This window comes from Triturus cristatus, chromosome 1_2 (assembly GCF_964204655.1).
Source record: "Triturus cristatus chromosome 1_2, aTriCri1.1, whole genome shotgun sequence".
Classification (NCBI taxonomy): Eukaryota; Metazoa; Chordata; class Amphibia; order Caudata; family Salamandridae; genus Triturus; species Triturus cristatus.
The window spans coordinates 576,318,669-576,895,384 of record NC_140580.1 but is presented as its reverse complement, the minus strand read 5'-3'; the positions used below and the strand labels follow the sequence as shown (position 1 = coordinate 576,895,384).

The window sequence follows — 576,716 nt, the reverse complement described above, 5'->3', positions numbered from 1 at the left end:
CTGCATTTGAATATTTTCACTGACTGCGTGCCATCTAGATGACAATCTTCAGTCTCTCTCAGTAGTCCAATGGGAGATCTTCGCAAGATCAGATTTCTCAATCAAATATTGCCACCACGAGCTATTCAAGCGGTGGCCTATTTCAGGAAGGTGGATGGTAGGCTTTGCTGTATCAATACAGACAATATAGCTAAGGAACACCCTCCTTCTTACAATCTTTGTCCGAGATAGTACATAGTCTCCAATTTAGAAAAGTACTGATGGCCTTGAATTTGCCAAATTGAAGGGTCAGACAATATTAAGGTAATGGTACTTTCAGCAAAAAGGCTAATAGGCTGATGATAACTGCTGCACTGTAAAAGAAATCAACAATTCTTATTCCTAGACCTTTGTAGCGAATGTGAACACCATTATTCAAGGGTATTCAGTGACCAGAAAGTCATCATTTATTAAGCTACCCTCACTAATTGCACCATAAGCAACTGAATATTTAATACAGATTTGTTCCCTCACCACATCATCGGTGGCTGTCAGTTTCAAGGTATGGTGCTTTGAAGATGGCCTCTCTGCCCTAGTGACTCGTTCCCAGGCTCCTGTTCTTCCTATTTTTCAAAGCAGTTGATGTAACAAATCAAGAAGTAGAGGCTTCTATTACTCAGATAAGGCGCAGGTTGGCTGCTACCTGGAACAGGCTTGGCATGTAGCTCACAGTGAGGGAAATGTCGAAAATTATTAATATCAACAAATATGCTATTGAGCTAGGTGGAAGTGCTGAGGTCGGGAAAGAAGTGGTAGGTGACCACTGTGGGATAATTAGGACAAGGAGGGTTTAGACATGGAGCAACAACTCACATTTTCAAGTGGGGCTGTATTAGTTGTATTAGTTGCTGCCCATGCTCTCATATTGGACTCACATTTGTTATAGAGAGGGGCAATTATCTACCCCTGGAGTAGATAAGATTGGACACCGTAGTGCAGACACATCTAGGTTAAAGGGGTAAAAAAGAAAAAAAAAAGAAACAGGAATACGTTTCTGCAGCATAGGCCAATTCTGGAAATGAGTTAGGGAATTAACAATAAAGTACCAAAACATGAGTAATTTCTTTGATGTAAAAACAAAAATCAGTTGCATGTTTCTTCACAATTTAAACTGCAAAAGTTCAAACAGAAATCTCATACATTTAACCAATGTTTGTGCACAAGAAAAATAAAAAAATCTGGCATTTTCATGTAAATACCTGGAGAAATGAAACCATTCCAAAAGGTGTGCGCACTGGCTGCATTTGAGGATCTTCAGTCAGAAGCATGTGCTGTATTCTGGACTCACTGTTGTCCAATGGGCTGTGCCACGAGACATGGTCGCCACTGCAGAAAGTATTTTCTTAAAAGTGGAAAGAGAAATGGGCAATTACTCTTGAAGCATCAAAGGTAGTTATTCAAATACGGATGCATGCAACATTATTTGCTTTTTAAATTTGAAAGGCATTTCCATGAAGGTAAACATTTCACCAGATGTTCTTCCTAACTAAATCATTTGGCAGTAAAAATGCAATTTTTTGAAAGAACACCAAATCACTCTGTTTCAATGTACATATTTCGAAATTGTTTTCTTAACCTTTAAATATTAGTACGTGGATTTATTTGAATGATGCTATCAAAAGTATCAAAGATCTCCCTCAATGCAGAATTCAAAAACATTAGGTGTATTTATTTAATCTGTCCTAAATACACATTCTTTGGGCACTGGTTCACTCTGCACGCATTGTGAGGCAGAGTGTCCTTATCACAGCACAGAGATCACACACAGGGAGTCTGCCCTGCTGATCTAGCAATCTATTCTTTATTGACTAATCGGTGCCTGCATTTTTCCTCCACGGCCTAAAAGTTATAAAAAGCATGGGAAGATAGCCTTTACTTAGGTTATCTGGGGTAATGGATTTTTGGAGAAAACAGCCCACCATCATGGACCCTACATTTTCACCATTGTTCTATACATTACATAAATACTCCTCTTCCTAAGCTAATAGGCTGTTCTTGTATGAAATTCTGGAAATCTTCTGTTGCGCCAGTACACAGTGCCTGACCAGAAACAGGACAATGGCAGTCACTCATTGTTCATGCCTGTTGAACAATCTTAGGATTCCAGCTTAATCCCTGATGCTCTGATCTGCACAAACAGTGGGTTCTGGGGTTAAAGAAAGCGATCCACCCAGAAGTCACAAGAAGTATTACATATAAAATGTTCTTCTTAGCCCTTACAGTTCCGGAGATATGGTTACGGTTCAACTGAACCTTTAAACCACATAACTGCCCATATGTTGAATGGAACTCATAGATCTAGTGGGTGCCAAGACACCTGATAACTTTATCATGACCAGCTAATCACAAGATACATGCTGTTAACAATTTGGTAACTCAAAGACGTGCGATGGTTGCTTGCATTCATTGCATAAGATGTCTTCCAGTGTGTGACTTCGACATCCTATACTTCCTTCTCCAAGCCCATCCTGGGAGAGTGGCAGACACGCCGCATATGAATTTAGTCCAAAAATCTGCAAGTGCAAGCCTACACAGCAAGAGAAGGTCTCCATTATGATGGGCACACCTTCAACCAATAAGAAGAATGGCATGGTATAATTCTCATGTGTCCACGACTATTCACACTATAGTAAAAATAGGGAGCTGCACAGGGTATGAGAAAAGGGTCTGGGAGTCAGCCAAAGAATCGGATAGTGATACAGTGATGACATCACGTTAACATGACCTAGGTCACGCATGACATGATGAACTAGAGGCTCGGCAAGGGCTCAAAAGGAGATTAAGCAACATGAAATATATTCCTAAACATTCCCTGCAACTGGAGAACACCAATTGTACCATTCTGACAGGCCCAGTCATAGCTCCACTAGAAGAATGGAAATCAAAGTACTGTAGAAAGAGCATACATTGCAGCACTGAGACTCCCGGCAACAGGCAATTATGTTTTTTACTAACCAGCAATAGGTGGTGGAAGAACACCAAGGACCAAAGTTATTACTTCATTTAGATTCTAAGAAGACAAACAGTAAGTCTTTTACAAAAGATCAGTCTCTGAGGGACCAGCAGAAGGAACCCATGGCAGAAGGAACCCATGGCACAAGAAACCCAAAGCTTGTGGCCAAAAATCCTCATGAATCTTTACTTAACAATGACGATCCCTTGAGAATGCCAAGGTGAGTGCATCCTCCACCCAAGAATATAGTATTGAAATATGGTCAAAACAAGAGCACGCTCTCCAACAGCTGCTAAAATTGTGCACAGCCTTTCTGGTGAACTGGGCCGTATGATACTCTATATCACATGTGGGTTAGGCCAGAGAAAGTGCACATCAGGAGAGCACCCATATCGTACCCTCCAGTGGACCCTTTTTAAAGATCCAATGTGGATCCTTGTGCTCATCCACCAGGGACAGCACTTTTTTCAAATATCCAAGAGCAAAGCTAAGTGCTAAAGATGAATTGTGAACAGTGTATGGCCAAGGCATCACAAATGTCGGTGAGAAGATGAAAAGAGAGAGAGATGTTGCAGGGTTCTGTAGGCAACAGGGACAATAAAAAAAAGAGGCCCCTACCCACCGCATACTAGGTTTGCAGGAGTATTGGAAAGGATCTGCATAGGTGGTGTGGAAGATCAAAGGCACCACAGGATCTAAGACCATGAGGATGAAGGTAAAGTTCAGAGCCTGAAAAGATCCAAAGCCACATCAAATCGAGAAACTCAACAAGTTGCCTATTTGGGCACAAAAATATTGGTTCATGCTGCCGAAAAGGGGCTCCTATAGGTATATGAAGATGTATGTATTAAAAACATAAGCATGTCAATGAAGGACTTTGGGACTTCTAAAAGAGCCCGAGCATTGCATTTCAAAAAGGCTATATTGTCCATGATGCAAATGTATCAGCTTGAATTGGGCGCTTGCAGCCAAAAAGAGCATTAGACGTCTCAAATAAGGGTGAGGTGCGCCTCGGGCGAAGCCTGCCTCAAAGGGCCTGCAGGCTTAGTCCCAGAGAATTCCCCAAGACAATGTGATGTCCATAATTGAAACAGAGTAAGGTACGATTGACACGTCAGTTGAAGCCAGGTATTGGGACCATAGGTTAACTTCAGGACCCTAAAGAGGTCCTAACAGATGTAACTGAACCACAAAAGGCACATGGGGTCAAGAGACGTGGTGATACAAAGTACTGAAGTGTGAGAGATGACCAACAAATTAAAAATAAAATACAAACCTCTGTATGTAATCCAACCAAGCCAGGAGATGGAGTGGTGATTTGATAGCTATATTTCGTGGTGAGGGAAAAGTTTGGTTGCACATGTATCCAATCTTTTATTTTTATTTTGTGGTCATCTAGCCTAGAGACAGGGGATCTGGATGTAGCATAACATTATTACAGAATGTGTAATCATGCAAAAGTAACTGCTAGCAGTCTTGCAACTACTGCTGCCAGTTAATCAACTGATGACATCTCAAACAAATGATAACATATTTGGCATATCACGTTCATCACAAAGTAAATCTTTCACAGTCATCCATAAAGCCAGATGCTTTCGCTACATCAACTGAATCGCCCAACAGCTTCTTCTTTGCTACACCCAATGCAAATATAAACACTGCATTTCATGATGCGTTTCAGACCTTCCAATACAGAATTCTTACTCTAAATCAACAAAACCCTAAATGCTCAACTAATCTGGAAGCAGTGCAGCGGGCTAAACACATATGACAAGTGTTCCTGTTACCTGACTGAAAAACATATCTGGCCAGGCCCTGCATTAGTTCTGCCGGCCACGTAGGTGGTGCAGATTCTCCTGCTTCTCTCTTTAGTCGAAATGTCAACTCAAATCCAAAACCGCTGAGCCCCTCTGGTCCAGTAAACCTATAAAAAGAAAGAAAAAGAAACACATTGCACACTTGGACATGAAAAAGATAACGGAAATCAAACTCTCTTTATGTTCAGGAACACAGCAAAAGTACTACCAAAAATCAAGCGAAGGCAAACTATGGTTACTTCGAAGTACAATAAACCTTACTACAAACAAACTTTCATGCAGGGATACACAATAAGGAATATGCTACTTACCAGTATGCATCTGTTCTTGGCATGTAGAGCTGCAGATCTACACACTTTTGCATAGATCGCCATCTGGTGCTGGGCCCGGATGTTTGCACTTTGTTTTTCCTCTTGGAAAGTCTTTGGAAGTCACGAGGTCGGTGACTCCTCCTTTGGATCGTATTGCACATGGGATTCGGCTCCATCCTCAGATTGTTTTTCGCCAGCAGGGAAAGATGGAGCGTAGTAACAACAGTGAAGAAACCCATGTGTGTTGTATCTAAATAAGATAAACTGGAACAGATACAGGTAGCCGGGGAGGCGGGTGGGCGTGTGTAGATCTGCAGCTCTATATGCCAAGAACAGATGCATACTGGTAAGTAGCATATTCCGTTCGAGGCATATGAGCTGCATATTACACACTTTTGCATAGACTATATAGCAGTTCCCAACCTTAGCGGCGACCACTGGTATCTGTTGCAGTGGTTTGAAATAATATTTTTAGTACAGCCTGGCCCACACTAGCTTGTTGCTTGGTTTGCACATCTACACAGTAGTGTTTAGTGAAAGTGTGCGGTGTTGACCATGTAGCTGCTTTGCAGATATCATCTAATGGGATGTTCCCTAGAAAAGCCATGGAAGCCCCTATCTTCCGTGTAGAATGGGCTTTAGGGGGAACGGATAGCGTTCGTTTTGCTTTGTGGTAGCAAATCTGGATGCATTTTACAATCCACCTAGCTATCCCTGATTTTGAGATGGGGTTGCCCTTGTGTGGTGGAGAGAAAGAGACAAACGGTTGTTTGGTTTTTCTGAAAGGTTGTGTTCTTTGGATATAGTAAAGTAAGGCTCGTTTGACATCTAGCGTGTGTAGAGCCCTTTCTGCAACGGTCTGAGGTTGCGAGAAAAATACTGGTAATTCTACAGATTTGTTTAGGTGAAAAGGGGAAATGACTTTTGGTAGGAATTTTGGGTTGGTACGGAGAACAACCTTGTTCTGGTGCATTTGAAGAAAAGGTTCTTGTATGGTAAGTGCTTGTATCTCACTGACCCTTCTAAGGGAAGTGATCGCTACAAGGAAAGCTGTTTTCCATGTGAGAAATTGCAGTTCACATTTATGCCAAGGTTCGAAGGGAGGCCCCATCAGCCTTGTGAGAACGATATTTAAGTTCCACACAGGTGAGGGTGGTACTCTGGGGGGAATTATTCTATTTAGGCCTTCCATGAAGGCTTTAATGGCAGGTACTCTGAAAAGTGATAGGTGCTGCCTGTTTTGTAGGCAAGGGGCAATTGCTGCGAGGTGTAGCCGAATGGAGGTATATGCTAGATTACACCTTTGTAGGTGGAGTAAGTAGCATATGATGTGTTGTATAGACACGTCTAGAGGATTGATTGTGTTGTTATGGCAATAAACAACAAATCTTTTCCACTTGGCAGCGTAGCAGGCTCTAGTGGTAGGGCGTCTAGCTTCTCTGATGACGTTCATACAGTCAGGGGGGGAAGGTATAGGTATCCGAATTCTAGGATTTCAGGAGCCAGATCGCAAGGTTGAGCTGAGCTGGGTCCAGGTGCCTGATCTCTCCATGGTTCTGGGTTAGGAGGCATGGTGAGAGGTGTAGCTTTTGGTGTGGTACTACCGAGAGTTCCAGCAGCGTGGTGTACCACGGTTGTCTGGCCCATGTTGGAGCTACTAGGATCAGTGTGAGGGAATGCTGTTGTAGCTTTCGCACCACTAATGGAATTAGTGGGAGAGGTGGAAAAGCGTACGCAAATTTGCTTGACCAGTTCATCCATATCGCATTTCCTTTGGACAATGGGTGTGGGTATCTGACGGCGAAGCTTGGGCATTTTTTGTTTTCGTGGGTGGCGAATAGGTCTATCTGTGGATGCCCCCACATTTGAAAGAACGGGTGAAGAACCTGCGGGTGAAGTTCCCACTCGTGGATCTGTCGCATCCGTCTGCTGAGCAGATCTGCCATGGTGTTTTGGACTCCTGGGACATGTTGGGCTAGATGAAAGATTTTGTGTGGAATTGCCCATCTCCATATGCTCTGTGCTAATTGAGAGAGCTGTGGAGAGTGTGTGCCGCCTTGTTTTTGAATATGATACATGGCCGTCATGTTGTCTGTGCGAATGAGGACTGCCTTGCCTGAAATCTGTGTCTGAAAAGATTTTAGGGCTAGAAAGATTGCTAGTAACTCCAGATGGTTGTATGGAGTAACTTTTGTTGAGGCGTCCATGTGCCCTGCACTGTGAGGTGTAATAGGTGAGCTCCCCAGCCGGAGAGCGATGAGTCTGTTGTTAGTATTATTTGTGAAACCGGGTCCAGGAACGGTCGAGCTTTGGAAAGCTTTGTGGTGTTCCACCACTGCAGAGAGCGATGGGTATGACCGTCTACCAACACCAGATCTGCCAGTTGCCCCTGGGCCTGGTTTCATTGGCGCGCTAAGAACTCTTGGAGTGGACGCATCTGGAGTCTTGCGTGAGGCACTATGAAAATGCAAGAGGCCATCATCCCTATCAGTTGCATAAACACTCTTGCTGGAAGGGAGTGTTGAAGTACACATTTTTGTCGCAAAGCCTGAATGCTTGCAATCCTGGCCGGATTGGGGTAGGCTATTGCTTTTGAGGTGTCTATGGTGGCACCGTGGTATTGTTTTATGTGGGATGGTGTTAGCTGGGACTTTTGGTGGTTTACCGTGAAGCCTAGTTGGTGAAGTAGTTGGATTGTAGTGGCGGTGTGGTGTACACATTGGTTGTATGAAGTGGCTTTTATCAGCCAGTCGTCCAAGTATGGGAAGACGTGAATGTGCTGTCTTCTGAGGTGTGCCGCCACTACCGCTAGGCACTTGGTGAATACCTGTGATGCTGTTGTGACTCGGAATGGGAGCACCTTGAACTGGTAGTGTTGTCCGACCACTACAAATCTGAGGTACTTTCTGTGAGCATGGTGTACTGGAATGTGGAAGTATGCGTCTTTCAAGTCCAGTGTGGTGAGGAAGTCGTTCTGGGAGAGGAGCGGAGGCACCTGCTGAAGCGTTACCATGTGAAAATGGTCTGAGTGTATGTATGTGTTTAGGGGCCGGAGATCTAGAATAAGTCGTAGAGTCTCGTCCCTTTTTGGTATTAGAAAATATAGGGAGTAGACTCCTAAATTTTGTTGATTGACGGGAACTTGGTATATTGCCTGTTTTTGTAGGAGGGAGATTACCTCCTGCTTTAGTAATGTGGAATGTTCTTGTGACATTGAGCGTTGCCTGGGTGGAATGTTTGGGGGGATAGATGTTAATTCCAGGCAGGGTCGGAGAGCGATGAGGTGGGGGTGGAGAAGGCAGAGGGGGTGGAGGTGGAGAGGGTGGAGGAGGTGGGGAAGGTATTCTGAAAGGAGAGGTAGCAGAGTCCTTCCTCTTTGGAGGCGGAGGCGGAGCCGGTTTGTCCAAATGTCTTTTTGTTACCGCCGAAATACATCATGTTTGGTATGACATGAATCTTGTGACGTAGCTTGCACCCAGGTGGTGACCTTCGAGCTTGCCCATCTGGTTGTCCCAGCTTCTTTGTGCTCTGGCTGACCAGCCGGCACTTTCTCGCACCTGCTGCAGCCAAGACAGGATTTGGACCTCCTGTCAGGCAGTGTGATCACCCCCAGGAGTCATGAACAAACACTCGGGCAGGAAAGAGCTTCCACCTCCCTCCTCCCAAGCAGGCTACTGAAGTGACGCATCAAGGTGGTGAGGTTCAAAGGCTACATCGCCTCTGATATGCATCAGAGCTGACTCCCAGAGGAGGAAAACAGCCCTCACCCTGCCTGAGGCGTATATACACCAGGGCAGGCGGGAAATCAGCTTTGCAGGGAGGTGTACACCCCCAGAAGGCTAGCCACATCTCCAGGATGAGCAGCCCCATCTGTACACCACAATTTGATTTCTACCATTTTTAGGAATTGCAGAATAGAGGGTTCTAGGCTGAAAAGGTGACCTAAAACTCCAGATGTAGTCACCTATGGGGCAGACTAGCTGCCCATTAGTTACTAGCTCCCACACCTCTAACGCCTCTAAATCTGGGATTCAAGGGAATGCCCTAACACCAGAACATCAGATATGAACAACTTGCATCAAGGAAGGGCCAAGAGGAGATCTGTGTCGCAGACAACAAGACTTTGCCCACAGCACCAAAGTAAAAGAGGGATAATTTGTCCCTGTGGCAACAGACTTAGAACTGAGTGAACAACCCACATCCTTGGCTACAATTCCGCACTACCGGAGAGACGGACCCCTGTGAAAACAAGCAGCACCTTCAGACTCCCCTGGATTAGTGGCACTAGTCCCCTGCAAACTGAAGCTAAAAACACTCACCAGATCCGAAGAATCGCTGGCCATCGGACCCTCCGTGGGATCGTCCAAATCCAGGTGGTCCAGTGCATTGTGGGAGTTGCAGTCTTGCATGCCACGAAGTTTCAGGCCGCTACACCACTCCACAGGACCCAGTGAAGCTCCAGTACCTTTCCACTGTGCTTACAGCTGCCAATCCGGCAACTAACCCCCACACTTGATGCTGCATCTAGAGGGAACACCGGGCAACCTTCATCCCAGGTCAGCAGCTGTCTAAGCAGTAAAACCAGCATCCCCGTGGCTCTCGTTCAAAACCAAGGACAGTCAGGGCAACTCTGCACCCGGACTCCACAAGCTAGGTAAAATTGATTTGACTGTCATGGCCTGGTTCAGGTGCCCGCATAACCGTAACCCGGTAGATGTTCCACGTAACTCGACCTACAAGTGACCAATAGTCACTTGTATGTTTTCCCCATTGACGGCAATGTTATATTTTCCATTGATTTAATACTGCTTCAAAAATCTATAACTCCAGCTATATGTATGCTATTCCGTCCGTTTCAGTGTCTTCTGATAGTTTTACATGGGGAGGTCTAACCCCCACATCACATAATACCCCACTTTCATACAACTTGTATGAGAAAATTCTGCCATTACGCCACTGCGCGTAGTTATGCGCCTTTCATTGTAAACGTTTATTGATAACGCATCATTTGCAGTAAAATATTTATCTCAAACACACAAGAACAACAAAACGAGAGCAGCTGTTCGCTGTGCTTTTTGCAATTTTTATTAGCTCAAAATGCAGTCATGTGAAGACTTGGTGCGAGGACACATTTCATGCTAAAGTGTAGCACTAAATGATGGAGTTGCATTTTGCATAACTACATAGAATTGTGCCAAAATTGTGAGTAATAAGGCCAAAGAGCAAATTTGGCACGCTAGTAAATCTGGTCCTGTGAGAAGCCTTGTGACTGTCACACTTTCACAGGGACTCTGTGGCTCCTCTTACTCTAGTCTAGGAGCATAGTGACTACAGGAGAGGGCATGGGGAAGAGATCTTAACTTTAGAAAGCGTAACAAGGGCGCCCGTCCATAGGGGCAGGTCCGGTCGGCTGGAAGGCTCCTAGAGCCGGTCGGACCCACGTCGGAATGACCAGCCGGTTTACACTACAACCGCCGACTTAGTCATTCGGCGGTCGGACCACAAACAGACCCTGTCTGTCGCAAAGCCTCCAACTGCGGTCAGAAAGCTTCCGACTAGCGGTCGGAGGCTTTGCAACCAACATTCTTATCGGGCCCTAAATCTAGTATGGACAGAATGCGCACTCACATTTCCACATTTCATCTTTCCAATCAAATGTTTACAAATAAGGTATTCAAGGTTAGTACATTTCCATGGGTAACTCTGGTTAGGAGCTGACTGGATTCAATCACTTCTTCATTCACATTCCTCATAACAAAACAGAGTCAATGTATCTCATACCTCTTACAGTAACTTTTCAGGGTAAAAAATTGCAATAAGGATGCCCACATTATACGCTTTCAACAAGGTCCATATTATGCAAGCTGGCCATAAACACTGTTCCTAGTGCATCTCAGGATGAACGAAGGTAACTTCAGTCACAGGTGTATTCCTACATTTGTAATAGTTTCCAGGCCATTCACCTCACTGACACCTTAGTGGCCTGGCTGCCTCACACACAATAATCACCCTAAAATCCACGCTTAGCGCCAGTAGCACCCACCTCCTCCCTACAGAGAATCCAAACAGTACTTGCCCTGGTCATTCTTGGACTTGTACCAATCTGGAACAGGTTTTTTTAAGACCATTTGTATTAAAATGTGAAACTTGGACATTGATTAATTCCTATCCTCACAAGAAATATCTGTAATCTTGAACAGGCGGGAGAACGAGGAAATAGTTTTATTTTAGGAAGAATCTGACTGATGTACCATGACACAAACAGCATTCAAAATTACTTGATGTCTGGAAGGATGCATGAGCAAGCTAAGCTGAATCGATTTCACCATACAATTTCTACAGGATGTCGGGTATTGTTGACATTTGTCACCGTAACTTTCTGAACTATTGCAACTAACAAGGTGCAACTGTCTTTTTTCCAACAGGTGGCTATTAGAGTTCTAGCTGCTCTCAGTAAATGTAATAGCAGAGTTATGTCACTATATATACACTGAGATCAAAATGTTTCTTCTGGAGCCCAAGCACCACCACCTAGCGACCAGCAGGAAGATCTCTCTCCATGACTGCCTTAATATGGTTCAGAATTTCTAGGAAGATCTCTCTCCATGACTGCCTTAATATGGTTCAGAATTTCTAACCAGGAGGGTGCTATGCTCAGACAATCCCACCAGATATGCATCAAAGTCCCTTTTTAGGAGGAGGACAACGAAGCTGTCTGTTTTACTAAAGACATCTTAGGAACATTCGGAACGTTTCCCTGGGAATGCATCTGCCTGTTGCTTACAAACTGTCTTTCTGGTTTGTAACTCACATTTTCTGGCTTTCTATTTGTTGACTTTATTTGTTTTAGTCTGTCCAAGTTCAGTTCATCCCTCCCCAAGGAGGGATGAACTGAAAGGAGCAAAACCTTTTTACACACCTCTCCTTGTATACTTCCACAAGTGCTCCTTTCATAAAACAGGCTGTAAATCTTGTTCTTATCTTGTAACATTTGCTGTGCACTCAAAGACAGAGGGGAAATGTCAGGCTCCGTCTTCCAAGGGAGCTTAGTGTCTACTTTTCTTAATTTATGTGACAATCGTGCTGGATATTGGGGCTAGAGAAGAGGGTTTTTTTTCTAGCACACAACAACATTTAAATGATCTGAGAAAGTATTCCAGAATAGATAAGAATTAGCAATGCACAAATGAAGCACATCAATTGTTAATTCTGAAGTGTTTGGGAAGTGTTTGGGAAACGAATACTTTAATATGATCAAAACAATCAATACACTAGGTGATGCTATTCCCAGCCATTGTAGTTTGTGTGCTGTATCGGTTTTTTAGTAAAATTGTATGTCTGTGCAAATGTAATGGTCATTTCAATTGAAAATGTGTTTTCTGTAATGGCACTGTGCTACCACACCATGAATATCGCACTCTACGCCACTCCACATTGCGCCAATCCACTTTACACTACACCACTGCACTCTACTCCACTCCACCATTCCACCCCACTCTCCTCTATGCCAATGCACTCTACGGCAATCTACATAATTGCACTCTAAACCACTCCAGTCTAGGATAGGCTAACCAAACTTCACTGTATGCCACTCCACTTTGCAAACCTGCACTCTATGCCAAAGCACTCTACTCTGTACTACTCCACTCTATGCCATTGCATTCTATGCCAATGCATTCTACAACACTTTACGCCGTTACTCTACACCACTGCACTCTACCTTGCACAACTGCACTCTAAGTCAGCTTGCACCATTACACTCTGCGTCACTTCATTCTACTCTGAAGAATCTACTCTACACTACTGCGTTCTTCTCCACTCTGTGCCACTGCACTCCACGTCACTATCTAAGCCACTGCACTCTACACCAATACACTTTACTTACGTCACTGCACTCCAAATCACTCTACACCACTCCACTCTGCACTCCTTCAGTCTACACGACACTGCATTCTATGTCACTGTACTCTGCAAACCTTTACACTAATGCACTCTACACCAGTCCACTCGGCCCCACTGCACTCTACTCTGCGCCACTGCACTCTAAGGGATCACAGAAATTTACAGCTGACTTTGGCCCTCTTACCTGCTCATATGAAACTAGTTAAGTCCTGCTAAAGGGATTTCAGCTCTCTCAGGGATAGAAACCGGTAGGGACTGGAATAGAGAACATTAATTTTGAGCACTTGAATTCTACCTTTCCAGGGTAATACAGGGAGTGCCATCTAGACTTAATCTGATCTTTCATGTTATGCCAATTAGCCCCATACCAAGACTCCACCATCTTAGTGATGGTTTTTATACCTAGTTATCGGGGTGAGATGGAGGTCCATCTAAAAGGACACATTGCCATTACCTGGACCTGGTGCCCCCTGCAAGGTCAAGTTGAAGATTTTGGACTTTCTCCGATTAACCATACCTTAATGCCAGAGACAGATATCTTTAAAAGTCAGTCACGGTCAACAACACAGGTGGAAGGGGAAACTGCAAGTGTCAACAGGACATTGTCTGCAAATATTTAAATCTGCTATTGCTGACCCCCAAATGTAATCCATCCGATTCGCTCATCTTCTCCCAGACTGCTTTCCAAGTGCTGGACTGCTTAATCAAATAGGCGAGGGACAGCCCGGTCTCATGACCTGCTCATTTGTACAAGGTTGTGAGGGGATGCTATTAAATCCGATCCTTGCTTGGAAAGGTTTATAATTAGCTAAGATCCAACCTCTTATTTTAAGGCAAAAAATTAAACTGCATCAGCAGAGCTTCTAGATATTGCCAGCTAACCAGATCAAATGCCTTTTCGGTAATAAGGCTGAGAAGGATCGCCAACATTTTCTTGTGCTCGACCTTCTCTACTGGGCAAGCAAGTCTTCTAACATTGTTACGGCCCAGTAACCTTCACAAATCCTACTTGATCTGCATAAATAAGGCCTGGTGGCAGTCTATTTGCCATGACCTTAGTGAAAATCTTTAGGTCTACATTAAGTAATGCACTTGGCCTGTAGGCAGCTCACGTTTCTTGGTCCTTACTTATTTTGTGAAACAGGGAAATTTCAGCGCACTCCATAGATGGGTTAACTCAAGAATGTCCACCAAAGGACATGTAAAGACTGGTTAAGGATTCTGCCGAATAAGAGACCGGTTTTGTAAAACGGAACTGTGAAGCCATCTGGTATGGGTGATTAGGTAGGACACTTTCCTCCCAAAGCATTCTTCACTTCTAAAACATCAATAGGCTGCTCTAATTTATCCCTCTAATGGGCAACCAGAGATAGCATGTTGGAAGTTGTATGTAATCTTTAATCTTAGCAGTATCCTACAAGTCTTGGGAGTATTGCCTGAAAGAACCATCTAAACTCTTCCTTTTTATCTGGCTCCATGGTCGCAATGGTTCCTACTTTATCTTTCTTGAGTTTTTCCCAGCTGTATGGGCAATGAGTTAAGTCTGGGACCAAAGTATTTTCCACCAGTTGGGCTTCCCTTTATTTAGTAAAACATTGTGGTAGTTGTCTCCCCTCTCGCTGTTGCATTGAAGGTGTCCCATTTAGTTGTTAATGAGGCATCCCCCTCTTTGTTTATTAAAATTAATTCTCTGATCAACTTGGCCAGTTTATGCTTCAGTACCCGGTCCCTGAATATGTCCTTGGAGACTCATAAGTGGGTTCTAGGAGGTGAATAAGCTGCATCTCCCCAGGTAAGTTCAACATGGGCATGATCTGATTTTGAATTATCCGAAATAGCTGTACCTAGTACTCCTCACATGGAGGATGAGACATAAGGACATAACCCTCAAATAGGACCTATGCACATGGGAAAAAGAAAACTCCAAGTCATCTGGGTGAGAGAACACCAGATATTCGAGTCCCCACTATGTCAGGAGACGTCACAAATTCTTGGAGAAGGTCCCACCCATCCAGAATAACCTCTATCTAGGCCAGGATGAGGAAAAGGTTATATAATATGAACACGAGTGCAGAATTTTTTTTTAAATCCACCTGACTTTGTACAACGTTGTCCGAGGAATTTTCCCCATGTACGTGCTGACATTGTGCGTGCTTTTCTTCTCCATGCCCTTGGAAAAGTACTGAAAGGTTGCTAGAATAATCACACTTTGTTAATCATTTGTGCTTCTCAAAGATGGAAAGCCACACTGTTTTTTCCCATTCAATTTGCAATTAGTGATGGTCTGTGATTACTTACCTTAAAAATGTGGTGTGGTTAGCTATTCTTTCGTATGTATAACTGGAATGAAATTTGCAATGGATTAGGGGAGTGGAGTCTGTACGCAGACTTGTTTGAAGTATAGCATAAATATGAAAGGAGAATTCTTTCAGTTGTTTATTACATTCATGGGCCAGGGTTTTTCCTGGTTGGTTTTGCACCCACTTAAGCCTAAATAAACGCTCTGTTTTACCTCCGACTACCTATACTCCTTTGAATTTAAGTGGACAAGAGTGGAATTGTCCAGAGCGCAAAGGTGCATTCTCCACAAATGGCGCCCGAACTTTGGGCCTCTACGTGGGAAATCCAACAGCATTTGTGTCTGTGGCTGAGGTGACACGACCCAAGGCTAACTGATGGCTGGGGCCCCTGCTAATGAGACTTGTTTTTCGCAGCTGCCATCTGAAGTCCCGAACTGCTGTCCCTTGGCTACAAGATCCCCCTGGCAGAGGTTCTAAACTTGTCAAGCGAAAAGTGCCTGAATTACAGAATACAGAGAGTCGGACGTCTTCAGCAAATACCTGGTGAGATTGTTCTGAGTTATTTCTTAACAGGCGTTTTGAATTATCGAATATATTTGGTATTGAGATTTTTATTGCATTATATTGGTTGGATTTCAGGTTGGATCTGATAAATAGACCTGTATTGATTGTATTGGTAAGTTATCTCACTTAGATGGTCTTTGACTTTAAGGCACAATGAGTAGACTAATGAAATATATTTCACTGTGTCGTTGTTGCTGTTTCATGAGTCCACGCCTGGATGAGTCCCATCCAGTCCCAGCCGAGGGTAGTCCTGCATGGACGATGATGACAAAATATGGGACAGGTGTGAACTTGTGGAACAGACTGTGGCATCAATATACTAAGGGAAATTAGAATTTGAGGTGGCCGCTGGACAATTCATTTAATCTAGATAAAATTCAATATTTGCAGCAATGTTTGTTTGAGAAAAAGGTCAGACAAGCGATATGTGAGTTTTAATAAATGGGAAAACATGCTACAAGTTAGTAATTAAAGAACAAAAAGAGAAGGACTGAGAACAGAAAAAGGGAGTGTTGCAGAGAGTCAAAGCATATGATCAATTAAAACAAAGTGAAATTATTGGATGTATGGACAGAGTTTAGAATGACCACTAACAAGACATTATCTGACACAAGAGAAAGAACATGTGGACACGGATGAAGTCGAATATGCTACTTATCAGTATGCATCTGTTCTTGGCATGTAGGGCTGCTGACATTCATATCTGTGCATAGATCGCCGCCTAGTGTTGGGTCCGGATGATTGCACATTGTTGTCCTGGAAGAGTCTTCGAAGTATCACGAGATAGGTGGCTCCTCCCCTGGACTACAGTGCGCATGGGCATCCCCTCCATCCTTAGATTGTTTTTTCCGCCATTGGGTTCGGATGTCCTAATCTTAGCTCTTAGAGTATTTAGGCCTATTACTCGTCGGTATCGTTTTCGTTCGGCGCCAAGTATCTTCATCGAAGTTAGCCATTTGCCCTTCGACGTCAGAGCCGATCAAGATCGACGATGGAACCAAAGACATCGAATAGCCCTTTCAAGCGTTGCCCTCTTTGCAACACTAAATATGCTCGCTTCGACGTGCACCCGGTGTGCAACAAGTGCCTCTCTCCAAACCACGACGAAGCCACCTGTATGGCGTGCTCCAGGTTTCGATCGAAGAAAACACTTCGCATTCGTCGAGTAGCTCGGCTCGAGGCGCAGAAAGCGGCGCCAAACCCGGACAACATCTTCGGGACCGAAGATGAGGAGGTCGTGGACCTAGAAGTTCAAGGAGAGATATCGGATCCGGCGTCGGAGCGTGAATCAGACTATGATGCCGAGGACTAACATATTCTAGATGACGAGGAAGATGCAGTCGTCGAACAGGTAGGAGACGACGGAGAGGCCCTTGGGGCCGAGGAGGATAGCTCGGAAGAGGAGCTACGCCCACAGGTCCACTCAGGACCCAAAGAGACACTCGATAAGGCTCAGGTCGCGGGATCGCTACAAGGCCTTACCCAAGATCATTCCTCTCGTTCTTCTGCCCCGCATAAATGCCCGGCGTCGAACTATCCTAAAGAGCCGTCGGTATCGAAAGCGCCATCACTCGATCAACGTGAATCGAAACTGAAGGCAACGGCACCGAGATCGAAACCGAAAGTGAAAGAGTCTCTACACGGCAACAAGGCCTCGAAGCCCTCAGAGCCGAAAACACAAAAGAAGGCTGTCGACGCCGAAAGGAGTCTTACAAACGTCGAGCCGAAGGCGGCAACTACAATCAAGGTCAAGGTTGCCGACCCGAAAATATCGACGCCAAGGAGCGTCGACACACATATGGAGAGCGGCCCTCGAGAGCCACCCCATTCCAGTCTTCGTGTCCACAAAACGACATCTGGTACAGGGCTTGATGCCACAACTAAACAGGCGTCGAAGGACCGTGTCCAATCCGCGGCACCGTCTCCCTTTGTAAAGCAGAAGGTGTTGGAGTCGTTATTACGCATTCAAACCAAGGCTTCCATGATTGGCGCAAAAACGGCCCCACAGCCAAAAGCGGTCAGCGCGGTTCACATCGCGTCGACGCACATCAAGTTCGGGCTCCCACCAGCGGTGCGACCAAAAATGTTCGACGCCAAGAAGGGTCTCGACCCACAAGAACCTATCGACCCAAAGAAAAATGTCGAGGCACCGACAGGAAAACAGAGCTGTTGCAATACCTCACGATGATGAGGATCCCAGGCAATTTATCAACGCCAATACTGGTAGACTTTCCATTTACAAACGGGAAATAGTAACAGAGACACCAATAGAGCCCTACAAAATTCCATTAAAGAAAAAAAGAACCACATCACCAGTTCTAGTGGAACAACTTCAATATTGTGCCACAGAACCTCAGTCATTCTCACCCACACACTCTAATGTGGATGCTGGAGATGCTGATGATATAGAGGACACTTATCCTATGGACACTGACCCTGAAGACCAAAACCAACCTTCAGTGGACAATACTGATGCAGGGGACCCACATGCTGCTCCAGACACACAGGCATATGTGGTGAAAACGTCTCCTACAGAGGATACGGCTGCCTTCAATGCCTTAATTGAAAGAGCCGCCAACAATCATGACGTACAGCTCCGCACTGATCGTATTGAGGACGACTTTCTAATGGATACCTTCTCTACCTCAGAAAGATCTGTAAAAACTCTGCCCATGCTGAAGGGGGTCCTCAAACAAGCTACTGACATTTTTAAGGAAACCACAAGGGCGAGAGTCCTTAACCCTAGAATTGAAAAAAAATATAGGTCAGCTCCTGTGGACCCTGCCTACATAAAAGGACAGTTGCCTTTAGACTCATTGGTGGTTTCCAATGCTCGGAAGAGAGCCAACTCACAGGCAACGGGTGATGCTCCTCCCCCAGACAAGGAGTCTAAAGTCTTGGAAACATCAGGAAAGAGGGTTGCTGCACAGGCAGCTAACATCTGGAGAATTACCAACACTCAGGCACTTCTGGCTAGATACGACAGGGCACATTATGACACCCTAGAGACACTGCTACAGCACCTCCCAGATCAGTATAAAGAAGGAGCAGAGTCACTAATTACAGAAGGGAAGGTTATAAGCAACTCTTCCATTAAGTGCGCTCGTGACGCAGCTGACACTGCAGCTAGGGCTATTAACACCAGCGTCATGTTAAGACGGCATGCTTGGTTAAGAATCTCTGGATTCAAACCAGAAATACAAACAACTATACTTAATCAACCTGTCAACCCTAACTCCCTCTTTGGCCCCAAGTTGACACCACCCTAGAAAAACTCAAAAAGGATACGGAGACTGCAAAGTCTATGGGGGCTCTGCAATCGCAGCAGTTTCGGAGTGGGTCCTTTCGTCGCTCCAGCAACAGAGGACCATCAAAAAGCCAAAACTCCCAACAGTCGCAGTACACTAAAGGAGGTACACAGACCACCTATAATAAAAATAATAGAGGTGGATACCGTGGAAACAACGTCAAAGGCAGAGGCCGTGGAAACAACAGCTCCAGGTCCTCCGCCACCAACAAACTGACGCCTTGTCACTGCCCCCCGACCACTTAACACCTGTCGGGGGGAGACTCCAACAGTTCCTGCCAGTCTGGGAATCCATTACTACAGACAGGTGGGTGAGAGAAATTATCCAGTACGGTTATTGTCTAGAGTTCACTTCCACTCCACCCAACATACCACCAAGACACCATCATATGTCCGCAGAGCACTTGCACTTATTCCAACAGGAAGTTCTCAGTATGCTCCAAAAATGAGCCATAGAACTCGTGCCTGCAAAGGAACGAGGATCAGGGGTGTACTCACTGTATTTTCTGATCCCCAAAAAGGATGGATCTCTCAGACCCATACTAGATCTCAGACCTCTAAACCGTTACATTCTGTCAGAGCATTTTCACATGCTCACTCTGCAACAAGTCCTACCGTTGCTCAGTCAGGGAGACTTTCGCGCAACATTAGACCTCAAGGATGCGTATTTCCATATACCCATACACCCCTCACACAGAAAGTATCTCAGGTTCACTGTTCTCAAGCAGCATTACCAGTTCAAAGTCCTCCCTTTCGGGATAACTACGGCACCCAGAGTTTTCACCAAGTGCCTGGCTACAGTGGCGGCACACTTAAGGAGACAACACATACATGTCTATCCTTATCTGGACGACTGGCTTGTCCAGGGAAAGTCGGCCCAGCACTGTGCCAGCCACATGTCCCACACCATTCACCTTCTTCACAGCCTGGGCTTCTCACTGAATTATCCAAAGTCCCACCTTCAACCCAACCACGTACAGCAGTACCTAGGCGCAACCATAGACACTCTGGCAGCCACGGCACAACCAAATTCAGTCAGGATCAACAGCATTCAGTTGCTCATAAAGAAATTCAGACATCAACACTCACTCCCAGCAAGAGTGCTTATGCAGTTAATAGGCATGATGGCCTCCTGCATCTTCATAGTCCCGCATGCAAGATTACATATGCGCCCACTTCAGGAGTGCTTGGCACGTCAGTGAAATCAGGCCCACGGACAATTAAAAGACCTAGTGTTGGTGAGCGGTCGGGCCTACAACTCTCTGCATTGGTGGAATCCACAAAACCTTTGCAAGGGTCGACTGTTCTGGGAGCCTGTTCCACAAATCATACTGACGGCGGACGCGTCTCTCCACGGATGGGGAGCTCATGTACTCAATCACACAGTGCAGGAACTATGGACGACACAGCAAAAGAAGATGCACATCAAACTTCTGGAACTGATGGCAATCTTCCTAGCCATGAAAGCATTCAAAATGCACCTGTGCAACAAAGTCGTGTTGATCCGAACGGACAACATGACTGCCATGTACTACATACAAAAGCAGGGAGGAACACACTCGCCACAGTTGTCTCATCTGGCTCAGAGCATGTGGAAGTGGGCCATTCAAAGGAACATCTTCCTCATGGCGGAACACCTCCCGGGCAAATCCCCCACCATATGTCCCACAGGTTCCCATACCTGATGCACAGGCACAAAATGTACCACTACAGATGGGTCAGCAGGGAAATACACCTCTAGTACCCATTCCAAATGTACCAATCCTTCCTGCCCCATTACCAGGTCAGCAATTGCCTGTCGCACCCAGACCAATACTTAATCCGTCTACTGTTCAACAGCAGTCACAAGCAGGACAAGCAATACCTGCACCAAATGCATTGACTACCCATCAGGTACATTTTTTTTACCAAGGCTAGTGACAGAACAAACAACATCTGCATCCCAATCTGCTGCAAACACGCCTGCAGGTACCCCACCTTTGATTCACAAGCATAGTGGTAATTTGAGAGATAGGCGTGGGAATCAGAGGGACAGACCTAATATTAGATATGGATCACAGAGAGCTGATCCAGAAGAGTTAAAACAGATAGCCCATAGATGGATGTATGACATAAATAATGCCACCATAAATATTGTTATGCCAACTGTAAATAGGGGTTTGATGTTTTTCAGCAAAACTTACTCATTTAATATATGACTGAAAGGATAGAGGACTGGTGGACAAGGTGTAATAAAAATACCCCACAAGAGGTGTTACAACTGTCGCATGATGCGCAAGGTCACATGATCCCTTTCCCGAAAGTCCCACGGGCTGTTGAAAATTGTTTGCATTGGGGTGTTAAGCTTAGAAGAACATATCAAAAAATGAATGGGGAATATTCCATGAGGGAAATACACCCCCTTCCTGCACCCCCTGCTGCTGCTGGTCTTCCTGTTCACAACCCCAGCCCCAAATGTGTATATACTCCGTGGAGAAGGTATGAATTAATGGCAATAAAGAAAAATTTGCCATGCTTTAGGGAAAACCCAAAGGGGTTTTATGAAGCCCCAGAGTGAGCCACTAAATTATGTGTAATGACATTCAAGGACTTGGATCTTTTTTTGATGCCTTACTCCCCAGAGAAATATTGAATGGAATTCGAAGACATGATGATGTAGCGCACTTTGGGCATGCGTGGGTACATTTTGAAAATCTTGACACACAGAGAAGACCAGGAAACAGACCAGATCAACTTATACTTGATTTACCTGATCTTATTATTGCTAAATTGCTTCGAATAATACCAAGGGAAGATGTATATTGGGATAAAATAACAGCTTGTAAACAAAAACCTACAGAACAAGTCTCAGACTATTTCACTAGGATGGAGGAAATATTCAGGGCTCATAGTGGTCCGGATTTGGCAACGGTCACAGGAAAAAGAATGTTAGCTGACAAATTTGATGAAAGAATTAGGAGAGTTGATTAAAGTATCAGAGAGCACCTGGCCAACTAAAGAACCTGCAGATCTCTTGGTAATGGCTTCATATTATGAGAATTACCAGAAAATAAATCAAGAAAAGAATGATAAGAAAAGGAAAGAATTAAAAACAAAGGTTTTGCTAAAGCAAGCATTCCCAGACAGGGCAAGACAAAGGGGTATGCGAAATGTGATGGGAGGAGGACGTGGAAGAAGGGCTGGCAGAGCTTCATGAGCTCCTGTGCAGCAACAAAGAGCAGGATTAGGCCACAATCAGTGTGCCTATTGCTTTCTGGAGGGTCATTGGAAGGATGAATGCCCTAGCCTACAGGGCCAAGCAACTGTGGCAAGAGAAAGAGGTAGTTCAGTGCCAAGGGGTACAGAAAGAGGTGGCTCAAATAGGCAAGATTTCACCCAGCGCCAGAATGACAATAGACGTCAGAATTATTTTGATGGCCAACAAGTTGACAGAAGTTTTTATACTGAAGATTTTACTGACATAGATCACAATACCTTTGAGTATTCACAATAGGACAGCAATGGAAAGGGTGGAAATAGGGTCATGATTCCTGTTAATCAAGCAGGTCCATATGCCACCATGGATATAGAATGGGGAAGTTTGCGGCTTCCTTGTTGATACAGGCGCCACTCGCAGCTCTGTGGCTCATGACCAATTTCCAGAGGCTTCCCTCTCTGGCAGAAGGAATAAATCAGTGGGATTCTCAGGTATCCCCATCCAGAGCCCCATCTCCCAACCCCTAGATGTTACTATAGGTCCCTTCACCACCTCTGCCCCATTTGTGCTCACTAAAAAATGTGCTGAGAACTTATTAGGTCTGGACCTATTGAAAAAACTCAATGCTTACATTTACTGTTCTACTGATGGTGTCTTCATCTCAATAGCTTCTGATAATTTTTGGCAAATGTTTTACTATAACAGATGTTACTCAGCTACCACCTGAATTACAGGCAATTGATAAAACGGAATGGGCATCAAGAGATAATGATGTTGGTAAAATGGACATAGGTCCCATAGTAATCCCTGTTAAACAAGGTGTTCCCTTACCCTGCATTCCTCAATCCAAAATATCCTGGGAGGGAGAGGAAGGTCTCAAAGAGGTTAGCTCTGATTTAAAAATAAGGGGATAAAAAAAAGAAACAGAAGGCAGCCCATGTAAAAGTCCTATACTTCCTGTAAAAAAAAAATAAAAAAAAAAAAAAAACACTTATCAATAAAATTGTAGTACCCCAATATCCTGTTCCTGACATGAATTCTATTTTTACCATGATTCCGTCTTCAGCCAAATATTTTACTGTGCTCGATTTAAAAAATGCATTTTTAGTGTGCCATTGCTAAAGGAAGTCAATACCTTTAAGAAAAGTTATTCCAAGGGCGTTCCCTTCAATTTACCCGAGCTCCTCAGAAAGGTATACAGAATGCACTAGTATATATAGTCAAGCGTTGAAGAAACCCCCTCAAAAGGCTCTGTATTAATCCAATACATTGATGATCTATTGATTGCCTCAGACACAGAGGAAGGTTGTAAGGAGCCTACAGTTAATTTGTTATATTATTTAGCACTCCTAGGACAAAGTGCTCATATCTAAATTGCAATATTGTCAACAGGAGGTTGACCATTTAGGTCACCTCCTGTCAAATGGGGGGTAGAAGACTGCACCCACAAAGAATTGATTTGGTACAGAAAATGAAACGCCCCCTGACCCACTCTGATGTTCGTGCCTTTATAGGTATGACTTCCTTTTGCAGGCAGTGGATACCTAATTTCTCTTTAATTGCAAAAACTTTGCTTGCTCTAACATCTAAGAATATTAGTAACCCACTGGACCCCTTGGACAGATGAGTGTGAGCATGCTTTTCAACAACTAAAGAATGTTTTATGCAATACACCTGCTTTTGGCTCTATTCAATGCGATATTGCAGGGGTTACCATTGCCTAGTACTTGGGGCGGAGATTATCCCAATATATAAAAAGGGCTCTCCGCTCCAACCCTCTAATTACAGGCCAATTAGCCTTATAGATGTTACACAGAAAATTTATGCCAGGGTATTGCTGCAACGTTTGGAGGTCTGGTCTAGTGATAACAACATTTTAACGCCGCTACAGGCGGGATTCAGGGCGAAAACATCAACAATCGACCAATTATTCCGGTTACAAGTACTGTACTGGAAGCACGTGTTCCTGGAAGGGGGTAGTCTCTATCTCACTTTCGTTGATTTAAAATCTGCTTTCGACATGGTGGACAGGAAACAACTATGGTCCATTCTACTAACAATGGGGGTTCCATCGTATTTATGCCAGCAGCTCATAATCCTTCACGAAGGCACTTTTGCAAGAGTACGTTTTGGCAAACTAGGCCAGTTAACTGGGGCCTTCCCGATTGAGAAAGGTGTTAGGCAGGGTTGTGTCCTTGCCCCGACTTTATTTTCTCTCTTTCTCAACGGGTTGATTGAAGATCTTCTAGCCAAAAATGATATAGACTCCCCCAAATTGGGTGCCCGAAGATTTCCCACCCTAATGTTTGCAGATGACACGCTTCTGCTTTCAAAATCCCCAATGGGGATGCAGCGCGTGTTAGACCAGTTCTCCAGATTTTGCACCAAAAGGAACCTGGTAGTTAACATTAATAAGACTAAGTATATGGTTTTTAACGCAAATACTGTTAACTGCCCCCACCCAATGATGGATGGCAGACCCCTCGAAAGGGTCCCAACTTTCGAATATCTGGGTCTGACTCTGAATGACAAAATGGGCTGGGGTCCGCAAGTCGATAAGGCTAACCTAAGACTAACCCAAGCGGTAGGGGGAATCCTTAAGGTTCAGAAGAGCTGCACTCTCAACAATTAGTGCTCCTCTCGAAATTTTTAAAGTGCAAGCTAGGGCTTCTTCCCTGTATGGGGCAGAACTCTGGGGTCACACACCAGCAAGCAAACTATCAATAACTGAAAACAATTTTTTAAGACAACTTTTGAACTTGCCAAAAAGCACCCCTCTAGTCCCGCTAAGACTCGACTTAAATCTATGCCCAATTGCAGACGCTATTTCTGTTCGACCACTATTATTTTGGAAGCGTCTCTGGAGCACTCCCGAGCTGGCGTCCTATAAGGAGGAGCTTAAAGTTGTCATGGCTTCAACTGGTTTTGGTAGGATCCCTTGGCTAGCATTCATCAAACAGTCACTTGTGCTGACTGGCTTCGAGGAACTCTGGTTAAATCCCGAAGTTTCCTGCCCAGTTATTTCTAAGAAAACTATGACGAATGCTGTAAAGGAAACTAACCTAAGGAATCTTTTTCGCTCAGTAAAAATCTCAAGCTTAACTGATATTTTCTTGGATGTTACGTCCATATATAGCTTTGAGTCTGCGATTGATTTAATCCAACCAACACTAGCAAAGAAGCTTTACCTGCAATTCAGATATGGCACTCTGCCTTTTTTTCACAATATTGGTAGGTGGAAAGGTGGAACAGCACGCCCCTGCCCAGGCTGCCGTTTAGAGGATGAGACCCCTATCCATGTTATCCTATTTTGTCCTGCTTACGCCTCTATTAGGAAGAAATGGATTATTCAGTTGTGTAAGAATATGGGCATAAAACAATATTTGTTTTTTTTTTAGAATACTAAAAACAGATACTGATCCAGTGATTGTCTTTGCAGTGACTAAATACTTACATTCAATGTGGTTTTTACGAAGGAACTTGATTAACAATGATGTTTTTATTCATGATCAAGCATAATGAACTCCGAGAGAATAGCTATATTTTAACTTTTTAAGAATAACTTTGATATATCAATTTTAGAATTCTGAAATTATTTATAAATTTTAAAGTAACAATTGTCTAACAACCATGAAATAATCGGTGATTACAGGTATGAAATGGATTGCTTGATTTGTTGTCTTCTGTACTTTCATGTGCTTTTATGGTTAATCCAACCGCAATAAAGCTTCAAACTGAACTGCAATGCACCTGCTTTGGGTAACCCGGATTATTCTAAGGAATTTCGTTTGTTGGTCCATGAGAAAAATGGTCGTGGTCTATCTGTTTTAACACAATCCCACTGGGGGAGGAATAAACTGTGTTCTTATTTTTCCTCTGCATTGGTCCAGTAGCTAAGTCTTTGCCAAATTGTTTGCGCTCAGTAGATGCTGCTGCAGTCAGACAATCTGAAATATACGTTCTAGGTCAAAATTTGACAGTTATGGTACTGCACGCTGTGGATATGCTACTTAACAAAACTCAGACCTAGCACCTGACCAGTGCACGCTTAACAGGGTACGAGTTAACACATTTTGCTTCAAATATCATTCGGAAACGTTGCAATGTTTTGAACCCAACCACAGTGCTACTCCTCCGCGGTGAGTCAGGGAAAGAACACCATGAGTGTTCACCACTGAAGAAGAGACCAAGGGACGGGTAGACCTAACAGATACTCTCCTATCTGACCAACAGGGAGATTTGTTTGTAGACGGTTCATGTTTCAAATTACCGGATGGTACAAACAGTGCTGCATATGCCATCACCACTTTGAAAACAGATGTAGAGTCATGTAAAATACCGCAAATATCAGCACAAGCAGAAGTAGTAAATGCCCTTACACAGGCATGTGACTCGAGTAAAGATCTGATAGTAAATATTTATACTGACGCCTGTACGCCTTTGGTGTTGCCCCCTCATTTGGGCGATTATGGAAAGAAAAGAGGCTTTTTGACCACACATGGTACTAAAATACAGTATGGGGGAATGAATAGTAAAGTTATTGGATGCTCTGATGTTACAAAAAAAAGTTGCCATTGTTTTTTTTGGGGAATAATTAACAAGATTTTATTTCATGAATTTGTTACCCATTTCTTTTTATTTTATATTATTTTGTTGACATTTGTTGCAAAAAAACAAACCTAAGCAAAAGACAACAACATCTACAGTGTACAGTATTGGTGATCCAGCCATGTTACATAAAATGAGCATTACAATCTTCCAGAAAGCTCAGACTGCCAAGTAACACATTATTCTTCCTGTACCATGCATACTCGGACCCAGGCCTCTATAAATCTCTCAACCATATTAGGAAAGACCGGACTTTCGTGTAGTGGTGGCACACATTACAGGTAAACCTCGGACTCTTCCAAGGAAGGACAAAACAATGCGCCCATGACTTAATCTGGGGCATGCGCCCAATTCCCTTCACATCAATATATTCAACACACTACCAGCTAAATAGCTCTGATATAGACTCCAGAAACATTTGGGGCGGTTCCGAGTGGAAAGCAGATCGCCATATAGTGCATGTTGCAATAGACCATCGCACTGCTATTCTGCGCTTTGCTATCAGGAAGCCATGTCCACTAGACGGCTCGCATCTTTCCGTAATCGTCTAGAATATCCTAGAAGGGCCAGCAACGGGTCTAGGGATAGAGACAGCCCTTAACTTTCGGAATATTAATCCCCAAAAGTTAGTTATATCTGGGCAGGACCAGGCGAGATGCAAAAACCCAGCTGGACTGGCACCACATCTCTCACATTCTGCAGAATCTCAAAGACCATATCTATGCAGTAGAGTTGGAGTATAATAGATTCTGTTTAGAAATTTAAACTGTAGGAGTCAGTGTCTACCATTGAGGGAGATACGCTGTGTAGATTCACAACAATAACGCCAGGTGGCATCATTTAGTACTGTGTCGAGGTCGTTCTGCCACTCTAGCCTAGCCTTAATGTAAACGCCTTCGTCCAGCACTAAGCTGTAAATGGAGGAGACTAACTTGTAAAGAGAATATGCACGTAGTAGAAAAGGAGGGGCAAACTCAGGCGGCTCCATCAAGTCTGTGCCCAGCAGTCAGCGGAGGGCATGTGTAACCCTGAAGAAGTGAAAACGTGCCAAAGTCGTAGTTTTACGACCCTCAGCTTCGATGTCAACCCAATTACGGGCTGCGCCTTCCAAAAACAGGACCCCAACTTTGGTGATATTAAGTGCCCCCAGTTCTCCAACGACCTCCCTTTCACTGCAAGTAGGTACCCATTGGCACCACTCCAGCGGAGTCAGTGGGGAGTACCAGATGGAGTCCGCCTGTCTCTTCAGTAGGTTGTGCCAAGTGTGTGTTGTAGCATTAATGGAGTCCAATATACTGGCACGCCTAGATGGGACAAGTTGCCATTGTTAAATGCAGTGCCCATAAAAAGGTTATTGATGAGATAGGTCAGGGAAATGATTTTGCAGATGAAACAGCCAGATCTGAATATAGTTTAATGTATGTTACAGGACCAGCTAGATGGGTACCTGAAGTACCAATGTTTAATAATACCTTACAATGTGTTAAGAGAGATACAACAGGAAGCTACCATAGAAGAGAAAGAAGCATGGCATATGTATAGTAGATTAGATGATGTTGGATAGATCTGTCAGAGAACCAAAGATGGATACTTCCTAATTGTTGTGTTAATGCTATTGTTACTATGGCACATAGCCTGGCTCACATTAGTGCCAAAGGAATAGTGAGAACATTAAACCATGTATGGGTCAACAAATGGATTCCCAGGGTGGCAGAGTCCCATGTCTAAAGATGAATGATATGCACTACTCATAATCCAGGAAAAAGTACCCCAGTCCCGACGGGCCATTTTGCATCACCAGATTTGCCCTTTGAAGTCCTGCAAATGAATTTCATAGAAATGGAACGAGTGGGCAAGCTGAAGTATGTCTTAGCGGTAGTTTGTACCTTTAGTAGGTGTGTGGAGGCTTACCCTCTACGATATTAACACAGCCCCAAGTACTGAAAAGGTACTCCTGAAGGAGTACTTCCAGAGATTTGGCTTGTCCAGAGTTCTTTGGAGCGACAATGGGCCACACTTCATTAGCCAACGATTGGACCTGGTCTGCAAATGCTTGCAGATAAGGAAAAGGTTTCATGCTGCCCACCATCCACAGGCTGCAGGCCTAGTGGAAAGATACAATGGCATCTTGAAAGGAAAACTGGGAAAGATATGTGCTGAAACATTAAAATGGCCGGATGCTTTGCTTTCAATGCGCAATATAAAACCCTCGAAAATGGGTTTCTCTCTATTTCAGGTAGTCTTGGGGAGGCCTGCAAATGTATGGGGTGTACTATTAAAAAACGTTTTTTGCAAAATTGAATATCCTCTGCTTGTGGATTATTGTGACTAATTGACTAAAGAATTGTGTTTGATTCATTCACAGGTGAAGGCCAGGTCTCCCTCCTTGTCTTGAAGGTTCAGGTCATAATCTGAAGCCTGGAGACAAGGTCTTCACCCGTCACTTTCATAGGAAATCCCGTCTTGAGTCACGCTGGAAAGGACTGGTGCAAGTGCTACTCGCCACTCAGACTGCTGTAAAGTGCATGGGACACAAACACTGGCTGCATGCCAACCAGGTTAAGAAATCTCCAATGCCTTTGTTCTATGATCAATGTGTGAAGCAAGGAATTCCTGATTTGGAAAGTGAACACATTCCACCGCAAGTATATTTTAATGATGGTGAGCTGGTTGAAGAAGAAGTAGTGCATCCACTGATCAACTTCACTCCTGTTAAGCCCAAATGGATACCAGTACCTCTATTTGAGCATTCGGATTGTGATTCGCCTAGGTAGAATTTGAGACCTAGGACTGTCAAAAACTATAGACTTTGAATGAAAAAACGATCTCTGGAGAGATAGCAACCCATGCCGGTGGTCAAGACCACCAACGTTTGGACCTGTACATAAGCTTGCCAATGAGGCTTTGAAGTAAAGGACACTGGGAACTCTTGATGTTCTTCGGTAGAATAGATAGGGATTTTTAGGAGGTCTTAGCCACGTTACTTTGCTTTTGGCTGTTAGGTGTTTTTGATTTGTTTCTCTTTTTGAAAAGAAAAAAAGAAGTGGCCTGCAGAAACAAGGTTATCTATCCAAGGAAGGGAAGGGTAGAAAAAGAAAGAAAAAGAATGGTCTGAGCATAAAGAAAAATATTAGGAGAAGCATCACTCACCAAGAACAGGTATTTGTACATCACACACAAATAATACAATATGGGTAAGACTAGAAGTATTGAACTGAGACCATCTGGGAAATCTCCCTCTGATCTATGGCAGGAGGGGGAAGACTCCAGTGTCTGGTATACAACAATTTTGGACCAAGTAAGTGAAAATTCTTGTGCTTCTGTGTCTTCTGAAAATATTAGGAAGGCTAGGGTTGTTATGGTGGTTAGAAGAAAACCACCCAGTTTCTAAATCAGTGACAGCAATCACCACACCAATACCAGAGCAGCAGTGCATAGCCCTTGCCCCTCATATGCAAGCACACCGTTTGCAATATATGAATACATTAATTGATGCAGGTTTTACATAATGCCCATCTTGGATATAATGCTAGAGATTGTTGGATATGTGGCTTCATGCCATCTCCAGTCAAAAAGAAGGCACCTCTTATTCCTCTACCTTTATCCTACAACGGGTCTTGTAGTACCTGGTGGGAATAGAATTGTGCTTCTTATATCAAAGTTACTAATAAAACAGTACAGAACCAGCTTAGGGATCACCTTTATTTTAAATCTATGCTGGCCAGATGCTGTTAGAATCTATGGCACCATGGAGGGGAAAGAGGAATTTACAGGCTATGATAACTCGTCTAGGTTATTATCCTTTAATGAGAGAAAACTGTCCAAGGTGGATATGATACCCATACCTGTGCATGCCCAGAACGCCTCCTTTTGTGTTCAAGGTGAAGGGCCCCTTGCTGTTGGGAATAGTATTTGCTCCTTTTCAGTGATATCAAATTGCACTAGTTCTCCATCATTTGTGGCCTTGCAAAACAACTATTTTGTTTGTGGTAATTAGGCTTATGTTTGCCTCCCTAAAGGATGGTCAGGGAGATGCTATATTGCATTTATTCTTCCACCCACTTACCTTGCCCCGTCTGATTAAAACAGGACACATCGACTTAATAAACGGGAAGTACAGGTTGACCAGACAGATACCACGCTGCAGCAATTTATTGATGCAATGAAGGGTGTAGTGCCTTTCTGGGGTCCTATGGCCAACAGTGTACAGGTGCGCCGACTGATCAGAGTATTGGAAACTGTTATTAATGAAAATGCTGGTGCACTCAGTAACATTACTGTAGAAATGCAAGCCATCCGGCTTGTTTCCCTTCAAAATCGTATTGTTTTAGACTTTCTTTTAGCAGAGAAGGGGGGTATGCGACTTAATTGGTAGTTCCTGCTGTGTGTATATATATATATATATATCCCAGATAACGCTCCTAATGTGAATTTGGCCATTCACAAACTTCACAAAATTGCTGCTAAAATACATCAGGGTACTGGAGACTGGACTTGGTCATGTTGGTTTAGAGAAGTACTGCTTAGATGGGGTTGGAAACTATTAGTGATAGCCTTGGTTATAGCAGTGATTCTTTTAGGGTGCTGTCTATGTGCGAATTGTCTTCCCATGTGTTGCAGCATGCTCCTTTCAGCCTGCAAGCCCCCTCTAGTTTCTGTTCCACAACAGAATATGCTTATGATGCAGAAAGAAGAAATATGGGATTTAATGAACATTAGTGAACGTGCCCTCGCAGATTAGCCTTCTTACAAATACCCATTTGTTACTTATTTTCTCTATTAACAACCCTATAATGGAGAATATCTTAAAGTGAAGTACTGTCATAATATGAGGGGCCAATCCAAATGATCTATTACGGATTCTATAGGTTAGTGATAGCAGGTAATTGGTAAATGTTGAACTCATGTTCTCGGACCATTTGAGGAAAAGGTTATCTAATATGAACATGAGTGCAGAATTTTTTTTAAATCCACCTGACTTTGTACAACATTGTCTGAGGAATCTTTCCATGTACGTGCTGACCTTGTGCATTCTTTTCTTCTCCATGTCCCTGGAAAAGTACTAAAAGGTTGCTAGAAAAATTACACTTTGTTAATCATTTGTGCTTCTGAGATGAAAAGCCACACTGATTTTTTCCATTCAATTTTGCAATTACTGATGGTCTGTGATTACTTACCTTGAAAATGTAATGTAGTTGGCTATTCATTTTGTATGTATAACTGGAAGGAAATTTCCAATGTATTAGGGGAGGGGAGTGGAGTCTGTACGCAGACTTGTTTGAAGTATAGTATAAATATGAAAGGAGAATTCTTTCAGTTGTTCATTACCCTCATGGAACAGGGTTTTTCCTTGTTGGTTTTGCACCCGCTTACGCGTAAATAAACTGCTCTGTTTTACCTCCGACTATCTGTACTCCTTTGGATTTAAGTGGACAAGAGGGGAATTTTCCAGAGCGCATAGGTGGGTTCCCCACAAGACTCCCATGGTAGGCTAAAACGCGCCACCTGTCTCCCATTATTGCCTTCCAACCATGTGTTTTCTGATAATGGCCTATCCAGCATTTGAGATGATAAATAGATAGGAAAGGTATTTATACAGTACTAAAGCAGTGATAAAGTTGAAATGCAAAACAATAATCCCAAAATGAATTAGAAAATTGAGAGCACAATTTAGGGGACCCGCAGATAAGAATTGTTTTAAGTTTAAAGTGAAAATAGAGCCAAGAAGCACACTGTGCCAATGACAGCTAAGGGTTGAAGTAGGTCGATACTTGGACTCAATTTGACACGGACCGCAACAGAGTGGTGTCGTATACATCAGTCCAGTTCATCCTGGTCAAAGATTTGACCTTTCGACTTAGTTCTTGAAGTCCCAGTCCACCACAGAAGTATACTTCTAAAACCCACCAGGACCTCAGGGGAGAGGCATAGGCCCACAGTGATTAGAGTCTGTGTGGCTAGAGGCACAAAGGAAGGGCCTTGACCAGGTATCAGCTAACATTTGTCTGTGACAGGGGAGAACTCTTTGAAGTGCACCCCAAGTGTTATATGAAATCTCTTGATGACCCGTCAAGCAAGATTGAAATGTAAGTAGAATTTGACACTTTAATGTCAAAAATGGATGCCCACAGCACCTCCATACATATTCCGTCAGGTTCTAGGCAGAGCTCGAAAAATCCCCTCGCTCGCATTTGCGAGCCAGATTTAATTAGGACTAGCTATTTTTAGGTCCTGGCTAGTAGGAAGACCAACTGACTTTTGACCTCTGCCTGTGAAAGCAGAGCAAATGTGACAAGATAGCAAGATTTAAAGGCATCATTATTGCTCACAAAGGGAATAAGCAATAAAATATGCCTTTGAATCCTGTTAACTTGTCACATTTGCTTGGCTTTCTGAAACAAAGGTCAAGTGCATTACAGTTAGGTTGAGTAGATGTTTGAAGTTACTAGACCTGCAGGTCGAGTGCAATTTTTATGATTTTGAGAGCCCTGCGAGGGGCATCTCTACCCATTCAGGTCAGCCTATTATTTACTTCTGGGGGGGGGGGGGGGGGGCAGGTGCTAATTACAAGCTGGCAGAACTAGGGTAGCACAACGCAGATTAGTCTCCAGGAACGTCAGGCAGGAAAAAGCTACCTTTCTTAAAGTTACTTTGTGTCAATATTTAGTAAAAATTCAACCTTGCCAGTGAATTGGATTTTTAATAACTATTAAAAACATGTTTAACTATTATTCTAGCTAGTCCCATTCCTGAGATATAGACAGCCTTGCCCTAGGGGAAATAGCTTTTGTGGTCTTTTCACTGTACGGACATATGTAACATTAAACTTTTATATGTCCTACCTTTAAATACTATGCACCCTGACTTATGGGCAATAAGGCATACTTATGAGTGATTTATAAATACTGAAAATGAAGGTTTTGACCAGTCAAAAGGTGTTATTTGGTGAGGCCAGATTTGAAGTTTAAAACTACAACAGCTAGGCCACAAAAGGTAGGCCTGTAGACTAGTTTTCACTGTCACTGTAGTGGATGGATCAATGGGTGCTGCAGTACCCTTCTGACATTTAACTTTCAGGTCACGGGTAAACTTTATACCATATACAAGGGAATTATAGGTAAGTTACATATGCCAATTAGGAGTACCCCAACTTTACCATTGCACCACTTTGTTAAAACGGAAAATGGTTCACTACCCAACTTGGAGATTTATTTTGAAAGTCAAATCTAACGTGGTTAGTAGTCCACATTAAAGGGTTGGGTAGTGGGAAACATTACAGAGCAGGACCAACACAGAGTGACATGTATACTAAAAAATACTGCAATAATTCCTTTGACTATGTAGTACACAGCTCTGCACATCATACTCATATACTTAAAAAATATTAAAGGAGCATGATATAGTGGTATGCACAAAGTACTGCCACATGTTTTCAGATCACTACTGTAGCTAAATACTAATAACATGACCAACAGCCCAGACATGAAAAAGCATCTGGCCGTGAACTGGGTTTCTACGGTCAGCAATGACTGTTTAGAATGAGGAATTTTTAAAGTCTCCTCATCCGCCTCTCACAGCTGGTATGGCGCCTTAGTTTATCGTCCCCCAGGTCCCAGAGCCAAATTTACATCTCATCTGGTGGAACATCTTGCTTTAAATGTACTCGCCGCAAATAAATTTCTCCTGCGTGGAGATTTTAACTTCCAATGGAGAGAATTCGACTGATTCCGAGGTCAAACTTCTTGCCTCCCTTGAATTAATGGGACTTACCCAAAGGGTTGAAGGCGCCACTCATAGAGCAGGTCATCTATTAGATCTGGTCTTCTCTAACACAGACCAGTTGAGATGTGACCCTCCAGACCCCCTTTCTTGGACAGATCACTCTATGATCTCGATCTATACCAAGCAGTCGTGTCAGAAGAGCTCTAAATGCCCTATTAGCCAAAATCCTGTACAGAACAGGCCTTGGCGCAATCTCTTTAGAGGCATTTAACGAGGTTTTTTTCCCCAGTTTTGGTAACTTACTCTATGGAAGTATCCAAAAAACTGGAGGCTTTTAATACTGCCTTAGAAGCCGCCCTAGATGCTGCTATCCCAAAAAAGAAACAGAGTCCTATTCAACGGCGGCCTTCCACCCAGTGGTATACGGCGGAACTTAAAGTGGAAAAAGCCAGCCGCAGGCGTCTGGAAAGAACATGGCGCTCTAGCAAGTCTCTTCAAAACAGACTTTTTTTATAGACCGGCTCTATCCAAATACCATCTTAACTTAAAAGAGACTAGACGCCGGTTTATTATTAACCATATTGAAAATGCTAGTAACTCTTCAAAAACTTTGTTTGGTATAGTACGGGATTTTGTATCTCCGAAAGTTTGCAGTCAGGCGCCTATTGATTCTCAGGTCTTGTGTAATTTTATGGCACGACACGGAGGCCATATTATGCAAATCTCCTTTATTGCCACAGCTCAGCAGCAACAATTGAAGAATACAGAACTTCAATGAACATTCTAAACAAGTATAAAGTCCCTTCGTGACCAGCCATCTTCCTTCTTTGTTGCTGCTGCTCAGAAAGATAAGTACTCCTCAACTCGTCCTTTATAATTTATCTTCATTTATCTTATGTTGACTTTAATTATTAACTAATTTACTACAGCTTACTATCCTTGAGCTACTATTACTCTTATAACTTCTTTGTTATTAACAAACAACAGATAAGGCTTTATCAGTGCCCTTCTCTTCCCTTTCTTGGACACTTTTTTCTCAAAACCTCTTTTCCCTTCCTCCGATCCCACTATGGATCGGATTCACTCGTTTTTTCTACATAATTGAACTAATCCCCCTTTCTGATCGCCTAACGCTCATTGTTTACTTTCAAATGTTTGAGCTCGCGCCCATAACGCTTATCACCGCGCTAACCGCGCAAAAATACCCTCCTTTTCTCTTATATTCCTCTCGACTTAAATAATCTCACCGTCTTCAGGTACCTTTCACCAATGCCTCCCTTGCCACCGCAAACGCGAACTTTTCGGACTCGGCTGCCTTGAGACACCTCTCTCGCGCCTGAAGCACGCCGAGGCTAAAGGAAAGTACATTAGCAGGCAGCCACGCTCGCGTCTGCGTGCGTGGCGGCCATTTTAACACATTGGGATCCATCTGACCCTTTCTATTACTCATCCATTTTGACGCATTGGAAAGATTCCGGTTTTAAACAAACAACCAACTGCCCTCTTAGTCATTCAATCGCCAGAGCTTCCGAACCTCGAGATTTAGCGTTCAGCTGTTTTTTCTCTCACATCCTCGGTAGGATTTAAAATAATTTAAAATAATTAAAAAAAAAAGAAGATGAATCCTTTCAGAGCCAATATATTTACTACATAATCATAATGTCAACCCCCCAATCATCTATTGACGATAGATTGGAAGACCTTATCAATAAAGCGGTGGAGAAAGTAATTGGCTCTATCGATGAGAAAATTAATGAGAAACTTGAGTCCTTCTCAATCATTAACCCCCGCCCTTCCACTAGTACACATAAAGAAGGAGCAAATAAGGCGAATCCCAGGTCTTTCGTCAAATGCTTTCACACTCATTTCTGAATCATGGGCACCCGGTACAAGAAAAGCTTATCGATTGGCATGGAACAAATGGGTTCGCTGGTGCCTTCAACGACGTTATGATCCCGTTTCAACTGATCTAGTTCATGCTGTGAATTACCTTTCTGATCTATTTACGTCTGGTCTCTCTTATAGAACCGTTAATGTCTATAGATCTGCTATTTCTACTGGCCACTCTTTAATTAACGGAATCTCCGTTGGACAAAGTTTATTAACTAAAAAAATAATGAGAAGTATGAGAATTCTCAACCCTCCTTCCGCTAAATACACCGCCATGTGGGATGTCACTCTTATTCTTAGAACTCTATCCTCTTGGGGAGATAATTCTTCTCTTTCTCTTAAACACATTTCTTACAAACTTACCGTTTTACTTTGTCTAGTATCTTTTAGAAGAAGGTCAGACGTTAAAGCTTTAGATATTTCTAACAGGGCATTTCAACCTGAAGGAGCTTGTTTCTTCCTCAAGAAGAGAACCAAGACTATGTCTTCCTCCATCTTTTATCCCTTTTTTCCTCATAATGAAAGACTGTGTTGTTAAGTGTCTGAAAGAATATGAAAAAAGAATTGAATATCTGAGAATGAATGAACAACAACACCTCATTTCTTATAGATCCCCTCATAAAGCTGTTTCCTCTCCAACCCTGGCAAGATGGGTGAAAGATGTCATGCATGAAAGCGGAGTGGATGGATCTATTTTTGGAGCACATTCCCTTAGAGGTGCTTCGGCTTCCAAGGCCTTTTATCTGGGAGGTGGTCTTTAAGATATCCTTAGGGCAGCAGACTGGTCAAATGATACAATGTTTAAGGCTTGCTACTTTAGACCAATCCCTAATGTGATTGATAATGTTCTTAATTCACTTTAAACTTTCATAATATGGCCTCCGTGTCGTGCCATAAAATTTAGATTTTTCACAGCCTGCTGGGCAGAAAATCTGGATTTTATTAAGGACACGGAGGCTAATATTATCCCACCACTAGTGCTGTATTCCCTCCCTATGTGGATACAAATTATTACGTGGTATTATTCTTTTTTCTTTCAGAATGAAAAAATTGCTTCCTTCGGACCACGCCTTGCAATCTTTCTTCAATCATTTTTCCTGTTTCTTCACGTTGATTGATCTTTCATCGCAACTTTAACAAAGAAGGAAGATGGCTGGTCACGAAGGGACTTTATACTTGTTTAGAATGTTCACTGAAGTTCTGTATTCTTCAATTGTTGCTGCTCAGGAGACCTAGTGGAACATAAATGGGGCCCAAGCCGTAACAGAGATATGCTGATGTGTGAGGAAGAATACATGGAAAACACCATGTTTTGGGAAATAACAGTGCTAGAAATCTGGCTAACATCATGATCAAGACTGTTCAACTGGACAGCCAGTCGCGGCTAATGAGGTCTGGCCTGCACCAATAGATTTCTGAATTTATACAGAATTAGAAAATATACAGTTTTCATACAGTCATCAAATGAACAGTGAACCATGAACACCGCTACTGCCACAATTTTGTGATGGGCGCTTAGATTACATAATTGATTGCTCAGCACACATTTTACGTTCTGCTGGATCCCAGGTATTCTGGGAAACATTTCCTTGGTTAGCGTTCCAGAAGTTAGGTTTGTCCATTTAAGAAATTCAACAAAATGTTGAGCAAATTCTTTAATTTCTTTTTTTTTTTTTAAATATTACCACTTTTCCTGATCGATCTTCAGGCTGCAATGAGATACTGAGCTGGGTTTGCACCAATGTATATTCCTAAATATGTCAAATACAAACATGCTTTGTATTGGCACACAGAGACCAAAGGCGGCACACATCCCTGAACTACCTAATGAGGATAAAAAAAAAAAAAAAATCCAGCATAGAGGTACATAAATACACTGAAAGGGTATTTTTTATTTTTTTATTACAAAAGGTCTCACAACAATTAAAGAGATCTTCAGCCAGACCCAAACAATGGTTTACAAGTGTAAGGGAATGTTAATGTTTCAAATATTAATTTTAGAATTCACATTTCATACCATCAACTAAATTTGAATTTAAAATCTGCATATGCATGTATGAACTAAGGAACAGATGTACAGAATGATATTTAAAATGGGTTTCGAGAACGACCTGATGCAAAATGTAAACTGCAACAAAAAATACTGTGTTGAAGTGAGACGCAACCAAACTTCAGATTTGTCTTAAACAAAATATACAAGTCGAGGGAGGGACATGCAGATTTTTGGCATGTTTGTCTACTGAATTAATATATCGTTTTATTGGAAAAAAACAACAATAAATTGTGCTATAAAAAGTCTTAAACAAAAGAACCGATATTGTAAGGAATCAAAAAATACGCAATTAACCCCTTAGTGCACACGGACTAGAATTTGACAGTGTGTTTGTAACAATGTTTCTCAAAATGGGGCACAATTAAGAGTCATACAACTTTTCGAGAACATGAAAAACTGCAATTTTTTTATTTTTTTTTACATCGTCCAACAAAAACATATTTCATGCAATGCAGGTAACAAAAACATATTTCATGCAATGCAGGTATTAGGCTTCATTTTTCTTTGGTAAAAGGCAAGCAAAAGTGACACGTTTGCATTGTGAACAACTTTCTAGCTATAAACACAGCATTCTCATTCTGCTTTAACGGGCTGGAACTGAAAGTACTGTTTGGTTTTAACATATTAGTTGTGTTTCTTTAAGGGATAGGGTGCCTCCTTCGGTTACATATTCACTGCACAGATGAATACATTACAGCACAAAACGGGACTCAGTAGGTGGCCCAGGCCTTTTTCTACATTATGAATGGTGTTAACGACCTCCAACAAATGGGATTTTGAAACTGAATACTATCTTGGAAAAGCTTTCCTCATGGCGAGACTTTCTTCGAGGGTGGTCTGCCTCCAAACCAATTCTGCTCAGTTTTTAAAGAATTCCAGACCACGTTTGCAGGATTTATAACCAGACTCCTCGTCTGCTAGGCTGACAACTCGGGTTGCTGCAAACAGGAATAAAGGAACAACGCTAATATCCCTTTAAATAAGGTACAGAATATGAAAATTAGCAGCGGTTTAACCACATGACCATCACTATCCGTTGAAATCTTAGTAAGTTAATATCCGATGTTAAAAAGCAAAAAGGTAGTTAATGTTGAAACTAGAAGTCAACAATATCTTATCTAGGTTTTCCGGTTATGCACTACTGCCTCATTAATAAGCCGAACAGTAAAGCCAACTGAGAAGAAAATGAAGTGAGTGCATGGCAACAACATTCTTTGCACTTCAAGCAGACAAACTCGCAGAGTGCTTCTACGGTGGGCGATACTGAATGTTAAACGCAACGGCAGCTCAATGGGGCAGCCTTAAATGGAGGGACACACGCATGTGTTCTCTCGTTCAAACCAGCACCTCACAGAAGTAGCAGCTATCTCAAACCGTGTAGGCTTCTGTGGAACGTGCTCATCGAAGAATTATCACTAGCTGTGCTCTTCAATGCACCCTGAACAACGGAGAGGGATGTGTGTAACGGGAAGCTAAACCTCTTAAGAGATGCTGTGCAAAAGGAGAGCAGAGCCACCAAAGGAATAGAATTAGAAATATAAAGCTCATCGCACACCCATAACAGGAAAAACGCACTCATCACAAAGTCAGGCGAGGCCTCTACAGCACAAGTCATCAAGAATAGGAAGTCACAGGATGGGAAAGAGTGCATGAAAAAAATGCTTAAAAAAAAAGTACGAGTCATTTTAAGCATTTTTCTTTTGCGGTCATTGTTGCCTGGTGTTAATGGATATTTTGATGTAAATGCAGATAAACATGCACAAATGCATGGAAAAGCACAAGTTATTTTTAAAATGCAAACTTGTCAACGTGCCCACATTTCTAGCCCTCACCTTGTAACCTTGGTCATGTGAAGCTAATCTATTTTTAGGATCTTATTTTTTCTCCATTATCAACATCTTTGCAGAAGTGGGGATTAGATAGACGTGTGATGGGCAGAGGCGGATAGGGGTTCTTGGAAGACAAATAGGAGTCTCTTTCACCAGGTGTACAAGTGACACAAGTAATCTAGGTCAGTACTTTTTTCCAATAGGTTTTCAAAACATTTTGGCAGACTGAGAAAGGACACAAAAACGACATTTCGATAGTTGTTGAAGTGGCCAGGTGGGTCCAATCTCAAATCCACAAACACAAACTCGCTTTAAAAGTAAATAGTGAAGGGTCAGTGCACTAGAGGGTCAAACACTTGTTTCTTTTAAACTGTGCCCGACGCAGTAAACGCAGATTTCTATTTAGTTAGTACACACATGGTGCTCTAGCCAATCCCTTTCAATCCAGAATACAATGCACCAGTTATAATTAGGTGAGCAAACTTCCCTCACACCAAACATATAAATAGGTGGAAAACAATCCATTCCAGAATTATGGGCCGCTTCATGCTAAACTGATTACTCAGACAAGGCATGACTGATTAGGACAAATTTGATGACTTCAGTCAGTCCATTGTAAATTGCTTTTCATTAACCCCTTCGATGCTCATGACGGAACGGTTCCGTCATGAGCATCGGTTGGCCTGTGCTCATGACGGAACGGTTCCGTCATGAGGACAGCCCCTGGGGGAAGCGCTGGCGCTCCCCCCCTTGTGCCTCGATCTTGCCCCCCTTTACGGGGGTGGCAGCGGAAGAGCTTCCGCTGCCACCCCCGAGCCCCCCCGAGCCCCCCCACGCTTTCTGATGACGTCAGCGCGCACAGCGCGCGCCGGCGTCATCAGGAAGCGTTGGACGCGCTGGAATCCATTTCTTCCAGCGCGTCCAAGGCAGCATGAGGTAGGTTCCCTTGTCCGGTGGGGGCCGCGGGGGTGATTTCTTTTGTATTGAGGCATCGGGGGAGAGGAAAGAGTATTTCCTCTCCCCCGATGTCTCAATACTGGGCATTCCTGCTCCACGATCGCGCACAGCGTCGCGATCGTGGAGTAGGGATGCCCCACTAGACACCAGGGATTTGTTTATGTTGAGTTTGGGAAGCGACCCCTTAGGCAAGGGTCGCTTCCTGGGGGGCAAAATGTTTGGAAGTCTTTTCTGCCCCCCCTGGGGGCAGATCGGTTCGCTTTCTGCGCGTTTCTGCCCCCAGGGGGGGCAGAAAAGCCCACTAGACACCAGGGATTTGTTTATTTGAATTTGGGAAGCGACCCCTTAGGCAAGGGTCGCTTCCTGGGGGGGGCAAAATTTTTCGAAGTCTTTTCTGCCCCCCCTGGGGGCAGATCGGTCCGCTTTCTGCGCGTTTCTGCCCCCAGGGGGGGAAGAAAAGCCCACTAGACACCAGGGATGTCGTTTATGCTATGTAGGAAGCGACCCCTTAGGCAAGGGTCGCTTCCTTGGGGGGCCCAATAATTTCAAAGACTTTTCTGCCCCCCCTGGGGGCAGATCGGTCTTCTTTCTGCCCGTTTCTGCCCCCAGGGGAGGCAGAAAGGCCCACTAGACACCAGGGATGTCTATTTCGTTATGTAGGAAGCGACCCCTTGGGCAAGGGTCGCTTCCTTGGGGGGCAAAATAATTCAAAGACTTTTCTGCCCCCCCTGGGGGCATATCGGTCTTCTTTCTGCCCGTTTATGCCCCCAGGGGGGGCAGAAAAGCCCACTAGACACCAGGGATGTCTTTTATGTTATGTAGGAAGTGACCCCTTGGGCAAGGGTCACTTCCTAGGGTGGCAAAATAATTAGAAGACTTTTCTGCCCCCCCTGGGGGCAGATCGGTCGTCTTTCTGCCCGTTTCTGCCCCCAGGGGGGGGCAGAAAAGCCCACTAGACACCAGGGATATAAATATTATTGTAGGAAGCGACCCCTTGGGCAAGGGTCGCTTCCTTGGGCCCCTAAATTTTTTGAAGACTTTTCTGCCCCCTCTGGGGGCAGATCGGTTTTATTTTTTTGCCGTTTCTGCTCCCATTGGGGGCAGAAAAGCCCACTAGACACCAGGGAATTAGTTCAATTAGAAATAGAAGTGACCCCTCGCTTCCAGGGTGCAATTTGTTATATGTATTTGGCTCACCCGCCCCGGGACTGAGTAGCCTTTTTTTTCCTGCTGTTTTCTGCCCCACCTGGCACACAACCCGATTGACCATTTGGGTAGTGACATGGCATGTTATAATGTTTATTGTTATATTTTTTGTGATTTCCAATTGTAATGTTTTTTTTTTGTTTACTTTTTTGTTCTAGGTGAAGGCTTTTCTTCTTTTCACGTTGACGTTTTGGTACCGGTGGTTCTGCTGTTTGTGTAGTTTGGTAAGAGACTGTTTTTTTGTACAATGCAAATGTGTTTGATTTCTCTGCCTGTTTTTTTTTTTGCAAATGGTGTAATAATAGCAGTATGTTTGGTTTTTGAGTGTCAAAAACTTTTTGCATTGGTGCTCAATGTGTATTTTGTTGTCTTGTAAGTAATTTGTTTTTTTTTCTTCTTTCTAGTTTGATATCGTTGGTCTTTGCTGTGTCACTGCAGAGTTTGTTTCTGGTGAGTGCAGCTGTCTCTTGTAATTGGATTGTATAGTTTTTGAGTACATTGATCTTTGTGATAAAAGGTACACATTTCTTTACTTACTTGGTTTGCACATTGTTGGTTGTTGTTGACTTGTTTGTGCAGTCTTCTATCTTAGTAAGAATAATGGCTAGCCGCAGGATGACTGCTCAGCAGGTTGTTGGTTTGCTGTTTGAGTCTTCCTCTGATATTGGTTCAGAGACTGACTCTGCATCTGAGGGAGAGGAGGGAGGGGACGATTCTGGCAGTGAGTTGTCTCTCCGTATGGAGTCATCGGATGATGAAGATACTCTTAGTGCGGATGAAGTGCCTGTGTTAGAGGAGGAGACTGATGTGCCGATAGTGCGGCAAGAGGCATCTGGGCTGCAGCCTGCAGCTGCAAGGCTTCCCGTTGGTGTAGTGCGGCAAGAGACATCTGGGCTGCAGGCTGGGGCTGCAAGGCTTCCCGTTGGTGTAGTGCGGCAAGAGGCATCTGGGCTGCAGGCTGGGGCTGCAAGCCTTCCCGTTGGTGTAGTGCGTCAAGAGGCATCTGGGCTGCAGGCTGGGGCTGCAAGTCTTCCCGTTGAAAGTGATGACCTCTGGGTTGCCCCTGGCATGGTGCAGCCGGAATTTCCAGAGTTTACTGGTGTTCCAGGGTCTAGAGTGAATACTGAGAACTTTTTGCCTGTAAATTTTTTTCAGTTGTTTATGGACGATGTGTTTTTGGCAGAGATTGTTGAGCAGACTAATTTGTATGCCGAACAGTTTTTGAGGGACAACAGTGCCAGTCTTAAGCCACACTCTAGAGCTACCCGGTGGACTCCCACAAATGTTGAAGAGATGAAGAAGTTCTTGGGTTTAACTTTTTTGATGGGCTTGCTAAGGAAGCCATCATTGGGTTCATATTGGTCTAGCAGTCCCTTGATGGCAACGTCTATTTTTCCAGCAGTCATGACTCGTGACAGGTATTTGCTTCTGCTTCGGATGATGCACTTTGTTGATAATGGTTTAGCGTTGCCACGAGATCACCCTGATTGTGACCGTCTTTTTAAGATTAGGCCTGTCCTTGATCACTTTGTTGATCGATTTTCTGAGATTTATGCCCCTGGTAGAGAAATTGCAGTGGATGAGTCTTTGGTGTTGTTCAAGGGCCGCTTGGTTTTTAGGCAATACATTCCTAGTAAGAGGGCACGCTATGGAATAAAGCTGCATATGCTGTGTGACAGTAGGACTGGATATGTCTCTAATTTCAGGGTGTACACCGGTAAGGAATCTAGGTTTAACCTCCCTGGTTGTCCGTCCACTTTTGGAGTGACTGAGAAAATTGTTTGGGAACTTGGTAGAGGATTTTTTAACAAAGGCCACCATTTATATGTAGATAACTTCTACACTGGTGTGCGGTTGTTCAGGGAATTGGCCAAAGTGGACACTTTTGCTTGTGGCACAATCCGCTGTAACCGTAAAGGTTTTCCGAAAGAACTTGTTTGTCAAAAGCTTGTGCGGGGACAGTGCAGTGCGTTGCGTTGCCAGGAGCTTCTTGCTGTGAAGTTTACAGACAGGAGAGATGTCTACATGCTGACTTCGATCCATGATGAAAGCACTGCACCTGTGACTGTTTGGGGTCAGGTCGCTGAAGCGCGCAAACCTGTGTGCATTTTAGACTATAATAGGCACATGGGTGGTGTTGACAGAGTAGATCAGAGGTTGGAACCTTACACTGCTCTTCGTAAGGCTTACATTTGGTACAAGAAGTTGGCTATCCATCTTTTCCACATGGCAATGTTTAATGCCTTTGTTGTGTTCCAGGATTCTTGCCCTGAGTCAAAGATGACTTTTGCTAAGTTTCAGGAGTCTGTAATAGGCAGCCTTGTTGTAGTGGAACAGGCAAGTGTTCCTAGAGTTGGACTGGTGGAGGATGTTGCTAGATTGAAAGAACGCCACTTTCCAGATCACATTCCTCCCACACCCGCAAAAGATTTTCCCAGTAGGAGATGTAGAGTCTGTTGGCGAAGAGGTTTGCGGAAGGAGAGTCGTATGTACTGCCCCGATTGTCCCTCTCATCCTGCACTGTGTCTCTCTGCTTGTTTCAGAGCGTACCACACGCGTAAAAATTTCTGGGAACATTCATGAGTGGTAAAGTGAACTGCCTGGTCTGTATTCTTTGGAAAATATGATTCTGTTTCAAGGTTGGTGTTAGTGCAATGTATTTAGTTGCTGATTTTCTGTTAGAAGATTTGTATCTATTTGCAATTTGTTTGTGTTTTTATTTTTTTCTAAAAAAATCCAAAATGTGATGGTGGTGTGTGTAGGCTTGCGCTTGGCTGTTGGTCTGTGTGGACTGGCACTTGGTTGGTGGTGTGCGTGGAATGGTGCTTGGCTGACGGTGTGCGTGGACTGGCGGTGTGCGTGGACTGGTGCGTGGCTGGTGGTGTGCGTGGAATGGTGCTTGGCTGGCGGTGTGCGTGGAATGGTGCTTGGCTGGCGGTGTGCGTGGAATGGTGCTTGGCTGGCGGCGTGCGTGGAATGGTGCTTGGCTGGCGGTGTGCGTGGACTGGTACTTGGCTGGCGGTGTGTGTGGACTGGTGGTGTGTGCGGACTGGTGTTTGGCTGGTGGTGTCCGTGGACTGGAGCTTGGCTGGTGGTGTCCGTGGACTGGAGCTTTTCTGGTGGTGTGCGTGGACTGGAGCTTGGCTGGCAGTGTGCGTGGAATGGTGCTTGGCTGGCGGTGTGCGTGGACTGGTACTTGGCTGGCGGTGTGCGTGGACTGGTGGTGTGTGCGGGCTGGTGCTTGGCTGGTGGTGTCCGTGGACTGGAGCTTGGCTGGCGGTGTAGGTGGATTGGCGATTGGCTGCCGGTGTGCCTGGACTGGCGATTGGATGGCGGTGTGCCTGGACTGGCGATTGGCTAGCGGTGTGCATGGACTGGCGCTTGGCTAGCGGTGTGTGTCGACTGGTGCTTGGCTGGCTGTGTGTGAGTAGTGACTTTCTGCTGGTCACTACACACACTGCTAGCTGAGTGCCACTCCACGCAATCCTTCAGCCTGTGTAGTTGCTGTGTCTGGATTGTGGGCGTGTGAAAGTGATGGGCCCTTGAATGGCGCTGTGTGCTGGTGTGAGTTTTGTTATGTGTTGGGCCCGCGGCTGGCGGTGTGAATGGTTTTGTATGTCTCACACGTATGAAAGGTGTATGAATGGCCTGTAAAGAGGTTGGTGCCTTGTCGTGGCTTTACAGCTCACGAGCTGTGAGTCAATGGTTCAGTTTCTCGCCCTTTCAATTATTACCAGTGCATTTCATGTTTTGTGAAATCACTTGCTAATACAATTTTATCTACTGAACCATCACGCACCCTCGTGCCAAATCCAACCAGTATGTGTGTGTGCTTGCGGGTTAGATGGCTGTGCAGTAATATTTGTCTTTCTGAAGCAGGGTGTACCTTGTCCCTTTTTGGTGATTTTTGTACTGTGTTGCTTTTGTACCTGGTGGTGCGAATGGTCTTGTTTGTATCGCGTATGAAAGGTGTGTGAATGGCCTGTAAAGTGGTTGGTGCCTTGACGTGGCTTTACAGCTCACGAGCTGCGAGTCATTGGTTTGGTTTTTTGTGAATTTAATTATTGACAGTGCATTTCATTTTTGTGAAATCTCTTGTTAATAAAATTTAATACACTGAACCATGACTCGCCCTCGTGCCAAATCCAACCAGTATGTGTGTGTGTTTGAGGAATAGATGGTTGTGCAGGAATCTTTATCTTTAGTTTCTCTGCCAAGGAACACTTTCCATGTAAGAATAACCCACCAACTGTAGATATTGTCGAAAACCCTTGGGAGTTCATGGTGATGTCTCTCTAGTGAATTGAAAAATATTTTTTATCCCCATTGTCCTGTAAACCTCAAACTGTCTGCCACATTTTCTTTGCAGTATTATTCCTAAATTCTCACGCTGTAGTAACAATAGTTAATTTGGTTTTGCAAGGGGGGTTACTTTGGTTTTTTGCCCAGGGCTCGGCGGCCATCTAGGGAAACCTACCAAACCCACGCATTTCTGAAAACTAGACACCCTGCGGCTTCCAGGGAGGTACGGCTTGCGTGGATCCCCCAACGTTTCCTTACCCAGAATCCCCTGCAAATCTTAATTTTTGCTCAAAAAATCACTTTTTTCACACATTTTGGGGTGGGAAAGTAGTGGCATCACCGGGCTCACACAAATTTACCACCACCCAGCGTTCCCCCAGGTCTCCCGGTAAAAATGGTGCCTCACTTGTGTGGGAGGCCCAAGTACCCGCGGCAGGCAAGGCCAACAAACGTAGTGAGGCGACATGAAAATGGCCTATAGCCAAACCACCTGGTTTTGCAAGGGGGGTCACTTTGGTTTTTGGCCCGGTGCGCGGCGGCCATCTAGGGAAACCTACCAAACCCACGCATTTCTGAAAACTAGACACCCGGCGGCTTCCAGGGAGGTATGGCTTGCGTGCATCCCCCAACGTTTCCTTACCCAGAATCCCCTGCAAACCTCAATTTTTGCTCAAAAAATCACTTTTTTCACACATTTTGGGGTGGGAAAGTAGTGGCATCACCGGGCTCACACAAATTTACCACCACCCAGCGTTCCCCCAGGTCTCCCGGTAAAAATGGTGCCTCACTTGTGTGGGAGGCCCAAGTACCCGCGGCAGGCAAGGGCCCAAAACGTAGTGAGGCGACATCAAAATGGCCTATCGCCAAACCACCTGGTTTTGCAAGGGGGGTCACTTTGGTTTTTGGCCCGGTGCGCGGCGGCCATCTAGGGAAACCTACCAAACCCACGCATTTCTGAAAACTAGACACCCGGCGGCTTCCAGGGAGGTATGGCTTGCGTGGATCCCCCAACGTTTCCTTACCCAGAATCCCCTGCAAACCTCAATTTTTGCTCAAAAAATCACTTTTTTCACACATTTTGGGGTGGGAAAGTAGTGGCATCACCGGGCTCACACAAATTTACCACCACCCAGCGTTCCCCCAGGTCTCCCGGTAAAAATGGTGCCTCACTTGTGTGGGAGGCCCAAGTACCCGCGGCAGGCAAGGGCCCAAAACGTAGTGAGGCGACATCAAAATGGCCTATCGCCAAACCACCTGGTTTTGCAAGGGGGGTCACTTTGGTTTTTGGCCCGGTGCGCGGCGGCCATCTAGGGAAACCTACCAAACCCACGCATTTCTGAAAACTAGACACCCGGTGGCTTCCAGGGAGGTATGGCTTGCGTGGATCCCCCGTTTCCTTACCCAGAATCCCCTGCAAACCTCAATTTTTGCTCAAAAAATCACTTTTTTCACACATTTTGGGGTGGGAAAGTAGTGGCATCACCGGGCTCACACAAATTTACCACCACCCAGCGTTCCCCCAGGTCTCCCGGTAAAAATGGTGCCTCACTTGTGTGGGAGGCCCAAGTACCCGCGGCAGGCAAGGACAACAAACGTAGTGAGGCGACATTTGGGATAGGCAATGTTGATGTCGCCTCACTACGTTTGTTGGCCTTGCCTGCCGCGGGTACTTGGGCCTCCCACACAAGTGAGGCACCATTTTTACCGGGAGACCTGGGGGAACGCTGGGTGGTGGTAAATTTGTGTGAGCCCGGTGATGCCACTACTTTCCCACCCCAAAATGTGTGAAAAAAGTGATTTTTTGAGCAAAAATTGAGGTTTGCAGGGGATTCTGGGTAAGGAAACGTTGGGGGATCCACGCAAGCCATACCTCCCTGGAAGCCGCCGGGTGTCTAGTTTTCAGAAATGCGTGGGTTTGCTAGGTTTCCCTAGGTGCCGGCAGGGCTAGGGTTCAAAATCTACAGCTAGTCAATTTGCCTAAAAAAGGGTCATTTTTCACTGCAAAAACACGTTGCGTTTTGCGCCGTTTCCTGTCGCGGGCACTATGCCGACCCGCACAAGTGAGGTACCATTTTTCTCGTAGGACTTTGGGGAAGGCGGGGTGGGTGGAAATTTGTGGATCCACGCAGATTCCAGAACTTTCCATCACAGAAATGTGGGGAAAATGTGGTTTTTTGTCAATTTTTTAGGTTTGCAAGCGATTCTGGGTAACAGACCATGGTGGGAGGCAGTCAAGTCACCCCATCCTGGATTCCCCTGGGTGTCTAGTTTTCAAAAATGTATAGGTTTGCTAGGTTTCCCTAGGTGCCGGCAGGGCTAGGGTTCAAAATCTACAGCTAGTCACTTTGCCAAAAAAAGGGTCATTTTTCACTGCAAAACCACGTTGCGTTTTGCGCCGTTTCCTGTCGCGGGCACTAGGCCGACCCGCACAAGTGAGGTACCATTTTTCTCGTAGGACTTTGGGGAAGGCGGGGTGGGTGGAAATTTGTGGATCCACGCAGATTCCAGAACTTTCCATCACAGAAATGTGGGGAAAATGTGTTTTTTTTGTCAATTTTTTAGGTTTGCAAGGGATTCTGGGTAACAGACCATAGTGGGAGGCAGTCAAGTCACCCCATCCTGGATTCCCCTGGGTGTCTAGTTTTCAAAAATGTATAGGTTTGCTAGGTTTCCCTAGGTGCCGGTAGGGCTAGGGTTCAAAATCTACAGCTAGTCACTTTGCCAAAAAAAGGGTCATTTTTCACTGCAAAACCACGTTGCGTTTTGCGCCGTTTCCTGTCGCGGGCACTAGGCCGACCCGCACAAGTGAGGTACCATTTTTCTCGTAGGACTTTGGGGAACGCGGGGTGGGTGGAAAATTGTGGATCCACGCAGATTCCAGAACTTTCCATCACAGAAATGTGGGGAAAATGTGTTTTTTTTGTCAATTTTTTAGGTTTGCAAAGGATTCTGGGTAACAGACCATGGTGGGAGGCAGTCAAGTCACCCCATCCTAGATTTCCTTGGGTGTCTAGTTTTCAAAAATGTATAGGTTTGCTAGGTTTCCCTAGGTGCCGGCAGGGCTAGGGTTCAAAATCTACAGCTAGTCACTTTGCCAAAAAAAGGGTCATTTTTCACTGCAAAACCACGTTGCGTTTTGCGCCGTTTCCTGTCGCGGGCACTATGCCGACCCGCACAAGTGAGGTACCATTTTTCTCGTAGGACTTTGGGGAACGCGGGGTGGGTGGAAATTTGTGGATCCACGCAGATTCCAGAACTTTCCATCACAGAAATGTGGGGAAAATGTGTTTTTTTTGTCAATTTTTTAGGTTTGCAAGGGATTCTGGGTAACATACCATGGTGGGAGGCAGTCAAGTCACCCCATCCTGGATTCCCCTGGGTGTCTAGTTTTCAAAAATGTATAGGTTTGCTAGGTTTCCCTAGGTGCCGGCAGGGCTAGGGTTCAAAATCTACAGCTAGTCACTTTGCCAAAAAAAGGGTCATTTTTCACTGCAAAACCACGTTGCGTTTTGCGCCGTTTCCTGTCGCGGGCACTATGCCGACCCGCACAAGTGAGGTACCATTTTTCTCGTAGGACTTTGGGGAAGGCGGGGTGGGTGTAAATTTGTGGATCCACGCAGATTCCAGAACTTTCCATCACAGAAATGTGGGGAGAATGTGTTTTTTTTGTCAATTTTTTAGGTTTGCAAGGGATTCTGGGTAACAGACCATGGTGGGAGGCAGTCAAGTCACCCCATCCTGGATTCCCCTGGGTGTCTAGTTTTCAAAAATGTATAGGTTTGCTAGGTTTCCCTAGGTGCCGGCAGGGCTAGGGTTCAAAAACTACAGCTAGACTCTTCGCAAATAAAGTGTAAATTTTCAGTGTGAAAATGTGGTGCGTTCACCTTAGGTTTTGAGCCACTTCCTGTCGTGGGCACTATGCCTACCCACACAAGTGAGGTACCATTTTTATCGGGAGACTTAGGGTAGTTCAAATTTGTAAAGCAACTGTTATTACCTATTGATTTTTGATGCAATTCTCCCTTCCAAATGAAAGACATTGTGTAAAAAAAAAGTCATTTTGAAAAATGACCAATAATTGTCATGCAAATATGAGTATTCCCAATTTCGAAAATGTGCAAATATGCACTGTTTCTAAACTCTGTAATTTGTTCCCATTTCAGAAATACATAGGTGACTTTCATACCGATTTTTCCATGTATACATTTTCCCACAATAATTGCTATATACCCGGACCAAAAAAAAAAAACATTACAAAATGCTGCTCAGTTTTCTACTCTGGGTTCGTTGGGCTCTTGGTGAACCTACAAGTCCTATATGTCCCCACAACCAGGAAGGTCTACCGGATGTAACGGTACATTGCTTTCAAAGAGATGTCATAATTCGAAGAAGTTACAGGTGAAAACGTTGACTCAAAAGGCTGCTTTTTTCAACAAATTTTTAATTTTTCCTACATTTACCTGTAAATTTCTATAAAGAAACCTTGATGGATCTACACAAATGACCCCTTGCTGAATTCAGAATTTTGTCTACTTTTCAAAAATGTATAGCTTTCCAGGATCCATTATTGTTTTTGTACCCATTTCTACCGTTAACTGGAAGGAGGTTGAAAGCACAAAAAATAGCAAAAATAGGGTATGTCCCAGAAAAATGCCAAAACTGTGTAAAAAATGTTGGTTTTCTAACAAAATTCTGTCATTCCCTAAAAGCTGGAGAAATGGTGATTTCAGCCCCACAAACCCTTTTTTGATACCATTTGCAGAGAAAAACCCAGAAGCTTTCATTTGCAGCTCGTTTTCCCATTTTTCACAAAAAAAAAAAAAAATTGCTGTATTTTGACTAATTTCTGGGAACCCTCTAGGAGAATCCTCAAACCCTGGGTACCTTTAGAATCCCCAAGATGTTGGAAGAAAAGGACGCAAATTTGGCGTGGATACCTAATGTGGTCAAAAAGTTAGAGGCCTAAGCGCGCACTACCCCAAATAGCCCAAAAAAGGCTTAGCACAGGAGGGGAAAAGGCCTAGCAGCGAAGGGGTTAAGGTATAAAAGACCGGGGGCACCTGCCTTTCTGCTGAATGGCCTGATCTGCAGGGTCTACGGACTAAATTAATATCCGGGACCCAGGAATGTGCACACGCATTAGTACACACCTATTGCTGCGGCTGCTTTGCCCCCACAGCACACAGAATTACTATGCCACTTCACCACTGCAGCAGCCTAAATCCATTCTGATGTAATCAAAAAGACATGGGGAAGAGATGGCAAGCAGGTTCAACGAGACTACAAAGAGTCAGGAGACCCAGAGGTCTTCTCTGGAGGAAGAGCGAAATTGCCCCCTTGACTGCTCTGAGGTTTGCTCAGAAGCCCCTTGCTGGTCACTATCTCAACAAGTCGCAGCATTAGTCGTTGCCTCTACGATAGAGGGAGGTTCTCCACAGCAGCCATCTTAAAGCAATTCAAATAACCACTCTCTCGTGCAAGTTTCATTTAAACAAAGCTCGCTGGGCCGTATTTTTCTGAAGACCAGTTTTATCTTCATATGATCAGTTATGCACTGGAAGCCTGTTCTGCTTTTGTGTGCAGTGGATACTTTAAAAAGCAGTGAACACTGAACAAAGGGGTAGGGTCCTACTATAAATGTTTTGATTCTATGAAAATGTCTTCAAACCATCGTGGTGTGGTGTGTTTTAAATTAATCTCCATGGTTAGCAATTCTACTAGGCTTTAAAAAAGACTTCCAATTTATAACTACGCAAGAGGGTCAACACCACAAATGTACAAACAGAGAACAATGGGATCCATTACTTTTAAGCAACTCATGTCTGAAACCCAGCCCCCAACATGCTGATTCAAAGCACATGTACGACCTGCCCACCAGTTTGCCTAATAAACCCACCAGTACCTACTAACACTCCACTCACCAGGCACTTACAATACGCACCACTCTTCCTGCACATTAGTCACCATCCACTCAGACCTAACACAGGATTGAAAGCAATGTCAAACTTTTCTGCAACACTTTGAGAAGGTAAGCATAAAAACAACTAGCAGCAGTGAAGGGAACACCTACACTATTTAAAAGAATATTTCAATAGTAATGAGTCCTTTATAAAAGTCAATCATAGTTCATTACACAGTTAATTTGCTACATTGTTTTCTTTAATGGTATTCCAGTCAGAAACCCTAACATGACAGGGCAATCTGTGTATGTGTTCACCAGTCACTATCTTATAAGGACCATTAGGAAACCACCTTTACAAAAAAGTAACATACGTGTAACAATTGTCAATGTAGCTTCTAAAACAGAGTTCTCAGAAGGAATGGAAAGAGGTGGAGGGGGGAGAAAAAAATACTTTTGGGGAAATCAAATAAGGGGGGATGGTTTTGCAAGGTAGTAGTGTGTAAATTTCTATGCTTTGTTTGTCTAAGGATTTGCAAATTCAATCAGTTCAGCAGCACACCTCCAAGTTGCATTGCCCATGTGGCATTTATATGAAGTAACAGTTACAGAATCTAGAACAATACCTGGGGTATAACTATATACCTTTTACCCCAAGCCCCAAGAGAACAGACATTATTTAACATTCACATATGGAGGGCAGAGAATGACTAGAAATACTCACTCATGTACTCTGTTGTCTCCGTACAGGTCACTCAGCCCAAAGCTCACATAATGCCAGTGCTCAGGAACACTAATGGTTGGACTTCCAAGGCTCCTATACATGCTGACATAGTCCAGAGGATCAGGGCCACCCAACCTGAAAAACAGACAACTACATTCAGATACTGCATGTGGGTGATAGGAATGTCTTGAACTAGCCCACTGACTGCACTAATATAGCCTTCGTGCCCGACGTAGCAGCATCTACCGGCCATTAAAGGCCCGCTCCAGCGTTTAAGGCGAGGGCCTTTAGTGGCCAGTAGAGCATGCTACAGAGGGCTCTAAGGCTATTAGAACAATCCGTCCCTAGAGGGCAGAACGTTCTAAATTGTAAAAAAATATATTTTTAATTTAAAAAGCCATCTCGGAGCCTAAAGGGGTAGAAATCCCCTCGGGCTCCGTGAGGCCTTTGTTCACAGCAACAGCTTTGAACGAACGCTAGAATGTTGATGCTCCGAGCTTCTACCAGCCATTAGAAGCCCGGAGCACTCCATGGTCTTCAATGTAGTGCTCAACATTCCAATGTTCTAATGGACAATATTCAACCATCAATAAATCAAGCACATTATTGAGATAGTTTCTAAAATACTGAAAGGTGATATGGGCAATAGACCATAAGACAAAGGCATTATGAAGGAATGAATACACTGTGGGGCAAGGGGACAGTCAACCAAACTGATATATGTGGCAGAAGAATAACAAACTCCCAAACATTTAGAACGCGTCAACGGTCCCGCATTTAACAAGTATGCACTAAATCAGACCATACTCCCTTCACATACACACAGGGGTTTGTTAGAAAGGGGTGTAAATATGAATAAAAGACCGTCCTGCTCCCCTCTCCAAGGAAGCTCCTCGATCAGCCAACGCATAGAAGGCGGAAGAGACACTGAGAGAAAATCAGAAATATGCAACTAAGAAACTAATGTTAACCGATGCTGTACTTTATAAAAAAAGCCACGCACTATAACAAGGTGAGGAACATGGGAAGTTTGGGCCACCAAAAGAAAACGATGTTAGTTTGTAGTACTAGTGCAAAGTACTTCACAAAAGCAAAATTATCATTTGAAAATAAGTGCCATTTGTTATTCTTCTAATAAATGGGGTCAGAAAATATCAACTCTACAGACTGCGGCTGTATTCCCATCAGAAAATGTTCAAGCAAAGCAGGCGAGATTTCTAAGTCACAGCAGGAGTGTGAGCAGGACCTGAATCTAACAAGTCAGAAGCATTTTACGGAAGCTATCCCATCCTCCACGTCCAGAGCCGGGCTATTCAATACAAACAGCAGCCTTTTTCAAAGCTATGCCGAGTAGGGAGGGGCCTTTACTGACAAAAGCTTGTCTTTAGGAGTTACTCTGTGCAAGGTTAGCAAATAAGTGTACTATGCATGAAACTTACATTCTGGAACTTTCAACACATTATTTATGTATATGACAAGGCAACATTTAGATAAAATAATTCTCCTCTTGGTGCTACAAGAAAAATTCTCTCCATCCTGTCTCACAAGTACGGGATACTCGGATTATTATCCACTAGAATACACATCCTGCTTTCACCCTCATCTAGTGCCCAACAACATCGGGCATTTAGCTAGAAACTACGGAGCTATGACATGCCCTTAGAGATCAAAAGATATTTAAAATCGGAGGGGCCTGAATTTGAAAACATGAGGCTGGCACTACCACTATCTTGGAAGTGCGGTGACAGACAGTTAAAAAAAAAATAAAGTTGGCTGTGGTCATCACGGTTTGAAAAAAGTAATAAAAATGTATTGAAACCTAAAAAACAGATAATTGAGAAACCATTCCAGTTTTAAAGCCAAAAATCCAACAGATATAAACTGCTCTTTAGCTTTCTGCGATATATTTATCCCTGCCCACATTCAAGATCCCACACTGAACAGAGGATCGATGACTAACTCGCATGGATGTTTCTATTCATTTTGACGTTTCCACCATTATCACATCCTTTTTATTCCCACAACCTAAGAATAACTACCAAACCCGCCTCAAGAACAGCACTGCAAAATATGTTGCAAAAAACATTTATTTAATGTCAGGTTGGTACTTACAGGAGGACGTTCACTTCAGCACAGTAAAAGTGCTGAGAAGAAAGTTCTCTGCCACATACAAAAAAGAATGCAAAATTGTGCACACTGTTATTTCAAGGTTTTGTATTGCACTTATGCATACCTTACATGTAATTGATTTCAGAGGCTAGCACTAGAATGTTTAAAAAAAAATAAAAAAATAAAATACACCCAGAATTACAGTATCGGGGGCTGTTAGAAAATCAAGAAGAATTAAGCTAAATTACTTTGTGGAAAAGAAATATGGGGGCCATGTGCATAGAATTTAAAGTCACCTTAATGTAAACACAAAGTACGGAGGAAGGACAAACCTAAGGAAAAAGAGAAACCAGGAGAGAACAAGACACGGAATGAATAGGCAGCCTTCTGAATGTAGCTGTTCACCTCAAAATCCTCCACACACACGAACCTCAGCGCTTGCCAAGGGTGGGAACTAGAGGCATGGGGCAAGTCAGCCTCCACTCTACTATGAATACACAAAAATGGGCATCCTGTCTCCAGGTGTATGTCCGCCCTCTATCAAACCAAGTTTTTAGAGGGCGAAGACAGCCGATGATGAAGCATGACACCAGGCGGTGTGTGAGGCCAGTCCGTAACTTTTTATGAGATGCCCCCATTGGCACCGTAACTCTGTAGGTAACTGTAGGAACGCACTCTAGGGGCAGCCCATTTTTGTGTATTCACCTCAAAATCCTAGCATCTCATGGAACAGAGAAATGGCTCTCTTGAATGCTGTCTCAGGGATGAGAGACAGGTACGAGCAAAAGGTAGATGAGGAAACAAGGCAACAAAGATAATATTCACAGTAGACATTTCAAGAGACCACACGGTTAGAAAAAAAATATCCTTGAAGACTGCAGTCGGGTCTCATACATTCGCAGTGAATTGTGGTGAAGAGATTCTAACCCATCTTATGGTGGCCTCAGAGAGCAGTTCGGTATTGTTAAACTTCGGGGTGACAGGAAGATAGTGATGGGAGACTCAGACAATCAAATCCACAGGGAAGGAGAGTATTGGAACACACTCAATTATGACCTGAAAAGGATGGCGCAGCCTTAAGGATGGAGGTCTCTGGATGAAGTCAGTGAGGCTGGACATATTCATCTGACTGTACAAGGCTAGAGATCAAGCTGGAGACAGAATAATAACTGCTTAAACAGGGAAAAAAAACACTTGGAGGAAACTGAATAGCGAGAACGTGCAGAGACCCTAAAGACAAAGCCAATGGAGTTGCCAAACCGCTAACAACTGTTGAGCAATGGCCGCAGCTCAGTGAACAGAAAATTAATTTAAAGGTTCTTACCATACAAAAAGAAAAAGTAAGATGAAAAGGAGGTGTTTTTGGTGCTAGTAATGTTCAGAATTGCCCAGAGTGTCCTCCATCTAATAATCTCGAAGCAGGTGAATCTCACCCACAAAAGTGTCCTGTATTTCTGTGGCAAAGCTACGCAGTGTGCAGTCATCAGTATATACCACTAGGCAGTAGTAACCAAAAATCATAACTATTTTTCAGGTGGTACTTAGCTGTACATTAAGATATGCAATTAACTAAACTGTGGGTGGCACATATTTGAAAACGACATGTGCGGCTGCTGCTATCCATGCTTTCTTAACAGAGTTCGAAGAACAAGAAAATGCTATTTCCAGGGAGATGCTGGAATTCAGCTTACGTTGTATTTGAAGGAAATGTTATTTAATACATGTGAAAACAGATATACGAGTAGAAGATAAGAGGACAATGGAAACAGTGCAAAAAAGAAAAACCAAGTGAACTACCAAAAAAAGAACAAGAAAAAAAAAAAACATTCAGTGAATAAGCAAAGGGCACTCAAAAAAAGAGCACCAATGGAATTTATTAATTGCATTATGTGGCTTAAATTGCTGGTACTAAGCTAAACAGACAGTACCTTTTGGCTGTGTGGGTGGGTGTGGCTGCCCCCAATTCAACATTATACAATTTTTGAATTAATCTTCTCCTTGCCAAGAACACCGCGGTTGACTGCAAGTATGGGCAGTGTTACCAGAAAGCTCCTAAACATAGATGCCCATTTGCAAACACATTCTTACAATCTGCATGCCTGAAACCTGAGCTGTGGTGGCACTATACAAATGCTAGGGTGAGGCAGATAGAAATGGAAGTCACCATAACCTAGAAATTAAAGGCAGAGTCTGGAGTTGTCCTAGTACAAAACTGCATCCTCCACCTCATGTTGCCACCCTTAAAGCTCAACATCTATACATAGATACATATATAGATGCACCATTTTAGTCAATGACGAATTAGTAACAGCACCTGGGGTGGAATAGCTAAGGCTGTCATTTATTGAAGCTTGGTGTCATAAAACTAGGGAGAATGTACATGAGGAGCTTAAGAAAACCACATACGTTAGAAGGCACTGTATGCTAATGTCCACTCACAGAATGATGAGAGAGGACATCGAACATGATATTTGCAGGCGGGGGTGATGGGGAACTCCCACGCCGTCTCCTCTCCCTCACCTAAAGTGTCTGGAGACACTGCCTGGACCAGAATTATTAAGAGTTCTTTGACATCCAAACTGTGTTTTTATTACTTAAAATAGTATGCTTCATGTGCCTACTAATGCTGGTTTTCTGATGTTTAATGGGAAGGTTTTCTCAAGTAATAGTGTTATAATGGTGTTCTTGAATTAATAAGCTATTTTTGAAAAATTAATAGCACCTGTCTGCAGCGTTGAGTGATGAGATGGTTTGGTGAAATAAGTATAAAGAGAGAACCAAGTGGTGAATTAAATCCAGCTTATATTATTATTTCAGAGGCTCCCATTATGACATCAATCTGCAAGTTAGGGTGGCTGCTATGGCTGTACCTAAACGTATGTGTAAAATATGAGTTAGGCTGCATAATATAACTATAAATGTCTTTACTGGTATAGAACTCAGATCAACTTAACAAAGCATAGCAGATAAATAAGATCTAAGCCATCCGCATGCATCAAAATAAAGTTGATATAAATTTGAAAAACTAAAAAAGAAAAAAAATAGCTTGTTTGGAGAAAACAACAAAGTTGATGATCCCAGCCACAGATTTAATATTATATTTAAAAAAAAGACTTTACACCAATATCCATCTGTGAAGCAATATAGCTGAATGCGATCATTGATAAGGAGGTAGGTGACTCAATTACTTTTTGGCTGGTATCAGCATCTCCTCCAACTGTAAACAGTTTACCAAACCTTCAGTTGCCTTTAAAATCTTAAAAGCAAAGCACGTTTTGAGTGATTATTTGTTTGCTTACATTATCTCTTAGCATAAGCCAGGTATTTCATATGTGGGGGTCAATTTTCCTTGTGCTGTTGAAAGTGCTGTCTCATCTAAGGGACAACAAATAATTAATGGGCCAGTGGCTCATTTCTATCTTGTTCGTATTCGCTTTAGACTGCATCGCTCGCTGACTTTATATAGAAAATAAAATCCACACTCATGCTTTGTTCTCAGGGCAAGGATGTACAATTAGTTGGTTTTGCATGATGAGGACTCTAATTAATGTTTCACTTGTCACGAGGACTAAAGCTCTTTTGGAACAGAACTGCTCTCAGTCAAGCTACCAGATGAGCCTCTCTCTTCTTCATCCAAAATGTGGCCCCTGTTGTTACACTGCCTATTATATTTTTACCTCCCTTTCAAACAGTACATTTCCCACTTCCCTTTTTTGGACTGAGCAGATCTTTAAAAAATAAAAACAGGAAAGGCACATAGCATGTGCCCACCTCTCCCACAAACTACTGCAGAAGTCTTCTAGACAGAGAGAGACACTACCCTGGTCCTTCTTAGCTTGCAAAAGACATATTGTGAGCTTACCAACAACATAGGAAGTGCTTCCAGTCGCCTGTTGTTACCATTGGTTGGCTTTACTCTCACTCTCATTTCCCTGTTCCATATTCGATGGCTTGGCTTGTCCCATCTTGCATCTGTCCCTTCCCTGGAGCATACCCACTTTACTTTTGTCCTTCCACTTCTCTGGAACTACTTTTTTATGTCTCGGCTGGCGTTGGAGCGCGCATGCGCTCCTCGCCTCCGAGACTTATAGTGAACAAGTCAGTTTCAAGAAGGGGACTCGAAGCCCCGCCCCTCATTTTCATTGGGTAGCGTCAGCATTTATGTTAAACCCTGGCTTCCCATTTAAAAGGAGGGTTTTAGGTTGCCTCCCTTTGGCTTTTTGTTCCGGTCCACTCGGACTGGCTCGCCTGCATTACGGCTGTGGTGACGAAGTTTCTGATCAGAAGCTTCGTAACGCTGCCTTGCACGCGCCAGTCCGGCTCTCTGAATGGGCCAGACAAAAAAGGAGACATGGCGCCGCGTGTTTATTTTTGGATCTCGCCTTCACTTTAAACTGAAAGCACGATGCAAAAATAAAAAGCGGATGCCTGGAGAGCGCTTGTTAAACAAAAGTGACTGCTCGCGTCATAGCGGGAGTGGCACGGGCGCACTTCGAGACTGCATTTAACGTGCTGTCACGAAATCAGCTCGCACACAACCGCTGTCCTCGGGTGTCCCTAGGCACGTGCGTTTAATACAACAACAGTTTGCGTTGCAACAGACGTATTATCGGTCCTCTGGTTATGCATTGGATGATAAACACATGCTGAAAAAATGTTTTGTGTTCTTTTGTTTAGGCCCAAAACATTTGTTCTTTGAAGTTCTTGTTGAGAGCTGCAGATACGTATCCGCAGAGGTGAAAGGGGATTCCGGAGTGAATGTCTTCGATAGCTTTATTTGGGTTGCTCCCTGTGGTTGCAGGGCGGGCAGGCACAGCCCCAGGGTGATCGAAGACTGCGGGGGTAGCGGTAGCCCCCTGCCTTGCGGCGCTCCATGTGGATGTAGAATTGGCTATTGTGCCACGATATCTCCCAGGTTTGGACTTGGACAGGCTTGAAAAGGGAGGGGGAGGGGGGGGGGGGGGAGGTTTCTGTCCTGTGTGCTCGTGAAGTGTACATGTGTGCCCAGGTGTGGACGTATCATGTGCACAAAGCACGAGCGGGCATGGTGGGCTCAGTTATAACGGATTGTGTGCACGGACAGAGTTTGCTGTTGGTGCACAGGAGGTCTGTTTGTACCACTGGGGTAATGTGCTTGGGGGTCCTTCGTACAGGCGGAGGTGGGGTAGGAGCTATAGAGGGGCAGAGAATAGTTCATGTACAGACAGACTGGCAGCGAGAGGGGGCAGTATCCTGCCCCGGTCATTGAATGAACAGGGAGCTCTGAGGCGTGCGGTAACGCGAGTTGAGGCGCTTCTTGCTACCTCGCCTGTGCCCCTCGGTTACAGATTTTCACTTACAGCAGCCGCCAGAGCAGCAGAGTGTAGTCTGAGCACGACATCTGTTCTAACTGGGCATTGTGCTGCCACTGGGGTACCTGTGCATCCCACTCCCTGGGGACACAGGGGGAGGGGGGGGGGAAAGAGGAGGGCGGGGTGCACAAGGCCCCTCTGTACGCTGAAGTGACTGGGCTGGCAGCACTGGGGCCGCTGATAGATTTTTTCTTGGGGGTGGGGGGGGTAAAATCTCAGAGCTAAGTGTCACATCTGTGTCCGCAGTGTGCACCCTCAGCGTGTGCTGAGTTTGTAGTAACTGAATGCGTACCTTGCATATGGACAGGGCGCCATCAAGTAACAGATTGTGCCGAGAGTTGTCCTCCCGAGAGTGCCTGATCAGATGCCCTTAGCTGTCGATACAGCTCTGCTCCTCATTGATCCAACTCTAGGCACGTATGTGTTTTACTATATATATTACATATGTAGCCTTTCTGTGTCAAAGAGAAAAAGGCTCAGTTTAAGAAGAACCACCCCTCTTATTGAGGGCTACTAATTTGGAGAGGATGAGGAAAGGTAGACATTAATACTCCAGCTTCAGTGAGCAAAAGCAATTTTGGAAGGAACTGGAAAGGTCCATATAGGACTTTATAAACCTCAAGAGAAATACAAAGAGAGACAGCACAAAGCATTCTAGGTCAGGACTGGAGGCGAGGATTATGCCTTCTTTCTACGCTTTAATCAACATAGCAGCGAAACAGATAACAGAAGACTACATTTCCCATGAACCACAGGGAAAGAGTAGTCAGAAAACAAATACATGGTAACAGCCAATGCACATTCGGGAAGCCACTGTCCAATCAGGAGCAATCCAGCCCAACATAGTCCATCAACAGTGTCCTCTCTTCCTTCGCTGCTACGCAGCAAGATAAGTACTCTTCAGTTTCTCTTAACCAATTTTGTACTTTGTGATGTTTATTCTGGTGCATTTCACTCAGTATATGCTATTGCTCTGGTTGTAGCTTTTGCGCAGTTGTGCTGTGGTGTTTTCCCAATGTGATTGAGACGCTTCAAGCTGTTTACTGTTTATTTCGGTTCCGGGCGTGCTAGCGGCGCGTTTGTTTAATTCTTTCTCCGGTAGCGTGTGGGCCGCACTGTGGGGAGAGAGCTGCGAGGACGGTTCTTCCGTCCTTAGGGGACTCCTGCTGGTGCCGCTCCTTGGACCTCCCGCCGCCAGAGGGCACGGGAGGCTGTGTGACCGTGCCGTGCTGTTTGATCTCTCTTCAGAGAGTTTCAAACATCGCACGCATGTTGCAACAGAGCTCCTGATCTGCGGTGAACGCCAGTTACGGTGTAGAGCAGTGGTGACTGGCTTTGCGTCGCACTGCTCCATTATCGCCTCACGCTCTGTGCCCAGGCCCAGTAGTACAAGGGCAGAGCCTGTATTCCAGTTCTCTAGTGAACGCCTAGCTGAGGTCAAGTATTGCTGTTAAAAAAGGCACCTTTGTCAAGGGACTGTTCCCAGATCAGTTGACCCTGCTACAAGAGGGTATTTCTTATTTGTTCCATACCAGCATTCAGTCCCTCGGGCTAGAACCCGGTTAATTGCGGTTCATTCCGCACAAAAACTACAGGCTGTCACCCAGCCCTCATTAAGGCCTTCCTGGCTGGCTCAGTGGTTAAACACTGTTATATCTTGCCACATACTCCCTGTATTACTCCTCATGGAATACTATGACGATTATCAAGAGGAGGAAGACCCCCTCCCACCGAGACGCCCTGGGGGGGGGGGGGGAACGCCTTTTATGAGGCGATGGATACCTCCATCTACCGGGCAGTGGATCAAGCCATATCTCAGTTAGAGGATAGGCTTTTCCATCAGATCCAGCAGGCTTTTGCCCAACTCCCCCAACAACTTGCGCCTCCCCCCCACCCCCCCAGCACCAAATGCTTCTCTTTCTGTTCCCCTTGGCACTCCTCCACCTAAGCCCGCCCGCGAGGCGGGTGTGGATGCCTTTGATCGCCTTAGACAGACATTCCTCGATAGTCACCCTGCAGCCCCTGTTGGGGTCCCTCCCCTCTCCCCCCTGGGCCCGTGCAACCTCCTACTCCTTCGGACCCGGGACTTCCTCCTACTGACCCTCTCTCCCAGTCTCTGCCTAGCACCTCCCAAAACCCCCCAAACACCTCAGAAATGCTGGACCCCAACGATATTATCAACCCGCGGTCCTCGGAGTGGACACCAGCGGATAAAGTGTCGGCATACGTAGCCGCACATATCCGGCACCCTCTTGAAAAAGAGGCTCGCAACTGCCTTCGGGCGGAGTGTCCCAGCCCCACCCTTGAGGGTAAGGTATCCCTTACGCCTGAAATTGATCCCCGAATGGGTACCTTTCTCCAAAAGTTTATCAGAGATCCCAAGAAGGGGATAGATCATTCACGGAGGGCTTGCCAGGATAAGCTCCTGGACGCCCATGGCCCTATTACAAAAATATTAGATATGGCAGAGGAGGCGAAGGAATCCGGTTCCATTATTTCACCTGAGTCCCTTTCAGAATGGGCACTATGTGTGGTGATTTTCCTGGGCAACGCTAACTGTGCCCTTTCCACCGAGTGCCGCCGGTCCCTCCTTATTAAAATTGATCCAAAGCTAGGGGACCTGGCGGACTCGGAGGCAGGCGCTATTGCCCAAGGTGGTCTGTTTGGCGAGCCCTTCGTTAAGGAGCTCGGCAAGTTTGTCAATACCTTCACGTCACCGGATCGTGCCCAGTCTACAATCAAGAAGGTGTTGTCCCGTGTTTTTCTCGGGGCCGCTCGGCAGCAACGCCAGACCAACCAGAGAGGCTCCGGACAGTACCAGGACCAGACCCGGTTCGGAAACTTCAACCCCACCCATGGACAGCGGGGGAAGGGGGAAGGATTTCGGGGAGGAGCTGCTGCCTCTAGCCCAGGTGAGACTTCTCCCTACTTCCCCACAAAACATAGGGGGGGGCGGTTAGCGGGGTGCTTCCAAGTTTGGCTGACAATAACACACGATGCCGGGGTGCTGCAAACCGTGAGGGGTTTCACGGGAGTCAAGTGCAAAGATCCCCACACCATTCTATTCAGTTCTATGCTCAGGACGCTCTTCTGGTGGACAAGAAGTGGCTTCTCTCATCAGGAAATGCGCTATCACCCTTACTTCCCCTCACCCCGGGGTTTTTTTGAGCAACATTTTTCTGCTCGACAAAACCGATGGCGGCAAGAGGCCCATCATAAATTTGAGCGAGTTCAACGAATGGCTGGTTTACCACCATTTCAAGATGGAGGGTATCCACCTCCTTCGGGACGTTTTACGACCCCTCGATTGGATGGTCCGTTTGGACCTCAAGGACGCCTATCTGGTGGTCCCGATTTTCCCGCCTCATCGTCGGTTTCTCCAATTCGTCTGGGGTCACCGCATGTACGAATTCACGACTCTCCCTTTCGGCCTCTCGTCGGCCCCCTGGTGTTTCACCAAGGTGCTCAGACCAGTGGTGGAATACCTGCGGTCCAGGGGAGTCAGAATCATCGTTTACCTAGACGATCTGCTCTTGATGGCGGAGTGTCCCAATCGCCTGACACAACACCTTCAGATGGCGGTGTCTCTACTTCAGGATCTCGGGTTTGTCAAACAAGACAAAAATCATTGTTGCAGCCTACGCAGATCATTACATTCTTGGGTTTCGTCATAGACTCCACTTTATCCACTCCCAGTCTTCCGGCCAGAAAGGTTTCCAAGATCCGTCACGAGTTGTGTCGCGTTCGTGCCAGGCAACAGATTCCACTCCATCAGTTGGCACAGGTTGTGGGGCTCTTGTCAGCCTCAATCCAAGCTATTTTCCCAGGTCCCCTCCATTACAGAGCTCTGCAGCGCCTCAAAGGCTTCTTTCTGCGAAAGGGGTATCCGTATTCTCACATGGCAGTGTTGTCCATCGAGGCAAGATCCGAAATTCAATGGTGGTTGGACCACATGGAGGCATGGAACGGGAGAGCAATCTTCGGTTCCACCCCGGACATGGTGATAGAATCGGATGCCAGCAGGCGCGATTGGGGTGCCAGGTGCGGGGACCTCTCTACAGGAGGGTTGTGGTCACCTGAAGAACAAAAGTTAGACATCAATTGCTTGGAACTTCTGGCAGGGTCCTTCGCAGTACGCTGTTGGACGAGGGATTTAGTGCAATCTTGTGTGCTCCTGAAAATGGACAACGTTTCGGCGGTCCGTTATATAAATCATCTGGGCGGTACCAGATCAAAGGCTCTCTCGGATCTGGCGGCAAGCTTTCGGCAGTACTGCCTGGACAGCCAAGTCTCAGTCACAGCGAAGTATCTCCCGGGCCGAGACAATGTGGAAGCGGACTTCCAGTTCCATCACTTCCGGGATTCCAGCCTTTGGCGCTTGGACCAGTCAGTTTTTGCACAGCTGAACGGCCTTTGGGCCCTTTCTCTGTGGACCTCTTTGCGTCCAGACTGGACCATCAGATTCTGCGGTTCTTCAGCTGGCGGCCAGATCCTCTAGCAGCCGCCACGGATGCACTCCTCCAAGATTGGAGCGGGGAGTTGGGCTATGCGATCCCTCCTTTTGCGATGATCACGAGGGCAACGGCGCAAGTTCGCAGGCAAACGGCAGATCTGGTCATGATCACCCCTCTGTGGAAGTCTCAAGTGTGGTTTCCGATTCTTCTGGAACTTTCTTGGGATTTTCCAATCCTTCTCTCCCAGTTTCCGACCCTCCTCATGAGTCCGGACGGGACTCCACATCCTCTAGTGTCCACGAACTCTTTGTGGCTCATGGCATGGCGGATTTCATGGGTAGATAGGAAGCCCGGGCCTTTCGCGAGAGGCTGAGAACCTTATCTCTAAAGCGTGGCCGGACAGTACGGTCAAAAGATACTAGTCTGCGTGGGGCAGATGGACCCCCGTTGGTGTCTGCGACGGGGTTTTGATCCCTTGGTCGCCGATTTGGTTCAGGTCGGGAATTATTTGGCTCAGCTGGCCTCTGAGGGTTTGGCTTATAGGTAAATTAAGACATTCAGATCGGCTGCAACTTCTGGCCACGTCCCGGTGGACGGAGCACCTGTGGGGGAGCACCCCTTGGTTTGTCGATTGTTTAGAGGCATACGTCTTTCCTTGCCTCCGGAGCCTCGCTACTCCGAGCTCTGGGATGTCAATCAGGTTCTTAACCTCTTTTTATTGTGGCAACCGAATAGGTTCCTCTCCAGGTAGGAGCTTTCTGCTAAATTGGCCATGCTCCTGTGCCGGATATCTTGCAGACATGTGTCAGACGTGCGTGCTTTAGACATTTCTAGCAGGGTCTTTACCCCTGATGGTGTGACTTTCATGTTACTGAGGCTCACAAAGTGCCATTCCAGGTTTATCTCCTACCCGCAGTTTCCCCGAAACTCTGTGTGGTTTGTTGCCTCAAAGCATATGAGGAAATGACAGAAGAATTTCGCCCTCCAGGAGAGAGGCAACTCCTCATTTCGCTTCGGAAACCTTTCAAAGCAGTTTTCTCACCCACTATTGCCAGATGGGTTCGCTGGGTGATGCAGGAAGCAGGCATCAGACTTAGCAGATTTGGGGCGCATTCCGCAAGGGGTGCAATGGCTTCGAAGGCCTTCAGTTTAGAGGATATCCTCAACGCAGCGGATTGGTCATCTGACTCCACGTTCAAGCGGTTTTATTAATATTTCAAACAGATTCTGAATATGGCGCATTTGGTTGTGGGCAAGTTTGAACAAGCATAATACTCGCCTCCAGTTCTGACATAGAATTAAAAATTTCCTAGCTATCGTAACGGAAAGTTTCAATTCTATTAAGGACTCGGAGGCGAGGATTATCCTGCCCTCGACTCCTGGAGGAGATCCCTCCCCGTACTACCGTAAGTAATTGCTTTGAACATCACTTGTTGGGATCAGTAATGTGCATTATGAATCCAGTTATACTGCATTGTATATGTATTCTTCCTTGTAAACTTTAGAACAGTGGTTCCTCTGGTAATGTATTCCTCTTGTCCTCAGGCTCGGATACACACAAAGAAGATTCCTGAAGGGACGATGGGTGCTGCTACGCGCTCTGAAAGAGGAAGAGAGGACACTGTTGATGGACTATGTTGTGTTGGATTGCCCCTGATTGGACAGTGGCTTCCCGAATGTGGATAGGCTGTTACCATGTATTTGTTTTCGGACTATTCTTTCCCTGTGGTTCATGGGAAATGTAGTCTTCTGTTATGTTTCGCTGCTATGTTGATTAAAGCGAATAAAGAAGGCATAATCCTCGCCTCCAAGTCCTTAATAGAATTGAAACTTTCCGTTACGATAGCTAGGACATTTTTCATTCTCCATGCAGAACTCGGTTCAAACCCTTTATAATTAAGGCTTCTTGCAATATTTTCTTAACATTTCAGATTTATCAATACTTGTTTTGCCCATTTTATTTGAACTGCGCTATATTTTGTGTGTGTTCTGTGATAAAGTTGTTTTCAAACGTGTCTTTCCTGTAAATTCCCACTCGCATTTGGCGGCCTGTAGGGAGTGTGGGCAGAGAGCAGTCACTGGAGCTCAGACGACATGACATCTTACTTATACTTATGGCTGTACATGTACTATCTCCCAGTCGAATTGCCCAGTTGGAACTAAGCTGTGCCTGGTGACATATCAAAAATATTAAAATGTGAAAGCAAACTCACGTTTTAAATCCACGTAAATAATTCATCGAGTTGGGCTGAGAGCCCAAGTCGGTTTTACATTTGATTGATTAATGTTGTGCCACTGCAACAAAATAAAAGGAAAAGAGCACGTGCTGCGAGCAGAGTTAGCAGCCTGATGAGATTAACCACACCACCAAGCAGGCACAGATTTGTTTCTCCATTTCATCCTTTCTATCACGTATCAGGAGAGAGGATGTAGCCGTACGGCTATAGCGGGTGACCTCGAAGCTGGGGAACCAGGTTCGAGTCTCGCCCATGTCGCTCAACATTCTGGGATTCTTGGCAAGTCATTTAATCTCCCCGTGCCTAACAAAACAAGCATTGAAAATGCAATAGGTCTCACCTTCGATTAAGTTAATGCCATTTGCTTTGCTAATGGTATCGTATAGCAAAGCAAATGGCTTTAACTTAATGAAAGCCGAGACCTATTGCATTTTCTCCCTACTGTACTTTTCTTTCCACCACTACATTCCGTCTTGCTCTTTTTCACCCCTAGGACTGTCCCCACTTCTGATGTGCTTGCCCTTAGGAATTTAACATCCACTTTAGTTTCTCACCCGTGTTCTTCTCCCTACCACCTCCACTTGACCTCTCACCTATTTGATTTTCTCTGCTCCCCCCCCCCCCCCCAACTATGCCCCTGTTTTGCCTGCCCCATCTAAGCACCCAGGGTTGCTTCTACCCCTTCGCTTTAAAAAAAAAATAAAAATTACAAACTTTTCCCCTTTTTCTTTTCAGATCAAACTCATATTTGTAAATAAAAAGAAAAAATGGCCATCATTGTGTACACGTCCGCATACAAAATGACGCGGGCAGCTGCATTATAGTCTTTTTTTTAAAAAATCTTCTTTAGTCATAATGCACAGAATCGGGGACGCTGGACAGCTTCTCTAAAAATCATTGGCAAAGCCAATATGTGCCAAGGCAGGACCATTTGGCTTTGCCAATGCTGGTTCTAATTGAAATGGGCACTTTAAATTCACAGAAGTGTCAATTACCACTTTGCTGTCAAATCTATAAATAAAACTCTTCAGAATGAGAACGACTGGAGATTAATGTCTTCTTGTTAAATTATACTTACCTATTAACTTTTACTGCACCAGCGTAGTGGCAAATCACAATGTTCATGTTCTGATCCATCCCTAAATGCTCACTATGTATACATTTTATAATACTTGGTCCAAGTTATAAACTTGCACTACACTGACAATAACCAATAACTTAAACCCTTACTTATAGCAATGCAACTTCAAGTCACATCCTTAGTATTACTTTGAGGAGCACACCACGCCTCAATGAAACTAATCAAACTGGAACAGCCACCCCTTATTTTAATCAACAAAATGACCACCTTGTCAATCCCCCAAAACATTCGGTCTACTGCAGGTCACTGGCAAGTTCACATACAACCATAAGTGAAAATCAAATGTTACACTGTTACTTTCAAAGACTTACTTTCAAAGACTGAGCTTTGTGATTTTGAAATCTATTACGCTACAAAGAATGAATTCACAGTTTTGAAGCCACAATAAGTCTCTTTGGATTAACATATTATAATGCATTGTATGGGTAAATGGGAATATAACAAAAAACGATGGTACTAATGCGAATTAGAACACCTAGTTTGTTTGTAAGTTTAGAAACACGCAACGTACTGCCATCAAAAATATAAAAGTTGGAAGAGCTCCAATCAAAACAATCAGATTGCTCAACAAATCTAGGACTTGTCCGTTCACGTAGTTTAGTTTTTCACAACACTGCCATCTTTCAGGGATTTTGTATCTGCTCGCGTGCTCTTCCGGAGCATCTCTCATCATAAACACTGCAACCAATATTTCAGCAGCCTCACGACTGGAATCTCTTCTCCATAAATTCACAAATCTCAATCTTCTGTAAGACTTAAAAAACCATACAGCAGCCAGTAATTTCTATCGGCAACACCAAACAACCCAAACCAATTCAAACGTCTTTATTGGCAGCAACACCACCACCTGAGGCATCCACTCCATAACATCGCCCTTATTTCTTCACAGCTGGCTCCTTTTCATGTAATCTTAATTTTCCTCCTAGACTAAAATGCAATAACCAAAGCTTCAACAACTGCCATATTGAAAATAACTTCTCACGGCTCATCTCTTCCACATGTATGTAGCCTCCATAACCCTCTACACAATCCATTCTCACAATTTTTACTGTAAAATATGAACCCCGCGCCACTCACTCCCCGTTGCTCAAAGGCCAAATATCAAAATCTTCCAAAGAGCCAACTGAATGCAATCTAACAGGCCTACATGACAAAACAGCCAGAAGAGCAGAAGAGATAATCGTAGACAGGAGACTGCTTAAAGACTTCCAAAAAAGTATTTTAAAAAAGTACTACAATGGGCAGATTTGAGATAAACCTAGAGCAACACAAGCTAAAAAATGTTCATTACACAGACAAAACTTTCACGGTGCAGAATACCCCTTCTGGTCAGAACCCCACAGTGCAGATAATCGCTAAATAAAGAATGAGAATATACATTCTGGGTTTAGAGAGCAGTGAACACACATCAAACTTTAACGATCAAATCTGGCAACAGCATACCTTAGAAGATGGACTCATTTAAGCTCGCCTTCACCAGTGCAAAGTTTTTCTATGCACTGCCAGATAATATTAAGCACTTGTGCAATCATGTTCACTCAAATTATACACAGTAAAGACAGGCAATGTATGCAGACAATCTCTCTATAAACTTACTTTTACATACTTTACAGGTGCAGGAAAATACCCAACACCCAAAGCCAAGGACATGGCGTTTTGTGTCAAGGACAACAAATCTTTTTGATCCTCATTATTTTGACCACTGGACACGTATACCCAACCCTCTACAGAACAAACCCATTGGCTCCCAATTTGTAGTGCAACAGTATGGTGTGGGAAAGGGGATAGGTTTTCGGCTTCTAAGGCAAGATGTGTCTCAATTTGCAAGATGTTCATACGTGTATAAATGATTGAATAAACACAAACCTTATATTGCTAGGCTACGCATTCATAGGAAATAAAGTGAACTGAATGATCAACTAGCTTTCCTGAAAGTGGTTATAATGTAAAAACGCTTAAACATGTTTGAAAAATATAGCTATTTGTGGCTGTTCATAATACTCGGAGAATGCTCATTGATAACAGAGACTTGTTGTTTGTATTCAATCACAATATACCCAAAAATATTCCCGACTTGGAGAGAAAAAAAAAAATGGATCATGGGTGCAGATACCTGTGCTAAACCGTTATGCAATTTGTTCACTTGTGAAATGAAATCTTCCCAAAAAGTATTTACAACTTGAAAAAGGGGGACAGTTTTACTAAACTATAGTGCAATATTATTTGCGGTATCTCTAAAGCATCATTTTAATAAAACATGTTTGATTCATGATCCCTGCCAATATTTAAAAAAATAAAATAAATCAACAAGCCATTTATAGGCAACATATAAACATATGAAAATTAATAAGTTAGGAACCATATTCATAAACAAAATCACAAAAGGGCACCTGCAAGTCTAGGACCTCCTAATGTTGCAGGAATTACAACTGACTCAAATTCACAGGGTGCAGATTCACAACTGTCAAGAATTCAACAGTGTATACACAGTAGGTCTGAAAACATGCAGCAGACTTATTTTTCCAGGCAAATTCCAAGCAATCATTTCTGAATTCCATTTTTGCATGAGCAAATATACAAACCTATGTTTACTCATGCGAAAATATGCATACTAAGAGCAAATTGACCCTGAAGAAAAATCTTTTAGTAAGTAAAATATTTTCTCCGATGGGGAAACACTTCTCTACACCGACCCAGGAAAACGTTTTACTACTACCATTATCAGCAGTCAATTAATGACAATGTCCAAGGCAGGTCTGAGAGGAACTGGTGAATATCCATCCTCGAGTATGCAAGTCTGTCATTAAGCACAAACTTTCAGGGCATTCTAGCCATGAACTACCAACTCCAACCTTCTTATAGTCTATGTGAGTAGTCTTGTCATACAAAAAAGCCTTCATCCTTTGTAAATCCTTTGAGCACAAAACCAACATTTGAACATGTGCAAACACCTAAATAGCCTTGAGAATCGGACCCATAACATTTTGACACTGACTGTCCAAAGGTCATCTAATTGTAAAGTGTAAATGCCTACTCACTTATGTAGTGCCAAGTATATGCTCACAATTATGGCAACCAGGGAGGCAGAGTAAGACAAAGTGTTTGCCCAAGAATTACACAACGGGATCAAGTGAAGACAGTTAGACTGTGAGAGGTGTCGTTGATGCACAGTAAACAACCTAGGCTATGGGCGGCAACAAAAATCTTTGTTTATTTACAGTAACACTTGTGAAGTCAAAGGAATGCCTAAAAGTAAAACTTCTAAAATAAAAAGTGCATTTCCAAGTGCAATTCACAAGTCACTTTCTAAGAAACTAAATATGTTCTGAGCTCTGCTATAAAAAGATTCTTGCATAAAGAAAGTACTGCCATATTTCGTGTCCCAACATGATCAGAAAGCTGGCCTAAACAGATCTCATTTATTAACAGAGCCTCTACATATGCACAGCCTTTGCGTATTCAAAGATGTGACACAGATAGAGTGCTGGTAAGTTCATAGTCTGGTATAATCAGAAAGGTAGCCTAATCAGAGAAGTTATCACAGGCGGGTCTGCTTTAAAGAGAACACTGCCATAACTTGTCACTCCACTGGCACTAAATGGGAAAAGGGGATTTTTTTCTTTAAACCAGAGAAGTGGAATGCTAAACCAGCCTGTCCCTATGATGAGTATATTATAAAATCCCATCAAATGTCAATTGATAGAATCTGGTTGTGCCAGCTTTTTGATCATGTTGGGGCAGCAAATATTTCTCCAAATCGAGGGGTCACTGTTCCTGAAGGAAAAGGAGGGGGATGATCTAGGATATAGATAGGAGAGTCAGCAACTCTTGCTTGCTGCCCTCACATATCTCAAGAGATGTCATGCTCCATCATAGGGTAGTTGCTCCTCATCAGGCCGGAGCTGCAATGTCCTACGCATCCCCCAAAGGGTTACTTTAGCGGAGATCTTTTTTATATTCTCGCCGAATGATGCATGTGAGGGAGTGTTCATGGGGAAGTGAGTAAATCTAAAATTGACTAGATGGTATCAATGCTAGATCACTTTAACGGGTGGATTGCTCTATCAAAATTAAAAACCAGGTGGTTGGTGCTACTAGTGGGTGATAATGATCCTAGGTACTCAAATGTGGATATGAGTGGAAAATGTTTTGTAGATATTGGGTCAACACGTTTTGCGCCCTTATTTGTCTCAGACAGAGATCCCTGGTGTTTCTTCAGGACCAGAAAAAGAGTTGTATGTGAGTGGAGGTGTGAGTATACCCTATAGTAGGGTCATAGGACCGGTTTTGGGGTAACACCCCTTATCAGCCAAGCTAACTTGAATCCAGAGGCAAAGGGGGAATGGTGGCTTGTTTCCGGTCAGGGAAGACCTGTCTTGGCAGTTCGGACTGGACTGTTACCATGAGGAATAGGGTAAAGACTGATTTGCATATGGCTGGATCTGAACTGGGGTGGCAAAGTGAGCTTAAGCACAATGATGGATTCAACCCAGATCTGTGACTGGGGGTGAGTGTCTGAAAAGTTTCTGCGCTCCGTCCATCATCTCCTTATGTTTGCTAAGTTCAGATTAGTATCCATGGAAAGCACTTGCAGCCTCTGGTCTGATTATGTGATGAACGTGGAGCATGGACAGTAGTTTAATGCCAATCACAAAGGCATGCTTTGTTCACCCCCTCCAGGTCATGGAGCAGTTTCTTACATTGCCATGGATAGGCAAGGGTCTCCGCTGTCCTCCGACTCCAACAAACTCAAAACTTGCAGCCCCATTTCTCTGCTCCCTTTCCCTAACAAAGTCCTCGAGAAGGCCATCAACCACCAAATCACAGAACACCTGGAAAACAACAACCTTCTGGACACCTTCTAATCCAGATTCCACACCAACCACAGCCTTGAATCCACTCCGACTGCAGCCACAGACAACATCGGATCCCTCCTCGAGCAAGGAAGAACGGTGCCCTGATCCTTATTAACCTCTCAGCAGCATTCAACAGTTTCATACCATACCTTCATCAAAAGGCTTTACCACATCAGAATCCAAAGAGATGCTCTTGGATAGCCTCTTTTCTCACTGGTAGAACTCAGATAATACATCTCCCACCCTTCACCTCAGAACCCAAGAACAACATCTGCAGCATTCCTCAAGGTTCGTCCTTCAGTCCTACCCCGTTCAACACCTACATGACTCACTCAGCCAAAGTCGTAAAATTGCACGTACTGAACATCATATCCAATGCCGACAATACCCAACTCATCCTCTCATGTTCAGGAGACCCCTCCGACACTCAAGACTAACTTCCACAGGTGCATGATAGACATCGCCAACTGGATGAGAAATAACTGCCCATAACTCCACACAGACAAGACGGAGGTGCTTATCTTCGGAAAAACCTCCCCATGGACCGACCCCTGGCGCACTCCCTGAACTAGGACCATCACCCACTCCGACCGACTATGCCCGCAACCGTGGCATCATACTGAGCAGCAAGGTCACCATGAAAAAAAAAAAGATCAATGCAGTCAGTCTCTTACGCTTGCTTCCTCGCCCTCTGCAAGATCTTTAAGTGAATCCCCATCTAAACCAGACGTACCATCATTCAAGCCCTAGTCACCAGGAGGCTGGACTACAGCAACGCACTCTATGATGGAATCACCTCACACTTCCTGAAGAGCCTTTAGATCATGCAGAATTCAGCAGCTAGACTCATCCCTGACCTTTCTAAATAGACCCACATCACCCCGCCTCAAGATGCTCCACTGGCCCCCCCCATTCATTAGAGATGCCAGTTCAAGATGCTGATCCACACCTTCAAAGCCCTCAACAACCAGGGACCAGCGTAAATCAACCATCGACTGACCTTCCATCTTCCCTCCAGACACCTGCGCTTCACCTCCCTCTGCCTTGCCCACACCTCTTACATTAACAGTGGAGGACGCTCCTTCTCCTACCATGCATTAAAGTCCTGAAACAACATCCCTCTTCACCTATGGACCACCCACACCCTCTCTGCTGGAATTCAGAAAAGCACTCAAGACCAGGATGTTCGACTGAGCCCCCCTGCAGCATCACTCCCAGCACCCAGATACCCTCTCAGGTGATTAGCCACATCATACAAATCCTGATTGAGCACTCTTCGCACATGCTAGGGTAAACGTAGTCAGGATACTGGTTTCACATTCAGTCATGCGTGCAGGAGTACACTCCCATTTACCCTGCAGGGGGACATTCCTGTCCCAAAATGCATGCATCTTTAAGAGCAGATTATTAAAGATCAACGTTCATTCTCATTTTTTTTGGGTTATGCTTACTAAGCAGTCGTTATGACAGATTGTGATTTGACTTTAGAATATTTCCATGAGGTTTTTGCTTATTCTTTGGAGGCAAACATTTATGTCAGACCTCTTGCTAATACTATCGACATGTGATATACATTGGTGATAATTTAAACTGACTAACTAGTTGCCTTTCCATTTTCTGTACTTATTTTAAAAACTGAAGTAAACCTTCATGGATTGGACGTAAAATCTTGTCTTGTGCAGGTTTCCTTTATAGCCTAGTGCCCTTTTACTTAGGGACTCACATAGGCACAATCCGTTTAATCGGCCATTTGGATAGAAAGCTCCATTACATCCAACAGAAGTACTCTAGCAAAACTGTAAAGAAAGAATAACAAAGAAAAAGAAAGAAAGGAGAAAAGGGGATTCCTAAAGCAAAAGGGGTGGGTCTGACTGTGACAATCATCCCCCTTGTGCCAAAAGCAACATTACTTCTCGTTACAACATACTAACCCCACCCCATGTATTAAATGTAGCAAATTTTGCCCTCTAAACAAAACTGCTGTGAAGTAATCACATGTTGGAAGCTGTGGTCTTGCATCAAATCAATTGAACCTACTGGACAAACACAACCGACGACAAGAATTTGTAAAAGGAAAAACTCCGGTCTGAAAATATTAGTTATCTGATAATTTCACCCGACACCTCTCTCAGGGAAGAAGGAGCCCTCAGACACATCGCTCTATATGTAACACAGGATGCTAGCACGAAATAAATTAAGGATTATGACACAAAGGTGCATATATTCATCATTTAAACCAACATATCAGTGAACAACTAATTACGACATACATTAAATTTTATAACATACACACATTTGCCATTTTAAAGCAACAGGTCAGCCTTAGTCACAATGCTTAAAAAACTCAATGAGCTGTTTAATGGGTTACGGGCATACCCATCCAAAAGTATATATCATCTCCTTATACTTAAATATACCTATATGGGTAACAGTGCGGAAGGCTTCATACACTCGAGATCTTCATTTTTACACTGCTCATCACTCACAATGTGTACGTCCTGAGCACTGTTACATGTACTTTCAGTGCACTTACACTCACCCTCCCAGCACACTGTGCCCCCTCCCACCCGGGCATATACCCCTCAATAAGACTTGATCTGTGGGTAGTGCAGCCCGCTTTCTCTCTCCTCACCAGTACTTGACGATGGCGGTGACCTGGAGCGGGTTGGGCTGCTCAGGGTACAGGCGGCGGCACTCCCCGTAGATGGCCTGGAGGCCGGGGGGTACCAGCGGGTTGAAGGGTAACGAAGGGGTCCCAGCAGCGGGAGTGGGCCGCAACTCAGCCATGCCTACGCCCTGGTCCTTGTCTATTCTGCGTTACAACTACGTCGCCGCTTATGAACTTCCAGGCGCCTCCTGAGAACTTCACTCGCTTCCCAGCCGGGCTGGGAGATCACTGTAGCCGCTTGTTGCTCCTGTGCAGGGCGACCAGTTCTAGCTCTCCGATTGGCTAAGAAGTTGCCAATCAAAGGCGTCGTTAGGCGGAGCTTCACCACGGCTTCCCAAATCCGTGCCCGGAGGCAGGACAGACGTACTTTGCATCTTACTGTGCGACACCGACGTTTAACTGCGTCATAGAAATAAAAACAGGACATGAGTAAACACAAAAAAGGGACCTGACATAAACTACTAAAATCATCCGCAAGCGTTAATTGACAATCTTTTAACTAAATGCGTGATTTTTAGCAGTCAACTTCCATGATATTAAAACGTGAATATGAATTTCGCTTTCTAGCTATTATTGTTCTAATGCGTATTTATTTATTTATGCATTTTTATAAAGCGCGGACTTTACCCGAAGGTGTCAGAGCGCTGTACAATAGAAGCAGTTACGTTACATGAGAGAAATGTTACAAAATAGAACGTACAAAAATAGCAGGACACAGAATCAAACACTGCAGGCAAGAGGAACACAATATCAAACACAGCAAGCAAGGAATGTACAAAAAATAATTAAATATAACAAATTTACAATGACTAACGAACTTCCTGGCGGGGTCTGAGAATGAAGGAATTAGTTCTGAAAGTGTCTTTGGAATATAAGAGATTTGAGGTCCACTTTGAAGATCCAGATGGAGGTGGTGGCACGGAGCAAAGGAGGAAGCGAGTTCCAGATTCTCACCGCATTACCTGAGAACGATTGAGCCATCAATTTTTCCCTTTTGAAGGAGGGGGGCTCAAGCAGGAACTTTTCCGCATTCCGAGAAGGTCTCAGGCCTCCGGACAATTTCAGTTTATTCGCCAGATAGCGAGGGGAGGAAGAGTGCAAGGCTTTGTGGGTGATGCAAGCCGTTTTGTAAATAGCTTTAGCCTCGATGGGAAGCCATCGGAGAGAGGACAGGATAGGAGTGATGTGGTCACTTCGTTTAGACCCTGAAATGAAGCGAGCTGCTGAATGGAGGACGGATTTAAGGGGGGAGAGGTGAGATTTGGGAAGGTCAGTCAGAAGAGAATTACAATAATCCAGTCTAGAGAGAACTAGCGATTGGACCAAGGTTTTTAGGTCTTTCTCCGGGAAGAACTGACGAATCCCCCACAGAAGGCGCAGCTGATAACGTGCGTTCTTGGCAATGGAATTGATGTGTGAGATTAGGTTGAGTCTTTTGTCAAGTATGACACCTAGGGATTTAGCGCAGTCGACAATGATGGGTTTACTGTTGAGTAAATTCAGCTGATCCATCCAGGATTGAACAGGAGGCGGGGAGAGAGAGGTAGAAAGGAGGAGGAATTCAGTTTTGGAGGGATTGAGAATGAGTTGGTGAACTAACATCCAGTTGTGAATAGAGTTGAGAGTAGAGTTGAGTAGTGAGAGATCTTGAGAGAAAGACACCTTGAGGTAGATTTGGGTGTCATCTGCATAGAGATGGTAGAGGATTCCAGATTTGCATAGGAGGTTCCCTAATGGTTCCAGATAGAGATTAAACAGAGTGGGTGCAAGGATGGAACCTTGAGGGACGCCTTGACCAATCACCAGTGGAGACGAGAGACTGTTAGCAATCTTGATCATTTGGGATCTGTCCGAGAGGAATGATGCAAACCATTCAAGCACTGTGCCTTCCACACCCATTCTCTGTTGAAGAGTGTTAAGGAGGGTGTTGTGATTAATAGTGATTAATAGTGTCAAAGGCTGCAGATAGGTCAAGAAGAATCAGAAGGCACGATTCCCCCGAATCGAGTATATGCAGCGCATCATCGATCACTCGCAGCAGGGATGTTTCAGTGCTGCAATTTTGAATAAAGCCAGACTGGAACACGTCAAGGAGATTATTGTCCATAATGTGTTGGGAAAGTTGTTTTGCAACACATTTTTCTGTGATCTTTGAAAGAAAAGGGAGATTGGTGATGGGGCGGAAGTTATTGAGGTTGTTTGCATCTGCGGAGGTTTGTTTTAGAAGGGGGGTAACCTGTCCTATTTTGAGGACAGCTGGGAGGGATCCTTGACTGAGGAAGAGATTAACTAGCCTGGTCCAATAAGAGAGAGTATTGGTATAGAAATCAATGACGATGACACTAGGTATGGGGTCAGAAGAATGGTTGGAGGGTATGGTTTCGAGAATGCATTTGAGGAGGTCATCTTCCGAGATGGCGGCAAAGTTCTGCCAAGGATTTTTGCTCCTCAATGGGGGTAGGGTGGGTGACCTGATCCACCAGTGATTTGACCTTTTCATCAAAGAATATAGCGAATTCAGTTGCTTTCTTCGAAGCATCCTCAGGTTTGATGGTTTGGGGAGAACAGTTTGGGTTTTTGATGAGGTCGAAAAGTTTTTTGGGTCTGTTTTTAGCTGATTCGAGGAGGGATCTGAAATGTGATGCTTTTTCATGGAAGATGTGCTTGTGGTATTTGGATCTTGCTGATCGTAAAAGAGAGAGATTGGAGGTGGAAAGAGATTGTCTCCAATGTTTCTCCAAGATTCTAAGGTTTTTCCTTTCATCATAGAGAGCTTTATTGAACCAAGGTGCTGAGGGGGTGGGTCTTTTCCTTTTGCTTTGGAATGGAGCGACATTGTCGATTTCGACTGCAAGGATTGAGAGGCAATGGGGAGTGAGATTGTTGACATCCGCGTTAGGGTCTAGAGTAGGAAGTGAACGCATAGCAGAAGCACACAGAGTCTCAAGATCAATGTTTTTAGTGTTGCGGAACCAGGTAGAAGCCCTTTTAGGTTGGCCGAGAGTTATAATGTGGGAGAGGTGAAAACGGAAGGGAATGAGGAAATGGTCTGACCAGTCTACATGGATAGGGGGAGCAATGGTAAGCTGGTCTGGTTTAGAAATAACAAGGTCCAGAATTGAGCCCTTGGCGTGTGTAATTTCCGAGCAGTGTTGGACAAGATCGTTAGCTGAGAGAAAGGTTGCAAGCTTGTTGGCAGCCGAGTCTTCCACAGAGCCTCAGTGGAGATTGAAGTCACCTAGGAAGATCTGCCTGTCGCTTTGTGAATATTGGTCACTAATGAAGTCGGTGAGTTCCTCCATGAAGGAAGAGCAGTTACCAGGCGGGTGGTAGATGGCATGGAACCTGAAGGGTGAGCTGTGATGAACTTGAAGTTCTAGGGATAGGCATTCGAATGTGCGGAAGAAGATGGTGGGAAAGGCTTTAATTTGAAGGGAGTTTCTGAAGATAATCGCAACACCTCCCCAGATCTTGTCTGTTCTGTCGTTTCTGAGGATAGAGTAGCCGGTAGATATCAGAAGATCAAACAAAGTGTGAGAGGAGTCATTAAACCAGGTCTCAGTGAGAAAGAGTATGTCGAGATTGTGGTGGGTGATAGTGTCAGAGATTTCCAGTTTGTGTTTGGTTGCAGATCTGCAGTTGTGGAGCATACAATGTAGCTCTGACGCAACTGTTTTGGTGGTGGGAGTGTTTGGGCTGATAAGGGGGATAGGGATTAGATTCTTGAACGAGGGTGCCCCTTGAGAGGGAGGCTGGTAAGTTCTGACGGAAGAGATGGTCTGAATGGTGAATTGAGTAGAATTGTTAGGAGAGGAGAGTGGAGGGGGATTGACGTTGGTAGTCTTGTAGTTAGCCAGTAAGTTTTTTTTTTAAATTCTTTATTTGTAGTTTTAACATAAAGCACAACAATGTATACCAATGCAATGTACAGTGAATCACAATAGTACCACAATAATCTCTTCAGCCAGGTGCCATAAATACAACATAGGCGATGAACAATCTTTCTAGTTTCACAGTACTGCCAGGGGGATATACTGGACACAGTGGAATACATCATTATACAAGGATCAAGAAGATTTGGCCAGTTGTGAAAACCCAAGGACAGATAGATATATCTTCCGTTGACAACCCAAGGTACATAGGAGGCTACCAGATCGGGCTATCGCGATAAACCGACAACCTGGACGACTCAAATGCTTCCAAAGCACATCCGCTGTAACTCAAGGAACTGCGATTGGAGTAGGATGCGCATCTGCAGAAGGTTGTGATAGTAGATACCCCTGAAGAGGCCTCCATATATCTCTAGGTCTGGAGGTATGCGGTACTGTCTCAGCATAGATGGTAGTCTGTTCAGCTAGCCAGTAAGTTGGTGATGTCTGTGGAGGACAGACTGTGGTTGGCTTTATTGGGGCACAGGAGCAGGGAACTCCTCGGGAGGTTATTAGGGGAGGGGGATATCTTAGCACTTAAGAGTGAAATGGACGCTTCAAGCTGGGAAATGGAAGAGATGAGAGAATCAAGTTTAGTTTCCAGGGATAGGTGGGCTGAGCATGGAGTGTTGGGTGGTTCAATGGTTAAGGGAGGGAGTGGAGTAGGCGAAGGAGGACAGGGGGATATGGGGGACCGGGGAGAGTGTTGGGGTGTGAGGGTCAAAGGTGGGGGAGGGAGTGAAATAGGCGAAGGAGGATAGAGGGATGATGGGGACTGGGGAGAGTGTTGGGGTGTAAGGGTCGAAGGTGGGGAAAGATGGTGGTAGAAAGGAGTGGATAGAGTTACAGTGATATTTTTACTGGTGTTGAGCAGAGGTGAAGAATAGAGATCATAAGTAGGAGGAGAAAATTGAGAAGTAGAAAGGGAGGGCGAGAGGTGGAGGGGGAGAAGAGGGGGGTTAAGGGAAGGCCAGGGATACGGTAAGATGAGAGGAGAAGGGGCTGTACAGGGAGGGGAGGGAGGGAGGTCAATGGAGGGCCAGAGGAATGGGGAGAGGAGAGAGGGTGCAGGCCAGGTACCATGGGCTATGAAAGGTGAATGTAGGGGGACAGGCACCAGGCAGAGTGAGGGGGGGGGTTGGGCTAAATGGTAGTTGTGGGAGGAGTGAGGGACTGTGAGGTCAAATGGAGGGAAGAGGGCGGAATTACCAAGAGGGGAAACAGGGTTGTGAAGCATAGGAGGAGAAAGGACTGTAAGGTCAGAGGGAGGGAATTGGATGGAATTACTAAGAGGGGAGGCAGGGATGTGAAGCATAGGAGGAGAAAGGACTGTAGGGTCAGAGGGAGGGAAGAGGGTGGAATTACAAAGAGGGGAGGCAGGGATGTGAGGCATAGGAGGGGGGAGTGTAGGTTGTAGAGCGATGGGAGGTGTAAGAACAGAATTGAAGGTACGAGGGAAGGGGAAGGGCGGAAAGGGATGAGGAGAAAGGGGGAGGAAAGGGGAAGGGTAAGGCGAGTTGATCGGTAGTTCAGGTTGTAAGAAAGGTGGATTAAGTAGGGGGAAATGGGTAGGAATAGGGGGGTTAGGGGGCGGGAGATGGGATTGGAGTATTGGAGAACTGCAGGATGGGGAGGGGAAGCGGGAGGTAAAGCAGACGAGGTAAGGGGGGATCAAGTTGGGAAGGGGGCAGAATGGGAGGGGAGGGCACAAGAAAAGGGGGTGATAAAGGGTAGACCTGTGACTCCCGGGAGAGCGGTCTTAAGGAATGTACGGGGTCATGGGCGGTAAAAGGGAGAAAGAAGACAAGCTAGAAGAAGAAGAAGAAGAAGAAGAAGAATCGAGAGCGATCGTAGTCGCAGGGGTGGGACGAAGGGAGTGGAAGAGGTGGTCAAAGAGAGAGAGACAGGAGTATGTAGCTTAAAAAACGCAGCATAGTACACTGTTCATCTGAAAAACACGTTAGTTTGACATCTGACTACAGACTAACTCGTGGTGATGGTTTTAAGCAGAATAACTACCGTTCCGGGGTGGCCTCTGTGTTTTACGGACCAGCGAGCAGTGACGGACTTGATCAGATAAAGGGTAAATACTAAAGTTCTGCAGATGGCAACGTGAGTCACCGCTTAGGTTTCACGGCATGCTCTAGACTTGGGTGCGGATATCACCTAATTTTTTAAGCAATTTTAGCTCTCCCAATTTAAAGCACCCTCGGGCTGGTGGGAAGGGAGTTCCAGGTTTTTAGGGCATTCACTGTCAATGCCTCTTTTACTGTGGAGGAATGATGATTTCTTGAACTTTGGTAGATTAAGGATCAGAGAGGCCTTACTTACCTCTTAAATCCAAGTAATGTTGTGCTGCAAGCAACATTGAATGTGTTCTAGCCTCCAGATGGAGCCAATCTATAGAGGAGAGAATAAAAGTGACTTAGTCAATTTATTTTCTTGCCAGCAAGGTGTCAGTATAGCTTTCAGGCATGTAAGTCAAGATTTAGGTAGAGACCAGTGAACAGCGAGTTACTAAATTAGATTATGGAGATGACCAGAGCTTGCACTTTTAGGGTTGATTTTGGGATAAATGGCCTGGTGTTTCTTAAACACTGGGATGAACAGCAATTCCTGAAAAATGAGGCCCCCGTGACACCCACAGTCTACTGGTTTCCCAAAATACACAAAAATCCAACAGATCCACCAGGGCATCCGAATGTATCATCGAAAAACAGTCTGTTCGAGAACACTTCCATCTTTCTTGATTATTTTCTACTTCCCTATGTGCAAACTCTTTATTCATACATTAGGGATACTAAATATATATTTTTTTAAATTGAAATTCTGTACTGAGGATGTGATTCTTGGATGGTCTCCTTAGATGTAGAGAGTTTGTATACATGTATTAGACTGAATAACAGTCTCATGGCATGAAAACACTTTCTGAAAGCCAGGAATATACACAAGCTGGAAAACACCCTTATGCGTCTCAAAATGATTGAAATATGTCTTACTGAAATTGTTTTTCTGTTTGACAACCAGTATTATACACAAATTAAAGAGACAGCCATGGGTACCTGCTTTGCACCTGGGTATGCCAATCTTGTGGTGGGCTGGTGGGAAAAACAGGTACTCAGGAATGGTGAGATGGAACAATGGACTAATAAAGTGAACTTGTGGTTGAGATATATTGATGATATTTTCTTTGTGTGGGAAAAAAGTGAACGAGAATTGATTTAATTGTTTTCAGAAATGAAAAAAAATAATCTAAATCTCAAATTTACCATGCAACAAAGTAAAAAAAATATAGAATTTCTAGATTTTAAACTGACAGTAAAGAACAGAACTCTCACCTCAGAACTACATAGAAAAAGCACTGCAGGGAATACATGCCGCAAGCTGCCACCCCCAAATTTTGAATGGAGTATTCCATTCAGCAAATTCCTCAGGGCAAAAAGAAATTGCAGTCTTGAGGAATCTTACCTTAAGATCAAAGAGGCAATGATTCAGAGACTGAAGGGAAGAAACTACAGACTAAAAGCATTACAGCAAGCTGAAGACAGGGCTGGTAACATCAATAGGGTAGAGGCCCTTTTCCAATCACCACACCATAAAGAAAAAAAGAAAATAGAGGGAGACAACAGTCCCATCAGATTAATTACCAAATTTAACAGTCAGGCTAATGACTTGAGCTGAATTTTGAAACAAAGGTGGGACATCATAAAACAAGACCCCATCTTAAAAGATAAGGTAGGACAGACACCTTCCATCACATACCAAAAGAATTTGATGCTAAAAGACATGTTGTTACACAGGCATTCGGAATCTGAGAAAGCCAATTAGCTGAAACCAAGTATGGGCTTTCATAAATGCGGATGCTGCTAAGCCTGTAAACATAGTGAGAATATTCAGGAGGTCCCTTTGGAACGCACTAACAAAAAATGGCAGATTCCTAAACCAATAAATTGCAGCACAGAATTTGTGGTATACGCCATTTCATGCCCATGTGGAAAGTGGTACATTGGTTAAACCACTTTTCCGGTAAAAAAAGCATTCTAAAACACTGGAGGGCCATAACAAACAATGGCCGTAATTACAGCAACGCAAAACACTTCCAGGAAGCACACCAGGGGGATTGGACCGTTTGGTACAAAAGCTTCCAAAAAGCAGTGACTGCCTCTCCACCCAGCGCATACTAGATTCTTGATTTATCTCAGGACCGGCTCTACGGCGGTGCAACTGGTGCCATTGCACCGGGTGCTGACATCTGGGGGCGCATGTTTACAATTATGTTATACTTTTAAAAGCACCTGCTGCCACATTCCGTGCGTCCAGCAGTTTTCATACAATAAAAATATCTACATAACTCCGGTGATTAACGTTCTTCCTGGAGTGAGATCCGAGTTTTGTTTAGTGGAAGTTGTGACTCAACCAAAAGTAGCCCAGTGAGTTAATATGCATATGTGTACCGTGCAGATCACAAAGTGCATATAATCTAAAGAGGCCAGTGCTTTTGTTAGGGCGATCCTTTGGTCCTTGCAGTGTATCAGTTAAAATCCTAATATAGAACAGTGAGCTAATGACTGACATCAAAAAGCTGCATGCAAGGTATATTATTATTATAGCGTTATGCTTTTCCCCCAGCCTTTACATTATTCTAACCTTGAAAAATAGACTCATTCCTGTAAAAAAGAAAAAAAAATCAATTCTTATTCTTAAATGTAACCCCTAACTATGGTGTTATGTTTTAAATTCTGAGTTTGTGCTTCTCCACACCAAGCACTCTTAAACTATACTGTCTACCAGTATGAATGACATGTGACTCCTACACTTGTATTCCTCTGTGTTATGTAACATTCCTATACACTGATTTACACCTGTGTGATTGATTATCTCTGTGTAATGTGTGTGTGATTTAAAGTGCTCTGACACCCTTCACTGGTATGAGCGGCGCTATAAACCTAAATAAATGCATTTCAGTGAGTGAGTGGTTATAGAGACATGAGGGGCACTGTTAAAGGGTGGTAGTGAAGGAATCCATAGCAAAGATGGTCGTTGGGGAGGCACCAACAAACATTGTTGCACAGGGTGCCACCAGCGCTAAAGCCGGCCCTGATTTATCTTACAAGCAGTCTCCACCTTCCCGGGGGGGATGAACAATGACGAGGAACTACATTCACATCTACAGAAATTATAAGCTTCCCTATCCTTTATTTCATGAGTCTTTTAATCAATTCTTTCATAATTTCTGTAAAACTTTGTTGTTGACCGATGAAACATGGCAATGTTAATGAAAAGACCCCATCTATCAATTCATGAAACTAAGACTGTGCGAAACTATGTATTAATCCATCTATATTTTCCAACTGCAGGTACCTGTTGACAACAAAGAATGTTGAAGTTTCCTGATTTAGCCACTTGTTACAATTCAGAGCACTGGAGCACGAGGAAGTTCTGCGCAGCGATCACCTCTCCTTTCAAAATAATCAATTGTTGTAAGACATAACTAGGGCTCCCCGTTTTATGGTATTTATTTTTTGGCCATTTTCGTCTGTATTTATCCATATTTATTTTTTGGCTATTTGTTCTATATTTATCCATATTGATTTTGTGTTTTGCGTATTAAATTAAGTTGTAAAACTGTACATTTCCATAGCTATTTAACTGATAGACTTACACCTCTTACTTTGATGTCTGTCGTGTTTTAGCTATTTAAGCTGCCAAATATTACATAACAATACATCCATTGGTAAATACTAGCATTATATCATAAATGTCTTATTTAAAGAAATGTCATCCTGTGTTTTTAATTAACCATGCTGTTCATCTGCTCAGCTGCTGGCCTATAACTCATGACAGACAGCACGTAGAGTCACTTAAAAGAAGCAACATTTTTTGTATTTCTCCACTTTTAAAAATAAATACAGACAGAAAACACATTGTTTTCTGTCTGTATTTATCTGTAAAACTCCATAAAAACGGAAAAGAGGGAGCCTTAGACATAACATATAACTATGATGATTGTATAAATGCTATAGTAGAATACGAAAATGAGGAGATGTAGCTACTAAAGCATGATCACTTATTCCTATGGATCAACCATTAACAAGTTAGAAGATCCATACATTTGAAGAATAGAAATCTGAGTTGTTATGTAGTAGGCGAATGAAAGCCTCTCTGAGGGTACCATACCTTTATTTGTGTGTGTGTGATTAATGCGATCACTTACCTGCAACATATTGGCATGAGTCAATATTTTGAATGAAATACATTCAAAGTATTCATGCCTTAATGACATTGAATGAATGAGATTTTACAGTGAAATGGTGTCTTTAAACTTAAAACAATAAATACAAAAATTGAAAACAAAATTCAATGAAAGGAAATATAGCAATGTGTAGAAAAAGTCAACAACACTAAAATGATTAATATTAATTTTGCCAAGATAGTGCACAGTAATTTGTCTGTGATTAATTAAAACAGAATAGAATTGTTTAAAGTTTTTAAATTTTGAATGTGTTGATAACATTAACTTCTAAATGCACTTTTTTCTATGTTTCTTCACTGTCGCGTTATGTGTGACGTGCTTAAAGACTCCTGTAGGAAGGTGGATATCTGACTATGGTTACCCCCAAATTTTTGCCTAGTGTCTAGCTGGTTTTTCGACTTAGTTGGCCTGAGATCCTGCTATTCAGGATCTCAGCCTGGCTGTTCTCTCTTTAAAATGGACTCCATGTACCCTAGGTACATACCCAATTGGTTGGATCACCCTGTCAGCCCCTGTACCAGTGTACACTAGGTACCCAGGGCATTGGTGTACCCAAGGCCTGCCAGGGGCTGAAGCATGTATTATGCCACCCCAGGCTTGGCCTAACAATTTGACACAACTGGCTGATCACTCAGCTGGGGTAAGTTGGTGTAATCACCTCTTACTTAGGTGTAGTATACCTATACCTAACCTTAAATGGGACACCTGGTAACCTATAAGTCACTCCTATGGCAGGCCTTAACAATCCTGAAGGCAGAGTGCTTGGTTCCATGTGAGATGGTGCTCTGGCATGAGCTGAGCCTGTCTGCAGTGGTCGGAACAACTTCCTTCTACTGTTTCCAGATATCGTCATACCATATACTCTTAAGTGCATTATGAACCTCGCGGTTAAATGCTATCTTTGGTTTGGCTTTATCAAAACATGTCGAGTAAGGTGTCATACGAATTGGAATACTAACCCCTCGCCAATTCTGGCGACAGGGTTAGCATTCCACCCTTCTAGAGGGACACGACATGTACAGTACCTGAAACCCGGGTAAAATCAGACATAGCCTCAGCTCCACAAAATGGATGCTGCCACCACAGACACAAGTCTGCCCTCCTGCTGCTGGGAGTCCTTCCAGCTTGGGAGGTGTGGACAAAGGGTTTCCTGCCAGGGGAGGTGCGTGCACCACCCCAGACAGGATTTTGTGTATTGGTCAGGTAGGGCTTGAAAGAAACCAGACATGCCTGTGGCTCACAAGGAGCCTCGGTGCATATGCCAGTTCAAACCGGTCCTGGGGCACACCAGTCCCGGGCCTGGGGCGAGCTGGACAAAGGATTGGGGGTGTAACCACCCCCCTTCCTGGTCCCACCCTTAGGGAGGGACCTAGCAGGTAGTCCGGCCCCTAGAATCCGCTTAAAGGTAGGAGCTGTGTCCTAAGACTTCAGACATCCTGGAATCAACTTGAAACTAAGAAGAAGACGGGAACTTCGACATTCTGCTGCACAGAAGACTGAAGGAAATCTCCCCTGTGGTCAGGGAGTGACCACCTTGCTAACTCAAGCACCATCCAGCGAATCAACGTCTGCTTTGCCGCCGCCTCCCGCCGGAGCCCGAGCCCAGAGACTGACAAAACCTGGACCTCCAGACCTCTCACCGCCCGATCCACAGTCCCTGAAAAGAAGAGACCCGTGGAGGCACCGAGACACGTGGAGCCAGCCATCTTGAAACGACCATGACAAGCTGACAAGTGCAACAACCGAGGCTCCCTCCAAGTTGTGCTTTGGGATCTGAGAAGCCCAACCCTCGAGCAGCATCTGCACCAAAGGTGAGCCCTCCAGCATCTCCACGATCTGCGTGGGGCCCTTCTGCATTTTGCCACTCGACGCGCCTAACCGGTTGCTGGCCCGCTGGCTAGTAGCCATCTTGGCAACGAACTTTACAAAATACACCACTGGTCTGGTTGCTCCAGACTGGCCCTTGCTCCCCTCCAAAGGAGCAGTCCTTCTGACCTTGCTGGTCAGAACCATGAGCTTATTTCATCTCCTACAACAATTGCTTTTGCCAAGGCTTGTTTGCCTCGATCAAGTCGCCGACACCGCCGTCAGCGAGAGCCTGTGTGGGACAGCTCGTGAACCGACTCCTGGACATCGTCGACCTCCAGGGACCACGTGGCTGCAGAGACAAGCTACACCTTTCTTCCTGTTTGCACCCGACATTGCCTGGTACCCACCTGGTGCCACGCTGGTCACGGGCTAGTGACTGTGAACACTGTCCCCTCTGCTTACAGGTCTTCAACATCTCCGATCCACTCTTGGATCCACTGCATCTCTCCCGGACCGACCGCCTGCAGCATCTTTGTCTTCAAGCTCCACGGAACAGATAGAAGAAACCCGACGCACTTCGAGGCCTATGCACCCGCTTCCTGTGGGTGAGGTAAAGCTGGCACACCTGTGCCCAAGTGTAGTATTACATCTCTAGTGCCTGTGTTCCAAATCTTGAGTTCCTAGTCCATCCGGAAGATCCTCTTTGCAGTAACTTTGTACTTTTTACGCACCCATTGAAACCTATGGGAGCACGCGTGTGACTATTTGCTCTGCACACGCCACCCGTGGACCTCCTGGTCACTAACTGAAGTTAGCTCCTTGTAGGCCCAGCGATTCTAGAGGCCCTAGGCCTTTTCCCTTTTCTGTTCGTGGTACTTATACCACTATTTTAGTATATGGTTCGAGCGGCCACCAGGGCCTATCCATATAAAGTGCAACTTCTGTGTATTCTACTGTAATCTTGTTTGACGATTTGTGCTCCTGTGCTCATAAAGAGACTAGGGGTTACTTTGAGAAATAAATACATATATATTTTGAATATATATCTGTGTGGTGTCCTTTCATTGGTATAAAAGGGGGTTGCATTTGGTAAAACAGCTGGCTTAACACGCTTCACGAGTTTAGCCTCAAAGACTGCTTAGCCTACGCTACCACTAGGGCAGCTAGTCCGAAAAGGTTGACTTACAACCACACCATAAGGGTTGCTTGGCATGGTACAAGGTGATCACTTTAACTAGTGAGCATCATATACCAGGCCAACTTCTCACATTGGTGGCAGCTGTGGGATTTGAGCTTGCTGTGTTTTACCATTGTAATCTCTTGGTTACCAAAAGAAAGATACCACCAAACCTCAAGAGAAGGGTGGGGATAAAGCAAAAGAGAAATCTTCCTCAGGGCCCCAAAACTCCACACAGGGTGGTGGGTCCCAAGCTCCCTCCTCTACCACAGTTAAAAAGCCTTACTGCCATGAGTGTAAAACTCCTGGGCATTGGAAAACTGACAGCAGTTGCCCAAAGGCTATAAACAAAACTGTTCCTCCAATTACTCCTGTCACACCACCTATTACTGTCAGCAGTAATCCCCCAGGTGGTGGGAGTGCCCCCAAAAATTTGGGTGGGTTTACTTGGGGAACACAGGGGGACCCTTGCTTAGCCAATTCCCCTACAGCAACTACTCTTGTCTGTGATGGTGGCATGGGGTTTGCCACCTTCACTGCCTGTCCCAACACTTTGGGTAGGTACAGACAGGAGCCCTACATCAATGGTACAAAAGCTGAGGCCTACAGAGACACTGGAGCTAGCATCACAATGGTGGCCCATTGGCTAGTTCCCTCTGAGCAGCTTTTGCCTGGTTTCTTCTACCAGGTGACTAACATTGATGGCAAACAGAATAGTCATCCCATGGCAGAGGTATGTCTCAGCTGGGGAGGTGTCACTGGCCCTAAAAGGGTGGCAGTGTCCCCAACCTTGCCTGTGGACTGCTTACTAGGGAATGACTTAGAACTCTCAGCCTGGGCTGGAGTTGAACAAGACACCCATTCTAAAATGGTAGGCCTTTCACAAAAGGGTAGTGGGGTTGTGCCATTCACAACCCTTGTCCAAATAGATTTCCTCCCTGGAAAGGTTGGAAGGGCAGTGGTAGCCACAGCCCAGGCACAGACAGACTTCCCTGTAGAGACTGGCAGAGCTGTGACAGTCACAGCTCAAACACAAACTGAGTGCCCCCCTGAAAAGGTTGGCAAGGCTGTAATGGTCTCAGCCTATACTCAGACTGACATAGGTGTAGTGAAGCCTGAAACTATGGATCACTCCACACAAACAGAGAGTAGTGGGGAGGAAGAAAAGTCTCCCTCTCCCCAGACACTAGGAAAAAGTCAGCCTCCTCAGGGAGCTGACCTCACCCCTTGTGAAGGAACTGCCCCAGAGGTAGCCAGGCCTGGCCTGGCAGAGCCTCTGATGTCAGTGGCCCCTTCCAAGGTGGGACCCAGTCTGGTGCAGGTAGCCTGCCTCTCTCTACCCTGCCTCAGTCAGCCCAGGGCTGCAGAGGTCAGGGAGGCCAGTGGACCCCCAGAGGGCCCCTGTGCACAAGAACCCCCCCATCAAAAGAATGAGGATTGCCTGGCTAGTAGCCCTAGTCAGGTGAGGGGTAAAAACATTCCTGAGGGATCTCCTTTACAGGTAGTTAGGGACCTCCCCCAGAGGGATTCTGTTGGGCACAGGCAAACATGGGACCTTAGGGCCCCAAACCTGACCTGTCCCTCCAGTAAGCCCACAAGAGGGACCCAGCCTCCAGCTTTAGGTAGCCAGAGGCTGACCCTGAGAGCACAGTGCAACTCAGTTAAGGAAAGAAAGGCATCCATGGTGGAGGAGGATTGGAGGAAGCTGAGGCCTCACTTTGAGGACACTAACTTCAGTACTCCATCTCAACACCAGCCTTTTACTTTGCCAAGACACACCAAAGGTAGAGATTCCCTATGGTGGAGACCCTCTGATACCCTTAGGGTGAGGGATTGCTTAGTGGACCATGAGACAGGGGGTAACCATGCCAGTGCTGGTTCCTCCTTATATGGCCACTTGGGCAATATAGGCTTACCTGGTCGAGGTCAGCCTTATCTCCCTTCGTTTGGGGGGGGGTTGTGTAGGAAGGTGGATATCTGACTATGGTTACCCCCAAATTTTTGCCTAGTGTCTAGCTGGTTTTTCGACTTAGTTGGCCTGAGATCCTGCTATTCAGGATCTCAGCCTGGCTGTTCTCTCTTTAAAATGGACTCCATGTACCCTAGGTACATACCCAATTGGTTGGATCACCCTGTCAGCCCCTGTACCAGTGTACACTAGGTACCCAGGGCATTGGTGTACCCAAGGCCTGCCAGGGGCTGAAGCATGTATTATGCCACCCCAGGCTTGGCCTAACAATTTGACACAACTGGCTGATCACTCAGCTGGGGTAAGTTGGTGTAATCACCTCTTACTTAGGTGTAGTATACCTATACCTAACCTTAAATGGGACACCTGGTAACCTATAAGTCACTCCTATGGCAGGCCTTAACAATCCTGAAGGCAGAGTGCTTGGTTCCATGTGAGATGGTGCTCTGGCATGAGCTGAGCCTGTCTGCAGTGGTCGGAACAACTTCCTTCTACTGTTTCCAGATATCGTCATACCATATACTCTTAAGTGCATTATGAACCTCGCGGTTAAATGCTATCTTTGGTTTGGCTTTATCAAAACATGTCGAGTAAGGTGTCATACGAATTGGAATACTAACCCCTTGCCAATTCTGGCGACGGGGTTAGCATTCCACCCTTCTAGAGGGACACGACATGTACAGTACCTGAAACCCGGGTAAAATCAGACATAGCCTCAGCTCCACAAAATGGATGCTGCCACCACAGACACAAGTCTGCCCTCCTGCTGCTGGGAGTCCTTCCAGCTTGGGAGGTGTGGACAAAGGGTTTCCTGCCAGGGGAGGTGCGTGCACCACCCCAGACAGGATTTTGTGTATTGGTCAGGTAGGGCTTGAAAGAAACCAGACATGCCTGTGGCTCACAAGGAGCCTCGGTGCATATGCCAGTTCAAACCGGTCCTGGGGCACACCAGTCCCGGGCCTGGGGCGAGCTGGACAAAGGATTGGGGGTGTAACCACCCCCCTTCCTGGTCCCACCCTTAGGGAGGGACCTAGCAGGTAGTCCGGCCCCTAGAATCCGCTTAAAGGTAGGAGCTGTGTCCTAAGACTTCAGACATCCTGGAATCAACTTGAAACTAAGAAGAAGACGGGAACTTCGACATTCTGCTGCACAGAAGACTGAAGGAAATCTCCCCTGTGGTCAGGGAGTGACCACCTTGCTAACGCAAGCACCATCCAGCGAATCAACGTCTGCTTTGCCGCCGCCTCCCGCCGGAGCCCGAGCCCAGAGACTGACAAGACCTGGACCTCCAGACCTCTCACCGCCCGATCCACAGTCCCTGAAAAGAGGAGACCAGTGGAGGCACCGAGACACGTGGAGCCAGCCATCTTGAAACGACCACGACAAGCTGACAAGTGCAACAACCGAGGCTCCCTCCAAGTTGTGCTGTGGGATCTGAGAAGCCCAACCCTCGAGCAGCATCTGCACCAAAGGTGAGCCCTCCAGCATCTCCACGATCTGCGTGGGGCCCTTCTGCATTTTGCCACTCGACGCGCCTAACCGGTTGCTGGCCCGCTGGCTAGTAGCCATCTTGGCGACGAACTTTACAAAATACACCGCTGGTCTGGTTGCTCCAGACTGGCCCTTGCTCCCCTCCAAAGGAGCAGTCCTTCTGACCTTGCTGGTCAGAACCATCAGCTTATTTCATCTCCTACAACAATTGCTTTTGCCAAGGCTTGTTTGCCTCGATCAAGTCGCCGACAGCGAGAGCCTGCGTGGGACAGCTCGTGAACCGACTCCTGGACGTCGTCGACCTCCAGGGACCACGTGGCTGCAGAGACAAGCTACACCTTTCTTCCTGTTTGCACCCGACATTGCCTGGTACCCACCTGGTGCCCGCTGGTCACGGGCTAGTGACTGTGAACACTGTCCCCTCTGCTTACAGGTCTTCAACATCTCCGATCCACTCTTGGATCCACTGCATCTCTCCCGGACCGACCGCCTGCAGCATCTTTGTCTTCAAGCTCCACGGAACAGATAGAAGAAACCCGACGCACTTCGAGGCCTATGCACCCGCTTCCTGTGGGTGAGGTAAAGCTGGCACACCTGTGCCCAAGTGTAGTATTACATCTCTAGTGCCTGTGTTCCAAATCTTGAGTTCCTAGTCCATCCGGAAGATCCTCTTTGCAGTAACTTTGTACTTTTTACGCACCCATTGAAACCTATGGGAGCACGCGTGTGACTATTTGCTCTGCACGCGTGTGACTATTTGCTCTGCACACGCCACCCGTGGACCTCCTGGTCACTAACTGAAGTTAGCTCCTTGTAGGCCCAGCGATTCTAGAGGCCCTAGGCCTTTTCCCTTTTCTGTTCGTGGTACTTATACCACTATTTTAGTATATGGTTCGAGCGGCCACCAGGGCCTATCCATATAAAGTGCAACTTCTGTGTATTCTACTGTAATCTTGTTTGACGATTTGTGCTCCTGTGCTCATAAAGAGACTAGGGGTTACTTTGAGAAATAAATACATATATATTTTGAATATATATCTGTGTGGTGTCCTTTCATTGGTATAAAAGGGGGTTGCATTTGGTAAAACAGCTGGCTTAACACGCTTCACGAGTTTAGCCTCAAAGACTGCTTAGCCTACGCTACCACTAGGGCAGCTAGTCCGAAAAGGTTGACTTACAACCACACCATAAGGGTTGCTTGGCATGGTACAAGGTAATCACTTTAACTAGTGAGCATCATATACCAGGCCAACTTCTCACAACTCCAGTAACAAACTATGGTCATGTGACCAAGACCCCGCATGAGGTCGAAACACGTATTTTTTTTTTCTTCTGCCAGAATAAACTTCAGTAAAAAACCCAACTGGCGTGGCTCTTATTTTACCACAAGTGGTACGAGTACCGTTGATATACATATATTGAATCAGTAATAGCAAATTCACCTCGATAACAGGGCAGCATAAGAGAAACTCATGTCTTACGAAGGCAACCCCGCTCTGGGTGTCAGAGAGGCTTGGGTCTTTGGGACGCACTAAGGGATTCCACAAGTGGGATCTGATCGGTATCTCCCGTATTGGAGACCTCTGGGGGGCGGAGGGAATGGTGCCTTTCGCCTCCCTCCAGAAGTCACATGAACTGGCGCACACGGAATTCTTCCGCTACATGCAGGTCCGGCATTCTCTTCAATCTAACATCCCACCAGGGACGACGCTCCCGGAATCCTCCCCCCTTGAGGATAGACTGCTTGATGGGCACTTACCAGAAAGGGCAATATCCCTCACGTATAAGAAGCTCATACACCACTCCCCAGATCCACTGAGCTCACTCAAAGGGAGGTGGGAGCGGACGGCCTGGAAATCGATGAGGAAGAGTGGAGAGAGGCGCTCTCGTCTCCCAAAGAAGTGGCGATATCGGCAAGGTTACGGCTGATACAACTCAAAATACTACAGCGGGTGTACGTATCGGTCACCAGGCTAACGTTGATGGGGAGGAGTGCGGACGGGCTTTGTCGAAGGCGTTGTGGGGAGAGGGGGACGTTTCTTCATATAGTATGGGAATGCCCACAAGTCTGCACATACTGGGCAAAGGTACATGACTGTATGAGCACGGTGTGGGGAGTGAAGTTGCAGCCTGAAGCCAAAAGATGCCTCCTAAACATTTGGGAGCCCACGGACCTACCGGTAAAGGGCAGAATATGGGTAACACTGGGGCTCGTGATTGCAAAGCGTAACATAGCACGTTTGTGGGGGGCAGATGCGCCCCCACTGCTTGGTGCATGGAAGAAAGACATGGACTGGTGTATGCTGCAGGAGAAGACAGTGTATGTTTCAAGGGGGTGCCCCGGGAAGTGGGCGGCGGTCTGGTCTCCCTGGAATGCTTACCGTGGTAACATCTGTGAGCCATCATACAAAAAATACTGTGGGTCTAGAGTTCTGTGTAACAAAAACTGATATATTGGATAAAGTAAAGCAGAAAACCATCTGGGGCTTACCCAAAAAGTTAAGTTCCCATCACCCACCGGAGGTGGCTTATCATCATCTGGGAACTGTGGACTTAACCATAGAAACCAACCACATAGGTGATTGTGGTGGTTGTGTGGTAGTCCCAGTCGTGGGTGCCTAAGATGGGGTGATGGTTTGCAGTGCAAAAAGTGTGAAAGGCAAAAAGTGCTATTAAAAATGGCTATCAAGACACAATCAATTTTATTCTGGTGCTGTCTTGGTGCCACTTTAAAAACAGTGCGTAGACAGCTTAACAAATAACTGTCAGGGTGTCGGTCTACATGTTTCGGCTACTGGACTTGGGAGTCCAAGCTCTCATCAGGACCATAATGACGCTACTGCAAAAACGTGTGAAAAGGAAACTTATAAACACAAAAAAAGGTTTTGGGTTGATACCCAATACAACCTGATTGTTCAAGTACGTTCCCGTTGGGTTTTTACAGGGAAAGAGACCTAGTAACAATGAAAAGAAGGAAATCAACTCATTTGTATAAAATATCAGTGTTAGTCACAGAACAGAGCTAGATATAATGTGCTAGCAACATTAAAACAATACTACACGATGTATTGTTTTACAGAGTGATATTCATATCAACATTCAACTGGTGCACTTACCCGAAAATTTTAGGGTACGCACCTCGCCTCGCCTGGCATCCGCTCAGGACTTGAGGCACCGCTCTACAAAAAATGAGAATGTCAAACAACAGGATTACCCCAAGGCGATTAAACCTGTATAGTTCAGGGAGGGGGGAGGAAGAAACTTCCAAACAGTGTCGTTTGATTAAGCAGTTATGGGAACATGGCAGGATCAAACAGTCTTTAAAAATTCTCTTAAAAACCACGATGTTCAGATGTAAATACACTAGTATGGTCAGAAATTGCTGAACCGCTAGTAGTGGATCTAGAGTTAGTGTACCATTCAAGAGCATCAAGAAGCCAGATAGCACAACTTTGCGTTCAAGCCTGGACGAAAACGTATAGAGTGCTCACTGACTCGGGAAACCCATGGTGGAAGGGGCTCAGGCTTAGCGCTGTGTTAGGACAGTGCTTGTCATTAGGTTTAAAGAATGTCTCGTAGATTTGGACAAAGTGAAAGTCACAATACGTGCAGCGCGGCGTCTAGGGGAAGCGCCTTTACAGAAACCCATAAAGACAACGGAGGAACAAAATACGAAATACGATACGAGACTCACCTCTCCATCGGTACCCCGCTCTGGCAACTGAGCTGGAAGGGGAGGTAGCGAACCGACAGGAAGAGTCTCCCTATAAGCCCCAATGAGCGTCCTTCCGTGCTGTTTGCTACGGGGCGCTCGAAGGTACAAGATACCTTCTGTGATGTCACGTAGTAAGGAAAACTGGGAAATGTAGTATACGGTGTGGTTTCCTCCTATAGTGAACGGAGACTGAAAAGAACTTGGGCGACATATTGAAGTGTCTCCTAACAAGGTCCGATCGTTAAGAAAGTTCATAATGTACTTGTACTAAAATGAGCAGGGTTAGAGTTAATGGCAGATTGATATATCGGTACTAGCTCTAAAAAGCGTATCATCGTGTTATAACCATAGTGGCGCTAAACGGTACAGAATATCACGTGTGATGTCACGTGTATCTCGATAGTTGGGAAATGTAGTGCCGTGTTTGGTTCTCCGTTAGTGTTGATAGATTAATGGAAAAAACGGGAAGAGGACACCACTTTCTAAGATATTACTGACATAGTGGGATCTGTATGGTAATGCAAGACTCGTGGACACTAAAGTGCGCTCTAGTTTGAATAAAGAGTGTACCTCGAGGTGTGAGAGCCAAAAAAGGGGGGGCTCTATGGACTGAAATGCTAGTCTTATTAGACAAGTGAATGTAACTTTATTAAGTACACAAAGCGTGGGTACCTCAAGAATTAAAGGGATGACCATGGAATATCATCGTTTAGACCAAGTTGATCACTCTTAAGTTTAAACACCCATTTCTGTTCTTTGATGAACAGAAATTTGCTAATGTCTGTCACATGTATAGGGATGAAAGGCTGTTCTAAAATCACCCATCTCAAATCTTCTGGTTTGTGTCTTAGCGACAAAAAGTGATTGGTAAGTTTGGTTGCTTGTTTGTTCCGTCTAATAGTGCTCTTATGTTCATTGATGCGTATCTTGATCTTTCATGTGGTCATACCCACATATCGCAATGAACATGGGCAGGTTATGAGGTAGATAACTCTTTCTGTGTTGCAGTTGGTATGTTTTTTTAAAATCCATGGTGTATCAGTGCCTATGTCAATGGTTTTGGTTGGCTGGGTCTGTGGACATGCAGAACACTGGCCACATGGGAAATGCCCCTGTACTGGTGGTAAACTCCACAGGGTGTTAGTGATGGTGGGAGATTTGGCCCGTGGTCTTGTATGCACTAGACTATCTCTGAGGTTAGTGCCTCTTTTGAAAGAAAAAAGAGGAGGTGGTAAGACCTCATTCCCTACATTCAGTATCCGCCAATGTTTCCGGACCGTTTTTTGTACCTGGTTTGACCACGTACTGAATGTATTAACAAAGGTCATTCTAGACAGGGGAGGCTTCGGCACTGGAGGTTCTAAAAGGGCTCCCCGATGATTGTTGGAGGCTCTTTTCCAAGCGCGTCTGACCAGACGTTTTGGGTATTGTCTGTCTTGTAATTGGTTAGATAGATCTTCTGCATGTTGATTGAAAGTAGTTAAGTCAGAACAGTTTCTGCGGATGCGCAGGAACTGTCCAATGGGTAGATTCTCCCGAAGAGATCTCGGATGATGGCTATGAAAGCTCAGAAGGGAGTTTTTTTATAAGGGTTTCCTGTATAGCCACTACCCAGTCTGCCGTGATCAGGACATACTCTAAATGGATTGGACTGTGTAAGTACATTGTTCTGTTCAAAGAGATGGACATACAGGTTGGCCAGGCTCGGCGCGAAAATGCTGCCCATAGATGTACCCGAGACTTGTAGGAAAATCGTCTCCTCGAACTTGAAAAAGTTTTCCATCATGGCCAGCCTGGCACATTCCATTATGAAATGGACCGGTGTTATGGTGTCTAGATTTCTCATCTCTAGAAGACTCTCAATGGCTTCTAAGGTTTCCATTTGTGGAATAGAGGTGTACAAAGATTCCACATCGAAGCTAACCAGCAGGTCTGTTTCCGTTTCAAAGCTGATGTCTGGAAGCAAACGGAGGACATCCTTGGTATCTTGCAGGTAACTAGGCATTTCCTTGACGAGAGGACTAAGGAAAAAGTCAACAAAGGTGGAGAGAGGTTCTAATAAGGAACCTATACCTGATATGATGGGTCGCCCTGGAGGTGGCCTTTGGTTTTTATGTATTTTTGGTAAAACATAAAAGTATGGCATAACCGGATGTTTGGTAATTAAGAAGTGTGATTCTTGCTCTGTGATCCAACCTGCAGCTTTCGCATCGTCTACGAGGGTTTGTATCTCTCTCGTGAGTCTGGGAGTTGGATCTTCAGTGAGTGGTTTGTATGCTGTAAGATCGTTGAGTTGTCTTAGACATTCAGTGCGATATGCCTCTGTGTCCAAGATAACGATCGCTCCGCCTTTGGCGGCCGGTTTTATCGTAATGGTTTCGTCTTTCGCTAGAGCCATAAGGCATGTTTGTCATTTTTAGAAAGATTGTGATAAACTTTGTCTTTTCTAGTGTTGCAAGAGGTGATGTCTTGAATCACCGCTTGTTCAAACACTTTGACTCGATCTGGAATAAGATGGACTGGAGGGTTGAAAGTGGAAGGTATTTTCAGGCCTGTGTTCTTATCAGAAGAGTCATCTAGAGAGTTTGTAAGTTCTTTATCCTTAAAGAAGAAATGTAGACGTATTTTTCTGAAAAATTTGGCCATTTCACAACGTAGTTGGAATAGATCACCTTCGTTGGTTGGAACATACCCCAAACCTTTATTGAGGACCAGTTGTTCATTGGGTGTCAAAACCCTGGTGCTTAAATTCACAACTAGCTCGTTGTGTTCGTGCTTGTCCCTGGTTGTGGTTGTCCTTTTTTGCTGCGGGTATTGGGTGGTTGTTGTTCCATCTGCCAATGTACCTGTGGCTGCCCTCTTCTTCTGCCCCTGTTTCGTCCACGGCCTGATCCTAAAAAAGGCGGTTGACCAAAAAATGGAGGCTGGGCTGTAAATGGAGGCAATGGCTGAGTGAAAGGCGGTTGATAACCCCATGGTGCAGGAGGCCACCAAGATGTTCCTTGTTGATAAGGGTTTGGCATACCTTGTCTAAAGTTAGGTCGAGATTGTCCTCTACCCCTCCTAGATGGTTGTGCATTATTCTGGGAATCTGAGTCATTAGAATAGGTGTCTGACCCAGATGAGGAATAGTTGGAACCGTACCTCTTGCCTTTTCTATTGTACTCAGGTGGAACATACTGCTCACTAGTGTAGGGATAAACCTTTTCTAATGAGAGGCGCGCTAGATCTTTTTTGAACTTCTCTATTTTTGTCAGTAGGATTGTGTCTTTATGTTCTTTATTGGTTTTATTTGTCTCATCCATATTCCTTTTGAAAATGGCGCTAGATATGGTGGTCTTAATCTGCCCTTCCAAAGTTTGAATCTCAATGAGTATGGCATCAGCTACCCTTTTGGCCGTGTTGATAATTAGGATTAACCAATCGCGTGTGCAACGCCACGCGATTAGTGACCAGTCTTTGAGGAATGCTTTGTCTGATAGAAAGAGTCTGGGAGCATTTGTCACTATTAGGCCCATAGGGGCACTATTGCTTCTCAAATATTCGGTCATTATCGCACCATGAATGAAGGTGCGAGAATGAGAGTTCTTCAGGCTAAGTAAAGATTGCCAGTCATCCTGTGTGTTATTTGTGACTGAGGGTAAAGAGTCTAGAATACTTGGATTGGTGCTCAGTATAGATTGGAGCACATCTTCATTAAAAGCTAGACCTGTAAGTTCTGCCATGTTCTTAGACTGCCAAACGTGGTAAAAAGGGCGGTGAATATTCCCAAATATGAAGGACCCGCAGCCGTAGCTGCTCTAAGACTCAATACAAAAGGACCCTACACATGAAGGGAGAGTGTGGGAGGGGGGTCCGAGGGATAAGTTTAAAGACCAGCTACAGTATAAATCCCCATTCAACAGACATCATACAAAAAATACTGTGGGTCTAGAGTTCTGTGTAACAAAAACTGATATATTGGATAAAGTAAAGCAGAAAACCATCTGGGGCTTACCCAAAAAGTTAAGTTCCCATCACCCACCGGAGGTGGCTTATCATCATCTGGGAACTGTGGACTTAACCATAGAAACCAACCACATAGGTGATTGTGGTGGTTGTGTGGTAGTCCCAGTCGTGGGTGCCAAAGATGGGGTGATGGTTTGCAGTGCAAAAAGTGTGAAAGGCAAAAAGTGCTATTAAAAATGGCTATCAAGACACAATCATTTCATTTCAGAAATCTTTATTTCGATCACAGATCATAAAAGATGCATAACATTAGTACAAAAACTTTTAAAAACGAATTAAACAACAGTGTGATCCAGTAGTTAAAACAGTGTTAAAAGAGGGTGCATGAAATTCAGTCTGTAGCTATCAAGGAGTCTTTTATACGAGTCTTTTTACCCATCGGCTTCGGGTGTACCACATGGAAGTTAAAAATTTCGAGAGGGCAAAGACTACAGTGGGGGAGAGGTCTGTCTTTAAAACTCTATAAGCAGGTTGAAAGGATCTAAAACCCAAGTTCTTAAGTAGGGGGACTAACCAATATTTCCTGCTCCTCTCATAGCCCTTGCAGAAGAAAACAACGTGAACGTCATTCTCCTTTGGATGTGCGCACACTGGGCATGTTTCTATGGAGGAGCGGCATGTCCAGGACGCTGTGAACGATGCTAAGGGAAGTGTTCCGTATCTCCATTGTAAGAATAATTTCCTCGTTAGTACAGGAGACATGGCATCTAGAGTACTTTCAAGATGGTAAGAATCTTTTACTTTTAGGAACAAATGGGTCAAAGATCCTTCTCGTGTGGCATCAATAGCTCTGGTGAGCATTAGTTCTTGGTATGCTCTCACAAGAACCTTTTTTGGAGTCTTTAGACAGGCGTTTGTAGGATCCGTCCATAGTTCCGGATAACCAATCTCCTCTAGCATTCCCTTAACATAAATCATCCATGGAATTTGCTTGGCGTTCCGTAGGTGCAGGAATTCCTGTAACTCCTCTCTGTAGTTTGTGAGATCTGGGCTGCACCACAAGCGTCTCCAAAATGTCAAGGGTTTAAGACCTAGCTCCTCAGTTATCGATCGAATTCCCATGTCCAATCTTAGGGGCAGTAGTGGAGTGCTCTGCGGTAGGGCAACGATCTGTCTCAGAAATTTATTTTCCGTTGACTGTAGTTTAGACAGATTAGTGTGTCCCCACAGCTCACCCCCGTATGTGACACCCGCGCGGGCTTGAGTTTTGTAAATATGAATGATTGGGGTTAGTGGGCGATAGGAAGATTTGTTCGCCAGACGCATAGTGCCACCCGCCAACTGAGCCAGTTTGATAGTCACTTTAGTCTGGTGTGACGTCCACATTAGATGTTCGTTTATAGTAATCCCCAAGTATTCGATGTTATGCACACGTTCTAATTGGACTGTGCCTAACCTAGGTGGAGCTCGGTTATGGGTATTAGGATTCAAAATCATAAATTTAGTTTTTGAGGATTAATTTCCAATCCACGCTCAGAGCAGAACTCTAAAAAACCATCTAAGATGCGTTGGATCCCCATAGGGGATTTAGACAACAGCAGGGTGTCATCTGCAAACATGATTGCAGGCACCCTGCTGCCTGTCAACTTGGGGGCATCGGTGTTGGCAATCCTGTTCAGGTGGGCAACTACCCCGTTCACAAAGAGGCAAAACAGGGTCGGTGCAAGGACACAACCCTGTCTAACCCCTCTGCGAACGGGGAAACTATTGGTTAACTTGCCATCTTTGCCGCACCTTACGCGGGCGTAGTTGTTATAATGAAGTCTCATCAGGATTGCCAGAATATCACCAGGGACATGATGTATTGTTTTACAGAGTGATATTCATATCAACATTCAACTGGTGCACTTACCCGAAAATTTTAGGGTACGCACCTCGCCTCGCCTGGCATCCGCTCAGGACTTGAGGCACCGCTCTGCAAAAAATGAGAATGTCAAACAACAAGATTACCCCAAGGCGATTAAACCTGTATAGTTCAGGGAGGGGGGAGGAAGAAACTTCCAAACAGTGTCGTTTGATTAAGCAGTTATGGGAACATGGCAGGATCAAACAGTCTTTAAAAATTCTCTTAAAAACCACGATGTTCAGATATTTACATCTGAACATCGTGGTTTTTAAGAGAACCTGAGCGGATGCCAGGCGAGGCGAGGTGCGTACCCTAAAATTTTCGGGTAAGTGCACCAGTTGAATGTTGATATGAATATCACTCTGTAAAACAATACATCGTGTAGTATTGTTTTAATGTTGCTAGCACATTATATCTAGCTCTGTTCTGTGACTAACACTGATATTTTATACAAATGAGTTGATTTCCTTCTTTTCATTGTTACTAGGTCTCTTTCCCTGTAAAAACCCAACGGGAACGTACTTGAACAATCAGGTTGTATTGGGTATCAACCCAAAACCTTTTTTTGTGTTTATAAGTTTCCTTTTCACACGTTTTTGCAGTAGCGTCATTATGGTCCTGATGAGAGCTTGGACTCCCAAGTCCAGTAGCCGAAACATGTAGACCGACACCCTGACAGTTATTTGTTAAGCTGTCTACGCACTGTTTTTAAAGTGGCACCAAGACAGCACCAGAATAAAATTGATTGTGTCTTGATAGCCATTTTTAATAGCACTTTTTGCCTTTCACACTTTTTGCACTGCAAACCATCACCCCATCTTTGGCACCCACGACTGGGACTACCACACAACCACCACAATCACCTATGTGGTTGGTTTCTATGGTTAAGTCCACAGTTCCCAGATGATGATAAGCCACCTCCGGTGGGTGATGGGAACTTAACTTTTTGGGTAAGCCCCAGATGGTTTTCTGCTTTACTTTATCCAATATATCAGTTTTTGTTACACAGAACTCTAGACCCACAGTATTTTTTGTATGATGTCTGTTGAATGGGGATTTATACTGTAGCTGGTCTTTAAACTTATCCCTCGGACCCCCCTCCCACACTCTCCCTTCATGTGTAGGGTCCTTTTGTATTGAGTGAACATCTGTGAGCCCCCAGCTCTTCCCCTCCTCGAGGACAGGTCAACCCAATAGCACGATGAGAATGTATGCTCCCGCTCTACTGTGCCATGTTAAGTGGTAAGAATGCATAAGAGTCCAAGGCTGAACCACTGTAACTCCAAAGAACTAAAATCTGTGAAGTGACCAACATGTTTATGTCTGTTAATAAAAAGAATTAAAAAAAAAAAAAAAGACAAACTCATGTGAAGAATTGTAAAACAAATTGAAAAATAAATGTGCAAAACCCATTTTTTTCACTTTTCACTTTGACTTATACATTTAATGCAGCAAACACATCACAAAACCACATCAAAGGTATTTGAGCTAGACGTGCTACTGCTACATGATTATTAAAGTAAACGAAGGCAGAATCAGCATGTTAAAAAAGAATAGAGAATTTTACCAAATTCTGATTAGAGCTCTCATGTTTCCTGGTTTCATAGGCGAGTAGCTCATCCAGGTCAGATTTTATCGTGGCATCCTGGAACTATTACTGCTATTTATCACATTGCTAAATTAGGACTGCAAGTCCCATAAAGCATACCTAAAAATATGGACTGGATGAAGTGCTCAAGCATGGACCTCAAAAACTTGAAAGCTCAGTCTTATTCAAGTGCCAGATTATGGCACCTCTGGACACAGAAAACAGTTACAAACGGCTGGAATTTTCCTATAAGGGTGTGACATTCGTATCTGTAAGGAATTTTAGCATTGTGCAGTGCCCATAAATAGTATTTTCATTTTTAAACGGAGTTCCAGTGAATCATTTTTGATTGACTTACACTTGGCTAATTATAGCCAGTATTCAACAAGGTGCCCTCCCACACATAAATAGTTAGCATTAATAGTGCTAGCTTCTTGTAAAATATTGTTAATTAATATACTAGGATAACATGAAGGCAAATAAAATAAACCTATGACGTGCCCATATGATTGGTGCTAGCTTAGTCACTTTCATGTTCTTTTGTTGCACATCCCTTTACATGAACACCAGTTACATTACACAAGGACATATTCAATTGTTTTTTGTCACATGTTCAAGAAATTCAGAACATTTTAAAACTTCCCCAACATGAAAAAGAACCTAGCAGAAAAATAAACCAATTTCAAACTCTGAATAAAAAGATGAAATGCTACTTTCTAATTCTGAATAACAAATAAAACACCTTCAGAATTTGAAACCCACTTCCGACAGTGCTGTCTTGCTACATAAAGTACTGCACCGAAGCGGCAAGCAATATTTTGCCTTATGAAGAAAAGGAGAAAGAAAGTGAAACCGTATAAGGCGCAGACATTTCATTTTCAGCTGCAGGACAAGCTCATGAAATGTAAAAGGGGAGTTACATACATTTTTTCCTGCAGAACAGTAAAGCTTTCTCCTCTCACTCACAATAAGCTGTTGTCTCCAAAAAGAAATGCGAATGTCAGACGGCAAGTTCCCAACATATATTCGGCAGTCCTTGTTCCCAGCAGGGCTGTAGCTAACGCCTCCTGCCACGTCGGCCAAGGTGGAGGCTGGATGGAGGCGTAAGCTGCAGGCAAGGCAGAAGTATAAAACAAGAAACACAACACTTCACGAAAACAACAGACAAAAATGCCGTAGAACACATCACGCACAACCTTCACAAAATCAACGGTTAAAAACAAGAAACAAGATAAGCACATATGTTACAAGCATCGGCTGAGTGCATTTTGTTTGCAAAGCCTAACAAGCCGCGGAAAATGAGAGAAAAAAATTAGTGCACCAAAAGTAACATACACAGCCAGAAGTGAAAGCCCACAAGTAATAGGGCCAGTAGCCATAGGCAGGAGCAACACCCCAAGAGGAGGGGAAAATATATACAATTGACCACAGAAAAGCAAGTATTTTCTAAGGACACACAAATGGAAAGCGATGGGCGGGTCTAAGCCCACAAAGTAGATACAGCATGTCGAGAGACAGCGCATGCGTGCTGCCTGGGCTCGACCTAAAAAGAAGTCCATTTATTGCTCTGAAACATTTTGTCCTCCAAGAGTCAGCCCCTACCTTTTTAAGTCTCGCCTACGCAGCGCGCATGCGCTGCTTAGGAGGAGACCTTTAGTAATCGATTCAGTTTGTGTCCCAAACACGTGCATGCATTGCATTGCTTTCAATGGCAATGCGTGCACGTTTGGCAATTCCCTTGTGGGAGCGAGCTTTAAAACCATCTGTTTGTAATGAACAGATGGTTCCTGCTCGCTCCTGCAAGGGAAGCAGGCGCAGGCCCCCTCCTTTCTCCCCTCCCCCTGCTGCTTTTTACTTTCAGCGCAAGGTGCGCGCTGATGTTTGAAATGCATTTGCAATGCTGCAGCAGCAACACATTAACAAACTTTAGAGTGGCACTGTGTGCTGATCATGCAATTTGTAAAATGTTCTAGTACCCCCGAGTACAGGAAACAACCAAATGTCACCAGGATCATCCAGCACATAAATCACTGGATAAAAGAAAGCATGGCGTACTCTTTCCAGCCTTGCTGGGGTTGTCTTTCATAATGATATAATCCTCCGAGCTCAGAAGGGGACCAGCTTTAATAATATGTCCCACCCACTGCGCTCCTTAATGATGTAGGTAACATTTCCTGATCAATCTGGTCACCCATGAAACATGCGTGGAAACTTCACGCATGGCCATAGAGGTCGCTCTCACTGGCACTGAGGATGGCAGGATGTTTTGGAAATCCCTGCAGCGCCCGCCTCAGCAGCCCTTCCATCCCAGGCGGATTGCCTTCGCCCGGGCACCCTGGGCAGATAGATTGAAAATATTCACCTGCTCATCAAGTGGGGGCAGAGGGAACACTTACTTGCACCGAGGCACAGGGTGTTTTAGAAGCGCCTGGAGCACTGCCTGATGTTTCAAATGCATTTGCAATGCTGCAGCAGCAACACACTTTAGAGTGGCACTGTGTGCTGATCATGCAATTTGTAAAATGTTCTAGTACCCCCGAGTACAGGAAACAACCAAATGTCACCAGAATCATCCAGCACATAAATCAGTGGATAAAAGAAAGCATGCAATTACACACTTTTTTTCACATTACTCCTACATTTGTCAAATACACTCAACATAACACCACTCCAAACCACATAATTACATCACATAATTACACATTGCTATATGCAACGTACACTCCACATAATACCACTCACTGCCACATAGTTACATACCACATACATTCACTATACTCAATGCAACAATGCACTTCATTCACGGAACTGGTCCATCCTACCTGAGCCAAAGACTCAAACTATCGAAGTCTGATAGAAACCTAAGGTCCAATAATCTACGTCTACTGGTTGTTCCCAGATTCAGGCTAGCCCGGAGCGGTGGCAGAACGTTCGGTGTGACGGCGGCTAAATTCTGGAACGACCTCCCTCTGGACCTTAGGTTTATCGAGTCTGAGCAGATCTTCAGACGCAAATTAAAAACTTGGCTGTTTACCCAACCTTGAGTAGGAGGGCTTCTGCTACACTGGGCTGGAGGGCAGGACCCGGGATGCCTCCTCTGGTGATATTCTTGCTCTCTCAGCGCCGGGACACCCCCGTCGGGGGTAGCTGCGCGCTTTATAAGCTTCTTAAATAAATAATAATAACAAAAAACACTCCATATAACACCACTCAGTAACACATCATTACACTGCACATAATTACACTGTACTCAATGCAACACAAAATGCCATACCCATATAATTACATAACACGTAATAACAGTATACTAAATGCAACATACATCGCACATAATACCACTCACTGCCACATAATACATAATTACATAACACATAATTACACTCCAATAAATGCAACATAAATGCACTCCATATTATACCACGCAATGCCACATAATTACATAACACATAATTATATTATACTAAATACAACACACACCACAAATAATACCACTCAGTGCCACTTAATTACAGATCACATAATTACACTGCACTCAATGCAACACAAAATAACACTCCCATATAATTACATAACACATAATAACACTATACTAAATGCAACATACATCCCACATAATACCAATCACTGCCACATATTCACAAAACACATAATTACACTCCAATAAATGCTACATAAATGCACTCCACATTATAACACTCAATGCCACATAATTACATAACACATAAATACACTCTACTCAATACAGCATTAATACAATCAACATAATATCACTCAGTGCCACGTATTAACACGCCACAGAATTATACTCTACTCAATACAATATAAATACACTCCACGCAACAACACTCACAAACACATAATTACACAACATAGTTAAACTCTACTAAATGCAACATACAACCCATAAATTACCACTCAATGCCACATAATTACACTATACTCAATAAAACATAAATACAAACCACATACTAACACTCACAATCACATAATAACACACCACATAATTACTCTTTACTCAATACAATATAAATACACTCCACATTACAACACTCACAACCACATAATTACACCACTTAATTACACTCTACTAAATACAGCATACACTCCACATAATACCACATACTAACACATAATTACATGCAACATAATTACACTCGGCTCAAAGCAACATAAATACACTACACATAAAAAAAATCAGTGCCACATAATTACACTACACATAACTACACTCTCCTCAATACAACACAAAACCACAGCACAAAATACAACTCAGTGCCACATAATTATGCTACTTAATTAAACTGCAAAATACACTCCAAATAATACCACTCACTGCCACATAATTACAAACCACATAATTGCACTCTACTAAATTCAAAATACACCCCACATAATACCACTCAATGACACATAATTACATACCACGTAATAACACTCAAGTCAATACAAAAATAATACAATACACATAATATCACTCAGTACCACGTAACAACACACCACATATTTATAACTACACTCAATTCAATATAAATACACTACACATAACAACACTCAGGACCACATAATTACACACCACATAATTACACTATACTCAATGCAACATCAATACACTCCGCATAATACCACTAAGTACCACATATAACACTTTTATTTACAACTTTTCAACATAAAACACATCAGCCACAATACTCTACAACATAGCAAAAACTTAAAAATAAACACTTAAGGTCCCAAAAGCGAGACCTATTGGCCATGCCAATGCTTGTTTTGCTTCCTAATGAAAGTCAAGATCAGCGCAGCTGGGTCCCCATGCATCCTGTCTCACTGCCTTTGAGTTAGGTTCTCCTTGTCATGCAGCAGCAGAGGGGAATATACATGCCAACGTTTTTGAAAATGAAAGTGGGAGATGTAAAAACAAGCATTTGCAATGCAATACGACTCCCATTTAAGCGAGACTTAGTGCATTGCAAACTGTAGTGCGGTCGGGCGGGGGCCATGGGGGCGACATAGCTGCCACGGTTTCAGATTGCTATGTGTGACATTTTCATAATTTCAGTGCAATTATGAGTGGAATTTCAACGACTATGAGTGACACTTTCTCGCGATCAAAATCAAGCAACAGAGACGAGGAAACATATAAATATCAGAAATTACACCTATTGGAGTAACAAGAAAGTCCAAGAAGATTTTAAAAGTGCTGCAAAGCACCAGAAATGGAAGGGCACTTCTATGCACCTCATGCCACTGACTCCCAGCACCTCCAGCCCTCCCTGAGTTCTGGGGCGCTCCGTCCGCCCTATCATTCCTCTCACACCCCTAAGGGGACACCCAGGCTGCAGGCACAGAGAGCAGGTGCAGCTTGTGCTATTGGTGTAAATGTGCCTGGCATCTCCAGCCCTTCCTGAGTTCTGAGGCGCTCCCTCTGCCCTAATATGCCTCTTACACTCCTAAGGGGACACCGAGGCTGCAGACACACACATAGAACTCATGTAGGGTCATGCTACATGTGTGATTGTGTGTGCCGCTCTGCCTCATTAACATACCACTGCCAACCAGGAGCCCTAGCCCTCCTTGGGTTCTGAGGCGCTCTCTCTGCCTTACTGTGCCTCTCGCACTCCTAAGGGGACACCCAGGCTGCAGGCACAGAGAGCACGAGACAGATGAGCTGCCTACATTTAAAATTAAGAGTCAGTGAACACAGCTGACTCGTGGACTCCGCCACACACAGGCACGGGCATTGATTTGGCAAGAAGTAGCACTATGCAACTGAGGCACACAGGTCACTGACAGCCGGCAGCATTATTTCAACAAGCATTTACAATGCAATGGTCTCGGCATTGGTAAAGTTAGAGCTATTGGCATTGCTCATGACATTATTTTTGTTTATGTTTTTGTTTTTAAAACATTTAAAGAAACGGCATTGTCATGAGCAATGCCAATAGCTCTAACTTTAACAATGCCGAGACCGTTACATTGTAAATGCTTGTTGTGCCTTGTTATCGCGGACCTCTGACACACATACGGATCTGGCATCCCGCGCATTTTGTAATTATTCAGTAACATACCATCACCAATCGCATAAGACGCTAGGTAAAAAAAAAGCAACGTAAACACACTCAAGAATACATACACAAAGGGCCGGGATCGAACCCTTACGCTCTGGTATGCAATTGTAAAGTTAATATTTAGTAATATAAACACTCTGACCCCCCATAAGGAGCTAGAATAAAATACACGTTTTGGGGTTCCTGTAAACCCCAGGGATAGACATGAGCACAGGGCCGAACGCACTGGTCCGGTTATGAAATGACACTGTAAATATGCAATAATTAAAGCCCACCACTCTCCGTCAGGTTCTATTAAAAACGTGTTTTAGACTCCTTTAAAAGTCTCAAACATAGAGCAACCGTTTTTTTCTATTTCAATATGTTGAAAAGTTTGTTTTTTTAGATAATGTTTTGCATGATTTGGATGAGAAATGTTTGTACAGATCTGGTCGCGATTTCGCCCAACTGAATGTATTTAAATGTACAGAAAAATGTTTCGAAGTTGAGAAAGGGTCTGAAGGGGCGCACAGGGGTCCTGCACGCGGAGACCACCGCCAAGACTTCGCTGAAAGGGAACACACATGTTTTATTTAATAAAATGTAGATTTGGCCCCTGAACGAAGCGCATTGAAGCGTCTGCGTGTCGTTCCCACAGCGCTAGCTTCCTTCATGGCGCACAGAAGATGCACACGCCCCCACACCACCTTCCTACACCCATACCTACGCCATACGAGGGAATACTATTTTAAAACTAAAACTCAATATTGGGACTAATTTGCAGTTCTCTAAGCGCGAGCTCTACCCCAAGGCACTGGAGCGCGTCACGATAAATATCATCTCCAGCCACAGCCAGTATCCGGGCTTTAAGCCAACATTATGAATTGACGTCTGCTAACATTTACCTGTGGCTGTCCTGGACCTCAAAAGGCTCTATGCTCGTCAGAATCACCAGTGCCCTCGTGTCTGCTCTGCAGCCGTGATCTCATAGCATGCTAAAAGTACCTCTCTATTTCACCACTATACTTTTGAAGTTCCGTGTATTTTCTTTTCTCTGCAGAATGATGCTGTTTCCAATTAAAGGTGTAATTCCGTCCACTGACGGATGGGCGCCATTTTGCCTCCAGCCAAGATTTAGCTGCTAACCGAAACAAGCAGGTTAAAAGTGTGTGTAGCACAGCATATGATTAGACGCGAGGTTGTGAAGCAAACTCCCTCTGACTCTAATCTCAAAAAATGTTGACTCCTTCTGAGGTCCGTAATTGGGTATTTTGGAATTCTTCGCTGCAGCAGGCCTAAGCCTGTCTCTAGACTGTCTTTGAAATGCAGACCCCCGAGGTCAGGTGAAGTAATTGGTTAATTTGGCCGGCAAAGCGAAAATTCAAAGCAGGAAGCTTACTATTGTCTCGAAAGAAACGGGCATGGGGCTTGAATAAATCAAGCATCCTCAAGTGATAGAACGTAAACACAGAAAAATACGCGAATCCACCGTAAACAAAAGTGCGTGACACACCCAAAGAGCTGCACACTCGGCTTCCGATCCAGAATCTCCGTGAGTTATGCATGTGCCATATGTTGACGCGATACATACGTCGGATAGTTAAAAACAGTTCCCACACATGTGCTGACATTAGGCTCCATGGTGTTCATCCGGGCAGATCTCACAACAAGCACACCACTGCCTTTCTCCGAGGCGAAGCAGAAATGCCTCGGAGAAACGCAGTGGCGTTTTCGGATTCGGGGGCGTGTTTTGCTGTTATCTCCTCTTGCCATTGGCTGGAGGAGATAATTAGACTTTCTAAAAAAACACGCCCCCCGATCCGAAAAGGACGGGGCCTGATCGGAGTGACGGGACCTCTTCTCCAATGGCTGGCCAGCATTCAAGAGGCCAGCCAAAGGAGAACAGGGGAGAAGAGGGGCGGGTTCAAGCCCCTCTTCTCCAAGTCATTAAATCTCGGATCGAGACTGCGCAAGCGCAGCCTTCGAGCCGAGACCTAAAAATTACCTCTCAGCTCACTGACACCAAAAATAACAAGCATTTACAATGCAATGGTCTCGGCATTGTTAAAGTTAGAGCTACACCACTCCAGTCTAGGCCACTCCCCTCTACTCTGCACCACTCTATCCCATCCTAATCTGCACCACTGCAGTCTAAGTATGCCACTACTCTATTCCACTGCACTCTACCGCGCACCACCCCACTCTGAAACAATCTGCTCCATGCCACTGCACTCTACGCTACTTTATACCACTCTGTCACTCAACCTTTTGCTACTGCACTCCGAGCCAATTCACTCAACACCACTTTACTCAAAACCAGTGCACTCTACGCCAACTACTCTGTACCACTGCACTCTATGCCACTACACTCTGGATTACTCCATGCCACTGTAATATATCTGCACTGCTGCACTCTACTCTCACTCTACACCTCTGCACTCTACCCACCAGCACTCCATTCTACCCTGAATCATTTCACTCTACACCACTTCACTGTACTCTGAAAGAATCCACTCTGCACCACTGCACTCCACGCTGCTGCAATCTACTCTGCAGAATAATCACAGGAGTTATACCCATAGACCCAACTGAGATTGGGTAAATACTTGTAAATGCAACAATATCTCAGCAGGATATACTGAAATTATTTAAGAGGTATGTACAAGACATTACAAGGAAAAAAGAGAGGAAACTCAAAGTTATTTTTTCAGAAGCGCCAATTGGCGTCATATATTATAAATAGATCAGCAGAGCACAACAAGGTATAAAATACTCTGGCAACCCTCGTGAAAAAAGTGTACAAAGTGCTCGTGTAAGTGAAATAACGGCGCTAGTGACAACGTGGAAAAAACATCAACAGCCGGCGCAGGGAGGCAATTTGTGCAATACAAGGTTCAATTAACAATTTTCTGAATAGTGAGATTGGTAATTTCTCTTTTTCAAATGAACCAAGTTCGTGTGCGCCAAGAGTGTTTAGGCTGATGGGTAATGGTCAACGGCGTTTCGATCCTGCCAATTTGAGGATCATCATCAGGACCTGGGTTGCTTACTTTGGGAGTGCTCTGAAAAGGAAGAATTAACGAATCAGAGCGGTGGTCACGAGATGTAAAAGGTGGGAGGGGAAAAGGGGAAGAGGGGAGGTGGGGGTAATTTGGGGAAAAGAGCGTGGGTAAATAATGCCAGGAGAGATGAGGCGAGTGAGGAAAGGAGGGCGGGGGTATTAGAGGGAACGAGCGTCGGCAAAAAATGCCAGGAGGGATAAGGCGAGTGAGGAAAGCGGGGGTGGAAAAAGAAAAAGAAAAAGAAAAAGGGGAAGGGGGGTGGGGTAGAAGGGAGAACAGGGGAAGAGGAAGGAAACAAGGCAGAAAAAGGAAAAAGATGCAAGGAAAAATGAACGGGTAGGGGCTGGGAGCCTACCTTGTGCCAGGGGAGAGGGCTAGTTGTACCTCAACCAGTGAATGGTGGGGTACAGAGTGCGGGGAGGAAAAATTCCTCGTGAAGCTGTGAAGATAGAAAAGTGCGAGAGATTAGGGAGAGAACGTGCCATTATTGAGGGAATGCCGGCGGCACTGAACGGTAGACTCACCGAGGTAATTAGAACTTCGCAGGAAAAAGCAACCGATGTGGGGCGAAGATCAGGCGGCGGCCTAAGAGAGGGACATAACGTTACCGGCTGTATAGAGGGGATAGGACTGGGAATGGTAAATTAACTATTAGAAGCATACCTGAGGCTGAGTGGAACAGCAGTCGAGGTTCTGGTCGCGTGTGCGAGTCAGCGATCCCAAGTCAGACCGGAGTGAATCCAGCGCGGGAGTAAGGATTAGAGGAGCCAATAACATGTGCACCATCTAGGTCGATTAGTGACAATGAGACGAGCAACGGAGCTGCCTAAATGAAGACAGACTGGGCGTAACGCGGAGCCGTCGTTAATTGGCCAGCGCTGCCGGAGGGCGGGGAATGAGTCAGCGTTCAGGTAACTAATGGGATAAGGAAGCAGTCCGGTTGCTATGGACGCTAGGGGGACGGGAAAGGGAAAGAAAGGGAAGAGTTGGTGAGAGGAAGCTGGAGAGTGAGCCAGCAAGAAGAAGGGAAAGGGACAGGGGGTAAAATAGACCAATCAACCGCCACAGTAATGCAAACAAGAATGCAAAAATATTGGAGAGAAAACAGCAAGATAAAAATATTATTATGCAATACCAATCAGAGTCAGAAGGCAAGAGATAACAAGGGGTCAGTGGGGCATCGAACCCTAGATCAAGGAGGGGTGAGAGGTAGTAATTCAGGTAGTGTAATGAATGGTGCCATTCCACTCATCAATGGTGTTCAAGCCATGGTGTACAGAGTTACAAAGAGTTATCCATTTGCATTCACTTTTGTCAAGGAGAGCTTGGAGGTTGCCACCTCTGGGTGGGAGGCGGGGCTGTTCAATAACTTGCCATTTCATGTCCAGTGCATCATGATTTTGTTCCAGGTAGTGTGAGACCAACGGTGCTGTAATGATTTTACAGTTGATTCTGCTCTTGTGTTGGATGATCCTTTTCTTAATCATCTGAGTTGTTTGTCCAATATAGACTAGATGACAAGGGCATTCGATGGCATAGATCACATTTTGTGAGCGGCAGTTGGTGAAAGTGTTCAGGGTATGTGATTGGTTGTTGAATTTAAACTCTTTGGTGTTGGTTGTTAAATCACAGACACTGCAAGATTGACATTTGTAGTGGCCGAGTATGGGTGGTAGACCCCAGCTCGAGGTAATGGTATTGGTTGTGGTCGATTTATTTGGCCAGGTGATGGCATGGACAAGATGGTTCGATAAATTATTACCGCGTTTATATGAGAAAAGAGGCGGTTCTTGGAAAGATTTGTTAGTCCGTAGCAATGTCCAATTGCGAGTAATAATCTTCTTAACCTGATTACTACTTGGGCTGAACTGAGAGACAAAAGGAATCCTGGAATTGGTTTTCTTAGATTGAGGTGTAAGTAGAAGGTCGCGGTGGCAGTACCATGCCCTCTTGCGTGCCCGTGAGACCAATTTACGTGGGTAGCCCCTGTTAGTCAGTTTATTGCATAAGACCTCCGATTCCCTGAAGTAGTCTCTACGCCACTTACAATTCCTTCGAATCCGAAGGAATTGTCCGTAGGGTAGCCCATCTTTGAGCCCACGTGGATGGTAGCTCGAGTAATGGAGCAGTGTGTTTCTTTCGGTGGGCTTTCGGTATAGTGATGTTCCAATCTGGCCGTCCTCTGCGTGTATGGTTAGATCTAGAAAAGGTAAATCATTGGTGGTTTGTTCACATGTGAATTTAAGGTGGGTTTGTGAATTATTCAACCAATCGACAAAGGAGGATAAGGTAGCGGCACATCCTTTCCAGAGTAGCAAGACGTCGTCGATGTATCTGCGCCATAAGGTAATTTGATGTCTAAAAGGGTTGATGGGCGAGAGTATCAGTGAAGTTTCAAGTCTGTGCACAAAGAGAATGGCAAAATTCGGGGCAAAACATGCTCCCATCGAAACACCTTTGATCTGTAGATAGAAGTCGTCTTTGTACAAGAAATAATTATTTTCTAGGGCAATGTGTAGTAAGTCCATCACAAAATCCGTGGGAATGCGGTTGGGTTTGGGTCTGGTTTCTAGCAGTTCAAAGATGGCTGAAAGTCCTTCTTCGTGTGGAATGTTAGTATATAGCGACTCTATATCAAGACCAGCCATCAATTCTGTCTCTATATCAAAAGGCCTGTCTTCTATGGTCTTGATTAGATCCATGCTGTCTCGTATAAAGGTGTCGGTGAATGGAACAAAGTCTTTGATGACAGAGTCTATGTATTTGCCCAAAGGTTCAAGGGCGGAGCCACAGCCAGAGACGATTGGTCTTCCTGGAGGATTTTGAAGGTCCTTGTGGATCTTAGGCAAGACGTAGATCACTGGTGTACGAGGATGGGCATTGTTTAGGAAAGAAAATTCTTTGGAGGAGATAATATTGTTGGTTTGAGCTTGTTTCGTAAGGTGATAAATCTTTTTCTTTAAGTCAGGTAGAGGATCACCAGGAAGCTTCCGATAATGGGCCACATTGGAGAGTTGTCTCATGATTTCCAAGTCGTATTTCTCATTGTCCATGATGACAATTCCGCCTCCCTTGTCGGCCGGTTTGATGGTGAGTTCAGATCTATTTTTCAGGGTAAGTAAAGCCTGTTTCTCAACCAGCGGGAGATTGTAAGGAACATATTCAAACTTTTTTTGTACATCTGCGATCTCATGGAGAACCAATCGTTCAAAGGACAGTATTTCTGGAGGCATGGTGTGTGAGGGAGGATGGAACGTAGAGGGAGGATGAAAGCGTGGGGCATCAATGTAGCCAGGATTCGGTCTGTCTGCAAAAAAATGTCGTAGTCTGATTCGTCTGAAGAATTGTAGTAAGTGTGCATGTAGATCAATAAAGTTACTACGTTCTGTAGGTACAAAGCTCAAGCCTCTACTGAGCAAATTGGTTTCTTCCTCCGATAAGATGTGTTTCGAAAGATTGAATATTGGGATCACCTCGTGGTTGGTGTTGGAAAGGTGATCAATGGGTTCCGCGGCGTCTTCAGGTACGTGCATGGTGTCGTTTTGGGTGGTTATTGTTGAGGACCCCAGCGGTAAAACTTGTTTCTTGTTTGCCTTTCGCCGGAGTATTGGTTTTGGTAGTTGTTCCGTGCCCGTCGACGGTTCTGGCCGCGTCCGCGGCCTTGTTCTAAAAAACCGGGTTGCAACAGGGATGGAAGTATGTGTTGGTTCCTCGAGGTGCTAGGCTCTTCGTTATGTTCCGAATCCTCTATTGAAGTGTTGGAAGAGTCTGAGAAGGTAATGCGCTGGTTGTTTCTGAATCTCCCCCAATTACGTGTTCTTGGCGGGTTGTAGGGGGTATTGTAGAATTCGTCTTTCAGGTATGGATAGGTTTTGTCTATACTGTAGAATTTTATGTCCTTTTGTATTTTAGTAACTTTTTTGTTAAGTTCAAAGGTATTGAAGGTGGTGATCGTAGAGTTGATTTTCTCCAAGAGATTTTTCGCTTCAGTTATGGAATTGTCTTCCAGAATAAGTTTTTCGATTTCAGCAATTTCTTCTAGTTCTTTTTGGCTGTGTTCTATAGCTGTATCTATACCTAGAACCATCCAATGCCGAGAACACGTAGTGGCCAAATGACTGAAACCAGTGCGAAATTTTGGGTCCTGGGTGAAAATAGCTGGGACGTTACGTATTTGAAGACCCAGTGGAATAATCCCTGCCTTGAGGTACTCTGTGAGCATCCGGGCATGAAGGGTAGTGCGAATCTGTTTCTTCTTGAGTTTTTCAAGTCTGTCTAGCAAAATCTTGGAGGAATTGGGTGTGGGGGTGGTCGTAGAGGTGGAGGGACCAGAATTAGAGAGGAGAGAAGGACCGCTCAAGATACGTTGAATGTAATCCTCAGTGTAATTCGGGGCCTCTCTAGACATATTCAATCAGGAAAGAAATACTGAAAGAATCAACTAGAACTAGTTGGAGATGAGGGTCAAGGGACCTACTCTCGCAGCTGTGCAGCTGCTCACAATGTAGAATAATCACAGGAGTTATACCCATAGACCCAACTGAGATTGGGTAAATACTTGTAAATGCAACAATATCTCAGCAGGATATACTGAAATTATTTAAGAGGTATGTACAAGACATTACAAGGAAAAAAGAGAGGAAACTCAAAGTTATTTTTTCAGAAGCGCCAATTGGCGTCATATATTATAAATAGATCAGCAGAGCACAACAAGGTATAAAATACTCTGGCAACCCTCGTGAAAAAAGTGTACAAAGTGCTCGTGTAAGTGAAATAACGGCGCTAGTGACAACGTGGAAAAAACATCAACAGCCGGCGCAGGGAGGCAATTTGTGCAATACAAGGTTCAATTAACAATTTTCTGAATAGTGAGATTGGTAATTTCTCTTTTTCAAATGAACCAAGTTCGTGTGCGCCAAGAGTGTTTAGGCTGATGGGTAATGGTCAACGGCGTTTCGATCCTGCCAATTTGAGGATCATCATCAGGACCTGGGTTGCTTACTTTGGGAGTGCTCTGAAAAGGAAGAATTAACGAATCAGAGCGGTGGTCACGAGATGTAAAAGGTGGGAGGGGAAAAGGGGAAGAGGGGAGGTGGGGGTAATTTGGGGAAAAGAGCGTGGGTAAATAATGCCAGGAGAGATGAGGCGAGTGAGGAAAGGAGGGCGGGGGTATTAGAGGGAACGAGCGTCGGCAAAAAATGCCAGGAGGGATAAGGCGAGTGAGGAAAGCGGGGGTGGAAAAAGAAAAAGAAAAAGAAAAAGGGGAAGGGGGGTGGGGTAGAAGGGAGAACAGGGGAAGAGGAAGGAAACAAGGCAGAAAAAGGAAAAAGATGCAAGGAAAAATGAACGGGTAGGGGCTGGGAGCCTACCTTGTGCCAGGGGAGAGGGCTAGTTGTACCTCAACCAGTGAATGGTGGGGTACAGAGTGCGGGGAGGAAAAATTCCTCGTGAAGCTGTGAAGATAGAAAAGTGCGAGAGATTAGGGAGAGAACGTGCCATTATTGAGGGAATGCCGGCGGCACTGAACGGTAGACTCACCGAGGTAATTAGAACTTCGCAGGAAAAAGCAACCGATGTGGGGCGAAGATCAGGCGGCGGCCTAAGAGAGGGACATAACGTTACCGGCTGTATAGAGGGGATAGGACTGGGAATGGTAAATTAACTATTAGAAGCATACCTGAGGCTGAGTGGAACAGCAGTCGAGGTTCTGGTCGCGTGTGCGAGTCAGCGATCCCAAGTCAGACCGGAGTGAATCCAGCGCGGGAGTAAGGATTAGAGGAGCCAATAACATGTGCACCATCTAGGTCGATTAGTGACAATGAGACGAGCAACGGAGCTGCCTAAATGAAGACAGACTGGGCGTAACGCGGAGCCGTCGTTAATTGGCCAGCGCTGCCGGAGGGCGGGGAATGAGTCAGCGTTCAGGTAACTAATGGGATAAGGAAGCAGTCCGGTTGCTATGGACGCTAGGGGGACGGGAAAGGGAAAGAAAGGGAAGAGTTGGTGAGAGGAAGCTGGAGAGTGAGCCAGCAAGAAGAAGGGAAAGGGACAGGGGGTAAAATAGACCAATCAACCGCCACAGTAATGCAAACAAGAATGCAAAAATATTGGAGAGAAAACAGCAAGATAAAAATATTATTATGCAATACCAATCAGAGTCAGAAGGCAAGAGATAACAAGGGGTCAGTGGGGCATCGAACCCTAGATCAAGGAGGGGTGAGAGGTAGTAATTCAGGTAGTGTAATGAATGGTGCCATTCCACTCATCAATGGTGTTCAAGCCATGGTGTACAGAGTTACAAAGAGTTATCCATTTGCATTCACTTTTGTCAAGGAGAGCTTGGAGGTTGCCACCTCTGGGTGGGAGGCGGGGCTGTTCAATAACTTGCCATTTCATGTCCAGTGCATCATGATTTTGTTCCAGGTAGTGTGAGACCAACGGTGCTGTAATGATTTTACAGTTGATTCTGCTCTTGTGTTGGATGATCCTTTTCTTAATCATCTGAGTTGTTTGTCCAATATAGACTAGATGACAAGGGCATTCGATGGCATAGATCACATTTTGTGAGCGGCAGTTGGTGAAAGTGTTCAGGGTATGTGATTGGTTGTTGAATTTAAACTCTTTGGTGTTGGTTGTTAAATCACAGACACTGCAAGATTGACATTTGTAGTGGCCGAGTATGGGTGGTAGACCCCAGCTCGAGGTAATGGTATTGGTTGTGGTCGATTTATTTGGCCAGGTGATGGCATGGACAAGATGGTTCGATAAATTATTACCGCGTTTATATGAGAAAAGAGGCGGTTCTTGGAAAGATTTGTTAGTCCGTAGCAATGTCCAATTGCGAGTAATAATCTTCTTAACCTGATTACTACTTGGGCTGAACTGAGAGACAAAAGGAATCCTGGAATTGGTTTTCTTAGATTGAGGTGTAAGTAGAAGGTCGCGGTGGCAGTACCATGCCCTCTTGCGTGCCCGTGAGACCAATTTACGTGGGTAGCCCCTGTTAGTCAGTTTATTGCATAAGACCTCCGATTCCCTGAAGTAGTCTCTACGCCACTTACAATTCCTTCGAATCCGAAGGAATTGTCCGTAGGGTAGCCCATCTTTGAGCCCACGTGGATGGTAGCTCGAGTAATGGAGCAGTGTGTTTCTTTCGGTGGGCTTTCGGTATAGTGATGTTCCAATCTGGCCGTCCTCTGCGTGTATGGTTAGATCTAGAAAAGGTAAATCATTGGTGGTTTGTTCACATGTGAATTTAAGGTGGGTTTGTGAATTATTCAACCAATCGACAAAGGAGGATAAGGTAGCGGCACATCCTTTCCAGAGTAGCAAGACGTCGTCGATGTATCTGCGCCATAAGGTAATTTGATGTCTAAAAGGGTTGATGGGCGAGAGTATCAGTGAAGTTTCAAGTCTGTGCACAAAGAGAATGGCAAAATTCGGGGCAAAACATGCTCCCATCGAAACACCTTTGATCTGTAGATAGAAGTCGTCTTTGTACAAGAAATAATTATTTTCTAGGGCAATGTGTAGTAAGTCCATCACAAAATCCGTGGGAATGCGGTTGGGTTTGGGTCTGGTTTCTAGCAGTTCAAAGATGGCTGAAAGTCCTTCTTCGTGTGGAATGTTAGTATATAGCGACTCTATATCAAGACCAGCCATCAATTCTGTCTCTATATCAAAAGGCCTGTCTTCTATGGTCTTGATTAGATCCATGCTGTCTCGTATAAAGGTGTCGGTGAATGGAACAAAGTCTTTGATGACAGAGTCTATGTATTTGCCCAAAGGTTCAAGGGCGGAGCCACAGCCAGAGACGATTGGTCTTCCTGGAGGATTTTGAAGGTCCTTGTGGATCTTAGGCAAGACGTAGATCACTGGTGTACGAGGATGGGCATTGTTTAGGAAAGAAAATTCTTTGGAGGAGATAATATTGTTGGTTTGAGCTTGTTTCGTAAGGTGATAAATCTTTTTCTTTAAGTCAGGTAGAGGATCACCAGGAAGCTTCCGATAATGGGCCACATTGGAGAGTTGTCTCATGATTTCCAAGTCGTATTTCTCATTGTCCATGATGACAATTCCGCCTCCCTTGTCGGCCGGTTTGATGGTGAGTTCAGATCTATTTTTCAGGGTAAGTAAAGCCTGTTTCTCAACCAGCGGGAGATTGTAAGGAACATATTCAAACTTTTTTTGTACATCTGCGATCTCATGGAGAACCAATCGTTCAAAGGACAGTATTTCTGGAGGCATGGTGTGTGAGGGAGGATGGAACGTAGAGGGAGGATGAAAGCGTGGGGCATCAATGTAGCCAGGATTCGGTCTGTCTGCAAAAAAATGTCGTAGTCTGATTCGTCTGAAGAATTGTAGTAAGTGTGCATGTAGATCAATAAAGTTACTACGTTCTGTAGGTACAAAGCTCAAGCCTCTACTGAGCAAATTGGTTTCTTCCTCCGATAAGATGTGTTTCGAAAGATTGAATATTGGGATCACCTCGTGGTTGGTGTTGGAAAGGTGATCAATGGGTTCCGCGGCGTCTTCAGGTACGTGCATGGTGTCGTTTTGGGTGGTTATTGTTGAGGACCCCAGCGGTAAAACTTGTTTCTTGTTTGCCTTTCGCCGGAGTATTGGTTTTGGTAGTTGTTCCGTGCCCGTCGACGGTTCTGGCCGCGTCCGCGGCCTTGTTCTAAAAAACCGGGTTGCAACAGGGATGGAAGTATGTGTTGGTTCCTCGAGGTGCTAGGCTCTTCGTTATGTTCCGAATCCTCTATTGAAGTGTTGGAAGAGTCTGAGAAGGTAATGCGCTGGTTGTTTCTGAATCTCCCCCAATTACGTGTTCTTGGCGGGTTGTAGGGGGTATTGTAGAATTCGTCTTTCAGGTATGGATAGGTTTTGTCTATACTGTAGAATTTTATGTCCTTTTGTATTTTAGTAACTTTTTTGTTAAGTTCAAAGGTATTGAAGGTGGTGATCGTAGAGTTGATTTTCTCCAAGAGATTTTTCGCTTCAGTTATGGAATTGTCTTCCAGAATAAGTTTTTCGATTTCAGCAATTTCTTCTAGTTCTTTTTGGCTGTGTTCTATAGCTGTATCTATACCTAGAACCATCCAATGCCGAGAACACGTAGTGGCCAAATGACTGAAACCAGTGCGAAATTTTGGGTCCTGGGTGAAAATAGCTGGGACGTTACGTATTTGAAGACCCAGTGGAATAATCCCTGCCTTGAGGTACTCTGTGAGCATCCGGGCATGAAGGGTAGTGCGAATCTGTTTCTTCTTGAGTTTTTCAAGTCTGTCTAGCAAAATCTTGGAGGAATTGGGTGTGGGGGTGGTCGTAGAGGTGGAGGGACCAGAATTAGAGAGGAGAGAAGGACCGCTCAAGATACGTTGAATGTAATCCTCAGTGTAATTCGGGGCCTCTCTAGACATATTCAATCAGGAAAGAAATACTGAAAGAATCAACTAGAACTAGTTGGAGATGAGGGTCAAGGGACCTACTCTCGCAGCTGTGCAGCTGCTCACAATGTAGAATAATCACAGGAGTTATACCCATAGACCCAACTGAGATTGGGTAAATACTTGTAAATGCAACAATATCTCAGCAGGATATACTGAAATTATTTAAGAGGTATGTACAAGACATTACAAGGAAAAAAGAGAGGAAACTCAAAGTTATTTTTTCAGAAGCGCCAATTGGCGTCATATATTATAAATAGATCAGCAGAGCACAACAAGGTATAAAATACTCTGGCAACCCTCGTGAAAAAAGTGTACAAAGTGCTCGTGTAAGTGAAATAACGGCGCTAGTGACAACGTGGAAAAAACATCAACAGCCGGCGCAGGGAGGCAATTTGTGCAATACAAGGTTCAATTAACAATTTTCTGAATAGTGAGATTGGTAATTTCTCTTTTTCAAATGAACCAAGTTCGTGTGCGCCAAGAGTGTTTAGGCTGATGGGTAATGGTCAACGGCGTTTCGATCCTGCCAATTTGAGGATCATCATCAGGACCTGGGTTGCTTACTTTGGGAGTGCTCTGAAAAGGAAGAATTAACGAATCAGAGCGGTGGTCACGAGATGTAAAAGGTGGGAGGGGAAAAGGGGAAGAGGGGAGGTGGGGGTAATTTGGGGAAAAGAGCGTGGGTAAATAATGCCAGGAGAGATGAGGCGAGTGAGGAAAGGAGGGCGGGGGTATTAGAGGGAACGAGCGTCGGCAAAAAATGCCAGGAGGGATAAGGCGAGTGAGGAAAGCGGGGGTGGAAAAAGAAAAAGAAAAAGAAAAAGGGGAAGGGGGGTGGGGTAGAAGGGAGAACAGGGGAAGAGGAAGGAAACAAGGCAGAAAAAGGAAAAAGATGCAAGGAAAAATGAACGGGTAGGGGCTGGGAGCCTACCTTGTGCCAGGGGAGAGGGCTAGTTGTACCTCAACCAGTGAATGGTGGGGTACAGAGTGCGGGGAGGAAAAATTCCTCGTGAAGCTGTGAAGATAGAAAAGTGCGAGAGATTAGGGAGAGAACGTGCCATTATTGAGGGAATGCCGGCGGCACTGAACGGTAGACTCACCGAGGTAATTAGAACTTCGCAGGAAAAAGCAACCGATGTGGGGCGAAGATCAGGCGGCGGCCTAAGAGAGGGACATAACGTTACCGGCTGTATAGAGGGGATAGGACTGGGAATGGTAAATTAACTATTAGAAGCATACCTGAGGCTGAGTGGAACAGCAGTCGAGGTTCTGGTCGCGTGTGCGAGTCAGCGATCCCAAGTCAGACCGGAGTGAATCCAGCGCGGGAGTAAGGATTAGAGGAGCCAATAACATGTGCACCATCTAGGTCGATTAGTGACAATGAGACGAGCAACGGAGCTGCCTAAATGAAGACAGACTGGGCGTAACGCGGAGCCGTCGTTAATTGGCCAGCGCTGCCGGAGGGCGGGGAATGAGTCAGCGTTCAGGTAACTAATGGGATAAGGAAGCAGTCCGGTTGCTATGGACGCTAGGGGGACGGGAAAGGGAAAGAAAGGGAAGAGTTGGTGAGAGGAAGCTGGAGAGTGAGCCAGCAAGAAGAAGGGAAAGGGACAGGGGGTAAAATAGACCAATCAACCGCCACAGTAATGCAAACAAGAATGCAAAAATATTGGAGAGAAAACAGCAAGATAAAAATATTATTATGCAATACCAATCAGAGTCAGAAGGCAAGAGATAACAAGGGGTCAGTGGGGCATCGAACCCTAGATCAAGGAGGGGTGAGAGGTAGTAATTCAGGTAGTGTAATGAATGGTGCCATTCCACTCATCAATGGTGTTCAAGCCATGGTGTACAGAGTTACAAAGAGTTATCCATTTGCATTCACTTTTGTCAAGGAGAGCTTGGAGGTTGCCACCTCTGGGTGGGAGGCGGGGCTGTTCAATAACTTGCCATTTCATGTCCAGTGCATCATGATTTTGTTCCAGGTAGTGTGAGACCAACGGTGCTGTAATGATTTTACAGTTGATTCTGCTCTTGTGTTGGATGATCCTTTTCTTAATCATCTGAGTTGTTTGTCCAATATAGACTAGATGACAAGGGCATTCGATGGCATAGATCACATTTTGTGAGCGGCAGTTGGTGAAAGTGTTCAGGGTATGTGATTGGTTGTTGAATTTAAACTCTTTGGTGTTGGTTGTTAAATCACAGACACTGCAAGATTGACATTTGTAGTGGCCGAGTATGGGTGGTAGACCCCAGCTCGAGGTAATGGTATTGGTTGTGGTCGATTTATTTGGCCAGGTGATGGCATGGACAAGATGGTTCGATAAATTATTACCGCGTTTATATGAGAAAAGAGGCGGTTCTTGGAAAGATTTGTTAGTCCGTAGCAATGTCCAATTGCGAGTAATAATCTTCTTAACCTGATTACTACTTGGGCTGAACTGAGAGACAAAAGGAATCCTGGAATTGGTTTTCTTAGATTGAGGTGTAAGTAGAAGGTCGCGGTGGCAGTACCATGCCCTCTTGCGTGCCCGTGAGACCAATTTACGTGGGTAGCCCCTGTTAGTCAGTTTATTGCATAAGACCTCCGATTCCCTGAAGTAGTCTCTACGCCACTTACAATTCCTTCGAATCCGAAGGAATTGTCCGTAGGGTAGCCCATCTTTGAGCCCACGTGGATGGTAGCTCGAGTAATGGAGCAGTGTGTTTCTTTCGGTGGGCTTTCGGTATAGTGATGTTCCAATCTGGCCGTCCTCTGCGTGTATGGTTAGATCTAGAAAAGGTAAATCATTGGTGGTTTGTTCACATGTGAATTTAAGGTGGGTTTGTGAATTATTCAACCAATCGACAAAGGAGGATAAGGTAGCGGCACATCCTTTCCAGAGTAGCAAGACGTCGTCGATGTATCTGCGCCATAAGGTAATTTGATGTCTAAAAGGGTTGATGGGCGAGAGTATCAGTGAAGTTTCAAGTCTGTGCACAAAGAGAATGGCAAAATTCGGGGCAAAACATGCTCCCATCGAAACACCTTTGATCTGTAGATAGAAGTCGTCTTTGTACAAGAAATAATTATTTTCTAGGGCAATGTGTAGTAAGTCCATCACAAAATCCGTGGGAATGCGGTTGGGTTTGGGTCTGGTTTCTAGCAGTTCAAAGATGGCTGAAAGTCCTTCTTCGTGTGGAATGTTAGTATATAGCGACTCTATATCAAGACCAGCCATCAATTCTGTCTCTATATCAAAAGGCCTGTCTTCTATGGTCTTGATTAGATCCATGCTGTCTCGTATAAAGGTGTCGGTGAATGGAACAAAGTCTTTGATGACAGAGTCTATGTATTTGCCCAAAGGTTCAAGGGCGGAGCCACAGCCAGAGACGATTGGTCTTCCTGGAGGATTTTGAAGGTCCTTGTGGATCTTAGGCAAGACGTAGATCACTGGTGTACGAGGATGGGCATTGTTTAGGAAAGAAAATTCTTTGGAGGAGATAATATTGTTGGTTTGAGCTTGTTTCGTAAGGTGATAAATCTTTTTCTTTAAGTCAGGTAGAGGATCACCAGGAAGCTTCCGATAATGGGCCACATTGGAGAGTTGTCTCATGATTTCCAAGTCGTATTTCTCATTGTCCATGAACAGCCCCGCCTCCCACCCAGAGGTGGCAACCTCCAAGCTCTCCTTGACAAAAGTGAATGCAAATGGATAACTCTTTGTAACTCTGTACACCATGGCTTGAACACCATTGATGAGTGGAATGGCACCATTCATTACACTACCTGAATTACTACCTCTCACCCCTCCTTGATCTAGGGTTCGATGCCCCACTGACCCCTTGTTATCTCTTGCCTTCTGACTCTGATTGGTATTGCATAATAATATTTTTATCTTGCTGTTTTCTCTCCAATATTTTTGCATTCTTGTTTGCATTACTGTGGCGGTTGATTGGTCTATTTTACCCCCTGTCCCTTTCCCTTCTTCTTGCTGGCTCACTCTCCAGCTTCCTCTCACCAACTCTTCCCTTTCTTTCCCTTTCCCGTCCCCCTAGCGTCCATAGCAACCGGACTGCTTCCTTATCCCATTAGTTACCTGAACGCTGACTCATTCCCCGCCCTCCGGCAGCGCTGGCCAATTAACGACGGCTCCGCGTTACGCCCAGTCTGTCTTCATTTAGGCAGCTCCGTTGCTCGTCTCATTGTCACTAATCGACCTAGATGGTGCACATGTTATTGGCTCCTCTAATCCTTACTCCCGCGCTGGATTCACTCCGGTCTGACTTGGGATCGCTGACTCGCACACGCGACCAGAACCTCGACTGCTGTTCCACTCAGCCTCAGGTATGCTTCTAATAGTTAATTTACCATTCCCAGTCCTATCCCCTCTATACAGCCGGTAACGTTATGTCCCTCTCTTAGGCCGCCGCCTGATCTTCGCCCCACATCGGTTGCTTTTTCCTGCGAAGTTCTAATTACCTCGGTGAGTCTACCGTTCAGTGCCGCCGGCATTCCCTCAATAATGGCACGTTCTCTCCCTAATCTCTCGCACTTTTCTATCTTCACAGCTTCACGAGGAATTTTTCCTCCCCGCACTCTGTACCCCACCATTCACTGGTTGAGGTACAACTAGCCCTCTCCCCTGGCACAAGGTAGGCTCCCAGCCCCTACCCGTTCATTTTTCCTTGCATCTTTTTCCTTTTTCTGCCTTGTTTCCTTCCTCTTCCCCTGTTCTCCCTTCTACCCCACCCCCCTTCCCCTTTTTCTTTTTCTTTTTCTTTTTCCACCCCCGCTTTCCTCACTCGCCTTATCCCTCCTGGCATTTTTTGCCGACGCTCGTTCCCTCTAATACCCCCGCCCTCCTTTCCTCACTCGCCTCATCTCTCCTGGCATTATTTACCCACGCTCTTTTCCCCAAATTACCCCCACCTCCCCTCTTCCCCTTTTCCCCTCCCACCTTTTACATCTCGTGACCACCGCTCTGATTCGTTAATTCTTCCTTTTCAGAGCACTCCCAAAGTAAGCAACCCAGGTCCTGATGATGATCCTCAAATTGGCAGGATCGAAACGCCGTTGACCATTACCCATCAGCCTAAACACTCTTGGCGCACACGAACTTGGTTCATTTGAAAAAGAGAAATTACCAATCTCACTATTCAGAAAATTGTTAATTGAACCTTGTATTGCACAAATTGCCTCCCTGCGCCGGCTGTTGATGTTTTTTCCACGTTGTCACTAGCGCCGTTATTTCACTTACACGAGCACTTTGTACACTTTTTTCACGAGGGTTGCCAGAGTATTTTATACCTTGTTGTGCTCTGCTGATCTATTTATAATATATGACGCCAATTGGCGCTTCTGAAAAAATAACTTTGAGTTTCCTCTCTTTTTTCCTTGTAATGTCTTGTACATACCTCTTAAATAATTTCAGTATATCCTGCTGAGATATTGTTGCAATCTACTCTGCACCACCCTAACCTACGCTATTGCACTCTTCCCCACTGAACCCTATGCTACTGCCTCAGAACCAAAGCACTCGATGCCAATCTAGTCTCCACCACTGTACTTTACGCCACTTAACTCTACGCCACTCTACGCCACTCTACGATAGTCTGACGTTCTACTTCATGAAACACTACTCCACACTGCAACGTTCAATGCAACCCACGCTATGCCACTCTACTCCATACTACTCCACGACACTGTGCCGCTCTGCTCCACTCTGACCCTACGCCCTTCCATTCTACGACTCTGTACTCCCTCCTTTTCACTTTACTCCACCGCACTCACATATACTCTTCACCACACTACTCATTACACTCCACCCCACGCCACTCACGTTTAACCTCGCTGAACAGCAGCCACGCAGGAGTGCCGCATGGCTGGAAGATATTGACAGCGCTAATAACTCTTCCATAGGCGAGACCTGTTGGGTTTGCCAGTGCTTGTTCCTTTTCATGGTGGTAAGGTCAGCACTGTACAGTTTTTTGACTTCCTGGGTTAGAAATACCTCTTGGAGTCAGGAGCCCTGCGACTCTTTTAGTGCCAGCATCAGTCACGGTGTCCCTGCTGCCGCGCCGTGTGATCGCCGCCCGAGCCTGGGTTTCTGATTCAGTGACTTGAATTTTCTGTCATACAATACATATTAAGTACCCCTCTGTTTGGGGCTGGTGTGCAGTTCGATTGATTTGTGTTTTCTTGTTTATAAGGATTTGAAGGGTCTTCTTTAGAGTGGGTGGGTGAGCCCCCCCCCCCCCCGCAGCGGAGAGAGGTTCTTATGATAAATGAGCCCCTGGGCTGTGATATTCACCTGGCCCTGGGTGCCCAGCTGTGCTCACCCTCGTCTTCTGGACGCCCTGGGCATGGAGGCCTTGGCACAAAGCTCTGCCAGGTGTTGGACGCCATCCCCTGGGTTGTGAGCCCAGGGTAGGAAGGTAGGTTTGGGAGCTGGGGTGGGTGGGGGGAGGGGACAGTGGCTTGTTGTGCCAGCTGTTGAAGGCATCACAGGTGCGAGGCGATCAGGTAGAACCCCTGGCGTGCCCTCTCACAGGCCACTGGGATACCAGCCTCTGACCCAGCACTACCGTTCTTTCAAAGGCACGGCTGCAACACGAGGGTCAGAAGCCAGGGTTGCATTCTCGAACATGGATGAAGGGTTGAATACTCACCCCAGAATGAATGACCGAGTGCTCGTCCATGAATGAAGGGCTGAATGAATACTCACCTCAGAAGGAATGAGTGCTCGTCCATGGATGAAGGACTGAATGAATACTTACCCGAGAAGGAATGAATGAGTGCTCGTCCATGGAAGAAGGGTTGAATTCTCACCCCAGAAGGAATGACCGAGTGCTCGTCCATGCCCCTCCGTCGTGTGTGGCAGCCCGGGATGAGACATCTTCCCGGGCACAAACACAGCCGCGCCCGAGCACTTCACAGGTCTTTAAAAAGACCATTTGCATGTTAATGAGGCCTTGCTGTTGTTTCACCCCTTCTAAGAGCCCCTGCAGCTCCACTCTGCCTAGATTCAGCCCCCCCACCCCCGAAATCAGCGCCACTCTGCCTACTGTTTAAAGATTCAGCCCCCCCCCCCCCGAAATTTTTGCTTAGCCCCCCCAAAATTTGGATCTAGTTGCGCCTCTGGCTGGTAGCATCAGTATGCAGCGCCAGGCCTGTATGGTGAGCACCAGACTGCAATGGCAAAGCATGCCAATGTGCTGCTGCTTTTAATAGCGCTTTATACCCCTGGCAAGGCAGCGAGGCACGTTAGCGAACTGCGCTGTGTGCGCCAGACCTGTATTGATTGCAACAATATACATACATGGCAAAGCGCTGCATTCTAGCCGAATCTATATAGCGCTTCATATCACTGTTTGATAGCCTAGGAGCTAGTCTAGAACGCTGTCTTCTGTTCGGTGGGTGTCTGTGCCATTTCACTTTCATGAAACATTTGCCACTGCCAGGAATAGCCCTGTGTGAAATGCAGAGTGCCTTGAAGTCGCAGCACCTGGTTATAGTGTGCAGTGGAGCGCTTCAGGCGCTGGAGTTTGTACAGGGGCGAGGTGTTTATATGGGCACTGTGTCTAAGATCATTTGCCCTTTTCGAGGTAGGGAGAGCACCTCTGACAGCCGTTTTAAGAGACGAGTCTTTCGGAGAGCTGGGAAAGCCGGTAGCCGCTAAGGCTTAAACTCCCGTGGCTCGGAGGAGTGAAAAGGGGTTGCGTGTTCTTTCATCCTGCCCGTGACGCGACCTGTGTTCGCAGCTCTCCGGCGAACCACTCATAAAACAGCCTTTCATCCAAACATTTTTATGTGCAAAAACTTTGGCGACACAGCGAACTGGCAGCTGGGATAGAACTTTGCCGCCTGAGATGCGTAGCTGTAATCAACGGGGAGCCTCAAACAGCGGGAAGTCAAAGGGAACGGGGGTGTCAAATCATGGCAAAGCGCTGCATTCTAGCCGAATCTATATAGCGCTTCATATCACTGTTTGATAGCCTAGGCGCTAGTCTAGAACAGTGTCTTCTGTTCGGTGGGTGTCCGTGCCATTTCACTTTCATGAAACATTTGCCTCTGCCAGGAATAGCCCTGTGTGAAATGCAGAGTGCCTTGAAGTCGCAGCGCCTGGTTATAGTGTGCAGTGGAGCGCTTCAGGCGCTGGAGTTTGTACAGGGGCGAGGTGTTTATATGGGCACTGTGTCTAAGATCATTTGCCCTTTTCGGGGTAGGGAGAGCACCTCTGAGGAGCACGGGCAAAGGGTTACTTATATATTTCCGTGATTTTTTGTAGCGCAAACATGTCCCCGAGGCATCGGGGCGCTTTACAATAAAGCCAGAACACACCAATCACAAATACACAATATGGTGTGTAAAGCATCTTTCTAGACCGCCCCAGCCCAATCCCTGACCCCATCCTTTACAGTCTGTACCTCTGACGCTCCACCCCTAAAGGTGGTGCGCCCTCACTCTGTGCTTTAGATACTGAAGTCTGGACTGAGGCCCCAGCCTGGGGAGTCTCGTTTTCAAGAAAGCAGAAGGACAGCCGTTTTCAGAGACGAGTCTTTCGGAGAGCTGGGACAGCCGGTAGCCGCTAAGGCTTAAACTCCCGTGGCTCGGAGGAGTGAAAAGGGGTTGCGTGTTCTTTCATCCTGCCCGTGACGCGACCTGTGTTCGCAGCTCTCCGGCGAACCACTCATAAAACAGCCTTTCATCCAAACATTTTTATGTGCAAAAACTTTGGCGACACAGCGAACTGGCAGCTGGGATAGAACTTTGCCGCCTGAGATGCGTAGCTGTAATCAACGGGGAGCCTCAAACAGCGGGAAGTCCAAGGGAACGGGGGTGTCAAAGCAACAACAATTGTCATTGTGAGCAGAGCCGCAGCAAAGTAGCCCTGAACACCACTGCCTTTCTCCGAGGTCAGCCAGAAATGCCTCGGAGAAAGGCAGCGGTGTTTTCGGATTCGGGGGCGTGTTTTTCTTTTCTCTCCTCTTGCCATTGGCTGGAGGAGATAATTAGAAAAGTAGCAAAAAACACGCCCCCGAATCCGAAAAGGACGGGGCCTGTTCGGAGAGACAATCCTCTTCTCCAATGGCTGGCCAGCATTCAAGAGGCCAGCCAATGGAGAAGAGGAGAGAAGAGGGGCGGGTTCAAGCCCCTCTTCAACAAAACATTAAATCTCCGGACTCCCGGTTCTGCCTTCGGCAGACCGGATGGTCCCGAGACCTAATTATATCACTGGCGTGGACCAATTAAAGCGAGTTAGTAAATGCTGTGCGACTTAACTTATGTCACAAGGATGCGGCCTCTCTCCACTCCGGCACTCCTGAAAAGTACTGTATAAGAAACATGGCATCCAGACAGATTACTATAGGAATATAGAAAGTGAGGGGTACCGGTTGAGACTGGTGTAAATGCGGAGCTGAATTAAGCTCATTTCTGTCCTCCTGAGTGATGGCTTGAGGCTGAGCATGGGGTCACGTGAGGACGGCGCAGTGCTAAGAAGTTACCAAGAAGAGATCTCTGAAGATCCCCAGGCGTGGCAGGAGTAGAACCTGAGTGGGGGCATTACGTGTCGCCTGAGGGAGCAGAACATTCTGTGTACACCATGAACCATGGCTGCTGGTGTTCACAGGGCGGGCCGGAGAAGAGTGAGCCCTCGGACTCTGAGGCCCTGTGTCTTATCAAGGCAAGAGTTGCGATGGGCAAGCAGTGAGTACGTGAGACAGATATGTATGGGCAGGGAGGCAGCGAGACTGCCGTCGGGGACTTTATGCAGCAGGGTGCCTGGCAGGCTCTGCCCGCAGCCCCTCCCCCTCCCCCCCTGCAATCACCACACAGATTTTGCCGATTTATTTTGCTCGAGATTTTTTTAATGTGTGTAAACCACCTGCGCATTTTCTATTTCGGCCTACATTTCCAGACACAAACAAGATGAGCAGAAAAAACAGACAAGCATTGGCATAGCCAATAGGTCTCGCCTTTGAAACCTTATAAGTGTTTAGCCATGCAACAGTTGCATAACTAAATACTTATAAGGTCCCAAAAGCGAGACCTATTGGCTATGCCAAGCGGCCGTGCGGCCACGAAAGTGATCGCGAATGCGATCAAACATCAAAGCGGCCATGCGGCCGTGAATGTGAAAGTAAAGCGCGGCGCGCGCGCGCGCGCACATGCACTGTAGCTCTAGGCTGGCCTGGTAGCACTTTTTGGAGCCCTCTCAATAAGTCTCCCAGACCAGCGCATGCGCTGGGTCAGGCGAGACCTAAAAAGGATCGGTTCATTAGGTCTCGCCTGACCCAGCGCATGCGCTGGTCTGGCAAGACATTTTGTTAGGGCTCCAAAAAGTGCTACCAGGCCAGCCTAGACCTACAGTGCATGTGCGCGCTTTACCGCAATTACTTTCACTTTCGCGGCCGCACGGCCGCTTTGATGTTTGATCGCGATCACTTTCGCGGCCGCAAGGCCGCTTTGATGTTCTCCGTGAGGCTTCAATAGATTGCAGCAGTTAAAACAAGCATTGGCATAGCCAATAGTTCTCGCTTTTGGGACCTTATAAGTGTTTAGTTATGCAACTGTTACATGGGTAAACACTTATAAGGTCCCAAAGGCGAGACCTATTGGCTATGCCAATGCTTGTTTTTTAGGTCTCGCCTGACCCAGCGCAAGCGCTGGTCTGGCGAGACTTATTGAGAGGGCTCCAAAAAGTGCTACCAGGCCAGCCTAGAGCTACAGTGCGCTTTACCGCAATTACTTTCACTTTCGCGGCCACACGGCCGCTTTGATGTTTGATCGTGATCCCGATCGCGATCACTTTAACTTTTGCAGCCGCACGGCCGCTTTGCATAGCCAATAGGTCTCGCTTTTGGGACCTTATAAGTATTTAGTTATGCAACTGTTGCATGGCTAAACACTTATAAGGTCCCAAAGGCGAGACCTATTGGCTATGCCAATGCTTGTTTAGAATGCCGCCTGCCTTAGCCCAAGTAGCTGACTGTCCCTGCTCTGAGTTCTGCCTGTCCTGGCGGCCGCTAAATAAACCTTACCGTTCAGTGAGTGTGACAGATGACTCCCACGACGTCCACTGCACTCTCCCTCAACCGGGCTCAGCAATATTAAATTCACAGCGAGCGGCAGCCATCATAAGCCACACAGCGCGGGCGGCCAGGCCCTATAAGCACTCCGCAACAGACAGCAGAGCTGTGACAGACCAGCGCCACTGCAAACCAGTGAGGCACCACGGCGCCGACCTTCCTCTCAAGCTTCCTGCGGCGCTCTAGTAGAACATGACGTCCCCTGTGGCGCCACCTGCCAATTGTATCAAACAAATCTGACTGGGCCCCGCCCGTATGTCAGGTTGTCTGAATCACAGCCACGCGGTGCCGCAGAATCATCACATTAAGATACATTGTGAGGCTGCCAGGGGGCTTTAGCTCCGCTGGGAGTCCCCAAGCATGCGGGAGAAACGCTCACACGGCACAGGCAGGGCGCTGTCACCTAACACACACAGTGCCTTCCACAGCGCTTCAGAGTGTCAGCTGATATATCTGCAGATATGCGTGACAATGCATTTCAGTGCGGTGATTCGGAGCACCACACTGAAATGCGTTAGTCTAACACCTGATCCGTGATACTTGGCAGGACTGGGGCGAGAAGGCCTTAATAAAGAAAATAGTGCTCACAATCGAAATAACACATACAGAGCAATACTCTAAGTAAAGGTATCCATGGAAGGATACAAATAACGACATGGCCGTCATAAGGAGGGACTAACAAGCCAATAAACCAATCGGAAGGCAGCATTTAGAAAGGACAAAGACACAAGCCAATGAAAAAGATGGGCGGGGAGTGGGCATGGTTTCTCTCCCATACTCTACTACCCCAGATCAACCCCAGAGCAGCGCTTGCGTGCTGGCTCAGGGCTCGACCTAAAAAAGTCTAGGTCAGCTGCAACCCTTGAACTAGCATAAGCAGGAGCTAACCCCAATTCATTCTTCTTCCACCACCATTTTATCCGCACAAACTTTTTAAAGTACCAAGGTTGATGCAATCTGATTTTGGTGAGGTTACCTGCCGGGAGTTAAGCCCAGCGTTTCAGAAACTCCTGCTGGGTTCCGCAAGGCTACAGGGTTATATACTTGTTGTCTGCCTTCCTTCAGATTTGTAAAACTGCTAAGTTTTTAGTAAACATATGTCGCTCCTAGTTTGCAAACTTTCATTTCTGTTTTGTTTTTAGTAAGCACGTGTGTCGTTCTAATTTATTGTGTGTGTATATTTGACTTTTTCGTGAAAGTTGCGGGACATTTCATGGCCAGCAGGTCAATAAGAGTTCACAAATAAAGTTGAAATCTCATCATCTCATAAATAAAAATGCCTCTCTTCTAACCGTATTGCCCAGTGCCACAATCTCCCCATTCTTTAATTCCTAGAACAGTTCCTCATTTCTATATTTACCTTTCTCATAGCCGTATTGATTTATTGATGCAGGTTTAAAAGTCCCACGCCGAATCCACCTCATAATCAGCTGTGTCTACAACAGCATTGTCTTGACCCTCTGCCTCTTAATCTCCCCCTTATCTCTCTTCAGGATTTTCAATAGGGTCAAGCTTTCAATTTTCACGAAATCCTTTTCCTCTAAATGAATACCTAAAGTAGCAGGTCAGCTGCAACCCTTAAACTAGCATAAGTAGGAGCTAACCCCAATGCATTCTTCCTTAGCCACCCTTTGATCCGCACTATGCTGTTATGGAAGCCAAGCTGCTGCTTTCCACATGACCGCATCTTCGCTTGTCTGGGTGCCCTATTTATGATCGAATGTCCACACATCCGAATCCTGATCACTCCACTCCATTCGCCAATTAAGAAAACCTGGAACAACAGCAACATAACATGAATAAAGATCCTTACAATGATACAGTCCATTCCGGTCTTATCCATCTCTTAGAACAATCGGAGCTGCATCTGTCGGACTCTCTAATCTGCTTCAGGTACTATCTTCTAATCTCCGCCTCTGTAGCAGCACAAAAACGAAAACAGCGAGTTTCAAACTCTCCTACTGGTAAACACAGTCTATACAAACCTACGCCTCACCGTCAGTAAATTAAAACTCAGGAATAGTATACCATCAGCATGTCAAAGAGCAACGACCCAACTCCCAACACTATAAAACTGTTCCAAAAAGTCACAGCACAAATCTGCTCCCTAAGATATTACTTCAAACACACAAACCTACCTCTGATCCGTTTTTGTAACCAAGACACGCTCTCTATATCTTCTCAGCTACCAGGACAGCGCGCTTAAATGCTCTCCCTGCCCCTTTAAACAATTCAGATTACTGTAAATGCCCAGAAAAATAATCTCAATATAATTACTGCAAGTACCTCTTCTTCTTCATCTTCAAAGTATACGCCACCTAAGGCTGGCGGCATCTCCTGGAACAACCCTGCCCCAATGGGCCTGGTTAGTTTCATTGGAGTTGAAACAATCTCTCACCCACCCTTCTGGTATACTCTTACCCATCTCATTTAGCGAGGGTTCACAACCCCAGAATAACTTCTCTTAAAAGGCTACACTCACCAGCTCAACTGCACTCATTACTAGTAACAAAGCTTTTTCCATTAAAGCCATTATAACAACCATTGACACAGCCAATAGGTCGCGCCTATGTGAGACCTACTGGCTTTGCTAATGTCTTTTAGCCATATTGTAAAGCAGCGGGGCTGGTGAGCAGCATGGCTAAAAGTGATTTTAAAAAGCGCTATGATGTGGACAGCACTGGTTGCATCATAGCCTGGGCAGTGCATGCGCTGCTCTGCGAGTCATGCTGTATTCGAATATGGGCTTAAAGCCCCGCCCACTCACCGCTTGTATTTGTTATTGGCTTGTGTCATTGTCCTTCGTAAATGCTGGCTTCTGATTCATTAAAAAGCATGTTAGTCCCTCCTTAGTACCGCCTTGTCTTTATTTGCAACCTCCCATGAAGACTGGCCCTTTTACTTCAGTTCTTACAATGTACATCTTATTTAGTCTGTAAGGACTATTTTCTTTAATGACTTTTTTTCTACAGCAGGCACAACGTGCTTTCCTGCAGCATTCAGAGTGCCATGCACGCTTTCACTTTCCGAACATCCTTGGACAATGGTGGCTGCTTCTTTGAAATGCAATAGGTCTCGCATTTACAAGAGTTTGCGCTATTGGCAAATGACAATGCCTTCTATTTATGTGTTAAGTATCAAAACAGATAAATAAAAAGCGTTGTAATTTACAATGCCAGTAGCGTAAACTTATTGCTTTGCAAATGCTTGTTTAGAAGGGGTCACAGATGTCCAATTTTAATAAATTCTGGAACAGGGCCATCTTGGAAAGAAGCATTTGTACTGATTTATTTACCATTAGAGTAGGGATGGACTGGTGTCAGAGATGATGGTTTCAAAATGTTATAGAGAGATTGGGTTAAATGTGATCCAAAAGGGTTCACATTTTCTCCCAGTGAATCTTTGCATCAGTTGTGGTAGCGAGAGTCAATTTCCTTCCTGAGATTGTTGATCTTAGTTAGGAAGAAATTAGCCAAATAGTCACATTTGGACTCATCTGGTTGGTGGATGGTAGTAGAAGGCTGTTTCAGTATGATACATTTTTGTTTATGTCTGTTCTGGGCAATGTTGAGTTTGTTTGTGAGGTGGGTGCATATGGGTCTGTATAGCACCCCTTTTTATCTGATTTTGGCCTATTTGGAGATGAAAGATCGGATTTGCTTGGGTATTTTATCCCAGTCTGCTAAATTTTTCCTACATCTAATCGTTGGGAGTTTGTTTATAGTACCATAGAGATTACTTTTTTAGAAGCAAGACAATCAAGGGTGCCCAGAGTTTCTTGGTATAGTTCTGTATTAGGAGTGAAAAGTCATTCTGTTTTGATTCTAGGGCATTTAGTGAGATTTGAGATCCTCCAAGAGTTGTTGACTTAATATTGCTTAGATCTCTTCAGAGTTTATCGGATCAGGTGTTCCCAAATGGTGGAATGTATGCAGTAGGTATACCTGCCAACTCACCCTCATTTAACGGGTCACCCTCTTTTAAATAAAATACACCCTCTTTAAAAAGCAACATGTTTCCATAGACCTCCATTAAACCACCTTGCACAAGGCAGCATGAGACAGAACTGGGTAAGGTTTACAGATGACCTTAGGGGGTCTTTGGGGAACTCTCCTAAAGGAATTTTGGGGAAGCATTGATGTAATGTGTGCCGTTTAAACTGCAAGTGGAGTAGCATTGGTCATATGACTATTAATGCCTCTTTACATGTATCTCCTTGAAGGAATTTGTAAAAACTATTCTATTAAATGGAGCATTTTTAGAACCCTAGGCAAGAAATATATACTGTATAGTTAAATTTGTAGGAAAAGAGTGACTTGATGAGTTCTGTAATGGCCTGCAGAGCAAAGGGGGCCTGTGCTGATCACAACATCATCACACAGGTGCGTGCCAGTTCAGAGTGTGCAGCCTGGAGGGATGTGGCCAGGATGGCAGTCTCTCAAGGGAAGCGTGGCTGGAACATTACTGCGCTACTGCTGCAGTTTAAAAATGGAGCCAGAAGGAGTGGTAAAGGCCAGCTCGAGGACCTGAGGGAAACTAGGGACTACATATGGGAATGGTTCTGGGTCAACAGCACTTGGACAAGTGAAGGCCTGAGACAGGAAGCTCTAATATAGGGAGGCAATCCATCCCAACAGAATTGGAGAGAATATATTCTATCAACTCTAAAAGTTACAGCAACAGATATTTGAGCAAACATTTTGGATGTACAGGTAGAAGAGTAAGGCATCTTCCACTCAACCACCCCCAAAATAAATAAATATATATATATTTGCAATGGGCATAGATCTCAATCAGAGGCATACTAACCTATGAAATATAACATAAACATTTGTTTCACAACTGGTACGTAACCTCTACCGGAATTAATATAAGCCCATATGAAAGAACGCAGAGGGGTGATCACACAGACACAATACAAACATGCAGTGTAAAAGAGCAGGCACTTGTTGAATGCATTTAAATAAAAATGCAGCGAGGATAAATTGTGGTATATGATGGTATTCCCTGCGAAAATAGAAAAAATACTCAACAAAGGCATATGGTACTTCTTTGTCAAACCAGGGTAAGGTTGGAATTGGATTGGGAAGCATGAATGAACAGGCAGGATAGGGAATCCGGACAGCGAGAAAAAACACACAGTGGCACAACGACAGACAACAGAGACAAGTACAAAATTCAGAATAGGACCCACTCATAGGCCACAATGGCCAAGACATAGAACATGGTAGAAGAGATAAAACTCTGGAATTACTCCTCAGATACATGGTGTATGATGCCAATGAGCTCCTGGTAACAGAAAATCGCTGCTAAAGGAACACAGACGAAGGGACAGCACAACGCTCAGTTAGAAGGAATCACAGGGAACTAAAAGTGTTCAAAACTGCCCCCCTAATGGTCACATAGTACCATAGAGATTACATTTTTAGAAGCAAGACAATCAAGGGTGCCCAGAGTTTCTTGGTATAGTTCTGTATTAGGAGTGAAAAGTCATTCTGTTTTGATTCTAGGGCATTTAGTGAGATTTGAGATCCTCCAAGAGTTGTTGACTTAATATTGCTTAGATCTCTTCAGAGTATATCGGATCAGGTGTTCCCAAATGGTGGAATGTATGCAGTAGGTATACCTGCCAACTCACCCTCATTTAACGGGTCACCCTCTTTTAAATAAAATACACCCTCTTAAAAAGCAACATGTTTCCATAGACCTCCATTAAACCACCTTGCACACGGCAGCATGAGACAGAACTGGGTAAGGTTTACAGATGACCTTAGGGGGTCTTTGGGGAACTCTCCTAAAGGAATTTTGGGGAAGCATTGATGTAATGTGTGCCGTTTAAACTGCAAGTGGAGTAGCATTGGTCATATGACTATTAATGCCTCTTTACATGTATCTCCTTGAAGGAATTTGTAAAAACTATTCAATTAAATGGAGCATTTTTAGAACCCTAGGCAAGAAATATATACTGTATAGTAAATTTGTAGGAAAGAGTGACTTGATGAGTTCTGTAATGGCCTGCAAAGCAAAGGGGGCCTGTGCTGATCACAACATCATCACACAGGTGCGTGCCAGTTCAGAGTGTGCAGCCTGGAGGGATGTGGCCAGGATGGCAGTCTCTCAAGGGAAGCGTGGCTGGAACATTACTGCGCTACTGCTGCAGTTTAAAAATGGAGCCAGAAGGAGTGGTAAAGGCCAGCTCGAGGACCTGAGGGAAACTAGGGACTACATATGGGAATGGTTCTGGGTCAACAGCACTTGGACAAGTGAAGGCCTGAGACAGGAAGCTCTAATATAGGGAGGCAATCCATCCCAACAGAATTGGAGAGAATATATTCTATCAACTCTAAAAGTTACAGCAACAGATATTTGAGCAAACATTTTGGATGTACAGGTAGAAGAGTAAGGCATCTTCCACTCATCCACCCCCAAAATAAATAAATATATATATATATTTGCAATGGGCATAGATCTCAATCAGAGGCATACTAACCTATGAAATATAACATAAACATTTGTTTCACAACTGGTACGTAACCTCTACCGGAATTAATATAAGCCCATATGAAAGAACGCAGAGGGGTGATCACACAGACACAATACAAACATGCAGTGTAAAAGAGCAGGCACGTGTTGAATGCATTTAAATAAAAATGCAGCGAGGATAAATTGTGGTATATGATGGTATTCCCTGTGAAAATAGAAAAAATACTCAACAAAGGCATATGGTACTTCTTTGTCAAACCAGGGTAAGGTTGGAATTGGATTGGGAAGCATGAATGAACAGGCAGGATAGGGAATCCGGACAGCGAGAAAAAACACACAGTGGCACAACGACAGACAACAGAGACAAGTACAACATTCAGAATAGGACCCACTCATAGGCCACAATGGCCAAGACATAGAACATGGTAGAAGAGATAAAACACTGGAATTACTCCTCAGATACATGGTGTATGATGCCAATGAGCTCCTGGTAACAGAAAATCGCTGCTAAAGGAACACAGACGAAGGGACAGCACAACGCTCAGTTAGAAGGAATCACAGGGAACTAAAAGTGTTCAAAACTGCCCCCCTAATGGTCACACCTTGGACCCTCTCGACTGTAGGGGCAAGATAGATAGGGTGAAGCCTACAGGACGATGTGGGGTCAGCGCTTGTATGTTATATTTTACAGTTAGTACTTTTTCAATTATATTTTGTATGGTTTTAACTTATTAAAACATATATGCTCTGTAATGCGAGACATCGGTGTGTTCTGCTAAGGTACTATATGTGATATCGCAAACGTAATTATCCTTTTACATTTAACCTATTGCACATGTAAGCTGGCACCTGGAAGACGTGATATCAGCTATATATATATTGTTTACAGTGGCAACAAGGGTGTAGGCGAGGTTAAAAATTGAGTATGAACAGTTATGGAACTTCCGGAAAAAGAGGAATGGAAATTTATTGAATATATGGCCAACAAATTATGTCATGGAATGTCAGAAAGGTGGAACCCTATTACACAGAGTTCTGATAACTTGTGTACACGAGACGCATTCCAGATGCAGAAAAATAGTAAAAAGATGGAGGGAATGCTTTTACCAAGCAGGTCACAGCTCATAGCCAAGAAGAATGTCCCTTTATGGTACAAAAGAAAAGTACCTATGTGGAGGGTAGATTTCTTATAATAGGTCTCTTAAAGAGAAGATATGGGTGCATAATGACTGTTTACCAAATCTAATAATATACATATATATATTTTTTTACCGTAAATAGGCAGACAACACTGCAGTTTCTGGGGACTAGTGTAGTGAGGACATGGGATTAACTGCGGACATTGCTAAAGTTAGCATAAGTTAGTATCGGCTTGGCCGCCATTTGCCGCTTTTTGCACGCGTTCTTACATGGCTCTATTCTCGTAAACATGCTGCTTGCGCTTTTTCACATGAGAACTGTCTCTCTTTCACACATCTAGCTGTACACTGTGCTCCTCGTCTGCACAGCGTATTCAAGGTCGAAAAACAATGTATACTGTTGATTCACTTTGGTCAGTCCCACGCCCATAGACATAATATGGAACACAGCTGCACTACTGAAAGTCGGGTGCTTTTAATATGGCATTACATGCATGAAGAAGCACTTGAAGAAAATCATTCCAATGAAGAAGAGCTGTCTCTGTCCGGGGATGTAAATCCTTGCATCTAAACTTGTAGGTATGGGGTCCCCCTGACACAGCCTGGAGGTCTTCTATAATTATAATAAACTATCTCTTAGCACGGGGAGGGCGGTAAGGCATTGTAGTCCTGTTTCCACTGTCATTATAATATGCTTTCCCCTTTTGTGCTATATGGAATTGTAACAATGCTGATCATATTGTTCTTATGCATTTTGCTGCTAGTATTGGCTCGTGTACTGCATTATAGAGCACGTTAGTTAAAATAAACATCTTAAACTATACAGTGTCTCTGTTTACTCACATTGTGGACAAGTATGAGTGTTTGAACGAAAGAGTGTACTTCTTCACACAATTCCTGAGAGGGTCAGAGTGACATGTTCTAGGATGTCTAATCATTGGTAGCTTTGCTGTAGTACGGAGAACAGATGCGACACTATAGCTAGTCGGATTGGGGTTCTGGGCACCGAGGTGGGTTTTTTGGTACACCACTACACACCGAGGTCCTGGTTTCCTGCGCATAGTTCTGTGTATGTGCAGAATCCCTGCAGCACTAGTATGTTGTGGTTTGAGGATGTTAATTGTGTATTGGAGGGAGAGATAGACAGGAATTTAAGAAATGAGTGATCAAAGTCCTTAGTGACAGGATGGGAGACTAAGATTTGGAAGGCATAGAGGGAGCGTAATCCATATTGGAAGGTATTCTCTTGTTACTCACAGGACTTATTCTAGTTGTACTTCGCATTGGTGTCAGGGATGCAACAGGCATACAATAACCTTGCAGAACATTATCAGATCAATTCCACTATTATTAAATTATGAGTGTGTCAAGTTCTGACTATGTTTGCCTAACTGGAGATTACTTCCTAATGTGCTACAATATCCACAAATTAGGACAGGACTGAGGTCAGATATCAAGCAGTATTATGTACAACACAATTGTACAGTCAAAAGGTGCATTGAATGGGACACAGTGAAGGTGGTCATAATACAACAGCCAATGAGAAGAGAAATCTCCATCCATAAGAATATGGAAAGGCTGACCAAATTAGAAAGAGGTCACAACACAGGTGCACCCAGACAAGGCAAATGCTGGAGGTTAAAAATCAACAATTGAGAAAGATTCAAGTGCTGGAGATATTTAACCCTAAGGACCTTAGGCAAAGATTACATAGTGAGAGATACAGGAGTGGTAACCTACAGGTATGGCTTTTGAAAATAGATTCTCCCCACACAAATATGTTGGTATGTTACCATTACAAAACATCCATTACTACGAAATACTCTGGCAACTATTTTTTTACAAAGCATGTTTGTTTTCAATGCATGCATTTACAACGATTTAGGTAATGGATGCTTTGTAATGGTGAAATACCAATTATTTTATTCATTTATTTAAAAGATTTATAAAGTGCGCAGCTACCCAACAGGGTTTCCGGGCGCTGAAAACAGGATAAGCAAGGTTAAAGGTAAGTTAGAATTGATGGAAAGGAGGCAGCCACAGCTCACTCTCATAGTTTGAGATGAAGAAATAGTAAAAGTATTGTTTACATAGGAAATAAACAGCTGGAACTGGGGGTGCAGGAGATGCAAGCAGCACCCCAGATACCTTTGACGGAATTCACTTTGAAAATGAAAAATAAAGAGAAGAATTAGGCCTGACTAAAAAGAAAGGTCTTCAGCTTATTTCGGAAGGCAAGGAGAGATTGACAGGTTCTGAGTTCCAATGGATGGGAATTCCACAATTTAGGTCCCAGGAAGGAGAACGAGCGGCCACCCATACGGGTCTGCTGCACTCTGGGAACAGAGAAGAGAGAAATCTGGCCGATCTCAGTTTGCGAGAGGGTTGATAAAACTTGACAAGGTCTTGTATGTACAAGGGGGCCAAGCCATGCTGAACTCGAAACATGTAGCAAAGGGCCTTGAACTCGATGCGCTTGCTAACCATGAGCCAGTGGAGTTGATGAAGCAGAGGAGAAACAGAAGCATGCCGAGGCAACCGAAAAAGCAAGCGGGCTGCCGCATTTTGAATGAGCTGGAGACTGCGGACGGAGGCCTTGTCCGCACCCAAATAAAGTAGATTACCATAATCAAGTCTGGAGATCACCAAGGCCTGCAAAACAGTTCTCTGGGCAGCTGGTGGAATTAGCCAAAGGATTTTCTTTATCCACTTGAGGACCGCAAAGCAAGCAGAGGTGACTCCGACACTTGGGCTACGAGAGAAAGCTTACAGTTGATGGTAAATCCAAGTTCTTAACCTTAGGGACCGGAGCCGGTAAAGGTCCTAAAGATGCTGGCCAATGGCTGGCTCCCCAGAGCTTGGGATTGTTCCCCAGTATGAGGACCTCAGTCTTGGAGCCGGTCAGCCTTAAAGCATTTCTGGACATCCACAAGGATATGTTCTGCAGACCAAGCTTAAGTAATGAAGGGTCCTGATGTTGAGCAGGTGACCGAGAAAAAATAATCTGTGTATCATCTGCGTACGAAAAGATGGTCAACCCAGATTTTTCTGCAATGTCCGCCAAGGGGCGTACATAAAGATTAAAAAGCAGAGCACTCAGAATCGAGCCCTGCGGTACTCCAGATGTTAAGGCAACAGAGTTTGATTTAACGTTGTGAGAGAAAACTTGAAAAGAGCGATGCTTTAGAAAAGAGATCAGCCACTGCAAGGCCACACCTACAATTGCTGAGATTTCCAAGCGATCCACCAGAATGGAATGAGAGACCGTGTCGAAGGCAGCGCTCAAGTCCAATAAGATGAGCGCTGCCATACCACCACAGTCGAGCTGCTGCCTAAGGTCCCGTGACCCCAAACAGAGTCGATTCAGTACTATGACCAGGACGAAAGCCAGACTGTGATGAATAAATTCGCTTAAGCCCTGTCACATGTGCAAAGAGTTGAGAATGTATGTGTTTTTCCAATATTTTGGAAAAGATAGAAAGAAGAGATATGGGCCTGTAATTTGACCAACAGAGGGGATCCAAACCGGTCTTTTTGAGCAAAGTGAGCACAAGAGCGTGCTTCCAATGACGGGGCAACTGCCTCAGATTTAAAGAGGAGTTAAGGAGCTTAAGAATCACCCCAAGGGCAGACTCATCCAAATATCTGGGCTTAGATGGAGGGAGAGGATTGAGTGCGGAGCCAGACTTGATGTTTTCCAGAAGGTTTTTCAGAGAGATCAAATCAAGTGGAAGCCAGGCCTTAACTTGACAGGATTCGACAGATGAGAGGTCAGAGGGAGCAATATTGGCCTGTTCAGAGAGTTGAGTGATAGGAAAGATGAAGTTGTCTTGAGGGGAGGAGTTCAACTCAAGCTTGCTGTGGATAGACACAACGTTATTGTGGAGAAACACAGTGCAGTGCAGTGATGTAGTGAAAGGGAAGGGGACAGCAGGAACGTGCTTGGTGCAGAGTTCTGTCACAACTTTAAATAGGTAAGTATATTTGTTTGAATGTTTATATGAATACCATACATACAATTATGTAGCACACATGTTATGTCCTGTCTGAATATGTATAATTCCCATGTTTGGCTAGTAAAGTGCATATGCATGCAATATTGAGGTCCATTCACAAAGACAGTAGTAAATCTACACTCAGATTTACATCTACATCCAAGCGTAGATATACTACTTTCTATAATTCACAAAATTCAGCAGAATCCACATGGAAAGGTGCACCTGGAGCGGGTTTCCGTATGGAGTCCTTGATGCAAATGTACATTTTATTTTCTCCGCAGACAATATATTTTCTCTGTGGTAAAACCCCTGGAACAGGATATACATCAGCCTTTGGCTGGAGCAAAATTATGACCCTTTCCTGACTGCTAAGGGAAATATAAGAAGTTTGTGAATGCTCACAAACAAGGCAAACCATTCCTTGAAATTCCCAAGAAATGTCTAAATCTCACACCATGAGTGTGATTTAAGGGTGCGGAGCGCTCCACACTTGTGGCGGAGATCTCAGCACCCATAAAAAGACTTAAGGCTGCTAAGAATCTTTTTGTGAAATCCTGGCATGTATAAATAAAGTACATTTGGCTGTAAACGTACATTTACAACCACATTAATCTTGATTGATAACCTTCATTGTGTTTTTCTAAATGAGTATGCCTCTTTGGTGGGCCGTTTGCTACCTAAATGTTTGATTGCCTTGTTCAAATGTGATGATGGTAGCTACTGCATGAACGGACAATTCTTTCACCTCACTTGGAGGACTTGCAGTGGTAATAGCTTTCTGTAGCACTGCATGATTCATGTTTCTTGTATAATAACCGAACAAGAGTTTCTTCTTTCGACACACATCCACAGTATGGATAAAGTCCTGATTACATGTAACATATTTTCTGAAATAGATGTAGAAATGTTACCATTACATTTGGGATATCTAGACTATGCAGAGGGGTTTCCTGGCTGCCTTAGCACTGCAGGATGAACTGCTCATAGCAGTGATTGCCCTTGTTGCTACTCAGTCCTTTTTAACCTGCAGAGTTCCAGTGTAGTTTTAACGATTTCTTCTCTTCAGGCACACAATGAAAGGGTAGACTTAGTTTTTGCTACCTCTAACCTGGTGTCTCCAGCAGGTACAATCGTGGATTACTAGTAGCTAACAGGCTGCCTTGGAGTAGTTTGCCTGTCAGTGGAGTTCAGTAATATGTGGCTTAACCATTTCTGATGATGAACCTTAAAACACTGCGACCAGTTATGTGAGGTCTCCAAAAGGAATAGTGCAGGAGCAGCATGCAGTGGAGCCTATCCTCTTTTTTTTTTTAAATAAACAATGTGGAGCTGCTGTTTGGTAAGAAGCCTGACAACAAATAAATGACTCAGAGCACACTCTTTTATCTGATTTTCTCTACTTTATTTCTTTGCCTTACATTTTGGGTGACAAATTATTTTTGAATATTAATGATTTTTTATAATGAATATAGCTGTGAACAATGTATTAATGATGCATGTGAAACAATTTTATTTTGAGATTTACAAGTGTGTTTATTAACGTACTTTAGTGATGCACATTTTTGCAGAGACACAATTTTATTAACATAGATGCTGCTTTTGGTGTTTTGTTAATCTTGCTCCTTTTCATTAACTATCCCAATCAATGTCCTCCTGCGTGTCCTCTACCCTCACAGGTTTTGTAGAGCACAAGACCATGTGACACAACTGGTTATTTAGAGAGCATGTATTGTGAAGTAAACTTTTCTTCTTGTTCCCAATGTAACGTTCTGAGGGACACTTCTACTGGAAATTCAAATGCAGGTTAGGTAGTACACTAGGGTGTGAGTCTTTGTTTCTTATTGTGTTGTTCATCTCCTGATTGCACTATTTTGTGGAAGCTAATGCAAGATTTGCTCTACCTTAAAAATGGATTAGTATTATAATTATATGTGTGATGATCATCAGTATGATTTGCCCAATATGTTTTATCGCTAGTAATGCTGAATTTGCATTATTTGCTTATTGCCATTCATAAAATGTGTATAAAATACATTGGTTTTGGGGGTTAGCGGGAGCCTTTCCTTTTCCTCTAGGGATGTTGTACGTTCTATGTATTATTTTTGCTGCGTAATGGGACTTAGATTTAATTCTGACATTTGACTATGTACTCAGTATCCGAGCCTTCATGGCACATATTTAGCATTTATCTGTAAAGCCTAACTTGAGATTGTTATAATAAAACCCTTTAACTTTTCGTCATTCTAGAACTCAGTTATTGAGTGGTTCCTGTCACTGTTTTATTACACAGCTAAATTGATTGGTAGGCCTGATGTTGAGGAGGGTGGTGACTCTTATCACAAGATCAAGAGTGTCGGAGCCGAGCCACTGAAGGTAAAGTTTTGGGGTGATCAAAATATCGGGGTACAACAAAATATTGGAGTGCAGCTCCTACATTCCTTTGCCTCACACAAGAACTCTACTACCTATATAAAAATTCCACAGTCTTTAAGTTGTACCAGTTAATCTTCATGCACAGTTTTAGAGCATGGCACAAATTTGGGTATCAGTCTGTGCTGTACTTTGGAAAAATGCCAACAGGAGCAGAAGTGACATTAAAACAATATGACAAGATGTGACATCACACACTATTTGACTACTAGTTTCATCATACTATTGACTCCTTGATCCACCCGTAACCAAGAACCTCCTATTTCCTGCCTAAAGGCTAACTGGAGGCAACAAAGTGTAAGTAAAGGAAGACAACTGGACTTTTAGAGCTGTGTTTACTTGCCTAATCAACCAATGCCTTTTGGAACCCTGACACTAGAGATAGCAATGGAGGTGCCAGGGGTATCAAATGGCAAGCCACCTCAAGCAGCTTCTACTACTGGTTAGTTCTCCTCGAGGTCAGTGTGTACTGTGAGGGGACCATGGTTATTCACATTTAGCCAGATTATGTGATGGCCTGATTACTTACTGGTAATCTCCATTACTCTTTGTCCTACTCATCCTCGTCCCAGTCATAACTATTGAGGTTTGATCCTACCTCAGGACAAGAAACAAAAACAGGAAATATTATGGCTATCCCCACCCACCGTCAGCTGGAAGCTATAAAAAGCTGTTATTCCCTCATAACTTCCTGTAATACCAAGTCACGTCAAAGGCCCGACTGCATGGAAGGGTGAGTGGATATGTGATGACTGGGACAAGGATGAGTAGACTAAGAGTTATGAAGATTACTGGTAAGTATTCAGGCCATTACCTTTAGGTCCCTCATCCTCGTCCCAGTCATAAGAATTAAGGCATACCCAAGCATACAAGGCCTTTGAGTTTTAATCCACCCATTTAAAAAACACATATAACCATACATTTATACAGACAATACAGATGGCTCTGAGGGCTCTATCCACTCACATCTGGATAAAGTATTGGCAGCTATAGCTGACAGCAAAACAACACTACAGCAAGACATAGGAGCAGTGTCAGTGGGTCTAGGACACATCCAGACAGAACACCGTAAACTAGTGGACAGAGTTAAAGAAGTGGAACAGTCAATGAACATAGTAGTACCGGCACAACAAGAGATGACCTGCAAAGTAGAGGACCTTAACAATAGGGTTAGCATCCTAGAACGTCATGTAGAGGACACGGAAGAACGTAACCATCTCAATAATATCAGGGTGGTAAGCCTGTCTGAGGGAGTGGAAGGAGTGGACATGGTGTTTTTCTTGGAGAGATGGCTGCATACTGAGGTGGCACCTGAGGGTCTTACTCAATTTTATGCCCTGGAGAACTGGGTTCCGGCACGTCCGCTGCTATTCCCTGATTTTACAGCTAAAGTACAAGCGTCCTTTGTGAGGCTAAGAAAGCCCTCTAAGACGAGGGATTGCAATATTCATTGATGTTTCCAAGAAAACTACAGATTATACTGCATGGCAGCACCCATTTCTGTGACACGTCAGAAGCGGTGTGGACTTGGCTGGAGGCCTACAGAGGGGGAGGTGCCCCATCCAAAATCTAATACCCGGCCTAACACGGACAGACCAAAACCTAGAAAGCGAACCGGGCGACAGACCCAAAAGAACTCCCTGGGGAGGCCTACTCCTTTCCAGTCAGAACGAGAACATGCTGCGGCACTGCTGGCAGTAGCGGACATAGCAGAGAAAGCAAGTTCTCCCCTTGGTGATGTGGTAAAGTATCACATTACAACACTATCAAATGTCATTCACTCAGGTTATATAATACACTAACCAATCCCACTACTTAATGGGATGTAGCACTCAAAGGTTGTTTATTTTGCTGCATGAAAAGGCCTAATTTTCACAAAAAGGGTCTAACCTCTCATTTTTAGAAAATAAAACAAAACAATTCTATGCACATGGGTAGAGTAAAAAGCATTATTTTTATGTACAGCATACAAAATGTAATCAAAGCAAGAATATAATCACATTACAGTTCAATGAGAATTTATTACAGTCGTGTTAAAATCCGGCGAGAAACAATCACAATTATAGACATCACACAATAGTAAAAAATATAAAATACAGGTGACCCTATCTACACAGTTGCAAAAGATTGCCTGTTGTATCTCTTGATCCAACACTAAACATCAAGTTCTAATTCAGGTAAGTGTTGTAACCATTGCATTCCCTGAATTCTTGTGGTTGGATTAAAAATTCAAATTCTCGTCAACGCGTTTCGGTGGTACATTAATTGTATTTAAAACCACCTTCTTCAGGACTCAATATAAGGGGAACTGTAGCTCCTTCAACCATAAAAACATTGATCACTTTTGGTGTAGTGTAGTTTTTAAAACAAACAGTGGACAAGCTGTAGTCTCTTCGGTACTCCCAGCTTTCACTTGTTGTCTACTTCTGGACCATTGTTGTATGATTGCATCATATAAGAATATTGTGTCAGGGCTCATGGGAGGAGGTCTCATGGAACACTGACGACCCGCGCGCGAGCACAAACGAGTAGACAGACTACAATCCCCAGGAACCTCCGCGGGCGGCTGACGGCCGTGACGTCATGACGTCATGACGTCAAGACGCGGAAGCAGACATAGAGCTTCCGGGACCCCTGCACGGTGCCGATTACTCCATGCCGAGAGCTGCGCCGAGATCGACCAGGAGGCTGGTAAGGGTGCTGTAAGCACCGCGCTTCCTATTCCTTGGACCTCTGCTCAGCCCAGGTATTGTGGCCATTCCCTCGTTGTTATCCCGTTGCTTCGTTGGCGGATTCCCTCTGTGGGTTCCATGCGAAGCGACTATCAGTCCTCTCAGTGTGGCAAACGTAATCCCAAACCCACGAGTATGCTCCCCATTCATTGTGGGGGAATCCCAAAAGGTTCCGGTTCTTCCGACTCCCCTTGGAGCCGTGCACCTTAGGCGCCTTTCTCCCGCGTTGGCGAACCGGCAATTCCCAGGTTCATGCGGGGAGAAAAAGGGCGCGATGTGAGTGGTGAGAAACGCTCCATTTTCACGAGCTGCTACTCTGTACTTTATTCACACCGACTGTTGATTCTCTAAGCAGTCGGGAACTTTGGCTATTGTGCTTTTGTACTATTTGAGCCCATTACGTAATGGGCGTGTTCCAGTTGCCTGCAGCCAGGGATGTTATCAGTTCTGGCAAGGAATACCTCTGTTGAGTAGGAAATGTCCTGTTCTCTGAACACTGGTTGTTTCTAGACATTTTTCCCATGATGCAATGCTGACGTGTGCTCCTATGATTGGTGTGTGATACTTACGATTGGGGGTATTCTGCAGGCACAGAAGTTTACTGTTTTCTTTTGTATCATTCGCAGCAGGGGTTTTGTGAGTGAGCTGGAGGACCGCTCTTCCGCTCCCCTGTATTACTGTGAGACACTGAGTATATGGTATGTTCTTATCCCAACCCCGATAGCGGGGGGTGCGCATTGAGGCTCTAGTGTGGTGGAACGCTTATATAACGCTTCATATCTTTGCTCTAGATCTCAGGAAGTGCTTCCCTACGTCTTGTAGGTTCCAGCCAGAGCAGCGCGTTATTTTCCTTTACAGGTAGGGCTCGGGCACTAGGATTGGTAAGTGGTAGGGATAGAGCAGCACGACAGCGAGGGTAGGGGTGTACTGATCTCATTCTTTCTTTCTCGTTACAGGTCTCCCTCCCTGCTGTCCCCATCCTTTCCTTCCCCCACTGGACCACCTCATCGAGTCTGTGAATATTGTTTCAGACCTTGAGGGTGTCGAGAGGTGGACCCCATAGAGCAACGCACGATCCTGAGGAGTCCAGGCCGCGACATATTGTTCCTTCGCAGATTCCTCATCGATCTTTAAAATGTTTTAAAACCTTCCAGGGAAACTAGTTCTCTTTGTTTTCCTGCCACCAAGGGACTGTCAGGCACATGCATCAAGGTAATATTTTGCAAGTCCTTAATTGCGATTATTAAGGAATCGCAATTAAGGACTCGCAAAAGCCTATGCATGTAGGAATCGCTATAAAAAATAGCGATTCCTACACATTCCTTATTTGCGAGTCGCAAATTAAGATTCGCAAATAAGGAATGGCTTCCCATTCATTCATATGGGCCTACAGGCCCATAGGAATGAATGGGAAATTGCATGCGCAATTTGCGAGTGCCAAGTGGTATTTGCAAATTGCTCATGCAATTTCAAGGGTGCAAGGGTGTCAAAAGGACACCCTGTTGCACCCCTGAAATTGATCTGTGCACAAATGTTGCACACACATGTCCCAAAGACATGTGTGTGTGTAACCTACAACTTTGAAAAATGCACTTTAGTGCATTTTTCAAAGTTTTTGCAAATTACCATGAAGTTCAACTTCATAGTAATTTGCGCACCCTAGTAGCGAAATCGCTACCTCAAAGTGGCTCTTGCATTGCATTTAAGGAATCGCAAAATACGATTCCTTAAATGCAATTGCAATTTGAGAACTTGCAATTAATTGCGAATTCTCAAATTGCGAGGGCCTTGACCCTTGATGCATCGCAAAAGCTAATTTTGCGATCGCAAATGGCCGATTTTTGCGAATCGCACCGTTTGCGATCGCAAAAGGCTTTGATGCATGTGCCAGTGTATTCATTTATTTTAGTTCCGTAAAGTGTAATATGTGAATAGCATTCGAGCCAACTTTTACATCTTCTACCGGCGCGTTCGCATCCAGGTATCAGTAGACGGACATAGCATCAACACAGAAAACGGAGGTGGACACTGAGTCTTTTTCCAATGACAAGTCATTGATCTCAGACTTTGGAGTATCCACCGCAAGTAAGATGGACAAACCTGTGGTAAATCCACAGTCAGTTGATGATCTGATCTGATATACCACTGTGGCACTTAGCAAAAGCCTGGATCCTTCAGCTGTGGTTGTGGGGCTCCACAGCTTTACCCCGAGGATATGGATGGGACTTTGACACTGGTGATGCTGACTGGATCATGATATCGAGTAATGACCAGCGTCAGGTCCCTAACTGAGGGGTGAGTGGATGGCCCATAGCCAGGAATGAGTAATGACTAGCAAACATGGAAATATATGGGCTGGTACCACACCAGTGAAGTCTCTCTTTGTTGCCCGCCTCCATGTTAGATTCGGTCCCTCGGTCTAGGTCCACTCTCTCTCCGCAGCTCTGCTGTGCCGTCTCTTGCCTCCAGACCCGACCTCCTCCTTGGGAGGTTCGAGGCTGCTGTCCGCTCCTGCGCCTGCTGCCCGCTCTAACTGGGACCAGACTGCCTGCAACCACCGTAACCTTTCTCAGACGTTTTTTTTCTGAATTTTTCCCTGTTGTGCCTCTGTTATTGTGCCCATCTGTGTCTTGCTCTAATTCCACCACTGTTTTTATTTTCGCGTGCCTGCCTGTTCCATTCACCTTTCGCCGCTGCTGCCCCTGCGGCCCCTCCCCCCCGGAATTACCCCCAGGAATACCCCCCCGGAATTACCCCGATCCCAGCCTCTCCACCCTCCCACCTCCCCTACTTAATGTCGGCCACTATGCGGTCGCACAGCGGACACACGCAGTGGGCGCACTGCCGGTGCACCAAAGTCTCACCAAAGGCAAGTCCGTCTGCGTCTGTCCGTGACCCGACCGCGGCCAGGAACCCTGGACCTCTCACTACCCATCACTACGACACCAGCACCCTCCTCGCACTCAACCCTGGAAGACTTAGAGAGTGCCAACAGGCTTCCCGAACACAACCCACGGCCAGTTCTCCTGCCTCCACTGCTGCCAGACCCTCACCGCCACCCCGGCCTCCAACACTGCCGACGCCAGCATCGGCGACACCCTAAAATGCATCCTCCTCAACATACGCTCCGTACACAAACACGCCATGGAAATCTGGACCTACTCGACTCTCTCTCACCCGACATCGCCTTCTTCACAGAGAACTGGACCAACGCATCCTCCGCCCCGACATCAGCACCACCATCCCAGACGGATACAAGATCCAGAGGAAAGACTGCCACAACTACCCAGGAGGGGGCCTCGCCATCGCCCACAAGAGCTCCCTCTGCCTTACCACCTCCAGCGAAACCTTACCCTCCGCCGAACACCTGCACTTCCAGATCCAGACCACCCCCAAAGTCACATTCCGAGGAACCCTCGTCTACAGATCCCCCGGCCCCTGAACAACCTTTGCTACCACCATCACCAACTTCATCGCACCCCACACCATCGCCTCAACAAACTACATACTCATTGGAGACCTGAACTTCCACCTCAACAACCCCCTCAACAACCCCAGCGACCCCACCTCCACTATCCTTTGTGGCAACCTCGCCAGCATCGGACTTAAACAACTCATCAACACACCGACCCACAGAGCAGGACACACCCTCGACCCCATCTTCACAGCAGGAAACAGCGTTCAATTCAGCCACACAACGCAGCCGCCATGGACAGACCACCACTGTGTACACTTCGCCATCAACAAACCCAAGGCACCCAAACCAGCCCCACGCCCACCATGAAGGAACTGGAGCAAGGTTACCCACGAGCAACATAACTCCACCCTCACCCGAGACAACCACACCTGGGCACCCGACGCAAACGACGCAGCCAGAGAACTCCACACCTGGATCTCCGACTGCGCAGACTAGCTCGCCCCGCTACGCAACCCCGACATACAACGCCCCAGGAAAGCCGCCTGGTTCACCACCGCTCTCCAAGAAGCCAGACGCACCTGCAGACGCCTGGAGAAGAACTGGAGAAACACCAAGACAACCGAAAACCACACCACCTACAAGGACACCATTACGTACTACCATAACCAGATCAGAGCCACCGAGAGGAACTTCATCCACAACAAAATCCTGGCCAACTCTAAGGAACTTTTCAGTGTCATTAAAAAATTCACCAACCCACACAGCGAAGCCACAGACATCACCCTATCCCAAGACCTCTGCAACAAGCTTGGAACCTATTTCCACCTCAAGATCAAAAACCTCTACGACAACTTCATCGACCATCCACCAGGTGCCACAAACGACCCCCCACCCCCCAGAAACACCAGCCAGCCCACCATCTCCAATTGGACACCGATCACAGCTGAAGACACCGCCTCGACTATGAAAAGCATCCTCCTCGGGGGCCCCCACCGACCCCTGCCCCCCTCACATCTACCACAGAGCCACGGCTGCCATCGCACCCAAACTACAACGCACCATCAACACCACCTTCAAAACAGGAGCCTTCCCAGATGAATGGAAGAGCGCAGAAGTCAGACCTCTGCTCAAGAAGCCCACAGCTGACCCCACCGACCTCAAGAACTATCGGCCTATCTCGCTCCTCCCCTTTGCAGCCAAAGTTGCAGAGAAAACAGTCAACAGGAAACTGACATGATTCATTGAAGAGAACGTCGCCCTCGACCCGTCCCAATCCAGATTCCAAAGCAACCACAGCACAGAGACTGCCCTAATTGTCGCCACAGATGACATCCGCAACCTCCTGGACCAAGGCCACTCCGCAGCCCTCATCCTACTTGACCTAAAAGCGGCTTTTGACACAGTCTCCCACCGCACACTAGTCGCCAGACTACACGACGCAGGTATACAAGGTACAGCTCTGGACTGGATCTGATCATTCCTCACCGGAAGAAGCCAAAGGATCAGACTCCCACCCTTCCTCTCCGACCCCACGAAAATCGCCTGCGGAGTCCCACAGGGTTCATCCCTGAGCCCCACCCTCTTCAACATCTACATGGCCCCCCTCACAGCCATCGTCCGACAACACGGCCTCAACATCGTATCCTACGCCGACGACACCAAGCACTTCCTCTCCCTCACCAAAGACCCTGTCACTGCCAAATTCAACTTCCAGAAAGGAATGCAAGACGTCGCAGTCTGGATGACCAACAGCTGCCTGAAGCTCAACGCCGAGAAGACAGAAGTCCTCGTCCTGTGTACCACCCCTTCTGCATGGGACAGCACCTGGTGACCGACTGCCCTCGGAAGCCCACCTACTCCCTCAGACCATGCCAAGAACCTCGGCATCGTACTCAACTCATCACTAACCATGAACCGACAGGTCAACGCCGTCACCTCCAGCTGCTTCAACACCCTCCGCATCCTCCGCAAGACCTTCAAGTTGATCCCCCCTGAGTCAAGGAAGACAGTCACCCACACACTCATCACCAGCAGACTGGACTATGGAAACGCACTCTATGCCGGCATCAACAAGTCCCTACTCCGCAAACTCAAGACAATACAGAACACCGCTGCCAGATTCGTCCTCGGCATCCCCCGACACAAACACATCAGTCAACACCTACGAAGTCTCCACTGGCTCCCCGTGGAGAAAAGAGTCACTTTCAAAATCCTCACTCACATCTACAAATGCCTACACAACAACAGACCCAAATACCTCAACGACAGAATCAACTTCCACGTACCCAAAAAAAACCTCCGATCTCCCAACCTCGCACTGGCCGAAACCCCGTGCATCCACAGAGCCAGAAGCCAGAGCAGGCGGAAGATCCTTCTCTCACACTGCAGCCAAGAACGAGCTACCGGCAGACATCAGATGCGCTCCTTCCCTGAACACCTTCAGGAAGACCCTCAACAGATCTAAGGACCCCCCGCTCAGCGCCTTGAGACCCTCACGGGTGAGTAGCGTGCTTACAATTCCCTGATTGATTGATTGATTGATTGTGCCTTCTAGGCGATTGGAGGTGTTTGTCCCATAATGATAAAATTTTTTTACAACTTTGGATGGTCAGCCATTGCTGAACTGTCCTTGGGTGAAGGAGTTTATAGTTGGTAGTTTAACTGCACATCCTGGGAGTTACACATGAGACTGATGGGTAGAGAGGTAACGCTGAGAAGTATATATGTCCCACACATTGACCAAGTGCAATTCCTTAGAACTCTCACTATCCCTATGTCCATTGCAATGACTGACGATCTTATCACGGGGCAGACTTCAACTGTGTGGCCTATGTTACCATCAATAGGTCACCCCACCCCTGCTGGGAACGTCAGCATATAAAGCTTCAGAGAGCTTTCGCACCTGGCTTGGTCACTGGGATATGAAGGAGCTTTGAAGAGTACACCATGGGTTAGAACACGACTACTCTTATTATTCCCATCTCTACAAATTACAGACAAGACTTGACATGTTTGTTTGCTCGTCTTTCCTTTGCTCCTCCATGATACACACTGAATATTTAGGGCACCCATTTTCGGACCATAACCCTATACTATTGACCTACTGACCCGTGGTGGAACGCAGTGTGACGCCTACCTGGCGCCTCAGTCCTCTGCTATTAGATGACATTTGTTTAGGGAAACCTTGCGGATGGTGATCTCAGAGTATTTTGAGTTTATAAAGGATCTGCCGCCAACGCACTAGTTGAATGGGAGGCACTAAAGGTAGTATTGGGGGGACACTGTATAGGACAATCTATAGGGGCAATAAAGGATATAAACTCAGAATTTATCTCACTTACTTCAGCTGGGTAGATGACTGGGCACAGATGACAAGATACCAGAACACATCACGAAGTCAGACACCAATATAACACTACGCTGGACCATCTCCGATGCTATGACTATAAAAACTACCTTACTAGAACACATGAGGAGAGGGGGAGATCAGGTAGGCTCCTGGCATGGTTGGTTTGACCGGAGACGAGGGAAACCCCCACTACGCAGCATTTATCATCTGAAGGTACACCACTCTATTCCCCGGGAACCATTAACGCAATCTTCCGAGATTACTATGAAATGCTCTACCCGACCTGCAGGTACTACAACCAGAGGCCATAGCTGAGTTTTTGGCACCTCTATCCTTGTCCACGCTTGACCCTACCATACACACAAAGAGGACTTGGGAGTACCTGTGACAGTACAGGAGATCAAAGCAGCGATCAAAGGCATGGCTAATAGGAAAACCTCAGGCCCAGATGGGCTGCCCACCTAATTTTGTGGTGCTTTTGCATTTGACCTGGCTCCCAGACTGGAGGCTTTATATGCTGAGTCCCTGCGATTGGGCACATTATCGGCATCCACCAGAGATGCTCTGTTGATACAGCTACTGAAAACAAACAGAAAGGTGCACACACATCTGATTTCTGCCTCCTGTCTATGTTGAATATGGACTTTAAATTCAGTAAGGTGTTGGCTTCAAGGTTACTACCTCACTTGTTGACTCCTATCCACAAGGACCAGAATGCCTTCATTCTAGATAGGTCCACATCATTAAAAGTTTTTGATTCAGTGAGATGGGACATCCTACAGGCAGTTATGCTAAAGATGGGGCTGGGTGAGAGATGGTCCAGATGGATCCAGTTACTATACACCAACCCACTGCTGGGGTTAGAACTGGTGGCATTGTCTCCGCCAAATATGTGATTTCTCAAGGGACTAGGCAGGGGTGTCCTCTTTCTCCCCTCCTATTTGCCCAGGCCATGGGGTGGTAGTGAATGGACAGGAGAACATTTTCTCCTTATAGGCCGATGACCTGTTGCTGTACTTACGAGATAACCAGCAGGGAGTTGAGAATGTAAAGAACCTACTGGAATAATTTGTAGTCCTTGCTGGACTCAGGGCTAAGAAGAGCAAAACATATTTGTTCCCTATGATATCGGGAACGTCGCAACCGATGAGTATACCCCAGGGGTTGAAATGGGCTCCTCTTACCTTCAAATATTTGGGGATTCAGGTATTTCACACTTTATCAGATCTCAGAGAAGGCAATCTGGGACCAGCACTTCGCTCACTTAGATCAAGCATACAGTTCTGGCGATCCCTGAAATGATCCATAATGGCAAGAATTTCTTTGTGCAAAATGATAATGCGGTACAAAAGGGGGTGGTGATGGACGGAGCATCAGAACCAATCAAACACTCACACCCAGTCAACAGATCTGGGTTTGATCCATCACCGTTCTTTAGCCCACTCTGCCACCCCAGTTCAGACATGGCCATATGCAAATCAGTCTGACCCTGTGCCTCATGGGAACAGTCCAGCCCGAACTGCCAAGCCATGCCTTCTCTGGATTGGAAACAAGCTTCCTAGGACCGGTTTCTGGCATTTCAGCCGTCTTCAGCCAGGCTTGCTTGAATCCAGTGGCAAAGTGAGCAAGGGACTCACGTCTGAGCATACCCTGCCAACTTATGGCGAACTAAGCGGTACAAAAGGGGGTGGTGATGGACGGAGCATCAGAACCAATCAAACACTCACACCCAGTCAACAGATCTGGGTTTGATCCATCACCGTTCTTTAGCCCACTCTGCCACCCCAGTTCAGACATGGCCATATGCAAATCAGTCTGACCCTGTGCCTCATGGGAACAGTCCAGCCCGAACTGCCAAGCCATGCCTTCTCTGGATTGGAAACAAGCTTCCTAGGACCGGTTTCTGGCATTTCAGCCGTCTTCAGCCAGGCTTGCTTGAATCCAGTGGCAAAGTGAGCAAGGGACTCACGTCTGAGCATACCCTGCCAACTTACGGCGAACAAATCGGTACCAAAGGGGATTGTGATGGACAGAGCATCAGAACCAATCAAACACTCACACCCGGTCAACAGATCTGGGTTTGATCCATCACCGTTCTTTAGCCCACTCTGCCACCCCAGTTCAGACATGGCCATATGCAAATCAGTCTGACCCTGTGCCTTATGGGAACAGTCCAGCCCGAACTGCCAAGCCATGCCTTCTCTGGATTGGAAACAAGCTTCTTAGGACCGGTTTCTGGCATTTCAGCCGTCTTCAGCCAGGCTTGCTTGAATCCAGTGGCAAAGTGAGCAAGGGACTCACGTCTGAGCATACCCTGCCAACTTATGGCAAACAAAGCGGTACAAAAGGGGGTGGAGATGAACGGAGCATCAGAACCAATCAAACACTCACACCCAGTCAACAGATCTGGGTTTGATCCATCACCGTTCTTTAGCCCACTCTGCCACCCCAGTTCAGACATGGCCATATGCAAATCAGTCTGACCCTGTGCCTCATGGGAACAGTCCAGTGCCACTGGATTCAAGCAAGCCTGGCTGAAGACGGCTGAAATGCCAGAAACTGGTCCTAGGAAGCTTGTTTCCGGCCCAGGGAAGGCATGGCTTGGCAGTTCGGGCTGGACTGTTCCCATGAGTCACAGGGTCAGACTGATTTGCATATGGCCATGTCTGAACTTGGGTGGCAGAGTGGTCTAAAGAACGGTGATGGATTACACCCAGATCTGTCGACTGGGTGTGAGTGTTTGATTGGTTCTGATGCTCCGTCCATCACCACCCCCTTTTGTACCGCTTTGTTCGCCATAAGTTGGCAGTTTATGCTCAGACGTGAGTCCCTTGCTCACTTTGCCACTGGATTCAAGCAAGCCTGGCTGAAGACGGCTGAAATGCCAGAAATCGGTCCTAGGAAGCTTGTTTCTGGCCCAGGGAAGGCATGGCTTGGCAGTTCGGGCTGGACTGTTCCCATGAGGCACAGGGTCAGACTGATTTGCATATGGCCATGTCTGAACTGGGGTGGCAGAGTGGGCTAAAGAACGGTGATGGATTAAACCCAGATCTGTTGACTGGGTGTGTTTGATTGGTTCTGATGCTCCGTCCATCACCACCCCCTTTTGTACCAAAATGATAATGCAGCCCAGGCTGTTATATTTTTTCGTCAAACTCCCGGTCAAGATAACACGCTCCTTGTTCCATCAATTGGATTCTTTGCTTTGAGACATGATATGCTGGAGAGGGTAATACAAAATTTTGTATACCCCCCCATTCTGCATGTTTATATTAATCCAAATAATCAATTAATTGTAATATTATTAATCCGTTTGTAGTGATAACCCACCAATTATATTAACAAAAGAACTACACGTGGTGATTGCACTTTGCATGGCTATATTAATTGTAAACTAACTTGAGTACGCATATTAATAGTAGGAAACTAGAATATTGCATGTTATATGTCGATTTGGTGATGTATTTGTGATTTGTGCTTTATTCAGTGAGTATAAACCGCTCTGAGTGTTGCTTCTGCTAGATAAATACACACACATATGGGTATTAGCAAGGGGATAACATTTTATTAGCCATTTCTATGTTTTAATTCCGTTTTTGTGTTTCTTTTGCATAAGTTGACCATTTCGGCCTAAACAAGATGGCTGAACGAGACGTTAAACGTGACTGCCCTGACAACACGAGGTTCTGGGTGAAGTGCGCAGGCGTCACCGCCAGCAGCAGTGGCCTGGACCTGACCCCGGGAGAACATGTACCCTTCAAGGACGCTCCGGGAACCTATCCAAGACCACAGACAAAGCTCAATTTAAAAGCCGGAACAAGCAAGTTTGATGACTTCATCGTTTAACACCCTGAGAACTGTACCCCTCGACCCCAAGTGGACCAATCGGGACTTTCTAAACCCCGATCTTGATACTTTTTGACATTATTTTCATTATAAAAGTAGGTAGGGAATTGAGCTTAAAAACGCTATCGCATCGCTTGCTCTTCTTTGACGAACTCAATTTCCTGACGTTATGCTGACGGAGAGGACGGTGACACTGCTGGACAGCTGTTATCCTGAATCTTTGAGAGACTGAATTGCGGCCTAACTTTGCTGAATAAAATTCTCCTTGACTGACTGACTTAGAGGACGACTTTAGCCAGAATAGGTAACTATGATGCTCTGAAATGCTGATGATGATTCCTAATGTTTCTTGCAATATTTCTTAGATAAAGAATATTTGATTAATTGACAAATGTGCTGTGTCGATTATTTTAAGAAGAGAATTTAATGGGATTTGAAGACTGATAAATGACTGTGAAACTAAACCTGTAAACAACTAAATGATCCATCTCCTTATGAGAGGGTGTTCTGCTTGGGTTTTCGGATCAGATAGAACCCGCTCAACAGAGCCTCTCTAACCCAAACCAGAACGTTACCCCCTCCCTAGGGCCTATTTACACCTAAATAACCACATATATGTACCACCTAAGGACAGGGAATTCCTACTATATATACCAAGACCTACAAGTCACAGCCTCGCGGTCCCAAATGGACCCAGGACTTCCTGCCCAGACGGCAGCCACAGACTTCCTGCCCAGACGGCAGTCACAGCCTCGCGGTCCCAAATGGACCCAGGACTTCCTGCCCAGACGGCAGCCACAGCCTCGCGGTCCCAAATGGACCCAGGACTTCCTGCCCAGACGACAGCCACAGCCTCGCGGTCCCAAACGGACCCAGGACTTCCTGCCCAGACGGCAGCCACAGCCTCGCGGTCCCAAACGGACCCAGGACTTCCAGCCCAGACGGCAGCCACAGCCTCGCGGTCCCAAACGGACCCAGGACTTCCTGCCCAGACGGCAGCCTTAGACAAGTCACAGCCTCGCGGTCCCAAACGGACCCAGGACTTCCTGCCCAGACGGCAGCCACAGACTTCCTGCCCAGACGGCAGTCACAGCCTCGCGGTCCCAAATGGACCCAGGACTTCCTGCCCAGACGGCAGCCTTAGCACGAGTTCATCCTATAATTACCACGACATCAGTGTTACTATATATCAGATCACACAAAGACAGCTAGTTGAGCACAACTTGTTCCCCAGTTCGAAGGGCTCCTTTCTCCCTTATTCAGTTACCACCTACCTGATCAGGATTAACATCTGTTCATGTTAAGTCACAGCTGACTAGAAGAATAGGTTACCCTCTTACACAAGAACACGTAGCACATATTGCTTTACTACAAACTGAATACTTTATTTAGTTATTACATGCACACTCACGGAACATAATACATAACCGGCAAAGAAAAGTGAAAGATTAAGTTGTACACTCTAATAGTAAGGGGTTGACATCACCTTGGTCGTATGTAGCCTGCACTCAATGGTCATCTAGGTTCCCTTCTCATCTGCGCCTCGGCTTCGCCTGGAAGTCACACCTCCGCAATCACGGGTTTACTCCCGTCTCCCTCTCCGAGTCACTGGGACCTCTTCCTCATCGGCTACTCTCTTCTCTTTGGAATATCTATCTCTCGGTTTTTCTCCACCTCCAAGTTTGTCATCTGTCTTCCCTGGAATAAGTAGCAGCTTTACTACTAACGGCCAGGTGCCGCCCATGGACAAGAAGCAAGTGCCAGTATCTGCCTCAAACTTTTACTAATATAGACGTGCATTTCCTCATGGAAAATTCCAGCCCGTAACCTGCCGCCCACCAAATTCTTGTACCTCCCCGTGCCAAGGACACGTTCCCAGCCGGCCGGCCTGATGTAGTGTCTTCGGCATGAAGAAAAATACAATCCTTCGATAAGGGCCGGCCTGAACCGGTTCTCTCCAAGCGAATAACACCTCCTAACTAAAACACTGCCTATGACCTAGAAACATCCCGAGCTGCCAGAGCAGGAGGAAAGATGGAGTCTCTCCCGTTTAAGGCCTACCAGGCCTGAATTCAGCACGGCTCCATGAAATACCCTCACTACAGAACAGATTACCCCTAATGCTAACGAATCTATCCCCTAGGATATATATATGCAAACCCTGATCTATGGGGAAGAACACAGGATCATGTCGAAGTGCCTAATAAATAGGCTCTATACACTACTCTAACCCTTAGACTTGAATGGGAAGAGACTGAAGTCACCTAAATCACCCTTCAACACAATAAGACCGGAAAAATCGAGCAGTACATTTCACCCTTGACTTCAGTCTATTATACATTCATTAAATGGAGCTAACATCTGTGGAAGAATAATATGAAACAAAGCTAACTGATCTATGTCTAGTACCAAGTGTGCAGAATTGAAATAATGAAGGAATACACTGAATAAAGCAACAGATAGAAATCAAAACAGCAACAGCAATAAAAAAAACACCTAATATTTGGCGTAGCGCGTGTATATCAGGTAACCAATTAAAGAGCCAGTCAAACCAGCCCTGGTCAATGTGTTTTCTAACTTCTTCTGTTAAGTCACGCAACTTGTCGATGTGAGCACGAATGGATTGTGTATGGTCAGACAAGTTAAAACAACAGAGACCTTCGAAGTCCGAGCAATCATGCCCATGTTTAAGCAAAAGATAATCAATGGCTGCTCTATTTTGCAAAATGGCCCTACGTTCACCCTGGGCGTCTAATAGCATGTCAGACAAAATTGTAGAAGTATGATTAATAGATTTCACCATCCAGCAGGCCATTTTCCCAATAGATTTGGCATTATAAACCGCCAAAGCAGGAACACCAATAATTGAAACAGCTAAGCTAAGGTATTCAGACTTGGAATATAAATGCAAAGATGGGTCACAATCCTCCTGTAACATTACAGTATCTCGAAGCACACGAGAGTTGGCATTCGGGTGCGATGCAAACATCAACAAACTGAGTCTCGTAATGGCACAAGGGCCTCCGGAAATGTTTGCAGGGACAAATGGCCAGGAAGTATTACCACATGAGAAAAGCCATCCGGCAGGTAGTAACATCGTGCGATAGTGACTGGGGGTAACTACCAAACTATTACAAGTCATATTGTTCTGAACTGAAACACATGTGGTCGGTGTCCTTTGAAAGCACAAAGTCCGTTCGTGAGCGGTAAATGAAGTGGTGCCTTTTAATTTGAGGCGTAGACATTCAGAGATCGCACTAGGATTACACGTAAGAAAGAAGCACAAATCACCTTGTGTGATATTATAAGTAAGTATTTGGGACTGGATGGGGGTTTGCTCGTTCGGCAATTCAATACATAGGGGGCAATATACATGGGTAGCAAAATCACCCAGGAGAATATTGGGACGGGCCTTCGAGACATTAAAAATATGAGTTAAAGTTTCTAATGAGGCGGGGACAGCAACCAGGCAGGTCGCCAGAATGTCATGGACAGATCTCATCGGTGTCAAACAGAAGTGAGGGGCGTCAGTCACCCTTTTGGCAAGTGCGGTCCAAAAGTTCGATGATGAATCCCATGCAGCGAAGGAACGCAACACTCGGGTTCCCAGTTCATCCCGGGTTGATAGGATCCCTCCTTTCTCGTCGTACCAGTCCGAAAACAGTCCGGCTCCGACACATCCTGCAGCAACAATCCAAAGAATGATCTGAAAGAGAACCAAATGCAGGCATTAATCATTCTCGTAAATAACATTTATCAGCCGGGACCGCTTCCCAGCTATCTTTCCCTGGTCTCATAACCAAAATGGTATTATCCTGACCGGTGGCAATGACCTCTGCTTGTTCAGGGGGATTCTTAGGCGACTGCACCCAAACTCTGGCCCCAGGATTATCCGTGGAGCCAAAACCTTTCTGGCCACGTACAGTTAGCAACGTTGGAGCAGTGCCTTTCATTAATACACCACTGAAAACAGGCATTATGAGTAATTGAGCCACTCGGTCAGTGCGATGTATCAGTAAGTCAATCTCACTGCTATTCAGCAGGAGCACCTTAATCTCTCCCTGATAATCACTGTCGATAATTCCTCCAAGCACCTGAATGCCTTTTACAGCCAGCCCCGATCTAGGGGCGATCAATCCGAAATTTCCAGGTGGTATCTGAACACCAACACCTGTCTCTATGATGACTCGATCTCTACTTTTTATAACAATGTCATCCATAGCATGCAAGTCTAAACCTGCCGACCCTGGGGTCGCTCTACATGGAGCCAAAGCTCCGGGAGTAATTTCCCAATACATCACGGTTTCTCTGATTTCATTAGGCATAGCCTCAGCATTCGGGGGAAACAAACGCATGAGTGGAGATTCAGCATTTAAAAAAGGACGATTGTTCAAAATCAATAGTGCTTGGGGCAAAAAGTCTCGCCAATTTTTATACTTGTCATCCGTTAACTTACGCAGCTGGTCCTTTAGCAGGCCATTCAATCTCTCCACCAGGCCCGAGGCCTGTGGGTAGTAGGGGATATGGAATATCCATTCAATATTGTTTTCCGCACAGAACTCCTGTACCAATCTTCCACGAAAATGGGATGCATTATCAGATTGAATTTGGAATGGCACACCATAGTACATCATAATTAATTCTAATGTTTTAATGGTATTCAATTGGGTAGCTTGCTTACAGGGAAGGGCTACCAGCAGGCCACTGTATGTATCAACAATAGTGCAAACATATTGACAATTCCTACTCATGGGAAGTGGACCAATGTAATCGATCTGCCAAATTTGAGCGGGCAATTTGCCGCGATGTAAATGACCTTTAACAATTTGGGGCACCTTACGCCGTCTGATATGCTGACAAACGGGGCAGTGTAAAATAACATTTTTGATTAAATCTAAGGGAATATAAATTCCTCGATCAGCAGCCCACCTGCTAGTGGCCTTCTCTCCAAAATGTCCTGCCTTCTGGTGTGCCCGCAATATCAGAATCTTGCCTGTCCACCACTGCCTCAGCAATTTTAGACTTCTCATCTGCAATGTTATGAAAAAATTTGTCAAGAGAATCTATCGGGGTGTGAGCGTCCACATGGAAGATTGTAACAGTACTCTGTGGGAGCATCTCCCAAATTTCTTGCCATAACTCTTTTCCCCATAATTCTTTGGAATGTAACTTCCAATTATGGGAATGCCAAGTTGGCAACCAAACAGCCAGTCCATTGGCAGTAGACCAAGAATCAGTGAAAATATGACATGTACCAGGTAACTCTTGTTTCAAAACTTGGTAAACAGCGTAAAGCTCGGCAAATTGGCTGCTTTTACCTTCACCAGTTGTGCTCAACAATTTCTGTGTGATCGGATTATAGGACACCGCCTTCCAGTGCCGTGTCATCCCTATAAACCTCGCTGAACCATCAGTGAACCAAACATGGTTTCTTTCCGCTGCGGACAAATCATCAAAAGGCTTACCCCACTTGACAGGAGACTCCTGTGCTAAAGGTACGGAACATTCACTCTCAGTCTCAGTCGATGGCGCTCGCGCCACCTGCTCATGTAAAGAAGCAATTCCTTTCGGGCCCACACGTGCCCTGTCTTGTATGTACCATTTCCATTTAATCACACTCGCCTCTTGAGCGTGTCCAATTCGGTGAGTTTTCGGCGAACTCAGGACCCACTGCATGATAGGAATTTCCGGACGCAGAACTATATCATGTTCCAAAGTCAATTGCTCGGTATCCACCAGAGCCCAATAACAAGCAAGTAACTGTTTCTCAAAGGGTGTGTAACGCTCACCAGCATCAGGTAACTTTTTGGTCCAAAAACCTAACGGTACTTTACTCCTGCCTTGTTTCTGCCACAAACTCCAATTTGCATAAAGGCCCTGTACAGACACATTCAAATCCACGTCACCATCACGTACAGGCCATAAATCCAGAGCATGTTGAATTGCCTCTTTTGCCAGACTAAACGCATCTTGCTGTGGTTTATCCCATTCAAATGCATTCTTTTTACGCGTGACCCGGTACAAGGGGGCCAATATTTGACTCAAATGAGGAATATGCTGGCGCCAAAAGCCAAACAGACCAATGAAGCTCTGGGCTTCTTTCCTATTTCTAGGAACTGCAAAATCAAGAATCTTCTGTTTAACCTGAGGGATCACTTCACGGTGCCCTTCATGCCAATTAATACCCAAATATTTTACAGCCTGGGACGGACCTTGCAATTTATCTGGGTTGATTTCCCAACCTTTCTCACGCAGGCACTCAATGACTCTGTCTAATTGGGTCTGAACTTCCTCTTGTGTTTCGCCTTGGATCAAAACATCATCAATATAATGACATATCTGAATTTGGGGATGAACCGGTACCTCAGCCAAATGCTCTGCCACCAGCCGGTGACATATCGTAGGACTATGCACATAGCCCTGGGGAAGACTTCTAAACGTCATCTGACGCCCGTTCCACGTAAAACTGAATTGTTCCTGACACTCTGGGGCAATCGGGATTGAAAAGAAAGCATTAGCAATATCAATGGACGCGTACCATGTACCTGGATGCTTTTGGATTCTCTCAATAAGTGTAATAACATCCGGTACTGCAACAGTCAAAGAGGGTGTGTGCTTGTTCAATTCTCGATAATCAACGGTCATGCGCCAAGAGTTATCACTCTTACGCACCGGCCAAACAGGATTATTCCAAGCAGAAGTAACTGGGGTTATGACTCCTGCATCCACTAACTCCTGAATAGTGGTACTAATCTCTTCATGACCACCTGGAATACGATACTGCTTCTGACAAACCACTTTTGTCGCATGGGGAACTTGTATGGGGGGCATTCTTAAACGACCAACCCGTATAGGTCTGGACGATATATAATGCGTTGTTCCAAATTGGTAACATCCGTCATCTAGATGCAAAGTCATTCCTCTCAAAATATCAATCCCAATTATGAATTCTAGAAGTGGCACTACTAGTACAGAATACTCTTTTCTAGGAATTCTACCTATTCTCATTTCAAGCAAAGTTTGAACTGCAGGGGTTTCTTTTCCACCTAATCCGGTAATAGTAAAAGGCTGACCTGTAAACTTCTTTGATTTTCCATGAATAAGAGTGGCCTCCGCTCCTGTATCTACCAATGCTCGGGCCCTTTGGATATTACGATGTCTCCAATAAATATCAATATCTACATAGGGTCTATTATCTCTGTGAGCCCATCTGTGTACCGGAGCTTGACCTATTTCCTAGTCATTCTTACTGCATTCTGTGTACCAGGATAGATCAGGATAAAGACTCTCACGTTTCTTAGGTATCGGTACCTCCTGTTCATATCCATTCCCAGTACGGAACGGATTCGTATCTTCTGCATTGTACTGCGGGTTACGATCGACCAAACTGTGATGATCCTCTCTCCTCCTCAACTCAGGGGATTGATCCCTATCATCTCTACGTCTGCTGTAAACATAGTCAGTTCTCCCCCTTTCTCTTTCCCCCTCTCTCTCCCTGTCTCTCTCTCGACGGGGGGACACATCACGTGCAGAACGTCGATCATCACGACGAACAGAGCGCCCACGGCGGTCGTCATCACCGCTACCGTCAGAACCACCACGATCACACTCAGTGGTCCGAACACGCCGGGCACCCTCCTTTCGATCCAAGCCACGTTTGCGAAACAACTCCCACAAACGAGCGGTAGTCTCACCATCAATATCCTCCCTCCGCACACCATCAGCCAGAAGACCAGAAAAAATATCACGTCTAGTAAGTTTATTTTCACCAGGAGTACGAGTGTCAGGCCGGGACTGCCGTTCAGGTTTAAACCACTCACCCAACTCACCGAGTTGGCGCACCGATTCCAAAACCGTAGATAATACGTTACCAGTCTGATTAATCAATAAAGTCATCATGACCTGCTTATAGGCAACAGGGGAAGATCGAATGATACGGTTCCGCACAGAAGATGTCAATGAACCATCAAGCAACCTGTCAGCAGTACCCAGAAAAATTGCCGTTTTCATCACCTCCTCTTTGAGACGTTGAGCAGCATCACGCAAAGTGTACCACGGCTTGTCATTCACAGGCCAGTCAGATTCAGTAGGATATTTTAGATTACAACCCTCAGTCGCCAATTGGAGTAAAGAAATCTGACCAACACCATTATAGTTACGAAAATGATCCTGCACAGTAGAATCCAAACTCAAGGAACAGAACTTTAAACAATCGCCAGTATCCAACATAATACCAGCAGCGCCCAGTTCATAAAGGCGCACCATCCATGCGAGCAAGGACTCACCAGCTCGCTGCCGAAATCGCTGCAAAATATCACTAATTTCCTGCTGAGTAAAGTCTTCTAAACAGTCCAAAAAAATACCCTGCGGAGCATTGGGAGACTGCTGCAACTTCCGACGGAAAACTGGATGCGCAGAAACCGCGGGACGAGCATCACAAGGAGCCCGATCAGTACTCGTAGAGGGACAATCAGTGTAAGAAGCATTGATCCCACTCGAAGAACGAGCGTAATCACGGGGTGCACCATCAAAGGTGCGAGAAGCAGACTTACAATCATGGCGGGAGCGAGAAGACTCGCGCTTGGCAGACTCCTCACCCGAGGAACAAGAATCAGTCGAGTTCCAGATATTACCATCCCATTCATCAGGATTCCAATCCAGCCCGGCTGTCGCCACGACCAGACGCACCTTTCGCATCGAAACCCGACCGCGCCTGTTCTTGTATTTATAACGAGCAATTCGCACAGCCGCCCGTTCGGCAATAGTTTGGTAAGTCTCAAGTTTATCAGCAAGCAACTTATTTTGACACCGCAACAAAGTATGAGAATTCTGAATCTCAACAAAGTGCGCTTCCACATCTTTAAGAGATATCTGTAACTTCAACAATCTCTCATGCAGAATCCTGTACGCAGACAAAAGAATCCAACCTCTGCGCCCCAAAATGGGAATCTCCTCACCCTTCGATACGGGTGCCTTCTGCAAACAAGCAATCACATCAGCCGGCTCTGCCAGCTCCAAAGAAGAATTCCAATTCTCACTTAAACCAGTGGAATCAGCCCACTCACGGGCCAAGGCTTCATAAGGCGTTGAATCCCATCCGGGAATATCAACGGGCAACTTAAAAGTAGATTTAGACCTTCTAGAAAACATCGTGAAAAAGGAAAAAGAAGAAAAGAAGAGAAAGAAAAGAAGGAAGAAAAATAAAAACTATACACACAAATATACAAAAATAAAATGCAAACAAAACCACGCACGCGCCAAAAGCAAACACAAGACAACCACAACGCACACAGGTTTCGTAAACGGTTCGTGACGCCAAATGTTCTGCTTGGGTTTTCGGATCAGATAGAACCCGCTCAACAGAGCCTCTCTAACCCAAACCAGAACGTTACCCCTTCCCTAGGGCCTATTTACACCTAAATAACCACATATATGTACCACCTAAGGACAGGGAATTCCTACTATATATACCAAGACCTACAAGTCACAGCCTCGCGGTCCCAAATGGACCCAGGACTTCCTGCCCAGACGGCAGCCACAGACTTCCTGCCCAGACGGCAGTCACAGCCTCGCGGTCCCAAATGGACCCAGGACTTCCTGCCCAGACGACAGCCACAGCCTCGCGGTCCCAAACGGACCCAGGACTTCCTGCCCAGACGGCAGCCACAGCCTCGCGGTCCCAAATGGACCCAGGACTTCCTGCCCAGACGACAGCCACAGCCTCGCGGTCCCAAACGGACCCAGGACTTCCTGCCCAGACGGCAGCCACAGCCTCGCGGTCCCAAACGGACCCAGGACTTCCTGCCCAGACGGCAGCCACAGCCTCGCGGTCCGAAACGGACCCAGGACTTCCTGCCCAGACGGCAGCCTTAGACAAGTCACAGCCTCGCGGTCCCAAACGGACCCAGGACTTCCTGCCCAGACGGCAGCCACAGACTTCCTGCCCAGACGGCAGTCACAGCCTCGCGGTCCCAAATGGACCCAGGACTTCCTGCCCAGACGGCAGCCTTAGCACGAGTTCATCCTATAATTACCACGACATCAGTGTTACTATATATCAGATCACACAAAGACAGCTAGTTGAGCACAACTTGTTCCCCAGTTCGAAGGGCTCCTTTCTCCCTTATTCAGTTACCACCTACCTGATCAGGATTAACATCTGTTCATGTTAAGTCACAGCTGACTAGAAGAATAGGTTACCCTCTTACACAAGAACACGTAGCACATATTGCTTTACTACAAACTGAATACTTTATTTAGTTATTACATGCACACTCACGGAACATAATACATAACCTGCAAAGAAAAGTGAAAGATTAAGTTGTACACTCTAATAGTAAGGGGTTGACATCACCTTGGTCGTATGTAGCCTGCACTCAATGGTCATCTAGGTTCCCTTCTCGTCTGCGCCTCGGCTTCGCCTGGAAGTCACACCTCCGCAATCACGGGTTTACTCCCGTCTCCCTCTCCGAGTCACTGGGACCTCTTCCTCATCGGCTACTCTCTTCTCTTTGGAATATCTATCTCTCGGTTTTTCTCCACCTCCAAGTTTGTCATCTGTCTTCCCTGGAATAAGTAGCAGCTTTACTACTAACGGCCAGGTGCCGCCCATGGACAAGAAGCAAGTGCCAGTATCTGCCTCAAACTTTTACTAATATAGACGTGCATTTCCTCATGGAAAATTCCAGCCCGTAACCTGCCGCCCACCAAATTCTTGTACCTCCCCGTGCCAAGGACACGTTCCCAGCCGGCCGGCCTGATGTAGTGTCTTCGGCATGAAGAAAAATACAATCCTTCGATAAGGGCCGGCCTGAACCGGTTCTCTCCAAGCGAATAACACCTCCTAACTAAAACACTGCCTATGACCTAGAAACATCCCGAGCTGCCAGAGCAGGAGGAAAGATGGAGTCTCTCCCGTTTAAGGCCTACCAGGCCTGAATTCAGCACGGCTCCATGAAATACCCTCACTACAGAACAGATTACCCCTAATGCTAACGAATCTATCCCCTAGGATATATATATGCAAACCCTGATCTATGGGGAAGAACACAGGATCATGTCGAAGTGCCTAATAAATAGGCTCTATACACTACTCTAACCCTTAGACTTGAATGGGAAGAGACTGAAGTCACCTAAATCACCCTTCAACACAATAAGACCGGAAAAATCGAGCAGTACAGAGGGATATCTTAGGTCTGAGGTCAATGTGTTTAGAGTAAGGTAAAGGCATTCCTCTCATGTCAGCGTTTGGAAGCGTATTTCCCTCAGAAAACAGATCAACGGAGTGTAAGTATATTGGTGTTATGGGCCCCACCAATGAATGTATTTGAGTGAATTTGATGCTGAGGTAGTTGGTCTGTGCCGAAAGGGGAATTTGACGTTCCGCACTGCAACAATATGCGATGGAGGCCAGAATAGGGTTTCCTTGGCAATATTATGGACACCCCCAAGCTACGGGGGACTAGGAGCCCTCGACTTTGAATTATATTATTTAGCTGCCCAACTTCAGTGGATATCTCAGTGGCTAGACGGTGAACATGCTGAGGAACTGGGGTCTATTGGACTGGCGAGCCAACAGTAGATTCTGTTGGCACGGCTCCTTGACCTGAGGGTGACGATACCTGGATCAGGAATATTGTTGGAGGTAGCATTGCAATGTTGGCAGAGATGCCAGAAGAGAACAGTTGGGCCATTTTATATGTCCCAGACTTGTCACTGGTGGGGCTGCCATATGGTATCCCCCCTCCCCATTTACAGGACAACAGCTGACTGACTGGACTAGGGTAGGACTAACCATGGTTGGGGATTTCTACCAACTGGGGTCGTTCTCCCCACTAGACCAATTGATAGAACAGAGTGACTTACCAAAGGACAGTTTTTAACATACCATGCATTGGTGCGAGCCTTTGGCATCCTGTGGCATGATAGTCGACAGGAGCCTATAACGCATGAGGTCCTTCAGGTGCTGGTGACCTTGGGCTCTGCGAAACACCTGGTTAAATGGCTCTATTGAGCACAATTTGTAATGGTCATGGAACCCCTAACATGACTGAGAGAATGGTGGGAGGCTTTACTGGGTAGGGCTTTACAGGACCCCGAATGGGGAAAGATCATTGCAAGCTCCAAACGCATCTCCAGAAACACAAGATTCAAATATACCCAATGTATTTACGTCCATATGACATACTTAACCCCAAACAGATTGCACATAATATACGGGGAGAGCCGAGCGCATGCGCAAGATGGGAACTGATGGGGGCTGACTTTGAACACATGATGTGGAGCTGTCCTGGGTTGCGGGCGTTCTGGAATGCAGTGGTCAACACTAATAATGGTGTACTGACCCTTTCGCTCCCTTGTACAGTAGAAGTGTGCCTTGTAGGTTTGTTCCCCAGACCGAAGATAAGTAAGGCTGGTTCCAGGTTTTCACACCAGGCTTTGGGATTAGCCCGAAGACAGATAGTGCTAAGATGGACTGTTAGGGTAGGTCCAACGGTCACACTATGGGCAAAAGAGGTGGACAAATAGGCAAGAGCAGAGGAACGGGCACTGCTGAGGGAACACGTATGAGGGATACAGAGGTGCCCACTGGCAGGCCTCTGGATGGTGGTACTTGAGGCATGGACCACAAGCAAGATGTCGAGGGGTGGGGGATAGAGGTGACCCCATGATGCCCATAAGTAGCAAGGAATCCCCCCACGGTAGCACAAGAGACCAATAGCCAAGATCCCCTGGGAAGAATTATAGCTGAGATCTGAGGAGTTGTACACTTCCCCCCCCCCCCCCTCTCCAGAAGAGATGAATAAAAACCCAGCTTAGACGGAGGCACGGATCTCCCCCAGCCCCCTCATAGACACAAATGTATCCCATAGGTCTCCCTACACAGGGACTAGATAGCCCTGGGAGCTGGACAATAGCATGGAACTACTCTTCCCTCACTGACACGCTTGTATACAAATTTGATGACCCGCTGTGTTGCACTAAACACGGCGAGCCCTGACATATTCACTGGATATCAAGACCCTTAGGACGATTTTCAGAGTTACTGTTTGGTTATTTGTTCTTCCTTGTTTTTTCCTTTCTCACCATCTCACTTGAGGTGTGTAACTTACAGATTTGCAAAAATCGGTGGTGGCTAGAAGTACCCTACACCTCCCGGTGTACAACACACACCAGTACAGTTCCTTGTGCCAGTTAGGTAAATATCTAAGAGACAGAAAAGGGTGTCATTATCCGTTCATTTTTCTACTTTAATGTTATGGGAAGGATAAGGCTCTTGCGCACCGAGGGGTTATAATGTCATGGGAACTTCATTGATGCTTCCATTAAGTTGGATATATGACATCTCCTATTTATTAGGATGTTTTCTTACACTATGTATATTCTAAATTGAAATATCAAGCCTATTGAATGTAAGCTTAATCTGCATTTACACTTTATTGTGTATAATGTACTGCTCATGCTTGCATTAATAGGACAAGAATATATAAAACCAATAAAAATATATTTAAACACAATACATTTATCCAGTTTCATGAACAAATTCATGCATTAACACAATATAATGCTACACCACATGGTTTAATGGAACAATTCAGTAAGAACAAAAGGTGCATCATAATATTTCTCTTTTGCTGACTGCAAAACTCTGACACCAAACCTCTTTCCTTGATGGAGAATGTTTTGCAGTCTACAGTGCTTTACAAATGTGTGATCACATTCCCATGTCCGGCTCTACAAACCTTTTCAAGTAGCACACCTTGGAATTCTGCCCATGACACTGCTATTCCCCTGGTAGAGTGTTCCTGAATGTCACTTGGACATTGCAAATTTTGACTTGTGTAAGCAGAACAAATTGTCTTTTTTATCCAGAAACTCAAAGTCATTTTTTGAAGCTTTATAACCTTCAGTGGGTAAATGAAAAGTGATAGCCAGACTGTCGGACCTTCTGTACTTATTGGATCTGTCAATGTAAACAGAAAAAGCATGTTTAACATTCAGTAACTGTAACAATATCTCATCATTAGAAGAGGACCAAAGGAAGCAAGAGTGAAGAACTATTTCTTCAGAAGAGTGAAACATCAAATTGACCTAAGGTAGAAAAGAAGGATCTGGTTTTAGGAAAACTTTGCCATCCAAGAATCTCAAAAGAGGGGGACGGCACAGAAGAGCCAAAAGTTTACCTAATCGTTGAGCAGAAGTTATAGTTACAAGAAAATATATTTTTAGAGAAAGAAACTTTGAATCCACTGTAAAAAGCGGTTCAAAAGAATGCGATAGCAAGCATTTTAAAACCAAAGGAACATCCCAAGGAGGAAACATGTTATGAGATATAGGTCTAGAAATGGAAAACCTCTTGAAAAGTCTTGAGACAAGAGATTCCAATCCCTCTAAATAGAGACCATCTCTGTGGAAAGCATTAATCGAAAAACATTGTAACTTAAGTGTTGAAAAAGAGATGTTTATGGGAAAACCTTCTAGCAAAAATTCAAGGATAAATTAAATTTAACAAGAAGTGCCAGAGACCCCGTGATATAGACACCGTGAATTGAAAATCGACCAGTGTCTGGAGTGCGATTTTAGAATTGAAGGTCTCCTTGAACCTTGAACAGCCATAACAACCTTCAATGAAAGGTCTTTCTGTAAAAAGATTCAGCCTTTCAACATTCACATTTCTTTCAGTAAATCTTTATTCATCTCTTTTTTCTTAAAATCACATCAATCGAGCAGTAGCCAACGCATTTTGTCCACCAAGGACTTCTTCAGGGCTCAGTACATATGGCGTCCGGTTCATGTAAAGGTCCTTTACATGAACCGGACGCCATACTGGTATACTGCAGGAGCAATTGCACTCTAAACTTTTATATACAACAACCAACTATAATATTCATCGAATTAAGAAGTAGAAATGTTGACAACATATGTACTGAGCCCTGAAGAAGTCCTTGGCGGACGAAACGTGTTGGCTACTGCTCAATTGATGTGATTTTAAGAAAAAAGAGATGAATAAAGATCTACTGAAATAAGAAATTATCTTCACATCTGTTTATTGAGACTAAATGATGACATTGTTTGAAGTTGCAAATTGTGTACAATAGACACTATGTACATCTAACAAATTTTAAAATTGAGTGCTGAACCAGTACCATAGGAAATTGTGGTTTACTTTGTTGAACGCAGCAGATTAATCTATCAAGCAGATGTGTAATGATCTTCTTTGATGTAACGCCTTGCCTATTAGGAGAGTCCGTGCCATTATGTTGTTGATCTATTATCAATGGGGAATGGATCACTTGTACCTGTGTAACCAAGGAAAGGTATTCCTGCCGTCTTAAAGACCCTCATTCACGTACATAGGCCGTCGGGCGATATATCTTGATTCTTCCCCTAGTTAAAAACGTGACAGCATCATCATTGGGTTTCTTTTGTTATGCTATCCTCCACCTGGAGGAAGACCCACTGGTTATAGCAGTAGTGATCAGTGATAAGAAAGGTGCTCTAGTGAGGTGAGTTAAAAGTACCTGCATTGCCTGAACTGCAACTTTATTCAGTTCGGAATGGAGGAAAGTAAAAACAGTGGTGCGTGAGAAGACAAGTTACTAATCTAACGCACTCATTCGTCCACGTGAGTGGTCGACATGTTTCAGCCCCATTCAAATGCCCTGGCGGGTCGGGGGGCCTTCTTCAGGACCTAAGGTTGTGAAGGATCTGTAGAGTTACAGCCTACGTTAGTATGTCATCGGCTCACCAAACTTTTATAAGTCATCAGTCAGTTAGTACCTATAACTGATCAAAAGAAACAGAGAGAGAAAAGTTTGTGGTAATAGTACCATTGAACAATGTGTAATGCGATATTAAAGACCGGGTGACTCTCATAGTGATGTATGCCATCTCACTCCTATTGTGTTGTAACATAAAGATAAATACAAACAATTAAAAGGTTACTGAATACTCAGTGCACATAATTTCTAAATAATCAATGCAATTCTTTGTAGTATGTTGATACCCTGAACAATAAGCAATTTAAGAAAATGGCAAGTCTCTACCCCCTTTAATACTTGTATGTTGCATGGGGTGCTACGGAGTTAACAACCATGCATAATTAGAAGTCAGAAAATCTGATTGCCAAACCTGGTAAGCATGGAGTATGGCGGGTGAATTATCCCTGCATTGTTGTGAACTAGATGTAATCAGAGCGCAGCAAGCCTAGTTGCCAAGACCTGGTAGGTATGAGGTGGTATTTAATGCCATAGCGCATATATTCTCAAATGGGACCGCACGGAATATTAAGCACGCTTTCTCCGGTTCTCGCCATGTCGTACTAGGACATGGAGCAAGATGTGTATTGTGCCTTTAGAAATCGGAGCAGAAAAATGGCGCATGCCAAGACCTGGTGAGTATAAGGTGGTGCACAATGCCAGAGCACGTATGCTTTCAAACAGACCCCTAAAGGGTCTGAAGCAAACCTGCTCCGGTGTGCGCCACGTCATTACGGACATGAAGAGAGATGTCTATCTAGCCCTTTGAAATCTGTAGCAGAAAATTAGTGAGCGCGCGGTGATTCCAGTCCGTTTTTAGCAAAATGTGATCGCTCTGCGTGCGTTTATCATACCTTTCAATCCCTAAATGCGGGCTTCCTCGGGGTGTCAGTGGGCATATTAACCTGCTAAAACACAATATACATCACTATGAGAGTCACCCTGTCTTTAATGTCACATTACACATTGTTCAATGGTACTATTACCAAAACTTTGTCTCTGGTGCTTTTGATCAGTTATAGGTACTAACTGACCGATGACTTATACAAGTTTGGTGATCCAATGACATACTCACCTAGGCTGTGACACACTACTTAGCCTTCACAACCTTAGGCCCTGAAGAAGGCCCCCGACCCGCCAGGGCATTTGAATGGGGCTGTAACATTTCAACCACTCACATAGACAAATGAGTGTGTTAGATTAGTAACTTGTCTTCTCACGCACCACACTGTTTTTACTTTCCTCCATTCCAAACTGAATAAAGTTGCTGTTCAGGCAATGCAGGTATTTCTAACTCACCTCACTTCAGAACCTTTTTTATCACTGATCACTACTGCTATAACCAGTGGGTCTTCCTCCAGGTGGAAGATAGCATATCAAAAGAAACCCAATCATGATGCTGTCACGTTTTTAAATAGGCTGAGAATCAAGATATACTGCCCGACAGTCTATGTACGTGAATGAGGGTTTTTAAGACGGCAGGAATACCTGACCCTGGTTACACAGGTGCAAGTGATCCATTCCCCATTGATAATAGATTACTGTAAGGAAGCCGAATGAATCGCAGCTTCTTCTTCCTCCCCTCCTTCTTTGATCTGATATACCATTATGTTGTTGCACATCCCGGTCTGAAGCCTGTTTGAAATACTGGCAAGAGGTTATTGGTTGTTGTCCAATCCGTTAGAAGTGACAGTAAATATTTTGCAAATAATTTCCCTTCCGCATCTAGATGGGCTATAAGGCGGAAATTGGCTGTGTTACTTCTGTGGCTTTTTATTGTTGACAAGGTGAATTATGGACCTTTGCCAAGAAGCTGGACCTGTCCAGAGGACAAAATATGGTTGAAATCGGGCTTCAGTTTCTGGCCCCACAGTAATGGATCATGCCTTTTTATAGCTATTGGGATCCTGTTAGGACCAGGGAGTTATTAATGATGCTATTGCCTTCTCTGAAATTTCCATGCAGTCATGAGCCTATGAAGTAAAGTTACACAATGGAAGGGTTCAGCTTGAGCCTACTCTGAAATTTCCATGCCGTTATGAGCATATGAAACAAAGGAAGATGATGGAAGGATTCAGCTGGAGAAATGTCTTTAGGTAATTTTCCACGTACCTTAGGGGATATGATAATAGATTGCAGGTCTGTAGGGAGCAGTTCCAGTCCCAATTAAACATCAACATTTTTTTATTTTCTTTGTTACAATTGCCTTATGAAGCCAAGCCTATTTTATTTTGTCAAGTTCATTAATTTTGATGCTCTTTATGGAGCTTCTGTATGTGGATTTAAGACGCTTGATAGAATTTGTGAGCTCTGAGCATCACAAGGAAATAAGTAGATATCCCATGGACCTCATATAGCGCTTCTTCTAAGTAAAAATTTCCCAGATGGAACGATGGGGTCCTGAGTTCCTGGGGAGAGTGGTTCTTGCTCTGCAGTTTGAAATCGACTAATGATCAGAGATTGTTTTTACTACTTTTTCTCATGTCTAGGGCCAAGTTTGGGCATCAGAGTTCGTTTTTTTAGGTCACCTAGCTCTTTGATAAGCCTCGAATTCTTGCTCAATGATACTAGTTTCTCTGTTAGTTTGCAGTTCCATACTATTTTTTTATTGTTCACAGCCGTTGACTCATTTACCAAGGATGAAAATACCTTGAAACAAGAATAAAAATATTTTAAAGTGATCACATGGGCATTGTGATAACTTTCCCTTGCTGCAACGTTATAGTTTTCCCAGATACCAAATAAAAACCTGAATGTAGGAATCTGGCTCTTTATATGATATGTCAAAATCAGATATATTGTGCAAAGAATCCAGGGGTTCCCTAATGAGTGGACAAGGGCTTGCTCTAGCAATCCCATAGTGCTCTTTTAGGGGGTAGTGTGGTTGAGCAGACTTACCAGAGAGGAGTGTAAGACATCTGCAAATACACACAATAGTCAATAAATTATGCACACCACTCAATAAGGAGACCCACACCAATTTATAAAAATAACACATATCTTCATATTTATTTAGGCACCTGAACTCGATCAGGTAAGTATGTTTTTCAATATAAATACTTTTGCACTTAAAAAGTCAATACTTGGTGCACTTTTCAGAAGCTGCAATGTTTACCTATGGGAGGAAGAACAAGTACGGCATTTAGGTACAGTACAGTGACTTACAGGACCAATCTCCAGGAATAAGGGTGAGTCATGGGCAAGGTCCAAGGCAACACAAGCAAAACACCATTAGAAGCACGAGGACAGCCATGTGCAGGGGTCAAAACAGCATTGGGTGCCAATGTTAGTCTATGGGGATAGGTCTTCGCGTAAAGAGGCGCAGGCTTTGACTGGGGGGCCAGTCAGGCTGAACCAATAAGGGGGCTCAGGCATCACGATGCTCGGGACACCTTTGGTCCTCTTCTCCACGGCCCAGGAGGTGCGTCTGGTTGTCCTTACCGGGAGCAGTCATGGTTATGGGGGCCTGCGTGCAGAGGCTGCAGGTGACAGCAGACTCTGCAGACTCTGCACGCAGCCTGCAATGGCAGTCTTGCATGTGTTTGGTGAGGGTTCTCTTAGTGTGGTACAATTCATGCTGCAGTCCTTAAAGACCCTTCTTTTTGCAAAAACATTTTTATTGCATATTTCCAATTACAAACACCGTGCAGTAATTACCCTCGTGCTGATGAACATATCAGATTGCCAGAAATCAATGCGGTATACAATCCTATTCTCTGTCATCCAGAGAATCTGTACCCATCAGCGCTCTTATATGCATAAACGCCCTCCCCCCCCCATGTCAGTGTGCCATAATACAAGGTATAAGGATGATTCTCTCTTTTAAACTGCCGTGTCATTGGTTGCGGGCTACTCCCCCCTACAAAAGCCAGGCTCAGTTCCGTAATTAAATGTAGTGTATTCCCTCCATCGCTGGTGTTCTACCCGGTATATCTCTATTACTGCATTTCCACTGGCTGCCCCGTTATAGCATCGTCCTCCACTTCTTCCGGTACCCACCCTTGGAGCTCAACCACCAGTGCCTCCAATGCATGTGCCATGTCCAGCGCCTTTTCATTATTCCCCCGCAGCGCTAACTGTAGCCTGAACGTGCCCTCACTACCTGCCCATTTGGTGAAAGTCGCTCTCCATCTCGCAAAGCTGGGACCGACTCCCGATTTTCAGTGCAGGGTGATTTCTCTTTTGGCCAAAACTAGCCCCAAATCGCAAAACTTGCTCGTAATTTTTGTGCGCGGGGTGTGGGGAAACCACAATAGCAAACAAACTCCCATTTCCACCTCCAGGTCCCGCCCTGTCACCTGGTTTAAGCAAGCAATAACCTCGTCCCATTAGCAACTTAGTGACCCACAGGACCAGAACATGTGTTTGAAGTCTGCCCCTTCCTTCCCGCACCGAGGGCATCGTGGTGTAGGGCCCCCGAAGTATTGAAATAATTTAGCTGGCGTCAAATATGCCCTATGCAAAGTGAAGTACTGCACTAATTGAAACCGGGCATTACGCGTGCTCTTCCAGGCCCGTCTCTGTAGCGTGGGCCACGTCAGTGTAGGAATAGGTTTCCCAATGTCTATTTCCCATTTGTCCTGTAGGGCGTTCAAAGGGGCTAGGTGTTCTGTCGTCAGTCTCCGGTAAAGGCACGTAATGGCCTGAATTGTGCCCGCTGCCATAACCACATATTGACACCCTGCGGCCGTCTGGGGTTCCGCTAGTCCCGCGTTCCAGTGCCTCTGGAGACCTGCCACCAGGGCTGCATGGAGTAAATAGTCTCCCCTCGGGATCCCAAAGGAGTCCCGCAGCTCCTGGAAGGGCTGAAGCACGCCATTGAGGTATAGGTCCCCCACCATCTGTACCCCGAGGTCTTCCCAATTAGCCAATCCCGACCAATCCCCTCACTGCGGGAGGGCCGTGCACATGCCTAATGGGATCTCTGGGGCATAAGGGTGAACAATGCCGGCCTTCCATAGGCTTCGATTCCAGCACATCCGGAGCGTGCGCTCCTCCAGTGTTAACTGTGACAGATCGAGTCGTTGTTGTAAGACAATAAAGGAAAGCACATGGCGCGGGATTAGTCTGCCCTGTGGGCCTTCAGGGCCTCTAAACTCCAGAGCCACCGCCAGCGTGAGCCACTGTAACTGGGCAGCCAGATAGTACCACTCAAAGTCGGGTACCGCCAGCCCACCCTCAGCTCTGGGTCGTCGTAGAGTGGCCAGCGCCACCCGCCTCCTGCCAGTTCCCCAGATAAAGCCCGTAGCCATGGCCGTGAGCCTGCGGAATAGCGACGCCGGTACCCAAATAGGGAGCGTACGGAAAAAATATAAGAGGCGTGGGAGCGCCACCATCTTCAGTAAGGCCATCCTCCCCGCCACCGAGAGCGGAAGGGTGCTCCAGAATCCAATACTGCCAACCAGGCCCCTGATTGCCCTACCCACGTTCCCTTCCAACAGGCCTTGCTGGGTGTGGTAAATATGTACTCCCAGATATGGCAGACAACTGTCCCCGTAGCGTAGTGTTCCCAGGGAGGGGGGAGTCGGCCCATGCTGTGTTATGGGGAATACACAAGTCTTGCCCCAGTTAACTTTTAGTCCTGACACTTGACCAAAGTCCTTCAGGAGAGCTTTGGCGCCCGAAGGGCCCCATCCGCTTCGGCCAGGAATAGCAATAAATCATCCGCATAAAGGGAGATGTAATGAATTTCCCCTCTAAGTATTAGTCCGGCATAGGCGCGTCCCATTCTTGCATGAGACGCCAGGGGCTCGACAGCCAAGGCAAATAGCAAGGGGGATAACGAGCAGCCCTGTCTTGTTCCCCGTCGCACTGGATAGGGAGCTGATATTGTGGTCCCCGTCCGCACCCTAGCCACGGAGTTGGTGTAGAGCAATCTTGTCCAGCGCACAAACCCATCCCCCAGGCCGAACTCCTGCAGGACCCTAAACAAATAAGGCCACTCCACGCTATCGAAGGCTTTTTCCATATCCACAGACAGTGTCAAGGCAGCAGGGTATTCAGTGCAGTCCCCCTCCATAACCCGCAGCAGGTGCCGGATACACGTCGACGTGTTACGTCGAGGGATGAATCCAGCCTGGTCGGGGTGTATCAGAGTGGTCATATGATCCAGCAGCCGCGTGGCTAAAATCTTGCTCAAGATCTTATAGTCCACTGGGAGCATGGAGAGTGGGCGGTAGGCCGTCTTGGCACCCGGATCCCCCCCTTTTTTCAGGAGAGGTATTACCAGTGCCTCGCGTGTGGAAGTGGGTAGTTGTCCTTCCTCCCAGGCCGCCCTGTAGACGGATTGTAAATGCGGGGCAAGTAATTCCACATAGGCCGCGTAGAATTCCACAGGAAGCCCGTCCGTCCCCGGGGTTTTCCCACGAGCCATATGTTTGATTGCCGTTCTGATCTCACCTAGCGATATGTCGCCTCCCAGGTCCTCCTCGTGGGTCGGATCCAGTCTCGGTAGGCGGGCCGTTGCCAGGAACTCCTCCAATTCCCCAGGAGCGTCCCGCATGGTGTTAGTGTACAGGGCGGTATAATACATCAGGAACTGGTCATTGATCTCCTTCTGGGAGCACACCACTGTTCCCTCTCCGGTGGTCAGAGAGAGTATGGGGGAGCCGCGCGCTGTGGGGTTCGCCAGCCAAGCCAGGAGCGATCCCACCTTATCCCTTTCCGCGTGTGCTCTGGTGAGGTACGCCTTGCAGTCAAAACAGCGAAGCCATTCCACCTGCACTGCCATGCGCTTGCGCGCCGCTATCACCTCATCGTGGGATTCCTCCCTCGCGTGATGGGCCCTTTCCGTTGTGCGCAGCGCACTGTCCGCCTTTTCTATGTCTCCCAATATTGTTTTCCGGACCCCGGATGTAGAGGAAATACATATCCCTCTGATGACTGCCTTGAACGAGTCCCATTCCCACGCCCTCTGCGACGCTGTCCCCGTGTTCTCTGCAAAGTAATTCGTTATGCCGTCACGAACCTCGGCTTGGAAGACAGGGTCCTCCAGCATCCGCGGGTTTAAGCGCCAGGTGGGTATCGCTTGACGCTGCCGACTCCATTGTGCTATGACCAAACAGGGGTTGTGGTCCGATATGGTTTTCGCCAGATATTCACTATGGCGAATCAGAGCCTGTACGTCGGGAGAGCACAATATGCTATCCAGGCGTACATGCAGCTCGTGCGGGGTGGAATAAAAGGAGTAGCCCCTATCCATCGGGTGATGCTCCCGCCATGTGTCAACCAGCCCCACGTAGCCTGCCAGTCCCGTCTGCTTTTAGCCGCCCGATGTATTACCGACTGGGCAAGGGGCAGGTGAGATCTGTCCAGGTGGACATCAGTAATTGAATTGAAGTCACCCCCCATGATGGTCGGTCCCGCTAGATACTCCGCTAAGGCCCCAGAGATGCGCCTGAAGAAGTCCGCTTGCTCTACATTTGGGGCGTAAAGGCTACATAATGTTACCTCCCTCCCGTCCAGCCGGCCCGAACTGCCACAAACCTCCCCTCCGGATCCACCTGCGTAGTGAGGGGCTGAAAGGGAAGACCCGCTCGAACCCAGATGAGAGTACCCCTTGCGAATTTGGAATAGGTGGTGTAAAACAATTGACCCCGCCAGCGCCTATGTAGGGCCTGCCCTTCTGTCCGATCTAAATGAGTCTCTTGTAGAAATGCCACCTGCACTCCTCTACGCACCAGGTAGGCGTGAACTTTGCAACGTTTCGCCATGGAGGTGAGCCCCCTCACATTCCAGGTGATGTATTTCAACTCAGGAGGGGATGCCATCACACCGTTTAACACATACTATCCAACCGTGTGTAGTCACAGGCACACTGACAGTGCTCCAACGCCCTTTAACTCCCAAACAACCCCCAATCCCGCCCGCCCCCAGCACAGGTGCCCAACCGTAGTTACCCATCCAAATACAATACAATTAGCTAACTTCTCTGGTAGCCACCAGAGTCTCACAGCTAGTGTGAGTAGGAGGAGGTGGGCCGGGGCCGAACGGGTACGGTAAGAGTTCTGAATGGCCATCCTTGCCCAGTCTCTACAGTAGCTCCCCGGACACTCCTTGCCCCCAGTGCGCCCGACCCAGCCCCACCCCCGCATTCGTGGAAAGCCGGGCAAGCCCTCATCAACCCGCCACATCCCCGTCCCCAGAGCAGAGTCAACAGTTCAGGACGGAGCCCCTCCAGCCCCCGTCTACCCTCCTTACTGTCACTGGCAAGCCAGGAATAGCTCAGGAGTCCATTATGCCGTCCGCCGTCCTCGGCGTGACGTGAGGCAGCACCGCAGCGTCTTCCTCCGCTTCATCACTTTGCAGAGTGTCAGACCCCTTTAGGGAGCCCGAGTCCTCGGCAGGGACGGATGCAGTGGCCCCTGAGATGATTGAGACCGCCTGCAATGCCGCTCTCCGCTCCAGCTCCGTCTGTGATGCCAGGGGGGACCGCATTCCAGCCGTCCGATTCTTGTGACGCCGGCTGCGACGGGGCCTCGGCGAGGACATCTGCGATTCCCCCCTGGCCGCGCGGGCCTGCGCTCCTGATTTGTACGTTTCCAGCGAACCCCACGCAGCCTCGGGGTCGTTAAAGAAGAATGTTTTGCCGCTCAGCATGATCCGCAGACGAGCAGGGAACAACAATGAATATTGGATGCCTTCCGCAGACGAGCAGGGAACAACAACGAATATTGGATGCCTTCTTCCCTGAGAGCCTTTTTTATTGCCAGGAACGAGGACCTGTGTCGTTGGACTTCAAAGGAATAATCGGGGTAGATGGAAACCGACACATTTTCCACTCGGTAGGGGCCTTGTGTTCTGGCTTTCTGGAGAATGAAGTCCCGATCCTTAAAGTGCAGAAGGCGTGCAACCACTGGGCGGGGGGGTCTGCCAGGATCCGGAGGACGAGTCGGAACTCTATGCGCTCGTTCCAGTGTGTAGAACTGCGTTAGTCCCTCAGGTGCGACCACGTCTCGTAGCCAAGTCTCCATGTAAGCAAGCATGTCGCTCCCCTCAATTTTCTCGGGCAGCCCTACCACGCGTATGTTTTTGCGGCGGTTGTGTCCCTCCGCGTCCTCAGCTCTCTTCTCCAGTGTTTGCACCCTCCGTGTCAGATCCGCTATAGTGGCATCAGATAGTTTCTGAGCTGGTGTCAGCTGTTCAAGCGTGGCCTCCGTCTGCTTTACTCGGTCAGCCAGCTTCCGGTGGTCCCCCCAAAGCAACCCCAAGTCCGTGGAGACTTGCGCAATATCTTGCTGCAGTGCAATTCTTGTGTCCGATATGGCCTTCAGGATCTGGTCCAACTGCTTTTGTTGGAGGCCCACCGACAGTTCCCCAGTTCCATCTCCGTCCTTGTCACTGGGTGCATCCCCCGCCGTGTCAACGGTATTGGCGCCCTGCTTCAGGCGTGGCTTTCCCATCCTTCCACCGTCGGTCGAAGAAGGCTCGTCGTGAGCCCCGCCGCCCACGCAATGACAGATGAGGCCTCAGCCCGTCACACACCACGATGGCCAACGGGGGGACAACAGGGCGATCCCACTCAGCGCCCTCTAAATGTGTTCTGCCGCCAAGAAGGGCCCACGCAGCCACCAGCGTGTTCCAGCAGCCGTGGGACGCAGAAGCGGGGGGGAAAGCGGCACTCCGTGTCCCACGCAGGATAGCAGGAGGGTCTACCCCGTCCCCAGACCCAGAGCGCTCCAGGGGAACTCCACAGTCGTCCTCGCCGCCACCCGAGCCCCACTCAGGGCAGGCAACCAAGCCAGGCGTTCAGTCTTAGTGTAAGGCGCAGTCCCTTGGGTGGTGCCTCACAGCGCCAGACATGCCCTCTGCAGTGACCCCAGGGTCGAGCGTCTCGTAGGAGGGGCGACCCCCTCTCCCGCTCTCAAGTGTTCCGCCGCCGCCGTATGGTCCGCTGCGCGGTAGCGGGGGCGTCGCACCGTCCCTCAGTCCCGCGGTGCAAGTGCCCCTGGTTCGCCCTCTCACCAATGGTTTCACCGCTCCGTCGCAGCAATCGGCACTCTAGCGCTGATCTCCAGCTTCCGGTCGGCTTCCCAGTCACGCCACGCCGGGGACTTCCCTCTTGGGATGGGCCGCACAAGATGGCCGGCGGCAGTCCGAAGGTCCGTCGCGTCCCGGAATCGAACACAGCTGTAGCGGCACCCGGCTGATCGTTCTCCAGTGGCAGGAGTCTGGGGCAGCCAGGTCCGGCCCCCGAGGGACTCACGGCAGCTCCGGGGTTTCAAGATGCAGGATAATTGCCGGGCTGGATGCGGAGCTCGTAGCTCACGCGTCCATTCCCATCGGCCTCCAAGCCACGCCCCCCCTTAAAGACCCTTCTTTAGTGCCTCATGCCTAAGGTACCAGGATAATATTTACTTGGGACTTACAAAGAGCACTAAAGGTATTGCCAATTGGGGGAAACAATTGTACAGTTTTGGGAAAGAACACTGGTACTGGGGACCTGGTTAGCAGGAACCCACTGCCCTTGCAGTTGAAATCAATCACCAGGCAATAAGTGGGGGCGACCATGTCAAAAAGGGGCACTTTCCTATACTGAAGTAGAGTAAAATCAATGGTGGAGGCCTTTTCACCGGTTGATCATTTGGAAAATGGCTGTTAACACAGCAAAAGCCACATTCCATTAGGAGGTTTTTCAGGTGTCTAGATTTATGTGTTCGCCTCTCATCACTTGTCTAAAAGACAGATGGCGGAATATTCAGGGCTCCATTGTGCCACTCCTTTCAAGCGGGGAAAAGCTTAAGCAGATCCTCATCGGTCAGTTATGACACAGGGAAAACTGTTGTATTGTTCAATGAAGAGGTCAAGTACATCCAACATTGAAACAAGATTTGGGGAATCTGTCAATGATGGTGGTAAACATCTCTAGAAGCAATACTCAATATTATTGCTGGAACATGGTTGGAGGTTGTTTGAACTTCATTGCAGATATATATTTGAAGTTATTATTTAGTAAAGTAATTAAGTCACCAGCTATTTAGTCAAGGCTAGCTTGTGTCTTTTTCAGAAAATATTGTAAAGTTTGGAATATTGAAGCTTTCACTTTTGCAGAATTTCTGCAGACATTCCTGAGAATTTAAAAGGGAGATCAAATCATCATATGAGTTTTTAAGTTGACGGTAAATACCTGTAATGTTTCATGGAGGACTCTGATTCCTATGGAGAATGGATCAACCAGTAACCTAAGTATGGGTAAACTGGGATACCCTTCCTAGATGTGAAGAACTACCAATGTCACCACCACTTTGGTAAACACTCTTGGGCATGACCGAAGACCAAACGTTAGTACTCTGAATTGCCAGTGGTTCTTGTAGATGCAGAATCCCAAATATATCTGATGGGTTTCTGCCATTTGCACATGCAGGTATGCACCCATCAAGTCTATTGGTACTATATAATGATCTTTCTGAACTAGCGGGATTATTCTTTGCAGTGTTTCCATTTTAAATGGAATCTTCTTGATCAATCTGTCCAGGATTTTAAAGCGATGATAATCCTGAATCCTCCCATCACTTTAGGAACAAGGAAGACTATTGAGTAAACCCCTTTCCCTCTCTGAGATGAAGGAACTGGCACAATTTCTTTCTTCTGTAGGAGTGATTGCACTCCTGCCTTCAGTGCCAATTTCTTCTCTGGGGGGAGGATTAGGAGTTGGCATTGTTTCTGGCTCCTCTGAATTGGAAATAAATTCTATCTGGTAGCCTTGACTAACAGTGTTTAAAATGCTGCCATCTATTGTGGCCTTTTTCCAAGCTTCCAGAAAATGGTGGATCATCCCTACCACCTGCACATCTTGACCAACCATGTCCTGGAACTCAGCATAGTTAGGAATTCTTATCCTTGTTGTCCCCATTCTGTCTCAGATTCTTAACACACTTTTGAAAAGAAGCTTTGGACTGTTTCTTCTCAAAGTTCTGTCTTCTTGATGTTTGTCAAAAAGATTCCTTATTTTTATAAGATAAAGAGAAACTAAGAGCTTTTGACTGATATTTTCAGAAAGAAAAAAAATGTTTTTCTCTCTTCATGCATCTTATGCAATTTTTTATCGAGACTCGAACCACAGAGCCTTTTCCCTTCAAAGGGTATCTTTAATGCTGTCGCTCTTTGCGCTGCATCAGTTTTCCAATCTTTTAGGAACAGATTACAAAGTGCTGCAACAGAAGCTCCATAAACTAAGGCTGAAGCTCTTAAGAGTGTCAACGGAAATGTCCGACAAGAACTTTACTTGACGTTCTATCTCTTCAAGCAAATCTGTGCGGTCATGCCATAGTTCTTTGTAATGCTCCTGGAAGGTTGTAAAAAGATTCTAATAATCAGCTAAAAAAGACTGAGAGGTATAGGCACTATATATCCTAGCCCTTAAAGCTAAATACGTCCCAGAGTAAACCTTTTTTAGAGCTCTATCAATTTTATTTTTACTCTGGGTCTTTCAGGATATTTTCTTTTGCCATGGAAGACCTGCCAACCAAACTTGCCACACTGAGTACACATATCAGTTTCAATATGAATTGGAAACCCCAGACTGGGTCCTTATCAATTGAGTGAAGGGTGAAGCTGAGTGACCACAAGTCATGTATAAACCGCTCAGGGGATCTCAGGTACCCACTAACCCACTCTTGATGAACTCAGTAAAGGTATGGAAGGTACAACATAAACAGTTAAAGCAAGATGAGTTCTTACATCTCAAAGCTCCTCTTTGGTGCAATGCTGAGATAACGATTGATGGTTCTCCAATGTACTGGGATGTCTGGGCTTCAAGGAACATCATCGCGAACCAACACTTGTTTGGAACAGTGGGGATGAAAAGATACCACAATCTCCAAATAGAATACAGCCTCGCTGACAACCAATACTGGAAATATGTACAGTTAAAAAGCTGTGTATCCACGAGGCTAGGGAAAAGAGTGGCAACACCTGCACCATCTGCAAGCCATGATTATCTAACTTAGTGGGGCACATATAGAACACTGATGACCGGGCTCTACACCACAATCATTGATGAGCTAGATTCCAAACCAAACGGGACATACCTAAAGAGTTTATGGTCCAGAAAATATAAAAAAGAATTAGAGAAGGAAGTATGGATGGAGATTCCATCCACCTACATGAAGGCGCTTCAGATGAGCCCTTCTTAAATGTCATTATTTTAAGATACTTTATGACTGGCATTGGTCTCCTTCTGCGCTTCACCAGGCGAAAATTCCTCCCACATCCAGGTGCTGGCACTGTTACCAACCAAATGGAGATATGATCCATGTCCTTTGGTCCTGCTCCATCCAACATGCATACTGAACGAGGACATGAAGTACTGTGTGGCAGGTCCAAGTAATGTGACTCCAGCGAATTTGGATCTGGTGATGTTACATAATTTCAAGAAGGTGGTTTACTTGAATTCTCAGGGCAGGAGATGGTTGGCTTTCTCTCTGTAGTCAGTTAAGATTGGCATTCTGAGAAAATTGAAAAACGCTGTACCACCATCGATTTCTGAGTGGTCTGAGGCCATGCTGAATGGAAACCTTTAAGAGATCGATTGCTAAACTAAATGACCAACTTCCAGAATTTAAAGCAGTATGGAATCCTTTCCATAACCATATATCCTGAATACTAATAAATTGATGCAGCAAGCTTGTTAGCTGAACCCTTTTAGGTAGTGTGAGAAGGTACAGGTCTCGAGTATTACAGTCCATTTCTTCCTTCTCAGGAATTGTTCCATTTTATCATGAAAAGATATACTCTTTGTTTGGATTTATCTTTTGTTCTTATATATTTTTTTGCATTAATTTTACTATGCTACTTTCTGTTACTGTTATTAACTGTATTTGTACACTTTGGATTCGAATGCTGATAACATGAAACTAATAAAAATATTCAAACACATCAATAGTCAGGAAGAGGGTTCTCCATTTTAGCTAAAGGATACAATTTCATCATTTATATTGGGAGATTAATTTTGTTAGGATCTTTCCACTCATTTAGTATTATGTCTATCACATAGTCAGGAATTGCCATTCCTGCACATGGTGTTTTCTTAAATTGCCTTAAAACAGTACCCTAAGGAGTACCAGGAATCTCATCCACGGGAAATCCCATATTCTTGTTCACTTATTCAAAATCTCTTTTGAATCAGGTACCAAGATGGGCGAATCCTCAGAGTCCCCTGAAGGCACACATCTAAATATATGTTGGTTTCCAAGGCATCTTTTCCCTCTGACTTCTTTCCCGTTAAAGAGGCTACGGTTTCCAAAATAATCAATTTTATATTTTTTTAATCTATAGACTCACTTTTAGATCTCTTGAAAATGGGGGAAGAAGATGTAGACCCCTCTGAGACGATGAGGTGGATGTTGAGACATGCCTCTTGTCAGAAGAATATTTCCCCATGTTGCAGGAAGAAAGATAGAACATTCTCTTACAAATATCAGCATGTTTCAAATGAACAATTCTTATAAATTAGGAGCTAGGATGTATAGCCACCCTGTACCTGAAACACTAAGGGCCTCATTACGATGTCGGGTGGACAACCGCCCGCCCTTCATCCAGGTCATAAGCCTGACCACCCGAGCACAGAGGTCAGGGGGAGAGACCAGCACCTCCAATAGAATCCAAGATCCCGTCAGGGTGGTGGTCCGAATCCTATCCCTACAATAGAGGCGGTGCCTGCACTGGCACCACCGTAGGGATTAGGATGTGCCCCCCACACATCCATGCACTGTGTGCCAGCACCACATGGTGCTTGGCTCACGGTGCATGGATGTGCACAAAGTGCTTTTTAGGTCTCGCTGGCGTTGCAGCGCGAAGCGCTGCCGCCAACGAGAACTATTGTTACCGTGATGCCTCTCAAGGGAGACAGACCGGGGCACGCGCAGCGATCGGGGTCTGTGGACACGCTTCTGAGAAGCGCTTGCGCAGACGCACACGCCCCCAAGCGCGCCACGCTCCGCCGACCGCCGGGCTTGTTCATTCTATTTCTCCAGCTCATGGCGGCCAACAGAGACACGGAGGATAGATAGGGCGAGTTTTACAGCTGTCATCTAAATATTAAATGTTCTGCGGTAACCGATCACTTATCGAGTCCCAGAATCTGTCTGCTCTCCTTTCTCCGCGTTTTAAATCTGTTTACTTTCCGCAACTGAAAAATTATCAGAAAATGTTTTCATTCGGCTGGAGGTTATCTTTCAAGGCTGGACGGCCGAGGCTGAAGGTTCCGCAATATAAAGCGCGTGCGGAATAATTTCCTGGACGGGGATAAGAATCAGTGATGAATGCCACATCGAAGAGCAGGCCGTCTTCATAGCAAGTGTGGTTAATTACCTCGGGAAAATGTGACACTGGAAGTAACACCGAAATGAAACACAGGGAATTCATTTAATTACAAAGCTGAAACGGAGAGCGGGATCAATCGGAGGCTCAAACTACTAATTGATATCAGGCTCGAAACAACATGTGGCGACCCAGAATATGAAAATAGACGGTAAACAATGTTATGAACGAACCTGCAAAGGCCGCTCAAATCCGATTCTTGTTTAGCTATTTGTTGTTATTGTTGAAATACTGAGGCTAGCTGAAATGCTTGATTTGTGGCGAGGACATAAATCTAAGCAAGTTGAACTCATTTAGATCTTTAGTCGTCCCAGTCAGGGGACTTGTAATGCTTAGGGACTGCGGACATATAAGGCCAGTGCTGTCAACGTCCTCAAATCCCTGCAGGTCAAAAACTGTAAATGAGATCACAAGAGGTATGTTAAGAGCTGGGAGCTCTGTGAGGGGGTGAGAAATTGAGTCCTGCAGTGCATAGGTTGCCAGAGCCTCATAAATAGAAAGATGCACCACAGAAGACATGGGCAACTGGGCAATTCACCAGTGGCTCAAATACTAGAAACTGTGAGCGGGTTCCTCATCCCTGAGACAACAGTATGCTTAATTGAACTTCAGAGAGGGAGAGAAAAGAGGAGCCTTGAGGGAGTTTAGCTTGAAGAAGTGTGGGAATGGGAAATGGTACAAATTAGCAGCAGAGACGTGGTTGACAGATAAGCAAGATACCCAATGTCACATCATAGGAGGCAGAATAGACGCAGAATCCAAACTGATTGGCTTGTGTCATTGTCCACTATAAACTGTGGCTGTTCATTGGTCAAAAGGCTTAGTAGTCCCTCCTTAGTACCGCCTTGTCTCATTTTGCAACAACCCATGGCGACACCCCTTGCTATGTGTGTTGTCACTCGGTAGGCTTTAATTACAGCCTCCGAGCAGTATTTTCTCAAATAGCTTTGGACACACTCTCTTCTAACGCTTAAAAAAAAATTATATAGCACAGGCGCCGAATCCTTTGCAATGCAATAGGTCTCGCAAATGCGAGAGTTTAAGCTATCAGCATTGTAAATGACAATGCCTTTTATTTATCTGTTTGAAAATCAACAAATAAATAAAAGGCATTGTCATTTACAATGCCGATAGCTCAAACTCTTGTGAATGCGAGACCTATTGCATTGCAAATGCTTGTTACAACTGCAGCCCTTTTCCGGGCCGCCGCACATGCCAGTTGTAAAATGTATTTTCCAATCGCTGTGCTGGTGGTCTCATCCAAATAGGGCGACACCGCCTACTCATTGTCGAAAGGTCTCCTGCCCGAAACGATGGTGGTCGGCAGTTTGGCCGACCATCATCGTAATAAGGCCCTACGTTTTCAAATACTGTGATGCCGAAACGAAACTTTGTGCAGTTTCTGTTCAAGCACTAAGAGTCCTAAAAAACAAAAACGATCCTTGCTTGAGGGCATAACTGTAATGCACATGTGCGCCAAGCACACAACCCGTCTGAAAGGCACCAAAACAGTGATGTATGTATCTGTGTATCAAACAGGAGTGCCCATATACCATTTGCCACATTATTGAGAGTATTAACCAGATATCGAGAAATCCAGTAAGTATTAATCTCCCAATAAAATACTCTGCATTTCTGTTTGAGCTGGGAATAAGTTCCTGCCTCTTCCCCTGCTCACCTAGAAGAAAGCAAGCCCTGCAGGGGGAAATCCTTGCTGCACATTGGAAGCGCCTGCCCAGCTACCACCTCAGCAATCCCTTGCCCATATCCTGGACAGGAAAAAAAAACAGGAAGTGTTGAGGGAATGCTAATCTTTTATAGCACCCATCTAAGGGAGTGTGTGATTAGCCATAGCATTTCCTGATTTTGTTTCCTCTCCTGAGGTGGGATCACAACTCAAAAGTGATGATCGGGGCGAGGATAAAGGATATAGAGGTAATTTTTGTTTTTAATCAGGGGCACTGGAATTATCCAATTGTGTGGGCGCAGCATTTTTCACATAACTAAGCATCTGCCGCATTTACCACATAATCCACCATCTGTTGCGTAATCTGCCGATTTTAACACAAAAAAATGTGCAAATTGGTGAATCCTCCTGAGTATGAGAATGTATGAAGCAATCCAAAAGCGCTGTCCTCACGGTGTGAGGGGCGTCTCCAACTTGCACTCGGAAGGAATGAGTACTTAAATTAATCACTTCTTTTGTATTATATTCTATGAACTTTATTGAGATCTTTGATTGGTCATTGATAATTACATTCATTATTAACTCCTAAAGATATTTTCCTTTTTGAAACATAGTTAAATTTCACATATGCCCATAACGATATTTTCCTTTTTGAAACATAGTTAAATTTCACATATGCCCAATGCATTTCGGGCGGTTGCCCTTCATCAGGGGATAAATTTCGATACCACGTAAATCAGCTGTTCGGTGATGTGTCAAAAGCTGTGAGGATCACCGTTTAGAAGATGAGCGTGGCGTGTTTCACAACCGTGTAAGGGGATTGGCCGTCTACGCCACGCTCATCACCATGTGCATGAATTTTAGAATGAATAGGGCCTTCAAGAGTGGATGCAGAAAAGCAGCCTTAGTAGCAAGAAGGGAGCAAGTGATCGGAGATTTAAAAAAAGAAAGCAGGAGGGGCTGAGGATGAGTGGAAGGAGGTGGGGGGGAGTTAGGAAAGCAGGGGAGTGCATGGTGGATGATGGGAACAATAGGGAGGAACGATGGAGCTAAGGCAAGGAAGAAAAAAATGGCATTTGACCGGAGTTGTAGAGGTGTGAATTGGGCTGTGGGACAGGGAGATCAGTGCATTGGTGGGGGGCAGGAAGACAACTTCAGAGGGTGTAAGGATAATGTGAGTAAGAGGAGGAACAAGAAATACAAGAAAGGAGGGTACAGGAGAATGGAGAAAGACCAGAAGAATAGAAGAAACAGGAGAGGTAAGGCAGGAAGAGGTGAATGGGCATTGGAGTGGAGTTATAGAGCATTATGTTTAGGAGCAGAAACACTCTTATTAATATACAAACTGGTTGTCAGTCATAGTAAACCCATGCGCCTCGACCATGCAATAAAGCTGAGGCGATCGTCTGTGAAGCACCAGAAAGCAACCAGCTCTGTACCATGGTTTCGCTCTCCACTTTCTCGCAGCAGGGAGGAGTTGAGGGCTGGGGCAAGGGGACGGGGAAATAATGTACGATAGTCTGAGTCAGCTGAGAAAGGCCCTTCCTGTGAAGCAGGTTTAAATGAGCACTCTGCACTCAGCTTGGATTAGTGACACATTAACAATAGGGCCCTATATATCCTGTTTTATTTATGACTACGGCGGCATCCTTTGCTGGAGAGGAGCATGGGCACTGTTATTGGCATCACTCTGGGCTAATGGTATACCCAGTTTAAAAGGCACTTGCCAGAATGGAACAGACACCAATGACTCGCATGCATTGAAGACTCGGCGCACTTCTTGCTCTTAGGGGTTGTAGTCCACAGGACAATTCCTCTTACTGGCAATATACCTCATTAGGACTACAATCCCCAGAGGGGCTTCTAAAGCTACTTTTACAGATGGGACTCACTGGACGCAGTGAAGCATAGTGGTGTTAAAACTAACAAGTGGTGGTTATGCTGCTAGCAAACTGCAATAATGGCTGCCCAAATAGTAGCCATCTCAGAGATATCCACTTCTTGCAAAGCTGCTTCAACACTGTCAGAAAATGAATGGTCAGTTTACACTTCCTATTGTTGACACTCCCTTTGACATTACATCTTATGCAAATTAGAGGGGCCTCGCATGTTCCTATCCTGCCCAGGGCCCCACAAATCCTAGGACCGGCCCTGAACACAAGAACCTAAAATTTCAAAACCTGATCGGTCTGTGGGCCTAATGTGTATAAAATGCAGCTGATGGAGAGGGGATTCGCAAAAAGAAACATGCTCGAATCAAGTACCCCTGTAATACGTACTAATTTTAAGTAGTAAGTAGTCTGAATATGCAGCTACACACCACACATGGGGAATTTGCTTTGTAAATGCTTAGAATTAATCCTAACAATACGTAAATAACCAAGCCTGTAATAATATTGTGTGTAGAACATGTTATGAATGTATTGCATGGCATATTGCGAGTATATGTAGTAAAAGGGCATGATGTGTGTTGCTTTGTTATAATTATTAATGCTGCTTCCTACTTATGCTATGCTAGGATAACTGTTAACATGGACTAGAGTTAAGGTGGGTGGTTAACAGTGAAGATTCCATTATCACATTATTAATAAATGTCTGCTTTCCGTTCTTTTAGTAAATTAATGGGTCTCCATTTTGAGTTAAGTTAGCCGAACTGTGATGAGTAATTCTTGCAACGCGCACAAACCACGTGATGGAGTGGCCAAAGATGCTGAACAAGCTGAAAGAGCATGGCACGGTGAAGGACATGATGTTTGAAGTGCAGCCAACTCCAGAGTCTCTGTGTGAAAACCCCCAAAATGTTAACTGTAATAAAAATGTTCTTGACTCGATACATTCACCTCATGAGAGAATAGGGATGTATACTGAATATGTGAGAACTAAAAGTTCGACAATAGGGTAGTTAAGGAAAGCATGACTTAATGGTAGGATGATCATCCGCCCCACGTTTTGACCAATCATCTAGCTAGACGGGGTATTTTAGCAACTTTAGTGGAATGGAAGCTGCATTGGTAAGGGTATAAAGAATAGGTGATTTAGGGGTGGGGTTGTAAGCGAGGGCGGCAGACACGGCTGCTGCATTAGGCGTGAGGAGAGAAGGGTGCGTTGCTGATTGTCGGGTTGCAGAGAGGCCTAGCTGTTCCTGTCCTATCTTTATCCTGATCTTAGAGTCTTTGATTCCCGGACTCTTTATCTGGGGATACCCCCGCCGCTACCTAGGCCTGGGTGGTGGTTTTCTTCATTCTTATTCTTTGGGTTGGTATGTTTGATATTTGATCCATGTTCTTTTGTCTCTTCATCTATCTTTCTCATATCGAGAATTGATTTATGCACATGTTTGATGTCTCTTCATCTATCCCCTCATGCAAATAATTATATTTTTTAAGATTGATTATTAGTTTACGACTCTCGAGTGTATTTTCTCTCATGAGGTAAAATTTAATGACTAATGCATTTGAGTTAGATAAATTTAACAAATTGCAATTAATGAGTCTGTGATTACTTTAGTCTGATTATTGATTGAGTAACTATTACATTTTTCAACTAATTGGTCCATCGACCAAGAAGATGAAAATTTGAACGAGAAGGTTTATTGTGTAGAATATAAATTGCCAAAGTTTTCAATTATTGAATATGAAGTGGTAAGAAAGTCATAAACTTGACACTGGCGCCACAGGGACTTGGGTGTATGTGTATGGGCCAAAGTGAATGAAATAATTGAATGTTCGTCCCTTTCCAAATTACTGGGTCTGCGCTGGATCAGTTTCTTGGTAGCAGAGATATGGTTTAATTATTGATTAATTAGGTAATGGTTATTGAATATTCACTATATATGTATATTAACAAAAATAATTAGTGTTTTCGTTTATATGTTGTCCAGAAGTAGAGGTACAATAGGTGCCTGAGGAATCCCGGGAAGGAATTGGAAAAGTGTGGTAAAAGAAATCACACTGCAGAAGTACTTTGTCTGTTTTGATAATACTGAAAAGCTAGGTAGGGCTGTCGGTATTATGTTTAGGGAAATTTCTGTGTGAGAGAAGAAAGATTGTAATAGTGAAGGGTTATTGTTTTTGAAACTCTGGTAAGGGAAGCCGAGAACAGTAACAGGACAACCCTCTTTGTACATCAAGAGACCCTCTTGTGATACCTCGGTGCGATCTTGAGAGGAGTAGATAGGTTATTCTGGAGCTTGACAGAGAAGTAAGATAATGCCGGTTGTTATTATTGCTTACAATGTAAGGAACTCTCTTTGAAAAAAGTGAAGACTATCTCTTTATTTAGTGGAACAGACGAAGTAGTACTGTCATTTTATGTTGTTACTAACACAATTTAGATTAAGAAAAATTCAGAAAAATATTGCCGCGGACCTTTGTAAAGGGAGGGTCAGTAGTAAGAGTGATACTGACATCACGAGGTGCCGCGCTGGTATTGGAGAATACAGCGGTGTTTTTTGAAGAGCAGATTGTAAAGGGAGGGTCAGTAGCAGGAATAATACTGACGTCACAAGCGCCGCGCTGGCATTGGTCAGATAGCAGGGGTGAGTGGAGTATTGATTGGGTGACTAGTGCGAGATGCGCTGACATTGGATTAGACTGAAAATACGTAGTGTTATGAGATTGGTTAGTTGGTGTGAGATGCGCTGGGATATGATAAAAGTTGATGACTGGGAAAAGGAAAATACGGATAGGGTTTTGTATTTTGATTGAGTCGTAATTTACTGATTGAATAGTATAAAGATGGGTTTGTGGAAGAAACTAAAGAATCACTTTAATAAAGACAAGCCGATTGTGACAAGGGAGGGAATTCCTATTCCACCCCCGAAAAAGCCCGCATCTTATATGATGATGGAGCGTGGATATCACACGTGTGTATGGTTAGAAAATTGGATGAAATATACAAAAGATGATGGAGCGTTAGCTTTTCCTGAGTTTGGTACGTGTAACGTAAGGACCTTACAAAATTTGAGAGACAAAATGAATTCCTTGGAGCCAAATCCTAGACTCACACAGTAAAAAGCATTGGAACAGTGGGAAGCAGAGGCATTTGAGGGAGAGAAGGATAGAGGAGATAGGAGGAGTAGACGATTTTTTACAGGTTATCCATTTGAGAGGCGAGAGGATCAAATGAAAAGATGGAGAAAAGCTGTAGTTACTGCAGGTTTATACCCAGTCCTGACAGTAGAGAGTCAAACAGGAGCTAAATGAAAGGAAAAATTTAAAAATCTAGCGGTGTCTAGAGAAGGTCTGGAAGAAAGCGATGATGAGCTATTAGAAGAAATGATGATAAAAAGACCTCCGCCTTACGTAGAAAGATCAGAAGGGTTGACTCCAACTGCTCCACAAACAGTAAACGTAACCCCATTAATTCCACAAGTTACTGATTTAGCTAAACAAATTAGAGAGAATGAAGTTAGTCTGTTCAATAAGGCTAGAATGGAACAAATACAGAAATTAAATCAATTATTTTGAGTGCAGAAGCCCTGACAGTACCCGTGACCATTGGGCCTGTGATCCCACTAATTGGGGAGAACCTAAACTTACAGAAAATACCTACCTTAGCAGTTCCAAGATGTAGTGTTAGAAATAACATAGAGCATAACGAGAGCCAAAGTGGACAAAATAACACCTTGTTGGATCTACCGGTCGGTGACCTAATGACTGAAACCCCAAGGAGAAATACTCAGTTAGAACCAAGGAAATTGGGACAAACAATAACTCCAATAGCTGGGAGTTCAACGGGTTCCTCCCCAGAAGAGCTCAGTAATTGGGTAAAAGAGTTAACTAAAGCTGATGTCCAGCCTAAAAGTGTAAATGTGAGTCAATTAAAAGTAGATTTCGAAGAAATGATTATTGGAACAATAAGTCCAGATAGGATGGGAACTTGTAATGATGAAGTGTAGTTGTTTTTGTGTAAAAGTATTGCTTGGAGATCAAAGAACTTCAATGAAAAATTGTCAGAAGTGGCGAGTGAATTTGGAATCGATATTGAAAAATCAAAGGTGTTACAGAAAATATATTGTATGGCTTTTACTGATAAATATTTAGAGAGTTTGAATATGTCAGAAAAAAGATTGCAGATAAAAGAATTGATGAATATCTTGAAGAGATGGGGAACGATAGAAAAAGTAAATGGGTGAAAAAAGAAGGAAGAAGCCAGTGGAAAGGGAACGTCCATGTTTTCACTAAAAGAAACTGAACAGGCAGAAAGAGTTTGTCCTATGAGAGAAGTTCCAGGTGGAGGGCACGTCCATGTACCTTGGACTAGACAAGATATATTGTCATTTACAAATGATTTTCCTAGGTTACGAGAGAAACCGGTTGAGTGGTATAAACAAGTGGATCGATTTGTGAAGGTTTCTAAAGTAATACTGAAAGATTTAGATGGCTTATTTGAAATAGTAGTTCCTGCTGATTTGTGGACAGAGTGTAAGATTACTGTTGATTGGCCAAAAGATGAATATCCGAGAGATGCAAAAACAGGTGCCCCACCTGAGGAGGTGATAAAAAAGTATAATCAAGTCATTACCTTTTTAAAGGGAAAGATCAGTCCAAAGGAAACAGATTGGGTCAAAATTGATAGAACAACCCAAGAGCCTAAAGAGTCAGTTCATGCCTATTATGAGAGGCTGTTACAGGTGTTTGAACAGTATAGTGGGTTTGAGAATATTGGCGATAAGGATATGGGACATTTCGTCATTCGATTTGTATATGGATTGAAACCCGAGATCAGTGATATGATGCAACAGCATATGCTATGTTGGCAAAGCAAATCGATCAACGAGATTCTAAGATATGCTAAATATTGCAGCCACGACATTGACTCTCCTCTTAAAAAGTTAAAGGAGAAGATGATGTGGGCACAAGTGAAATTGGCAGAACAACAAGAAACTAATAATGTTACACAAAAACAGAGTCAGGATGGACAGGCAAACAATGACATTCGTAGAAAGTTTAAAATGAGTAAGGAAGAGGCTAAAAAGAAATATCCTTGTCATGCTTGTGGAAAGTTGGGACACTGGAAGAACAAGTGTAGATCTGTACAAAGGGGTAATGGAGTAAATAAAAAATGTGAATCCACAGGTGCAGAGTGATGTGACTAGGCAGCAGCAACAAGTAGTTACGTCCAAGTTACAGGTGCCACAACCGCCTATACCTCCCAACGTGAATACTCACATACAGATGTACTGTGCAAGTTCGGGATTTCAAGGAGAAGAGCAGTTTGGTAAGAATCCATTAGTTACGCAGTATTTGGTGCGTGGCAGTGAGTGTGAGTTGGATATGTCACAGTGACGGTGCCTGAGGGGGGAGGAAGAATGTGTACTTGGCGCATCTTTAGGGGTAGATCAGTCAGGTCCATTTATTGATGGAAAGGTATAAGGAAAAGATATCACCTTCTTACTAGACACTGGTGCTACCCATTCCACTGTAAGAGCAGCGGAAATCCAAAACCAACCCCTCTCGGGAGAAACTATCCAAGTGTAGGCGTTGCAAACAAACAATTTAGAACTCCTGTCACAGCCGATAGAAGTTCACATTGGAAATTTTAAAGACATGCATCGGTTTGTGGTGTGTGATACCAGTCCGGTGAATCTCTTGGGCAGAGATTTGTTATGCAAGATGAATTGCACTATTTATTGTACACCGGATGGTGTTGCAATAATGACACTGGATGAGGATGTTAAATACAAAATAATGATGGCCCAACGAGAGTCAGAAGTAAGTGAATTATATTCCCTACTGACAGAGGAAGATTTGCCAGAAGAGTTAAAAGGCACAGTGAAATCATTTGAATAGGATTTCTCCAGAAGGGAGATTGGATTAATGAGAAATGTGGACCCCATTCAGGTGATAGTGAAGGATGGAGCAGTGTACTCCAATACCCCTCAGAACAAAATGAGTCAAGAAGTAATTGCTGGAGTCATGCCTGTGATTGATCAGATGATTGAACAAGGAATTTTGAAAGAAATATTGAGTAGTCCTTGTAATTCGCCCATTATTGGTATCAAAAAGCCTAACGAAAAGTATAGAATAGAACAGGATTTGAAAAAGGTGAATAAAATTGCTGTGCCATGTTGCCCAGTGGTACTGAACCCTGCTGTAATTTTATACCAGATTCCATGTGATGCTGAATGGTATACAGTCATTGACTTATGTCAGGCATTCTTTTTTATTCCTTTGCATCCGGATAGCCAATATTTATTTGCTTTCCGGTTCGGCAATCGTGTTTTGGCATGGTGCTGAGTTCCTCAAGGGTATACTGAAAGTCCCTCAATCTTTAATCAGATCTTAAAAAAATGTTTGGACACTCTAAAACTGCCCGGAAATTCTGTCTTGGGCCAATACATTGATAACCTATTGCTGGCATCTAAAACACGAGAAGCATGTGTAACTGATTCCATTGCTTTTCTAAACCATTTAGCTGAAGGCGGACACAAGGTTTCACCATCAAAGTTACAGTACTGTAGACAGGAAGTTCAGTACTTAGGTCAAAAGATTGAAAAGGGACTAAGGAAAGTGACCCCAGAAAGAATCAGTATAATCAAGAAAATGTATCCACCCCGAAATCAGAAAGAAGTGAGGATGTTTTGGATATTGCAGACAGTGGATATGTGGCTTCTCGTTGATTGCAAAACCTCTGCAAAGGTTGACTCGAAAGGATGTGAAAGACCCGATTGTATTGGATTAAGAGAGTATGGAGTCTTTCAGTCGAATGCAAAACAGTCTTTGTCAAGCAAGAATTCGGGTTTTTGGAGTGGCGCACTACCAATGTATACACAAAGTTGTTATTCACAATGAGTCGCAAAGTCTTTATAGTTAGTAAACCAATAATGTCTTTTATTGGAAAATGTTTGTCATTTTTAAGACGATTGTCAGCCAACGCGTTTCGTTCAGAGATGAACTTCTTCAGGGCTGAAAATTACAATATAAGGTACATAAATATATATACGACAACAAAAACATACATGTACAAATTACAAAAATTCTGGTGACATAGAGGTGAGTATGTAGGCAGGAATAGTGAAGGAAGAGGCAAGGGGATCAGTGTTTTTAGGTCGGGAACAAGCGTCAGGTAGACAGTGCGGGAAAAAGGTCAGAGCAAGTAGCAGAAGTATAGAAGGAAATGTGCATCTGGAAAATAAATGAGAAAGGGGAATGTGGTGGAGACAGGCAAAGACAGACTGTGATCAAAAAGCGTTCTCCCTTTGTTGTTTGTCCTTTCATCTGTGTGATATGTCCTAAAAAAATTATGTATCACAGCTAGTTAGATCTATGCATTGTGTATATGTAGTGTGTGAATGCGCGTGGGGACCATTTCAAGCCAGATAAATCTAAGTGGTGGTACGTGGTATAATGCGAAAAAGTACAGGCATGTCCCTAGTTGTGTGTGCACAAGGTCTAATAGTTAAAGGTTGCATGTCCCCTGTTCTAGAATTGAGTACAATGGGGAAAAAGTACAGGCATGTCCCCAGTTGTGTATGCACAGGGTCTAATAGTTAATGGTTGCATGTCCCCTGTTCTAGAATTGAGTACAATGGGGAGAGTTACATACCATGTGCGAGTGTTATCTTGTGTGCACTGTAGCGTGTTGCTTGCCAGTCCGGGCCTCCTTGATAAGGGCTCGTAGTCTGATGGAAGAAAAGCAATAAAATGAGAGTGACCCCAAATAGGACGTTATATTCAACAGTAATGGAAAAAGAAAGGGGCTGCCCAAAATGAATGGTGAAATAAGTGAGTCATATGTAATCCCGAGAATAATGGGATGGGGGCTATGTGAAGAAAAAGGGCCCGGAGTGAAGCGGGCGTAAAAAAGTGGTTGGGTGAATATACCGCAGAGCTCGAAGGGGCAAGAAAGGGCGCCCCGGGGTTGTGTGATACATAGTTTCGAATATGCCATGTTAAGTAACAAGGCGGGAGCAGGCGCAAAGACATTCACGACCGAAAAATGGAGCGATCGGTGAGTATGGTAGCAAAGGGAGACTAGTAATCCATTAGAGGTGGTAGGACGCGTGCTCAAAAAAGCGGGAGTAGGCGCAAAGATATTCACGACCGAAAAATGGAGTGATCAGTGAGTCGGGTAGCAGAGGGAGAGTAGTTAATAAGATAAAAGTGGTTGGAGGCGCGCTCGAAAGGTGACGGAAAAGGAAGAAAAAAAAAAAAAAAAAAGTAATAACATATGTTGCTATGGTAGTGCAAGGCAGGCTCGGGCTGAAATACTAATGGACGTAGACAAAAAAGTAAAAGTTAGAAAAACTAGTTGCGTATGCTTGAACAAAGTGTCTATGAAATCCGTTCGGGTTAGAGACTAGAGAATAACTAATTTACGGGACATATATCGGAAACCGAGCCCATGAGGGAACGTACCTGGTAGATCAAAGAAAAGGCTGCTTGCTGCTCCGTCTAGTCGAGTCAAGTGAATGGGGGCAGAGGAGCCGATTATATACTGAAAAGCGCGGGGAAGAAGATAGCAGGAGACGTGCGAACAAGCACGTAGTCCGTAAGGGAAAATGACGTGTCACATGATGGCTGGAAGACTCATGGATGTATCTATGTTGTCCGAGCGGTGGGAGGGCTGTAATGGTGGCAGTGTCAGAACAAGCGCGTCTCTTGGAGGCTGGAGGATGCATGGTTGCATCCATGATATCCGAGTGGTGAGGAAGTGGCAGAGTCAGAACAGGCGTTTGGGAGAATCCATGTCCTGTGTAAAAGGGGCGTGTATGACGTAGGTGGTGAAAGCCTGTCTCCTAAGAAGACAGAGAGAAGGGCAGGGTCAGAACAAACGTGGTGGAAAAATGAATCGAGGGGGGCGTCAAATGAGAAAACGAAGTATCCAAATAAGCAGAGATATAAAGTTGGTAAAGTAGGAAGTAAAAAAAGTCATTAAACTTCGGACAGTTAATGGTGTCAAGTGGATACGAATATATATATAATAAGAAATATAAATATGTAAAAAGAGGCAATGGATATACGGAAAATACTGTGGGTCTAGGAATGTTTGTTGAAAAACCTAGTTGGATGTCAAGGCCGATCAAGAGGCATAAATTGCCCTGCGTAAATAAGGGGAGGCAAAAAATGATGTCATGTAAGAGCTGCTCAGACAATGTAAATGGGCCTGTGCCGTGTTGGTAGCCACTGTGTATAAGTATCTATCTAAGGAAGTAGTGAAATTCATGGTCAGTATTATGTCCCCGTTTGACCGCATCCAGTCTGCATATCCATTTTGCCTCTGTTTGTCTTAGTGTCAGTTCTCTATTGCCACCCCGGTTGTTGAGTGGGATGTGGTCAATTCCCAGAAAGCTGAATTTAATCGGCCCCGTGTGTGTGGAGCGATAGTGTTCGGTCATTGGGTATCTGCTGTCATTGTTAATGAGTGCCCTGCGGTGTTCCTGGATTCTGGTCTTAAGGTTGCGAGCTGTGCTGCCTACGTAAATGATTCCGCAAGGACATTCCAAGATGTAAATGACAAACTGTGTGTTGCATGTTATGTGGTGTTTGATTTTGTGTGTTTGTTTAGAGTTGTAACTCCACTCTGTGCGTTTGTTCTGGCCTAGGCAACAGACATTGCAGTTGGTGCAGGTGTAAAAGCCATTAGGTGCTGGTGGTAGCCATGTACGTGTGTTGGTCTTGCTGGTGGTGACATAGCTGGGACATAGGGAGCTTCTCAGGGTGCGCCCTCTTCTAAATACAACTGATGGGTGGTCAGTGATAAGAGGACGCAGTGACGGTATTTCGGTCAGTAGGTGCCAATGTTTCCTAAAGGTCTTAAAAATGTGGCTGCTGTGTGCTGTGTAATCCGTGAAAAAAGCTATTCTGTCCTTCTGTTCTTTTCGTGGATTGCTGGTCTCTTCTGCGTTAGTGTTGGTAAGGGTATCCGCTCTGGGTAGTGTGAGTGCCCTCTTTTCAGCTTTCTCTATTGTTTTGTGGTTGTAGCCCCTGGCTTTGAAGCGTTCTTTGATGTCCTTGATGTTCCTACTGAAGTCCGTGTCCTCGCTGCATGTGCGTCTTGCCCGTACCATTTCTCCATAAGGGATATTGGAGATAACTGATTTAGCGTGGGCACTCGTGGCGTGTAATATACTGTTGCAAGAGGTGGGTTTGCGATATAATGAGCTGTGAATTGTCCCATCTTTTACATAAAAATAAATGTCCAAAAATTCAATGTGGTTCTGGTGGTGTTGCATGGTGAGTTGGACATTGAAAGGGTTGTTGTTGAGATGATTCAAGTATTCGTGTAGGGATAGTTCTGTGCCTGACCATAGACAAATAATATCATCTATGTATCTCCCCCAGTACACAATGTTTTCGGTCCAGGGGGCAGCTTGTCTGGCCCATGCGTGCTCCTTCTCGTACCAGCCCATAAAGAGCCCAGCATACGAAGGAGCAAATTTTGAACCCATTTTGAACCCATGGCGGTACCTTGGAGTTGGTGAAACCATTTGTCATTGTGCTTGAAAAAATTGTTGGTGAGAATGAGGTCTATCATGTCCATGATCATATTGTTGTATGCATAGTGGTCTGCTCCCTCAGTGTCCAGGTAGTGGCGAGTGGCCAACATCCGTGAATGTCTTTGCGCCTGCTCCCGCCTTGTTACTTAACATGGCATATTCGAAACTATGTATCACACAACCCCGGGGCGCCCTTTCTTGCCCCTTCGAGCTCTGCGGTATATTCACCCAACCACTTTTTTACGCCCGCTTCACTCCGGGCCCTTTTTCTTCACATAGCCCCCATCCCATTATTCTCGGGATTACATATGACTCACTTATTTCACCATTCATTTTGGGCAGCCCCTTTCTTTTTCCATTACTGTTGAATATAACGTCCTATTTGGGGTCACTCTCATTTTATTGCTTTTCTTCCATCAGACTACGAGCCCTTATCAAGGAGGCCCGGACTGGCAAGCAACACGCTACAGTGCACACAAGATAACACTCGCACATGGTATGTAACTCTCCCCATTGTACTCAATTCTAGAACAGGGGACATGCAACCATTAACTATTAGACCCTGTGCATACACAACTGGGGACATGCCTGTACTTTTTCCCCATTGTACTCAATTCTAGAACAGGGGACATGCAACCTTTAACTATTAGACCTTGTGCACACACAACTAGGGACATGCCTGTACTTTTTCGCATTATACCACGTACCACCACTTAGATTTATCTGGCTTGAAATGGTCCCCACGCGCATTCACACACTACATATACACAATGCATAGATCTAACTATCTGTGATACATAATTTTTTTAGGACATATCACACAGATGAAAGGACAAACAACAAAGGGAGAACGCTTTTTGATCACAGTCTGTCTTTGCCTGTCTCCACCACATTCCCCTTTCTCATTTCTTTTCCAGATGCACATTTCCTTCTATACTTCTGCTACTTGCTCTGACCTTTTTCCCGCACTGTCTACCTGACGCTTGTTCCCGACCTAAAAACACTGATCCCCTTGCCTCTTCCTTCACTATTCCTGCCTACATACTCACCTCTATGTCACCAGAATTTTTGTAATTTGTACATGTATGTTTTTGTTGTCGTATATATTTTTATGTACCTTATATTGTAATTTTCAGCCCCGAAGAAGTTCATCTCTGAACGAAACGCGTTGGCTGACAATCGTCTTAAAAATGACAAACATTTTCCAATAAAAGACATTATTGGTTTACTAACTATAAAGACTTTGCGACTCATTGTGAATAACAACTTTGTGTATACATTGGTAGTGAGCCACTCCAAAAACCCGAATTCAGTATTTCTCTGCTCTGCAGCTAGCACCCAACAACGGCAGGTGCTGGAAGTGGCTAACGCACACCTTCCCCATAGATATTACGGACGTTAATACTAAGGGTACACTTTGGGATAGTGCGGTCATTGTGTCCGCCGTTGCCTGCGACCATACACTCAGTCTTTGTCAAGCGCCTGCTTTGGGAATGCCAGATTATTCTAAAGAGTTTGCATTGTACTGTTGTGAAAGGGATGGATGTGCGCTTGCGGTTCTAGCTCAGAAACATGGAATGGCAAGACGTTCAGTAGCTTATTTTTCCGCTACTCTGGACTCTGTGGCCGCCGTATTATCTGGTTGTTTAAAAGCGGTAGCAGCCACTTGTGTGAGCTTGGAGCAGATGAATCAATTGTGATGGGTTACCCAGTGAAGGTCTATGTGCCTCAGTCTCTTGAAATACTTCTAACTCGTACTCAACATATGACAAATAGTCGGCTGACTAAATATGAGAGAGTGTTCCTAAGTGCTGAAAATGTGACAGTGACAAGATGCACTACTGTGAGCCCTGCCACATTATTACCAAATTCAAGATGTGAAGAGGTGAGAAAAGAAGCAGAACATGATTGTTTGGAAGTGACGGAGCTTTGCACTAAGCCCTGCCCAGACATTTCAGATGAACCGTTAGAAGAATCTGATTGTGAATTGTTTGTGAACGGATCATGTATGAGGAATGCTAAGGGTGAATTGCGTGCTGGTTATGCTGACTGTACCTTGACTAGAGCCCTGGAAGCCTTGTGTCTAAAAGGCATAAATTCTGCCCAAGTTGGTCGTTCTCACCAGAGCTTGTAAATTGGCAAAAGATCTAAAAGTAACAATTTTCACCGACAGTCAGAACGGCTTTGGAGTAGAACATGACTTTGGACAATTATGGATACAAAAAGGATTTATGACCTCCTCTGGTTCACCAATTTAAAATGGGAAAACTGTAAAGGAATTATTGGAAGCTTTGCAGTTACCAAAAAGAGGTGCATTTGTAAAATGTGCTGCACATCAATCCGGAGACGATAGTGATACCAGGGCTAACAGATAAACACATCAATTGGCGCGTTACTGTACTCAAAATACCCTGGCCAGAAATAGATCGATAGAAAGAGGAAATACCGAATGCCACCACCACATTTGAAACTTGGGACGAGGTGAAACAAATGCAGGAAGAAGTTAGTGACAAAGAGAAGGAAGAATGGAAGAGAGCAGGTTGTAGGAAAAACAATGAAGAGATCTGGGTATACTATGATGGAAGACCAGTATTGCCAGATTCATTGCTCTCTCAAATGGGCATGATGTACCATGGGCATGTGCACAATGAGCGAGATGCCATGGTAAGAATGTTCAAGCAATTCTGGTATAATCCCAAATTTAGGTTGATCGCTGAAAGCCTGTGCCAAAGGTGGGTTATCTGTCAAAAACAAAATCCAGGAAGGAAGACAGTAGTAAGTTGGGGTGTAATTGGTAGAGCAGGGGGGGCTTTCACCCAACTACAACTAGATTTTATTGAATTGCCACCATGTAACGGACTGAAATATGTCTTGGTCACTGTTTGTTTGTTTTCTAGCTAGGTGGAAGCCTGCCCAACGAGAAGGAATGACAGCCTTACAGTAGCAAAATTGTTACGGAGAGAATTAATCCCGAGATTTTGTTTTCCAGTTACTTTGGAATCAGATAGAGGATTACATTTTAATAATGAAAAAATTCGAATGATATGTGCTGCTTTACAAATTGAATCTGATATAGTGGAACAAATTAATGGCGCGACAAAGTCAAGATTAGGTAAGGTGTGTGCATCCACAACACTAAAATGGCCTGATGCTTAGCCCTTGGTATTAATGAGTCTCAGAAGTGTACCCGACAAAAAGACTGGATTTAGTCCCCACGAGGTGCTGATGGGAAGAGCAATGAGACAAGCATACATACCTGCAAATAAATTGAGGAACCTATCTGATGATCGTGTACTGGACTATTGTAGAGGAATGGCTGACCTGGTGCGTTCTGTGTCTCGACAGGTTGGAGGAGATGCCACACTGACTCTGCGGGATCAAGCACATGACCTGAATCCTGGAGAGTGGGTCCTAGTGAAGAAGCACGTGAGGAAGACGTGTCTAGAACCCCGTTGGAGCGGCCCTTACCAGATCATATTGGTAACGACCACAGCAGTGAAGTGTTTTGGTTTGCCAAATTGGATTCATCCAAGCCATACCTGTTTAGTCCCAAGTCCAATTGAAAGACCTGAAGAGCAGCAAATGAGAAACAGAAACCTACAGCCAGTAGCTGAAGTGTGTGAAGCTGAAGAGCCTGGAGTGACAGATTCCGATGAAAATTTTGACAATGAACAGCCAAGCACAAGTCGAGTTGAATAGGCATCAGATACTGGGACAGAAGAGACTGCTGTTGAGTCAGAAGAAGGTGAGGCTGCTATTGAACCAGGATAAGGTGAAATAGCTGTTGAAACAGAAGAAGAAACAGCTGAGATTCCAAAGACCATTTCAGAAGAAAATAGGCTCTCAAAAGAATTAGAAGGAGAAATGACTAGACAGAATCAAGCACTGAACCTACAGAGACTGAAAACCAAGAAAGCCAAGAAAAACAGATGGAAATAAGACAGAATAAGAGAAATGGTGAACAGAACACAGAAGACTATAAGACAGTGCAGGCAAAGAAACCTAGAAAGGGAGATTGTTGCCCAAGTGGGGCAAGAAGATTAAAATACAGAATATTAAGAAGAAGACCAGAACAAAGTAACAAGATTTACCTAGAATAGAGTCTGAAAAGATTCAACCTAGAATAGAGTCTGAAAAGATTAGAGCCCCTCAACATAATAGGGAATTTGATAATCTCAGTTCGCAATCCAGCAAGACTTACAAAGCCATGCAATTCGTTATTAGAGATATGAAGAACCTTCTGTGCTTATCAGAAAAATGGCTTTCAAAAATTGAGGTTCTACAGAAATCCTTTCACGAAACACAATTTAAACTTCGATCTACCCCAATGGTTGCGTCAAACAGAATATTCCGCCCCCGTAAGCAACTCAGTTATCTGACAGACAATGAGATTCAAACCCTTCTGTCATCATATGAACCAACCCCCACTACTCCCACTAAGATAGGTGAAAACAATATTCAAACAGTCCCAACGAATGCTTGCAGAACTGCTAAGCCTAACAATAGAAGGCTAAATTTTAGCAACCTAAAAAATGTATTATTAATTCCCGACAAGCTTTTCCCGTCAACAATCAAACCACAGAAACACATTCGTTGCATACTACTCAACTGTCGGTCAGCAAAAAAACATTCTGCTGACATAGCCGACCTTATACTAAGCCAAGAAATCGATGTAACTATATTAACAGAAACATGGCAATCTGACTCTTCTTCCCCATGCCTAGATCTATTAGTCCCCCCGAACTACTGTATTATGAGACAGGACAGACGAGACAAAACGGGAGGAGGCATTGCCTGTATACATAGATCAGACATTACCATAACAAAAATACAATCTGACCCATTAGTCATGTGAATATCTGGGCATGTCCTTAAGATGGTCTGATAACCAAAACTGTAAACTACACGCACTGTACCACCCCCCGGGCAAAAAGACCAGGTTCATAGACCAGATGATACAAATCATCACTGCAAACTCTAATCTGCAGTCCAATGATATTTTCTTAGGAGATTTCAATCTTCATTGGGAGGATCATACTGACAATCCGATCACTCTTCTCAAAGCCTTCCTTGAAGATCATTCGCTGGTCCAAGAATGTCATCTACCTACCCACTCCAAAGGCTCTACCTTAGATTGGATCATAGCTAAAGAAAAAGTTATCGATAAAATTGTAATCACCCCTTGCAATTGGTCTGATCATCACATCATTACCTTCGAAATACCCTTCATAAAAACCAAAATGTCCTCACAACCAATTAATCCCAGAAAATGGACTTGTGACACTAGAGGAATCAATATGGATAACGTCGCAGCTCGCTGTGAAAAAGAATTGCAACCACCTAAGAACATGGTTGACGTCAGTGACCTCACGAAGTACTATAACAAGACAATGTCGAGCATTATTGAGGACATAGCCCCTTGAAAATTCAAAAGGATCACTGACAAAGTCAAAAAACCCTGGTTTAACAGTGCCCTAAATAAAGAAAGACGCTCACTGAGACTTACAGAGCGAAAATGGCGTCAACACCCTTCATCGCTCCACTTAACCCAACTGAGACAGTCCAGGAAAGCCTACAATAAAAGCATTCTAAAGTCTAAAAAAGACTTCTTCAGGACAGAACTGAATAACGCAATAAACAGACTGAGGAAACTATTCGATTTACTAAAAGATCAATCCAAAAAATCTGCCAAATCGACACCAACCACTATAAAAACGATCTTAAACAGTGAAGATTTCGCCTGCTTCTTTACAGTCAAAGCAAATTCATTGGAGGTGGCGCTCAAAAAAGCAGCTGAAGACCCTGAAAGTGTTACGAGCACTTTAGATGATCATCAGTATCAACTAGATTTGGAAAAGCCAAAAAACAATGCTCGTTGGTCAGTATTCAAGCCTGTCAGTGAACTAGACATTGCAAAGATAATTTCGACCATTAAACCTAACCATCATTATAACGATCCTTTACCTGCAAAGTGTTGGTCTTCAATGAACCATCTGCTCATCCCGTCATGGACAAAGGTCATCAATGCTTCGTTGACACAAGGCGAAATACCGGACTCCCTAAAAACTGGGCAAGTCACTCCAATTTAAAAAAAAAACAGAGAACCCCTCTGATCCCAACAATTTCAGGCCAGTAACAAACATTCCCATGCTAGCCAAAGTCCTGGAAAAATGTGTGCAACAACAATTGAGCCATCATATTTCGGAATTCAATCTGTTAAATGACTTCCAATCAGGATGCTGACCAAACCATAGCACGGAAACAGCAATTCTGCACATCGTGGATGAGCTTTACTTGCCCTTGACATTAATGAAACATGTCTCCTAATCCTGCTGGACCTTTCGTCGGCTTGCGACACAGTAAACCATGCCAAAATACTGGATCGCATGAAAAATAGAAAGAGACTAGAGGGAACAGTCCTCAAATGGTTTAGTTCCTTTCTTGAGAACAGATCACAAAAATTCATAGTTAACCAAACATTGTCAGGTTCAACCAGAAATACAATCGGAGTTCCGCAAGGGTCAACACTATCCCCGGCGTTATTTAATCTGTACGTAGAGCCACTCACGGAAACATTACATAGAGCAAACATTTCTTTCCACATGTACGCAGACGACACTCAGCTGTACATCAAAGTCACATCGACAGAAGAGATCATGAACCAGGCACTAATGAGAACCACCTGAAGCTTAACCCACAAAAAACGAATTCCTGCTGACCACGCCCCAGAAAAGCACAACGAGTATATTAGAATGGACCAACCTAATCACGGCTTTAAAGGGTACTCCGAAGATTGTTGACTCCACTAAATCCTTGGGAATTATACTGGACAAAAATTTGAACATGTTAGCACATATTAACACAATGGCAAAAAATGCCCGGTTCCATTTAAGCTACCTCAGAAAACTAAAACCGTTCTTAAATAAGTCAGTTCTCAAAACAGCAGTTCAGGCACTGGTCATATCAAGGATAGAGTATGGATGCACAACTCTGGCCGGGCTCCCCAAGATCTCAACAGCCCCACGGAAAGCTTGTCTTAATGCGGCCGCAAGACTTATATCTGGATACCAAAAATTCGACCATATCTGCCCTCATTTGAAAGCACTCAACTGGTTGCCCTATGAAGCAAGAGTTCAATTCAAGTTGGCATGTATCACTCACAAAGCGATACATTACAAAACACCAGGGTACCTAGCCCAGAAACTCACTCTATCAGGAGGTTGCCGGGCCTCCAGGAGCCACGCAGATCTATTACTGAAACTGGCACGTTTTCGTAAGAAAAGAACTTATGCAACTCCTAGAATCTGGAACGCTCTCCCTCCTGACATTAGAAGAATCCCATCCATCGCTGCATCCTAAGAGGAAGCAAAATCGTTCTATATGAGTAAGTATCTCCCATAATTTCAACAGACTCGCTATCGTCTACGGTCCTGTCATGATCATATTCTTGCTAACTCTCATCGAACATTAACCTTTTGTGGGCTTGTATATATGTATATTAAGCTTAATGTTTAGTTCTAATCATTGTACAATAACTGATGACTTGGTAATATATAAATGGTTTTGGTTTTGGAAATGCAAATGTAAAGCGCTCTGATACCCTATGCAGGGTCATGTTCGCGCTATAGAAAAACACCAAATAAATAAATAAAAATAAATAAATAAGATTTCAAGTCAGACAGAACAGGCAGATATAGTTGAAAACAAAAGAAGACGATCAAAAAGAACAAGGGTTTCCTGCAGAAAACACAAAGCCCCTGAATGGACCTACGTAATCCTCGAGGACTTTGAAAGTCTGGGCCTAAGTGAAGAACACGGGAGCAGCGATACTGAAAAAGAAGATGAGAACAAATTAAGACCACCTTAACAAGAACAGTTACAATTTAAGGTGAAGGAAATGTATTTTGCCAGATCAAGAAATCTATGGACTAAGAAATAGCCCTTTGGCATTATTTTAGCAAATGAGGGTGGAGTCTGTGAAACGTTAAAAATTCAACACTGTTGTACCTATATCCCTGATAAAAGTAAAGGGATAGAACGATATATTAGGAACATTACTAAGTTGCATAACGATTTAACCCAACTGGAGGTTGACGGTGTTTGGGAGAAAGTTAGTAAAAGTATTATAGCAGTGAGAAATTGGTTTTCAATATTTTGGAAAAGTCTTTTGGGAAAGATAATAATGGCAGTGCTTTCCATAGCAATAATAATCTTATTAATAGTAATAGCGTATAAATGTTGTAAATACATGAGAAGAAGAAAAATTCTACTGGATAAAAAGAAGAAAAAGAGAGGAATAAAGAGAAAAAGATGAAATAGAGTTAGAAGAGATAAATGAAAAATATTATGATATAATGAAAAAAAAATGTGAGTGCCATGAAAGAAGAGAAAGATACTAAACTCTAGATAAATTGAAAGGTGGCACTCAGCATGGGGAGTATTTATGATGGCTTCAAAACCCATCAGAGGGGGGGAATTGATGGAGCGGGGATTGGCAAAAAGAAACCCGCTTGAATAAAGTACCCCTGTAATACGTACTAATTTTAAGTAGTATTAATATGCAGCTACACACCACACATGGGGAATTTGCTTCGTAAAATGCATAGAATTAATCCTAACAATACAAGTTCAAGTCAAACTTTATTGCGGTTAGATTTACCATAAAAGAACATACAGAGAAAAAAAAGAAAAACAACACGACAAAACGACAAATCAAGCAATCCATTTCAGTGCACTAATCTCAGGTTTTTAGTTGATTGTTAGACATTGTTTTTTTGTTTTTGCTTTTTTTTAAAAAATTTAAATAGTTCTTAAAAATTCTAAAATTAATAAAAAGCAGATCATTCAAAAAAGGTAAAATATATCTGGTCACTTGGTAGTCATAAACTTAATACTAGAGTACTACAGCATTATTTATCAAATGCCTTCGGATTATCCACATAGAATATAAATATTTGGCCACTGCAGAAACAATCACTGCGTCTGTATCTGTTTTCAGTATCCTAAAGAAAACCAAGTATTGCCTTATACCCAAGTTTTTACATAGCTGGATTATCCATTTCTTCCTAATATAGGAATAAGCTGGACAAAAGAGGATGACGTGTACAGGAGTTTCATCCTCTTGGAAACAACCTGGGCAGAGACGTACAAAACCCCCTTTCCACCTATCAATCTTTTGGAAAAGGGGCAAAGTACCGTATCTAAATTGTAAGTACAGTTTCTTTGCTAATGTAGGTTGGATTATATCAATCGTAGGCTCAAAGCTGTAAAAGGGCTTGGTATCCAAGAAAATGTCGGTCAAGCTTGAACTTTTTGTAGAACTATAAAGGTTCATTAGGTTAATTTCTTTAACAGTACTTATCATAGTTTGTTTGGAAATGGCTGGGCAGGAAGCCTCGGGATTAAACCAGAGATCCTCAAATCCAGTCGATATGAGTGACTGTTTTACGGAAGCCAACCACGGAATCTTACCAGAGCCTAATAAAGCCATCACGACTTTAAGCTCCTCCTTATAGTGGGCCAACTCAGGAGTGCTCCACAGGCTCTTCCAATACAGTAAGGGCCGGAGAGCAATAACTTCTGCAATTGGGCAGATGTTTAGGTCTAATCTTAACGGGACCAAAGGAGTGCTTTTTGGCAAATCCAATAATTGTCTTATAAAATTGTTTTCAGTTAGTGATAGGTTACTAACTGATATGTGTCCTCAAAGTTCTGCCCCATACAGGGAAGATGCCCTAGCTTGGACTTTAAAAATTTCGAGGGGGGCACTTATTATTTTGTGAGTGCAATTCTTCTGTACTTTCAAAATTCCACCAGCTGCTTGGGTTAACCTTAGATTTGCTTTAGCCACTTGTGGACCCCATCCCATTTTATCGTTCAGAGTCAGACCCAGATATTCGAAAGTCGGGACCCTTTCGAGGGGTCTGGCATCCATTGTTGGATGGGGACAATTGACAGTGTTGGCGTTGAAGACCATATACTTAGTCTTATTTACGTTAACCACCAGATTTCTCTTGGTGCAAAATTTAGAGAATTGATTTAACACGCGCTGCATCCCCATCGGGGATTTTGAAAGCAGGAGCGGGTCGTCCGCAAACATTAGGGCGGGAAATCTCCTGGCACCCAATTTGGGGGAGTCGATGTCGTTTGTAGCTAGAAGATCTTCGATAAGCCCGTTGAGAAAAAGAGAAAATAGAGTCGGGGCAAGGACGCAGCCCTGTCTGACGCCTTTCTCAATCGGGATAGGACCAGTTAGCTGTCCTTGTTTACCGAAGCATACTCTCGCATAAGTGCCTTCATGTAAGTTCTTAAACTGTTGGCATAGATATGGTGGGGCCCCCATTGATAGTAAAATGGACCATAGCTGGTTCCGATCCACCATATCAAATGCTGACTTTAAGTCGACAAATGTGAGATAGAGACTACCCCCTTCCAAGGTCACATGCTTCCAATGGAGTACTTGCAACCGGAATAGTTGGTCAATTGTTGATATTTTTGCCCTGAACCCCGCCTGTAGCGGCGTCAATATATCATTGTCACTGATCCAAGTCTCTAAACGTTGTAGCAATAGCCTGGCGTACATTTTTTGTGTGACGTCAATAAGGCTAATCGGCCTATAGTTTGAAGGTTGGAGGGGAGAACCCTTCTTGTGTATTGGAATAATCTCCGCCCCCAACCAAGTACTTGGCAGTGGTAGGCCCTGCAAAATCGCATTGAATATGTCAAGAATTCCTGTCATGCGAGGGGAGGAAAACGGTAACCAGCGAAAACGGACTACATCTCCCAGGATGCTTAGCGGTTGAGAGGTTATGTAAACAGGAGAGCTGTTACATAACTCAAGGAAAACACGCCCTTATGTAAAACAGGAGAGCTGTTACATAACTCAAGGAAAACACGCCCTTATGTAAACAGGAGAGCTGTTACATAACTCAAGGAAAACACGCCCTTATGTAAACAGGAGAGCTGTTACATAACTCAAGGAAAACAACGCCCTATAAAGGGAGGAACCGGGAGGTACAACGCTGTCGGATATTGTGTTTACAACCGACGTACCTGCTTAGTGAAGAGCAGTGTTCCGGAGTGGTGCTCCAGTAAGGCAAGAACGGAGGTAGGTCGAGTCGTTACTCCCTGGGCCGTGTCTTGCCCCATCGTCACCTGTGAAGGACCCGGAAGCTCTACCGGATAACCATTGAGCTTCGCTTTTTGACTCGGCTGAGTCAAAGCGCAGTGGCGCTTTTGCTGGTTGGAGTCGTAACTCCCAGCCCGACCAGAGATACAGGGACTGCCAGCTGTAACGCACACCAGGAGGTGTTTGCCGCGTTACAGACTCGGAAGTCCACAGGATCGATCGAGCGGCTGCTCTCGGTTCAGTCTTCTTTGCTTGTGATTGGGGTATCGGTGACGCATCACCAGGAGGTGACTCCGCGTCCCGGTGCAGTCTGAGGAAGAGGTTGAGCGGCTGCTCCCTTCAGGTAGAGACCCCGGCTGGGTGTTTCCCTGACTCCTCGATTCTCCCCAACACTCTTCGTGCCCCTCACAGCCTACCGATTGGCATTGTCGGCCATTTCATTTCTGCCCTCTGTTGGCATACGCCGGGATCGGCGTATATGCAGAGGACGGTTAGGACCATCCGTGCTGTGGGCTGGTAACGTACTTAGCCTGGAGGATTCCAGTGACTATAACCTTTGTTTATTCCTTGTATTATTTTTGCCTTCATTAAAATAACTAAACCTTCACAAGTGGTTGCGTTCTCATTATCGTGTCTGTTAAACGATCCTGAGACGTTCAGGGCGTTACAGAATAATACCAGAAGGTATGGGCCCCAAACTGCTGGTTCTTCTCTAAATAGATCACCAGGAATCTTATCGAGTCCTGGCGCTTTATTAGACTGAATGCTTGAAATGGTCAGCTTTACTTCCTCCAATGAAAAAGATAGCGCTGGCCATGTGTAGTTCAGGGCCGGAAGACTAAGGGAAAGTCGATTTGTACATAGAGAGGAAAGTGAGTAAAGATCTTTAAAATAAGTAGACCAGGCTTCTTCGGAGATGTTGGGGGGGATCGTGGTCCTACCTTCTGGATTCCCTGTATGAACAAGGTTCCAGAAGGTCCTTGAATCCTTTGCTGCAAGTGCAGATGTAATGGCTGCCCAACGGTCTGCCTCCCATTCTGATTTGGCATTTTTTAACAATTTTTTGTTTTCTTTTCTGGCTACGATGGCATTAGGCCAATTGCCTAGCCTTAAGGCCAGCAATAGCGCTTTTTTTGCGTCCCTACAGGATTTGTTAAACCATAAATTATTATCGTTTCGTTGTTTAGGTTTGGCAATGCCTTCCTTATAAAAGGTATCCTTTAATATAACAACCATTCCACTATGAATATCGGCCATTGACTCGACATCCATATTCAAAGGATTGATAAGGGTGGAATATGCCCTTTCGAGCAGGGGGATAGCATCATGATATAGTTTTGCCATAGTTTCAATGGATGAATGGGCGACCGCCCATCGAATTCTTCTCCCACCTTGTACTATTCTTAAATTATTACTTGGGGAGCTAACTAGGGTGCTATCCCCACTGATTAATTGATAATCCATCTCGATTATCAGGGGATTATGGTCACTTTCTATGCGGGGCGCTACGCTAAAATCTAGGATTTTCTGGCCAAAATGCCAAGCTCACCAAAAAGTAATCTATAATAGATGTGTGCCCCAAGGCATTATAAGTATGCTGGGCTGGGGTATCGCTCTTGAAGCGTTCGTTGCAGGCTCTGACGGAAAACGTGTAGGTAAGAGAGGTCAGCTGGAGGGCTAGGGCAGACCAGTTTTTCACAGGATAAGCATTAGATGGCGGGACTAACCAAGTTTCGTCCTCAGCCAATGTGATTGGAGGGACCCCTTGCAGAGGTTCAAAATGGCAATTGAAGTCCCCACCAATCAGCAAAACTACATCGCCCCCAAGCGTATGTAGCAGCGCAATTAGGTTATCTAAGGTTGTAGAGCTTCTGCCAGATTGTACTGACCGAGAATAGATGTTAATCAAGGCCATTTTTGGTGTTTTGTTATGGGTCATCAGGATGCATAAGATGTCAGGGCTATTTGTCTCTAACTTTTTCAGCGTAAAACCTAAATGAATGCCCACCCAGATACACAACCCCCCAGATGGTCTTCCTCTAGTACCTTTTAATGCAGGTTCCGTAAAGGTAACAAACCCCAGCCTGTGGGTTGGACCTACCGCCCACGTTTCCTGGAATAAACAAATCCCATGAGAGTCCACGAAGGTACACCAATCCGGGATGTCTAGGTTAGATGTAAGTCCCGCTATGTTCCATGATAGGATTTTAAAGGACCCGGTTGGCAGTGCCTGCTTTTGCCTCAGGCATACATTGTTGGTTAACTCATCATGGTCAAGTGTCCCAGGGCCAGCTAGGAGAGGAGCTGGGTGCACAGTGGCAGTCTGGAGTTGTGTGTCCAGGGTGCGATTGTTAATCATGGGGAGAGGTGAGTCAACCCTAGACTCCCCTATACTTGCATAAAGCTTTTCATTATACATCATTCTGCCTACTATATGGGGCGAAGGTTTATTTACAATTTTAACTACCTCCATGTGCTCCCTCCTAGTGGGCTTAGAAGCACCTTTCATGTTAATAGAATCTAGATGATAGATCAAGGTGGAACTGGGGGGCACGAAAAGTCAATCCACCTGATCAAGCAAACTATATCTGTTACTCAAGGGAATTCCCATTGCTTCTCCCCTAGGTTGGCCACCCCTACTTCTATGTACATAGTGCCATATGTCCTCCTGCTGTGACCTCGCAAAGTTCCTTCCATAATCAGACAAAGGATAAACATGATCTGTTGGATAAAAATAGTCTAACCTCAGAGATTTAATCATTGTATTGAAACCTATCTGTTGCCAACTACAAATATAATCAACAGCCCTATAATCCTCAAAGTTAATTATTATGCAGTCCCCATCCACATTTTTTGGTTTATGTCCCACCCACCCCACCCTTCTAACAAACAAAATCTTGCTTTGAATTGATCTAGGCAAGGGTCTATGGGTGTTCAACCAGTTGATTGTCTTGTTTTTGAGTTCCTCATAAGATTCCTGTTTGGAACTCATTAACTCAGGGACCTCCGTAAGAATCACTACAAATGGGGCACAGTCCGGGGGTAAATTAATACAAGGTGAGTCTCGGTGGGTAGGCTTTCCTCCATGGGGGTTTGAAGACTCCTTCCCTGAAGTAGCGGTATTTGATAAATTTGGCAATCGTGAAGGATATGCTTTTTCCACAATTGAGAGGTTATTTTTTGAGCCGTTTGAATTAGAGGCCAAAGTCGGTCCCAGCGTAGTAGGCAAAATAGGTTGGTCATTTACAATGGTATGCATTGACTTAAGTTGTGGCTGTGGGGCATTGACTGTTATTGCTAAGGCTTCAACTTGGGTTTGAATGGTAAGAAGGTCCGTTTTAAGGCCCATATTTCCCCCAAGCAAAGCCTCCATTTTTCCCAGTCTTTCATCTAAACAGTTCAATTTATGCACCACAGGCTGAATAAAAGAGGATAAAACCAAACTCAGTTTCCCCACCAAAGAATCTAAGTAAGGGGGATATGTAGTTTCAGGGTCACCGCCGGCCTTAACAGGGATATCTATTAAGAGCTCAGAGGGGCATGGCTCTATGGGCTGGGATGCCAGAGTTCTATTAGATTTAGGCTGTTTGGGTTTTCTGGCCCGAGGTGCAGTGCCAGCCTTCTTCTTTTTGGGAATTGCACCTTCCTTAGATCGTGGATTCTTCTGTTTGTTTGGACTCACTTCCGTTAAAACTGGAGATATGTTTGTAGGCTGGCCAAGTAATGATTGGTTTGATCGGTTTGGGCCATCGGCCTGGGCACCTAAATTGGCCTCAATTTCATCTGCAGGAGGGACCAAAATAGCTCTGTTTGGCTGGATTGAGACTGGTGAACATACATGTGCAACAGGGCCCAGAGAGGATCTCCTCTGAAAGATAGGGTCTTGGGACAAACGGCGTTGCGTCAATTCAATTTCTCGTTCTAGGACCGATGATGCTCTCGTTATGAATTGATCGAGAGTCCCTGCGACCATTCCTATAGGTGTCGTTTTAGCGCCCCTTCTAGCGGCCATGGTACACGGATAATAAGGTGGGGAATTAGTATTATCGATACTCACGGTTTGAGCGGACAGTTAGAGGGCTGTCCCAGCCCGGCCTCCGTCGGCTCCGGACGGCCACAGACGGTCCCGCCCTTGTCCCGGGCTTCTCCCGGCGCCGCCCGCGCGCGTCCCGCGACGCGGAGGGAGCCTCTCGTTTTTAAGCGCCTCCGGGCGCAAAGGCGTCCGGAAGTGTCCCAGTGCCGCTTTGCAGGCTGGGGATTGTAGTCTCTGGGCCGTGGGTGTTGGGACGGCGGCAGGGAGACAACGGCGTAGGTGGTCCGGATGCTGCTGGTGGAAGCCCCAGGTATGTGCTCTCTGGCTGGCTCTGGAGATGCGTGTGCAAAATTCCAAAGCTCCCCGAGGGAGCCTCTCGTTTTTAAGCGCCTCTGGGCGCAACGGCGTCCGGAAGTGTCCCAGTGCCGCTTTGCAGGCTGGGGATTGTAGTCTCTGGGCCGTGGGTGTTGGGACGGCGGCAGGGAGACAACGGCGTAGGTGGTCTGGATGCTGCTGGTGGAAGCCCCAGGTATGTGCTCTCTGGCTGGCTCTGGAGATGCGTGTGCAAAATTCCCCCCCCTAACAATACATAAATAACCAAGTTTGTAATAATATTGTGTGTAGAACGTGTTATGAATGTATTGCATGGCATACTGCGAGTATATGTAGTAAAAGGGCATGATGTGTGTTGCTTTGTTATAATTATTAATGCTGCTTCCTACTTATGCTATGCTAGGATAACTGTTAACATGGACTAGAGTTAAGGTGGGTGGTTAACAGTGAAGATTCCATTATCACATTATTAATAAATGTCTGCTTTCCGTTCTTTTAGTAAATGGATGGGTCTCCATTTTGAGTTAAGTTAGCTGAACTGTGATGAGTGAAACTTGCAGCACGCACAAACCTCGTGATGGAGTGGCCAAAGATGCTGAACATGCTGAAAGAGCATGGCACGGTGAATGACATGATGTTTGACGTGCAGCCAACTCTAGAGTCTCCGTGTGAAAACCCACAAAATGTTAACTGTAATAAAAATTTTCTTGACTCGATACATTCACCTCATGAGAGAATAGGGATGCATACTGAATATGTGGGAACTAAAAGTTTGACAATGGGATAGTCAAGAAAAGCATGACTTAATGGTAGGATGATCATCCGCACCACGTTTTGACCAATCATCTAGCTAGACGGGGTGTTTTAGCAACTTTAGTGGGATGGAAGCTACATTGGTAAGGGAATAAAGAATAGGTGATTTAGGGGCGGGGTTGTAAGCGAGGGCGACAGACACAGCTACTGCATTAGGCGTGAGGAGAGACAGGTGCATTGCTGATTGTCGGGTTGCAGAGATGCCTAGCTGTTCCGGTCCTATCTTTATCCTGATCTTAGAGTCTTTGATTCCCTGACTCTTTGTCTGGGGGTCCCCCCGCCGCTACCTAGCCCTGGGTGGGGGTTTTCTTTATTCTTATTCTTTGGGTTGGTATATTTGATATTTAATCCATGTTCTTTTGTCTCTTCATCTATCTTTCTCATATCAAGAATTGATTTATGCAAGTCTGATGTCTCTTCATTTATCCTCTCATGCAAATAATGATATTTTGAGATTATTTGTTGACGACTTTAGAGTGTATTTTCTCTCATGAGGTAAAATTTAATGATTAATGCATTTGAGTTAGATAAATTTAACAAATTGCAATTAATGAGTCTGTGATTATTTTCGTCTGATTATTGATTGAGTAACTATTGCCTTCAGTTTTTCAACTAATTGGTCCATCGACCAAGAAGATGAACATTTTAACAACAAGGTTTATTGTGTAGACATAAATTTCCGAAATTTTCATTATTGAATATGAAGGGGTAAGATAGTCGTAAACTTGACACTGGCCACAGGGACTTGGGTGTATGTGTATGGGCCAAATTGAATTAAATATTTGTGTGTTCGTCCCTGTCCAAATTACTGGGTCTGCGCTGGATCACAGCATATTCGTCCATTCTTTTACAACCCCTTCAGGTGAACCCTTAACTTATGTTAAAAAAAAAAGTATAGCTCACATGGATGTTTGTGGCTCGTGGTGCTTTCAAATTAATCATTGAACGAATATTGGCCAGAAAAAAAATCCTCCGTTATGATTCAACATACCACAACAGTCAAATTAGCTGTCTTACGTAATTTTCACTCTTGCTCTGAAGATGGCTTCTCCCATACAGTTCAAGGTGCTAGCCCCCATGACCCGGAAAGTGTGTCTTGTTGCGCCCCTGACTAACCCTAAGGGTCCCCGCCGCTCAATAGTAGATAGACACAGTGTACACTCGAACCAGCAGGATAGATGCGACGTCACTGCGCTTACATGTTGAACTCTCCCGCTGTCAGACCGTGAAGCTCCAGTTGAAGCAGTTTCTCTGAACATGCGCAGATCGTCGCAATCCACGCTTCCTGGACAAGGTGCGCATGTGCGGCTGCGCCCAGCCAGCTCCTACTGCCTGAGAAAGCACCATGGAGTCTTATGATGTGATCGCCAACCAGCCCGTTGTAATTGATAACGTGAGTGCAAGGTGGAGGGTGGGTGGGATAGTTCATACCCTGCTGAGGTCTGCTGTCCAGTGTCACTGGTTTATTCGTTACGCTCATGGCACCGGCCCTTCATCTAGCTGAGACCGTACCTAGTACCGTCCCTAACCCCAGCTGCCACTTAACGAACTAGCCCTTAACCGACCTGTCAACCGTTATAAATCCATTGCCTCGACTGCTAGCACCAACTGTAACCTTTAAAGTGTAAAGGGAGGCCGACCTGAGGTCCATCAGGTTAGGCTGGATGGCATTTAAGGCTCTCCTGGTCTCCTTGGTTGAGAGCATCATCAGTAGTGGCATTGTGGGCGGGATTTAAACATTTTAGTCATTGTGTTTATTCCTACCACTTTTCCTCGAGCTAAAGCCGTGTTCTAACCACAAGGCAGCAAAAAGTCCTAAGACTCCATGTAGGATAGACAATTGACCGTGCCAAAATCGCAGTATTGATTTTATAAGTGCCACATTATATCTGTCTTGCAGTTGCCTGGTTTTGCCAAACCTCAAGCTAAGACTGTGAATTAACGTTGTATGCTATGAGAGAGGTTTGTTTGTCTCGCTATCAGCACGAGGTCATTACTTAATAGTGAACTGCCTAGGCTGGAGACTTGCACAGCAACTCCCACACTGAGCAGATACATTGATGCTTTAAGTGAGGCAAGTTTCTCATAGTGCCTATCAGTGGGTCATAAAGTTGTGAAGTCCACATTCACATATAGTCCTTGACCTCTCTGCAGAGCAAGCACAGAGCAATAGTTTCATATGTCAGTTGTAATTGTTGGTAAGCGTGCCAGTGAGTTCCACAGCTGTTAAAATATAGACAGTGCCAAAAAAATGTAAGTGCAATGCTTGTAGATGGGTGGGTGAGTTTTATACGTGTGGGAATGGATGGGAGTGGTGATAAAAGGAAGTACGTGCAAAATGAGAAAATGAGGATCGTGCTTTATGACCTGAGATTTGCAGATGGAGGAATTCAGAAATGTGTGGGGAGAAAAAGGTGTCTAACAGTGAGATATTTCTGAGGAGAATGGTGGGAAGTGAGAATGAGAGTGTCTGAGACACTCCAGATGTGACTTCTCCTTCCACAGACCATAATAATGTTTAATTCACTGTTTACTGTTTTCAGATTGAAACATTTTCATTGATAATTATTCACAACAAAGGTGTTTTTCATTTACCTGATACAGCTATCAAACCTTGGCAAAGCCAATAGGTCTGGCTTCTATTAGGTATATGTTGGTTGTTGTGTGATATATTTGGAAGAAAACTTGGAGAGGAACCCAAGGACAGCTCCGGTGACATGCTGTGAGAAGTACAGGATTTGATACAGTCTTAATTCCAATGGCCACGCCTCTAAGAACAGATTCCTATTTAGGCATATTTGACCACAGCTTTTTTAGACACTGTAGGAAAGGAAAGTGAGTTAACATGCAGTGGGGTTGGTTATGCTTCGCTATGTAATAATCGCACATTACCCCAAATAGGTTCTTTTGGATTCACACTAGTAAATCCGTAGCTCAGTCCTGGTTGTGTGGCACCGAGCAGCCAAGCTTTACTAGAGGAATATGTGTTAAACATTTCAGAGTACCAACATAGACGATTAAGTAATTGTCACGCGTCCAATGAAATCCGACACCAATTTTAAAAAATAAAGCATATTGTTTTATAAATTTAGACACCAAAACAAATCCTATCGGATTAATATAACCAGGGTCATGGATTTTTAAAGGAGAAAAAAATCAGTGCATTTTACTCCAGCAAAACTTTAATGTTGTGGTCAATGGTGAAATGGACTAGTTCTAATCAGTCACTTTCAGGTCGAATACAGTGGAATCAACTGAGAGTGAAGGTGAGGTGGGCCCCAGAACCAGGCTTGGACAGTCAGTTGATTTTTAACTGGATCGTAGGGGCTGGGTGCCGAGTTGTCCTGGCTGTCCCTGGTGCTGAAGTGGAAGCTGCAGGTGCTGGTTTTACTGCTTCGACGGTGCTGATGAGGAAGGGGGTGCAAAATCTTGACAATGAAACCACAGAGGCATTTGGTTGAAGATGCTACAGGGTTCCCACGAGGCACCGCGCGTAATAAAGGCAGTTGCAGCCTGACTGGCCATCAATAATGCTTGGCAGCGGCAAGCTCACACTTTGTCACTTTGACCACCTGGAGTCTGAGGGGAAACGGTAGCCACCTGAAGCTTGCTGGAGGTCAGAACTATGTTTTCCACAATGCACTAGACCGTTTACTTTTGGGTGATTCCCTCGACGAGTTCGATGGCCAGTGATTCTGTTGATCCGGCTGCAGGGGACTAGTACCTCTAGTCCAAGGGAGTTCTGGAGTTGCCATTGGCTTGGAAAGGGGTTCCTCTTTAATTTGGAACTATTCTCTGGTACAGGACGATTTGCAGTCGTGCAGTTGCAGGGTGGTTTCCACAGGTGCAGTCCTTTTATTTGTGCAGGCCCTGAAGTCGCAGACCCAGGTCTCTTCTTTGTCTTTTGGTTACCAGTCGATCAGATCTGAAGTTCTGGTGCCAGGGGAGCCTCTTAAATCCTAGATTATGGGGTGTTAGGGGTGTGGGATCTAGTAGCCAATGGGCTACTAGCCCCAGCAGCTGCGTGGGGAGTGTAGCACCTTTTCTACCCAGAAGCTTCTATTCTACCACTTTTAAAAATGTCAGAACCCTTCTTTGGCTGTACAGATCAGGAAGCCCACCATAGGGGTGTGGCTAGCCTTCTGGGCATGTATGCTTCATGACTGTCTAATTTTCCTGCCTGTCCAGGTTGCAAATGTGCTTGGGGCAGGGGGTTGGCTTTATCCTGTCACTGCAGGAGAAGACGGGTTGCATATCAGAGGAGGTGGGAGCTTTGAAGCTTATCACCTTGATGTCCCTCTTCACTAGCCATACTGTCAAGGCGGGAGGTGACACCTCCCATCCAGGCTAGCCTTTGTTTCAGATTCCTGGTGGTATTCACACCTCCTGGCAGGGATCAGATTCTAGTTTCGGAGGCAGCAACTGTAGGCTGTAAGCCAGGGTACAGGAAATCCTGGGGCAGCCAGGTGGGCAGTGGCAACCACCAAGGCAGCCACCTGGGTGCATGCCACATTAAATTCGGGGTTTCATGAGACAATTTGTTTGATAGCAAACATGACACTTTCCAGTAGGATGATAATGGAACTGGCAACCTGAGAATGCCCATGTATCCGCCCATGTTATCCTTTTCCCCCGAACACCTCTAATAGAAGAAGGCTACTATAAGGGCCTATGATCTTTACTGGAGTTTTTCTTGAAGATGGGGAGCTGTGGTCAATCTAAATTTGGTAGACACTAGTTTGCACCTTCTCTTGTTTAAGTTGAGTATTTTGTTCCAGGCCTCCTACTTCACCGTCTCCTCCTTCATTTTTTTTTTTAAAGTTTTTTTTTTTTTAAATACCAAAACATTTTATTGGTTTTAGAACATGCACAACAAATTACATATGCACAGAGCCATACAGTATGAGAAAATGGAGCTATAACAACACATCCCATTGGATACAAACCACTTAGAGTTCCAGATCGCCCGACCCTTTCATCCCAATTCATAGCTCCTTCTCTGCATTAAGCAATGGGATGACAGAAAGATCACTTAGAAATTGGCTTTTTTGTTAATCTCGCTTGCTTCATATTTGGTGGCTTTCCTTCCTCTTCTTGTGTTTGTCTCTTCCCTCGAGCATAGCTAAACCTCTTGGAGGTGTTAAGTTGCTTTAAAGCCCCGCCCCCTGCTCTGGCCTTACTACCCCTGCTCTGGCCTTACTACCCTTGCTCTGGCCTTAATCCTCCGCTTCTTCCTACCCCTTATTTACATCAAGATATTTTACTTTTTGGGTAGTCCCAGCATCTGCAATTTGCTACCGAGCCAAAATGGCTGGCCCTTACGCAACAGTCATTCGTTATTTATTATATTTATGCATTTATTTGTTTTACCAGTGCTGTTCAGCATCAGCAACGAGATTTTTTTCTTTTTGCCGATGATTTTCAGCATCACCAGCTAGTACTGGCAGAGCGAAAAGATCAGCTAATGCCTTTTAAAGGTGTGGCCTATTGGCATTGCAATGCTTGTTTGGGCTTCTTTGGCAATATTCACATGAAGAACATGTAGTTAAACCCTTAACTGCTGCCCCCCCCTTACCCCAAGGAAGAGCCCTTTTTTGGCTATTTGAGGTAGTTCACACTTGGGGCTCTACAACTTCTTTTCCACATAAGGTATTCATGCCAAATTTGTGTCCTTTTTTCCAACATCATGCGGATTCTAAAGGTACCCGAGTTTTTTTTATATTATCCTTGAGGGCACTGAGAAAATAGGCAAAATATAGCAACATTTTTGCGAAAAATAGAACAAAGTGCTCATTTAAAAATGGCATCAACGAATGGTTGGCTGTGCTTGAACCTCCATCTTCCCAACTTTCAGGAACACGCAGAGCTGAACAAAAAAAACATTTTTTTTACCATAGTTTTGCCATTTTTCAAAAAGGTAGCCCATTTTCTTATTTTTTGTGCATTTAACCTACTTTCCTTTTGTGGTGGAAACTAGTGTGAAACCAATGGGTGTTCCAGGAAAGCTATAGATCTTTGAAAAGTTGACAAAATTCCTAAATCAGCAAGCGGTCATATGTGTGGATTCCACAAGGTTTTCCCAAAGAAACTTATGAAATGTTGAGAATGAGTAGGAAAAAAAAGCCCATTTATGACACAGTTTTTATGTGTAACTTTTTGTCGCAATGGCCGATTTACAAAAGCAGTATACCATTGCGCCCGCTAGACCCTACTAGTTGCAGGGATATATAGGGTTTGTAGGTTCTCCAAAAACCCAAGGCACCCAGAACCAACCCCTGAATTCCACCTTACAATGTTTTTTCATCGTGTACCGAGTATAGAAAAATTTATTTGGTGAAATATGTAGAGCGAAAAATTGTTATTTAGGAAACATATGTAATTCGGAAATGGGCATACGATGGGAGTTTAGGAGCAGAAGTGACTTGTACAGCTCTGAATTTGATGGTACATGTACTTATGTAAGATTTAGAGGGTATTTTTTAAAATGTCTTATTTCCTTCACACTGCCTTATATTTGAAAGGGCCACTATTCTATGCTCTGACATGTCGTCTGATAAAAATGGTACCTCATTTGTGTAGGTAGGCATAGTGCCCCAAGACAGGAAATGGGCCAAAACACAACCTAGATTCATCAAATTTTTCCACTCAAAACTGACCTTTTTTTTCCAATGTGGATAGCTGTGGATTTTGGACCCTAGCTCAGCCGGCACCTAGGAAAACCTTGCAAACCTGTATATTTGTGAAAACTGGACCCCTCCGGGTAATCTAGGGTGGAGGTGACTTGCGTGGCTCTCACCAGAATTCCTTACAAACCTCAAGCTTTGACTGTAAAAACATATTTTCCTCACTTTTCTGTGATGGAAAGTTTTGTAATCTGTGAGGAACTACAGATTTCTTTCTACTGTGCATTCCTTCAAGTCTCACTTGCGTGAGTAGGCCTAGTACATGCGACGGGAAACTTCCCAAAATGCAACATGAATACATCACATTTTTGCACTCAAAACTGACCCTTTTTTTGCAAGATGGGTAGCTGTGGATATTGGGCCCTAGCTCTGCCGGCATGTAGGGAAGCCTAGCTTGCAAACCTGTACATCTCCTGGATCCCACAACGTTTTTCTTAACCACAATGCCTTGCAAACCTCAAACTTTGACTGAAATCATGCATTTTCCTTACATTTCTGTAATGAAAACTTCTGGAGGCTGCAGGAATCCACGAAATTCCTACCACACAGCGTTACTCCAGTTGTGCCAATAAAAATGCTGCTCCACTTTTGTGACTGGGCCTAGTGCCTGCAACAGGAACGAATCAAGCCAAGGTCAATGAGAGCCCTTGTGAGGAGGGCAGAAAGACTGTTGCCCCATTTACTTGGGGCAGGGGCATGGCCATGCACATGCTGGGCAGCACCCACACCTGCATGTTTACAAAAATCAAAAAGATCCTTGGTGTCTGGTGGTTTTCTGTCTCCTGGGGTAGTAGATTGGGGGTAATTAGCCCGGTCTGCCCCCACAGGGAATTCGAAAGACTGTTAACATATACTTTTGGAATGGGGGCATGGCCATACCCTGGTGGGCAGCGCCCACCTCAATATTTTTATAAAAATGAAAAGTCTCTGTTGTCTAGTGGGCTTTCTTCCCCCCAGGGGCGCACATTGGGGGTAATAACTCCAATCTGCACCCCTGAGGGGGGCAGAAAGACTGTTACCATATGTCCTCCATACACATGCATGCACGGTGCGGGCGGGAATGAGGCGTCTCCTCGACACGGGCTCCTGCGTCCGAGACGTGCATTTATTGTCTTTGGGAACCTATGTGCACCAGGCTCCCATAGACTTCAATGGGGCTCCGAGCGACTCGAGTCCGTCAGCGCTGCAGCGCATCGTACTCTGTCGCTCGGAACCCAGGAGCCCGAGTTGCTCAGAAAGCTCTACGAGCGTGAGTCGGCCGTAGGGCTTTCCGAGCGAGATCGGAATCGGGCCCTAAGTCTGCAATAACTGTAATCGCAAATAATCTGCTGTTAATAAAAAAAAAAATCCAGTTATGTTCATATTTTTTAATTTCTTATTTTTGGTCTTTCAATAGAAAATATTTGCAGAAAATGATATCAAATGTGAAACACCACTGATAAGGCATCTAAGAAAGGCTTCACATGCTGTGTGAAATCCTGTTTGCTCCTTGTTAGAATGCCCCTATGCAATGATATTTTTAAAGAAATGAACTTTGAAATATTCTTATCTCTGGAATTTATAATATGTGATTGGGGGTAGCTTTGTTGTGCTATGCGCCTGCCACCAGCAATGTTGTTATTATGGTGTATGAAATTGCAAATGAGCATATATGAATAAGTTACTCACCTTCTGTAACACTTTTTCTGATGGACACAGTATCTGCCTGTGGGTTCCTCACCTTTTAAATTACCCCTTGCGCAGCATTCCACAGACACCTTTCTCCATAGCTCTCCCAAGTCGACAAGGACGTCACAATGGGACGGCTCCGCTTGCAACCCCACGCAACACTATCAGAGCCATAAGAAGACCTTGTTGGCGTGCTGACGTCAGTTCCGCTCATTTTTTCCATGCTTTCAAGGTGAACTGGTGAACCAACAACATTTCCACAACTCTACACAGAAACCAAGAAAGAAACTGGAAATTCAAAAACATAGACATTTCCTAGTGACAAATACTATATCATTTCAAGTATTTCATAACAGAGTGCATGAATCATATGACCATTGTTTTTCAGTATAAACAGGCAAGCAACAGGGAGGTGGGTGGGTCAGTGAGGAATCCACAGGCAGTTACTGTATCCACATAAAAAGCATTACCGAAGGTAAGTAACTTGCTCTTCTGATGGATATATCTGCCTATGGATTTCTCAACTTTTGAATTGAATCCCCAAGCAGCCCCGCTCTCAGAGGAGGGTGCCCACCTATGTTATACCAAAAAGTCTTGCAGCTCAGAACGTACAAAGGATCAATTGATCTCTCTCCACACCCTTTTACAAACCTGGCCCACCTACCAGAGTAGACAGAGTTAGTGGAGTGTATTCTGGCTGATAAAATAACATCCACCAGGCATGAAGGTGCAGGCTCTGGAGGTGGGAATGTAGAATCTGCCCGTGCAAGAGGAAATCTGCCCTGAGAGTGAGATAGAGCAGAGGGTGCGATGAGAGCTAAAGGAGGTCTGTGTACCATATCCTTATTAGCCAGTCTGGAGCGATCAATATGACATGGGCCCAGTCTTGACGAATCTTCCAAAGGGGTCGAGGAATCAAGGGTATGGGAGAAAACGCGTAAAGAATCTGTGAGCCCCAGTCTAGCTAAAACACGTCCCCTAACGCTCATTGCATCAGATACTGTTGTCTCCAGTATCTACATCAGATACTGGAGACTGCAGAACGATGGACAGTGCACGTTCTTGTGAGTGACAAAAAGGTCCAACTGAGGAAACCCCCACACATGTGATGGACCACCTCCGGATTGAGACGCCACTCGTGATCGGCTGAGTACTGCAGACTTAGACTGTCCGCACGCACATTCAGCTCTCCGGCCAGATGATTACCATGATTTCCTATCACACAAATCTGATGGCCCTGAGCCCAGGACCAGAGTCACAGAGCCTCTCTGCAGAGACGATACGACCCCACTCCTCCCTCTTTGTTTATGTACCACATCACGGTAGTGTTGTCCGTCAAGACCTGAAGTGACCGACCGCGAAGGGAGGGAAGAAAGGCCTTGAAAGCCAAACGTATCGCCGGCCGTTCTAGAAGATTGATGTGAAGCAATCTTTTCTTTGAAGACCAAAGGCCCTTGACCTCCAGATCCCCCAAATGAGCCCCCACCCTAGAGTGGAGGCATCCGATATCACTGTGGCCATCGGAGAAGGAGGTTGAAACAGCTTCCCTTGAGACAGGTTGTCCGAAACACTTCACCATAACCGCATTCCTGCAGTGTCTCTGGAGATTCTGACCACCTCCCTGAGATCCTCGTTGTGTTGAAACCACCGCCTGAAGAGGCACCACTGGAGTGCCCTCATGTGCCAGCGTGCATGGTTGACCAACAGTATGCAGGAAGTGAACAGACCGAGCAGGCGTTAGACCTTCAAGACTGGAACAGCCGCTCCATCTTGAAAAATTGGAATCAAAGCATTGATGTCTAGAATCCTCTGAGGAGGCGGCAAAGCACAACTCACAGTAGTGTCCAGTACTACCCCTATGAACAGGTTGCGCTGAGAGGGCACAGGTGAGATTTGGGTACATTTATCAAAAACCCCAAGTCGTACAACAGCCGTGTTACCTGCGGGTGATGCAACTCCATCTCCGGCGACTTTGCTTTGAGCCAGTCGTCCGGATTGGGGAGAAACAGGAATCCCCGATCTTCTGAGATGCGCTGCTACAACTGCCATCACCTTCGTGAAGACCCGTGGAGCGGATGTAAGACCGAACAGAAGGACTGCTAACTGGTAGTGTTCAGATCCCACCGTAAAACGGAGATACTTCTGGTGCGACCCCAGGATGGAAATGTGAAAATACACATCCTGCAAACTGATCGACATCATCCAGTCTTCCTGCTGCAGCGTCAGAAGAACCTGAGCTAGGGTCAACATCTCGAATTTCTCCTGCTTGAGGTGAAAATTCAAGATCCCGAGGTCTAGGTTCAATCTCAAATGCCCGTCTTTTTTGGGGATCAAGACATACTGGGAGTAGCATCCTTGACCCCTTTCATGCTCCAGAGCAACCTCTATCGCACCTTTCTGTAGCAAAGACAGAACCTCTTGTTACAGGAGCAACAGATGGTCATCTGAGCACCAGCCCTGGTGAGGGGAAAAAGGAGGGGGAAACTCCCGGAAAGAAGGGGCGTATCCATTTTCGATGAGATCAAAAACCCAGAGATCTGATGTAACTGATCTCCATTTTTGTAGAAAATGGGACACCCCACCTCCCATGGGACCAACATGCTCTAAGATAGGCGACCTAGAGCTGCTTCCCTGCGGTACCAGTAAGGTGAACCGGAAAGGAAGAGATTTGTTGCCGAGCTGAGCCTCGCAGACTACCTCTACCTTTTCCTCTGTACGATCTATACAGAGAATTCTGCTTCTGCTGCTGTTGCCGGGCCCGAAAGGAAGGAGTCTTGCCAAACCCACGAAACCTGTGGTAACCAAAGCCTTTGGGCTGGGACTGCTGACCCAACGATCTAGCTGTGGCCCTACTATCCTTAAAGCGTTGTAGTGCCAAGTCTGCCTTAGTCCCAAAGAGGCGAGAGCCATCAAAAGGCAAGTCCAAAAGGGTGGAGAAAAACCAGACCCCCTTAGCCAGTCGTGTCTCCTGGTTGCCACTGAGGAACCCATAACCCTAGCAACAGAGTCCGCTGTATCAAGCCCTGACTGTATGACTTGACCGGCCACAACTTGTGTGTCCGATAAAACCTCCGCAAAATGGCCCTGAACGTACTCTGGAAGCTTGGGGATCACTTCCTTTGCAGAATCCATCAGAGCGTGAACGTAGCGACCCAGCCCATCAGACACGTCGCATTTGTGGATTTCAAGGCCACACTGGCTGAAGAAAAGACCTTTTTATCTGATTGCTCCATCCTCTTAGCTTCCCTCTCTGCAGGCGTGGAGGGGAAAGAGCCTGTAGACTGCTTAGTAGAGCATGATGCCAGGACTACTAAGCTCTCAGAGGATGGTTGTGCGGAAAGGAAAGCTGAATTCCCAGGCGCTACCTTATATCTTTTTGCAACTGATCGGTACACAGCAGGAGCAGTCATTTACTTCTGCCATACCACTAAATGGGCTCAGTAAAAGCCTCATTAAAGTAAAGCAGAGGTTCTGTTACAGAAGGAGAATGAAGATCTTCTATCAGGATATTAGTGTTAAGCTCCACAGCAGGCAAAGGCTGCAGAAATTCCCTGGAACTACAAGAAAGCAATATTCTCCTATGAGAGAATGATAGAAGAAAACCACTGGAACAAAGCACATGAAATAATGTAGTCACGAGATTAGAAGTGATTATGGAAGTGGATGAATAATTGCTTTAATTCAAATCAGCAACCCACAAACATCTCGCCTTCGGCATGGGAAACTCGCATAGAAGCCCTCTGTGGAGTCGCCTAGTGAGATTTGCAGATACCCTAAAACGAGGGCAATCAACAATGAACTATGGTGCATGGACACACCAAACTGACCCCATGACCAAAAAGAAATAACACCCAAAATGGGAATACCCTTCATCAACAAAATGCGACCCGGTGGGGCACCTGGCCCAAATGGCATTCTGCCTGTGGTGTATAAAGGGACGGCTGGGAAATGGGCAACAATCAAGGCGCTGTTATTTGGAGAGTACAGGTAGGGAAGAGTCATGGTTGGGCTCCCTATTAGTGCCAATATATATATTTAAAAAAAGGCTTGCGATCCAACCCTGAAAACTACCAAATGATCGCACTCAGACGTAGATAGGTAGTGCTAAGCTAGCACATTACTACAAGAACTGACGACTTCGGCCGAACCGCATAACCTGATCTCGTACACACAAACGGATGCATGTCCCATCTGGTGGAAGCAATGCTTGCAAGTAATGGGAGAGCTCTGTGCCTAGCATATATCGACTTCCAAACAGCCTTTGATAACATGGCCCATTCAAGATTGTGGATGAAATTAAAAAACTGGGGCATCAACAACACCCTATTAAATGATCTAGTGGCACTGTACTCGGAAACATGGGTTAAGATCAGAGTGTCTACTGACTGGTCCACGACCAAAAAACATAAACACCAACAAAGGATTAACCCCTTCGCTGCTGCGGACATTCCGCTGCAGCGCTGGGGGGGCAGGGGGGCAGCGCGGTGGGCCTGTGCTCATGACGGAGCCGCTCCGTCATGAGCCACAGTTGAGCTGTGCTCATGACGGAACGGTTCCGTCATGACTCCGCCCATTTGCGTTGTCGCCCCGCACAGGCGGGGAAACAGCGCCGCGCAGGCGGAGCGGCCGCCAACAGGATTGTCATGACGGAACCGTTCCGTCATGAGCACACGGCAACCGTGGCTCATGACGGAACGGTTCCGTCATGAGCGGGGAAGGGGTTAAAGCAAGGATGCATACTGGCCCCAATGCTTTTTAACCTGTACATGGCGGATTAACCTGAGTATCTGGCTGACGCCTGCTCCTTTATCCCCCCCAAACTCGCCGGAACCAAAATTAAAACGCTGCAATACGCAGATGACACCATATTGCTCGACCAAATTCTGATCGGGCTGCAGCGTCTCCTAACTGCATTGTCATCATATTGTAAAACAAACAACTTGAAAATAAACTCTGCAAAAACAAAAGCGATGATAATTTCTTGAAAAATCTAAAGGAGTTTCTCATGGTATGTTGACGGCAAACCCATTGAGATAGTAACAGCATACAAATACTTGGGAGTTTGGATCAACCATAAAGGAGGGCAGTCCACTCGTGTTTCTGCAATGCATGATTTGGCACATTCGCTGGAGGGGGATTTTTGCGGAGCAAAGAAGGCCATGAGCTCACCTGATTTTACCCCTTTAATCCAATCAATGAGGACAAACTTTTTACCAACCGTGGCCCATGGCGCAATAGCCTTTAAGGACAAAATGTCACTGTGGCTGGATTGAGCTCAGTCAGCCTGCTTTCGTAAAGTATTCTTCTTACCTACATGTACCTCCCATGCGCAAATTTGCATGGAATTTAATCTGACATCCCAAAAGTGGTTACTAAAAGCCAGGTTTATAGCATACTGCCTAAAAGCCAAACAAGCATGGGACGATTCTCTAAAGAAGCACATCTGGCTAATGATAAATGACCATAGGCCAACCTGGCATGACTTTCTAACACACTCCGTTGAAACATTGGAAGCTCGTGAAATATGGTCTGCCCCTATACCCATACCGGCAGCAGCAAAAGTTTTAACAAAACAAGCAAAAATAATGTAGGCGGAAAGTGATGCTACAACCTTGAAAAGCTAAAGCATGGATGCTGGGCATTCGAATTATACAACAGCGGGGGCCTGCCACAATACCTGTCCTCTCCCTCTCTTATGACGACACGCAAATCCTCGTCTCTCTTCCCCATTCTGATGATCTAATCGCCTCCAGGTTTAGATCTTGTATGGAGGCGGTTGGTCATTGGATGATTCAGAACTCTCTAAAACTGAATGGGGAGAAGACTGAGGTGATGGTGTTCGGGGGGAAAGAAAACATCTGGTCAGCCAATTGGTGGCCTGACTCACTAGGGACATGCCCTTCCCCTACAACATCTGCCAAGAACCTCGGGGTGCTAATAGATCCGGCTCTCGACTTAGGCAGCCAGGTGAGCAGAACTGTTTCCACCTGCTGGGGTCTGATTCATACCTTACGAAGGATCAGGAATTATCTCTCCCTGCAGGCAAGAAAAGAAATAGCTGTTGCGCTCATTGGATCGCGTTTGGACTACTGTAATGCACTGTATGCTGGGCTTAACAAAGGCCAGCTGCATCGCTTACAGGTAGTCCAAAACGCCATAGCCAGATTTGTTTTGGACACCCCCAGACGCTCTTCGGCCTCTGCAGCCAGGAAAACACTGCATTGGCTGCCGGTAGAACAACGAATCCGATTCAAAGTTCTATGCATGACCTACAGAGCCATTGCTAAAAATAGCGATACAGGAATTGGGTCCATCATTTCCCACTATATCCCCGCAAGGAACTTGCGCTCCTCTGGGAAACTGCGTCTGACTACCCCCCCGTGTGCGAAAAACCAAGTGGGGAGGTAGAGCTTTCTCCACTCTTGCTCCTAAGTGGTGGAACGACCTCCCCCTGGACCTGAGATCTCTCCCGTCCTTGCAGGACTTTCGTTCTGCTTTAAAAACTCTTCTCTTTCGGCAAGCCTACATGTAAGGTTTCCTGTCTCCTCTTTCTGATCATTTTCTGGTTTTTGTTAGGCGCCTTGATACCTGAGGGTTATTGTCCTGCGCATTATAAATTTCACTTCATTCATTCAACCCAGTAATGAAGCGTTAATTAATGAGACTTCTGTTTGGCCTGATTGCACTAAGGGCATACGAGTATGGCCAACGGTACAAAGAAATGGCAGTCACACAGTGCCGAGTGTGCAGGGGAGGAGAGGAATCCTTAATCCACATATTGTGTATCTGCAAGAAACTACACCCTTTGAGAATTTATTGGCTTCGTTTGATTTGGCGTATTTTAAAAATACGGACATGCCAGGCAGCTCTTGTAGAGTACATGAAAGGTGACTCGGCAAGGTTGGCGTCACATTTCATGAAATGTTTGACGGCTGTAAAATCGATGCTGGATTTTGACAATCCTATAGAACTATAACGCTCAATGCTGTGCTAATTGTTTGAACCTTCATGTTCCTACAGCCGATATCGTGCTGCTTACATTTTTGAAGAAAAAATCAAATTTTAGATCAATAGGATGTCATACTGTCACATTCCATTTTTTTTTTTAAAACAATTTTTATTATTTTCTTTCAACACAGTACAATACAGCAATTGTCGATCATTTAGTCGTTTTCCAGCATATAACAAAATCTGAAGCGGCTCAGCCCCCCACCACGCCCAGCAATCCCCCCATACATGCACCCATCCCCTGCAGTCACACCCCCAATGAGCGCCATAGAGGTCTGCACCTCAGTCCGCATCACATTCCATTTTTAATATTGGAAACTATGCACTTTATATTGATTTTAATTCAGTTTTGATTGCAATGATTTAAATTAATTGTGCAATAAAAAGTATCTACCTATCCACAGTAGGCAACTACAAGTCCAGTAAATCGGCTGCCTTCCTTATTACAGAGTGGTAAGAAGAGACTTCCTGTTATGGCAGGCCTTTCGGAGAAGAGAGCTCCCACTCCGGAGATGTTTCCAAACCACTAGCCTCCTGCAGTCTGTCAAATTAATGCATAGGGTCAATAATCTCCCCTTCTTCAGCCTCTTCTGCTGTTCCTGATATTCTTCTTCCTCCAGCAACCTCTTCGCCTCCCTTCTGGATCTCATCCTGGGTATCGGCGTTGGCGGCACCAGGGACTTCGGGACCGGCGTCGATGGAGGCTCCACCGGATTAGCTGAAGGTGCTGGGCGAGGCTGCGCCGGAGAAATCTCCAATTTTCCTCTCCCCTCCAGGGATTGCACCGGCGTCGAGAACCTCGGCTTCGGGAGAAGTCAACTTTCCGGGGTCATAGGCATACATGGCATGAATGGCGCTTATGCGAAATGAGGTGGCAAACCTCCAAGGTTGTATGTCAGCGGTCCCATGGGGCCAACTGGCGAACCAGCTGGGTTAGCGCCCTGGCAAACATGCTGAACATTGCATTCAATGAATCCGAAGGATCTGTACCTGGAGCTGGAAAAAGTGGGGGTGGAGCTGGTACCACCGGTTCAGAGACAGCTCGAGGAGCCTATAAGACTGGCTCCGGTTGCGGCGCCGGAGACACTGGAGCTGGGGGTGGAGTGCACGGAGGCACAGGCGTTGCTTCCCTGGGTGCCGGAGATCCCCTTGAACCTGGAGAGTGTGCCGGAGTCACCAGAGGCGAAAGGGAAGGTGAGACTTCATTTTTTCTGTGACGCTGGAGTACCGGGGACCCTGACTTCAGTGACTTCTCCTTAGACGAGCGTCATCTGGAACCATGACATCGCTTCTTCTTGTGTTTCCTCGACGACTTTAGAGGTATGCCGAGTCGGTGACTTGGACTTAGATCTTGTCCTTTTCGCGCGCCCACGGTGGAAAAACCATTAAAAAAAATAATAAATTTAATACGTAGTTTTAACCATAGGTTTCACACACGTTATAGTTAGGAATTAGCATTTAAAAAACCTTGCAAATTCACTTAAAAAACCATAGGTTTCACACATGTTATAGTTAGGTGGACATTTCACTCGTAAAAAACCAATGAAATTCCCCCGTTATAGTTAGTTCAGATAACTATAACTCGCGCGACCACCACTCTATCAAAAGGATGATGTCATCAGTGATGTCATGAGTGATGCCACTGACCATGTCATGAGTGATGTAATATGTGACGTCATGAGCAGTGGATTGCAGGCGCGCGAGTTATAGTTATCTGAACTAACTATAACAGGGGAATTTCATTGTTTTTTTACGAGTGAAATGTCCACCTAACTATAACATGTGTGAAACCTATGGATTTTTAAGTGAATTTGCAAGGTTTTTTAAATGCTAATTCCTAACTATAACGTGTGTGAAACCTATGGGTTTTTCAGTGAATATATATATATATATATATATATATATCTATCTATATCCAAAGGAAACCACTCCAAGTAAGGAAAGGTAGGAGGCCTCTTCGGGGAAACCATAGAAGACTTTATTTAAATACAGCATGGGCATAATGCATTTCGGCACTGTTAGCCTTCTTCAGATGCAGCTGTTGGTACGGAGAAGGTCCCGCCCCTGCCTTTAAATGTCCTGCAAAGCCCCCATTGGAGGGTAACGTCCAGCCCCAGATCACGTGTTGCACTGCAATACACAACAAACTCCAATTCCCAGAATGCAGTGTTTCTGGCTGTGGGTTCCGTGGGGAAAATGACAGGGAGAAAAAGGCGCAAAGTGAGGTGATGACCAGTCCAGATAAAATAGATGACATCAAGCCTTCTTGGGTCCCTTTGATGCTCCAAACCCCCACACAGAGATTTGCCGGGGTGTGAGTCGTAATGAAAGTTCAAACGACTCGCCGTGTAGTCACGACCTTCACCTGGCAGCATCCCTGGCGTTGCCTGTGACGGAGGTGAGCAGGAGTTATTCCAATCACTTGGAGAACAACATGAGCTGAAACAGCAGATGCCAGCATTACTCCCACCGCTTGAAGGAACGGAGCCTCGTTCACGCCACTGGCCGGCGCGTAAATATCCAAAGGAAACCACTCCAAGTAAGGAAAGGTAGGAGGCCTCTTCGGGGAAACCATAGAAGACTTTATTTAAATACAGCATGGGCATAATGCATTTCGGCACTGTTAGCCTTCTTCAGATGCCGCTGTTGGTTCGGAAAAGGTCCCGCCCCTGCCTATATTCACTTATTTAAAAAAAAAAAAAAAAAAAAATTTTTTTAATACGTAGTTTATTGTAAGATGAATATATAAAAAAAAAAAATACATACATAACTTAGCATTTAAAAAAAACGTACAAATTCACTGAAAAAACCATAGGTTTCACACACGTTATAGTTAGGAATTAGCATTTAAAAAACCTTGCAAATTCACTTAAAAAACCATAGGTTTCACACATGTTATAGTTAGGTGGATATTTCACTCGTAAAAAACCAATGAAATTCCCCCGTTATAGTTAGTTCAGATAACTATAACTCGCGCGGCCGCCACTCTATCACAAGGATGATGTCATCAGTGATGTCATGAGTGATGCCACTGACCATGTCATGAGTGATGTAATATGTGACGTCATCAGCAGTGGATTGCGGTCGCGCGAGTTATAGTTATCTGAACTAACTATAACGGGGGAATTTCATTGGTTTTTTACGAGTGAAATATCCACATAACTATAACATGTGTGAAACCTATGTTTTTTTAAGTTATATATATATATATATATATATATATATATATATATATATATATATATATATATATTATTACATTTCTTGTATTAGGTTTTAACTTTGCACCTTGTATCTTCTTTTTCAATGGTTTTTATTGTCTTGCAAATGTCTTTTTTGGGGGGGGGGTAATGCTGGAAACAAATAAACATTTAACTTGACGTAATTGAAGAGGGCCCGAGGTGAGCGTTAATTACTTAGCCTTGAAATAGAGGACACCTACCACTCTGTGAAACATGTGTTGACAGTTTTTTAAAAAGTTTATCAAGATAGTCACGGCCACTGGAATTGTGGCAGAGTTAGACCAAATCATGCTGCAGGGATGACTAAAGTATGCGGCAAGAAAAGCTAAATTATGTGGCGTGCTGCGACACATTCTGCGATAGTATTGCTTTACTATTTTTTCATGTTGATTTGTGCTATCACTGTCACCACACAGGCTTTGTTCATTAGTACTAGTTCAGCACCCAAATGTAGCAATTGGCAATTAAGGAGTGACTTGTCAACCTTTGGAGAGGGCCTTCCATTGTATGGAAACATGTGTTGCCATGTTTTACCAACTTTTGATCCGTTTGAGCAAAAGCAAATTTAGTTTTGGTTAAAACCTGCAGTTTATGCAGTAGAAGATGGATTAAGAGACAAATGCAGCAAAGTTCTACTTCTGTGGAAATGCAGTTGCCACTTGAATTACACATTTCCAGTTGCCCTGAACATAGTTTATCAATGTAGTTTAACTGAAGACTTTACATTTGTTTTTTTATTTATAATAAAAATGACAGTAAAATCAAACCATGTTGGCGCAACACTGGAGTTAAATTTTTTAGATGTATTGCACAGTTATTGTGCCACTGTTCTTTCCTCCTGTTTTTGATACAGATATTTATTAACAGCACAATAGCACATCGTTCATAATTTTTACATGGTTCACTAGTAAACAAAAATACAGCAGGATATTAAATAACATGTATTTTTTGTTATTTCAAACTATTCCTTCATAGGCAATGTCTTATAGCCTTCCATCCTACCTATCCTGTTTCTTTAAAAAAGGAAGAAAATCCTTTGTACTACCAGGGAAGTGATCTTTTTAGCACACAGTGCAGGCATGTCAGGATGGAGCCTGTTTGGTTTCTCAGGCATGTTGTGGTTCCTTGGTAAGATGAAGCCATAGACTGCTGTACATCAAGCAGCCACACATCCCTTTCTTTTAGTGCATCCCTGAAGCTTCTTAATTCTGCATGGACTACATGTGTCCCAGTCTGCGCTGCTACCCAGAGAAGGTAACCAGGGCAGTACCTTAGCAAAATAAAACATTTACAGGAATTATATTATTTGTTCAGGTCTTTAGGGATCCCACCCTCGAATTTCCTCCCCTCTCCCTTTTTCTTCATATTGACCCAATAGCAAACAGTGGTGGGCACAGTTATCGGAATTCAAGTTAAGTAGCTGGATGTCAGCATTGTTAAAAATAATTCCCAACCCCCATCAGTTATTGAGTTTCTTGCATTATCCATCAGTCCTGTGTCATGCTGGGTTTATGTTGTATGAGTGTCTACCCCTTTGGACATCCCCCTACTTCTTGACCAGCTGCCATGATCTGTTCTGAATTACAGTTCACCATGCCGGTGGAATGCAGAGTTGCACCCCTGAGTCAAATCCCAGACAACTGCAGGTTAAATGAAGAACTAGGATTTAGTATTCTCCACAACTCACACCTATGCTGGAAAAAGTCAATGTATGTAACCCCAGTTCTCTCGCTCTTCATTTCACTTTATCGGAGGTCCTCTTTGCTTGCTGAAACACCATTGTATTGTCAGGGAAGACACACTTTCGAACTTTCATGTGTAATGTTTCCCAACAGTCTACTCTAGGCGCTTGCAATATTACATCACTGTCTCTATGAATGAACAAGTGAGTTATTTCACTTCTCATTGTGGGCCATAGCCGAACTCTTGAGACTGGGACCGTGTGAGCTCCCTTGATGTCTCCAGAACCTATAGGTTATGCTCTAGGTCGTGCATGCAAGTCTCCATTACTGTGACGTTTTCCTAGGTTCTTAGGGCCTTATACTACCTTAAGGAGGCCTGGCATATGTGTGATCGGTGAGAGACCAGTTCCAGTTGGACTTGGTAGGTGGACGATAAGGGTAGGTGCAAGACAGGTTCCACCACCTTCCTTGCAGAACTATTTATGGTGCTAGGACTGTGCCTAATGTGTCCTTTTGCTGCTCACCATGAAAATTGTTTAAATAGTACCAGTACCCAAGAGAGCTTGTGATGAGCATAACAACTTCTGTTACAAACCCTTTTCAAATGGTTTTCAGCCGTCATAAAGACTGCATGGCAGTACCAGCTGCCTGGAGAACAAACCCTTTGTAACTTTGGACATCTGAAGGGCATACGTTCAATTTTGATGACTGTTCTGTACTTGTGGATCCAAATAATCGAATATGTGCAGTGTTTTGAGGGTACAACAACCGAAAAGTAGATAGTTGCAAGTCGGTAGCAACAGGCACAATCGGCTGGGTCCAGTCCACTTGCAAGCTGGTTGCAAGTGTACCCGGTGCTCAGATGGCAGCGGGGACAAGTAAACATAAAGAAATAATAAAAAATCAGATTATTGTCGAACTAACAAAAGTTTTTAGTGGAGCTTGTAGAAGTGTTACACTTCTGCCAGATATCAGACCACACACCTTAACCTCCACACTGATGGTGTGGCCCATGCACTTTGAATTGCTTTCTTCCCCTGTTGGAGTTTTTAGATAATTTTCATTTTGTGTGTCCTGTAACCTTTTTGTATGTTGGTGCTTCTAGTATCACACTGATGAAAGTAAATGTTGCTGTGTGGGAGAGATGTCTCCTCTTCATTTGGATACTAGGGTGAGATCAGTATCAATATTATGGCTTCACCAGCCTTGAGGAAGAAGTTGTACCTGTCAATTTTGTTTGGACCATTTCAATTGGCAAGAATGATTAGAGATACCTGTCTGCTTCTCTGTTTTACAAATCACAAATGCCAACAGTTTACTGCTGCTCAGTATGTGTAGCTTCAGGGCCAATGAGAAAAAAGCATATTCATTTGAACCCTTCTCTAATTTGTGCAATGGGTATTAAATCAGAAACCATTTTTTGAACCTGCAGTATTATTTAGCTTTGTCCTTCATTTTTAGGTCTTGCCTAGCAACGCAGTGCATGCCCTGCTCGCTCATGGCGAGATCTATTGTCGTCACTTTTCTTGCTAAGCGAGGGTGGAAGCTCCACCCACACTTCTTACTGGCGCGCCCGCCAAATCCGTGGTTTCTATTGGGAGGGAAGCATGTTTGGTTCCCTCCCTGTTTTCCTTCGGCGTGCTTGCTCGGACACAGCATGTGCACGCGCCTGGACATGATTTATGCACGCGCTGCTTTGCTTTCCCCGGGCGCTTCCTGTAATAGCAGCGCGTGCCTTCAGTTTCTTTACTCTTCGCGAACCCACAGTTTCCCATCTCTGCACGCGCTCTGTTTATTTTTTTATTACTTCGGAGCGCGGCGCCCGCTTAAGGGACACCGCGTTCTGTTTGTTTTAAATCTGTGATTTGTAGATGAAAGGTGCAGTACTGGAAAAAATGCCCGTAATGACGTGAGTGCTTACTAGAGCTGGGCGCGGTTCTGTATTATTTACTTTGAGCGGGGGCGCTAGGCTATGCTCTTCATCAGGGTTCTGCAGTGCCGGTAGAAGCACTCAAGGGGTTGCACCGGTAGGATTTTGCGACTGTTCTACCTCGTTAGGGTCTTGGAGTTCCGTGCTGATTCATTCTCTACCGTTTCGCTCTGGCTTTTATTCTGGTGGGTGGCGTCTCCTGTTTGGAATAAAGGATCCCAAGAATGTGATTTATTTTTTTTGGGGTGTCAAACGGAGGTGATGTAAGTGGGATGGACCTGGTCATGGGTCGAATATAGGCTTGTTTTTTTTTTTTTGCTAGAGAAGAGCGCTTTCCACCGCTATGTCACTGTTCTAAAATGCGAATCCAGACTTGGAAGCTCATATAAATCCCAATCTAGAATTACATAATTGTTCCAATTTTTCAAAAGAAATTGTGAAGGGAGGTCGTTGTTACGCACTCTCCGTGTAGATCTGAAGTGATACAAAGCCACGCTTTTTACAATTATTTAGATGTATGCCATAACTACCGAACATATACACAGATCTTTGATCTGATTACTAAACATTTAAATCTGGCTAGTTCAGCTGGGTGCTAGAGCTCCTAAATATTTGAGACCCAGCCGCCCGTGGTGATTTAATGTTGCAAAGAGAGCCATACTTGAGTGACCGTTGCAGCAGCAGTGACAGGGCTGTCACTGGACCCTACAGGCCTGGCTCGGAGGACTGAGTAGGCAAGCGGCAAACGGTAATTGCATGGTGGCTCGAGCCCTGCCGCCTGAGCCTACCGCGCAGAGCAGAGTCGCCGCAAGAATTACTGGCAGAGAAGTAAGTGAGAAAGTGGTGAAATGCAGCCAAAACACTGTGTGTGCGATTGAACAATTCCTTCAGGCAGCGCGCGATCGGCAGCTGCCTGCAGTCAGTGGATGCCAATCATGTACAGAATTTACTGAAGCTCAGGAGTTGTGTAGTGTCCTAGCGCGGCTGCATGATCTAATGTCGATCGACACCCTTTATTATATAAATAATCTAATTTTACTCTGCTCCACGGCTGAAAATGTGATGTAACACGTGCATTCATTCATACCGGCCCTTTCCCTTATAACTAAAACTGCCATGCCCACGGGGAGGCTCAGTGAGCTGACCTGTACATGCTCGCTGACTGCCTCCTTGAAGACGTTCCCTAAGTACTAACCTTCATTCCCATGCCTCAGTGAGCAGACCTGTACCTACTGACCCATCTCCGAGCACCCCGGGCCTCCCGTGATCCCCTCCAGTTTTGCTCCACAGGCACAGAGCCGATCAGGCTGCACTCTGGTCTGCCTCTCACAGGCCTAGAACTGCCAGAAGCTCTCCGCCCGGAACCTCCCGACCCCTCCGCCTCACGCTCAAAAATATAATAATCGGAGAAACTCGGGGTGCAGTCTGAGGGTGAGTGTCTGCCAAAGGGTGGCGTGCCCATTGGTGCCTGCACATCGCTCACCTGTCACCCTGCTACTACCGCGTCCCCCCCACAGTGCTGCGAAATAATTTTTTTAATGCATGCAGCCTGCTTTCCGAAAGAATCTACATTCTGTGGTCTGGTAATCCTGGATCTTTCTGTCAGAAGCTGGGAATTAGCTCAGTGCAAGAGCACTTTCCTCCGGCTCGGAGGAGAGGTGTCTGAAACTCATTGCCAACTGTCTCTTTAAATGTATAGCACAAAGCAAACACATAAAGGATTAGTCCCATTATGGCACCAGGCCCCACCCTTACCACAACAGAGTATGCATGCATAAATAAATACACAACACAACTTTTGTTTGGGAAAAATATTGCTGTAGGTTTATTCCATACAAAAGTATGCAATATGGTGGGTTATCTTACGGGCGATCCAAGGGCAGGCAGCTGTATAAACCTATGCTGCCCTTCCCGCCTGATGAGCCACGCACTGTGGAGAAACCAATCAGCGCTACCCTTATGGGGGGTGATCCCCTTACTGGATCATGGGTGATCCCCTTACTGGATCATGTGACACATTGGTCCCTTATTACTCACGCCCTTTTCAGGGCGGAGCGTAGCAAGGCAAACCCCCGGTTGTTCAGGCCCACAACCGCCCGAAGGACTAACGGGGCACCGACGTAGTTGTTCCAGGACCCTCCACACGAGGTTCCTGTGATTTGGCTCTGGCACCCCTATTGTGCTCTTGCAGAGGTAAACTTTCTGTACCCATATGCTTCCAGATCGCCCTGTAACTCCGCCTGCAACGACAAAGAAAAACATTACAACATCCTATGTAATTCTCCTGCCAACCCCACGCCGGGTAAGCGGTAGGGTGGGAGACGGCGTGTCCGGCGCAAAGAGGACGCCAAGATGGCCGGGGGAGGCATAAATACCTCCCCCTCCTCTTTGTGCCGGAAGTGACGTATCTGGCCAGGGGACTCCTCCTATAGTCCCCCGTATTAGTGGGGGTGGGGGAGTGCCAAATGCGACTAAGGGTGGCCACCCGCTTAGGGTGGCCCCCTGCGGGGGCCGCAGGCAGCCGCATAGTCCCATTATGGCACCAGGCCCCACCCTTACCACAACAGAGTATGCATGCATAAATAAATACACAACACAACTTTTGTTTGGGAAAAATATTGCTGCAGGTTTATTCCATACAAAAGTATGCAATATGGTGGGTTATCTTACGGGCGATCCAAGGGCAGGCAGCTGTATAAACCTATACTGCCCTGCCCGCCTGATGAGCCACGCACTGTGGAGAAACCAATCAGCGCTACCCTTATGGGGGGTGATCCCCTTACTGGATCATGGGTGATCCCCTTACTGGATCATGTGAGACATTGGTCCCTTATTACTCACGCCCTTTTCAGGGCGGAGCGTAGCAAGGCAAACCCCCCGGTTGTTCAGGCCCACAACCGCCCGAAGGACTAACGGGGCACCGACGTAGTTGTTCCAGGACCCTCCACACGAGGTTCCTGTGATTTGGCTCTGGCACCCCTATTGTGCTCTTGCAGAGGTAAACTTTCTGTACCCATATGCTTCCAGATCGCCCTGTAACTCCGCCACAGCTCTGGAGGCGGCTACCGTCGTCTAAAGAGCCCCCCCACCAAAACAGTTCCTTTCTCACTGCCACCTGCAACTTCCCGGGCCATATTCATGTCCTGTAAGAACAGATCCAAGCCCACCTGTGCCATGTGCACCCCAACTTTGTCACAATAAGCTTTGGGGTTCGCCCGGCATGGCTCATGCCCGATGAAGCCAAAGCCCCTTGCCCTGCGAATTTGCGCATGGAGCAGTGCATGCTTCTCTTGGAATGACCAGTGCCTCGCATGCCCTGCAAGGATGTGATGGCCTCACAGGAAGCACATAAGAACATACCTTTGGCCATAAGTAACTTGAATAATGTCGGGAGCCATTCCAATAGCTCTAACTTTAACAATGCCAAGACCATTGCATTATAAAGCCTGTTTTTGTTAGGCGCGTGGAGATTAATTGATTTGCCCCGAATGACAGGATGTTCAGCGTCATTGCCGAGACTCGAACCAAGTTCCCCAGATTCGAGGCCGACGGCCCTAGCCGTTAGGCCAGCTGCTCTCCGTTTGCTTTGGCAGGGAGCAAATCGTTGAATCTGACATTCTACCCTAAAGGGTGGAACTACATAACCCACGGGACCACGGACTCGTGTGTATATTACCAGTGATACTCTTAGAAATTAAGGTTCCCAGTGTCAAATGAGGGCTGTCCCGCCATGGACTGAGACATGCTCACTGGGTTTCCCACTTGACCCCTACAGGGTGGTGATACTAACCTCCCCAGCAAAAGCTGAAAGTCTTTGGTTGCTATCATACCACCTGTGTCCTTTGAATCACCCCCATTTCCTCCCTGCAGTAGTTATACTGGTAAGTGGGCAATCAATTCACCATCCCTCCTTTCCTGTCAGACTGGTGCCTGTTCGGTTTTATCTGTGGTGGCTGTCCACAGACTTCCTAAGCAGCCGTACTGCTAAAATTGTGAGCAGTTGCTAACATTGATGGGAACTCACGCTTGCAACTACAGTGAGTATTTAAATTATTATGATCCGAGTGTCCGGTCGAACTATGCACAGGTAATTGACACTCTCCCACGTGTAGTCACTGTGAAACGTTTGAAATAGTCCATCAAATTCAGCCAGTCACCCTCCCAGGTGGAAACTTGCCCTCCCAACTACTGCTAGTCTAACCCCCGGTCATACCTCCTGCTCAGTTGAATTTAGAAATTTACGACACTGCCAACCCCAGGGACCTATTACTGGGCTGTGTATATGCGGCCCCAGATGACCTTAAACAATTTGCTTTGATTGGATGGGTGTTACCATGGACTGGCTGCCAACCCGCCTGCCGCCCCGGCTAAGTGCGGGTGAATATGTCTAACACGGGCTACCTGTACCCTGCCCTTGCATGCAGAGGGCACCTATAGCTGCATCTACCATACCTAGCAAGACACGACAAGATAGCGAGCCCTATTCACACACAACCAATATTAAAACATGGTTCCTCAGGGGCCGAAGCCTTGACTTTGCCCTCAGTTGTGTGACCTGGATTGCTCAGACCGGGTGACATGAGGGCACAAAATCTTGTGTACCCGTTCTTGTGCCACACTTGCAGGAGGATTAGTATGCTCCTTGCCTGTTTGCTTGGAATTAGTGATGGTCCCTCGCGGGGTGAAAGCTCAGGGCCTTATCCCTGAAGCTTGTCCATCTATACTTCCCCAGGAAATCTATCTAATCGTACGCCTGCCTAATACCCAGGGCTACTAGTAACAAGATTGGGGAGTGTAGAGGGATGGCCCTTCATGGGCTTCAGAGATGGATGCGTCCTCCACTTCAAATTATTTACTTAACAAAAAGATCCATCTCTTGAGGGGAGAAAAGAAGGAAATTCAAAACCTGGGTTATATGGGTGTAAATGTCCCACAATGGTTGGACATACACAAAGGTGTTTAAATACCCCTCACACACCAAGAATGACCAGTGGTGTCATGCTTCATCATAGGGGTCTTCCCGCCCCGCTGCGGGACGGGGCGTGCTACGACCTACGAATACGTGGGAGCACTGATAATAAAGTGCTATGTGTAGTGCAGTGGGAGGGTCTGGGATAGGTGTGAATGTGAGTTAAAAAGGACCTGGCCCCTAGGACAAAAGAACTTTAATAAGTCGGAGGGGGCTGGTACTAGTAAAAGGGTGGTGCGGAGACTTCCTACTCAATGTGTGGTGTTCTCCTAGTATGTTGTCGACATGTTTCGATGCTAGGCATCTTCTTCAGGACAGGGTTAAGATCCCTCCTATGTGCGCATATTGGTACTCATGATAAGTTTATCAATATAAGAGAAAACATGCGTGAGTATACAGTACCTAATGGTATTCGTATTTAATTTTAAGTGTATGTGAGGTATTGCCTCATGGACCTTAGGGTTGATGGAAAAAACAATAAGGAGCCTCAATGGTATCCTTTAGCAGCCAATCGCTACATGTGGGATGTAGCGATTGGCTGCTAAAGGATACCATTGAGGCTCCTTATTGTTTTTTCCATCAACCCTAAGGTCCATGAGGCAATACCTCACATACACTTAAAATTAAATACGAATACCATTAGGTACTGTATACTCACGCATGTTTTCTCTTATATTGATAAACTTATCATGAGTACCAATATGCGCACATAGGAGGGATCTTAACCCTGTCCTGAAGAAGATGCCTAGCATCGAAACATGTCGACAACATACTAGGAGAACACCACACATTGAGTAGGAAGTCTCCGCACCACCCTTTTACTAGTACCAGCCCCCTCCGACTTATTAAAGTTCTTTTGTCCTAGGGGCCAGGTCCTTTTTAACTCACATTCACACCTATCCCAGACCCTCCCACTGCACTACACATAGCACTTTATTATCAGTGCTCCCACGTATTCGTAGGTCGTAGCACGCCCCGTCCCGCAGCGGGGCGGGAAGACCCCTATGATGAAGCATGACACCACTGGTCATTCTTGGTGTGTGAGGGGTATTTAAACACCTTTGTGTATGTCCAACCATTGTGGGACATTTACACCCATATAACCCAGGTTTTTAATACCCAGGGCTGGCTGGTTTAATGCTTTCCAAATTAAACTGTCCAATCAAATGAGGCCATGTACTAAACCTTTACTGGGTTGTCTCAGGTTTCTTTTAGCGCTAGAAACGCCCCCAAGTGTACATGATACCTGTTTCTATATGGTGCCAGCAGATGTTCCTAAAGGCCCTTGTAGCCCATTGCCCTATGCAGTCTCAAAACATTTCGCGGCACCTCTTATGCGTTGTAATTGCCCAGAGTAAGTGTAAAATTATACTTTCCCACCAATGGGCTGGTAACCGGTGGCTAAGAAAGACAGAAACCGGGCATAACCTCCTCGTTTCCTACAGTAATGCAATGATTCTCTTGCACCAGTATGAACTGTGCCACATGCATCCATGCCCTATCATCAGTTGCTATGCAGATGGCAATCCAATTCAATGACTTGTATGTTTGTGGGCAACCAATTCCATATGCCGCGATTTCACCACTACTATCTATGATGCTGAACCTGGACTTGCAAGGCAAACCTGAATAGACGATCGTCCCATGCTAATCGCCATATTTCCAACCCCTCAATATCGTCTGACTTACTGAGGGCACGACGAGGACTCGTGGGACGGAATAACGGTCTGAAGCATTAGCGCCAATTAAGAAACCGCCAGGAAACATCGACATCATGACAAAGGGGGGGCCCTTCCCTGAAGAACGGCCCCCTATCCAGTACACCCCCATAATACTGCAACCCCGACGTACACCCGGGGAGCCAACATGCGACTTTGGTAAAGGTGAAAGAACGTGCAGCTTACATCCCTGCAACCCAGGCATAATACTAAGTTATTCCCACAGATCAATATAGGCGACCAAAAGGACCGCCGAGCCCAGCTGTGCCACATCCAAGAAGAACCATCTACAGTTTGAAGACCACTGAGGGGAGAAGTACAGTTCCCGCGTGCTTCGCAAACCATAACACTAACGAGTAAGTAGACGTCTCTGGCGTGACCACTTTGGCCTCCAGACATGCACGAGCGCTAGGGGGAGGTGAGGGCAGAAAACAAAGACCAACTGATGCCCCGGGTGGGCTTGCATCCCTAGTCTTGGTGGGAGCACACACCGCGTCCGTGGGAAAAGCTGGCTCTGCATACCCATAGCAAACCGTGCCCATCGCGCCTTGCTGCTGCGCGCACGCCACTTGCTCCGCACAGCCCCCAGAGCTGAGGAGTAAGCATACTCCGCGCTCCTGTAGGGGCAATCGGCAGCTGAACTAGCTGTTGCTGTGTTAAAGTATTGAAAGCCCGACCCCGTCCGCGCCTATTGGATGGAATCCTTCGGAATTTGGACGAGTGTGTCTATGCAATGTCAGTAACCTTCCTCAAGGTGGGCATGAAAGAACGGGCAGCGTGACCGGCGCAAAGAGGACGCCAAGATGGCCGGGGGAGGCATAAATACCTCCCCCTCCTCTTTGTGCCGGAAGTGACGTATCTGGCCAGGGGACTCCTCATACAGTCCCCCGTATTAGTGGGGGTGGGGGAGTGCCAAATGCGACTAAGGGTGGCCGCCCGCTTAGGGTGGCCCCCTGCGGGGGCTTTTGCTGGAAGTGACGTATCTGGCCAGGGGACTCCTCCTATAGTCCCCCGTATTAGTGGGGGTGGGGGAGTGCCAAATGTGACTAAGGGTGGCCGCCCGCTTAGGGTGGCCCCCTGCGGGGGCCGCGGGCAGCCGCATACTTGTTGCACCTGAACCATTCCCTGTAAACCTCAATGCTCAGAACCATTTAGTTTAGGATGCACAGCGGAACCTGTGGGGCCCATAAAGACAGGGTCCCTTCAGCAAAAATGGAACACTTATTGCATGACCCACATTTGGGGGTCCACAGATACTACTTATCGGAAGGTGCAGGGTGCTCGCCCAGCTTCCAGGCAACAGTACAGTTATTCACAGCACAGCACATTAGTTTTCCACTCCATAACCGAGATCTTATCTGTAAATCAACCAAGCTGGCCAGCGCACCTCTGGCTATATTTACTTTCTGCAATAGCTATGTCTAGTGCCTCACATTTGCTTTTCCACTTCCATTTCAGCTTTTTGCCCATCTCTCTCTCTCTCCTCCAATCTCACCTATACCCTTTCTTTTTCTATCTCTTTCCCTCTCTCAACTCTCTCCTCCTTTTGTCTACCTCCTCCCTTCTCACCCCCTCTCCCTACCTCCATTGTCTCCCTCCTTCCCTCTCTCACTTATCCTGCCTCCTGTTTCTCCTCTTCCTTCTCATCCCTCTCCCTCCACCTTTTACATTTGCAATGCAATATGTCTCCCATTTGCGAGAGTTTGAGCTATTGGCATTGTAAATGACAATGGCTTTTATTTATGTGTTTTGAAAACCTGTAATGTGGTGCGTAAACACAAATTCTTTACGAGAAGTAAGGCTGGCAGTAACTGCTTCTCTTTTACCGCCAGCCTTGCTTTCTGGTAAGCATGGACTACAAGTACAAAGAGGCACAGTTACTGCCAGCCTTGTTTGTTGTAAGAAATGCCTATAAGTACAAAGTGCGTGTTTACACAATACTTGCAGGTTTTCAAAACACATAAATAAAAGGCATTGTCATTTACAATGCCAAAAGCTCAAACTCTCGTAAATGCGAGACCTATTGCATTGCAAATGCTTGTTCATTTTATGGATTGCCTTTTGTGAAATATTTATATGTATATAGGTGTTTCCCACAATAATGTTGAACCTAAAAGCAGACATACATTGCTCCCAGTTCCCCGTGTACCATGTAATCTATGATGCAATAAGAAATGAAGACCTGTTTAGGCGTAAGTAAGGGGAAAAGACTGAGGAGAGAGTGGATGAAGTGAACTAGAGAAAATCAGATTGATAAACATGAACTAGCAAAGACCAATGTTGGAGTCTGCCAATCTTGTACATTTATTTTCTTTAGTTCCAAAATGGCCAGCACGTTTTGTCTAGATGCATGTAACCGCCATCTTGGAAGCATAGAAAATAACACTGCATGATGGGCATCACTGTGCTCCTAGATTCAACATAACTGCCATCTTAGACATGTATTAGGGTTTCAAATCCTTGCAATGAGGGCAGAGTGGATGCCAAGATAGAGCAGATGGGGTTGAGGATAACATGGGCAATTCTCTACAGGGCCTGCAAAGTTCCCAGAAAGAAAAGAAGATGAGGACAACATTTTCTATGTAGCCTTTCAATAAATGCCATGGGTTTTAAGGACAGCCCACCCCTGTAATGTCATAATTACATAGCAGCCGTGCTGGTCACTTCATTCTGTAGGCATGCGTATGTGTCACCACATGTGCATGCCTATGGAATGACTCCGGCGCCGTTATCCTTTTTCTATTAACTAATCTAAGACGGTGGATGCCTTTTAGATCAGTAAATTGAAAAGAAAAGTGTGTAAAAGCACTTTTTTGAGAAGAGTGCCCAGCAGCAAATGACACCTGCCTGGCCCTTAAAAAAAAGTGAATCCAAAATAATTGAAATGCCTGCGAGGGCGGTGGAGCAATGGAGGAGCACATGGGGAAAGAAATGCGTGAAGAAAAGATAAAAGCTGGGTGGGGGAGGAGCAAGGGAGCAACATCGTGTGGGGAGGAAGGGAATAACAAGGAGCCTGCATGGGACAGTGGATGTTTAGGGAATTAAATAGCATATGAAGGAAGGAGCTAGAAAACAAATACTCTCTTATTGAGTGCTGAAAGCAAACAAAAAAAGTAGTTACCTAAATGTGAGCAGGAAAAGGATACAATCCATCCAATCAAAAGGATGGTACAGAGGTTATGCACCATGGGGAGGGGCAGAGCAGAAGGGGCATTCATGGCATCGAAAGAGAAACAAGTGAATGAGAGTGACAAAAACACCAGCCAATGGTAAGCAATGGGTGGGATCTAAGCTCACTGGAAGTTTTTGGTAAGCTTACAATATGTCTTTTGCAATCGGACAGCTTGTGCTGTCTGGTTAGCGAGACGTAAAAAGACCAAATTGCCTACCAATCATGAGCAATTTTCTGACCGAAAACTTATTCGAAGAATTTTTATTGAACCCTATCGGTCTTTCAACAACAGACAGGTAAAAAACTGCCTGTAGTTGAAACATAAAAATGGGAAAAAATGGGAAAAACCTTTCAAAGAAACTCTGTACCTCGAGATCAGAAAACGAGTACTGCTTGCCCAAGTCCTATGTGCAGAGCAGCACTAGGGAGAATCCAAGCTGCTTAATGTTCAGAAGTGCAGTTGCATCCTGGTGTCAGATCAGTGAAAGAGGCACCTTTGACCACAAGGTACTGCAAGACCAAATAGCCTAGTCCTCAAAATAATCACTAAAATGGTGTGTCACGGCCGTAAAACTGAAATCCATAAGCAGGCCAAAGATTCCTTGCGTGCAAAAAAACCAGATGGTGAAAAATGTCCCCATGGTACAGAAAATGCTGCGAAGAAACACTGTATAATAGACTAAACAACACACCCCCTGCAACATAATACAATAGAAAATAAATCACTTGGATGCACCTTTGCATGGGCTTTGAGTTATTAACCACAGTGATGCATTCTGCAAGTTAAACTACTAACCCGTTATACTGGCTGGTGGAAACCGGCTACAAATAGATGCTAGCTGAAACAGATTGAACTACAGACCTAGAGAAAGAAGATCTGCTATAGTGAGTCCAGCGAAAGGCAGAAATCGAGAGAGAAACTGCTAAACAAAGCATATACATCTATTCACCAACATTGTACTAAATGCAGTGCCGCCACTAAAAACCAGCAATATGGCTCAGCAAGTGACGCACCCAATTCTGACATCTGGTGTATTCTGTAAATCACAAATTAGAATTCTGACCCTGCAAACTCTGCCAGTCATCCTTCCGGAGATGATACAGTGAGAGTAATTGAACTCTGTAACACCATTTATTCACTGTACTTAGAAATGATGTCAAAAACATTAATTAACGAGTATTAATTTCAAGTGTCACTCTCTATTCCTTATGATATCTTCACTGTTTTCATGTTCATTATTTGCAAAGGGAGTCATAAAACATTTCATTTCACCCCTTCTCATACTGTTCACAAAAGCACTCTTCCCCATGGCACATCACACATCATTCTGCAAAAGCACACATTGAGAACCCACTGCCCCCAATCGCCTTATCCGCATATATGCGCCTGCATATACATCTGACCTTCAGTGAGTATGCCTAGTAACTTAAAAGATATGTGGACAGTTTGATACAACCCCCGCTTCCTGCCCACGTTTCACCTACTAACTCACCAAAAACATTTATCCACAATCTAGTGAAGTTGACACTATCACCTAACAGAGAATTATACCCGTGCACAAGGTGAATCCGAGTCCAAATTACGATGGAAACTTGGCAACTGTACCACAATCACTTGGATGCCTTACCAATCGCAGATTGTGCCCTACTCAGATTCCAGCATCATAACTAGGCTGTCCTGTTTTAGTTTTAAACCTATAATAACTGGTAAAAACCCACCAAAAAGGAAGCAGTCCTCCTAATCAGTGGAAACATATAAACACTGTTCAACACTTGCTCAACAACAAACTAAAATGCCATTCAAAGACAGGAACGTGAGAGTGTGCAATTTGTATTTCTGAAGAGGCCAACTCAATGTAACTTTGTTATGCAAGGTAGGAGCAAGAAAGTCTGATCTAAGATTATTCTGCTTGAGTATTTTTTTGTTTAGCCGTGTACTTAAAATATTGTTTCTTCTTCCTTTTGTTTCCTCTGGTTTTGTGTGGTTTGATTAATGGTGCAGGGTTTAAAAGCGTGTTTGAGGTCTGAAATAATTATTGTATGCACTGCAGACAATCTGGGACTATTAAATTAATATTTGATCTTTTGGAAGTGTTACATTTTTTCACTGATTAGTAAAATGACTGGCTGATAAAAATCTTGGCCATTGGGTACCATCGCATTTACCCACAGACACAAAACGGGTAAAACTCTTTAATCCGCCCCCTTTTCAGACAAGTCCGTATTGATAGTAGGTGACCTGCCAAACACCCCAGGCTTCAAACATTCAGTGCAAGGCATAGTGACAGGTACCTGGGAAAAGAGTGCTGTCGGCACACCCGTGGTGTTGTGCTGAAAAAAATGACACAAGCCTTTCCACATACCAACAAAAGTCATAGCTGCAGAGTGTCCCCAATTGTTATGCGTGATACCTTGATCTAATTCTGATTTTTACCCAACTGTATTTCTCTGGTGGGGTTTTTGAGCTGATAGTTACAATGATAACAGCAAAAGTTCAAGTTACAGAACACAATCTGATGTTTGTTAAAAGGTCACAACTGACTTAAAGTGAGGCATTTGCCATGGGGATACTTGGCAGTTATAAATGTCCACACAACAGCAGCAACACCTTAATTTAGTCAAGCACGGATTGCAGAAAAGCAATGGTGAATATGCTTAGAGCATGAGGTTTTAGGTGCCTTAAAGTGCAGGGTCGCAAATTAGTCTGTTGTAATTCAAAATGTTAAAGATTTCACAAGGTACTATGCTGTTGGCAGAGTTGACCACCCCTACAATGTCATAATATTGAGTTAGGAGTAGGTGAATGACCCCCAAGTGTGTCCAGGAATTTGTTTATTAAAACATTTATAGCGCTCAACTTTTTAAATCCATTGATAGGCCAGTAACCCAGAAAAAGACCTGACAGAGTGAGTGTGAAGTGTGAGATATAATGAGATGTGGCAATGATACATGAGGGAGAGTGCAATACACATTCTTTCTAAACAATCTAACATAAGTCCATTGGATACATTGCCAATAAGCAGACACTAAATACACTACTTCATAGGTTTTATCTATTTTGGGGGTTAGGCAGCTGAATGAACACTGATCTGCACTGATTTCAGAAGGTTTGGGAAGCGCTGAGAAAACACCACTGAAATCCACACAAAAAATAAACGCTGAAAACAGGATCGCCTAAGCATAACCTAACTGCTTAAGCTGCATAGCCCAAAAAGGAAACTTCCATCTTAGCACTTTAATGGCAGTGAGATCCTAGGAAACAAAAATATTCAGTGTGATGGCAGAAGAGGCATTGCACACTGCCGAGGCTGCTGCAGACATGCCTACTTGTGGCATAGTTCTTTCTAGGTGCCCAGCTTCACCCATGCTACTTCAGTACTTATGTTCCATTTGTTCACTTCTGAGGGGTTGGAGATATGGAGGCATGTATACGGTGTGCACTTATGAAGTTATGTGGTGTGCCAGGTTTTGAACTGTGTAATGTTTTAATTTGAGGGGAGGGTTGAGTTCAGTCAATAAAATGGATGTTTTGCCTTCTGAGTACATAAATCATATCCTAGAAATTAACACATGGTGAAAATCACATATTTGTGAGCCGAGCACCCACCGAGATGCCTCAAGACCTCAGGCTTGAATAATAATAGCTAACTCATGATTTCATTGTTCAGTTGTTGAAAGACACAAACAGCCGTTGAGCTAGATAAAAATAACAGTGATAACTATTAGTTGGCACCTTGAAAGCACATTAATTTATAGCATGCGCTATGTAAAGAGCATTCTTTTTAGGTCTCGCCTGACCCAGCGCATGCGCTGATCTGGCGAGACTTATTGAGAGGGCTCCAAAAAGTGCTACCAGGCCAGCCTAGAGCTACAGTGCATGCGTACGGGCGCGCGCGCCTCTTTTACCGCTATTACATTCACTTTCGCGGCCGCACGGCCGCTTTGATGTTTGATCGCGATCACTTTCACTTTTGCGGCCGCACGGCCGCTTGGCATAGCCAATAGGTCTCGCTTTTGGGACCTTATAAGTGTTTAGTTATGCAACTGTTGCATGGCTAAACACTTATAAGGTCCCAAAGGCGAGACCTATTGGCTATGCCAATGCTTGTTTATGTTTGTACGTGGTTCATAAAAACAATAAAATGCATTAAAAAAGTGGACTTTAAGCTTACTTATTAAGATGCTTAATGTGTGTGAAATGGTGCTAAAGCACTTGTCCTCAGTTTTCCAGACAATTTACTGAAGAATTTCTCTTCTAAAGGACGTGTGTCGAGAAATCATTATGTTGGTTTATTTTAACTGCTGCAATCTATTGAATTTAGCTTTATCCCAGATCAGTGCTGCTTCCTCTTGTGCATGATTCACAGTAACATTGCTCAAAAACTAATCACAAAGTGATTTTTAATGCACCGGCGGAACCAGACGAAGGAGAAAGCAACGTAAAGCATTTTGTTGGGTTGGGGCTGGGGGTGGGTGATTGAGGGGTGGAAAGCTCACGGAGCACAGGATACCCAAGGCATTTTGTTTGGGTAGAATCACATGAATGAGAAAGCAGGAGGGAGCACACAGGAGAGGAGAGTTTCAGCTAGGGAAACCGCAGGAGGGAGAGAGAAACATGGAAGAGGGGAGAGAAACACAGAAGGTAGAGAGCAATATGGAGCTCAGAAGCGAAGGGGCTTTTTGCAGGACCATAAAGCCACATCCGGGAGAGATCTGTGGGGTGTTTTGTGGGGATGAGGGGAGAAAAGCTCACGAGGAAGAGAGGTGAAAAATACATGCACTCTCATGGATTGCTCAATTTAAAAGAAAAAAGTAGCTCTCTAATAGTGAGTGGTGTAAAGACACGAGCAAGGAGGTTATGCTCCAGGGGAGTGACAAACACAAGGTGGACCAGGCAAGCCATTTAATAAAAACCAAGCAAGTGAGTGACAATAAAGCTAACCAGTGGTAGGCGGTGGTCATGCAGTAAGCTCACTGTAAGTTCTCAATGGAATTTTCACACCCAGAAAGCTTGTATTGTCTGGTAGGCTCGACCGTAAAAGAGGAGGCTAACAATAGAAAAGTATGGTTTGCAAAAAGAAAAAAAGTGCTCAGACAAATGAAAGATAGTAAAGTGAAAAAAAAGTAAGGTGAGGAGGGATGGAGATTAAGAGGCAAGGACAACCTGGACAAGGAGGATGAGGGAGAGAAAGACTTAAGACTAGGTAAAGTCATAAGACTGGGAATCAAAGGGAGTAACCAAGCAGACCTTAGAAGAAAGTTACAGAACGAAAGGTCATACAGCATGTTTTCTTCTTAACTAATCCACTTTCTAGTCCCTTGTATCTCCTCACCAACTTGCTCTTGAAAAATATTTAGATAGGAGGAGCCATATCTGCATAGTATGTTCTTTAGATGCTTAAGGTGATCTGAACCTGAGAAGAAGTGTTGTGACATTGAATAGCTTTTATTGTTTAAGAAAGCCAGTTGCCCCTTGGGGTCATGCAGTTCATGTCCATTTAAAGGCTAAGGTCTGTTTCCATAGCGCATGATCTGACTTCCCTAGACTGGCATATGTTTGTTCTGTTTGATGAAAAAATGTGTGTCTATATACTGGCCCTCCTGATCTGTTGGTGTGTGTTTTTGAATGGCCCGGATGTGGATTCTCCGGTTAGTCAGGGCTGGAACTGGGATGAGGACGTGATGATTGCTTACTTGTAATCTCATTTGTCCGAATACATATTCCTTGTTCCAGTCCAGTCCTTGTTTAGACTTGGCCTTATGGTTTCTTTAGTTGAACTAGGAGGCTCCTAAGGGCGTGTGGTCGATAGATCTGTGGTACCACCAAAAAGGGGGGGGGAGGGTAGAGCCTCCCTCCGTGAGAATCCAGGACATTTGTTATGTGAGTTAGGCAGCTGGGTGCCTAACTAACCTCACGTGCGCACACCACACATTAGTTACGAACTGGGACGAGAAAGATGGAATTGGAATAAAGAGGTTACCAGTAAGTAATCAACATGTTATGCAGCAGTTCTAACAACTGTTCCATCTATTTTTCAACAGGGTTCTGGTGTAATTAAAGCTGGTTTTGCTGGAGATCAGATACCCAAGTATTGCTTTCCAAATTAGTAAGTATATGTCTCTTTTTTGTATTCATGTATCATATTATGTGTAATGAACTAATTGCCCAGGAGGCAGCTTCAGAGCATTTACACAACACACATTTCTGATATTACTCTTAGGCTGAAGCTTTGTATGGAAAGTAAAAATGCCACATGTGTCCATGAAATAAACGTGGTCATTAAATTCTCAGGAAACTGAAAGTAAAGCGGAGATAAGGAAGGACGCAAATCACGTGGAGCCTAGTTTGTCAGTGTTGCGATGTTGATATGCCATCTATAAAGCGCAAACATTTGCCTTATTAGGGCGCCCTGGCACTGAGTAGTTCCAGGCCCAGAGATCAACAAAAGAGCCATTTCCTCAGCCTCGTCCAAAATTTCAAGATGTTCTACTCCGCTTGTAGTGTGAATGGCAAAGAATTCCAATACTTTGAGGCGAAATATGAAAAAGTTGTCTTACCCAGCCAGAAGTTCCCTCCCTATGTGTGTAACCAATAACGTCAGACCTGAAGAATGTAAAAGCTGCCTCTGGACAGCACGAGCTGGAATGGGGTTTTGTAGGCAACAAATTGCGTTAGCCACCATTCTCGCTGACATAGTGGAAGCTGAAAATGTCAGCCCCTGAATGTGCAGCATGATGGGCACATTCACAAACTCAGTTGAACAGGTACAGAGGAAGGAGGGGAGATCATTGAAGAAACCAAATCAGGCAGATCAAGATCCTCACGTTCCTATTTATTGTATTTATGCAATTAATTCTGAAGCAGAGACCTCGCCATCAAGTAGTGGGTCGCTGTACAGAGAACCCAAAAATAAAACGAAAACAATATACTTGTTATTGCATTTTTACAGCGCTTCAGACCCCTGACGAGCTGACAGATCACATAATTAGACTGGTAGCATGCTACACGATGGGGGAGTACATAGTTGAAAGAATGTTGTATTTGCAATGAGGTCTAGGAGGGAAGCGTTTGAAGTCGTGCATGAGTGACCAGAGTGAGCTCCTTTTCAGGACGCACATTTCACATAATTCAGTTGGAGTGAGGTACACTGCTGTCCCTTACACAATTTTTAGGTGACTGCAGAACCATCAATCCACAGCGTACACTGGATTCAGAAGTCAAGACGAATGCTCTGCATAATCTTGGAGGGACAGGACTGTTGAGGGAGAGGAGAGAAGGAAAGAGAGAGAGCACCAGGAATAGTCTTTATATAGTGATGCATTTTGTAAGTTTTTGTAATGAGAGTTTAATGCTTTAAAGTGCCCATTCAGAAGGCTGGTGAGGGACAAAAGTAGGACCTGCGGGGATGGACCTCATTAAAGTAATCCAAGATACAAATAGCTTTTGTACAGCAGGAGTGTATTAATGTTTTAGAGTATCCAGTCTTAGTGAAGGGTCACTGTTCATTGGTTGCATGACCCTTTTGGTTCTTGCTTGACATAACAGTTTCTGCTAAACCGTATGTGATGAACAGAAAAAGAGCTTCAGAAGGACCAATTAAAGAGGGGCTATGGCTCAGCTGTCATTTTGATACCCTTTAGTACAGCGTTTGATTGGGCAGATGTGTGCTTCCACTAAAAAAGAGTGCTGTTTTTGTCTTTTTGAAAGCTGAATTCCGGTATGCAGGATCGAGTTTATTCTGACGGCAAATCAGTAGTCTGGGCTAGAGGCCTGATCTTTTTAATATTTAAACGTTTGACAAAACCAGTGGGCATGACTTATTTATTGTGTAAAGAATTTGTTAAATTATCAACAAATAGAGTAATATAGGTCCAGCATACACACTCCCTAGTACTATCAGAAAGATACAGAATATGCAGTTCCTGTTTACAGTCCAGTTAAACATCATTATTGTACCCAAGTGAAGCAAAGGTCGGTGGAAATGTTTACATTTTGGAGCAAGAGCCCTCACCCTCCAAACAAGGTAGCAGCTTCATCATCGGGCAGCTCCTTGTTGGGTCGGCGCTGCAATGCCCTAGGGGGCTCTTTGCTGGATTTTTTTTTTTTACCAGTTTGCAGTTAATAATGATATATGAAGGTGAAAGTTTTTTTTTCATGAATGTGTAGATTGGTGAGGAAAGTGAACTTAAAATTAACTAACGACCACCCCACACTTATTTATTTTTGTGGTGGTCCTTCTTAATGACCAAAAACAGAGTGGAATATAAAGGAAAATGATGTTCCCTCTTATTCTCCTTTAATGGTCAACATGTTTCTTGCTCTTTATTTAGTCAAAGATCTATGGCAATTCGTCAGGATTATTATCTACCAAAAGAATTTAACTATGATTCAATAATAGAAGTGTGTCCATATTTAGCAACCACCAGATTTGTGTAGAGATAGAAGTACCTCTTGTGAGTTGCGGAGATACTCTGTAGCTAAAACAACGACCTAATCCCTATTAGGATCTGTCCCCTTAGGATTTGCGGGATCTTTTAAAACCACTCATTCATCGATTTGAACACTCCCGTGGACTCTGATAGGAACCTGCGCGTCTCCATGATCCTAGAGATGATTACCGAGAATACTAAGGTGCCTGATCCTAATAGGGATTAGGGCGGATGTTTTAGCTACAGAGTATCTCTGCAACTCACAAGAGGTACTCCTATCTCTACACAAATGTGGTGGTTGCTAAATATGGGCAAACTTCTATAATTGAATCATAGTCCCATTTTTGGTAGATTAGGGTTTTACGGTCCTGACAAATTACCATGAATCTTTGACTAAATACAGGGCAAAAAACATGTTGACCGTTTGTAGAGAATAAGAGGGAACATTATTTTCCTTAATATTTTACTCATTGACAAGGACCGCCACAATAATAAATAAGTGTGGAGGGGAATCTTAGTTAATTTTAAGTTCACTTTCCTCACTGTTCTACACATTCAGAAAAAACATTTTCACCTTCATGAAACAAACTTCATTAACGGCAAACATGGTTAAAAGAACTCCGGCAAAAAGCCCTCTTGAGGGATCTGTTGGGCATTGCAGCACCGCCCCAATGACGAGCTGCCCCATGATGAAGCATGCCACCTAGTTTGGTGGGTGAGGGCTCTTGCTCCAAAATGTAAATATTTCCACCAACCTTTACTTCTCCTGGGTACACTAGTGGTGTTTACCTGAAGTGTTAACAGGAACATCATATTCTGTATCTTTTTCAAAGCATTTGTTAAAGCCAGCCTGCAATATAAGGTGGATTGTTATTGCACCATGTTAAATGTTGCAGGCCGTTATTTTGTTACATGGATTCTCACAGGTTACCATGATAGACAAAGGTTTTGGTGTCGGTTACTCACTTTGACTAACCTTGTGGTAAGATTTTACGTATGACAATGCTTACTAATCTCTCTAAGGAGTTGCATTTTGTTTCCCAACCTTAATTTTGTACACATTTATAATTGACCCTTTTTGGAGGCCATTAGCTCTAATAGCCTGTGTGTTACTGTCTTTTTACTGATCACTCAAAATGAGGGAGCTTCAGTGCCACAGGCTTTGGGCTAGTCCATTTAGTTTTTCTTTTTCTCCTTTTCTATGTCCCTTTCTTTCCTTCTTTTGTTTTGTTTTGAGCATACTGCAGCTCCCCAGACAGTGTTACCAGGCTGTCAGCTTTACAGTTATTTCATCAGTGGTGCGTGTCAGTCCATGTGGTCACTGCATCTAAACTGGGCAGCCCTATTAGAATTGTATTGGCCATAATGTAAAAATGTTTACCTTTCCAAAATGGCCAACGTGTTGCCTCTCAACATGGCAGCCATGTCGGAACTGAGAAAACAAAGATAGAATAAGTACAATCCCATACCAAAATAACCATCGTCTGCTAAGTTGAATTTTATTCTTGTTGCAAGCACAAACCTAGGAAGTTGCATGTTTCCCTTTTCTACTTTAATTTTTTTTACTTTTTCTTACATCTGCTTGTTGAGTCTCTGTGTTTATATATCACTGGATGGTTAAGTGGGTGAATGAAAAATGTCTCAGTGGGTGGATGAACACGTTTACAAATAACGGAGTGCTTGTATGATGACTTGGTGAGTGCCTACATATACCAGTAACAGAAAAGTTATTTTCACTTACAAGCCAGACCTATTGGCATCGCCAATTCTTGTTGTATTGAGTGTATCATTGGTCTGTCAGTAATTTAGCCATTCTTGTTGTATTGAGTGTATCATTGGTCTGTCAGTAATTTAGCCATTCTTGTTGTATTGAGTGTATCATTGGTCGGTCAGTAATTTAGCCAGCTGAAGTTGACATTGTAACAGATTTCCTGAACAGAATGGCAGTAAGTCACAAATGAAAGTGAGAGGGAGTTATTGCTTCCCATATTCAGACCTGGAGAATGCTAGTAATAAACCTATCTGCAACCTCTTCCAACAAGAGATTTCTACTGTATTGCTATTTTTTTTAATTAGTATTTTAATTGAGACACAGTTAACACAACATCAGAGAAAAAGAAAAAATTGCCAAGCCCCCGTTTCCATAAATGCATTTATTACTTATTTTGACCAGAGAAAAAACACTTCTCCCACGACATATATAGGTGCTTGTCATGTGCTATGAACGCCGATGTCCGGAAGCAGTTGACTGCAATAGTAGCAACCTTTCAGTTCGCAGGTGTATGCCGTGTTAACAAATAGTGCTTAACGGGCCCCATTTGATATTAGGTGTGGGGGGACGGTGGTGTAATACAGTTGTTCATTACAAAAGCCTAAGGCCTCCAACCACATTTTCACTCTTGGAGCACGCTCCATCCCAATAGCACAATCCACCCACCTTTTGTCAGCAATAGGGCAACTTAAACAAAGTTCCACGCAGTCCCCGGTACATCTACAGTTTACCCCAAGAAAACCATTTGCGGATACGGAGCCAGCTTCTCCCCTGCCATATAGGAAAGTGTATTATATACTTTAATCCAGTACCTGCTAGTAGACACATCCAACCCAGATGGGTAAAATTGACCTCTGGTGTGATACATCTTGTTCACTTCAAGTCTTCTTGCAGTTCTGCTTTTTATACAATGTAAGTGGAGTGTAATAGGTCTGATGTAGAAATTTAAATTGTATCAATCGCAGCCAACCATTCGGTGGGAAGATGGCCTATCTGGTTGCAGCGATAGCCCCAGTCCTTCATGGTGATCTCACTCTCCAATTACTCCTTCCATCTCGCCTTGGCATCCTGCTCCACCCCAGGGCACTCGGTTTGCAACTAAGATACAATTTAGTGACATAATGTTTATTAGAGCAAGGGTTGCAAGTTTTAAGGAGCAATGTTAGTGTTTTACAGGTGGTTAGTTCCTGAAGAAATCAGTCTCATGCACTGCTTCAGGCAGATTCAACTCCCGGCGATGCTTTAGTAATACACTGGCACTTTCCACTGCACTATACGTTACTTCCTCTTCCCTTTCTGCTGAGGTTCATTTAGAACATTTGGTTCCATCAGGTTTGCGTAATTCGAAGAGACCCTAGTACTTAGTCATGCTTCTGTACATAATTTGCTGTCCTTTTTGGGAGTACCTTATGTTTCAGAAGGGAGAGAGATTCTGCACCCCACTTATAGGGAATTTGAACCTTTATGGCTGAGACTTGAGGGGTCAAGCTGAATTCTTATTTCCTTCCAGAAATTTGGGAAGTCATTGGTTTCACCAGGCGTTACTTGACTAGGTGATTGATCTTCAGTATCTTGGTATCCTAAGCATTGATTGGAACCTGTCACATGGGAATCAGGACTCAACATGCAAGCTAGACCTAATGGTTTTGCCAATGCTTATTCACATAAGCTGGCTACAGAGTTCCATGTCCCTCAAGTAATTTCTGTGCCTTTGTCCCCATTTCACTCCTCACAAGGATTGCATAGACTGAACCTAAAAGGGGCTCTGCGTCATTACATTCATAGTATATTGTCTTTTGGAAAGGATGATGAGGTTAATTGGTTTTAAAGCTCTTCAGCCTCATAAAGCTGTTACAAATCTGATAGTCTCTAGGTGGCTGTCTTTGACTATTCACTTTTGTTATGCACTAGCTGAGAAGCAGGATCCGTAGTGTTTGGTAGTCACCCTGCCAAGGGCATAGTGGTAACATTAGCCCTTTTAAGCGGGTCCCTGTTCAGACTATTTCTAGATTGAATCTAAGATGTATTCGTTTAGTAATCACTATTGCCTTCTTTATGGGAGAGCTAGTGTTTCAGTTCTTCCATTTTTACTCAGGTTCTGGTTTGTGGTCACTTCCCTTGTTGTTGCTGCGAAATTGTATCGCAAGCAGTTGGAATGAGTATCCATCATAAGAAGAAGTTGCAGGGAGCGTGGCTTCGCGGGCCGACATTGCGGACGCGTGATCGTCCGCTCCGTCCAGCCCATCACTTATCCGCCATCTATCCTTGCTCCCTCTGACCCGTGATCAGTCCTGGAGGGAGCGCTACGGCACCTGATACCGGAGGGGGCTGCTCGATGAGCGGCGGCGGTGATCGGGGCAGCGGAGCGCGGATGCAGACGCGCTCGCGAGGTGTGGCCCAGTATTCGAAGGTGGAGCCGGGGAGTCCATTCCGGCGTGCCCGAGGGCCGACGCGAGCCAGCCCCAGTGAGCCTGCGGTGGCGGCCTTTGGCTTAGTTTTCGCAGGGCAGATCGGCCCCGGGAGCCTGCACTGCGGACACCGGTGAGGAGCTAGGGGGATGCTGGGTGCCCCGGCCAGCAGAGAGACTCGATTGGGCCTGCCCACCGCGCCCAGGAGTGAGGCCGGTGCCTGAGGCCTCGGGAGCCGGGGGCCCTCCTCCCGGGCATTTTGCAGTGGTGATGAGGCGGTAGCAGCAGGGCGAGCGGGGGGCCCTCCACTCCCCCCCCCTCTCCCCCCCCCCCCCCCCTCCCTGATTCCCTTGCGGACTGGTGACTGCCCTGGGGGATCGGCGGTGGCATCGGCCCGTGGTGGTGAGCCTGGGGGGGCCCCACGGGAGCTGCCTGGTTGTCCCCCGGAGTGGGGATCCTATGCTCTTCTTGTCTTGGCGGAGTCCGGGTCTGACGAGGAGAGTCGCCGGGTCGGGAGTGTGCTCCAGCGGGGGTGCCCCGTGACAGGCCAGTGGCCGGAGCAAGACCAGGAGGGACAGTGCGGCCGCAGGGTGAGGACGGTGGATCTTGCTGGACCATCGCAGTCCTATGGGCCTTGGGCGTGCATGCAGGTTGGTGGGCCAGCTTTGGTGAAGGCATCTCGGCCTTGGCTGTGGTGGCGGGGCCCGTGATCGGCGGCTGCGTCGGGTCGCGCCCCTTGGGACGGCGGGAGAGCTGTCTGGGATCCTGAGGACTGCATCCCTAGTGAGGCCACGTGGCCTTGGTGCCCGGCGACTTCGGGCGGATTAGTGCAGGGTCTGTTCACGGACTGAGGCTCACGTCGGTGGATTGCGGGAAGCGGGTCGGGGGTGCTTTCCCGCTTCTCTTCCTTCCCTTCTTCCGTCCCGCGGGCCGGGCGACTGATTCATCTGTGGTGTGCCTGCGCGGGGGAGGCCCTGGTGTCGGCGTCCTGTCCATCGTGGCCTGAAGGTGCGAAGAGTCCGTCGAAAGCCGCCATGACGAGGGACAAGGGTGGTGGTGGCTCCACGAAGCATGGGCCTATCAACAAGTTCACGGGCCCGGGAGCGACGGGTGGAGCCGCCGGGGCGTCTCAGGATGCCATACCAGACAATGCGGCCCTGATGGCAGCAATCACCCAATCCCAGGATATGCTGGACGCAAAAATTGGCGCAGTGGGAGCGGACGTTATGTTACTGCGCCAAGATCTTCAGAACGGACAGTAGGAGGAGGAGCCTAGCGCGCAACCAAGATGGCCGCGTAGGTGCGAAGCTCCCGAGGACCTCCGCGACCTCCTGAATTAATCCTGATTATATCCTGTCTTTGACGAGGGGACTGTGTCTGTGTACCCGAGCTGAGGCGGCACCCGTTTTCCGTTTTCGAATCGGACCCCGGACACTGGTGGGAGCACCGATCGAAGATTGCGGCCCTCTCCGCGCCGGCCCCCCGGATTGGAGTTGTGGAGCGATCCGGGGACAAAGCGAACAACAGCGGCGGGCAGGGCTGGGCGACTCGCGTACCCCGCGCTTTCACTTTCGCTTTTGCGCCCTCCTTGCCCTCAAGCGAGGTAGGGTTGCGGAGCGGGGTGCGGTGGTGTGGCCTTGCCCCTGTGCCCGGCCGACCCGCCGGCTGTGAGTTGTCCTGCGGTGCAGTGGTCAACCCCCCCCCGGAACCCGTGAACTGGTTTATCGGCCCTTTCGAGGAGATTGGCACGACTTTGGGAGTGCGACATGTCCACAAAGCAAGATGGCGACCGGGCCAAGGTGAAATCGACCCGCCGCGGCCCGGCACATCAGTCAAACAGTATGGACCGCTACACCCTCCAGAAGGGATCCCCGGAGGCACAGCGTACATCCCCCGCGGGCCCGGCTGAGGCGTCTGCTCAGCCCGCGGATCTGACCCTCCGGGACGTCATGGGCGCCATTGCCGAAATGAAGGCCTCGGTGGACCAGCGCTTTGATACTCTGGCGCAGAAGATAGACTCGGCTCTGGTGGAGGTGGGCCTAGTGAGAGCCGACTTGTCTAAAACAAATGACCGGGTCGATTCCCTGGCCCACACCACCTTAAGTCTCACTACAGACGTGGCGGCCCTTCAAAAGGAGGTGCACCGGCTTGGCCAGACGAGCGCCATGATGGACCGTCGATTGGAGGACGCCGAGGGTCGGGCCCGGAGGAACAACGTTCGTATTGTCGGGGTGCCGGAGGGACGGGAGGAGGAGGCGGCAGATTTGTTTGTGGAAGACCTGATCCTCACCCATCTCCAGCCCCGGGGGCTGAGTAAACTTTTTGCGGTGGAACGTGCTCACAGGGTCCCCGGAGGAAGACCTAAGGTCGGAGCTCCGCCGCGGCCTCTCATCGCCCGGATTTTTAACTTTCGGGACAGAGACGCTATCTTGCAGACTTCCAGGCTACAGGGACTGGTCAAGCTTGATAATATGGACGTGAATTTCTACCCTGACTTTACTCCGACGGTCCAAAAGCAGAGACTGAGTTTTCTCGGAGTTAAACGTCGCCTACGGGACATGAACCTTAAGTACTCAATGCTTTTTCCAGCTAAGCTGAGGGTGGAGGTGGATGGTCGCACGCATTTTTTTGACCGTCCCGAGGCGGCTGGGGCTGGTTGGATACTCTGCCTGGGGATCGGGGCCGGGGGGGTGGGGGGGGTGCGGTTGGCGGGGAGGGCGCACCGGATCAGAACTGAGGGGTGAATAGTAGGCCTTGCTCTGGACAACATTTTGGTTACCATTCACTGATCGTGTATGCTCCCCTCCTATGGAGGTCGTACGGGGTCCGTTGGGGGCTTTCCCTCCTCCTCTGGGGGACTAGTTAGTTTTTCATCTATGGGGCGACAGGCACACTGCACTTTGGGGGGGCTGTCTGGGCTCATGCAGGGGTGCAGGGAGGGGGGAGTTCTGTTGGGATGGGTGGGAGGGGGTGGAGTGTTGTTTGTTTGCACCGCAAGGCGAACCCTTTACTGTATTGTTGTTTTTGAGATGCTCTTTGGGGGACGATTGATGGCTTTCATGTATGATGGGGGGTAGGGACCTGACTGTGTTATCATGGAACGTTAATGGACTGGGGGATAGGATTAAGCGTGGTGTGGTCCTGCAGTATCTGAAACGAATTTCACCAGATGTGATCTTCCTGCAGGAGACACACCTTATAGGTAATTCCTTTCATGCCATGAATCGGAGAGGCTATCGCTTGGTGGCCCATTCGGGCTTCACCTCGGGCTCGCGGGGGGTGGGCATCATGATTAAGAACTCGCTCCCATTGGAGATTGATGAGGTGCGCCATGATGAGAGGGGACGTTGCACTGGCTTGGTGGGTAGAATGGAGGGCAGAGTGGTCGTTTTTGTATCAGTGTACGTTCCGCCGGGGTTGCAATCTACCACGTTTGCGGACCTGGGGCGCCTCCTCCTTGACCTCCCGGATGGGCTTCTGGTAGTTGGGGGGGAGTTTAATGCGGTGACTTCAGGGTCTATGGATCGTCATCCCCCCAGGGACCTCCCCCGGGCACAGGCGTGGCTGTCCGGCCTCTTAGATACACTAGGATTGGTAGATTGCTGGCGACTAAAGCATCCCGCTCAGCTGCAATACACCTTCCACTCGGGTGCCCATGGTAGCCTCTCGCGGCTTGATTATATCCTTGTTCCTGCGGCCTATGCTGGGAGGGTGGGAGAGGTGCGCCATTTGGCGCGGGGTATTTCAGATCACTCCCCACTACTGCTGCATCTGGATGTCTTCCCGAGGGGGGAGGGCAGGGTGGCCCCAATTAATGCCTGGTACCTGCGCGACCCCACTATTCGAGCCGAATTGATCAAATCCTTGCAGCGATACTTTGAGGAGAATGTGGGGTCTGTCCCTTCTGCCATCTCCCTTTGGGAGGCTTTTAAGGTAGTCCTTAGGGGGGAGGCCCTCTCCTTTATCTCCCATGCCCGGAGGCGCGAGCGGGAGGAGGTAACCCGGGTGGAGGCCGAAATTACTGAACTAGAGGGTGCCCTGGGGAGCGGGGTGACGGATGCCACATTGCATGTTTTACACCTCAAGCAGGCGGCCTATAGGGCCCTCGTCACGGAGGCGGCCAGGGGCCTCAGTAGAGAGCAACAGGGGCGACTGTATGATGTGGGTGATAAGGCTGGTAAATTGATAGCGTGGTTGGATAAAAAGGAGAGAGCGAGTCGTGTGGTTCCGTTGATCGAGAGGATGGATGGTGTATGTGTCACCGAGCCGGACGCCATTGTCTCCTGCTTCGCGGATTATTTCCGCGAGGTATATTCCCCGGTTTCTCCCTGCTCGGAGGAGGATTCCCATGCCCTGCTTCGGGACATCGCGCTGCCCTCCCTTTCGGTGGAGGACAGGGATTCGCTGGACGCTCCTCCCACCTCGGACGAAATTGCCCTTGCTATCCGCTCGGTCGCATCTGGCAAGGCCATGGGCCCCAACGGTATTCCTATCGAGCTGTACAAGCTGCGACCGGATGTGCTGGCGCCCCACCTGCGCGCGATGTTCCTGGCGGCCTGCTCGCGGGGTTCCCTTCCGCCGGACCAGCGTCTGGCCACGATCGTGGTGATCCACAAGGAGGGGAGACCCCGTGAGCGGGTCACATCCTATAGGCCTATCTCGCTCTTGAATGCGGAGCCCAAAATCCTCGCCAAGGTGCTGGCCAACCGGCTGGTCGGCGTGGTGGGCGACTTGGTCCACCAAGACCAGTCCGGCTTCATACCCCATCGTAACACGGCCCTTAATCTGCGATGCTTGCACGGGGTGCTCGCGCGTGTCCCGTTCGTGCGGGAACCGGCCATCTTGGCGTCCTTGGATGCCACCATGGCGTTTGATACGCTTGAGTGGCCATACATCTGGGCGATGCTGGCAAAGTTTGGCTTCGGACCGGGCTTCATCAGCTGGGTCAAATTGGTGTATTCTGGCCCATTGGCGCAGGTGGTGGTGAATGGACGAGTTTCGGCCCCATTCGCACTGGGACGGGGTACGCGACAGGGCTGTCCCCTGTCGCCTCTCCTGTTTGCACTGGCCCTGGAGCCCCTGGCGGAGTGGCTGCGGTGGCACCCTTCCATCCGTGGTCTCCGTTGGACCCCCGAGCATGAGGACCGTGTGTCCCTCTACGCTGATGATATCCTTCTATATCTCGCCTCCCCGCGTAAATCACTGATTGTCCTAGCTGATGTTTTGCGCTCATTCGGTCGCAACTCAGGCCTCGTCATCAACTGGGCGAAATCCTGTGTATATGTGCTTGCCGGGGAGGCTCCGGTCCTACCACGGGACTGTCCGATCCAGATCGCCTCCCAGGGGTTTCGGTACCTGGGTATATATATTACTCTGGACCCGGAGGCCCGCTACGAGCGGAATTTGCTGCCCCCCCTCCAGCGCTTGAAAGAGGACGTGGTGCGTTGGCGGCGTCTGCCGCTTTCGCCGCTTGGCCGAGCGGCCTTGTTTAAAATGATGTCGTTGCCGCGCTTTCTGTACGCTCTCCAGAACACTATGGATTTGGTTCCGGCGCGCTACTTCCGAGAGGTGGAGAGTTTGCAGCGTCGCCTGTTCTGGGACGGGAGGCCACGTATCGCCTTGGCTAAATTGACGCTCCCGTGGTACGATGGGGGGGTTGCCTTCCCGGATATTAAACGGTATTACTGGGCCTCCCAGCTAGCTGCGATTAATCATGGCCTTTACGGGCCCGCCCTGAACCCGGCATTTGAAATGGACAAGATGCTCCTGTCCGGTGGCGACTACAATAGGGTGCTTTACTCTGGCGCGCCGGACCCTCGCCTGACGGGACCGACGCATGTCATGGTGCGTGTATGGCACGCGGCTAGCGCAGCTATGGGGTGGAAGGACCGTTTGACCCGGGCGTCACCGCTATATGCATCGGCGAGGTTGGGCTCCTTGTGGACCTCGAAGGGCTTCGAGAAATTGGACACGATCGGCATCAGCACAGTGGGAGATCTCTGGACGAGGGGGGGATTCAAAACTTTCGAGATGCTGCAGACGGAGTTTCAGTTGCAAGGCAGTGAGTACTTCCGGTACTTACAAGTCCGCCACGCGCTGGGCTCCGTCTTCCCGGATGTCGCGTCCATTCCGGAGTCTTCCCCCCTGGAGGACAGAGTGCTGGATGGCCATGTCCCAGACAGCACGATCTCCCTTATATACAAAAAACTGATTAACGACCGATCGGGCCTGCTGACTGGCCTCCGAGAGGCCTGGGTTGCCGATGGGCTGGAGTTGGACGACGAGGACTGGATGTCTGCGGTGGCTTCTCCGAAGGAGGTGGCCATCCCGGCTCGCCTTCGCTTCGTCCAGCTTAAGATCCTCCACCGGGTCTATGTGACGGGGCCAAGGCTTCTACGTATGGGCCTAGCTGAGGATGGACTGTGTAGGCGTGGCTGTGGTGCTTTGGCGGCTTTCTTGCATGTTCTGTGGGGGTGCCCAGGGGTGGAGCGATTCTGGCGTGGTGTGCATGAGGTCCTGCGAGTGGTTGCGCGTGTCGTGCTGTTGCCTGAAGCGAGGAGATGCTTGCTGAATGTGTGGGGGCCAACTGACTACTCGGTTCCGCAGACGCGGTGGGTGACTCTGGGATACATGATCGCTAAGCGTGACATTGCTCAATTGTGGGGATCCCAGAGGCCTCCGGCGGTGTCGGCCTGGAAAGAACACATGGATTGGTGTATGTTTCGTGAAAAGGTGGTGTATGTTGCGAGGGGTAAGCCTGGGGCGTGGGTGAAAATCTGGGGCCCCTGGAACGCCTATCGCGGGGGTATTTGCGAGCCGCCGCTGCTGCCGGCTGCTTCACCAGCTCCGTCCCCCTAGCCGACCCCCTCCCCCAGCCATGGGCACGTGGTTCCCCAGTCCCTGATCTGTTCTCATTCCCCTCTTCAGAGTTTGGCGATTGGTTGGGGTTCCCCACTTAAGGAGCGCGTGCTGTCACTTGGGATTGCGGGTTGCCTTGCGGGTGTGGTTGTTTTTGTGTTGTTGTGTTTTGACAAAAGGAAACCGTATTGTTGGTCTGGAGTTATGTGGCCTGCACTACTGATATCTCCTGATTTACCTTTTTTGCGCCGCCAAGAGATTTTTTTGTATGTATGTCATATGCTACTGCTACTCTAGCGGCCGGCCAGACGGTTGTAGGCCCATACTTGTAACTATTTGAGATTGTAATAAACGGTTTAAAAAAAAAAAAAAAAAAAAAAAAAAAAGATCTTCAGAACGCGGTGTCCCGCATCACGGAGGCAGAGACCCGCATTTCTGGGGTGGAAGATGACGTCTGCGTTCTCAAGCAGTAGGTGGCGGGTCTGGAGAGCATCCAGAGGGGCTTGGCGCTTCGAGTCGAGGATGCTGAAGGGCGGGCCCGGAGGAACAACCTGCGCTTTGTTGGCTTCCCGGAGGGGTGTGAGAATGGCAATATGGAGCGCTTTCTTACGCAGTGGTTGGAGAGTTGGCTCCTGCCGGATGCGCTATCCAGGTGCTTCGTTGTGGAGAGGGCCCACAGAACGCTTTTACAGAAGCCCCCGGAGAGGGCTCGCCCAAGACCGGTGATTGCGAGACTGCTAAATTACCTTGACCGAGACACTGTGCTTAAGCAGGCCCGCGCCAAAGATCATTTGCTCTATAACAACCAACGTATCCTGGTGTTCCCGGATTATACCCGACTCGTGCAGCAGCAACGCCAATCGTTCATGGCGGCAAAGGCCAGACTGAGAGACCTTAATCTTCCGTATGCTTTACTATTCCCTGCCCGCTTGCGAGTGGTCTTTCAATCCCGCACCCACTTCTTTGACTTTCCGGAAGACGTCTTTAAGTGGACTGACGAAACCGTACGGGTGCGGGTGAATACGCCGCCTGGTCTGCAGTCAGACTCCTCATTGAGCGAGGGGCCGTCAACGAATCCTCGTGGACAGCGCCGGAAGGGGCATAGGAGATCGCAATCCCGGAGGCGCTCTGTTTCCCGTGGAGCCCCGTCCCGGGAGGACCCTGCCTCCCAACTCCGGACATTAGATCCTTGATACTTGTGAATTGGGTGGTGCCGAGGTGCTTCCTTCATTGGACTGTGTGACTGTTTGCTTTCAGGGTCTAGAGGGAGCCCTTAGGAGGGCTGAATCCCCACCAACTCAAGGTTTGTGGGGGATGGGCCTGGGTGACATGGGTTGCAAGTTGGGGATCCATTGGCGGGCGCAGCCTGTGCCCCCCGGTTGGGGGCATGGAGCCGACCCCGCCGCGACAGGTACTTCAGTGTTTTTGAGGTATGGGGAGGGGGGTTTGTTACGGGGAAGGGGTTTGGTTGGGGATACGAGTTGTGATTTCACATTGTGCACTTCTGTCATACACACCCGTGGCTGGGACCTTATATCCGCGCTACATCAAGGCTTGTTGCCAAATGGCTAGTGGGATGGTAGAGACTGGGGCGTCCCCGGGCACCCTTCGTATTGTTAGTTGGAATGTGCGAGGGGTCCTGGATAAAATTAAGCGAGGGGCGGTCCTGCATCAGGCAAAAAGGGTCGGAGCTGATATCCTCCTTTTGCAGGAAACTCATCTGATGGGCTCCAAGGCCCTGTGCCTGCAGCGATATGGTTTCCAGCAGGTCTTTCATGCTGCGTTCATGCAGGGCTCTAGGGGAGTAGCGGTCTTGATACATCGCAGGGTCCCATACGTACATGCGCAACAGTGGCTGGACCCGCAGGGGCGGTACCTGTTTCTTCGGGGCAAGATTGGGGAGGACTCTATTGTGCTAGGCTGTGTATACGCCCCCCCCTCCACTACAGTGGTCCTTGGTGGAGCGGTTGCTGTCCCTGTGGGCGGATATGCCGGATGTGGCCGCGGTGGTGGGTGGCCATTGGAATGATGTAATGGATTTGGGGAGTGACAGGAGCAGGGCGGGAGTGGGCCTGGGTGTCACCCAGCACACGAAATTGCACTTCCTGGTTAGGAGCCTCGATTGGGTGGATACCTGGCGGCACGTACATGGTGATAGGAGGGAATTTACGTACCTCTCGGCGGTCCATAAGTCTCTCTCTCGGCTAGACTATGTTTTCATCCCTCGAGCGATTGCAACGCGGGTACTTTCCGCTGGGATCCTTCCTAGGGGGCTGTCGGACCACTTGCCGGTATTCGTGGTGCTGCGGTTAGGTAGGGGGCGGCAACCATTTCGTTGGCGACTAGCAATGTGGAATTTGAAGAATGCTGAGTACGAGAAGCTTATGAGGGGGGCGATTGCGGACTACTTTGTCGCCAATGCGGGGTCGGTCCCCAGTGCCGTAACACTTTGGGATGCACTGAAGCCTACTCTACGAGGGATGAACATTGCATGGTGCGTGGCGGCCCGTAGGAAGCGTCAAGACGGGTTGGGTAGGGCCGAGACGGAGATTGAAGGGCTTGAGTGTCAATGCCAGGAGGAGGGCGGCGGACCGGGGGTGCAACAGCTACTGTTGGCGAGGCAGTCCTACGCCTCACTCCTGATGGATGAGGCTCGCCAAGCATGGCTTGCTACACGTAGCAGAATCTACCAGTGGGGCGACAAGTAGAGCAAGATGCTACATCGGCTCTGCCAGGGTGTTTTTCATCCCCAGGTCACCCCGGGGGTGCTGGGTGAGAGAGGGGTGCTGATAATTGACCCTATGACCATAGCGGAGAGCTTCGCCACTTATTATGCGGACCTATACGCCTCTAGGGAGTGTTTGCCAGAGGCTACGGTGGACAAGTTCATTGAGGATCTCCCGACCATAGCAGTGTCTGACGAGACGCGCCGGCAGTTGGAGCTCCCCCTCTCGGAAGAGGAACTGGGTAAGGCCCTGGGTGAGCTCCATTCTGGGAAGGCACCGGGACCCAATGGGTTCCCCAGTGAGTTCCATCGTCGATATAATCTACAACTAGTATCTTATTATCAGGCGGCGGTGGAAGAGGCCAGTGAGGCCGGTCGGCTCCCACCGGACTGGCGGCACGCAGAAGTGGTGGTGTTCCATAAGCCTGGTCGGCCCCCGGAACAGCATGCTTCATACCGCCATATCTCCCTCCTCAACGTTGAGGCCAAGGTTCTGGCCAAGGCCCTGGCCAATCACCTCCTGCCTCACATTTCGGCATTGGTTCACCCGGACCAGGCCGGGTTCATGCCTCAGAGGGCGACGCGGCACAACATACGGCGGGCACACGTGTCTCTGGCGGCGGTCCGGCAGACGGGGGAGCCGGCTGCGCTCCTACTGGCAGACATGGACAGGGCATTTGATTCCCTGAGCTGGGTTTATCTGTTCGCCCTCCTTCGTCGGCTTAACCTCGGTCCTCGATTCCTGTTGTATGTGATGCTCTTGTATACCGACAGCTTCGGTCCGCGTGGCGGGAGCGGTCTCGTCCAGCTTTCCTATTCGACGTGGTACCAGACAGGGTTGCCCTCTGTCGCCCTATCTTTTCGCCCTCGCCATGGAGCCGTTGGCGGCCTGGGTGTGTATGGATGCACAGCTGAAGGGATTTGAGTGGGTCCGGGCCTTTCGGACAGGATCGCATTATATGCGGATGATGTCCTATTCTTCTTAACGGCATTGGACAGGTCGGGCCGCGCATACTGGAGATAATGCAGATTTTTGGGGAAATGTCCGGGCTGTATATGTGGGTCTTGGGTCCTCGGGTGAGAGTGGGTACATGGGCGTTGACGCTACAGGTGGCGGAGGGAGGACTTAAGTATCTCGGAGTCTTCCTGTCAGAGGTACCGACGCTATCCTGGGAGCGGTGCTTGGCACCGGTGTGGGAGCGCGTACGTGCAGATCTTACGACGTGGTCCCGTATGCTGCTGACTATCTACGGTAGATCAGCGATCTTTAAGATGGTTGCGCTCCCCCGCTTGCTCTATCAATTACAGAATTACCTGTACCCGATCGCGCCTCGCTGGTTTCGACTGGTGAATTCGGCGCTGAGCCGGTTCCTGTGGGGGCAGGGGGCGGTGCGTGTGGCGTTGCGCACATGCTTTCTCTCCACTTATTGTGGAGGCCTGGCGACCTCCGATATCCTTTTATACTACCAGGCCTCACATCTGTTAGTACTCAATGAGTGGTGGTATGGGGACGGGGGGACCCGGCATATGCGTTGGAGCGGCACCTCATGGGGCGGTACACTCTACACACAATCCTCTATTCGGTGAAATTGCGGGGTGCGCTGCTGCCGGTGACGGGGGTAGTCTTCCAGGTCTGGCGGCAATCTCTAAGACGAATGGGGTGGTGGAATACACTAACCGGGGAAACTCCTCTGTGGCACAACGGACGCCTGCCCGACCTGGCGGCCCTGCAAGGTTTTAGCGGATGGGATGCTATCGGCATCTCCACCCTGGGCGATGTGGTGCGGAATGGGTCCGTTAAATCGTTCCGGGATCTGCAGGAAGAATTTTGTATGCCTCGGACACAGTTTTACCGGTACCTCCAGCTCCATTCCCGAGTTTTTCCCGTTGGAGGCGAAGGTTTTCATGGGTGACCTTGCAACCAAAAAAATGTCGCGGATATACCAGTTTCTTTCCTTTTTGGTCCTCGGTTATTGGCGGTTGGGCAGTCTTCAGTGGGAATTGAGCAACTCTGGGGCGGGGGGGAGTTGGGGTGTTTGAAGTGGGAATCCGGAATGGCATTTTACGTCCAAGATTGTGTCAGTTTTTTCTTCTATCTAAAAAAACAAAAACAAAACGGTCATTTGCGGTCATGCCACTGTATAACTTGATGTTGCAGCGGTCTCTGGAGTGCAGAGCCATGTGTCTATTGTGCAACTGACAATAAAATTTGTTTAAAAAAAAAAAAAGAAGTTGCATACCATTGTTAATGTTTTTTTAAAATCATAATAGAAGCTGCTAAAGATTCCGTTTGACCCAGCTGTCTCGGGAATTTGTTTTCTTTGTTAATTTTTTTTTGTTTATCTAGCCTCTGTGCCTCTTGCCTCGATGATGGTCTGGAAAAAAACACTTGGACGAAAGAGGCGTCATTGACGTGTGGAAGCCCCTTTTATTGCTTGTGCTTCAAGACAAAAATCAAGAAGTACACGCGGGTGGACTGTGTCCACCCACTATTTTCACAGGGTGGACGCCGTCCGCCCTGCCTAGAAGTTGGACCACAGTGAATTGTGTTGAATTTGTCCTGGTGCAACTTGCCGACACCAGGACCTATTCAGCAGCACCTGCACATTGACTGCTTTCCGTTCAAAGCTGCAACGATGAGGCTGTGAGGGGCCTTTTTTATTTGAGATTCCAGCTGGGCCCAAAACAAAGGCCGAATTTAAGAGGCATTATCCCTCTTTGTGTTCCAGTATGATCCTGCCTGCTAGAGCCCAACACATAGAGGCCAATGCAATGGAAGGAAACCAAGGAAAACAGCTTGTTATTATTTTACAAGTACTTAAGAGAAACAACGATTTGGAGGCAAGCTTTTGACTTTGTTCAATCCCTGTGTGTGAGATTTGAATACACTGTAAGAATATAAGATGTATTGCTCTACACGATTATTTACATGAATAATTTAAATACCACACATTTTTGTAAATGTAATTCTTTTATAGCGCTATGCGTCCCATTTTCGGGTGTCTGAGCTGTTTACATCATACGTGCACTTTGACAATAAATCGTACAAGTGTGTCAATCAATGTACAGAAAGTGCTACATAAGACAATAAGGGTTACAAAGTGTAGGAGCCACATATCTTCCTTATCATTAGGCATTATATGTTAAGAGTGAATTGCATTCAGTGCTTGGAGTTGTCCGTACTAATAAGACATTATTATTACCCAAAGAAATCTTTTTTATCAGCCTTATAATGACTACAGATTGGGGACAAAAATAATGTACAAACCAGGGCCACAGTATTTGAGGCAGGGGAGAAATCAAATTGTGTTGCAGGGTTTACAAAATTATGTGGCAAGAAAATGCAACACATTTTGTGATCTTTGTTAAAATCTACAGATGGATTATGTGACAAGTTCGGCAAATCAATAATTATGCAGAAAACACACTAGAATTGCATAGATGCAGTAGCTCTGGTCTGAACCCATGCCTTGCAGTTTTCATGCAGATCCTTTATGCTGGTTCATACATCACTGTGGTATAGTAGAAGGATTTCAGTTTATGAACTGCAAGTAAACAAAGAATATCAGTGTTAAAAACACTTATCCATCTACATAAAATAAAAATGTGTCATCTGCATGTTACGCAATGTGCTTTGCAGCAGACACATTAACTCTCTATGCTACTATGAGTCAAAACTGTGACTAGACAAAATACAGATCTCTCTAGCAAGTGCATTAGCCACCAGAGTTATCTTAATACTAATTGAAAAGATGAGTAGCCAGAATGTTGGTCTTTTTTTCCTGAGCCCTTACACCTGGGTTAGCCCTCCTGCGCCTTGCCTTCTATTGGGGCAGCAGCACACACTGCACACTGACAGAAAGAGATAGAAAGAAGCCCGATGGAGATTACTGGCGGAAAGACATCTGCTGTATCTAGGTTTCTGATGGATACTTCTGCCTGTGGATTCCTCACCTTATGAATACCCCCTGCGCCATCATTCCACGGGAAATTCTTTCCTAGCTCTACCACGTCGACGAGGACATCACAATAGCACGGCTCCGCTTGCGACACCGTATGACGTCATCGGAGCCATAAGAGGACCTCGTCGGTGTGCTGACGTCAGTTCCCCTTTTTCCGCGCCGTCGACGTTTTTCTTAGGGCTCTCCGTTTTCTTCGAGGAAAACTTTGTATCTCTTGTTTGTTCCTGTTGGCTACTTCCAGGAAGACCAGGTTTAAACCCTGCAGAGAGTGTGGCGGGCATATGTCAAGTCATGGACCCGCATGAAGATTGCCTCTGGTGTTTATCCTCGGATCATGACGTCGAGGAGTGTCGAAGCTGCAGGAAGATTATTCCGAAGGCCATTAAGGAGCGAGAAGCTAAGTTGTTTATGGCCAAAGCCAAAAAGGAGAAGAGAGGTCATAAGAGGGCGAAGTCTTCGTCATCCCATACATCGAAGTCGAAGAAACATAAGAAGTCCAAGGGGAGGCATGGCTCTCGACAAGGTTCTTCGAAGACCAGGGCCTCGAGGTCGAGGTCGCCAACTCTGGCTGAACGGCCTCGAAGAAAGGACTTAGTTTCTCCATCTCCTTCTCCTCAGGTGACGCCGGTTCCATCCCCGGATTCGGTATCGCCGGCTTCGAAAGGCTCTTCGCAGCATGTAGACTCACCGACTCCAGCGATGTCTCCGGCCCTAGGGAGTCGACTCCAGACCGGGTGACTTCTCCTGTGCGGGCACCGTCCCCGGCTCCGCAGCCTCCAGCTTGACCTCAGGAAGGTACGGATCCTGCTTTTCCTGCTCCTGGGTCAGACTCTTCGCATTTTCTTAATGCGCTGTTTGGCATGTTTGCCAGAGCCTCTGCTCCATCCGGTGCGCCTTCAGGCCCCGTGGGTCCTTTGGCCTTTAACTTGGGTGTTCCTCAGTTTTATCCTCAGGCACCCTTTATGCCTTTCTTGCTGTCGACTCCGGCTTGGCATTTCCCGGCGCAGAGGTCCTCCACTCCGGCTCCACGGACTCCTTCAGCTGTTGACTCGCCCCGCCTCGAATTCGATCGGCGTCGAGGTTCGAAGTCGATGCTCCTTTGTCGACGTTGTTGATGGCTTCACCGACGTCGCATGTGGCGTCGCCGACGTCGATTCCTAAACAACGCTCTAGGAGAGAGGCGCAGAGGATCCTTGAAGAGGAGCAATATGCACAGAATCAGGAGGAAGGGGAGATCATTGATTCTATGGATGAGTTTGAGGGCCTCCGCAAGGCTAGTGGCTTGGATACTTCTCCTGAGTATAATCTCCCATATGCGAATGCTGGTGTTGTGCAAGACATTGCTCCTTATCATGTGGTCATAAGGAAGGCGGCTGATTTGCTTGGTTTACAGCTTCCCTCGGCTGAGGTGAAGTCTAATATGTTTTTTCAATATCAACGAAAAGCTCATTCCAACCTAGGCACCCCCAGGCTTTTGTTACTGCATTGGCTTTAGTCCAGACCAGGCCAGCTTCTTAATACGAGGCTTGGTGTAATCATTTGACCCAAAGAAAAAACTTTAAACCAGCCTCATTTTAATGCCCCAAGATAAAAGTGATGACCAAATATTTTTATTGTTATCGTTCAAGTGTCTCTGGCCTAAACGAGCCATGCCAAATGCAGCAACCAACCAGTTCTCATACAACGGGGGCATGGGATCTTTCCAGAGTTTACAGATCTCCCTCCGAGCAATTATAATCGGGCAAAAAAGTAGGGCCTTTTGTAGACTAGAGAGTGAACTTGTTAATTCATTGTCTGTCCCAAAAAAAACTAATGCGAAGTTCAATTTAAGCTTACATCTGAAGATAGCCTCGAGCGTTCTCAACATTATTCCAAAATCCTCTTAAAGAGGCACATTCGAAAAATATATGTACATCATCCGCTTCCCACACTCGCATCTTGGACACTTCGCAGAGGAGCAAGGGGCAAATCTTGCTATTTTCATAGGGGTATAATACAGTCTATTAATGACGAAAAAATGTTTTTTTTTTGAGAGGCTGGCCTGACGTGCCTATACAGCATTTGGAGAGATGGAGTGTACAGGTTAATAGCTATTTCGCTCAATACAGATGAATTCCAGATGGAATAAGATGGAGGGATGACATCATCGGCATAGAGTAGACTCCTATACCAAAGTCCAATCTCTTTTTACGGAAGTTCTTAATACTTCTTCTTCCACTACTGAACCGTTGCTTCCCTTTACGGATGCTTTGACGGAACCAATAATGGAGGTGTGGCAGAAGCCTTTGTCTGCTCCTGCGGTTTCTCGCTCCATCGCTAGAAGGTACAGGCCTGCTCCTGGTGATCCTGCTTTTTTATCCTCTCATCCTACGCCTGAAAGTCTAGTTGTCCAGGCTTCTTGTTCGAAGTAATCTTCTGGTTCTTTCCCTACCATTCTCAGTGATAGGGATTCTAAAAAGATGGAGCAGGCGGCAAAGAAGGTGTTCTGTTCTTCAAGTATGGCTCTTAAATCCACTAATGCTACCTTTCTTCTTGGAAGGTATATCCATGCTTTAATTAACTCAGTCATGCAGCTAGCTCCTAAGTTGCCTGAGGAGGATCGAGCTAATTTTATGGAAGTCCTTTCTGATTCGCAGGCTGCGGCACGTCAGGTGATTCTGGTTATGTTGGGAAGATGAAAGGCAAGGCTGTGCACAAGAGGACTCTCTCCAGGTGGATTATCTTGTGCATCAGGATTTGCTACGCCTTGGCCAAGAAGGACCCTCCTGAAGGTATCAGAGCTCATTCCACCAGAGCTAAGTCTACTACTTCTGCTTTGGCTAGAGGTGTTCCCGTTGATGACGTTTGTAAGGCAGCAACTTGTGCCTCCCTCCACACCTTTGAGAAGTATTACTGCTTGGACTCTGAGGTTAGGAGGGATGGCCATTTTGCTCGTTCTGTTTTACAAGATTTTTTGGTCTAGTCAGGTGGACACACTCCTCCAGGAGAGGTACGGCTTTGGGAATCTATTCATAAGGTGAGGAATCCACAGGCAGAGGTATCCATCAGAAGAACAAGTTACTTACCTTCGATAACACTTTTTCTGGTGGATACAGTATCTGCCTGTGGATTCCTCACTGTCCCGCCCGCCTCCCCGTTGTCCACCTGTTTCTACCAAAAAAATGTTTTGTTTTAATATGTCTTAATCAGGTTGATATTTTAATAATGAGAAATGTGCATTCAGTTGCTGTTTCTCTATGTCTTTATTGATTATGCATTTGTGATTTTATATATGTGTATATATTTGGTATGCTATGTTTTCATTTGAAAATGTGTCGGTCCGTCCGTTTGCCTCGGTGGCATGGAAAAAATGGGTGGAACTGACGTGCGCACGCTGACGATGTCCTCTTATGACTCCGACGTCATACGGTGTCGCGAGCGGAGCCGTGCTATTGTGACATCCTCGTCGACGTGGGAGAGCTAGGAGAGAATTTCCTGCGGAATGCTGGCGCAGGGGGTATTCATAAGGTGAGAAATCCACAGGCAGATACTGTATCCACCAGAAAAACCGTTACTGAAGGTAAGTAAATTGTTCTTTTGTTCCAGCTCTTGGTGAATGCTACTAACCTAGCCTGACTTCAACCCATCCTACTGCAAAATAAATACTCCATCGTATCTTTGGACAATAGGGTGCTCCTGTGATGTTGCACTGTTTGGCATGTGGACTGATTCCAAGGAAACGTTTCCCACTCCAAAGGTTACCACTAGAGTTACCCAGACCCCAGCCTTGCTTTCAGACTCTAGCCTCTTTAAAAGTAGGTGAGTGAACAAATTAACACGGAGAGCCAGTGGACCATCTGAGCCATGAAACTGACAAGTAATTCCTGCAACAAAATATTCAAAGTAATTTCACAATTCAGAAAAGTGTATTTCTGCATTGACAAGCATTTACTTAAAGTAATAGCTTTAGAACATCCATACCCCCTGCCCTGTCAACAATGTTCTTAATGAACTAAGAGGCAAGTCAATTGTCATTACCAACCTGTATGTGACCTTGATTATTATTATACCTGGAAAATCATTACAGGCTATTAAATCAAACACAGGAGCTAGATTTGCCTAGGATCACACAATTTGGTCAAGCAGCGAAGCCAGGATTGATCCTAGGTTTTCTGCTTTCACGTTGCATAATTCTGCCACTAGATGGGCATCTCTTTAATTCTCCTGTTTTACATCACAGGTTCATGCTTTGTCTTTAATTCTTGACGCATGCAGTTGGAGCATATGTTGCAGCAGAAGGCACATGCAAGTCAATTATCATGTGCACCCATCATATGACCTAGATTCTTATTACACATGGAACAACATTATAGTTGATTAAATCACTCATAGCTTAGTCCCAGTTAGGCTCCCATGTATTGCTGTATGTTTGTGAAAATGCATAGACCATTGTATGTATGTTACACTTGTCAACTTGAACTGATCCTTTCACGTTTGGGCAGTCCTACAGATTGATGCACACGTGTTTGCCACACGTAGAAATCATGTGCTCATTTCTTCTCTCATCCATGCTGCAACTGTACATTTTCCCCTTCAATTAAGGCCTGTCTCCTTTAATCCCCCATGCTCCTCCAATTAAAAAAAAAAGTGAACTCCCCATATTTTTTTTCTTTTTGCTCTGCACAGTGAAACATCTTTTACTGAGCTTACATCGCTTCCTATAAACCTGCAGAAAATTGGGGATCGAGGTTACTTCGTTCTAAATGCAAAATAATGCTAACCTAGTTTTGAGCGAAAATGATGTATAACTGCGTAAGGGGTTATGTAATTTGCATTTACGGACGTGTGCAAACACTATTTGATTTGATTTATTGTTAACCGTTCGATTATTTAAAATCATTACAGTAAAAAAGCTAAAATTGATACCCATCCACCCATGCCCACCAGCCCATGCCGCCCCACTCCCCAGCCATCCATTCAGCTTAAAAACCCAGTTTCCGATGGTTAGTCTTGTATTGCAAAGTACCTTTTGCCATTGATCCGGGGTATTTAATTTGTGTTACGCCAATGTGCCAGTCAAAACTCGTGGAGTGGCGGGCTAACTTTTCTTTACCCATGGATGTTATCCCAGCACCTTATTGGCTCATTAAGCAGTCTCTTTATACACTTGCGTCTAAGGCCTGTCTGATCTGATGAATAAATGTTGCTGCTCTTGCGAGGTAGTGGGTTATTGTTTTTGAAAGGCACCAATCTGAGGCCTCCTTGCACGTTCTGATGCCAAGGTCTCTTAGAATGGGGCAGAGCAGCCTTGGTCATTCACTGGTCAATTTGGGGCAGCAACATAATAGGTGGAGCCAGGATTCCCTTTGGTAGTTGCATAGACGACAAGAGACGGCTCCGTCTGCTCGCGCCCATGCTGGATTAAAGTCCGCAGTTCTAAGGGCAGTTGGCCTCATAAAAAGAATTTTCCTGCGAGCCTGTGCCCCTAGTGCTTCCCGTAGGTATAGTTGAGCTTTCCCCATGGTGTAATATCCGTCCAATGCCATTGTGAGGGTGTTATGGCGCAGTGCGGTTACATCCTTTTCATGCGAAATTGTGTGGACTTGCAGTTTGATGATATTTGACCAGGCCTTATGCGGGATGTCTGGTAGAGACAGACTATTGGATTCGATGTTTAGGGTCCCTATTGCTTTGCCCAGCTTGATGTGCCAGGGGGATTCCTCTTTTCTGAATATTGTTACTAAATGATGTTTGAGAGAGTTATACATGGCTTTAAGGACTCTAATATAATACTTAATTAGGTCACCCTGGAGGGCCAGTTCAGGTCTGCAGAGCCCTAGTTCCAAACGTAACCTGGTGTTCCTTGCGTGCCTGGGTACTTGCAGCACATGCTTGTGGGCTTTGACCTGAGCTGCTGCTATAAGTTTGTCTAAGGCTCCCGGAAATGCCAAATGGCCGTAGTTAATAGCCGGGATTAACTTTGCCTTAAGGACCCTCAACATGGGGTCTGCTATTGGGCTGGATAAGCATTGGCTTAAGCGTCTCATTTTTAGAATTACACTGTTGGTTTTGGCAATTAAGTGTTTTATATGAGTTGCTGGTGTTGCCCTCACATGTGGCCAAACCCCAAGATAATTATAGACTGTGGTGGTCCCTATTTGGTGATCTCCCAAATTCCAGACTGCTTGTTTATTGTTGGGATATCTGCCGAATATCATTATCTTTGTTTTACTCTGGTTGACTGTCAAGTCATTTTCCTTATTATACTTCCCCAGCTCTTGTAATGCTCTTTGGAGGCCCACTCTTTTTTTTTTTTTTTTTTTAACAAACAAGATCTTTATTGGTATCATCAGTCGTACTTTGGAGGCCCACTCTTATGTGATCCATCACTACAGTATCGTCTGCGTACTGAAGAATTGCCAATCTCACCGTGCCCAGTCTCGGTGGAACTAGACTTGCCTCTTTCAGAGCTCCCCCCAAGTCTGCTGTATAGAGGTTCAATAATAGGGGGGCCAAGACACAGCCCTGCTTCAGTCCGTTGTTAGTTTTGACTCTTGCTGATAGCGCTGTAGGGCTTATCTTGACTTGTACCCAGGTCCCCTCATGAAGGGATTTGATGGCTTTCAGGAGCTTTGATGGAATCCTCCAGGCTGACAGTTTCCCCCAGAGTTTACCCCTATCAACTCTATCAAAAGCTGTGCTGTAATCTATAAAACAGCAAAACATGGGCAGGTACCTGTCTTTCACAGCTCGTTTTGAGAGGTAGGCCTGGGGCATGATGTTATGCGTTGTTGAGCTATTTGCCCTGAAGCCGGTCTGGTAGAATGGTAGTATTTCGTCGTTGTTAGCCCAAACCTCTAGTTCTCTCAATAATAGTTTAGCCTAGGCTTTGGCTTCTACATCGAGCAGGGCCACAAACCTATAGTTGGCGGGGTTGGATTGGTTGCCTTTCTTATGAATGGGAAAAAGGACTGATCCTTTCCATGACTGCGGTATTATTGCCGTTGAGTAAGCACAATTGTATAAAGGGGTTGAGGCAAAGAAGGATTGGACTGACTTAAATGCCAGGGCTGGAATGCCATTAGGGCCTGGCGCCCCATCGTTTCTCATTTTCCTGTTCTCCCTTGTTATTTCTGCTTCTATGAAGCCTATTGCCCTTGATCGTCGTTGATCCTGCTTCATATATATGCTTTGGGAGAGTGTCTGTATGAGTGCACATTTCCAAGGTGTTCTTAGGAAGGGCATACTTGGCAGCTGGTATGTATTCCTCTGGTATATAATCCCCTTACGTATGCTTCCCACTCATTGCTTGTGATGTTATTCTCCTTACTCCTAGACTGGGAGCTCAGGCGGTTGATATATCTCCATAATATGGTGTTGTTCTTTTCCTTTAACAGGGCAAATACTGTGAGCCATTTTTGTTCCATTTCTTTCCTCTTGTGCTCGCTTACTCTCCTCCTGTAGGCAGATCGCAACTCCGCTATGGAGGCCACCTCTACCGATATTCCTCTTTTCTTCCTTCCTCTGAGTGCCTTCATAAGAGCACCTTTACATTAACTCAGGCTCTTCGGTATCTTTAACTTCTTTGAGGAGGGGACCTTGTGGGAAAGTATTTTTTTACAGTGATTTTTGCCCAGCTTCCGCCAAAGGTCATCTGTCAGAGCTTCCCAGAGACCTATCTTCTCTGAATGGATCTCCCGCAGTCCACGAGCTTGCCACATTAGTGCCCACACCTGGATTTTTCCTTCGAATTTGGTTGTCCATTTTATTCTTTTAAGGGCTCTGAAGCGTTCATCCCCTGTGGATTCTCCCATCACTTTCTGGAGGTCTGCTGATTCCATTCCTAGGTTAAATGTTGCACATAGAGGCCTATGATTGCTTTCCCCTCTATCATCGACCGTAAAGTGTTTCAGCTTATCGGCTGATTTCTCGTTGATTAAAATATAGTCATAAGTAGATACATTTCTAAATGATGGTTTGGGGCACCACAAGGGGGATCGTAGTTTCTTCATGAAGTGAGTTGAGCACAGTTTAACATTTTTAAAAAGAGTGAGCAGTGGGCCCACCTTGTGCCCTTTGTTTTGCTTGCCAGGGGCCCTTTCCAAACCTCTCAAATTAAAATCACCTGTAATGATTACATTATAATGTTTGTATTTAATTAATATTTCTTCCAGCGTGGTGGTGAATAATTCCATGCTGGCTGCAGTCAGTGCCGGATTGATGTAGCAATTTATGAGCAGCAAATTAAACGGCTGGCGGCCCTCCCTTAACCCCGCAATTATCATTACTTGCAGGTCTGGAGAGTTTACTCTTATTTATGTAGATTTAAGTTTACACACAGGGCGTCCAAAGATGTTTTTTTTGTTGCATTTATCCGACGTTCATAGAAGCCTGCTATGGATGTTGATGTCATTGACCAGGTTTCTTGGCAGCATATGATATCCCCTTTTGCGTGGTATTCCTGTACTTTCTTGTTCCCTGCTTTTTTATTTAACCCTGCGATGTTCCATGATATGAGAGTTAATTCTTGGTGGAGGTCGGAGTTGTGACCTTGGTGTTGACCTTCCCGCACCGACATTTCCCTTCCTGCACCGACATTTCCCTTCCTGCTCTGATTGAAGATTGACTTTGGCTAGGGGTGCTGTTGCAGATTCTCACCTCTTGTAGCCTGCTTAGTTTGCCTCATTAGCACTCTACGCAGATGATCTCTTTGAAAGATAGATATTTATTGGTGTACTAGGGCGTTCATTGATATTTTCCCCTCGTTTTCTGTTGTGATTAGTGCCTTTCAAGATTGATGCGGCCCCCGGCCCCTCTTTTTGAGGTATGAGGACGGAGGGATATTTAGGTGAGTGAGTTCTGTTACTTCTATGCCCCAGCTTGCTAGTTGTTGGACTTCTTCAAGAACTGCCCGTTGAAGAGAATGTTCGCTAACGCCCAGGAGGGTTGAATCACCATGGCTGTCTCCTTGTGACCTTTTGAACTTTACCCACTCAATGTTTTCCGAAGTGATCTGAGACAGGGACGTGACATGGCCAAAAAGTCGGAGGATATTAGTTCTGTTTAGGATGTCATGGGGCCTTCCATGTGGTACCTAGGGATGAGCACCACCTCGTATATTGTGGGTGTTTCCTCAAGGTTTTTTGTTTGCGTGCCCCCCCCCCCCCCCCCCCCCCGTGCTCTGGCTGCATGATCTCAGACACTTTGGGTTCGTTGTTGGAGGTTCGCCAGTGTAGTTCACCCTCAGCCCTATTGTTGTTTCCCATCCAGCTTTCTTACTGCTTCTGCTCCATCAGGGGAGATGTAGTGTGCTCCTTTGGGCCTTTATGACCCTCCAGTTCCGGTAGGTCATAGGGCCTTATTTGTGAGGAGGCGTCCTCTTTACCCGAGCTGACCGTTTGTTGTTGCCTGGGCTGCCATTGATGTTGACCCTGCAGGTTGTTGTAGGTCCACCTGGTCCGCCTGGACCACTCGGTCCCTGCCATGTTGCGTCAGACCATCTCTTGGTCTTTTTTCAGCCTTTTCTTTGTCTGCCGGTATACCCTGCCTCTTAATCTTCTGTTTGAAGTTAAAAATCGGGTAAAGTGGCAGTGAGTTGCTTTTCTTCCCTGGTCTGTGACTGTTCAGCATTGCCGGCAGGATTGATCTTCTTTTCATTTTTGATCTCTTCAGCCTTTTCTTTGCCCTACTTGTTAGGGGGGCTTTTGAGCTGACTCTTACTCCCTCCCCCCCCCCCCCCTCCCCCTCCCTCCACGGTCACTTTCTGCTCTTCGGCTTCCTTTGTGTCTGGGCTTTCCGGAGTTTCCTTGGTGTCACTCTTTGTTGGGGGTGCCGAGGTCTCTATGCTATTGCGCTCATTTTCTCTGGCTTTCGATTCCGTGTTCCTTGCTCTGCTCTGTTCTCCATTGGTCACCACTGTGTGATTTCTTTTGCCAGCGATTCAATGGTTTCAGATGTCTTTGATGAGTCGCCTCTGTTCTTGGTTAGTGCTACTATGTCCCCCAGTATTTTCGGCATCTCAGCCCACTTTTCTATTATATCGGCACATGAGCTTGTACGAGCTATCATTGCTTGATTGTAGTTGATTGTTGCCTCCAATTCTTCCAGCTTGCGACCCTGGTTCACTAGGCATTGAGCTATTGATTGAAGAAGGTCAACTTGGACCTCCATGTTAGTTGATTGCCATATCAGAGCCTTCTGGCCTGTTGATGGTGACAACCCTGCTCGATCTTTTGCCTGGTTTTTTACCACGTCCCCTCTCCCAATGAGGTTGGGATTGAGGTCCAAAGTCCTTTCTATTGTTTACTCTAGTTTTTGTAGAAAGGAATTGGTGAGTTCTCCTGTCTCTGGCGAATCGTTGTCGGCGTCAAATTGATGAGGCGTATGTAGTTGATCGCGAGATAGCTCGCGGGCTGGTGTGCGCCAGATCTTTGCCCTCAATAACCTCTGGCACGTCTTCCTCCTGATGCCAATGAATCAAGGCTTTGATCGGTAAGAGACTGTCTGTCGTGTTGGTGGGGTTCCTAACGGTACCTACGACTGCTATGTACCTCCCAAGGTCAGTATCACCGGTCCTGTCATTATGTAGTTTACTGTTCTCCCCTACGTCCCCCACTTTACACCCGCTGGAAAGGGGCAGATTTGGTCCTTCCTGTACCCATGCTTCCTGCGCCCAGTCCTGGCCCCCTTCGTCGGACAGCTGGCGGCTCCCTTCCCCAAGAGGGGAATTTTTGCTGTGGGGTAGCTCGATGTGTGCCTGGCCAGGCCCCCTTGTTTGGGGGTTGCTCGCTGTGGTCTCATCGGCCCTTCCGGGGGTGGCGGGCTGCCCGGTGATGAGTGATGATCCCATGTTGGGGGGGCTGTAGAGGTGGGCTCGCTGGGTTCGACTCCTGTCTTAAGTTCTGAGCCAGACTTCCTGTGACCCTTGTTGTATGATATTTGTGGACATTTTCGTCAGGATCCATCCTCTTTAGATTGGTCGGGTTTCCCTTGAGCATTTTCCTTCCACGCCAAGAAGAGGGTGTTTGGGAATTAACGAATTGGGGAATTGACTCCCTTCGCTTTTTAGTCTGTCCCTGTGCGCTCTCTTCTATGTGTGCTGCTTGAGCCGTGCTCCTCGCCCCACAGTGCTGTGCCCAATAGTGATGCGCCTTAAATCTCCCCCCCCTGCTGCCGCCCTCCATTGTCTCACTGCATTTGCGCTGAACTCACCCCGAGAAGCCAGATGTCCTATAGCAGGCATCCCCAGCTGAACTCTGCCTTATTGTAGGGCGGTGTTCGGTTTCTCACTCCTCACGTCTCCCTTGTCTCGACTCTCACCAGAGAGTCACGTGGTCTCAGTTGTGCCCTTGCCGGGGCCGCTTGCTTTGAACGTCTTTAAAAGTCCGGGGGGCACATTAGGGGGAGATGATGAGAAAGTAAATGGCAACCTGCAGGCTGCAGGCAGGTGCCAGCCGGGAGGCACTTTTCTTCTTTTGGGGGGTTGTGAAGTGTGCTGAACTGAAGAGCTAGAAGATGTTTGGCAGCCTCTAGTCCATCAAGCGCTCCTTATGTACGTCCGTGATCCCCAAAACCGGAGACCAAAATCAGCACCAGAGTTTCGGTGGCCGAAATGCCTTAGGACTTGAGCCCGACCTAGTCCAGTCAGGCCGCCTCCGCGTTTTTCTCCCAGGCTCGCACTTCGCGACCGCTCCTGACGTCGGCCGCGCCCGCGCCCGCTCTCTGCTCACGGGATCACCGGGGGATCCCCACCTGGCTCGGTGCACTTGGTAGGGGGTTATCTCCTGGTAGGAGATTCACGGCTCCACAACCCGCACTCCGCACACTGCTCCGCTGCTCGGGCTGCTGGCTCCCGCCTGACTTCCGCCGGAACTCCAACAAGCTCACTAAACGTCCCCTTTATTAGGTCTCGCCTAGCGACGTAGCGCATGCGCTGCTCGCCTTGGCGAGATCTATTGTTGTCGGTTTCTTGGCCGAAGGGGGACAGGACATGTGCACGTGTGCGGAGGACAGGAGTTGTGCACGTGTACGGCGGCATTAACACAACTTGGAGGACAGGAGATGTGCACACGTATGCACGCGTACGGCGGCATTAGCTCGCGGCGCTTGAGCAGGACGTGCGCATGGCACGCTTTCACTTTCCTAGTTTCAGTTTCCTGTAGCAGCAACGAGAAAAGGCAGAAATTCTGCGAATTTTCTCCCGGCCTGCGTGCACCCCAATTTTGTCATGCTAGGATGTTTTCAGCTCAGTCACGTCAAATCCTTTCATAGCGCCACAAGGCTGGGATCAGAAAGTGCTCGCTGCAGCTCCCCAGAAACATTAGTGTTTAAGCATTTCCTGCTGAAGGGTCGACAGAAAGGTACAGTGCTACCAATGAGACATGATCACACTCAAATAAATACAGACGGTAAAACAGACTCCACAGATCACTACAGCGCAGCGCCCAGGCGCGCCAAGGCCTACAGAAAGCACCTACCCGGCGCAGGAAGGCATGGTTCCCCACCTGCTTGCTGCATGAAGTGAAATGGTGCCAACCGGTGTGGGCTGCCTGCCGCCTTGTCGCTGTTAGGTGAATCACTCACCGTCAGTTCATTCATTCAGTTTCTAAAGAGCTGTACCTCAGTCTGCGTCACCGAGGAGACACAGGCTGTTTGTTGTCCCCATTTGCGGAGTTTGGCCACTGGGCTCTGACATGCAGCACAGGCAGCCGTGCCAGCTCCCCTGCTCATGCTAAGCTGGCTCTGAGGGCGTGGTCGTACCAATTGCATCTCTGCTTACAATGACATCATCACTTCCTTTCCACTGTCCTTCAGGGAAGGCCTCCAGAAAACTCCTGTCCTAACAGCTTGGCTACACTCAGGGGTGACGAGCAGCGCTTTAGAATTGATTGATTGATTGACTGACAGCAAAAGACAGCTGGAAGCAGAACATGTCTAATTGTTGGGAGCTCTTTAGAGTGTGATTGCGGAAGCAAGGCACATGGCTCAGCCTGAACCGCGTGAACGTATCTGGACTCTGTAACATTTTGAGGCTCATTTGTCAAAGCAGACATTAGAGCAATTTCCAGGTCCCATGCAAAAAAAGACGGGGTATCTCACCGTGAGGGAGGCAAGCACATGAATGTTGTTTTTGGGCGCACAGCACATTTCTGCGGAACATAATTTCTTAACTGGGTCGATTTGGATGTCTGTCATAATTAAGACAAAACAACCTACAAGTTAGGCGAGCAAGGCACTTTCCAGCTTTTACTTTTTTGCAGGTTGCATCTGTGCTGCTTTTTAAAAGGAATCAACCATTGACCACTGTATGTAAAGGGTTAATGTGAAAAGGATTTTGTTTAGTGCGGCATTTGACAACGAAATGGCCTTTTGGTGCTAAAGAAGAAATGTATGTTGCTATCAGTGCTGGTGATGGTATTCCAGCCTTACTGAATGGGCAAAATGTAAGCCTGTGGCAGTGCCCAGAGGGGCCCTGTTCGAGGGAAAGCTCATGAAATCTGTAAAACGCTAGCCTGAGTGAAATTTTAGGGGGTCCCTCATCAAATATTTCAGGATAAGCCGCCGATTAGGTTGTTTAATTTTAGGAGACATCTGAGTTTTTATTGCACACCTAAACGAAAGACGAGCAGTCATTTATAAGTCCAGTGGAAGCTCTTTCCACAATCGGGGGTGTCTGTGTGTACATAGCCTAATCAAAAGCCAGACACTCTTAAATGTCTTAATTTATCCTAGGTAATTTTATTCACAATGTTATGCCTACCTGCTTCCAGCGATTGCAGCTTGGCCTAATGCATAGGCTATAATTGTATGGAAACCATTTGGATACATACTGTAACTGCACCAAATCATAATACTATTCCATGTCTGGGACTCAATGCCCATCTTCTCCCAGACATAACTGCATTCTGCTCAAGCCCACTCTCTTCCTTTTATACCTCATTATGAGTCTACCTACCCAAGAATGTAGACTACTAAAAAGCACTTGGCGCAGGATCAAAGAAAATTAGCAAAATAATATATGGGATAACATAATTTCTGCTATACGTTATGAGGATATTGCAAGTCACTGAGACTTCTGTGATCATATAGTGAAAAGAGGCCAAAGGCCGAGTTCATTTATAAGATCATGGAACTCCGAGGTGGCTTGCAATATCCTTTCAAGGTATGGTAGTGAGTATTTTATTCCTTTATAATACATTATCACACCATTACTCTTCCCATACACTATCACTCTTCACACACGCCTTTAAAACCTTGGGGTGTGGCTCCTTCATATGACAGTGATACTGTGTCTGCGAACGTGAAGAGAAAACCAAAAATACACCAGAGACAGTTAATAATTTGTTGCAAAAACCTTTAAGAATCAGTTTAATGTGATCAGATTGACAAAAAAAGGCTATAGGTCAAAATGAGTAGTAACAGGCAGAGATTTTCTTTCTTCTAATAAACTGTATGCAAAAATATAAACAGGTTGCCATAAATCTCTCCTTTCTGCCGATAATCGATCGTTTTAAGAAAAATAAATTGCAAGAATAGAAGCTTTTATTGTTTAAACTGCAGCTGCAAAAATGCTCCATAACCTGCCCATTATCTTGGCTTCTGGTTTTGGTAGCAGGCATTATAACAACACAATTAACTGTAATGAAGCATTACAGTTGAACAGCTAGTAATTATCTTACTACAGGTGACTAATTAAATCAGAACTCGACTATAACAAGCATTAGCTATGCAATAGGTCTCGCATTCATGCGAGTTTGAGCTATTAGTATTATAATTGACAATGCCTTTTGTTTATGTTTTAAAACCCAAAACCTAAATAAACTTATTGTCCTTTACAATGCTAATATCGTAAACTTGCGTGAATGCGAGACCTATTGCATTGCAAATGCTTGTTCCCATTTGCCACAGTCGTACGAGTTCTGGCCTCCCTAGCTAGATGAAATAACGCCAGTGTTCAAACCCTGGGTTCTCTTGTTAAAGTTGCCTCCTAATGACCGTATTTTCGTTGAAGGAGCAACTCTTGAAGTTTTTGTTACAATGAGGCATTTTTTCAGTTAATCATTCGTCGAATCTTTGTTGCTTTCAAGGCGCCTCTTGAGTGTAAAAGCTTCTGTGCTGTTGATGTGTCATTTGAAGTTTATTTAGTGAAGTGGATGCGGGTCACTATAGCTTGTCTCTCAGTAAACTATGTATAAGTGGAACAACCCTGCATTATTTCTAGCAGCATTAGTTCGGTGTGTTTTGTGACCCCGTGAGTCTCAACAGTGTTTGAATGCTGCGAAGTGGCTGGCAAGAATGTGCCTATCTGTAAGTCTCTTAGCCAAAGTGTTTAGCACGTGAGGTGCACCTCTTAATGTAACCGTGTGTTGAAAACGTTCTATTTCTAAGTGACGCTAAATAAACTCACTGTGACGCAAATTGAAATATGAGACTTCCAGTGCTCAGGAATTAAGTTGTGTTAGTAGGAATAATGACTGTAATCTGAAATTACTTGCAGTGTTGGAAGGCCAAAGCACATTCGAGTGATGGCTGGGGCCCTGGAAGGGGATCTCTTCATTGGACCAAAGGCAGAGGTAATGTTGTTGCCTTCCATATATAACAATAAATTAGCTCAAAAAGCTTTGACACAATATTTGTGGTAACCAGTCTGCAAGAAATGATTCCAATTCTCTACCCTGTACACCTCTTGTTTTGCATTCTTATTCTTACCTCCACATTAGTTTGTATAACGTAGTTGTTGAACATTGCTAATGGACAATGGTTAAGTTAGTTGTGCCTTCATTTATTTTGATTTGACTCTCTCTTGTTTTTTCTTTTGATTTGTTTTCCTTCTGTGAAGCACGAGGTTCGGAATCTCTAGTTCCCATTTCCCTCTTCTATGTTTAATATTGGGTTGGATGTTTGAGAGCTCAACATTACATATATTAATCAGCACATAATAGGAACTAAGAGAAGTTTGATTTCAAGGACTAAAGCTTTATTCACAGCTGAATGCGTTTTCATGATGTATGTTGATTTTGGCCTGCTTGTAGTGCTGAGGACTAGTGGGGCTTTTGACCGTTGCAGTTCCAGAACAACAATAAAGACTTCAAATGTAGGATAAACCGATATGTCTGTTAGAAGCGCTGAAGCTTATTTGACTGAGAAATATTTTTCACAATTGTGTATGTTTTGTTACAAATGTAATTGCTCTCTGCATTTTGACCTCCATCTGGTTGGTAATTTCATATAATCACAGGCAGAAATTCAAAACATCTTTTCAAAGAGGAATGCTGTTAGTTTAACACATTTTGGAGTCCTCCGTGTGCAGTTTGTCAGCATCACACCTTACACTTGGGTCACCAGCAGTCACAATTCTTTGCTGTTGTGGCTGCCTGTCGGACAGGATGAAGAGACTATCTGTGGTGTTTCCCTCTTTATGGTTGAAAGATTTTAATTTCTGTCTGTGCCTGCTTTCTGGAATGATCTTACAGTTTCAATGTTGATTGATCTTCAAAGAACTTGACACCCTTTTCCATGCAAGCAGTTTATAACAGGCGTCAGTCAGTACATCTTGGCAAAGCATCATGCAACAAAGTTCTCAGTGGCTGACCCACACAAAGCCTGTGTTTCATGACTGAGGATCTAGTGTCTTGGGAGCTCTTGTGTCTTCTGCGCTGAAATTCTTCTGTAGTCGCAAATCTTTTGTGGAATCCCAAGAAGGAACTGGGTTTACCTTTCATCAGGACAGAAGCTGGCTCATCTGCATAAGATGCATGCTGAACTGGCCATGGTAACCAACTTAGCGTTGCCTGTGGTAAGAGATGTTCCTCTGTCCATTTGAGAAGGAAAGGGACCCTTGGAGTGCAGTCACTTGTGAGTACTTTTTGGGAGTCTAACTTAACACTTGAGGTCCTGTGGCACATGACGTATGTTTCACTTCTGATCTGTTTTGAAGGATACCACAGAGGGGTGCTTTTGCATTGGCACTTAGCACTTGGTTCTCTACAGAAAACGAGTTACCTGGGGGGTTGATCACACTACCAGAGCTAAATCTGCCAAATAGTTTGATTGGGCTGTGCCAAAGCCCTCACACCGGTGGTTGAAATGAACTCTGTTCAAAATCTCAATGCCTTACATTTGTGCCTGGATGTGTATTTCAAAGCACTAGAGAGCTTGATTTGTCAGCTAAATTGACACCACCTTTTCTACCCATAGCTAGGTGTAATACGTAGAATGCTAAGCAGAACAAGCTGAGGAAAGAATGGAAGGGAACATTGAATAGTCACCTGTTGTAATTGTTCAGCATTGTTTCCTACCATTAAACCTTAGGAGTAAATGCCTGACATTGTTTATAACTTCTGGTACAGTCCATTTCCAAGCAGGTCATGTTTCCCCTTAAGGTGAGTTTTCTGGAACATGCCATTCTTCAATACCTTAGAGCAGTTGTTTAGGATAACAATGGGACAAGTTTGTACTTCAGTTCTCGCCTTATGTTTTTAATTTTCCTGATAATGTTTTTAATAGAATTGTCATCCTCCTCCCTTTTAGTTTTCGTCAGGTTTACCTTTTATGTAATATACAGGGACTTAGACATGGCATTTAATATTTAATATTTATTATAATATTATAAATTCTTCTCGCTTATTACCACCTCAAAGTGCTTGTTTCTCTCTTTTACAGTTGGACAGTGCAGACATGTCGATTGTATCAGTGATACAGTCATGCAGTTAATGCTTTCAAACTACCTTCCTGATGATCTGGCTTCTTGCCTAGATGAAATAATTCTGATGCTAGTATCAGACACCTCTGCTGTTCCTGCTCCTTCTGGGGAACATTCGTTGCCAGATCCTAAACCAATTTCTCCAAAGTGGAGCCTGCTTGTCAGTCTTCATCAGAATGTTGTCACAGGCACTGTTGTCTGATTTGTGTGCCGATTAGAATCTATTGCATCCTATGCAGCACTGTTAAAGTCCTACACCCAAACCTATGGTTTCTTAGTCAAGACTTATAGAGGTTTATTAAGGTTTCCTTTTATGTAGCCCTTACTTGCCATCAGACTTCGACTACATTCAGAGCCATCTTGATCAGTTTCCGTAGATGATGAATTCAAATGACAAAATGCACATTATCAAGCTTCTATGCTTACCTGCTCATTCGGATATAGGGACTTTGACCATATGAAAATGAAAGGGTCATGCTTCATCAACATTGCTTTTGGACAAAGAATGAAACCTTGGGTAATTCAGTGTCAAGATTTAGCATTGCTGCAGTGATAAATAAAGTAAATTTCAGTTATGAGTGTATTTAACATACAGAAGTGGTAAGATCGATGCAGATGTTAACCCGCTGATACTGCAAATTAATTTCTATTTTGGCTGTCGGGATGATAAGAGGGACTATTGCAGTAGTTTCAGTTTAAAAGAGCCCTAGTAAACACTACTTTTAGACCAAAGAATAAATCTATTTTTCTGCAAAATTTCACACCCTAGCCACACTCTAGTATTCAGAAATATGTCCATAGACCTGCCCTATAATGGAAAAAACATTTTTTTCCCTGTTGAGTTGTTAGAGAAGTAGTACATAGGTGTTGTCAGTGCAAGATCTCTTGGCACCATAACAACTACACTATGGAGACAAGGCTCTTACTACACTTCACAGGCTTTTAAGATGACATGCCAACCTAATGTGAAATAATAGTCTTCAAGCAAGTGGTGTAGAGCTTGATATAAAACCACAAACCCTTCTTCAGTTGCACTATATCATTGTTTAATTAGGAAATCAGGTTTATTTTTGATTGGGGAACCAGGTGCTTTATTAGCGATCTTGGAACATGCATGACCTTTTGGTAGAAGATGACATCTTTTTGTAGTCAGTCAGTGCCCAGTGTCATCAAAGAATGAAATGATTTGAGCCTTCCTTAAATCCTGACTTTGTCATTCAATATTTCACCGATAGTCTCCAGAGCTTGTCAGAGGTTAATAAACAACATCTTATAGAGGAAACAAAGCTATTTCCAGGGGATCAGGTGGGCAAGTGATTTTCCTGGACGTACTAAATCATTCCCAAAAAGACCAGGTATTGGGCGTGACAGACAAAGCAAGGGGACACCGGTTGGTAGTAGCTAATTTTTGTACTTTGTTTCTTGAATCAGTAACTTCTTGTGGAATATTTTCACACAATAACTTTAGTTCATAATGTGAGGGCCACACGACTGGATGTGCACTTCTATATTGCAGTCAAGATCGAGAGATCAATCATTCTCTGTGAGCACTGTTCGTCTTTGCCAGAGATACAATTGATCCCTTATTTGGACAATTCGCTAACCAAGGTACAATCATCAGCGGCTTGTCTGGAGCACTTTTGTTTGTTTTGCAATAGTCTTTTAAATGTAAAAGTAGTCCCATTTGATGTCATCCTAAAGACTTCAACATTCATTGGTAGTGATATACTTTCTCTCTTGTCCAACTTCAGGGAGGATTATTTCCCTAAGTCAGGCAGTGAGACATTTTTCCAATCATGCTGCAAGTTGGTGTGGTGATTCCACAGACCTTGCACGATGATTTGAAGCAATGGACCTCTGGGGCCCATTGCTTCTTAAATATGTGTTATATCTTAATCTTGACTAGAGAAAAAGGTTTCAAGAACAATCTCCCTCAGAAGTTCATTCATTCTTTAGTGCTTCAGTTAAAAAAGATCACAATTCCAGGCCAAGTGAAGCAGTCTCTGAGCTGGAGATTATTATTCCAATTTAATGAAGGCAGGGGTCTCATGTCAGGCTTTGGCATTACCATGAATTCAGGTTATTTGCAGTGTGGCTCTAACTTGAAAGATATCAAACTCATGGTATTGGAATTCTCCACAGAAAAGTTCGCCATATTAACCACTGATAGTTCAATGCATTCTTTTTTTATATATCCCTCCTCTGCGGGAAAGTTGTTCAAGATATGGAACTGGTTCATCAACTAAGTTCTTCCAGTATTGTTCCCTCTTCGTGGTAAAACAGATGTTACAGTTGTTTTTTTTTTTGTCCAGAAGACTTGTTAATGCTTAACATCAGTGTAAGTTCCGTCAAGGCCTGGTGCTATTGTGATTGGACATTTTTGCCACAAAAAACAACACCCAGTTGCTGTAATGTGCATCTTTTTTTTCTTTCTTTTTTCTTAGTCCTCATTCACCATCTGCAAGCAAAATTTACATTCAAGCCCCAATTCGACCTAGGCTCCCTGGGCTAATGTTTTTGCCTATGCATTAGACCAACCAGGCCAGCTTCTTTCGTACGAGGCTCGGTGTAATCATTGGACCAATGAGATCTTAAACCAACCTCAGTTCCTTGCCCCAAAGGATCAATGGTGACCAAATGTTATTGTCCTGATTGTCCAGCATACCCTGATCGAGTCTTGCTATACCCAATGCTGCGCCCAACCAACTCTCATAGGACGGTGGTCTAGGATCCTTCCATAGTTTACAGATCTCTCTACGGGCAATCAGTATCAAACTAAAAAATAATCCCACTTGCTTCGTAGAGAGCTGCCTCATAAGATCGTTGTCCAGCCCAAAGATTACTCGAGCTAAATTGATATGCAGTTTAGTTTTAATAACAACTTCCATGGAACTTTCCAAATTATGCCAAAAATCCCTCACCCGTGTACAATCATAGAAGATATGCACATCATCGGCCTCAGCCAAGTCACATCTAGGACACCTAGGAGGAGGGGAAGAAACACATTTTGCTATCTTCTTGGGCGTGTAATACAGCCTATTGATCACATAAAAATGTTTTTTTTTAGAGATGCTGGCTTAACAAACTTATATAGAATTCGGAGAGAAAGAGGATATAAATTGGCTGATAGATTTCCCAGTAACGTAGAGCTCCATACCGAATGAAGGGGAAGAAGCTCTATCTCCTCAGCGTCTAATAAGCTCCTATACCACAGCCCAACCTCCTTTCTTCTTGGGTTTACGTTCTGAAGTATAGTCTCGATCTCCCAATTTCCTCCAGTAAGCTCCTTCTCCGATGAAAACCAAGAACATAATTGCAAATATTTGAATCTCGACAAAGAATCCCCTATTTTTGATCTAAGAACCTCCCAAGGAAGGACTCCATCGGGCGAGATGAGATCAGACCAAATCATTATTCCAGCATTTCTAATTGGGGACGCCAAACTATCTTTCAAACATACTGGCAATCCCGGAGAGTCCCAAATTGGGGCAAAATCAGAATAATGTTTTATCCCCCATTTCTCCTTAACTTTAAGCCACACTTTGAGTGCAGATTTTAAAACCTTTAGACGGACTTTCTTAAAGAACCTGGGCGCCCGAACTTGTATAAAAAGCCAAGGCCCCCACCCTCCAAGCCAGCCATCACACTCAGGATCTTTCCTCAATTGGTACCAACAGGACTAGAAAGCAAGGAACGTATATTTTTAAACTGAAAGGCCAAGGAGTAAAAAAACACATCTGGAAGAGCTAAACCACCCTTTAACAATCTTCGTTTTAGCTTCTTCCAGGATAGTCTAGAATTTTTATTAGACCATATAAAACTGCTGATTTTACTTTGGATTTTTCCCAACAGTTTATCTGGGAACTCAAGAGGGATTTTTTTATTTTTTTTAATAAGTAAGTTAATTTAGGCAGTATTACCATCTTAACCAGATTTACACGTCCATATATAGTGAGAGGTAAGTTCTGCCATCTGGAAAAAAGATGATCAATTTCCCTGGCCACTCTCCTCAAGTTTATCGTTGGAACACTACCTAAATCCTGCACTCTAGTTATCCCCAGGTATCTAAACTCCTTACTACTCTTTTCAAGCCAATTCTCAACGCCCCAACACATTACCTCAGTCTTGGATGAGTTGACCAGATACCCAGAGTACTGACCAAATTCCTTCAAAATAGCTTCTACCTTGGGAAGCACCTCCATTGGATTGTTGGTATAGACCATCAAATCATCCGCATAAAGAGCTAGTTTACATTTATAGTCTAAGGCTTGAAAGGGGGTGATTTGTGTATCTCGTCGCAATGTTTGTGCAAGAGGCTCGATATAGATATCGAACAATAGAGGAGAAATGGGACACCCCTGTCGAGTCCCTTTTTTTATACTAAAACTCGATGTCAACAAACCATTTAAAAAAATAACTGCAGAGGCTCCCTCATAGCACTTAATAAGGGTTTGTATGAATATAACACCATAACCCATCATTTTTAAGGTTTCCCATAGATAGGCCCAATTAACGCGGTCGAACGCCTTTGCTGCGTCGTAAGCCGCCACAGCCAAGGGCTCTGACATTGCCAATGCCAAATCTATACTTCCAATCAACTGTAAGGTTTGCTCTTGGATAAACCTACCTGGGATGAACCCCTTTTGGTCGACATTAATCAATCGGGGAACTATCCTGACCAATCCCCCCCGCCAAGATGTTGTTAAAGATCTTATAGTCCGCATTAAGCTGGGAGATTGGCCTATAGGAATCTGCCTTAAGAGGATCCTTTCCTGGCTTCATTACAAGTACTAATGTAGCCTCTTTCCATGAGGAAGGGACCCTACCTTCAAACTTATAGATCTTGTTAAAAAGTTCTAGTAGCCTAGGAGCTAGCTCCTCCTGAAGTACCTTATAAATTTCCCCAGGTAGAGCATCCGTCCCAGCAGCCTTATTAATCTTGATTTTCTTAATATAAAGATTAATTTCCTCTACTGTAATGGGATCATCTAACATGTTGCGCTCCTCTACTGTCAATGTTGGCATGGCCTTAGTTTTTAACCACTCTCGAATACTGCTAGGACTAGAAGATGTTTCCTCTCTATAAAGATTAGAAAACACAGAGAGGAGACACCTTTGCATATCTTCTTGTCTACAAGATGTTTCCCCTGTCTCATTTAATATCAATTTATTAATATTATTTTTTACACTGTCTGCCTTTACCTTCCATGTCAGAATAGCACCAGCCTTTTCTCCATATTCATAATTGTCCATATTGTGGACCAGCCATTGGTCTTTTATCTTTTGATCTAACTTGCCTCTATATTGTGATCGGAGAAGCTCCAGATCGCTAAGGGTTTGTGCCAAGTTGTCAGCTTGACAACTCAACCTTATTCTTTCCAAATTAGATATTTATTTTTCCCTATTTTTGAAAACTAGCGCCTCTTCTTTATTCTTAGCACAGATCAAACTGTGTAACATACCTCGGATATGGGCCTTAAACGCGTCCCATACATAGTCCTAATGACGTCGAGCCCATATTATCCGAAAAAAAGTTAGTAGTAGATGTTTTGATGGCAGAGATTACTTCCTGGTTAGATGGGATTGCCCTTTTTAAGGTCCACCTAGGCGTGGAGATGATCTTAGACTTATTTCCTAGGTATGAGAATGCTGTAGGGGCATGGTCAGATAAAATACATGGAAGGATTACAATGTCCTCTAAATTTTCCAGCCCCAATCTATCCATAAGGATATAGTCAATCCTAGAGGAGTGATTATGTTTTTTGCTGAAAAAGGTAAAACCTGGTTCTCCCTCCTTTTTTGCCTTCCAAACAGCTATCAATCCCAGCTCATGCATCATATTAGTCATTGCCCTGCGCATAAGCGGGGCAGCCACATAGTGACTACAATTCGATCTATCCTGTACGGGATTGAGAAGAACATTAAAATCTCCTCCGATTACGACTGGAATAGAAACAGCTACCAATTTGGACTGTACTTTGAGCAGACAGGCCGGGTCATCAACGTTGGGGCCATAATAACATGTTATAACAATTTCAGTGCCCCTAATATCCGCTGATACCAAGATCCATCTACCAGATTCATACTCTAAATAGGACAGCTACTCCTTTATTTTGTACTGTCTGCTCAGAGCAACACAAAGAATCAACCCATCTATATTTTCCAAAAACAACCTTGCACTCAAGTTTACTCAGGTGAGTCTCTTGTAAGAGACACACTTGGGCTGAAGATTGCTCTAGGAAAGACATTATCAGCCTTTGTCTACGTGGGCACCGTAGCCCATTGCCATTCCACGAGATAAACCTTATCTTAGCGGTCAGCATATCCGTCTTTCATCACCCCCTCCTTGACTTGCCATCCCCAGGAGCCCTCGTTCTTTAAAAGATAAGAAAAGATGAAAAGAGGACTTATTTTTAATTTTTTTCCCACTGCTAAGCCACCCGTGCATTCCTTCTCCCCCCCCACCCATCCGTGAAACCCTCTCACCCACTACTCCCTGGGGAACCCTCCCTATTCCTCTGGGTTTAAGCCCTTTGCGGGGTCACCTGGTGTGTGGCTTAACCAATTATAGATTAATCAGAAAGAACAGCAAAAAAATACTCATAAACTATAATTTCAGCTTTATATTATACATATATCAATCCCTCTTCTTCTTTTTTTAAATTTTTTTTTTTATTATTAATCCGAGTTTGCCCTCTCCCCTCCGCTCCTTCTACACCCTATCCATTCAAAAATGTAATCAATAATTAGAATAAATTTCCAAATCTTTATTTCTCACTCTCGTTGCTATTCCCACCTCCTTTACCGATCTTATCTATTAGGGTATCAACTTCCTCTATTTGATTTAAATTATACATGCGGTTATTCCACATGATTCGTAAAGAAGCAGGAAATTTCAGCTGTGTCTTGGCTCCCAAGGAATTCAAGGTGATCATCCTCTTACCCAATTCCCACTGCCTGTGGGCGGTGATATGAGAAACATTGGAGCGAATAAGAAATGAGAATGAGCTGGATGAAGAAGCATACTTCACATGGCCGATTTTTAGGGCCAAAGACAATATTTTCTCCTTAATGGCAAACGTGAGAAAGTTTACCAAGATCTTCCTTGGACGCTCTTTTCCAGGTTTCCGCCTGAATGGATCACGATGGACGCTTTGGATATCGGCCATCAAATCCAAATTTTCTCCTGGCAGATCTTTTAAGATTGTAGTTTTTAAAAGAGAAACTACAAAGGTCTTAATATCGCTTCCTTCCATATCCTCAGGGACATTCAGAATTTTCAAATTCTTTTTCCTAGAGTGATTTTCAAGGCGCTCAATATCAACCTTCAACTCTCTATTTTGTTGGACCAACTTATCCAGCACTACAGAGGAGGAGCACAAAGCCTCCTTGATCTTAGGTATTTCTGCCTCAAGAGCGTCCGTCCTAAGTGTAACTTCCTCCACTTTCTGAGCAAGTAATTCACACGAGGCCTGAATAGCTACCTGGTTGGTCTCAGAGATTGTAAATCTCCTACCTATATCTTCTTTAAGACCTAACAGGATTTCAGCTAATGACCCAGGTGGCAATGTTAGTGGAGCAGGGGAACTAGTCGATTGGGGGACCGATATGCTAGATTTTGAAGCCCTTTCTCTGCCCACTAAAGGGGCTCCATCGTCTTCTCCTCGAACATCTTCCTGAACATCCGCCAGGTCTTCTAACGCCGAGAAACTGTTTATTAACTCCACTGAAGAGTGTACTATTAGCTGCTGATCTTGAGGTACGGACTCCACCCCTTCTATGACTACGGGGGAGCTCAGGGAGGGTTGTTCAACAATGCTAGGAAGGGCAGTTATCGGAACAATAGGAACAGCCATATCAATATTCATATTGTTATTTTTATTTAGCCCCTGATCCAATACGGTAGTAGAAAGGACCTTATAGTAAGATTTCAATGAGGGCGTTATCTTCACTCCGGCGCCTCCTCGAGCCCTTTTCCTACCTCTTCCTTTTCCCGGAGGCGTAGCAGCCATGGTCTGACTTTCCTTCCTGGAAATTGCCTTAATTTTTGTTATGGGAGGAGAGATTATAGGGGACTTAGTTGTAACAGAGACAGTACTCAAATCCTTATTGCGCAGAGTATACCTGCTGACCGCCAGCTCCGAAGTAAGTATCCCACCACTGCTACCGCCTCTGCCGCTGCCTCTGCTGCTTCTGGCACTGCTCAGACCTCCACTGGCTTGCTTCTCCATGCAGCTCACCTGATTCTGACAGCGATGATTAGTTCCAGTACCGGCTACAAAACATGCCCCTAATTCACCAAAGGAAAGTTGGGGTCCAACATCCGCACTCCACTCCCAGTCCTGGGCCAGTACCGCCTCACTGTAATGTGCATCCTGATGTGAAATGGATAGAAACATCTTTGCAAGATGTTATTTTATAGGATTGGTTTGAGAGATTTCTTTGCAAGTATGCATGGTTAATCAATTTAATCAAACTGAAAATTCCTCACCTTTAGTGGTGTAGTCCGTTTCACCTGGTGAGAGATGGAGGTACTATATCTACCACATTTTTGCAGTAATCCAGAACCAGGTTATCAGAATCAGGAATGAACACAAGTGCAGCAGAATGAAAACCAGGAACTCTCATTACTCTTCTCATAATTATTTTATGCAGACAGAGACCTGTTATCTTATTAGGGGTGCATCGCATATTCACCAGGTTCGAAGGGTAAGGCATCGAACCACTTCAGTGATGTTTAATTACATCTTGAAAAACATGACTTGAGGGTACCATTGACTCTCAAGAATTCCGGATGTTTCTGGTCAATAGCTACAATGAAATCTTTGTTACAACTTCAGTGCCATACACAACACTTTCATGAACTCACTCTTAAAGTGAGTTAGCCTTTCCGTTTCTAAAGACGGTGGCAAATCGAATCTAGGAATCAATTCTCTCAATAAGAGCTTGGCTACAGTGAGATTGTTTCAACTCCTAGTCTGAGAGTCATTCATCCACCTAGAAAAGATGTAGACAATGAAAAAATGTAACACAGTCCTTTGCACCTAGCATTTCCACAGAGTCAATCTGAAATCTAGTTAATGAACCCTCAGACTGTCCAATGTGACTTAAAGTCGCTGCAGCATTTTTGCCAATGTTCAAGTTGACAAGTAACACAGTGCTGACAAAAACCTTCAGCTGCAGTTCTGAAATGAGGGTTAAAGCAACATTTCCTGAAAACTTGTATCATACCAATCACGTCCAATAGGAGTAGGACCATGCATATCCCTAGTCATCTGGTTCAAAATACAATTTGGTGATAGAAAATATAGCATCAGGTGACCTCCAAATGCCATTCTCATCAGTGGCACAACTGCTGTAACCTACTTTTTTCCTTGGGAACAATATTTTGCAGAGTTTCAACCGCTCTAATGTTTGTACTGTTGTAGATAAGAAAACAATTACATTATCTTTTTCAAAATTACATTCTTAATTTCGTTCCCATGTACTGGACATAAGAGCACAGTATTGTTCAACTCCTGCAGCATGTTGATTGCAAGGTGTAATTATGTAATCTCCATTCTTATGTGCTTCACATTTCCAAACCGCAACATACCGAGGTAACTGTACTGCAGAATGCATGGCCCATTTCTATTTTGGGTGACTCCTTGTTATAGGGCCTCCAAAAGTTCAGTCCATTCTATCTCATCATATTCCGCCTGTAGGCAAGCCTACCAAGTTGTTGCTTCAACAATATATCCTATGCTTAAAATTCCTTTATGATGTCTCAGACAAGAACCATCTGCAAATAAAATAAAATCAACCAATTTGAGTGGTACATCCTGAGTATCTAGTCTTGGTTTGGCACAATTCTGTCACATTCATTGCCTTGGTCACATTCATGGTCTCCATCATCGGAATCTTCCCCATCAGGCGTTGGCAGAAGTGTGGTGGGAAATTGTTATTGCAACGTCTATTTGAAATATTTCCAGCAATAGAAATGATTTGCTCATACCTTGTCAGATGCTGAGTTTGTGTATGAGTCAACAAAACTCAGTTGAATGACACCAACACAATAAGTGTATAACCCATGACAATCTCTTCACTCTCCTTAATGGCAAGAAAGGCAGCAGTGATGCTTTTCAAGCAGCCCAGAAGTGTAGTGGGCACAGGGAGTAACATAGCTGAAAAGTAAGCCAGTGGCTGTTTGGCTCCTCAGAGTTGCCGAGTGAACACTGAAAGTGAGCACCCTTCTCTCTCTTGGCAGAATAAATAAAAATCTTTTTTACAAGTGTGTATTCCAAGAGCTGATGCAGTTAAGAGACTGAGGCATTTATACATTCATTGTCCAAGGGCACCGGATCACTCACATCACTGTGAATAAGCCCCTGTAAATAAAAGCTTTACAATTATGGAAAAGTTTGCGATCCACTGATGACTATAGCTTACCATTCCCAAAAACAACATCACTTCTTACTGGGTCGTTAGTAGGTTCATTTTTAGAATCTCAGAGATGCGTTTGATAGACACCTTCCTCCTTTTTTCAATTTTGTGTCTCAAACAAACAGCTTCTTTTTGACAATATTGCAGTTTTGTCTGGGGTCTCTTTATGATACTTTTTTGCAAGATGGTTCAACATTGCTATCATGTCAAGTTTACAAGCTTCTTTTGTTTTGCCTGTGATTGTCGAGTCATCAGTATATTTCACGAGCACTTAGCCACATTAACTGGGCTTGTGCCCCAAATTATAAATTAGCCGTCATTCTCATTTGATCTTATTTTTAGAGGGACATTTGTTGACAGCTTTGTAGTAATTCGCTTATTACGAATGCCTACAATTTGAACCTCTTTTCTAGGAGGCGTAGGTTAGGAACCTCAATTGGTCTCACTGTGGAGCAGGTAGCAACTTTGATTAGAAATGATACTGGGCGGCCTTCGTCTCATCATCTACATATGGGGGGGCACTTTCGTCTAGCTCCAGGACTGCACCAAGCATACAATTCTCAACAACCCCCCTGCCGCCCGGCACTATCATTGTGCTTGCATCTGACTTGGTACTCGGAGTACCGATGCAATTTGAGGAAAATTATTACTTATTACTGATGGATTTTGTTGAAAAATCTGCTTTTTGTTCTGCATATTCTAGTTCATCATTGGGGCAGAAGGCAAGTTTACATTCAACTGCCTTTTGGTTATGCATGTTCTTCACAGAGTTCAGTTGGGCTATGGTTGCTGACTTTGCTAATCCGTTCTTTGCCATCTAATTCACATTCTGCAACATTTGTGGAACCATTTGCTACTCACTTTGCACTCTTTCTGGATTAAATCTACACTCTTGTTTCCAGTGTCCAAGCTTCCAGCAAAACTGACAAGGCATAGTCTTCTTCAGCATGTTACTGTTATATTGGCCACATTTGAATGACTGACACAACCTCTACCTTTGCCCTGAGAAACAACCTGTTTAAATGTTATTTAATTTTGTGTAAATTGAAAATAATCATTCCGCACACCCACTTCCTGCATACCTGAATTTGCACCTGCAACAGAAACAAAATAAAAAACAGCCTCTGACATCTGGTCACTTTTCCTGCCACCTTTCTGAAAGTTCTTTGTCTGTGCCTCAATAAGCTTTTCTTTATCTTCCTTCTTCTTCACAAACTCAAAACAAAAGTGGACATTAATTTGCTAATGCCTTCCTTTGTGAGATCATTTCCTGCACGGTACTGCATGTAAATCTGTATAAATCTCACAGTATTCGTGCACGGGCTTAGACTCCTGTGCTGCTCTCTTAATTTTCGACCAATTTATTTCTTTTTGCAGCATTTTTTCTCTGTATCCTTTTAAGTTCTTCCAATTGTTCAGAAGTCTTATAAATTCACCCACATTTGTCCTCAAGCTGACACATTACATTTCTTTTATTTCAGTATCACACGTGCATTCTTTTCAATTTCTACATAATGTATTTTTACACAGATCCAAATCAAGTTCATCCGCTAATTCTTCAACCTTATCATATGCATCACACGTAAGTTTTGCTGCTTCTTTACTCAATATCTAAATTTTTCTTAATTATTGGACAGTATTCTTTCTTCATTAATAGTACTATTAACAATTTCTCCCAATTCGATTTTAAGTCAACAGCATCAATTTCTTAAGGCTCTCTCAGGTACCACTAATTCACTACTACTAGGACAGATCTCGGCTCTCCAGCTCCCCTCTTTTGTGCTTGTGGACTTTGATTATCATTATACGAAGTTAGTTTCAAATTCAACAAATCATTTGAAAATCTGTTCTCTTCATCTAAATCACTAAGGAGCGATACGTTCTCTTTCTCATTTTTTATTTTATTTTTTCCAACAGTTATTTTCCTTTTGTTTGATCCTTAAACAGTCGCAGAAAACGCTCTCACTCCCTGTCATGTTCACTCTCTATGCTGTCTTTTGTATCTATCGAATAACTTCCTGGTTTTCTAAACTGACCTCCTAGTGTTTGGAACAGTAATCTTCTGCCATTCACTGAGCCATAGACCAAAATTTTCAACATTTTGTGGGCAGATGGAGCCTTCTCGCTCTCATACGCTGGAGCTTCAGACTTTTTCAAAGTGGAACCCATTTTAATACATGTTGGGTTGAGTAACACAAGCAACAAACCAATGATAATACAATTTAAAAATTCGACTTTCAACGCAGACCTTCAATTCATTTAAAAAATAAAGAAATCTTGTCTGCCTACCGGAATATGGGAAGGAAATCAAACTAGTCACAAAACGAGGAAACATTAAATGTTTAAATCACACTAAGATAAGTCTCCAACTGGTGCCAATCTACCTTAGAATCAATTTGTCCTTTTTGCTTGTATAATAAAGTGAACAATACAAACAATTTAATCAATTCATGCAAAACATGCAATGCAAATGTCAACTTCAGCCAGGTGCGCAATACAAAACCAAAAACAACAATTGAACTTAACGCCGCAATTCACACATCTGTCTCACACTGAAATCACCTGCCATAAGACAACCCATTAAACCACACACTGAAGAACAGAACAAGCATTAGTTACTCTCACATGATTCTTTGACCAGATTATCAATGCCAGGAATTTGGGCTAGGGAGTGTTTGGTTTCCCTATCTCTTACAATTCTTTGGGAATGCAAATTTTCCAATTAGGATTTGCACTATAACTTGCACCAATTTTTCCCCAGTCTGTCATAACCATCCGATTTGCTAAATCATCTAGTTTGCTGAAACCATTCTCTGTTTCCAAAAACTGTCAGCGCCTCTCAGAATTAATAGGGCAGATTGTTAGATCGTGGCTGTGTGCTAGTCTTCAAAGATTAAAGCCCTAAACATTAATTAATGTGAACCTAGAGAATTTGCATAAGAAAATCCACAATGGAAAATCCACAAGACAAGGTGCAAAGTACAAACCATGAAGGTTTATTAAAATTGAAAAAATCACTACAGATGGCAAAAAACAATGGTTAGTCGGTCAATTCAAAATGTAAAATCTGAATTTTCTGTGAAAACTGAGCCTTAAATTAGTCAATAGCTGGAGTCAAATATGGTCTAGCGCAAAACAAATAATGAGTTAAAGATAATTTTGTCATAGGGGCCACTCAGTTTAGTAGGAGAATAGAAATATGAAAAATATTCTAAGTACAGATCAGTAAACAGACTACCTGGTCTCGGCTCTCTAAGGTGACCACGAAAGAGCTTGATTCGCCTCCCACATGGAGAGTTTATATATTTTTAGACCAAGAAATCGTACTGTCAGTGTAGAGTGATGTAGAAATTACATTGGGCTGTCTAATATTAAAGTACAAAGCACATCACATGGTATGGCTTTTACTCTACATCTTTTGAATAATCATGTATTTTGCCCTACAAACAAAAACATATTCAAGATATCAACAACACCTCTATTCAGCCCAAAAAAATGGACTTCAATTGAGTATAGTTGTGCTTTTCTTCCTTAAGGAACATTATGCACACACATGAGAAACATTTAGTTGAGACAGTGAAAGCAAGGCTGTAAAGCCAACTGAATTTCATACAATTCGTGAAATACTGAAGGTCACATTTGGGGCTTTTTGGTGCAGAGAAAGAGAAAACACGATAGCATTTGACTCAGCACATCATATTGTTTTGAAAGTGCAATTGGAGCTCGACTAGGCAAACTCATGTCAACTTTACAAATGTTATATTAAACATGGTACAAGCATTACATTTACATCCCTTACATAATAATTAGGGTACAGAAGTATTAGACCTTAATGGTATTCTAAAATCCCTTCTCTTCAGAATATTTGTAGGGCAGAAACCTTGACCACTCCACATGCATCACTCTATGGATGCATCTTTCACTAACTTTACTACATTTTGCCTGAAAGTTCTGTGCAGTACCATTGCTTAAAGGCTCAACTGAGCTTATACTTTATAGCCTACTCCTAGTATTAAGATCTCTTAAAGCAGGTTCACATATAGTTAGGCAGGAGGGTGCCCAAGATGAGAGTGTAAGGGAAAAATAACCTTCTTGGTGATTCTGCTACTATAAGTCACTGCTCCTCCTGTTACTTAGCATCTGCTTAGCCATCTATTATTGTAGTGTATGTGGTGCTACAATCTTGCATATTGGGGAAACTTATAGCGACTGGGTTTAATAGTTGGTGAAGCGCACACAATGGGGAACCATTGTTCCGGGGTGTCCTTTCACGGAGTGCTCCAAAATTCAAGTGCCAGTCTTTTGTTTAAGACATTTTCAGCTCTTACCAATAGTGCAGGCAATTACCAGGCTTTGAAGAAGAAAGAAGGACAAGAAGTACAGAAATCACAAGGAATTCACTTCTTTGTTTTTTCCTACATCTAGGAGCATAGAGGTCTGTTGTCTATCCGATACCCGATGGAACATGGGATAGTGAAGGACTGGAACGATATGGAACGGATATGGCAATATGTGTATTCCAAGGACCAACTTCAAACCTTTTCAGAGGAGGTGAATGTTTTTTAATTAACCAGGTTTGAGTGTGGATAGTTCATTAATTAATAATGAATGGTGGTACATTCAGTAACTTTCATTTTAGGTTAGCTTGTGCAATAAAACCATCATCTTTCTTGAGTCACATTGTGCTTGTTTTTGTTGTGCTTCTCCATCTCATACTGTCGTACACTATTGTTTCAGTGTGTTTTTCTCATTTGAGTGACATTAGTTTCACAAAGGATGATTTGCTCTCTCCTACAGGCTACACTAAAGCATAATTTCAACTGGTCATGATTGTGAACTTTGGATGGGGGTTATGTTTAATGTACATTACAACACAAAAAACTATATACAGTTAGATTATCCTTTTGAACAGTCAACATTTACCACAGATCATGGCATTTCGGAAACCACCCCCACATAGTTCTTTAGATCTTAGGCAGCGGGTGGTGGGCCCAACGCACAGGGGAGGACATACTTTGGATGGGATTTTTTCCAACCAATGCAATTTACATTTTAAGAGCCTTCTTCCCCTAGCATGGTCGGATCATTCCGCTGTCCAATTTGAAATCTTACTAACTGATCCTGGCAAGAAAACCACAGGGTACAAAGACAGGATAAAAACAAGAGCATGGAACAATGTGGAGGGAGACTCTTTGATCAAACTGTTGTCCTCCTCTGCCGCTAAAATGTCTGGAGATGTGGATATAGCATGTTATAATTATACAGGCTGGCTTCAGCAAGCTTGTGATTCCGTAGCCCCTACAAAAATGTTGCGGCCTAAGAGAGCACATCCTTCTGCTCCCTGGTATTCTCAGGAGATTAGATCCCAAAAGCTTATTTGCAAGCAACAAGAACGGAGATGGAGAATTAATTATAATGAATCCGACAGAAAAGCCTACAAAATTAGCCTCCAGACATACAAACAAGTTATTGCTGCGGCCAAACAAACATACTTTGCCTCTCAGATTTTGGACTCCAGTAACTCAGCCAAGGAGCTATTTAAGACAGTGGCCAAGTTGGCAGCACCAAAGCCATGTCCAGTTCGACCCAGCCAACAGCTGTGCGATGACTTGGCCGAATTCTTCTTATCTAAGGTGGAGACTATTTTTGCAGCCTTTAACATGAGGGGCATCAATAGCCCAGAGACCAGCTGGGAGGGCTCGAGGTTAGATCGTGCCTCCTTCCCGACCCTTGTCAAATTCTGGCCAGTGTCCTCCTTGGACACACAAAGATCCTGATGGAAACTAACTCTGGATCACCTTTTGACCCTTGCCCCATCAAGGTGGCTAAACTTGCCGCTGGACCAATTGCTGACCAGCTTTCCAGTTTATTTAACCTGATGTATGAAACAGGGTCTTTTCCCAGTCACTAGAAATTGGCATCTGTTCTACCACTACTAAAAAAACCTCATCTCCCGACTAATGACCCCACCAGTTTTCGCCCTATAGCAAGACTTCCGCTCCCAGCTAAACTTGTTCAAAAGATCATGAACAGACAACTCAGTCTCTTCCTGGAGGATTCCCAGGTACTCGATCCCTCTCAATATGGCTTTAGGTCAGGTCATAGCACAGAATCCGCCCTAATTAAAGCTACAGAAGAGATTAGAGAGGCAGTGGATCAGGGTGGCAAGGCAGCTCTGATTTTGCTTGATTTGTCTGCGGCCTTTGATACGGTCCACCATTCAATACTCCTGAATCGTTTAAAAATGTGTGGGATTGATGGTAAAGCAGGGGACCTTATCAACTCTTTTTTAGCTGATAGGAAACAAGTGGTGTCCCTGGGGGAGTTCCAGTCGAAACCTTTTTCAACTCCCTGTGGGGTCCCTCAGGCGTCCTCACTCAGCCCCACCCTTTTTAAGGTTTACGTTAGTACACTGGCACCCGTCATAGGGTCCTACGGGTTTGGCATCCCCTCCTACGCAGATGATACGCAAATTGTTGTCTCACTGACACCTGGGGGGGGAGGGGGATGTGGAATTGCGTCTATGGGAGTGTATGGTGGCCGTGAGCAGCTGGATGTCCGAAAATTGCCTGAAATTAAATTCGGACAAAACGGAGGTCATACTGTTTGGTAACACCTGCAATTTTTGGACCCCAGCCTGCTGGCCCAACTCCATGGGCACCCTCCCAATTCCAGCCAGAAAGGTGAAAAACCTCAGCATGATACTGGATGAGAAACTCACCATGGAGCACCAAATAAAAGTACTAACATCCAAAACTAGATACACCATCAGAATGATGAGAAAAGTGCTACCCTTGCTCCCTCGAGACAGTAGACATACGGTGGTAAGGGCCCTGGTAACTTCGAGACTTGATTATTGTAACGGGCTGTATTTGAACGCGCAGCTAAGCATACTGAACAGATTACAGATTTTGCAGAATGCGGCAGTCCGTCTACTTACAGGTTCTTACAGATTCGCTTCAGTTTCTTTGGAAAGAAGAACACTACATTGGCTCCCCATAAAAAGCCGTATACGTTTTAAGGCGCTGTCAATGGCATTTAGAGCCTTACACGGACTTGGCCCAGATTTTTTAAAGCAGCGTATGCAATGGTATGTTCCGGGAAGAAGCCTGCGATCAAAAGGAACAAAACCGGCTCAAGTCCCACGTATCAGTAAGGCCCGATGGGGAGGTAGAAGTTTTGTTTACGGGGCCGTTAAGGCTTGGAATGACCTTCCACTCTATCTTAGAACCATGCCTGATTTGATGTCCTTCAGAAAAGAACTGAAGACCTGGCTTTTCCGGTATGATTGACCTCCCCTCACCTGCCGCTCGTAACTCTCTGGCTTGACCTATAGGGATTTCTAGACAGCGCCAGGACACCTCCGGGTATTTGTTGCGCTTTAAAAGTGTCATTAACATAACATAACATAACATAGTTAATGACGCGTACACACCCGTCATTGCTAAGCAGTCTCAAATGCTCAGGTCCTTTGTAAAAACGTTATGCTGAAGGTTATAAACCTATCTGATTAAATTAACAGCTTATTTGATCTCAGGAGGGGTGGCTCCACCCAAAGGCTGCAAAGAGCCAGAGAGACGGGCAGAATGAGGTTAATTGAAATGGAGGAATAGGGAATGAGTGAGGAGCTGATGAGCTAGTAAGGAATTGGAAGAATACAGGGCAAGTGAAAGATTTACAGTGAAAACATTAGCTCAGTGGTAGACAGGCACCAGAGCGAGAACATAGAAAGTGAGAGAGACACCAAAAAATAGAGGTGTGAGACAGAAAGAGCAGTGGGTGCCAAGGTACAGAGGTGGGACTTTAAGAGGAAGGCACAGACATGAGAGAGAAAGGACAGTGCAGGTGAATCGGTGGACAAAGATTCCTCAGGGGTCAGGGAGAGGCAAACATTTGAGAATACTACATACATCTGAAGCACAGGGTGTAGGGAGAGACAACATATGCTACTCACGCAGATACCATTTCTGCTGCATTTTCTGTACGATCAATTGAAATAGTCATAGGTTTTATATGACCCTCTGTCCAAACAGGTTCTGAATCGAGGGACCAGGTCAAAACAAATGGATGTAGATGTTCTAGTTTGGGTTTCTTTTTCTTTAGTGGCTGATAGCAATCCCTCAACCGTATAGAAACCCATGATACACACTTCACATCTTTTGACTCCTTTGAGGATTTCCAGTCAGCTGACCAGGAATAATTCAAAACGGCTGAATTCACAAAAGACACCCACACTGGGAAATTGTAGCTGCAGCTGATTTGCCTTTTTTTCAGCATTTTAAAGTGTATTTCTGTCGATAAAAGAGCCTGTATTATTCTTGTTAAGGAAGCCTGAGTTCATTAATATTCCTTGTCATTTTCTCTTAGCATCCAGTGTTGCTCACAGAGGCTCCATTGAATCCCAGGAAAAATCGAGAACGAGCTGCTGAAGTTTTCTTTGAAACCTTCAATGTTCCAGCCCTCTTCATCTCAATGCAAGCTGTATTAAGTCTGTTAGTATTTCATTCTGTTTTTTTCATAGCCTATCTAACTTTTATTCTTCTAATTTGGTCAAATACGTCTTTAAATGTATTATTACTCTTTCACTTATTCTAAAGCAGAAATATATAATGTAATTTTAAGATACAGCATTCCAAATAGTTGGTGATATAGCTCGGTTTGTTAAGGCATCAACTGTAGAAGTCTGCAAGTAGCCTTGATTGGCTCAACTTTGTAACCTCCTAATGTCAATCAAGTAAGTAGCATTGATTTTGAAGATATAAAAAAGCAGGGTACTGTAATTACTAAAAACAGAAAAATGTATAAACAAAAAAACTTTTAAAGTGAAAGCTCAGTTCTTCTGCACAGGTTAATTTCAGAATTATCTTTAAGTAAAATATGTACATTTTGGAGTTCAAAAACATTTTCTAACTCTGTGAGGTTTGCTTTGTAAATGATTTGCACATTGGGTAATCGTATTGAAGACATAGTTATCACAGACTTTTATGGCAAGGTAATTACAGTGTTTTTTTGTTTGTACGCATGCCCTAAATGCCTGTAATGTTTCGCTCGTCTCCTTCAGTGTTGCACAATGAGTTACGAGGTGTCAGCAGTGCCTGAGACAAATGTGTTGAGGAGCATATGCTTAAGAAGCAGGTGCATAAAAAGGAGCACATTCATCGTTACTTCAGTAACGTGCAACTTTGGCCATGCTCCTAATAAGCTAAGGAGGTAGATGGCAAAGGCATGGAAGACGTTATATGGAGTAGCAGTAGATGGGCATCCAGAAGTACAGAGATAGTATGAGTTGAATATGTATAAAGTGAGACTTAAAGTAAAGACACACTGCGCAAGATGGATCTTTAATACATACAGAAAGAAGAATGGTCTGTAACATATAAAGGGCTGGAAGCTGATGGAGAGCAGAGTAATTTGATGTGTGTTTGTGATGGTTAATGTATATATTAGTATTGAGATACATTGTTGAACTACTGAATAGTTATGTGGAGTCTGACATATCTGTCAAACATGTCAATGTGTGTGTCTGCTTTTTTAGGGCAAATACTTGATATTCTGTGTAGGCGTTTTCATTGCATTCTATCCTGTTCAGGAGTACAGTTGAATCTTACTGCTTTGAATGCTTTTACATCAACCTACCATTACATTATAATGACTATTTTATTATTATTTCTTTTTATTTATTTTATTTATGTACTGAGAACTCACAGTGATGTACATAGCTTCACGCCTACAACCCGGAGGCCGGCTAACAACACGTCATGAAGTTTATTGCAGCACCACTCATCCCACATCCCGACGACCTGACAGTACAGTAGTCAAATATGCAATATGTCATGTACAGCCGCTAGTTCAGCACAGTGCATCATTTCTGTATAGTATTCTCTACCATAGATCACAGTTTTCTCAGTTAACATAACTACCAAAAACACCCAACTCCCTCCCCTCCCACACCCGAGCCTGTAGTAGCATCTAGTCCGCAACCCACCCGTGATTCCACTCCTATACAACATCCAGCATTGTGGTCCCTTAGCAGATGCCTCCTCCCTACTACCGTACCCATTACACTCAGCAGTGTGTCAGCAATTACCGTAGTAATAACCCCCAGTCTTTACGCCCCGTCTGCGCAGAAAGTATATCCACTCCTCAGTAACAATGCTACCCCACATTTATGACAATTAGCGTATTAACTCCCTAAACAACAGCTCCCCCAACATCCACCTCGTTTTCCGCCCCCCGCTCAGTGTCCGCTGCCGTACGATCCCTCTTAAGGTTGTCCGCATATAGGCCCCAGAAATACTTTGGTCTGCTACGTGGCGAGAGTAGTTCACTGAAAGTATCTGACTGCGTGCAGCAGTAAAGCACATCTCACGCCCACTGCGCCATTGTCGGGAGGGGTGCCCGCATCCAACACATCGCAACCCTGCGATTTGCCACCAGAAGTCCCCTGTCCACAAGTCTCCGCGCCGCTTTGGGTAGTTCCCTAGAATAGCCCAGCAGTGCAACTGCAGGGTCAGGGGGTAGCTCCAGTGCAGCTGTTCTGCCTATCTCCTGAAAAATAGCTGCCCAGAATTTGAGGATGCCCTGGCAATCCCACGCTAAATGATAGAAATCTGCTACTGAGTGGCCACACCTATCGCATGACGCCTCCTCTCTTAGGCCGTACCTATGCAGCCGTTCCGGCGTGTAATAGATTCTATTTATATATTTGAAGTGGATTAACCTATGTTTGCCGTGAAGTGAGATCCCACGGGTGCCGACACAGCAGTACGACCACATGGCATCATCTATGACAATGTCCAGGTCTCTTTGCCACGCCAATCTAGCCGTGGTGTATAGCTGGGATCGCTGCGACATCGCAATGTTGTATAGTTGAGAAATCAAGTTGCGAGGGCTTTTGTGTTTAATAAGGTAAGTCAGTTCCAGGACCTCAGGGGGCTCAGCCATGTCGTCCCCCAATTTCTGTCTCAACGCCCCCCTCACCCTATGGAACTGGAAGCGTTGCAATTGAGTAGGGGCCTCAGCCGTCGCTGCCACCTCGTCCCAAGTCTTAGCCGTGCCATCTACGAATAGCTCCCCCACAGTATGGACTCCAAGCTCTCGAAGGGCTCGCATCACTCCCGTATCCCTGCAAGGAGACAGCCACATCGCCCAGTCCAAGGGCATCAAAGGTGAATATAGTAATGCCCCGGCAGTTTGCTGTAATATACAATGCCAAGCATGCCTAGTGGAGTTGAGCGAGTCCAGAAAACCCACCCTGCGGTCAACGGCTCACATGTTATCGCCGGGAGGGGCAGCGGGTCAGCGAACAATCTCTCCAGCTTTAGGTACGGGATCGATTCCTCACAGTGTATCCAGCTATGTGCCTGGGCACCCTGCGCCACTCTGTAGTACAGCTCCAGGTCTGGCGCCCCCAGACCGCCCATACAACAAGGCAATGTCAGCACGCGCCAACTGACCCGTGCCTGTCTACCTGCCCATGCCAAGCGCAACAAGGACTTATTAAGCCTAGCGAAAAAGGAGCGCGGCAGCACAATAGGGATGTTTGGAAACAAAAATAGGAATCGGGGCAGTATCACCATCTTCATGATTGATATTCTACCTACCAAAGACAGAGGCAGCCCGATCCAATGCTCCACGTCATCTTCCAGCTTATCGATGGCCCTACCGTAATTTTCGCGCAGAACTATTTCAGAGTCTACATGCAACTGTATTCCAAGGTACCTGACTGGGTCGTCAGACCACTGGAGCGGATAATCCATTTCAAAGATCGTGGTAGACGGAGTCAATGGGAAAGCAATGGACTTGGACCAGTTAACTCGTAGGCCAGACAGCGCTCCATAGTGCACAACCTCACGCAGGACCGATGACAGATTGTGCTCTGGGTCCCGGACATATAGCAGGGTGTCGTCCGCATACGTCGAGACCACAATCTTGTAGGAAGGGAAACTCACTCCCCTCAGGGCGTGATACTCCCGTAGTGCGCACGCCAGAGGCTCCGCAACAATGGCATATAGGATGGGCGACAGGGGGCACCCCTGTCATGTCTCTCTGGTAATCGGAATCGCATCAGAGACCCGATCGCCAAGTCGTATTCTCGCAGTACGACTCCTGTAGAGCGCCCCAATCATCTGTAAGAAGACCGGTCCCAACCCCATTTAGTCAAAACCTGGCTCATAAAGGCCCACTCCACAGAATCAAACGCCTTCTCCATATCCAGGAAGACCGCGAGCGCCTTAGAGTCCGGTCAAACATGTTGGTTAGTGCCAAACACGGTGCGCAAATTATAAGTAAGGTTCCTGCTCGGTACAAACCCCGCCTGCTCCGGGACGACCAGCTCCGGAGTGAGCAGCGCCAAACGTGTGGCCAGGACCTTTGCGAACAGCTTGGCATCCACATTAAGCAGGGAGAGCGGCCTGTATGAGCTGCACTCCTCCGGGGGCTTCCCCGGTTTGGGGATAGCCACAAGAATAGCCTCGCACATAAAGCGCGGCATCTGGCCCTTAACGCATATATCATCGAACAGTGTCGAAATATGCGGGAGCAGCAGGTCTATAAATGTTTTGTAGAACGTGACCGTGAGGCCATCCACTCTCGTTGCGCTATTCGCCCTCATGCTCGCTAGAGCTTCTAGTATTTCATCTTTCTCTATGGGGAGGGCCAGGAATTCCCTATGCGAGTTGGTTAGGAAGGGCAGTTTTATATAATCTAAGTAGTCTCGTTTGTCATCATCCATGCCAGTCTGTCTTGAGGCATATAGCGCTGTGTAGTAGGACTTGAAGCGCTCTACTAGATCTATTTCGTCAGTTAGCATTTCCCCTCCTTCCGCCCTGATCTTAGTAATGTTGGCCTTACCTCTCCGGACCCTCAACATGTTTGCAAGAACGGAGCCGGGTCTCTCCCCCTCCCCATATACCCTAGCAGTAGCATACTTCCCCAAATGTTGCACCTCCGCGTCCGCCGCCTCATGATAATCTGCCAGCTCTTTCTTCAACTCCTCTGCTGTATCACCCCCGGCCTCCCTCTGCTGCCGCAACTCCAATTCTCCCAGTCTACTCTCTAGGGCCGCTAACCGTCGCCGGATGTCACGAAGCACCCCGGAATGTTTCGCCATAGCTACCCCTCTAATGCAAACCTTAAAGGCTTCCCAAACCGTTTGGAAACTATCCACTGTGCCAACATTATTTTCAAAATATCCTGTGATCGCTTCCACAATTTCCTCCCTAAAGAGGGGGTCCAGCAGCGAGTACGGGGGAAACCACCACGTAAAGGGCGGAATAGTCTTTTTCGGCAGGGAGAGGGTCAGCAGTACAGGGGAGTGATCCGACAGTGTACGCGACAAAACCTGGCAAGCGCGTATCTATGGGAGAAGTGACACTGACACCAGCCAGTAGTCTATCCGCGTGTGCAGGTCATGATATGCCGAGTTATGTGTAAAACCCCCTTCCATCGGGTTAAACGTTCTCCAAACATCAGCTAATGCCATACTCGTCAGTGCTCTATCAACCACTTTAACAGCAGCAGCCGGCCCCCTGCCCCGACCCCCCCTGATCTGTCTAGTCCCGGATGTCCGACCATGTTAAAGTCTCCGCCCCACAATACATGAGGTACATCACAGCCCCTCATTACGTTGATTAAGGATGCATAAAATTCCGGCCAGTCATAGTTTGGTCCATAAACATTAACTAACAGTAAATCGAGGCCTCCGCCCTGACAGCGCGCTATCACAAACCTGCCTCCACTATCCGCCGCCATCAACTGTAGCTTATATGTCGATTTAGGGTTTGTCCAAGTCATGACGCCTCTAGCATGCATTGTGAAGCCAGCCGCCAGCGCATTCCCCAGCACCCCCTTCGCGCGCAGCATGGGACTTTGGTTAGGGAGATGCGTCTCCTGTAGGAAGGCCACATCAATATTATGTCTATTAAGGTAGTGCAGCACCTTACGCAGTTTCCGATGATCGTTAAGGCCCCTGACGTTCCAAGTCACAACTCTAAAGGAACCCAACGGACCCCCACGCGTGACATCACTCGACATTACTCTCCTGTGTGTGCATCGTTACTTCACACAAATAGTGTTTTACACAGTGTCGAGAGTGGGCAAGGGACAGAAACGGACCCTGCATGACTACATTCGACTCAAAAACAAAACAAACATCCTCCCAAACGCCCCACCCACAGCAGACCTCCCCCAACTCGGCCATGCCGCTCCCTATCTAGGGACTGCCCGCACCTCCCCCTACCCTCCCCAAACCAAATAACTCCCGATTACTGTGGTTCACACTCGCGGGCGGAGGTCGCTCAGTGCGGAGTCTGTTAAGGGAATACACCCTGCACCTCATAAGAGCCTCTGAGTGCCTGTATCTAGCCCCCACTACTGCGCCGGGACATAAATTAACGCCACATCCAGCAATGCCGGGCCCAAGCTCCGCCGCCCGGCACAACTCTAATACACTAGCCAAGCTCCAAGTACCGCGGACATCCAAACAAGGTTTCGCAAAGCCAGCACGCTCGGCCATCTCGGGCCCCCGCATCCCCAGCAGTCCATCGGCCACTGCCCTTACCTCAGGACTTCTTGATAATGTACACCCCACAGAGCGCTACCAAAGTCACATAAACCACCACTGTCTTCACCCCGTCTCTGGATCCCAGCCACCCAAGGGCGCAACCACATATATCGCTCATATACAAACATTAGTCCTGGTGATCCAGCGAGCTCTCTGCCTCGTCTCCCTGCGGCAGCTTCTCTGGACTCCGCCGCCTCTCCTTGCTCCAGTCATTTAGCGCCTTTTGCAGGGACTTGGGATCGAGAAAAATATGAGTTTTCCCCTGCCGATTAACTCTCAGCTTGGCAGGGTAAAGCATCGCATAGTCCAGTCCCATATCCCGCATTTGCTTTTTGGCCGGGATGAACTGCCGCCTAGCCTCTTGGACACGGGCCGTAAAATCCGGATATAGTGCGATGGTCGACCCCTCGTAGGACAGTGTCTTTTTTTCCCTAGCCGCGCTCCGGGCCGCGTCTCTGTCATGGTAGTTCAATAATTTCGCTAAAATTGGTCGCGGTGGCACACCCGGAAGGGGCCTGGGCCCCAGAGACCTGTGTGCTCGTTCCACCACAAACATGTAAGAGAATATTCCCTGACCAAGCAGCTCAACTAGCAACTTCTCCACGTATCGCTGTATCAGTCCCATGGGCGTCGTCTCCGGCAGGCCTGTGATGCGCAGGTTGCAGCGTCGCGAGCGGGCCTCAACATCCTCCATTTTGTCCTGCAGTACCTGCATGAGTCGCCCCATCTTCACACGGTCAGCCTCCGATGCAGTCTGCACTTCCTCCACCTCCACCAACCGCTGCTCCGTTTGGTCCAATCACTCCGCGTGCTTGTCCAAACGCTCCGCCATACGGTCCATTTGATACGAAAGGGCGTCAATCTTGGCCCCTAGGGAGGCTATGCCAGTCTGCAACCCCTTGTCCATCGTGAGCAACAAGCTCCGGATATCCTGTTCTTCCCCCGGCGCATCGCCACTCGCCCCCTCGGTATTAGCCGGGGTCTTGGGGCGCTTCTGCTCAAAGGTTAGTTTCGGCTGCGACTTGTCGGTTTTGCCCATCGTGCGCTTCACCGCGACACTGCACCTCCAACCGCAGCCAACAAGTTATCACCAGGGGATTCTGCGTAGCCACAGACTGGTATCTGCCAAAAGATCGCCACCACTTAATGGCCAGGTCCTCTCATCCACGACCCAGCCCAACACCAATGGCAGTCCGTGGGGCGGATCCGCACGCACTCCTGCAGGGTGACAGTGACCTTCACACTGGTGTGAGCTGGAATAGCTCCCACGAAGCCACCACCTCCAAGTACTGTATTTGCGCCAACCCTGGTATGCTCCGTGCCGGCCCCAGGGCGCCCCGGCAGTGCTGTTGATGCCGCCACCCGGGCGCGCCACGTGTGCGCTCTTGTCTGCACCGGGGGGGGGGGGCCTCCACCACCCAGCCAGCCTGCGCCTCGACGAGGTCACCTCTCCACCAGGACAGCGATCACAGCCACCTAGCTGGGCAGTACAGCGTGGCCCTCGGCACCCCTCCTTAGTTGTAGAGTAATGGCGGGACTATACTCAGGCCGGCAGCTGCCCTAGACACCGCTCCAGCACTCCGCCTGCACGACTTACAGTGACGTCGCAGTAGCCCCCGCAGTGTCTCCGCTGCTGCACAGCTGGCAGGCCACCCTCTGCGAGGCAATTACAGCAATGGCGATGCGAGGGGCCGGCACCCCGCACGCAGTTCAGCCGCACGCACGGCTACGTCGCCCGGCAGCCTCCGTCACCAGAGCAAGGGGATCAGCGGCCCTCCTCCGCACTCCGCTCTGATAGTCGTCAACCAGCAGCACAGCGTCCCTCTGAGCTCCGCTTTTCAGCCTCCTGGCGCGCACTGGCATCCGACCTCAGGCCACAACATTTAAATCGGAATCCCGGCGGTAGTGGGGCAGGATAATCAACGGATAGTAGCACTGCGCATCGGAGCTCAAGACTCAGGAAGCCATTCGTGTGCGAGCCAAGCTCCGCCCCCCACATTATAATGACTATTCTGACCTATAGCTATACAGACTGATTTGCATATGTCCATGTCTGAACTGGGGTGGCGTGGTGAGCAAAATAACGATGGATTAAACCCAGATCTGTGACTGGGGGTGAATGTTTTGCCAATGTGCAACATTCCGTCCATCATCTTGTGTGTTTTGCTATAGCTATACAGACCAGGTATGAAACTAATTAATTAAACTGCTAGTGACTACAAGAGTAAAACTTTATTATAGGTCTACATTGATAGTAACGCTATTTCTCAACCATGATAATGTTAAAATTCATAAACGCTGTATAATATCTCCTTTGTACCCTCATTTAACTTCCACCAGTCCCTACGTCGGATCTAAAAACACTGTTAAAACAAGAGTATAAAATCTTCATGTAAAGCAAAAAAATTCTTTTATAGACTCTCCATTACATTTGCTTTTCACTTTTTATCTTTAAACACAGTTGTGTAAGATACACATAAAAAATCATTTAGACATTTAAAAAAGTACTTAAGGAGAGACTTAGCAATCTTGCTACCCAAACTACTTTTTCATTTTCCGTACCTAAAGATTTAAAAAGTAAATAAAGGAAATTATTTACTTAGATATGCAATCTGATGCAGTTGAAACCATGCTGCTGTCAAGATCAGGCTGATGAAGAACCTTCACAGTTCCAGCATGTATCATACTGACAATTATTCCTCTGGTTTTTCCTTTCTGTTAGTAGGTTTGTGAGCATACAGCTCTGTTTTTTTCATCTTTTCTCCCAGATATATTTTCGTAGGTCAGAGTTGTTATGCTTATCTTGACATTTACCTTACAGTTTATTCAGACCTAAGACAAAGTGATCTATAGTCAAAACTCTTTTTTTAAACTTTTTGTTTTAACAGATCACTGTAGGAAACTTGGTTTGGTGAGGACCAAATCATAGTGCGCCCTCCTATTTTTAAACATTTTTCATCATTGTAGGTGTAGAAAATTAACTGTTTCTGCTTAAGATTGCTGCCTGTAATGGAAAGAATGCATAACACTATGCTGGGCTGAAGGTTTGTGGTTCAGGATAGCAAAAGGGGCTCTTCTCTCACCCTTCTTGTCACCCCACCCCCCGTGAACCTGCAAAGAAGATTCCTCCAAAGATAATGTCCGTTTCTTTGTTCCGCAATACAAAGAGAGAGAGCCCTTGATGTTTAGAGAAGTTTCTCCCATGGTTATAGTGCCATTGACATGAAAGGATGTGCTCAACCACAGAAGAGGTTAATGAAATCCAAACCACATGGCTTTTTTTAAGGCCAACTGATGGCCAAGTGTTTTTTGGTGGACCTTGATGGAGAAACAAAATCCTTCTTTCCTTCCATGACAGTCGGGTGATCTTCAATACTCTCACTCATTTGATGAAGCATCAAAGACCAATGGGCACCACAAGTGTGCATAACCATCTGGATTGCCCCTCCACCAGAATATGCCATATTCTTAGTCTTTGACTACACCCTTGAGAGTCATTCTGCAAAACCAGTCCATAAAAGGGTCATGCCAGCTGAGGCCAGGCAGCCCGTAACATTTTATTAGAAGCTATTTTCTTTGTCTGTTTTATGGGTTTGAAGATCCTGCACATGGGCAGTATTTTGAATTAAGAAAAATGCCCATGATCAAGAAGTGGTGTTAATCACATTTTATTATTTTATCTAATGATAAAGAAGCAGCATGTTGTATGGCATATATCTGAGACTGTAATTAAAGTAACTTCTACATTTTAGTATAATGAGTCTTAATGTACTTTCTCAACTGTTTCTTGGGCATTTTCCATTCTTACTGCTGCAGGAGCTTTAGAATAAGAACATACATTCAACTGTGATACATTAGTGATCCTCCTTCTTTGTAGCAATAGCCTGTATGGTGATAGTGTGGCACAGCTTATACTCTCCATTCCTCTTTCTCATCTGTGTCAAGACGTGTTCGGTGTCTGTGATTTGGATTGCTGCTTTTTAATTTTAGGCCTATTGTCGTTGTAGGGTCAGGTGAGGTCTCTTATCTAAAACTTCCACTATAGGTTGTTCTGTGCACAAACTAAGTCTGGTATTCACGTTCATCTATTAGTTTCCATATGGAGCTGGGTGTTTTTGCATTCATCTTACTTTTAATAACTCTGATTTCTGTTAATTTTGTTTAGGCCCCTTTATCGCTTTGTAGCTCATTGTGATCTGACATTTTGCCAGCATTAGGTCTAGATCTTTGAGTTTACTGGTGGCTTTTTTTTATTTGGGAAGCGGATATTGGTCCAGTAGGCAGTCCTCTGGTGTCCTACCCACCCACCCATCTGTTAGTGGTGCTCTAGTCCGATTTACTAACTTTGACAAGTATTGGGCTCGTCAAGTACAGTTCCATACCATGTTTGAATTGTCCTCCAGGCATCTAGGGTATTTTGCACTGGTACCTCTGTATTTCTGAATTATTTTTCAGGGGTAAAGTAAGCCCTGAGTGGGAGTTAAACTGCATAAGTTTAGACCTTGCATTTCTAAAGACCAGCTGAGCGGTACTCAGCATCCTCAATTATGGCTTTATTTAATTCTGGCCATATAGATTGTCCAAGGAGTGCTTGGTATAGTAATTACACTGCTCTCTTTCTGACCAGTGCTGCTGCAACAAATGATGGACAGAATGCTGAATAAATCAAACATTCAAGATGTCTGGGTTAAAGCCATCATTCTTGTGCTCACTATGCCACCCCAGTTTGGACCCAGCCATATGCAAATCAGTCTTGACCCTGCTCCTCATGGGAACAGTCCTTCCCGAAAACCCAAGCCGTGTCCTCCCTGGACTGGAAACAAGCATCCTGGGACCGGATTCGGGGTATCACGCCATATCAGCCAGGCTAGCTTGAATCCAGTTCTCGTGTTATTGATGGTTTTTCTGGTTCAATTTCCGTAGATTGGTATCTCTGACTCAGAGTTTGTTTCACCTTCTCCAGTGTTTATAAAGGCTTCCATTGTGCCATTATCTCATTGGCCTTTTGCCACCCCCTACACTCTCTTGTAACATTTCTTGGCATTTAGGCCTTCTAGGGCATACACTTCTATTTTTGGGTCTCCACTGTCGATGTTCTCTCTCATGTCGGGCTTGGGTAGATCAACTATCTCCTCCTATCGTGTGAGTTTCTACCTAATGGCAAACTTCCTGCAGGTCATGAAAAAGCAGGTTTTATTAGCAACTGTGTTCTTTGGCTTGGCAGGAATCAGGAGTGCAAACTTTATTTCCATCTCCCTGAGCCCTCTGTTTACCTCCCGAAGAAAGACCTATGTTACTGCAGTTTGGGGGAGGGGGGGCAGGGGGGGGGGGGGGTAGGGTTGCTTCCTGTTATACAGTTTGGCTTGGGTGGTGTGTTTGTGTAGAATGTAGACAGTCCCTGGGTTGCCACTGTCTGGGCTATCCATTACTCAAGGAGTTTCTCTGTGCTGTTTTCCTCGAATCTCTCAGGCAACCCTCCCACCAGGATGATATTCCTCTTAAACTGCCATTCTGTGTCTTCAGTCCCTGTTTTCCAGGTACCTTACCCTTTCAGTGAGGTTCTCTAACTGTTTTCATAATGCTACTGTAGTTAGCAGTTGCTCTGCCAGTGCAGTCTCCACCCTTCCGACTTAAGACATCTACATGGTTTTTATGTTTGTGCAGTTCAGAAAGGTGTGTAGCTGCCCCCTCACCAAGACAGGCTTGTCTGTTTGCACACTAATTGGTTGTGGCTTCGTGAGGAGATACTGGGTTGTACAATGTAAGGTCTTCATTTATAGTTAAATTCCAATCACTGCTCACTGAACTGTATGAAGTGAGTGCAGGCAGCTTTGTTTGAGGGTTTCTTCCCCTATTAATGCATCCTCTCTATTGCTCAGTCTCAGCCATGCCATTCTGGCTGCTGTGTCAGGTCTCTTTCTTCAGTGTATTCTCTACTCTGCTGGTCTACTTCTCATTGAGGAGATTTGGTGGTGGCTGCCGCATTTCAACCAGGGGGCTATGATGGAGCAGCAATTCTGGGCTTCTCCTGCTCCCATTTGGATCTGCACTGCTGTGGGTCCCAAAACCGCCAAGCAGGAACGGCGTTCCGTTAGGGGTACGAGCTATTTTTACATTGGTCCTCGCAAGGGTTCTGGCTTGGTAACTCTCCAATTGCTTCACTTGACTTTCACATCTGGCTAGTCGATTGGTAACGCCTGACGTCTTTGTTGGTATGAGTCACCATTGTTGGGTGCTCTGTTGTATCTTTTGGGTCTGGTTTTGCATGGATTTAATGATGTCTATATGAAGGCTATTCTGCATTGGGGTCTGGCCATACCATACAGCTGGGCTCTCACATGATCCCCAGATGGCTGTAGCTGGTGCAGGATTATTGTAAATGTGTCTGGTAAGCTGGGAGCAAATGGTATCACTTAATCAGCTTTAAGCTCTGCCACTAAGGGAAATGGTGTTTCAGGATACTTTTCCTTCTTACTGGAACCCTAACCCATACCCTACCCACAACACCCATAACACTTCCTCTTCCTCTAATCGTACCACTTAACCTAACTTTAAGCCTAAACCCTAACCTAACACTAACGTGACCCGTAGCCTATTCTGAACCCTATTCCCACACCTAAGCCTACTTCTTACTCTAACCCTAAACTGTGCTTTAAGGCCCAAGTACCTGTCTCAATCGAGAGTTTTAAATTGACACACTTGGCACTATATGTAATGTATTGTGTTTGTAGTAGTTGTGATTTACTGGAAAGCTTGTTGGGTCCTCAGTGGCATCTCAAAATAGGCTTGTGAGGCTCTTCACCAAGGAGTGACTTATTAATAATCCACTCCTTGGTGGTTTTAATCCATTGATAATTAGGTACTCAACACTCTCTACTTTCAATGGACAGTTGGGCACAATAAAATTAACTTCCTGATTTAAAATGTTTATTGGCGAGCATTATACCGGTATAACGAGGGAGCTTTTCTTTTACCTATTAAGTAAGGCTTTCAGTACAACTTGAGAAAAACTGATTAATAAAAACCTTTGCAATCAGCTACATAGTAAAACACCTATACTAAAAACATAAAACAACCCATTTTGTAATGATAGAGTTGATTAAAACTCATTTAAGAATTACGATGTTTCCATAATACTGTAAAAAGAAATGTAAAATCTGGCGTACAGTATGAACGGTAAGGTGCAATAGGAGCCATGAAGAAGTGCAAGATATCGATTATAAAATCCATTCTCCTAAAAGTTGCTAGACTGGTACGAGTTCCAATAAAATTAGCTTTAAGGGCAATGACCGAACTAGAATTCTGAAATGGTCATCTAAGAAGTGCATATTTGCCCAGTTGCAATCAATAACACAGTGTCGACGTTTAACTTGTGCGTCCGGTTCCTTGCAACCCTTGCTGTATACCTGCCGTGCTGGTAAGTCCGCAGATTCCTATGTCCACATTATTGAGTCTAGGATAACTCAATTATTTGGTTTTTTATGCCGCAATTACTGACCCACAAGCCTAAAAAGACTGTTTAAAATCACAAGGGAACAGTAGTTGTAAACAATAAATACCACAAAAGGTCTCTTTTAATAAAGGATTCCAATGATTAACGTAAAAGTTGGTGGGCCTAGGTTGATGACCAGTTTTTCAGTTTACTGCCAGAGTTAGCTTTGTTTTTACTGCGCTCATAAAATGGACGAAACTGCAGGCTAACCTGCCTGCCTGCATGTTCTAATCTGTCTCTCAATCAGGCGCAGTTTTAATAGTTGTCTTCGTTCTTCGTCTAAACCCTTGCAAATGCATAGTAAATGTTGAACATCCTCTTTGGTGTCGCCACATAGTCTGCACTGATTTGTTGTGTCCGTGCGTATTCATGGTGGAAGGTGCCACTTTACGGGTAAGATTCCCAATCTCAGAAGCAGAAAACTTTCCTTCACAATTCTCGAGAAGCCTATTCCTAAGTATGTTTGTGGCATGCACCTCGAATAACTCTGAATTACAAACCATCCACGAGTAAAACTGCAGTATTTATGGAAAGTTGGAAATTGTTGATCACATATTTGGGAGTTAGACCTTGAAATTGTTGCTGTTCTTCATTGTATTACCATAAATGAGAAGAACTTTATTTTGCCTGCTTTTCTTTTCAGTTATGCAACTGGACGAACCACTGGGGTTGTTCTGGATTCAGGAGATGGTGTTACGCATGCAGTTCCTATTTATGAAGGCTTTGCCATGCCTCACTCGATCATGAGGATTGATATTGCTGGACGTGACGTCTCCCGCTTCCTGCGCCTTTATCTCCGGAAAGAAGGCTATGATTTCCACACAACTTCAGAGTTTGAAATTGTCAAAATGATTAAAGAGGTATAATATTTTTATACTCCTAAAACAGTTTAATATATTTTTTGTCATGGGTGACGTGTGTTCTGGTTTACAAACAAGCCTGATCTTGGGATTATGTTTGTTGTCACATGCTACTGATTCTTGAGCACTGAATACACATGGTCATTCGCAGTACCTAGGAGCACTATTCCAAAAGGCAATCGGGCTTCAAACTCCTGTTTTTTAATGACCAATCCAAAGTCTTAGGAATGTAGAACACAAAATGGTTACTTCATTGTTGGATTTTCATTGATTGTAATGTATGCTGAGTGGTCTTACCCATGTTTGGGCACCAGAGCACTTTTTTTTTTTTTAACAGATTTGGCTAATCGCAAACAATGTTTGAAAATACATGTCCAGTACAAGGTTCAGAAACAAGATATATACATGCACACAATTTTAGTAATGTGCTTATATGTGACTAGGAAGCTGAAATGTCTGTTTTCCTCACCTTTTAGAGAAAGGGAAAGTAGTCAAGAAAATAGAGCTAAATAGGCAATATATTCATGAGCTGAAAATATTGCACTGTCAAAGTCTGGACATTGTGAAGTGCTCTAAAGTTCCTTTCTAATTGCCTGAGAAAGAGGCAACTACGCCCACTAAGACTTAGTGCCATCCTGTACTTATTATACATATGGATGGTATTACATGTCTCTTTAATAGGGTTCCAGTTAGAAAGAAAAAGCCGCAAAGTGTAGGAAAAAAACTCCTTGACCATCTGAATACTTCTCAATTTAGGTTAGTGATTATTACAGAGCATAATAAGGAGCCAAGCCTTCATTCCGAACTAAAATTTAAAACAGAAATCCCACTGAAGAGTAGAGGACAAAATCAGGAACAAAAAGAGAAATAAGTAAGTGAGGAATGGGACTAAAAACAAGGGAACAAATGTGTTATGAAGCATCCATCTCAGGAGGAAGACTCCTTCTATATAGCCAAGCATTCATTCCGAACTAGAATTTCAAACAGAAATCCACTGAAGAGTAGAGGACAAAATCGGGAACAAAAAGAGAAATAAGTAGGTGAGGAATGGGACTAAAAACAAGGGAACAAATGTGTTATGAAGCATCAATCTCAGGGCGAAGACTTCTATATAGTCAAAACAGGAAATGGCATCGCAGTAAATAGGTTAGAACCATCGTGGCTTGTGAACTTCAGACAAGAAACATTAGGAAGGCGCACATCGTAGATGCAGTAAACGTAAGGCTAACCAAGTCCTCTTCACCACAGGTATGGCGTCTCGAGCTCCTTGTTTGACATCCTTCTGTTTCATGCTTTCATGCCCTGCTTAACGCCCTCTTGAGCCGACTCTTTGCACAAGCTGTTGATTATCTCTGTGCTTAAATGCAACGCTTAAAGAAAGCCATCGAGTAATATGTCTCAATAAGCACGAAATCCAGAGATGTGTTGCCTTTTGTGCCATGAACGTCTTGCTGAAACGGTTCTGCTTCCAGCAGTTAAGTCTGCTGTCAGTATGTAACAAGCACACTACACATTTAAGGTAGCCAGTTCTGGCAGTACCTTCAGTTTTTGAAACAGTTGCATTTGTTTCTCTCAAGATGGGACAGGAGCTGGATTGTACCTGTTGGAGCAGGCTCGAGCCAGGTGTGCATATGACTGGTCTCTGTTTGGAGTGGCAAGTGATTATAAAAGGTGGCCGAGATTAATTCAAGCCCACTACTCCAATCATGTGTTCTTGGATGCTGGCCCTTCCTTTTTGATTTTTCTGACAAACCGTTTCCAACCAGATTATCTTTTTTGCTTTCACCCTATGACTTTGTAGGAATAGAGACGTTGTCCAGTTTTGTAAAATCTTAATTTTTTCCGTTAATTGTGCCTGCCCTTCAAGTAAACAGTGCCTTCACTGTTCATGAAGTGCCCTTTCTTTAGAAGAAAAAAGGCATGAAAGGATATTGTACTTTACTTGTCAAGTGTTTGCTGGAGTAAATACACTGGAGAATTGGTCATATTAACTTTCAGCAGCTGTGATGGGGTCATGCTGCATGGAAGCATAAGCTGAGGCAAATGATGAAAATGGAGTTTTAAGTGCTCTGGGATGCCGACTGAAAGTAAGTTTTCATTAAAGCACTAAATACCTTACCTCAGAATCTCTAGCGAGGAAAGCCTGCAAAGAGGGGCATAACAGTTGCTGTGGAAGATGAAAGGCCTCAAGAAAAGGAGTGTTGGCAACTTCCTCACTGTCAAGGCACTCATCATTGAAAACTGACATGGACAAAGAGTACTTCTCCATAAAGATATACTACACTGAAGAAACTATCAGCGTTGCCAGCCTTCTCATCATGTATGCCTTATACATTATCCCCTGCTCATACCCCTAAATCTACTATGAAAACAAAAGCTGTTCTCCTTTGGACTCCATATTGCCAACCTTTTCACCGGCCTACTTTCTGACATCTTCCATTGTTACATTTTAAAACTATAATGTTTTACTTTCGGACCATTCAAATCTCAATATAATAGCCACCAATTGACACACAAAGTTTTCTTGACGCAACAAACTATACCTCAGAGACTTCGGTTAGGTCCTCTTAGCATGCAGCTCTGTATTCTAGATTTGCATTGAGGGATAAAATGCGTGTGCGCTGCTCCAGTGTACTAAACAGTTGGAATTTTACAAATTATAAAAAGTTATTATAATAGGAGTGGCACTGTCATACAAAAAGAACAGTTTGATCCAATCCAAATTTCTTTTAGAATTTAAATCACACTTGGTAATGGTCTTCAATTGATACTTGTTGAGGAAGCATGGATTTCTTTAAAATGATTGTTTATTTCATTATTTAAAAAGCCTTCCAGCATGGGGATGAGTGTCTGTCAGGGTGTAATGAGAGGAAATTAGGCATTTGCCTTATTGGCCTGCTGACTCCAGTAGGGAATAAGAAGTCTCCACTTCTTCACTGGAGCAGGTCCCCGTCAGTCAGGTGCACCTGACCTTTACTCGTGTCTCTGACGATTCTGGATGACTTTGGGCATTCAACATTGAGGATTTCTAATGCTTCCCAAATATACCTAGGTACCCTTTGCCATGGGTCCTTTTTTAGTATGAAGACTTTTGGCATCCCACGGGGATTCACCTTCAATACCCACGTGTTGAATGTCCATACCCCAAAGTCAAATGACTGTGACATGTTTGAAGGGTGAAATCCATCCACTAAGCTCACAATGCTTTTATTTGAAGCGATTTATATGTTGGACTAAAGGTCTTAAGAAATATGTTTACTTAAGTTATTAGGTGGGTTGCTGATGCTGCCCTTTTCTTCTCCCTTTTATTTCTTTTTCTTCCTCTTTTATTTGCGGTGTTGAGTCTGCCCAGGGTTCTGGAAGAGGCGAGAATTAGGATATAAGAGTAAGATTAAGTTGCATTTAGGGTGACTTTGATACCTCAACTCCATAGCTCTATACTGTCCTTAACACCCTCCTGTTTACTCATGGGCAGAATCTTTACACTGTTGGGTTCGTTGTTAATCAGGGACTTGCCAGTGGTCAGAAAGCAAGTGGTGCATGGGGCCATGACCATATTTTACATAAGTGTAGTACCTGCCTCAAGGGAATTATTAAAATATATCTTATGTTTTTTAACAACTTTGTTTTGTTTTGTTTTTTAAAGGCACCAATATTGGCAGCTACATGCATATTATCTCTATTAAGAACAGTACAGTGGACAATTAGCATGATACATGATGTTAGGTCATCGCAAGTGGCGAAGAGCCACATTCAGTTTTGAGCCCCAAAACGTTGCCATTAATCTTATGGCGGAAAGGTACCCCCTAGTCATAAATATATAGGCATTTTCTCTATGCTGTATGCTTATAGAAGACTTGGCGGCTCTTTTCCAAGTTTTGTCGTGAATCTCCATCTCTAGGCCCCTTTCCCAGTTCAATACATATTTGAGTTTTCGTAGCAGTCTAAGTTCTTGGCCATATCAGTATAGCCTTGAGGTGTCTTTCGCCTTAAATATTTTGCAAACAGGGACTCCAGGTGCATGGTTTTTCTGCTTACAGACTCTTTAACTTCCTGGCTGCTTACCCATTGTAATACTTGAAATGAATGATATTAGTATTCTCGAGTCAAACCCAGCTTATCTTTCATTGCCTGCATATTTAAGAGGTCTCTGTTTCAAAGAGGCCACTCAGCAACGGCCTACAAGCTTGGTTCAAGCTATGGAAACCCAAATCTGTCAAGCCCGGTAGAACATCAAAGTTATGTGTTATTGGCGTCATTGGCAAAGGGTAAGAAGTGGAGTCCTTAGCCTCGTTATTTGCTGCCAGTAATCTAAACTGTTTAATGTTGCTTGAGGCAATGTGTGAGTTTTGGGCAAACATATTATGTGGTGTAGTGGAACTTTAGAAAACATTTGCTTTTTCTCTGGATTGTAATTCCAATCCAACAGTGGTTGAATTTGGGCCTCTTGGATATATGCTCCTTCGTCTAAGAATGCCAATCTCACTCAGATTTGTTTTTTTCAACTGTTTGTCTTTAGTTTTGTCAAGAAAACATAAGGCCTCATTATTACAGTTTTCATCGTAGTGAGGTTGACGACAGTGTTCAGAGACAACAGTAAGTACATTTTTATACAATCACCTCCAGACATCGGGTTGATGGTGACCCCAGAAGGTGTGCCTACACATTCTAGAGGGTAATAGTGCATCAGTTGCTTACGCAGCTCGTGTGTGTAAGGCTGATGACATATCCAGAACCAGTGCCTCAGAAAGCTAACAATGAACTGGGGAGAGGTATGCAGGGGTGGGTGAAGAAGCGGATCAGGGACTAAGGGATGTCAGTAGCTGGGCCTAGTATGAGATGTTACTTTGGTCCTTGCTGCGGAGTCAGGGGCATAGTGGGACGTAACCCACCAAGGCATGCCAGCTAGGTATTGCTCGCAGATACCGGTTATGGTCAGGGGGCCTGGCGGGGGGAGTCTCACGGGGGGTCACAAGCAAAGTCGGGGTGACTATTGCTGGCGTAGAGTAAAATGCAGCAAAGAACGTGTGTGTTCCTGGAGGTGGAATGGGAGAGGAGCCTATGTGTGGAATGAGCTAGTGAAATTGGTCAAGTGGTGTGTCCCAGGCATCCGAGATGGGAATTTTGCTTAGTCTATAAGTCTCCTTATAGTGCAGGGTCTCTTCCTACGCCTTTCCCCTTTTGCAGACCGCCTCGTGCCATGCCGCCATAGGCACTGCTGATGTCACCGTCCAGCTTATAGTCCAGGCTCTCTTCGCCAACAGGAGAGCCATGTTAGAGAAATGGGTGCGCTCCCTATGGTGCTTCCGGCGCTTGAAAATACCCAGGGCACAGGCCTCCCATGAGTATATATAAGAAATCTACATAACATCGCATAGAATGGCATGTATAAAAAGCCAGTATGAGGCGAGGGAGGGACATGACCTGAGCATATGACACATAGGCTGCTGCCAATTGGCACCAGGGGCAGCGCATATGTGCATGAGGGAAATAGCAATTAAGTTGGTCGGGAGTGAGGTAGACATGGTGGAGGATGGAAAATTTAATGTTTTTAAACTGAACATTCCAGGGGAATTTGTGAACTTCCAGGGCCTGCTCCCACTCTCCGTCATGCAAAACCCTCCCTTTATCTTCCTACTTGGTGCATAGCTCCTGATCACTTTGTATAGCCAGGTGATGAGTTTCTGTTTGGCTCCCATTTGGAGCAATGTCTGTAGAAATGCGCGGGTTGGGGGTTAATTGTCCACTGTGGATCAAAAAGCTCGGCAAGTGTTGCGGAGTTGTCCATATGTTAGGAATTGGCCTGGGGGTACACTGTATTCTGTTACGAGTTGCTCAAAGGTGAGCAATCTCCCTTCCACAAAGAGATCACCTATCATGTCTAAGGAGGGGTGATGCCAATGTCATAGATCAAACACAGTGTATATCCCTGAGGGGCACGGGAGGCACTTCAGTGGGTGTGATGGAGCATATGGCGTGACATGTTGTGTGAGAAAATGTATTATATGCATAAGGTGCTCCCAATTGGGCAGGGTATTTCTAGTATGAGGCTAGGGTGGGTGTCGCAGCGTATTAACCAGGTAGCCCGACTTATCCACCTTGCGGTGTATCTTGGCAGCATAAACACTGAAGTTGAAGCATCTTTGGGGAGAGGAGTTGGCCTAACGGCAAGGGCGGTAGACCTCGAATCTGGGGAACTTGGTTCGAGTCTCGGCAACGACGCTGAACATCCTGTGATTCTGGGCATATGACTTAATCTCCCGTGCCTAACAAAAAAAAAAAATTATGCAATTGGTGCTATGTAAAGCGCTCTGATACCCGATTCGGGTCAAGTTCTCACTTTATAAAACTCTGTAAAATGTAAAATGTAAAATAATAAAAAATCTTAGGCGCTTCAAGAGGGCAGAGTGTTGTTTCTTGGCCTTAGCCAGCTCAGGTCCCCCTGTGTCACCCCTATCTGCCTCTCTTTCCAGGGTCAGCAACTTGTACTCCATGGCCTCGATCTCTCTATCTTGGATCCTATGCACTCCTCTCACCTTTTGCAGACATAGCCCCCTCGTTACCACTTCAGTGCATCCCAATCCACTGCCCTGGTAGATGTGTGGTTTTCCCCAAAGTATTGGCGGATATGGGATTCTTGGGAGTCACAAAAGGTTGGGTCTTCCAGACAATCTCTGGGGAGATGCCACATGGGAGTCTGGGGAGGATGGACATTCCACTGCATATCGACCACAAGGGCATCATGATCAGGGATCACCCGCCCTAGGTAGTCTGCATGGTGTACTAAGCCCAGTACGGCGTTGGAGCAGCGATTGCAGTTGAGGTGCACGTACAGAGTATGAGAGACAGATTAAAACTAATAGACCCAGGTGTTGGGGTGTCTAGCCCTCCAGGAATCCACAAGCACCCAATGTCGAACCCACCCCAATGTCGAACCCACCCCGTGAAGCGCTCCTTTTGATGATTTAATTGAATTTTACAGAGTTTTATATAGCGCAAACTTGACCCGAATCAGGTATCAGAGTGCTTTACATAGCACCAATTGCATTACATTTTTTTTTTATGTGGGAGGCAGGGAAGTGGTTTGTGGGAGCGATCCAGATGAAGGTTGAGTGCATAATTATAAACTCCTCCCAGGATCCATGGATCATGTGTTTTTTGCGCGTGGATCCCAGAGAGCATGTTCCAGATTAGCCACATAAACACATTTGAAGCATATATACTCCCAGTAGGACACAGGAGCCTTCCAATCGTCCCTCCATCGGTATGAAACTGCCTTCTCTGTCTATGATCATATCAAGGACCTTGAAGGGTACCCTTAGATGAACCCAGATTATCGCTCCTCAAGCATAAGCCAAGTAAATGGTGGTGTAGCTCATCTCTCTCCAGTGCTTGCACAGCCGTTGCAGTTCTGTAATCTGGAAAAAACATAGTCTTGTCCTCAATTTTCAACACACTTTCACCCTAGCTGCTTTCAGAAAAGCGTACCAGTCTCTAAAATGGAGAAGTTTCGCTATTATTGGGCACGATGGGGACTCGGGTAGGGCCCGCCAGTTGGGAACCCTGATAGGCTCTCTCCAAGTAGTAGAATTTAGTACGGTCAGTGAAATCAACAACGTTTTGGAACCAGTCCTCTAGAGAGGACAATGGGTCTCGCCCCTTGATACCATCAGGCAGCCCCAGGATACAGACACTGTCCCTCTAGGAGCAGCCCTCCTCGTCGTCTGCCCACTCCTTGAGAACCTGGACCTGCAGATTCTGAATGCAGTGTTGATGTTTGGCTGTCTGAGGTTACAGTGAGGTCAGTGTCTTTTCTCCATCTGCCACTCTGTCCGTCAACTTGCGATAGTTGTCACGAAGAAACCCTATTTCAGTCATGAGGGAGCCCAGTTTAGACTCCATTGAGGTTCAGGAGCTTTTGATGGCCGCTAGAACTGCGTCCGACTTGTGCGCCGTGGGGTAAGGAGGGTGTTGAGGGGTTTCCAAGGCCCAGGTGTCCGGCTGCCACAGAGAGTGGGTGGGGTAGAGGCCGCTGTTGTGTATTATTTTGTTCATGGCTGTCTTGCAGAATGGGCCAAGGCTGTACATACCTCATTTTGTGAATCTGGATGATTAGTATGTGGTCTGGTGTCTGGTAAGGCGGTGTTATGAATGATGGTGGCTGCAGCTGGCAGGACTTCCATCCTCTGTGTCCGCCGCTGGGCAGGGCACTCTCGCCTTGTGTCTGTGATGTCCCTATGAGGCGGTGCCAGCTGTAGGGGCCTCCACTGCAGGGCTCAGCCATTTCACAGTCCAGCATAGACGATGCAGGGGACTCTCTCCTGCCCCCAACCCCGAAGTTCTACAATTAGTAACGGGTCGTCGCCCCCAGGTGGGTTGGCACTATGCAGGAAGGCAGGTGTAAAATAAAACCCTTCTTCAATTTTGAGATATGAAGGTTTATTATCGAAACACCATAGCAGAAAGGGACAACTTGTCTGGATCCTCACCAGGCAACAACTGCCTACCAAAAGCTCCAGCAAAGAACCTAGAACTTTACGGTACAAAGCTTGTGGGGGAAAGAAGGTTAAGTGTAAACAATATAATAGGAACACATGTGAACGTGACAGCAGGGAGGAGGAGGCAGAAAAGAGGAACATCGTCTGGCCCCATCTGGCGGCAGGAATTTGCTCACTGGATGTGGTGATCTAGTCCGGTGTTTTTCTCGCTTCCTCCCGGGCTGGGCGGGCCATGTCCTTGCTGATGGTGTATCCGCTGATCTACTGAGGGAGCCGGTAGGCTTAGCACCTGACATCACAGCGCCCGAGTCCTGAAGTTGCACTCATGGTGGCCCCGCTGAGCCCTGCATGTCAGGTAGGATATTGTTGGAGCAGGAGAGCCCTGTGCGGGCTTCTGCTGCTGTGTTCTCTGGTAATGCGCCTGAACTTCGGGGCCAGCGGACAGCAGCCTGCCAAGCCAACCGGGTATTTGGGTTCACCATTAACCTCGTAAATCTCCTGGGGATGCAGGTTTGGTCTAAAAATGGTTTTAGATGTAGATACCGGCAGGTGCAGTAATTCCCTTGCCTCCTGCTCCTATCTTACTGGTTTGCATTTTCCATTGATGGCAAAGTGCAGCTGGAACGGATGGAAGGAATTTTCTTTTTTGCTATTGTAGGGTAATTTCCTTAAAGTCTTTGTGTTTGGCCAGCGTATTGTACAAGAGATCTTGTAAAAATGTGATTGTGTTGCCCCTGAAAAGCAGCGGTTCCTGTTTGTGGGCATCGAAGAGCCTTCTCTTTCTCTTGAAAGTAGTCAACACATGGGAATACATCTGGTGTTAAATTCATCTTTTGTTAGAACGTTGAGTACACCCGATGTGTGCAGTCCAACTGGATAACTTTATCTTCCTTTAGTTTAAGTAGCTGGGAGTAGAGAGCGTGTAATTAAGCTTCTGGGTCATTATTGGCCACAGAGGCATTTATTACTTTACTTCAAACTATTTTTGATATCGTCAAGTTTGTCCAGCATTGTTTGGTGGTGTTATTCCAGGGGTTTTATTCTAAGGACTTGCTTGCCCCTTTCATGTAATTGTTCTGTCCGATTATTCTATATCTGGTCCAGTCTCCTTTCCATTTTCTAAACTGAATGATCCAGTTCTGAGAGCGAAATATTTAAGGCCTGATGTAGTAAACTAATGTCTTTCCTGAATTCTGTCGAGTACTTGTATATCTTCTATCTGATAGAGACTTCTAGCTGCAGATTCCTTACCTTTGAATTTCCCAGGCATCAGCTGGATCCAGTGCGCCGTTGGGTGGCTCCATTCAGCTCCGCGTGACGTTTGTAGCGTCAATTATGACATTCCGGCACCTATATAGGCACCACCCAGGCACGCAGACGTCAGTACTTTTTGCACGTGCAAGGAGTATTGCTCAGCAAAGGTTTCTGGATCCAGCCTGACGCCTGGGAAATTCAAAGGTAAGTAATCTGCAGCTAGATAGTCTCTACCAGATAATGCGTTACCGAAGGTAAGAAACTTGTTCTTCGTGGCCGGAGTCTGGAGGTCAACATTTTCATATAGATTTTGGCAAGTGTGTCTGAGGGTTCCACACAACCGTGTGTCTGTGTGTGATCAATGTACTGGGTGTGGAGCATGTCCTTAATAGGCATCGATTTAGGTGCTTTCCCCCTGCTAGTAGCCTTGGTTGGTGGGTTTGTCTCAATAGAGAAAACTGCATCCTGCTTTGATTTAGAGCAACTTTGCAACCCCAAAAGGTGTATGTTCTTAACACGGCGCAGTCCAGTATTTGATGTAATTGACTTTGGCCTCTATGTTGCTATTTGTAGGTTAAATCAGGAATGAACTATACTCTGTGTCCTTGCATTTGTGGTCCAAAAGCAGTGTTCTAGGTTAAGTATGTGAAGTAGTCAGAGGCTCAAACATAGAGCAGTGCATCTATGTATTGGGGCAGTCCATTGAACAACCTCTATTCTTGGACACCCCCAACCCCCCGTTCCAAATATTTTCGGAAGAGCAGGTTCTCTCAATGCCATCAATCGAGTGTTAGTCGCTGTTTGGGGGTAGCCTCAGCTTATATACAAGGGAAGGCTAAACAGAAATATCACTATTTGTCACCTATGGCACCCGCCAACTGATCAGCTTAGCAGCCTTCCAATCAACAGTGCTGACCCTCTCCCACGGATATCATAGTGTGTTGGGGCTGTGAATCCACCTGTCTCCTACCACCTGTTTATTGCGTTGACCATTTCAGTTGATTTCTTGTCTTGTCTGTTCCTGTGCCTCCATCCGCTCTGGTCTTCTCACCTAAAGCCCCAACTCACATGGCGGCCATCTTGATAGCGGCCACAATTCTCCCTGAACTCCCATCCAAAATCAGTGCTGGTTAAGGCCTAATTCTGCTTGTCAACCCTTGCTGCTGTCTACCCTGCTCATGGAACTCTTCTGCTTTCATAATTTCTTATGTCAGTCCACTTCTAGCGGCATCATGGGTCTCAGCGAGATCCCAACTGGCGGAGCTCAGTCAGGGTGCTTCTTCCTGTGTCCATGCGTTGGCCACACCTATTAAAAAGTATTTTTGAGAAACCGTGTCTGTTCAATCCACAAGACATCAGGGTACATACAAATGAGTGTGCAGATTATGATCACCATTATAAAGGTATATTTATCCATTTGGGTATCACGTTTAGTAGTTGACATGCTTTTAATAGACGATTTATGCAATGTTTGAAAGTTCCACCTTGCACTCGTCTTTAATTTCTGTCTTGGATAGCTTTGCTTGTTTGTCATGTAACAATGTACTTGTTTGTCCTCATTCACCTTTTACTTTTCTGGTAGAATAATAATAATTCCTTGATCCTGGGGATTTCAAAGATTATTTTCATTATTAACACTTAAAGCTAGGATAACAGACCCTCAAATCTATTGTCTATCTGATGCCAAATGTTGTCATATTGATTGTAGTCCATTAGTGATTGGCTGTCTAAAATATTTTTAAAAAACAGATAATGTACTGCTCTGTGTAGATTTTCCTGCTTACTGGACAAAGCTATTTTTATTTTTTAGCGTGCCTGTTACTTGTCAATAAACCCACAAAAAGATGAGACATTAGAGACTGAGAAGGCGCAATACTACTTACCAGATGGAAGTACCATTGAGGTTTGTAAAGCTAATTGTACTTTTTATATCAATAGGTAGAGGTTTACTAATTGATTTATATATGAACGCTGTTTTGCATTTTGTGGGAATCACAACTCATATTCACAAAGCCTGCTATAATATTGCCTTTAATTGTGTACAATTTTGATATTGCCACCAATTACTGCTGGTGATGTATTGCCTTATTTTGATACGTTTTTTAGAGATGCTCCTTTCTATGGAACTGCTGCCACAGTATTGAGAAAAATACAAAGTTGACTGAAAGCTCTTAACCCCTTCTGTGCCACGCCCTTTCCCCCTCCTGTGCCGGGCGTTGTATTAGTGGGTGGGGTTCATGACGAGATAGTCTCGTCATGGGCACAGCGCGACCGTGCTCCATGACGAGACTATCTCGTCATGGGCACTGAAGAGGTTAATATGGTAGAAGGGCCGGGGTCACTACTAGGCATCAAATTGTGTACCAGAATATTTACGCGAACGTATTCCTAGTTTGCATTATCATATGTTGTTTATTCTTACAGGCACACTGTAAACCAAGTGAAACACTGGTAGGCACTCCTTCTGCTTCAGTTCCTATCACAGGCAGGTCTTCGAGAGACCAACTTTTAGGCCATTGCCTAGTGCTTAGGAAAGTCTGTAGCAATTAGGCAGGTCTTGTAACAGGTAATGCCCATTTTCCACTGGAACCTCGAGATCCAGATACTTCTGCAAGCTCACTAAATGCCAAAAACCTCCTCTTCAAGCTTTGACCGTCTAGTAGGGATGACCAGTCAAGACTAACTCCTGGTAAGACTTGAATGACACAGAAATGGAATTCCCATGCAGTGTTATAAAAGTATAAGTCTTTAATTCACAACAAAAGTTTCAATGTATAATACATAATATACCTTTGCAGTAATTCCTAATTACCCATTCAGTAAGGTGCATTTCCATACATGAAATATGATGGGCTTACTGGTTCTTCAAAGTATGCAAGGGATAGTATTTGCAATAGCAGCATCTGTGTGGAGTAAGTAATGGGCATTCTAGGAGCGTCACCCGGTACAGTGTCTCCTCTGAAGGAGGGCATCAGGGTTCTGTTTTTCATTGGGTACTAGACATAAGGCTAAATGTACCACATTTCTGATGCGACCATAAACGTTTTGGGGAAATTATCCTAGGTATAAATAGATCCTTTCACAAAACAAGGTATCTGAACGTGTCACTGTCCAACCTGCTTAATTAATATTCATTTGGTAGGTTTTAATTTGTAACTGATTCTGGTAAAATCACAGGGAATGGGGCCTGAAAGGGCCAGTAGACCACCATGTGATTGATTTCATATGAAGTATTTTTTTTTAAGACTTTGACTGTAATCCCAGTCACAAACCACTGGTAACATGGTATAGATTCACAGTTTGGAAGGGATGTCCACAAAACAGCCCTTCTAAATTGTGAAAGAGTATCCATTCAGAAACCCATTTTACGACCCGGTACATTTTTACAGACTCTTAAAATGAGTTTCCTACATTAGAAATACCTATTTTGCAGTCGAAAACATAGAGTTTATGAATAACCGTGTTTGGTACTTGAAAATAGGCTAGTTCATCTGGCCCTTTGTGTGTTGCGCTATGTAATGTCCACTCAGCTGCTGGACTCGGGCAGTTGAGTTAGGGGACTTTTCAAGAGCAATTAATAAAGAGTGATATCTGATTGTGGTAGGCAGGGTGGTCTTGCTCACTGGGAACATGTTACCGAATGTTTGGATATAAAGGTCCCCTGCATAATGTTGCGGGTGTGCACTCATGCCCTAATTTACCCAAATTGCACCTCTGATGTGTTTTTTTTTATGATTCTTATTATTTTTTAACCTTTTTTGTGCTTTTATGTGCACTAACCATCTTGCAGGTACCCTGGCAACTACTTTAGTTATTGATTCATAACTATACAGTTTTTAGGTCTCGCCTAGCTATTGCAGTTTACGCAATCGCTATGCGAGACTCTAGTAAGAGGGGCATTTCAAAGTGCTCCCAAAAGTGGATTGCATAGCGAGCACGCGCACAATCACGTGCATCGTGCCGCCATGCAATCCGTTTGGGGAAGCGCTTCAGCCCACTGGCGCGTGCACGTGTAGCCACAGCCTCGGCATCATACTTCAAAGGGTCCGCTCCCCCGCCTGGAATGCGCTTCACCGCCACAGCATGCCGAGAGATTGTGAAAGCTTTCATTACATTGCAAACAGGAAGAAAAGAAAAAAAAACAAGGCTGGAAGACGCCTTGGCCTCATCTAGCTGTTACTTCCTGTTTTTTTTGCATTCGCTGTTTGTTATACGTCTGCTTCCATCTGCAGTACACTTTAACTTTAGTTTAACGAGATATTCTTATGCTTACCATATTTACAGGCTAAAAAATAAACTCGTGGGAAGGATACCGCCACGTGCAACTCGTGGCACTTAATTATGTAGTGTATACCTTTTTACAACTTTGCGCACGCTTTCATTAATACATTTACAAACTTGTTTTCGTACATACCTCTTACAACTGCTTAGCACATACAGTTACTAGCACGCAACGCTTTATTTGGGGTGTATACTTTTTATATTGTTATAGTGCTTTTACTTTACTAGGTTACATGTGCCTTTCTGTTCTTAGTTGGTGTCTATTAGGAAAACAAGCATTTGCAATGCAATAGGTCTCGCATTTGGAGCACTTTGAGCTCTTGGCATTGTAAATGACAATGCCTTTTTTTATGTGTTGGTTTTTAAAACATAAATAAAAGGCCTTATCATTTACAATGCCGATAGCTTAAACTCTCGCAAATGCGAGACCTATCGCATTGAAAATGCTTGCTTTAAATGGCGCAGTATGTGTGCCCTCCCTAGTGAATGTGACTACTATCAACTTGACAGAGCAATAATGGTGGCAGTGTTAATTGATAAGGGCAGGCATTTTTTAACTGCTGCCCGGGGGAACTGTGAAAGGGCACACGGACTACTGGTCTTGCCGGTACAAACGTTCTACCTATTTTTAGGTGATCGGATCCTTCACTAGATTCTGTGTGTATGGATACACATGTGGCAGAGCTGCCTCGATCCAAGCCCAGACATAAACCCTTGGATTAAAAAAACTCTATCTGCAAGACTGGTATAAGAGAAGAACTAACACTAAAGATCAGTATTCCAGGACTTCTCACTCTTAGCAAGCATGGCTGATCTTTGATAGCTTCAAAATAGAAATGTAGCTTTGAAATTATTTCTATTGTGTTTTCTCTAGCAGTTATTGAAGGAGAAAGTCCAACATAGTGCTTGAAGACATTTAGAATCAGAAGTGAAAGAGGTTACATTTTGGAGATTCTCTTAATCGGCATTCAACCCTAGCCTGTTCGATATCTTTGTTCAGCCATTATCCAAACGTATGCAGTTTTATTGACATGCTCATTTGCATGCTTTCTAATGGAACCTGCATCATTCTCAGCCTGGATGACCTTTGGGTGCTTGCTGGAGGTTCCACAACAGCTAGGCAAATGTTTCCTAAATGGATGAATGATAACTTTCTGAGTCTTAAATCCAGAAACAAACAAATAATGCTGGTGAACGGTTAAAAGGTGAAGGGTCTCAAGATTTGGACCCACTGAGCTGGAAGTCTGCACTTTTGACAGTTATTACTGTGCAGAACCTGTGGTCATATCTGAGAATCCGTTATCTCTGACTCCTTAGATCTCTGCTTTGTCTACCAATGTCTCCCAGTTGAAAGTAATGAGGAAAATCCTTCCTGGTGTAGCTATTCAAGTTCATCAGACTACCATCATATCGTTAATAAGCACTACTTGGGTAATGCGCTTTAATTAAGTCTTTCCCAGTGTACTTTTTTCTGTTTTCACTGTAGCCAGAATGCTGCACCAATGCTGCTGACAGGTACTTCAGAATTTTCATCTGCTTCTCCCCTTCTGAATAAGCTTAGGTGTGCGCACCAGTCTGTACCTGATACATTTCTGCATTTCACTGTCAACCCGAGAAGACTACACTCAGAAAACAGGTGTTCCTGATTGCTAAATTAAATAGGGACAGAATGGTGCCTGTCCTTTCTTCGTTCTTAACAAGTGATCAGTCCAACTACCGATGTTCTAGTGTTTAGAATAAAACTGAAGTTTCTCTTTAATAAATATTTGTAACCTTTCATTTCTTGTCCCCCTAACTCAGCCTCTTATAGGTTAGTGCCAAGAACTAATTGATGTGTACATGCGCTATACAAGTAAAAAACATCTAAATCAAATTTAAATAATGAATAAATGTCCCAACAACAGAACAAAAATAACATAGTATCTACATTGCGCGGACTCACAATAAATCAGAATAAATATCAACTGATTCAGAACCATGATAAGATTTTTCTGGGTATAGTCTTAAACATGCAGCATGCAGTTGCATGTCCCACCAAGGAGAACGACTAAAGAAAATGTCCAGATCAATGAAGGAGGTGCTGTTTTTGGGAATTACATCATGCGTAATAGGCAGTGGAAACACAGTCTTTGTGGGATCCTAGCAATGGTGGTGTTGACAGCAAAGTTTGTTTAATAGAATATGTACACCATGTTAAAAAGATGAAAATCACCAACCTTAGAACCCCAACTGGCTATGTACGCATACGCTTCTGTAGTGCACATACAAAAAGTGATGGATAGAATGCTTGAATTAATCTCAGTCTCTAGTAATTACTTGGGCCGCATCCCAGTCCTTCCTGGACTGGAACACAAGCAATCCAGGACCAGATTTGCACTTGGTATGGGCTCATCAGCCAGATATAGCTTGGTTCCAGTGACACAGTGACCATAGGACCCACGTCTGGGCATACCCGTCCCACTTAGGGTGACATATGAAAGTAAACAAAAGGTCCTGGATGGGATGCTTGAATGAATATCAGTCACTGGTAATTACTCAGGACCACATCCCAGTCCATGGTTGTTTTGCACACTATGCCACCTCAGTTTTGAGCTAGCTATATGCAGATCAGTCTTGACCCTGCTCCAGTGGGTATAGTCCAGTCCGAACTGCCAGGCCCTCCCTGAACCAGAACACAAGCAATCCAGGACGGGTTTCGACCTTGTTATGGACTCATCAGCCAGATATAGCTTGGTTCCAGTGACAGTGTGCACGGGACCGACGTCTATGCATACCATCCCACTTAGGGCAACATATGAAAGTATACAAAAGGTAATGTATGGAGTGCTTGAATTAATCTCAGCCACTGGTAATTATTCTGGCCGCATCCTAGGCCATTGTTATTTTGCACACCATGCCACCTCAGTTCTGGGAGATCTCTGTACTGGGGGTGAGTGTTTTCTCATTGTTCAGCATTCCGTCCATCAATTGTTCTTTTGCAGAGCACACAAATATGCTGAAGTCAAAGGCTGTATGATTCTCTTCCAGGGGATACTCATCAATAGTCATAAGCACTGAATATTCCCGCCCATGTGCGGGGACCCCGGAAATAATAAAATTATATATGTAAAAACCATACATATATACAGCTCTGTATATGTATAAACATATATCATTTTTTCCAAGCAAATGCAGCCCCCATAAAAGGCTAGACAATGTATATATAAACATCCAATAAAACATATAGGTATAATAATGCACCTAAATCTCTTTTTAAAAAAAAAAAAAAATTTATGAGGTAAAAACACTCATGAGAAAGAAAAGAGAACACTGTGAGAAACACAGATCACTAAACATTGTTAGCCTGCAGGCTGCATTGCAATACAATACCATAGAGACTGAAAAGCCTGTACAGGTAAAAACTGGCACCGTGCCTTTAAGGCAGCCCTGACTGTAGCATCCCATCATGCCTCAGGGGTGACAGTTGGGTCAGTTGTTCTTTCCGGCTCCTTCAGTCACGACCCTGGAATTCAGCTCTCTCCTTTTTTGACTTTTCAGTCAAGAATTATTGCTTTTCTAGTAATTTTTTTTAAAGCTTCCTCTTATTAATGTCTGTGAGGAAGTTTGTATCCTGTGTTTTTCTGACTATTTTCATCAGAAAAATGCCTTCTTTATTTATGCCTTGCCCTTCCTGTGGCAAAAAGAAGGCTTCTTCAGACACACACATGCTGTGTGTATCGTCTGTTTGCCAGAATCTCACTCTCCAGCTACATGTCATCATTGTAAAGACCTCTCCAAGAGAACTTTGAAGGAGAGAGAGACGATTAGGCTCTATGGATTATCAGTGGAGCAGTCGACGTCGAAGCAGCTGGTCCCGGTTTGCTCTCCTTCGGCGTCGAAGACTCCATCGGCGGGATCGTCGCTGAGAGGTGAGGAGTCCAGGGGGAGTCATGCTTCGAAAAGGAAATCGTCGTCTACTCTAGACACAGCGGCGAAGCGGATGCGTTCATCGTCGGCGACTTCGACGTCTAAGAAATCATCGGCGTCGAGGGAACGTCGTCATAGTTCGCCGTCAAGGCATCGCTCGACGTCAAGACAAAGGCATCGTTCGACGTTGAGAGAGAGACTTCGTTCGACGTCAAAAGCGGCAAGAGGAAAGTCGACGTCGACAGAAGTTCGTAGGCGTTCGACTTCAAAGTCTGCTACGACGTCGAGACCTAGATCGTCGTCGAGACCAGGTTCGCCGTCGAGACAAGACCGACCGTCGGCGAAGACACTTACGACGTCGAGACCTTCATCGTCGGAACATTCGACGTCGAGGCAGGCGCTTCCGTCTAGACCGGCGTCGAGGCAGGGGCCTCCGTCGGGGTCGACGTCGAGGCAGGCGCCTCCGTCGGGATCGACGTCGAGGCAGGTGCCTCCGTCCTCACAAGTCTCCAAGGCTTTGGAGAAAACTGTGACGTTGGGGCGAGATTCCCCGTCGGGGTCTAGGCCTCCGTTCAGACGAAGTCCTCCGTCGACGACAAGGCTCTCGACGTCGAGGCAGGAAGACTCACCAATTATCCACCCGGAGTCAAGGCCCAGGTCTCCGGTGATAGGCTCATCACCGTTGAGACGACCCTCTCCAGTGGGTTATCAAGAGCTGTCGCACGTTCGTCTGACTATCAAACCAAAATCCAGGCGCAAATCTCCTCATAGACTAGTGTATACTACATCTGAGCATGATTCACCGCACCCTATCTCGCCTTCATTATCAGATGGTTCGAGATCAAGATCTGGATCACCGGAGGTTTTGAATCCATCTCCAGTGCCTGCAATGGAGAACAGTTCCCAGGAAGAGGACAATGCTGTGCCTCAAAGTCCTCCGAGAGAGATACCTCAGGACTCTGCTATGTCTCTCGCAGTTAAGGCCTCCCTAGAAAGGTTGAAAAACACAAACCTCCCTTTGGGAACAGGAAGATCACGTTCTCGAGAAAGAGATTTTCAACGTAGTTCTCGAACACCAAGGAGACGATCCAGGTCCTCCTCTCACAGAAGGGAGTCAACCAGATCGGGGAGAAGGCGGCGTAGGACTCCCTCATCCTCTCCGTCAAGTCATTCTTCAAGAAGGGATTATTCACCTACACTCTCGGATACACCACCTTCTAGAGTATCGCCGGTGGATGATATCTCTACGTTCCAAGAAGTGTTGTGCAGAGGGGCTACGAAATTGAACATCCCAATGGCAGTTCAAGAGACCACCTCTTCTATAATTTTTGAAACCCTTCATGAGCGAGCAGTATCGCGCCCACTGTTGCCGTTAGTCCCTGGTTTGTTACAACCAGTAATGGATATTTTCCTCACGCCAGCGACTATTAAATCTGCGCCGGCGCGGATTCTTAAGAAGTATCGTCCGGCTCCCGAGGATCCGCTATTTCTAAAATCAGATCCACCACCGGATTCTGTTATCACCGCTGCTGCCAGAAAAACTCATGCAGTGGCTGGGTCTTCCACAGTGCCTCCAGATAAGGACAGCAAATCACAAGACTCGTGGGGGAGAAGAGTTTGTGGCTCGGCATCTTTAAGTCTTAAAGTGGCCAGTGCCTCAGCGCTTCTGGGGCGCTACGATAGATCACTGTGGGACTCTCTCCAGAGGTTTATAGATAACGTTCCATCAGAAGATAGACGGGACTTTGAAGAGATTTTACAAGAGGGCAGTCTGGTCTCCAACCAAGTGATAAGCGCAGCAGTGGATGGAGCAACCTTAGCTGCACACTCGTATGCACATGGGATTACGGCCAGAAGATCTTCATGGCTGAGACTGACTGCTCTGAAGCCTGAAGCTCAGGCGAGAATACTGAACCTGCCTTTTTCGGGTAGTTCGCTTTTTGGGTCTCATGCGGATGATGAAATGGCTCGCATGAAGGCAGAGCTTGACACCATGAAAGCCGTGGGGCTTGAAAAGAGTTTCGTCGCCGCAGGATGAACGATAGGCGTAACTACCAGCAGAGGGTTCAAACCCCTCACTGGCAGAAAAATCAGGACCAGCAAGGCGAAAAGAAACAGCAATACCAGTCCCGCAGACCATCCAGGGGACGTGGTAACAACCGACAATCTAACGCTGGAAATAAGGCTCCAGGGAAACAATGAGGGACCGCTTCCTCCAACGCTGTCCACCCCTCCGGTGGGAGGAAGTATTGCATATCATCTTCCAGAGTGGCAATCCATCACGAAGGACCAGTGGGTTCTAAAGATACTGCGTCATGGATACTCGCTTCGTTTCCGGAGTCACCCTCCCTCGATTCATCCCGTGCATTCCTCTCAGCATCTCAAGAGGCTAAGAGAAGAGGTGGCAACTCTTCTACTCAAGTCCGCAATAGAAAGAGTGCCCAGAATGCAAAGAGGGAAAGGAGTTTACTCCAGTTATTTTCTGATTCAAAAAAGGAGCGCAAAGGAAGAGTTCAGACCCATCCTGGACTTGCGAATCCTGAACAAGCACATCAAAAGAGAAAAATTTCGTATGCTGGCGCTCCACCAAATATATCCTCTCCTCCGGATAGGCTATTGGATGTGTTCGCTGGACCTTCAGGACGCATATTTTCATATTCCCATCCTACAAAGTCATCGAAAGTTTCTCAGGTTTGTGGTGGGAACCTCTCACTATCAGTTCAAGGTTCTACCATTTGGCCTGAAGTCAGCTCCTCGAGTGTTTACAAAATGCATGGCAGTAGTAGCGGCGGCACTGAGGCGCGCAGGAGTCTTCGTCTATCCCTATCTAGACGACTGGCTGATAAAGGGTCCATCGCCTCAAAGTGTTAAATCACAGCTGACGCTTTGCTTGCAATTATGTCGCAGACTGGGGCTCAGGGTGAATGTGGAGAGGTGTGGCTCACTGGTTAGAGGTGGCAGACCCGTAAGCAGAGGACGGCCTGGGACCAGGGTTCAATTCCCGATGCGGCAGGGTCTTGGACCAGGGTCAGCGGACTCGATAATTCTCGCCTCTGTGCCTACTCCAGTCAGGGACCACACTCTGCAACTCTGGGCATTAGCTTGCCTCATCTTCACAACGGCCCCCCCAGACTGCCGGGGATGCTTGGTCGCACCTTAGAGATACCCATTAGGGACCATCTCTCAGGGTGAGCCAGGACGGGTTCCCCAGCGGTCGAATCGCGGAGATACTCCTCCGGGAGTCGATTCTAGCGCTATATAAACCCACAATTAAATTAAATTAAATGTCAAGAAGTCCAACTTCTCACCAACACAACGAATTCACTATCTGGGTGCAACCATAGACTCCGCAGTAGGAAAAATGTTTCCTTCGGAGGAGAGACAGTCATCCATTATCCTCAAGGGCAAGCAGATCATATCCAGCAATCTGTCTACGGCAAGACAAATCTCATCTCTGCTAGGGGCCATGGCATCCTGCATTTTCCTAGTGCCCAATGCCAGATTAAGGATGTGTCCTCTCCAGCAAGATCTCGAGGACAAATGGGACCAAAGGAATTCCCTGTGGGAAGAAAAAGTTTGCCTTTCCTCAGCTGCCAAACAGTCAATCAAGTGGTGGTTGAAACCATCCAATCTACAGGTGGGAATTCTCTTCCACCAGGAACCACCAACTCAGACCTTAATCACCGACGCATCCCTTCAAGGCTGGGGTGCGCATCTCGGATCTCTGCAAACCCAGGGGCGGTGGTCCAGCAGCGAGCAGTTGTACCACATCAACATGCTGGAGCTCAGGGCAGTTCACCCAGTCCCTGTGGCACTGGATCCTAGCACGGAACATCTCGTTGAAAGCGGTGCACCTGCCAGGAGAACTCAATGTGCAAGCGGACTTACTCAGTCGTCATTTTCAAGAACCAGAGGACTGGGTACTAAACGACGAGGTGTTAGAAGACATCTTTGGGGAATAGGGGCGTCCGCAAGTGGACCTCTTCGCGGACGAGCACAACACAAAATGCCGAGGCTTCGCCTCAAGATACCATCGGCCAGGATCCATAGGGAATGCCCTTTTGATCAATTGGTCAATGACATTTGTGTACGCTTTTCCGCCTCTCCCACTAATCTCCAAGGTAGTGAACAAGCTGCAGAATTCATCTACCAAGATGATCCTCATAGCACCGGACTGGCCGAGGCAGTGGCGGTACACGGATCTCCTACACATGTCGATCCGACCTCACAAACGGCTGCCGTGCAGGCCGGACTTGTTATCCAAGATGCAGGGGAAGATTTACCATCCCAGCCTTCCCTCGCTGAGCTTAACTGCATGGCTCCTGAAGTCCTCCAGTATGGCCATCTGAACCTTCCCCAGGAGTGTATGTCCATACTGAAGGAAGCCAGGAGGCCTTCGACTAGACACTCTTACCTCTGTAAGTGGAAAAGATTTTACATACGGTGTTGTCAACATCACTATGATCCTACAAAATGTCAGGAGGATGTAATTCTGCCCTATCCTCTACACTTAGCGAGGGCGGGGTTGAAATTTTCATCCATCAAAGTTCACCTAGCAGCCATTACAGCATATAGGCGCTCTCCAACGCAGCAGTCATTCTTTAAGCTGCAGGTGGTGAAGGATTTCTTGCAGGGTCTCAAAGTGTATCCCCCTGTTAGGCCTCCCTCACCTTCTTGGGAGCTAAACTTGGTTCTGTCAAGGCTCATGAGTTCGCCTTTTGAGCCTATACATAAGGCTACCTTACAGCACCTTACATGGAAAACAGCCTTTTTAATAGCCATCACTTCAGCACGGAGGGTCAGTGAGATACAGGCCCTTTGTTCTAAAGAACCCTACACTATGTTTCATCTTAATAGGGTAGTGATAAGGACTCATCCATCTTTCTTGCCAAAGGTGGTGTCGGACTTTCATGTCAATCAGACCATCTCCTTGCCTACCTTTTTTCCCAACCCCTCCTCGCCTGCGGAGAGGGCGTTGCATTCTTTAGATGTCAAAAGGGTCCTAAAATTCTACCTAGATAGGACTAAGGCTGTTAGGAAATCTGATCAATTGTTTGTGAACTATGGTGTTGTCCGCATGGGTTTTGCTGCATCCAAACGTTCCATTGCTAGGTGGATTGTTTCATGTATTAAATTGGCCTACCAACTGGCCCAGAAGCCGTTGATGGCGCGCCCTAAGGCGCCTTCTACAAGGGGAAAGGCGGCTACCGCTGCTTTTCTCAATCATGTCCCACTCTCTGAGATCTGCAAAGCAGCTACTTGGAGATCTGTCCATACCTTTACCAGACACTATTGTCTGGATTCGGACACCAGAGCAGACACTCAAGTAGGACAAGCCTCCTTGAGGACTCTGTTCAATAATTAAACAGTTTTCATGTTTTTTCTTACTCCATGTATAGTACAATTTTTGCATTTGCCTGCAGGTGGAAGGTGGGCTTGCTATTCTATTCAGTGCTTATGACTATTGATGAGGATCCCCTGGAAGAGAAGGATAAGTTACTTACCTGTAATCCTAGTTCTATTCCAGGGGTATCCTCATCAAAGTCATAAGCAACCCACCCGCCTCCCCAGGCAAATGAGAGGAGTGTATTATTTACCATGGAAAAGATATATCTTTGTGTTTAGGGCTACGGTCCCGCAAAGAACAACTGACCCAACTGTCACCCCTGAGGCATGATGGGATGCTACAGTCAGGGCTGCCTTAAAGGCACTGTGCCAGTTTTTACCTGTACAGGCTTTTCAGTCTCTATGGTATTGTATTGCAATGCAGCCTGCAGGCTAACAATGTTTTGTGATCTGTGTTTCTCACAGTGTTCTCTTTTCTTTCTCATGAGTGTTTTTACCTCATTAAAAAAAAAAAAGAGATTTAGGTGTATTATTATACCTATATGTTTTATTGTATGTTTATATATACATTGTCTAGCCTTTTATGGGGGCTGCATTTGTTTGGAAAAAATGATATATGTTTATACATATACAGAGCTGTATATATGTATGGTTTTTACATATATAATTTTATTATTTCCGGGGTCCCCGCACATGGGCGGGAATATTCAGTGCTTATGACTTTGATGAGGATACCCCTGGAAGAGAACTAGGATTACAGGTAAGTAACTTATTCTTAGCGCACCAGTCTTTCTGACAGACACTTCTACCTGCGGCCTCTTTGCCATTCGAATATCCCAAGGACCGGTCTGGCTCCAATAGCCCTTCCATGCCAGTCGGGCATTGACTGTACCTCGGTGTAACCATAATGTCAGCGTGTTCACGCCAGTTACCTTTTTTCAGTGCCATCAACGCGATCCAGCGCTTTTCAACTCTCCTCAGGAGAAATTAGTTATTCAATGCTTTGTCAGTTTATTTATTTGATTAAGTGCAGTTACGATCCAGATTCAAGCCATGTTGAGATTGCAATGGACAGTTATCCATAACGGACCCTCATATGGTGTCTTCAAGCCAACCATGACATTGTCGCTTGTGACTCCTGTCAGAAAATGCATCCTAAGGCAGTGGAAGAGCATAAGGCCAAGATGTTTATGGCTAGAGCAAGGTATGAAGTACATGGATGCCAAAAATCTCGTCCAAGGATCATATCTGCATAACCTCATTCTAAATCATCGAAGAGAAGGCATGAGAAAAGATATCATAAATCACATTGTTTGTCTTCCAGAAGCAAGTCTCCGAGGACTTTGACTTCACCCTTTCTGATTTTGGACCAAGAGCAGACAGAAGAAGTGGAAAATCCTGCACCTGGCTCCCCATTGACACCTTGAAGGTTAAGTTGACCCAGTGGCTCCATCTAACCCGTAGCCAGCCCCAGCTGTTTTTCCACCTGTGTCTCTGAATCCAACACCCCAGTTTGGACACTTGTAACCAGAGTTTCGAACACGAGGAATGGATCCATCTCTTTTCTTGAATGTCATATTCAATATTTTTTTACAGAGCCATTGTTTTCTCTCGTTCACCCCATGGACAGTTGGCATATTCTTTTGGAGGCTTTCCATCACCTTACTACCAGGCATCATTTGCGTTCTTCCATCCATTGCCCCAGTCACTTGGGCGTCTACAAACTCTGGGCCATTGGCAACCACACCGATGCCCAATTCGGCTCCGTCTCCGTTGTATGTTCCGACTTAATCACCTTCGTATCACAACAAATCACTGGTGCCAGGGGCAGCGTCCCCAGTGCTGCAAACTAAGCCACTCATCAGTGTCATTGCCTCTTATGACTCAGTACTCCAGAAGAGAAGCACAGAGGCTGGTTGAGGAAGAGAGGTTCTTCCTTGGAGAAATCGAACCCCAAGACAATAATCCCTTTGTAGGAGGCGCAGAACAACTTTTAATGGACCCGAATTTTGAAGGTCTAAGGAATGCAAGTGGTCTGGATACTTTCCTGTTTTGCAAACTTCTTTCTACAACTCGTTGTCCACCATCTTAAGTACCCGCTTATAATCCTGTGGTGAAAAAAAGAAAACACAAGGAGATGATGGATGGAGCGCTGAAAGTTTTCAGACACTCACCCCCAGTCACAGATCTGTGTTGAATCCATCATCGTTCTTTAGCTCACTTCGCCACCCCAGTTCAGACACAGCTATATGCAGATCAGTCTTGACCCTGTGCCTCATGGGAACAGTCCAGCCTGAACTGCCAAGCCATGTCTTCCCTGGACCGGAAACAAGCATCCTGGGACCGGTTTCAGGCTAACAGCCCTCATCAGCCAGGCTAGCTTGAATCCAGTGGCAAAGTGAGCAAGGGACCCACATCTGGGCATACCCTGCCAACTTAGGGAGAACAAAGCAAACACAAGGAGATGATGGACGAAGCACTGAAACATTTCAGATACTCACCCCCAGTCACAGATCTGGGTTGAATCCATCATTGTTCCTTAGCTCACTTCGCCACACCAGTTCAGACACAGTGTCGGGAGGGCCCCGGGATCCGAGATTCTGGGACTCTCGCTGACGTCCTGCTAATACAGGTCCGCTACGAGGACGGTCCCTTTCATTTCCCCTGGAGCCGGCGAGAGGAGGTGCCCAAGGGGGTGATGTCGATCCCAGGAGACCTATCAGGAGACGACTGCCAGGAGAAAAGGGAAGTGATCGGTAGTACTGGCACGCATGCTGAGATGCCAACGAAAGAAAACGAAGAGAAAACGATGCTGAAGGAACCCCCTGAAGATGACCCGGCAGCCGGTGTTCCCGACGTCCCTGACCATGGAGATCAGCCCGGAGGACTACAACACCACGCTACGCCCCGCCACGCTCCAGGAGGAAGGTGGCTGGAGCAGGTACGATATCGCATACGAGGGTTCACGAAGTCACGGGGAAGGAACGGGTAGTTTAGTGGGTGGTCACCGCACTACATTTTCTTTTCTGGTTTCCACGCTTCAGCTACACTCGGTGATCCCTCACGTTTCCCTCCCTCCATTCTAAGCATTGGATATTGTCCACTGACCTGTGGTTTGTTTGTTTCCATTTTATTTCCCCATGCTACTTCCTGGACATCTCCGGACTACCACTGGGAAGCCCCGCCCCTCCCGACCTTCCTAGAACCGGTGAAGAAGAGGAGCTGCTCCTGCGAACCGGACCCTTTTTCTTTATGTTGTTCTACAAAATAAAAGAGCTCACCCATACCTGAAGAGTGTCAGAGCATACTTTGGGGAAACCGGATTCCCCCCCCCTTGAGATACGACACACAGCTATATGCAAATCAGACTTGACCCTGTGCCTCATGGGTACAGTCCAGCCAGAACTGGCAAGCCATGTCTTCCCTGGACCGGAAACAAGCATCCTAGGACCGGTTTTGGGCTAACAGCCCTCATCAGCAAGGCTAGCCTGAATCCAGTGGCAAAGTAAGCAAGGGACCCACGTCTGGGCATGCCCTGCCAACTTAGGGCGAACAAAGCAAACACAAGGAGATGATGGACGGAGCGCTGAAACTTTTCAGACACTCGCCCCCAGTCACAGATCTGGGTTGAATCCATCATCGTTCTTTAGCTTACTTCGCCACCTCAGTTCAGACACAGCTATATGCAAATGCATAGGGTCAAGACTGATTTGGATATGGCTGGGTCCAAACTGGAATGGCATGGTGAGCAAAAAAACGATGGATTTAGGCCCAGATCACTGTACTGGGGTGAATGTATGACATTGATCTGCATTCTGTCCATCAATTGTTCTTTTTGCATTTGTCACCCCTAGTGGGATGGGTATGCCCAGACGTGGGTCCCGTGCTCTCCATGCCACTGGAGTCCAGCTATCCTGGCTGATGAGGGCTGAAAGCCCGAAGCCGGTCCTAGGATGCTTGTTTCCAGTTCAGGGAGGACCCGGCCTGGCAGTTCGGGCTCGACTGTTCCCATTGGGCACAGGGTCAAGACTGATTTGCATATGACTGGGTCCAAACTGGAATGGCATGGTGAGCAAAAAAACTATGGATTTAGGCCCAGATCACTGTACTGGGGTGAATGTATGACAATGTTCTGCATTCTGTCCATCAATTGTTCTTTTTGCATTTGTCACCCCGAGTTGGATAGGTATGCCCAGACGTGTGGGTCCCCTGCTCTCCATGCCACTGGCTGATGAGGGCTGAAAGCCCGAAACCATCTGTTCATCAATTGTTCTTTTTGCAGTGGTGAGAGAAGCAGCAGAGATGCATAACCTTCAACTTAAATATATCAAATATACTTTTTTTTAAAAAAGGGGGCTGCATTCCAGCTCTCACTCTGCAGAGCCACTTCCTTTTAATGAGGCCTTCACTGAGCGTATATTAGCTATTTGGGAAAAACTTACAACATTGATGGCTGTATTTAGACAGACTGCTCGCCGTTATAAGCCTGCACCTGGTGATCCAGATTTCTTGTTGACACATCCTTCATCATAAAGCCTGGTTGTGCAAGCTTTTTGCTCCAGCAAAATGACTCCCGACTTTTTTTGCTTGACACTATATGACTGAGAATCTAAAAAGTTAAAGCAATATTCCAAAAGCTCGCTGAAGGCTCTAAAATCTATTAACTTGCTTTATGGGGCTATATGCACATGCCTTATTAGACTCTGCTTTAGCTGTCATTCCAAATCTGTCTAACAAGCTTCAGAACCACTTCAAGGAGCTCATACATGATGGCCAGGCAGCTGCAATGCAGATCATGCAATCTGGTCTTGACACAGTGGATTCAGTGTCTAGAGCTATGTTGACTTCAGTCTCCCTGGTTGCAGAATTCAGGCTATTCTCAAGACATCCAGATAACACTCATGGACTTGACATTTGATGACTCTCGTCTCTTTGGGGCTAAGAGACTCCGCACTATGGAGATTAAAGGACAGCAAGGCCACGGCTTAGTTCCTTGGTTTACAAACTCAAATCAGGGATTACTGTCAATTTAAGAGGTTTTGATGATTCAGTAGAGGCTTCTCCTTTTGAGTGTCAACAATACTGTTCTAGGCTACAGCAAACGAGCCATCTCTACAGGCAATACTGAGGATGCGGCAGAGGAAAGCAACATGCCTTATCCATCCCTCTTCTTCCTACTCCTCCAGCCACAGCAGGGAAGTGGCCCTAATTCCACCTTGTTGGGTCACATGCTACCAGTTGGAGGACAGGTGTACCTTTTCCACAAATATCAAAACCATCAGACCTTTGGGTTTTACAAATTGTGGAAATGGAGAATGTCCTACCCTTCCACCAATCTCCACTTTCCATATCTCCCAAACCAGTGATACTTACTTCAACAGGATGTTCAATTCTTGCTTCAAAAAGTCACAGTGGAGATGGTAGGAGTGCAGGTACGTGGTCAAGGATGTTAATCTCTTTACTTCTTGATCCCCAAAACCAATGGCTGTCCCTGGCTGATTCTAGACCTCAGGATTTTAACCTGCTTTTTCAAAAAGGAAAAGTTAAAAATGCTGTCACTAGCGCAGTTTCTGCTTGCTCTGGAAGCAAAGGACTTCATCCATCGATCTGCAGATTGCCTATTTTGACATGCCTATCCTTCAGTCTAACAGGAAGTTCTTCTGTTTTGCCCCACTTTCACACCTTGAGCCTTCTCGAAGGTAGTGGCAATGGTTGCAGCTCATCTCAGACAGTCAGGAATTTCAGTAATCCCTACCCTCAGTGACCTGGCTCATCAAGACCAGTTTGCCGGAAATGATGCATTGCCTATGGCAGGCAACAACCCAGTTGTTGTTTGAACTTGACTTTTCGATCAACAAGCGCAAATCTCACCTGGTGCCCTCGCAGCGCATCCTGTTCATAGGGGCAGTTTTGAACACCACATCGAGCCAAGCCTATCTTGGTCCTTAGAGAATTCAAGACATTCAGGCTATGACTCTGCTTTTTCAGGATAAAGTGGTCATCCTAGTCCCGACGGTGTTACACCTGCTTGGTCTGATAGCCTCCTGCATTGTGTTGGTCACTAACGCATGCTGGTGCATGAGGGCACTCCAGTGGTACCTCCGCAGGCAGTCATTGCAACACAATAGAGATCTACAAGCGTGCATCTAGATTTCTAGAGACACTGCAGTGAATCTGCAATAGTGGTGTGTGAACATCAAATCCATACAACAAAATTAATATAACCATCTTCCCTACTCAGTGACAACTGTGATTACAGATGCCTCCACTCTAGCTGGTGTTAGTCGCTCTTCTGGAGGAGCTGGATTTAGAGGACTTTGTTTCCAGAAGAACAGATGATGCACATCAATCTGTTGGAATTGTGGGCGATACATCTGGCTTGGAAGGACTTTCTCCCTTCCTTTTGTAGTCAGTCAGTCCAGAATTTGACAGATCACATGACCTGGATATGGTACATCATCAATCTGGGAGTAGTGGTGTTGTCTCTTCTCTGCAGAGACGCTCTAAAACTCTGGTTCTGGGATCAGGATCATTGGGTTTGTGCTGTAGCAAGTCACTTGGCCAGGATGCTCAGCATACGAGCAGACAGTCTCAGTAGGTGTCATTTTGCTGACAATGAGTGGTGTCTCCACCCGCAAGAAGTTCAGGACATCTTCCAGTTGTGGGGGACTGCTCGGATAGACTTCTTTGCCATTCTTTGGAACACTCGCTCCACAAAATTCTATGCTCTCCAGTATCCGATGCAGGGAGCATTGAGGGACATTCACTTGAAATTAAACATGCTGCTTGACTACATGCTTCCTTCTGGCAGATGATCCCTATCTCTTAAATGCTATGCAGACAACTCTGTAGATCCTCTTTAGGCTCACTTATCAGACATCCTCCATTTTTCCCTTTCACTAGGCCAGCAGAGCTGCCTGGTTGTTACTATTAAAGATTATTTGTCAGCTGTATCAGCTTTTTAATTCTTACCTGATTAGCCATCACTCTCTAAATCTCCCATTGTTCTAAGATTCCTCAAAGGTCTCACAAACAAATACCCTCTTATTCCATGTATTATGCCGCATTGGGATATCAGTTTGGTTCTTACCAACCTAATGTGTTTACACAGTTGTCCTTTACGATTATTCATATGTAAGATAATTTTTTTATTTGCTATCACTTGGCCTAGACATGTAAACACACATCAGACATTGAGTGTGAGACTTCTCTTCTCCTGTTTTTTCCTGACAGGTTGGTGTTGAGGACCAGGGCTGCCTAAAGTGGCTACCCCCTTCCACTTATCCCAATTTATCACTCTCTCGCTTTTCTATCCTCCTCGACATCCAACTAAAAAGGAGGCAAGACTTCATTGCCTTGATGCAAAACGAGCTATCCGCTTCTACTTGGACAGAAGATGTGAATTTAGACTGGGTGATCAGCTTTTTGTAGGGTACAATGGAAAAATAAAAGGCAGCACAGTACACAAACAGACACTCTCAAACTGGAGTATCAAGATCTTTGATGCCATTGCACAAAAGGAACCCCCATAAGGTATTTGTGCTCCTACTACTAAAGCCAAGTCATGTACCTCAGCATTGACTAGAGGATTACCGAGTAGCATGTCATACAAATTGGCAGCTTGGTCATCCTTTCACACTTTTGCAAAACACTTTTGTTTAAATTCCGAAGTGAGGAGTATTGGTTCTGTAGGTTTTGTTGGTGTAACCAGTCACGCATCCATTCCCGGGTGTGTGGCTGCCTGGGGAATCTATTCAAAAGGTGAGGAATGTGCAGGCAGAAGTATCCCATCAGATGAGCAAGTTACCTTGGATAACGCTTTTTCTGGTGGATATTGTAATACCCGCTGATTCCTTATCGACCCTCCTACCTCCCTGTTGCTTTACTGCATATAGCAATAGTCCTATTATAAGATACTCTAAATATTACTGAAAACTGCATCTTTCAGTGTAAAATGTTGGTTTCATCTGTTCGCCTCGAAGGCTTGCTAAAACACTGATGGAAATTGACGCAAGTATGCTGACAGGCAATTTATCTCCCCAGTGACGTCACAAGGGTCTGTTGAGGTACAGCCAATGCCTCCTGCGTGTGGGAGAGCTATTGAAATGATACTTTTGTCAAAATTCTTTTTATTCAGCATCAAAAGCAGATACAACCACATGAATGCAGTAGGATGCACAGGACCCAGGGCAAAACATTCAGCCAATTATGGTCCAGGCTCAAATGTCTCTTGAGTCCTCAACATCCGCCTTGCAACCAAACAAGAAGATGTCTTTTGAAACATATAACCCTAAAATAACCCCTGAAACAGGAGAAAAGAAACAAAAAAGAAAATAACTACAGAAGAAGAACCATCTCCCCCATCCCTCCTTCCTCCCCATCTCTGGTGGTGGTGGAGCTATACAAAAGCATAGCGAGAATCATGAGTGTAGTGAAAAAGTGAGATTGCATAGACAGGGCAACCGCTTCTAGGAAGCGGAAGAGTACATCATCAAACCTTCGGTGAGTTGATTAGAATTGAAACAGATGCATAGCCCGGAAAGAGGGAGGACATACCGCCGAGGGTAACCCCCGGGACAAGTAGGTAACCAGGGGGCCCCATTTATATTCAAAATTCTTGTATTCGTCCCGGAATATATCTGCGAGGCGTTCCATAGAGAGGATTCTCCACAAGTGGGCATGCCATATGGATATCGCTGGCGCACTCGTCTTTTTCCAGGCCGCTGCAATCGCAAGCTTTGCTGCCCCCAGATATAATGGCCTTGTCAGCTTTCGTTTGTTGCTCCAGAGCAGGGTCCTTAAGGCCTAGAAGTGCCCCCTCCAAGGTTGTCGGAACGGTATACCCCAACAGGTCTTTGATATACGAAAGGATTTCTTCCCAAAATGGATGAATCTCAGGGCAGTCCCACCAGCTATGACAAAAACCCCCCTGTAACCCACACCCCTGCCAGCAGAGATATGAGGTATAGGGGAAGATCCGTTTGAGTTTAGTGGGGTAAAGGTACCAGTCCAGGAGGGTCTTGCAGTGTGCTTCCCTCAAGGTGATGTGTGGTTGTGCTTAGGGATGTCTCTCCAGATGTGTTTCCATTCCCAGCACTTGTTCCCAGAAGGACATGTAGTGTGCCCGGGTGGCGTGTAATGTGTCTAATAGCATAGCCTAGAGCGAGGAGATTACCCCCTTCATGGATTCCGCTTTGAGTACTAGTTTCTCCATAGCTGTGAGTTCCCTGTTAGCGACCTCGCTCATGTGTGGGAGATTGATCCAGTGTTGAAGCTGGAAGTAGTGGTAGTGCTCACTGTGGGCAATCTGGAATTCTCTTTTGCAACTCAAACATAAAAATGCTAAAGTTATGGAACAAGTACGCTATTTTTAAGCAATCCCCCTCCCTCCAACAGTCAAAGGGCCCCTCGCTCATCCCCAGTGGGAAGTTTGGGTTGAAGTGGATTGGAGTGTACGGGGAAGGAAAAGAGGTCCACCCTTCCTCTTCGTAATTTGGTCCCAAATGCTAAGTGTGGTACGTATGGATGTGCTTAGGTATGCGTTCGCTGTACTGGCTGACTTAGGCTTCCACAGGACATCCCAAATTGTGCGCCCCACAATTGCCCTGTCCATATGGATCCAAATCTTGTCGGACTCGCTGACGGACCATTCCATCACTACCCTCAGTTGTGCCGCCTGATAGTATAGGTGGAAATCCGGAAGGGCCACCCCCCCCCATCTTTCTTTGGGCACCACAGGACATGGAAGGGTAGACGCGCCCTCCCGCCCTGCCAAATGAATTTGATGACAGACGAGCGTAGGCGAGGTAGAAGGTCTCGGTCGAGTGTAATCGGGAGTACCTGGATTAAATACAAGAGTTTTGGCAGGACCCTCATTTTGACTGCATTAATCCGTCCCAACCAAGAGATATAGAGGGGCTTCCATCGCTTAAAATCTTGCTTAAGCTGTGCTTCCAGAGGAGGGTAATTTGCCTTGTAAAGATCCTCAATTTTGGGTGTGAGTTGAATGCCCAAGTATAGAAGGGAGTGTTTGGACCAGTGGAAAGACGTTTAACTCCGCAGTCTTGTTGCTTCCGCATCAGAGAGGGTAAGATTTAGTATGGAGGATTTAGATCAATTAACTTTGAAGCCGGATTCCATCTCAAAATTCCGCAAGTCCTCCTGCACCGCTCGAAGTGTAGTGACCGGCTCCAAGAGAGTGAGCAGGATATCATCCGCAAAGAGGGATTCTTTGTGGTCCATGCCTCCAAAGCGTATACCCTTGATTCCCTCGTTGGCTCGGAATCGTGCAGCTAGGGGTTCGATACTGAGCGCAAATAAAAGGGGTGAAAGAGGGTAATCCTGACGCGTACCCCTGCTGAAGGGAAAGGGGAGGGATTTGTAACAGTTGACCAATACCCGTGACTGTGTAGAATGGTAGTTGGCCCTGACCAGGTCTATAAACTGCTCCCCAAAGCCAAACTTCCGTATAGTTAAAAAAAAGAAATTACCTATCCACCCTGTCAAAGGCTTTTTCTGCATCAAAGCCCACTAAGATTGCGGGGTATATAAATGTAGTCACTTTCTCAATGAGCTGTACAGTGCGCCGGATGTTATCGTGGGTTCGCCTGCCTTTTATAAAACCTGATTGATCAAAGTGGATTAGCGTGGACATTACGTCTTCGAGCCTACCGGCTAGAATCGCAGAGTAAAGATTCACATCAAGATTAAGAAGGGCTGAACAGAAGCAGATGGAGATCCCCGCCTCTCCTTAGTCAGGTGTGTGACTCCGCCCCTCGTGGGAGAAACCGAGGAGAAGGAATGGCGATGAGCCTGGTGAATAACGCTACACTGCCGAGGTGATCTATGCTTGCTGAAAAATTCTGGGAGCTGAGCGCGAAAGGGAATGTCTGGCTGCCGAGGTCTCGGTGATTAGTGTTCAGCTGCTGAAGTTTTTTTTTGGAATACCAAGGCTTTCCAGCACGAGTTTACATCGCTTGCAGCTTTCAAGACCAAGTGGCTGTTACTAAATTCTTATTGTGGTCGGAAAAGGGAAAGAAGTTTCTCGGCTATGTGAGAGCAACTGGAAGCATTCTGGCGGCAAGGTTGGTGATTTATGGCCCATTTAAAAAATAACAGTCGGCTGCATGCGAGATGAAACAAGACTGAAGATCGAACTGATAAGGGAGAGAAGGGAGAAGAAGGGAAAGAAAGGGGCAGCTTGGATAATTTCGGAATAAAAATTGTCATGGAAACAAATATTCAAATATGCATTGAGGGATATGCCTAGTGTCATATTGGGGGTCCTACGTTTTTCTTTTTCATCAGCTCCAGCAAATTTAGTCTGGGGGCAACGTTACAAGTGACTGTGAGCCAGCTGAAAATATCAGAATGGGTGTGTTTCCCCTTTCCCTTCTATCATTTGGAGGCGGTTTGGTGCTCCGGTCTTAGATTTCTATTGTTTGTGGCGTTATGCTGGATTCGAGAAATCTGGAGGCTTTCTGATCAGGCTAGTGGACTTACTGGAGGAGGCACGTAAAAAGTTGGATATACATTTATTTACGAGACTTGGCAACATTACTAACATTACTAAGGTTCCTAGTTTTATACCGGGCCAAAATTGAAGAAAATTAAACCAGAGGCATCTTTTTTTTTTTTTTTTAGAAAAACTTTAACTGTATAGGGTGTTCAGACGCAGGCTTGTGTTCCCTCAGTTTTTTTTTTTCCTCTGGGAGTTTAAAATGGCAACTGCAGCTGCTAAAGCAGAGGCTATTTTGACGGCTAAAATTAAGACACGTTCGTTGAAAGTCAAATCAACTAATTTTAAGGGGAGCAATAAACATCAACAACCTGAGTCCTCTTTTAGCTCACAAAGCTCGGGGCTAGAGGACTCTCCTCTGAATCTTATTAGAATGCCGATGGCCTCGGAAAAAGATGGTAAAGCTCCTCCAGGAATTGTTGAGATGCAGCCCAAAAGGCTAGTGAAAAATACCAAAGAATTTCCTCTTTTTTCGAAAAAAACAGTTTCTCTGAGTATTTCAAAAAGCTCGCTAGACATTGGGCAAGAGCTGGTACCGGCTACACGGGCATCAACGAGTGAGCCTTCTGGGGATACGATTATCTCAGCCCAAGAAATTTTTCCTCCATCAAGGAATCAGCTAAAAGCTTCATTGGCGAAGGATGGGAGTATACCTCATAATTCTGAGACTATGATGGCAGTGTCCGCCGCGAGTCTACTCCCGGTGCCCCCCTCTTCCCCTTATTCTGGAATCATGAAAACTATACAATCTCCTTCGAATCCCTCAATACTGCCACAAGATCTTGATCAGAATCCGTATCTGTCCGATGAGATAGACATGATAAATGGGCCAGCCAGGTTAGATCTGCCTCAGGGGCCCGCCAATAGGCAACCCTCTTCTTTGATACTGGGCTCAGATTTAGCTGCTTCTACATCCAATCTGCAAGAAAATAATCTACAGGCAGAGTATCAAAAATCTTTGTTGGTAATTCAGGAAGAAAAGGAATTTGCATGTCAGATGGATATTAAAACTATGCTGAATCTGATTTTGGAGGAAATTCGGGGTATGAAGTAAATCCATCTTGTCGAAACTCAGGCTATTCATCGGTGTCTGGAAAAAATTGAAGAAGCGGTATCGAGTCTCCCGGCTAGATTCCTTGAAGCTGAATCAAGGAATTCTACTTTGGAAGATCAAATGGTGGGTGTCCTCCAGCAAGTTGAAGTAACGCTACAGAAAAAATCTATTTTGGAGGACAAAATTGAGGAATTGGAGAATTTTTCTCGGCGTAACAATCTACGGATAGTTGGTGTTCCTAAACGGCTTGAAGGGACCAATACTATCCAATGGGTAGAGATGTTTATTAAAAAAACTGTGCTTCCAAATTTTGCTGGCGACTTAACTTTGACCAGGGCTCATCGAGTTCCTGCTTATCTCCCTACCAACGCAAAATTTCCTCGTACTATTCTTGTGAATTTTGCCGATTTTCGAAAAAAGGAAAAAATCCTTTCGGCAGCAATTCAGGCTCATCAATTCGAAACGGAAAATGGAGGAAGATGTAGAATCTTTTCAGACATGTCTGTAACGGCGGCAAAAAGACGAAAGGAGTTTGTCAAGCTTTTATTTTTGTTCAAGGCTAAAGGGGCTCAAGCCTCGATTGCTCAACAATCAAAGCTCAAAGTCCTCGTTCATGGCAAATTCCATCTGTTCACTCGCCTAGATGAAGCTCAGGAACTGCTTAAAACAATAACCGTGTAGAATCATTATATTTGTCATATAGCTTGGCTGCTGCTAAGTTATATTGACTGTATAGATAGTTGGTTTGCTTGTTCCTTCTGGTTTTTGGTCTCTGGGGCCTGATTTTTTTTCTTTCTTTTTTTTCTTTCTTTTTTCTCTCGCGGGGGGTGGTGAGTCCACTGGGTGGTGCAATATCAGGGCACCAATATATGTTCAGGAGGAGGGAGTTATGGACAGCGGGTAATTCCATAATTCCTGGTGGGTTTAGGGAGGTTCTGTTTTGGGTGGGGAGAGTTAGTGGGGGGAAGGGTTCTAAAAGAAATTTGAGCAGGTGCTGTTGGGATACCATGTTAGAGACTACACTGGTAATTTATGGTAGATTAGAATGTTCTCCGATTTATTTATTTTCTACAAATAACAAAAATGATTCCAGCTAGCAATTGTCGAGTTGTGTCAATTAACGTTAATGGCATTCTGAATAAACGTAAATATGGAGGTTTGAGATTAGATGGCTAGTTACTTTAAAACCCCAAATTCTTTATCTACAGGAAACTCATTTAAAAACTAATATTCCTAATTTTTTTATTCCAGGAATATTTTCGAGAGCCTTTTTTGCTTCTGCTGGAGTGGCTATGCGTGGGGTAGCGATCTATTTTTCTCGCGATTTTGATTGGGTTTTTCTTCATGAACAAAGAGATCCCTTTGGGAGATGGCTCTGGGTGCAAGTTTCACTTAATAATCAGATTCTAAATTTTGTAAACTATTATGGGTCAATTTTTGATGACGACACTGCATTATCCACACTTTATAAATTATTGATGGGGGCTCCGGTTCGATTAGTTCTAGGCGGGGACTTTAACTATATTCAGAATTTAAAGCTCGATACCTCTAATAGAGGGAAAAAACAATTCAAACCCAAAACAAAGAAGCTTTTGGACGCTCTGATTCAAGATCTTTATTTAATCGATCCCTGGCGGGTTTTAAATCCTGCCACTCGGGAGTATACTTGTTTCTCTCGTAGGTATAAAACCGCATCACGTATAGACTTCTTATTAATGTCTCCCTCCTTTAATTTCAAAGATGCAAGTATAGGCCCCAATGCATTCTCCGATCATTCTTATGTTTTAGTAGATGTCGAACTGGATCTGGCTGGGAGAGGCAGGTCCAAGTGGCAGCTGGACCGGCTTCTGCTACAGGACCCAGTCTGGATTAGTAAATTTTGAGTTTGGATAAATGAATATTTTTTAATAAATGAAGGAATAGCTGACATTTTTTCTGTTTGGGGGGGGTTCAAAGCTTCAGCACGAGGAGAGATGATCGCTTTTATGGCTCATAAATCTAAGGAACGTCGAGTTAAGATAGCACAACTTCAACAGTCAGTAATTGATGCTGCTAATGTAGGCGGCACTTTAAATTATTTTAGGTTGGATCAAGCAAGGAAGGAGTTAAGGGATTTCTTTGTTTTAGAGGAAATTAACTGCTCTCAGACTTACCAGCAGAAAGTATATGAGGGAAGTCAAATGGTGGGGAAGATGCTTGCCTGTTCTACAAGAGCTTGTAAAGAATCTGCATGCCTAAGCGAAATATTAGATTACCAAACACACTTATGAACCACTGATAGAGGGGAGATTGCTCGTATATTTGTTGATCGTTATCAACAAATTTATACCATTAATAATCCAATAAATAAACAGCTGATTGAGAGCTATTTTGATTCTCTTCTTGTTCCCAAATTATCCGATAGCTTGGTGTCAACACTTCAAATTCAAATAACTGCAGCTGAGATTGAGAAAGTCATAAAATCTTCGGCGTCAGCTAAAGCATGTGGTGAGGATGGACTCACCAATGAATTTTTAAAAACTTTTTGGAAAGAGTTAACTTTTTTCCTGGTTAAGTTGTTTGATTATATAAAAATGGGGGGCGTAATTCCTTCAGAATTTAAAAAAGCTATAGTCGTAAGTTTCGTAAAAAAGGGTAAACCATCTAATAATGTTAACTCTTATCGTCCAATTAGTTTACTGAATGCAGATTAGAAATTTTTTATGAAGATTGCGTTCCTGCGTTTGACCCCGGCAGCCAAGGAAGTGATTCATGGCGATCAAACAGGGTTCATTGCGGGAAGAATGATGTCAACTAATACCCGATTTTTGATTCAAGTTCTCGATTATTTTAATAGCAATAAGACGTCTGCTTGCATAGCGATGGTGGATGCTGAAAAGGCCTTCGATTTGGTTAATTGGGACTCTTTATTTTTTGCACTTTTAAGGTATGGCTTTCCATCATCTATAATAACGATGATTAAAAATATTTATTCGGAAGCTCAGGCACTGATTATAATCAATAGGGGTGAAGCAGGCACGGTTAAAATTAATCGTGGAACTAGGCAGAGATGTCCCTTGTCACCTCTTTTGTTTACTTTTTTTATAGAACCTTTAGCAATTAGTTTACGTTCAAATAGGAATATTAGAGCCCCTACTGCAGGGATGATTAAATAAAACTTTTCGCAGACAACGCTATTCTTTATTTAGATCCGGAAAAATTAAATATTCAATCTACTCTCGCAGAATTTCAAAAGTTCGAACAAATCGGAAGGTATAAAATAAATACCACGAAAACTGAGATTTTGATGTTAAATACGGGGGTGGATTGTCTACCGGAGGAATTAAAATCCCAGGCGTTGAAAATCGACCCAGTTAGATATTTAGGGATTTTCGTTACAACACACTACAGAGATTTATTAAAAAATAACCTGCGATAAGATCGCTAATCTTTTGGCTAAATGGTCCGATCTTCCTCTTACTTTGGTGGGTCGAATAGCTTTAATTAAAATGTCTATTCTACCTCTCTTGTTTTTTTAAATTATTAATGTCCCAATTAAACTTAACGTTAGTTTCTTTAAACAAATTGATACTATGATTAGAAGTTTTATATGGAACAAAAAGAATCCTAGAGTTCAGCTTCCAATTTTACAACTTGATATTAATATGGGAGGACTTTCTTTACCGAATATTCGTTTATATTACGAAGCGGCACTATGTGACTACATGACATGTATTCTATCTAAACCCTATTCGCTAGACAACTTTTTTTTTAGTTTAATGACTCAAGAAGCTGGTATGCAACTTCCGACCTTTTTGAAAACTTCAAAATTGCCCAAAAAAACCCGTTATAAGACTCTAATTGATTTTCTAATCGTTTGTCTGTTTTATAAACAAAGATGTTTTTCTGGTTATTTTTCACTTACATTGATTGAATGCAGCGAGTTAGGATTATATATGCATTCGACACAAATGAGAAAATGGAATGAATCCGGATTGGGGATTCTGAGTAAATTAGGCATTCAAGGGAGGGCAATTACTTGGGAGGAAGCCTAGGCGAGATCCTCTGGCTCGAATAGACTTTCTTTTTTTGAATATATTCAAATAATTAACTATTCGAAAAAATATAATATAGTCCTTGGTACTCCTCCCAGTAATATTGCTTCGGCACTTTGTCGCAAGACTAACCGGCGTAGGTAATTGGTACCGTATATTGAATCATCAGGATGAATCCCCTCTGGTATTTAAGATTTTGGAAAAAATTAAAATCAATACAAAATGTGTTTTCTTCCTTCCAAGATTGGCAAAGAATTTCAATTTTTGGTAATAAGGCCTTGCGTGCTGCCAATTATAAAAGAATGGCATTCTTGGCAAATTGGATGCTGAAGCCTTAAACAAAATCTATCCAGAGGTATCAAATAAATGTTTTCGTTGTGATTCCTCACTAGGTGGCGGATGGTATCATATTTTTTACACTTGTCCAAAGTTATGTGTTTTCTGGGAGCAAATATTTTCTTATTTTAGTGAAGCGACATGACAATTGTGTAAACCTTCTCCAGAAATCGTTATGTTCGGCATAAGTACTAAGGATATTTTTTTTCAGATTCTCATGCTCATTTCCTTGTAATTATGATGTTAGTCGCTCGTTCATTGATTTTACAAAATTGGAAATCCGAGACCATACCACTATTTGAGAAATGGATGTGTAAAATGAATCGAACAAAATGCTTCGAGGAAGCTTATGCTAAACGGGTGGGGGCAACAAAGAAGTTCTTAAAGGTCTGGGATGTTTTTTGTTGGGGTGAGCTCGGATGCATAGCATTTATAAAACTGAGCCATCAGGCCGTCCGGTCCTGGGGCTTTATGTAATTTAAGCTTAGCAATGGCCCGCCCAACCTCCTCTGATGTAATGGAAGCCTCCAACGATTCCCGGCAGTCACCTGGGAGAGGGGAGTAAGGTCCACTGAGTCGAGGTATTGCTGCTGAAGAGTGGTATCGTGGGGTGTACCCCGGTAAAGTTCGCCTATGGAATGCGACAAAAATATTTGCTTTAATGTCGTCTGCATGTGTAAGGAGACCCGCCGCATCCTTGATACCCCCAATAAACTTGTGCTCCCTCTTCTCCCTTAACTGACGCACTAAATGGGATCCCACTTTGTCATCCTGGGAATATGCTGTCTGACGTAATTAAAGCAGTGTGTATTCGGCTCTGTTGTTGTAGATGACCCGCAATTTACCCCTTAATGCGGTGAGTTGTCGCTGTAACATCTTGGTAGGTGTTGCCTTGTGTGATTTTTTTTCCACAGCCTCTGATTCTTCTTCTAAATCCAGGCGCTCCTTCGCCTGTTGTTTATTCAGGACTGCATTAAGCTGAATGCATTCACCCCTTAAGACCGCTTTGAACGCGTCCCAGTTATTTTGTGGAGTAGTGGCCTCTGGAGTATTGAGCGGAAAGAACTCGGTGATCGCAGATCTCAATTCGTCTCGAAGGAGTTTATCACGGGGGTCGGGAAGTACCACCTAGATGTGCCTGGCTTATTCCTCCCCAAGCTAGGCTGATAGACACAAGGCTATGATCTGATATTGATATTGAAATCAGCAGGATCTGAGCAGCTTGAAGGGACCATATTAGTGTCTGGCTAAGGAAAATATAGTCGGTCCTAGAGTAGGATTGGTGGACATGGGCAAAATACGTATAATCTTTGGTGGTAGGATGTAATGTCCGCCAAGCATCGCATAAGCCCAATGTGAGCAATTTCTGTTTAACTCCTTTGGGGAAGCAAGTAAGGGATGCCCTGTGGGAGCGTGAACTATCTAAGGTGTCCTGCCATGTTAGATTAAAGTCCCCTAAAAGAATCACGGGGCCCTCCGCAAAGCTGCCTATTAAGTCAATGGTATTCGAGAAGAACGTCGTCTGCCCAGAATTTGGTGCATAAAGGGAGCTAAAAGTGCGAAGAGTCCCCCTTAGCCTCCCCTTCACCATTATGATTCTCCCCTTCCGGTCATTCCTAACAGCTTCAGGCTGAAATTGAGCAGACGCCCGAAAGAGCAGTGCCACGCCCTTGTGTTTAGAGTTGGCTGAGGACTTGTATATTAAAGGGTAGGCTTTGTGGCGAAGCCGCATGTCTTGGGACTTTTTCAGATGTGTCTCTTGTAATGCCACAATCTCGATCTGACGGTCTTTGAGGTATTTCCAGATCTTTTGGCGGTTTTGGGGCGAGTTCAGACCCTTAACGTTCCAGGACGCTATGGAGACCATTGGATAGAATCCTCACTCCTCCCCTGTCCCTTGACCCCCCCCCCCCCCACCACCCCAGGGTAGTACTCCTCAAGTCGCTTGCTGCATAAGGCAGCAAAATCTGCAACCACGCGATGCCCATTACCATGAAAACTAAAAGGTAATGCTCTCCTACCACCACCATCAGGATCCCTCGCCCTCCCTAACCCAAGCCCCCAACATCCCCAAGAAAAGTGTGCTGAGTCGCCCGCAGGTTCTCGGTTCGTTACTTTGGTAAGAGAGGTAACAAAATTCTGGGCAGTACGGACAAGGCCTGCACCCCCTAGCTGCCTTGCGGCAGGAACATAACGAGCAGTAACAAAGATCGGTGATATCATTAGCACCTGTGCACTCAGGTCTGACATCAAGAGTGTGTAGCCTGAATCGCTCTGATTCGCCGGCAGTGCGGCTGCCCTTAACCTCACATCTGAGCTACAAGGATGAGATCCTGTTGAACAGAGCGACTAATACCATCCCCTCGCAAAAGAGAGAAAAAACATAGGAGATTTGTCGCTTAGGGAGTGGCTTGTTCTTCGTAACCATTTGTCAGGAGCGAGTCTCTCTGCGGGACTGCCCCGAGCCATGTGAGGGGCCTGCAGCTCTGTCGTCTTCCGTTAGTGGTAGGCCAAAGATACGCAGTCCCTCGCTCAGTTCGGTGACATGGTGAGCCTTATTTTTGTATATGGAGGAAAGACCAAAAGGATAAGTCCAGCAATAGCGAGTATCCTCCTCCCAGGGTCGTGCCAGTTGCTAGCAGTTATAGACTTGTAGCCATCTCAGGGTCAGGCAGCAAGCCAGTAGGAGAGGCCCAAAATCATCATCAGCAGCAAGGTGCCTGCCAAATCTCAGGTGGGGCACTAAAGGGGAGAGGGTGTCCAGCCTACCTCAACCCCCTTGTCGTCGCTGCCATGTCTGCAGGGCTAAATCAGGAGGCGAGTCAGCTTGCGGTCGCCATTTTGACTTCAGGCAGGCCTCTGTTTCAAGCCCTCCTTCAGGGAAAAGTCTTTGTTGCAGGCAGAAAGCGCAGGTAGAGCCAGCCCAGCAGGCAAGCCCTCACTTCAATGCCTACCCACCCCCGCCGTCTCACTCCTGATGCTCCCCACGCTCACACCTCCTGTCTCTAGCGTTCAAGGGTGCAGGCCTCACCTCCACCTGGCGCGCAGCGTCCCTCCAGGCAACGTGGCCGCACAGCGGGGGCATTGCCGTGCGTCAATAATAGTGGCTTTAGACTCGCCGCGGCAAATACCGCTTGCCTCCGATGAAGATGCGAGAGGGGCGGGCGTTCAAATCGCGGCGCCGACCTGGTCCGGCGCTGGTCCCCGCACCATCTTGTGAGCCGGCTCGGTCCCGCACCTCATCGCCCTTCAGGACCACCGGCAGGATAAATGTCTGTGATCGGGACCCACTGATGCCCTCACGGACTGCGCGAACTCGAAGCAGGTGGGCGCACTCGTTTTACTGCTCGTTTTATATTTTTATTTTTATAAATCTTTTTTATTAAAGAGACAAAAAACAAGAATACCATAAGGACATCAACACAAAGAGGAAGAGCAGTCATCAAAATAAACAGATCACAAAAGCGAAGTATCTCATACATACAACCAATAAACGCAAAGAACAAAACGATACACATAATGATAGTGACCCACAGGGAGAATAAGCCATTATAGTGTTTCTTTATCAACTCTAAATGGGGAGTCATCTTCAAAGTTGGCACACAAAAACCCTCTGCTTTAGTTGCAAGGACCCCATATTCGGTCCATTTGCCTGGGCATCCTCTGCTCTCATATATCACCCTTTCAGCCTGCATGCACCAGTTCATGTCTTCGGGCGAGTCCTTGTTACAGGGCATGACTCCACCCCCCCCACCCCCCCCTCCCCACTTCCATGTCCTGGCTATATTAAGTTTTGCTACAATACAACCTAGAGAGACCGATAGTTGTTCGGTGCGATTGAGATCGGTGGCGTCCCAAATGTTTAAAATACAAAAGGCGAATGGCCTCTTACACACTAACCAGTCAGGCTTTCGTGCTCACCACTCCACGGAGTCAGCCCTACTTTTTTCTACAGAGGCGCTGAGGAAACATGTGGATGAAGGGCAAGCAGCAACACTGATACTTCTCGATCTCAGTGCCGCCTTCGACACTGTGGCACACCACACCTTGCTACAGTGTCTGAAGAGAGGGGGAGTGACGGGAAAAGCGTGGTTATGGCTAGAATCATTCCTGACTGACCGCAGCTTTTACGTGGAGCAAGGGGGCAACAGATCAGATGTCTTTGATCTCAGGCAGGGAGTCCCTCAAGGTTCTAGCCTCAGCCCCACCCTGTTCAACTTATATGTTACACCTGTGGCGCTCATTGCTGAACAGTATGGGGTTGAGGTAGTAACATATGCCGATGATACTCAGTTGGTTGTTGCTCTGACCCAGCCAGCTGAGCAGGCTGCTAGAAAGTTTACATCCTGTCTTCAAGACCTTTCAACATGGATGGCCAGCAATTGCCTCCGCCTAAATGGTGACAAGACAGAGGTACTTATCGTCGGCAGATCTCCCTCAGTTTGGACCTCGGCCTGGTGGCCGCAGGCCTTGGGACCTCTGCCGATCCCAAGGGATCAGGTGAAGAATTTAGGCTTTTGGATTGATTCAAACCTGACTTTTGACTACCACTCCCGGTGTGTCTCTGGCACCTGCTTTGCTATCCTTCGTAAGTTGAGAAAGACGCTCGATTTGCTCCCGGAATCCGCTAGGAAAACTTTGGTACATGCCCTAGTCACCTCCAGGTTGGACTATGGGAACGTCCTCTATCTGGGAGCAAATGCAAGCTGCCATCGTAGACTCCAGACTATCCAAAATGCCGCCGCTCGCTTGGTACTTCGGCTACCAAGAAGAGCTCCTTCGAAAAAAGCCTTGGAGAAATTACACTAGCTTCCTATTAAGGAACGTGTTAATTTCAAGGCCCTATGCATTGCCCACAAGATACTTCAGGGGAAATGCCCGGGCTTCTTGCGCAACCTGCTCCTTCCTTATATTCCTGCTCGACAGTTGCGCTCCCTTGATGATGGACTCCTCTCGATTCCCAGAATAAAGAAGGCTAAGATGGGAGGGAGATCGTTCCGCTCCTTAACTGCCCGTAGATGGAACACCCTCGACTAAGGGCAGAATCATCAGAACTGACTTTTCGGAAGGAGTTGAAGACGTTTCTCTTCCCCAAGGGCTAACCATCTGCTTTCTTGGTTTTGCTGAGTAGGCGCTGCTGCAATCTTTGATAGAGCGGGGACACACTGATAAGTGTAACCAGGCGCTCTATAAACTCAGAAATAAATAAAAATACAGAGTCGAGGGGAGAGTGTAATTGATTACTGACATATTCGGGACATGGTAGATACAACTGCACTCCAATACTGTTGAAGAAAAGGACAGTCCCACCACTGGTGTAGGAAACTACCTAAGGAGCCACAGCTTCGCGGACAGAGTGGGGAGATCGTCAGACCCATTTTAACCAGTGCTGTGTTGGTGTTGTTTCAATTTAAAGCGGGACCGGATTGCCATCTACCTGGGAGATGCCAGGGCATCCCTCCAATCTTCGTCAGGCTTTTCCCCCACGTCATCTGACCATTTTGCTCGGAGTTTATCGAGAGGTTCCGGTAAGTTATTGAGTAGTTTGCGGTAGGTGAGAGAGATGGCCTTATCTGGAAGATAGTCGTCAAGGAGTCTGTCCTCGACAGGTGAAGAGGCGGGCAATTCGGAACCCTTATGGATAGCTTTATTTAATGCACTGCGCGCCTGAAGATACCGAAATGTTTCCCCCTCATGTAACTGATATTGTGCTTGCAATTCACTGAAAGGAACCACCGAACCCTTTGTCCACAAGTCCCCCACCGTGGAAAGACCGATCAGGTCCCATTTGTCAACCCCGACAGCATACCCAAGAGGCAGGAATCCAGCAGTGGAGTAGCCCGCATAATTTTACCCTTCCAGCCCAACGCGGAAGTCGCTGTATGCCAGATCGAGACCGTGGTGGATGTAGGGGTGAAAACGGGTATCTGCTTGGGCCCTCCATATATAATGCCCTCATGTAATTGCCTGCTGTCATATTATATCTATCCATTCTGTACGCGGGGTCTGTGATGGGCCGGTGAGCCCAGTGGTTGAGGACCACCAGCTGGGAGGCCCATTAATATAGTTTGATTGCAGGGAGAGCAACACCTCCATCGTACCAGCTACGTGTGAGTTTGGTCAGGGCAATTCGAGCCGAGCCTCCGTTCCATAATAATGAACGGACCTCTGAATCAATAGTTTGAAAATATTGGACAGGAACAAGATAGGGCGCACACCGGTTTCTGGCATTTGTACCGCTTTGTTCGCCATAAGTTGGCAGGGTATGCTCAGACGTGAGTCCCTTGCTCACTTTGCCACTGGATTCAAGCAAGCCTGGCTGAAGACGGCTGAAATGCCAGAAACCGGTCCTAGGAAGCTTGTTTCGGGTCCAGGGAAGGCATGGCTTGGCAGTTCGGGCTGGACTGTTCCCATGAGGCACAGGGTCAGACTGATTTTCATATGGCCATGTCTGAACTGGGGTGGCAGAGTGGGCTAAAGAACGGTGATGGATCAAACCTAGATCTGTTGACTGGGTGTGAGTGTTTGATTGGTTCTGATGCTCCGTCCATCACCACCCCCTTTTGTACCGCATCATTTTAAAAAGGGCAGCTCTACCCAATAGAGTGAGGGGTAGTGTCTTCCTTGCGTCACTTCCGAGCCGATGTGCAGCATTGGGAGGGCTAAGGTTCTTCTGGTGGAAGACGGCTGCGTGTCTCGTGACATAGATGCCCCGATAGCGAAAGCCATCCGTGACTATGCCAGCAGTGCAGTCTGGTGGGAGCCGTGGGGGCTCCCCACTGAGGACAAAGATCAATGACTTGTCCCAGTTGATGGTATAGCCCGAGTATTTCCGAAAAAGAGTAAGGATGTGCTGCACCGCGTGGAGGGAAGCCCGGGGTTTGGCCAAATATAAAAGAATATCGTCTGCGTAAAGGGAGATCCTGTCTGACCAATCCGGGGCCCAATTCAGTCCATGGATAGAGGGTCACCCCTGATCCATAAGGCCAAGGGTTCCAGCGCAAGGGCGAACGGCGACGGGGGGGCAGCCCTGTCTTGTGCCCTTTCCCAACTCAAAAATTACCGATCTGCTGCCATTCACCGAGACGCGAGCCAGGGGTTTTGTATATAATAAATGCACCCAGGACATAAAACGCGGGCCGAAGCCGTACCTTTCCAGGGCAGCGAACAAAAAAGGCCACTCCATCATGTAAAACGACATTTTGGCGTCCAGGGACACAATTACCGTTTCTTCTTGTATGGTGGAGGCTCTTCCCAGCACTCCGAAGAGGCGACGGAGATTAAGCGCCGTATTTCTGGCAGGCATGAAACCGGATTGAGCCGGATGTATTAATGTATGGAGATGGGGTGCGAGGCGAAGGGCCAGAAGTTTGGCTAGGATTTTGATCTCTGGGTCAAGAAGGGAAATTGGTCATTACGAACTATAATGTTCCGGAGGCTTCCCGTTTTTATGTATGACCGCAATATGAGCCAATCGTTATGTTTCGGGCAAGATCCCACGCTCCACATTCTCATCGTACATTCGTACTAGAAACTGAGCCAGTACCGAAGAGACTGCCTTATAGAGCTCGACTGGTAGGCCACTAGGACCCATGGCCTTCCCTGAACGCAACGCACCAATCGCCTTAGACACCTCCTCTGGAGTCAAGGCAGTGTCGAGATCCGCAACATCCTTAGGGTCTAATCTCTGCAGGGGGAGAGTGGAAAGCAGGTCAGCTGCCTCCTCTTGGTTGGAGGTGGATGTGGGGACATAGAGTTGCTTAAAGTGGCTAGCGAAACTCTCCGCAATCCCATCTTCGTCGCATCGTAGCACTCCCTCTGGAGTAATAATTTCAGCCACCCACCTATTGGCTAAATCACGCTTATCTAACCATGCCAACAATTTACTTGCCTTGTCTCCGATTTCATATATCTGATATTGAGTGGATCGGTAGTGCGCTTGGGCTGCCTCTCTGGCTATATCATAATATTCTTTTTGTTTCACTGCAAGTCTGTGGGAAGTGTCAGGGGAGGCGGACGCGATGAGCGTTCGAGGTTGGTCACCTCTAGTTCTATACCCGCTTGTTGCTTGCGTTTCTCCTTCTGGTGACTACTGCTCGTTTTGAGCTTAAAGAAGCACTCGGGGCAGCCTCGGGGTCCAGAGCTGAAGCGGCTCACGTCCGCTCAGCAATCTTGCTTGGCCACGCCCCCTTGAAATGTTTCTTGACCCAGACAGACACTTGGGACACTTAATAGGTGAGGAATCAGTTAGGTACTGTATCCCCCAGAAAAAGTATTACCGAAGGTTAGTAATTTGTGTTTTTAGGTGAGACAAGACAGCACTATTGAACAAATCTGGACATAAACTACAGAGGTAGGGTGTATGCAAAGGAAGTGTTTTCCTTTTTGCAGATAGACTAAAGACATCTGACACACTGAATACCATGTACCAAAAAACGATAAAAAGTTGGCATTCTACTTGAGTTCCTTAATAGGAAACTGACCTGGATGGATATAGGAGCAATACTGAACGGAGAAAGGAGTTAGAGGGGACTGACTAGTAGGGTTCAGCCAACTACCATCCTATTCTACATAGATTCAAAATTGAAAGATTGTGAAACCGGAAAGGTGTGTTTTATGGTGAAGGTTCACTGATACCTAAAGGATATCTCTGTTGCAGTGGTCATGCCCAATTACTCAATTAATACTTTTAGTTAAAAGGGTGCAGCTTCCTCAGGATTGGTGGTGTGCTTTATCAGAGGACATGCTACTCAACCTAAGCAAAGCCAATTGCTAGTGGTGGGCTCTATTGATATAAACAGAACTCTTAAGTGGTGTCACTCATTGTAGGAGTTCTTACATAATCCAAAAATATGATGAGTGGCGGATTATGTTGTTTTTTATGAGCTTCATCCAAAGCATCTACTGCTTTTTCTGTTGTCACATTCATCTTTCAAGACTGCAACGAGAAATTAAAAGGAGCAATGTCTACAGTAACGGGCTGTTAATACTGTGGAAGCAACACCAGACAGGTTGCAAGCTGGGGAGATCCAGTACTCTGCTGCTTAATCTGCTGTGGCTGCTCTGAAAGCAGATATGGACAAGGACCTTTAAGAAAAATCCTGAGACAGTACAACTCCCTAAGCCTGGATTTAGGTCTGTAGAAGAAAATAAAAAATACTTCAAAACAGGAGCCATCCGGTAAAAGATTAATCAAATCCCTGCTGAGACTGTGACCATGGCTTGTGTAACATACTGTTTAACTGGATTCAAGTAAATTCTGGTGAAAGAACTATTCTTTCTAAACAGATATTGTATGTGAAAAGGAAATAAAATGAAAGAATAGGAAAAGCTATCCAAAGTTAAGCTTTTAAAAGTCACCTCCTAGGTCATGGGGCAGTGATTTTGAAAAGTGAGGTGCATCTGTTGCCCTTTATATGCGTCTAATGGTCTGGAGAAAACCAAATGCAAGGAGCGCAACTTGTCCAATAGCTCTCCTTTTTCTACACTTCTGGTTATTGGCCTACCTGACCTGGCATCCTTCTTTTTACAACAAAAGTTCTGCCCTTTGGCTTGGAACAGTACCTCTTATTTTCCATAAAGTCGTATTTTCCCAATGTGACTCACCCCAGTGGCAGTTTACGGATTGCAGGAAGATCATCAGGTCTTCCCATACGTATTGGCTGATAAAGGCTTCTTCCTGTTGGGCAGCCAAGAGATCAATCAAAGCTTGTCTACAATCCCTCAACCATTTAGGAAATACCCTGAAAGAGCACAAATTTTCCTTCCAACCATCCAAGAGGATAACGTTTCTAGGTCCTATTTTGTAAACCATAGAGAACAAAGCTTATCCAACACGGTAAAGGCACTTCAAACTGTTTCTAGCAAACAGGTTACTGAAAAGTCAGTCCGCTTGAGTACGCCTCTTCAAATCACTGTTGAGTATGATGTCGTAATGCATTCCTGTTTGTCTACAAATGAGGCACCTTTAGGAAGAACTACAAACAATGGATACAAACCGAAGACTTGTTCGACAATATAATTAATATCAGTCCAGGAGTTAAAACTGTTCTTCCATGGTGGGTTCAGAAATCAAATCTTTCATCAGGTCTAACATTCCTACCCCAGATACAGCAGTTCTTATTAACAGATGCTTCCCTGGAAGTTTGTGGCGCTCATTTGCAGGACCTGGAGATCAGTAAAAAATAGGCTACCCAAAAATTGAGTCGCCATATAAATCTCCCAGGATTATAGAATTAAACGTTTTAGCACTGAGTCTCCACGCTTTTCTTCTACAGATAGCCGGTTCTTCAGCCCTACAATGCATGACTAATACTACAATTCATTATTTAAATGAGTTGTGAAGCACAATATTTCAACAATTGTCACTGAAAGCTCAAAGAATTGGGGAATGACTGGCAAAACATCATATTGACCTAACAGCAGAACATGTCCCTGGCTCACACAATCATTGGGAGGGCACTTTGAGCAGAATGACAAAGAACTGGCAGGAATGGGAGTAGAACCGCAAAGTCCTCAACCCGAACCTTGCTCTGGTAAGTCTAAGCTCAATCTGTTTGCAACAGAGTATCGGAAATTTAAATTTTGCTCACGTTTCCATCAACTACCAAGGTCATGGGAAAATGTTTTTTCGATAACATGGTCAGGGATTTTTGCTTACCCTGTTCCCTTATACCCATGGCCCAATGGGTCTAAACAAAATGCCCAGAAAAGGCTCAGAAAGCGAAGCTAAGAGCTTTAACCTTGTGATTAGCAATTGGTAGCAAATGCAGTGTTCCAAATGAGGCGTGGTTGATTGACAACAAGAAATTCTCATCATCAGTCTTGCAGCAGCCTTCTATACCAACTGAAGTCTATGGGATAGGGAAGCAGAAAGGCCCAAATAGAGACTATTCACATAGTTCAATATAGATGTTACCATCCTATGTACCGTTGTTTACGCATATTCTCCAGAACCAAATGTAGCATTTTCTTCAGCGATTTAAGCTGTGCAAAACAAACAGCAGACACCCGTTGGAATTGCAATGAGAGTTGAAAATTATTGCTAAGCTACTGGCAGTAGTGGAGGGGCAGGAAGGAGGATTAAGTTCCTCTGACCACCCCCTACAAGGATCAGGCGGGTACTTTCATAACATTTTCTTTAATTTGTTTCTGAATTTAATGTGGGAAAGTGCTCCTGAAAAGACAATAGGAGCTGAGTGTTGTCAACAAACAACACTACCTTTACATTCTAGAATCAGTGTAGCCAAGAGAACTAGATATATATTGAGAAGGGTGGGGGCTCAAAGCAGAGTCCTGTGGGACAACATACTTGCGTGGTTTCGGGTAACTGTAAATGGGGTAAGGTGAACAGACTGTGATCTGCCCTCGAGAAAAGATTTTAACCATTCAAATGCATGGTCCTGAATGCCTGTCAATCTAATTCTATCCAAAAGGGGAGAGTGCAAGACTGTATCGAAGGCGGCGGCATATAGGTCAAGCTGGACTACCATGGTAGACCGCTCCAAGTCTAAATTTTCTTTGATAAATGCTGACTTCCAGCAGAGCGGATTCAGTACCGAGCTCCGAGCAGAAGCCGGACTGGGACTCGTGTAGCATGTTTCTGGATTCCAGAAAAAAGGTTAGCTGCCTGTTGACCAATTTCTCTAGAATTTTTGCTGCAGCTGGTAGAAGAACGATTGGTCTAGAATTGTTTAGTATTGCATAGTCTGCTTTAGGTTTCTCTAGTAGGCGAAGGAAAAAAGCCTGTTTCCAGCAGATGGGAACAACCCTGAATCAAGCAAGTTATTCAAGATTTTATTTAAAACAGGACTGATGGTAGAGGAAGCCATCTTTAGAAATTGGGGAGGGCATGGATCCCCAGGTGAGCCAGATTGGCATTTCACTAGCTCTTTAAGAGACTCATCCTCTGAGATTGAATCGAATTTTAGTAATTGAGGACCCTGATTTGGCTCTAACTCTACCTGAACATGAGAAAGGCATGCTGCAAAGAATTTCATGTAAATATTCAGAGTTTTCCCATGGGAAAATCAAGATAGGTTGTTACAAAAATTCTAAAGAAGGAGTAAGTTGTAAAATTCACGTGGAAATTAGAGAGACCATGGAAATTAGGGAAGACAAATATTCTTTCTGGTACTTTGGAATCGATTTGCTAAATGTTTTAATTGTAAATTTATATTTAGCTTTTGCCTCAGGATTATTAGATGCATGCTGTCTCCTTTCAAACCCATTCACATATTGCAAGTGAAGTTTCTTTCATGAAAAACTGCACTTTTACTCGCTTTACTTTCAGCTAGGAGAGTCAAACCGACAGGTGTTCACCAGAAGGGAACCATAATGTCGGGCCTTCAGTTGTTCCTTCTGAGGTGACCAAAACAAACTGTGATCAGAACCGACAATGCAACCTCTGTGTTTTACCTCACAAAGCAAGGAGGAACAATGTTCCTTTCACTCAGAAGTCTCATCACAGTGGAACATCTTCTAGGATGCCAAAACGACCAGGCAGATACTTTTAGCCGCACCCTCTCCAATTGACATGAGTAGAAAGTCCATGAAGACCAAGTAGAATATGTTTCAAATAGTAGGGCCCACCAGCAATAGACCTATTTGCCACCTTGACGAACAAGGAATGTGTCTATTACGCCAGCAGGTTCAGTCATCCCTGATCCGGGGGCAATGTCTTTTTGATGACCTGGTTAAATATCTTCGCGTATGCCTTTCCACCATTTCCCCCTCATTCCGTAGATGTCTATGCAGGTGAAAGCAGATCACCGTTTGTGATCCTGATTGCCCCAGCAAGGGTGCTCAAGTTTTGGTGCAGCTATCAGGCCTCGTAAAATCTACTCTCCCACTCGCAATGGTGAGTCAGATTTTATAAGGTTGAGCTATTTTTAGCACCTTCTAGTCTGGTGAGTAAACGGAATCTGGAAAGGAACAGGTGTTATGTTCATTCAGAAAGTAAATGAGCAATAAAAATGCCTTTAAATCTCGTTTTTATCTAAACATATTTGCTGTCTTTTAAGGAAAGAGGTCAAATGTCACTGTCTTTTAATAATTTCTGCTTGGAAAATTGAGTTTATTTTTCTTTCTCTTACTACAGTTAGAGGTGTTTGTCAAGTGAGCTTTCTTAGAATCACATAACATTTAAATAGCTTGTAAAGGAATAGTACAAATATTTCAAAATATATCAGAGTTTTCGAAAGCAAATGTTTTTGTAATTGAGACGTGTGATGCAAAAAAGATTTAAATAGGAGCACAACAAATCCGAACACTTTACTTCATGATGTCTAAATGACAAATATTTACAGAAACTTGATTTACAAACATGAGCAAAACCGCATGTCAGTGGGAAGTTTTGTAGCCATTTCAATGTAAAATCTGCTGATTGCAAATGACAGTGTGCTACCACTTCATGCTTCAGTTATGTATTTATTGAAAGTTTAAACGTGAGGTCATGTGTATCCTATATGTGGCTAGATTTGTTTTAAATATGGAGCAAATGTTTAGTTGATTAAATCAAGCAAAATAGTTTGTTCTACCGCAGATATGCTGAACTCACATATTTGAAGGTGCTCTCACATGTTAATGAAGAAAATGGCAACTAAGTGAATTAAAATATTTGCCCAGGATCCCATAATTTTAAACCAGTTTATGGGTCAAGAGCATTTCAATTAGGTCAAGTAGATTATTTAAGTTACTAGACCTAGGGGCCTAGTAACATTTTTATGATTTTACCAGGCCTGGCCTTTTAAATTATGCTGTCAGTGTACCCACAAGTCAGCTTGAAGAACCATTCTAGGCTCCACCCCAAACGCAAAGGAGAGATCCTCCATCACATTCTCTAGTCGCTGAGCCTGACCGCATGGTTCCCAACAGTTATCTGGATATACCTCCAGACTGCAGAAACATCTTAGCTAGGGAAACCTGCTGTCCGTTACCATGACTGCCAATCCTAAGTGGAAGAGATGCTGCATGTGGTGCAAAAAAGGCCATAACCTAATCTCCATAAATCCCATCAAGTATTCGCTTAATCTAGCCAGGAGTGGTCTCAATTACGCTTAGGTCGGGTGCACTTGACAACAATTTCTAAGTTCTGGTGGATGGAAGACTCTTTCTCATATTTATAGTCATAGAGGATTTTAAAGCAGCTCATGAAAGGGCCTTTTAGGTGATGCGTCCTCCTGTTCCATGGGAATAGAATACTGTTGAGCCAATTCATGCTGCCTCCTTTCAGACACGTTAACAGATTGCAACAAAAGTTATCCAGTATTGGGGTATCTTTCATAGATTCACATGCCTGAATCATTCCCCGTCGTCGTGGTGGGAGTCCCACGGTACATAAATAACAAAGTAGTAAATAGTATATCTCCGGAGGCTATTATGGTAGCAACCATATACTCTATAGCCATATTAGTCTCCTTTTACAAAAAGGACCAAACTGAAAACCTAACCAATCAGCAGTCAGCACCCTCTAGAACTTTCCCAAGAGAGGCTGAGTCCCTCAGATTTTCACCGCACTTCGTTGTGTATGGGAGAGCTCTGCTCAGTTTCTTCAGTTTTCTCAGATAAGTCTAATTTGGATTTCTTTTAGAAGAATGTCTGATAAGAAGGGATTATTTAGAGCTTGTAAATCCTGTGGGAAGAAGAGTGCATGTAGACGATGCACACAAGGATTGTATTTATTGTCTCTATCCCAGCTATGAGACAAAACAATGTAAGATTTGCCGCACCTTCTCAACCAAAACCCTGAGGGATAGAGAAGGAAGACTTTTAATATGGCTAAAAAAGAAGCAGTCTGCTTCCTCTGATGTGGATAGCGACACGTCCTCTATGTCACACAAGAGGCCCAGGTCTCCTGAGGGTCAACCTGAAGAGAGAAAGAAACGTTCTAAAGTCTCTCACTTGACCAAGGAATCTCTTAAACAGGAGAAAAAGCCCAAAGTCTCCTCTGAGATTGGATCTCGTCAGTCTTCAGGAGCGTCAAAGAGAAAATTAGTGCTCTAGCCATTCCAAAGGTAAAACTATCCACAAATCTTCTTTGGCGTCAAGTTTACCATGAACGCCGGTGTCTACTTCAACGACTGTGACTCTCTCGTCGTCGAGATAGTCGACGGCGTTAACTACATCAACAGCAAGGATAAAAAGGATCCATACCGTTGACGTTGCTATTATCGTCGACGACTACACCATCGCCGAGAGTAAAGACCTCATCGACGATCCTGTCGACGAAGCCATCGTCGACGAAGACATAGACGTTGACACCACTGTTGACGACGAGACAACCGACGACGACACCATCGTCGACGACGACACCATCGATGACGGAAACTGTCCCATTGATGGCGATCCCACCGGCTGTGGCAATACTGTCGACGATGACAATTTCTCCCTTGACGACGGCTCCAACATCAAAAAATCCAGTTTTATATGCAGGTCCGTCAACCCTGTTCCAACAATTTACACAAAGCCAATTCAGGACACCAAAGATTTCTCTGCTACCTCCCAGCCATCTTTTGGATGTAGAAGATACAGATGAGGATGAAGGGCCGTTTCGGGCGGCACGTAGTCCTTATGAACTTAAAGTTAAGTACCAGGAGGATGTTGACTATGATGATGAAGAGCAGTATTACCAGCGTTATCCAGCCCCTCATGCTCAGAATCAGCAATATAAGTATTTTGAGCAGCCTAGACAACAACCTGCACAATTAACTCCAGCATTAATACTAGATCTTCAGAATATGTTGGCGGATTATAAAAGAAGGTTTCCTCCTCAAGAGGATAATGTCGTAATTCCTCCACCTCTACAGGTAGCTCCTCAAGCACCGCTACCTCCACCTCCTGCCACTCCTGGGTTGGCACCATGCCCCATGACGCCTCTTCCTCCCAGAGAAGACCCTACTACATCTGAAGATGAGCAGGAAGAAGTAGAGATACCACACCCTCCTCCACTCGCTGATGAGTGGGATGACTACATAGCACAAGGGACAGGCAGTATTAAGCAACCTATTTTGTTAAGGTCAGCCTCTTTCAAGAGAGGTTTTATTAGCTGATGTTTTTGATGCAGTATATGTTTCTTAAATATATCCATGCGTAATTGTTTTCTCCTTTGCTTGTTAATACCGCAAATATTCTAAACACTGTGTCATGTTCAAACCATTGATCTATAGATTAATGTTGCATTTTGGATTATTTTAACACTACCCACTGTCCACAAAGGTGCTTTTCTGACGAACAGAGACAGAGACCGAGAGAAAACGAACACACACACACACACACACACACACACACACACACACACACACACACACACACACACGTACACAGATAAGGAACTGCTTACTATTCTGAATCAGGCATGTGAATCTATGAAAGATACCCCAATACTGGATAAGAATAAAGTTACTTGCCTGCAACTACAGTTATCCAGTATTGGTATCTTTCATAGATTCATATGCAACCCACCCTCCACCCCGGAGAGGCGCCTCTAGGATACAGTACTGACTACACTTGTGCTGGAACATCTGAGGGACTCAGCCTCTCTTTGGAAGGTTCTAGAGGGTGCTGGCTGCTGATTGGTTAGGTTTTCAGTTTGGTCGCTTTTGTAAAAGGAGACTAATAGGCTATAGAGCATATGGTTGCTACCATAATAGCCTATGGAGATATACTATTTACTACTTTGTTATTTATGTACCGTGGGACTCCCAACACGACAAGGGGGAATGATTCAGGCATGTGAATCTATGAGAGATACCAATACTGGATAACTGTAGTTACAGATAAGTAACTTTTTTCTTTCTTTTGATGGAAAACATTCGTTTTACTCGAGTTCAGTTCAGCTAAGATAGTCGGTGTGTTAACACGTGTTCACAATAATGGAATGGCCATATGCTTCACCACAGACAAGATGATTCTGCAGACCAAGCCTTAGGCCAAAAGTCCCTACATTCTTTCACTGGAATGAACATATTATCCTGCGGTCTTTCTTCTCTAATTTATCTTCTCCTGTGTAGATTTCCTTACACTCACTGGATGTTCACAGATGCATCAGTTTTTATCTGGACAAAACTAAGCATTTGTGTTTTGGTCAATTATTTATCTCACTCAGCTGTCCAGGAAGAGACCTAATGCTATCCTATCAAGGCCTCACATGTTGGCTGTCTACCTATCTCACTTTGTGACACAGTAAAGCTAAGTCTCCAATCCAGAGCGATTAAGCATTCCAACAGAAGCATGCCCACGAAAGCGGCACTCTGTGCTGGAGTGTTTTTGCAGGACGCTTGTGTGTAGCCACATGGAAAATCGGGCATACCTTCACCAAGCATTACTGCCTGTATGTGAATGCTTCAGCCTACTCTGCAGCGGGATAAGACGTTCTACACAACCTGTTTCTGTAAGATAAGCCTGCTTCCATCGTAATTCAAATGTTCAGTATCACTTGGTATACTGATTAAATCATGTAAATGTGTGAAAGATTAAATGCTGGAGAATAATTTAGTTACCTGTAATTTAAATTCTCTAGATTTTATATCTTTAATATTTTCGCATACAACCCTCCATCCTCCCCAGTTAAACGTTCACTTGTATACTAATTTCTCTTCACGTTTGTGCTATTAAACTTGAGCTATGGTGGCCTCTAGGAGAACTCAGGACTTCCACTTCATGTGCTGAAGTTTGAGTTACTTCAAATGAGATGGATGTGCAAACACTGGTGTTAAGGCTTATGGCCATTTCAACACAGTTTACTGCTATTCAAAGTGATCAGGGATGCCCAGCCTGAGCACGGAGAATCATCCAAGCATGTGAATATATCACGGATATCAACGCTGTTTAACTGGAGTTACAGGCGGGTAATTAATTTTTTCCTCAAGTAAAGTCCATGTTATTTCTCTTTTTAAGTATATTAATTTATACTTTAAATTGTCTTTAATACTTTTTTCTCAGTTTAAAAAGATTTATTAATAATGTTATAATGCAAACAACTTCACATCAATAATATCTCATTCACAAAGGAAAAGATTGCATTAAATAATTAACATCATCTTGTTTTAAGAAGGACTGTGAAACCATTAAATATAAAGTGGCTATTTTAATTTAGGCAGTAACTAATAAATGGTTTTTACAAAACATTACCATTTAAAAAAAAAAATGTATCTAGTAAAACAGGAAGGAAAGAGAAAACAGGGGAAATATGTTGTTCATTATGCGAAATGTTATAATTTAGAATAAGTTAGGAAAATAATATTAGTGTAATCTCCTTTAAGTAAAATATTAAAACATAATAGTGTATGATCACTGAAATATAGATACAATGTTAAATTCAGTGAGGGTGTAAGAATCTCATTATTTGATTACTAATTTTTAAATACCTATTTTGCATCATAAATTTATACAAGAAGAATGTCAAGAGGGAACACCGGAAATCCAAAGGATGAAACAGTTACTCTATCTAAGCTATAACTATAGCAAATACTATTCTAAACTCATTTTCTCTGCGTGAAATATGTTTCATGTATATATAGGTGTTTCTACTCCTCTGCAAACACTTCTAATATAAAATAAACCAATTTTTCATGTGTTCTAACTACCTTTCAGCTGGCTACCTAAAGTCAGCAAAAAGATTAAAAGCATTTCTCATTGTCCTGCCTAGAGCTAGTGCTTTGGCTTTGGGTATCGTTACTATTTTCCTGTATTGCCTACTCTCGTTTGGAACTGGTATGGCAGTCTAGGCTTCTTTGTTTGTGAGTGTGTTTTACATAAATTTTAGTTAAGCATTTACCGTTTTGCTGTTACTGACAGATCATTTGTGGTTTAGTTTAATGGTTTATGCATTTCATTGAAAAAAGTCCTGTTTTGTCTCTTTGGTCCCTGCCTACATGTGTTAAACATATTCTATTATAAACTGTATTTAAAATGTTGTTGGTCATTTAACACCTTTTTAATTTAAGTATGTATTCCTCAGTTGTAAAGATCTGCTGATTTAGTTGTGCTCAAGCTTGTTAAGTATCTGTAGACCTAGCACAAAAGAATAAAGCAGATTAAAACGAAGTGTGATGCATATATCTAATCGACCCTTTCACTCTGCAGATCGGCCCAGCACGCTTCAGAGCACCGGAGTTGCTTTTCAAACCTGACATGATTGGAGAGGAGTGTGAGGGAATTCATGAAGTGCTGGTATTCGCAATTCAAAAATCGGACATGGATCTCAGGCGAACATTGTTCTCGAACATTGTTCTATCAGGAGGCTCAACTCTTTTTAAAGGTTTTGTTTCCATCAGAACTGAACATTGATGTAGATGCACGGAATCGATATATACTAAAGTATACAAAAAAGTGATGGATGAAATGCTTGAATAAATCTCAACCACTGATAATTACTTGGGCCGCATCCCAGTCCATCCTTATTTTGCACACCTTGCCACCTCATCTTGGAGCCAAAGATTGACCCTGCTCCAGTGTGAGAAGTCCAGGCTCAACTTCCAGGCCAGGTCCTCCCTGAACCAGAACACAAGCAACCCAGTGCACACTGTGTCATTGGAACCAAGCTGTACCCGGTTGATGAGCCCTAACTAGGGTATAACCGGTCCTGAGTTTAATGTGTTCTGGTTCAGGGAGGACCTGGATTGGTAGTTCAGGCAAGACTGTTCTCATTGGAGCAGGGTCAAGACTGATTTGCACATGGATGGGTCGATACAGAGGTGGCATTGTCGGCAAAGTAATTATGGACTGGGATGCGTCCTGAGTAATTACAAGTGGCTGACATTAATTCAAGCATTCCACTCATCACTTTTTTGTGTACTTTATTGAGAAGATGTATGGCAGTATTGTCTCATATTGTTTCTGTTTCACTGGGTATTTCATCCAGTTTGCGAATATAATATCTTTTAAAATATTTAAATGTTGAATTCTGGCTCTTTCCAATTAATCACAGAACTCTCACCTCAAAAGTAATTGTCTGGTCATTGTAATGCAAGTTTTGTTTACATTTTCTGTACTTTAATTATAGGTTTTGGCGATCGACTTTTGAGTGAAGTGAAGAAGCTAGCACCGAAAGATGTTAAAATTAGGGTATGTACCTGACTAAAAAGTTTTTATATATTTTCATTTCAAGAATATTTTCATTTGGAGAATGTTAAGATTCAGAGCAAGACATTGTTTTGACATTGTACATGCCATTTGCAGCATAATATGCTGTTCTGAAAAGGGCAGGTAACTGGCTATTACTGGTAGATCGTTATGAGATACACTTGCTCGTACCATCAGACCTTTCTTAGAATAATATATAGTGAAGGAGCAATCAATGTTTAATGATCGAAGTCACAATCACTTATTTCTATATTGCTTTGGTGAATATGGGGAGGGGCTTTACATCTAGAGAAATCCAATAAAAAAGATTAATGTTCCTGTTATTTCTGCCTAGACTCTGAAATAAAAGTAATCAGAGTATAGTTGACCTACCATTTAAAGAAACTACTGTTTTGATACCCCCATAAGGCTGAAGATGCAGCATGACATTGGTAATGGCTAAGGCAAATGGAATTCTTTATGCAGTGTGTTTAAGCCATTTACTGACAGGAACACCTTAAAAGCATGCAACAACAAGCAAGATACAGATGGAAAGACTGCCTTAAGATGTTTGTCTCTAACAGGGTATTCTGGATAATCCCTCCACTGGATGGATGAGTGGTTATTACAGTTCCCTATCCCATGGAAGACTATAATTTAAGGAGGTTTTGTGAATTACAAACACTTTCTCAAAATGCTAAGTTGTCCTAATCACGTAGTTTGAAGATTCTCCAGCATTGGATCCTCACTCATTGTCACAACACCAAATAGCTGTGCTATTGTTTCTTTTAAAATACATACACATCTAAAGAGAGGGCTTCTTTTTATATAAAAAATATAGCCACTGAAACTATTGAACTGACCTTGTAGATTCAGGAGACTTCAAATTTCACAACGCATTTTTTCTTAAAATGATAAATTAAAGAAAGTGAACAGGTGATTAGCCTATGATTACAAAGATACAAACCTAATTGTCTGCCCTCCCTGTTTCAGAGGGCACAGTTCAGGCAGATGAAAGGCAGTAGTATTTTGTCTTTACCCTGTGCAGTTTGGATGCTGAACGATTCTTCTAGCTCCATTTTTTCTTAAGTTTGGATGACCTTAGTTGGATTCAGGCAAATTCATTGTAATTCACTGTTTCTTCTTCAGTCATTTTTTGTGGGATTCTTTGTTTTTTGGCACTTAGGCTCCACAAACAATATCATTCCTTAACTGTTTGTGAAGTGGCTATCATGTGGCAAAACATCAGAAGAGAAAACACATGCATTGTGTTTTCTATTACTTCAAGACATTCAAACTGTACTGGGATTCCCAAAATACTACAACAAATTGTCTAAGAGGATATTGAAAGATTGGGAAGGTATTAAACACAGAGGTGAGGAACCTTCAGGAACCTCTTTAGAGTCTGCTGCAGCTACTTCTCAACTAAGGTTGAAACCTAGGTCAGCTGCTGCCTCCTCTTTAGCACTTTTACAGATCATTATAAACCTATATATACTATTCCTAAGTCCAGTGCGCCCCCTGCAGCAAGTCGTAGAAATGACTTGCGATATAATGGTATGCGTTGTAATAACGTGGTTATTGTAACAACCGCGTTGTAATCGCATGCGTTGTACCGCATGCGATGTAACATCGCATATTCCAATATACCACATATATTTTCCACCTCTACTCATCCTAAGGTTTCTGTTATTGGACACAAGAACTCCCTCACCCTGATTGATGTGCTGAACATGATTGTATCAGATTTTTTACATTTTTTCCCAAACCATGATAGTTTTCCTTTGTTATACCTTACCATGAACAGATACACAAGTCTGTGAGCGTTTATGGGATAGGATATGGAGAATAGCCCCCAGATCAATATCAGGTATGCAACCTCTGCTTACAGAGAAAATACAAGACGACTGCCTGCTCAACATGTACTGCTTTATGATCAAAGAAAACTGTCCAGCACCAGGGGACAAGAGGTGGGCACACTATACAGAAACTGAGTGCTATGACTCCACTGGGTTCCCATATGACCCAGTATGTGGGGATCTTTGAGTCGGACAGTGAGAGGGGAGGATATTCCAGTACACCAGAGGAACAAAAGGAGCAGAGTCCTAATTCTCTTTGTCACTAAGACTTCAAATCCAGACAAACTGAATTTAGAGGTCCCCCATTGTAACTCAAACCCAGGTTAGACCACACCTTGTGTCTTGGGAGTTGACATCGAGGACTGGATGCAACAGCCCCAGCCTCAAAGAGATACAATACCTCACTCCAAGTAACCTCCTGAGAGGATCTACCTCGAACACCTTGGAAGGGAATGACCCCGAGAGCGCCACGCCTTCTCCAAAGAACCACCACCGAAAAAGACTTGACAGTTTGCCACCATCCACTGCACTAGATACCGATTTTCGCTGAAGGCACACTTAACACTTGAAGAAGGTGATGGTGGAGGAAAGGAATATCAAAACCAAAAAGAATCTCTTGGACACCAAAATCTGCATCAAACCAAATCTCTCAGCAGAAATAGCAGATGAGGTATAGGAACAAATTTGCTGATCCTGACACAGGACATATTGTTGCACGACCACTGCAGTACACGGGCACCCTAAAAAAACGCAAGTTCACATTTGAAGAGGCAATTTTCAGAAGATTTCATTTATTTTCCTATTCACAAGAAAAGCAGACACTGCATTCAACTCACAACTACCAATATTACCATGCTCTGTGCATTTAGGATATGATGAAGAGCCTCCCAATCAGCCATCATACCAGTACCAAGATAGAGGACCAATTGATCTGCAAAAAGGTGCAAAAAAACAAAAGAATTTTACATTTGTAATGTACCAGCAAGCCAATCATGGCAAGAGCGGCCAGGCCCCAAGTGGTAGAAACCTTAGGATGTGTAGATTTGGAGAGTATATGGTTGTGATATTGTAATTGTATTTATGTAGCGCCTACGACCCCTGGCTAGGCGTTGAAGTGCTTTTCGGTGAGTAGAACGCTACTGCAGAACCCAAAGTGGATTAGTGATGGATCAGTATAGGGAAATCTAAGTTGCTAATTCGAGTGGTGGACTTGTGAGTCTGTTATTTGGAATGTGGAATGACTAGGATAAAGGAGGGATAGAGGAAGGAAGAGTCTATAAAGTGTTATTTGGGGATCATAGTAGTAAAAAGAGGTTTAGGATGAGTCAAAGGAGGGGTAGAGGAGGGAAGGATTTACAAAGGAATTATTAGCGAGATTATCGTAGTAAAATGAGGTTGGAATAAGTCAAAGTAAGGATAGAGGCGGTAAGAGCCTAGAAAGTGTTATTTTGGAGATCATAGTATTAAAATGAGGTTTGGGATGAGTCAAAGGAGGGATAGAAGAGGGAAGGGTCTAGAGAAGCTTATAGGTAGATCAAAGTGGTATAATGAGGTTTTGAGTGAGTCAAAGGAGGAATAGAAGAGGGAAGAGTCTAGAGAAGGTTATTAGGTAGATCAAAGTGGTATAATGAGGTTTTGAGTGAATCAAAGGAGGGATAGAGAAGGGAAGAGCCTAGAAGGGTTATTAGGGAGTTCATAGTGGTACAGTGAGGTTTAGGATAAGTCAGATTGGAGGTAGAGGATTTACTGAAAGAGGTATTCAATGAGACAGAGTAGCGCATTGGAGAGAGGTATAAAATTATATGGAAAATAAAAAAGAGATATAAAGTTCTATTGTATAAAGTCTCATGCACATAAATAGAAACTCTGACTTTCAAGTGTTGCTGTACATAAAGCTAATTTCTTATGTATCATTTTTATTTTTTATAATTTGTTTATTTTAATTTGATATTTTCCCTGTATTTCAATATTGAAGTACTTATAGATGCAATTGTTATGATCATATTTGCACATTGTGATAAATTAAACAAGAGACCCATAAGCATATAATCAAATAGCTTGTATGTTTTATATATATATATATATTATCTACTGGCGGTCGCCAGTAGATAGTTATAGTTAGGATCGTGTTTCCATAGGAAATCTGAAAATTCTATTTTGAATAACTTTTGCGTAGGTTGACGAATCCTCGCGAATTTTTCAAAACTAATGGGGCGCTTCGTTCAGCTCCTACCCTGAAAGTCTCGGGGTGATTCGTCAAGTAGGGGCCGAGAAAAAAGGGGGGTCCCAAAACGCGTTTTCCCCATGCATTTTCCCATAGGACCTTTAGACAGAGCTACAGCCCGAACGGCTGAACAGAATTACTTGAAATTTGGCAGAGAGGTAGCCATAAGGTCAAGGAAGTGCCTTTTGCAGGTCTGGTGTAAATCTGTTCAGTATTTCCTGAGAAAATAGCATTTAAAAGCATATCAATATCTATACGCGCGCAGGGTGCGCGCACCGTGCGAGCACCATAACGTGCGCGAGCGTAATTCTGATTGGTGGTTACATGTTAGTCAACGTTCGAATCGGTCGAAATCAGGAAGTGTCGGCCGCCATTTTGTTTGTTTTCAGTGCGAGAGTGAAAAAGGAAGGTGGCAAACGTGAAAAGGGGGCAGGGTAGAGAGTTCCTGACCCCCTAGCCTTTGTCAGGGGGTCCCTGAAGGACCCCGTAGGCAGAAATTATTATTTTTTTTTAAATCGCGTGGCTGCGCGCACTGTGCGCGCACGGTGAAAACCAAAAAAAAACAAAACAATTTTTAATACGTAGTTTATTGTAAAATAAATATATAAAAAAAATAATAATACATAAATAAATTAGCATTTAAAAAACCGTACAAATTCACTGGAAAAAACCATAGGTTTCACACACGTTATAGTTAGGAATTAGCATTTAAAAAACCTTGCAAATTCACTTAAAAAACCATAGGTTTCACACATGTTATAGTTAGGTGGATATTTCACTCGTAAAAAACCAATGAAATTCCCCCGTTATAGTTAGTTCAGATAACTATAACTCGCGCGACCGCCACTCTATCACAAGGATGATGTCATCAGTGATGTCATGAGTGATGCCACTGACCATGTCATGAGTGATGTAATATGTGACGTCATGATCAGTGGATTGCGGGCGCGCGAGTTATAGTTATCTGAACTAACTATAACGGGGGAATTTCATTGGTTTTTTACGAGTGAAATATCCACCTAACTACAACATGTGTGAAACCTATGGTTTTTTAAGTGAATATATATATATATATATATATATACAGACCTATAAGAATAGCTATATATTTTTAAACCATAAGTAGTATATATATATATATTTGTACAAATAAATGCACATATCTAACTGCATACTTATAATAACATTATACATGTTTACATACACAGACACATGCAGTACATTTGTGTTTTGAGTATGGTGATCATGTAGGAAAGGGCCAACTTTTGAATAGTCTTCTGAAGATAAGATAGTTTAGTCTTCTGAAGATAAGATAGTTTTCTCTGGAACTTATGTTTGGGGTTTTGAGGTGAGGTGCCAATCTGGAGCGGAGGTTTCTTTGTTGTGAGCATTTGGTGATTTTATTCATGATGAAAAGTAGTCCTGTTCATGTATTGTTTTGTGGGTGATACAAAGCAGCTTGAAGGTGGATCTTCTTGAAACCTGTAGCCAATGTAGGGCCCTCAAGGCAGGGAAGATGTAGGCTTGTGGCTTTACATGTAGGAGTAGTCTGGCAGCAAAGTTCTGAATCCATTGCAGTCTTTTTATAGTTGATCAGGAGGATTTTTGGTAGATGCTATTGGAGTTATCAAGTTAAGCCAGTACAAGAGAGATGAGCTTGGACCTTCTGTGTAAATTCAAGGTGGGGGAAGATGCGTTGCTGAGTTTTCATAGCAATGAAGCTTGATCTTCCTAACTTATCCTCTTTGGCATTCATCAGTAGCTTGGAGTCCATGCTAATTCCAAGGTTTCTTACTTCCAAGGATAGTTCAAGAGGTGGTCCCAGATCATCAGACCAGATGCAGAGTGGGTCATAATTTTTCCAGTTGCTACATGTGAGTATTTCAGTTTTAATCTCGTTCAATTTGAGATGGCTCAATGTCATCCTCTGATAAATAGCTCTGAGGCAACTGAAGATTTTTTAGATTCCACTGTCTTTGACGCTTTCCAGTTTAAGAAGTTTTAGTGTGTTATCTGCGTAGTTATAGCATGTGAGCTGAAATTCAATGATCATTCCTGGTAATGACTTCATGTAGATGTGGAAAAGCATGGCTGATGTGATAGAGCCTTGAGGGACTCCTGCTTTATTGAATTACGGTTTGAATGAGAAAGGGTGAGTATGGATGACATTTGTCCTGTTTTGAAGGTAGGATGTGATCCACTCGAGAGCAGTCCCTTCTATACTGGCTTGGTACAGTCTTTGGATTAGCATGTTATGCACATCTGTGTCGAAGGCAGCTCAAAGGTCCAAGAGGAGGGCTGCAGTGACCCCATTCCGGTCTACTGTGTTTTTAAGGTAATTCCAGATGGCGAAGAGGGCAGAATCTGTGCCTCTGCCTGGACGAAATCCTATTTGAAAGTCGGAAAGTATGGAGTTGTCTTCAATGAATTGTGACATTTGAGTGAATGCTGCTCTTTCTATCAGTTTGCCCAGGAAAGGGGTCATTTCTAATCTGTCTGCAGTTGTTGGGTTCTTGGGGGTCAGGTTTGTTTTCTTTAATATTGGCTGAATGCGTGCCCCTTTTTTTTTTTTTTTTTTTTGTCGTCTGGAAAGACTCCTGTAGGTAAATAATTATTAATGAATGTTCTGACTGGTGTGGCAGCAGAGGTGGTTAAAATAATGGTCTTGAAGATTTGTGGTGGACCAGAGTCAGAAGGCCAGCCGGCTGGCCTACTTGCTTTGACAGGATCCATGAATTCAGTTTCTGATAGTTGTTTGAAGCTGGGTTAGCCTACTCTTGGAGAGGGGTGTTGGAAATGGGTTGGTGCCTGTGGCTTTTCTTTGTTTTAAATAGGAGTCCAACATGTCTGCTTTGGTTGTGTAATGATTCATCAGTAAATTCTTGATAAACGGAATGAGTTACTGTGCACTTAGGATTCGGAATTCAGTGAGAATTTTATAAAATTCTTTATTTGCATATGTAGCATTTTGAATTCAGTTTGAATAGTACCTTTTTTTTATCTTTGCATTGTGGACTTGTATATTTTGTTAAGTTTTGTATAGTTCAAGTTTGTCTTGAAAGTTATTTGTTTTGAGCGAGGTGCGTTTCAACTTAGCCATTTGTTAGTTTCTCTTTTTTAGTTCTGCCTTCATCCAAGGTGCTTGTTTTCTTTTGTAATGTTTTGTTGTTTTTAGTGGTATTAGGATATCAAAAGCTTCTTTGAGCCACTGTCAGTTTTTTAACATAATTTATTGTGTCTAGATCTGTGTTGAATGTTAGTTGTGTTTCTCAGTATTCAAAATTGAGTTTGTTCCACGTCATAATGTGGTTGCATGTATGGTGGCCTTAGGTATGTTGATTTGTGGTGTTTGTGTTGGAAAGCTACCAGATGGTGGTCCAACCATGTGACTTGAGTAATCCTTTGACAGGTAACTAATTCTTAATTTGCACAAATAACATCTAGGAGGTGTTCAGCGATGTGTGTGGGTTTGTGGATGATCTAATGTAGGTTCAGTGTGTCTAGGCCAGTGATGAAAGTTCTTGAATGGGGCATATTGGGTTTTTCAAAACAAATGTTTAGGCCATCAAGGATGCATAGGTTGGAGTGTAGAACCGTGCCTGGGAATGCTGAATTGCTAGATGGTGGTCTGTAAAGGAGGACATTACAGGAGGAAGTTGTTGTAGGGTTGCATCTTGTGATGAGGGCCTCACAGCATTGTATGGAGAAGTCAACAGCTGTGGTGAGGTTTATTGTTTCTTTGAAAATAACAGCTAGTATGCAAATTTGTGTGATAGTTTGATAGCCTGGATGGACAGCTTCATCAATACTGGAGCCATGTCATCTCCCAACCATGATTCAGTTGTGAAGAGTAAGTCAGATTGTGTGTCAGTTACTAGGTCGTATATGTGCTGCCTATTTTTATAAAGTTGGCAAACATTTATCAGTAGGCAGTCTCGAGATTGTGTTTTGGTGGTGGTGTGACTTTGTTTTCTAGAAGACTGTAGTTTTCTTTGAACTTGTCGCAGGTGTATTTTTAGTGTTGGTATTAACTGTATTGGGATAACAATAGTGTTGTTTGTCTATATTGTGGTCCTCTTCCAGCAGGCTTAGAAGGAATTTTGTTGGGTTTTTGTGTTCAGGTGGTGGAGATGGTGGTTGAGAGTGAGTTGGTGGGCTGTGTTGCTTTTGTAGAGTAGCCTTGGTGACAGGGAGATTTGAAATTCTTAAGAGTGTCATGTTGTTTATTTCTTTGCGTCTGTTTATGGTGGAAGGGTAGTAGTGGAGCTTGTGAGTCAAGTTTTAAAGCTCTGATTTGTGCAATGGATGAGAGGCGAGTGAGTTAATGTTGATTTGTTGGGATGTTTGTGGTAGATGTTGGTGAAGATAGAAAATGTAGGAATAACGTTGGTTTAACTTGTGTATTTGTGTAATCATGATGGTGGGAGTGGGTGTTTATATTTTGTGATGGAATTTAGTATGAATTAAATTGTGTTGTATTTTAATGTGCTGGTGTGAGTTATTTTTTGTTTTTGTGGAGTAGTGAGAAGAGATGAGATATTGATGTAGTGAATTTCTGTAGTGAAATTTGGTGACCTGCGTTGGAGGAGAGTGTGTGGTGTGTGAGAGGAAATGAATGGGTTATGAGTGTTTGCATTAGATTTGGTAGCAGGAAAAGGTAATATGTGTGATGGAGTGTAAGGATTATTTGGTTGCGTGTTTTGGGTAAAAAAGAGAAGGAAGATGATATAAGAGAGGGTTGAGTAGAGGGTTGGGGGTGATGGAAAGGGGTCTGTTAGGAATAAGTAGAGCTGGTGTTTTGGATGAACAGAGAGTGTCTATTTGAAGGGATTACAGTTCTGTATAATATGGGTTTGTGTTGTGTTGGTGATGTGTGGGTTTGATAGTAGTATAGGACAGAGTGGTGGTTTGTGTGAGCGTGAAGGTGACGTTGTGTGGCGGTAGGAGTAGAGGGGTGTATGGATGTTGTGTGTGGGATTTTGTAGTGGTTGATGTAAATGACCAGTGTGTGTTTGCAGTGATTATTTGTAGTTTGAGGATGTGGATGGCTTAAGGTAGTTGCCGGTAGATGGAAAAAAGGGCTGACTTTCTGGCCCACAACGGCCGTTGTCCCCCCCCCCCCCCCTCCCCTACCCCCCCCCCTTAGCGTTGATGCCCGTACTGAGATGTATTAAGGTTAAATAACCCTACCTTGCTCTAGTGGGATCCCTAGCTCTAATCCTAACCAATCACTACCCTAAATCTAAACCCAGGAGCCAATGGGAGTACTAACCTTATTTACCAATCGCAGCCCTAGCAACCAATCAAAACCAAAACCTTAAGCCCTAAGACCAATGAAAACCATAGCCCTAGGACCCAACCAGAACCCTAGCCCTATCAACAAATCCTAACTCAATCTCTAAGCCCTAACTATAAACGAAACACTAGCCTTAGGAACCAATCAGAGCCCTAGCCCTATCAACCAATCTGAACTCAAACCCTAAGCCCCAACTCCAATAGAAACTCTAGACCTAGGAACCTGTCAGAGCTCAGATGCAACAACTAGTAGGAAACCTATTTAAAGAACATGTGACATTAAGCACAGACTGGTATGCAGGGGGCCAGGACATGCTCCTGATGTTAATTCCCGAAGATACAGACAGGCTCAATACACACTTTGTATTAACTGTTTAACTGTTCGGGTAAGGCCCAAAATACTGCTTTTCGTGCACTTAAAAAATCCCTTTTTCTAGCCAAAAATAATTGCTAAATACACTTTACAAACACAGTTCAAACCACAAAACAGATGAAGCAGTCTCTTAAATGGACTCTGGTTAGGTTTAGTGGTGTATTTAGCCTTTTCAGCTTGTTAAAAAGGGGGTGGAGTTTCCTTCTAGTGACCTTAGCACTGCTTAGGGGGAAAGCATGAGAGAAATATAAACAGCACAGGTAGAAAAAACAGCAGTTTTTAGGTGAAAGTCAGGGGTAGAGAAAAGAGCAGTTCCTCTGTCCTTGCTCACTGGGCTGTTTTAGGGCTCAGATAATCTGGGTTTTCAAAATTGAGGTGTCTGTCTTGTGGGTTCCTCCACAAATTTATGAGCCCGTGTAGGTGTGAGGGGAGGCGCCAGATCTGATCACATGCTGCCTGCGGGCCACAAACTGGTGTGCAGAGGGCAAGTAGGCGATTTCATACGTTCTTTAAAAACCTTAATTGCGCTGAAAATGAACTGTTTGGTTTAGATTGACAGTATGCAATAGGTGTGCCTAGTGGCTTTAAGACAAATCCACCATTGTTTTGGTATCATTAACTTTCCTCAGTAGATACTAAGGGCCTGATTTAGATCTTGGCAGATGAGTTACTTAATCACAACAGTGACGGATATCCTGTCCACCAAAATATATATCCCATAGGATACAGTGGGATTTATATTTTGGCAGACGCGATATCTATAGTCATTGTAATGTGATATTTGTCATTATGCAAAAAAGATCAGTTTGTAAATTGCCCTCTGAATCACAAGATCATGGGGTTAATCCCAAAATCAGATGCCCAAATGCCCACTGTTCCTAATATAAGTAATTTATGCCCATTTAAAAAATACATGGGTTTCCTTCATATCAATTTTTCATTCAATATAATGTAACAAGCTGCAGCTCAGTTGTTGGCTTTGGGTATTGCATGTTTTTGGACAATAAGCTAACACTTACACTACCCTGCAACCAGAAGGGTCTGACAGACAGAACTGTAAATTTTTGTAAATCGGCCATTGGGACATGAAATTACAGATTAAAATGTTGTCACCAATTGATATTTTTCTCTTACGTGTGTTTTCATTTTTTATTTCAATGGTTAGTTTCTTTTGGAAAACCATCAACAATCTACACAAACAACCCTTGACTGAATTCAGAATTATGTCTAGTTTTCGGACATGTATAGGTTTCTAATTTCACCCATGGTTTTCATACCTGTTTCCACCCCCAACTGCAAATAGGTCAAAAGTACATAATATAGAAAACGTGGCCTACCAGTTAGAAAACTCAAAACAGAGGTTACACATTTTTTTAAGTAGTTCTGGTTTAGAATTTTACATGTTCCTGAAAGCTGGAAAGATGGTGGTCTTAGCACAAACATTTTGTTGATCCCATTTTTAAAAGAAACACAACATGCTTTCTTAACAGCAGGTAAAGCAGGTATACAGACACCTCTAAAAAGGGCAAGAAACTGTGTAAGATTTTAGAAAGATGGAGGAGGAATGTATATGAACCCCAATGGTAAAGCTAGGTATAAGGATGCTTTAAAGAAACATTACAGGAGGGTTAAAATAGCATAATAAAAGCCTTCTTGGAAGGTAGAATTGAAAGGGCTGGTAAAAAAAATCCAGAGATTTTTTTTTTAATTCTTCAAAACCTCACGTCCCCTGAGACCTTCTCTAGGCGTCGGGAATCCTCAGCTGAATGGTGTGAACAGCTGGCACACTATTGCCAGAATAAGGTCATGACTATTCAGGCCAGACTTTCCCTCAGTATACAGCCGGAGGAGACTGCGTTGGAAAAAATGCACTCTGGCTTAACGCATAATTCCACAGTGACTATTTCCAGGTTCGAACCCATTTTCCTTGAAGGATTATTTATAGCTATATGCAGCATTAGGTCCGGCTGTCTGGTGAACCCCTGCACTCGTAGCATCTGGCGCTAGGCCAACAACCCCTTAGCAAGCAAACACCTGAATGAATCTTTATCATCAGCAATAGTTCCTCGCGCCTGGAAGCAGGCCAATCTTTTGCCCTTTTTGAAGAAACTCCAGTAAGCATCAGGTGAGCAATCCAACTACAGACCTATATCTTCGCTACAAGCTTTATCTAAAGTACTGGTGAATCATGTGAACCATCAGCTCTCCCAGTACCTGGAAAGCAATCCTTTATTTCACTTGAGTCAGTCTGGCTTTCGTCCCAGTTTCAGCACTGAGATGGTATTAGAGGTGGCCAAATACATCAGGAGCACGTTAGATGGTGTGAGGAAGGCAATACTTATTATGCTAGATCTTTTAGCGGCCTTTGATATGGTACCACGCACCAGTTTTTTTTTCCAGGAATTATCAATCAATCAATCAGGGAATTGTAAGCGCGATACTCAAGCGTGATCGCTGAGGGGGGAGGGAGGCGCAGATCTGTTTAGTCGAAGAGCCAGGTCTTGAGGGTCTTCCTGAAGGTGTTCAGGGAGGGGCCGTGTCTGATGTCTGCTGGTAGCTCGTTCCAGGTCTTGGCTGCAATGTGAGAGAAGGATCTTCTGCCTGCTCTGGCGATGCGCTGGGTTTCGGCCAGTGCGAGGTTGGAAGATCGGAGGTTTCTTTTGGGTACGTGGAAGTTGATTCTGTTGTTGAGGTATTTGGGTCCGTTGTGTAGGCATTTGTCGACGTGAGTGAGGATTTTGAAAGTAACACTTTTCTCCACGGGAGCCAGTGGCGACTTCGTGGGTGTTGACTGATGTGTTTGTGTCGGGGGATGCCGAGGACGAGTCTGGCGGCGGTGTTCTATATTGTCAGGAGTTTGCGGAGTAGGGACTTTGTTGATTTTGGCGTAGAGTGTGTTTCCATAGTCCAGTCTGTTGGTGATGAGTGTGTGGGTGACTGGTTTCCTTGACTCAGGGGGGATCCACTTGAAGGTCTTGCGGAGGGTGTTGAAGCAGCTGGAGGTGACTGGGTTGACCTGTCGGTTCATGGTAAGTGATGAGTCGAGTACGATGCCGAGGTTCTTGGCGTGGTCTGAGGGGGTAGGTGTGTTTCCGAGGGCGGTCGGCCACCAGGTGCTGTCCCATGCAGAAGAGGTGGTACCGAGGACGAGGACTTCTGTCTTCTTGGCGTTGAGCTTCAGGCAGCTGTTGGTCTTCCAGACTGCGACGTCTTGCATTCCTTTCTGGAAGTTGAGTTTGGCAGTGGTGGGGTCTTTGGTGAGGGAGAGAATGAGCTGGTTGTCGTCTGCGTAGGATACGATGTTGAGGCCGTGTTGTTGGACGATGGCTGCGAGGGGGGCCATGTAGATGTTGAAGAGGGTGGGGCTCAGGGATGAACCCTGTGGGACTCCGCAGGTGATTTTCGTGGGGTCGCAGAGGAAATGTGAGAGTATGATCCTTTGGCTTCTTCTGGTGAGGAATGATCGGATCCAGTCCAGGGCTGTTCCTTTTATGCCTGCGTCGTGTAGTCTAGCGCCTAGTGTGCGGATGGAGACGGTGTCGAAGGCCGCTGATAAGTCGAGTAGGATGAGGGCTGCAGTCCAGGAGGGTGCGGCTTCATCTGTGGCGGTGAGTAGGGCGGTCTCTGTGCTGTGATTGCTTCGGAATCCAGATTGGGACGTGTTGAGGACTGCGTTCTCTTCAATGAATCGTGTCAGTTTCCTGTTAACTGTTTTCTTTGCAACTTTGGCTGCAAAGGGGAGGAGCGAGATGGGCCAATAGTTCTTGAGGTCAGTGGGGTCAGCTGTGGGCTTCTTGAGCAGAGGTCTGACTTCTGCGCGCTTCCAGTTGTCTGGGAAGGTGCCTGTTTTGAAGGTGGTGTTGATGGTGCGTTGTAGTTCGGGTGCGATGGCAGCCGCGGCTCTGTGGTAGATGTGAGGGGGGCAGGGGTCAGTGGGGGCCCCCGAGTGGATGCTTTTCATGGTCGAGGCGGTGTCTTCGGCCGTGATTGGTGTCCAGTTGGAGATGGTGGGCTGGCTGGTGTTTCTGGGGGGCCGTCTGTGGCGCCTGGTGGATGTTCAATGAAGTTACCTTAGAGGTTTTTGATCTTGAGGTGGAAATAGGTTCCAAGCTTGTCGCAGAGGTCTTGGGATGGGGTGATGTCTGTGGCTTCGGTCTATTGGTTGGTGAATTCTTGAATGACACTGGAAAGTTCCTTTGAGTTGGTGGAGTTGGCCAGGATTTTGTTGTGGATGAAGTTCCTCTTGGTGGCTCTGATCTGGTTGTGGTAGTCCGTCATGGCGTCCTTGTAGGTGGTGTGGTTTTCGGTTGTCTTGGTGTTTCTCAAGTTCTTTGTATGGGGCCCGCTCTGGGTTGGCTAGCTTCACTCCTTGAGGGGTGAGGTCAAGAACTCTGGACTATGCCTTTTTTTGTCTGGTTGTCGTGAATTGCGAGTGAGAGTGACACAGGGTTCTGCTTTAAGTCCTAATTTATATAATATCTATCTTACACCACTTGCCATACTTGTAGAGGCCTTGGGAACAAAAATAATTTCTTATGCTGATGGCACCCAGTTACTGTTTTCCTAGGGTAGGGATGCCGGGTTCTCCTGGCGGAAAGATCAGAACCTTCCTGACAGTTGTCTTCCAGTAGCTAACACACCATCAGCTCAAATGCAACTCAGAAAAGACTACGCTGCTTTTTTTTTACGTGAAGACCCCTGAGACTTGGCAGTCTTTTTGGCCTGTGGTACCCCCCTCCTCCAAGGCGTCAGGCTAATTCAATAAAGAATTTAGGCATCAAATTTGACGACTCTCTCTTTTTTTCACCTCAGATTAATATGGTGGTGGGGACTTGGTTTGGACTATTGCGTGTTTTAAAAAAGTTCTTACACTTTCTCTTTTCGCGGCCAGGATATAGGTCATACATACTTTAATAATATCAAGGAAATGCCTTGTATTTGGGTCTCTCACGTTATCTTACTAATAAACTGCAGGTGGCCCAAAACGCAGCAACTCTCACCCTTTTGGGCTTGCCTCTAAGAGCACGTGTCCACTCATGTGCAGGCTCTGCACTGGCTCCCTATAAAGTAGAAACATTTTTTTAAGACCCTTATCCTGGTGCATAGGGCCCTTCATCAGACGTGCGCAGGGTACCTCAGGGCAAGGATTAGTTTCTATGCTACCTCGAGGTGCCTTCGTTCAGTGATTGCTTTCTTGGCCAAAACTCCTAGGATTCAGCGTTCCAGGGCAGTAGGCAGGTCCTTCTTCTTTTTAGGGCGATCAACATGGAACAAACTGCCTCTTGAGTTATGGGCCATTACAACTACCTTTCAGTTTAGAAAGAAACTGAAAACGTGGATCTTTAATCAGGATTAACTGTTTTGGCCATATTGGAGTGTGACAGTAGAGGTGCGGAGCGCCAGGACACTCCTTGGAGTAACAGTACGCTATACAAGTGCCCTTTAATTCATTCATTCATTCACAGCCCTTTTGTCCCATTTTTACAATAGAAAACCAAAATGTTGCTACATTTTAGCTATTTTCTCGGTTTCCTCCAGGGAAATCTACAAAACCTGGGTACTTTTAGAATCCTCATGATTTAGAGGACAACAGGATGCAGATTTGTCCTGGATACGTTGTGTGTGTGGGTTGGGAAGGGGAGATATAAAAGGCCAAAGCTCAACATGCCAGAAACCTCAAACAAATGGCTCAGCACAAGGAGAGGAACACCCTCAGCAGCTGTTCTGGATTGTCGTGGTACCATAACCTATACAGAGAACTCCATTACCTGCCCAGGAGAGTGCTGTACGTCCGCACACCACATGAAATCTTTGGGATACTAATTATTTATTCGAGCCCCTTGGAAAGGCAGAGTCTAAGAGTCAGGCTTCTGACTTAGTCTCATGTATTCATCGGTTATCGAATATGCACAAAGTGAGAGAAAAACTTGAAAATAAGAATCTGTCTGAATTGGTCATTGAAGGGAAAGCTGCTGTTGATGGGGCAGCTCACAAAAGTGCAAACACTAGTGCAAGAACTGATTCATGATAAAAAAAACAGTCCTGTACTTTTTATTCGGGTAGAAGGCACTCTCATCATAACACTGACAAGAAGGCGTTGACTGATCACATTAAAAAAATTGTGGCCGATTCTGTTAAGCAGTCCACCACCTATGCCAGAGTCCCTCCAGGTTAGAAAATCATATCCTCTGCCTATTCTAGAGTTATCCTCAGAAGAGGTCAGCCAAGCTGAAATCATTGGTTCCATCCATTGAATCTTTGAGTCTGCTCACTCACCAGCTTTGCAAATAACGTCACGTGCTGATGACAATGTGGTTCAAGCAACATCCTTCTACTGAACCTGATGCTCCATATAATAAGAGTGCTGCAACTACACCAGCAGCACTGCCGCTGAATGAAACTACATAAAGAAAGTTGGTGTCCATGCAAGAAATTGTATTGGGAGATGATACGCCAAATGCTTAGGAAATGAGAGTGGTCTTCCCTCCATCTCTAGCTGAAATGCTAATGTCCAAAATTATTCAGCACTAAAGATGGATCCTTAAATGTTGCTGGGGCTATGACAGGTATATTAGCTAACCATGGTCATATATTTGGGTCATTGCTGCAATTTCTTATATTTGTGGCTTACAATGTTGATTATTTGTCGTCTGAATGGCAGCATAGCGCCAGGATACCCCTTCCAATGTAATAACCCACACTTTATGAAATAAATTATCTTTCTGAATGTTACACACCATGTCCAGTGATGCAAAAGGTGATGGGAAGAACACAAGCAACAAGCCCAACTACTGGCAACCTCTAACGCAGCACTCCAGCCCTTTTTTTGTGTGATGGATTGCTACTCCGAGCGACCGCCAGTGGCTAGACAAATCCCAAGCACTCTTCCCCACCCCTCCCGCGTGTACAAGAGGTGCAACCATATTTTCTCCAAAAAGATATAAAGGGATAACTGTGGTTAACATTACTGAGTTCTTTGGAAAAGAGTAACGTCAAATTTGGGGCCATATGAAGTAATTGGCACACCATATATTCCTTGTATTTCTTTGGAGGACTTTGTTACCCCAGGCCCTCTTGAAAGTTCATGGGACATCAACACAGTTGAGCAACATATGGATGAGCTCAATTGAAATGCTTAAATGGACAATGAAAATCCCTATCTGGATGCAGACAGGAATATCACTGTGATTAGCACTACGTTTATCGAGCTAGTTCTGGTCCTGATCAAATACATAATTTTAAATAGTGTGAACATTGTCAGATGCCATCAATTGACAGTTCTAAGGCATCTCATTATTGTTTAACGTATTTTTATCATGACTGATGTGATCAATCTGTGTATTATCTACAGGAGCCTGAAAATGTGAAGGTTTTAATCAAACAACATAAGACATCTACAGTCCAGAGTTGCTTGGATCACTTCTGGAACTGGAATCGTTTTCATGCAGTCCAGGGGGGGTCACACCAGCAACCTAAAGACCTATGCATAACTGACATTTCATTTTTGTTTGCTTTTCAAAATGCACTTCATCCAGTTTATCAAATGTGGGTACCCTGAAACCATGCAAAACCCATACATGTTAAGGCGACCTAGAGGAAGAAAAACATTACTTACTTTAACACTTGGTTTGCAACTTGTAGTGCACATTCTAGACTTTGGTGAATACAAATTACTCTTCTTTAGAGGAGGAGTTTTGATTCTGAGATGACTTGTGGTACCTCCCCTGAAACCCACAATGCACCACATATGGTGCGCCATTCCCACCAAGGATAAATATGCTAGTGTGTGTTATGTAGCAAAGTGAAAATCTGCGTGTTGAAAAGAGAGTTCCAATATACTCACATTTGGGGACTTGGACAAAGTGTATGTGAATCAACAGCACTACAAGCTGCAAGCCAAGTGTTAGAAGTAAAGTACCATTATCCTGGTGCAGCGTGTGTTGCTGTACATAACATGTTTGCTGTGCATAATCAAGGTGCTAGCTCAGGGACAGGGCATCTGAATAATGGCCCCTATGTTTACGTCTTTAAGAACACTGTAAGCAACACTTTTTTATGATGTAAATACATGGCACTAGTGCAGCGAAAGGGTTAAAGTGGAAAAGGAAACCTTCAGTGCAGTTGGGTTTGAGAATTGGAATAAATATCCTTGATACAGTTAAACACCTTTTGAATGGCACTGTCCTCGCTAATGTGTTCCACTCTGCTAGCAGCACACATCTCAACACAGACAACATCAGAAGCTTTAGTTCCAACACAGACCTTTAAGCAGTAGAAGAGGCCAGCCATTGTGGTCTCAGAAGGATAATCCAAGGTAACATAGCATTAATAACTCCTCCACTTCATCTGCTTACCATGGGGTAGCATTGACAGTTATCTGAAGGAGAGGTAAAAACCAACAAAATATAAAAAGAGTATTTTCCACTGTAAGGAGCAACTATGCTCTGCAGTTCAAAACATCATTTCTAAACATATCACCTTTCGGATACAGTCATTTCAGTTTTTTCTACCTTCCTTAGGAATTTTACGTGCGATGCTGACTAAAAGTGATTAAGCAAAGAGCAAGGCTACACACAAAGCAAAGTTTTATTTTTAGAAACCTCTTTTTAGAAATTTGAGGTTCACAGAATGAATTCAGGGCAGTCGTTAACTCGAGAACAATAACAAATTAGGGGGGGGCGAAAGTAAAGATAAAGGTGTGGCCTCCTAATCCAGTCATTTCCACAGGCTGAATGTATGCCAAAGGCCTGCAGGATGTGTATAATAGTGGTAATAATATTTATTTTTTTAATCTTATTTAATATCATTCTAATGCCATTTATTAGGCTGTTCATTACAGGATGCACCATTATTTATTTAAATAGTGCTCAGTTCTGATCAGGGTGTGCCGTGGAGGTATCCGGCACATCTTGAACCTGGATTAGTGTGACCAAGCATAGGCTTAGGAGGGTGAACGGTGTGGGTTGCAACGGACATCCCCTTCCACCATCACCTCTTCCAGTTCCCCACAACCTCTCTAGTTCTCGTATTCCATTATTCCCTGCCTAAATCTGACCACTGAATTGTCTTAGTGTCTCCCCTAAGGAGGAGGAGGAACACATTGTAGAGGAGAGGCAAGAGGATGAACGGAAAGAGGAAGAGCAAGCGTCTGAGTGTTGTTGGGCTATAGAGTCGGGGCAAGCAATCTGGGAGGCCCAAAGAATCTCGTAAGATATATTCCCGAGACGCATAGACTCGACTGTGGTGCTTAGCCAGAGGTTAATTTGCTGCTTGTCCGTATGTGGCAGAGACTGGGACAAAGGGAACAGAAATGCACCGTTTTGAGGGTATATATGAGCATTGGTGATGTTGGATTGTCCTCAGTCATGGGCAACTGCTCATGTTAACTGAATCTGTTCAATGTCCCTACAGTCTCTCCAACAGCATCATATTTAACTTGTTCTTCTTCCCTCATATTCTGCTTAACCTCTCTTGCCAGCGCATCCAGCTAAAGGAAGGAAAGGTTAAGGCCATAATTTTGTTGTAATTCCTCTGTTTGGCCTATTTAGTATCTGGAAAGGCTGTAGCGCCAAAAACATTCTCTCCACCACCAGCACTACTTTTGGGAGTCAGGAATTCTCTACCCTTCCAACCCCATTCTGCCCAGGACAAGAGTCACTCAACCCTCGGTTCTTACATAGACCCCAATGTCCCATGATAGCCATGCTCTAAGGTTCTCACAGGCCAACGTAACGTGTGTGTCCTTGTACCTCTATGGGTAGAGCGAACTCTCCTCCTAGGTTCACTCCAGTGCCAAGTATCAATACGTCTGTAGGTACCTGGCTGCCTGTAACCAGAACAAACATGAGCCTGCTTCTTTAATTTAGGTTGGACTTGTAGCTCTATTACACAAAGATAAACTGCAATCTAGTTATGAATCCACGGGGCAAACCCATACTTTCAGGCAGCCACCTAAACCAAGCCACTCTTTTGATAATGAGGATGTGCATCCAGTGCACAAAGACAGCTGCCAAATAATGGCAGACACGTTGGTTGACTTTCAAGTACTCCATACCTGCAGGTCTTACTTGGGTCTGACACAGTCTTCAGTATTGGACACTCTAAAACCATTATAGATTCTTTTGGAACTACAATTTGCATAATGGGTGGCTGTAATGCAGGCTATCCAGGCAGGTACCCTCTCTTATCTTCAATCCCTAAAATATTTACCTAGCAGATGCCTTTATTGCTGTATCTAGTACAGGATGTGGGTTGAAAGATCAATAGAGTCTAAAAAAACGTGATGTGCGACCTGCAGAGTTACTCACAACAGCCAACCAGTATAGGCGACACATTGTTTAGCTGGCAATTGTCCTTTCTATATTACATTGTTTTGACGCTATTACCCAAGACAAGATAAGAGGTGCACCCTCCGGGCTGCTCACACAAGACACTAAAACACTTCTACCCAAAAACCTAATTGCAAGCACAACAAACTTCCACCCAAGCAATATCCCATAATGAAGCTTGCTACCCATGTGATAATGTGCATTTGTGATGTGGGGTATGAAGTACTATACTATTACAATTGACGCAGTGGATAGAAAGCAGCTGACAAATTAACCTGCACCTTATGGCGAACTTTCAAAAACAACACACATTATTCTAGATTTTCTACATTGTTAACTGTGGTTACTAATTGGTATATGTATCCTTAATATGAGGTTCAAAGATGTAAGGCATAGGGAGTACAAAGGTGCTTGAATCCCCAGACAACATAGCAGATGACAATTACTGAGATACTCACCAAGCAGCAAGAATGCAGGTAGATAAAATAAATCAAGGAGTTCCTGAAAGTAAATTATTGGGAAGTTGTAGAACGTCTGTCTCTTCCAGTCCCCCCAGAGCCACTGTGACCAACGTAACTACTATATAGGAAGAGTACAATAAAAATGAGGTTCTAGCCCCTGTTATGGGGAACTGAGCGAGGAAGGAGGATAAAGAGGGAGAGAAGAGTGATAATGGGAGAGATAACTTATAAGCAGACATTTCAAAGTACTTGACAGATGTTCAGGAAAAAAATGAACAGAATCTTTTTTTGCAACGATGGGAGAGTGTAAGGCTTTGTGTTCCCACAGACCCCTGTCAAGCTGACACACTCTCTGAGTGTACATCATGAAATCACCTCCCCGAGGTATCCTGATGTTCCAGACTGGTATTGGCAGTGCTAACCCACTAGAAAATGCTCTTTAAACCTGTAGACCTGAAATGCAGAAAAATCTCTGTAGAAACACACAACCCACTCAGTCTGATATATTGGCATAATTTAATGAGCATGACAAAGTCCTAATTGAAGTCTGGGAAAAGGAAATTAAGAGCTTATTATGATGGCAAATAAAGAAGATAACAGAAGTTGAGCTTCAAAGGCAAGTGTGAACCAATCATCCCAAAACATTTTGTACCTAGTGGCTTGCAATGGGAACAAATTCTGATGAAAAACAATTTTGGCACTCTATATAGATTCTTTTGTTAAGCTCCTAAGCAAAGACACCTACTACACAAACCTCTAGAACTAAAATTGAAAATGGCAATCTTGCAATTGATCCCTTAATGTTTCAGCACTTATTTTCCATTCCAGTGTTAACTTGAATGCTAGCTTGAGTCGAAAAAGACTCATTTTCAATGTTCAAGAGATTGGACCAGACATACTTCAATTAAGTGACCTGAAGAGAGCCCACATCTATCAGTGGGAACCCACAAGGACTCTGTCCTTGTAGGATGTGCCAGGAGAAAGCTCACAGAGACCCTATGGGAAAAGGCAGAACTCAGGCAGTAGAACGCAAGGTGAACGTTTGTTCTTGATGCCTTTGGTGTGAAAACCACAACTTTGGCTCATTTCTGTGGAAGAGGAGAGGCCAGGTGGCCTTTCTAGAATTAGTTAATGTGACCTGCATATCACTAAATGTCAGAAGTGAGTGCTTAACTTATTGAGCCATTAACTCATCTCAATCATGCAAGGGCACAAGAAATTCTAATATTCAGGCAACATCAATGGCACATTTTGGTCATAGAGCGATCTTGATCTACCCTTATTTGGACAACGGGCTTCTGAAGGCAAACTCAAAGCAGAAGGTCCCTAAAACCTTCTAGACAGCAGTAACAGTTGTACAAAGTCTGGGTCTAGGCGGAGTCTTAAAGCATCTGAATCACCAGTGAAGACATTTCATATTTGTGAGCATTGATAAAGAAAGCTGTGTTAAAGTACAGAGAAACAGAATTCTATCCATAGGAAATGTCCTTCTGTGTACATCTAGTGGCTTGATACAAATCTGGTCTACTCAAATAACTGCCCACCTGTATTTTCGTAGCACCTAGCACAAAGCTGCAAGCGTGCAAAAAGAATGAGTCGGTGCTCAAGCAGTTGGAAAGACAAAGTGTCACTGTTGGCTGCACCTTTGCAATTATACCGGACATGCATAAAGGAAAACATGATAAGAGTAGTTCCATTTCATCTTCCGCCTCCATCGTAGACAATACTGATGGATGCCTCTCTAGTAGGTTGATGAGACAACCTTGGTGAAACTCATATTTATTTTGCATGGTCCCAAAAACAATTATTATATAAAAGAAATATACTGGAATTGAGAGCAGTTCTTAAAAACTTGTGTTTTAAAATCCTTCTGACCGTCACTGAAGAATAATAGAGTTGAGCTTTGCAAATTACTTGATGACGAAGTGCTACCTGAACAAACAGTAATGACCAAGTTGGAGGTCCCCACTGAAGAAAGAGCAGTCACTTGCTTGTTAAAAAAGAATGTATCCGTCATAACTCCAGGAAATGAAAAAGTAGATGCTCTCATTATAATTATCAGGAGTGATTGTGATGATAATTGTTTTCTACCAGTTTTCTTCTCTGAATACCCCTTGGCATTGGCAAAAAGAAAAAGCATCAAGACTTTACATCTGAGTAACATGAGCCAGGATCTAAGCAAAACACACTTTTGATGTTTAGTCAGTCATTTCTATATGCTTTTCCACAAATTAATGTGGACCAGAAGATGTTCCTCAAACTTGAGGCGCCAGCACAAAAATGATCCTGACTGGACTTGATAGTCATGGTTTACAATTTTCTTCCCCTATCAGAGCAACTAAACTGGAGATTGTGTAAAGTGGACCTGCGTTCCAAAGAATAGGATAGGATACTGCACCAGAGCCTGAAGTCATTGAACATGGCGGCTTTGCTGATGAATTCTTACAATTCACCCATTTTAAGTATTCCACAAGACTGCATGAACATGCTGTAAGAAGACAAGGTCTTCCATGCAAAAGATTCTTCGGCTTCTGCTCATTAAAGAGATGTATTGGATGACCTTATGAAGTCTAGTTTACAATTTTCTTCAATAATATTTGGCAGTAATACAGTGGTGAAAAAAATACCTTAGTTGGTGCTGACCTTTACACTGTTAAATTCATTAGAAAAGGCGGTCTGTAGACACTAATAAATGAGGGAAAAGGACTTGCATTATTTCCTTCCAAATCAAAAAACAGTCTGAGAAGAAATCGAAGATACATTTTGGCCAGTGAAGCAAAATAGTGCTTTGGGAATTACATGTTTGTAGCATGTGTTGCTGTAGATACACATCCCCTGCATACTCTTGCAATCTAGTGTTTGGCTTTGACATTTGCAAGTTATTTTTCTTCAAAGAAAGTCTCTCAAGTCATGGGGTGCACTATGACTCCACCCTTAGTTGGCAGTGTACCTGAGCCCAAACACTATGCTCAATTGTTTTTTTACTGCTATAGGGTTCAGAAGTGTCCCAGCAGGGCTCTGAGACTCGATGACTTCATCCCGTTCTTTCAGGTTCACACAGTGAAATTCAATACAGATATTTGGAAGAGCTTTCTTTATTTGTGCTCTATCTGGAGACCTCTTTGGAGACCCACCTTAGTCCAATAACTCCCACTGTGCCTCTCGTTTTTGCCACTCCTTTGTTGAGAATGCACACAGATTGAAGCAATCTGTGCCTTTCCAGAACTGTCCCCAATGCCACGCAAAGTACCTGTGGTCTGAATGACACGATGTTAGTAACCTCAGCCTCTCTACCCACCCTTTCCCCAACCATGATGACCCTGCATGCAAGGCCTGCCTCACCTTCTGTTTGAAAAAGATCCTCTGATACCAGAGAGAGAGGCGTTGGGCACATTAAAAAATGCAGCAGAAAACCTTCAAATAGAGTCGCCAACCTCTTTGGAGTACAAGCCCCGCTCAACATCGAGGAGGTTGGAGATGCCGGCCCTTTGGGCATTCCACCTCACCAACCGTCCAGAGGCAGTTTTCTATTTCAAGTCTGACCAGGTGGAAGGAGAGGAGGTTCCTTTGTCCTCTATGCCCACCGTTCCGCAAGCTATGACCTGCACCAGGACCATGAGTATGGTCCACACCAAGACTCACACTAAGCCTTTAAATAGGCCTGACGCAGCAGCATAGCACCACTCATGTGGGTGTTGGGCATCGAGCCCTGTATCCAAACTTTCACAGCCTTTAATGCCTCTGCTGCATATGGGCTCTGGTTGCTACTGACCAAAGACCTAAGAGCTCTTGCTCACTTTGAGGCAGAAGGTCCTTTCGATGCTTAGGCTATTGTCAAGTTCAAAGCCACCGTCGACTCCAACGCTGCAATCGGTGCTGAAGACTTCCAACTCCAACAACTCGAAGCAACCTATCCTACAAAGGCTCCAAAAGGAGCTGAAAGCAAGGCAGAAAAGACTACTCGTCCATCCCCAGATGCGGAAGAATTTGGAAAAACTACCTGCACCAAAGCCCTTAGCTATGCTGCCTTGGAAGAGAAGCTAACATTTGAGGAGGAGCGAGCTCCAGAACTAAAAAAAAAAACATAGGGACAGGTGGGCCCACCCTCTCTCCTACACTCCACCTCTTCCTTCACCACCGCCTCCTCCATCAACATCATCACCTTCTCGCTCACTACGCTACTGCTTCCACACTCATCAGAGGGATCCCAACATTCCTCTTACTGGCCTGCACTACCTTCTTCACTACCAACCTTATGAGGCACCATTTGACCTAGGACCTAGGACCCATAGACAGTATCCCTCGTGTTTAGGGAGCCAATACCAGCATCCTTATTAGATGCCACGCCTTGATCCGTATTTCTGGGTTCAGACTGGAGGTCCAGAAGGACACCGACGTTGCCAAATGTATCTGTGCCCTTCGACTCCTTCCAACAAGGGCCTCCTTTCGGAGACCACAGGCTAAAGCAGGCTCCAAGACCGCTTCACCCAATTTCAGCATCTTCATACCAGAGGCATCAGCACTCTTTCCATCAGCAGGTTGCTAGAGGGTGCACCAGGGTTACCTACAGGGGCAACAAAAATAGGAGTAGGGGTAGAGGTGGCGCCAGTAAAGAGGCCACCAGCTCCAAGCACTGACTCATCTTGCCTCCCCTTGAGCACACAACACCTGTTGAGGGGAGACTGCAGCATTTCCTTCACATCAGATCAGAGGGTGTTAGCAGTGGTTTGCTGTGGCTATTGCATAGAACTTCTCACACCCCCTTTCAACATCCCATCCCGCACCCACACCCTGAGAAGGGAACATTTCCTCCTCCTGCAAGAAGAGGTACAAGTGCTCCTTCAAATAGGTGCCAAAGAAACAGTGCCCCTTCACCATCTGGGCAAAGGAGCTTACTCTATTTCCTCATCCCCAAGAAGGATGACTCCCTCAGGCAGATCATGGACCTTAGGCCTCTCAATCGATGCATCCTTTCCAAACATTTCAACAAGGTAACCCTCCTAAAGGTCATACCTCTGCTGCAGCAAGATGACTACATGGCAGGGTTAGACCTCAAGGGCCCCTAAATTCATATTCCCATTCACCCCACCCACTGGCACAACCTTCATTTCGATTGCCAGCATTATTAATTCAAAGTATTTCCCTTCGGGTCCACCACACAGCTCCAGGGGTCTTTACAAAGTGCATAGGAGCTTTCCCTTCCTTGAAAATAGGCTTATCAGGATTAAAAGCAAGCATCCATGCCTAGCCCACACCCAAGCCACCATCTCCCTTCTCCACAGCCAGATCCAACTGGTACTGAACGTGGTCACAGGCAAATCCTTTTCCAATCCACTGAGTGTGTTGGCATTCCTACAGCTCTGACGTCTTTTCATTCCACTCATTAACTCAATCAAAACTTGTATGCTCTTCTTAGGCATGATGGCATCTTGTAGTGCCATAGAACCACATGGACCTGTCTATGTGAGTTGACTACAGGAATGTCTTTCAGCTCAAAGGTCACAAGATTAGGGTCACTGGGAAGATTGTGTTGGTGAATGCCAGCACCCATCGCTCTCTGCAGTAGTGGAACAGAAACAATCTGTTGCAGGGCAGGCCCTTCTTAGATCTGAATCTGCAAGTCGCCATCAAAACAGACTCCTCTCTGGACGGCGTGGGAGGCTCATTGACCATACAGGGAATGTGGGACCCTCAATAACAGATGCACCATATAAACAGCCTTGAGCTCTTTGCTATACAACTAGCTTTCAAATCCTTTGTTCTACTCATAAAGTCCAAAGTAGTTGTGATCAAAACAGAAAATATGACTACGATGTATTATCTCCAAAAATAGAGAGGTACTTCTTCTCTCCTCCTGTAGCGACTAATGCAGCAAACCTGACTTTGGGAACTCCGTCACCTCATACACCCCCTGGCGGAGTATCTTACAGGGGTGGACAGCTACTTGACCAACGTACTTTGCAAGATGCATCAACAAATCCACAAGTGGCACTCCATCCCCAAGTCCTTCTCCACCACTTCCAACATCAGGACACTCCACAAATAGACCTGTTTGTCACTCCCAGAAATGCAAAATGGCCAAACTTCGCCTTCAGATACCCACACCCACTGTGCATGGGCAATATACTATGGATGCATTGGTCAGGGATCTTTACTTACTCTGTTCTGCTTTTCCCACTCCTTCCACTTGTGCAGAAGATGAGGCAAACATCTCAAACCCTAATCGTCGTAGCCTCCATGTGGCCAGAAAACCCTGGTACTCCACACTCCTCAAGAGATCATTCTGCTCCACGAGAAGTTTCCCAACAAGGCCAGACCTTCTCACCTGAAACCAAGGGCAGATCAGACACCCAGCCTAGCTAATCAGTCTAGCGAACTGGCACCTATGGCCCTTGAATTCGGCTTCCTGCATCTTCCACAGGAGTGCATTGACCTATTACGTGAGTCCCACAGGCCTTCTACACAAGCTTGCAGGTACACAGGGACAGGGTTGTGCTCTCAAACGGCCCAAAGTTCCTCCCTAAAGTGGTTTCTCTCTTTCATCTCAACCAAACCATTGAGCGCCTAGTCTTCTTCCCTCAGATTCAGTAACAGAGAGAAAGCCCCCTCCACACCTTAGATGCCAAATGGGCTCTCATGTATAGCATTGACAGGATCAAGTCCTTTTGCCAACCAGCTCTTTGTTGCCTTTGCTAAACCTATAAGGGTCAACTTATTTGTAAGGCTGGTATCGCAATATAGTCAGATGCATCCACTTTTGCTATCACAAAGTCAAAAGAGCACTCTCTTTTTATCCCCTGGGAACACACTACACGCAAAAAAAGCAGCAATCCTAGCCTTTCTTGGCAATATCCCGGAACCTCCTATACGTAAAGCAGCTACTTGGTCAACTCCATGCACTTGTATTAGGAACTATTGTGTGTTTATCTAAGCCAAGCAGGAGTTGCCCAGGCAGTCTTAAAGACCTTATTTCAGATATCTACATCATCCACATGCTCGTCACTTCTTTTTTGGGGAAGGGTGGGGCTGCTTTACTGTCCATGCAGAGCATGTGCATTTACAGCAACACGTGATGTGAACGGAAAATTGCTTATCCTGTAAGCCTCTGTTTGTGGCATATTGTGCTGTATATTTTCATGCACCCACCCTCCTACCCAGAACCTGGAGTTGGTATCTACAGGAAATAAATAGTCTTACTATTTTAGGACCAATAGCCCAGGTGTTCTGAAAGGGGAATTGATTTTGATCCAATCCCATACTGTGTGCAATATGTCAAACCGTTACTCTCCTTGTTGATCTTCAAGGATTGTCCAAAATATCCAGCTCTTTTCTGTGGCTGTTCAGGACACTTACTTATTTGTGTTCACCCTGCAGAAACACTGTGCATGCCTCTGAGGAAATCCAGCACTATCTGTATAAAATGCTGCCATTCATTCTGAATGCTGCGTTTGTGTTCCATTCCCTTGAGTTGAGGCAGTCTCACTCGTCTCATCAGTTTGATGTGGGATGCTCACTGTATGTTTTTTTTAATAAGTTGATCAATTTCTTGTGGGACATACTAGATTTATCATTTCACTTAAACATATTTAGGATGGTGGGAGTTTTCCTTGGCCCTAAAACCTACTGGTTCTATCCAGGGGGTCATGTTTAACATGGGCAGCACCACAGCCCTCTTATATAGCAAGGAGACACACTCTCTTCCACAGCGCTGCGTGCTGAAACTTTGTGGCTACAACATCATACTTTGTATATACCAGCTGTCCAACCACACAATAGGAGTTAGCAATCCGAAGATGCACTGCTGTAGATGGAATCTACAATGAGTTGAAAGTCCTCACCTCCACCTACGTGGCCTTGGGTTCCCAACCATCTTCACCAAAATTGAGGTGTGAGCAGTTTGCCTCTTCGAGGGGCCGGGGCACCCGAATCCCTGGGGGTAGGTGTGATAAATTAAAGAGGGATGTTCATGTATGACTTGCTGCCTACGGATTATCATGCACTATTCTGTCATTCTAGTGGATCCAGCCTTTTCCCTCTTCATGTGCTGTTCTCAGGCAACAAATATCTACTGTCGAGGGAATAGATTTGCCTCCCCCAGACGTAGCCACTTGTGCCTAAAAAGCGAGATTCCTGCATTCTTCCTTATCATTTCTCACCTTCAGCTGCTTTTGCCCACTTGGACATACTGGTAGCTAAAAGGAAGTCCTCCCCCAGAGCACTTTACAGGAGCAAATGGCTAAGGTTATGTATTTGGGTCAAACCAATTGAACATCTGGCTATCAGACCTTATGCGGTCATCTGCAACCTCTTCTTAGCAGCTACTGATTATACATGTGACAGGTCTAATGCAGTTGGTTCCTCTTGTCCGTATCTGTACTTTAAATGTGAACGTGGTCCTCTTAAGATTAATATTAAAACATTTTCAACCCATTTCCTCTTGTTAGATAAAGCTCCTCTGCTTTCTAGTCACTATTATTCCTTTTCAACACATTCGCAAGCTTCAGGTTCTTGAGTCTTGGACTGTTATACAGTGTTCCATCGAGGAAAGGTGGTACTGTCTTATAACTGTCTTTTTACCAAATAGTTAAACAAATTCCAGTTGCATTACAGGCTCACTTTTTAACCTGTACAAGAGCTATGCATTTTACAGTTACATACCAGCTGTCAATTTTGGAGGGAACAGTGCTGGCTAAACTAGAAAAACAGCAACAGCGGACCTCCAGTGCCGCACCTCGTGCCAGTTCCTATATATGGAGATGCTGTGCAACAAACCCCTATGCCAGCTGTTGAGTGGCGCTACTGTGCTCCAGATCAAAAGACAATTTTAACAAGTGGGGGTGCGCAGCTTAAAAAGTCCAACAGGCCAAAGTAGATAGAAAAGTCACTTCTTTATTTGAAAATATTTCTTTTATAGCAAACATTCATATTAAATCATCCAGTGCTGGCTAACCTGTATATAATCACCATTGCTAAATGGATTGTATCCTGTATCTACTAGTAGTATATTCGACACAGGCTAGGTACTATGTCCAGAGTTCCAAGCCAACTCAACAGAACAAAGAAAGCTTTAGTGGGTCTGTAAAAGCATGTGTTGATGCCATATGTAGGTATCGCACTGTTAAGGCTTCCTCATGAAACAATGTAATATTTGATCAGGAGGTTGAGGAAGCTATGGCCAGAGGGACGAAAACATTTAGATGTCGCAAACCCTGCAATTCACTAAATCACAGGCTTTGCACCCGCTGAATGACGTAATGACCTGTTCTAAACCCATATAGCAAATGGGTAATAGATTACTTAATCGCTAATTTAGTTTAGAAATGCATTACGAATTGCTGTTTGGTAGGGGAATGTTTAGTGCATTTCTTCCAAATATAGATTCATTTGTAATGCAGTGTATCAGTATTTTTCAAACGAAATCGAGTCTCAAAACCTTGAAAAGCTAATGACTCATGAGTTGGAGTGGTAACCAATTTTTAAACGGGAAAGGGTCTCATTAGGATCCCTTCTCCTTTGGGAATGTAACAAAAAAAAAAGAAAAATCTGTTTGGGGGTGGGCTGTGGTTCAGGGACCCACTGTCCACCCTTATTCAAACATTTATTTTTATTTTGAAAGGTTTTTTTTTCCAGTTTCCATTAAGGAAAACGGCCTGCATTTAAACAATTAACAATTATGCACTTTATTGAAAATCGATCACAGGCATGGTGGTCTGCTAACCCTAGCAAACCATCTCTCTGACGGCATTCAATTGCAGGGGGGGGTCTCAATTTGTGACCTACCACATGCATATTGATGAGGCAGGTGAGATGGCGCCCCACTATCATTGGAAATTTTCTGAACTGACCTATTAGTACGTAGGTGGGTTTGCAAAATTCCACAATGGCCCAATTTGCGACCAGTGGTTAGTACCTCTGGCCCCTATTTCCTTGAACCTAAAGTGACTGATACAGTCTTGATAAATTTACCTCTCTAGGGACTCTGTTACTCCTAGTCTGTTGTCCCTCCCATTAATATTCTTCCACCAACTCCGTAGCCATTGAATGGAAACAGAATCTAAATTGGCTCCTTTTTCTAAAACGGGAACTTGGAAGTGAGCGTGCTCCCATCAGAAAAAGGTGTGTCAGAGTACAGTGACCAGCAGCATGTGTGGCACAGATTGCACAAAAATCAATTAAACTACTATAGATGAAGGCAGTGGTGCTGCAACTAGGTAGCTACAGGTGGTAATAGGAGGGAGGCTACGTAAGGGGAAAAATCAAGTCACAAAGAATGTCATTTTATCCTTTTCATAATTTATGCAACTCATGAAAAATGTGATTGAAAGTTTCTGAATTTTGTTAAGCACTAATCGTTATAAGAATTAAGTTGAAATGTGTGCTAGCTGTAGAAGGTACAAATGTATTTATAGAAATAATACCCAGGTTGAGGTTTATGGAAATTAAAAGTTACTTTCAATTATTTAATATATGTATTACAATTTATTTCAGATATCTGCTCCTCAAGAGAGATTATATTCGACATGGATTGGGTAAATATTGAGTAGTATCTTGAATCATTGGTATTGTAATAATAATGTTATAGCTGTTAGAATATTTATGCAAAGTTTTATTGTTTGTTTGAAGTTACAGAATACCTTACTATAATGGCATATATAGTAAGAATCTGTTGAGATATATTCCATATCATAGTAACTCAAACATTCTGCAGATGTTCCTTAATGGTTTAATATGTTGTAATTTCTCAAGGCCTGCAAGATCTTTTTTTCTCCTTCTGTACCATAAATGCCTTTCAAGGGCTGTACTTGTAATGGTGACCGAATGGTCATTATTGACTTTTTGCATCATTTCTGCCTGGTATCTGTGAGCGACCGAAGAGCATGTGTGGCGATGGCCACCTCTACCCTGAAGGGTAGGTTTGTAATGGGTGAAATATGTCAGGAGTGGAGGAGAGAGGAAAGCGCAGGGAAGCAGTACCTACTCCAGGTACATCTTCCATATTCTAGGTAAATGTGTACCTTCTGAGTAACCCATTCTTGTTGTTTAGATATGACTTAAAATTTGACCAAGGCTTGCAGCATACTATACAAAGTAGAAATACCTGCATTGGCCTAGATAGTCTCTAAGGATACATGTGGATTCAGCAATTATTATTACAGTGAGGCATAGCTCATGGATTTAGCAAGTATTATTACAGTGAGACATAGCTCATTGGATTCAGCAATTATTATTACAGTGAGGTATAGCTTACCCTTCCTATTCGGTAATTCCTTAAGGCATCTGAATATAGTGAATAAGAGAATGGACCAAATGTGAAAAGATGTATGTGCCAGCAGTGTCCTGGGGTTCAGGGCTCTAAAATGCACAGTGATTACCATCAGATATGAGAACATCTGATAGGAAAGGTATGTAGCATTTGGGTCTTGCCTGCATACTGCTTAGAATGAGCTTTGGGTCAGCCCATTGCTTATCATTGGTCAGATTTGTTGTCGGTGACATTCGCTTGCTTCATATTTAATAGCTTTCCTTTCTCTGTATTTGTTCCATGTCTGGGGCTTAGCTTCTTTACCATGTTTTTAAGTACGTGACTTGCATCTTTCCACCGTTAAGATTTAGGTAGACACTTTTTAATTTCCTTTCAGGTCTCCATAGGAGGAGGGCTTGTGTTTTTGTCCATTCTGCACTTTGTGCTGCTTCCCCTGTCCCTATGGTTTCCATGGTGCACTCCCACTCCTAGATTGTCTGTTGCTTCTTTTTTCTCCTCCTCCACCCCTCCCTCTGCTGGACAGCTTTTAAAAAAAATTTGTTATTAACCACCGTAGCATGGGTTCCTCCAATAGTCTATTATTTTCTCCCATTTTCTAACGTAAAAATGAAATTAAAATGATAGCAACACATTAAATACCACTAGAGATAAATAATCAACCCCTGAGGCCAATCAGGAGCTGAAGACCCTGCTGCGCTGAAGAATCAGTTGAACAGCCATTTCTCTGGTCCTTTCCTGAATTCAAGTAGCAAGGATGCTGTCCAAAGGTGACTGGGGGAGTTTGTTCCAGGATTTCACGGCGAGGTAGGAGATAAAACATCTTCCACAGTTGTTACGCCAGATACGGGGGTGTGAGCGAGGTAGAGTGAGGCGGAGCGTAGGTGTCTGGAGGGTTGGTGGAAGCCCAGGCGGTGGTTGATGCAAGCTGATCCCTGGTTGTGAAGGGCCTAGTAGGCGTGGGTCAACATCTTGAATTGATATCTCTTCTGGATGGGGAGCCTGTGGAGCTTACACAGATGACACTCAGCTCATCCTCTCTCTAAGAAAACCTGTCCACCACAATGACCAATTTCCACAGGTGCATGACAAGCATCAACGACTGGATGAGAGACAACTGCCTGAAACTTAACACAGACCCACGCCGACATCTGTGTAGGCTATGATGTTTAGTCCGTCGTTTCTAACAATGCAGACCAGAGGGGGTCATTTAGGTGTTGAACAGAGTAGGACTGAGGGACGAGCCTGGAGGGATGCCACAGATGATGTTCTTAGGTTCCGAGGTGAAAGGAGGTAGGTGAATTCTCTGGGTTCTGCCGGTAAGGAAAGAAGCGATCCATTTGAGGGCGTTTCCTTGGATTCTGATATGGTGAAGTGGGTGTTGGGATACAGTGTTCAAAGCTTCTGATAGGTCGAGGAGGATCAGGGCCACTGTGTCTCCACGGTCAAGAAGGGTTCTGATGTCCTCAGTTACTGCAAAAAAAGCTGCACTTTGCCTGTAAGGAACAACACTGCTCCCAGCATGTATCACAGTGATATTTGTATTCTAGTTCATAATTCTGGTCTCTAAGAAAGATTCTGAGCACACAGTCCCACCTTTCATCTGCTTTCTAACATAAACTTGTATTAAAAAAGTGAATGTTTCACATAAAGAGTTTTCTACATTTTTTTCCTTTCTTCGTAGATTTTACAGTTATAAACTCAAAAAGGGTTTTTTTGCCACAGATTTTGTTGGCCTGGGGTTTACTTTCTTTCCTAGAGATTTCTATGTGGGTCTAAGTGGATTGGCGTTTCTGTTTCGTAAAGATTGTCTAGTCATTTCTGGGTTTGGCATATAACAGCTCCTCCAAGTATGTTTGTAGACTTAAGATAGGCATTGAGACCAGGAAGCAAAAAGACTGTTTATTGGCCTCCTCACCTACCTACCTCCTTCTGACATACTCATTTCAATCTTGGCTATGTGCCGCGTGGGTACTTAAAGGGCCTGGCCTTTGACTAGACCCTATGCCCAACCTACAGTGCACTCCACGCTGGCTGTGCACAGCCTTCTGCCATACCCAGGGCACTATTTAAAACCCCACTCTTTTCAGTTTGTATATTTTTATGTTGGCAAAGCTGATACAGTTTTGAGCTGTTCCTGATGTCTTACGCAGAAGATAGAATCGTAGTGTCAGTGGAAGATTAAGTCGAAGCGGCAAAAAATGTGCTTGCTCATTTGCAGGCAGTAAAACAGATGTTGTGCATTAATGTGCTAAAATTGAACGGGGACAAAATGGAACTCTTATGTTTTAGGTACCCATCGATTGCACGCACTCCTAGTTAGTCGCCATAGGCTTTAGGAGACCACCAGCCCGGTACCATCCATAAAAGACATTAGGTTTCACGATCGATATTGAGCTGAGTATAAACAAACAAGTGAATTTGGTCCTAGCTTCCTGTTTTCTGCACCTGAGACTACTGCACATGCTTCCTAAACTGGCAAATACAGCTATAGTTCAGGCTCTGATTTTCTTGCAATGCTTTGCACCTAGGTCTTCTGGGTAAAACCATTCAATGAGTGAAAACCTTAGCAGCTAAATTAACAGGCTAGAAGAAATTTTATTCCATAGCTGCAACATTAAAGTAATTACATTGATTCCACAAAATTGAGTGGCTTAATAACATTAAGAAATGGCTATGTCATTTGGGGATTTCTGATCTGTGGGGTTTTTCCTCTAGCCTCCCACCTCCCCTCTAAGGAGAAGTCAAAGAGATCTACCGGTGTTGAGTTGGCCGTAGCACCGCTAATAATATAGCTGGGGGTTTGCTGACCCTAAAATGTATACCTGTAGTAAGCTTAAATGCGATCTTGAATTTATCACTGATCCCATTGATAGGAAGCTGTATATTCAGTTTAGGTCTGGAACCCTGCCCATGAGCACATTTACAGCTGAATGGATGTCCTCTATTGCACCATCCCCGACCTGCCCTGCCTACAACATCTCCAGGGAATCCATCACGCATGTCTTGTTCACCTACCATGTGTATGCACATGTTCGAGGCATATGAGCTGCAGATCGTACACTGTGCATAGATCGCCATCTGGTGTTGGGCTCGGATGCTTGCACCTTGTTGTCTTGGAAGAAGTCTTTTTGTAGTCACGAGATAGGTGACTCCTCCCTTGGGCATCAACTCCATCCTCAGATTGTTTTTTTCCGCCATTGGGTTCGGATGTAAATTTTGCGCTCCGGTTCGACAACTTATTTCCCAAACCATTTCGACACGCACACAATCTACGGTATTGTCTTAGATCGCGTGATCTTCGACGCGCATCTCAACTACTCGATTCTGGTCGTCGACACGGGCCGCTGGGCCTATCGATGCCATTCGGGCCTACAGCTCACGGAAAGGACTCCATTCAAAAAAATGCCCCCCGTGTGGAGCGAAATTCGCATACAGTGACCATCACAAGGTCTGTAACCTGTATCTCTCGCCTGAGCACGACGAGAACAATTGCCAGGCCTGCGCCTCCTTTCGATCCAAGAAAGCCTTCCGTGATAGCTGGGCCCGACGACCCATCATGACGCAGAGAGCAGCTCCGGTACTAGCGGACATCTTTGACGAAGGCCCCGATGTCCTAGAGGAAGATTCCGAGGATTTGGAAATCGTGTCCGAAGCAGACGACTCAGACGACCACATCACTCCTGGTCAACGAGTGACTACAACTGCCCCTACCCCAACCCGACCCGAAAAAAAGAAGGCCCTGGTCAAGACTTCGCCTGCTGGCCTCAGTCGCGACCGAAAACAAGCTTCAGAAGCCCCGCCCCCTGTCCGGGCTCCGAAGATAAAGGACAAGCCTTCCGGCAGCTCGGGACCGAGCAGACCGCATATCAGTGTCCCGCAGGCGCCTTCGGCAGTGAAGACGGGAGAACAAACTCCCAAAAAGAAGTCGGCACCGACCACCTCGATGCCGGAAGACAAACCACCGGATCCAAAGCCAAAGCCCTCGGAACCGAAAAAGATTTCCATCTCCATAGCCAAGCCAAAGGACTCCAAAGGGGAAGTAACAAGGGCGAACAACGCGATTTTTAACTTTGCCACGAAGATGGGTAAGCGCCCAATAGCGGCAATGATGAAAATATATCAGGCTAAAAAGTGTTGCCATTGCTAGCTATGGGAGTGAAATCTGGGGCTATGTATCAACTGAAGCTTTACAGGTGGCTGAGAATGTTTTTTTAAAACGTCTTTTAGGAGTGCCTAGTGGGACATCAAATCTGGTGGTACACGAAGAATTGGGGTTGCCATTTATAGGGGATACCTTGGCCATGCGTCAAATGTTGTTTTGGCTCAACTGTTGGCTAAACAAAGATCTAGCTCTCAATCACCAGATATTAAGAGAAATTTTGAGCCTCGACCATATGACACGCATGCCATGGTTAAAATACATTAAGGATTGCTTTGAAGAGCTGGGACGGCCAGACCTTTTTACAAATCCTGATTTTATTACATTGAAGGAAGTGGAATTTATAAAGTATACCTTCACTACCTTAAAAAGATTTGGCAGAAATGCCACAGAAATTGGAAAATCAAGTATCCGCAAACATATGGTGCTCAAAACATCCCCATCTATTGAGCCCTATCTTTTGTGGTCACTGTCATCTCATGTACGGTTTTTATTGGTCGGGTTTCGTTTAGATTATTTTCATTTGTTGCTTGCTTACCCAAAAGGGAGCTCTAGAGGTCAGGTGTTAGCATCCTGTGGCTGCGACGGAGTGTCTCCTCAGGATTTGCTACACTTTGTTTTTTTGTAAACTTTATGAAGTACCTCGGAGATATTTTTTAAGACCTCTTTTAAAAAAGTTGAATTTTGTCCAGGTCCGCCCAGCTCTTTTTTATTTTCATTTGTTGAAACCAGAATGTGTATCTTTTATAGTAGGCTTTCTGAGATCTTGATTGAGATCTAGGATCTGTATGGAGAGCTAGTAAATCTTTAATGTTGGGAAGCTCCCTTCCTTGTGTATATTTTCCGTGTGATTAATTTTTTGCACAAAATTTACATACTGCTGTTTTTTCTATAGGTTTAATTCCCCCTGTTTTTATTGTCATCTATTGTACTGTATGGAATTGTGTAACTTTTATGGTTTTAATTTTAAAGCCGAAGAAAGTATATTTTGATTTGATTTGACTCCAAACCACCTCCTAAGGCCTCGGAGCAGAAATCCAAACCCCGCTCGGACCCGAAGAAGTCGGCGCCGAAAGCGGTTACCGAAGAGGAGGAACTTTTTCGACCGGATCCTGTCGATCCCAAGCAGAAAAAACTCCATATGGACCCCAAAATAGGACATGTGGCTGCTGTTCCACTCAAGAAGAGGAAGCTGGACACACCAGACACTCCTGCAGTGCCTGTAAAGAAAAAAGACTGTGCCACTTCACCTATAAGACCCTCTTCTCCTGTTCTTCCTCCTGAGCCTGTTCTTCCTCCTAAACCTGTCTCTCCTCCACAACTTCCACCACAATCACCACTACAGGATGATGATAATGATGATTTAGGGGGTGGGGGACGCAACAATGACCCTTTCATTGACCCTGATGACGACACGGACACACCACAGGACGATTGGGACGATTACGATGACCTAATAGCTCCCCCAGACCTCCCTGAACCCAGCCATATCCAACAAAACCAGCCCCCCCAGATGATAATATTGGCTTTGGTCAGCTTGTTAATAGAGCTGCTGTCTACCATGGTTTCCACATGCATTCAGACCCTGCAGATGAGGATTTCCTTCTAGACACCTTTGAACAGTCACAGAAGACTGTCCAAATACCACCAATGCTAAAAGGGGTCATCAAACATGCCCCTGACATATTCAAAGACCCAGTGAGAGCTAGAATTCTCAATCCCAGGATTGACCAGAAATATAAACCTGCCCCGATGATTCCATCTATATCAATAGGCAGCTACCCTTGGACTCACTAGTGGTAACTAACGCTAGGAAACGTGCCAACTCTCAAACCTCCGGTGACGCACGACCTCCGGATAAAAAATCAAAGTTATTAGATGCCTTTGGCAAGAGAGTTGCTGCCCAAGCAGCCAATCACTGGTGCATAGCCAACACCCAAGCATTACTGGCTAGGTATGATAGGACTCACTATGCCCGGCTAGAAACCCTATTACAACATTTTCCTGATCAGTACAAAACTCAGGCAAATGACTTACTTCAAGAGGGCAAATTAATAACCAACGCCTCAATCAAGTGTGCCCTTGATGCAGCTGACACAGCCTCTAGGTCAATTAACACTAGTGTGCTACTCAGACGACATGCCTGGATACGCATTTCAGTCTTTAAACAGGAGGTACAGTCAACTATCCTCAACCAGCCGTTCAATTGGGAACAACTTTTTGGACCGGCTGTAGACACCACTCTAGAAAAGATGAAAAAGGACACGGTGACTGCCAAATCCATGGGAGCCTTACAGTCTCCATCCACACGTGGTACCTTTCGTCGCTCCTTTTATAGAGGAGCATCCAAAAACATTGGAACAGAGACCGCCTCCTCTTCTTAAAAAATCACCACGCAAACACCCCCCCCAACAGAGGATATTTTAGAGGCAGATACAGAGGAAATAACAACAAAGGGAAAGGCCGAGGTAACAACACCACCCGCCCTCCCCCACTAATAAACCGTGACTTCCCTCCACTCCCTCCAGACCATTCCACCCCAGTCGGGGGAAGACTTTCACAGTTCCTACCTGTCTGGGACTCCCATCACAACAGACAAGTGGGTAAGACAAATTATCCAGTATGGTTACTGCCTGGAACTTACAGCAACCCCACCCACCATACCACCCAAACAGCGCCCAATGTCCACAGAACACCTTACACTCTTAAAACAAGAGGTTCTCTCACTGCTTCAAAAACACGCAATAGAACCAGTTCCCTTACAGCATCAAGGAACAGAGGTTTACTCACTATATGTCCTAATCCCCAAGAAGGACGGGACTCTAAGACCAATACTCGACCCAGACCCCTCAATCTCTATATACAGTCAGATCATTTTCATATGATCACTCTCCAACAGGTCCTCCCACTGCTGCAACAAGGCGACTTCCTTGCCACATTAGATCTCAAGGACGCCTACTTCCACATTTCCATACATCCTGCTCACAGGAAGTATCTAAGGTTCATAGTGGACGGGCAACACTATCAGTTCAAAGTCCTTCCATTCGGGGTGACCACCGCACCCAGAGTGTTCACAAAATGCCTTGCGGTGGTAACAACACACTTAAGAAGACAACAAATCCATGTCTTTCCATATCTCGACGACTGGCTAATAAAGGCCAAGTCATTCAACCAGTGTGTTCATCACACTCATCAAACCATCCAACTGCTACACGACTTGGGATTCACAGTAAACTACACTAAGTCACATCTTCATCCCTCTCATATACATCAGTATCTGGGGCCACACTAGACACCTCCAGAGCTCTGGCATATCCCATTCCAGCCAGTATACAAGCCCTAATCACCAAATTTCAACCACAGCACTCCCTTCCAGCAAGGGTATTCATGCAACTCATAGGAATGATGGCCTCTTGTATCTTTATCGCACATCATGCAAGACTTCAGATGCGCCCCTTACAGGAATGCCTAGCACGTCAGTGGAACCAGGCTCAGGGACAACTTACAGATCTGGTGTTGGTGGACAGCCACACACATCGCTCTCTGCAGTGGTGGAACGCACTAAACCTGTCCAAAGGGCGGCCTTTCCTCAAACCGGTTCCACAGATAGTGCTAACAGCAGACGCATCACTCAACGGTTGGGGAGCCCATTTCCTAAAACATACAATTCAAGGCAAATGGACCACTCGACAGAAAGTGCTCCATATCAATCACCTGGAATTACTAGCAGTATTTCTAGCATTAAAATCATTCCAAGTACATCTACAGAACAAGACTGTCCTAGTCTGGACGGACAACATGACAGCCATGTATTACATATAGAAACAAGGAGCCACACATTCTTTGCAGCTGTCCCAGCTCGCACAAAACATTTGGAGATGGGCCATTCCACAAAACATATACCTGCTTGCAGAACATCTTCCAGGAGTTCAGAATCAGATTGCGGATCTGCTAAGTCGGCAGACACAGCAGATACACGAATGGGAGCTTCATCCCCAAGTTCTTCAACTATGTTTCCAACTGTGTGGTCAACCAGACATAGATCTGTTCGCCACACACGCAAATGCAAAATGCCCAACCTTCGCTGCCAGGTTTCCAAACCCGTTGTCCAAAGGCAATGCGATATGGATGAACTGGTCAGGCAGATTTGAGTATGTTTTTCCGCCACTCCCACTGATTCCCCTAGCAGTGCGTAAGTTCAGACGGCAGTCTCTCAAGATGATCCTAGTGGCTCCCAAATGGGCACGCCAACCGTGGTTCACAACACTGCTGGAACTATCAGTAGTTCCACACCAAAAACTACGCCTCTCCCCAACATTGCTAACGCAGAACCATGGAGAGATAAGGCACCTCGATCCAGGTCAACTGAATCTAGCAATCTGGCTCCTGAAGTCCTAGAGTTCGGTTATCTTAACCTTCCGCCGGACTGTATGAACATCATTAAAGAAGCCAGACGCCCTACTACTAGAGCTTGCTATGCTGCAAAATGGAAAAGATTTGTCATCTACTGCACTAACAATCATATTGATCCGCTGGATGCTTCCATCCAGGATATCATTTGCTACCTGCTACACTTGCAAATATGTGATTTAGCATATTCATCCATACGATTACATCTAGCAGCACTTGCTGCTTATTTACAAAATAGACAACACTTGTCACTATTTAGAGTACCTGCAATTAAGGCCTTTATGGAGGGCCTTGAAAGAATAATTCCTTCCAGATTGCCACCCTCTCTGGTGTGGAATTTAAATATTGTTGTTACCAGGCTCATGGGTCCCCGATTTGAACCTCCACAACAATGTGAACTTCAATTCCTCACATGGAAAGTAGCTTTCCTTGTCGCAATTACCTCTCTCAGAAACGTAAGTGAGATCCAGGCTTTAACCATACAAGAACCATTCTTACAAATACATTGTAACAAGGTGGTTCTCAGAACAAATCCAAAATCCTTGCCAAAGTCATCTCTGCTTTTCATCTTAACCAATCAGTTGAGTTACCGGTGTTTTTCAAAACCCAGACTCCGTAGCAGAGAGAGCTCTTCACACACTAGACGTCAAAAGAGCACTACTTTATTACATTGACAGGACTAAACCCTTTCGAAAAACAAAACAACTGTTTGTAGCCTTCTCCCCACCTCATAAAGGTAACCCCATCTCCAAGCTGGGATTGCGAGGTGGATAGTAAAATGCATTCAAGTATGCTATCAAAAGGCTAAACGCACATTAACAATTCCCCCTAGAGCGCATTCAACACGCAAACTAGGGGCTTCCATGGCATTCTTAGAGAACATCCCCTTAGAGGACATATGTAAAGCAGCAACATGGTCTACACCACACACCTTCACCAAACACTATTGTGTTGACGTGCAGGCTAAGCTACAGGCTTCTGTAGGCCAAGCTGTTCTTAAAACACTTTCAAACTACTGCAACCGATACAGGTGACCACCACTAGGGGAGACACTGCTGTACAGTCTATGCACAGTGTACGATCTGCAGCTCTTATGCCTCGAACGGAAAATGGTACTTACCAGTATGTATCTGTTCTTGGCATGTAGAGCTGCAGATCCGTACACACCCACCCACCTCCCCGGAACCTGTATCTGTTCCAGTATTATCTTAATTAGATACACTCACATGGACATCTCTTCTATTTCTTACTGACTCCATCATTTCCCATCATGGCGAAAAACAATCTGAGGATGGAGTCGATGTCCATGCGCACTATCGCCCAAGGGAGGAGTCCCCTATCTCGTGACTACAAAAAGACTTCTTCCAAGACAACAACAAGGTGCAAGCATCCGAGCCCAACACCAGATGGCGATCTATGCACAGTGTACGGATCTGCAGCTCTACATGCCAATAACAGATGCATACTGGTAAGTAGCATTTTCCTTACAGCGGGTCTGGCTTAGATCAGTCTGCCTTCGGATGGACACCACAAGATATGCTGAAGCCCTTAGGATCTTAAGGTCAGACCCTGACCAGTTCTTTGCCAGTGCAGTAGCTAAATGTTTGGGAAAGGCATGGTAACTGAGATACAAAGCTATAGCTTTACTTCTCAAAATTTCTAGTGCACAAAGAAGGGAGGGATCGTGCCATTGGCCTACTTAAACTGACCAAACCATGACATTGGACATTCCCACTGTACATAGCGGCCCCATTAGAGGTTTTTGTAGGTAGGGAATGGGTTAGCCGTGCTTTCTGGCCTTTGATTAGTCTGAAAGGTGGGTAGGCTGGTAGCTGTCTCTTTCTCCTGCCTGACTCTCTGTTTAATCATAAAAGCAGGTACCTTATAATATTTTATTTTTATATACCTTTTCTTTGGATTGCAATAATGCTCTTCTGTTGTTTATTCAAAATATTAGATTAGATTTATAGTTGCCAGTGGTAGCAGAACCTTTTTATTCATGCAGTTAAATAATCATTCTGAGCCTGAATTTACTATTTGCACTATTTTGTACATTTTATATTTTAACCATTGTATTTTAAATGTTTTTATCTCTTTGCGTTTGTGCAACTTTTATGGCTTAATTGGCAAGATAAAGTTCTTTGATTATATAATTACATTGGCTATCCATAAGGCAGAGACTATTTTTTTAAACTGTGTGTCTGGCCCCTCCAGGCATCCTACAAATGCAGACAAACTATTCTTTTAGAGAAACGGAGTCCATCATTTAGGTTGATATTTATGGTCTAGTGAAGCACTACTTCTCAGAACTCATCTAAATGACTTTGAGCAGAAATGCAGAAGATCTTTCTCACTTCTATCCTCAAGGCAATGGAACAATCTCCGTTGGTTGCTCGAAGCCGAAACCAATCACTGATGGTTAGCAAGAATTTGAAGACCTCGCTGTTTCAATAAGCAAAAATCGTGTCCAGTCATTCGTGCCAGAACACACCTTATGGGATAACGGCAATGCTTTTCAGAATAATCCTCATCCACCATCATTGTCCATTATCATCCCTGTGCACCCACCTCCAGCTACGCTTGGCCTCAGCTAAACGCAGCAGGAGTTGGCCGCAGTCAGCATGCCATACCTCCCACACACCCAACTCTACTACTCTGTGTAACTTATATGGGCATACCCTTCTCCAGCCCTTACGTCACAGCTCAAGTGGTATTTGACAGTCCACAGCACACTGTAAGTGCAGGGTCCTGAACTATGGCCAGCCCTTGTAGCAGCGTTTCTGCCATGGATCCAGCTGTGTATCACTGTGAATCTGTACACAGGGTATGTGTGATCAGGCTGTGAGCCAGCACTGATTCAATTTCGGACAGTTCACCGCTGGACACTTCCCGTCATTCTTACTGTGCTGTTGTTTGCCCCATGGTGATATGTCCATCTGGCCCTTTTTGCCTGCCGCTAATCCAAGCTTCTGTAGTAGGGGATCTCTGTGTATAGTCATAATCATGTGAATAGTACTGCCCATGTGCGTGGACCCCGGAGCACTTCAATAGATATAGTCTCTTAGGCTGTCTTCTTCTGCAGTCCTGCATAGACACTTAAGAAATAATAAAAGACAATAATGCAGCCTGAAAACACTAGGCTACTCTGGCCATAACTTCATCCTGAAATGAAAAGGATAGCCAGGTAACAGTTAAATGTAACTTTTCACTAAGTTTCACACATATAGAAACTTTCCTTCACAAAAATCCCTCTTTCATGATAGAGATGAAGGCTTGGACAGACAAGCCTCATAGGCTGCCATTATATATCTGTAAATGGGTACCGTGCCTTCAAGAATCCTTCCAGAGACCCTCGGTATCCCATGATGCACAGCCAAAGGCCAGTTACTTTCAGTTCTTTTTTCTGGCTCCTGCTAGCAGGACCCTGGAGCATTGAGCTCTACCTTTATGGTATATCTTTCAATTGTTGAGCTTTAAAAAGTTAGTTTGAATGCTTTACTCATTGTCTTTGGCCTTTCCCTTCCTTTTGCTGTCTTTTTTGGGCAGTTAGCCCACTTTTTTCTTGTCTAAATGCCATCTTTATTTGACAAGTGCCCTGAGTGTGGCAGGAAGAAGGCCAAGTTGGACTCCCACAGAGTTTGTATTCTCTGTTTTCCATCATCACATGTTCCTGAATCCTGCGCCATCTGCAAATCCTTCTCCAGGAGGACGCTGCGTGACAGGGAGAAGATTCATCTTAAAGGCCTGGAGCAGAGAAGACAACAGGCTGCAGTTGGGAAATCTGGGCAAGGAGAGAGCTTTTCCTCCTCCACAACCCGTGCATCGGCCTCTGGGGGGGCTCCCCAGTCGAAAAAAGGCTAAATAACGACACCGGTCCCGGTCGAAGGCAACATCGACGTCGAGACCAGGTATGACGACGATATGCTCCCCGTCGACTCAGGGCTCTGAGTCTAAGCGACATCGACGTCGAGGGGCAGGACGTCGAGTCCTCGGCCGAGGACATCCCAGTCAACGTCGACACATCATCGACGTCGATCTGGGTCTCGAAGACATTGGCGCTCGCCGTCGAGGCAACACCGCTGCTCACCGTCGACGCGAAGGTCGGCGTCGAAGAGACGAAGATCGACGTTGAAAAGAAGCTCAACGTCAAGAAGAGGTTTGAGGTGGACGGTCGACGTCGAGGAGGTTTCATCGTAGCTCGACGTCGAGAAACAAGTCTTCCTCTGTGATCAGCATCTCAAAGTCGGCGAGTTCTAGATCACGTCGACGCCGGCGCTCGCCGCCAAGGGTCACATCCAGGGCTCCCTCTTCAAGGCCAGCACGCAAACGGAGGAGAGAAGTAGCCATCTCAGACTCTGAGTATTCCAGGACCTATTCTCCTACAAGGACACTGGAACCTGCTCAGCTGGTGTCTCCACGTTAGTCGCCTCAGCAACCCAGGACTCCTACTCCACCGCCTCCACCAAAAACGCCTATGCTGCCTCCACCTAAAACGCCTCCTCCTCCGCCTCTTCCTCCTCAACCTCCTCCCCCTCCGCCTACTCCTCCACCTCCTGCATCTCCACCTGTGCCTGTGATCCCTGCAGAACCGAGAAGGCCAAGATCACGGTCCGGTCAAGACATCGCCCTCGCAGCAGGCACCATTCCTCCACGAGGTCTCGCCGGTGCCATCGCCACGAGAGATCACGGTTTAGATATACAAGGGACACACCGTCCTCTAGTGGAGGGAGATACTCGCCCACGTTGTCGCACTCTCCACCTCCGAGAGTTTCACCGGTCGATGACATTACAATGTTTCAGGAGGTTCTGGTGAGGGGAGCGACGAAACTGGCCATTGCGCTGTCTGTGCCCATGTCGACTACATCGGTGATCTTTGAAACACTGCAACAGAAGCAAATCTCACGTCCTCTGCTTCCTTTGGTGCCCCGGTTGGAGGAACCGGCGATGGAACTGTTCCTTACGCCTGTCTCGGTAAAATCGGCTCCTTCGAGGCTCCAAAAGAAATACCGTCCCCCGGACTCTGACCCTGCATTCCTTCGGGCGGACCCCGTCCCGGATTCAGTCATTGTGGTGGCGGCCACGTTTCAGGAGGCACAACGACATTTCAACACGACGTCCGCTCCGCTGACTCGCTTGGGTCTACACATCAATCTGGCGAAATCGGTCCAGATTCCGGTACAGTGTCTGCAGTATCTGGGAGCCTCCATCGATACACGCAAGGCAAGCGTGTGTCCTTCGGAGGAGAGACGCTTATCAATCCTTCGGAAGGCTCAGGCTCTCGTGACACTTACCTCGCCGACGGTGAGGACGGTATCCTCTCTCCTGGGTTCCATGGCGTCTTGCATCTTCCTCACTCCACATGCACCCTCTAGAGGAATGTCTGGAGGATCAGTGGGACCAGAGACGAGGGAACTGGGAGGACAGGATTCAGCTGTTGCAGCATGCCCTCTAGTCCATCAAGTGGTGTTCGCCTCACAATCTTCTCCGAGGGGTTCCGTTCCACAAGGAGATACCGTCTCGGACCATTGTGACAGATGCATCTCTCCATGGCTGGGGAGCGCATTCGGACCAGCTTCAGATACAGGGAACGTGGTCCCAGAAGGAGGCCACGTATCACATCAACTTCCTGGAACTCCGAGCGGTTCACCTGGCGCTAAAAGCCTTCCAGCCGTCCTTTCGCACCAGTTCCCTGCTTGTCCAGACGGACAACACAACAATGATGTACTATCCCAACAAGCAGGGGGGATGGAAATCGCGCACATTGTTTTGGGAAGCGTAGTCGATCTGGAACTGGCTGCTGGCCAGGGATCTGACCATAACGGCGACCCATCTGCCAGGTGTGCAGAATGCGCATGCGGATGCTCTAAGCAGACTCGTTCAGGAAAATCACGAATGGGTCTTAAACAACGAAGTAGTAAGAGAAATCTTCGGAAGATGGGGCACTCCAGACATAGATCTGTTTGCCACCACAGAAAACAGCAAATGCAGAGACTTCGCCTCCAGGTTCTACCAACCAGGGACGCTGGGGAATGCACTGTGGATCAACTGGTCGAGCAGCTTTCTCTACGCTTTTCCACCCATTCCCCTGATCCCGGCAGTGCTGATCAAGCTTTCCCACTCCCGGGCCAAGATGATCCTCATTTATCCGGAGTGGCCTCGTCAGTGGTGGTTCACCGACCTATTACACCGGTCTCGCCTGCCGCACCTTTGACTTCCGTGTCGGCCGGACCTTCTCACGAAGTTCGGAGGGCAGATAGTGCATCCCAACCTCTCGTCGTTGAATTTGGCAGCATGGCTCCTGAGGTAGTGCAGTATGGACATTTAAATCTCCCTCAGAACTGCATGGAGATATTAAAAGAAGCGAAAAGACAATCTACACTGACTTCCTATGCATATAAATGGAAGAGATTTTGCATCTGGTGTGCCTCTAAGGATGCAGATCCTACCTCCTGCAAAGAGGATGTCATTCTCCCTTACTTGCTGCATTTAGCGCAATCTGGCCTTAATTTTCATTCCATTAAGGTTCACCTAGCAGCATTAACTGCGTGTAGAAAATGTCCTTCACAAACTTCCTTTTTTCAAAATCCCTGTCATCAAAGATTTTCTGGAAGGTTTGAAGAAGGTGTTTCCTCTCATTAGGCGTCCTTCACCCCCTTGGGAGCTTAATGTGGTGCTGTCTAGACTTATGAGGGAGCCTTTTGAGCCCATTCAGAAGGCTTCTCTTCAGCATCTGTCCTGGAAAGCGGCTTTTCTTGTAGCCATACATCAGCTCGCAGGGTGAGTGAAATTCAGGCTCTCTGTTGTCCAGAGTCTTACACTGCGTTTCATTTTTCTAAGGTAGTCATGAGAACTCACCCTAAATTCCTTCCTAAAGTGGTGTCAGAGTTTCATGTGAATCAAACGATTTCTTTGCCCACGTTTTTTCAGCATCCTTCCTCTCCTGCTGAGAGGTCCCTTCACTCTCTCGATGTGAGAGGGTGTTGAAATTCTATTTAGACCAGACTAAGGAGATCTGTAGATCGGATCAGTTGTTTGTTAACTATGGCTCTGTCAGGACTGGTCTTGCTACCTCTAAGCAATCCATATGTAGGTGGATTGTGTCCTGTATTCAGTTGTGTTATCAGAAAGCCAACAAGACTCTGGGTAGTAGACCTAAGGCTCACTCTACCAGAGGTACGGCTGCTACAGCGGCTTTACTACGTAACGTCCCTATTGCAGAAATCTGTAAGGCTGCCACTTGGAAGTCAGTCCATATCTTTGCCAAACACTACTGCCTGGACTCTTATGCCAAGGCAGATGCTCAGGTGGGGCAGGCTTTGCTAAGGAATCTATTTGCACAATAGTGGGTATGCTTGTTTCTTCCACCGCTGGGGTTGTTTTTGGGGGATGGGCTTGCCATTCTATTCACATGATTATGACTATACACAGAGATCCCCTACTACAGAAGCAGTAGTTTCTTACCTGTAACTCCAGTTCTGTAGTAAGTGTATCTCTGTGATAGTCATAAGCAACCCGCCCTCCTCCCCGGTGGATGAAACAGTGATATCCTGAATGCACCAGGCCTTATTTTATACGCCTTCAAAAAGAACTGAAAGTAACTGGCCTTTGGCTGTGCATCATGGGATACCGAGGGTCTCTGGAAGGCTTCTTAAAGGCACGGATTCAGGAACATGTGATGATGGAAAACAGAGAATACAAACTCTGTGGGAGTCCGACTTGGCCTTCTTCCTGCCACACTCAGGGCACTTGTCAAATAAAGATGGCATTTAGACAAGAAAAAAGTGGGCTAACTGCCCAAAAAAGACAGCAAAAGGAAGGGAAAGGCCAAAGACATCGAGTAAAGCACTCAAACTAACTTTTTAAAGCTCAACAATTAAAAGATATACCATAAAGGTAGAGCTCAATGCTCCAGGGTCCTGCTAGCAGGAGCCGGAAAAAAGAACTGAAAGTAACTGGCCTTTGGCTGTGCATCATAGGATACCGAGGGTCTCTGGAAGGATTCTTGAAGGCACGTTACCCATTTACAGACATATAATGGCAGCCTATGGGGCTTATCTGTCCAAGCCTGCATCTCTATCATGAAAGAGGGATTATTGTGAAGTAAAGTTTCTATATGTGTGAAACTTAGTGAAAACGTTACATTTAACTGTTACCTGGCTATCCTTTTCACTTCAGGATGAAGTAATGGCCAGAGTAACCTAGTGTTTTCAGGCTGCATTATTGTCTTTTATTATTTCTTAAGTGTCTATGCAGGACTGCAGAAGAAGACAGCTTAAGAGACTATATCTATTGAAGTGCTCCGGGGTCCACGCACATGGGTGGGACTATTCACATGATTATAACTATCACAGAGATACCCCTACTACAGAACTGGAGTTACAGGTAAGAAACTACTCCTTCCCCGCCCCCACGCCCACCCCCGGCTTACTTTCTTACACCTCTGCTTGGCAATCAATGCCCAATGTTTAGGTTGAAGTTCTCTGATCGAGTGTGCCACAAAAAGATTTCTTTCATGTTGAGTAATGGTTATAATTCTAAATCATAAACCAGAGGCCAGGAACCCTGGTCCTTGACACCTTTAACGCCTTACTCTGCATTCCAACTCTTACAGTATAGGGTAAGAGTAGAGAAAAAAATCCCAGCACTGTACAAACCCTAATTCATTACTGTTAACCTACCACACTTGTGTCTATACTCCAAGGTGTCCAGTTGTACTGAGCAGTTGCGTAAGTAATGTAACTTAGCACCTTTCGTTAATAAACTGTAGATCTAGAACTATGCGCTGGAAACCAGGACCTCAGTGTGTAGTGGTGTACCAAAATACCCACCTCGGTACCCAGATCCCCTATCCGACTAGCTATAGTGTCTCATTCCTTCTCCGTACTGCAGCAAAGCTACCAATGATTAGACATCCTAGAACATGTTACTCCCTCCTCTCTCAGGATACGTGGGAACAAGTATACTCTTTCGATAAAACTCTCGTACTTGTCCACAACATGAGTAAATAGAGTCAAAGTATAGTTTAAAATGTTTATTTTAACTAACGTGCTCTATAATGCAATACACGAGCCAGTACTAGCAGCAAAATGCATACGATCAAACAAATCAGCATGGTTACAATTCCATTTAGAACAAAAGGGGAAATCATATTATAATGATAGTGGAAACAGGACTATAGCGCCTTGCCACCCTTCCCGTGCTAGAAGCTAGTTTATTATAATTATAGAAGACCTTCAGGCTTTGTCAGGGGGATCCCATACCTCCGAGTTCAGATGCAGGAATTTACATCTCCGGACAAGCCCAGCTCTTCGATCCTGGAAAGCGTTTTCTCCAAGTGTGTTAGCATGCATGCACAGCAATATTAAATGCACCAGATTTCCAGGATTGCAGCTGTGTTCTAGGTTATGGCTAGGGACGTGAGACTGGCCAAAGCAATTCAACAGAGCTCATTGTTTTTTTACCTTGAACTCGCTGTGCAGACGAGGAGCAGAGTGTTCAACTAAACACATGAAATTCAGACAGTTCTCATGTGAAAGCGAGCGAGCAAGGTGTTTACTAGAAATGTGCCTTATAGTAACATGAGAAAAAGCGGCAAAATGGCTTCCAACATATGCTAACTTAGCAATGTCTGTACGTGTGTCCTTATCCTCACTACACCCTCCCCATGGTCAGTCCATGGGACAGTGGTCTTAGAGAGAACACAGCTTTCAAAAGTGTGAGCAAGAATCAAGAGCATTTGTATCAGTGATACCTTCGATTTTTCGAGGAAAATTAGGTAAGAGATAGAAAGCGAGAAACAAAAATAGTATGTGTCCAAAAAAGGCACACCTAAAAAATAAAAATAAATCCAACATGGATACTGTGGCCAATTCAATCCAGTAGTGTGTACGAACAGTATGTTGCAATAACCTCCAAGAGGAAGTCATTGTTCTCGGCAGAATAAAGCGTTGCCATCCAGTTAAGTAGAGTGAATGAACATGTATGTTCTTCAATCACGGGCACTTCCAGCAACATTAAAGGACAACTTGCATGATACTCAATGTAACTACGTTGTAGGAAATCATGTGCTGCTGCAAAGATATCCCATTCAGCCAGAACTCCCAGCGCTGCAGCGCAGGCCATAATCCCAACACCGGAACATTCTTCCTCATGGGCCACTAAGGGACTCCTTAGCAGTTCAAAATCAGGTGGAGGAAATGCCATATTGGAGAGGCAAAGATCCAATGCCCATTCAAAAGGACAATCCAAGCAGTGGAAGACAGGTTGTACGCAAGTGAAGTAGGCAGCACAAAAGGCCAATCCATAAGCCACGCTTAGTGTGGCCAAGGGCAGAGCACCATGGCATTCAAGCATGCGGCTACGGAGTATCTGCAGCCGGAGTTCGCCATGCAGAGCCACTGGAAGTGCATCCATTCCGTAGCATGCAAATCAACAGCAAGACCCCAGCGGCTAAGGCAAGTAATAAAGGCAATCCGCCGAAAGACGCTGGATAAAATAGAATCAATAAAAGCTTGTATCACACCAAATATAGTTTGGAAAGAGGTCACAAGGCCAGAGCCCACAAATTAAAAAATCTGAGCAATGCCAGTAGTGTTAGAAGCATTGAAGATAGTGTGAATTAACGCACCAAAATGAGGTGGTGGTCAGTATTAAGAAGTGATTGGACCTCTGTACGAGTGTTAGCCACGTGAAAGACGAATGTCTCACGGGCAGATGTGAGAGAAACTTCTTTTTGGGATAACAATGCTCTTATTCTGCTCAACGTATTGAAATCTGCCTTCAAGGTTGGAATGGAAGGCCAAATCGAGTTGTCAAGTTTCTTGTGTGGGGGTTGAAAAAGAAAATTTTTACAGCAAACCACACGCTGAGAAATAGTTACTATTCAGGGATGCCGGCTAACATGCCGCAGCAATCCTCATTATTTAAAAGCAAATGTGAAAGTCGGTGTTATAGACGGCACGGACGTACCTTTCAAAACACATGCAAGATTCGGGGCCGTAAGGTTACACGCGCTGTGTAATTTGATGTTTTTATAGACAAGGGAGTGACCTATGTTGTTTTCACATGATTCCCCAGTAAGATATACTTCTTAGTCATCCCTAAGGCATCTGTATGTGAAAGGCAGTAACCATACGTCGTGTAAAAATGCACTTCCCAGTGGGTCATAGTGGCCCAGTGAGTTATCAGCCCATGGATAAGCCAGACAGCAGAGTCTGTTTCTGCCATAGAGAATGGTAACGGGTCCAACCTTTCAGTATGCAACAGAAAATATGTAGCATCTTTCATGGACATAAACTGTTGTTTTGTTGTCAAGTTAAATGGCAAAAATAACGATGACGCGTTCAGGTAATCCCATGGAACTTTACTCATCTTCAGAGTCTGTAAAGTCCAGGCAAACTGCATAACTGAACGCAATTGATTCTGACCATGATACAAAACAGAAACATCGTCTTGCACGATGTCAACAACAGACGAAACAATATTGTCCAATGTATAAGTGCGGGTATAAAGGGTGTTAATACTATTATCAACAACAAGAAGCACTTTCTCAAGATTAGCCTGATCTATTGCCCTTAAACGCGAAGCTGCTTCAATTTGTGATAGTTTCCAGATTTCATTGTAAGTAGCTTATATAAATCTTTTTAATCTGGGACCAGTGGGTCCCTTTATAAAATCTGTCAAATTAATGTCACCTGATAATAACGACAAATGTTGTTTAACTGAAGCCAGTGACGAGTGTTGTAACCAGTTTTGACAAAGTTTCCCTACCGAATATGTGGTAACTGAATGTGTGTTTAAAAAACGGGGATCAGGGCTATCTTGTGTGTAACCAGGAGCCCTGGCGAGGAAACGAAGTTGGCAAGCATCTGGACTAGTCTGCCAAACTAACCAACCTAGGGGGTCCAGACTAGACAGATTAAAGGTGTCATTTTTAAAAAGTGATTGTAATTCGTCCATGGAATAATTAGTAAAACTGCTCCAGTTCTCATAAGCAGCCAGAGCAGGGATAGCAGGGGCATTCATCTGTTTAGAAGTTGCCAAACCAAAACAGGTAGTTTGATAAATTGAGTCATTTAAAAACAAAATCTGTGTTGGGATAATGCAGGCACGGTGTAACGCCTCTGTGCCTTGCACTTGCCAAGATTTAGAACCCCAGACAGATTTAAGATCAATTGTTGACTTCCACAGCTCATAGCCCCCAACTGTTAAATCATCAATAAAGGATTTAGGGCCATATGTAGGTAAAATCCAAATTGCGAGTTCTCAATAGCGATTTTTACCGAATCGCTATTAAGAACTCGCAAAATCCGATGTAGATAAAAAAATCGCTAAAAGTTAGCGATTCGGTAATAATAGCAAAAATAATACCGAATCCGCATTACCGAATCGGTATTTGCGAAATCGCAATTTCCAAAAATCGCAATTCGGCGAATCAGGTGCAGCCTGATTACCTCACAACCAGGAAGTGGCCTGACACATGCTGTTTCACTGAGCCTGAAGCTGTGGGAGAGACAGGGAGCAGGACCACAGACCCAGGAGCTGCACAGTAATCACACAAAAAATAGAAAACTATGGTCTCTAAAAAAAATTCTTAAGACAGCAAGAAAATACTAAATAGAGTGAGAAAGTTTATAGGGAAACAACGGAATCCCATCACCCACAGAGGTGGCTTGCTTCATCATTTGGGATATCCACTCCACTGCACGCCCTTCTTGGATCAAAGGGCTGCAAACTTCTCAAAAGTAGAAGTGCCCGACGACGCGGACCAAGGGCACACAGTCCAGATGCACAGGGTGAAGAATCCAGTGTATTTGCAGGTCTGGAGGGAAACATGTGGAAGGTGCAGCGGCTGCAAGGGAAGACAATGCAGTCAATGCAACGCCAGATGGTGGCCATAAACAAACACATGAGGGACATGAAGGAGAGCATATATGGTCTGAACATCACCGTTGCTGAGGGCATGCGGGACATGGCTGAGGCTGTAAGGCTGTTTGTGCAGCAAAATGGACATTGAACGTGGGGCAAGGCGAAACAGCGCATGTAAGGGTTTTGAAAGGCAGTGAACCGGCTATGCAATGCCACCTCTGTCCTTAGCAGACGCTCAGTGGCCATGCAGTTGGAGATGGCCACTGCAGACGTGATGTTGCTAGGGGGTTGGTTACTGTCACCACTGCGTTGGAAGAGCTCCTGACAACACACATCGCTGCCACAGGGTCTGGGGATGGTGGTGAAAGTGAGGAGGTAACAAGCCGCAGCAACATCACTCTAATAGCAGAGTCCAGGAGGCGCAGTGCAAGGCACGGTCCAGCCGCAGGACAGTCCTCTAGGGAGGGCAGTGTGCAGGGTGAGCGGAGTAGAGCTGTGCGTGGCCGCAGGAAATGAAACCATGCTTCAGCTGACAATGGGAGATGGGTGAAGTAACCCATGTAACCAAATGATAAGGGATGACAATGAGCATGCAGTGTATCAATGCCATGCTGGGATTGTTGAGGCACTGAGAGGCCAATATGGTGCGGCTGTGTGCATTCCTATTGCCTGACGTAAGGTCAATAAAACACTGTTACATAATTGCAATGACTCGCTTTGTCTCATTACTTACTCAGAAATAGTTGCGTGTGATCTTAGCCCGTCTGTGTCTCCCATCTGGTGCTACTGCGACACCTGCTGCGCGGTGCAGTGGCTGTGGACATTCCTCATCATCATCATCCTCTGATTCAGTGAGTTCCACGGGTGTTCCCTTCTTTGTGGCCAGGTTATGTAGCATGGCACATGTTGCTATTATCTTGCAGCAGATCAGAGGGCGGTACTGCCGTGCACCTCCACTTTTGTGGAGGCAGCGGAACCTGCTTTTCAGGAGTCCAAATGTACGTTCCACCACATTCCGCATTGATTTATGCGCCACATTAAATATCCTCTTGGGGTAGATGGGTTGAGGTATGGATTCACAGTTGGCAACAGATACATTCAAGGTATACATCAGGGTGTGTCACATTGATTTACCTAGCAGGTATCCTTCTCCAAATTCACCCCCAGCAAGACGTGTATAGAACCCACTGTTCCTGAAGATGTAGAAGTCATGCGTCCTCCCTGGAAATTTTGCAACAATATCGGTGATGATGTGAGACGCATCACAAATGACCTGTACGTTGATTGAATGTGTTGATTTGCGGTTCCGATATATGTACTCAGTAGCAGAGGGGGGGGCAGATTGGAATATGTGTCCCATCGATGCACCCTATAACATGTGGGAACTGGGCCTTCTGATAGAAATCAGTCTTTGTCTTATGCAGTCCCGTCTGTGTGCTGGTGAACCGGATATAGTAGTGCATTCTTTGCATCATGGCATCCAGGAATGTGTTGAAGAAGCGTGACAGGCAACTCTATGAGACACCACCAGCCACAGCTATGACCCCCTGGTAACTACCTGATGCAAGTAGGTGCAGGCAACAAAGGACCGGTACATGTGGTGATATTGCGTGCGCCCTTGGTGTCTGCTGCTCCAGGATTGGGTGCAGGTCACATATCAGGTCTAGGATGGTGGTGGGGTGAAGCCTGTACCTCTCATGAATTTCTGCCTCTGTGAGTTGGAATAGTGTAATGCGCACTCTGTATACGCGTTCCTGACGTCTCCAGATCCTCAGTGCTGCTACTTGCATCCGCATCCGCCTTGCAATGACATAGAGGGCCGCCATTGTGTTCACGCAGATGCATTCTGGGGCTGTTTATATGCAGTGCACCTGGTTGCCACCTGCTTTGAGTCGGTGATAATTTGCGACTCCATAATTGCGATTTTTCAAATAATCGCTATTTGCGATTTTATGTACATTGCTTTGCTTTTATTTTGCGATTCCTTATTTATGACTCGCAAAATAGTGAGTCGGTGTGGCATATTCGCTAAATAAAGAATCGCTGTTTTCCTTCATTTTTAGCGATTCTTTATTTTGCGAAACGGTTTTTCTGTCTCTACATTTCACATGGGTTATTTGCGATTGCAAACGTGGAAATTCTGCGAATTTCTGCGTTTGCAATCACTATTTGTCTACCTACATCTGGCCCTTAGAGTATAATAATTTAGTATGGGTGAGCATCACCTTAGAATTAGAGGAAACATTTCATTTAAAATAGAACGAACCAGGGTTTGATGTGTCAATCTGTAAAATAGGTGAATTTTTTCAAAAGCGTATTAGAGCTGCCTCCCAAAGGAGCTGGGCAATGTTCCCATTGTGTATAATTAAAAACATTTCTAAATGTATTGGCTTTATGTAGATCATGATGACCATAGTGCTGGAAGCAAAACAAATCAGCATCATTTGCAGAATTCAAATACAAAATCTTCAGCATCTAAAGCATAATATTTCAAATCTGTGAATAAGGATTGCACGGCTTGTACGTCCAAATCATCTGATCTTATGTTATGTTTCACGACATCCCCCATTGAAACACGAAGTACATTAGGGACATTAATTATCTCTGTAGGGCCATGGATTTGAAAATCTACAGCATCCCAAACAGTGCAGTTGATGACTGGCCAGGCAGTGATGTTGGCAAAAGTCTGGTCTCTTTTCATGATGTGTGAAGAAGTGTGGAGCCAAAGTTCCATCAACCAGTTTAACAGCGAAGCGTTCCGGGAGATAGTGGCCATTGATCAGAATAAAAAAAGAATGTTACAAAACCAATGGACATGAACGAAAAAATTGCGATGAGCACCACCCAGATGTAAGTCCTAGGTGGAATCAAATAAGTGCGCTTAAACCAGGCAACAAAAATGCAAAATTTAGAAGGGGCCTGTGATGCTGTGGAATGTGAGTCAAAGGAAAAACGTGATTCATTAATGGCCTCAGGTCGCACGCCAGGCAATGACATGGAATTGGGATATGCATATTCAGTTTCCTCATTATATGTTGAAGCAGTCGGAAACAACAAGGGATTATTAACAGAATCCATCTCAATGGCGGTGTTATCCTGCGTGGCGTCAGAAGCGGTCAAACCTGGATCTCTAGATACTATTGTTGTAGACACCGCTGGTGTGATACTATTCAGGATCGGCCAGATGTTGTAGCTTGAAATTGTCAACTGAGATGAATCGTTGTCTTTTCGACCAGGAAGGTGGTGGTAAAATGACTGTACGAGTACCCTGTACTCCAAGCACTGGGACCGGTTCTCGATGAGAGGGGCCAAACTCTTTCTTGTTTTCCACCTTCTCTCGGACCAGGTCTCCGATTTTTGGTAGCCAGCCGACTTCCGGAATCTGCAGTGCAGCTTCAGTGGGTGAGGGCATATGTTCCTTTGCAAGGCTGTCACGGGTCTCTTGTAGATTTTGTAATACAGCACAGTGATTATCTACGTCAAAGGATGCGACAGACGCCGCAATGTCTGGACCATCAAGGTCGGGCACAAACATCTTCATGCCGAAGAGCATTTCATATGGGGTCCGCCCACCCAGAGATCTTCTAGGGAGATTTAGTACACAGTGTACGCTATACAAATGAACAAACCAGTTCCTGCCAGTACCTATGACCCTAGCTGTCAAGGATTGCTTTAAGTCACGGTTCATTCGTTACACAACTGAATCGCCCTCAGGCCTGTATGGAGACGAAAATTTGACCTGCACCCCCAAAGACCTCATGGTATCCTTGTACGCCTTAGAGGCGAACATGGGACCCTGGTCTGAATGGAAAGTGCCACATGCAAAAAATTCCCACAAAGACACGCAAATCCCTGATGACAGTTCGAGCGTCAGCACTACGCTGTGGCCAAACCCATAGAAAGCGTGTGCACGAATCAACTGCAACAAAGATGAACTTATAGACAGTTTCTGAAGAAAAAGGACCGCAGTGATCTAAATAAACGCAACCGAAAGGTTTATTAGAAATGCATAGCTGCGTTTGTGGCGGGCACCGTGCCGTGGGCGGTTTAATCTGCTGACAAATGTCACAAGAAGGCACGTAATTACGGGTCTGTTTATATAGGCCTCACCACCAGTAACGCTGCTGCAAGATAGAAACAGTCGCAAACACTCCAGCATGTGCCGAGGCCATTCCTTCGTGTGCGGCTGTTATCAGTGCAGGCCTGCAGTCCGCGTTGGGAATCCACCTGTCACCAATGTCGTTAACTCTCACGTAAGGAACATTATCAGGACTTAAATGATGAGAGTATTTGGAAGGGAATCCCTGCGGGTAATTCTCACTCTTCTCAGTAGCAGCTATTGCTGCCAAAATGTCGTTATCAATCTTATTCATGGATCTTGTAACTGCTGCAACTGAACACGTGGCTACTGCTGATTTGGCAGCATCATCTGCCAAACTGTTGCCAACTGCATGTACTCCTAAACTCTGATGACCAAGAGTGTGAATTACTTGTGTGAGAGGCAGATGGTCTTTTAGATCTGCAACTCGAACCCAAAGCATTTTATGTTTAATTGCGCTGCCCTTAGAATCACGATAGTCATTTGGAGACCAAAAGAATAAGTTGTCATTGAAAGACTGAACACAGTAATAAGAATCGCTTACAATTAAAGTTGTCACTTTTGGATCTGCAAAGTCTAGAGCCAGTACCAAAGCGCGCAATTCGGCTAATTGGGCGGTACAGTCACCTAGTGCCTGTGTATAGACAACATTGGACTTGAACTCTCCGTTCACTATAGTACCCGCCACTGTAGCGCAGACCGCCGAGTAAGAATGGTTAGACCCGGTTGCTGGTTGTGCTGAACCGTCAGTGTAAATGTCACATTGGTATTGCTCAAGTGGGCGCATCGACAGAGGAAGAGGATGAATAAACTCATACTGCAAAAACTCTTGCGTCCGCAAAGAAGAGTCGAAAATAAAGGTTACATCTGGAGAGGTACACTTGCCTTTGTCACCGCTTCAAGCGTGGGACATGGTGTTACAACCAAAATCCGTTTCCCTTGTGCCGGTGCGTGTTCCTTCAGGATTGCCATCTGTCAAAACTTTTTCAATGTTGGAAAACCTCAATTCTGCTGAAGTGTACGGATGTGACTTGTAAGCAATAGGCACTGTGTCTCCTTCATTAAACGTCAAGTACTTGAAACCCACATGGCCTGGGACTATTCTTATCACCAGGTTAGTATGGTTGTCACGAGTCAATGAGAATTTGGATTCAATAAGATCAGACTGCAAAGATTGCAGAATAGTGGAATGTTCCGAAAGCCAGCAGGACTTTAAAAAAGAGGGTTGTATCAAAGCATACAAGGGCTTGATACGCTGGGCATAATCGGGGATGTAAGTCCTACCGAAATTCAAAAAACCCGGTAAAGACTGTAATTTTTTCAGTGTAGATGGAGAGCGCAAACGTGCGCATTTCTCTAAGAAGTGAGGCGCTAAACCTCTTCCTTCATTATTGAGCTCGTAGCCCAAAAAACAATACTGTGTACTCTGTAATGTGTGATTAGGCAAAGCTAAACTTGTAACTGTGGTCTGCAAACAATACAATGATGCGATCCACGTGACAAAGATGCGGCCATAACTCGTCGTCTGTCAGATAAATGTCCTCTACGTACGAGTAAGCTTCTTCGTCTATGCTGTCTAACAAAGAGACAACACGGGCGGTGTAAACACCAGGGCTATTTTTGTAGCCCATTGCCAAACGCAAAACATGTTTTTGTTTTCCACCCGTGAAGGCGGTCCATTGACTGCTTTCAGGGGAGAGATTGTGCGTGTAAAAGCCGTTGGAAACATCAAGTGTCGTTTTATATTTTTTACGAACTAGACTGTCGACTAGCGCTGATCTATGGGTGTTCTGCACCATACAAGTCCGACAATGTGAGTTCAAATGTCGGTAATCCAAAACCAAGCGGTACGACCCATCGGGTTTAGCTACCGTAAATAGAGGGTTATTCATTGGTGACACACGTCTCAAGTACTCCCTGATACTCTAGTTGATAGAGTATATCTGCTACGGGAGCCTTAGCCTCCCGCCGGAGGGGATATTGGGGTTGTGGCTGTAGCATACACCGTAATGGTATTTCATGCGAGGGAGAATCTTTATCCCAGCCCACCTGATTTCGGTATACTGTTGGTGCAAGCACCAAAGCCCACTCTTCTGCAAAAGCCATAGCTTGCTTCTGGATACGTTTTGTGAAAAACTGGGGAGTATCACCTCCTCTCCACGGGGAACGGCTAGACCAAAAGGGGGCGGCCAATATTTTTCTGCCGAAAGTATGTCATATGATGAAGTTAGATGTTCCCAAAAAATCCCTTGTATTACTTGTTGTATGTCACATTCAATGAGAAGAACTATGTCATATAATCTGTCAGAGGGAGCCACTCGGGTGTCAGCTGTCTCAACTGTGATAAAAGTTTCAGTTGCTGTCACCTCCAGAAATGGACTCAGTGCTTGCCACACTATGGTAACTTCCGCTGCGCTGTCTAGCAGCGTTACTGCTCATGTTAAGTTCTGGAGCTGGGTTCTCACCGTCTGTGGCATATCTCGCTGTTAAAGCGGCAACTTCCTTTTCTGAAAAGGCGGTCGCTGACGAGGAAAATCGTCTTGTTTCCCTTTGCCGTCAGCCAGGCGAGGTTGTTCACGTCCTTGCGGGGCACCTCGACCTCTGCCGCTATCCTGGCGTTCCCCTCCACCGGCTTGTGAGCCAGATGTTGCCTGTGAAGAACAAGGAGTACGCTGATCAGGAACCTGAAACCTGTCAGGAGACCTAATTCGTGCGCGGTCGCGCAAATCATAAGTGCGCTCAGAAAGTTCGGGATCTGGTGACGCTGCACGCGACCCCTGTGTCTGTTGTTGCTTCCCCTGTTTCTTATTTTTCCAATTCTTTTTAGGAAAATTAGGACGGTCGTCTTTAGCAGACTGAGCCGTCTGTGTCTGCTGTTGTGCTGGTATTCTAGCGGAAGGCTTAACACCCAAACTATTGCGCCCAATTGTTCTATAAGCTTCTGCAATCATTTTTGGTAATTTGCGGGGTTTCTCCTCATCCCGGACAAGGCGCAAAGCATTAGACACTTGAAAGCTAACTGCATCTCCCTTGACATTCGCAAGGATCAGGTCAGCAACTACGTCAAACACTCTGACTAACCTCATCCCTAACTTCACAGTCGCCTCCGGTCTGTGTTCATCCTGAACACGCTTAATTATGGAGGGGAGCACAGTCATAGATGGTGTGCCAAAACATTTCGCATACACCGCCGCGAACACTTTACCCCAATTTTCACAATCAATTACTTTGGGTATTAAGTCTTTATGCAAACTAATGGTAAGAATCCTGTGTTTCTCCACAGGAGTTGTATTTGGAAATACTGCTTCCAGCTGGTCAAATGTCTCTGCAAGCCAATAAGGTAAATCTTCCTTATTCTGTAGACGCGTGCACATAACTGAATTAACCATGACTGGGCTAATAGTTAGTCCAGCAGGTCCAGCCGGTTGCGCAGCAACCCCAGGTGCTCCCACCTGAAGATTGCGTGAGATGTATTGTACTAGAGCCCTGTGCACCTCAATCAAGAAGGTGTGTAAGACGCGCCACTCGTCGACATCGACTGCTAGTAAATGTGGATGTGGTATGTACCTGGCCAAGCGGCCCCCGAAATCGACAAAGGGCCTAAACGGACCGGGGTCACGGTGTGGGGTAGGGTGCCATTGAACCAAACACGGTGTTGCCATGCCATGCTGAAATCGGAACCTCCAAAGCCGTATATGGCCGATATGCTATAGGGATTGCAGCGGTAGAGTACTTATGGAATAAGCCATCTTCACTATCCACTGCCGGAATCGTAACCCAAAAATAAAAAAACTCAAATGGGTGAGCCGCAGTAGCTCCTACCACAAAAATGAGTGAGACACCTGCGTTGGGCACTCCAAAAGCAGTCAAATGATGATGGAGCACCCCGCGGCTATGTGCTGCAATATCCACTTCGGCCATATCGAGGAAAAGCTGAACAACTTAAAGCATGGCAGCGCAATGGGTAAGTAACTCAATAGTAACTATAAAACCTTTTTATGAATCAAGTTGAAGAAAAACCTTTAATCACATCAGTATAGGTAGGTTATGCCGTCACAGCTGTTTAACGGAAAACAGAAGCGAGGGTATCATGACAAGCACAAGAACTACTAAAGCGTCCCGTTAATAAGAACCAGACCAAACGTTAGGTGCGCCATGTTGCAGGGATTCTACACATATACAGAACTATGTGCAGGAAACCAGAACCTCAGGGTGTAATGGTGTACCAAAATACCCACCTCGGTACCCAGATCCCCTATCCGACTAGCTATAGTGTCTCATTCGTTCTCTGTACTTCAGACATCCTAGAACATGTTACTCCCTCCTCTCTCAGGATACGTGGAAACAAGAACACTCTTTCGTTCAAACTCTCGTACTTGTCCACAACATGAGTAAATAGAGTCAAAGTATAGTTTAAAATGTTTATTCTAACTAACGTGCTCTATAATGCAATACACGAGCCAGTACTAGCAGCAAAATGCATAGGATCAAACAAATCAGCATGGTTACAATTCCATATAGAACAAAAAGGGAAATCATATTATAATGATAATGGAAACGGGACTATATCGCCTTGCCACCCTCCCTGTGCTAGAAGCTAGTTTATTATAATTATGGAAGACCTCCAGGCTTTGTCAGGGGACCCTATACTTCCGAGTTCAGATGCAGTAATTTACATCTCCGGACAAGCCCAGCTCTTCTATCCTGTAAAGCGTTTTCTCCAAGTGTGTTAACATGCATGCACAGTAATATTAAATAATAATAAAAGCACCAGATTTCCAGGATTGCAGCTGTGTTCTATGTTATGGCTAGGGACATGAGACTGACCAAAGCAATTCAACAGAGCTCATTTGTTTTTTACCTTGAACACGCTGTGAAGACGAGGAGCAGAGTGTTCAACTAAATACATGAAATACAGACAGTTCTCATGTGTTAGCGAGCGAGCAAAGTGTTTACTAGAAATGTGCCATATAGTAACGTGAGCAAAAGCGGCAAAATGGCGTCCAACATATGCTAACTTAGCAATGTCTGTAGGTGTGTCCTTATCCTCACTACAGAAGCTATCCTGTCTCAGGAGCCCTGGGCTTTGTGTCAAATGGGCCACCCTCGTGGTTTGACTCCAATCTTAAGGAGCTAAAAATAAAATTTTAAATCTTAGGAAGATAGTGGTGGCTAACTTACAACACCTCTAGTGAATACAAGAAGGCAATTAAAAACTATTGTTATGCTCTTAGAAGAACACAGGCAAATTGTTCACTCCAAAAACTGATAAGGCTGCTAACTCTGCAAAATAAGTTTTTACAATAGAGAAATCTGGGATTGATCCAGCCGCAAAAAAACTGTTGTGGTGCCTTCAGTGATCCACTGCAATTAGTTAGATTTTTCTCCAGGAGAATATCGGATATCTATGCGTTCTGCCTGGTTAAGGAATTGATTCCTCCCTGAATTAAATTTCCAGTCATCCTAAAATCTTCAAAAAAACCCTTTCTGTTTTACTCCCATTTGAATATGAAGACAAGCTGGTCCTTGCTAGCAGGGTCAAATCGGGTTCTCCTCTAGAAAATGCACCCCTCTACGTTCTTAAGTATGCTGTAGCAATTATCCATCCTATACTAAAGGATATCTTGAACCCCTCCCTCTCTAGTCGATTGATGCCTAAGGAGTGGAAACATACAATAGTTAAATGTCTGCTAAAAAGAAAAGAATCTTTGGGTCCCCTACATTTGGAAAATCTCAAACCAATCTCACTTCTTCACTTCACTGGGAAAGTTTAGAGAAGCATGTTATAGAGGAGTCAGTAAGCAACTGTCTGAGTTTCTGGAGCAGAACAGCCTATTTCATCCCTCTCAGACAGGGTTTCATCTGGGACACAGCACTGAGTCGAGCTCCTGGCACTGGTCGAGGACCTCAAATGTACATTTGATCAAGGCGGCACTTGTTTTCCTTCTCCACCTTCCCTTCCCTAAATCCTAGTGATCAAAACAGGAGCTCAAGAAAACAAACAACCAAATAGAGAAAGGGGGTAAATGATCTACAACCTTCACCAGAAAATAGGTTTCCCTATTACCCCTGGGTGTGGTAATGGTCCCTGTCCCTTACAAACAAGATACTGTTAGGCCATTATACTTACCTCTTTCTCCTTGTCTTCTTTCATGCGAACCGGGCCGACCCACAACGGATCTAAAACAAAAAGGAGAAGAATACCGCTGAAAGAGGAGAAGAACTAAGACTCCATTTCAACAACCTGAAATATTTTTTTTTTTACTTTCCCCTCTGTTTTTCTGTTTGCATTTGTATCTTTGGTCTTCCCTCTTGCCAAAATTGAGAGACACATCTGGCCTCATGGATTCTTTTTTCATCCATCCCTCTCACAGTGACACTCCAAATTGCTGGACTCATGAGTGCTAGACAGGCGCCCTTGAGCCTCAGCCTAAATCGGCCATCGAAAATCTAGAAATCTGGTTTTATAGCAAGCTGTGATTTGTACTTCAGGTGAGGAAACTGGCAGCATGTTGTTTTGGCATTTTTAGAACCACAAGAAAGGTCTAGTACAGACCCTGATTGCATCCCTCATGGACTATGAAAATGCACTATATCTAGGTCTCTCTCAATTGACACTAAAAAGACTGCAGATTGCTCAGAATGCAGCAACTAGTTTCATGCTCAGGCTGCCTAGACACCAGTCTATGTCCATCTCTCTGTTAAAACTTCATTGGCTTCCGATTAAAAAAAAAAGGGTTGAATTCAGAAGCGTATTTTTGCTTTCCGAGCCTTTAATAGCAAGAGCCAGAGTCTATCGCATCGACTGGTCCAACCTTATACGTCAGAAAGATCTCTTAGATCCTTGACTTCTTACTCTGCAGTTATTTGCCAGATTCCATTAAAGCAAGTGGTGGATGTTCCTTCTCTCTCTTGCTTCTAAATAATGGAACTATTTTCCATCTACCCTCTGGGATTTCCCTGATGAACACATTTTTAGAAAATCTCTTAAGACTAGGTTGTTTGAGCACTTGTGTTAGGTTCTTGTTTGTCTTATACCTATCTGAGCGATGGAAGACCCTTTTTGGGTAATCACTATAGAATAGAAATAGTTTTGTGACAGAGCTTTAAATAAACCTCTTTTGTCCACAGGGAGCCAACGTACTTTATGTCTGGATGTTGATATTGGGGTGTCTCTTTTAACCCCTTCGCTGCCAGGCCTTTTCCCCTCCTGTGCCACGCCCTTTTTTGGCTATTTGGGGTAGTGCGCGCTGAGGCCCCTGTAACTTTTTGACCACATAAGGTATCCGCGCCAAATTTGCGTCCTTTTCTTCCAACATCATGGGGATTCTGAAGGTACTCAGGGTTTGTGGATTCCCCTGGAGGGGTCACAGAAATGAGCCAAAATACAGCAAAATTCAGGTTTTTTTTTGGGAAAATGGGAAAAACGGGCTGCAAATAAAAGCTTCTGAGTTTTTCCCTGCAAGTGTTATCAAAAAAGGGTTTGTGGGGCTGAAATCACCATTTTCCCAGCTTTTAGAGGATACCAGACTTTTGTCAGAAACCCAAAATGTTTTACACAGTTTTGGCATTTTTCTAGGACATAGCCTATTTTTGCTATTTTTTGTGCTTTCGACCTCCTTCCAGTTAATGGCAGAAATGGATACAAAAGCAATAATGGATCCTGGAAAGCTATACATTTTAGAGAAGTAGACAAAATTCTGAATTCAGCAAGGGGTCATTTGTGTAGATCCATCAAGTTTTTTTTATAGAAACTAACAGTTAAATATAGAATAAATTGAAAATTTGTTGAATAAAAAAAGACTTTTGTGTCAACGTTTTCACCTGTAACTTCTTCTAATTATGACAGCTCTTTGAAAGCAATATACCGTTACATCCGCTGGACATTACTGGTTGTGGGGATATATAGGACTTGTAGGTTCACCAAGAACCCGACGAACCCAGATCCAAAAACTGAGCAGCAACTTGCAATGGTTTTTTATTATGTACCGGGTATATAGTAATTATTCTGTAAAAATGTGTACATGGAAAACTCGGTATGAAAGACACCTATGTATTTCTGAAATGGGAACAAAATATAGAGTTTAGAAACAGTAGATATTTGCACATTTCCGAAATTGGGAATACTCATACTAGCATGAGAATTATCAGTTATTTTTTAGACTGACTTTTTTTTTCCACAATGTCTTTCATTTGGAAGGCAGAAATGCATCGAAAGTCAATAGGTAATAACAGTTCCTTTACAAATCTGAATTACCCTAAGTCTCCCGATAAAAATGGTACCTCACTTGTAGGGGTAGGCATAGTGCCCACGACAGGAAATGGCTCAAAACCCAACGTGAACACACCACATTTTCACAATGCAAAATTACCCTTTTTTAGCAAAGTGCCTAGCTGTAGTTTTTTAACCCTAGCTCTGCCGGCACCTAGGGAAACCTAGCAAACCTATACATTTTTGAAAACTAGACACCCAGGGGAATCTAAGATGGGGTGACTAGACTGCCTCCCACCAGGTTCTGTTCCAAGTACCCACGACAGGCAAGGGTCCAAAACGTAGTGCGCCTCAACAGGCAAGGGTCCTAGATGTAGTGCGCCTCACTACGTTTTGGACCCTTGCCCGTGGCGGGTCCTTAGGCCTCCCACACGAGTGAGGCACCGTTTTTATCGGGAGACCCGGGGGAACGCTGGGTGGTAGGAAATTTGTGTCAGCCCGGTGATGCCACAACTTTCCTCACAAAAATGTGTGAAAAAGGTGTTATTTTTTTCAGCTAAATTTGAGGTTTGCAGGGCATTCTGGGTAAGGAAATGTTGGGGGATCCACGCAAGCCGTACCTCCCTGGAATCCCCCAGGTGTCAAGTTTTCAGAAATGTGTGGGTTTGGTAGGTTTCCCTAGGTGGCCGCCGAGCACCGGGCAAAAAACCCAAGTGACCCCCCTTGCAAAACCAGGTCGTTTTGAGATAGGCAATTTTCATGTCGCCTCACTACGTTGTGGGGCCTTGCCTGTCGCGGGTACTTGGGCCTCCCACACGAGTGAGGCACCATTTTTATTGGGAGACCCGGGGGAACGCTGGGTGGTAGGAAATTTGTGTCAGCCCGGTGATGCCACAACTTTCCCACACAAAAATGTGTGAAAAAAGTTATTTTTTCAGCTAAATTTGAGGTTTGCAGGGCATTCTGGGTAATGAAACGTTGGGGGATCCACGCAAGCCATACCTCCCTGGAATCCCCCGGGTGTCTAGTTTTCAGAAATGTGTGCGTTTGGTAGGTTTCCCTAGGTGGCCGCCGAGCACCGGGCCAAAAACCCAAGTGACCCCCCTTGCAAAACCAGGTTGTTTTGAGATAGGCAATTTTCATGTCGCCTCACTACGTTGTGGGCCCTTGCCTGTCACGGGTACTTGGGCCTCCCACACGAGTGAGGCACCGTTTTTATCGGGAGACCCGGGGGAACGCTGGGTGGTAGGAAATTTGTGTCAGCCCGGTGATGCCACAACTTTCCCACACAAAAATGTGTGAAAAAAGTGATTTTTTTCAGCTAAATTTGAGGTTTGCAGGGCATTCTGGGTAATGAAACGTTGGGGGATCCATGCAAGCCATACCTCCCTGGAATCCCCCAGGTGTCTAGTTTTCAGAAATGTGTGGGTTTGGTAGGTTTCCCTAGGTGGCCGCCGAGCACCGGGTCAAAAACCCAAGTGACCCCCCTTGCAAAACCAGGTCGTTTTGAGATAGGCAATTTTCATGTCGCCTCACTACGTTGTGGGCCCTTGCCTGTCGCGGGTACTTAGGCCTCCCACACGAGTGAGGCACCGTTTTTATCGGGAGACCCGGGGAACGCTGGGTGGTAGGAAATTTGTGTCAGCCCGGTGATGCCACAACTTTCCCACACAAAAATTTGTGAAAAAGGTGATTTTTTACAGCTAAATTTGAGGTTTGTAGGGCATTCTGGGTAAGGAAACGTTGGAGGATCCACGGAAGCCATACCTCCCTGGAATCCCCCGGGTGTCTAGTTTTCAGAAATGTGTGTGTTTGGTAGGTTTCCCTAGATAGCCGCCAAGCCCGGTGCCAAAAACTCATGGGACCCCCTTTGCAAAACCAGGTTGTTTTGTGATAGGTAATTTTGATGTCTCCTCAATTGGTTTTGGGCCCTTGCCTGACGCGGGCACTAGGCCTACCCACGCAAGTGAGGTACCATTTTTCTCGGAAAACTTTGGGGAACGCGGGGTGGGTGGAATTTTGTGGACCCACGCAGATTCCAGAACTTTCCACCACAGAAATGTGAGGAAAATTTGTTATTTTGGACACATTTTTAGGTTTGCCATGGATTCTGAGTAACAGAACCTGGTGAGAGCCAGTCAAGTCACCCCATCCTGGATTGCCCTCGGTGTCTAGTTTTAAAAAATGTACAGGTTTGCTAGGTTTGCCTACGTGCCAACTGCGCTAGGGCCCAAAATCCACAGGTATGCACATTGCTGAAAAAAAGCCGGAGCCCCGTGGGCTTTCTGCTGCCCTGGGGGGGAATCTGGGAAGGGGGTTTCATCCCGATATGCCCCTAAAGGGGTAGAAAGACCGTGGCTATTTTTTGTGGGGGTGGGGGCATTGGTATGACCATTTTGGGCAGCCCCCACCCCCACGCATAAAAAAAGCCTGCGTACTGGCTGGCGCCTAGTGGGCTTTCTGCCCTCCCAGGGGGCAGATCAGGGGCCGCTGCCGCCAACTACCCTCCCAGGGGGGCGGAAAGACTGGAGTTTCTCTGGGGGTGGGGTGAGGGTATTGTCATGCCCATTTTGGGGAACCCCTACACTAATAAACCAAAAAAATCCATGGTTTCTAGTGGGCTTTCTGGGGGGCCAGATTGGGGGCTACAGCTCCCATCTGCCTCCTGGGGGCAGAAAGACTGTCATTTTTTGGGGGGGGGGGGGGAGGACATTGGCGTGCCCGTTTCAGGCAGCCCACACCCTAAAAACAATTGCGCAAAAAAAATACCTGGTGGATAGTGGGCTTTCTGCCCCTCTGGGGGGGACAGATTGGGGGCTACTGCCCCATCTGCCCAAAAGGCTGTAATGGTGGCGGGGGTGGGGGTATTGGCGTGCCCGTTTCCGGCAGCCTCCACCCTACATACAATCCATCACCCTAAAGAAAATTGCGCTAAACAAATCCCTGGCGTCAAGTGGGCTTTCCGCCCCCCCCCCCCCTCCCGAAGGGGCAGATTAGGGGCCAATGCCCCATCTGCCCCCCAGGGGGGGTAGAAAGGCTGTAATGATGGCGGGTGGGTGGGGGCATTGGCGTGCCCGTTGCGGGCAGCCCCCACCCTAAAAAAAAACTAATCCCTGGTATTTAGTGGGCTTTCTGCCCCCGAAGGGGCAGGTTAGGGGCCAATGTCCCATCTGCCCCCCCCGGGGGGCAGAAAGGCTGTAGTAATTGGGGGGTGGGGTGGGGGCATGGGCCTGCCCGTCTTGGGCAGCCCCCACCTCCATTTTTTTCTTTTTTTTTATTCCCTGGTGTCTAGTGGGTTTTTTGCCCCCCCGGGGGGGGCAGATTGGGGGCCGATGCCCCATCTGCCCCCCAGGAGGGGGAAGGCAGAAAGGCTGTAATGGTGGCGGGTGGGTGGGGGCATTGGCGTGCCCATTGCGGGCAGCCCCCACCCTAAAAAAAAACTAAAAACGAATCCCTGGTATTTAGTAGGCTTTCGGCCCCCCCCCCGAAGGGGCAGATTAGGGGCCAATGTCCCATCTGCCCCCCGGGAGGGCAGAAAGGCTGTAGTAATTGGGGGGTGGGGTGGGGGCATGGGCCTGCCCGTTTTGGGCAGCCCCCACCTCTATTTATTTTTATTTTTTTTATTCCCTGGTGTCTAGTGGGCTTTTTGCCCCCCCCCCCCCCCGGGGGGGGCAGATTTGGGGCCGATGCCCCACATGCCCCCCAGGGGGAGCAGAAAGGCTGTAATGGTGGCGGGTGGGTTGGGGCATTGGCGAAACACAATCACTTCAGTTTCACCTCAAGGCATACTCCATTTAGGACAATTATTCTCATCTTCACCCAACAGCACCTCAGACAATCAGGATGTTGTCAGCATGTCCGGGCTTATGGCTTAGTGTCTTTTCCTGGTATGCGACACCAGGTTATACATGAAGCTTCTTCATTAAAGTCTGGTTTATCAGTGCTGCCAGAAGTCTAAGGAATTGATACAACAGGATTCTGACAAGCCTGACAGCTATTCTACAGTTAATAGGATGATTATGTTTAAAGAGAAACCTGCAAAGAGGCTCCTTCTCACAGACAACACCACCATCATGTATTATCAGAACGAACAAACAAAGCAAAACGAGATCAAGAGTCCTTTTTGCTCGCTGGCACTTAAACTACTGCCATCTGATCCCTCCAGATGATTGTGTGGTAATCTTGAAAGAAGCCAAATGTCCCTCCACAAGATCTTCGTATACATTCAGCTTGAAGTTTTTCTGCCTCTGGGATATTGAGAAGCAGCTTGTCAGAAATAAATAGTACTACATTGCCTGGCTAAATGATGGCTACAATTTTTGTCTCTTAAACTACATTTGGCTGCCATTACCTCTTACTGTAAGCATTCTATTGAGATGTTTTTTCACATGATTTAAGATTTTATAGAAGAATTGAACAAAGCCATTTCAAAGTTAATGAGTCCTCCCTTTGAACCCATGCACAAGATAGATTTTCAAAACGTTACTTGGAAAAATGCTTTTCTTTTGCTCAAATAATTTACTTTTTTAGTGTGAATGAGCTCCTAGCTTTAGGTACTTACACAGTCTTTCATTGTAATAAGATCTCTCCTTCCTGAAGTCATATCTGATTTCCATTTAGCTTGAACATTTTATTTTCAGGCTTTTTGCATGAATCCTTCCTCCCTGATAGATTGTTTGTAAAAAAAGATATGCGTTACTACTTAGAAAGCATCAAAGAAATCGCTTCGGGTGATTTACCCCCCTTCCCTTGTCCCCCCATCCCCTCCCCTATCGACCTCTCTTTAGGCACTCATCACAGAGGGGGAACCTTCCTGCAATGCAGGGCCTGCCCTACACAAAGGCTCGGGTCAACTCGGACTGTTTTGCCGACAAGGGTGGACGGGAGCAGATAGGCTCCAGCATGCCAAGAGTGTCTGAGCTCCATGCTGGGCTCTCTTTTTTTCTTGTCCCCTCACACCACCAGCCTTTTCTACGTGGAGCATGAGCGCCCCTCTGGTGTGATTGAGCGAGTCCCGGAGAGTCTATTGGACTCTATGCTGGGGGATACGGTTAAGAGGCAGGCTGAGACATTTGCTCCAAACACTTCCCTTCCACCCATCAGGAGCGACGTACAAATGGCCATGCGCCCTGTGTCTCACTTTCACCCGTGAGGAAGATGTACCACCGACCACCCATCCCGCAGAATGCGATGTCCTCCAGGAAACCTTGGCGACAGCTACGTTTTACACATTTTGTCCCACATGACAGAGCCTCATCCACCACCTCGGGGGCCACCAGAACACACAATGGACTTTATCCTAAAGGAAATCACAGCAGTAGGGCACAGACTAGAGTTAATGTACGCAAACAATTCGGACCTCATGGCGGAAACAAAATCCCTCTAGGTGGACATAACCAGCTTTCGCGACAAGGTGCAGAGGCTGGACCAATGCCTAAAAGCACTAGGCATGAGGTTCGACCATATCACCGACAGGGACCTTGAACTCTGGTGTATACGAAATAAGATTATTGACCTAGAAGACAGGAGCTGCAGGTACAACATGCCATACCGAAAAGGTGGAGGGAACCAACGCCCACAGCTTTCTCTGGGATCTCCTCCCTCGCTTTACAGGACTTGATTTCTCTCCATCACTGGAGATCCAGAGAGCCCACCAGATTCGCCTGCAAAGATCAACCAGGATGGACAGAGTGAGACCCATCATAGCCTGTTTTCTCTGCCACAAACTGGTGCACCACATACAGCAGAACAGGCACATGATCCATATGACTATGAAGGCCACAAGATCCACAGCTTACTTCTCCAGGGGAACGAATGACAAACTGAAGGCATTCTTATTCCTCAGACTTCAGCTGCCGCATGGAACATTAAGTATGTGGATAATGATGATAGAAAGTTTAAAGACTTTTAAGACCCAGAGGATCTTACACTCTTTCCTAGGTGGCCTTCAGGACCCGAAAATGGAGATATCCCCCAACACCTTAACTACGGCCACATCGCCCACTGCTTTGTCCTCCTCCGGGATGAAGGGCCTGCCTCACTGAGGGGTAATGCATCAGAACAAGCTGACCCGAAAAGGACATAGCGATCAGTACTGTGTTGGAACTCACGCAGGACAGAGGATGTGATAAATCCCACCCACTGCTGAAGACTGGGCCGACCACAGACTGACTTACAGCTGGACTGTTCTATTATACTTCCAGTGCCTGAAATTGACAGTCACCTGGTTGTCTGATTATTGTTCTCTGATAATGTTCTTGATATTCATCAATGGCTTGGCGGATAGCTGCACCCTCTTATTTTATTATGTCAATTTACAAATGATCTAATAAAATGGTACAATATTGCAGAACAAATTGTTCTTTTCTCCACCTCCCCACTACGCCATTGGTAGGGTCTGGCATCCATCGTCTCATGCCTGTAGTCTCATACTGAGACTCCATCCCCAGGCTGAAGGCCATCTTTCTGCTGCGCTACGGCCCCCCACTGCGTATCAGAAGCCAGGCATCACTCCCTGGGATCCCTTGTCTACTCTGCACTTCCACTATGAGCTTTCTGCTGACACCCTTGATAATGACCAAGACCGACAACGCCAATATCCTTCCTTACCCTCAATGGCTGGCTTTCTTCCCTTCCCTCCTCACACACACACTGCCATCATCCTCTCCTGTGGTGGGGCCCCTTCACCGCACAGCGAACCGGAGTTGTTAACTCCATTGTCATATTGCTTCTCCCTTGGTGAGAAATTCCCATGACTCCTATTACACCCGTAACAGGATACATAGTGTGCACCCAAGCCGGTAGCCCCTGTGTGCTTCTCATACCTAGCAGCAGCCACAGGTCTACACGTGCTGACAAAAGTTTCTGACTGGTTCCAGACATCGGATTCATTTGACAAACTTTGTTTTTTCTACTTCATTCTCCCTCACCCACCCCCCGGTACACCACATGCACGATCCTCTGTCCCTCACCCAATCCTTCCCACCACCACATCCAGTTTGCAGGAGGAATCTCTGGCTTTGAATTGGGTGATCATCTGTCCTCCCAGCCCTCTCCCTATCGCTCTTCGCATCACTCTGCCTTCTTCCTTCTGGAGACAGCCCAAAGCAGACAGAGAATCTGGGACCTTTCCCTACCTCCTGCAACCCCCCCCCCCAAATTGCCTTCTCCTCCTACACCAAAAGTGTTTCATGGAATGTGAGCGGCCTCACTCTCTAAAACGCAAGAAAGCACTCACATATCTTATTTCTAAATGCGCTGACAGGAAACCCATCTCCTGTGTACTGTGGCAGAGAGACTCCAGCGTGATTGGCTGGGTAAGGTTATCCACAGCAGTCGCCCTCTGCCACTTAAGGACTGGACCACAGTGTCCTGGAATTGCTCAAATTACTCCAATGCACAGTGCTTAGGACTTGGATCAACCTGGAGGGGCGATATGTGTTTGCCAAGTAGTGAATCGGGGGTAGGGTGCTTTGCATTGGCTCGATCTATGCACTGCCTGGCCCAAACCGTCAGTTCTTTCTACAGCGGTATCTCCTGCTGATTAAGGTAAGTGCCACTTGTTTGCACATGGGGGGGTGACTGGAATCTGGTGCGAGACACATTACTAGATCGCACGTCCCTATCATTGCTTTTAACAATGCAAACCGGGCCTCATGAGCGACATCCTGGCAGACCATGGCATTCTTGATGTTTGGCGTCTCCTCCCTCCTTCGGACATGGAAAATACCTATATTTTGCCAGTGCATGGCACCAAACGAGGCTGGATTACTTTCTTGCATCACACCCATTGGTCACCTTGATATGTGACAGCCTGCTATTCGAGGGGACGCTCCAGGACCATCCTCCGATTCACCTATCAGATGGCATGAGACTTGCGACACCAATTTGTAAACTTTGGTGCCTCAACCTCTCCCACTAAAAACAATCCTATGTTACCACCTACCTTGAACACAACAACGGTTCAGTAGCCTCAGTCCAAACATTATGGGTGGCTGCCAAAGCGACCATTATAGGGCAACTGATGAGAGATTCTGCAGTACTCAATAGGCAAAGGGTGGAACAGCAGTGTATCTTATAAGGAGCCATAGCTGATCTAAAACACCAATACACAGCCTGTTCTTACATTATAATCAGATGTCGCTTGGGAAGGCTTGCATGGATCTCAACATCCTCCTTACTTCCAAGGCGGAATATGCCCTGCAGATATTGAAATTCCACCACTACGAACAGGGCTAGAAGTCAGGTAGGCTCCTCGTGGCGCAGTTAAGACCAAGTCAGCCACCCACAAGATATTGCAAACCTGTTGGCAGAATACTATTGGGTCCTTTATACCCCGAAGTGGACATGTGGCCCAGCATGTATGGATGCTTTTTTCACCAAAATCCCTTTGCCCGGCCTCAGTGAGACAGGTAGGGAGATTCTCCAGGGTGAAATCACCAAAGAGGAGGTAGCTCAAGTTATGTCCAACTTCCCATATCATAAGGCCCCTGAGGAGGACCGCTTCCCTGCTAATAATTCACAAATGGATGAGGGCAGAGGTGGTTGGCTCCCTATACAACGCCTTCAAGGAGGCTGAACAAATGGGTACCCTCTGACCTCTCTCCAACTAGGCTCTTATCACATTTTCCACAAACCGGGGAAGGAACCTCTCTTTTGCAGCAGTTATGACCCATTTGCCTCCTAAACGGGAACATCAAGATACTGGCCAGGATCTTAGTGGCCCATCTTAAATGGGTCATTCCCTCTCTTGTCCACAGTACCTTCCCACCCCCCAAGTGGTTGTCATATCTCGACAATCTTCCAGAAATCAGCTCCTTACACTGACCCACACCCTGTGGTTGGCCGAAGATCTGAAAGAGAAATCATTGACGCTGAGTAGGCCTTTGACGCAGTTCAATGGGGCTACTCTTTGCGACTACATAAATCTGGTCCTGGGGACGACTTCATTGCCAAAGTCTGCTGACTCTACAATTCCCCCTCGGCACAGGTCAATGGTAGAGGCTTTCTCTCTGACCCCTTCTCAGTTTGTAGGGGGATGAGACAGGGGTGTCCGCTGTCACCCATGCTTTTCCTCCTGGCAATGAAACCTTTGGCTGTGGCGCTGCACCTATCGGAAGGGATCATAGGCATCCCCACTCCAGGGGGTGGGGTGTCCGTAGACAATATATCTCTATGCGGATTACATTCTTCTCACGCTCTCCACGCTTCACACTTCCCTCTCGACACTGCTGGATATTATCTCTGTCTTTGCGGCGATCATGGGATGCATGTTCAATTGGGGGAAAGGTGAGTTCTTCCTGCTCTAGAGAATGACGACCAGAGCAGCCATAAGCATATCTATTGTTTAATGGACAGTGTCCTGCCTCAAGTATCTAGGAATATAGGTCAATCAGGGTTTGGAGAACATGGTCAGGGAGAAAATTGAACCGCTCCCGGAGAGGGCAAGATTGGATTATGACAAGTGGTCACAGTTAAACCTGTCACTATGGGGTAGGATGCAGGCAGTGAAATAGGTGACATTCCAATGCTTCACTAAATGCTGGGTATGCTTCCAGTGTTGACGTCCCTTCTAAAAATATTATGGTCAGTCGATAAGGTAATCAAGAATTTCATCTGTGGAGTGAAAAAACCCTGCCTGGCCATTGGAAAAACTCATTGCTCACAGACCCTGTGGAGGTTTTGGGCTGCCCTCCGCCGAACACTAATGCACCTCCCTACAGCTGGCACAGCTTGCTGATATGCAGCCCCATGCTCCAGACCCTCCACTAAGGGTCGCGATCAAGAACAGCATAATGGAAAGCCTGCCAGGGCTACAATCCTTGTGCAAATACAGTACTCCCACCCTTGGACACGAGAACCCCATGATACAGGCCATGAACAAGACTTGGACAAGAGCCCACAGGTTCCTGTCGGTGGACGCCAACGTTCATAAGGCGCTAGTATGATGCAACACCAGCATCCGCATTGAAGGGAAAATGCTTAACGAGAACCTTTGGAGTGACGCGGATATACTCTTCCCTTATCATGTAATAGCTTAGCGGGCTCCTAAATCCTTTGAGGCACTCCACGCGAAATTCCGTCTGCCCCTCCACCCGTGATGGAAATATATACAGCTATAACACTGGCTCACTCGCAGACTGGACTCTCAACCCTGGGCTGTCCCGTCATCTCCGGTGCTTACCTATCTTAACATCTGGGGGCAACTCAAGGATGTGATGTCAGGCCTCTATAAACACCTGATCGCACAGCTATACTCCCAACTGCAGTTAGAGAAACTGCATCAAATGCCAAGAGAGACTTAAGCTGGATTATGAGGCAGAGGACTGGACCGGGCAACTGGACAGCCTGAACTGCGGTACGAAAAAAGCAAGCAGGAAGTTCTGCACCTTTAAAATGTTACATGAATGGCACTGGACCCCTACGAAACCTAAGGTGGTTGAAGTTGCTGAATCACGCTAATTGCTGGCGTTGCAGACATGCACAATGCGACATCATGCACATTCTCCTTGACTGCCCCCAGCATCCAAGCCCCATGGGAAGAGATGGGATACACACTGAGTAGAACAATAGCGATCCCTACCTCAATGCCATCCTATTTGTTCCTACTCCATGACATGGCTGATGCCCCCTCACTGTCACATCACGAGCTGTGATTGCTCAACACGGCGCTGACATCAGCCAAGCTTAACATCCTTAAGCACTGGCACTCTCCACACGTACCCACTTATGAGGAATGGCTCATAGAGACGTACAAAACGGCCTCCAATGAAAAAATTATCTATAGCCTGCAGGATAAGACCGAGATTTTTCTCTACACGTGGCTGCCCTTCCTGCAAGGCGTCCTTGAAATCACCATTGATTACATGGCAGCAACAGCCTGAGCCATCTTCCCCCACCCCACTCCTAGCACAGCCAACAATGCAGCAACAACACTATCTCGCTGGTGGATAGTGTGTTCAACCCCAGATTGTCCTGCACCACTACCCGGTCCTCCACTTCCTAGTCCACCCCTCCCTCCGCACACCTTGTCCTTCCCCTCTTCTTTTCTCTCTTGGACTCCCTCCTTTTCCTTGCCTTTCTTTGTACCTTTTTTGGGGGCGGAGACCAGACCCGACTTGCTCCTTTTTGTCACTTACCTCTCATCTGGTATCCATGAGATATGTTACACCGACCGACATGTGCTGTAACATGCGCTACTCATACCAATTTGTGTCATTGAGGTATCATGGAATTGTAATAACTGTTTCCTGTGTTGAAATCGTCAATAAACAATTACAACACAAAAATATATTTTTTTTAAATACCCAAACTAAGCAGCTCTTCACTCAGACATATAGAGGCATTCAGACAGTGTTTGTATTTTCTAAGCAGTTCATGACAAAATGGATAGTCTCTTGAATCATAATTTCCTCCGAAAAAGCCAATTGACTTTTACTGATTTGATTCACGGTCCACTCTACTTGAGGAAAAGCAGCCACCACTGCTCTGAATAGGATTGCCCCTATTCCTAACATTGTCTTAAACTATTAGGAGATTGGCCCATGCATTTGTTAAGCATTATTGCATATACTCCAGGTCAGATTCTCATGTGGCTGTGCTTTCTTACATAATCAGTTAGTGTAATGATTATTTTTGAGCTTCTGTTTTTCCATGCTTCTGAACCTGGATTAAGCTTGCTGTTCTATTCTACCGTTGTGTGGTGAGAGGCAGGCACAGAAAGTTTGCAGAAAGCAGCCCATTGGAGATAATTGTCATCATAATAAACAAGTCCGCATTAACTCTTAACACTAAGCTACTACACTTTTATTAACTTTTATTAACAATGATTTGGAATGGGGTCTTGCTTTAGCCTTTCCCAGTTAGCCTTTAAAAAATAGAAATTTCTGGTTTCCAGCTACTCACGAGTGACAGCTTTCAGAATTCTGAAAGCGCTGGGATATGTTTTTATGCTATCATACGTTCCCATTTTTGCTTTTTCATTTAAAAACACACAGTGTCAGTGCTATTTCTATTAATATGTACTAGAATATGTCTGCTGTGGCTGACTGGACAATGTTTTATGTATGTTTTTTAAAGACTTAACATGTTGTCTCCAGACATCATTTCTGGCAAAACATAGCTTCCAATTTGAAAACATGATTATTTAAAAAATATATTCTGGGATCCCGCACATGCACAAAGAAATTATTCCTTTTATGAATTTAATTGTCTGTGATGGAGAATAAATAAAAATGAATTTGTGAGGGAAGGGGGTTTGTGAACAAACTTCTTTGATAAGTGTACAAAAACAAAATCATTTCCATAGAGCCCTGAATCAGTTCAGCTGGATATACAACTGAGAGGTCAGTTAACCCTTATTTGAATATACTGTTGAGAGTCATTGTATTGGGTAGTTACCCAACATGCAGTATTGCCTAAGGTCTACGGCTAAAAGGCGTTTGTTTCAGGACTTTAGGAGTACCTGTTTGTTTTGGGGACTACCGTTCAACAAAACTCATTTCATGGATATTCAGTTTACCAGAATGCACAACATACTCTTGTATTTTGGCAACAACATACTTCGGTTTTTGAAGGAAATAGCAAACTTGCAAGCATTTGAAACCCAAAAAAGTGATAAACTAGCTATCTTGACTATAGCTCCCTTAACTCTTATTCCCTTACACCTTTCACTAACTGGTCATTTGAGTCACATGTATGTAGTTTGAATAGTATGACCTTTTTAGCCATCTAAACTACTGTATGGTAGCCAATCCTCTGAATTTCGAACTGTTTTTTTCCAACATCGGACTTGGATAAACGTCAGTCATCAGATTCTGGTCTCTTCGTACTGTTGTTGCAATTTCATTACTTGCCATCGTTCCCAAACACCTAAGCATTTGTGCTTCTTCTGCATTTTTCTACTTTGTTAGTGCTTTGACCGGAGGTTCCTTAACATTGCAGGTGTATTCTGTAAATGAGTATGATCAAAGTACTGTATTATCTCTTGCACCACAGTTTTTTTTTGTTTGAATAAATTAAATCTTAATCATTTCCATACTTGACTTGCAGCGGATCCATTCTGGCATCATTGGACACCTTCAAGAAAATGTGGGTTTCAAAGAAGGAATATGAAGAAGATGGAGCGCGAGCAATTCACAGGAAAACATTTTAACTTGACCCTTCCTGGAGTCCGCTCCTATTTAAAAGCTCGCTTTTCAAAGTTCGAGTGTGCAGTATGGAAGGAGGTGACTGTATGTGTGTGTGCGCTCCAGCATGCCAAAAAATGCCAGAAAGCAAAGTCAAAGAAATGGCTTCAAAAGGATTTGCAGAGGAAAGGAGAGAGACACTGGTGGAATCATCCCATTTCTATTCCTCCTTTTTATTTTTAATAGGTCGAGTTGTGCTGAAAGGAAAGAAAATTGCCTCTCATAAGGGCTGTTAAAGAAAAAAATGCTAACACTTGAATATTTTAAGTAACCAACAGTCATGAAAGAAAGTTGTGGCTGACGTGGGAAACAACTTTTAATGGGTCCACAACGCTTGAATTTTACCGTTAGACTAGTAGCATAGGATGTCGTTTTTGTGTGCGATGTTACAAGTACGGGCAGCTTTTCTTTTTTGCACATAGAAATTATATTAACACATTTTTGGTTTAAGTGACACTACTAACCTCACTGGCCTGACATGTAGGCTCCTTTAACTGAAAAGATGGAAGGCCTTCGCTATTACAAGATCTTTCATCTCCTTTTAAAATTACTTTTTTCAGTAGGAAAAAAACAAAACAGTATTCCAAGTTTTAGGCCATGTAAATGCTAGCCTCTTACCCCCCCTTTGCTTAGCACTTCAGGCATAAATGACGAGCACTGTTTTAGTTATGAACTTTAAACAAGTTCTGTCGATCGTTTAGCAATGGTGGGTCTTTGCTACTGCTGCATTGAGAGTGTGAGGAGTTGTGAGTACGCTGGGTGTAACAATTTTAATTATATACTTGCGTTCTTGCAATATATATTTTTTGTAACAGTAAAGCGTAACATTTTTAAAGTGCAAATCTTTTGGGTCCACCGTTTATCTGTAAAACCATAAGTCAAACATATTTTCTAAGTGTATTTTGAAGAATTCTTGACTTCGAAGATGATGAACACAAGCTTGGTCATTGCGGAGGTCAGTTTGGTGAGATATGAATCATTTATAGAGTACTCCGGCATGTTGTTTTTCATTCATTTAAGAAAATGTTTGTGTTTTAAATGTTTGTTTGAACCAGGCTATGATGTATCCTCCTCTTTCCTGCTTATTCTATTTATCACTTTTATTGACACCCTAACAGGTTTTTTGACTTTAATAAGGTCTTAGAGTGGTGCCTTCCATTTAAACTGCTGTCCCACAGCACTAGTAGGATCATGTATGGTCTTACAACAGCGGATGGCTTTATTTTATAGGCAGTAGGAGGACTTTTTCTTTTCTACATAATCCTATTACAGTCAATATTAGTTGTAGTTACTAGAAAGTGATGTTGTTCGTTTCATGTCAAAGCCACTGACTGATTACAATGTTTGATCCTTTTAATAAGGTTAAATCCAGCGTGCTTCAACTAGGCTCAAACCTTGCTATCCCAGTAAAAACGCAAACTCTACTGGTCAGTTTTTAAGGAGGATTGTAAACTTCTCCTGCATGTCTTTTAATGATCACTTGGCCACATTTTAATCTGTTTTTTAATGATTTATTTCATTGATAATATTCATTGCTAATGCAAAAATATTGACAGGAAAAGTTTTAGGTGTGTCAATAAGAAATACCTATATCCGTCACCTCTTTGTATGTGTGTGCTTACGAATATATATGATGGGAATTAATTCAACAATTTTACTAGTTAATGCTAGAGGCAAACTTCTGGTTGCTGCCAGTATGGACACCCTACTTAAAAGGCAAAAAGGATATCTTCTCTAATGTCCCACAACATTGTTCTTTTTGATGTTTACTCTCCTTAATTGTTTGCACAATCCATATTAAATGGAACAGTGTTACCTTTGTTATTTATTTAAATGTTAGGGAATGACTCACTAATTTAGATGACTTTAGAGAATACACAGAACTTTACCTGTAATTTGTGCATGTTTGCATTTTATAACTGGTTTTGTTGTTCCAATGCCAAAACAATGTTTACAGCACATTTTATTTTTCGTGCACCATCAAATTTTGAGTTTCTGTATCCGTTATTTTCTGGTAAACAAGTGCACTCTGCATGAAAATTACAGGATCGAAGTAGGATTATTTTAAAATTAAGTGACAATGTCATTACCACTGGCAGTTATAAATTGTAAAATGTTTTAACAATCTACTTGTGGCTTTATTTAGCATTGTGTGAAGTCTTCATTGGCCCTGATGATGTCTCTTTTATGCAGCTAGTCAGAACGCGTAGAATATCTTACCTGGTGTGACTGGGATTGCCAGGTGCTATTCCCAAACTGTTCAATTCATGACTCTGCTTTTGAGAACCAAATATTTTGCATGGATTTATCAAGTTTGTCATTTTCATACTGAATTCCATTGTGCTTAGTAATCGCTTTATAGCTGCAGATATGTTAAAGGTTCAAAATAGTTTGACAAGAATAAAATGTCTGTCATGTTGAACAATACAACTGACAATTTTAGAAACAGTCCACATTGTTTTGTCGTTTTAAGTTGGCATTTTAATGTGTAATTTGAATTTGAAAGCCTTTCTGTTATTATATTAACATCAAATATCTAGAATATGTATGTTTGCATCTCAAATGCTGTCACGGTTTACTAGGCACCATCTCTATTCATTTTATGAGTCTGCTAGGAAAATTGCATTGTATTCCTCGGAGAAAAATGCAGATAAATAACAGTTAGAATCATTGGGTATCTCAGTGTTTAGTACTCTCAACCCATTGCTGCATCATAGCCGCAAATAATGACGATTCCACCCATATAGATGGACAACTCACCTTAAAAGAACAACATACTTCTATATTTGTGTGTGTTTTTATCTCTAGCCTCTTTATTCCTTCTTGCATCTACGAACATGTTTGCTACTTGAAACCTTCAGGATTCCACAGTAGTTTTGGCAGACTGACTCTACGAGGATAGATTGCTTTTACGATATCGTATTTGGAGCGAAAATAAGGAAGAAGTCCACTAACAGGTACTACTATTGGCTCCTCCTCTCTACTTTTCAAGTATACTTTTCACTAGAGCTGCACCCTGGATAGGAAATGCATGTAAAACCCGAAAGGTAAAGACATACAAAAATATGATGTACAAAAAGGAAGATTTGTCACAACTGAGGTAGCAGAAACTACTGTAAATCTCACCGATATAGGTGTTCGCTAAGAAAATCGAATTAGGCCAGCAGTGTGACACTCATTACATTCTTAGAATTGCACTTTTTTCTTTTTGCACTAAAGGTTTACTATGTCCAAAATATTCTTCCTAGTAAAATCTTAAAATAGGCCAAATGACGTTACAGCACTTTTAATACTGCCAGAAATGTGGTTCATAATCTCTATTTCACATGCCTTTACTATTAGTGAAACTTCAATAGTTACGTGTTTCTTGAGGAAAGTGTTTGAAATTAAAAGGTAGGTAGAGTCCAATGTCTTCTATTTCCTGAAGCAAAACTGGTACTATTGTGCAGTATTTAAATGTTTAGTAGTTGCTTCTTGTTCTTGAGTTTTATATCTGCAGTATAGTGTTTAGGTCCACTTTGTTTTGCTCGACTTCCAAGTGGAAGAATTTGGTGACTAATCAAAGAGTATTCCAGGTAGATCACATCAAGGACCCATATACGTGATATGGTTGATGGACAATAAAAAAAAGTAGTTCAGGATACAATCCCTCACTGCCATCTGTCTTTATGATACTGGAACAGTCATAACTTGGTGTTCGAGGCATATGAGCTGCAGATCACACACTGAGGATAAGATCGCCATCTGGTGTTGGGCTCGGATGATTGCAGGTTGTTGTTGTCTTCGGAAGAAGGCTTTGGTCACGAGGTTGGTGACTCCTCCTCTGGACAACAGTGCGCATGGGCATCCACTCCATCGTCAGATTGTTTTTTTCCGCCATTGGGTTCGGATGACCTTTTTTCCGCTCCAGCAGAAAACTTCCAGCAATCGATTTAACTCTTTAATCTTCATTCCATCGACGTCGAAATCAACTCGGACCGGTCCCGGAAGCGGCTGATGGACTGGACACCCTTTAAAAAATGCCCCCAGTGTGGAGCGAAGTTCCCCCACAGTGACCACCACGAGGTTTGTAACCTCTGCCTGTCGCCGGAACACAACGAATCGACCTGTCCAGCTTGTGCCGCTTTCCGTTCGAAGAAGACCCTCCGGGACCGAAGAGCTCGACGCCATATTATGGCCAAACCAGCTCCAGAACCGGAGGACATCTTTGCTCAAGATGTTCCTGAAGATGACACCGAAGATCTCGAGATCGTGTCAGAGGCCGACGATTCCGATGACCTCATCACTCCAGGGCAGCGTGTGAGTACCACCCCCCCTGCCCCTGCCCCATCCAAAAAGACAGTGGTCAAGACTCCGCCAGCTGGGCCCAGTCGCGACCGGAAATCCTCTTCAGAAGCCCCGCCCTCGGGCCCGGCTCCGAAGACATCTAAGCCTGTAGGTGGCTCGGGCTCGAGCAAACCTCATGTGATTGTGCCTTTAACACCCTCGGCACCGAAAAAACCACTGTTGGCACCGAAACAGGCTTCAAGACCGAAATCTCCTTCGGCACCGAAACGTTCCTCGGCACCGAAGTCTTCACCGGCGCCAAAACGTTCTTCGACATCGATGCCTAAAAGTCTCTCTGCACCGAAGCCATCGGCACCGAAACATACATCGGCACCGAAAACTCCATCGGCTCCGAAAAATCCATCGGAACCGAAACATCCTTCGGCACCGAAAACTTCATCGGCACCGAAAACTACGTCCACACCGAAAAAAGCTCATAAAGACCCGAAACGGCCGTCGCCGCCACCACCTTCGGAGCCGGATGAACTTTTTCGCCCAGATCCTACTCAAAAGCGGATCTACATCAATCCCGACACTGGACATGTGACTGCCGTCCCATACAAGAAACGGAAGCTGGACATCACACCTCCTCCAGCTCCCATACGGAAAAAGGACTGTGCCACTTCACCACTTCGTCCTTCCTCTCCTGTATTACCTCCTAACCCGTCCCCCCCTCCTCCTCCTCCTTCTCCTTTACCCTTACCTTTACCATCTCCCTATCATTCACCTCCTCCACAGGATGATAATGATGACTTAGGGGGAGGGGCGGACCCTGATTTATTTAATGATCCTGTTGATCCAAACGACCCTTTTACATTTCCAGGCACAGCACCAGTAGATGACTGGTCTTATCCAATGCCTGACATGCCTGACCCCACTACCTACCCCTCCAAGCCCTCCCCTCCTGATGACCATTTGGGGTTTGGCCAACTAATAAATAGGGCAGCAACATTCCATGGTGTCACTATGCACACAGACCCCCTTGAAGAGGACTTTCTCCTCGATACTTTTGAGCAGTCACAAAAAACTGTTCACATACTGCCCATGATTAAAGGAGTTATAAAGCATGCCACTGAGGTCTTTAAAGACCCTGTTTGAGCGAGGGTTCTCAACCCCCGCATCGAAAAAAAGTACCGACCAGCCCCGCAGGACCCTGCATACATTAAAGCCCAGCTCCCTTTAGACTCCTTGGTCGTATCAAATGCCAGGAAGCGCGTTAACTCACAGACAACTGGAGAAACACCTCCCCCGGACAAGGAGTCTAAGCTTTTAGAGGCCTCAGGCAAACGAGTCGCCGCACAGGCGGCGAACCACTGGCGTATTGCCAATACCCAGGCCCTGTTAGCCCGGGATGATAGGGCGCATTATGACCAACTTGAGGACCTTCTTCAACATCTGCCTGATCCCTTTAAATCCCAGGCCGCTGACCTCATTCAAGAAGGCAAGTTAATATCTAATGCCTCCATTAAATGCGCCTTAGATGCGGCAGACACTGCTTCTCGGGCGGTCAATACTAGCGTCTTACTCAGACGACATGCCTGGCTCCGTATTTCCGGTTTTAAACCGGAGGTTCAAACCGTAATTCTAGCTCAACCTTTCAACCAAGAGCAGTTATTTGGCCCTGCAGTGGACACTGCATTAGAAAAAATGAAAAAGGATAATGAGACTGCCAAGTCTATGGGAGCACTGCAGTCTCCTCAAAACCGGGGTTCCTTTCGTCACTCCTTTTATAGAGGAGGCTCCAAAAACACGGCAACTGAGACCACGTCCACCTTTAAAAATTCTGGACAAACATCCCCTAACAGAGGATATTTCCGAGGAGGTTATAGGGGAAACAATAACAAAGGTCGAGGGCGGGGCAACAACAACACCACCCGCACCTCCCCAGCCACCAAACAGTGACTTGCCACCACTCCCCCCAGACCATTCCACTCCGGTCGGGGGGCGGCTCCAACAATTCCTACCTGTCTGGACTTCCATCACCACAGACAGATGGGTAAGACAAATTATCCAGTCTGGCTACTGCCTCGAACTCATACAATCCCCCCCCAAACATACCACCCAAACAACGTCCAATGTCCTCACATCATCTCTCTCTCCTCAAACAAGAAGTTCAATCCCTGTTACAAAAACATGCGATAGAACCAGTCCCTCTTCAACATCAGGGCACAGGGGTGTATTCTCTATACTTCCTCATTCCCAAAAAGGACAAAACATTACGGCCCATACTGGATCTCAGACTACTAAACCAGTATATACATTCGGATCATTTTCATATGACCACCCTCCAACAAGTCCTCCCACTATTACAACAGGGAGACTTCCTTGCCACGTTGGACCTCAAGGACGCGTACTTTCACATCCCTATGCATCCCGCTCACAGAAAATATCTACGATTTGTGGTAGATGGGCAACACTATCAATTTACAGTTCTCCCATTCGGAGTAACAACAGCACCCAGAGTGTTCACCAAGTGCTTAGCAGTCGTGGCGGCGCACCTCAGAAGACAACAGATCCATGTCTTCCCCTATCTGGACGATTGGCTCATAAAAGCCAATACTCACCAAAAATGCGTTCTCCACACTCATCGCACGATTCAAACTCTCCACAATTTGGGATTCACTATCAACTACCCCAAATCCCATCTACAACCTTCCCACTTACATCAGTATCTAGGAGCAACCATAGATACATCCAAAGCCATTGCTTATCCCAGCACTGCCAGGATAGCCAGTATACAAAATCTCATCTCTCAATTTCAAACTCATCCATCTCTTCCAGCAAGAGTGTTCATGCAGCTCCTAGGTATGATGGCTTCATGCATCTCCATAGTCCCACACGCACGACTTCAAATGCGTCCCTTACAGGAATGTCTAGCACAACAGTGGAACCAAGCTCACGGACAACTTACCGATCTGGTGTTGGTGGACAGTCGCTCACTTCGCTCACTGAAATGGTGGAACACCATCAACCTGTCCAAAGGGCGGCCGTTCTTAGAGCCTCTTCCACAAGTTGTACTAACTACCGACGCATCTCTCACAGGGTGGGGAGCCCACCTCCTTCACCATACCACTCAGGGCAGATGGACCAGTCAACAGAAACTGCTCCACATCAACCACCTGGAACTCTTAGCAGTGTTCCTAGCACTGAAATCCTTTCAAGTACACCTAAAAACAAAACTGTCCTCATACGCACAGACAACATGACGACAATGTATTATATACAGAAACAGGGAGGAACACATTCTCTCCAACTGTCCCAACTGGCACAGCAAATCTGGAGATGGGCAATTCCCCAAAACATCTACCTGTTAGCAGAACATCTCCCAGGGATCCACAATCAAGTGGCCGACCTCCTAAGTCGCCACACGCAGCAGATCCACGAATGGGAATTACACCCCAAGGTTCTACTCCCCTTCTTCCAAAAATGGGGACAACCAGACATAGACCTGTTCGCCACTCCCGAAAACACAAAATGCCCAACCTTCGCCGCCAGGTTTCCACACCAACAGTCGAAGGGCAATGCCCTATGGATGAACTGGTCAGGCAGATTTGCGTACGCTTTTCCGCCTCTCCCACTAGTTCCATTTGTGGTACGCAAACTGAAACAACAGTCGCTAACGCTAATACTAGTAGCTCCCACTTGGGCACGTCAACCGTGGTTCACCACACTTCTGGAACTATCTTTAGTTCCACATCAAAGGCTACGCCTCTCCCCGGATCTATTAACCCAGAACCATGGAGAAATCAGACACCCAGATCCTCAAACACTGAACCTAGCGATCTGGCTCCTGAGGTCTTAGAGTTCGGATACCTCAATCTCCCTCCAGACTGTATGAATATCATAAAGGAAGCTAGACGACCTACTACTAGAGCATGTTATGCCGCAAAATGGAAACGATTTGCCATCTACTGCGCTAATAATGACATACATCCATTGGATGCTTCCATCCAAAACATCATTTGCTATCTACTACACTTGCAAAGATGCAATCTAGCGTATTCCTCTATACGTTTACGCCTAGCAGCCTTGGCAGCCTACTTGCAAAATAGGCAACACCTGTCCCTTTTTAAGGTACCAGCCATCAAAGCGTTTATGGAAGGTCTCAAAAGAATTCTTCCCCCAAGATTGCCACCTGCCCCAGTGTGGAATCTCAATGTGGTTCTAACAAGACTTATGGGTCCCCCATTTGAACCTATGCACAAATGTGAATTACAATTCCTAACATGGAAGGTAGCTTTCCTTATCGCAATCACTTCCCTACGCAGAGTAAGTGAAATACAAGCCCTTACACTAGAGGAACCTTTCTTACAACTACACCGTAACAAAGTGGTTCTTAGGACAAACCCTAAATTTCTTCCAAAAGTGATTTCCCCTTTCCACCTTAACCAATCAGTAGAGCTACCAGTCTTTTTCCCAAACCCAGACTCCGTAGCTGAAAGGGCCCTACATACCTTAGATGTCAAAAGAGCCTTGCTTTATTACATCGACAGGACAAAACCTTTTCGAAAGACGAAACAACTCTTTGTTGCTTTCGCACCACCACATAAAGGCAATCCAATCTCCAAATCCGGTATAGCCCGGTGGATAGTTAAATGCATCCAAGTATGCTACCTAAAGGCTAAACGTACACTTACAGTTCCCCCTAGGGCGCACTCCACGCGTAAAATAGGGGCTTCTATGGCCTTCTTAGGTAACATTCCCTTAGAAGACATTTGCAAGGCAGCCACGTGGTCTACCACGCATACCTTCACTAAACACTACTGTGTTGACGTGCAGGCCAAACAACAGGCCTCAGTGGGCCAGGCTGTCCTGAAAACTTTATTTCAAGCTGCTGCAACAGATACAGGCGACCACCGCTAAGGGGAAGCACTGCTGTATAATCTATCCTCAGTGTGTGATCTGCAGCTCATATGCCTCGAACGGAATATGCTACTTACCAGTATGCATCTGTTCTTGGCATGTAGAGCTGCAGAGTCACACACGCTCGCCCGCCTCCCCGGGACCTGTATCTGTTCCAGCATCCGTCTTACTTAGACATTACACATGGACATCCTTTCTTTCATTCCTATACACTCCATCTTTTCCCATGGCGAAAAAACAATCTGACGATGGAGTGGATGCCCATGCGCACTGTTGTCCAGGGGAGGAGTCACCAACCTCGTGACCAAAGGCTTCTTCCGAAGACAACAACAACCTGCAATCATCCGAGCCCAACACCAGATGGCGATCTTATCCTCAGTGTGTGACTCTGCAGCTCTACATGCCAAGAACAGATGCATACTGGTAAGTAGCATATTCCTTCTCGAGGTGCACTCTGTTGATTTACCTGTATTTCAAGTATTGAAGCTTGCCAATAATTAACCATTTAAAAAGAATTGCTTTGGTAGGCAAAAAAAGATGTGAGCAGTTGATTAGTTTACTGTGTTCCTTACATTAGGGGAACAGTGGATCTGCTGAATAGGTGGAATACAGTGCTATGATTGGTACATGTATGCCCTGTTACATACCAGTACCTACAGCCAGGCTGCAAATGGAGCAGCCACTGTCTCAATCTTAGACTTCAGGATATCAAAATTGACTTTCAAACATCTTGCATTCTGCTTAGTTAAAGGATATCTCTTAAGTAGCCATGTCACCATTAACGATAAAATGCCTCTTGCCAGTTCCTAGAGGCTGGACCAGGTGGGAATACAACTTTAGGTTTTGCTAGCCTTCATTGAGGCATTATAGTGTTTTCCCTAAGGGCCTCAATATGATGTCAGTGGCGGTCCGTCCAACATCAGAGGCTGCAGTTGGACCACCGCATAATGATGTGGTCGGTTGGAGCCCAGCGGGCGGCGGACCGACTGACGCCTCCAACTGGCTCAAGGAGCCCGTTGAAGCCTAATCCCTACAATATGGGCGCTATGGGACTTGGGGGGGGGATGGGGTTACTATTAGGGCCTCTGTCGGGGGGGCCTCCATTATAGGTCAGGGGGGCACATGTGGTGCCCTCAAACATACATGTACCATGTGGAAGGCATCACACGGTGCCTAGCACACAGTGCATGGATGTTTCAAAACATACCTTTTCCAATTGTGGCTTGTGCTGTGGCCCTTCTCTGGCCCGCAGCACATGCCGCAATTGTAGAATGCATGTTTCCGACCACCTTCACAGCGGTCGGATCGTAAGAAGTCAGGTGGAGCCGCCGACTACATGTCGGGCGGTCTCAATCCTGATACGATGGCGGTCAGACGCTCGTCTGACTGCTATCGTAATCAGGACCTAAATGTTCATGAATTGTTGAGGAGACATCCTTGATTATCACATTTCACAGTGTTACTTTTCTTTTTTTCTTAAACATATTGAGGAAATATACTGGGGTTTAGAAATTTATATAAGAAGCAAAATATTTTTAGTACTCAGGAAACTGACTAAGGTAAGATTAGACCAGTTTCAAACGTTCTGCTTACTGAAGGAATTATCAAAACTTGCAACAAATGTAATATTTATTATAGAGAAATTCTTCCAATGGTGCTGGTTTGCCAAGCAGTTTGCAGCATCTCTGAGAAATCCTAGCTATGACTACTTTATAAGTATCAATTTATCAACATTTGCAGTCATTTATTCCTCATGCATAGTGTGGCATGTATCCACGTTTGTGTCAGAAAATGCTTAGTAACAGACAAGAAATGGAGTGAAAGTGACATAATAGGACCTTAGCAGTGATGGTAGTACCATGATAAAAAAATTAATGCCACTGTCCTAAGAAAAGCAGATGAAGCATAAGAAGAGGAGGCTCACAGGTGAGTCCCATCGATGTAGTTTGAAGTACAAGACCAAATCACCTCAAACCGCCCTTCCTCCAGCAGAATCGTTCACTAAGCCAGAACTTGTTGATATAATTCTGCGTGAGGGACCAACTTCACTGATGCCACTGACGCCAGGTCCAGTACCTTTAAAGGTTCCTTTGCAGCTGATGCCTCGTGTGGCTTCACCTCTGGGCTCTCGATAATTCCCAATGCTATGGGCCAATCTATCCCTCTTTCTCCGTAATATGATGGAGATGTTCTGGCAAACAGTCCCCTCTGGCACACCTCACTGTGCCATAGGACTATCAAGGATTTGGCTTGAGATTCCACTGGAGGGTCTTTCCTTGGTATTGAGCTTTCTATTTTTTCCACTAGGAAAACCTCTAGTGGCAGCCAGACTTGATGCAAGGTCTTTGTTGACTCTACTGCAGGCTGTAGCTCTGGTGCCAATTACCGATGCCACCAGCATCACTATTGACTCCACCTCTGGTACTGTTGGGTACACTACCATCCAGGGAACTATCCAACACTGCAGATATCCTTCTGAGGTCCAGACGAAAGGCCCATGGTATTCTGGAGGAAGAAAGATGCAAAGAAGAACATGCTTCACCCTGTCAACATTACTGGCAGACCATGGACGACTTATTGAGGTCTGATGCCTGAAGTGGTGCCACATGACACAGATGAAAGCAGGTAGGCTGTAGCTTTGCTGTTAAACCTTACTTCAGATACAGCAGACTATATAGATTTGCACATTTCTCTCAGGCTAGACACTTCACCAGATACAGACATTTATCCTCCGTTATCATGACCACCCCGAGCTAAATTAGCCTGGTTTCGTGTCATCCTCATGAATACAGCCGAAGTTTTGGAATTTCGCATTCCTTCAGCAGAAATCGAATATACTAACAGAAGTTATGCAGCCAACCTCTACCATGGCTGAGCCTCGACTACATTAACCCTTGGCACTAATGGAACCGGTGATGGATGTGTGGGGGAAGTCCACATCAGTCCCGGCAGTAAACCACGTTATGGCCAGGGGATGCATGCTGGCCCCAGGTGATCCACCATTCCTAGCGTTTTACTCCTCACCAGAAAATCTGATTGTGTAGTCTTCTACTGTACAAAACGGGATCTTTCCTTCTCAGCTCATCCTCATGACAGTCAGTCAAAGAAACGTTTACGAAGATGTTCTCTTCAGGTAGCCTTTCTCTTTGTTCAAATAACGCTGCTTGTCGTTTAGGCTTATAAATGCATGATAGTTGATATATGGCTGCAGTGGTCTTCAGGATTTACTATATCACCTGAAAGACCGTTATGCCAAGGTGGTCTGTGCTGCACTAAGGCACATCATTGTGGTGGCACTTGATACGGCCGACTCAGTTGCTTGAGCCAAAGGCTTCTCAGTCACAATATGCCGGTATGCCTGGTTTAGGTCCATGGGCTTTTCAGGAGATTGTCAAAATGTGCTGAAGGACTTGCCCTTTGATGGAGCTCGGTTTTTTGGAGACAAAGCAGATACAGTCTTGGAGTGATTTAATGTGGTAAGGACAACAGCCTGAGCCTTGGGGATTCAGACTCCTGCATGGGACTACAGAAAAATCTGCACGTTTCAAAGGGTTCTCAAGAGGCTTTTCAACAACAGCTGCCCTATGAGTCTGCATAGCAACAAGACCTGCTGATCCAGCTGTACAGAGAAGGGGGGGAAACGCAGAAGCCATCAGACCCATCAACCATCGTCCTCCACATCACCACGTGGAAAATTGCATATCTTCCAGTGCAGTGACATGGGCTTCCCTTCACACTTTAGTTAAACACCACTGTTTGGATTCAGAGATGAGAAGGTATGGTCATTTCGCTCACGCGGTATTGCAGGATTTTCTAGTCTGACCATTTCTTCACTATCACCACCAGGAAGGGTACTGTTTTGGATTCTATTCGACTGGTGAGGAATCTATAGGTAGATGTATTCATAAGAAGAAAAAGATACTTGCCTTCTGCAACAATCTTTTTGGTAGATACTCTATCTCTAATCTATTCCTCTGCAATCATGCCGACCTCCACGTTCTGATGGGATAGTCATCAACAATATGTCCTAAAAAGATTCCAATTTATATCACTGCACTGCCACAAGTTGATTGTTGTTTTCCTCATCTCTGTCTCTAAAGACAGACAAAAAATTATGGGAAACTGACGTGGGTGCACCGTGGTGGGTGGTTTATCGCTCCAGAGATAGTCGAGGTAGCTGTGTTTCTGATGGATACATCTGCCTGTGGAATCCTCACCTTTTGAATTACTCCCATGCGCAGCATTCCGCATAAACTTTTCTTTTCTGCTCGCCCACTTCAACGAGGACGTCACAAAAGAACAGCTCCCCACGTGACTCTGCGTGATGTCATCGGAGTCATAAGAAGACCTCGCCGGCATGCTGATGTCAGTTCCTTTTTTTCCGCGCTGTCGACGCGTAATGGTTTTTCTCAGGCTCTCCATTTCTGGGAGTTTCTTTGTTGCAAGTCATAGTTTCTTTGTATTATCGACTATGGCTACTCGGAGAAAATCTGGTTTTAAGCCATGCGGGGAATTTGGAGGCCAGATGTCTATCAGTGACCCCTATGAAGACTGTTTATGGGGTCTCTCGTCGGACCACGACGTCGAGGAGTGTTCGTCATACAGGCACATGATCACAAAGTGCTGAAGGAGAGGGATGTCAAATTATTCATGGCCAAGGCCAAGAAGCAGAAATGGGTTTGAAGAAGCTCAAGGTCCTGATCCAAGTTGCCGACTCCACATAATTTGAGGTCGTCGAAGAAGCACAAGAAAAAGCGAAGCCATGGGTCTCCGAGTTATTCGTCGAAAGATGCGATGCCGAATTCGGTGTCCCCAGTTCTCAGGCGTCATCGGAAAGATGAAATCTCTCCATCTCCTTCTCCATGAGGTGACTCCGGCCCGTATCTGGCTCAGAGAGCGGTAACTCCACCGGCTCCAAGAGAATGCCTCCACGGTTGCCGAAGCCGACCATCCACCTCTTGCTCCAGGGTCTCCGGCGCCGTAGCCAAAACCGAATGTGCTGCCTCCTTGAGCGGCTTCAGAGCCTTCAGTGCAGGACCCGGTGTATCCTGCCTTCCCGACTCCGAGTACGGATCCGTCACATTTTTTAAATACGACGTTCAGCTGGTTTGCCTGAGTGGCAAACCCTACTGGTGCATCGGTCGGCTCCATGGGTCCGCTGGCATTTTCCCTGGGAGGTTTGCCACCTCATTTCCCTCAGGCACCTCGTTTGCCTTTTATGCCGATGGCTCCAGGGAGTCTGTCTCTTCCGACACAGATTGTCGACACCGGTACAATCTCTGGAGAGGCGAGTGCCACTGGATGGATCTTCCCCGGCGCCATCCGGTTCTGAACCGGCACCGACTCAAATTTGACCGACGTCGACTACTGTTCGGTAGACCTCCCTTCGACGTCGATCCCGAAGTCACTGGCGTTGCTGCTGCCCCCACCGATGCCTGTTCAAAGGTTGAGGTCTCGGGGAGAGGACAGAGATTATTAGAGGAGGAAGAATACCAGGAAGAGCATGAAGAGGCCAAGGCATGGGAGATTGTGGTTCCTGGTCAGGATTTTGAAGGTTTGATGCAGGCTAGTGGCATGGATAACTCTCCTGAATAGGAACTCTCATCTCCAAAAGATCTCCCAACGCAGGAGTGACATCTTATCACACCGTGATCCGAAAGGCAGCGGATCTGCTGGCATTGCCCCTTCCCACAGCTGAATTCAAATCTAACATCTGGACAGAGGTGCTCTATTCTCCTTCCTCTATCTTGGAGCCTTTAGTCCCCTTTAACAAGGCTTTAACTGAGCCCATTCTTGATGTCTTTCAGAAACCGATGTCTGCTCCAAGGGTGTCCAGGTCTGTGGCAAGGAGGTAAAAGGTGGCTCCGGAGGATCCTGCTTTCTTGTCAACTCATCCTTCACGAGAAAGTGTGGACTTTCCAGGCTTCATGCTCCAGGAAGCAGTCTGCAGGTTCCTTCCCATCTACACCTGCATATTGGGAGTCGAAACGCATGGAGCAAGCTGCAAAAAGGGTATTCTCGTCAGGCAGTATGGGCCCACAAGTCAACAAATGTCACATGCCTTTTGGGTCACTACATGCCTTTTGGGTCATTACATCCACGCCCTTATGGACTCTGCCAGGGAGGTGCTCCCAAAACTGCCTGAGGAGGTTCAAGGGCATTTTTCAGAATTACTAACGGATGCCCAAGCTGCTGCCCATCTAGACTTACACTCTGGTCTGGACACTGCTGATTTGGTTGCCAGGGCGATGGGATAGTTTGTGGCTACCATAAGGCATGCTTGGTTATGGGGTTCAGGGTTCTCTCATGATGGCCAAGCCACCTTGTTAGACCGATCATTTGATGGTTTTCGCATGTTTGGGGCCAAAGCAGACTCAGTGCTACAGCGCTTTAAAGACAGTCGAGCCACTGCAAGGTCTTTAGGACTTCAGTCTCAGCCTAGGGGCTTTGGACAATATCGCAAGTTTTGTGGTTTTGGGAGGAAATTGTCCTTTCGTGCTACGCAGCAGCAGCAGGCAAATCCTTTGTACAGAGCTTACAGGGGAATGGGCAGGGGTCATCTGCGGGGTGCAGCACGACAGCAAGTTTCCTCCTCCTCCAACTGGTGTGGCAGGGAAACAGCGCTAGCTTCACCATCCAGGAGCATGCTTGTCCCGTGGGAGGGCTGGTGTCCCATTTTCTACAACATTGGAGGTCTGTTACTACAGAACTGTGGGTGTTGAACATCGTAGAGAATGGGCATGCCCTACCCTCTGGGAGTTCCCCCCCCTCCTTTCCTTCCCCGCCAGGGTTCGTGCTCGGAAGAGCACCTTTTGTTTCTCCAGCAGGAGGTTCTGTCATTACTACAAAAAGGTGCGATTGAGATGGTTCCGGAGCAGGAAAGGGGTCAAGGATGCTACTCCCGGTACTGATTCCCAAAACGGACTGTCGCTTGAGGCCGATCCTAGACCTCAGGATTTTGAATTTTTACCTCAGGCAGGAGAAATTCAAGTTGTTGACCCTGACTCACATTCTTCTTGCGCTGCAGAAGGAAGACTGGATGGTGTTGATCGATCTGCAGGATGTGTATTTTCACATCCCCATCCTAAAGTCACATCGGAAGTATCTTCGTTTTATGGTGGGATCTTAACACTACCAGTTTGCGGTCCTTCCGTTCTGCCTTACTTCCGCACCTCGAGTCTTCACAAAGGTGATGGCGGTGGTGGCAGCACATCTCAGACGGTTGGGGGTTCCTGTCTTCCCCTTTCTGGACGACTGGCTACTCAAAGCGAAGTCACCAGCGATGGTGCTGCATCATTTGCAAGTAAAAACACAACTGTTGTTCAACTTGGGGTTTATGGTCAATGTATCCAAATCTTACCTGATGCCCTCTCAGCGCAACCTGTTCATAGGGGCAGTACTGGACACTACTGTGAGTTGTGTCTTCACACCTCTACAGGAGATTCAAGACATCTAGGCCACATTTTTGGAATGGAGTGGCTGTTCTAGTCCTGAAGGTCTTGAGCCTGCTCAGTCTGTTCGTTTGCTTCATACTGTTGGTCAACCATGTACACTGGTATATGAGGACCCTCCAGTGGTGCCTCCGCAGGCAGTGGTTTCAACACAACGGAGATCTCAAGGAGATGGCCAGGATCTCCAGAGACACTGCAGCAGAGCTGTTAGGGTGGAGTGTTCCAGGCAACATGTCTCAAGGAAAGCCGTTCCAACCTCCTTCACCTGTGGCTGCAGTGATAATGGATACTTCTACTTTAGGGTGGGGAGCCCATCTGTGGGATCTGGAGGTCAAAGGTCTTTGGACTCTAGAGGAAAGATTGTTTCACATCAATCTTCTGGAATTTCGGGCGATACGTTTAGCTCTCAAGGCCTTTCTTCCCTCCCTTTGCGGTCAGTAGGTTCAGGTACTGACGGACAACATTACCGTGATGTGGTACATCAACAAACAAGGGTCGTATCTTCTTTGCAGAGAGACTCTGCGACTCTGGTCCTGGGCTCAGGAACATCAGATTTGCGTGACTGCAAATCATCTGGCTGGAGAACTGAATGTGCGCATGGACAGTCTCAATCTGCAGTATTCGGCCACTCACGAGTGGCTTCTCCATCTGGAGGTGGTTCTTCACATTTTCAGGATGTGGGGGTTTCCTCAGTTGGACCGGTTTGTCACTCGCGAGAATGTGTACTTCCCGTCGTTCTGCAGTCTTCTGTATCCGACGCGGGGAGCGTTGGGGGGAAGCGTTTCAGTTAGATTGGGGCTTACAGCTTCTTTACGTGATTCCTCCCATCCCTTGATTCCTCAACTTCTGAGGACGATTCGCCAAGACCGGGTCACGTCATATTGTTCGCCCCAGATTTGGTGCGAAGGGCGTGGTACACAGACCTCCTTTACCTCTCATTGGGCCCTCCGCTCTGTCTCCCTCTCAGGGCAAACCTCCTTGGGCAGGGACAGGTTCTACACCCCGCCTCCAGAGCCTGCCCCTTCATGCCTGGAGATTGAACGGGGCAACCTGAGTTCTTTCTCTCGCCGCCCGATGCGGTGGATTTTATTTTATCGGCCAGGAGGCACTCCACCAAATCTGTCTATTCTGGTAGGTTGGCCAAGTTTGTTACATGTTGTGGAGATAGATCGATTGATTCTTTGCAGGCCCATTTGTCTGATATTCTGAGTTTCTGTCTTTCCCCAACACAACAGGGTTGTGCAGTAGCTACTGTTAAAGGCTTCTTGTCTGCCTTGTTGACTTTTCTCTGTTTACCAGATCAACCCTTGTTGTTTAAATTTCCCATAGTTATGAGATTTATTAAAGGTCTCACGAATAAGTTTCCTCCCACTCCTTTTATCATGCCTCAGTTGGATTTAAATGTGGTTCTCACTTTCTTGATGGGTTCACCCTTTGAACCATTACATAGGTGTCCCTTAAGCTTTCCAGCATTTAAAACAATATTTGTGGTTACAATCACCTCCGCTAGGAGGGTGAATGAGTTGCAAGCTCTTAGCTCCAAGCGTCCATTTACATCATTTCATGCGTATAAGATGGTTCTTAGGACCAGAGCTGCTTTCCTGCCTAAGGTGGTCACTCCTTTCCACCTAGGGCAATCCATCACCTTACCCCCTTTCTACCCTCCCCCTCCTCCTTCTAAGGAGGAGAAGGAGACACTTCATCGCCCGGACCCTAAAAGGGCGGTCAGCTTCTATCTGGACAGAACCAAGGACTTCAGGTTGGACGACCAACTCTTCCTTGGATATGGGGGCAAGATGAAAACTGATATCAGCACGCCGGGCTGGCACCTATTTAGACGATGCAGACATCATGACGATGACAATCTCAACGACTGCAACAATAAGGAGAGTCGACCGATGCCACCTATCGGCATGTAGGGGTACTGCTATCAAAAATCTATTGTATCCAGCCTGACACCTGTAAGTTCACAGGATAAGGAATCTGAGGCTACATTTTGTCTCTACCACATAAGGCGTTAACAAAGGTAAGTAACAATTCTAATAAAAACACCGGTGAGGATTATCCTTTCTTCCTTTTCTTTAATTACATTATCTAAAACACAGCAGCCATTTTATCATCAACAGAAACTACTTTTCCCATGAACACCAAATACAAGTCCTTCGTCTAATCCAGGCAGCGTGCCCCAACATAGTCGTTCATCGCTTCCTGCAGTCCCTCTTTTTTCACACAAATCGCTCCATATTTTGATCATCATGTGTCCTGTTTCGATCCGTCAGTCACTGCAATTATAGAGTTCCTAAGTGACCGTTGCAAACAACCAGAATAATCAGATCTCAACATCAATGATATATTGAAATAACAATTATCTCTATCTCAATCAGAGAAAACATATCGACCCAATAAGCATAGGCTTAATAACCAACTTCGAAAATGAAATAGATTTACTTATTCCAGAATAGGGAGGGTCAGCATCTAACTTGATCGTTGGGTAGGATAATCCTCGCCTTCATGTCCTTAATAGAATTGAAACTTACCTTCACTAGAGCTAGGTACATTTTCATTCTGTCGGGACCTGAGGCGAGGATTATGCTAGTTCAAAGCTTGCTCACTACCAACTGAGGCACTTTCAGCACCGGCTTAAAACAGAACCTTTTAAAGGGAGAGTCGGAGGGCCAGTCAGCTGCATGCATTAAGTCCTCTAAACGCGCTCCCAGGCAAAAAGCCTTTGAGGCCATTTTCCCTCGTGCTGAATGCACCCCAAATACCTTGGTGTCTATACCAGCCTCTTGCATGACCCATCGGGCTAGTGTAGGGGAAGACACAGCTTTATATGTTTTTGTAAATCCAATAAGGAGTTGTCTTTCTCCCAAAGAGCGGACTTCTTTAGTTATTTTCTCGTACACCTTGAGGCACCGATCCACACAAGTTTGGGTGAATACCGGAGAGCGGGTGATAAATTATGCGGGTGTTGGATTTAGTGCGGGGAAAATACCCTGCTGATATATCAAGGGCTCTCGCATCTGAAACTCGCCTACACAAGACCAGATACAGGAGCATTGCCAATGTGGTCGAGAGTTATTTTCGCTACAAAAACCTGTTTGGTTGCTATGGTAGGAAACGGTTCAGGACCAAGTTAACATCCTAGAGTGCGGAGTAGCGTGGTTCCGTTGTAGGAGAGGCAAATCCCCTTAAGCAACCGGCAAACAAAAGGATGCTTACCCACTGGGGCACCGACGACGGAAACATGTCCTGCTGAAATAGCGGATTGGAAAGCATTAATCGTACTTTATGCCAGCCCATTCTCCGCTAAGCTGGACAGAAGATTGAGCACTGCGCCCACAGGATCCACACCCTGTCACAAACACCAACCCACCCATCTTGTCCACAAAGACCAGTAGCGTTTGGTTATGCTGTCCATACATGCTCTGGAGAAGAGGAACTCAGCATGTTGCGAAAGCCCTGAGAGTGTCCAGCGTTGCCTGTAATCCACCATGCCATAAGTTGTAAGGATATTACCGCTACCAACCGATGCAGCACAAGATCAGAATGTGAGGAAAGAGGGGGAGATGGCTTGGAGAATTCCAGGAAATTTCCATCAGAACTGGAAACCACACTTGAGACTTCCATATGAGCGTTATCATGACCACCTTTGCCTATTGACGCCGCACCTGTGCCGACTCTCAGGTGATCATCGAGAAGGGAGTTAACGTATAACCCTTCTCGTGACTCCAATCTTGGAGGAATGCATCCCTCGCCGCTGCTTGCGGGCCGGTCTCCAGCTGAAGAACCGCAGAAGCTGGTGGTCAAGGCGGGATGAAAACAAGTCTAATGAGAACAGACCCCACCTGTCCGCTAGCATTAGGAAGACCTGAGGATCCAGTTACCATAGACTCAAGTCTTGGAGATAACGGGAATGCCAATCCACCACCTGGTTTGCTTAGCTCAGGAGGTACTCAGCTGTGACGGAGACCTGATTCTCCAGACAAATATTCCAGAAGTACTTCGCCAGGTCAGTTAGAGCTCTGTGTCTAATGACTCCTAACTTATTGATATACCGCACTGCTGAGACGTTGTCCATCTTTAGGAGGACACAGGACTGAGTCCTGTCCTTCATCCAACACTAGGATGAACTAGTAATGCCCAGCTGACTGCCTTCATCGAAGAGAACTCCATCCTAGATGCCTCCCAGTCTGGATTCCGCAGCAACCACAGCACCGAGACCGCCCTCCACGCCGCCACTGACGACATCCGCATGCTACTCGACCATGGACACACTGCGGCTCTCATCCTTCTCGACCTCTCCGCAGCCTTCGACACCGTTTCACATCGCACGCTCGCAGCCAGACTTCACGACGCAGGGATACAAGGAGCCGCCCTCGACTGGATCCAATCCTTTCTCTCCGGCAGAACCCAGAGGATCAGACTCCCTCCCTTCCTCTCCGAACCCACCGATATCAGCTGCAGAGTACACCAAAGATCATCGCTCAGCCCCACGCTCTACATGGCCCCCCTCGCCACCATCGTCAGACAGCATGGGCTAGAGCCTAGTATCCTACGCCGATGACACCCAGCTCATCCTCTCACGAAGAATCCCGAAGACACCAGACTCTGCTTCCATGAAGGAATGAAGAATGTCGCAGCCTGGAGGAAAGACAGCTGTTTGAAGCTCAACTCAGAGAAGATCGATGTCCTCATCCTCGGACCCTGCACCTCCGCCTGGGACAACACCTGGTGGCCCTCTGCAACCCACCCACCCCTACAGACCATGCCCGAAACCTCGGCATCATTCTCGACTCCTCCCTCTCCATGTACCGCCCGGTCAACGCCGTTGCTTCCACCAGTTTCAACTGCCTGCGCATCCCCCACAAGACCTTCTAATGGATCTCCCCGACTGGAGAAGGACCGTCACCCACGCGCTCATAACCAGCAGACTGGACTACGGCAATACCCTATATGCCGGAATCAACAGAACTCTCCTACACAAGCTCCAAACCATCCAGAACACCGCAGCGGGACTCGTACTCGGGACACCGCGTCATGAACACTTGACCCAACACCTACGAGACCTCCACTGGCTCCCCGTCGAGAAGAGGGTCACCTTCAAACTCCTCACCCACATCTACAAATCCCTCAACAACTTCAGACCCAAATACCTCAACGGAGAGTCTCCTTCCACGTATCCAAGAGGAACCTCTGCTCTGCCGACCTCGCCCTGGCATAGGTCCCCACCCCCATCCGCAGAAACAGAGCAGGCAGGCGAGCTTTCTCCTACATCGCAGCCAAGACCTGTAACGAGCTCCCTATGAACATTAGACGCTCCCAGACTCTGCACACTTTCAGGAAGGACCTCAACACCTGGCTCTTCCACTGATCTGGAGCTGTGCCCCCCCTCACGGGCTAGTAGTGCGCTTTACAAACCCCCTGATTGATTGATTGATGGTCTTGTAAGAGAATCACAGATGTGTGGAGGTGCAGGGCAAGTGTCCGGGGGCTTTGGGTCTGGAGGAGCATGTCATACAAGTAGACAACCTTATCCCCTGCGCCCTGAGGTACACCACCACTGGCTTGAGGACATTCGTGAAGCACCAAGGCACTGACGACCGTCTGAATAGCAGAATGTCAAACTAGTCTGAGAGTGCCAGACGAACTGCAGAAACCGATGGTGAGGAGGGAAAATGGGTACCATCAGCTACACATCTTTTAGATCTAGCCATACCATCCAGTCTTACAGAAGCAGAATATCTCTTAGGAGGTGAATACCCTTCATCTTGAAGTGGCAGTAAACCAGCCACTCGAAGTCCCTGAAGTTGATAACTAGTCTGTGACCCCCATCGGTCTTGTAGACCAGAAAAAGATTGCTTAGAAAACCATTGGGGTGCATCACCAACCTGCAAATGGCCCCTTTCTGTAGGAGGGCTACGACCTCCTCGCCGATAAGAGTACCGCATTGGGAGAAGCATATGGGCCACATCTGTGATGTCTGCTGAGGGCACCTGTAAAACTCGATGTGGAAACCTTGTACAGTTTGCAAGACCCATGCGTCTGAGGTGATAGAGGCCTGTGCTGGGAGAAAAAGTGCCAGACGGCCCCCTAACCGTATTTCAGAAGAAGGAAAACCATTCACTGTCTCCAGAGTTGCCACCGGCCTGGCCGTTGTATCTGCCAAGACCACCGAACCGCTGGTCTCTCGTTGGGTAGAAGATGTTGATGCGCATGTTGTTCTGCAACTGACCGCGGCCATAGCCTTGTCTTGCGCTTAATATTGGACTGCACCTTGTCCAGCGACTTCAACATCACCATAAATTTGCTGAGTACCTTTACAAAAGGATACTCCAATAAAACTTTTTGGGCTCCCGCCTCAGTGCGTAAAAAGTGTCTACAACACAGACTCCGAGGGTGTTGTGAACGTCCAAATTCACAGCAATTGGGGGGAATTACGGACCCACAAATGTACTGGACGTCACCTTCACAGCAGAGGGACAAGGCTTGGTGGCTGCAGACTTCAACGGTACACGTCTGACTCCCGTTGTGTGGGAGATGCACCAGCTAGTGCTCTCTAGTGGGCGGAGGACCGCACAAATGGCCAAAAGGTCGGGTTAGGAGCGAGCTAGCGGTCCTGCGACTGAATCGGAGATCTGAAAGGAGAAACGCAGCAGTAAAGCATGTCCTTTCACAACTATTAAACCGGTATTAAACAAACATTAAAACAGCGCAAACACTGATACAAATGGGAGCATAGAGAAAACACTTCTTAACTGGCTGCTGAGCAGTGAAGAAAGAGGGACTGCAGGCAGCAACGAATGACAATGTTGGGGCCACGCTTCAATGATTAGATGAATGACTTGTGTTTTTTTTCCTCTGGTATTCATGGGAAAAGTAGTTTCTGTTGATGATAAAATGACTGCTGTGTTTAAGTTGAGGTAATTAAAGTGAAGGAAGAAAGCATAATCCTTGTCTCTGGTCTTGACTTAAAATCCTTGCATTTTCGAACACCTGAGAAGGATGGCTCGCAGTGGCCAATACTGGTTTTGAGGACATCTATGTGAAGACAATACACATTTAATATCTCCACATCAAAGAGGAGTATTTACATATGCTGATTAACAAATCTTTGATTTGTGGTATGTGGAACACATTAACAATTCATAGTGTTGTCATTCAGAGTTTTGAAACCTCACCATAGGCTTTTATGAAATGTTTAGGAGTGTTGGCAACGCACTTGCTTAATCGACAAATAGGTATATAGCCATATATACGTATATAGTCACAAACTAGGGTTTGCTCTCGGTGTGAAGAAATCACATTGGTAACTGCAGCATACACAAAACTTTCTGAGGTTCTACTGTCAATACAACCAAGGCAAAAACTTATTTCACAAAAGATCGTGTGTAAGCATTACAGAGACAAATTTTCCTGTACAAGGCATTGCAATCTCTGAAAGTGAGAAAAGTAATTCATGTATTAGGAATAAAGAAGTTGTGCTGGTTCCCTCTGCAGGCCTATAGGTATGTCTGTAACAACAGTGTTTAGTGAGCCATTGTTCTTGGGCCGTACGACAACTGTAACACATTTTCTGGACCTTCCAGAACATACCCTGGGAGAGGGTGGTTTAGAGTTCGTCAATGTACCAACACGAGACAGAGAACCTAATAGACTCAAACCTCCCCCAACCCATGAAATGTTACATGACTGAGCTGTGTATTTCGTAGTGATCTTCCAATTAAATTTCACAGGAATAATTTGTGCAACCCAAACCCTCTTTCATCATGAGTAGATGCGCTCAAGAACACTAGGAAACTAGGAATGCATTTTCAAGATTTTTTCAAATCAAAAGCATACCCTACTGCATGCAAAATGAAAAGTAGTTAGTGTAACATTAAACATATTAACAGTAATGATATCGGCTAGCAGGTAGAACAACAAAAAATATTGTAGCATGATGACGATATAGGATTTTTCTGCATTTTCTAAACGCTTATGGCTGGTTCTGAACTGATGTGGCGAAGTGAGCTAAAGAATGATGATGTATTCATCCCAGATCTGTGATTGGGGGTGAGTGTCTGAAAAGTTTCAGCACTCTGTCCATCATCTCCTTGTGTTTGCCTACTTTGACATTCCTATTCACCGGAAAACACCTTAGGTTCAGAGTAGGTTGCTCTTCTGCTTTTGGCCAGTGCCCAGGCTGTTCATTAAATTGCTGGTGCCGGTGGCCTTAGCTTGACAATGGGCTGATGAAGGTGCTATCAAAGAAACAGTTAAAGGCTGTCATCTTCAGATGCATCCAACCACGTTTTTGAGGATTTGCTTTACAGTAATCTTTTAGATGTCAATTATAACCTTCATATGATCAGATTGTCTTCCTTAGTGCACATCCCTGCGGGATAAAGCTAACACACCCATAGTTTATATTTACTGAAAAGTCTGATGATAAGAAAAAGTCAACTGAGGCCAAACAGTAATGACTCTGCTGGGCCTCGTCATTTTACATTATGATTACACTGTTTTTTAAGTCTTCTCAAGTGAGCCCAGTAGCAAGAGCTTTAGTGGCATTAGACACAGGTGAGTGTGGTTTAGCGGGGTGTTCTCAGGTGATGGACAGTATGACAGCAACCCTGGTAAGGTGGATCCATCATCAACCCTTTATAGTAGCCATATCTTACTGTCCTCAATCTGGGAGGTTTCGGTTATTATGGATGGTTCCCTGGAAAGCAAAGGAGCCTTGAGGAGCACGCTTGGACTCACTCACATACAAAGAACTGTAGATCTTGATAGAAACGGGGTTGCTCGTCAATATTCTGATGTTGCAGGAAGTGAGTATGTCTTGAGAACCTTCCAGGACAAATTACAGGAAAGATAGTTCTAAATGCCATCAAAATCTTCAACATTCTAAAGCAGGGGAACACGCTGGTTGACCCTGATCAGAACATGTACATGTGGACGGCCAAACAGAACGTTTCCCTGGTGGGAAGTCATGTGCTAAGAATAAAGAATGATGGACAGATAATCTAAATGGATGAAGGACTAAGTCTCAGCAGTTGGAACTGGATCAGGCAGTGGTAGATGACTTGTTTCATTGCTGGGGTGTCGTAAAAGGAGGCAGCATGACGAAGCAGCAAACACTTTGCCTTTACTTCCATGTACCACTAACCAGCGTTTGCTGAGATTAAAATACATTTTACATTGACCCAGTGCAATTTCTTTTGGTGAGGCATATATTCGGGATCCCACCCTCGCGTTGCCAGCTGCACCCGTTGAGAGTTCGGCACTGGTTGGTGGGATATGTCTTGGAAAAAAATATATATAAATATATATATATATATTTTTTTCCCCCCACATAATACCAGTGACTAAAAGGTTGGGCAGCTAACAGAACACAGGGCCAGGTAAAATAAATACAGGATTTCTGATGGATACATCTGCCAGTGGATTCCTCATCTTGTGAATATCCCCTGCGCCAGCAACATTCGGAAACTTTTGTAGCTCTCCATGCCGACGAGGACGACATCACAGAGGCACAGCTCTGCTTGAGGCTCCGCTGACGTCACTGGATCCATAAGAGGACCTCGTCGGCGTGATGACGTCAGTTCCCTTTTTTCTGCGCCGTCGACGCTAACAGTTTTCTGGGACTCTCCGTAGCTTTGGCAAGTTACTTTGTGTTTCTGCTGGTGATTCTCTTTCTTCTTGCTTCTTGTTCAAAGATTTCGACAAAGAAGTCTGGATTCAAGCCCTGCAGAGAGTACGGTAAGCGCATGTCCATCACGGATCCACACGAGGACTGTGTCTGCTGCCTGTCGTCGGATCACGACGTCGAGGGATGCTCTTGCTGCCGCAAGATGAATCCTAAAGCCTTAAAAGAAAGAGAAGCTAAGTTGTTTATAGCAAGGATGAAAAAAGAGAAGAGAGGTCGAAGACGCTCTAGATCGAGGTCAAGGTCGGGGTCGAAGTCGACATCGGGACATGCGTCTAAGTCCAAGAAGCATAAAAAGAAGAAGAGGCATGGCTCTCGACGCCATTTAGATAAGGAGGCAGCTCCGAGATCGACTTTGCCTACTCGACGTCGTAAGGACTATGTTTCTTCCTCTTCGGTCTCAAATCCTGCTTCTCCTGTTTGCCTGACCTCGCCTGTGGCTTCACTGGAGCACTCTCCGGCTCCATCACTGACGCCTACGCATTCTCTGGCTCCGGTTGAAGAAGCTCCGGCTCCTGATGAGTCTTCGATTCCGCTGGCTCCACCGTCGGCGCCGATTGGCCCGAGTACGGTTATACCTCAATCTGAGCCTTACCCCCCCCCCCTTTCCAGGCCTGGGACAAGACCCATCGCATTATTTAAATGCAATGTATGGCGTCTTCATGAGAGCGATGTACCCCTCTGGATCACCTTCGTGTCCCATGGGTCCAATGGCTTTTAATCTGGGGGTTCGTCAAGCCTACGCTCAGGCTCCATTTATGCCTTTTTTCCCAGCGACGCCGTCTTGGCATTTCCCGGCTCCGAGGACATCGACACCGTTTCCATCTTCTCCGGCTCCAGCTCGACCTCGTTCGACTCTGGCTGCTCCTCCAGATCCGTGTTAGACTCCGGCTCCGTCGGAATCGGTTGCTGCGCCGCCAACACCGGTCCTGAGGATTAGGTCCAGGCGGGAAGCACAAAGGGTTCTGGAGGAGCAAAGGTACCAGGTTAAAGAGATGAAAAAGGGTGAGCTCATGGAGTCTGATGACTTGTTTGAGGAATTGAAGGAGGCTAGTGGCCTAGATTTGTCACCAGAATGGGAGATAACTCCTCCGGCTGATACTCCCTCTAAAGATGTGGCTCCTTATCACACGGTCATTAGGAAAGCAGCGAAGCTTTTGGATTTACAGCTGCCAACTGCTAAATTCAAACCTAACGTCCGTACTGAGGTTTTACATTCTCCCTCCACTGTGACACAGCCTTTACTTCCATTTAATGAGGCCATCACTGAACCAGTCATCTTAAGAAATATCTTAAGCAGGTGGCCTCTATCATCGGTGGTCCAGTGACGGATTTGATAAATTTATCCTTTGCCCAAGGAATAGTGCCCCCGAGCGGGAAGGGAGCGGTTGTCAAGGCTCTCTTAAAGAAGCCTAACTTGGACCCCGCTGACCTTGCCAGCTTTAGGCCTCTCTCCCTGCTCCCCGGCTTTAGCAAGGTAGCGGAGAAGTTGGTCAATCGGCGCCTCTCGGGCTTCCTGGAGTCCAACTCCCTTTTGGGTGACTCCCAAACGGGTTTTCGTCCCGGTCAGGGGACCGATACTGCCCTGTTGGCAGTCGTGGAGAATGCCAGGAGCATTCTGGACACAGGGGGATCAGTGGCAGTGATCCTCCTTGACCTCAGTGCGGCATTTGACACTGTGGATCATCAAGTGCTTCTCCAACTACTGTCGGGGGTGGGGGTCTCCGGGCTGGCCCTGAAGTGGTTCTCTTCCTTTTTGGTTGGCCGAACGTTTGAGGTGTGGGAAGGCCATATGAAATCTTCATCGGTTTCTCTCCAGTGTGGTGTGCCACAGGGCTCATCGCTGAGCCCCACCTTATTTAACATTTATATGGCTCCCCTGGAGAATGAGATACTGCCCCTGGGTATCAAGATTATCAGCTATGCTGATGATACTCAGCTGGTGGTAGGCCTCCCCCAGTCATCTTACCATCCCGATCAGCTGCATACCTGCTTGGATAAGATCTTCAAGTGGATGTGTAGCTCAGCACTCAAGCTTAACGGCTCCAAAACGGAAGTGATGATATTGGGGAATTCCCCTCCTACCCTGTCTCCGAGTAGCTGGCCTAGTTGCCTGGGAGCGGCTCCCACCCCCAAACAGGAGATCAAGAGTTTGGGGGTGTGGTTGGAGCAGGACCTTACCTTTAAGACTCACGCTAAAAAGACCGCAGGCGTGTGTTTTGGTCTGCTCCGTTCAGCCCGTAAGATTTTACCTCTCCTCCCAGTGGTTTCTAGGAGGTTACTTGTTCAGGGACTTATCATCTCCCGGCTGGACTTCAGTAATGCGCTGTTTCTGGGGGCCCCAGAGTCCACCCTAAATAAATTACAGCAAGTGCAGAACGCGGCCGCCAGGCTCTTGATGGATCTCCCCAGGCGTCAGTCTGCTCGTCCTGCGCTGAAGGCGCTGCACTGGCTTCCCGTTAGGGAGAGGGTGAAATTTAAGGCACTCTGCATGGCCTATAAAATCTTGGAGGGGAAAGGCCCTCCTATCCTTCGGGATATGGTGCAACCTTATAAGGCCTCTCGTTCCCTTCGTTCAGAGCATCAACATCTGCTGCAGGTCATGAGAGTTAGGAAGGCAAGAACTGGGGGTAGAAGGTTTTCCATCAATGTGGCCATTCTGTGGAATTCCCTTCCACTGCACTTACGCTTGGAATCAAATTTCCTCCGCTTCCGCAAGTTGTTAAAAACTCACCTGTTTCCTGCTTAATACCGGTGCCTCATGTCATGGCGTTTCTTTCTGGATGAGCGCGGGGATGCCCAAGGGTAACCAGGCGCGTTATAAAACTCACTAATAATAATAACGGAGGTATGGCGAAAGCCCTTTTCAGCTCCTGAGGTTTCTAAGACTGTAGCTAGAAGGTACAGGGCGGCTCCAGGTGAATCCAGACTTTCTTACTTCCCATCCTTCTCCGGAAAGTCTGGTAGTTCAGGCTGCCTGCTCAAAGAGGTCTTCCGGGGCCTTTCCACAGGTTCCTAGTGACAGGGACGCTAAAAAGCTCGACCAGTCGGCCAAGAAAATTTTCTCCTCGGTGAGTATGGCCTTATAGTCTGTAAATGCCACCTGTCTCTTGGGCCGTTATACCCACCCGCCTCCCCGTTGTCCACCCTTGTATACCTACAATACTGATGATGTTTCTAAATTTATTTGTTACTGTCAAAGGCAGTGTGTTATTTCTTTTGCCTTCCTGTATTATCTTCACACTGTGTGTGTTGTTTTGTATATTATGTACTGTGTATACTGTATATATATTGCGGTCAGTCCGTCCGTGTGCCTCGAAGGCACGGAAAAAAGGGCGGAACTGATGTCATCACACCGACCAGGTCCTCTTATGGATCCAGTGACGTCAGCGGAGCCACGAGCGGAGCCGTGCTTCTGTGACGTTGTCCTCATCGGCGTGGAGAGCTACAAAAGTTTCCGAGTGTTGCTGGCGCAGGAGATATTCACAAGGTGAGGAATCCACAGGCAGATACTGTATCCACCAGAAAAAGCGTTACCGAAGGAAAGTAACTTGTTCAATAGCTACATCGTCACAGGAAGGTGGAAAGGAAGATTAGAGATGGGTATATGTCAACTAGAGATGAGGGTGGAGTGAGTTAGTAAGGCGGAGTGGAAGATGGAAGTGGTGGAATTGAGAGCTATAGACGGAAAAGTGGGCAGGAGAGAGGGATCAGAAGGGGTGGAATCGAAGTGAGATAAGAGGAAGAGTGTAGGCTCAGAAGGGAGCAGATTCAGAGGAGTGAATATTCAGGGGGAAGATAAAAGAAAGGGGAGAATCAAGGTGGGAAAAGGAACCAGATCAAGCGAAGAGAAAAGGGGAGAGGATGGGAGGGGTAGGAAAAGGAGAGCTAGGAATGAGCAAGGGAAAGGGGGAATGAGTCAGAGGGAAAATACATGTCCTGCTGAGTTGGGTGAATTGGTATGTTTTTGCTTTGAACTTCCTCTGGTGGCTGGACATCAGTTGGGCAAAAGTTCTAGTTAAAAGGAGGAGACACCCAGCTCATTTGTTATGGTGTGTATAATACAGTACCCTACTCAATGGTTCATGGGATGTATGTACATTTGGACACCTGTCTTGTACTATGTTTTCTGCAATAAAAACATGTTAAAAAAAGGAGGAAGGAGTCAATGTGGAAGCCTAGACCCGGTGCAGCAAGCAAGATCAGTAAGGCATAATGAGATACGTACAATCTGAATAAATACCTTTTAGGTGTTTGTGGAAAGATAGTACCATATGTTTAGTTCTTAAGTCCGCATGAAGGTTTCTAAAGAAGGGAGGCTGCTTCTGAGAATGACTGATACTGAGCAAATTTAAAACAGGACGACTCAAGAACGTTATTTTTGCTTCTTGAAGTTCTGATGTCACCAGACAGTTTGAGTAGACGGAAAGGTTGAATGGGGAAGCTAGTATGGATAGCCAAACAACCAATTTTAAACTCTATCCTTTCATCAGTAGGTTTCCAATGGGCACAACAACGTCAAAAGTTAAATTCTGGTTAGCTTTGTGTGGAAGTTATTTATCTTGAAGGCATTTACGAAAGAAGAGTGAGCAAAGACAAGTATGATTTATTAGTTAAAAAAAACTCCATCCACCACAGTACGTCTCCAACAGCCCTTTTTAGTCATAACATTCTACTAGGAACATAGTCACTTAGATTAAAAAAGTGATGCAGGATACCACATACCCTCCACCTAAGAGCAACAAAAAAAAATTACTATATATTTAATGGGTACTGGTCATAACATAGATAAAACCGAATAAGGGACAAGGGGAAACAAATTGAGAACACAAAAAAACTCAAAAACACAACACAGTTAAAACATTAAGATGAAGAACACATTTGATGAAACGTTTTTCTCTAACACACATAAAACCTTCAAGTTTAACTGCCCCTCTGAATACCTTTTAAACTTTGAGAGGATCACTGAATTTTGACAACTTGTGGGAGTCTATCCATCCTTTGACTCTAACCATGTAATCAACTTTTACAAACATTTCCTTTACTGCTTTGCACTTACCACAATAAACTTTTCACTTCAGCTGTGGTCAAACTTTCTTTGCATGCAGGAACTTAGATTGATAATTGGTCTCCCCTTTGGAAAGAGTCATTACGTAAAGCAGACAAATGAATATACAACAAACATTGTTTCCTCTTGCAAACTAACTCTAAAGGAGTCACAACTGTGGTGGAATGAGGAATGAACCTATACTCCTCAACATGTTTGAAAACTGCCTCCTTCCAATTTTTACCCATAACTTTCTTCAACTGGATAGATTATTTTAATATTTTATTAAATCTCTCCACCTTCCTATTAGTTTGGGCTGGTATAATGCACAACGCTTATGAATACCTCTCATATTTTTTTAAAAATTAAATTTTATTTTACCTGTGCTCCCTTGTCGGGTTATTCTCAGAACCAAAAACACTAGCAAGGAACGGGGTGAGAGCAGATGTAAAGATTTCCCATACAAAACTAATTTCAGGCCCTCTAGAAAACAAACCCATCAACACTAGTATGTAAATCGGTGCCCCTCCAGTGTTACATGGACCAACGATATCAAACACTATTTCATTCCAAGGTTCAGCAGATATTCCCTACAATTGAGTAGAGCAGTCTTCTCTTGTTACTTAAACTGCATTCTAAGCATTCCCTGACTAACTGCTCCACTTAAACATCCATTCCTGACCACCAATAGGAAGACCTCCACCTTTCCCTCGTCTTGCTGGTGCCTTGATTTTATTTTGGTTGAATCTGTTAATTGAACTTTGTTTTACAATCATTAAATGCGGTTTGCACATCTAGAGCCATATTACAGAATGTGCCCAGGGGCGCAACGTGCGTTGCGCCCACTTTGCGCGCACCGGGACATTTTGGTATTATAGAAGGGAGCGCAGACGCTTGTGCGCCCTCTTCTATAATACCGATAACGCTGGAGCACTTAATGCTCCACCGCTATCAACAGAGGGTGTTCCCCCATTTGCATAGGGTCGTGCCCTATGCAAATGAGGGAATTCTTTAACTCTGCGCCCGCGCCATATTACAAATGCTGTCACAGAATCAAAGAAGCCCTCAGAAGGCGCACTGACAGTGCAACACTTAAAAGGTGGCGCACTGTCAGTGCGTCTCCTGACAGCAGTTCTCTGCAGGGGGGTAAAGGGGGTCCCATGGACCCCTCAGACATCCCCTTGCAGGCGGGTGCAGTCAGTGACTGCACCCGCCCTCAAGGGGATCTCTAATCCCCTTTGGAAGTGCAGGCGGGTGCCACCTGCACAACAAAAACACGGAGCAGCTGCTCCTTATTTTCACATGAATGCGCTGCCCCCAGGACAGCACGAGTTCGCGGCTGCCTTGAGGGGTGCGCATTCAACCATAATAGGGCGCATTATCATTGTTTGCGTCTGGCGCTCCTTTTGAAGGGTGCGCAAACAATGATAATGTGTAATAAGACCCCTGGTATAACAATTTGCATAGTATACATTAGTACACCATTGCCAGACTTATGCATATGGCGTATAGTGTGGTACACCAACGAGGAGTTAGCTGTATCAAAGAGATGTACAAGCAATAGCACTTTAAAGATGTCAAGTTACAGTTTACTATTCCGGATAATCCGTGTGCTACGTCCAATATTTCATGGTGATAAGGCCATTTGTGTACCCAGGAATAAACAGGTGAACTGAGCTAAAAGAAAGACACTATAACAAAACATGAACAGTCCCTCCAGCCGTCTTGGCCCTCCCCTCAATAAAGCTGTTCAACACTTACTGGTCAATTAATTGATACACACATAGAGGCGCTGTACCCTGATAACCTGAAGCCCTGTGTAAGGCAGGTAGTGCATACCCCAAACAACTCTAGTAGCCATTGAACTGATTACTGAACTATGTCTTCTGTCTTTTGTGGCGGTGAATTAGTGCCAGTGCCTGGAGCTGACTGAAAGGTGGCTTGCAGGTCAACCAGGATAGCATTCCAGTTGGTCGCTATGGGATATTTGCGTATCCCTAAACTTTATTCTCTGTGCAAGGCGACACTTTCTGCCTGAGCCCAAGTCAAAAGATTGTGTCCAAGCTGCAATCACCGGGGCTCCCACGCCTTGCATCGCGATTGATGAGGCGCATGGCCGTTATTAGCCCTAGGTCAAGGAAACAAGATGTGACCTTATTTTTCTTAGTCCTTCGTTAGAGACCTAGGATGCACACTTCCCCGATGTGTAGCTCCAAGTGCCCAGTGTAGGTAGGCAGCTGTGTGGTGACTCCCCGCCAGTAACGCTGCAGGCGCGGGCACCCCTAAAGCATATGCAGGAGGTCAGTATTTACCAGATAACAATGGGGCAGGCGGTATCTGTTCCCTGGAACTAGCAGTTTAATTTTGCTGGAGAGAGATATGCCCTGTGCATGATATAGTATTGTATAAGGCAGAATCTGGCATTGCGGGGGACATGGACAGGACCCTGCAGCACTGTTTCCCATTCCTTGTCGGTGCAGGGTTGAGCCAGTTCTTCCTCCCGCCTGCGCCGGAGGGGTGTGAGCTTTGGCCTGGCATAGGAGGGCAGCGAGTCTGCAAACTAGCGGATCTGATGTCTGCCCAGTCTCATTACATGCAGTTATTGCATAGTGAGGTGTGTCGGGAGTTCCTGTGCCATGTCACACCATCTACTTCCCATGGTGGTCACTAGCGAATTGTATAGGAGGAAGTGGCCTGGAGGGAGGCTGTCTTCCTCCATCAGTGACTCGTAGGTTGGGAGACTATTATCACGGTAAAGGTCTCCTATTGTGTGGAAGCCTGCTGCATGCCAGGAGGTTAGTTCTGCTAACGACATAATGGCATGTCGTATTCATGTGCCAAGCAGGGGTATCACCTGAGCATAAGGAGTCACTATATGTTGAATAAAGAGCTCGGCGGTTACAGTGGTATGCCACACCCAACAAAAAGGAGTTAGGTATTGGCTTACATGTGCAGGGGTGAAAAGTGTGAAATGCGCCCTGCAGACTGCACGCTGGTGCAGCTGTTGCTGTGTTCGCAAGCTGTAGGCCTGACATTCATTTGGCCACCCTTTGATGTTGAGATGTAAGATAATAGTGCTAAAAATGAGGCACAGCAAGGCCACCCTTGTCTGTGGGCAGATATAATTTAGACAATGCAACCAGGCAGCGAGAATTGTTCCACGTGAATTCCTGCTTTGCCTTTTCCAGGGAGCGAAAGAAGGCAACAGGAATATAGAGGGGGAGATTGGCAAAGTAATAAAGGAGGCCGGGAAGGGCTATCATCTTAAGAAACGCTATACGCCCGCCACTGATGGTGTACGTCAATGTCGTCTGCGCTCCCAATGAGGTAACAGCCCTTTGTAAATTGCCATCATATGAGTCTTCAGCTGCATCATACATGCTGATACCCAGGTAGCGGAACGTGGAGGGCTACCAGAGCACTTGGGTCTGGTTGAGTTTGAGGTGTTGAAATAAAAGTAGAGGGTGAGATATAGAGAAAGAATACGTACTTGCCAGTCATCTCTGTGTTCTTGTATGATGAATCCAGTCCCAGAGGAGAAAAGAAACCGTGTCACCGGAAAGGAGGGAAGACGAACATTCTGGTAAAGAATAGAAGGACAGACTACGGTCCCAATTAGAAGACAATGAAAATATTTCAATAAAGATCTTCCTATTTACACTCCTACCAAAGTCTGTTCGCTTCCTCCACCGTATCACAGTAGGTTAACAATGGAATTAACTATGGAATATTTGGACTGAATTCCTTCAGCAGTAATCATATGTCCTAAGTATACTAACGTGGAACAATAACCTTTTTTCATTTGTTAGCCTTCAAGGTTATAACACTGCTGTTGAATTTCCAAAACTTACATAATGGTTTTCAGGTGATGTTTGACAGTGTCACTGTAGCCCAACACGTTTTCCTGAAAGAATTTAACCCAATCCAGACTACCTATCAACTGACTGGATCATGAACCTTTGAAAGACTGAAGACACTGGACATAGGGAAGAAGGCTTACGATTAAATCTATGGGTGCAAACAGTGTAAAAATAAGATTTGGGGGGGCGTGGCCGGGAGCGTCAATATGGCCGTCCCACTTTAGAAGTGCTCCGGACCCCTCCGTCATCCGCTCCTCAATCCGCAACCATCAGAGAACGAGTGGCCCGTAATCCTGCTGTTTGAGCTTCCTTAAATCAGGACCAGTGCTGGGGCGAGGGTTCCATGCTCTTTGGGTCCCGAATTTAGCCCTGCTGCAATCCTCCGGGCAGATCTGGGCCCAAGATGGCGGCCCCCGCTGGCGCAGACACCCAACTCCGGTCAGCGGTACACTGATCTCCTGCCGCTGGAGCGAGAGGGCCCTGCGGAGCTGGCTGCATTGTCTGAGACCCAGTACAGAGGGCTGCTGGTGCGGCAACCATCAACTCTGATGTGAGAGGCGCCGGGGATGTCCGTAGCGGGGCCCGGTGGTTGCACTCGGCCGCAGGCTGCGAGGTGGGTGTGCGGGCTGCGGCATCAATTCGGGGGGCAGGGAGACTGGGTTCCCCCTCCTTCCCCTCCTCCCCCTGGTGTCTGGGGCTTGACACGGCCCACGGGTGCTACACCCTCCACCCTGAGTGAGAAGCGGGGTCCACGCTTGAGACTGCCCCGGTACCTGCATCCACCTCTTTTCCCAGACCTGGTGGGCGGCCGGCGACACGGCAACGGAGGAGGTTTGGCCGTCAGCACGGGCAGTGGGGAGCTGCTGAACTGTGACCCTGCTCCCGCTACCTCCCCTCAACTCTGCCATACCCTGCTGGCTGCGCTCTGCCTCAGCGGACCCGGACCCTACCCCCTTCGGCCTAGTTGGGAGTTGGGCCTTGCACTCAGTGCCCTCTGCATATACCCGCGGACAAGCTCGTCCTACACGCTGAGGCCTTGGTCTGGTTGACAAGGTGGTGCTGGAGGGGGTATCAGCTGACATTTTGGTCTGCGGGGGCCTGTCGATTTCTCCCTCCCCCCCTTCTTCCACATTGCAATGTGGTGAGGAGGGGGCTGGCTGCCGCGCTGGGCAGCGGGAGGACAGCTAGCTCGGACTGGTTCCCATCTGCCCTGCAGGACCATCTGGGAACCAGACGACATTCACGCTGTGGTGGTGTGACTGCTCTGGTGGGAAACCCCTGAAGGGGCCTGGTTGCGTCGGAGTGGATCGGCTGTCTTTCGGACACGTTCACGGAGACGGGCAATGGGAGATCCCATGGATAAAGATGCCCCCGCCGCTACGGATCTTACCACTATCCTTCAAGCCATTCGCACCTCCCAATCCTCGGTGGAGGGCAAGGCCGAAGAAGTCCGGGTTGACATGACTCTAATCCGTCAAGACCTTCGTAACGCCACGGCCCGGATCAAAGAAACTGAGTCCCACATCTCTATGGTGGAGGACGATGTCCAACAGCTGAAAAGCCAGGTCGGCCGCCTTCAGACTCAAACCCAAGAATTACACAGGCGGGCCGAGGACGCCGAGAACAGATTGAGATGAAACAACCTCCGCCTGGTGGGGTTTCCAGAGGACTCGAAACAGGGCTGAACATCTGACTTCATTGAACGCTGGCTGCGCTTGTGGATGCCCGAGAGCTCCCGCTCCCCATGGTTTGCAATTGAGCGGGCCCACCGATCTCTTGCCCCCAAGCCACTGCCAGGTGCCCCCTACTGGCCAATAATAGTGCGGATCCTTAATTCCAAGGACTGAGACTCCATCCTGACTGAAGCACGCAAGCAGCAGCATCTCAAATATTAAGGCCAGGCGATCATGATTTTTCCTGACTGTACCCGGGAGGTCAAGGGCCAAAGACGTTCCTTCGGGCAAGTCAAGCAAAAGCTTCGTTCCTCAAATATCCAGTATAGGCTTCTCTTTCTGGGCTGACTCCGAGTGGTGTTCCAAAACAGAACCCTCTTCCTTGAATCCCCTGAGGAAGCCTGGACATGGCTAACAGAGGAACACCCTTTACGACAATACCCGGAACCAGTCCCCCAAGAGAGTGCCCAAGGGGACCCACCTGAACCACGACCTAAACGCACCCACTCGCGCAGGAGACGAGGCCCGCGGCGAGCCCGATCAGAATCACCATTGGGTCCCTGTCAGCGTCCGGAGCACCCCCAAGTGACCGCCTAACCGTGTCACAATGGCTCCACGAATCGCTCGGACCCGTGAGGAACTTTGCCCTGCTCATCCCTTTTTGATCTTACGGACACTGATCTCTCCCGTAGTCCGGCCTTCCTCAAGGTTATACCCTGAGCCCGCAATATACTGCTGTCCGCAATCAGCTCTAATCAAGCTTGCTGCCACTTATCTCTCTTGATGGACACTGCCACAGAACATCCTGCTATGAGGAGGGGTCCTTCATGAATCCCCATTCCCAAGTGTTTCAGTTTGGTTCTCTTCTAGTTCTTCTCTGTTATGGTCGACAGATGCTTCCGTTCCCGAAGTATAGGGAGGGGGTAGGGTAGGGAAAGGGGACTGTTGTCCCAGTTTTTCGTTGACACACCTTGTTCATCACGCCAACATCTCTGACCGGCAGCACAGCGAACACACACATAACTTGCACTGCAACGATGCACCCACTACCTCACGCAGGCGAAGCATTTCACTCGCGTCTGACACCCGTTCCATGAGCCTCATCACACACTTATATCCCCCATGACTGACGATCATAGTGGGAGGGGAACGCTTCATATAATGTCCTGGAACGTTAATGGGCTGTTAGACCGAATCAAGTGAACAGCGGTCCTGTGATATGCACAACGCCATGCAGTCGACATTCAGTTGCTCAAAGAAATCCACCTCGCAGGCAACAACTGCCCCTTCCTAGCGAGATACAGCTATGGCGGGGTCTGGCATTCGGGCTTTAATAGAGGGTCGAGAGGAGTGGCTATTCTTGTGCGCCGCGCCCTCCCATTTGTGCTACACAAGGTCCCTACTGACCCTTTGGGTAGCTTTGTGGCCCTGGAAGGGACCATAGGGGACCGGGCCCTGAACTTGCTGTCCATATAATCCCCGTCATTGCTGATGGCCTCCACCCTTAAGCGAATTGCATACCTGGTTGCCCCTTGCCCCCGAGAATGACCATCATTGGGGGAGATTTCAACGCAGTCATGAACCCGGACCTTGACACTGCCGGGGCATCTTCGGCCACCAGAATCACCCACGCTAATCTTTTGACTAACCGGGCAGCCACCCTGGGGATCTGTGATGCCTGAAGACTCTGACATCCACTGGCCCGACAGTACACACACCTCGGTGTCGCACCACACGCAAGCACGCACGACTGGATTATATTTTCATGCCGGCCATGGACTGCAGGGTAATTAAAGACATTACAATCCTCCACAGAGGCATATCCGACCACTCACCCTTAGTGATGGAGATAGGCGACCTCCTAGAGTCTTTACGCCCGATTGGAGGCTGAATGCTTGGTTTCTCCAGGACAACGATTTTAGGAAATAGGTGGGCAACAAGCTCCAGCACTACTTCGCCACCAACCAAGGCTCAGTCTCCTCCCCGGATACCCTGTGGGAAGGTGGTAAGGCCACTATTCTTGGCTTTGCTATGGGTCAGCTCAAACTCAAACGAATTGCGCAAGACTTCCGGCTTACACTACTGGAAGCTCAAGCCACCCTCATTGAGGGCCAGCCGCCTAAGGGGAGATCCGAGGCCCAAGTTACAAGATTGGCATTTCTGAGAGATGAGATTAGGCAGATTTCTTTGGAGGCCGCCAAGTTATTGTGGAGCTCCTCTGTAGCGAGAGTCTGTGGATGGGGGGACAAAAATGGGAAGCTCCTCCACCGACTGGCCACATACCCAATGGCCAACTGCATAATTCAAAAAGTGATGGCTTCGGATGGCTCGATCCACCACTCCCCGGGGACGGTAGCCCAGTTTTTTGCCACCTACTATGCTGCCCTCTATTCCACTCAGCCTCCCAACCTTTCGCTCCCGGAGCTGCTTCATCAGGAGCAGATCTCTCTCCCGCGGATTAGCGAGCCTGAGGCGCTGGACCTCCCAATCACTCTACAGGAGATCAATGAAGCCATATCTCACATGGCCTCCGGTAAGACCCCAGGGCTGGATGGACTCCCGCAGGAGTTTTATGAGGCTTACCGAGATATGCTAGTACCTTGCCTTCTGGAGGTGTACGCCGAGGCGGCTGACAGGGGCTCGTTCCGTACAGAAACCGATATTGCCACCATCGTGGTGATTCCCAAGTCCCATCCCCCCTTGAAGCACTGCTCCGATTACCGCCCCATCTCTCTCATTAACTCGGAGCTCAAAGTATTTGCCTCCGTCTTAGCCAACCGGATGCGACTGCTTTTGACCAAGCTGGTCCACCTCGACCGTGTGGCTTCATGCCCTCTCGGGGCAGCAGACACTGTCTCAGGCGCCTTCAACTCGCTCTAGAGAATCGCCAGCGATTGACTCCATACTTGTCGCTCCTTCTCATTGACTTTGAGAAAGCTTTCGATTCAGTGGACTGGCGGTACCTCGAGAAGGTGTTGACGGAGCTGAGATTTGGGAAATACTTCTGCAATCTGGTAAGGATTCTATACAGTAAGCCGCGGGCCCGAGTGCTGGTCAATGGAGCACTGTCACTGCCCTGCCCCATCAGGAGAGGCACGAGGCAAGGATGCCCCCTCTCGCCCCTCCTCTTTGTTTTGGCAATGGAGCCCTTCGCCTGCCACATACAGTCGGACGAGCAAATTATGGGGTGGAAATGGCCCGGGCTGGGGGAGGACAAAATTGCCCTCTATGCAGACGACATTGTGCTTTTTCTGGCTGAGCCGGCGCAGTCAGGACCCCGGTGTCTTAGAGCATTGAGTATCTTTGAGCAGGCCTCCGGCATCCGACTGAACTCAGCCAAGTCTATCCTGGTCCCCCTCCATCTTTCGAGAGAGTGCTTTGACTGGCAGACCATGATACCTCTCCGGAGACAGTCCTTCAAATAGCTTGGGATCTGAGTTTGCCCTCCTCCCAAACCTTAGCTGGTCGCTCAACGTAACCCCACTAGTGAGAAAGGTCCGCGCTGACCACCTCAGATGGCAAGCGTTGCCGCTGAACCCTACGGGCAGAATAGCCTTATTTAAAATGATGATTTTACCCAGGTTCTTATACGTACTCCAGAATGTACCCTTACTCTTAACACGGACGTGGTTTAGGGAGATGGACAGTCTAGCCACCAGTTCCTTTAGGGAGGTCGGAGACCCCGTTCGGCCCTCACCCAGTGCCGGATCCCGCCCTTCGATGGCAGTCTGGGTATTACAAACTTGTACCTTTATTACTTAGCAACCCGGCTCCTCGCTATACACGACTGGTTCAACGGTGGCTTGTACGACCCAGCATACAGAGTGGAACTACATGTCCTGGGCTTGTCCATCATCCAAGGGATGCTGTATGGGAGCACCATCCCCAGAACCCTGCCCACTGTGATGCGTGGGGTGCTCCTGGCCTGGCGGGCCTCTCTGCGTCACACCCACAGGTCGGGCAAACTGACTCAATACACCCCAGTTTGGCAGGGCACCTGGCTCCAGGAGGTCCCAATTTATCTGGCTTCAGAGCGTGGGATCTCATCGGGGTCTCGCAGCTGGGGGACGTATGGGGAGGAGACCGTCTACACACCTTCCAAGACCTGCAAACCCAGTATTCCCTGCATCCTTCACAGTTTTACCACTACTTGCAGTTGCGTTATGCCCTCCACTCCCACATCTCAGAGGGCACCTCCTTACCTGAATACAGCCCACCCGAAGCCCAAATCATGACCGCCAACCTGGGGAAAGGGGGGTTTTCCCGCTTCTATCGCTCCCTCACGAACCACACTCCCAACACACTACACCGACTCAGAGATCGGTGGGAGGGATGGCTCGGGACCCTGGAGGACGACGATTGGAGAGACGCGTTAATGACACCCAAAACAATCACAGCCTCGGCAAGGCTTCGTTTAGTCCAAATATACTACCTCCACACCGCCTACCTTACACCGCTGCGCCTCCACCACGCAGGGCTTGGACCTGATGCGTCCTGCCCCCGCTGTAGCCAACCACAAGCTGATATTTATCACATGGTATGGTTTTGCTCTGTAGTTGCGCGCTTTTGGGAGTCGGTGGTGGGAGAACTCACTAAGGTTATGTGCTGGTAGGTTCCTCTTAACCCACTGAATGTTCTCCTGGGGGTCACCGAGGGGCTGGATGGCTCTAGGGCAGACAAACTCTTTCTGAACACAGCCATGATGGTGGCCAAGAGGGACATTGCGGCGAACTGGCTGAACCCGACAGCACCCACCATGACACGATGGCGCAGGGGGGTAGACTGGTGCGCGGGCAGGAAAAGCCCTTTGTACGAGCCAGCGGATGCCCAAAGAAATATCGCAAAGTCTGGGGCAAATGAGTGGGGGTGATGGAAGACTGAAACTCCCAGAGGTGGCTTGGGCCGTGGTGGGCGCTACTGTTCCCTTTCATGTTCTATGACTCTCCATGACGTATTTGCTGTCATAACGTCATTATGTCTCTGCTGTGTATTGATGTCTTTACTTGCTGCTGGTCTTCTGTTTTCTTTATGTTCGCTATTTCACTAAAATCAATAAAATTGGTTATTAACAAAAAACAAACAGATTTGTACAATCCTCGCTGAAGCACACCTGGTAATAGGCAGAGGTAAGTTAGAGTGTAGTAAAGAATTTTGCACCAGCCAACATCGTGATCATTTCAGGGATGTTGGGTAATGTTTCCTACTTTACATGTAAAAGGTACAACATTTCCCTTAAAAAAAAACTTAGTGAACATACTCTTTTACTCAACGAATTTTGTCAGAAAATACATCAGGAAATTCAGTAAACAAAATGTCAGGAAAAGAGTCAACCTTAGGGACCCCCATTTGTGGGTTGGCATTCGGGTCAAGAGCGATGCCTAGGCGTTTTTGATGAGGCCAACTTTATTTAGTAACCCCTTTGACTGGAATATACATTTTTGCCAGTGGCCATGTTTCCCCTGAACACAATGTTGGTATTAAAGAAACCAAATAACTCAAGAGGTTTACCACCATAATTATATGAAGTGACATCGGGTTCAAGTAAGGTGACTCTTACTTTGAAACGGTGGATATGATAATGATAAGTGGGTGCCCGAATCCCTCCTCCAAGAAGAATTTCGAGGAGTGTACTGAGACTTTAGACCGTATATTGTATTGAATATCAGGGTTTCCACTTTCAGTGCTGCTCAAATGTGTCAAGTTTCCATGTTTTGTTTGGCTAGTGGTGATTTATGTGCAATGGCAAACAGGGTGGGACAAGTTCTTGGTAAATACCCAATAGGTGGCATTGAGACTGAATGACAGCGTCCTGTAGACATTGTTATTCTACCGTGAAGTGGGGGCATTTCCTGATTTCCTCTAGTATGGGTACATGGAAGTAAGCATGCAGGGTCCTCTGAACACAGTCAGCTATTGGTTTGGACAGTTTCTAGCACGTGGGTCAAAATTAGTATCTTGAACTTCTCATAAGGAGGAGCTGAATTTATTTGAGTGGAATAACAAGGAGCAAATGCATCCTCCATTTCTTTCATTCAAGGAAATCATTAGAGTAAAAGCCCTGCTCTTTTTCTGGGGCAGAAACGCTTGATTGCTTCTACAATGAGAAGCCTCCCTACCTCCTACACATGTCCTTGGGCAGCGGTGGTCAACATGGTGGTGGCCGTTGACATTTAAAGCATATCCATTTTTAACCAGAGAGAGGACCCATGCATCAGTGGTTACCCAGGTCCTGTTGTGGAAATAAAGAGAAGGAGTCTTGTTTAGTTTGGCAGAGTTGGAGCACAGCAATACATTTGCGGTGCTAATGACCCATCACAACATTTAGAGGTGGAGAGCCTCTGCATCAGCTAACTCTTACTTTAGAAAACCTTGATCTGGTAGCCTATCTACCACTGTGTCACTATGAGCAGTGAAGTTCACCCACTCTATAGGGTGGAGTAACAGTTGCTGGTTTTTCCTGCCTGCATGAGAGACCTTCGCTGGAAAACAATCTACGACTCCCAAAGTGCAGGGAGAAAACTCCTTGCACATCATGGCAATAGAGTTTTACCTTGGTTTTCCAAAAGCGAGCCCTCTAAAGTGGGGCACATCCAAGGGCTTCAGCCACGCCTGCCAGGATATGGAATGACTACAGTTTCTGGTCCTGCTGGCCAAGAAGAGGTAATTTGTTCCACATTTTCTCTGATCTATTTTATCGTCAAACTATCCTCTTCCTGAGCATAGTCCAGCAGAAGGGAGGTGTACCCGTCCAACATGTGCCTGAGCTGCAGTCAGTAGCAGGTAAATATGGCACTGGTAAGAACCAGTCTCAGGAACAGACTACCTCACAGGTTCAAGCCATATGATGACCTCCGTTGTGTGCTGGATTTATGTGCATGAGGCCTCTAGTGGTCCTCGGCAGACTCCGTACAAGTATTGTGTAATCAAGTGGGTGTTACTGGGTGTGGTTAATAAAGTTTGAGGCGCAGTGCGTTCAGTTAACGCTTGCCTGCTGAAGAATAAAGATATGCAAACCTGAGTTCCATGTGTGGCATGATCAGTTATATGCTCCTGGGCTGTGGAGGACGCTACAGCTGGTACAAAGAAGCCCTAAAGGCAGCGACAACCAGGTAAGAGAAAGAGCTAAAGGCACTGACAACCGGGTATAGAAAGTACAACGTACCTACCGGCATGAACGAGGGAAGTGCCACACGACCACTTATCCGGTGTGACAACCAAGCCCAGTTGAGGCGCTGTTGCGTGCAAATTGGCGAGTAGCAGCCAATACACCGAAAGGCCTTCGAAATAGTGAAATTTTTCATTGGCTGCCAAGAAGAGTGCCAATTACAGGGCAGCCATGTTCTTGAAACCACTGCCTCCTTTTGATAGCAACAAAAAGCAGAATATTGGCACCTGATGGACTGCCTGGATCAGAACGTTCGATGAATTCATAGAAGTTATAGAAGAAACAGATGACAAAAAAGTAAAAGAAATGATAAAGAAGATCTCACAAGCTGATGAAGTATCATATTGCCAAATCAAGAATATGTTGGAAGCCCAGTTCAATCCAATGCCGAATGTCAAATATGAAAGGTACGCTTTCAACCAATCGCGACAGCAACCTGGTGAGTCGATGAATGAGTTTGTTGAGAAACTCGATACGCTTATGGAGCACTGCAAGTTCAATTAATTCAATGATGAAGAAGCAATGCGTCTTAGAGTTATTGATGGTTGCCTCTCCGATTCATTCGACAGCTCATGCTGAGAGAAACGCTCCGTTAGAAGAAAGTGCTCATGGCTGCAAGAGCGGAGAAACATGCCGATCGACAAGCTGCTTATATGGAATCTGGAACAACAAAAAATGAATCGGCGTTGAGCATGAAAAGTAAGCAGAACAAGCATTTACAATGCAATGGTCTCGGCAATATTATAGGTAGAGCTATTGGTATTGCTCATTATTTTTTTATCATTTTTGTATCCCTAAATAAATGGCATTGTCATTTCTATTGGCATTAGCTTTTTTTTGCATATGTGATACCTATTGCATTAGCAGAGAGAGAGTGAGGTAGTAAGATAGAGAGAGATAGTGAGGTATTGAAATAGAGAGTGAGGTAGATAGAGAGTGAGGTAGTGAGATAGAGAGTGAGGTAGATAGAGAGTGAGGTAGTGAGGGAGAGGGATGTTGTGAGGTAGTGATATATAAGCATAGAGTGATGTTGTGATGTAGTGAGATAGAGAGAGAGGTAGTGAAAGAGAGAGTGAAAGTGAGTTAGTGAGATAGAAAGAGTGAGGTTGTGAGCTAGAGAGTGAGGTAGTGATGTTTTGAGAGAGAAGTTGTGAGATAGTGAGGTAGTGAGATAGAGTGGAGTAGTGAGGTAGAGAGAGTTATGTAGTGAGAGAGAGTGAGGTAGAGAAACAGTGATGTAGTGAGGGAGAGGGATGTTGTGAGGTAGTGAGATGTAAGCAGAGTGGTGTTGTGATGTAGTGAGATAGAGAGAGGTAGTGAAAGAGACTGGCCTAGCTGCGGGTGGCAATGGGAAATCACGGCACTTAGGGGCGCAGAAGCACAAACGCGGCCCGGGGGCAGCAACAGCGACATGGTGCGCCACCCAACCAATACAAGCCGAGGTAAGCTCGCGGCCACACAAAGGCCCCCACCCCGTTCAAAAATCGGCGCCTGCCTGGAGCCCAACTCACTGCTGAGGGGAAGGGGGGGAAGAACAGCACCTGGGATGGCCACAAAACCCTACAGCCAGGCGGCAAGTTGGAGGTAGCAGGGAGGTGGGGCGAGGTTCGCGGTGCTTCCGGGCGCAGCATAAATAAAGTGGTGACCCTGTGTCGGACATACATCGGGTTGGAAGCACTGGTGACTAATCCCCGAGCCTGCCTCTGAATTACTACCCGACCGGAGGGGCAACCCCCTAACTTCATTCCCATACATCACACCCTCATTCAAATTAGAGAAGGAGGCCTCCTTTGAGACGCATTAGTGCTAAAGCGTTACCAACAGCTGGCCCCCTCACACTCACCACCCTGCCGCCCCCCATGCGGGGGCACTTGCAAGTGGCCGACGCACGCCATGTTGCATTTTCGCCCAACACACGACGTACGAGAGAAACGCTGCGGTACGATAGATAAAATGCTCCTTTGCTCCGAGGCCCTGAAATAATTACACGGAGGCCTTAATCACTTTAAAACATGCAGCGTCGGGAACCGAACACTGCTTGCCATGCGCCGAAGCTGAATGTCCATTTCTCGAGGCTACACAGGAGCCCTGGATATTAGAATGAGCATACAACATGCCCCCCCAACGTCACAGATGAAACCGCCAGCAAATCTTATTGGGATTGCAATAATTGCAACCTGGAGATACAGCGCATGCACCTTAGTAGCGCTGGTCATCTAGGCACGGTGCGGTAATTGATATGCTGCACGCACGTGCTCTCGGAGCGCTGTAAGCACTCACCACCATCTATGTCACAAACCCAGGCACGGGGAGGCCCAAGGTGGATGACGTCGCCACAGCGCCTCTATGCCACACAACTGCACCACCAAAGCTCAACAAGCGGTCGCGAAACTGGGGGCACCGGAGCACCGTAAAACAACCAGCGCCGCTCGCACCCCTCTTCATCCAACCTCCCCACAGCCACCCATCGCTGCGTGGGTATCGTCAATGAAATCGGAGGGCTACGTATTTGAAACCGGAGACATTGGCTTAACAGTTACAGTGGTTAACCTTTTTATATTTATATAGCGCGTACTCGACCCAATGATAATGGGGCGCCTTACTTCGCTCCGTATTTACAGTGGCTACGGCATTGGCATAATACATTAACGCGCTCGGCTAATAAACGGTTATTCACAGAGATCTACCTGCAACGATCAACGGGATTTGAAACCTGTAACCTTGAGAGTAAGAGCCTCAGACCTTAACCATTATGCCACAGTGCCTCCGATCTTAGCGCGTCCTTAAAATTAGCCAAAATCGGACACCGAGCCGCCACTCCTAGCGACTGGACTCGAACCAGGCTCTCCTGCTACACGGTCTGCCTTCCTCGCCCTCCGCCCAGCACAGCCCGCGAAATAGGCTCTCGCCGCTGTCCACAAAACTGACCGACTCAATACACTCTGCTGCCCAAAGAAACTACACTCACCGCAAACAAAAGGCACGGCGTGAAAACCCGGTGTGCAGGGCAGCGAGGAGGACCCAGCGCTGGGGCGACACACGAGTAGTAGATGGAAATGTGAAACGAGAAAACCGCGCTCCGCTTCCACCTGGTGCGGGGACTCAGCCTCGGAGCCACTGCATGTGTCACCCAGTCATGGCGAGTCCCGGCCGTGGTTACTGATTAAGATAAAAATGGCGGATGGAAGCAAGCACACCACTGCCTTTCTCCGAGGCGAATGCAAAAACAACAATTGATGGACAGAATGCAGAACAATGTCATACATTCACCCCAGTACAGAGATCTGGGCCTAAATCCATCGTTTTTTTGCTCACCATGCCATTCCAGTTTGAACCCAGCCATATGCAAATCAGTCTTGACCCTGTGCCCCATGGGAACAGTCCAGCCCGAACTGCCAAGCCAGGTCCTCCCTGGACTGGAAACAAGTATCCTAGGACCGGTTTCGGGCTTTCAACCCTCGTCAGCCAGGATAGCTTGATTCCAGTGGCATGGAGAGCAAGGGACTCACGTCTGAGCATACCCTTCTCACTCGGGGTGACAAATGCAAAAACAACAATTGATGGACAGAATGCAGAACAATGTCATACATTCACCCCAGTACAGAGATCTGGGCCTAAATCCATCGTTTTTTTGCTCACCATGCCATTCCAGTTTGAACCCAGCCATATGCAAATCAGTCTTGACCCTGTGCCCCATGGGAACAGTCCAGCCCGAACTGCCAAGCCAGGTCCTCCCTGGACTGGAAACAAGCATCCTAGGACCGGTTTCGGGCTTTCAGCCCTCGTCAGCCAGGATAGCTTGATTCCAGTGGCATGGAGAGCAAGGGACTCACGTCTGAGCATACCCTTCTCACTCGGGGTGACAAATGCAAAAACAACAATTGATGGACAGAATGCAGAACAATGTCATACATTCACCCCAGTACAGAGATCTGGGCCTAAATCCATCGTTTTTTTGCTCACCATGCCATTCCAGTTTGAACCCAGCCATATGCAAATCAGTCTTGACCCTGTGCCCCATGGGAACAGTCCAGCCCGAACTGCCAAGCCAGGTCCTCCCTGGACTGGAAACAAGCATCCTAGGACCGGTTTCGGGCTTTCAGCCCTCGTCAGCCAGGATAGCTTGATTCCAGTGGCATGGAGAGCAAGGGACTCACGTCTGAGCATACCCTTCTCACTCGGGGTGACAAATGCAAAAACAACAATTGATGGACAGAATGCAGAACAATGTCATACATTCACCCCAGTACAGAGATCTGGGCCTAAATCCATCGTTTTTTTGCTCACCATGCCATTCCAGTTTGAACCCAGCCATATGCAAATCAGTCTTGACCCTGTGCCCCATGGGAACAGTCCAGCCCGAACTGCCAAGCCAGGTCCTCCCTGGACTGGAAACAAGCATCCTAGGACCGGTTTCGGGCTTTCAGCCCTCGTCAGCCAGGATAGCTTGATTCCAGTGGCATGGAGAGCAAGGGACTCACGTCTGAGCATACCCTTCTCACTCGGGGTGACAAATGCAAAAACAACAATTGATGGACAGAATGCAGAACAATGTCATACATTCACCCCAGTACAGAGATCTGGGCCTAAATCCATCGTTTTTTTGCTCACCATGCCATTCCAGTTTGAACCCAGCCATATGCAAATCAGTCTTGACCCTGTGCCCCATGGGAACAGTCCAGCCCGAACTGCCAAGCCAGGTCCTCCCTGGACTGGAAACGAGCATCCTAGGACCGGTTTCGGGCTTTCAGCCCTCGTCAGCCAGGATAGCTTGATTCCAGTGGCATGGAGAGCAAGGGACTCACGTCTGAGCATACCCTTCTCACTCGGGGTGACAAATGCAAAAACAACAATTGATGGACAGAATGCAGAACAATGTCATACATTCACCCCAGTACAGAGATCTGGGCCTAAATCCATCGTTTTTTTGCTCACCATGCCATTCCAGTTTGAACCCAGCCATATGCAAATCAGTCTTGACCCTGTGCCCCATGGGAACAGTCCAGCCCGAACTGCCAAGAACGATGGATTTAACCCAGATCTCTTGACTGGGGGAGAATGTCTGCATTGTCAGCATTCCGTCCATCATTTGTTTGTTGAAACGCTTTTCGCCCTAAGTGGGATGGGTATTCCCAGACGTGGGACCCGTGCTCACTACGCCACTGGAGTCAAGCTATCCTGGCTGATGACGGCTGATAGCCAGAAACCGGTCCTAGGATGCTTGATTCCGGTCCAGGGAAGACATAGCTTGGCAGTTCGGGCTGGACTGTTCCCATGAGGCACAGGGTCAAGACTGATTTGCATATGGCCATGTCTGAACTGGGGTGGCGTAGTGGGCAAAAGAACGATGGATTTAACCCAGATCTCTTGACTGGGGCAGAATGTCTGCATTGTCAGCATTCCGTCCATCATTTGTTTGTTGAAACGCTTTTCGCCCTAAGTGGGATGGGTATTCCCAGACGTGGGACCCGTGCTCACTACGCCACTGGAGTCAAGCTATCCTGGCTGATGATGGCTGATAGCCAGAAACCGGTCCTAGGATGCTTGATTCCGGTCCAGGGAAGACATGGCTTGGCAGTTCGGGCTGGACTGTTCCCATGAGGCACAGGGTCAAGACTGATTTGCATATGGCCATGTCTGAACTGGGGTGGCGTAGTGGGCAAAAGAACGATGGATTTAACCCAGATCTCTTGACTGGGGGAAATGTCTGCATTGTCAGCATTCCGTCCATCATTTGTTTGTTGAAACGCTTTTCGCCCTAAGTGGGATGGGTATTCCCAGACGTGGGACCCGTGCTCACTACGCCACTGGAGTCAAGCTATCCTGGCTGATGACGGCTGATAGCCAGAAACCGGTCCTAGGATGCTTGATTCTGGTCCAGGGAAGACATGGCTTGGCAGTTCGGGCTGGACTGTTCCCATGAGGCACAGGGTCAAGACTGATTTGCATATGGCCATGTCTGAACTGGGGTGGCGTAGTGGGCAAAAGAACGATGGATTTAACCCAGATCTCTTGACTGGGGGAGAATGTCTGCATTGTCAGCATTCCGTCCATCATTTGTTTGTTGAAACGCTTTTCGCCCTAAGTGGGATGGGTATTCCCAGACGTGGGACCCGTGCTCACTACGCCACTGGAGTCAAGCTATCCTGGCTGATGACGGCTGATAGCCAGAAACCGGTCCTAGGATGCTTGATTCCGGTCCAGGGAAGACATGGCTTGGCAGTTCGGGCTGGACTGTTCCCATGAGGCACAGGGTCAAGACTGATTTGCATATGGCCATGTCTGAACTGGGGTGGCGTAGTGGGCAAAAGAACGATGGATTTAACCCAGATCTCTTGACTGGGGGAGAATGTCTGCATTGTCAGCATTCCGTCCATCATTTGTTTGTTGAAACGCTTTTCGCCCTAAGTGGGATGGGTATTCCCAGACGTGGGACCCGTGCTCACTACGCCACTGGAGTCAAGCTATCCTGGCTGATGACGGCTGATAGCCAGAAACCGGTCCTAGGATGCTTGATTCCGGTCCAGGGAAGACATGGCTTGGCAGTTCGGGCTGGACTGTTCCCATGAGGCACAGGGTCAAGACTGATTTGCATATGGCCATGTCTGAACTGGGGTGGCGTAGTGGGCAAAAGAACGATGGATTTAACCCAGATCTCTTGACTGGGGGAGAATGTCTGCATTGTCAGCATTCCGTCCATCATTTGTTTGTTGAAACGCTTTTCGCCCTAAGTGGGATGGGTATTCCCAGACGTGGGACCCGTGCTCACTACGCCACTGGAGTCAAGCTATCCTGGCTGATGACGGCTGATAGCCAGAAACCGGTCCTAGGATGCTTGATTCCGGTCCAGGGAAGACATGGCTTGGCAGTTCGGGCTGGACTGTTCCCATGAGGCACAGGGTCAAGACTGATTTGCATATGGCCATGTCTGAACTGGGGTGGCGTAGTGGGCAAAAGAACGATGGATTTAACCCAGATCTCTTGACTGGGGGAGAATGTCTGCATTGTCAGCATTCCGTCCATCATTTGTTTGTTGAAACGCTTTTCGCCCTAAGTGGGATGGGTATTCCCAGACGTGGGACCCGTGCTCACTACGCCACTGGAGTCAAGCTATCCTGGCTGATGACGGCTGATAGCCAGAAACCGGTCCTAGGATGCTTGATTCCGGTCCAGGGAAGACATGGCTTGGCAGTTCGGGCTGGACTGTTCCCATGAGGCACAGGGTCAAGACTGATTTGCATATGGCCATGTCTGAACTGGGGTGGCGTAGTGGGCAAAAGAACGATGGATTTAACCCAGATCTCTTGACTGGGGGAGAATGTCTGCATTGTCAGCATTCCGTCCATCATTTGTTTGTTGAAACACTTTTCGCCCTAAGTGGGATGGGTATTCCCAGACGTGGGACCCGTGCTCACTACGCCACTGGAGTCAAGCTATCCTGGCTGATGACGGCTGATAGCCAGAAACCGGTCCTAGGATGCTTGATTCCGGTCCAGGGAAGACATGGCTTGGCAGTTCGGGCTGGACTGTTCCCATGAGGCACAGGGTCAAGACTGATTTGCATATGGCCATGTCTGAACTGGGGTGGCGTAGTGGGCAAAAGAACGATGGATTTAACCCAGATCTCTTGACTGGGGGAGAATGTCTGCATTGTCAGCATTCCGTCCATCATTTGTTTGTTGAAACGCTTTTCGCCCTAAGTGGGATGGGTATTCCCAGACGTGGGACCCGTGCTCACTACGCCACTGGAGTCGAGCTATCCTGGCTGATGACGGCTGATAGCCAGAAACCGGTCCTAGGATGCTTGATTCCGGTCCAGGGAAGACATGGCTTGGCAGTTCGGGCTGGACTGTTCCCATGAGGCACAGGGTCAAGACTGATTTGCATATGGCCATGTCTGAACTGGGGTGGCGTAGTGGGCAAAAGAACGATGGATTTAACCCAGATCTCTTGACTGGGAGAGAATGTCTGCATTGTCAGCATTCCGTCCATCATTTGTTTGTTGAAACGCGTTTCTCCGAGGCGAAGCAGAAATGCCTCGGAGAAAGGCAGCGGCGGTTTCGAATTCGGGGGCGTGTTTTTCTTTTCTCTCTTCTTGCCATTGGCTGGAGGAGATATTGAGAAAAGTAGCAAAAAACACGCCCCCGAATCCGAAAAGGACGGGGCCTGTTCGGAGAGACAAACCTCTTCTCCAATGGCTGGCCAGCATTCAAGAGGCCAGCCAATGGAGAAGAGGGGCGGGTTCAAGCCCCTCTTCTCCAAGTCATTAAATCTCGCGAGCGAGACTGCGCAAGCGCAGCCTTCGCTAGCCGAGACCTAAAAACTAGGCAGATGCCCACCGAGTAGATTCTCTTTAAGCATGAAGCTTATTGTCCCGCCATCAGACAAATATTCAAACACTGCAGGAAGGAAAACCATTTCATAACTGTTCACAAAGCAAAAGAGAAACTAAGTTCACCACGACGAGACGAGAAGATGGACGCCAGAAAGTTCCAGAAGCACTCTACCCAACTCCCACAAAGCCAAACGGCAATATCGACTGAGGCAAGTGGAAATTAAATGAAGTCTATCATTTTCAAATTAATCTTTCACCAGTTCGGACATTGTTTCATGGGCTGGGGAAACTTGAGACAGAGAAGGTACAGCTACACATTAATGAAGATATTCGCCCCGTTGCACAGTGACACCACCAAATTGCTTTTCACTTACTATGAGGAAGAACTAGAGACACCGTTAAAGCATGATATCATCGAGCATTCTACTGGTCGGATACAGTGGGTTTCACCCATTGTGGTGGTACCAAAAAAGGACAGTGGAGGTTCAGTGTGCATTTGTATTTATATACGACAGGTCAACAAAGCAATCGAAAGAGCGACCCTTGACCCTGCTGCAGGCAGGTCGCTCCCCCACGCCGCGACAGCACCACCTGTTGCGCCGTAAGTCTGCTTGCTCTGTATTGCTTGTCTATTGCTTAATTGTTCGTGTTTTATCCCCTTCAGTTATCGTTGCTTAATCTGTGCCCTGTGCCCTCCTTTGCCCATTGTCGCCTCGCCGCTCCTGCCCCCGTCTCTCCCGCCACTGTGGGCCCCGCCCCTCCTGCTTGTACTGTATTGCCTCTTTTAAACTCTTAAATTGCTCGCTTCTCCTCCTTCACCCTTGGTTTCTGTGCCCTGTGTATTGCCTCTGTTTAACTTTTAAATTGCTCATTTTTTTCTCCTTCACCCTTGGTGCCTGTGCCCTCCTTTGCCTTCTGTTCCCTCACCGTTCCTGCCCAGCTTTCCCGCCGCTGTGTCCCCTGCGGCCACGCCCCCCCGCTTGTCCACTCCACCCTCCCCGCTCAGCGGGCGCGCCAAAGGCACGCCTAAGGCAAGCCCGTCTGCGCCCGCCCGTGCCTGGACCGCGCCTAGCGCTAGAACCCCTGGCCCCTGCAAACCCCACAATGCCCGTCTCCGCTACGATGCCAGCACCCTCCTCGCACTCAACAACGGACTATCACACACCTGCTTCCTGGCCGCCCCGAAGCGCACCCAAGGACCCTTCACCTGCTGGAACTGCAGCTTCACCAGCATCCGCCCCGCCAAGCCACCCACCATGAAAGAACGCATCCACCTCAGATGCATCCTTCTCAACACCCGCAGACACGCCGTTGAACTCTGGGACCTACTTGACTCAACCTCCCCAGACGTCGCCTTCCTGACGGAGACCTGGCTGAACCCCTCCTCGGCATCCGACATCGCCATAGCCATCCCAGACGGCTACAAGATCACCCGCAGGGACCACGCCAACGGAGTAGGAGGAGGAATCGCCATCGTCCACAGGAACACTCTCAGAGTCTCGACCAACACCGACGACACCCTCCGCACCCCCGAACACTTACACTTCCAGATCCACACCGATCCCAACACCACCCTCAGAGGAACCCTCGTCTACAGACCCCCCGGACCACGGCCACAGTTCAGCAACTCCATCGCCGACTTCTTCAGTACACATGCCCTCGCCTCCACAGACTACATCCTCCTCGGGGACCTGAACTTCCACCTCAAGAACAACAACGACCGCAACTCCACCACCCTGATCGACAACCCACACACTCCGCCGGCCACACGCTTGACCCCCATCTTCTCCGCAAGCTCCCACGTCGCCTTCAACCACACCACGAACTCCACTGGACTGACCATCGCTGCATCCACATCACCTTCTGGAAACCCACCATGCACCACCGCACCCTACAGATCCCCCGCCGCTGCTGGAGCAAAGTCACCAAAGACCAGCTAACCACCACCCTCGCCCGGAACCCACCCGCCGACCCCACCGACCTCGACACCACCGCCCACAACCTCAGACAATGGATCGACGACTGCACCAACATCCTCGCCCCGATCAAGAAACCCTCCAACAGTCACGCCAGCAAAAAAGCCAACTGGTTCACAGAAGACCTCCAGGCCTCCAAGCAAACCTGCCGTAGCTAGAGAAGAAATGGCACCGTGAACAGACACTGGACAGGCACGCAGCCCACAAGAATGCCACCCGCAGACACCATCAACTCATCAGATCCGCCAAAAGAACCTCCTTCAAAGACCGCCTAGACTACTATGCACACAACAGTAAGAGCTCTTCAACATCGTGAAGGAACTCTCCAACCCCAGCTCCAACACCAACGACATCCCACCTTCGCAAGACCTGTGTGACTCCCTTGCCACCTTCTTCCATCGCAAGATCGCAGACATCCACGACAGCTTCAACGTCACGACCGCCCCAACAACCACTGAGACCTCCGCCCCAACGGCCATCATCCACACCGACCACCTGCGCTCCTGGACCAACATAAACGTCGACGACACCATCAAAATCATGAACACCATCCACTCCGGATCTCCGTCAGACCCATGCCCACACCACATCTTCAACAAAGCCGGCACTACCATCGCACCCCATCTCCGGAAAGCCATCAACATCTCCTTCGAGACAGCTACCTTCCCGGAGAGCTGGAAGCACGCCGAGATCAACGCCCTACTCAAAAAACCCAAGACTGACCCCAAGGACCTCAAAAACTTCCGTCCCATCTCCCTGCTCCCGTTCCCGGCGAAGGTCATCGAGAAGACTGTCAACAGACAACTGACCCACTACCTCAAGGAGAACAGCATCCTAGACCCATCCCAGTCCGGGTTCCGCAGCAACCACAGCACCGAAACTGCCCTCATTGCCGCCACCGATGACATTAGGACCCTGCTGGACAACAGAGACACAGTGGCCCTCATCCTCCTGGACCTGTCAGCCGCCTTCAACACCATCTGCCACCGCACCCTACGCACACGCCTCCACGACGCTGGGATCCGAGACAGGGCTCTGGACTGGACCACCTCCTTCCTCTCCGGCAGAACCCAGAGAGTCCGCCTCCCCCCTTTCCGCTCCGAAGCCACCGAGATCATCTGCGGCGTACTCCAGGGCTCATCCCTCAGCCCGACGTTATTCAACATCTATATGGCACCGCTCGCCCACGTCGCCCGAACGCATGACCTTAACATCATCTCATACGCCAACGACACCCAGCTGATCCTCTCCCTCACCACCAAAACCAACCTCCACGAAGGAATGAAAGACGTCGCGGAGTGGATGAAGAACAGCCGACTGAAGCTAAACTCGGACAAGACGGAAGTCCTCATCCTCAGCTCCACCCCCTCCGCCTGGGACGACTCCTGGTGGCCGACCGCACTGTGAACAGCTCCAACACCCACCGACCACGCACGCAACCTAGGGTTCATCTTCGACTCCACTCTCTCCATGACAAAGCGGGTCAATGCCATCTCGTCCTCCTGCTTCAACACCCTCTGCATGCTACGCAAGATCTACAGGTGGATCCCCACCGAAACAAGAAGAACAGTCACCCAGGCCCTCGTCGGCAGCAGGAGCCTCGGCCAAACTCCTGAAACAACTGCACCGCATACAAAACGCCTCTACACGCCTGATCCTGGACATCCCTCACTGCAGCCACATCACACCCCACCTGAGAGACCTGCACTGGCTACCCGTCAACAAGAGGATCACTTTCAAGCTCCTCACCCAAGCACACAAGGCACTCCACAAGACTGGTCCAACATACCTCAACAGACGACTCAGCTTCTACACCCGCAAACGCCAGCTCCGCTCCGCCGAACTCGCCACAGTCCCCCGCATCCGAAGAGCGACCTCCGGCAGCAGATCGTTCTCCCATCTCGCCGCCAAGACCTGGAACACCCTCCCCATCCTCCTACGGCAGACCCAGGACCTGCTAATCTTCAGAAAACTCCTCAAGACCTGGCTATTCGAGCAGTAGCAGCACCCCCACCCCCCCCCCCCCCCAGCACATTGAGACCCTCACTGGTAAGTAGTGCGCTTTACAAATGTCTGATTGATTGATTGAAAGAGAAAGCTGTCCAGGTTCACATATTGCGGACATGATCACGCAGCTGAATGGCGCCAAAGTTTTCTTCTGCCTTCATCTGAACAAAGGTTACCATCAATTTGAACTGGAAGAAAACTGTAGGTACATTACTATTTTTTCAGTTCATGTTGGTTTTGCTGTGTTAACTGCAGAAACCTTTCAAGATGTCATTCTTCGAATACTTTAGCCTGTCATACATGCTTTTAACTACAGTGATGATATACTGGTGTTTGGACTACACAAAAGGAACATGACAAACCACTTACACAAGTATGCCATCTTTTTGCTAATGCATATATCACACTAAATGCATAGAAGACCCCCTGTTCCTCACAGGTGGTCGCTCCCCTTCCACTGCTGCTACCTGACGCCTGCTACCTCACGCCTGCCTACCTGACGCCTGCCTGCCTGCCTGCTGCCAGCACTGACCCCCCTGACGCCACTTACCTCTTCCGCCGCCGCCGACCTCTGCCCCGCATCTTCCAGGTACTGCCCTCCGCTCGCTGCCTGCTCTGCTGCCCTTCTTCGTGCCAGTTCACCGCCGCCGCTGCCCCGGTCACTCGCCTTCCTTTCCCGCCTCCCAGTTCCGGTTTCCCGCCACTGACCCCGCAGTCCCGCCTCCCCTTCCTTCCCATTGGCCACCCGCCTCCCGCCTCCCAGCCGACCCTCCCTCCCGGCTCACTACTTAAGGGGTCCACTCCGCGCTGGTCACTGTGACCCCCTGTTCCTCACAGGTGGTCGCTCCCCTTCCACTGCTGCTACCTGACGCCTGCTACCTCACGCCTGCCTACCTGACGCCTGCCTGCCTGCTGCCAGCACTGACCCCCCTGACGCCACTTACCTCTTCCGCCGCCGCTGACCTCTGCCCCGCCACTACCTGACGCCTGCCTGCTTGCCTGCTGTCACCGCCGACACCCCTGACGCCACTTACCTCATCCGCCGCCGCCGACCTCTGCCCCGCATCTTCCAGGTACTGCCCTCCGCTCGCTGCCTGCTCTGCTGCCCTTCTTCGTGCCAGTTCACCGCCGCCGCTGCCCCGGTCACTCGCCTTCCTTTCCCGCCTCCCAGTTCCGGTTTCCCGCCACTGACCCCGCAGTCCCGCCTCCCCTTCCTTCCCATTGGCCATCCGCCTCCCGCCTCCCAGCCGACCCTCCATCCCGGCTCACTACTTATGACGCCCCCCCAGCGACCGCGCAGCGGACGCGCGCAGCGGGAGCGCCGACTGAGCGCCGAAGGTGCGCCAAAGGTAAACCCGTCTGCGCCCGTCCGCGCCTGGACCGCGCCCAGCGCCAGACCCCCTGGCCCCCGCGCCCACCAGCCCCCCCGCAGGACCTACGATGCCGCCACACTCATCGCACTCAACACCGCCCGAACCCCCGGGTGCCACCAAGCATCCCCGCGACACACCCATGGACCCTTCGCCTGCAGATCTTGCAAATTCTCCTGCCTCCGCACCGGCACCGCACCCACCAAGACGGACATCAGCAACCACCTGAGGTGCATCCTGCTCAACACCCGCTCCGTCCACAGACACGCCGTGGAACTCTGGGACCTCCTCGACACCGCATCTCCTGACGTTGCCTTCCTCACGGAAACCTGGATGAACGCCTCCTCAGCCCCCGACATCGCCATCGCCATCCCGGACAGATACAAGATCATCAGGAAGATCGCGTCAACCAGACCGGAGGAGGCATCGCCATCATCCACAAAAGCACCATTGGCACCTCGACTGACTCCACCGACACTCTCAACGCCGCCGAACACCTGCATTTCCAGATCCACCTCAACCCCAAGACCACCCTCAGAGGCACCCTCATCTACAGACCCCCGGGACCACGCACACAATTCAGCGAAGACATCGCCGACTTCATCAGCCCGCACGCCCTCCCCTCCGCCGACTACATCCTCCTCGGGGACCTCAACTTCCACCTGGAGAACAACAACGACCGCAACACCACCACCCTGCTGGACAACCTGGCCAACCTCGGGCTGAAGCAACTGGTCAACACCCCCACCCACTACGCCGGCCACACGCTCGACCCCGTCTTCTCATCCAGCAAGCACGTCACCTTCAGCCACTCCACCGGACTTCACTGGACTGACCACAGCTGCGTCCACTTCAGCTTCAAAAAGAACACGATCCACCACCACCCGAAGCGGGTTCCCCACAGGAACTGGAGCAAGATCACCGTCGACCAGCTCGCCACCTCCCTCAGCCAGAACCCACCTGTCAGGACAACGGACCCTAACACAGCAGCCCTCAACCTCACTCAGTGGCTGACCTCCTGTGCCGACGACCTCGCCCCACTGAAGGACCCACTCACCAGGCACAGAAGCAAGAAGGCCCCATGGTTCACCGACAAACTCAAGAACTCCAAGAAGGCCTGCCGCACCCTCGAGAAGGCCTGGCTCCTCGACAAGACCGCCGACAACATGACCGCCCTCAAACTCGCTACCCGCAGACACCACCAGCTCATCCGCACCACCAAGAAGAAATCTCTGAAGGAACGACTGGACAAGAACGCCCATGACAGCAAGGAGCTCTTCAACATCGTCAAGGAGTTCTCTAACCCCAGCACCGGCAACAACGACATCACTCCCTCACAGGAGCTCTGCGACTCCCTCGCCTCGTACTTCCACTGCAAGATCGCCAACATCCACAACAGCTTCGGCGTTTCACCCCCGCACCCATCGGTCGAACCTACGCACCCCGCCGCCATCCTCCAGACATGGACCAAGGTGACCCCCGAAGACACAACACGCATGATGAACACCATCCACTCCGGATCGCCGACAGACCCGTGCCCGCACCATGTCTTCAACAAGGCCGCCTCTACCATCGCACCCCACCTCCGAGACATCATCAACACCTCCTTCGACACAGCCACCTTCCCGGAAAGCTGGAAGCACGCCGAGCTCAGCGCTCTGCTGAAGAAACCAACAGCGGACCCGACCGACCTCAAGAACTTCCGCCCCATCTCGCTCCTTCCCTTCCCCGCCAAAGTCATCGAGAAGATAGTCAACCAGCAACTGGCCGCCTTCCTCGAGTCGAACGGATCCCTCGACCCATCACAGTCCGGATTCAGAGCCAACCACAGCACCGAGACCGCCCTCATCGCAGCCACCGACGACATCCGAGCCCTGCTGGACAACGGTGAAACAGCGGCACTCATCCTCCTAGACCTCTCCGCAGCATTTGACACTGTCTGCCACCGCACCCTAGTCCAACGCCTCAACGACACCGGCATCCAAGGGACGGCCCTGGAATGGATCACCTCATACCTGAAATTGAACACGGACAAGACAGAAGTCCTCATCCTGGGACCATCGCCCTCCGCATGGGACGACTCCTGGTGGCCCCCGGCCCTAGGCACCGCACCCAAGCCTACGGACCACGCACGCAACTTGGGCGTCATCCTGGACTCCTCCCTATCTATGACCAGACAAGTCAACGCCGTATCCTCAGCCTGCTTCCACAACCTTCGCATGCTCCGTAAGATCTTCCGCTGGATCCCGACCGAGACCAGGAAGACAGTCACCCAGGCCCTCGTCACCAGCAGACTAGACTACGGAAACACCCTCTACGCCGGTACAACAGCCAAGCTTCAGAAAAGACTTCAACGTATCCAGAACGCCTCTGCCCGACTCATCCTGGACGTCCCCCGACGCAGCCACATCTCGAGCCATCTGAGGGACCTGCACTGGCTCCCCGTCAACAAGAGGATCATGTTCAGACTCCTCACCCACGCACACAAATCCCTCCACGACCTTGGCCCAAGATACCTCAACGACCGCCTGACCTTCTACACGCCCACCCGCCAGCTACGATCCGCAAACCTCGCCCTCGCCGTCGTCCCTCGCATCCAGAGAACCACCGCCGGAGGAAGATCCTTCTCCTACCTGGCGGCTAAGACATGGAACTCCCTGCCCGTCCACCTGCGACTGACCCCGGACCACCTCGCCTTCAGGAGACAGCTCAAGACCTGGCTGTTCGAGCAGTAGCAGACCCCCTCCCTCATGCGCCTTGAGACCCTTCCGGGTGAGTAGTGCGCAATACAAATTTCTTGATTGATTGATTGATTAAAACAGGCAAATTCTTTGGGCACATTTTCTCTGAAAAGGGGATGAGTCCTTACCCCGAAAAGGTACAAGCATTGTCTTCTACTTGCTCTCCAGAATATGTGACCATGCTGTGATCCTTTTTCGGCATGGCCAGCTACCGCTTCAGTTACATTTGTGATTTTGATAATGTGTGTGCCTCTCTAAAAAAAACGAACAAAGTGAGATGTTCTGTTTGAATGGTCATCTGAAGGAGACCAAAGTTTCAAGAAAATAGAACATGCATTTGAAAATGCAACTGAAATGGCTTACATTGATCCAAAATTGGATTCAGAGATTGTGATGGATGTAGACCCTTGGGGTCGGAAGCGATCCTTGCCCCACACAATGGACAGCCCGATGCTCAGAGACACATTGTGGCCTATGCTAGCCAGAGTCTATCTCAGACTAAACGTGCTTATTCTCAACCAGAGAAATAAAGCGTGGCTGTAGTTTGGGCACTTCCATGTGCTTCTGTACGGAAAGCATTTCACCCTTGTCATGCATCATCAGGCGTGGCTCACCATCTTCGGGAATCTGAAAGCCAAGATGCCGCCTCACATCGAGAGGCAGGGGTTGTGTCTGCATGGGGTATATTTACACTATCATGCACAAACCAGGGAAGGATCCAAACTATGCAGACTACTTTTCGTGAGTGCTGCTACAGCATCATAGTACAATGTCCAAAGCAGCCGAGGCCTACATCAATATCACAGCTCTTTCTATGGAACAAATTCTGACAGCTACTAATACTGAAAAAGACATGTGTAAGCTCAAGAAATTCATTACAACACGATCATAGAGTAATCATACTCAACCTCTTACAGATGATGTTGAGTACCAGAAGTTCAAGAATGTTCAGGAAGAACTTTCTGTTACACATGATGGTGTCATACTAAGAGGGGCAAGAATAGTTATCCCTGAAATCCTGAAACAACAAGTTATTGAACAGGCACACGAAGGACATCATGGCATTGCTGCAACTAAAAGAGCCCTCAGGAAAACAAGTGAGATTCCCACTTGATGAGCGAGTTGAATGGGAGTTTAAAGCTTATCATCTGTATAACTGTCTGTCTCCCAAAATGAATCAGCACCTGTTGAACATGTCTGATCTACCCAAGCACACTTGGGAAAGGATTGCAGTTGACTTCTTTGGACCCCTCAAAAACGGTATGGTAATTCTCGATGAGTACTCCAGTTTTCCTTTAGTGGAAAACCTATCGTCAAATACACGGCAGAGTCACAGAGAGTCTAGATTACATTTTCACCACATTGGGTGTTCCCTCCATTCTCAAATCTGACAACGGTCCACCATTCAATAGAAGAGAGTTCAAAGACTTTCTTAATTGTTTTAACATCAAACATCTGAAAAGTACACCTCTCTGGCCACAGGCAAATGGCGTTGTTGAGCGATTTATGAGTACTTTAAAAAGGGTGGTTCAGTGTGCTGCACTGGAATGTATCAACCTCAAGTCTGCTTTACACCCGGCCCTTTGTTCCATGACAGGAGAAAGTCCTGCCACCTTGCTGTTCGAAAGAGCTCTTGGAACGAAGAGACCACAGTGGAACGCTAACTGGTCTATAGACCCCGACGAGATTTGCTTCACTGACACCTCTCGCAAATGCAAAATGAAGGCTTACACCAATAAGCGCTGATGCCCTTGAGACACGGTTTTCGAGAAAGGAGACTGAGTTCTCGCCAAGCAAAAGTGGACACACAAGACAGACACTCCGCGTGACGCTGAACCGCTGTCAGGGACTGTCTGGGTTTATGTCAGGAACACAGTCAGGGACTTGGGCAAGCACTGGGAACGGGGTAGAAAACGTACACAGAGAGGAGTACAGCACTGCCCAGGATCACATAGGAAGTCAGAGGAGGAAAAGAGATCCAAAGGTGAAGCCTGTACAAGTGAACAAGATGGCTAAGACCCAGAAAGGACAGGCACTTATGAAGTAATTTAGCATTCAGAAACACTACACCCAGGACGAATATGCAAGACATATATATGAAACAACATTAACAATGAAGCGGAGTGTGGGGTAAAGCACCCAGGAGCTCCACACGATAAGACTGAAGCTCAGTAAGTTTCTCACCCAAAATTGCTGTTACAGATACTGACTGCGAATATCCACATATAGGATATGCATGCAAAGGCATGGTCTGTGGAGCTTATACCTATTGTGATGTTATAAATGCAACTCAAAGACAATACTCACAGTGAACAAGAAACACCACCTAGGTTGTCAGCTGTGCCCACGGATCCTGACGAGCAAACAGGAACACCAAAGGCAGTAACAGCAAGGGGGTAGAACTAAACACAAGCACAATAGACAAGGAGCTAGCAAGGAGGAGTGCTTAACAGGAAAGGAAGGAAATCACAGGCCACACTTGGCAGAAAGCAGGTAACAAACATACAAGGCAACAGAAGCAAGACAGCAGAATAGAAAGACAGCAAACTAGGAACTGGAACCCAGGAAATGGGAAGAAAGGCAGGGAATGGAAAAGGATATACAGAAGGGGAGGCTACAAAGGTATACTAGAATAGTGCAGGTTCAGGAATCAAGAAAATAAAGTAGCATTGAAGGCAGTGCTGGGGCAGGAACAAGAATTGAGCTAAAACTCAGGATTCAAGGTACAGGAACAGGGTATTGCTAAAGCCCAGGAGTCAAGGTAGCACTTATTAGAAATTGGATTTTTGCCAGGCTAAGGCATGTGCCAAAGCCAGGCAGAAACCACCACTTTAGTCAGGGTTACACTCCAAAAATAACCCCTGCTCACCACCTTGGTAGCTTGGCACAAGCAGTCAAGCTTATCTTAGAGGCAGTGTGTAAAGCATTTGCACATAACCAACAACAATAAGTAAGCACACCAGTTTAGAAAAATATCCAATATTTTTATATACATAAGTGAAGACCAAAAATGATTAAAATCCACAATACAGTACTCAAAATCTTCAATTATCAAAACAGTTCCTTGATGTCGATAGCTCCCTCTGGGGTTATCGCGGTGTTGTGAGCAAACAAATCCAAACAGTTCTGGCTGACTGTGGTGTCGCGGGCCAGCTTCAGTGTCGGGAAGACCCGCAAACCGTACCTTTTAGAAATACAGGGCGTCGATGACCTCTCGTTGAGCTTCCGAAAACACGGCGTCCGCAGGCGTTGGTTCTGGAGATCGGTGCAGGAGTCGTCTGGGCCCTCGAAGTCACACGCATTGCAGGTCGATCTACTCTCTGATGGAGTCAGGAGCGCTGGCATCGGCAGGCGTCTGGTGCTGCGGTGTGAAGTGCAGCGGTGCGGCGTGCAGTGCCTTCAGGTCGCGGTGCGAGTAGCGGCTCGGTGGCGGGGTCAGATGGCGTCGTCGGTGAGACCAGGGTCGCTGTGCGAGATGAAGGCGTGCTCGTCACGGTGCTGGCAGGTCACTGTGCAAGCAGTGGCGTCATTGCTGAAGCGCTGTCATCGGCTGACGAACTGGAGTTGATGGTGCCGGCGTCGGTAGGCAAAGGCTGAGGTGCGGGATGAGGGCGGTGCGTCGTGTAATTTTACGAGCAGTGCCCTCGAACCATGATGCAAGCAGTGGCATCTATTTCGGCGTGGAGCAGCGTTGTCGGGGATACGAGTCGGTGCGGAGTGTGGTGCCCACAGGTCGCGGTGCGAGCAGCGACTCGGTGGCAGCATCAGCAGGCGAGACCAGGGTCGTGGTGCGACATTGAGGCGATGCCCTCTGCGGTGCCAAGGCGTCGTCGTGAAACCAAGTCAGTGCGGAGTGCAGTGCCCAAAGGTCGCGGTGCGAGCAGCGGCTCGTTGGCAGCGTCAGCAGGCGTCGTCTGTGAGACCAGTGCGGCGGTGCCCTCTGAGGTGCCTTCAGGACACGGAGTCGGCAGCGGCGTCGTAGACGTCGTCGAGTTGCTTTTCTTCTGTTGCAGCACAAAACACACAGTCCTCAGTGCTAGAGCTAGAAGTCTTTGTTGTTCCTGAGACTTCTTGAACAGGGGGCAAGCTCTACCTCAAGCCCTTGGAGAAACTCTCAAAAGTAGATTGCAGAAAGTTCAGTCCAGTCCTTTCACTGCTCAAGACAGAAGCAGCCACTGCAGGCCAACACAGCAAAGCACACAGCAAAGTGGTAGTTCCTCCTCACAGCTTCTCCGGCTCTTCTTCTTGGCAGTCTTCTTGATCCAAAAGAGTTCTAAAGGTCAGAGTTCTGGGCCCCAATATTTATATCCCAAAATCCTTTGATCTCTTAGGCAGAGAGTGTGTGCCCAGCCAGAACCAGTTCTGCCTTCTCTGGTGTGATTTCCTGGCAGGAGGTGGAGACGGCATTGTCAGAGGCAGACCAGGCCCTTTGAGGTGCAAGGAAATATGCTCCTCCTTCCCCCATCGCAGCTCAGGTCTATTCAGCCCTTTCCTGACCCACCTAGACTATCTGGAGCCACTCCTGCTTACCAGCCTTCTGTCATCCAAAACCCAGACAGGCAATCCATATTCCAGCAGAGGCACACGGGATGACTGAGCAAGAAAATACCTACTTCCTAAAAGTGGTATTTTCAAACACAGAATGCCAAAATCACCTTCACTAAAAGATGCATCTTTAGATTCTGAGTTCAGGCATACCAAGCTTTATTTTCCTACCTAATTCCCCGGGTCAGTTTTGTCTATAAGATGTTGTAAACAAACTCCCCATTCCGTCCTATGGGGAACAGTAGGCTTGCAATAGTGAAAAACAAAATTGGCTGTAATTCACTACCAGGACATACCACGCACACCAGGGCATGTCCTGCCTTTCACATACACTGCCCACAGGGGTACCTTGGTCCTACCTTAGGGGTGCCTGACATGTAAGGAAAGGGAAGGTTAGGGACTGGCAAGTGTGTGCACTGGCCAAGTTGACAATGCAGTTACAAACTGCACGCAGACTCTGTATTGGCAGGTCTGAGTTACCTTTTCAGGGCTACTCACGTGGGTAGCACAATCAGTGCTGCAGGCCCAAGAGTAGCATTTGATTAACAGGCCCTGGCACACTCAGTGCACTTTACTAAGGACTAACAAGTAAATCAAATGCCCAATCATGGAAACACCAATCCATAGCACAATTTACACAGAGAGCATATGCACTTTAGAATGAATGAATGAATGAAATGAATGAATGAATGAAAGACGATTTATACCGCGCAAACTAAGCCCAAAGGCATCAAGGCGCCTAACAATACGATCAAAACAACAGAAATCCAGTTCACGGATATGCCCTAACAAAAAGCCAGGTCTTTAATGCTTTTCTGAACAGAGAGACAGACGGGAGAGCTTTGATTTCCATGGGGAGAGCATTCCAAAGCTTAGGAGCCAAATGAGAGAAAGACCTTCCTCCCCACCTGACTCTCCTAAATCGGGACACAGATAACAGATTCTTACCTAAGGAGCGAAGATTTCTAGAGGGGACATAGGGTACAAGAAGGTCCTTGACGCCTCCAGCTCCCTGCCCAAAGATTGCCCTATGCGTAAGGCTAAGAATCTTAAAAGTAATCCTGGTGGAGATAGGAAGCCAATGAAGGCTCTTCCTAACAACAGTAGCCGAGGAAAGCCTCGGAGCATCCGTCACAAATTTGGCAGCTGCGTTCTGGACGATTTGTAGCCGTTGCACCAGACCCCTATCAATACCAGAGTAAAGGGCATTACAATAATCAAGCCGAGAGATCACAAGGGCAACCACAATTTGTTTGCGCGCTGGGGGAGCAAGGTAATGTTTTATTTTCCTTAGGATTCTGATAATGCCCCAGCAAGTAGAAACCGTTCTATCTATCTGTAGATTCATGGAAAGAAAGGGGGCAATCAAAACACCCAGATTCCGAGCTGAGTCCGTGGGTGTAGGACACGTTCCCAAAGAGGGGGGCCACCACTCAGCCGACCATACGTCACTCCCACCACCAAAGACAAGACCTCCGTTTTTTCACCATTCAGCTTCAAAGAATTAAGGACCATCCAATTAGAAACTGCCTCCATGCAGTTCCTGAAGCTGGATGCCGTGGAATTGCCAGGGTGTGAAAGAGACACCATGATCTGCGTGTCGTCCGCGTAGGACACTACCTCCATCCCATAAGATCTTATAAGCTTGGCAAGTGGGGTCACATAGATATTAAAAAGGGTCGGACTGAGAGCCGAACCCTGTGGAACCCCACATTGGACAGGCAGGGATGGGGATAGGAATTCCCCTAGTTTAACCCTCTGTTCCCTATGATCCAGGAAAGAGGCCAAAAGACTCAGAGCCGAGCCTTCCACCCCCATCTCCCTCAGACGAGATGTCAAAGTCACAGGGGACAGGGTGTCAAAGGCTGCTGTTAAGTCTAGCAGGACCAAAAGAGTGGTATGGCCCTGATCCACCTCCTTGCGAATATTATTTAGCACAACTGTAAGAGCGGACTCAGTGCTATGGAACTTCCGAAAACCATGCTGGGCCTGATCGAGGAGCCCAGAAGAATCTAGAAAGGCCGTGAGATGTTCATTTAAGTGAATCTCAAGCATTTTAGCTGGAGCCGGGAGCAGTGAAATGGGTCGGAAGTTCTTTAGAATTTCAGGATCAAGGGTGGGCTTTTTTAAAAGAGGCTTGACAACCGCCCCCTTCCACAAGGACGGGTACACACCCTCCTGTATTACCCTATTCATAATGTCCAAAAGGGGAGGCAGTAAAGTTTCCCTGCAGTCCTTGAAGACTTTAAGAGGGAATGGATCTAAGGGCGATCCCGACCTGGTTTTACTCAGCAACCTGTCTAGTTGGCCTAGGGCGAGCAGAGGAAAGCTAGACAGACTCGCCTTAGAGGCCCGGTTTTCAATTATATTGCCAGGTATAGCGGGAGTAGTGGAGGGGGGCAGGGAGGCCCTTTGCAATTCCAGTGCGGAATAAATATCGGCTATTTTGGAGTGAAAGAACAGGGCAATCCTATCGCAGAGATCTAGAGAACTTACAATAGGGTCGGGCATTTGCAATGTACACAGAGAATCAGCAATTCGGAATAGATCTCTGGGGGACGAAAGATCCGTGGTTAAGTTAGCGAAGTAGACCTGCTTTTGTTTGATTACCTCCGCCTTGTACCTTTTGAGAGAAAGTTTATGTTTCTCCCTTTCTTTATTATCCCAACTTGCCCTCCATAGTCTCTCCTGTTTCCTACAGCCCTGTCTTAGGCGTCTCAAAGAGTCAGTAAACCAGGGGCCGACGGACTCTTCCTCGCCGAGTAACGGAGAGAGACGGGGGCCAGAATATTCACTGCCCTGTACATGGAGGAGTCCAACTCACAGGCTGCCAAGCTGACATCTCTGACATTAATGATCTTATTATTAGGCATCAGGGGTGCCAGAGTCTCATTGGAAATCAGGTTATAGTTCCGTTTAGGTTTCCTACTACTAGGACCTAGGACTGAGAGAGATAGAAACTCCAGAGGGTGGCCAGGTGGTCGGACCAGACCAGAGGGATAGGGCGGCCCGTGGAAATTCTGGGATCATTAGAAAAGACCCCATCCAGGATATGTCCTGCCCGATGAGTAGGAAAATCAACCATTTGAGTAAGGCCACAGGCAGACATCAAGTCCAAGAGGGAGAGGGAGTCCCTAGAATCAAAATTATCCAGATGGAAGTTAAAATCCCCCAGGATCGTCAGATGCTCACAACCAAAATAGGGTTCTAGAAGATTAAGTACGTTCTGACTAAATTCCGTTCTGGGTCCAGGAGGTCTATAGATCAGTATACCCGAAAAAGGGGCAAAAAGCACAGAAGTAATTTTGAAATGTAAGGCCTGAAAAGAGTCTGAAGGGAGGGATAACGGGGTGGTACGACAGGAGTAGAGAGTTTGATATAGAATCCCCAGCCCGCCTCCTCTACGCCCCACATGGTCCAGTCTTGCAAGAGCGTAGCCTTCGGGGATGGCATCTATAAGATCAGGACCGGAGGAGTCCGAGGCCCATGTTTCCGTTAAGAACACCCAGGAGGGTTTTTCAGCCAACACAAACTCACTGAAAGCTATGTTAGCACTGTTTAGCAGTGGTAAAGTGCCCAGAGTCCTAAAACCAACACAAACAGGTCAGGAAAAAATAGGAGGAAAAAGCAAAGAGTTTGGGGATAACCCTGCAAAAAGAGCTGTTTCCAACAGCTCTGCAGGCAGTGCTGGTTCAGGAACAGAGAATTACTAAAGCTTCAGGAGTCAAAGTAGCACTGCAGGCAGTGCTAGTTCAGTAACAGGGAAATTACTAAAACTCAGGAGTCAAGGTAGCACTGCAGGCAGTACTAGATCAGTAAAAGGGAAACTCCTGCAGTTCAGTAACAAGGAATGCTAAGGTTTAAGAGTCAAGGTAGCACTACAGGCAGAGCTAGTTCAGGAGGAGGGAAACAGCAGGTGCTCAGGAACAAGGAATAACTAAATCTGGAAACAAGGATATCAAAGGCTCAAGAAACACTGGAATAAGGACTGGTCTCACCGCTATACAGCTACAACGACCAACACTGGGTTGAAGGGAGCTGGGGCTTAAAAGAGCTCACATTACTCATGTGCGGGCAGGCTAGCAGCAGCCAGCCACAGGTGAGCTGAATTCCTCCACCCATCCTTGGCCTGCAGGGGTGGAGACAAAGCAGTGAGCAGGGGATTAGAGGTATTGGAGTTTCCAGCAGGAGCAGACTGGCTTCCACAAAACCCGGCATGGATTGGGAATGGATGTCAATTCCTAAATGATGTCCAAATACCTGAAAGTCAGGATATGCATACAGGGGAGTGTCTGGAAGCATATTAGAATACTGAAAAGCCCCACAATGCGGCCCCCTGGTGGTAGGAACAAGAGCACAGGGAGTGAATCGTGACAACCGCTAGGAGTTGTGAGAGCAAAGGACATATGGTAACTGCCCAACGACTTGGAAAATACATATGTCTCTTTCAGAGGGAACTGTTCTGAATTTTGAAACTTGCCACCTTACACATTGTCTCAGTCATAAAGTTGACATAAGATGTGTTTATTGCCCGTTTCATAGACATTTTAAGTACAGTGCCTCTTTGCACCTGAAAAGCAACTGTTGTTTGACCTTCGCTTCACTGTAACCATTTTAGCAACTTGAATCCTGTTAGTAATTCTTACATGTAAAAGTACATTCTTGTTTATGCTTTTCTGAATCCTCCTCTTTATTTTCATCTTCCATAAACAATTGGTACATATTTTCACAGTTGTTTCTTGCATGCAAGGATGCTGTGCTGCATGGCTAAAACAACTGGAAATGCCAGTAGGTCCTAAAAGCAAGGCCTATTGGTTTTTGCCAATGCTTGTTTAATTAAGGGATTATGTTTTTCAAGACTCATTTAATCACCCTGTTGTTTCGTCCCTAGTCCCTTTTCTTATTATGCCATAGACCATTACCACTGAGGACAGTATGGATTATATGTGCATTTACTGACAGTAAGCATTCCCATTGCTCCCTCACTTCTTTTAATTTGTTTCTGCTTGGGCAGTCTCCATGTAGGAAACTCAGGCATTACGTTTTCTATTACTTTTACTAGTGACGTGCTTCACAATGCCCTTCCTTCTACTTTATAGTCCTTCCCAGCATTGCCTTCCACTTGACCATACCAGATCGCCTCACTGTAGTTTATTCTGACACCTGTGAGGTGTGTCATAGCTCCCTTCACCTCTTTTTGTGGTTGTTCACCTTTGTCCCAAAGAACAAAAGTCCCCCTTTTTAGGTTGAGCCTACCAGATAGCACAAGCTGTCTCGTTGCAAAAGATCTATTGGAGGCTTACAGGTGGCTGAGAGCCTGCCAACTGCTAACTTTTAATGGCTTTACGGTCACTCTCTTGTCCTTGTTTGTTATTTGATAACTTGCTTTCCTTTTCTTGTGTGTTTCCTTCCTCTTGAGCACAGCCTCTTTATGATCATTTTGACTGACTGACTTGTATCCTTCCACTGCTCACATTTAGGGATCTACTTTTTAAGTCTTGACTGAGACAGCACATGTGCTGTGGCTTGCAAGAGTATTGCTTTATAGAAAAAAACTAAAAAGTGCTTAGAGACCACCTGTTATTTACCAGTGGTTGGCTTCAACATCACTCTCATTTCCTTGCTTCTCATTGGTCATAGCATCCAGTTTTCACTTTGTATTTATGTGCTTGTACCTTTGATGGAGCAAGGGCCCAGTACAGCTTCCTGTCCATGGCCACCATCCTTTCCCTGGTCACGCGTTTCTGGGGGCACTTTTTAGGTCTCGCCTGAGACAGCGCTTTAGCGCTGCTCTCGCGAGAGCTTTTGTAAATGGGGGATCTGGAAGTGCAAACGAGTGCTTTCAGGCCTCCAAATACCGTGCATGTGCGCCGGGCGCGCGCACCATTTGGCAGCCTGCACACCATTTGCTTTCACTGTCACGGCCGCTTTGATGTTTGATCGCGATCACTTTCACTTTCGCGGCCGCTTGTTTGTCATGTGAGTCTTGTTTGCTCCTTGTGTCCAGTACTCACTGCCTCTGATCGTCCCTTCCCCTCCCCCTGCCTTTGTCAGCAGGGTTCCGTCTGTCCCTGTTTTCTAGTCTCCTTGTGTCCTTCCAGCCCATCTCACCCGGTCTGTTGCTGCCTCCACTGCTTCCTTGGCCGGTTGATCTTTTTCTCCTCTCCCCTGTGTGATCTTCAGACTGGATGTCTCTTTCGTGTCTGCCTCTGCCCGCCACCTTTCTGTCCCTTCGCCCTTCACTGTCAGTCGTTGACTGTATCTCAGCTGCATTGCTTGGTTTGCTTCACCCTTACTTGTCTCTTTGTTTTCTGCCTGTTATGATTCAGTGGCATGTGTGTTTTTGTGATGAGCTGTCTCACTCAGAGCTTATGGTTGTCAGTGCAGTGAGTACAGGCGAAGACCAAGGCACATGACAGCCGAGCTTCCCTTCACGCTGCATCACTGAGTCTCTGATACACATCTATTCACCAAAATGCCAGGGTTAGATGCAGTGGCGTCACGCACCCTTTTACCTCAGTGACTGACACCATATTGTTGTTCTCTTAGCCCCTCGGCTGTCTCTTCATTGCATCTGAGGGTCAATTGGAAGCACGAGCACTTGTAAAGCAAACACAAATAAAACAAGCATTTGCAATGCAATAGGTCTCGCATTTACGCGAGTTTGAGCTATTGGCATTGTAAATAACAATGCCCTTTATTTATGTTTTAAAAACAGAAACAAAAATAAAAGGCATTGTCATTTACAATGTCAATAGCTCAAACTCACGTAAATGCGAGACCTATTGCATTGCAAATGCTTGTTTTTTTTTACTTGTACTCCATAAGAGTGCAGTGCTTGCAGTCCCCCCATCTCCCACCCTCCATGTCTGTCCTCTCCACCGGCTGTCCCGGTGATGCTAGCTCGCTCGGTTCTGCACTCCTCCCACACCCCCCTCACCCCCAGCGGTGCTTGTCCCACCCCTCTCCCACACTCTGTGGTGTTGCTGGCTCCATTCCTCCCTCGCCAGCCAATCCTCTTGACCCTCGTGCTCCTCACTGCTTGGGCTCACCGGAAGCCCCACATGTTTCTTTGAGCTCTGTTTTATGGATTCAGCATGGGTGATGATGGAAATTAGTCCTGCAGGAACACCCCTTGCCCAGTTCCTCTCAGTGCCTCTGCACAGCAGGATTACCGAGCTTGGAGCCACTGCTCTGCGTAGGGTGTGCTTGAGTCACCCATAGCCCCGACTCATTGCATTTCCCTTTCACACATGAGCTGCGGTCTCCAGGGTAAGGAAAGGATGTCATTTCAGCTGCACCTAAACCGTGTCACCTTTTTTTCCCTTTCACAATGTAACCGTGTCAGCTTTTTTCCCCTTTCACAATGTGCAACACAGGGGAAGAGATACTTGAAGCTTCCCCACTCCCCCTCAGGGTCTTTGGGTGGGTAGTGCCCTCCGGGGACCATACGGTCCCTAGGATGGTTCAATTCGGGAATTAGGGTGGGCATATATTGAGAGTTAGTGGCGTTTAGGTCATTGTACATCACTCGCTGCTGACTGGGCTTGTTACTTTTGAATTTATACACCGTGTTGTCGACTGCAGTAAGACATTCACTCTCTTCCGCTTCCTCTTAAATCCTCTTCATTATCTGGAGCCGCTCCCAAACTCTTCCTCACTCTGCCAATTCTGATCACGCCATCAGTATTACTACGTACTATTTTTACCACAAGGTGCTCAGCAGCTTCCGGTCACAGACGTCACTCGCAGCGGCAGCTGGCTGTCACTCGGAAGGGCTACCAGCACCCTCAGCTGCCTGTCAGCATTTACCTGAGAGCTCTGTGCAGCTTCCTCTGTTCTGTTAGCCAATTAAACAACTGTTTGCACTTGTATGGAACCCGCTTCAAAGCCACGACCTCTTGCCTGCTTTACTCTCCATAGGCGCTTGGGCACTGCGCCCTCCAACAGCTGTGTTTTAAATAGCGCCGTGTCAACAGTGTGAGGAGACGGGCTTCCACCCCTGCGGAGAGGGATGCAGGCCCAAGGTCCAGCACACAAAACACTTAACACACGGGGCGCTTTCATCTGGCTGAACACTACAGGGCAGAAGTGATGAAACATTAGAAGATCGGAGATGGGACCTCCAGTGCAAAAGGGAGCACACAACAGATGATAAAGGACGGCCCCTACTACAAACAGCGACGCCTTCTCCTCCATCTCTACCTGTTGTAATAGTAACATTCTGTCATGATGGCATCAATGGGGTGGAGGGATTCTGACAGCTTTAGCATGCTATTTTTTGCTGCAGTGTTTTATATAGCGCAAACTCAACCCGAAGAGTTTGGAGCGCTTTACATGAGCAACAGTTACGTTTCAGAAGGATACATTCATTTTTGAATAGGCGCAGGGAGATTAAGTGATTTGCCCAAAATCACAGGACGTTAAGCGTCCCCCGATATTGGAACCTTCCCCATGTCCAATGTCGGCAGCTCTGACCGTTAAGTCACATGCTGCTTCCGCTACTCGTATGTCAATTTTTGTTTCTAGCTCAAATGGATGTAAGTCATGTAAAACGCAGCGACACGCGTTGATGCGCTGTGGAAACCCCTTCGCAAATGTTTACTGGTCACACCTTTCTTTGGCTTATTGCTGTATTTGAGTGTTACACTGGTACTTGTGAATAGCCGAACAGTGTAAGTATGTTAATTTTGTATGTGTACTGCAAGGCAGGAGGCAGCTGCCCACGTCGCTGGTCTGTTGTAGGTAGGTAGTGTTCTACTGCATTCCGATTTCTGTTTGTCCTTTTAGATTTTAACCCTCATGAAACAGCTCACTTAACAGCAGATATAACCACATTGGTATTAGTAATTCACTCAAACCCTCTATTGTCCTAAGTGACAAGGTGTGCACCATTCCTGATCAATATATTATTTGTTGCTATAAATAAATACATCAATAATTGCAAATATTCTCTGTAAAGAGCTTCTTGGAATTACGTCAATGAGATCCCCCAAAAAATAAAAACCATTAAAAAGGTGAGTTTTTTCCAAAACAAATTCTGGCTATGATAATTCTAGTTGCGTGTTTGCCATATGCGGAATTTCTCATCAATCTCGAACGAACACTGCAAACGGCGAGCAGGACGTGTGTGTGTTGTTACACGCTGGGAATGGCCTGGAGTCCTGGTGCAGAGCTCCGGGTTTATTTTGTTGTAAATCATGTTGTGTTGATTCTGTGCCACATGAAAGGGCCCTGCGCAGCCAGACATCAAGGCCTGCTCTGCTCACACTCATTCATCCGACCCTACTCCTGTGCACTTTGACTTAAGGCCGTCGCACTTGCAAAGATTACTTTGTCTAGCCATTGCTTGTGTGCGCGCTCGCGTGTATGTGTGTGACTGGGCCATGGTGGCAGCGTATCTGTGTCTAACGCAATCAATAATTTGATTTTAATGAGTAACTTGAAACCACACATATTGGCCTAAATATCTTCTCATAAAAAAAGCGTAAGTTGTGTACTGAGTGGGAATTTAAAGTACCAACGACAAGCACAAAGGGCAGCTGGGCAGGTCTGGGTCTACCGTTTTGTGTCTAGCTGGCATATATTTTAAATGGATGGTGTTCACTTTTTGTTTCACACCAGAAGTCATGGACATTAAAAAGAACAACAATATACACACACACACACACACACACACACACACACACGCACTCACGTCTGCACACGCTCGCGCGCACACACTCACACACACAAACAAACATTCCCCTTGTAAACCGAAGGAATCCACGCACGCGCCCATCCGTCTAACAAAGGGACACGGCCTGACAACGAGCACGATGGACGAGAAACAGAGCAACCCTCAATGTGTTTCACATTTCCTCATAAAGTGTATTTACACAAGGCCAGGACTGTGGGAAGAGATAAAGCCCTCGCTCCCAGTTGTTTATGTCCCCGCCTGGATTACAAGGTAATTTACTGTTATCGTCAGGGGCCATTGGCTTCACATACTCTGCAGTTTACAGCCCTCAGGAATACCTTAAATCACGAGCTGTCATTCTTCCATTTTATATACATTATGTCGGCAACTTGTTTAAGTTTATGCAACTTGAGACCATCCAGCGCCTTGGTCCTGTGCAACAGTTACAGACTTGATAGCCCTGGAAGAAAAATACAAAACCACAGGGCACTCACGTTCGTTAATTCTCCAGCAGGGGAGGAGCTGAGGGTGGAATTCAGGGGCGCAGAAAGAGGTGGTGGTGGACAGCACAGTTCTTAATCTACCCTGTTATGTCTGCACACTTCAAGGCTGCAGCCAGGGCAACAGTCCTAAACAAGCATTTGCAATGCAATAGGTCTCGCAGTTACACGAGTTAAAGCTATTGGCATTGTAAATGACAATGCCTTTTATTTATGTTTTTAAAACGAAAATAAATATAATAGGCATTGCCATTTGCAATGTCAATAGCTCAAACTTGCGTAAATTCGAGACCTATTGCATTGCAAATGCTTGTTTGTGCTTGGTTTCCTGCAGATGGCTTTAGGTACTCTATCGTACAGCAGAATTTCCCCCTTAATTCCCTCCATTTCTTAATTATCCTCCCGCGTTTACATATACACCCCCCTCCCCCCATTTTCTTGGCCATTTGTGGGTTGTACCTGCCGATGTTTTTGCCTGTACAGATCTGGAGTTGGCGTCTGTTGCTGCTGATTGCAGGTTTGTTTACAATAGCGCGAGAACAGAAGACCTAGGGGTCAACTAGCGGAGTTAGAGGATGAGACAAGTGAAGGCAACGTTTGAGGTCGGTTGGATGGACGGTGGTTGGAAGGATGCTGGGGAATGGATGTTAGGGTTGGTTGATTGGAGAAGTTTGTAAGGGTTGGTGGACGGAGGCTTAAGGGTAGGAGCTGACAGGGACATTTTAAGGAATTTGGGGGCCCTGGGCCAAACATATTTTGGGGGCCCCTGTTCAGAACAGCTTTGAATTTATGATCCAATTTGAGCCCCTGTTTCCCACGCAGTTTCCGCTTCCTCAGCTGCGTTAGCGATCCAGTTTGCATCATAGGCATTAGCCTATATATTCCTGATGCAAATGGACGCATCCAGCTGACAGTGGTAGGATTTAGTGTTTCCTGCCCTGCTACCAGGTTTTTAATACTTTTTAAATTGTATATGTGTGGCTTTTTAACAATTTCTCCTACCTACACGCACTTGCACTTTACTTGATTCTGCATGCCTAGATCTCCTTAGCTGCTCCGATTTGCTTCTCGCTTTTCCTCCAGTCCTGGTCCGCCGCGTCTGATACGCCGATTGTGCGGAGGGCTGGGGCTACTATCTGGCTCCTCGCTTCCCCCCACGCAGTTTCCACTTCCTCAGTTGCGTTAGCGATCTAATTTGCATCATTGGCATTAGCCTATATATTCCAGATGCAAAAGGACGTGCGCAGCAGACGTGCGCAACGGGCGTGCCGCTGGCATGACAAAGGCAAACCCGTCTGTGCCTTGAGCCGTCCGGCGCCGGCCATGCTGCCCAGTTCCCCACCGGTGAGTTTCTTCCACTATATTACAATAGGGTAAAACTGCTTAGCCTTAGGCGGCTACCATTATGTCAGTGCCCAGTGGCTGATCCGAACTTGACGGTAGACTTTCAATGCAATAAGTGCAACTGGTCTCTCCTCCAGCCCAGGAAACTCACACCTAAGATCCTCCCACGCAACAATAAGTATAAAAACAATAAGAAAATATAGGACTTAAAGGCCACCCTTTTAAATTGTCGCACTATGCAAAAGCAGTAACCACACATTTATGGCCTACTTTCAGACGAACAGCCTGATCTTTTATTTCTCACTGAGACTTGGCTGTCTGAAGCCTCCACTCTACTATCACCTCGGCCATCCCTACGGGTTGTAAAATCCTTAGGAGGGACCAACCGAGCATAGCTGTTTTTCTGATTTACAGACCTCCCAGTGCATTTGGAAATTTTATTACTACGCTTAATACAGCCACCACCCCCCTGGCCTTAAAATACAACAACTGCCTAATTCTGGGAGATTTCAATGTACATATGGACAATGGAAAAGACCCTCAAACAATTTCCTTGTTGGAGACGCTGCAGGCCTGCAACATGTTTCCATCTATATATTTGGCCACCCCTGAGAAGGGCCATACCCTAGATCAAATCTTTCACAACTTTGACATATCAGTAAGCCTACCTCTTACCATTAACTGGTCTGGCCATCTCCTATTAAAATTTTACATTCCAAACTCTGCCACAGCACCTTGGGCTAATGCAGGGCAGAGGGTCCCTAATTACAGGAGGTTCCATAAAATATCCATCACGGTGTTAGGAGACGCCCTTGGTCATTCCTCACCGGAGCTGTCTGGCTGCCCCGACTCGGACGCCCTCTCAATAGATTCATCGCTCTGAACCAACATTGATGCAGCGGTACTGGTTGTTTCTCGCTCCTCAAAGAGGTCGGCCCCACTAGCTCCATGGTTTAACGATTCCCTCAGATTTAGCAAAAGAAATTGTAGAAAAATGGGATGGAAATGGCGTAAATCCTATCTACCTGAGGACAGGAAGGTGTATAAAGACACCTCAAAACCTCATTACATTCTCATGAAGGCAGCCCAAAAAAGCTTCTTTCAAACCAAGATAGAAAATGCCCAAAATAAGAGTAAGGAAATCTTTAGCATAGTTAAATCCTTTACCGCCCGAAAGCCGGCACAAAGGAAGGGCCATGCACGGAATAATGGTCTAAGCAGATAGCGCAATTCTTCCACAATAAGATCTTTGTGATCCAACATGCCTTCACTAACATCTCAGAGGAAGAACTGACCTTCTACCTTAGTTCTAATAGCAAATTTCACCTCTTGGATTCTCCATCTCACTAGCTTTCCCTGAGTTTCAGCTTGAAGAGTCACTGACCCTTCTCCAAAGCATTAAGTCTGGCTCTCATACCGACCCATGTCCAGCGAATATCCAGAACCATTTGGCTCCCACCATAAACCCAGAGTAAACCAGCTCTTTAATGCTTCCCTCTCCTCAGGAAGCATGCCGAAATTATGGAAGAATGCTAAGATGCTTACACTGATAAAAAGGCTAACGCCAAACCGGTGGACCCTGCCAACTACAAGCCAATCTCTCTTCTTCCAGCTCTCTCCAAAGTATTAGAGAAGCATGTAAACAAGGCCATCCAAAAACACATTGAAGATGGGAAGCTCCTTCATGAGTCCCAATCCGGTTTAGGGCTAATTACAGTACGGAGTCCGCTCGTATGGAAGAGACTGAATTTCTCAAGAGTAAGCTGGACCAGGGAGGCAAGGCTGTTCTGATGCTGCTCGATCTGTCGGCGGCCTTTGATACGGACCCACATGAGAGGCTCCTGGAGAGACTTGCTAACATCGGCCTGGGGGGGACGTCTTAACATGGATGTCATCTTTCTTGGCAAATAGATCTCAGGACATTTGGCTCCCCCCTTTCTCATTCCCGGTTCTGGCCATGAATGTAGGTGTCCCTCAGGGCTCCATTCTCAGTCCTACCCTTTTTAAAATATATCTATCCCCCCTTGAATTTCTGGTAGAGGAAGAGGGCGTCAAAATTGTTTCCTATGCAGATGACACTTAGCTGATTTTTATGTGTGAGAAAGGAACCAGCTTTGACAGGGCATTGATTAGGTCTTGCCTAACAAAGGTTTTTAACTGGCTGAAGATCAATCTGCTGAGGTACAATCCTGACAAAACTGAAGTTGTTTTCTTTGATAATCCAGAAACGCCTGACTGGAGCTTTTGGTGGCCAAAAGATCTGCCGCCCCTGCCCGCGGAAAAGATGAAAGTCAAAAACTTAGGAATTGTCATAGACAAGACACTCTTCATGAGCTTTCAAATCCAAAATCTAACTGGCGTTTGCTTTGGCATACTCCGGCTGCTAAAAAAAAGTCCTGCCACTGTTACCGCTTGAGAGCAGAAAGATCGTGGTACAGGCTCTGGTGACATCAAAGCTTGACTGTACCTCGGTCTTCCCAAATCCCTTATCCAGCACCTACAAGTGGTACAAAACGTGGTGGGCAGAGCCATCCTGAGACCTAAACCCAGATCTAGTATGACCCCTATTCTTAAGTCTCTATACTAGCTCAGGATAAAATATTGGATCGATTTTAAAGCGATGACCATCTTCTTTAAAGCTTTTCAGGGCTTAGGAGCCGGCTACCTAAATAAGCGCGTTAATCTCTACACAACATCTAGACCCCTAAGATCTTCCAATTCATCCTGGCCATCGTGCCTAAAATATGCTGTGCCCGCACTGAAGGCAGATTCCTTGGCTTTCTAGGCACAACTTTGTGGAATAGCCTCCCTGAGTCTCTGAGACTAACCACAGACGTATTCACTTTCAGGAAGAACTTAAAAACCTGTCTTTTTAATAACTGATGGGTCTTTTACGCATGTTTTCCTCGCGCTGTCACGCGCCAGGAAACTCTAGTCTGAGTAGCTGCGTGCTTTATTAAATACACTATTTAATTTTATCAGGCTCCTGACAGTGCAAAGGAACACTCGTCCAAATTCTAAGGGCCTTATTTATGAGGCCTTGCTTCACTTTTATGCCGCGGGTGCATCACTTTTTGTGACGCACTGGAAGCGTAAAAAATGTGCCATATTGCACCCTATTTTCAAAGTGACGCATTTAGGCAGATGAGTCACTTTGTAAACCCATACCTACCCAAACCCATTATACCTGCGCCAGGTATAATGTATGCAGGGTGGGTGTTGCCCCGCAAAAAGCCTCGTAGAAGTGGCGCATTGAAATCTATGAGAACTCAGTGCGCCACTTCTAGGAAGCCATTGCGTCAATATCTTACACCTGCCTCACAGCAGGCATAAGACTGATGCTGGCCCTTTCACATGGGGCATGTGAAAGGACACATTGCTGGAGTTGCGTCGATTTTCAGATTTGCATCACTTTTGCACCTACAGATACATCAGAAATACTGATGTATCTGTAACTCCTTGCGAGATGATGCGTCATACAGTCAATATGACGCATCAATCATGACGCAAGGAGGGCGCACTAAGAAGTGATGCATCCCTGTTTTCACACAGCGATGCATCACTTCTCATAAATAAGGCCCTAAATGTGTTTACATCTAATATTCAAGGATAGTTATTGTGTTTTCAATATTGTAACACAGCAGCAGCTCACCAATATTACTGTAAATAATCTCTGTGACGTCCTCCCATTTCTTATATGTTAGGCCTCGTTTTTATCTAAAAGAAACTTTTTTTATGTATATTGCATGAAACATAAACACAACATATCTCAGTAAAATGGTTGTACTAGACTCTCACACATCAGGTACATAAAAAATAAATTAAAGGAAAACAGTATTTAAAACAGTCTGTTTAGGAAATATTCAAGGTCATTAGGGCAAAACTCTGGGGAATGGAGCTGACTCTGTCAGGGGGCCCCCTCAAAGGCTGGGGCCCTGGGCCAGAGCCCACTTTGCCCATGCATTAAAACGTCTCTGGGAGCTGATAGTTTAACTGCACACATCCCAATAAAGCAGACTTTTGCTCGTATCCTGTTCGTCTTCTTTGCGCTCCCTCTCTCCCGATTTGCAATTTGTGTGAGAGGTTTTCCAAGGTGGTGCAATAGGAATAACACCGTCATTTCTTATATTTCGCTCTCTGTGCCAAGGCCCTCCTCCACGTTTCCTGGCCCCAGTATGGTGTAGCTCAACGGCCAGAATTTTTCAGTTGGGATTAGAACTGTTGCAAACTTTCTCTACTTTAGAGATTTGTTATGCTGTTTTACTTGTGTTTTTTAATTAGCCTTACCCATTAGGAAACATAATGAGGAGTTAATGGATTGAATAAAAGTATGATCGAGCAGTATATATACCTGTGTAGGTGTGGCACTAGTCATTTTATGAAACTTTTATCTATTTTGCCGACGGTTTTTACTTTATGTATAATATTGAGTCCTTTTTTAAAATTTTTAAACTGTAAGTTTTACTGGAAACTTGTGATATATTTTATGTGTTTTATTGTACATTTTAGGAATGGATTGTGGCTTTTATGGCTACATGCCGAATAAAGTTAATTTGAACTTGACTGCAAAGCCCATTGTGTACGTAGACGCGAACATGTAGGGGAATATTTACAAGCCCCTTGCACTTTTTGTGACTCACTGGTGGCGCATTTTGTTGCCCCCTATTTACAAGGACATGTCAGGCCACCCTGCGTGGCTTTTTCTGTCCTTGTAAATACGGCCCCTTTTCACACAGCACTTTGCGTGAAAGGGGAGTTCCATGGATGTTGCTGTGGGTGTTTCCACGTAACACCCATGGATTCTGCCACATTCCCAACCTTTCGTAAACCTTGGAATGAGTCAGAAACCTATGCCTACCCAGGGGAGGCGTAGAGAGGCGCAACAAGGAGAAATATTTGTATTTCTCCTCATTTTTTCCTCTGTCTATGTGTGCTGTAGATCAAGCATTTGCAATGCAATAGGTCTCGTATTTGCGAGAGTTTGAGCTATTGGCATTGTAAATGACAATGCCTTTTATTTATGCGTTTGAAAACCTGCAAGCTGTGCGTAAACAAGCACTTTGTACTTATAGCCCTTGCTTATGAGAAGCAAAGCTGGCAGTCTCTTTTACTGACAGCCTTGATACTCGTAAGCAAGGACTATACATACAAAGTGCGTGTTTATGCACCGCTTGCAGGTTTTCAAAACAAATTAATAAAAGGCATTGTCATTTACAAGCCAATAGCTCCAACTCTCGCAAATGCGAGACCTATTGCATTGCAAATGCTTGTTTCCGGACTGCAGTGACAGCAGGCACATCGATGTGCGCTGCTCACACTGCTCACTTCTCACTAGTGGAGAAGTTACGGCATGACGTCATGCCAGGCGAGCGTTGTAGGGAAGGGAAATCCTTTAAAGAGTAATTTTGTCTCTGGATTTCCCTTCTCTTTTTGAAACTCAGGAGCAGCAACATTGTTGTGGTGTCACCAGGGCTTTAAGTGGAAGCTTTTTCAATATTATATACAAGCCATAGTTGCTGCTTATTTATCTCATGTAACTAACAACCATTGACAAAGCCAATAGTCCTGACTTGTTGTAGGTATGATGTTAGTTGTATCATATATTTGGATGCAATGACAGAAACAACAAAGTACAAGTTGGGCTAAGCACAGATTTTTAGCTTATGTGTTTTAAGCCACGCCCTTAATTACATTGGCCACGCCCCTTTGAGACCCCCCACCCCCTGTTTTTTCATCCCACTTAAAGCCATGCTCATAAGCCCATTTGATGTATAGATATATTAATCGCGCTGTCCAGCAAGACAAAAAAAAAGTAATTGAAGAATCCCTACATGCCAAGCCCCTCTGTACTATACCACCAAATGCTTTGCCTCATTTCAGACTCTTCTCACATTGCCATTACTGCTCCGAGCCTGTCCTGCATTTTTAAACTAATTCCTTTACTTTCTGCCCGTACACTCCCAGCCTAAATGCAATTTGAGTCATTTACCAATTTCTCTGTTGATACTTGCATGTCTTTTTGGCACTTTGTACCCAAAAGAGCATGGTCTTGTGAATATGCGGGGTTTATTTGCAGTGATCTGACTGGGGATGTGTTCGTCGTCTCTACTGTATTGATACAACTGGGAGGTTTAAATCCCTCTCTCGCCTCCACTCTCCTTCTCATATCTCTGTTTTCTCTCTTCTACTGTACAACTACAGTTACAGTCTTTAACTCTGTCATAATCACCCCCTTCTCACATGGAGCTGCTGTGAATGTACATACTTCCCTCTCCTCCTGTACTCGTGTAGCTCAGGTATGCCTCTCCCCTATGAATGATGAGGCCTCGTAGGGGTCAATGTGTAACACTTCCGTGGCAGAGCTTGCAGTATATTGGCAGTTCTGCTTAGGGACCCTTTGCTTCTGGAGACATGGCCTCCAGCACTGTACACGCACCTCAAATTGAGGTGTTTACAGAAATGGCTGCAGTACTATATACGAGAGCCAAATAAACGGGGCGCAACATTTATGGTACAGTTCGAGAATGGACATAGTGAAATAGCGACCCTGGCGCTACTGCCAGAAATAATCTGGACACAAGAATCCATATTGGGCCTTCGGGACTTGATATTAATGTTTCCGGTGTCCCCTCGCTTCTGCTGTTCTAGAACAACTCTGTTGTTTTCTGTGTCATTAACGCTGGTTGCAGCGCTGCGATATGTCTGCAGCGCTTCCTGCATTGCTTTCAGTAAAGGCACTGTTTGGAACAGCAGTGCTTACAGTTAAGGTAGTAATGGGATCTGCAGTGATTGCAGTGCAGGCACCAGTGGGATGTTTGCAGTGCTTGCAATGAAAGCACTGCTTGGACCTGTCTGCAGTGCCTGGCGTGGGAGGCACTGCTGGTGTCTGCAGCAGAAGCTTCATATCGCCGATACTTCCGGGGGAGGGGGTGCTGGGATCAGCAGTGATCACGGTGGGATCGTGGGACAGGATGAGGAAGAGTAGCGCGGGTTAGAGCACTGGCCTCTAGCTTGAGTTGAACAAGGTACCACATTAAACTCTGGACTTTGCCTGAAGCACAGCATGTCACCAACGACTCAGTTTATGAATGACGTGGAATGGCGGGAGTGGATGCCCGGGGGTACCGTCCACTCTGTGGCATCACTGGCTGGATGTCAGCCTCCTGCCTGGCACACAAGATGACCGATGTGGAGGAGACCGTTGAATATGGAAAACCGGCTTCCTTAAATAGCACTCTGAGAGTCTGTGGCTGTTAGGGAAGGGAGGGGGGGTGCGCGGCGCTCCCTCACAGCTGCGCCCTGCTTTGGTGCCGGCAGTCCGTGCACGGAGACATTCCAATTACTTGCCGGCCAGCTCTCGGGCGCTACTACTTTTAACACGGCTGCCCGCCGGAGCCGCTAATTGCCACCTTCCCATTCGATACAAATTACTTTCCTTCTGAGAAACCTAAACAAGCTGTCGCCATCACGCTTTCACTCAAATTTTTTAAAAAAGCAGTCGCCGTGAGAGACATTTGCACATCGCCTGTCCGGGCGCGTGCACATCTCCTGTCCCCCTTCGGAAGAGACACGTGCACATCGCCTGTCCGGGCGCGTGCACATCTCCTGTCCCCCTTCCAAAGCTAAATCGACAACAATAGATCTCACCAAAGCGAGTAGTGCATGTGCTGCGTCACTAGGCGAGACCTAAAAAGGAAAACACCTCTTGTGATTGTTTTTGTGCAAGAAGGCATCCCTTCATGCACAAAATCAATCTCCCCACAACGGTGCAAGGGTGCCTGTGTTGGCACATGGCAGCCAATTGAACACCAGCGCAGGGGAACGAACAGGGATGTGACATATTATTGTAAATATGTCGTATCCCTGTGCTTTGAGAGGGACTCAATGCGGCACAGCCAAATGGCTTGCTGTGCCCTGCTGAGTCACTGTCTCATAAATTTGGCCCGTAGTGTCCAGAGAGAACCTTCAGTCTGTGACCAGCAGTTTTGTTAACTTCTACTTCAGGAGCCCTAGCAGCACTTCCCCAACTTCTGAGCGTCCTCTTGCTCCTCAGCTGCTCACAATATTTGTTTTCCCCTTCATTACCGTATTTACTCAAGTCGATGGACCTCCACTTTGGTATAGACTACCAAATCAATGTAAGGGAAAGGCACTCAGATTTATCCTGCGCTTAATAGTCTGCATTAAAGGGAAAACTATGCATGCAGCGAGGCTAAAAATGTCACACACCACAGCAGTATCACTAACAGACTGCAAAAATGCTATTGGTGAAATCAATTATATTAAATCTCCATTGCGCTTTGTTTAAGTAAGGGATATGAGAGCTGAAACTCATAACTACTATGGTAAATACAAATGTAAATACCATTTATGCTTGTATCCTACAAGGGCTTAAGTCCTGTTTAGTCAATGAGACAAACTGTGATGAATTACTATCATTAAACGAATTTGTTGTCTGTTTTGAGATTATTTGCATATTTTATGTTTTGCACTTGCTGCTAACACCTGCTAAAAATTATCTTGGCAAAGCATGTGCAAATTGTGAGCAAGCGTTATTTAGAGCCAACTTTAATGTGGGTCCAGAGCTAAACAAGCATTGGGCAAAGCCAAGATATCTCGCCTATGCAAGAAATGTTGGCCTTGTCAATGTTTAACCATGTTAAACCTACCTGAAAGTAAAGAAAAAAGAGAGCTATGACAGCCAGCAATGACCACGTTTGCGCTTTTTATTTTCAACCAAGCACAGCAGCCGTGCTGCTGTACAACATGACTAAAACACATTGACAAACCAAATACTAGAGCTATGTGGCTTTTGTCATAGTTTTTTTACCCATATTTTACACCAGGGCGGCCGCTGTCCACCATTGTTGAAAAAAATGCTATGATGTGGCCAGCTCTTACCACATCATAGCAGTTTTTCTTTTTTACATTCATCCTCGCTGCTTTCCTATATGGCTAAAAACACTTTGACAAAGCCAATAGATCTCACGATCTGCGAGACATGTTGGCTTTGCCAATGCTAGTTTCATTTTCATTCTGCACTCTATGAGAGTGCTTGTGTTTTGCTAGCTCTACCTCTCTCCCTCTTGTACTGCTTCACCCCTCAAACGCACTCCACACCTCTTAGCTGCTCAGTACAAGCACAGCAACAGGAATAATTGTTCTGGGATACAGGCATACAGCTGAAAAACACAGACTTTCAGGGTTGGTTTTGTTTCAGCTTCTATTGCATTAAAGCGCAAGCTTTGACGCACAAAGGGGCAGATTTATGTTAGACTTGCGCCACTTTTATGCCGCCGTTGCGTCACTTTTGTGACGCAGCGGCGGCATAAACCCTGCGCCACGTTGTGCCCTATTTACATCGTGACGCATCTATGGAGATGCGTCACGGTGTAAAGCCCTGCGCCACATTCAACCTGCGTCAGGTTTAATGTATGCAGGGTGGGCGTTCCATCGGAAAAAGCCTCGGAAAAGTGACGCAGTGAAATCTACAAGATTTCACTCAGTCACTTTTCCGACGCTGCTGCGTCAAAACCTTGCGCCTGCTTGAAGCAGGCATAAGGCATGACGCAGCATGTTAGTTATGGGCAGCCCCTAAACATTGCTGGAGTTGCGTCGTGCTTGCGACACGACTCCAGCAATGCGCCGCCCTTACGCCATCAGATGCGTCGTGCATCTGTTTATCCTTGCGCAACGATGCGCTGCATTGTAAATGCGGCGCATCTGTGGTGGCGCAAGGGTAAACTTGCGTGACGCATCTTTCCTGGCGCATCCCTGCTGATTTGCAGGGATGCGCCAGGAAACATAAATCTGCCCCAAAGGCTTTTGTGGCGCTGGCATTCCCTTAGCTGATGTCCTGTAGGTCAATAAATCTGCTCCCTGGGCTAGTGCAGATGAGCAAATTGCTGAAATCTGTGAAAAGGAAATTCGATGTTGGAAAAGCAAGGGCACAAGGCGGGTGTACAGGTGGGTAGACGGCATACTCCCACTATTTTCATCGCCAACAAGTTGAGCCTCAGTAAAATACACTAAACTTGTCACGGTGTAATGTTTCGACATAGGGACATATTCAGCAGCGCCAGCACGTTGTCTGCTTTCCTTTCAGAACAGCAATGTGCAGGCAGCAGGGATTTTGCATTTTAGACTCCAGATGGGCAGCTGGCAGGGCCCAAAACAAAGGCCAACGTTAAAGGGCAATCAGCCTTCCTGTTCTAGTATGATCCTGGCTAGGAGCTATACAAGCCTCACACATATATGCCAATGCAATGGAGGGGAAACAAAGGAGCACAGCTCATCACTGAATCTCTTCACAGGTACTTAAGATTAACTATGATTTGGCGGCAAGCTTTTGACTTTGTTTAACCCCTGCGTGTACGGGCATGCACTGTAAGGATGTCAGCTGTATCAGTCTGTGTGAGTAATTTTTGCATTTCTTTTATAATGCTACACATCCCATTGAGGGGTCTCAGAGCACTTAACATAATGCGCACACATTAGACCTTGATAATAAATCATACAAGCGTGTAAATAAATGAACAGGAAATGTAATAAGGTTTAGGAATCACATTATATTACAAGGATTGCAATTTATGATCTGCAAGTAGCTAAGGATCATCATGCAAAAGCAGTAACCCACCTAACTGTTTACATAAAATAAAAAATCTTTCTTCTAGATGTTACACGAAGTGCTTTGCAGGAGACACAATAAACCTTTATACTATTTTGGGTCGAAACTGTGACTAGACAAACACAGATCTCGCCAGCAAATGCATTAACCTCCATAGTTATCTTACCATTATTTTTTATTCCCTAAATTTTACTGGTCACACAAAGATCTCTGCAGCAGGTGCTTTAACCCCATAAGACATTTTACAATTCAGCGTTTGCACCCAGTTAAGCCAGAACACATTTACTGTCATGTTCTTTTATGTCAATTTCTTTGTGACAGAGTTTAAAAATAAATAAATGTACAAGTTGAGGTCTAGATTTACTAAGACTGTGCATCTGGGTTGTGTCACTTTTTGGTCGCCGCCCGATGCAAAATCTATTTTGGGATTTACAGATTTGCGTGGCGTTGTAAATAAAGAAGTAAGGCAACGCAGTGTACAGCTGTGTTCTCTTGCGTCAAGTAGGCATTATGTGGGTGGTGCATTGGCGTTCCCGTGCCTCCACCCATGTATTTTGACTTAAACCCATATTTACAAAGACGTTTAAACTTGGGTTTAAACACGGCTGGCATAACTAGGAAAAAACGATTTATTTCTCATTGTTATTTCCACTTTGCATGTGTGCTGCATAGTCTCAAATAAAAAGTTTATGCAAGAAGGTAGTCCTTACTGCACAGAAACTATCCTGACCCCAACACAGGCACCCGTGCACCATGACACAAGGGTGCCTATATTGGAGCTAGGCAGCTACAATTGCACCAGCACTAGGAGAGACCAAACCCGTGCCCCATTTTTAAAAATATGGCACTTTTCTGCTCTCTCACACTATCTCCCTTTCATGCATTGCAGCAACTTCACTTGCTGCACTGGATGCGTGAAATCTTTGTAAATCTGGGCCTAAATCGCAGACTATTTTTCATTACTCTGCCCCTCGTGACTCCACCCCCTTTTCATTGCCACACCTTAGCCCCCAGTTTAGGAGTTCCACAAGTAAAGTCTTTCTAATTCTAGCACTGCTTTAAGGGTCACACACAGAGCAGTAGCAATGCTGGAAAAACATTTCAAAAGTCAATGAAGGCAGGGAATGAATATAGACTTGGTCAGTGCTATATTTAGAAAGCTGTCCAGTCGGACAGGAGTTTAATGTTTAATATTTTAATCATACATGAATTACACAGAATTTTTTTTATTAAGTGGGGCACAAGCCTGCATCCAACTTTGATGAGGAAGGCACAATGAGGGGCAGAAAAAAGGCTCAGGCAGAACTAATTGTTTGTAAGAGATACATTTTTGATATATCAAACAAATCATAAAAGAAACACCTTTACACATAAATAGCAAGTTAAGGGAGTGTATAAGGTGTATAACATGTCAACAGTGTTTCGATCCATAAAGAACATACTAGGATCATCATCAGGACATTAAAAATGGCATGCCTGTGTACATATACCTGTAATAACTAGAACCATAAAAACAGTGGGAAAGAGCACATAGAAAAAAAAAAGGTTTAAAGAGTTAAAATGGGCAAAAGGTAAAGTACGTTCATTAAAGAAAGGGTGCGACTAGTCTCCTGTGCGGTACCAGGCGTGAATCACTTACAAGAGTATTACAGTAAAACATGCATGCATTAGGCAGTAAGTAATTCCGAGGCTGGAAGTGATCTTGAAAATCGGGGAACACGTGGAGTGACGTGGAAAGAGGGAACCTATTAGGTGCAATGCATTCGGTGAAAATTATGCAGAGAGAACAAACAGTTACGCTTGAACGCAGAGAGGGCGGGGACATATTGGGTGCAAGGCGTTCAGTGAAAAAAACATGGAGAGTACAATCAATTTCGAGCCCTTGGCAAAGACGAGAAGAGGTGAGACCTACACAAAATCCTCTTTAGCGCAGCTTTGAGGGGAAGCAACATTGGTGCAGCCACCGCTGTGCACAATGGCAAAGTGATGGACCTGGGGGAGAGATAAGGCATTTTAATGAAGTGAGAGTAATGGTGGATCAAAAACAGGCAAGCACATTGTTTGCCTGTTTATACAGAGGGAAAGGATACTAAGGAGCTATATGACTCGCTGAACATCGCTCAACTCACTCAATGGGTGAATGCCCCTACACATCAGGGAGGGCATACTTTAGATTTGATTTGCTGTAATTGTCCTGTTTGCATTTCCGAACCCCTCCAAGTAACATGGTCTGATCACTTTCTGATCAATTTTTCTTGGACCATTCAGGCGCCTCATGCTCCTAGCAAGCAGGACCAGGGGAAGCCCATACATAAAATCGATCCCTCAGTCCTGTGCTCTACCCTAACAGACTCCTGTCCTCCCCCTTCTACCAGCTTGGTGGGAGCGGTGAAACATTTTGAGAGTTGGATTTCACAGGCTGTGGAACAGCTAGCTCCGACTGGCTCCGGAAAGCGGGTTAGAATCTCTCCATCCAAACCCTGGTTTTCAAAGGAGCTTAAAGAGGAAAAACGATATTGCAAAAAACTAGAACGCATCTGGAGAGTGACCTATTGCCCTCTTGCTAAAATATCACTTAGGAAGGCCCAGAAAGGCTACTACACCTCCATAAACATAGCCAAAAGTCAGCACTATGCAGAACGCATAGCCCAGTCTCGCAATAACGCCAAGGACATTTTTTCCATTGTGCAAAGCTATGTGACTCCGAGGGCAGAAGACATAGCACTAACTCCGTCAGCCATCTGGTGTCAAAAACCTTAGAGTTTCTTCATTGATAAAATCCACACTATACAAGCTTAGTTTTGACCATGAACAGGATTTACCTATCCCGCTGAACATGGCCAGCCCCAGTCATGATGGTCTTAATCCATCCCTCTCCCTGTTTGAATTTTCTGCCGTTGCTAACCAAGACCCATTGACTATTTTGAAATCCCTGAAATCTGGCTCACCATCCGACCCTTGCCATGCCCGCTTGCTGGCGGCTGTGGCAGAAGTTGTTAATCCTGAAGTTAATTCACTCATCAATATGTCCTTCCGATCTGCCACAGTCCCGCCTGAATGGAAGCAGGCCAAACTTCTCCCTCTACTTAAAAATCCGTCTCTTGACCCTGCCAACCCTGCCAACTATCGCGCTCTTTCCCTCCTTCCAGCGGTAGCTAAGGTATGTGAAAAGGCAGTCTTTAAGCAGCTGGCCAATTTTGTAGAGACCTCAGGATCATTACATCCCGCTTAGTCAGGGTTTAGAGCTACTTATAGCACGGAGACGGCGCTTGTGGAAATATCAGAAGCCATTAGAGAATGCTTGGATGGGGGCGTGAGAGCGGCTCTGATTTTACTGGACCTCTCTGCCCCCTTCGACACAGTGCCACACTTACTGCTATTAGCGCGCCTTCCAAATATTGGTGTCATCGGCCCTGCATGGGACTGGATTAAATCATTTCTGGCTGACACATCTCAGCAAGTGTGGCTTCCTCCTTTTTCATCAAATCCACAAAAGTTGACTACTGGAGTACCTCAGGGCTCTACCCTGAGCCCCCTCCTTTTTAATGTTTATGTCACCCCTTTGGTCTATCTGGCTGAGGATCTGGGAGCAAAAATCATCACTTATGCAGATGATACCCAGCTCCTCTTCACCTGGAATGACTCATATATTTCTCCAGCGAAAGCTAAAAACTGTTTAGCAGCCGTTTTCAAATGGCTAGCAGCCGCCCAGTTAAAGTGCAATTAGGGTAAGTCCGAAATCCTCTTATTTGGATCTTTTCCCCCTCAGTTCAGGGAAGCACTTTGGCCACCAGAATATCCACTTCCTAGTTCCTCTGGACAGGAAGTGAAGAACCTGGGCGTTTGGTTTGAGGAAAATCTTAGGTTCTCTACACATGTAAAAAAAACTGGCCGGCCAATGTTTTGGCACATTGAAGTCTCTTAGGAGGTTTTTCCTCTATTACCCAGGCCCGCCAAGGAAATGGTCACACGCGCTCCGATTCTTAGCCGCCTTGACTATGCCAATGCACTTTACATTGGCCTACCAGGATACCAGCTTAAGAAACTCCAGGTAATACAGAACACTGCGGCCAGAGTTCTGATGGGTATCCCGGGCAGATCCAGCGTCAAACATCATTTGCAGGATCTGCACTGGCTACCATTGTCCAAAAGAGTGAAATTTAAGGCTCTCACGATGGCCCATTCAGCCCTCTATGGTATAGGGCCCCTCTATTTGAGGAAGCGGTTTAGGTTTTATACTCCACAAAGGCATCTGCGTTCTGCTTCACAGTGCCTAGCTGCGATCCCTCGCTTTCGGCAGACAAAATTCAAAGCAAAATTCTATCCTTCAAAGCAGCTGAAGCTTGGAACTCTCTACCCCTTGAACTGCGCAGCATTCACAACCCCGCAATGTTCAGGAAAAGACTTAAAACCCTGCTGTTTACCTAAGGATAATTTCTCCTGCTCCATTCGGTTTCCACTATTGGGTCTTTGCGCCGGGACACTCCTGAGTAGCCGTGCGCGTTAGAAATCACTGTAACATAACATAACATTGTAACGCGAAGGGGCCTTACCAAGATTGTAGCGGAGAGGGAGCCAGGGAGGAACCGGACCGCTTTGGGTGTGTGCGGGGGAATGATGGAATGAGGGATGCCCGGAATCTTTAGGGAGGACCTGTGCATAAAATAAACACGGGATTGAGTACCAAGGGGCGAGGTACGGGTGAGAACTATTAATAAAATGAGAAGATGCTTACACATGCGATATGGGTGATTGGCAGGGCTAATACACGTTCGATTGTGACACCGTAGTGGTGGTGGGAAGTTGTCAAGTAGCCGCGTTGGCGGTGTCCGATGACCAGGCAATAGGTCTGCAGTTTGTGAATCTGTGCAGGAAGAAAGGGGGCTGGGGTTAAAAGAGCTCGAGATGGTCTCCGTGTTAAGGGAGGAGCTGGTGAAGGGTGTAGGGGCGCTTACCTATGCCTGGTTCCTCTGGGGGTATAAAACGTTCGCCAGCCCGGTCCGTCATCTCTTTCCTACACCGGGCCACCTGACCCGTGTTGCCCAATCAGGTTTTCCCCTCCTTTATATACCCGCTGCCGGGGATTCAGTTCAGTTCAGTGGATGTTTTATGCCCATAGGGGAACCGGACATAGGTAAGCACCCCTACACCCTTCACCAGCTCTGCCCTTAACACGGAGGCCATCTCAAGCTCTTTTAACCCCAGCCCCCTTTCTTCCTGCACAGATTTATAAACTGCAGACATATTGCCTGGACATCGGAGACCGCAAGCGCAGCTCCTTGACAATTTCCCACCGCCACTGCGGTGTCACAATCGAACGTGAATTAGCCCTGCCCTTCACCCATATCGCATGGGTAAGCATCTTCTCATTTTATTAATAGTTCTCACCCATACCTCGCCCCGTGGAACTCAATCCCGTGTTTATTTTATGCACAGGTCCTCCCTAAAGATTCCGGGCATCCCTCATTCCATCACTCCCCGCACGCATCCAAAGCAGTCCAGTTCCCCCCTGGCTCCCTCTCCACTCCAATCTTGGTAAGGCCCCTTTGTGTTACAATGCGCTTGTCTGTTTTTGATCCACCATTATTCTCAATTCATTAAGATGCCTTATCTCTCCCCCAGGTCCTTCACTTTGCCATTGTGCACAGAGGTGGCTGCACCAATGTTGCTCCCCCTCAAACCTGCGCTGGATACGATTTTGTGTAGGTCTCACCTCTTCTCTTCTTTGCCAAGCGCTCGACATTGATTGTTCTCTCCATGTTTTTTTCACTGAACGCCTTGCACCCAACATGTACCCGCCATCTCTGCGTTCAAGCCGAACTGTTTGTTCTCTCTGCATAATTTTCACCGAAACGCCTTGCACCTAATAGGTTCCACTTTCCACGTCACTCCACGCGTTCCCCATTTTTCAAGATCAATTCCAGCCTCGGAATTACTTACCGCCTAATGCATGCATGTTTTACTGTAATACTCTTGTAAGTGATTCACGCCCAGTACCGCACAGGAGGCTATTCTCACCCTTTCTTTAATCTACGTACTTTACCTTTCGCCCATTTTAACTCTTTAAACCTTTTTTTTTTCCTATGTGCTCTTTCCCACTGTTTTTATGGTTCTAGTTATTACAGGATTATGTACACAGGCATGCCATTTCTAATATCCTGATGATGATCCTAGTATGTTCTTTATGGATCGAAACGCCATTGACTTGTTATACACCTTATACACTCCCCTAACTTGCTATTTATGTGTAAAGGTGTTTCTTTTATGATTTGTTTGTCATATCAAAAACGTGTCTCTTACAAACAATTAGTTCTGCCTGAGCCTTTTTCTGTCCCTCATTGTGTGTCTTCCTCGTCAAAGTTGGATGCAGGCTTGTGTCCCACTTAAATTGTTTTTTTTCTGTGTAATTCATGTATGATTAAAATATTGAAAATTAAACACCTGTCCGGCTGGACAGCTTCCTAAATATAGCACTGACCGGGTCGATATTCATTCCCTGCCTTCATTGACTTTTGCCTGGGGACCACTGTCTTTAGAAAAGCTAATCTCCCAAGGTCCCTGGCGGACTTTACTTGGGCTCCCTTGTTCTGTAAAGCAGGAAAAACATTTCAAGCATCTGCCCTTTGATTTGTTCCAGCATGCCCAGCGCCACATGCCCAGAAGAAATAGCAGATTTGGGGTGCTAATTCCTTCAAATGGGGAACTCAAGCCACAGGTTTAAGTACTGATCAGCTTTCATTTGTTAAATCTCATAATGTGCTCAAATGCATTCATAATAGACCTGCTGAACATATGTGTGAGGTCTTAATATCTGATGTCACTTCCTGTGAGGTCCTGTGATGCCAAATGCCTTTTCAACCCTCCATGATGTCACCTGCATACTGTCTAACTAGGTTAGTCCCTCCCACTTATGTTTTTTTTGAGAACTCTTGCTCTATGGGAAGCGTTTGCCTTTATATTCAGACATTTCCATATTCTTTTTTAATTCACTTCTGATTTGAGTGAAACACTGAGATATCATTAAGATATATGTTTGAGTTTCCTCCAGTCTTTGATTTTTTTTTTTTACTGTTTTAAAACAATGCTTTACAGACATTGTAATATGCAACAGCTTGATACTCACATTATAAAGATTAGACCTACTGGCTTTGCCAACGCTTGTGGCACACTATCACTAGAGTTTCTGCGAACATGACACGGCGTCTCCTCCCTCTGAGAGCTACGGATCTGTAAGTAGATGTGGTGTGACGTGTGCTTCCCAGTTTCTAGTGGGGGTAGTCACTGCCCCCTCACTGCCTATATACTTTTAGTCAGCATTTTTGTTGAACTGCCCGATACAGTAACCCACCTACTGCGTCAGTCATGAAGTTTAATTTGCTTTGGGTAAATGCCTTTTGGTTTTCTTGTACCTTCCTTATTTAACCCTAGCCTGCTTTCCAGACCAGGTAGATCCTCTTTCCATGTTGGCCTTCTCTGTACATAGAGGGTCTTTGTATTGATTGCAATTACACATTTTGATTTAAAGCACTTAGCCCCAGGCTTTCCATACAGATTGTGTTTTTGTAATACCACCTTAGATACCCTCACATTGTTTTGCATATTTTACACAAGTAACTACCTCCTTGAGGTTGTTTAACACGCATTCCTTGTTATATGGGGTGTGGGGAAATGGTCACTGGCAGAAAGGGAACACTGCACGACCCCCAGAGACTCTGTGCTTACCCCCTTACCTTTATTTGCAACCATGAAGTCCAACGTTTCCTGAAAGGTTGGTGCACATTGAATCTCCATGCAAAGTCAAGTGGTTCTGGAGGAATTACATACTTAATGAAAGGACTAATACGAGAAACCAAGGTTATGGGAGTAAGCTTTTGCTAATGCAGCTGGCCACATCGCATGCACGGCTGCATAGAGTGGACATCATCCTAGAGTTGCTCCCTTGCTAGGATGGTAGCTCAACACATGGGCCACCGTAGGTGGATGTCGCTGGTCACCCCTCTGTTTAATTGCCTTGGCTGTCAGGAGGTGATGAGCAAAGCCAAGGGGTCTTAAAAGGGGTCATCTGGCAGGGTCGGGCCTCTTTAGCGATTGGTGTTAACCACACATCCTCCTAGCTACTTCCACACACAAAAAATATAAAATAAAATTAAAATGTATTTTTCTTTCAGAGGATCCAATAATTGTTGCAAGTTGAAGTTACAGGGCAATCATAAAGCTTTAAACAGCTAGAAACGCCTCCAAAATAATTGATCTTGGAGCCAAAAGGCAATTCCTCCGGTCACGGAGAGTCCTCTTAGCGGGGCCTGGGATCACGCGACAGCGCTCCTTAACCCCTCCAGGGACAGTTGAAATCCTGAGCAACTGTGGAGAATGGCGGAGGTCTTGCTGTGACTTGTCTGGAGCATGACAAAAAAGTAAAGAGTAGGGTTGCAACCCACTTTAAATGAAGGAGTTGTAAAAAATATAAGTGCGTTGGTGCTAAAAACCCCAACAAGACAACTCTAGCTTTCTCAGGATGGGTGTTGGCTGTTCAAGGAGCTCCCCGTCGACACCTGGATCTCCCGCAAGCTAACCCAACCTGTGTAATCAATAAACTTGCAAACAATTTTATCCACAGAGTGTCACTGTCATTTATTATGTTGCAGCATTGTATTGTTGTAAGTTTCAGGGGTCCACACATCATCAAAGGCCTAGGGGTGGCACTGCTATGCCCATCAGCACAAACTGTCTAGTTTAAAGCCAAAACGTTGCAGCATAAGCTAACCATGCCGGGGGGGGGGGGTGGACAGCAGGCACAAAAGATTCAGAACTTGCAAGGTATCGGGGCTCTACCCTGCATCAGGAATTAGCTGGTTGTGAGAGAGGCTCTAATCGACACCGTTTCACAGGCAAATGTTCCTATCACATGGATGGGATGTGCACCTCTGATGCAGGCATTCATGCACACATGGTACTAGCACCCAAACCTCTGCATCAAAAGCAGAAGAAGCTGTTTCAGCTCCTACTGGTAAATGGAAAGGCACCCGCAAGTTGAAACAGGAAAGCTCCATGAATAAGGGTGCTAAAATATGGTTTTAAGTTGGAGCCTTAAGTGCAACCGGGCAAGTTACTTTATTGGCAGGACAAGAGTTGCAAAGTAAATATGAAAAGTACAAATAAATGTTACAGACACCCTGATAGTTTTTTTTCCAACTCCAAAAACCCTAACGAAGGTGCTGCTTCTGCCACATGTAGGTCACTCTCACTGAATGTGTGCTAGTAACCCCAGAAATATGAAAGTACCTGATCACACTGCCGTCATGTCCCTGTACCAGGCAACCTGTTCTGGACACATTCCGTTTTTGATGTCCAGGGAAGGGAAGATCTCACAAGACAACACCTTTACTTTTAACGCTACATGGCTGGCATGGGGTTTTACCTAACCAATGCATTAACCCCCAGATATCTTACCGTTATTTCTATTCTCTCAAATTTACTGGGCATACAATTTACTAGGTCAGTCTGATCTCCTATGACGTACTTACAACAGGAGGACAAGGTCTCTGCCCTTGTTATACTTGCTTGGGAAAAAGGAACAGGGATGCAAGTCACAGCCTGACAACGATCTTCCCCCTTCGTACTACTTTCTCCTCAGTGGTTGACTGTTACTTCCGCTTGGTGCAAGAGGTGGTCGAGAGGGAAATGGCTGTCGATTTGAGTGCTAACCATCCGCATGAGAAGAAACAAGAGGCTAGACTCTTCCAGATTCTGGTAATGCCTTAAATCACTGGTATGCAGATGCCATGGGAAGGCGGCTTGAGCTCATGTTGCTAACCTATAGCAGTGACTAGCACAACTGAGAGGGTGATAACCTATTCTTAACTGTTAGTATGGACAAAGGAGTACGTATCCCCTCCTTTTTCTCCGTCCAGAATTCTGTAGCATGCCACGGATGGAAAGGCTCCGATTTAAGAGCTGAATTTGTGCCAGTTTAAGTGGAACCACCATAAATCTCAGGGCATCTCCATGTACGGCTAACATGTTCTGGATTAGAGACCAGTCATAAACTGTGACGGAACCCAGCCTTTCAGATAGGGGTAGAGCCTCGGAACGCCTTCCAAATCAAGCAAGCATTGGCAAAGCCAATAGGTCTTGCCTATACGAGGGGTATTGGCTTTGGCAATGTGGTTTAACTATGTTGTACATTAGTGTGGCTGCGGTGCAGCATGGCTAAACGTTAATGGCGTGGGTTAGATTGAGGTAGAGTGGTATGGGGTAGACTAGAGTAGGGTGGAGCGTGGTAGATGGCTAGCGTAGGGTATATTGGTTTAAAGAGGAGTGGGGTACATTGTAGTGGGGTATATTGGGGTAGAGTGAGGTAGACTGGAGTGGGGTAGACTGTAATGGTGTAGATTAAGTGGAGAAGAGTGGGGTAGATTATAGTGGAGGGGTAGGTTGAAGTGGGGTAGATAAGAGTAGATTTGGGTGGATTGTGGTATATAGGAGCTCGGTAGATTAGGGTGGGTAAGGTATATTGGGGTACATTAGAATGGGGTGGGTGGATTGGGGCAGAGTGGGGTAGATTGGATGGATTACAGTAGGATAGATTGGAATGGAGTGGGGTCGTTTCGGGTAGGTGGGGTACAGTGAAGTGAAGTAGATTGTAGTGGAATAGATTGACCTAGAGTGGGATAGATTGTAGTGGAATGTGGTAAATTGGGATGGGGTGGGCTAAACTGGAGTGGAGTGGGGTAGATTGGATGGTTTGGTGTAGGGTACAGTGCAGTGGGGCAGAGTTGAGTATGGTACATTGGGTGGGTGGATTGGGGCAGAGTGGGTGGATCAGAGTAGGGTAGATTGATTGGAGTGGGGTAGAGTGGAATGGGGTAGATTGGAGTAGGGTCGAGTGGAGTAGGGCAGAGTGCGGTGGGGGTATAGTGAAGTCCTGCAGATTGAAGTGAAGTAGATTGTAGTGGAGTAGATTGTGCTAGAGTGGAGTAGATTGGGGTGGAGTGGGTTAGGTCGGAGTGGGATAGATTGGATTGGGGTAGAGTGGAGTGTGGTGGATTGGGGTAGAATGGAGTTGTGTGGGGGAGATTGGGTGGATTGGAGTAGGGGGAGATTGGGGTAGAGTTTCGGAGGGTACAATGGGGTAGAGTGGGGCTACATTGGAGTAGAGTGGGAGTAGATTAGGTTGGAGTGGAGTAGATTGGGTGGATTAGAGTATGGTAGATTGAAATGTGGGGTGTGGTAGATTGCAGTGGAATTATGTGGGGTATACTGGAGTGGAGTGAGGTAGATTGGGTTGGGGTAAATTGCAGTGGAGCAGGGGTAAAGTGGAGGAGGTAGAATGGAGAGTGATGAAGAGGAGGGGGATAGAGTGGAGGGGGATAGAGTGGAGAGACAAGCAGTGTCGTAAGTGTCTAAGAGTGGAGTGGCGTGGTGTGGCTTGGCATAGAGGGGAGCAGAGTATTGCAGAGGGAAGTGGTGAGGAGTGTTGGAGAGAGGAGTAGTGTAAAGTGGAGTGGCGTAGTGTGGAGTATGCATAGAGTGATAGAGCACTGCCATTTCAGGCAACACATTTCCAATTGAAAATGGCCATTACATTAGCACAGACATTACAGTTTTACTGTGCACAAATGATAATGTGTGGAAATGTCATCACCTTTTGATGACATTGATTCGATCATATTAAAATATTTGTTTCCACCAAACTCATTTGAAATATCAGCACAGTTTGTTTTTTGTGTGTGCTATAAAAGATAACATCCTACAGCCTGTTCTCCTGCAAGGGTACTCAGCAGGATGGATTTTCACAGAAATTCTCTCAGTCAGCGAAATAAAAGTAAACACCAAGTTCCCTCGGAATACAAGGCCTGACATTTGACCTCTGACTTTGAATGCACAGCAAATGAGACAAGCTAAGAACACGATTTAAAGGCTTGTTTACAGATAGCGACTACTCACAGGAGAGACTAAGTCAAGCTGGACAGCCTAAAACAGGAAAGATGCACTCTGTAAAGTGCCCCAACATAAAGTACTTGGGCCATGCTCTAGGGGAGGGTCACATGCAAGAAGAGGGAACTGACCAGCAGGAATCAATAATTGGGAGCAGCCTTAAAGCCCACCAATGGTAAGTAATGGGAAGGCTCCAAGCCCGCTAACAGTAAACAAAATGTCTCAAGGAGACAGTGCATGTGCTGTCTACGTGAGACCTAAAAATAGCACCCTAAGGCACAAATGTACCGAAATTCATGGAAAACACAGTAAAAATCTCGGCACCTCTGTGTTGCAATAAGGGGTAAATAATGTGTTGTGCAGCATTTACAAAAGGTTGTAATTGGCAGCACTCACTAAGCGTTATACTGCAGTGCCCAGGTGTTATTGGTGTCTTGCATGAGATATGTACCTGCCCTGCAGTAAAAATGTCTATGTGTAGGCAATAGTTACTCATTGGTAAAATACACAATAGATATAATTCCACATACATTTTCAGTCTTACGCATAAGAAAACCAGGAGATTTTGTTATGGCCCATTGTTTCAACCTATTTTTATATAGCATTAGGATGTCATACAGACCCATGCCACGGTCCATTAGTCATTTTTGCTGTGGAATCCTAGGGGGCTTAGTTCTGTCCCCACCCCGTTACTACCCATTTGTTTAATCAAAAGAGGTTTGATGCTATAATGCAAAGACATCTTATGATGCACTCACCTAAGCTTTTTAGCCTAAAAAGGTTACTCTTTTAATCATTTTCTTTCCAAGGCGGTTTTGAGCTTCGACAAAGTCAGGCAATGCATTTGCAAACAGTCCAGCTTGATGTAAAATACTCTTATCAACTTGTTTTTTCTACTGTAACGAAAAGGACAGAATCTCCTGTGTTTAAAGAATCTAACGCCATATGAATAGCCTCATGAATATGCTTTTTTTTTTAGGAAAGTGCAAACTGTTCTCCTCGAGCCTGCCAGGTGGCCGCGAAAAGCTGAAGCACATTTGGAGAAAATTGCTATTACAGAAATGCATTTCACTGCCACTTGGAGATCAGTGTATACTTTAATTGTCAAGCCCTGTGCCTTCTGAAGGAAGGCAGGAAAATCTCAAGAATCGGTTTCACTAGTCATTCAAGTTTTCTTCCCTCCCAAACAAATGGATTAAGATGAAGAGCACATGGCAAAGATGGAAAAGTCCAATTTGGCTGCACTGCCCTTTACTGGCGAAGATCCAAGACTCATTTGTATATAGATGATCCCCGATTGGAAAAGGTCAAAGTAAAATAAAATGCACCCACATTTATTACCATTGATTAAGATCTAGGGACGCACTTCCATCCACCATGTTTGTGCTAATAATGAGAATCTTAAAACATTAATAAACCCAACATGCCCTGTATCGAAGAAATATTTCATGGAGTTTCAAACAGAACTGAGAGGCTAGCTAAGTGATCCGCATTAATGGTGCCTGAGAACTGAAAGCCTGAGAAGTCAACATCTCTATTCTGGGTGCATTCTCGTCCTAGGTGCTTTACAAAACACTTTCAATATTTTCTGTTTAATTAGAAATACAATTTCACAAACTGTTCTGAAATTCCGAAGGACGTGCACATTTATATTAGCGGTAATGAATAGGAGGACGATACCCGAGATTGAGAATTGTGTTTTGCAAACAAAACACTATTTTTCAGACAACTAACAACTGTAAAGACCACATGAGCACAATCACGGAAAAATATGTCTTTATGAAATATGAACATAAGCACAGACAATGTGAAATCACAAATGCATGGTTTATATTTTACATTGGGACTTGGCGGCAAGAACTGGAATAAAAGGTTTGGTCCATTCATGATGTGTAGTTTGGTACATCCTGAGATTAATAAAAAGCATTCTGGTAAGATATTTGATCATATACATATGTCATCTCATTTGGTCTTTTCAAACAGTTTTTAAAAGATACAAAACAGAAAACTCTGCAGACATGTCACTACAGAAAGGATACAAAGACAGTCGAGCATGCCCTCATAGCGCGTAGAAAATATTGTACATTTAATGCAGATCTTGATTATAAGGAATGTTTTCTTGGACGGCACTCCCATTAGTACCAAAGTTATAAGAAAAATGAAGCTACGTGGCCTGATGTATCAAAGGATTTCTGTGTCTATGGGGAAATGCACTGATACGCAAGGGCCACAACTTTATATTAACACTTGCTGATGGGGGGTGGGTGTCAACATTTCTGAATTTCCTCATACAAAAAAGCATTTCTAAATTTCCAATCATTCTCTGTTTAGCACAAAATCTAAAAAAGTCACAAAACTGAGATTATAAACACTTTTGGTGCCTCGTCTTGCAGGTGCACGCCTGATTCAAAAGGAGCTCTCCACCTTGCAGGAACTCATTTTGAACCAGCAGTGCCCTTGAGGGCCAGGAACACTTGGGTTTGTATTTATATTTACGACAAGGCAAGTATCTGACTTCTAAAACACTTAACAGTAATATTACATGTTTTTTTCTATGCACATTAAAGTCTGCTGGATTCTGAGCACAGTACACTGTTCTACAGACAAACCCTTGCCAAGCTCCTGTTCCCTATTCCACCATCCCACTGCCACCTCAAAGAAAACCCAAGTCCTGATGGTCATCCCTATGGTACAGTTATGGGTGGTAAAAAGAGGGACTACATATAGACTGTGCAAATTGTTAAAGGGATAGACACCAAATTCTAAACGTAGTGCCGTAATTTATAACAATAGTTTTTGTCACTAATTAGATTGTTTTTAACATAATACAAATATATCCTTTGCAAATCAGAAGACACACATCAAAACAGGTTCATAAATTTCAGTTTGGGCAAACACAGAGGCACTTAACATAATCTTACTTTGATTTATGTAGAATTAGTTGCAATCTCCATAGGAGTCAATGTGTTGGGTGTTGCAGAGCAGTCGCCCAGCGTAAAGTGATAAACTCAGTTTGTATCACTGCCAATAGTCCAAAAATAAACCAGATTACATGTCTGCACGCGACCTACCAGTGCAGTACAATACTCATCTAATAAATAAGATAGGTTTTCAAATCCACAATAAGCAGTAAAGGGGTTCATAATGGCAATTTATTTTCCAAAATGGCACACTAAAAATATATATCCATTCGCACCATTTATGGGATGATGAGATTAGCCCAGTCAATCATAACTGTTAGAATGTTGACATTAGCTACTGTATGCTTGGATTCCAGAATGAGTGTGTTTAGCCTGTAGTTGGCGAGACTCAGGGGGCAGGTGCTCATAATACGCCCACACGCTTCTGGGCATTAAAGAACTGTAATTGTCTTTTCCCTTATTTCGCGCCTTCCTCTCAAGTCCATAATTCGCGGGTGGCCAATTAACAGCAGGTAACACCATCAACAGAAGGCAGTAACCCCTCGTAGTATGTTGAGCAGAGAGCAAACATGCCTTAGTAAACAGCCTAATGGTAACCCTATGTAAAATGCAATACATGGGCCTCATTACCCACAAAAATCAGCAGGGAAATCTTTACTGTATGAAAGTCAGAGAAAGTGGAAATAGTAGAGTATGGCACAAGGGCACATCAGTTTTCCCTGTAGAAGCAAGACTTGTTTTTAAAATTGGATGTAAAACTATGACTGGAACATGCACAGAACTACATAGCCAGTTCACTGTTCTTCATATGTATAAATATGTCATCAAATGCACAGATATAAAAAAATACATTTTATCCCTGGCAGTGTAAATGTTAAACAGTACATGTCTGAGAAGGGTAGGGAAATTTGGACTGAGGTGGTGTCATTCAGAAGAAGTTTTGATACACAAATAACCTGAATGTCAGATGATCAATACACCACTGAAACCTCTATCCAAACAGCTCAATGAATACAATGTGTTGGCCATTGAGGTTTCGGCATAACAGTTTGGCATGATGAACATTTTGAAACTGAAGCTCAACCAGTTGAAAATACAACAATGCAGAAGACGTAAATTGCAGTTTTCTCACTCTTCAAACATGTGCCCGTACAGAAGGAAAAGACTATAATGGAAGTTTCTTTTCATTCTGGTTATTTTCTTCACAGCTCTTCGAATATCTATTTTTTTTAAGGAAAGAACAAGCACTGTGCATCCCTGTAATACACAATTCAGAGGCCTTTCCAGTTATTAAATAAATAGGAAAACCATGTCATTTAAAACATGCATACAGTGTAGAAGAAAAGAATTATAACATGCCATATAGTTGACCCAGTGCTGAAAGGGTTTATGCAAGTGGAAAATAGAAAAAAGCATGGACCATGCAAGATTATACTGCTACAATTGCGTACAGCTTTTCTACAAATAGAAAAAATGAAAGTCAAATACTACACACAATATACATTTAAAAAATGAAAAGTTTCTGGTACCCTGTAAGCTTAAATTCATTATAATTTGAAGAATGGAAGTAGAAAAATAAACACTGTTGTCAATAAAAAAAAAAAAATTCTTTCCTTTACTACAAAAACGAGCCTTTACTAAACAGTGCAAGAGAGCAAGGAGAGAAAACAATCACAACAACCCAGTGTAGGTGCAAGAGCAGTGTTGCTCATCTCCTTGGACAAAGGGACCAGCTGCGACAGGATTCAGGAACGATGGCAAGTGGTGCTACAGGGGGGATAAGCTAATAAACAGGTATACAATGGGTGCTAAAACAGAGCTCTGAGCCTCAGGCAACAAGTATAGTCACGTCCTCTTTATTTTCGGGTCCAAACGAGCGTGTTGCTATTACTCTTCGGCATAGTCCTACGCATAAGAGTTTCCATGGCAGCAAAGCAAAACAACCAGGTGACCTCCCAACAGCTCTAAGCTGCAGTAGTAACCACAGGGAAAGTTACTTGCATAGGATCTGCAATGCTGTTAGTATAAACCTTCCTTCAAATGGGTACTTATTGAAAATACCTGATCCCAGTGGTTCTGAAACTAGATCGCACAACTTTCAAAAAGAGTACACTCTAGTTCTCACCCATGATCAGGGTGTTCAGCTCTGACCATTCCTATCCTCCTTCCTTAAAGATACTCATCACCCCAGCTTTTGGTTAGGATCATGTCCATCTACAGTGCTGACCAGAGGCGATTACAGGGCATTGGTAGTGTGAATTAGACCATCCAGTAAGGCCCACAGAATTTCTAAGGAACGTAAGTTTCCCCTCTGTTTAGATATGAGGCATCCAGATTCCCAAATCAAAGGATAGGATCAATTACCAGGACCTGTGAACATTGCAGGACTGCCTGTAGAAGGTGTATCAGGCTCTCGGCAAAGTAAACATGTATCCTTCTCCCAACTGTCCCCTGCATAGATTTAGTTCTCAGCTATGCAATGAAAGGTCATGTGTATGTGCCCCTTCTGACCTCTAGGTCATTTGGAAAGACTGGAGCGCACTGCTACTCGGGTGGAGTACCTATGCTCCATTGCTAAAGCTTAATACAAAAGACAATGGTCCCAAACCAATTATTCACACAAAGTAACAATCCTCTTGAATTATATCGTTCTACTAAGTGGAGCTAGAAATCATTTAGAGTAGCTCATAATAATCAATACATTATTACAACATGAACACAGCAGCAACATCCGATTTTTGAATCACCATACATTTATTTATGCAATTTCATAATGATTAACACATGGTTGCTCCAGAGGGAACGTGCATAGGGCAAGGGTGCTAAAGAGTGAGTAAGTGAGAAGGGAATAATATGAGACACAGTAAGATACACATTAGTGAACTTTGTAGAAAGAACGGTTGTCAATCACCGTTCAAAACAAGCCTGGTCACGTTTACGATATCACAAGAACAATTAAATAATTTGCAAGCGGAATCTAATTCCTGATGTAGCACGTGAGGGGGTTGCGTGTCCCAGGCTTTTCAAAGAAGGGGGGGCGTCGACGTTTCGACCAGTCTAATGGCACAGAGGAATTTTGAGGCCTTGGCCGTGCGGGTCTTCATCAGGACAAGGAAGGGTGGTGCAACCTGAAGGAGTCTGGTATATATCCAGGCGTCCCGTTCCTAATAGTAACGTGTAGGGGTCAGTTCCACTTCGTGTGGCAATATGCGATATGTCAATTGGCACATGGAGACCATACGTGTGTCTCACGTGATTTCTCAGACTGTCAAACTGCAGCCATTTGGATCGGTCATGTCTGCAGTGCCAAAATAAATTAAAACGGAGACCATCTATTTGTCTCGCGGGCAATCTAAGTTAGCCGAACTGCAGTCGTATTGTTCCACAGTGAATGTCGCGTCACAAACCGGGAGACGCGACGTGGAACTGACCCCTACACGTTACTATTAGGAACGGGACGCCTGGACCTGCACCACCCTTCCTTGTCCTGATGAAGACCCGCACGGCCAAGGCCTCAAAATTCCTCTGTGCCATTAGACGGGTCGAAACGTCGACGCCCCCCCCCCCCCCCCCTTCTTTGAAAAGCCTGGGACACGCAACCCCCTCAAGTGCTACATCAGGAATTAGATTCCGCTTGCAAATTATTTAATTGTTCTTGTGATATCGTAA

The 576,716-nt window shown here is 45.6% G+C and overlaps 2 protein-coding genes across 5 annotated transcripts in view; one reads left to right on the top strand and one right to left on the bottom strand.

Annotated features, from left to right (window-relative positions):
• SUFU (SUFU negative regulator of hedgehog signaling) overlaps positions 1–76,664 on the bottom strand; it is a 378,216-nt gene extending 301,552 nt beyond the window's left edge. For all 4 annotated transcript variants that reach the window (XM_085606533.1, XM_085606538.1, XM_085606535.1 and 1 more), the window contains exons 1-4: positions 76,360–76,664; positions 53,580–53,714; positions 4,780–4,916; positions 1,239–1,381 (exon numbers count right to left, since the gene is read on the bottom strand). In XM_085606533.1, coding sequence (XP_085462659.1) covers positions 1,239–1,381; positions 4,780–4,916; positions 53,580–53,714; positions 76,360–76,514 — 570 coding nt within the window. In that variant the 5' untranslated portion in view covers positions 76,515–76,664. The remainder of the gene's footprint in view (positions 1–1,238; positions 1,382–4,779; positions 4,917–53,579; positions 53,715–76,359) is intronic.
• A 147,299-nt stretch (positions 76,665–223,963) lies between these two features.
• ACTR1A (actin related protein 1A) lies at positions 223,964–473,437 on the top strand. Its single transcript, XM_085606531.1, has 11 exons — positions 223,964–224,114; positions 260,836–260,900; positions 296,423–296,498; positions 313,475–313,600; positions 317,417–317,541; positions 331,748–331,964; positions 343,527–343,619; positions 391,275–391,449; positions 392,194–392,255; positions 423,281–423,321; positions 470,853–473,437. Exons 1-11 carry the CDS (start codon positions 224,067–224,069, stop codon positions 470,953–470,955), a joined length of 1,131 nt encoding a protein of 376 aa, XP_085462657.1. The 5' UTR covers positions 223,964–224,066; the 3' UTR covers positions 470,956–473,437.
• The last annotated feature ends 103,279 nt before the right edge of the window (positions 473,438–576,716 follow it).

What these genes read in the sequence shown, in the direction of transcription:
- ACTR1A (XM_085606531.1), top strand. Translation starts at nt 224,067, where the DNA reads ATGGAGTCTTATGATGTGATCGCCAACCAGCCCGTTGTAATTGATAAC. An exon ending in AGCCCGTTGTAATTGATAAC is followed by an intron (nt 224,115 to 260,835) that starts GTGAGTGCAAGG and finishes ATTTTTCAACAG; the next exon opens with GGTTCTGGTGTAATTAAAGC. An exon ending in CGAAAGATGTTAAAATTAGG is followed by an intron (nt 392,256 to 423,280) that starts GTATGTACCTGA and finishes AATTTATTTCAG; the next exon opens with ATATCTGCTCCTCAAGAGAG.